General features: G+C 47.3%; 12 protein-coding genes and 3 long non-coding RNA genes across 51 annotated transcripts; 10 read left to right on the top strand and 5 right to left on the bottom strand.

Annotated features, from left to right (window-relative positions):
• The first annotated feature begins 11947 nt into the window (after positions 1-11947).
• PYGL (glycogen phosphorylase L) lies at positions 11948-75446 on the top strand. Its single transcript, XM_081019344.1, has 21 exons — positions 11948-12105; positions 15326-15570; positions 24982-25083; positions 27205-27283; positions 28651-28754; positions 33120-33251; positions 35041-35152; positions 37077-37159; positions 43058-43201; positions 45531-45623; positions 50899-51045; positions 52688-52851; positions 57067-57181; positions 58098-58199; positions 59713-59860; positions 60229-60287; positions 61450-61591; positions 64214-64421; positions 66332-66466; positions 67877-67943; positions 74055-75446. The coding sequence occupies exons 2-21, from the start codon at positions 15328-15330 to the stop codon at positions 74253-74255; spliced, it is 2580 nt and encodes an 859-aa protein (XP_080875470.1). The 5' UTR covers positions 11948-12105; positions 15326-15327; the 3' UTR covers positions 74256-75446.
• On the bottom strand, positions 75439-105701 carry ABHD12B (abhydrolase domain containing 12B). Its single transcript, XM_080991923.1, has 13 exons — positions 105533-105701; positions 98874-99007; positions 96931-97033; positions 95410-95529; positions 94859-94889; positions 94409-94454; positions 94188-94317; positions 92204-92241; positions 90234-90316; positions 86696-86778; positions 83089-83167; positions 77836-77960; positions 75439-75567 (listed from the first exon to the last, which is right to left on the bottom strand). The coding sequence occupies exons 1-13, from the start codon at positions 105643-105645 to the stop codon at positions 75543-75545; spliced, it is 1110 nt and encodes a 369-aa protein (XP_080848049.1). The 5' UTR covers positions 105646-105701; the 3' UTR covers positions 75439-75542.
• A 17244-nt stretch (positions 105702-122945) lies between these two features.
• Positions 122946-248997, top strand: NIN (ninein; the record flags this gene model as incomplete). Of its 11 annotated transcripts, none has more annotated exons than XM_081002309.1 (31): positions 122946-123059; positions 123797-123881; positions 146066-146272; positions 159756-159837; positions 175274-175443; positions 193867-193906; positions 197422-197609; positions 198233-198379; positions 198865-199032; positions 199802-199938; positions 201462-201602; positions 202287-202461; positions 206024-206134; positions 206847-206936; positions 207882-208014; positions 209709-209830; positions 210900-211423; positions 212980-214992; positions 217286-217411; positions 218303-218372; positions 219408-219611; positions 221270-221371; positions 222842-222964; positions 224606-224719; positions 225467-225607; positions 228489-228671; positions 229381-229530; positions 233906-234007; positions 239036-239230; positions 247790-247903; positions 248788-248997. In XM_081002309.1, the coding sequence occupies exons 3-31, from the start codon at positions 146087-146089 to the stop codon at positions 248995-248997; spliced, it is 6261 nt and encodes a 2086-aa protein (XP_080858435.1). In that variant the 5' UTR covers positions 122946-123059; positions 123797-123881; positions 146066-146086. The 11 variants fall into 11 exon arrangements, with proteins under 11 accessions (XP_080858435.1, XP_080858431.1, XP_080858430.1 ...); XM_081002305.1 differs by having other exon boundaries at positions 123040-123059; positions 233906-233998; positions 239039-239230; XM_081002304.1 differs by having other exon boundaries at positions 123040-123059; positions 233906-233998.
• LOC308470520 lies at positions 187366-402819 on the bottom strand. The gene is made up of 3 exons (XR_013982462.1): positions 402782-402819; positions 390524-391234; positions 187366-187947 (listed from the first exon to the last, which is right to left on the bottom strand). It is a non-coding gene; the product is annotated as an uncharacterized lncRNA (long non-coding RNA).
• On the top strand, positions 257387-270209 carry SAV1 (salvador family WW domain containing protein 1). Its single transcript, XM_080991793.1, has 5 exons — positions 257387-257553; positions 261477-261923; positions 266467-266737; positions 267693-267836; positions 269125-270209. Exons 1-5 carry the CDS (start codon positions 257460-257462, stop codon positions 269327-269329), a joined length of 1161 nt encoding a protein of 386 aa, XP_080847919.1. The 5' UTR covers positions 257387-257459; the 3' UTR covers positions 269330-270209.
• On the bottom strand, positions 272524-319662 carry ATL1 (atlastin GTPase 1). Of its 4 annotated transcripts, none has more exons than XM_080980275.1 (14): positions 312078-312282; positions 303386-303633; positions 299271-299405; positions 296660-296764; positions 295816-295866; positions 293201-293257; positions 289873-289965; positions 286769-286907; positions 284855-284982; positions 283569-283625; positions 281470-281541; positions 278774-279247; positions 275806-275820; positions 272524-273376 (listed from the first exon to the last, which is right to left on the bottom strand). In XM_080980275.1, the coding sequence occupies exons 1-14, from the start codon at positions 312109-312111 to the stop codon at positions 273263-273265; spliced, it is 1722 nt and encodes a 573-aa protein (XP_080836401.1). In that variant the 5' UTR covers positions 312112-312282; the 3' UTR covers positions 272524-273262. The 4 variants fall into 4 exon arrangements, with proteins under 4 accessions (XP_080836401.1, XP_080836402.1, XP_080836404.1 ...); XM_080980276.1 differs by having other exon boundaries at positions 278816-279247; positions 312078-312226; XM_080980278.1 differs by lacking the exons at positions 275806-275820; positions 312078-312282 and adding an exon at positions 319536-319662.
• MAP4K5 (mitogen-activated protein kinase kinase kinase kinase 5) lies at positions 323308-413836 on the top strand. 2 transcript variants are annotated; one of them, XM_081018733.1, is made up of 33 exons: positions 323308-323499; positions 331862-332157; positions 356081-356138; positions 367163-367253; positions 367988-368052; positions 368323-368378; positions 371082-371129; positions 371226-371268; positions 371720-371792; positions 374271-374402; positions 375458-375520; positions 378637-378718; positions 380509-380625; positions 381260-381338; positions 383720-383778; positions 385415-385482; positions 392792-392836; positions 394782-394824; positions 395458-395668; positions 397093-397190; positions 397629-397670; positions 399269-399353; positions 399455-399534; positions 401157-401217; positions 401531-401645; positions 403363-403421; positions 404846-404949; positions 406155-406332; positions 406610-406678; positions 407631-407723; positions 409492-409562; positions 411444-411499; positions 412142-413836. In XM_081018733.1, exons 2-33 carry the CDS (start codon positions 332050-332052, stop codon positions 412227-412229), a joined length of 2640 nt encoding a protein of 879 aa, XP_080874859.1. In that variant the 5' UTR covers positions 323308-323499; positions 331862-332049; the 3' UTR covers positions 412230-413836. The 2 variants fall into 2 exon arrangements, with proteins under 2 accessions (XP_080874859.1, XP_080874860.1); XM_081018734.1 differs by lacking the exon at positions 392792-392836.
• A 3611-nt stretch (positions 413837-417447) lies between these two features.
• Positions 417448-446683, top strand: CDKL1 (cyclin dependent kinase like 1). 4 transcript variants are annotated; one of them, XM_080992015.1, is made up of 11 exons: positions 417448-417501; positions 418301-418477; positions 420966-421220; positions 431552-431673; positions 435988-436060; positions 437001-437091; positions 437335-437535; positions 439501-439583; positions 440396-440452; positions 442535-442690; positions 444510-446683. In XM_080992015.1, the coding sequence occupies exons 3-11, from the start codon at positions 421053-421055 to the stop codon at positions 444615-444617; spliced, it is 1059 nt and encodes a 352-aa protein (XP_080848141.1). In that variant the 5' UTR covers positions 417448-417501; positions 418301-418477; positions 420966-421052; the 3' UTR covers positions 444618-446683. The 4 variants fall into 4 exon arrangements, with proteins under 4 accessions (XP_080848141.1, XP_080848144.1, XP_080848143.1 ...); XM_080992018.1 differs by having other exon boundaries at positions 417461-417501; positions 418338-418477; XM_080992017.1 differs by having other exon boundaries at positions 417481-417501; positions 418332-418477.
• Positions 446684-447333: 650 nt separating this feature from the next.
• DMAC2L (distal membrane arm assembly component 2 like) lies at positions 447334-450732 on the bottom strand. Its single transcript, XM_080993050.1, has 4 exons — positions 450619-450732; positions 449153-449361; positions 448079-448250; positions 447334-447464 (listed from the first exon to the last, which is right to left on the bottom strand). Exons 1-4 carry the CDS (start codon positions 450723-450725, stop codon positions 447350-447352), a joined length of 603 nt encoding a protein of 200 aa, XP_080849176.1. The 5' UTR covers positions 450726-450732; the 3' UTR covers positions 447334-447349.
• A 2712-nt stretch (positions 450733-453444) lies between these two features.
• L2HGDH (L-2-hydroxyglutarate dehydrogenase) lies at positions 453445-475017 on the top strand. 2 transcript variants are annotated; one of them, XM_080992136.1, is made up of 10 exons: positions 453445-453578; positions 456509-456624; positions 457231-457382; positions 458565-458696; positions 460581-460743; positions 462223-462257; positions 464046-464213; positions 465815-465972; positions 469442-469573; positions 473684-475017. In XM_080992136.1, exons 1-10 carry the CDS (start codon positions 453460-453462, stop codon positions 473877-473879), a joined length of 1371 nt encoding a protein of 456 aa, XP_080848262.1. In that variant the 5' UTR covers positions 453445-453459; the 3' UTR covers positions 473880-475017. The 2 variants fall into 2 exon arrangements, with proteins under 2 accessions (XP_080848262.1, XP_080848261.1); XM_080992135.1 differs by lacking the exons at positions 453445-453578; positions 456509-456624 and having other exon boundaries at positions 457244-457387.
• LOC308470440 lies at positions 464974-465490 on the top strand. Its single transcript, XR_013982425.1, has 2 exons — positions 464974-465081; positions 465439-465490. It is a non-coding gene; the product is annotated as an uncharacterized lncRNA (long non-coding RNA).
• A 10028-nt stretch (positions 475018-485045) lies between the features above and the next one.
• On the top strand, positions 485046-489763 carry LOC308459470 (uncharacterized protein; the record flags this gene model as incomplete). Of its 19 annotated transcripts, none has more annotated exons than XM_080974993.1 (4): positions 485046-485323; positions 486080-486151; positions 486260-486682; positions 486791-489763. In XM_080974993.1, the coding sequence occupies 4 exons, from the start codon at positions 485046-485048 to the stop codon at positions 487287-487289; spliced, it is 1272 nt and encodes a 423-aa protein (XP_080831119.1). In that variant the 3' UTR covers positions 487290-489763. The 19 variants fall into 19 exon arrangements, with proteins under 19 accessions (XP_080831119.1, XP_080831120.1, XP_080831126.1 ...); XM_080974994.1 differs by having other exon boundaries at positions 486080-486187; positions 486296-486682; XM_080975000.1 differs by lacking the exon at positions 486080-486151 and adding an exon at positions 485432-486079 and having other exon boundaries at positions 486188-486682.
• Positions 489764-497561: 7798 nt separating this feature from the next.
• On the top strand, positions 497562-538603 carry SOS2 (SOS Ras/Rho guanine nucleotide exchange factor 2). Its single transcript, XM_081008669.1, has 23 exons — positions 497562-497770; positions 503479-503604; positions 504674-504805; positions 506410-506574; positions 508513-508716; positions 509661-509804; positions 510679-510789; positions 517580-517678; positions 518881-519008; positions 519835-520490; positions 520636-520717; positions 521917-522039; positions 524043-524146; positions 525507-525723; positions 527563-527682; positions 530476-530638; positions 531152-531269; positions 532404-532576; positions 533570-533686; positions 534330-534591; positions 535332-535376; positions 535628-535737; positions 536746-538603. Exons 1-23 carry the CDS (start codon positions 497681-497683, stop codon positions 537238-537240), a joined length of 3984 nt encoding a protein of 1327 aa, XP_080864795.1. The 5' UTR covers positions 497562-497680; the 3' UTR covers positions 537241-538603.
• On the bottom strand, positions 537803-540790 carry LOC308470536. The gene is made up of 2 exons (XR_013982467.1): positions 539229-540790; positions 537803-538850 (listed from the first exon to the last, which is right to left on the bottom strand). It is a non-coding gene; the product is annotated as an uncharacterized lncRNA (long non-coding RNA).
• A 3276-nt stretch (positions 540791-544066) lies between these two features.
• Positions 544067-549932, top strand: VCPKMT (valosin containing protein lysine methyltransferase). The gene is made up of 6 exons (XM_081000697.1): positions 544067-544341; positions 546093-546203; positions 546857-546929; positions 547019-547138; positions 547860-547964; positions 549537-549932. Exons 1-6 carry the CDS (start codon positions 544082-544084, stop codon positions 549549-549551), a joined length of 684 nt encoding a protein of 227 aa, XP_080856823.1. The 5' UTR covers positions 544067-544081; the 3' UTR covers positions 549552-549932.
• The last annotated feature ends 16148 nt before the right edge of the window (positions 549933-566080 follow it).

Genomic DNA, 566080 nt, shown 5'->3' with positions numbered 1-566080 from the left:
TGCAACTTGGGACTGGGGCTGGCCGGCTTTCATCTGCCCCGAGGCATAGGGCGGCCCCGATCCTCTGGTGACTCGCCTCTCCTGGCCTGGAGGCGAGCACTCCTCCTGCGGGAACTTAGTTCCCTCTGCCTCTCTGCCCTGAGCCTCTGCAGCTCAGGAGAGGCTGGAGAGTGACCGGACCCAGAGGCAACCTCCACTTCCTCTGACGGGGCTGAGAGTGGAGCACCTGCAGGCAATGGGTCCTCCATCACCTCAGGAGCCAGAGCACCTGGTGCCTGCACCTGAGGATCCAGCACAGGTGAGGACCCTTCAGGCTCATGCCCCAGCCCCGGCTCAGCTGGTTCTGGAGGCGGGGAATCCTGTGCAGGCTGGGATCCCTCAGGTTCAGCATCCGAGTCCGAATCCCAGGCCATCACAATTAATAAATAGCAACAAGAATAATTTTTGTTGTTGCTGCAGAGTATCAGCTGATAGGCCGTCTCTCTATTGGTTTTGCAATGTGTTCTCCTGCTCTTAAATCATAACAAGGATAATAACATGGGTTACATTGGCCAGATACCATAGAGGATAAAAGCCTCTTGAACTTTTAACAGTTGTGTAGAAGAGGGAATTGTAGCACATGCACATTTCATGGCAGCTATTAAAAGCGCAGGAGGTCTGTCTGTTGCCCCCTTCTTGACATCTTGGCCTTCCACGTCTCAGACCACATCCTGATGCAATTCTAGGGCTGCCAGCTCTTTCGTTGGCCCCTGCAACTCGGCCTTTAGTAATGATGACATGTATTTCTGTGCTACAGAAACAAATCCATCAGATGAATCCAAGGCACAGCTGTTGAGGTGACCACCCTCTTCCTCAGTGCCTCTAGAAATATGGTCTTTCTGTGCAGTCTCGCAAGCCCCAAGACGGCAGCTGATCAAAATCCGGATTTTGAAATGCTGGTGCTGCTATTTTGATTTTGCAACATTCCCCCCCCCCACAGGAAAACGGACTATGGTATCATTTGTTTATTTTTAATCACCGCCTGCTTTCATTTTAAAAACTAGCCAGAGATCAGAAGAGACCATTGTCTCCCAGCAGATGGCGTCATAGTCACATTCTGTTCCCAACCTTTGCCAACCTAGTGCCATGTTCAGAGGCTTCCAGTTGTTGAAATGCTGAATAACTTTGTCTCTGTAAAAAAAAAAGCTCAGCAACTCTGCCCCCCTCAGTCAAACCCATTTTTGCAGGCAAAAATCAATCAATCAATCAATCAATCAATCAATCGTGGGGGGGGGGGGGTTGACAATAAATTTTCTGCACCGGGTACCACCTGACCTTGCTATGCCACTGGCCATGTTCCACATATTCTGTGGTATGAATGGCACCGTTTTCGCACCAAAACTTCTCCTGAATCTTCCAACAATCGGTTCATGGGATAGACAGGAGTTTTAGCATTATGACGGAGAAAAACTTCACGCCCCCCCCCTTTCTCCACATCATGTTACTCCCGCCCACCTCCTTTGCTCACTTCTTCTCTAACAGAAAAGTCCCAGATGTTGTAACCTTTCCTCTTGCTTGCATGCCCGTATCTTAAGTCTTCCTAAGAAGGAGGGAAGAATTGATGCTTTTGAATTATGGTGTTGGAGGAGACTCTTGAGATTGCCACGGACTGCACGAAGATCCAACCTCTCCATTCTGAAGGAAACCAGCCCTCAGTGCTCACTGGAAGGACAGATCGTGAAGCTGAGGCTCCAAGACTTTGGCCACCTCATGAGAAGAGAAGACTCCCTGGAAAAGACCCTGATGTTGGGAAAGATGGAGGGCACAAGGAGAAGGGGACGACAGAGGACGAGATGGTGAGACAGTGTTCTCGAAGCTACCAGCATGAGTTTGACCAAACTGTGGGAGGCAGTGGAAGACAGGAGGGCCTGGCGTGCTCTGGTCCAGGGGGTCACGAAGAGTCGGACACGACTAAACGACTAAACAACAACAACAAGGAGGGGGAACCTCCTGCCCGGAAACCAGTGTCCCCACTGTGAAAGAATGTGTGGATCCAGAATTGGCCTCCACAGTCACTTGCGGACTCATTGCTAAAACCGTGTTGATGGAAGACAATCTTACTCAGCTACGAGGGATTGTCAAAGAAGAAGACTCTCTAGCTCCACCGAGGATCGAGGCTCATCCCGGTTTGTGGACTCCAGATGTAGGAGGGTTTGGCTGAGTTGTTCAGCGGGGGCATGCCTATGGGTTGGGAAGATTGGCCCCTGCCAAGAGGGCAGGCCCAGGGGGCACAAATCTCTGTGCCTCCCCACTCTGGTTTGGAGTGGCTAGGAGCCCACCCAGCTGCCCACTCCCTGAGCTGCTCTTCCCCTGCTCTGGGTGGTTCCTCTGGGTGCCCCAGCGGAGGAATCTGCTTCCTGGCATGGGCCACAACAGCAGGGTCCCCTCCCCAGTTGCCCAGTGGTGTACTGAGAAGTGCAGCTCCCATTCAGCTCCTTGCCAAAGGGGCAATGGAGAGAGCCTAGGTACATCTCTGTTGTTGAAATACCATATATTCTCGAGTATTTGTTGTTTAGTCATTTAGCCGTGTCCGACTCTTCGTGACCCCCTGGACCAGAGCACGCCAGGCCAGTGGCGTAGCGTGGGGGGTGCAGGGGGGGCCGGCCGCACCGGGCGCAACATCCGGGGGGGCGCGCTCGCACTCGCAGCTCTCTGCCCCTACCTGGCTCACTCACTCTCTCTCACTGCAGTGCTGGCTGTGCGAATCCGATCCGAGCCGCTGGGTCGCTGCCCACTGTGGAGGGGGTGGGTGCCAGGCGTGCGGTGCGGAGAGAGAGTGAGGGACTATCTGGGGGAGGGACAGTGCAGCGGCCGCCCAGCGCAGCGCTGAGCGCGGGAGAGAACCACACCAGACCAGCCCAGGCAGCAGCAAGAAGAAGCTGGCAGCGGCGGCAGGTTAGGGGTTAGGGGGCGCAAATTACTTGCCTTGCCCCGGGTTAGGGGGCGCAAATTACTTGCCTTGCCCCGGGTGCTGACAACCCACGCTACGCCGCTGCGCCAGGCACTCCTGTCTTCCATTGCCTCCCGCAGTTGGGTCAGACTCATGTTTGTAGCTTCGAGAACACTGCCCAACCATCTCGTCCTCTGTCATCCCCTTCTCCTTGTGCCCTCCATCTTTCCCAACATCAGGGCCTTTTCCAGGGAGTCTTCTCTTCTCATGAGGTGGCCAAAGTCTTGGAGCCTCAGCTTCAGGATCTGTCCTTCCAGTGAGCACTCAGGGCTGATTTCCTTAAGAAAGGAGAGGTTTGATCTTCTTGCAGTCCATGGGGCTCTCAAGAGTCTCCTCCAACACCATAATTCAAAAGCATCAATTCTTCAGCGATCAGCCTTCTTGATGGTCCAGCTCTCACTTCCATACATCACTACTGGGAAAACCATAGCTTTTACTATATGGACCTTTGTTGGCAAGGTGATGTCTCTGCTTTTTAAGATGCTGTCTAGGTTTGTCATTGCTTTTCTCCCAAGAAGCAGGCGTCTTTTAATTCCGTGGCTCCTGTCACCATCTGCAATGATCATGGAGCCCAAGAAAGTAAAATCTCTCACTGCCTGCATTTCTTCCCCTTCTATTTGCCAGGAGCTGATGGGACCAGTGGCCATGATCTTAGTTTTTTTTTGATGTTGAGCTTCAGACCATATTTTGCGCTCTCCTCTTTCACCCTCATTAAAAGGTTCTTTAATTCCTCCTCACTTTCTTATACTTATACTTGAGTATAAGCCCACCCAAATATAAGCCAAGGCACCTAATTTTAGCACAAAAAATAGGGAAACTTATTGACTCGAGTATAAGCCGGTTCACCACACCACAAACCTGGTGGCGGCGGCAGAGGAAGAATAAGCAGCCCAAAAGGGCTGCTTTCAGGCTGCTCATTCCTCCTCCTCTGCCTCTGACAGCAGCAAAGGCAGCGGAGGAAGAAGGGGCAGCCCAAAAGGACCCTCACTCAAGTATAAGCCTAGGGGAGCTTTTTCAGCATAAAAATTGTGCTGAAAAAGTCGGCTTATACTCGAGTATATATGGTATATAAAAATAAGAAGAAGAAAAAAATTGTCCAGTAGCATCTTAAAGGTAAAGGGACCCCTGACCATTAGGTCCAGTCACGGACGACTCTGGAGTTGTGGCACTCATCTCACTTTATTGGCTGAGGGAGCCGGCGTACAGCTTCTGGGTCATGTGGCCAGCAGGACTAAGCCGCTTCTGGCGAACCAGAGCAGTGCACGGAAACGCCATTTACCTTCCCACCACAGTGGTACCTATTTATCTACTTGCACTTTGACGTGCTTTCAAACTGCTAGGTTGGCAAAAGCTGGGACCGAGCAACGGGAGCTCACCCCGTCGCGGGGATTTGAACCGACGACCTTCTGATCGGCAAGCCCTAGGCTCTGTGGTTTAGACCGCAGCGCCACCCGTGTCCCTAAGTAGACCAACTACCGTATTTTTCGCTCTATAAGACGCACCAGACCACAAGATGCACCTAGTTTTTGGAGGAGGAAAACAAGAAAAAAAATATTCTGAATCTCAGAAGCCAGAACAGCAAGAGGGATTGCTGCGCAGTGAAAGCAGCAATCCCTCTTGCTGTTCTGGCTTCTGTGCTAGCTGCGCAGCCTGCATTCACTCCATAAGACGCATACACATTTCCCCTTACTTTTTAGGAGGGAAAAAGTGAGTCTTATAGAGCAAAAAATACGGGTAAGTCTGTTCTTGGCATGACCTTTCGTGTGCTGTTGTTGAGGCTTTGCAAATTAAGCCGGTGTGGTTTGTGGCGAAGAGTGTTTGTCTAGGACCTGAGAGACCAGGGTTCAAAACCCTACTCAACCATAAAGCTCACTGGGTGACCTTGGGCCAGCTGCTCACCTCAGCCCAACCTACCTCGCAGGGTTCTTGTGAGGATAAAATGGGGAGCAGAAGAACTAAGTAGATCACTTTGAGCTCCTTGGAGGAAAGATATAATTTTGAAACAAACAACACAATGCATTCCCAGTTCAATCTCCAGGCAGGAAGGGGAATGCCTCTCTCTGTGAAATCCTGGGGAGCTGCTGCCAGTCAGTGCATGCATTATGGAACTAGAAGGACCACTGGGTCTGGCTCAGTAGAAGGCAGCATCTTGCGTTCCTCTCCGACTTCCTTCCTGCAGGAAACTCCGGCTTCAACATCCGATTTCCCCCCAGCAACCGTAATGCAGGAAGCTGCACAGAGTGATGGCTTCAGGATGGATTGATGTCAGGTCTATATTCAGTTGCAGCCGGGGGGGTGGGGTGGCCCTCCTCCTCTGAGGTGCAGCAGGCACCCCCTGCTGTGAGCAGTCCACCCCGCTCAGCATCTTTGCATCCTTCCCAGACCCAACATCAGGGAAAACTCATTTCTCCTGTCGCCTCTAATATCACGGGCCTCAGCCAACCCTCTAAAGCAGAATTATCACGGGCGCCGTCGCCAGGCAAAGGACACCCTCTCCTTGACATCTAAATTCCATTTACAAGGGCCCTCTGAGCTCCTCTTCTGTCTGGAGTTAGCATCTCCTTGATGGGCAAATGGGATCTAAGCTCCCTTTCAGACTATAATCCTATCATTGGCTCTTGGTTCAGTTGGAGAGGTTAGGGGAAGCAAGACTCCATGTGACAGATCAGGTGTGCGATGCGGACCGGTTTCCAATTTCTGCATGTCATGTATAATTCTATGAACTTATATCATATCACCTCTCACCCGCCTTTCCCCTAAACTAAACCCAGAAGCCCCAAATGCTGCAACCATTCTTCATAGGGGACTCACTCCATCCCCTTGATCATTCTGCACTTCCAGACCATCTTCAAGGGCAGCCCCATGCAGAGTGCACTGCTGTAATCTATCCCAAACGTTATTAATGCATGGGTCACTGATATAATAATAATAATAATAATAATAATTTATTATTATTTATACACCGCCCATCTGGCTGAGTTTCCCCAGCCACTCTGGGCGGCTCCCAATCAAGTGTTAAAAACAGTACAGCATTAAATAGTAAAAACTTCCCTAATTAGGGCTGCCTTCAGATGTCTTTTAAAGATAGGATAGCTGCTTATTTCCTTCACATCTGAAGGGAGGGTGTTCCACACGGTGGGCGCCACTACCGAGAAGGCCCTCTGTCTGGTTCCCTGTAACCTTACTTCTCACAGTGAGGGAACCGCCAGAAGGCCCTCAGCGCTGGATCTCAGTGTCCGGGCTGAACGATGGGGGTGGAGACACTCCTTCAGGTATACAGGACCGAGGCCGTTTAGGGCTTTAAAGGTCAGCACCAACACTTTGAATTGTGCTCAGAAAAGTACTGGGAGGCAAGGCAGATCTCTCAGGACCAGTGTTATGTGGTCTCAGCGGTCGCTCCCAGTCACCAGTCTAGCTGCCGCATTCTGGATGAGCTGTAGTTCCCGGGTCACCTTCAAAGGTAGCCACATGTAGAGCGCATTGCAGTAGTCTAAGTGGGAGATAACTAGAGCATGCACCACTCTGGCAAGACAGTCTGTGGGCAGGTAGGGTCTCAGCCTGCGTACCAGGTGGAGCTGGTAGACAGCCGCCCTGGACACAGAATTAACCTGTGCCTCCATGGGCAGCTGTGAGTCCAAAATGACTCCCAGGCTGCACACCTGGTCCTTCAGGGGCACAGTTACCCCATTCAGGACCAGGGAATCCCCCACACCCTCCCGCCCCCTGTCCCCCAAAAACAGTACTTCTGTCTTGTCAGGATTCAACCTCAATCTGTTAGCCGCCATCCATCCTCCAACCGCCTCCAGGCACTCACACAGGACCTTCACCGCCTTCACTGGTTCTGATTTAAGAGACAGGTAGAGCTGGGTGTCATCTGCATACTGGTGAACACCCAGCCCAAACCCCCTGATGATCTCTCCCAGCAGCTTCCTATACATATTAAAAAGCATGGGGGAGAGGACGGAACCCTGAGGCACCCCACAAGTGAGAGGCCAAACCCTCTCAGTCCAGGAATGTCTATAGCTGGTGAACCATCCACAGGTGGCCATAAGTGCTCCTTTGCCACTGAAGTCACCTGTGTCTCCGGACATAGCTTAGAATTGCAAAGCACTTCCAAACCACTTACCTGCTTTTTTTGGAGGGGGGAGGGCCACCTCACCTAGAATAGGCCAGACCCCGATTCCTGAACCTCAGCCCCACTGACTCATATGACCTCTGCCTTGCCAGGATTCCGGTTTGGTTTATTGGCCCCCATCCCTGCCTGCGGACACCAGTTCAGTACCTGAACTGATTCTTCCTGATTCAGATGGACTGGAGAGATAGCATAAAATGTCCCTAAAGCTATTATGCCTAGCAAGTTGGGTCTCTGTGTTTCCCGTACCTGCGAAGGCTCACGTGCTCTTAAGAATGGCAGGATCAGGCCAAAGGGGGCTCATCCAGGACAGCTTTTGTTCTCAGAGTGGCCATCCAGAGGCCTCTGGGAATCCCACAAGCAGGATCCAACCTACCTCACAGGGCTCTTGTGAGGATAAAATGGGGAGCGGAAGAACTACCATATTTTTCGCTCCATAGGGCGCACCAGACTATAGGGCGCATCTAGTTTTTAGGTGGGGAAATAAAGGGGGGGAAAATATTTCCCCCCCCCAGCCCCAAAGAGCAAAGAAGGCAAGACGGTGAGTGGGATCCATCCCGCTGGCTATCTTGGCTTCCTCTTTAGCCACGCACAACCTCTCCAGCTGGAAGAGACTGCACGCGGCTTTGTTTTTAGCTGCGGGGCTGGGGCGGGGGAAGCTCGGTCCAGGAGCAGCAGCAGGATTGCGTGCAACCTCGCCGCTGCTCCCGGAGCTTGCGGGGCTGGGGGCGGAGGAAGCCCGAGCTTCCCCCGACCCCAGCCCCCAGAACAGGCTGCTATCCGCCGGGCTCTGAAGGCTTGCGGATAGCTGCCTGAAGCCTGCATTCGCTCCATAGGACACACACACATTTCCCCTTCATTTTTGGAAGGGAAAAAGTGCATCCTATAGAGCGAAAAATACGATAAGTAGGTCGCTTTGAGCTCCTTGGAGGAAAGATATAATTTTGAAACAAACAAACCACACAATGCATTCCCAGTTCAATCTCCAGGCAGGGAGGGGAATGCCTCTCTCTGTGAAATCCTGGGGAGCTGTTGCCAGTCCGTGCAGGCATTATGGGGCTAGAAGGACCACTGGGTCCTGCTCACTAGAAGGCAGCATCTTGTCTTCCTCTCTGACTTCCTTCCTGCAGCAAACCCCGGCTTCAACATCCGATTCCCCCCCAGCAACCGTAATGCAGGAAGCTACACAGAGCGATGGCTTCAGGATGGATTGATATCAGGTCTATATTCAGTTGCAGCCAGGCGGGTGGCCCTCCTCCTGCAGCTCCTTTGCCCTCCAATGTGATGAGAGCCAATGTGGTGTAGTGGTTAAGAGCGGTGGACTCGTAATCTGGTGAACCGGGTTCGCTTCCCCGCTCCTCCACATGCAGCTGCTGGGTGACCTTGACTTCTCTGAAGTCTCTCAGCCCCACTCACCTCACAGAGTGTTTGTTGTGGGGAGGAAGGGAAAGGAGGTTGTGAGCCGCTTTGAGACTCCTTAGGGTAGTGATAAAGCGGGATATCAAATCCAAACTCCTCTTCTTCTTCTCTTCCTCTGAGGTGCAGCATCAGGGAAGCTCATTTCTCCTGTCGCCTCTAATATCACGGGCCTCATCCAACCCTCTCAAGCAGAATTAAGCAGGCCCTGACTGCAACGCCATTTGCCTCACCTGTGATTCCCAGGAACTCGGAGGCACACTGTCTCTGACAGCGAGAGAAAACGTGGTAGCCATTGATGGCCTCCCTCTTCATCAATTTGTCTAATCCTCTATGAAAGTCATCCAAATCAGTGGCCATCACTGCCTCCTGAGGGAGTCATTGTTATTATTTTATTATTTATATTATTATTATTATTATTTAAATTTTTATGCAATATTTTTTGAAAAATCACAAAATACATAAAAAGCAAGAACGAAAACAAACCAATAATTTCACCCCGCCCTTCCATAACACATTTAAAAGTGTACAGGACAGAGCTTTCCAAATTTTTCATCTTGGTGACACACTTTGTAGACATGCATCAATTCGCGACACAGTAAATCAGTTTTACTAGTTTGTGCTTAGACTAACCTTGTGAAGAATATAGAGAACATAAAGATTTGATGGATTATGAAAGAACCTAAGGAAGGGAAATGATTGAAGAACAGATGTAAAGGCAAGTAAGATAACGAAGAGTGGAATGCAGTGGAAGACTTTTATAATATTTTAAATAGGATTTATATATTGTAATGTTTGAAGCATGAATTTGGTAATATTATTGATTATGAAAAGTATTTTTTGCTTTTGTCTTTTCTCTCTATTTTTTTTTTTTTTTAGTTTGCATTTTGGAAAACATGTATATAAATGTGTTTACAGTGTTATGTATTGTTCTTTGTTTCTCTTTCTCTTTCTTTTCTTGTAAAATTCTATAAAAATTAATAATTAAAAAACACACACCCTTTCCAGCCCTGGAAGGAGCACACGGAGCGTTTGTGCGACACACCTACACACGGCAGCCGACACACGGCCAGTCTGGAGAGCTCTGGTATAGGATGTTAATCAGACCAAAGCCTGCTTTTTTCACCTGATGCCTAAGGGTATATGATAAAGACACCAGCCAAACCTCCCTGGGGAGAGCATTGCACAAACAGGGAACCACTGTTTAAAAGGCCCATTCTCAAGTTCCCATGCTCTGGAGCTTTTGTAGAGGGGAGGGTCACGCGAACTAAGGGCCTCAGAAGATGATTGCAGGGTCCAGATGAGTTCATATGGGGAGAGGTGGTGCTTGAAGTATCACAGGCTTGAGCCATTTAAGGCACTGTAAGTCAAAACCAGCACTTTGCACTGGGCCTGGAAACTAACTGGTAGCCTGTGCAGTTGGGCCAGGATAGGCGTAAGATGCTCAAACTGTCTTGCCCCAGTGAGCCACCAAATTCTGCACCAGCTGAAGTTTCCGAATCGTCTTCAGAAGCAGGCCTATGAATAATGTGTTGCAGTAATCTAACCTAGAGGTTATCAGAGCATCTGGTACACAGGCTGAGACCCTCCCTGCCCGTGGACTACAGTGGTGCCTCACAAGACGAAATTAATTCGTTCCGCGAGTTCTTTCGTCTTGCGAGTTTTTTCATCTTGCGAAGCACGGTTTCAATTTTTCCAAAAAAATCTTCAAAAACCTCAAAAAAGGCTACCACACCGCGTGCTATGAGTTGTTCCCTGAAGTCAAGTCACAACTGCACCTCTTCAAGCAATGCACCCTGTATTTCTGTAACGGATTTAAGAAAAAGGAAACAAACTTGCAAGACGTTTCCGTCTTGCGAAGCAAGCCCATAGGGAAATTCGTCTCGCGAAGCAACTCAAAAAACAAAAAACTCTTTCGTCTTGCGAGTTTTTCGTCTTGAGAGGCATTCGTCTTGCGAGGTACCACTGTACAACTAATTCAAAATGCGGCAGCTAGACTGGTGACTGGGAGCGGCCGCCGCTCTTTGTTCTCTTTGACATCTGGTGGGAGGGTGTTCCACAGGGTGGGTGCCACTACCGAGAAGGCCCTCTACCTGGTTCCCTGTAACTTGGCTTCTTGCAGTGAGGGAACTGCCAGAAGGCCCTCGGAGCTGGACCTCAAGTGTCTGGGCTGAATGATGGGGGTGGAGATGCTCCTTCAGGTATACTGAACCGAGGCGGTTTAGGGCTTTAAAGGTCAGCACCAACACTTTGAATTGTGCTCGGAAACGTACTGGGAGTCAGTGTAGTTCTTTCAAGTCCGGTGTTATACAGTCTTGGCAGCTGCTCCCAGTCACCAGTCTAGCTGCCACATTCTGGATTAGTTGTAGTTTCCGGGTCACCTTCAAAGGTAGCCCCACATAGAGCACATTGCAGTAGTCCAAGCAGGAGATAACCAGAGCATGCACCACTCAGGCGAGACAGTCTGCGGGCAGGTAGGGTCTCATCCTGTGTACCAGATGGAGCTGATAAACAGCTGCCCTGGACACAGAATTGACCTGCACCTCCATGGACAGCTGCGAGTCCAGAATGACTCCCAGGCTGCGCACCTGGTCCTTCAGGGGCACAGTTGCCCCATTCAGGACCAGAGAGTCCTCCACACAGATTGAAACAGATTAGAACTAGTTCAACTGTGAATGCCCTGACTTTGCTGGTATTCCGCTTCATAGGATGTCTGCCGGTTCTTGCATAATGAGAGAGGGAGAAAAACGTTTCTCATCCATCCAAGATGGATGGAAACTTGTCCTCTTGAATCCGAACAATTTATTGAAGGTGGCGGGTGGGAAAGGAAGAGGAACCCTTGCAACTGCCTACCGATGAGCTCTTATCCTTTTGCAAGCAGCTTCCGCCCCGCACCCTTCCTCACCGTGCAATATTTAAATGCATATTTTAACCACGGACGTTTCTCCCCCAACGCTTTCCCACGGTGCCGTGTCACTGCGTCTTTTAATCCAGACGCCCTAAACGCCATGCGTGCAAATCGCTTAGTAACCTAAATCTTGCACGGAGCTGGTTCACCAACGAACCAATAGCTTTGCCTATTCAGATGTAAGGCCCTTTGAGCTCAATGGGGCTTACTCTCGGGTAAAGAGGGGGTGAGGGCCGCCGATTTCCGCTTCACGTCCCTGCCTGCCTGCCTGCCCGCCCTGCCCTCGGGGCCTGGCAAACTCCTGGCTGCGCCTGCCATCCCTCCTGCAACCGGAGCAACGCCAAAGCGGCTGGGGAGGGAAGAAGGAGCACCGCGGGAGGGGCGGCAGCCAGTCCGGAGCCCGATCCCGCCCCGCTTCCCCATTCCAGGGCTGCGCTGCTCCGCCCGCCCCTTCGGGCAAGAAAACTTCCCTGTCCAGCGATTAGGAGGCGGGGTCCCGGGGCTAACAGGCGTCCGCCTCGGCCAATGGCAGCCTATAAAAAGAGGGGCGGGGGCGGGCCTTGGCTCTTTCCGGGAAAGATCCTCGAAGCGCCTTTGCGCAACACCGAACCCCGAAAAGAGAGGGGACACCATCCTCCGACGCCCCGGGATCCAGCGCAGGTAAATGCTTCGCGATGGGCGACACCTGTCGCTGCGCTTGTCCTGCTTGGCGTAGCTCCCTGGGGGGCAGGAAGCAAGGGAAAGTCCTACAGGACACGCCCCAGGGGAGAAAGTTTTGGGGGCATTTGGGGACGGGGAGGGTGCCCCCCCTGTCCCTCGCAAGTAAGCGCGCAAGGGGAGAAAGGGGAGCGGTCCGGGTGGGCGCTGCTGCAAACGGTGCGTAAAAGCGCACAGGGTAGAAGCGAGGTAAGCGGTTGGCTCTGAACTTTCTCGGGTGCAAGGAGGCACTTCCTTGGGGTGGAGGGGGACCCCCCCACTCATGCGCGCACCTCGAATCTTCCAGCCCCTTCTGAGGGGGGTCAACTTTCTTCAAGGATGTTTTGCCTCCCCCCCCCCACTCCCCACGGAAGAGTGGAAGGGAAGAGTGCAGGCGGTTCTGTTTAAGTGATTTTCCTTGCCTGCCAGGCAAAAAACCCACAGTTCACACGTGACTCTGAAAGAGGCGTGTTGCACTTCTGAGGTCCGCAAGAGGAGTGTGAACCCTTCCGTCGGATGCGCGTTCTCTGGGGGGAAAGAGCCCCTCATCCGTTTTAAAGGTCTCAATCTTTCCCCCATAGAGGCAGCTCAGAAGTGACGCTGCGCTTCCGTGCACGCACTGACTTGCCGGAGAGTAAGCCTCATAGAACGCAGTGGGAGTTAATTCGGAGTAAGCGTGCTTAGATTTGGGGCTACACAGTGCAATCCCATGTATGCTTACTCGCGAGCAAATGAGGTCTCCTTCTGAGTAAAAATGCCTCTGCATAGGGTGTTATTTCTGCCACCGACCCTCTCTGACCCAAGAGTGGGGCTTTTCCCAGGACCAGTTAAACTCATTGATTTTGGACCTTCTCAAACCCGAGGCCTGAATTGCTTTGGGGATCTCTACATTGGTGTCTTGTCCCACTGATCACGGTCTTTAGATTGGAAAGGGACTGAATTTGACTTTTCTGCATCAAGAGGCAGTGTGGTGTAATGGTTAGACTAGGACCTGGGAGAGACCAGGGTTCAGATCCCTACCCAGACATGAAACTCACTGGGTGACCTTGGGCCAGACCTCTCAGCCTAGCTACCCCACAGGGCTGTTGCAAGGATTAAATGAGGCTACCACCAAAGGATCTACACCAGAGAGAAGCTTTATGAATGTTTGGACTGCAAGCAATAAATAAATTTATTTATTCTCCAGTCTGATGGGAGTTGTAGTCCAAAAATCTGGTGGGCGCTAGGCTGGGGAAGGCTGGTCTGCAGTCAAGCAGGAAACCCATCTTGCTTGCATGGTGGACTTTTGATTTGAAAACTGCCCCACTGTTGCACCCGGGTCCAAAATGCTGGACTAGACGGGCCTTGGGCCTGTTCCAGTAGGCTACTTTGTTACGTTCTCATGTTTGCAAATGGTGTTGCTTGCTACCCTGGACTCCTTTGGGACGAAGGGCAAGATGTAGATTGCAATAACCAAAGCGGAAATAAAATATTCACACTGGGATAGCATGAGACTCTTCAGGGTCTCCGAGTCCCACAGTGGGCAAAAGACTCCTGCATTGCAGGGGGTTGGACTGGATGACCCTCAGGGTCCCTCCCAACTCCAGGATTCTGTGAACTGACCAAAGTCCAAAGGGGTTTGGAGAGAGACGTAGCCCATTGTGCTGCAACCAATTTATCTGGGCTTTCATGAAAGCCCAAATGGGGATCCAGGACTCGACTCGTGTGCAAAAAGGAAGGAGGAAATTGAGGTTCTTTTCTTGCTGTGTTGCTGCCTGGCAACTTCCCCTCTTTCTCAGGCAGAAAAGGTTTTCTCTGTCGTTGTGACTGGCCTGGTTAGCACTGAAGCATGTAATCTGGGTTTGGGCAGAACACTTCAGGCTGCAGTTGAGAGTTCCTATAAAATAATACTCTTCTAGACCCCCTTCTGCCTGATACGAGACTAGGGTCCTGCAGGACTTGATCTCCTTCCGCAGGGCCTGTAAGACAGAGCTATTCCGCCTGGCCTTCAATTTGAATTAGCATGATCCTCTATTCCCTTTTCCCTTTCCTCTTCTATGAAGAAACCCTTTCTGGGACCCCACATTTAAATTCTTCCCTGGTCTCCTTGCTGGCCCTGGTAGGACCAACTTGGCCAGTTAGCCCTGGTGATCACTTGATGTCTGCTGACTGGGTTCCCCTCCCCCAATGACCCCTGAGTTTTTGAATTTTATTGATATTGATGCTGCATTTTCTGTTGTGTTTTATGCTGTTGTTAAGTCGCATTTTAATCATTGTTTTATATTTGCTGTTAGCCGCCCTGAGCCCGGTTTTTAAATAATTAAAAAATAAAAAATATTTTTATTATTATATGACTTGCTAGCTGCCTAGGTACAGGGTGAATGGGTGTTTATTTGTAAGAGTATTCCATCATGTAAGCCTGCATTTGCAATCTGAGGTGGTGCACCCCAAGCTCTGATTTCCCACCTTTGCAACCCCAATATGCACCTTTGCAAACCCGGTTGCCAATGCAGTGTTTGCAATAACTGACGTCGGCTCCCTCCCCCGGTTTCCAGCCCCCCCCATCTCCTGCACCTCTCATAGAAGCGCGCCACTCAACCTGAACCCACAGGATGCCAAAAAAAAAAGTGAAACTTACGTAATTTTGTAATTTAAGTTTAGGAACTTAATTGGAGAGTTAACATCGAGATGTGGAAATATCGACGAAAGGCAGGATTGAGACTTGGACATGCTTCAAGGTTCAGACTATGGGAAGTCGTACAATTAATAATTACAATTCGGAAGATAATTTGACCTTTTTTATTTTAGTTTTGTTGGATTATGATTTGATATGTTAATTGGATGTCTTTTATTTGGAAAATTAATAAAAATGATCTAACAAAAAAAAAAAAAAGGAATTTAAACGCCAGCCCAAACCCCTAATTCCACCTGTGTCCAGGAAAGGGGCAGTCTCCCAGCTGCTTCTTTCAGAGCTGAGCTCACTTTTAAACCAAACTCCTCCTCTTCCTCCCTTGATTCAGTCGCTTCTCAGCCCCACAGAGGGAGGCAGAACAGGAGGGAGGCTGGCCTGAACAGGAAAGGGCTGTACCCGGTTGCTGGCCGGGAGCTCTAGAGTTCAGTGCCTTCCCGGCCGCTCGCTCTCTCTTGGCGGCTGGGCCGTACTGTGTGAAGGGCACCCAGCGCTGTCGCCTCCTTCCTCCGACAGCCATGTCTCGCCCTCTGACGGACCAGGAGAAGCGCAAGCAGATCAGCATCCGTGGCATCGTTGGCGTGGAGAACGTGGCGGAGCTGAAGAAAGGCTTCAACCGGCACCTCCACTTCACCCTGGTCAAAGACCGCAATGTGGCCACCCATCGCGACTACTACTTTGCCCTGGCCCACACCGTCCGCGATCACCTGGTGGGCAGGTGGATCCGCACACAGCAGTACTACTACGAGAAGGACCCCAAGGTGAGACATGCGGGGCAAGCCAGAAAGCGGCTCTTATTGCTGTTTTGACACAGTTGAGCTGTGGAACTCCTTGCCACAGTAGGCAGTGATGACCACCAACCTGAACTAACGTTGGCCTGGTGTCCAGCAGCCTCTTGCTTAGCTGGTCCATCAGGACTCAGATTTCTATTTATGATTTGGTTAAATTGTGGATCATTCCATAGTTTATATAACATGCTTTTGATTGCTAGCAGGCCTTTGTTTCTTGAACAGGTGAGATACATATTTTCAAAATAAGCAGGGGCAAAGTTCCCATGCTGAAAAATCAAGGAGTTCCAGGACCTAACTTCTTTAAATTATCGTACATGGAAATTGCCTTGGCGCGGTGATTTAGAAGGTGATTAATAAATCGGCAGTGGGTCCGTGCAGGTGTGTAAATCACCCCTTGACTGCTTCTTGAAGACTCTCACCTGGCAGTGTTAGGTGTGGTCCTTGGGAAAACAGACAGGCTTGCAGTGGTGATGGATGTGCCGTCCTTGGTTGAATTGCAAGAGCCACATGCCTTTGAATGCCGCCACTCCTCAAGGGGGAAATGCGATGTTCCCAGGTGAAACCAGCGCCATTGTTCCAGCAAGGGCGAGGTCCGAGATCAGGGTGTTCTGCTTGGCAATGTGTGTGGCAGGACAAAAAGGTGCCCTGCAAGGCTGTCCTCCTGTTGCTTTTGGGGACCTGGCTATATATGCACACATGACACAGTTGTGCAACATGTGCCTTGTGTAATGCCTCTAACACAAATAAGTGGGATGTCTTCAGCACCCTGGTCTCTCTCCCTACTCGGACACTGACAGTCTCTTAGGCAGGGAACTTGAGTTCTTGACCCAGGCCTCTTATCACTCACCTTTCAGGCTAGTTTCCACATTTTGTTGTTGTTTAGTCATTTAGTCGTGTCCGACTCTTCGTGACCCCCTGGACCAGAGCACGCCAGGCACTCCTGTCTTCCACTGCCTCCCGCACTTTGGTCAAACTCATGCTGGTAGCTTCAAGAACACTGTCCAACCATCTCGTCCTCTGTCGTCCCCTTCTCCTTGTGCCCTCCATCTTTCCCAACATCAGGGTCTTTTCCAGGGAGTCTTCTCTTCTCATGAGGTGGCCAAAGTCTTGGAGCCTCAGCTTCAGGATCTGTCCTTCCAGTGAGCACTCAGGGCTGATTTCCTTAAGAATGGATAGGTTTGATCTTCTTGCAGTCCATGGGACTCTCAAGAGTCTCCTCCAGCACCAGAATTCAAAAGCATCCATTCTTCGGCGATCAGCCTTCTTGATGGTCCAGCTCTCACTTCCATACATCACCACTGGGAAAACCATAGCTTGAACTATACGGACCTTTGTTGGCAAGGTGATGTCTCTGCTTTTTAAGAAGCTGTCTAGGTTTGCACATTTTTATGTGCACTTTTTGTGAATGCCTCCATGCTTGAGGGTGCTGGTTGGACGGCTGCCTCACAAAATGCGGGTTTTGAAGGATGGCTGGGTTTAAGTTGGAGGCTTGGAGGCAGCAGTGCTTCGGACTCTCAGTTGCTGGAAATCCCAGGAGCAGAGAACTGTTCTTATGCTTTGCTGGTTTCTGTTGGGAGACTGCCATCAGAATGGGTGGAGGGAGGCAGGGAGATACAGAGAACCTCCTCCGATTCTGAGAAGCAGCTTCTCGTCTGGCAGTAGGGAAAGCCACACCTTCAGCAGAGCAGAGGGGGAAAGAGGTAGCCGGGTGGAGGGAAGGCTCAAAGATGCTACTGAGATCCCAAGCGCCTCACCTAGCACGGCCGGCCAGGAGGCACACACCACCGTCCTGCTTGCGCAGAGGGGTGAAACAGAAGGAGGGGAGGCGGAGATTTGGGTTGTCCAAGTTCTTATGTTGGGGGGGAAGCAGGAAGGGGCCACTCCCGGAATCTGCAAGTGACTAAGACGGACATGAACTTTGTGGTCCTGCACTGTAAATAGTTTGCACAAATAAAAACCTGCGAAAGACAGGTTTGGAGCAACCACCTCACCACCTGACAGTTTCCCATGGGGGCATCTGGTTGGCAACCATCAGACTAGGATGTTGGACTAAATGGGGCACTAGAAGGGCAAATTAGTTGGTTTCTCTTTCAATTGCAAACCGAATTGCAGAAGTCTACTTTATTTATTTCTCTTTTCATTCTATTGTTATTATTATTCCTCCCTCCCTTTGCTTTTGCTTTGTTTAGTTTTGCTCTGTTTTCCTTTTCCACCTAGATAGCTCAGTTGGTTAGAGCATGGTGCTCACAATGGCAAGGTTGCAGGTTCGATCCCTGTAAGGGACAGCTGCATATTCCTGCATTGCAGGGGGTTGGACTAGATCAGGTAGATCCCTGGCTGATCTGGCAGATCGTGGGATTCTTATTGTGTACAAAAAGTTACCGGGGGGGGGGGGGAGCTAAAAAAAACCCTCTGTGCAATCTTCCCCCAAAAAACCTCAGCAACTCTGGCCAATCCACCCACCCCACGCACGCTCCTCTTTGTCGACGAAAGACAGGATTGAGACTTGGACATGCTTCAAGGTTCAGACTATGGGAAGTCGTACAATTAATAATTACAATTCGGAAGATAATTTGACATTTTTTATTTTAGTTTTGTTGGATTATGATTTGATATGTTAATTGGATGTCTTTTATTTGGAAAATTAATAAAAATGATCTAACAAAAAAAATAACGGGTAGATCACTGCCAGTTTTTTAATACCGGGAGCAGATCACAGTCTCTTGGGAGTTGAACATGCCTAGATTAGATGATCCTCAGGGTACCTTCCGAAATAAAAAAATTAAGTATATATATATATATATATATATATATATATATATATACATATACATATATATATATATACACATAAATGTACCAACCAAGCACATACATAGATATGTGGACCACATGTCTGGAGCAGCACAGGAAGACCGTCCTGAAACCAATTTGACTTATTACATTTTGACTCCCAAGCTGACCAAATGTTTTCTCTGCAAGGAGGGAGGGGGTGAGGGAACCTTCCCATTCTCTCAGGAATTGGGGAATCACCATCTCAAAGGAATGGGCAGACTACCAGGAAAGGCAATCAGATAAGGCATTCTCAGATAACCTGGCAGAGAGGAGATAAACAACGCACTCAGATTTCTGTTGTAGACCGCCTTTTCTGTGATGTAGGTATGATGTTTGTAGGGGGCGGTCTTGGGTTACACCCCTCCTGTGATGTATGTATGATGTATGGAGGGGTGGTCTTGAGCTCCAGGGCGGGGAATTTAAAATGTCTATATAAGGGCAGCCACACTTTGGTTCTGGGTCCTCCTCTGTCCTCCTGCGTGTGAGGGGAGCACCCTGTTGCAACAGATCAATAAAGATCAGGCTTACTAGCTGCTTTGCTTCTCAATATTCTCTGGTTGGCCTCTGTTATTTTCTCTGACCGATGGAGAACCTACAAAGGACTCTTTAAGGGCTCTTGTGTCCCCCATAAGGGAATAAGGGCAGATTTTGTTTACAACTCTTCCAACCCTACAATTCTCCTTGCATTTGATGCCCTCTACTCTGGGTCAATTAGGACGCAGGTGGCGCTGTGGGTTAAACCACAGAGCCTAGGACTTGCCAATCAGAAGGTCGGCGGTTCGAATCTCCCGTTGCTCGGTCCCTGCTCCTGCCAACCTAGCAGTTCAAAAGCACATCAAAGTGCAAGTAGATAAATAGGTACTGCTCTGGCAGGAAGGTAAACGGCGTTTCTGTGCGCTGCTCTGGTTCGCCAGAAGCAGCTTAGTCCTGCTGGCCACATGACCCGGAAGCTGTATGCCTGTTCCCTCGGCCAACAAAGTGAGATGGGCGCCGCAACCCCAGAGTCGGCCACGACTGGACCTAATGGTCAGGGGTCCCTTTACCTTTTACTCTGGGTCAATGAGGGTAGGCACATGAAGGTGATAGATGGTTGAAGAAAGAATGAATGAGAGACAGAAGGGAAGATCTCCCAGGGTGGGAGTCTGAGAGGAGAAAGGGAAGCTCCCAGGTGAGCTACCTTTGCGTGAGACCTTGCTTTTCTCTCTTTTTTTAAAAAAAATAATATTTATTACTTTTCCAAAAATTTAAACACTAAAAAGACAATACAATGCAATACATTAAACTAACATTACAAAACAAAAACAATAAATCAAACAATTTCATTATCCCATCTTTCATTCACTTATTTCCACGACCTCCTCACACCTCCCTTTTTGTATTCCACTTCTGTTAATTATTTCAGCAATTCCTTTCCATCTTCCTCTGTTTTCTATCCTATAATTATCTTAACTCATTCTAACCTTATTTTTCCTTTAATACTCTATTAATCCATTTATACTTAATTCCTTATAACGTTTCTACTAAAGCCATATAACTTCCTTCCTTTTCTCTTTCTGCTTCTCTTTTTGTTTAGATTACCTTGTTTTCATGGTATCTCATTATGACAAAAGCCTTAATGAAAATGCTATGCCCAAAAAAAGCACAAAAAGTGAAAACGGAATAGAATTTCTTCTCCCTCCCAACTTGTGGATTTCATGGTGGTGAGGACTGATCCTGGCTTATTAGCAGAATCCATGCCTTGCACCCAGAAGGTCTCAAATTCAATCCCTGCCTTCTCCAGCTTTGAAAGATACGCTTCTTAATAGGGCTGGAAGAGACCTTGTCACTGCCAATCCTGAAAAGCGATAGGCTGAAAAGCAGATCTAAATCCAGCGTGGAATAGCTGGTTGCCCTACTCGAATTGGATTGACTTAACCATCTCTTCAGTCAGGTTTTGGACTGTTAACGGCCTTTAATGTAGAGCTTTAGCCTGGTAGATTAAGGAGTAATCCCATTTGTGACATCAGTCGGAAGTCCTTTCTCAAGTGAGGTGGACAGGCTCTCTGCTGAGACAGCTTTGCTCCTAATCTGCCCTTTCTCCAGCTCCCATCTTTGATTCGGTGCTTCATCCTAGAGACTTTCAGAACCACCGTCCACCCTGCCTCTCATTTTAACTTTAGAAAAGTCCTGTCTTGCCTCATCGGATGGGACCCAGAGGTGACCCTTGAGCCACCATTTATAGCTCACATCAGGTGCCAGGGTGTGAAATAATAATAATAATAATAATAATAATTAATAATTTTTTATTTATACCCCGCCCTTCCCGGTTCAAAAACCGGGCTCGGGGTGGCTAGCAACAAATTTAAAACACTTAATTATAAAAGCAGCATAAAATACAATATAAAAACATGAATCACAATAAAATTCAAAAATCAATTTAGGGGAAATAAGCATTAGATAATCCCCAGGGCTAGCTGGATGAATTGGTCCTACTTGGGCCAGCGAGGGGGTCAGGGGAGAATTAGCTGTGGGGTCTCAGAGCAGGTAATCTTCATAAAAGGGGAGGGGGAGGGAAGGGAAATAAAAGATCAGGCTGAATTCAAATTAAAGTCCAGGCGGAATAGCTCTGTCTTACAGGCCCAACAGAAGGAGGTTAAATCCTGCAGGGCCCTGGTCTCATGGGACAGAGTATTGCACCAGGTCGGAGCCATCACTGAAAAGGCCCTGGCCCTGTTGGAGGATAGTCTGACTTCCTTAGGGCCCGAGACCTCTAAAGTATGGTTGTTCATGGACCTTAAGGTCCTCTGCAGGGCATACCAGGAGAGCCAGACCCATAGATATGAGGGCCCTAAGCCACAAAGGGCTTTAAGATGGAGCAAGCTTGCTTTCTGCTGCTCCAGAGGGTGGGAACCGAACCGACAGATCCAAATCGCAAGAAAGAAAATTCTGACTGAAACTTTCTGATGGCAAGAGCAATTTGCCAGTGGAACAGACTCCCTCATAAAGGGGTGGGTGCTATTTCCTTGTAGGTTTTTCAACAGAAGTTGACTTCCCATTGGCCAGGCATTCTTAGGCTGTGATTCCTGTAATTAGGGGGTTGGACTAATGACCCCTGGGTTTCCCTTTCAACTCTGTGATTCTTTCCAAAATGAGCTGTGCTTTGCAGCAAAGGGTAAAGGGAAAGGGATGCGGGTGGCGCTGTGGTCTAAACCACTGAGCCTCTTACGCTTGCCGATCAGAAGGTTGGCGGTTCGAATCCCCACAACGGGGTGAGCTCCCATTGCTCTGTCCCAGCTCCTGCCAACCTAGCAGTTTGAAAGCACACCAGTGCAAGTAGATAAATAGGTACCACTGCGGCAGGAAGGCAAATGGCTTTTCCATGCGCTCTAGTTTCTGTCACGGTGTCCCGTTGCACCAAAAGCTGTTTAGTCCTGCTGGCCACATGACCCAGAAAGCTGTCTGTGGACAAAGGCCGGCTCCCTCGGCCTGAAAGCGAGAAGAGCGCCGCAACCCCAGAGTCGCCTTTGACTGGACTTAACTGTCCAGGGGTCCTTTCCCTTCCCTTCCCTTCCCTTTACCTTTACAGCAAAGGGTTTGCTCACACTGGGAACTGGGACCAGAGCTGTCCTGATGAGCCCCAAACTCTTGCAGGAGTAGAAATCCTCTTAAAAGCTTGCACAGCTAAATTATTTGATTTTGGCCCTGCTTTCTCATGCAAATGCTCCTCACAGATGACAAAACCAATGAAATATAATAGTGGTACCTCGGGTTAAGTACTTAATTCATTCCAGAGGTCCATTCTTAACCTGAAACTGTTCTTAACCTGAAGCACCACTTTAGCTAATGGGGCCTCCTGCTGCCACCGCGCCGCCGGAGCACGATTTCTGTTCTCATCCTGAAGCAAAGTTCTTAACCTGAAGCACTATTTCTGGGTTAGCGGAGTCTGTAACCTGAAACGTATGTAACTCGAGGTACCACTGTAATGAAAATTGCCCCAAACCACCTGATAAGCGTTGGAGAAGTGACGATCAGAGGCAGGGATAAGCCTATGAATTTTAACAGGCTATATTTTAGCACTGAATGTTTCCTCCTGACTTGAATAGGGATGTGGGTGGCGCTGTGGGTTAAACCACAGAGCCTAGGACTTGCCGATCAGAAGGTCGGCGGTTCGAATCCCCATGACGGGGTGAGCTCCCGCTGCTCAGTCCCTGCTCCTGCCAACCTAGCAGTTTGAAAGCACGTAGATAAATAGGTACCGCTCAGGCGGGAAGGTCAACAGCGTTTCCATGTGCTGCTCTGGTTCACCAGAAGCGGCTTAGTCATGCTGGCCACATGACCTGGAAGTTGTACGCCGGCTCCCTCGGCCAGTAAAGCGAGATGAGCGCCGCAACCCCAGAGTCGGCCACGACTGGACCTAATGGTCAGGGGTCCCTTTACCTGTGTTTCCTCCTGACTTGAATACCAGTGATTTCTGTGGACTCTCTTTTCTGAGCAGTGGATGTTCCACAGGGTTTAGACATAGGGTGCCTTCTAAGATTTGTTCTGTTTACGACTATCCAAGCAGAGCAAATAAATCACCCCTACGGCAGGCAGAAAAACTACCTGCATCAAGGCAGGTTTATTTATGTATGCCTTTTTTTGTGGTTACTGTACACAAAGCGGGTTCATACCAGATAAAAACACAGAATTCAGGTCTCCCAGGAGACCTGCGTGTCTCAAGGCACGTCACACCTGCAACTTCCTTCCCTCCCCAAATGGCAGACCTGGCCCTGGATAGATCCCCGGCCCCTGTCTCCCAGAGCTGTCATTTTCTTTCTTTTTTCTCCCCCCCCCCCCTTTTAAAAATTATTATGTTTATTGCAAAACATACAACACAAACAGACAAAAACAATACCACAATGACAACTAAACATTAATTGACTACACTTCATTTAACATCACACATACTTTTGACTTCCAAATCACCTCGTCGTGCCTTCTAAATAATCTTAACCTGTACGCACTTCCTGTTATATCTATTACATATCAAGAAAAATTTTTACTTTTATGATTTTCTTTAATATGCAAGATTCAGTCTATACCTGTCAGGAGAATTGCATTTTCACAATATTGTTTTAAATATTATTTCAATATTGTCCATACTTTGTTCACTTTCTGATTTGAGTTTCCTCTTATTCTCCCTGTCATTTTTGCAAGTTCCAGGTATTCTATCGTCTTCACCTGTCGGTCAAGCTTTATAGGAATTAAGTCAAATTTCCAATTTTTTGCTACCAGAATTCTGGCTGCCGTGGTTGCAAACATAAAGATGGTTCTAAAGCTTTTTTGGATTTCAGTGGACATAATGCCTAACAGAAAGGCTTCTGGGGGTTTTTTTGGGAAGGAGAGCTGTCATTTTTAAGGCTTCAGTCATCTTTATTTTGTTAAAGGTGGCTGACCGTCGTTTGCACCAATCGTGCTGGGGCCAAACTCAAAACGGTGATATCCTAACCCGGCCATTTGGCTCTGGAGATGGTTGCTGCATGTTGGGCAACGAGATTGTTTGCTCACCAATGTACAAACCGTGACGGAATGGAGTAAGTTTGGTGGGGGAAATGTTCCTGGAATGCGAAGCACATGTCTGGCAGAGAATGAATTGCGTCAAATTGATCCTTGCTGGTGGCTTGTGGTTTGTCTAGGTCTGCCGGCTCTTCTCTTCTCCTTCCCTTTATAATACAGTCTCCATGGTTTGCTGAATGTAGCTTTCCCAAAGCAAAGGAAAGATTGGGCTCTGATTAATAGAATACACACGAGGCTTGACCAGCAAGACTCTGGGAGGAGTGCCAATAATAATTCCTCTCCACCCCTCGGCCCAGGTCATTTTATTCACAAAAGAACTTTTTACACAGTGTTTGTAAGAACCAATCAGATTTCCTCTGAGCATTTCAAAAACCCCACGTGGGACAAAGTCAAAAGTTAAAACTGTTGTTGTTTAGTCGTGTCCGACTCCTCATGACCCCCTGGACCAGAGCACACCAGGCACTCCTGTCTTCCACTGCCTCCCGCAGTTTAGTCAAACTCATGCTGGTAGCTTCAAGAACACTGTCCAACCATCTTGTCCTCTGTCGTCCCCTTCTCCTTGTGCCCTCCATCTTTGCCAACATCAGGGTCTTTTCCAGGGAGTCTTCTCTTCTCATGAGGTGGCTGAAGTCTTGGAGCCTCAGCTTCAGGATCTGTCCTTCCAGTGAGCACTCAGGGCTGATTTCCTTCAGAATGGATGCGTTTGATCTTCTTGCAGTCCATGGGACTCTCAAGAGTTTCCTCCAGCATCATAATTCAAAAGCATCAATTCTTTGGCGATCAGCATTCTTTGTGGTCCAGCTCTCACTTCCACGCAGTGAAAAGACCATAGCTTTAACTATACGGACCTTTGTTGGCAAGGTCCAACTACAAAGAAACAATTTCCTACTTGAGCATGCATAGTAGTCCAGAGTAAATAAAATAGGAGTAAAAGGAGGAATAAAATTGGGTTCAAACTCCAGCTTCTCCAATCCTGGCAAGTTGCAATGACCATTTCTTCTTCGTTTCCAGAGAGTTTACTACCTTTCCTTGGAGTTCTACATGGGCCGGACTCTGCAGAACACCATGATAAACCTGGGATTGCAGAACGCCTGCGATGAGGCAATTTATCAGGTAAGGGGGGGGGAGGGGGGACTACTGCAATGCGCTCTACGCGGGGCTACCTTTGAAGGTGACCCGGAAACTGCAACTACTCCAGAATGCAGCAGCCAGACTGGTGACTGGGAGCGGGCGCCGAGACCACATAACTCCAGTCTTGAAAGACCTACATTGGCTCCCAGTACATTTCCGAGCACAATTCAAAGTGTTGGTGATGACCTTCAAAGCCCTAAATGACCTCAGTCCAGTATATCTGAAGGAGAGTCTCCACCCCCATCGTTCAGCCTGGACACTGAGATCCAGCGCCGAGGGCCTTCTGGCGGTTCCCTCCCTGTGAGAAGTGAGGTTACAGGGAACCAGGCAGAGGGCCTTCTCGGTAGTGGCGCCCACCCTGTGGAACGCCCTCCCAGCAGATGTCAAGGCAATAAACAACTATTTTATTTTTAAAAGATAACTGAAGGTGGCCCTTTTTAGGGAAGTTTTTAATGTCTGATTCTGTGTTGTTTTTAATACAGTCATACCTCGGGTTAAAGTTGCTTCAGGTTGAGCGTTTTCAGGCTATGCTCCGCGGCAACCTGGAAGTAACGGAACGCGTTACTTCCGGGTTTTGCCGCATGCACAGACGCTCAAAATGATGTCATGTGCAGAAGCGGCGAATCGCGACCCGCAGACGTGGGTTGTGTTCTCTTCAGGATGTGAATGGGGATCTGGAATGGATCCCGTTTGTATCCAGAGGTACCACTGTAATAATAGGTTTGTGAGGGGGGAAAAAATTATTATTATTATTATTATTATTATTATTATTATTATTATTGGCAGCAGCAGCCGCCAATCTGACTGAGTTGTCCCAGCCACTCTGGGCAGCTTCTAACAAATTAAAACACAGTATAACGTCAGACGTTGAAAACTTCCCTATACAGAGCTGCCTTCAAATGTCTTCTAAAAGTCAGTTAGTTGTTTATTTCCTTGAGATCTGACGGGTGGGCATTCCACAGGGCGAGCGCCACTACCAAGAAGGCCCTCTGCCTGGTTCCCGGTAGCTTCACGTCTCACATTGAGGTAACTGCCAGAAGGCCCTTGGAGCTGGACCTCAGTGTCCGGACTTCATTTCTTTGGCAAATGAGCCAGTATGGGAAGCGATTCCAGAAAGCCGGTAGCTTGGACGCTCCTGCCTTGGAGCGGAAAGGGTGCCGGACTTGGGAGACCAGGGTTTGAATCCCTACACTGGCAGACGAAAGTTGCGTCTCAAATGTCAGGCCGTCTTTAACATGGGCTGGCGCAGATGTAAGCTTCTGAAGTTGGTGCTTGTTCCCAGGTCAGAATCGAGAGGAGAAAGAGTAATTTGAAACCACTGAGAAGTGAAATAAATTTATCGCCTTACGGATCTGGTCATGGGATGGAGTCGAGCAAGTCTGAGCCTCTTCCTAGAAGCTCCTGGTTTTGCAAATCCGTTGGCAAGTCGGATCTGCCCCTGAACACCCGTTCACACAATGTTTCCCCCCTTGTGTGCGCACACAGAAGTGATTCCTCCCCCCCTTTTAAAAATAAAACTAATTCTGGAAGCGACAGCCGGTAGTACAAGACTCTGAAAACTTAGAAGCGCCAGGCAGGGGAACTTGGCTGAATTTCCCAGAGGCTTGGTTGCCTCCTATTTGCCGTTAGATTTATTTCCGTTAATGGCCCACGGCTGATCTAAACGGTGCCTAAATCACTTGCACCCTCCCAGAACAAATTGTGCAGTTGTGTTGTGTAACAGGCCTCAGCCTGCCTGCTGCAAAAAACGTCTGATTTTGACAGTTGGGCCACCTTCCGTTCCCATTTTTGTAGGGGTGTGTGTTTTGTGGGGCTTCACTTATGCTTGAAACACAACTCTTTGCACAGAGGTGGTGTGGTTTAGTGGTTAGAGTTTTGGGCCAGGACCTGGGAGAACCGGGTTCAAATCCTTCACTTGGGGATGAAGCTCATTGGGTGACCTTGGGGGCAATCATCACTACCTCTCAGCCTAACCTACCTTGCAAGGTTGTTGTGGGGGTTAAATGAGATGGGGGGGGGGAACCGTGTATGCTGCCTTAAGCACCTTGGAGTAAAATGTGGGCTATAACTGAAATAAATAAATCTCTATATGTGGCTCTTTAGCTGGGGCTGGACATTGAAGAACTAGAGGAGATTGAAGAAGATGCCGGCCTGGGCAATGGAGGCCTTGGCAGACTTGCAGGTAAGTGAGGAACCATAGAAGTTGTAGAGTTGGAAGGGACCCCCAGCGGTCATCTAGTCCAACCCCTGCTATGCAGGAATGTTAGCTGAAAGAATCCCTGAGACTTTGACATCCAAGCTCCATTGAAAGCATTATGCTACCATTTTAAGCAGTCAGGACCCCTCCCCACAAGCAATTCTGGGAACTGTAGTTCATTAAGAGCGCTGAGAGGTGTTAAGAGATTCATATTCCCCTGGGAGAGCCACAATTCCCAGTGTTCCCTCTTCGGAGGGATCGATTGCTAAACCACTCTGGGAATTATAGTTCTGGGAGGGGCGTACAAGATTTCTCTCGGCAGCCTCCACAAACTACAGTTTCCAGAATTATTTGAGGGGAGCCGTGATTGTTTGAAGTGGTATCGTGGTGCTTTCAATGTGTGTTGTGAAGGTGGCCAGCCCGTAACTTCTCAAAACTCATCTCTGCTTCAGCTAGTGAGCGCCTTGAAGCCCGGGTTCAAATGAGAAAACACGGGTGTGAATCACGAGGCCATTTCCAATCGTGCATAGGAAACTAATCTGAGCAAAAATGAACCGTCTTTCTTGGTTCAGAAATACCAGATTTTCTTGGCGCCAGTTCACAAGGACTCCGTTAATTTATGAAACAATATTTATTTATTTTATATGTTTTGTAAAATTTACACACCTCTTGATTGTAGGGGGGCCTCAAAGCGGTTTCCAAAAAATATAAACCAATAAGATTATGACTTTTTGAAAAATCAAAACCATAATTTAAACCATGCAAAGAGTTAAAGCCACAAAAGACTAAAAGAAATTAAAATTCTTACAAGTTTTCTGAACATTTGAGTAAGGTAAGGTAAAGGGGCCCCTGACCATTAGGTCCAGTCGTGACTGACTCGGGTTGCGGCGCTCATCTCGCTTTATTGGCCGAGGGAACCGGCATACAGCTTCCGGGTCATTATTAAGCCGCTTCTGGTGAACCAGAGCAGCGCACAGAAACGCCGTTTACCTTCTCGCCGGAGCGGTACCTATTTATCTACTTTGCACTTGTCTCTGCTCCTGCCAACCTAGCAGTTCAAAAGCACACCAGTGCGAGTAGATAAATAGGTACCGCTCCGGCGGGAAGGTAAATGGCGTTTCTGTGCACTCTGGTTTCCGTCACGGTGTTCTGTTACGCCAGAAATGGTTTAGTCCTCCTGGCCACATAACCCGGAAAGCTGTCTGCGGACAAACGCCGGCTCCCTCGGCCTGAAAGCGAGATGAGCGCCGCAACCCCATAGTCTCCTTTGATTGGACTTAACCGTCCAGGGGTCCTTTACCTTTACCTTTTTGTGGTTGGAACTGAGCCCAGCCCTGCCTCTCCTTCCACAGCCTGCTTCCTCGATTCGATGGCCACCCTTGGGCTCGCCGCCTACGGTTATGGGATACGCTATGAGTACGGCATATTCAACCAGAAGATCAGAGACGGATGGCAGGTAACCTCGAAGCCTAAATGTGTATGATATGAAGCACGGCACAGTTTATACCACTGTGTTGTGCAAGAAAAGACAGCCTACATTGCTATTGGTGAAGGAAGTGCGCAATATATTTTATTGTGTGCACGTATCTCGGAGTTTACTCACAAGCTTCCTAGCTTGCATTGTGGCGAAATGCTTTCATGAACTTTGCGCATAAGTGGGCATAGGTGCGCATGAGCTTTCCCCAGCCTGGCGCATTCCAGAAGTTTTGGATTATGGCGCCTGTCAGTCAACTGATTGATTGATTGATTGATTGGTTGATTGGTTTTCACATATTACATTACAAAAGCCAACACCATTTCCTCCCCATCCCCCCATACATTTATATTTCCTCAATATTATTCTTTTTCTCCTTCCTCCCACTTCCCTCCGCCCCCACTCAATTTCCTCCACATTCTACAATTTACAATAATCTTTGCATTCTACAGTCTTCTCAAATCAGTCTTGTCAAATCATTCCTTACTAATTTTTCTTCCATCCAGTACTTCACATTTTAATCTAGGCATATTAGCATATCTTTTTTTGAGCAATATTTTGCCATATATTCATCAAAACATTTCCACTCCTTTTTTAATTTTTGATTTGACTGATTTCTTATTATAGCAGTTAATTTTGCCAAAATTAAATATTCATTTAGTTTACAAATCCATTCCTCCTTTGTGGGTGTAGTTTGTGACTTCCACCTAGCAGCAATCACTATTCTAGCAGCTGTACTTGCATATAGAAACCCCCCCCCCCGGGGTATCTTTTCATCTATCAATCCAAGGAGATATGTCTCTGGTTTCTTTGTTATTGATATTTTCAACATCTTCTTTAGTTCTTCATGTACTACTATCCAAAATTTCTTAATTTCCTCACACCTCCACCACATATGTATTGTTCCTATTTCTCCCCCACATCTCCAACAGAGGTTGGATTTCAATTTATATATCTTTGCCAACTTAACTGGCGTTAAGTACCACCTATAGAACATCTTTACAAAATTTTCTTTTAATTCTATACGAGGCAGTAAATCGTATTGTGGCTCCTGTCAGTCTTAGCCAACATGGCTGAGTTGTAGAATTAATCATAAGAGTTGGAAGAGACCTCGAGGGTCATCCAGTCCAACCCCCTGCAACGCAGGAATATGCAGCTGTACCTTCGGGGCATCAAACCTGCAACTTTGGCGTTATCAGTCTCTAACCAGCTGAGCTATCCAGGCTGTAGTCCAAAACAAGTGGAGGCCACCAGGTTTATTTATTTTGAAGGATGACAAAGCCTTTTGATATTTTAAGAGCGGAAGAAGAGACTGCTGGATCAGACCTGCGGCCCATCTAGTCCAGCCTCCTGTTCTCACAGTGGCCAACCAGATGCCTGTGGGAAACCTTCAAGCAGGATTCGATCACAAGAGCCCTCTCCCCTCCTGCGGTTTCCAGCAGCTGCTGTTCAGAGACATTTACTGCCTCTGACCGTGGACGCAGAGCCTAGCCATTGCGGCTAGTAGCCACCAACTGCCCTCTCCTCCTCCCTGAATTCGTCTAATCCTCTCTTAAAGCCATTCAAGTTGGTGGCCATCACTTTCTCCTGTGGCAATGAGTTCCATAGTTCAGTGATGTGCTGCATGAAGGACTTTTATCTGCCCTGAATCTTCCAATGTTCACCTGCATAGTTTCATCAGCTTCTACCGTGTCACCGTTTAATCGTCTCTTTTCTAAGATCAAAAGTCCCGAATGCTGAAACCTTTCCTCTCTCTTCCCTTGATAATTTTGGTTTCCCTTTCCTGAAAAACCTTCCCAACTCTATATCATCCTTTTTAGGCTGTGAACTCTCTCTCTCTCTCTCTCTCTCTCTCTCTCTCTCTCTCTCTCTGTGTGTGTGTGTGTGTGTCTGGTAAATAGTTGTAGGGACTCCTCCTGTTTCTTTCAAAGGCTTCCAGGGAGTAGGCTGGGACAATGATTAACAGAAAATAATCTGGCAAACTGATAACTGGAGTTCAGGGAGGAGATCACAGACTAGATGTGCATAGGCTAATTTACCTTGGATTGATAAGAGTGACTTCCCTGGGCTAGGTCTCAAAGTGGGGGCAGAGAGGGGAGAGGGGCCCATTGCATCACCTCCAAACACGCTCAAGGGAATCTTCAGTGCAAAGGGCAATTAGCTCTCATTGGGCTAGTACAGAGGAAAGAGCTCTGGGATTCTTCCTTTAGGTGTAAATTTCTGCCTTTTCATGTGCTGGGAAGTCCCAGCAAGTTCAGGGATCTGAGCCAACTTTTCTTGGCAGGATTTTGGCACACGGTTACGCCCTTCCGGGAGGCTCTGTGACGCCCTAAACAATGTGTATAACAAGGTTCAGGAAAAGCCTTAGATGACTTCAGCTCTGGCCAGCAGAAGGAGAGAGCTCCAGGTTCTTCTGTAATAATAATTATAATTATAATTATAATTATAATTATAATTATATAATTATAATTATAATTATAATTTTATTTATACCCCGCCCTTCCCGGTTTGAAAACCGGGCTCAGGGCGGCTAACAACAATTTTAAAACACTTTAAAACACTTAATTATAAAAGCAGTATAAAAACATGAATAACAATAAAAATAAAAAATCAGTTAGATAATCCCCAGGGTTAGCTGGCTGAATTGGTCCTACTTGGGCCAGCGAGGGGGTCAGGGGAGAATTAGCTGTGGGGTCTTAGAGCAGGGGATCTTCATAAAAGGGGAGAGGGAGGGAAGAGAAGGGAAGAGAAGGGAGATAAAAGATCAGGCTGAATTCAAATTAAAGTCCAGGCGGAATAGTTCTGTCTTACAGGCCCAACAGAAGGAGGTTAAATCCTGAAGGGCCCTGGTCTCATGGGACAGAGCATGCACCAGGTCGGAGCCATCCCTGAGAAGGCCCTGGCCCTGGTGGAGGATAGTCTGACTTCCTTAAGGCCCGGGACCTCTAAACTATGGTTATTCATGGACCTTAAGGTCCTCTGCGGGGCAGACCAGGAGAGGCGGTCCCGTAGATACGAGGGCCCTAAGCAAGGTTTGTTGAGGTTTTATTGCTGTGAGCCACTCTTAACTTGCACTCAAGTTGCATATGCGCATAGAATAAAACTCCCTATCCTAAAGATGCCACAGTTTCTGCTGGTCCTCATTCCAAGGAAACAAAACCTGGGGGAGCACCTGCAACCTCTTGCGTGCTTCACTTTTGCTTCCAACCCACCCCCTTTCACCCTTCGCACAGCACCCCATCCATAGCTGTCCACTTACAGATTTGAAAATAAGGGACCAGCAGCCTCGAAAATAAGGGACCAGCAGCCTCGAAAATAAGGGATTTTAGTCAACCAGCAGCCAAACGAAGCCTCAAGTGGTGGTTCCCACAGCGCAGCAACCCGGCAAAGGGGATGCAGCAAGGGAAACCACCGTCACCTCTCCACTGGGAAGCGCTGAGCAAAGGCGAGTCCCCAGCAATGCGGCCGATTTGATTGGCACAAGGCATGCAAACTCCACCCCCCCAGTCGTTCTTAGACTCCTTATTGGGTGAGCAACACAGCCAAGCAACACAGTTGGAGCCTCCCTCCTCCCTGGCCGGCAGGGAGGGAGGGAGAGGAGCTGCTTCCTTTGAAACCCGGGAAATTTAAGGGACATCATCAATAAGGGACAGCAGCGGGACACGGCACTGGGATAAGGGACTTTCCCACCAAATAAGGGACAGTTGACAGCTATGACCCCATCCCTTTGGGTCTTTTGTTCTCCTTGTCACCCTCTGCTTATGGGCAAAAGCTGCATGTATGAATGAGACCGGGTCTGAACTGTTTACCAGCATTGCCAAACATGTAGTCCTCAGTTCCTTGCCAATTCCCTCCCCAATTTTTTTTACATACTTGTTGTACAAATTGCTAGAAAACTAGAGTTTGAAGGGGGTGGTGAAGATGAACGAAGAATAGGTTGGTCTGCCTTAAAGAACTCCAAGCAAAACCAAATCGGCAGGGAACCTTTTTCTTGAAACTTGCCTTGTGATAGTTACTAACCTGCTAGTTTTAAAGGGAAGGTGGGATATATTTTGGGAGGATAAGAATGGCGGTCATGATTTCAAAAATGCTTGATTATTCACATGTTGTTATCAGTCCTCTTACTGTATAAAATGTTATGAGAACATTTCTTTAAACTCCAAGCTTAACCAAACACTGGGCGTGAATTTAGAGGTCATATAACACTAACTCTAAAGGAGTCTGTTCCATATGTGTTTTCGTGCGTAACTCTTCCTCTGTACTGTATTGTCATTTCCGTGAATGACACTGATTTTGACATGGTATTGTCTGGTTCTCATGCTCATCCTGATAGTTTTCTCTTTCTAGGTGGAGGAAGCTGATGATTGGCTAAGACACGGGAACCCCTGGGAGAAAGCCCGGCCAGAATACATGCTTCCCATTCATTTTTATGGAAGGGTGGAGCACACCCAGACCGGCGTGAGATGGATTGACACCCAGGTACTGGGAGACGGGGCACCTCCATGGTCTTGCTTGTGGGGAGGGAGGAAGTTCAACTCCCCATAGCCAAAAAGGTTACAGTGGTGCCTCGCAAGACGAAATTAATTCGTTCTGCGAGTTTTGTCGTCTTGCGAAGCACGGTGTCGGGAAAGTTTTGGAAAAGCTTCAGAAATCACCAAAGTCTTTAAAAACCTCAAAAAAGGCTACCACACTGCGTGCTATGAGTTGCTCCTCGAAGTTAAGTCGCAACTGTATTAAGAAAAAGGAAACAAACTTGCAAGACGTTTCCGTCTTGCGAAGCAAGCCCATAGGGAAAATCCTCTTGCGAAGCAGCTCAAAAAACAAAAAACCCTTTCGTCTAGCGAGTTTTTTGTCTTGCGAGGCATTCGTCTTGCGAGGTACCACTGTACTGGGTGGTCTTATTTGCCTCACCCAGTAGGGAAGGGGGATAGATTGGGTTCCATTTCTGTTTTAATGGGAAACAACCTGATTTGTACTTCTTGAACCAATACAGTGGTACCTTGATTCCCAAACGCTGAAAACCCGGAAATAAGTGTTTTGGTTTTCGAACGTTTTCAAACATCCGATGCGGCTGTTGGCTATTGTTTCCCCAATCAGAAGCTGCACCTTGCTTTTCAAACATTTCGGAAGTCAAACGGACTTCTGGAACAGATTAAGTTTGACGGTTTTGTTTTTGCTGTTTTGCGTTTTTGTTTTTGAGGCTTTTTCGGTTAATTTGTTTTTGTGACTGTGTGGAACCCAGTTCAACTACTGATTGATTGATTGATTGATTGATTGACTGACTGCAGAAATGGATAAAAACCCCTCATCCAAACAATGACCATCATCAGTACGGATAAGAAAAAATAATATCATCTACAATACCATCTTATTTATTTTATAATACAGTACATTGATTATTGCTTTCATTTTATGGATCAATGGTCTCATTAGATAGTAAAATTCAGGTTAAATTGCTGTTTTAGGGGTTGTTTTTAAAAGTCTGGAACGGATTAATCCGTTTTGCATTACTTTCTATGAGGAAAGCGTGCCTTGGTTTTGGAACGCTTTGGTTTTGGAATGGACTTCCGGAACGGATTAATTTTGAGAACCAAGGTACCACTGTAATGTGATTTTCATTCGAAATTTGCCCTGAATTTTGCAGTGCCACTGTTTAACCAAATAATGTGTGCAAGAGCTTGCATAGATCAGTGAAAGTAACACATAAACACACATTATACAGTGGTACCTCAGGTTACAGACACTTCAAGTTACAGACGCTTCAGGTTACAGACTTCGCTAACCCAGAAATAGTCCCTCGGGTTAAGAACTTTGCTTCAGGATGAGAACAGAAATCGCGCAGCAGCGGCAGCAGGAAGCCCCATTAGCTAAAGTGGTGCTTCAGGTTAAGAACAGTTTCAGGTTAAGAACAGACCTCCAGAATGAATTAAGTTCTTAACCTGAAGTACCACTTTGCAAATGTGTGTGTGTAGGGAGAAATTCATACTGAAATGGCTGATGGGTTTCCATGAGGACTTTTTTTAAAAAATTAAAACTGGAGAAATGAGAAAATGGCACATTTGATCAATGAGATGGCCTTTGTTGGGCTCACCTCCAGAATCTGGCTTGTTACGATAGAGGTGCCCTGCAAGATGTTGACCCCTCCTATGAAGGAGACCTGTGTCTGAAAGGATGGGGGCACTGGTGGTGGTGGGGTCCCTTGGCCAGCCCCTCCCTGGGAGGGCACCATGCAACAAAGCTGATGCCTCTAGGCCTTTTCTCTCCCCAGGTGGTCCTGGCTTTGCCCTACGACACCCCAATTCCTGGCTACATGAACAACACGGTCAACACCATGAGATTGTGGTCAGCTCGCGCTCCCAACGATTTCAACCTCCGCGACTGTAAGCGTTTTTGTTCTGTTTGCAAGAATATTTATATACTGCTTTTCTTAAAACCATATACAGTGGTACCTCGGGTTACATACGCTTCAGGTTACAGACTCTGCTAACCCAGAAATGGTGCTTCAGGTTAAGAACTTTGCTTCAGGATGAGAACAGAAATTGGGCTCCGGCAGCGCGGCGGCAGCAGGAGGCCCCATTAGCTAAAGTGGTGCTTCAGGTTAAGAACAGTTTCAAGTTAAGAACAGACCTCCGGAATGAATTAAGTACTTAACCCGAGGTACCACTGTACAGTCATGCCTCATGTTACATTTGCTTCATGATACGTTTTTCAGGTTGCGTCCCGCGGTGACCTGGAAGCACCAGAAAGGGTTACTTCCGGGTTTCGCTGCTCGTGCATGCGCAGAAGCGCTAAATTGCACTTTGCGCATGTGCACAAGTGCCATATCACGCTGCACACCTGCGCAGATACTGCGCTTCAGGTTGCGGGCTTTTCATGTTGCGAACGGGCCTCTGGAACGGATCCTGTTTGCAACCAGAGGTACCACTGTACAACAATTATACACAAAACCGGGCAATACACAAAGCATATACAAGAAGTTAAAATCAGAAATCAACTAGGAGCTATTCTTAATTGCCTGCGTAGGCCTGGAAAGTGTGGGAATGTTGAGAGTAGCAGGAGAGGATATATTGATTATTAATATCCTTCCTAACTTGCACCAGCATGTTTCTTTATATAGCAGAGTTACATTCCCCTTCTTATTCAGCAGAAAGCTGGTTGCAAACTCGTGTGAGCCTATTAAGACAACAAGCAATTCAATCTGGCTTGCCCAGATTGAGATATGTTCTATTGTTCCTGGTAAGTCACATTTGATACCTCCTAAAAGAATAAAGACACAACAGTCTTATTCATAAGTAACAAAAAGTAGTTTTACTCATGATCAGGCAGAGCAGTGTGTGATCCCTGAAGGCAGGCTTTAGGCTTAAAGTTACAAATATGTACAGGTTTACCCCATATGGGAGATAACCTGGGGGACTGCTGGCCACCAGAACAGTCCAGATTAATCAGGAAGTTCACGGGATGAAAAAGAAGATGAAGAGAGGGAGGTGGTTGCGTGACTTGGCCTTTTACCAGGTTTGGAAAGGTCACGCCCACCTACTAGTCACATGCAAGGAAGGATGTTCCAGCCAGATGTAGCAGGAAGTTCCACTGACTGGACCAACATTCCCTGCATGGCCACTCTAGCAAAACAAGGAATGTTGTACTTGACTGCTCCCAGTGGATTACATCCCACAGAAAGGTTCTCAGCAGGTGTTTAAAAGGTGGCCCAGAAGGCTGAAGTTCTAGTGGGAGAGAGTTCCACAGGGCTGTTGGCGCTAAAGGTTCGGTTTTCTGTTGTTGTCAAACGAGCCTCAGCAATTTGGGGAATGACCAGCCACACTGCTGCCAATCTCACTCATCGAGCTCAGATGTTTGAAATAGGGATAAATTGCCTCTTTTTTGGCTGTAGTCACAGAGTGTCTAGAAATAGCCACCTTGTTTCCTTTCCCTTTCCGCTGTCTGGCTCTGCCTAGCTGTTGTCAGATAGCTGATTGGAAAATTCTCGTTAGCCTCCTCCTTGCTCCCCGCCCCCCACCCCACCGCCGGCCACATCTCTGACCAACTGGTTCCTGGATTCACTTTTCAAAGAAGTCGGCTGTTGGGCCACAGTTAAATTTCTATGACATTTTGGCCGCCTTTCAGCCGCCTGAGGTTTTAGTCACCAAATGCTTCCAAGAAAATTGTCACCGTTACAAAGGACTAGAAACTTGAGGTGGATGGATGGGAGGGGAACAAGAAGGAAGCTGAAACTGCACGCTCCCTGCCACACACCATGGATTTCTTAAGTTGACAGCTTGTTTTTTCCTCCCCAAACCTTTTTCCTAGTCAACGTTGGCGATTACATTCAGGCTGTGCTGGACAGAAACTTGGCTGAGAACATTTCCCGCGTCCTTTACCCAAATGATAACGTAAGTCCCTGGGTGCAGAAAAGCAGCCTTCCTCTTGTAGATGTGTGAGAGGGGTTGCTTGGGAGAGAGGGATGGAGAGTGTCAGCCTTTCAGAACCAAACAAGGAAATGATTTGAGCCTTCTTGCAGGCTCATAATTCTGGATGCACGAAGTGTCCTCATAACAGATCTGGGAATGGGCTTTGTCACCGAGCTCTTGGCTGGGAGTCTGCCTCAAGCAGGCTTCAAAATATGTTCATCTGGAGTGTTCTGCAAGAGCAGCTCTCAGTGCCAGACCTTCAGCTCTCACCTCTCCCACAAAAGCGGCAATTTAATTCCCTGCGTCTTTAGCTGCAGACAGGAACAGGTCTTCACTAAAGCATCATCTGTCTCTTGTTCCCGATTGTGCTTTGGGCTTCAATTGGTCTTCTCCAACCTGGTGCTCTCCAGATGTTTTGGGACTGGTGGGCATTGTGATCTGCAACATCTGGAGGGCACTGGATTGGAGAAGGTTGCCTTACACGAATGTGCCTGGTGTTCACCCCATCTTTGCACACCCAGGTTTATTCGGTTACTTCTGCAAATATCACATAAACCACAAGTTGCTGCCGCATCAAACTGTGGTTTGTGCAATCCCACTAAACCAGGATTGCAAAGCATGTATTAGGTAAAGGTAAAGGGACCCCTGACCATTAGGTCCAGTCGTGGCCGACTCTGGGGTTGCGGCGCTCATCTCGCTTTCTTGGCCGAGGGAGCCGGCGTAAAGCTTCCGGGTCATGTGGCCAGCATGACTAAGCCGCTTCTAGCGAACCAGAGCAGCGCATGGAAACGCCATTTACCTTCCCGCCGGAAAGGTACCTATTTATCTGCTTGCAATTTGACATGCTTTCGAACTGCTAGGTTGGCAGGAGCAGGGACCGAGCAACGGGAACTCACCCCGTTGCGGGGATTCGAACTTCCGACTTTCTGATCAGCAAGCCCTAGGCTCTGTGGTTTAACCCACAGCGCCACCCGCGTCCCTAAAGCATGTTATATAATTATTTATTTATTTATTTATTTATACCCCACCCACTCTGGACAGCTTCCAACAAAATATTAAAATACAATAGTCTGTTAAACATTAAAAGCTTTTTTTTTTTTTTTAAATCATATTTATTAGAATTTCCAATAATATAGAAAAATAACAGAAAAGAAAAGATAGAATACATTTAGAGCCTTACTTTCATTATCTTCTTTCTGGGACTCCCTCCTCCCCCCCCCCCCGACTGTATTCCCCTTTCATTAATTTGGTTCCACAAGCTCTCACTCCCAGTTTAAAACTTAATATGTTTAACCCATTAACCAATTTAAATTATACAATTTTATCATCATCCCTCATCATTAACAGAAAAAGAAAAAAGATTTTTCCCCAAGATCAACCCCAATTTCCTTCCACGAATTCCCTTTTTTTTTTAAACATGCCAAATCAAAATACCATGATATACAAAAGTTATATAAAGAAATAAAAGATAAAAAGTATAAGAAGGTTCAGAAAGATGGTTACATTAGCCTTTGGATTCCAAAACTCCCCCTTCCCTTCCCCGGTTTGAATTCCACATGTCCATCAGTCTATATGTTGTCAGCCTGGAGATCTCAAGTCCATGGCCAGATTTTTCCCATTCCACCTTGCCGGTTTTCTTTTAATTTGTTTATTTTAATAATGTTTAACTTCAAAAATCCAGTCTAATAGATGCCTTTAATTTCCTTGGTCTTTGCTGCTCCTCCCATTATTCTTTCCGTGTCGTAGTTAGTCCTTTGTTCTTTTTATTCCTTACTTTCTCAGGTTTCTTGTCTTGTTCAGCTGCTAAAACTTTCTTATTCCGAAATCTGGTATCTCTACAGAGGTTTGTTGGTCAGGTGTTAAACATTAAAAGCTTCCCTAAACAGGGCTGCCTTCAGATGTCTTCTAAAAGTCTGGTAGTTGTTCTTCTCTTTGACATCTGACGGGAGGGCGTTCCACAGGGCGGGTGCCACCACCGAGAAGGCCCTCTGCCTGGGTTCCCTGTAACTTGGCTTCTCGCAGCAAGGGAACTGACAGAAGGCTCTTGGCGCTGGACCTCAGCGTCCGGGCAGAATGATGGCGGTGGAGATGCTCCTTCAGGGATACTGGGCTGAGGCCATGTTGGCAGACCATGTTGGTTTTGGAGGGACCACCTGAGCAACAGTCTCTCGGCTTAGATGTGACGGTCAACGGTGTGTGAATCGGTTACTTGCAATATTCGCAGAAACCAGGGCTCACAAGGGGTGCATCTCAAGACTCAGCTTATGTAATGGCAAACCATTGTTGGGGGTTACATGTACACCAAAGTATGTGGAACATTTAATAGGTCCCTGCAACTTTTTCATTCTTAAGGACTTAAGGACCCCCTAAACTTAAGGCATCTCACGAGATTAATAAACAAGTTGAGAGTCTTTTGCCTTCCTGACTTCTGTTCCTCTGAGACGTTACTAGTGCCGGATTTACGTATAAGCTAAACGAGCTCTAGCTTAGGGCCCCACTCTCTTGGGGGTCCCAAAAAATTTAAAGGAAAACAAACAATGAACATTTCCAAAATATAAGATAAAAAACAAATAAAATAAAACCTACATACAGTAATAGTGTTTTGTGTTGTGTAGGTTCCTGTGATGTAAGTCATGGGCCCCACCTGCTAGCCTGCTCCCTAAAATATCACTGGTTTGCTCCTTTCTATATATAGGGTGCCTACACAGAGCCTAGGACTTGCCAATCAGAAGGACGGCGGTTCGAATCCCCTCGACGGGGTGAGCTCCCGTTGTTCAGTCCCTGCTCCTGCCAACCTAGCAGTTCGAAAGCACGTCAAAGTGCAAGTAGATAAATAGGTACCACTCCGGTGGGAAGGTAAACGGCATTTCCGTGTGCTGCTCTGGTTTGCCAGAAGCGGCTTAGTCATACTGGCCACATGACCACATGAGCTGTCTGCAGACAAACGCCGGCTCCCTCGGCCTATAGAGCGAGATGAGCGCGCAACCCCAGAGTCGGTCACAACTGGACCTAATGGTCAGGGGTCCCTTTACCTTTACATTCTGCATGGACTGGTTGCATGGCAACATGGGCAAATGGTTTTAGATACCTATCAGGTCCATCAATTACGATATAACTTATATTCAACACAAAAAACAGCGACAATTTGTTGTTGCCAAAGGACAGCTGGACATATCAAGGGCCCCATTACCTTCAGTAGCTGAGGGCCTCATCAAACCTAAATCCGGCCCTGGACGTCACCATGAGGACTGGAAACAAAACACTCAAACTCTCAAGCAGCAAATAGTTATTGGGAAATACAGTAGTTACTGGCTTGCTGAAACAGGAGGGTGCTGGGTTGTTTTTCAAAGACAAAGTGGGGGGCCTTTGTGTGCGAATGTTTTCCTGTTGCTTTCTCAGCCCTTGAGCTGTTTCAGGCATTTGACATTGTCTTGTTCACCCCTCGCTGCCGCAGCCGGCACACCTGGTGAGGAGAGCTCTGTGTAGATCTGTAACTTTGGTGTGGCAGATTCGTTGGCATTGCTCCCTGACCACCTCAACCTTCGCCTGTGACGTATTTCTGTGCTTCTCCCTGCTCTTGAATTCTCACTGAGGTGGCAAACCTGTCTCCAGATTGTCCCCCTGAATGTGGAGGGAGCGTTGCGGGGAGGGATCCTCCTCCAAACCTTAAAAGTCCCTGCCTTTAGAAAGCTAGCCTCTCAAGGAAAGGGAATCTTACCCTCGCTGTTATGCTATTTGTCGACATGGAAGGTGTGTGTGTGTGTGTGTGTGTGTGTGTGTGTGTGTGTGTGTTTATATGGAGGAATATCTGAAATGTTTACTGCCTACACAAGTTTACTGCCTCTGTGAGAACGAGCCTAGAATTCCTTTTTGTGTCTTGATTTTTCACACCTGTGCCATTGCTTAGCCTAGCTTCTTTGCTGTTAATGGGGGGGGGGATCTGATGGAAATAATACTGAGTTTTTTTCTTTAGACATCCAAATGCTTTTAGGGCAGTCATGTGTGATCCCACTTAACTATACTGCTTAGGCCTGAGAATGATTTGGGACGGTCAAACTGCTTCATTTCCCATTGGTAATATCCTGTAACTCCTTGCTAAAATCCAGCAACTTTTCACGTCACGCCACAAATGTTCGGGGTGGGATTCTGCATAGTTTTGCTATAATAGCCCCCAGTGTGGTAGCATCGGGGAAGTATCACAGATTAACTAATAAAGCAGAATAAATCTGCCATTGATCCACTATTATTGTGTTAATATGACCATTGTAAAGCACTAAAGCAGGCATGTCTAACCAGTCGATCGCGATCTACTGGTTCATGGTCGATCCTTGTCGATCATGGGATCCTGGTCGATCACCAGCCAGAAAGGGGGAAAAAACAGGGAAAAAACCTCAACAACTTTGATGACACCTCCCCCCCCAAAAAACTCAACAACTCTGTGCAATCCTGGATAGATCAGTGCCAGTTTTTTCATACTGGGAGTAGGTCAGTCTCTTGGGAGTTGGACGTGCCTCTCTCTCTGTGAATTTGGAATATTCTTTTTAGGTTGGGGGGGGGGAAGGTTGAATCAGGATTTCTAGGGACTGGAAATCCAAATTTCATTTCTTTGAACAGCTTTCACCAGGAGCACACAGTTGCTTACCTTGTGGCGACAGCAATTCTTTCCTTAAAAAAGAATTTAAAAAACTCAAAAAAATCAGGCAACTAGGTTTGAAAATTGAAACCGATTCATTGGCTGTTAGATTGTGCTAGATCCCTGCAATGCCTTAACTAGTGCCAAAACACTCAAGCCTGCCTCAGTTCAACGAATCTCTCGCATTTCAAAATTGCAGTCCACACCTTGGGGGTCAGGATATGGAGTGAAGTGGCCAACTTCTCTACGCGAAACCCAAAATTTTTGCTCAGTCCCTCATTTAATTTCCCCAGAAGATTTTTAGATTTTTAAAAAAATAAAATTCTAGTCTGCTTCATACAGTTTGTGTTCATCATTTCAACAACTGTTTCAGCTCTAGTTATCCCCTTGAGGCTAAATTCTACAAGCGCCATGGCAATACAGACTTAACACTTTTGATATGCAGTTAAAGAGATGCTTGATAAGTTTAATTTGCCGCCATGTGTCGTCTGGCTGCCCTCTGATTCCAAAGACCCTTCTTTTGCTTCTCCCCACCAAACTTCTTTCGGTTATCAGCCCATCTCAAATATTATTATTATTATTTATTTCATTTCTATACTGCTTTATATTTTTAAGAAAAATCTCAAAGCGGTTTACAGCATATTAAAGCACCAATAAAACAATCCGGAATCAAACATTATTGAAGAAAGTCAAATGTGGCGTATGCAGTCAAAGCAACATAATTAACAGAAAACTAAAATATTGTCTTAAAGATTTCAGAATAAAACATTACAGAGGAGGTCAGCTGCAGAATACATATTTAACACAAACAAAGTTAACCAAAAAACCCACAAAAACATAAACGTTTCCAAAAAAAAAAAGCAAAAACCAAAACCATTGCTAAGTGAAGTCAAATATAAAATATCTCGTCCATCCCCAAAATTCCCTTTGGATTCTTCACGGAATAGTAAAGGTTAAAGTGCTTTGGGAAATGAAAGGTATATTTTTTAGCATTTCTACAGTCATTTTTGTACACAAAGTGATTTGCAGTCCTCTCCCCAAAGCCGCCCTGTGCAATGAATTCACAGTTGCTCCCAGTTTACTCCCCAGCTGTGATGGGAGTTGTAGCCCAAACATCTGAAAGGGGGTGGACCAGCTTATGGCAAAGGCTGCACTAGGACAAGCCACACTGTTCAACAGATAAGTACCTTGCCTGGTGTGTCTTATTATCAATGTTCCCAATGGGACGTTCCTCTCCATCTTTGCAGTTTTTCGAAGGAAAGGAGCTGCGCTTGAAGCAAGAATACTTTGTGGTGGCTGCAACCCTGCAGGACATCATCCGGCGGTTCAAAGCCTCCAAATTTGGGAGCACCGAAAGCGTCCGGACTGCTTTTGATTCCTTTCCAGACCAGGTAGGGTTTTTTTTTGTGTGTGTGTGTGTGTGTGTGTGTGTGTGTGTGTTGGCTTTCACACAAAAATCATCTTCTTCTTTGGCGATCCCTTGTAGCTATGTAAGATTGTCTTCCATGAACACAGTTTCAACAATGAGTCTGTAAGTGGCTGTGGAGGCCAAATCTGGATCCACACGTCCTTCCACAGTGGGGACACTGGTTCCCGGGCAGGAGTTGATCACGGTGAGGGTTTGCCAAGCGTGCCTTCCTCTTAGGACATTTCTCCCTTGCGTCCTGAGTTCGAGTGTCTTCAAAGTCCATGACACCTTTGGTAAAGGCTGCTCACCAGTTGGAGCGCTCGCAGACAAGTGTTCCAAGTTATTGGTGTTTATACAGTGAAACCTCAGGTTGCGGACAATGTCCGTGACGGAGGCACGTCCGCAACCCACAGCGTTCGTAACCTGCAGTGCTGTGTCTGCGCACGCACGTGATGTGATTTTGTGCTTCTGCGCATGCATGAAGTGCAATTTCATGCTTCTGCATGAGCAGCAAAACCCAAAAGTAACCCTTTCCAGTACTTCCGGGTTTCCCGCGGTCCGCAACCTGAAAACACGTAATCTGAAGTGTTTGTAACCCGAGGTACCACTGTACTACATTTTTTTAAAAAATTGCCTTGAGAGAGTCTTTAAGCCTCTTTTGTTGACCACCAGCATTACGCTTTCCATTTTTAAGTTTGGAATAGAGTAGTTGCTTTGGAAGACGATCATCAGGCATCTGTACAACATGACCAGTTTGCAACCGTGAGGATGTGAAATTCAATAGGACGCCTCTCCTTCATCTGGTTGTGAAATATGCACAGCCGTGGGGCCATGTCGAGCCAGGATTCTGCCCCAGAACATATCTAGCAAGGGTTTTAGCTCTGGAAGATGTAGTCATGCAGGCTGAGTACACGACATAGAATTGTAGAGCCCGAAGAGTCCAACCCCCTGCAATGCAGGAATTTAAAGCCCCTGGCTTCCCCCCAAAATCCCTGTAGTTTACCTCTCACAGAGCTACAGTTCCCAGCACCCTTAGCACACCTCAATTCCCAGGATGCATTTGGGGGAAGCCAGGTTTTTTTAAGGTGCTTTAAATTTGTGGTATGTATGCAGCCGTATTTACGTAATTCATTATATGCATCTGCCCTGAAAGTGACTCACATAAAAACCAAACGGTCTTAGTACTGTAGTACAGTCACAATACATTTAAAAGTACGATGTCACTTCATCATAACGCTAAATAAAAATCAGCAATTAACAGATCAGGTAACAATATCCAGACATTGTTGCAGCTTATGTAACAATATCACATCAGTAGCTAGGGAGAGGGAGAGAGCGAGAGCCATCTATCTCCTGATGACAAATATATGTCATTGAATTTGACTCAGTCTTGATCCAGAGTAGATTCCAGCGCAGGCATAGGCAAACTCGGCCGTCCAGATGTTTAGGGACTACAACTCCCATCATCCCTATCTAACAGGACCAGTGGTCAGGGATGATGGAAGTTGTAGTTCCAAGACATCTGGAGGGCCGAGTTTGCCTATGCCTGCTCCAACGTATAGTTAGCAGAGTAAAAACTTAAACATGTTGCAGAATTCCAAAAAAATAGATCAGAGGCAATTGTATTTCATCCGGCAGAGCTTTACTGCTACTGAAGGCAAGTGAGCATAATTAGTCACAAATCCAGTGCATTCAGGATTGGCATTTTCCATAAGAAATCTAGTTGCAGCAGATTTAACTTAAACTTACAATAACTTATAATAAGTCTCAAACCTTAACGCTATAGCATACTATGTACAGAACACCACACCAGAAGGAAGGGAGACAGAAAGAGAAAAGTGAATCCCCGGCTCCTTCTGGCCTTATTTAAAAAAATTAAAATGGACAATTTTAATTTTAAATGCTAGTTCAGGAAATATCCCAGTATGTTGAGGTAAGAGATAAGAGAACCAGTTTAAACCAGTTGTACTCCGCTTCTCTGAAGGTATAACCCAAACATCATGAACCTTCTGCTTGTTTCTTTCACGCAGAGAAGCTTCCAGAACCCTCTTGAATTTATTAGAATAGGAAAGATCTCTACCCATCAGATCAATACTTTCTGCAAACTGACAATATAGTAGTGATGATTTCCTCTGGACATGTGCACAGCAGCAAGAACCATTCTGTGTACAGCTGGGAGAAGGGGGCCGAAAAAGCCAGCAATGAGTTCTGTCTGAGGTAGACTTTAACCTCCAGCATCTCTCCTCTTAGATGCTAACCGGCCAGTTTGGGGGTCCAAATGAATTGTTCGGTTCTTCCTTCTACATTTGCAGGTTGCCATCCAGCTGAACGACACGCATCCCGCCATGGCCATCCCTGAGCTGATGAGAGTGTTTCTGGACATTGAAAGGCTACCGTGGGACAAGGTTTGGAACCGTCTTCAATGTCGCTCCTGTTCCTTTCCAGGGATCAAGGGCTGGAGCCTGGTTGCTGGATCAGGCCAATCTGGTCCAGCACCCCGTTTTAACAGTGGCCAGCCAGGTGCCTCTTGGGGAACCTCAAGAGCAGAACCTGAACTCAGCACCACCCTCCACACTTGCAAGGCCAGCTAAGTAGAACAAGGGTCTGATTGTTCTATGGCAAGCAGGGCCAAACCTGGCCCTCCAGCTGTTTTGTGACTGCAGTTCCCATCATCCCTGACCACTGGTCCTGTTAGCTAGGGATGATGGGAGTTGTAGTCCCAAAACAGCTGGAGGGCCAATTTCGGCCATGCCTCTTTTATGGTAACTTCATGTTTTCATCTGAATGATGCAACTGTACGTTTGGCACGAAATTAAAAGACGCCTGCTTCTTGGGAGAAAAGCAATGACAAACCTAGACAGCATCTTAAAAAGCAGAGACATCACCTTGCCAACAAAGGTCCGTACAGTGTTACCTCGGGTTAAGTACTTAATTTGTTCTGGAGGTCCGTTCTTAACCTGAAACTGTTCTTAACCTGAAGCACCACTTTAGCTAATGGGGCCTCCTGCTGCCGCCGCGCCGCCGAAGCACGATTTCTGTTCTCATCCTGAAGCAAAGTTCTTAACCTGAAGCACTATTTCTGGGTTAGCGGAGTCTGTAACCTGAAGCGTATGTAACCTGAAGCGTATGTAACCTGAGGTACCACTGTATAGTTCAAGCTCTGGTTTTCCCAGTAGTGATGTATGGAAGTGAGAGCTGGACCATCAAGAAGGCTGATCGCCAAAGAATGGATGCTTTTGAATTATGGTGCCGGAGGAGACTCTTGAGAGTCCCATGGACTGCAAGAAGATCAAACGTATCCATTCTGAAGGAAATCAGCCCTGAGTGCTCACTGGAAGGACAGATCCTGAAGCTGAGGCTCCAATACTTTGGCCACCTCATGAGAAGAGGAGACTCCCTGGAAAAGACCCTGATGTTGGGAAAGATGGAGGGCACAAGGAGAAGGGGACGACAGAGGACGAGATGGCGGGACAGTGTTCTCAAGGCTACCAGCCTGAGTTTGACCAAACTGCGGGAGGCAGTGGAAGACAGGAGTGCCTGGCGTGCTCTGGTCCAGGGGGTCATGAAGAGGCGGACACGACTAAACGACTAAACAACAACAAGGTTTTGCTGGTGGAATTGGCGTGGGTAGCACGTGGTAGCACCATTCAGCTGCACCCCCGTCATCAGATCTTCTCGCAAAAAAATGACTTCCCGGTTGAAGAATATGTGGCAAGGGAAGGGTGCCACCAAGTTGAGGTCTTTCACAATGGCTCCACCTGCTGGTCGCTGGTGGTAGGGAATTGTAGAATCATAGAGTTGGAAGGGACCCTAAGAGTCATCTAGTCTATCTGGTGTGGGATTTACATATAAGCTAAACGAATGCATATATATGACGATAGACCTTGTGTGCTTAACAGAGGTTTTCGGTGTCCTGTGAGCCTTACACCAAATAGAACTAAAAACGTGTCGCTTATCTCTAACTGTAAGCAAGAGTTGTTGTTTAGTCATTTAGTCGTGTCTGACTCTTCGTGACCCCCTGGACCAGAGCACGCCAGGCACTCCTGTCTTCCACTGCCTCCCGCAGTTTGGTCAAACTCATGCTGGTAGCTTCAAGAACACTGTCCAACCATCTCGTCCTCTGTCGTCCCCTTCTCCTTGTGCCCTCCATCTTTCCCAACATCAGGGTCTTTTCCAGGGAGTCTTCTCTTCTCATGAGGTGGCCAAAGTCTTGGAGCCTCGGCTTCAGGATCTGTCCTTCCAGTGAGCACTCAGGGCTGATTTCCTTCAGAATGGATCGGTTGGATCTTCTTGCAGTCCATGGGACTCTCAAGAGTCTCCTCCAGCACCAGAATTCAAAAGCATCCATTCTTTGGCGATCAGCCTTCTTGATGGTCCAGCTCTCACTTCCATACATCACTACTGGGAAAACCATAGTATGTGACTCTTAATCTCAGAGGTGTGGGTTCGAGTCCCCACATTGGGTGAAAGATTCCCGCATTGCAAGGGGTTGGGCTAGATGACCCTAATGGTCCCTTCCAACTCTTCAGTCTTTTGATTCTAAGATGGTCACATATACTGGGGAATTGATGCTGCCACCACCAGGGAATGTATCGGTTATCTGGAGAACAACAACCTGTAAGGATGGAAATATTTCTGTCTATCTCTGCCAAAGTTTGAATAGTACTTTCCTTTTTGTTTTGTTTTTTTAAAACAAGACGTGCTAGTACTCAAATATTGATAATTGCTGTGGGTTCCTGCACAGAATAGCTACCATAGGCAGCTAAAAAAAAAGAGGCATTTGTGTTACGACCAGGTTTAGAACTGGATTGAGTCTTGGTTGACCACAAACTTGACATGAGCCAACAGTGTGACGCGGCAGCTAAAAAAGCCAATGCAATTATGGGCTGCATCAATAGGAGTATAGCATCTAGATCAAGGGAAGTAATAGTGCCACTGTATTCTGCCCTGGTCAGACCTCACCTGGAGTACTGTGTCCAGTTCTGGGCACCACAGTTCAAGAAGGACACTGACAAACTGGAACGTGTCCAGAGGAGGGCAACCAAAATGGTCAAAGGCCTGGAAACGATGCCTTATGAGGAACGGCTAAGGGAGCTGGGCACGTTTAGCCTGGAGAAGAGGAGGTTAAGGGGTGATATGATAGCCATGTTCAAATATATAAAAGGATGTCACATAGAGGAGGGAGAAAGGTTGTTTTCTGCTGCTCCAGAGAAGCGGACACGGAGCAATGGATCCAAACTACAAGAAAGAAGATTCCACCTAAACATTAGGAAGAACTTCCTGACAGTAAGAGCTGTTCGACAGTGGAATTTGCTGCCAAGGAGTGTGGTGGAGTCTCCTTCTTTGGAGGTCTTTAAGCAGAGGCTTGACAACCATATGTCAGGAGTGCTCTGATGGTGTTTCCTGCTTGGCAGGGGGTTGGACTCGATGGCCCTTGTGGTCTCTTCCAACTCTATGATTCTATGATTCTATGATTCTATGATTCTATGGATTGCTAAGTTTTCAACAACAACCTCACCGTGTGTGTCAAGGGAATGTATGCAAGGATGTGAGGATAAGCAACTGTGAGCCTGGCTCAAAGTAATTTATTACTTATACCCTGCCCATCTGGCTGAGTTTCTCCAGCCACTCTGGGTGGCTCCCAATCGAGTGTTAAAAACAATACAGCAATATATGGGTCAATAACCAGACCAAGAGTAGAAGTTCAAAAGCTTTATTATTTACTGACCAAAGTTTTGCAAAACTAGGCCGTCCTCTCCCTTAACAAAGAGTTTGCCTGCAGAAAGGCAAAGGGGAATCGGACAGAAGGAGTTCTTCTGGCTAATTAGATTCACCCTAATCCACACGCAGGTGCTACAGACAGGTGTTCCCCCTGTGTCCTTCTCTGCCTGGGTGTACACACACACAGAGGTTTTTAGAGAGAGATGGGGTGCAGAATGAAGCCCTCTCCCCCAGGAACTAGAACGCCACTAGCATTATTCATTGCTGCAGATCCAGGCTGTAGGGGTCAAAGTGTCTCTCGTACAGTCCTCTTTGCGTGCATGGGGACATAGGTCCTGCAAAGTTCAGACCGCTGGCCTCGCTGCTCCACCTTCAACTCCAAACCTCCTATCTACCTGCCCCACCTGCTTCTTTGTTTGCAGCCTCTGCAAGCAAAAGCCATGCAAACATACACACAAACCCGTTGTATTCTTTCTGCTATGCGGTCCCTAAGCAGTTCCCAGGACTCCTTATCTTCAAGGTTGGAACAAACTGCTACGAGCTGCAATCGCCATCTATTATGGTAGCTTTTCAGTCTATCTGAGTTCCTTTCAAAGGAAAGGGTAGAACAGAATTAAGAGGCATAGTTTAAAAAGCATTGTATGTAGTAAAGCGGGGTATGTACCGTATTGGCCCGAATATAAGCCACACTTATTTTTTTCAAATTCCCATCTGGCACAGTTGCCCTCCAGAGAGCAGCCCGGGAGCATGGGGCAATGGTGCCCATCCCAGCTCCCAAGCCTCCCCGAAGCCACCAAATTTTAAAGGTGCTGCTTATTTGCAGGTGCGGCTTATATTCGGGCCAATAGGTATGTCATAAATGTCTCAAGCGAGCATTGGCTTACTAGGTTGCCAAATGCACAAGTTAGCCACGGTGCTTCTGCTTCATTCAAGTTGCCAACTTGCTAGAACCATGTTTAAATAATACAGGGTGCCTTTTAACCTTGACACTGGCACTCTGTTCCAGTCACATACAAAAAAAGCCCTGAGTTCAGGTTTCCCCCTTTTAATTTACCTAAAATACGTATTTTATCCCCCATCGGGGATTGAACCTATGACCTTCTCAATGCAAAGCAGATACTCTGCCACGGAGCTTGTTAACAGAGAAATCTGAGGGCTCCCTTGGACAAAAAAACAAGGACCCCAGCCAGGAATACCAGAGCAAAACAGCAGCCAGTAGGCTTGGTCTTTATTGAAGACTGTTGTGACAGGACTCCCACCTGCCACCAGGTGGAATAAGATGGAAGCCCCGAACAAAAGAGAACCCAAACTTTTATTAGCTGCTAATCCCCATGTTACACACACACCCCAAACTACATCACTAATACATCATGGTTACATCATGAAAGGGGAGGTCTGGTGGCAGTAATCTGAGCATCCTGGACCCTGCCCCATGGTTCCCCTTGCCCTCCACTAAACACCCATCAAGTGTAACAAAAAAGATATTTACATTTCCCTGTTTCCCAGCCAAGTTAACCACACCCTTTTGTCCTCATCTGGCTTTGTTATTTCTGGAATGGCTACCTGTCTGGCACTCAGGTATCAGGATGCCAGGCATTATCACTCGGGCAGAGGGGCTGCTGAGTAGCTGAGCTCACATGTCTAGATGAATTTCTGAAGTTTTCTTAGTGAGCCGGTACATAGATACTTTTATCAGTGAATTCTTACATTTGGTATCGTGCAGCAGCGGCCCTTTGAATAGATAGGAAGAAACTGTGATGAAGTGTTTTGTGGGGACAAATCACAAAAGTCACAAAAGCGATTGTGCTGGTTTTGGTAGTGGGCTGCATGTGCATGGTATCTGCTGGAGGGGCAACCCCCCCCCCAACCTATACATAAATTCCTGCAACAGCTACTTTAGCCTTCTGTTTCCTTTCCTTGCCCTGCTCACTGTCCTTCTCTCACTCTCACAAATCCTAGGCCTGGGACATCACCACGCGGACTTTTGCCTACACGAACCACACAGTTCTCCCCGAAGCCCTTGAGCGCTGGCCGGTGGAGCTGGTGGAGAAACTTCTGCCCAGACACCTGCAGATCATCTATGAAATCAACCAGAGACACCTGGACGTAAGCAGGGCTGTGTCGCCGTGGTCCCCGCTTCTGGTTTTCAAGCCCAGTGCCATGATTTGGGGGGCAGCGGAAGTGATTTCCCAGAGAGCCATTTAATGGTGCAGATGTTTTTGCCCTGCTTGCCTAGGGTGGAGCTCACACTCCCCAGTGGCTCACTGGATTCCAGGATTGGCTTTGCTCTTGCCCACAGGGTGCCAGAGAGGAGTGCAAAAAAGGCTTGCCCTCCCTCCGATTTGGCTTCAGGCATCATCAGGTGTAACCGAGGAGAACAGAAGCCAAGTCGGAGTGAGGGCCATTCTTCCTGCCCTCACTCTAATGCAGAGGTCAGCAAGGTTTACCTGCCATGGGCCCCTTAACTCCCACGGAGATTGCTCCGTGGGTCACAGCGTGAGTGCGCGTGAGCGTGTTTCCGGTGTCTGTACATGTGCAGACGCAATTTCCGGCACGGAGGAGGCATGTGCGGCTTCCCATTATTTACATATAATGGCGCTGTGGGTTAAACCACAGAGCCTAGGACTTGCCGATCAGAAGGTCCCTGCAACTGGGTGAGCTCCCGTTGCTCGGTCCCAGCTCCTGCCAACCTAGCAGTTCAAAAGCACATCAAAGTGCAAGTAGATAAATACCGCTCTGGTGGGAAGGTAAACAGCGTTTCCGTGCGCTGCTCTGGTTCGCCAGAAGCGGCTTAGTCATGCTGGCCACATGACCCGGAAGCTGTACGCCGGCTCCCTCAGCCAATAAAGCGAGAAGAGCGTCGCAACCCCAGAGTCGGTCACGACTGGACCTAATGGTCAGGGGTCCCTTTACCTTTACACTTGGAGCATTCTAACTCAGCTCCTTCCTAATCAGCATCAAACGGGGGGGAAGATCAAAGGACAAAAATCCTACAGCACGGAAACACAATACAGTGGTGCCCCGCAAGACGAATGCCTCGCAAGACGGAAAACCCGCTAGACGAAAGGGTTTTCCGTTTTGGAGGTGCTTCGCAAAACGAATTTCCTATGTGCTTGCTTCGCAAGACGAAAATGTCTTGCGAGTTCCTGCGGGGTTTGTTTCCTCCCCCCCCCTTTTTCCCAAGCCGCTAAACCGCTTATCAGCTGATCGGCTAAGCCGCTTAACAGCTGATCGCTAAGCCGCTTATCAGCTGATCGTTAAGCCGCTTATCAGCTGATCCTTAAGCCGCTTAACAGCTGATCGCTAAGCCGCTTATCAGCTGATCCGCTAAGCCCGCTAAGCCGCTAATACTGTAGCGCTAATCCGCTAAACTGCTAATGGGCTTGCTTCGCAAGGCGAAAAAACCCGCAAGACAAAGAGACTCGCGGAACGGATTCTTTTCGTCTTGCGAGGCACCACTGTAATAAAAACATCCTGCCTCCATCACTTCCCACAATGTGGAATGAAAATATACACCGTCATGTGATATAAACAATCCCATGCCTGCAACATGGGGAAAGAATCCTAACAGTCCTACCCTCTGCAATGCAGAAATACTAGTTCTGTGACACCCCCCTTTCAAGCTCAAGGTTCTGCTGTCAGGTGGAGGGCTCTCCGGGGAGCTTCGAAACTGGGTTGGGCATCTTCCGGCATCCTTTTGGAGCGATGTGAGTGCCTGAGCCGTCTTGCTCTCCTTGTCGCCGCTCAGAGAATCGCAGCCATGTTTCCAAAGGACGTTGACCGCCTCCGGCGGATGTCCTTGATCGAAGAGGAAGGCATGAAGCGCATCAACATGGCACACCTGTGCATTGTGGGCTCGCATGCCGTCAATGGAGTTGCCAAGATCCACTCGGAAATCGTCAAGTCGCAAGTGTGAGTACGGGCGGGCATTTCCGCAGGGCCCAAGTGGGTGGGCGTGGGAAAAAATCTGGAACTAGGGTTTAGATCCAAGGTGGGCTTCTGGGTTCTTTGCCACTGGGCCAGTTGGGTGGTGGTTGAAGACAGAGCTCTAGAGCTCCTGAGCATGTGCAGATTGTGGGAGCGGGCAAGAGGAAATGTCTGCAGCCATCCCCTGTGGAGAAAGGTCGGCTTCCCCCAGAACATTTCCCTCTCTCCTTCCACCTTCTCTTGGTCACTGTTTCTTTGTAGTCAGTACCTTGACAGTTGGGGTATTGTGGTTTCCTTCCCATTTTTAGTCTGGCGGTTTTTGTTTCTGTTTTGTACTTCGTAAGAACTTCTGTAATCATCTCACTTTCGTCTGGTACTCTTCCTCTGAACCAGAGCACAAGAAAACAGAAAGTAGACCCATTGTGCAATGCAAAGACCAATAAAATTGGCGATAAAAAAGTAAATCACAGTGAAAACTATCTGTGAAATCGCAGCCCCAAAATAGTGTACACACACACACACACACACACACACACACACTGTGTTTCCTATAAGATGTTGTTGTTCTTGTTTAGTCATTTAGTGGTGTCCGACTCTTCGTGACCCCCTGGACCAGAGCACGCCAGGCACTTCTGTCTTCCACTGCCTCCCGCAGTTTGGTCAGATTCATGTTTGTAGCTTCGAGAACACTGTCCAACCATCTCGTGCTCTGTCATCCCCTTCTCCTTGTGCCCTCAATCTTTCCCAACATCAGGGTCTTTTCCAGGGAGTCTTTTCTTCTCATGAGGTGGCCAAAGTCTTGGAGCCTCAGCTTCAGGATCTGTCCTTCCAGTGAGCACTCAGGGCTGATTTCCTTCAGAATGGATACGTTTGATCTTCTTGCTGTCCATGGGACTCTCAAGAGTCTCCTCCAGCACCAGCACCATAATTCAAAAAGATGTAGCAATAGTCAACTTGGACTGCTATAAGAGAAGTTTAAGCACATACACGCAGAATAAGTCTATTGTCAGGAGTGAGCCAGCAATAAATCACATGGAGCACTTTAACTCTTTATTAGAAGAAACAAGGTCTGCTCCGGAGTGCCAGGCCTAATAAGCACACTTCTCAATAGCTCTGCCCCCTATGAAGCATTTGTGGAGGCCAAGATCCTCAACTTCCCACAACTGCCAAACTCACCTCCTCTCCCAGGTCCTTCCCAAGCCATCTGAGACTATGCCAACATAACTGTCTTTGCTCCTCCTGCTTCACACCTCTCCTGGTCCTGGGAGATCAGAAGGGAGGAAAGAGTGTTGCAGCAAGAGGGGCAGACACCCTGACTTCTTCACCAGCTTGACTCCTCTCTGCCTCCCTCTCTCCTGCTTCCGCTTCTGATTCTGGACTTCTCTCTGACACAGACTCTCCCAGCTCACCAAGCCTTGTTAGCCCTTCAGCTTCCGACACCTTCTCTTCTCAGTCTTCTCCCTCTCACTACTCATCGTTGTTCTACCACCACCACCACTCCCCGGGCTCTGAGACTTCTTCCATTGGGGGTCCCCCAGCTGTACAGTAGGACAATTAAGTGAAGGGAGGTGCTGTTGCACTTACCGTATTTTTCGCTCTATAGGATGCACTGGACCATAGGAGGCGGAGAACGGGAAAAAAAATTCTCCCCCTCTCTGCTCAGCGCCGTGGCAGGAGGAACGGAGCCCCTTCCATTTCTCCTCCCGCTTCGCTGAAGGGGCGCTGCGCAGCTCTCCCTCTCTGCTGAAGCCAGGAAAGTCTTGCTCTCCCGTCTTCAGCAAAAGGAACCTGAAGCCTTTGGAGGGCAGTGCGAGTTCCCGCTGCGCTCCGAAGGCTTCAGGCAGCTATCCCTAAAGCCTGGAGAGCGAGAGGGGTCTGTGCGCACCGACCCCTCTTGCTCTCGAGGCTTCAGCGAAAGCAGCACGGAGGGAGTGCTCCCTCTGTGCTTCGGAGGCTTTGTGTTGCTATCGCTGAAGCCAAGGAGCCTGCATTCACTCCATAGGACGCACACACATTTCCCCTTAATTTTTGGAGGGGAAAAAGTGCGTCCTATAGAGCGAAAAATACGGTAAGTCCTGCTCGTGAGTTTCCCTTTGGGGCATTTGATCGGCCACTGTTCAAACAGGATGCTGGACGAGATGGTTGGCCCGATCCGGCAAAAGACTCTTCTTATGATGCATTGTTAGCCAAGAAATCTTGATGATATAACAATAAGAATTTATTATTTCTGGACTTCCGGGTTAGCGCGATCGGCTAATGGCGGATTCCCTCCGAGCTCCGGAGGGAATCGGCTTGACAGGGGCTGGGTCTTGCCGTGCCGGCGACACGGGGACCCTCAAAAACCACGGGCATAGGAGCCCGTGGACATGGTGACTCGGCGGGCATCGTTAGCGCCCTCCCGACTCGCGAAGGAGCCTTTTTAAAGGCTACGGAACGGGTGCCGGGGAGTGGCGTGGTGCTGTGAGTCTTCTGCTTCCCCTGCCGAGCGAAGCCGCATGCCATTTGTCGGAGAGCGCTGACTTCTTCCTATTAAAATTTGGACTTAAAATCAAGAACAACAACCCGTGAGTAATTGGGAAATTGGATTACAAATAATTTGATTATGAATTTGGCACGAGCGGGGGAGGTGAAAAAAAGGGAAGTCCGCCCCCCCTTATTGTAAACAGTTTGAAGCAAGGAGCTGTCAACTAAGGTTGCGTGAAGAATTGGGGTAATTCGATAAAAGATATAAATTCCACAGATTTAAAGGACTAAGCTAATGTGCCGGAGGACAAAAGTTTAATTATTTGGACTAAGTACCACCTTTCTCAAGCCCAGGAGTAACCCGTGAAAAGAGCCTGCAGAGGATTTATAGAAAACTTTTGACAGCTGTCAAATTAGCTGTCAAAGCCGGAAAAATCAAAGCTTAAATTCTAACCGGCTATACTGCTACAAAATATTGAAAGTAAAGAAAGACTGATACAAATAAACCTGACTTTTGGATCGGAAGGGAAAAGAATACTAAGTAACTAGAATCCCTCTAGAGGGGATTCTTGGATATTACAAGAATGGAACTAGGTCGGGAAATACGAGCTGACTTGCAAGAGCTTATTTTTCTCATGGGAAAGCTGCAAGAGAGGATCGAGCAAGGCCATGTTTTGTCTACAAGTCCTACGAAACCGAAGTCAACAGAAAATATACCTACTGAGTTGGAAAGGGACTTGATGCTCAAAACACAGGCAGCTGGACAAGAAAAGAAACCAAAGATTAAGACATCAGCTGAACAGGAGGAGCAGAAAGAAGGGGTGGCTGAAAAGTTACAGAAGATAAAAGAGAGCCGGAGACCTGCCAAGAAGAATTCCAATTCGACTAAGATGAAAACTGGATTATTTGGGACATATAGACTTAAGAAACAGAGTTGGAGCTCCACCTCTAAACAAGTAGGCCTTGCTGGAAGAAATATGGTTAACATGGAGAAGGTACTTCCCCGACCTGGGGTGTTCAATATGAAAGATTTTCGAAGAAGCCGGCGGAAAGGGACTGAGAGAGATTCGAGAGCCTCGGACGTAAGGTCACCAGGCTAAAAAGATGGACTAATTGGACTTTGGTTTGGGATTGAAACCGGGAAGAGAAGGGTGGGGTTTAGAAGTCCAAAGGGGGCCTGATTTTTATTTTGCAGTGTAAAACTATATGCTCTTTATTATTATAAGAATGGGGAATCTGTGGATGGGAATTAGGGACAATCTTAGGGAAGGTATTTTATTATTTGTTTTTATATCTCTTTTTTTTTTCTCTCTTTTTATGTATGATTAAGGTATATATTCTAAAAATTGCTAAATAATCCAAATTAATGGATAATAATGAATTAAGGTTTAAAATTATTATAAAGAATCATATTAATAATTTATGGTTAAGTAAATTAATAAATTATGATTAGGACATTAAGGATAAAAACTTGCTTGAATAAACAATCGGAGTTGGAATACAATAAGGGGAGGCGTGGGGAAGTCATGAAAAGAAGTTATTGAAAATGAGACTTAAAAGGTGGAATTTTTTATGTTGTGTTTTGTGTTATTTTTTTTGTGTTTTTGTTTTGTTTTTTGTAACCTTTTGAAACTTTAATAAAGATTATTTAAAAAAAAAAAAGAATTTATTATTTCTACCCCACACATCTGGCTGGGTTTCCCCAGCCACTGAACTGAGAATTTCCTTCCTGCGCAGGTTCAAGGACTTTGCAGAGGTGGAGCCAGAGAAGTTTCAGAATAAAACCAACGGCATCACCCCTCGGCGGTGGCTCCTGCTTTGCAACCCGGGACTCGCAGAGTTAATTGCAGAGGTAGGCAGCCCACCTGCAGTTGACTTTTTCTGGCAGAAATCGCACCGTTTCCATCAAGGCGGATTGTGTCCTGATGTACCTTGGACAGCAATAAGGCTGTTTCTGTGCAGCAGTTTATTCCATTTCCCTGTTAATTTCCACGTTGTATTTGAACTTTCACATGATGCAAAAGGCACTTCTATTCTGGAATATAGCATGCATTCAGAGCTCATTTCTGCGTCATTTGGTTCCAGGAAAAATTGGTCTTCAGCCCCCTTAACCCAGAAAATCACAGTAGCAAAGTGATGAAATTTGGGGCCGTATCCGAACATAACTTTGCCTACCATTTTCATGGGGAAACAGAGGCATGCGTTTTTAAAAATATTTATTTATTTATTTATGCATTTCATTCATAAAACTAATATATCATGTGATTGTGAAAAGCAACAACCGCAAAACAGTTTACAAAAGATTTACGAAAGATTATAGCTAATGCTTTGGATTAAAAACGGCTGCTTGTCCACAGTAAAATCAAGGAAAATTCACAATCCTACTTCAAAACATGCAAAAGTTAAAATGCTAAAAGAGGTCCAGACAACCTCAGATTTCTAAGCATGTGATGAGTAGGTTTGTCTAAACAGGAATGTTTTTAGCAGGCACCGAAAAGAGCACAGTGTAGGCACCTCCTTGATCTCAGTAGGCAGGGAGTTCCAAAGTTCTGCCGCACTAAACTATCAAGTTCTTACAAATGCAGAACGGGTCTTTTGCGACGCCTGTAGTGGTGCCAATCGAAGTGGTCAGGTGGGCACATGTAAGGCTGGCGTGGTAAGAGGCAGAAAAAAGTCTTTTTTGGGGAGGTGAGCAAATACCTCGGAAAGGCTGCTTGTCTTGAGGCAGGTGGTCTGGATGCCTCAAGCCCCCTGCCTCTGTTTTACAGAAAATAGGAGAGGAGTACGTCAAGGACCTCAGCCAGCTGACGAAGCTCCACCGCTATGCCAACGATGAGCTTTTCATCCGGGAAGTGTCCAAAGTCAAACAGGTAAGCGGGTAGAGGAGCGGGGTGTCTTCTTGTCGACTTTGCAGCTCGAGAGGAGGCTGGATTCTGCTCCCGAGATTCCTGGGAGACGCTGGACTTCACGTCAAGCAAACGTGGTGGCCGGGAGGGGGGGGGACGGCCACACGGCCCTCGATCCTTGCCAGCAGCATCACCATCAGTTTACTTGCGTTCCACTTTTCCACAGTAGTGCTCAAAGTTGGCTCACAAGATGCCAAACGAACACCATATTAAAAACACTTGGAAATAATCATAATGTCAGTAAATGTGGGAAAAAGTAATTGTTACATTTATCCCCCACCTTTTCCTACAAAGACCTCAAGTTTGCTCAGGATGGCAAACAGACACACAGTTTAAAACTGAAAATGATACAGTAGTACATTAGTGGTGGATTTGTACAGTGGTACCTCGGGTTAAGTACTTCATTCGTTCTGGAGGTCCGTTCTTAACCTGAAACTGTTCTTAACCTGAAGCACCACTTTAGATAATGGGGCCTCCCGCTGCCGCCGCGCCGCCGGAGCACAATTTCTGTTCTCAACCTGAAGCAAAGTTCTTAACCTGAAGCACTATTTCTGGGTTAGCGGAGTACGTAACCTGAAGCATATGTAACCTGAGGTACCACTGTACTGGATTGTTTGCACATAGGGCCAGATTTAGGTTTGATGAGGCCCTAAGCTACTGAAGGTAATGGGGCTCTTTGTATATCCAGTTGTCCTTTGTCAACAACAAATTGTCGCTGTTTTTGTGTTGAGTATGTGCTACATGGCAATTGATGGACCTAATAGGTTGCACAAGTTGCTGTGCAACCAGTCCATGCAGAATGTAGGCACCCTATATATAGAAAGGAGGAAAGCAGTGATATTTGAGGGAGCAGGCTAGCAGGCGGGGCCCATGACTTACATCATAGGAGCCTACACAACACAAAACACTGTTGCTGTATGTAGGTTTTATTTTATTTGTTTTTCATCTTATATTTTGGAAATGTACATCCAGGTATTTTTTTCCCTTTAATTTTTTTGGGAGCCCCCAAGAGAGTGGGGCCCTAAGCTAGAGCTTGTTTAGCTTATACGTAAATCCAACACTGTTCACACACAATTCCACTCTCTTCGCTCTGTGGTGCTTCCCCCAAATGTTACCTTGGGGGGGGGGGGCAGCCTTGCATTACAAGGCAGCAAAACTGGACGGAAAGCCCCAGGAAATTTCTGTGCTATGAAAAGTTGTGGGATTTCGGCAGGAGATTGAGGGACAGACCCCGGTTGGGAAAGGAAGTGTATGTTGGCTCTGAAACATTTGCAGGTGCAAACGGTGTTGAAAAGGAGGGTTGTGTTTAACCCCGCCAATATTGTCATGAACGCAGAGCATCATTAATGCGCAATAAAAAGGACGTCCCGGGAACGCATTAGGCAGGGAGCTGCTGCATCCGGTGCCCTCAGACCATGCCTTGCTGGCTATATTTGCTGCTGCTTTGAGCGATTGCACCTTCCCTCTGCCCTCTCAGGAGAACAAGGTCAAGTTTGCCCAGTATTTGGAGAAGGAATACAAGGTGAAGATCAACCCGGCTTCCATGTTTGACGTCCAGGTCAAGAGGATCCACGAATACAAGCGGCAGCTCATGAACTGCCTGCACATCATCACCATGTACAACCGTGAGTAAGGGCACGGGGGCAGCTGGGCATCCTGGGCATTCGTGGTTAGCAGGCAGTGACAGCCTCACCTTCTAGGTGTCTTGGAGGAAAAGAAGAAGAAGAGTTTGGATTTGATACCCTGCCTTTCACTCCCCTTAAGGAGTCTCAAAGCGGCTCACATTCTCCTTTCCCTTCCTCCCCCACAACAAACACTCTGTGAGGTGAGTGGAGCTGAGAGACTTCAGAGAAGTGTGACTGGCCCAAGGTCACCCAGCAGCTGCATGTGGAGGAGCGGGGAAGCGAACCCGGTTCACCAGATTACGAGTCCACCGCTCTTAACCACTACACCACACTGGCTCTCATTTTGTGTTCTCCTTTCTCTCCCACAGGCATCAAGCGAGACCCCATGAAGCTGTTTGTGCCCCGGACGGTGATCATTGGTGGCAAAGTAAGCGATGGGTTTGCGCTGCACATTTCGAGAGGGGACAGCCTAGAATCTGCTGGGGTGCCCCTTTTGGGCTGCCCTTGGAAGTGCCTACCTGCCTGCCTGCCTTCCTTGGACTTGGCAGTGGCCAACGTACCACATCTTGTGGGAGAGAGTTCCACCGATGAATAATTAAGCCCTGTGTGGAGGAATACATTTCTTCACCTCTCCTGATGCTACTACCCATCCAGAGTGCTAGTGTTACGGGAGAATGAGAAAAACACCTCCCTAAAGCATAATTTCATGTACTTCTGTCGTGACCACCCACCACCACCACAAAAGGAGAGTGTGAGGTGTTGATGGGGAATTTGTGCAGCTGAAAAGTCTGCTTAAACAAAAAAAATACATCTAGAAAGCATCTGGAGGGTCCTGGCTTCAGGGAGGCTAGGGGGAAGCACAAGGATGCCCAGCTTGAGGCATTTCCAAAATAAAGGAAGGATTGAACTTTGATTAATAAGAATACACACAGAGGCTTGAACCAGCAAGACTCTGGGAAGGGTGCGTATAATAATCTCTATGTGCCTCCACCCCTCGGCCCAGGTCGTTTTATTCACAAAAGAGCTTTTTACAGAGTGTTTGTAAGAACCAATCAGATTTCTTCTGAGCATTTCAACAAACCCCACGTGGGGACAAAGTTAAACTACAAACACTAGTTAAGCATGCATATTTTGGGGGTAAATGAATGAAAACTACAAAGGAGTGCGTTCAGCAACCCTGGAGGTCATAAACAATCAATACACATGATAAGGAGGATGGCCCGGAGGACAGCGATCATTATCACCTTTATGTGAAACCTGTTTCCTGGCCCGAAGATTAACATCCTAAGATTAAGATATCAGAAAAGCTACAGCAAAGAAACTGCCCACTGTCTTTGATGACCCAGGATGCCTGCCTCTCTAAGTGGGTACGTGACTTGTGAAGAAAGAGAAATGGAACAGGGATGCAGAGGTGTGGATTGATCAAGAATCATATCAAAATATTTGAAACCCAGTCAACGCAATGCTTTCATTGCTGACACAAATGGCTTACTCTATATTTGTTATAATTCCTCATAGCAATCCCACCTGATCACTACACCAGCTGCCACTGTTCCTTCTAAGCGCTTGCGTTTCTGTCCTCCTTGCAGGCTGCTCCTGGCTACCACATGGCCAAAATGATCATCAAGCTCATCACCTCCGTGGGCCACGTAGTCAACAACGACCCTGTGGTGGGGAACAAGCTGAAGGTCATCTTCCTGGAAAACTACAGAGTCTCCTTGGCTGAGAAAGGTAAGGCCAGCATCGTCCGTCGCTGGCAAGAGCTGGCGTCTAAAAGCCTTGCATCATTTCTCCTGGCAAATGTGCCTAAGAGTCAAAATGTGTTTCAAACCGCACTTGTGCTTCATTGGCTTTCCCTACGACGTTTTTCCTGTTCTTGGTGGGTCCCTCTTCCTTTGACTAAAATGTTGGGGGCGGGAGAACATATCTGTGGTCCTCTAGATATTGTTTAACTCCAACTGAACACCAATTGCTGGAAACTGAAGGAAGGGGGACAGCTCTGGGGCCCACTGGGTTGTATCCAACTAAGTTCTACTCAGAGAAGAACCATTTAAATTGATGACGACGAGTAACTTGGGTCCATTTCTTTTTGCGGAATCCAGTCTTCACGTGACAGAGGGCTTGCAGTAGAGCTTCATTAACAGACCTTAAACATTTAATGGAACGATGGATTGAATTTATAATCCCGCCTTGTTCTCCAAGGAGCTGAAGGTGGCATATATGGTTGTCTCCCTCCTCATTTAATATCCACAACAACCTTGTGGTGTAGGTTAGGCTAAGAGGCAACAACTGGCTCAAGGTCACCCAGTTAGCTTGATAGCTGAATGCGGATTTGAACCCTTGTCCCTCCCAGGTCCTACTCCAACACTTTCTTCTTCTTTGGCGATCACTCGTAGCCGAGTAAGATTGTCTTCCATGTTGTTGTTGTTGTTTAGTCGTTTAGTCGTGTCTGCCTCTTCATGACCCCATGGACCAGAGCACACCAGGCACTCCTGACTTCCTCTGCCTCCCGCAGTTTGGTCAAACTCATGCTGGTAGCTTCGAGAACACTGTCCCACCATCTCGTCCTCTGTCGTCCCCTTCTCCTTGTGCTCTCCATCTTTCCCAACATCAGGGTCTTTTCCAGGGAGTCTTCTCTTCTCCTGAGGTGGCCAAAGTCTTGGAGCCTCAGCTTCAGGATCTGTCCTTCCAGTGAGCACTCAGGGCTGATTTCCTTCAGAATGGATCGGTTGGATCTTCTTGCAGTCCATGGGACTCTCAAGAATCTCCTGCATCACCAGAATTCAAAAGCATCAATTCATCGGCAATCAGCCTTCTTTATGGTCCAGCTCACACGGTTTTAACAGTGAGTCCGTAAGTGACTGTGGAGGCCAATTCTGGATCCACACGTCCTTCCACAGTGGGGACATTGGTTTCCAGGTGGGAGTTGATCGCGGTGTGGAATTGCCAAGCGTGCCTTCCTCCTAGCACATTTCTCCCTTGCGTCCTGAGTTCGAGTGTCTTCAAAGCCCATGACACCTTTGGTAAAGGCTGTTCTCCAACTGGAGCGCTCGCAGGCCAGTGTTTCCCAGTTGTCAGTGTTTATACTACATTTTTTAAAGAGTTGCCTTGAGACAGTCTTTAAACCTCTTTTGTTGACCACCAGCATTACGCTTTCCATTTTTAAGTTCGGAATAGAGTAGTTGCTTTGGAAAATGATAATCATGCATCTGAAAAACATGACTTGTCCAACGAAGTTGATGTTGAAGAATCATTGCTTCAGCACTGGTGATCTTTGCTTCTTCCAGTATACTGGTATTAGTTTGCCTGTCTCCCCAAGTGTTGTGTAAAAGGAAACAGTGTTATACCAGGTCAGGCTATTGAGTTGTCTCTTGGGCAGAAAAGGTGCTTAACAGTTTCTCTCTCAGCCTTTATTATTATTATTATTATTATTATTATTTGTTTTCAATTACAATAAACCAACAATAGCCTCATTATAACAAAGCCAAATTATAATACAATTAGTAATACCAATAATTCAGATGCCAAATTATACAATTTAGGTAGCCTCCCACGTGCTAGAATTGATGCTTTACTTTATTTCTGTGTTCCAAAATCTTCTAAATTTCAATTACTCTCAAGTCAAAATAACGTTAAATCCCTTATACAGCAACTGCAATTTTAACAACTTCCATTTGTACTGACACATTGAATGATTTATAAAGCTACAGGTGAAGCATTCAAAGTATATCTTTGTTCTTCCTGTGAGTGGCAGTTATTCTGTCTGTAATGTTTCTTCCTGTCCTTGTAAAATATTACGTCTTATCTTTTCCTGGTTGTTGCTGTTCTCCATCATGCCTTGGGTGGAGCTAATATCCCATTGTTGTTTCCGAAGTTCTCCATTGCTCTGTCCCGTGGTTCATTGTTTGCAACTTTAGCAGCAGCTGCCGAAATCACACTGTCCCAATAAATATCCTGTTTTCTCCATTTTTCTCTCAGCCTGGGAAGGAGAAGAAGCTGTCGAACTTCAAATAACTCAGTACTGAACCTTATCAACTCCTTGGCAAACTCGCAGATTCCTCTCCCTCAGCCTTTAAATTGGAAAGAGACAGAATTTGAAACTGGGACATTTTTCCCCAGTTGCCCCACTGAGCTACACCCTTCCCTCTCCTCTGTGTGCAAGGCGGTTTGATATGTCCATATAACAAAGTTGCTTGTTTGATTCTGCATGTTATTTTTCCTGATTACCTGCTGCGAGCCGTCATGGTTGGCTGTGACAGAAATGTATAATAATAATAATAATAATAATAATAATAATAATAATAGTAATAATAATGGACCGCAGGAATGGCTAAAATTGCACTCTCTTGGCAGTGATCCCCGCCACAGATCTGTCGGAGCAGATTTCCACGGCAGGCACCGAAGCGTCTGGCACCGGCAACATGAAGTTCATGCTGAACGGGGCCCTGACCATTGGGACGATGGATGGCGCCAACGTTGAGATGGCAGAGGAGGCTGGAGAAGAGAATCTCTTCATCTTTGGCATGAGAGTGGAGGATGTGGCTGAGTTGGACCGGAGAGGGTGAGTATGGCAGAAGCGAAGGTCTCGCCCACGCTTTTCGCTTGACCTGTGTTTTGATTGGATTGGTCACTGATGAATCCCCCCCCCCCCGCCCCGGTTCCAAGAGCTTTTCTCATTGCTCCACGGTTGTGCCTTGCAAAAATTTGATCTTGCCCACTGAATCGGATCTTATCCGATGCACAGAAAATCCAGAGGTTTTGCTTATGGTAAGATCAGATTTTTGACCCCTTGCATATGTTAATGTGCAGATCAATAATTGCTCAATAATTTGAGTTACCCTACAGTTTGGAGGCGGCTGTTATGGCAATTCTGTTGGCAAAGTTACTTTGCCTAATACAGGTGGCGTCCGGATAGATGCGAAAACCAGACATCACTGAACAAAAACGGTATAAATTGAAGAGGAAAACTCCCTCCGAATTGCACAGCCAGTCAGAGCATGTGCTGCCTCAGTAAATGTGATTCCTCCGTGTGAAACAATACTTCCACCTATCCCCATCTTGACAAGTTGGCTTTCACGTGAACATAATTAACCCTTAAGTTACAAACCAAATGATCCCTGCTGCTAAACTTCCAACAGATTTTCCTCACCAAATCAAGGGAGTTCACATGTCTGCCCCTCCTGGTATAACAAAATGAGATAGCTGAGGATGTCTCGTGACTGCAAAGCCAGGAGCACGTAACAGACCAGGCAGAGGGCCTTCTTGGTAGTGGCGCCCACCCTGTGGAACGCCCTCCCATCAGATGTCAAAGAGAAAAACAAGTACCAGACTTTTAGAAGACATCTGAAGGCAGCCCTGTTTAGGGAAACTTTTAATGTTTAATAGACTGTTGTATTTTAATATTCTGTTGGAAGCCGCCCAGAGTGGCTGGGGAAACCCAGCCAGATGGGTGCATAGCTATCAACTTACAGATTTGAAAATAAGGGACCAACAGCCTTGAAAATAAGGGATCAGCAGCCAAAATAAGGGATTTTAGCCAGCCAGCTGAAATACGAAGTTAAAAGGGACCAGATAATTTGGGAGAGCAGCGCCGGTTTTTAGCCCTTCGTTTCCAGAGGTTGCTGCTCAAGACACCAGCTGATGAAACACTGCAATTAAATAACTACAAGCAGCAACCACTTTACCCACAAAACAAAGTCCAAGCTACGAAGATGCTGCTGCAGTTCTGTATCTTTTCTCTCGTGCTCCATCTGCAGCTCTCAGTTCCATCAGGCGGGGCGGGAAATAGCGGCCGAAGTAAACCCGCAGATCAGACCATCTATGCTAGCCTACCACTACAAATCTGTGGGAGAAGCGCTTGCGGTCCTTCCCTTGTAGCCCTTGGCATACCTGCCCACGCCTCCGCCTCCTCCTCCTCCCTCTGAACTGCTTTCTCTATGGTTGCCCTCGCTCTCCTCTCAAGGCTCCTCAGCAATTCATAAGCTGCGCCAGGCTGCCCATCTCATCTGGGTCCTTCGGTGGCGCAGCCGCAGTACAGCCTAGCGGCAGCGGCGGCAGCGGGCAGAGGGGAGGCCCCAGGCAGAGACCCTCAGTTCGGTGGCCGCGAGGAGGATGGCGGCGGAAGGGCCTGAGGCTCCCGCCAGTCCTGGCAGGGAGGTGCTCCTGGGGGCTGAGGCTGGTGAGAGGAGGCCAAGCAACACAGTTGGAGCCTCCCTCCTTCCTGGCCGGCAGGGAGGGAGGGAGAGGAGCTGCTTCCTTTGAAACCCGGGAAATTTAAGGGACATCATCAGTAAGGGACAGCAGTGGGGCACGGCGCTGGGATAAGGGAGTTTCCCGCCAAATAAGGGACGGTTGACAGCTATGGATGGGTGGGGTATAAATAATAAATTATTATTATTATTATTTTAATATACATGGCCATCGGTAATCTTCAATATGTGTGCTAAAGGTTTTCCTCTCTCTTTCCGTCAGGTACAAAGCTCAGGAATATTACGAGAGGCTTCCTGAGCTAAAGCAAGCCATGGATCAGATCAAGAGTGGATTCTTTTCACCAAAAGAGCCTGACCTTTTCAAAGATTTGGTCAACATGTTGTTCCACCATGACCGGTGAGTGGAGACCCCTTTGCAGAAACCTGTTGACAGCTTTGGCTAATGGTTGCTTGTGCCACACTCTGTAACTTGCCTGGCCTGTGTGCCTCAATCGCAGCAGGGTCTGCTTTCCCTGACCCTCCACTCTGGAAAAAGTTTAAGGAACATAGAATTGGGACCCCAAGGGTCATCTAGTCCAACCCCCTGCAATGCAGGAATCTCAGCTAAAGCATCCAACCTCTGCTTCAAAACCAAGGAAGGAAAGTCCACAACTTCCCGAGGGAGACCTTTCCACTGTTGAATAGCTCTTACTGGGGTGTAAATATGTAGAATTTTTTTTGGCAAAGGGTGTTTAAGGAGATAGCAGAAATCACGGGGTTAAAGCTGACCAAAAGTCCAGAGGTAGCACAATTTATGATGGGGTGGAAGGTTCACGGGCTAAGAAGGACTTGCTCCCAAATTTATTGATGGCTGCACGAGTTATTGCAGCTAGGAAGTGGAAGGGGCAAGCAGAAAATAAAATGGAAGAATGGTACAAATAGGTTTGGGATATAGCTATTAATGATAAATTAACATGTGCCATTAAGGTAAGATGGGGAATACGCAGGAGAAATGATTTTGAGGAGATACGGAGGGTGGTTGTAGAATTTGTACTGTTAAAATGGAAAGGGGTCAAACCATCGCAAGAGGTGTTGGAATTTTGGGAGGTTAGATAGCTATAATGGAATGGTCTCAGGGAGCACATTTTTATGATTATGTGTGATTAATTCTTAATTTAATAATAAAAAAGAGAAAGGGGGGAGTTCTTCCTGATGTCAGGGCCTATTGAGTGTCTGGAGTTCAGCCTACACTCGAGTAGGACCCTGGCAGAGACACATGCCCGACTGGCATGTTCCCTCCCTCTTGGTCGATCGTTCGGGAGCTCAAAAGCTTTCTTCTGCCTGAACATCACAGCGACCGATGCCAACAGACATCAGCACACTTAGGGATCCGTAGAGTCTGCACAGCATTGCGTAACAGACCTCAGCAACTCTGCATTTTGGCTAATCTACTTTATTTACATATCAACACACACGGAGAACTGCAACATGGCTCCCTCTCTCTCCAGCATCAGACAGCAAAGAGAAAAAGAACAAAGGACAATAGTCCCACTTCACGGAACACAGTAACACAAACATCCTGTCTCCATCACTTCCCACTCTGGGGAGTCAAAACATAAACTGTCATGTGAAAGACAATAATCCCATGACTGCAATCATGGAGCAGGAATTCTAACATTGAGGACCCTGTTTCTATTTTGACAGGACATTGGACTTTGATGCTGGCCTGAGGCCTTTCTGTAAAAAATAAATAAATGGCCCTGCATAGGGTCTTCATTGTTCAGGCACAAGCCCCTCTAACGCCCGCTCTGACTCCTTCCTCGAATAGGTTCAAAGTCTTTGCAGACTACGAAGCTTACGTCAGATGTCAAGACAACGTCAGTCAACTCTACATGGTAAGCTGGGCAGAGGGTGTCTTGCTGCTGCCAGCGGTCTCCTGAGATCACCTTACCCTGTGTCAACGCACTCGCTTCGATCGACCAAACTGGCCCCGTTCCAGGCACCGCTTAATGCCCGTTCCACATTTGTAAGAAGTGCTTTCAAGCGAGGTGCTGGGAGAGGCTGGAAGGAAGCCTAGGGGTTCCTCGTACCATTGCTAACCTTCCCAGATTCTCCAAAATGGAATGAGAGGGAAGGCGCCCCACGCCGCCGCCACCCAGTGGCATAGCGTGGAGGTGCAGGGGGGCCGCCCGCACCGGGCGCAACATCTGGGGGGGCGCGCTCGCACTCGCAGCTCTCTGCCCCTACCTGGCTCACTCACTCTCTCTCACTGCAGTGCTGGCTGTGCGAATCCGATCCGAGCCGCTGGGTCGCCGCCCACTGTGGAGGGGGTGGGTGCCAGGCGTGCGGTGCGGAGAGAGAGTGAGGGACTATTTGGGGGAGGAACAGTGCAGCGGCCGCCCAGCGCAGCGCTGAGCGCGGGAGAGAACCACCAGACCAGACCAGGCAGCAGCAAGAAGAAGCTGGCAGCGGCGGCAGGTTAGGGGGTGCAAATTACTTGCCTTGCCCCGGGTTAGGGGGCGCAAATTACTTGCCTTGCCCCGGGTGCTGACAACCCACGCTACGCCGCTGCCACCACCACGGCCCTTTTTCTGGAGTTCTCCCAATATGCATGGTCCTCCGGGACAGCAGGGAGGAGAGGAAGTTGGTCCAAAATGCAGCAGCCAGATTCCTGACTGGGCGTTCCCTTCTATAACCCCTGTTTTAAAACAGCTGTGCTGGTTTTCAATTCGAGGTGCTCACATTGTCTAAACCACTGGGTCTCTTGGGCCTGTCAATTGGAAGTTCGGCGGTTCGAATCCCCGCGACGGAGTGAGCTCCTGTTGCTCTGTCCCAGCTCCTGCCAACCTAGCAGTTCGAAAGCATGCCAGTGCAAGTAGATAAATAGGTACCACTTCGGCGGGAAGGTAAACAACGTTTACATGCACTCTGTCCCATTGCGCCAGAAGCAGTTTAGTCCTGCTTGCCACATGACCCGGAAAGCTGTCTGCGGAGAAACGCTGGCTCACTCGGCCTGAAAGTGAGATGAGTGCCACAACCCCATAGTCGCCTTTGACTGGACTTAACCATCCAGGGGTCCTTTACCTTTACATTTTACCTTTAGTGCCCTAAATGACTCAGGTCCCAAATATATAAGGACCACCTCCTTCCCTACAGACCATCTCTGGTGCTGAGTCCAGCAGAGGAGGTCCTCTTCGTAGTTCTCCTGCCCTCAGACACTATGGGGTGTCAGCCTAGGGTGAGAGGACCTTTTCTGTGGTGGCCCCTAAGATGTTGTTACGGTAAAACAATTGACTTTGAAGTCTGATTTTTAAATAGTAGACAAAATGATAAACACTGTAATCACTCAAATGCTTGATATTACCAGTTGTGCTTCAAAAACATCAAGGCTTCACCTCACACCTTTTAAAACTAAAGAGCAAAGCTAGGCTGAATTTCAACTCCATCACCACACCAGAATTTAAGAATTACCCTCCAATGCTTGCAGACACATGTCCTTCCACACGGCCACAAATTGGGAGAGTTGAAAGGGACCCTGGGGTCATCTAGTCCAACCCTCCAAAATATAGGGTTCACAGCAAGATTTCACAGCAAGATTTGTACTACCAAAGAGACATACACATTTAAGTACAGATTTACAACTGCGAAAGGAAACACCTATGCTCCTATCATGTACTAAGGAAGAGGAAAATAAAAGTACCCAACTTTACACAGAACCCTTTTAGCAGATCTTGAGATAGTTTGAGTGAGAGTTTACTTCCTTAGACTAAAGAGTGCAAGTTCCTAGAGAAATGATCTTAAAGGAAGAACAGTTTTCCTAAGATAAGATAGGAAGAGAATCTGGGAGAGAATATTCTATAAGCATAGAGTTATTTCAGTTGATATAACCACTCACAAATAATAAAAACAGTCCTGGATTTGATTTAAAAGGGATACAAAAGTTAATAATGTTTCTGAACTCGCATAGGAATAACGATACATAGGAAAGTGAGATGTCGGGTACTTTTAGCAAAGAATGTGCCCCCCCCCCCCTTGTTGAAGGAAGCTTACTTGGGAGTAAATTCACTCGGCACGGAAGTAAGAAGGGGGGGCGACCTGAAAGAGACTGAAACAAGTGGGGAAGGCATTTTCCAATAAGAAGCCAGGAAACCCTGGCTGATCTTAGAGACTGATATCAGGACTGGACTCTATAGATAGAGAATTGTTGTCTATCGAAGCTTCTACCTTTTATTAACAATTTTCTTAGAAGGAACACCTATTTTCATAGGCATGTGCTTAATGAAATACAGACACTGCATTTTAGCTTGAGAGAGCAGTTGTGCTCAACTACGCTTTTGCAGCAGAAACATTAGGTTAACTTCACATTCCAAAATAGACTGTAGACTCACAATCTCAAAGGTTGCGGCAAAGCAAGAGGTGGGGTAAACATTTGCACACTTCATTCTCATTTTTGTCTTATTTAGGATTGACAAGGTCCAGCCTGGCTTCCTTAGATTTAAAATTTTGAAGCAAGCTTGCAGTTTAAACTATGTGCACTTAAGAAAGGCAGTCTGTCAGAGACAGAAGGAACAGACAACACACATAACAGACAACATGTAAACATACATATTTCATATGTATTAACAGACAACACACATAACAGACAACATGTAAACATATATATTCTCATCCTTTAGTTGGTTATTGCAAGGAGTTGGGCCGCTACCTTTGGCTTCATTAAGTGAAATTAGTAGGAAGGTCCGACATGGTTTTATGAGCCTCCTTGCCTCTTCGAACACACCACCAGTTAATCAAACTGGCAGGGCTCACAACGCTTGGTTGACTGGGTACCCCTTTATATATGCATGCGTTGCTGTTGTTGCTTTTTGTTGTTTTTTTCTTTTTTGGGGGGGTGTCTGGGATAGAGAAGGGAGAAAGAGAGAGGTTGATTGGGATTTGGTTAACTTGTACAGGGGGCTATTTAGGGTTTTTCTATCTCTTGTTGCTTGGCAACTTCCTAGTGGTTTTAGTGAGCTCTAACTATCCGGTTTCCCTTTATTCCTTTCCTTATTTCCTATTCCAAATCTTGGGGTTCCTTTCCACTCTGCCAAATCCCGCCCAATTCCTCATGGGCTATCCCTCCTGGCAACCTCCTACCTATCGTCACAATCTCAGGAAAAGGGGCCCTACTGAACGCCCGTGCCGTGTGGTGCCAGATCGGGTGATCCCTGGATAGAGTTTCGAACCGAAAATCCCCCCTGCTTTTGGAAGCGGGCTCACGCATGATACACGTGTTACGTGGCACCGACCAGTGCGGCTGGGATTGATACAGAAAGCCAGACCACTTCCTGCCTCCTAGGAAGGACGCTCGGGAAGTTCGGAAAGAGAACTCCAACCCCTTGCTTTCAACTGGGATGCCCGTTGCGGAGGGTCGGCTATTTTTCAAGTCGGCTCTCTCCGTCTTACTTTCGGGCTCCCAATTGGTGCGGCTGACTGGAGGGTTTAGAAAAAGAGATAGAGCTCAGAACCCCCCTTTCGGGTCGAGCGGTGGTCCACGGTCTCTCTCACTAACCGGACCAAGAGAAAGGTGAGAAGGAACGATAGAGGGCAGAGAATTCAGTTGCCAGGAGACTTCCACCCCCTTCCCACCAGTGCACTGGATTTTCTTTTCCTTATACTCACGTGTCTTCTACGATGATCTCGGGATCGATGAATAAGCCGGCTGGATCCCTCTTTGCTCCCCGGCTGAACTCCTAGGGCTTTCGATTACCGCCCGGAAGATGGCCAGGGGTCCAAAAGGATCTTCCCAGGCAAAATGGCCCGGAGCCGGCTGAAGATTTCGGGGGCCCCGGTCAGCAGCTCGGGAGAACCGCAAGCCCCACGTTGGGGCGCCAACTGTTACGGTAAAATCTGGGTGCAGGGTTACTCTGCCACCCAGCTCGTCGGACTAAGTCCGCGGGTCCCTGCGGAAGAAAATGAGCTCAGCCGGAGACAGGAGCAAGTTCCAGGAGATCCGAGTTTATTGCGCAACAGGTTCAAGGCGAGATTGAACAGCGAGAAAGGGGTGACATGAATTTTTGAAACTTCCCTCCATGTCCCAGAATACAGTGCAAAATACATCCCAGTTACATCATGAATACATTACGAAGAGGTTGGGTTACACAGATTACATCACGAATACATTAGGAAGAGGTTGGGTTACACCGGATTAACATATGGAGGAGGGAGGGGGGAATATGCAGAGCTGGAGATATGCGCAAATAAGCACATCCTGAGAAGACAATGGTCCATGTATGCATAGTCTGTCACCTGGCATCGCCCGGAGGAAGGGTTTGGCAGAGCGATTTGACAGGATTAGGGTCTTGACACCTTGCTTGAGGGATTATGGAGGGCAGGGGAGGTGTCATGGAGTCCTAGAGAAATTGAGCAAATTGGCAAGTTGATTTTCTATGAATTTTATAGATTTTAGTCCCTTTTGACATTGGCAATTGGAAATAAATGGATATATTGTAGCGAAGAAGGTGAAGAAGAAGACATGCCCCCCACTTCCGTATCAATGTGAAACTCCATCCTCATAGAGGTGTGTCTAGCACCTTCATTATACAGCTTCTGGAGAATGCTGTAGATTCACCTCTTTACCTTGGCTTTGGACAACTGAGGTGTATTATTTGTGGCTGTAAGTTGTTTAAACCTGCTTTTAATACTATGTTTTAATGTTGTGACCTGCCCTGGGACCTTAAAAGAAAGAGAGGGGGGAAAACACTAGTCTAGCCATAAATACACAAGTTGTTTAGCCTGCAGACTTTATGTCTCCCATGCACACCTGTGTTTAGTAAACTGTGGCCTTTTGTAGTTTCCTGGGTGTGCTTATTAACTCCATGCTTGATCACCTGTGGTTATTTCATCAGCATCCTTGTAGCTCAGGTGTGACTCACCTGTGGCCCTCCAGGTGTTGCTGCACTAAAACTCCTTTAATTCCTGGCCATTGGCCATGTTCTCCCTCCTGCCTCCTATAGTTGAAATCCCTCCTTGTTACAATTCTGCAGGTACAGTGAAGTATTTCCTTCACTCCTATATTTTGAGATTCATCTACATGCTGCACTTCCTATGTAGTTCTCCTCTTGCTGCTTCTTGCAAGATAACCACCTAGAACAGTGGTTCCCAATTGGTGGTCTGCAAACCCCAACTGATGTCCATGGCGTATACCCATCGACTGACTGTGGGCGCCATGTGCTCGCACGGGTCACGTGACTCGCACAGGAGCGAAGCCCGGAAGACGTACGTTTGCTCTGAGACATGTTGGCACCATTCACAAAACAAGAACTACTACAGAGATATCGACATTTTCAGAAGAAGGGGGTTCATGGCTTGGCTTTTGGAAAGCAGGGGTCTACAGTTCCTAGCTAAGGCCCTCTGCCTGGTTCCCTGTAACCTCACTTGTTGCAGTGAGGGAACCACCAGAAGGCCCTTGGAGTTGGACCTCAGTGTCTGGGCTGGATGATGGGGGTGGAGACGCTCCTTCAGGTAAAACTCTGTCTGATTTCCCTACCATCAAACTTGGGGCTGGGTTAGGTTGGAACTTGAAACAAACCGTCGCTTTGGCCCGGATGGTTTTGTTGAGCAGTCAGAAAGAACTATGTGCGTGGAAATGAGAGACTTCCAGTTGGTCGCCCAGTAATGGCAGACGGGAGCGCTTTCAGCTGAAAGAGCCCCAGTGCTGTGAAACAGGAGGAGACTGCAAGAGTGTCACGGTCCCCCGGAAAAAACTCAGATCGGGCGTTCTGAGGACCTGGTGATCCGGAGGGTGTCCTTTGGTGACTCCCCGGTAACCAGGGGGATTTGAGGAAGTCACTTAACAATGTTACCAAGATTGGTTTAATTACAAATAGGATGTATGTTTGTTTGTTTGTTTGTTTGTTTTAATTTTGGGGGGAAATTAATTAAAAAATTTGAAGGGGGAAAAAGGAAATGAGACCTTTGCGATTCTCAAGTCAGCTTCTTCTTTTTGGCCTATCTCCTTTTCTCAGAACGCCAAGGAGTGGACCAAAATGGTGATCAGGAACATCGCCGCCTCCGGGAAGTTCTCCAGCGACCGGACCATTAAGGAGTATGCCCGGGACATCTGGGGGGTGGAGCCTTCTGACTTGAAGATCCCGCCCCCCAATGTGCCCCGGGACGTGGCGGACGAGATGCTGGCCAACGACACGTCCGAAAAGATGCACGTCTGAGTTTGCACGAGCCCCGGGGAGTTAGCTCTACCTGAGTAGTGAGTGTGCGGTCCTGTGTGCTTTGTGCGAGGCAGGCTCACGCTTGTTTAGTGACGCTAACAGTAGTTAAAAGTTGTGGGCTCTTTTTCTTTCTGCTTTTATTGGCGTTGAAAGGGGAATCTGACTTCTTCTGTGAATTCTGCAGAAGTGCAAAGCGAGTTGAAGGGCACTTCTGAGTGTCATGAACCCCCCCTCCCCTTCCCCTTCCCTTGGCAGCCTGGGAATTCCTAGTCCTAAGTCTCTTTTCCGAAGCTCCCAGGATGGGGCTGCTGTTGAACCTCCTGCAAAACCAGCTTCCAGGAGGGACCAATGGCAAGATCGAGTCAACGAGCTGCTCTTTTGCATCCTCATCTCTTTTTAAAAGATAAGGGATTGGTTACCCATCAGATAAACCCTTCGCAGAGGGTGTGGGACCTGTCTGGCGAGAGAGGTGTGTTGAAAATGGTGGCAGCAGAATCCCTGGGGGTCTTAATGTTGCTGTCTCAGCCATCTTGTGGCCAAGGGTCTTCCCCCCAAAAAGGGGCCCCTGCTCCAACTTGCCTAGGAGGATATTCAGACTCCATTTCTGCATTTCAAAGCTCTGTCTCTGAGCCTGTTGTTTTGGGTTGTTTGGCAAATGGCAGTCGGGTTTTCTGCGGCTTGTTATCTGCTCTGATTTGGAATTAAAATGTGGGTTTTCCCAGGAGAAGCACTGGGACGGGGAAAAACCCCACCCACTCAGATGCGGAGCTTTAAAGTACAGACCTGTGCCTGGAAAGTGGGGTGCAAAAGGACGTCTGGCTGAGCCCTATAATCTGTCCTACAGTCGCTGGACCAAAGTGCTTTTAACGGATACCCTGAGGTATTGCAGCAGGTGCTATGTGCTCAATGCCATAGGTGTGCTCAGCAAGTACATGCCGGCTGCTTACGTGCAGTGAGAAAGATGCGCTAAGAAGGGGAGAGAGAGTGTCCTGCTCAGGTAGTGCTTAAAATATCCACTTTTAGGTGCATTAATACAAAAAAGAAGCAGTGAACCCCACATCTTTGCAAGGGCTGCATGCATCAGTTTGTGTTCCTGTCTCCCCGCTTTCTTGTCTCCCGGGTCCACGCCACAAATCTTGCATTCCTGAAAATTCACCTGGTAAAATAAAAACGAAATCCACTCTTCCTGTTCATGGCTCGTTTTATTATCTGTAGCAATTTGAACTGGAGTACGGCGCAGCGTTCCTTGCGGGGGACAGCGGCTGTTCTCTTCCTGCGTTGCTGCTGTCACTTAACACTCTGGAGGAAGTTTCTGTTTGGGAACAGGAGGGAAACAAAGAGGCATGATTTATATTCCTTCCACCAGGGGCCATGCCTGGTATCTACTTAGGCAGGGCTATCTTAAGCATATGCGGCGCCGGGGTGCAAATTTGCCCCCAAACTCACGGCGCAGAAAAGCCCGCAGCAGAAGAGCCCGCCACAGCGCTTCAACCAATGGGAGGGCTCTTCCCCGGACCCAACTCTCGGGCCCCAGACTCTCAGCCTGGCACCCCTGAGAGCCCGGCACCTGGATACCCCGCACCCCTAGCACCTATGGGTAAGACGGCCCTGTACTTAGGCTGTCTTTAGGGTGGGACAGGGTTTCCCAAACTTGGGTCTCCATCTGTTTCTGGACTACAACTCCCATCATCCATGACCCACGGGCCCTGCTAGTTAGGGATGATGGGAGTTGTAGTCCCAAGTTTCGTAAACTCTGGTGCAACATTTGGGCGGAAGAGTACACTCTGTGTACGTGGGTGCACCTATATGCCATTTCAGTAAATATGGAAGGTTTGTTTGTTTTAAATTGGGGGAAGGGAACCACTTGCAGGGGACCAGCCACCTCTGAGGATGTCTCCCCATCACCTAGGTCATGGGTAGGTAAACGAAGGCCCGGGGGCTGGATCCAGTCCAATTGCCTTCTAAATCTGGCCTGCAGACAGTCTGGGAATCAGCGTGTTTTTACATGAGTAGAATGTGTCCTTTTATTTAAAATGCGTCTCTGGGTTATTTGTGGGGCCTGCCTGGTGTTTTTACATGAGCAGAATGTGTGCTTTTATTTAAAATGCATCTCTGGGTTATTTGTGGGGCATAGGAATTTGTTCATTCCCCCCCCCCAAAAAAAATATATAGTCTGGCCCCCCACATGGTTTGCTGAAAAAGTTTGCTGACCCATGACCTAGGGCAAGTGTAGCCAATGTGGTTTCTTCCGTCTTATACAACTCCAATATAACATGGAGGAAGCCACATTAGCTCTGCAACAGCTGCCCAGCCACAGAAAGCCACCACTGACTGCAGGCCCAATAATAATAATTTATTATTTATACCCCGCCCATCTGCCTGGGTTTCCCCAGCCACTCTGGGCGGCTTCCAACAAAAGATTAAAAATACATTAAAACATCAGTCATTAAAAACTTTCCTAAACAGGGCGGCCTTCAGATGTCTTCTAAACATCAGATAGTTGTTTATTTCTTTGGCATCTGAGGGGAGGGCGTTCCACAGGGAGGGCGCCACCACCGAGAAGGCCCTCTGCCTGGTTCCATGTTGAGGGAAACACCAGAAGGCCCTTGGAGCTGGACCTCAGTGTCCAGGCTGAATGATGGGGGTGGAGATGCTCCTTCAGGTATACTGAGCCAAGGCCATTTAGGGCTTTCAAGGTCAGCACAAGCACTTTGAATTGTGCTCAGAAACATACTGTGAGCCAATGTAGGTCTTTCAAGACCGGTGTTATGTCTTGACATAAGAGACCCATGTGCTGCCGTGGCATTTAAGCATGTTCTCCTTGGTCATGCAATGGAGAGACACGTTCCCTCCGCCTGCCATACTGATTTCTGCAATGATCACGGAGTTATTTTAAAAAATACTGAGGTTATACTGCTAATGGGTGCTTTTGAATTCTGGTGCTGGAGGAGACTCTTGAGAGTCCCATGGACTGCAAGAAGATCCAACCTCTCCATTCTGAAGGAAATCAGCCCTGAGTGCTCACTGGAAGGGCAGATCCTGAAGCTGAGGCTCCAATACTTTGGCCACCTCATGAGAAGAGAAGACTCCCTGGAAAAGACCCTGATGTTGGGAAAGATGGAGGGCACAAGGAGAAGGGGACGACAGAGGACGAGATGGTGGGACAGTGTTCTCGAAGCTACCAGCATGAGTTTGACCAAACTGCGGGAGGCAGTGGAAGACAGGAGGGCCTGGCGTGCTCTGGTTCAGGGGGTCACGAAGAGTCGGACACCACTAAACGACTAAACAACAACAACTGCTAATGGGCAGGGCAGGAGGGTTGGACAGTCTCTCTCTTCAAGGTGCAGGAGTGATGAAGAACAGGTCCTCCCTCCTGCAAAGAGCCAAGGCAAATAGCCTGGGCTAAAGGCTGCTTCTTGGGCTTTCAGCACAGCAAATTTGTGCATCCCCCTCTCTGCTGGAGCCGGCAGCTGCGTGAGCCCAGCTCCCTGCTGCATCCCAGCCCCCAGAGTGTCAAAGGGAAATCGGGGGTCAGGGACCCCATTCTGCAAAAGCGTTTCTCTTCTTTCCGCCCACTTACTTCAGGATGCCAGCAAGATCAGGGTGGAAGGAAATGTAGTCGTGTCCTAAGCCCATAGCAGAAGGTAAAGGAATAAACACGATGTTCTCTTTCTTCTCCGAAGCATTGTATGCAATCTCAAAGAGCTGTAAGGGAACAAATGAGGCAGGTTTCTTAGTTTCATAGAATCTTACGGGGGTCGTCTAGTCCAGGAGTCAGCAACCTAAGGCCCATGGGCCGGTAGCGGCCCACAAGGCTTGTCTCACCGGCCCATGGCGACCCCTGCCACTGCCCGCTCTTAGCGACGCGGGGACCAACTTCTGGGTTGATGGCGTCTGTGTGGATGCTCATGGTTGCTCTCCTGACCCGGATGTGTGCCGGAAATAGCATGTGCGCACGCACACAGGTGCTCCTCCGACCCAGAAGAGTGGGCATGCGCACACTCTTCGGCCCATCCTCCGACAGACGGAGCGTCGACCAGCCCATCCACGGATAAGGTAGTCGACCTTTGATCTAGGCCATACCCCTGCAATGCTGGAATCTCAGCTAAAGCATCCAGGACAGATGGCCATCTTATTGGTAAAAACTATTTGGTGTTTCTCAACTTTCTAACTAGTTGCAGGACCTTAGCCAGACCTAGCAGAGTACACGCAGAATCCACGGAAGCAAATGGCGACTTGGCTGCAGACAGGATAGACGAAGCAGGAACCAGGAACTTGTAGTTAGGTGTTTATTATATACAGTGGACTATTTACAGGGACAGAACACGGATCTTTAGCTAGCTCTCTCTGACACGACTCACAACTCCTATACTGACACACAGAACTCTGAACTCCTGAACTACCTCATTCCAGTTAGTAGGCCATTTCTTGAACTGTGGGCACCACAGTTCAAGAAGGACACTGACAAACTGGAACGTGTCCAGAGGAGGGCAACCAAAATGGTCAAAGGCCTGGAAACGATGCCTTATGAGGAACGGCTAAGGGAGCTGGGCATGTTTAGCCTGGAGAAGAGGAGGTTAAGGGGTGATATGATAGCCATGTTCAAATATATAAAAGGATGTCACATAGAGGAGGGAGAAAGGTTGTTTTCTGCTGCTCCAGAGAAGCGGACACGGAGCAATGGATCCAAACTACAAGAAAGAAGATTCCACCTAAACATTAGGAAGAACTTCCTGACAGTAAGAGCTGTTCGACAGTGGAATTTGCTGCCAAGGAGTGTGGTGGAGTCTCCTTCTTTGGAGGTCTTTAAGCAGAGGCTTGACAACCATATGTCAGGAGTGCTCTGATGGTGTTTCCTGCTTGGCAGGGGGTTGGACTCGATGGCCCTTGTGGTCTCTTCCAACTCTAGGATTCTATGATTCTATGATTCATTAATTATCACTCCCTTGAAAGAGCTTGACCAATCAGGGAGAAGTCCGCATGACTCTGTTATCACCAGGCAGACCTACTCCTTCAGATTGCCTTCTGGCTGTCTGCCAAACCTTAATTGACTCTGTGTGAGTAGCTGCACGTACACAGTTTCCCAACACATCCAACCTCTGCTTAAAAACCTCTAAAGAAGGAAAGACCACAACCTCTCGTGGGAGTCTGACAGTAAGAGCTGTTTGACAGTTGAACAAAGTTTTTCTGAATGCCTAGTCGGAATCTCCTTTCTTGCCACTTGATTCAAGCCATTGGTTCGAATCCTACCCTCCAGAGCAGATGAAAACAAGCATGTTCCCACCCTTAAGATATTTGAAGATGGCCATCATATCTCTTCTCAGTCTCCTCTTCTCCAGGCTAAACATACCCAGCAACCCTTCCTCATAAGGCTTAGTTTCCAAACCCTTGATCATCTTCCAAAATCTGGATCATCTGCACACCTTCCAGCTTGTTAACATCCTTCTTAAATTGTGGTGTCCAGAATTGGACGCAGTATTCCACATGTTGTCTAACCAAGGCAGAATAGAGTGGGACTATTACCGTATTTTTCGTCCTATAGGGCGCACCAGCCCATAGGACGCACCTCGTTTTTGGGGGGGGAATGAATAAAAAAAATTATTCCCCCCCCCAGCCGCAGCTGCAGCCCCAAGCCTTGCGCACACCTGTCCGAATCACGGGGTGCCCTCCGGAGGGCGCCCCGTGCTTTGGGCTGCAGGCTGCTGCCCCAAGCCTCGCGCGCCAGGCGGGACCTCCCGCCGGGCTTGCAAGGCTTGCGGATAGCTTCCTGAAGCCTGGAGAGCTAGAGGCATCGGTCCGCACCGACCCCCTCACTCTCCAGGCTTCAGCGAAAGCCTGCATTCACCCCATAGGACGCACACACATTTCCCCTTCAGTTTTGGAGGGGGAAAAGTGCGTCCTATGGGGCGAAAAATACGGTACTTCCCTTGATCTGGGCACTGTTGATGCAGCCTAGAATAGCATTAGCTTTGATTTTCCTGCTGCATCACACTGTTGACTCATGTTCACTAAGTCACCTAGATCCTTTCCACATGTACTGCAAGTAAGTTAGGTGTCCCCCATCCTATATTTGTGCATCTGGGCGCTGTGGGTTAAACCACAGAGCCTAGAACTTGCCGATCAGCAGGTCAGCGGTTCGAATCCCCGCGACGGGGTGAGCTCCCGTTGCTCGGTCCCTGCTCCTGCCAACCTAGCAGTTCGAAAGCACATCAAAGTGCAAGTAGATAAATACGTACCGCTCTGACGGGAAGGTAAGCGGCGTCTCCGTGCGCTGCTCTGGTTCGCCAGAAGTGGCTTAGTCATGCTGGCCGCATGACCCGGAAGTTGTACACGGCTCCCTCGGCCAATAAAGCGAGATGAGCGCCGCAACCCCAGAGTTGGCCACGACTGGACCTAATGATCAGGGGTCCCTTTACCTTTACCTCTTCCTGCCTAAGTGCAGAACCTGTTGAAACTACACTGAAAAGGATATATCAAGAACTCTGGCCAAAAGTTTCAATATAAGGAATAATTCCTACTCAAGAGTTGAAATGAAAAATGGGGCCAAAAAGGAGTATCCGGAGTGTGAATCAGATGTACGGCTCAGTGGTGGTAACCAGGACAGGGCCCTGTTTCGGAGTTTAGGAAGCACGATATATTCATTTGTTTGAAACGATGTCCCCCAAGGGCTTGAATGAACATCAAGACTACAGTTCTTTTCTCTAATAAACCACCATAGATGGCCTTGGACTTTAAATCCCTTCTCTGTTTACACCTTTAAGAAGGGAGAGCCTATCCTCCCTCTCCCACAGACACACATATAAGACAATGATTTCACTCCCTAATAGAAAATGCACAGAGAAACGCAAGAAAACTTGGATGCAATTATCTAAGGTGAGAAAACACTGAACTGATGTCCGTTTTTCACAAATAATTTGACTGGAAATAATAACTCTTGGAAATCCTTATTTCTAGACGCATGTCGAAATAGAAACATAAAAGAACTAAATGATACAGACTTCCAACAGATTTATAGTCGTCAAAAAACCGAGGTATGGAACCAAATATCATAATATGTGTTAACATACTTTAGAATGTATATAATTTATTATATTTATTATCTATGGATTGAAGCACCTTGATCTATCTTGACATATTTTTTGATATTACCAGCTGAAGAAGGCGTGTACTCCGAAACAGGGCCCTGTCCTGGTTACCACCACTGAGCCGTACATCTGATTCACACTCCGGATACTCCTTTTTGGCCCCATTTGATCCTTCATTCTTTATTCTTTATTCTAATTTTATATAATGTGGACTCTTTTTGACTGCTATTGAGACTTGTATAAAACAATTGTTGTGCACTGGTATTTCATGTACCTTTGTACTATATCATTGTATATTTGAAACGACATTATTTCTGCACTTAAACGTTGTATCCAAACTTACCATTACTTTAAAACTATCATACTTATACGTTGTGTTTAAATCTACTACTAGCTTCAAACTGTTATTCTTAGCAGAATACACACGTTTTTCATTTCAACTCTTGAGTAGGAATTATTCCTTATATTGAAACTTTTGGCCAGAGTTCTTGATATATCCTTTTAAGTGCAGAACCTGACATTTGTCCCTATTGAAATACATTTTGTTAGATTGCGCCCAGGTCTCCAATCTGTTATGGTCATTTTGAATTCTGGTTCCGTCTTCTGCAGCATTAGCTACCCTTCCTAGTTGGGTGTCATCTTCAAATTGGATGAGCATCCCCTCAATTCCTTCAAGTCATTTATAAAGTCGTTGAACAACAACAGGCCCAGGACAGAACCCTGCAACACCCCACGTGTCACTTTTTCCCAGGATGATGAGGAACCATTAACTACAATACCATGTAAAAGGATCAAATTGAGAAACAGAGACACACGACTTGGGTTTTTTTTTATTATGATTTTATCCCACAGAGTTCATGGTGGTTTCCAAAGCTTTCACCCCCTTTCCCTCATTTTATCCTCTCAACAGCCCTCTTAGGTAGGTTAGGGCTGAGAGAACTTGCAGCAGGAACACAGGATGTTTTGTGAGCTGGAATAGGAAACAGCATCCTGTTCTGACAGTCTCATCGCTATCCTTCCTGCAAAATGACACCTTGCGTTGCAAGACGAGGCATCGGCCTGTGGTTTCGTTTCCACTGTCGAAATCCCCCACCTCCAACTTGGCCCTGACTTTAAAACTTCTGATGCCACCATTCTTCAAAAGGTTCAATGCATGTTGCAGCATTTAAAAAAAAATTATATGTAGAGTGAACAACCCATTCACCACTCCCTCTCAAAATGAGCACCTTGGTCCCTCTGAAATAAATGCAGCTTGCTTTGAACGTTCAGGAAATGACTAAGCAACAAGGAATTCAAGGCAGTAATTGCAAAGGATGTTTTAAAGCAGCGCATGGGGACCAGTTGACCTATGGCTGTTGGACTGCAACTTCCGCCAGCCCCAGCCATCATAGCCCAGAGCCAGGGATGATGGGAACTGTAGTCCAGCTATCCCAAAAGGGACAAAGGTTCCCTAGCCCAGTTTGAAAGTGTAATCTATCTGACCTTGCATTTTCAGCCCTAGAATGGGAATGACGAATAGTCGCTCGCCTAGGGCGAGGAGAACTGTGTCCCCAGGTGACCAGAAAAGGAGCCCTTTGTAACTGTGAAAATAATCCATAGTTCTGCCCCCCTACCCCACCCCACTCTGCCACCATTTTACTGGTTAAGTGAGCAGATAACCATGGAGGCTTTGTTCCACGGCTGCATTGCCTTCTCACTTTTAAAAGAAACGAAGAAAGAAGATTAGAATAGTACAAAGGCTTTGTTACCTTTCTTCCCTGCTGTATTGGTATGATCGCATCATCTTCTGAATGCATGATCAGGATAGGACTGGACAACAATTGGACGCTGCAGATGGAGACAGAATGCAATGAACCAACAAGCATTTGGTTATTCTGGTTTTATCCTGCATCTTTGGCCAAACCCTGGCTCCCAAAGTGATTTGGAAAATTAGAACATGAGATGATTAGATTTATATACCACCCTTCATCCGAAAATCACAAGACGGTTTACAAAATAGGTGGAACTTTAGCCGAGAAGCTGGTTAAATCAATTAAATTTGCACGGGAGCAATTTAAAAAAATAGTTTTTAAGCAAGAGTCATACTTTAGCTTTAGATGTGATGTAGAACAATCTTAGAAGAGGCATTCTCTCTCCCTCTCTCTCTCTCTCTCTCTCTCTCTCTCTCCCCCTCCCTCCCCCCCCCTCTCTCTTTGAGTGTGAGGCCAGCTACAAAACCTTTCCTGATGGCCCACCTGGTCTCCAATATAATTTTCCAGTGGTAGCAGCCCCACCAAGCAGGGAACAGATTTAAGAGTCTAGAAGTACCACATGGTTTTTATTCTAAAGGGCAGGGCTGGGCAGGGCAGTGACCCAGTAAGCCGCAAAAATTGTTCATCATTTCTCATCAAGTTGATCATTTGGTGATGAGGCAAGAAGTCATAATCCCCATCCTCATCTGATTTTTACAGATCCCCTGAGGGGAGGGTTGTCTCTCTCTGCATACATAGAGTAAGTCTGCAAGAGTGAGGGGTAAAACCCATTTTGGTCAGGCCCTTTTGGCTGGCATGTGGACCCCAGTGGGGTGACGACCAAGGGTGAATGCAGACCCCAAAACAGTTCCCCAACCTGTGCCTTAAGGATGATGCATTCCAAATTAAATTGCAATTTTTAGTTATTTAAGAAAATTTGAATACCACTTAGTTGGAACAAAACCTCAAAATGGTTTACCAAAAATCTATTTTTTTAAAAAATATATACAGTGGTACCTCAGGTTAAGTACTTAATTTGTTCCAGAAGTCTGTTCTTAACCTGAAACTGTTCTTATCCTGAAGCACCACTAATGGAGCCTCCCGCTGCCACCGCGTGATTTCTGTTCTCATCCTGAAGCAAAGTTCTTAACCCAAAGTACTATTTCTGGGTTAGCGGAGTCTGTAACCTGAAGTGTATGTAACCTGAAGCGTATGTAACCCAAGGTACCGCTGTATCTATAAAGGACAGTTTAAAAAACATTCAAACACTAATTAAAACCAACGATAACCTAAAAAACACACATGTAACTTCCACGTGTCTGGATAGAATTGCCTAAACAAAAAGGTTTTCCGCAGGTGCTGGAAACCGTACAGCAAAGACAGCTGTCAATAAGCAGGGAGTTTCAAAGTGTAGCTGCCACCACACTAAATGTGTACAACGAGTATTGCGCTGCGCCTATAACACTGCCAGATCCGCAGATCGAAGCAGTCGAGAAGGCAACTGTGCAAGACGAAATGCCGAATTTTTTGCTCCATAAGACGCACCTAGTTTTTAGAGGGGGGAAGCCCCAATTTCGGGGGGGGGGGGGATCAGCTCACAGTTGTGCAGCTTCTTTTGCAAAGGGGAAATATCCTGTTTTTATGGGGTTCAACTCACAGTTCTGCAGCTTCTTTAGGAAAGGGAGCCATTTCTACAGTTTCCAGACAGGTAATCTAATCAGCCAGTCCCATGTCGCTGGGGAAACAAACAGCCTCCGTCTGCAGAACATTCAACAATGGAGGCCTGGGCAAGGGGCTGGAAAGGGAGCCAGCGACTGACCACACATTCGCTCCATAAGACGCACAGACATTTCCCCTTACTTTTTAGGAGGAAAAAAGTGTGTCTTATGGAGCGAAAAATACGGTACTCCATAATGTGGAATGTTGATGGATATCTTAATCTTTTTTCTATATTTATTGCCGAGTTTCTCTTTCGAATGTTTTAAAGAGTTGTTTTCACTGAACATTGTGATAGGAATTTTATGCTCTTAGATATATGGTAATGTTCATAAGTGTACCAACCAAGCACATACATAGATCAGCACAGGAAGACCAAACTGAAACCATTTTGATTCCTAAACTGACCGAACGTTTTCTCTGCAAGGTCAAAGTGGGAAACCTCCCATTGTCTCTTTCCTCACAAATCCTGTCTTAAGGGCACATTTAAGATATGAATAGGGTGTGAGCCTGTGACATGGCCCAGGAACTAAGTATTTATCATTACAAAAGACTGGCCAGGCTCCCCAGGAAATCCAATCAAGTAACCTGCCAGACAGGAGAAAAACGACGACAGGAGAAAAACAACATTCAAATTTCTGTTTTAGACCGCCTTTTTTGTGATGTACCGTATTTTTCGCCCTATAAGACGCACTTTTCCCCCTCCAAAAATGAAGGGGAAATGTGTGTGCGTCCTATGGGGCGAATGCAGGCTTTCGCTGAAGCCTGGAGAGCGAGAGGGGTCGGTGTGCACCGACCCCTCTCGCTCTCCAGGCTTCGCGGACCTCTCCGCAAGCAGCGGGAGCGCTCCCGCTGCTTGCGGAGAGGTGCCGGCATGCCGAAGCCTGCGCGCGCTGAGATCAGCGCGTCCAGGCTTCGCGGACCTCTCCGCAAGCAGCGGGAGCGCTCCCGCTGCTTGCGGAGAGGTGCAGGCATGCCGAAGCCTGCGCGCGCTGAGATCAGCGCGTCCAGGCTTCGCGGACCTCTCCGCAAGCAGCGGGAGCCAGCACTGGGCTCCCACGGCTTGCAGAGAGCTGCCTGTTTGGGGGCTGGGGTCAGGGGAAGCTCGGGCCTCCCCCGCCCCAGCCCCGCGCCTGGGGGGGGAAATAATTTTTTCCCTTTATTTCCCCCCCAAAACACTAGGTGCGCCTTATGGGACGGTGCGTCCTATAGGGCGAAAAATACGGTATGTATGATGTTTCTGGGGGTGGTCTTGAAATACAGGGTGGCAATTTCAAAAGTCTTTATAAGGCTTTGCACGCCATTTTTCTGGATTCCTCCTCTCTCCTGCGGGTGAGGGGAGCACCCTGTTGCAACAGATCAATAAAGATCAAGCTTACTAGCTGCTTTGCTTCTCAATATTCTCTGGTTGGCCTCTGTTATTTTCTCCTACCGATGGAGAACCTGTGTAAGGACTCTATATGGGCTCTTGGATACCCCAGAAGGGAAAAGGGCAATTTTTGTTACAACAACAGCCAGTGTGCGTAATGGTTAAGGGTGTTGGAGTGCGGAGTTCGAATCCCCACTCAGCCAGTAAAGCTCCCTGGGTGACCCTGGAACAGCCACCATCTCTTAGCCTAACTTGCCTCACAAGTTTGTTGGGAGGATGAAATGGGAAGCAAGAGAACCATGTGCACCGACTTGAGATCCTTGGAGGATAGAGGTGGTATAGAAATGTTAATAATGATGATAATATTCTCTTTGTAAACCGCTTTAAGGGATTTGCTTTGTTTTTACAGTTAAGCGATGCATGCCTTTTATGAAACAAAACAAAATAAGAGGACACCTGTTTTGCTCAAGTGTACACAGACTTCTACAGGTGCCCCAAACAGAACCACCTCGCTGCCACCGTGGCACCTTTTGGACTCACTTTTTGTCGTTTGGGAAGATCATATCCGCGAGAGCCATTGTGTCTAAGATCAGATAGTCAAAGCCAGGAAACTTGCGGTAGATCTGTTTCAAGAAAGGGCAGGTGACTCGTTAGAAGAGGTCGCAGCGGAACAGAGAGCCTGAAAAAAGGTGGACATTTTCCATGGATGGAAAATGCCTTTGTGAAATTGCCCCAGTAAATGTGTCAGCAAAGCAAACGTGTGCGAGGCAGGGTGGGTCTGTATTGCTGCAATATCAGTGGCAAGAGGAGTCCACGTTCCAAATATAACATACTTTCTGGCTGAGTATTTATGTCAGGGGTCAGCAAGGTTTAACTTGCCTGGGCCGGTTCACTCCAGTGGAGATCCCTCCGTGGATGGATGGTGGCTAACAGATTGAGGTTGAATCCTGACAAGACAGAAGTACTGTTTTTGGGGGACAGGAGGCGGGCAGGTGTGGAAGATTCCCTGGTCCTGAATGGGGTAACTGTGCCCCTGAAGGACCAGGTGCGCAGCCTGGGAGTCATTCTGGACTCACAGCTGTTCATGGAGGCACAGGTCCAGGGAGGCCCTGTGTCCAGGGCAGCTGTCTATCAGCTCTCTCTGGTACGCAGGCTGAGACCCTCCCTGCCCGCAGACTGTCTCGCCAGAGTGGTGCATGCTCTGGTTATCTCTCGCTTGGACTACTGCAATGCGCTCTATGTGGGGCTACCTTTGAAGGTGACCCGGAAACTACAATTAGACAGAATGTGGTGACTAGGAGCGGCCACCAAGACCATATAACACCGGTCTCGAAAGACCTACACTGGCTCCCAGTACTTTTCCGAGCACAATTCAAGGTGTTAGTGCTGACCTTTAAAGCCCTAAACGGCCTCGGTCCAGTACACCTGAAGGAGCGTCTCCACACCCATCGTTCTGCCCGGACACTGAGGTCCAGCACCGAGGGCCTTCTGGTGGTTCCCTCACTGCGAGAAGCCAAGTTACAGGGAACCAGGCAGAGGGCCTTCTCGGTAGTGGCACCCGCCCTTGGAACGCCCTCCCACCAGATGTCAATGAGAAAAATAACTACCAAACTTTTAGAAGACATCTAAAGGCAGCCCTGTTTAGGGAAGCTTTTAATATTTAATAGGTTATTGTATTTTAGTGTTTTGTTGGAAGCCGCCCAGAGTGGCTAGGGGGACCCAGCCAGATGGGCGGGGTATAAATAATAAATTATTATTATTATTATTATTATTATCCGTGGGCCGGAGCGCACATGCGCCTGCGATTTTCTGCGTCTGCACAGGCACAATTTCTGGCGTCTGTGTCTGCGCAGATGCGATTTCTGGCGCTGCAAAAGCGAGTCCCTGTGCCGCACTGTGCTGGTTTAGCACAGTGCACGGGGACTCGCAGAGAGGGTGGCTCAGTTCGGGGACAGCTCATGGGCCAGTTAAACAACCCCCGGGGGCCGCTTGTGGCCCATGGGCCTTCAGTTGCCAACCCCTGGTTTAGGTTTTCCCCAATGGTAATTACTGTATTTTTCGCTCTATAAGATGCACTTTTCCCCTCCTAAAAACTAAGGGGGAATGTGTGTGCATTTTATGAAGTGAATGCAGGATGCGCAGCTTTCGCTGAAGCCAGGAGAGAAAGAGGGATTGGCGTGCACCGATCCCTCCTGCTCTCCTGGCTTTAGGGATAGCCGCCCGAAGCCTCCTGAGCGCAGCGGGAGCGCTCCCACTGCGCTCCGGAGGCTGCGCATTGCTTTTGCTGAAGCCAGGAGAGCAAGAGGGATCGATCCCTCTTGCTCTCCTGGCTTCGCTTCGCTGAAGGGGCGCTGCACAGCTTTCCCTCTCTGTGCAGCACCCCTTCAGCGAAGCGGGAGGAGAAAGGGAGTCCCTTCCATTTCTCCTCCCGCTTTGCTGAAGAGGCGCTGAGCAGAGAGGGAGGGAACATTTTTTTTCTTGTTCTCCTCCTCTAAAACCAGGTGCGTCTTATGGTTGGGTGTGTCTTATGGCACGAAAAATACGGTACATTTGGTGGTCCAGAAAAGGCCTTTAGATCATCCTTGTTTTTAATTTACGCACACAGTTTGCAAAGCACATAAACCAATGGCACAAAGGCACAATAATTAAAACAAAACAAAACCACACAGCATAATTAAAACATGCAACAAAGCTAGCATATAAATGTCCATGATAAGACAGACTCATTAAAACAGCACAGCACGTGAAAACACGAGATGCAGATTGAGAGATCAAGGGAAGGCCGGTGTAAACAGAAGCCTCCCAAGAGGCTGGCAGGTCGCCACTTTCGAAGGGGAGTCTTGCATTTCAGGACGTTCCAGCACTATTCGGCGCAACTGGCACCTGGAGGCACACTGCCTCCAACTCAGGACAGACAAAAGAAAGCGCTCCTTCGCGCAGCACATCATTAAACTGCGGAACTCACTGCTGCAGGAGGCAGTGGGGTGTAGCGATCAGGTGGGATTGCTATGAGGAATTGTAACAAATATAGAGTAAGCCATCTGTGTCAGCAATGAAAGCATTGCGTTGACTGGGTTTAAACTATTTTGATATGATTCTTGATCAATCCACACCTCTGTATCCCTGTTCCATTTCTCTTTCCTGACAAGTCACATACGCTGACAGACAGGCAAGAGTCCTGGGTTATCTAAGACTATGGGCAGTTTCTTTGATGTAGCTTTTCTGATTGTTAATCTTAAAATGTTAATCTTGGAGCCAGGAAACAGATCTCACATGAAGGTGATAATGATCCTGTCTTTCTGGCCATCTGGCCATCCTTCTTATCATGTATATTTCTCACCTCTGGGGTTGCCAGATGCTCCCCTTTGTGGTTCTCAACTTATTTACCCCAAAATATATGCATGCTAATTAGCGTTGTAGTGTAACTTTGTTCCCACGTGGGGTTTGATGAAATGCTCAAGGGAAATATGATTGGTTCTCACGAGCACTGTGTGAAGGATTCTTTTGTTAATATAATGGCCTGGTTAGGGGTGTGGTTTACGCACTTCCTCCGAGAGCCTTGCCGGTCAAAGCCTCGTGTCTTATTTTAATCAGGGTCCAGTCCTGTCCTTTGGCCTCAGAACGCAACAGTGGTGCCGACCAACTTGGGAGGGCTTTCAAAGAGGATTGGACAAATTGATGGGGCAGAAGGCTATCAACAGCTACTAGCCACAATGGCTATCCTCTGGTCAAAGGCAGCAATGGTTCTGAATACCAGTCACTGGAACCCGCAGGATCCTTGCGCTCGGATCCTGCTTATGTGTTTCCCATTGGGGCATCTAGGTGGCCACTGTGAGAACAGGATGCTGGACCAATGGTGTGACCTAGAACGCCTCTTGTCATGTTACATTTGACTTTTGCTCAAGGTACACTGAGAGGCCATATTTGGCTATCTGGGCTGAAGTTCCCCACCCCGGCCAAAGAGAATAGAAATTAAAACCGCTTGCTGGCTGGCACACCCCCCACTGTTTACAGAGTTGCTCAGCAAGCTGTTTCAGTGGCAGCAAGAGGGCCGCGAAAGAAGAGCACTAAATCTTACTTTTGTAACGGGGATGGTAGCAGCTGCATCCCGGATGTTGGTGTAAGGAGCCTCCAGAACCAGAGCGTCGACTATGGTTCCATCTGCAGGTGGGAATTGGAAAATGAAAGTGGAAGCAAACGCAGTTCTGGGCTGCATCAACACAAGTCAAGTGTCCAGATCAAGGAAAGTCATAGTCTACTTGGGGACTTCCCTGGCTTTTTTTTTTTTTTGGCCCACGTAGGACCAGTCTGGATACTTGGCTTTGGTGAAGATTTGACGTTTTCATCCCCCCCAAAAGTTTTTGATTTGAGTTCCTACTGAAATGAGGCTGCATTTTAATCTTGTTTTTAAGTTGTATTTCAATCAATTGTTTTTATACCTGGTGTTAGCCGCCCTGAACCCAGTCTTGGCTGGGGAGGGCAGGGTATAAATAAAAATTATATATTATATTATATTATTATATTATATTATATTATATTATATTATATTATATTATATTATATTATTATCATATATCATATCATATCATATCAATTTCTTAAGAGGCACTTTTGGATGGCAAGAGCTGTCAGCAGTGGAACGGACTCCCTCAAAAGGTGATGGACTCTCCATCTTGGAGGTTTTTAAAAAGAGGCTGGATTGACATCTGTCAGTGATTCCTTAGCTGTGATTCCTGTATTAGGGAGTTAGATCCTTGGTGGTCCCTTTCAACTTTACGATTCTGCGATTTAATTCTACGAAAAGCCCTTGGAGAGACGCCAGGACAAATCCCTGGAGAAAGGCAGCTTCTCCCCACCAGAAGAACCAGGACAGCAAGCTATTCCAGTCCGACAGAGACAAAATATACAGAAATCCAGGCTGACTTGAACAGTAAACTTGCAAAATTTGAGGAGGGTGTGGAGAGGGAGTCCTGTTAGCCCTCCAGAACAACTGCAAAGCAGATTCCAACAAAATGGAGCCGTGTTCGATTGCTGCCGACACAAAATCATTGCAGGGCATTTTGAACATGCTCAGAAACACCCTTGAGGAATCCACGTCCACTGAAACGGATTTCAGGGCCAAATCTGTGGCTCATGCCCCCAATTTGCTCACCCTATGCAAAAGCCAATCTCCTCACTTCCAAGAAGAAGAAGAGGAGGAGTTTGGATTTGATATCCCGCTTTCTCACTACCCGAAGGAGTCTCAAAGCGGCTCACATTCTCCTTTCCCTTCCTGTCCCACAACAAACACTCTGTGATGTGAGTGGGGCTGAGAGACTTCAGAGAAGTGTGACTAGCCCAAGGTCACCCAGCAGCTGCATGTGGAGGAGCGGAGACGCGAACCAGGTTCACCAGATTACGAGTCCACTGCTCTTAACCACTACACCACGCTGGCTTAGTTTAAAGGTTTAATAACCCTGTAAAAGTAAAGGGACCCCTGACTATGGGGTTGTGGCGCTCATCTTGCTTTATTGGCCGAGGAAGCCGGCGTATAGCTTCCAGGTCATGTAGCCAGCAGGACTAAGCCGCTTCTGGCGAACCAGAGCAGCACATGGAAACGCCATTTACCTTCTCACCGGAGCGATATCTATTTATCTACTTGCACTTTGACGTGCTTTCGAACTGCTAGGTTGGCAGGAGCAGGGACCGAGCAACGGGAGCTCACCCCGTCACGGGGATTCGAACCGCCGACCTTCTGATCGGCAAGTCCTAGGATCTGTGGTTTAACCCACAGCGCCACCAGGCCATGTCCTTCACACAAAAGCGTGCGCAAATGCCTCTCTCTAATCTGTAGCTCAGTGGCAGAGCGTCTGCCTTGGGGGCAGAAGGTCGCAGGTTCGATCCCCGGTGCCTCCAGGTAGAATTTAGGAACAGGCTCCCTTGTCTAAAATGCTGGAGATCTGTTGTCAGTCAGTGTGGACAGCACTTTGCAGCTACCTATGTACCCACAAGCAGGCCCCCTTGGATTGTGAGGCTGTGACCCTTCCACACACAGATATTAATAATTACCTTTTTCTTTCAGCCTCCTAGCAGTGTTGGTAGCAATTCTGCAGGGAAACAGGAAAGAGGGATATTGTCACATTGCAGGCCCAGAAGATCTCTGCTGGATCAGGCCAATGACTCATTGAGTCTGACATCCTGTTCTCATGGGGACCGGCCATTATTATTATTATTATTACCCCACCCATCTGCCTGGGTTTCCCCATCCGCTCTGGGCGGCTTCCAACAAAAGATTAAAAAGACATTAAAACATCAGTCAATAAAAACTTCCCTAAACAGGGTTGCCTTCAGATGTCTTCTAAATGTCAGATAGCAGGTTATTTCTTTGAGATCTGATGGGAGGGCGTTCCACAGGATGGGGGCCACCACCAAGAAGGCCCTCTGCCTGGTTCCTGTAACCTCACATCTCGCAGGGAGGGAACCACCAGAAGGCCCTCGGAGCTGGACCTCAGTGTCCAGGGTGAACGATGGGGGTGGAGACGTTCCTTCCGGTCTACTGGGCCAAGGCCCTTTAGGGCTTTCAAGGTCAGCACCAACACTTTGAATTGTGCTCGGAAACATACTGGGAGCCAATGTAGGTCTTTCAGGACTGGTGTTATGTGGTCTCGGCGGCTGCTCCCAGTCCCCAGTCTAGCTGCCGCATTCTGGATTAGTTGTAGTTTCCGGGTCACCTTCAAAGGTAGCCCCAGATAGAGCACGTTGCAGTAGTCCAAGCGGGAGATAAAGCAGAGCATGCACCACTCTGGCGAGACAGTCTGCGGGCAGGGAGGGTCTCAGCCTGCATACCAGATGGAGCTGTTGGACAGCCACCCTGGACACAGCTGTCTGTGGGAAACCAGCAAGCAGAATTCGAACACAAGAGCCCTCTCCCCAGCTCAAACCATGTTTCAGACACTGAGGTCTTGAGTGAGGTACCAGGTTTGTCCACAGGAGAGACAAAACCACACCTGAAGGTTGCAAGGGTCAACACTGTTTCCTCAGACCAAGATAGAGCAAAAGCTCTAGTCCCATGGAAGACAGGTAACCAGAGGTTTGAACTGGTCAATCCAGTTGCAGGTAGTTCCAAAAGTGGAACTGGTACAACAGGGGTATACTATGTGTATGACAACTGTTTGTTTATGTCACTTGATTCTGCACTAGCTTACACAGAAACGGTTACCTAAAAATGGGTGAGTGATGTTAGGATTTTTATCTATCCGAGATGCTTCAGTGAGTGCTACTATTGTACTATGTTCTGTATACATCATGTGAGTGTCTGAGTGAGTGTGAGACAGCAAGTCTGAGTACTGTTGGAAGTTAGTTTCACTTCTGTATGTGATGCAGTTCTGTAAAGTAAAGGTAAAGGGACCCCTGAACATTAGGTCCAGTCGTGGCCGACTCTGGAGTTGCGGCGCTCATCTCGCTTTACTGGCCGAGGGAGCCGACGTACAGCTTCCGGGTCATGTGGCCAGCATGACTGAGCCGTTTCTGGCGAACCAGAGCAGCGCACGGAAACGCCGTTTACCTTCCTCCCAGAGTGGTACCTATTTATCTACTTGCACTTTGACGTGCTTCCGAACTGCTAGGTTGGCAGGAGCAGGGACCGAGCAACGGGAGGTCACCCCGTCGCGGGGATTTGAACTGCTGACCTTCTGGTCGTCAAGTCCTAGGCTCTGTGGTTTAACCCACAGCGCCACCTGCGTCCTGATGCAGTTCTGTACTGGTGTTCAAAGAGCACAGATGTACTGATGGAGTCTCTGTATTATAAGACAGTAAATAAAGTAGTTTAGAATTACTGATTGAGTCTCTCTTCTGCTAGGATAAGCTAGAAGACTAGTGTGCTCTTCTCAGAGGAGCGGGGTTGCTTATTACCGGTCCCTCTGGACTGAGGGAGATTTATGGCCAGAGAGATGTCCCAATGACTTGGGATGTTGGCAGCCTTCCTGGGCGTGTTTCCAACAGAATCCACAATAAAGAGGGTGTCTGGAGACAGGACTGAGAACGCAAAACCTACCCAGTGCCCATCGAGTGTCCCCAGAAGATGACTGTGCTGTTGCGACTGCGGGCTTTGACCCAGTCATAGACAAACAGGATGTCCGTGGTGAAGCCATTTTCGCTGGGGTGGCCGGTGGAGTCTGCGTAGCCTGGAGGGAGGCATCGGATGAAGGATCAGAGGGAAACACATAATCCGCGTGTCCCGCAAGAGCCCGGCATTATTTGTGCGTTGGAACTTACCTCGGTAGTCAACAGCCAGGACGTGGAAGCCGCTGTCACTCATGGCCTGTTGAACAAACGAGCCAAATCTTCAGAAACAAAAAGCTAAAAGGAAGTCCTTCTTCGCGCAGTGCAAACTATGGAACTCATTGCCACGGGAGGCAGGGGTGGCCAGCTTCGAAAGAGGATTGGACAAATTCGTGGAGGAAAAGAGGGCTGTCGTAGCTACTAGCCACGATGGATGATCTGACTCCGTAGTCAGAGGCAGCAATGGTTCTAAACACCAGTTGCTGGAAACCAGAGGAAGGGAGAGGGGGCTCGTATTCGAATCCTGATTGTCTGCTTCCCATTGGGGCTTCTGCTTGGCTGCTATGAGAACAGGAGGCGGGACTCGATGGGCCATTGGCCTGTTCCAGCAGGCTCATCTTATGTTCTTATTTTTAAAGGGGAAGAGGGAACACCACAGCTTACCTTTGCGAAACGAACTCTGTGACTTGCTGCTCTGTAAGAGAGGTCAAAGACGAGAGCCAAGTGTTTAATCATCGTCGCAGGCAATCAAAATTGCCAACTTGCTTATTTCCAGAATGACTCATAAACAGATCACAAGCCAGCCATTAAAAGACGTGGTTTAAAGCAGGGCATAGGCAAACTCCAGCCCTCCAGATGTTTGGGACTACTGTACCCATCATCCCTGACCACTGGTCCTGTTAGCTAGGGATGATGGGAATTGTAGTCCCAAACATCTGGAGGGCCAGAGTTTGCCTATGCCTGGTTTAAAGTTTTAAAGTCGTTAAATGAGCAAGACTATTCAGACTCACACCGGCCACAGGAGGGGGAATGGCGCCACCGGGATGCCCTTGGGCCTTGAACCCGGGACCATTCTGCATGCAGGGCAGGTGTCCTGCACTAAGCTACAGCCCTTCTGTCCCAACATCCAGACGACGCATGCAGGAGAAGAACAACTGAGCAGGGGAATAACGGAGCATGGACGCTGCCTTTGTTCCTTTCAGCCTCAAACTCACCTGGTCCCCCCATTGCCATGGAGATAGATTATGATGGGATTATTGTCCGCCAGGGCCTCTTCGTACCAGCTGGGGTCCTTCCCCTCAGCCTCCTCCCGCATGTTGTCAGGCAAGGAGTGCCTAAGAGGAGAAGCAAAAGGCCTATTCAACCGCAGTGGGGGCTGCCCCACTGCAGATGGAAAGGGGGAGCAGTGAGGTGAGTTGCATCTGCCCAGATCAGTGCAAAAAGCGAGCCTTGAGCGCATCAGCTAAAAATACGGATTTGCGCACAGAGAAAGCAAAAGTGAGAGCAAAGCCGATAAGCGCATGCATGGTGCTTTGCAGATACAGATCATCCTCAAGTCTTCCCTCTGTAGAAGCTCGGTCCTGGCAAAGAACTCTTAATTATTGGCTCCATCTAAACTTAAATCCACCCGGTCTACTGCCCTTACTGACACAAGACCCCCATAAAAGTGTGTGGTTTAAAATTGTGCACCAAAAACTCCTCTCCTGCGGACTCCACCCACATCAGCTTCTCATGACGGGCTTTATTAAAGCAAAAGGGCTAATTGGACAGCGTCTGAAGGACTTAGAGCAACAGAACAATCTGGCCATTATAAAGAAATTCTGTCCTTGGTATGCCTCCCCCCCCCCCTTCTCAGTTTGATTCCCTGGCACCATATTTGTACAAATTAACTATCCCAAAATACAGACATGCCTTCGCACTGGCCAGATTGGATGTGATGCCCTCTGCCATACTTCAGGGCAGGTACCAAAAGATTCCAACTGACTCTGCCCCTGTGCAATCTGGAAACAGTGGCTCATGTTCTCCTGTCCTGTCCCCTTTATAAAGATCTGAGGAATGAGATCATCACCCCACTCTTACTTACCATCCCAGGCCGCCCATCTGCGGCCACATTGCTCTTTCTGTTATCAGATCAAAATGATCAGACGATAATCTTGGCCATTTGATTGTCCTTTTTACCCATTGCTGTCTTTTTATTTGTATATATTGCTTGTTTTATGGGATATGGGTGGCGCTGTGGGTTAAACCACAGAGCCTAGGACTTGCCGATCAGAAGGTCGGTGGTTCGAATCCCCGCGACGGGGTGACCTCCCGTTGCTCGGTCCCTGCTCCTGCCAACCTAGCAATTCGAAAGCACACTAGTGCAAGTAGATAAATAGGTACCGCTCTGGCGGGAAGGTAAACAGAGTTTCCGTGCACTGCTCTGGTTTGCCAGAAGCGGCTTAGTCATGCTGGCCACATGACCCAGAAGCTGTACGCCGGCTCCCTCAGCCAATAAAGCGAGATGAGCGCCGCAACCCCAGAGTCGGCCATGACTGGACCTAACGGTCAGCGGTACCTTTACCTATTGCTTGTTTTATGTTGCCATGGCCGTTGGCTAATGCAAATAAAGTTTTATCTATCTTATCTATCTACGGATCATTCTCAGCCCCAGATCAGAATGGGAGCGAGACTCGGAGGGTGACATGCAGATCAGCACACGGCCCCTGCCAGGCCAAGGGGGGGGCCTTACTCACCAAATCCCAATAGTGATCCCCGGTTCGGAGGTGAGATAAAAGTTCCTCGTGTGATTCAGATATACTTCGGGCTTCTGGAAATCCACCCCAAAGGGAAAAACAACTGCAAAAGAAGTTCACTTTGGAAATTTGCTGCCTGGCAAAGGCCTCGCGTTCCCCATGCGCCCCCAACACTTGTCAATGCCACAATAAGCGGGCGAGGAGTGTCTCTGCTTTATGACTTCGAATGAATGGGCAGCAAAACCAAACCACGCGTGACATGGCAGAAGTGGACAAAGGAAAGTTTTATTCCCTCTCTCTGAGAACTAGGACTTGTGGACATCCAGAGGGAGATTCAGGACAGATGAGAGAAATGACCTCCTCATCCACAGGGCACGGTTACACTGTGGAACTCCCTCCCACAAGACGGCCACGAACTTGGATGGCTTTAAAAGCAGATTGGAAAAATTCATGGAGGAGAGGGCTACTAGCAGGCTCAAGAAGTATTGAAAAGTGTTAAAAATACTAAATTAACTGAGGTTCTGCCGCCCTTCCCCCGTAATGTCGTCTTGCGGGGGGGGGGGAATCTCCCAAATTTTTTTTGAATAAATGAATTTTATTAGTATTTTCCACACAACAACAACACCACAAAATATATCAAAAAATAACAATACACAACACACAAAAATCAACATTCGAAAACTAAAAAAACCAACCAAAACAAAACAAAACAAACAAACAAATCCTTATCTTACAAGTTAATATTATAAACACTAAAACAACAACAAGACATTGACTTCCACCAATCCCGCAGCACCTCCTTTATCTCTCATTGTGTCTCCCAATTTAAAAAATCCTGGCTATGCTCATGGAAGAAGCGAGAGAAGCAGCCAGATGTGGAGTCGCATCCATAGCACTCACTCAAAAATCCAGAGGTTTCCGCAAGCCCAAAAGGGACTGGCGGCCTCTGGATTAAACCATCCATTTCTCCAGCCTAGACAGAACACAGCAGCAGCATGTTTGCAAAGAGCTGCAGAATATGCGCACTGCCTGGGCGGCACTGGCTCCTGGTGGAGTACAGGGTCAGGTTTAAGGTGCTGGTTTTGACCTTTAAAGCCCTATGCGGCCTAGGACCCACATACCTACAGGACAGCCTCTCCTGGTCTGCCCCACGGAGGACCTTAAGGTCCACAAACGACAACACTTTGGAGGTCCCAAGTTGCAAGGTGGTTAGATTGGTCTCAACTAGGGCCAGGGCCTTTTCAGTACTGGCCCCGACTTGGTGGAATGCTCTCTCACAAGAGACCAGGGCCCTGCGGGACTTGACATCTTTCCGCAGGGCCTGCAAGACGGAGCTGTTCCGCCTGGCCTTTGATTTGGACTCAGTCTGACCCTTATGTTTCCCTCCCCTTACGGTTTTGATTTATGGGCTACTTTTAAAATGAGGCTGCACTTTAAATTGCATTTTAACCTGTATTTTAAATTGGTTTTTCCCCCCTATTATGTTTTTACTGTAATCTTACTGGTGTTAGCTGCCCTGAGCCCAGCTCTGGCCAGGGAGGGTGGGGTATAAATAAAAATTGATAATGATGATAATAATAATAATAATAATAATAATAATAATAATAATTAATAGATGGAGCAATGTCTTGACTCAGCTTCCTATGTTCCTTTGCTCCCAAGACAAAGCCTGTTAAGATCTTCCTCTCCTGCAGTGATGACTCGGGCCGGCAAAAACCTTCCTATTCAGACAGGCCTTTGGAAACAGACATGCAGGAGATCTTGACCCCTGGGCAGCTGTCAGGGCAAACCGGCTTGGTCTGAGATAAAGACAATGCAGTTTGATACCAGGCAAACTCTGGACCCGCAATTGATTTCCAGAAGTTCAGCCAGCCTCTGGAGAAATCTTTGCTGCGGCCCGTTTAAAGATCCCAAGGCAGGCAATAGGCAGAGAGAATACTTACGGAAATTAAGAAAGACAAACTTTTGCAGCAGCGAAGGGAACATGCGGATGATGAAGGGGATGGAGGCGTACAGAATAAATACATTCAGGATCAGCGTCTTAATTTTACTGGCTTGGAACCAGTCCAGAAGCCCCCTAAAAGATAAGGAGGTAAAGAAATAATGATATTGGAAACTGCTATATATAATTACTAAGAAATTCAGATGGAAGAGATTTGAGGAAGTCAAATAATATGTTTATGAAGATGGATTTTAATTAATTAAGTAAGTGTTAGTGTAGTGATGATTTGTTGTATTTTATGTTTTATATTCTTTTTTTCTTTTTTTCTGTTTTATTCTTTTTTCTTTATTACTGTCAACCTTTTCTTTTGTTGTATCTATGTATGGAAAATAATAAATATTATTAGGGGGGGAGATAAGGCAGTAAAAAAGACTTAAATGAGCAAAGAAAGGACAGCGATAATTATTTCCATATTATTTTTATTTATTGCATTTCTATCCCCACCCTTCCTCCAAGAAACTCCAAGCGGCCTACGTAAGTTTTCCTCCTCCTCCTCATTTAATCCCAGCAAAGGTAGGAGGTAGTTTCGAATGAAATATTGTGACTGATGAACCAAGGTCACCCACTGACCTTCATGGCAGATTGGGAGATTTGAACCCTGGTCACCAGGGAGATTTGAACCCTGGTGTGTTGGCTTTCTTATCGCTATTTTTATTTTTATTTTTTAATGATGAAAAATTAATGAAGATGTGGCCATTTGTTTAAAATTTTGTTGACTAGGCCAGGAATATTACATACACCCGAGGAGTACATATAGCTCAATGAGGATAAAATTTGGTGGAAACCATGTTTTTTAAAGAAACAGTGGCTTATGAGCAATAGTGGCTTTCTCACAAGCATACATCTTTTTTAAGAGTAGAATATGAAGATGGAGAAGTTTTAATTATAATTATAATTTAATTATAATTAATGGTCACATTTGTCTGCCCGGGCCTCTGCCTGGCTTTGCAAGGACCTGCCTAAATCTGCCCTCGAGTGCCACTCCTGCAGGAGAGCGATGACATGAGACGGGGCCTTCTCAGTTGTGGCACCTCACCTGTGGAACTCCCATCAGAGCAACATTCAGTCTGCCCTCAATGTTGAGATACTGAAGAGGAGGCCAGTGGCCGATTTATTTGGCCAGGCATACGGACCACACAACAGATGCCGAATAGATAAACAACTATAGGACTTTTAGAAGACATCCCTATACGGAAGTTTTTTACGTTTGGGGTTTTATACTGGTTTTGTTGGGAGCTGCCCAGAGGGCCTGGGACAACCCAGTCAGATGGGCAGCATATAAATTATTGTTGTTGTCTTTGTTATCGTTGTTGTTTGATTTTAAATTACCTGTGTAATTGTTTCTTTTATTTCTGCAGTTTGCTGCCTTGTGCTGTAAGCTGGACAGGCAAGATACTAAAGAGTTTTGTATAAACAAACAAACAAAATAAATTATTTAGCTGCAATTCCACTGTAGAGGGTTGGACTAGATTAGCTAACCACCTCCCTCCTCCATCTTGCTAGATTTTTACACAAGAGATATGCAGATAATGCTCTTAGCTTCTGATGCAACAGTTGGCTCAGCAAAGGTCTGGGCCCACACATAACCCAGCTGATGAGCGATTTTGCTTTGCGGGTGCTTTGGCAAGGCATCGAAACACACCCAAGAGGCAGCAACTCACCTTGCTGTGATGCAGCAACCAAATCACAACCGCAATAGTCAGCTTCCAAATAAGCAGAACTCGGTTGAGTAACACCTGAGAACAACACCCCCAGAGCTCACATTGCCCTTGCTCCCTACCCTTAGGTATTGGCGACACCACAAACTCCAAAAAGCTGTCAAAGCACTTGCACATTCCCAGCATGTTGCAACAGAGTCAGCTGCGGCAAGTGCCTATTGCCCAGTGCCAGTGTCGTTACTCGCGCACGTCTTCCTGTCTTATCCCTGGAGGCAGTTCTGCAGCTGTTCCCACCCTTTTGATTTACTGAAACAGCTACAGGCCGGCTGTCATAATAAACAGCAAGGGATTTCGCGGGATCAAACCGAGAAAATAAAACGGCAAAATGTCACGGTGAATCCCAAACATTGCTGAATTTATTTACTGTACTTAGTTACAGTGGAAAATGCTTTAGCGTGTGAATTGAGGGCCAGATCCGAGTGGCCTGAGAGTTTTATTGTTTGTTTGTTTCTTACGTTTATATCAAGGTGGTGTACGTGAATGGCCCAAGGTTGCCCAAGAGAAGGTGAATGGCCCAAGTTCATCCAATGCGCTTCATGGTTGAGGGGAGATTCGAAAGCCAGAACTTCCAGGCCCCAGTCCTGGGTTCGAATCCCCACTCAGCCATGAACCTCATGGGGTGACCTTGGGCCACCATAAGACAACACAGTTTACACAGTAAACTGATCAGGGCTGTGAGTCTTGACAGGCCCAGAAAAAAGTTGCTCATGAAGGCTCATTATTTTAATTACAGCTTATCACCTGGGCCTATCTGTAGGCAGGTATTTCAGCGTTAGAAATAGCCCTGGAGCCCAGCTCTGTGCGTTTGTAAGGAGGCAGGAAAGCTGGGAGGAGGGAGATTATTTCCCACACAGTCTGGCTGCTCTGAGGCGGAAGGAGCAACAGTGAGAGGCTCCTGTAGGAACCTCAAACTTTTGTACTGCTGGAATGAAGCTGGAATGGAGACCTGAAGGAGCATCTCCACCCCCATCATTCTGCCTGGACACTGAGGTCCAGCGCCGAGGGCCTTCTGGCGGTTCCCTCATTGCGAGAAGTGAGGTTACAGGGAACCAGGCAGAGGGCCTTCTCGGTGGTGGCGCCCGCCCTGTGGAACACCCTCCCTTCAGATGTGAAGGAAATAAGTAGCTATCCTATTTTTAAAAGACATCTGAAGGCAGCCCTGTTCAGGGAAGTTTTTAATATTTAACACTATTGTTTTTAACACTCGATTGGGAGCCGCCCAGAGTGGCTGGGGAAACTCAGCCAGATGGGCAGGGTATAAATAATAAATTATTATTATTATTAGTAGTAGTAGTAGTAGTAGTATTATATAATGAAGCTGACGGGTCAAAGTGAACAAGACTCTCTGTTGCTCGTCCCACATTTGCCTCCTTTTGTTCTCCTTCTCCTTGGCCACCATAGCAAACTCTTTGAGGGCAGGATTTTATTTTTTTACACAAATACACACACATGGAGGGGAGGGTGCCCAGAGCATGTGCAGAGTGCCCTGTCCATGCAACTGACTTGCCCCCCCCCCCACAAAAAATATCCCGATATTAACAGAAGGCCTCTATGCCAGATGGAGAAGACAGAAATGGGAGCGAGGCAGGAGGGCATGAAGAACATAAATGCACTCTGCACATTCCCAGAGGCACTCAGCTAACCTTGAAAACCAGCCCTCGGCACTATTGCCCTCAATTCCCTAGACCCAGAGTAGCAGGGGGCAAAGAGGAAGGAGGAGGGGGGAATGCAAGGTACCATTGCAGAAGCCCAAGCCACAAGTTGTTGTTGTTGTTTAGTCATTTAGTCATGTCCGCCTCTTCGTGACCCCCTGGACCAGAGCACGCCAGGCACTCCTGTCTTCCACTGCCTCCCGCACTTTGGTCAAACTCATGCTGGTAGCTTCGAGAACACTGTCCAACCATCTCGTCCTCTGTCGTCCCCTTCTCCTTGTGCCCTCCATCTTTCCCAACACCAGGGTCTTTTCCAGGGAGTCTTCTCTTCTCATGAGGTGGCCAAAGTCTTGGAGCCTCAGCTTCAGGATCTGTCCTTCCAGTGAGCACTCAGGGCTGATTTCCTTCAGAATGGAGAGGTTGGATCTTCTTGCAGTCCATGGGACTCTCAAGAGTCTCTTTCAGCACCATAATTCAAAAGCATCAATTCTTCAGCGATCAGCCTTCTTTATGGTCCAGCTCTCACTTCCATACATCACTACTGGGAAAACCATGGCTTTAACTATACGGACCTTTGTTGGCAAGGTGATGTCTCTGCTTTTTAAGATGCTGTCTAGGTTTGTCATTGCTTTTCTCCCAAGAAGTAGGCATCTTTTAATTTCGTGACTGCTGTCACCATCTGCAGTGATCATGGAGCCCAAGAAAGTAAAAATCTCCAGAGTAGCAGGGGGCAAAGAGGAAGGAGGAGCAGGCATTGCAAGGTACCATTGCTAAAACCCAGGCCACAAGTAGGCATGTGCTAATTTTAAATAGTTGTTGCTGTTAATCTATTGCATTTATATCCCACATATGCCCCCCCTCACTTAATCCCCACAACAGCCCTGTGAAGGTAAGTCAGGCAGAGAGAAGGCAGCGAATGGCCAAAGGTCACCCAGGGAGAGCTTCATGGCCGGGTGGAGATTCGAACCTGTGTCTTCTGGGACCTAGTCAGACACTCTGACCACTGCCCCACACTGGTGGAGCCAATGAAGAAGATGGGTTGCTGGGATCTTGCAAGCAATGGTCTTTTGCAAGATGTCTAGACATTTTGGAATCAAAGGGGAAAAAAGGGTTTTGATGTGTGTGTGTTTTTAAAGGGGGAAGGAGCAGAAGGTCTTATCCTGAAACAGCATTCCTTGCAGCTCTTGCAGATGGCAGACCAGAGGATTTTGGCCTCTGCCTACCTCCAGAGACCATGGCCTCAGTTAAGAGGGTCCGGGAGGGAGAGTGTGGGGCAAAGACCTCTGAACTTTTGCAAGAGCAACGGCGCTTAAGCAAGGAGCATTGCACTTCCAGGCTTGGACAGGATCTCATCAGTGGGATGGGGAGGGACAGGATGGGACCAACAACCTTCGTCCCACTCACCCATGGCTAACTGGCTGGCTCCAGAAACAGCACTGCAAATTTCCTAGTGTGCAACAATTCACACCCACTCCGCTGCCACCCTGGGGAAATGACAGCTCTGGTTAAATCCAGGGTGCAAATAAGTTCCCCAAACACCACCTTAGCATTAAATGCTTGCTGTGACAAGGATTGCAGAGGAGGAGAATGAACTGTGACAAAAGCACAGCTTTTCTCTCTCGCTTGTAATGCCAGCAACTCGTGGACATCAAACAAAACAGCGCTGGAAGATTGAGGAGAGATAACATAATGTTGTCCTTCACGCAGCACAGTTAAACTACGGAACTCGCTCGAGTCCCGCAGAAGGCAGGGATGTCTCCAAAAACAGGCCGCTCATTCAACAGGGAACGGAGGGTGGTGCAGTGGTTAGAGCGCCAGTCTAGAACCTGGGAGAGGCCAGGGTTCAAATCCCACCCCCCTCAGCCATGAAGCTCAGTGGGCTCACACTCAGTTGATCACACTCAGCCTGACCTACCTCACAGGGTTCTTGTGGGGGTTAATGAAGGAAGGGGAGAATGATGTACTCATTGGAGAAAAGGGTGGACTATAAATATTATTACTTTATTATTATTATTATTATTATTATTATGCAATAAGTAAATCATGGGACACGGGTGGCGCTGTGGGTTAAACCACAGAGCCTAGGACTTGCCGATCAGAAGGTCGGCGGTTCGAATCCCCACGATGGGGTGAGCTCCCGTTGCTCGGTCCCTGCTCCTGCCCACTTAGCAGTTCGAAAGCATGTCAAGCAAGTCAAAGTGCAAGTAGATAAATAGGTACCACTCTGACGGGAAGGTAAACGGCGTTTCCATGCGCTGCTCTGGTTCGCCAGAAGGGGCTTAGTCATGCTGGCCACATGACCCGGAAGCTGTACGCCGACTCCCTCGGCCAATGAAGCGAGATGAGCACTGCAACCCCAGAGTCATCTGCGACTGGACCTAATGGTCAGGGGTCCCTTTACCTTTACCTGAATCATAAGCAAACAAACTGGAATTTGCTCCGGGAATGTCCTGGTTTGGAAAGCTTGAATCACTGGCACCCATCCTGAAAGCCATTAAAAAACTTGATCACATGCATGCTTACTCTGATGCAATTCCCACGGCAATCAAGGCAACTTTACTCCCTAAAGCACTTTCCCCTAACCTGGCGCTTCCAAGATGTTGCTAGACAACTGCTCCCCACATCCCTGACCGGCTAGAACACTCTGCCCTGAAGCTCATTCTCAGCCTACCCGACCCTGCAGGGTTGTTCGAAAGACAAAACGGGGACTAAACGAGGAAAAGGGGGGGGGGTAGAAATGTGACAAGCAAATTCCTTTTGGCCGGTGCTGAATCCCGCCATCTTTCGTCTCTCCGGCTTGCAAGCCTTGCCAAACTCCCCGTTCCAAAACACCCCTTTTCAGGTCATCGCGCGCGCGCTCCGTTCCCAATTCCAGCCTCTCTTGAAAACAAAGGATGCTCAAAATGCATGTGACCTTATTTTTTTTTGTCTGAGCCTGAAATAAAAACAAACCCCTTCTCCTCGCCAGCGCGTGATGAAAACCGGCAGCAAGAGAGCGAGGAAGCGAGCGGATGGGATGGCGGATGGAGGCAGGGAGCGCTCAGAGCCTCGCCGGGTGGAGAGGCGCAGGTGCCCGGAGCGCGCAAAGCGGGGCGACTGAGAATCCTGGCATGGTAGCTTTGCAAGGGACCCCCAAAGGCCATCCAGCCCAACCCGCTGCAATGCAGAAATCCCAACTCTAGCAACCTCTGCTTCCCGCGATGGAGAGGCGCACCAGCTCCCTGACTTACCCGGCAGGTTGCCGGGGGGCCCTCGATGCGGACGCGGCCTGTCCCATGTTGGAAGAGGCGGCGATCCCCTTGCCCTGCGCCCCCGAAGGCGCCTCCTGGGCGCGCCGTTTCATAGCCAAGCCGAGCCGCCTGCTCCGTTTCCGAGTGCGCGGCGGCGCCCGCGGAAGCGCCTTCTCCCCGTCTCCCTTCGCAAGGGGCGAGGCGAGGGCGGAACGCGCCTCTCGCTGGGGCGGGGCTCGCCTGCCCGCCTGCCCACTCAGGACCGGGTCCGAGCTCCCACGTCGCAGCAGCCTGGTAGACTGCGCCGGTCGCTGGCGGCTCCTCTTCTGACTTTCCGCGCGGCTGCGCCCAGTGTCACTGCGCGCTGGTGGCGTGCGATTATGCATGAGCTGTTGTGCATTTGCACGCCATCATCCGACAAGGTGGTTTGGCAGGTTTTCTAAAATAATTTTTATTTTTATTTCCTCCCTCAGAATCGGTAACAAAGCAGCCACAAAACCATCCATGTCATTTCTATAAGTCATAAAACATGGCAAGACTAACAAAACGGGGGATAAATATTATTTTACAGTACATAATGACTGAAATAAATCAATTAAATAGATTCGGCAATAAATCAACTTGGGAAACATAGAATAATAGAAGTGAGCCAATGAGTCGTGCCTGCTTATGTGCTCGATTTTGCAGTATATGCTGTCGGTATTTCTCATCCATGTGTTGTTTCATATGTATCTTTAATAAAATCACACCACACACTGTAAAAATTAACTTTTTTTCTGGTCACCTCAATTTTTCCATTTTTGGCAGGTTTGCAGCTTGGCCAAAGTGGGTGAGGATAAAATCAATGGCTGATACAGGACATCGATAAAAAGGAAAAATATTTTAAACACCAGCCCAAAGCCCTGCAGCACCTGAAAGGCATGTAAGCTTCCACGAAGTCTGAACTGACTTCTGCTGCCACTGTTTGTGGGGCTGCCCTTGACAGTGCTTTTGCTGGCTTTGTCTTTATTTATTTTTTAGTTCTTGTGAAGCACCCTGGAAGTTTTTACGTGTTGGGTGGTAAATGGAAACCATTTAAAGCAGCGTTCCAGATGTTTGGGACTACAGCCCCAGCCAAAGCAATTGGAGGGCATCAAATTGGCAAAGACTGTTTTAAAAAAGATTGCATAACAGAAACCACAGAGCAAGTCTGATATAGGAATATTCCCCACCCACCTTAGGCCTGGGAGTTCTGCCCACATGTGAGGTATTGCATTTTGCCTGGGAGGAGGCCAGTCCCCAAGGCGATAAGGGTGATTTGCCTGGAGCCCTGATAGGTGGAGAATATCAAACTGTTCTGTTACATCTTCCTCGCAAGTCCTTGCAGACAGCACATGCTCTCTCTCACAGCTGTCTTGCCATTGCAGCAAGAGGTGATCTACTGCCTCTATTTTGTCAGTAACTCCTACTTACCTGATGCAACATCAGTTTGCATGGAAGGTGCACATGGAGAGCAAAATTGCCCTGTTGGGATGAGAAATGCCACGCAAACCCTCAGCGAGAGAGGAGGCGAAGACATCTTTGGCTGCCTCTAGAGACTATCATTATTTTGCAGGAGGGATTCAGCCACAGACCTGAAATTCAAGTTTGTGCAGTTGGAAGTGGATCACCACACCTTTAAACTGAGCTTGGAAAGTTCCTTTTTAAAGAGGAGCTAACTTTACCTTTAGGGACACGGGTTGGGGTTAGGTTATTATTACTGTATTATTATTATTATTATTATTATGCAATAAGTAAATCATGGGACACGGGTGGCGCTGTGGGTTAAACCACAGAGCCTAGGACTTGCCAATCAGAAGGTCGGTGGTTCGAATCCTGTGAAGGAGTGAGCTCCCGTTGCTCGATCCCTGCTCCTGCCAACCTAGCAGTTCGAAAGCACGTCAAAGTGCAAGTAGATAAATAGGTACGGACAAACGCCAGCTCCCTCAGCCTATAGAGCGAGATGAGCGCGCAACCCCAGAGTCGCTCACGACTGGACCTAATGGTCAGGGGTCCCTTTACCTTTACTAACTTTACCTTTTACCAGCTTCGTCTGGTTCAGCAACTATGGCCATTCTTGGGCAGGGATAGCCTGACCACGGAAGTCCATGCATTTGTCACCTCAAGGCTAGATTACCATAATGGCCTCTATGTGGGGCTGCCCTGTCTTGTTCGGAAGAACCAGCTGGTGCAGAATGCTGCGGCCAAATTGCTGATGGGAGCTTCTGGTCGGGAACATGTGACACCATTGTTAAAACAGCTGCACTGGCTGGCTGCCCGCCTGCTACCAAGCCAGGTTTTAGGTTATTGTATTGGTTTTACAAAGCCCTGAACAGAATATTGAAGGGATCGTTATATCCCAGTTCAATCACTGAGATAATCTGCAGGAGTGTCTTTGGTTGTTCTCCAAGTTGGTGAGGCTTGTTTGACAACATTGAGAAATTGAGCCTTTAGTGTCATCGGAACACCCTGCCACTAGAGATTCAGTGGGTGCCTTCTGTGCCAACTTTTAAACTTTTCTATTCTGCTGAGCCTATGCAAGCAATTAAGAGTACAGCCCCCCCAGAATGGTCTATCAATGTTTGTTTTTAATTTATTTCTGTTTTTAACTAGTTTTTAACTTTCTGTTATTGTATACCGCCTAGGACCCTCGTACCTACTGGACCGCCTCTCCTGGTATGTACCACGGAGGACCTTACGGTCTGCAAATAAAAACACCCTGAAGATTCCAGGCCCCAGGGAGATCAGACTGGCCTCGACGAGAGCCAGGGCCTTTTCGGCGGTGGCCCTGGCCTGGTGGAACGCTCTCTCACAAGAGACCAGGGCCCTGCGAGATTTGACATCTTTCCGCATATCAGTGGAAACAGTTGGTCTTGGCGAGTATTAAATGCTTCTAATTTTAACTTGAAGATTGCCACTTGTCCAGTTTTAGTTTTAATTTTAATTGTTTGAATTAATTGTGAGATGTATCTTAATTGATTGATCGCTTGTGTTATGCATATCGTCTTATTTATATGATGTTAGCTGCTCTGAGCCTGGCTTGGGCTGGGGAGGGTGGGATACAAATAAAATTATTATTATTATTATTATTATTATTATTATTATTATTATTTGTCTGGTTTTATGTTTTTATATTGTTGTAAGCTGCCGTGGTACTGTATATTTTTATGATAATTTGGAAAAATAATTCCAGGTTGCACCTTGCCTCTTATATAAAAACAAACTTGTTTGATTCATGCTCAGTTCACAGGTCAATTCAAGTTCCTCCAAATGATTCCCCAAGAAAAAGGGAATCAGCGTTCAGAATGTTACAAGCTGCTGTGCCGAAGTATAAAATATACTTAAGAAGAATAAGAAAACACCAAAACACTTTGCTGGGCTCTTTCCTGTTCAAGCAGAAGACAACAGCAGCAACTAGCTCCTTTGTTGGCCTCCGTCTGTCTCGAGAGTCAATGGAGTGCACCTCCAGGGGTGAGGTCAGACAGCTGCGGTAGCAGCACCAAAGTCTGGGCAGTGTGTCTGGAGGTCCTGGGCTGCCCAGATGTCAATACAGATGTTGTCAGGAGTCCAGGTTCCCAGCTTGATAACACAGTAAGCGTAGGTAATGAAAAAGGAGGATTTATTGCAAAACCAAACAGATAGCTCCGGACAGCTCTAACGCAGCCACCGGCATTATCACTCAGGATGACCCGTCTGAAGACTCCTTCCGGTGTCAATAGAAGATATTGAACTTATGGCCCTTATGTCTCTTGTTTTGTTTCCTGTCTAGCAGCCCTCCCATTGGCCGACTCCTTGGACTTAGTGGATCAGCTCCACCCTCTTCTTGTTCTGAGAGGCTGTCTCTGAGACTGTTCACACCTTTGTGTGCTTCCTGAGAGCTTTGTCTGTGTTCTAGCCTGCTCTCAGCTACAGCCTTATCATCCTGCCATTCAAGGTCAGGAGTAGGCGAAGCCTGCAGCTGTTGGCTCTGAGTGAAATCCCAGACTCTCTGTTCCTGGCTGCTTTTTGCAGCCGGCTGCAAACCTTCCCTTGGAGCTGGCTCATTCCTGACAGATGTGGTCCAAAGGAAAGCAAGCAATACATTAGGCACCAGCTTGGCTGCAGCAGTTGCTGGAAAGAGGCATACAAGATGCTGCCATCCAACCACCTTAGGGACTCTACTCCATATTTGTGTAGGGTTTCCTCTTTAGCCTTTTCTTTTCCTGCAAGGCAGTGGACGTAGAGGCAGAGTAAAAGAGGCAAAATGTTCCATCACATTTGGTCTCTGTTTGCCATGTTCTGTTTCAGAAGCTTCTCCCTGCTTCCCTGAGGCTGTGCTGCTCTGTTTGTTTTCCTCCCCGCCCCCGTGAATTTATTTAGAATTCAACAATAACAAAGGGGGAAAAACACAGTAGTTGCTATATCAATTCATAACAATTAACCTATTTTAACAATATACAAATAGTAATAGAAAATTACACAGCATCACTTTTAACTTACTGAAATTTCATATTACACTTTAATCTCTTTATCTCTTTCTTAACATATCAAAGAGAGAAAGCCTAAGAAAAGAGACACACACAAAAAGAAAAAAGAGGAAAAAGAAGGGGAAGGGGGAGTGAGGAGTGAGGAGAAGGGGGAAAAGGAAAAAGAAGACAAAACAAAACAAACACATTTGGCTTCCAATTAGACTCATTGTATTATTATTTCTCAACATCAAAAAAATGAAGATCATGGCCACTGGTCCCATCACCTCCTTGCAAATAGAAGGGGAAGAAATGGAGGCAGTGAGAGATTTTACTTTCTTGGGTTCCATGATCACTGCAGATGGTGACAGCAGCCACAAAATTAAAAGACGCCTGCTCCTTGGGAGAAAGGCGATGGCAATCCTAGACAACATCTTAAAAAGCAGAGACATCACCTTGCCAACAAAAGTCCATATAGTAAAAGCTATGGTTTTCCCAGTAGTGATGTACGGAAGTGAGAGCTGGACCATAAAGAAGGCTGATCGCAGAAGAATTGATGCTTTTGAATTATGGTGCTGGAGGAGACTCTTGAGAGTCCCATGAAATGCAAGAAGATCAAAGCTCTCCATTCTGAAGGAAATCAGCCCTGAGTGCTCACTGGAAGGACAGATCCTGAAGCTGAGGCTCCAATACTTTGGCTACCTCATGAGAAGAGAAGACTCCCTGGAAAAGACCCTGAAGTTGGGTAAGATGGAGGGTACAAGGAGAAGGGGACGACAGAGGACGAGATGGTTGGACAGTGTTCTCGAAGCTACCAGCATGAGTTTGACCAAACTGCAGGAGGCAGTGGAAGACAGAAGTGCCTGGCGTGCTCTGGTCCAGGGGGTCACGAAGAGTCGGACACGACTAAACGACTAAACAACAACAACAAATTATTATTTCTACAATTTTTTCACACACAGTTCCATGTTACTGTATTTCTTTCTTTGTTTTCATCAGATATCAAAAAACATTATATTTGTTGTTTTACAAGGATCATTCTATATCTGCCAGGAGATATTTGTTATTGTAATGCTTTTCCAAATACTCTTTAAAGATTTTCCATTCTTTCTGTCCTTTGGTGTCCTCAGTCCTCAGCTTTGGTGCTCTGTTTGTTTTCCATCGCCAAACACCTTGGTGGTCCCCAAGGGCCTCCTGACCTGTGCGTTTTCCACCCTCTCCTGCCCACTTGCAGCAGGGCTAATGAGCATCCTCTAGGGCCGAAGGATGCCAGGCACCTGCTGCCTCCTGGGGTATCGTGGTCTGTTAAGGAAAAACACACCTCTGCTGCTGATGCTGGCATTGGAAGCGCTCTCTCTTCTTTGGTGATCCCTCGTAGCCAAATAATAATAATAATAATAATAATAATAATAATAATAATAATAATAATTTATTTATACCCTGCCCTTCCCGGTTCAAAAACCAGGCTCAGGGTGACTAACAACAAATTTAAAACACTTTAAAACACTTAATTATCAAAGCAGCATAAAATACAGTATAAAAACATGAATAACAATAAAACTAAAAAATCAATTAGATAATCCCCAGGGCTAGCTGGCTGAATTGGTCCTGCTTGGGCCAGCGAGGGGGTCAGGGGAGAATTGGCTGTGGGGTCTCAGAGTGGGTGATCTTCATAAAAGGGGGTGGGGAGGGAAGAGAAGGGAAATAAAAGATAAGAGTATCTTCCATTAACACAGTTTTAACAATGAGTCCGTAGGTGACTGTGGAGGCCAATTCTGGATCCACACATCCTTCCACAGTGGGGACATAGGTTTCCGGGCAGGAGCTGATCATGGTGTGGATTTGCCAAGCGTGCCTTCCTCTTAGCATGTTTCTCCCTTTCGTCCTGAGTTTCTGCATCTTCAAAGTTCATGACACCTTTGGTCAAGGCTGTTCTCCAACTGGAGCGCTCGCAGGCCAGTGTTTCCCAGTTGTCGGTGTTTATACTACATTTTTTAAGATTTGCCTTGAGACAGTCTTTAAACCTCTTTTGTTGACCACCAGCATTACGCTTTCCATTTTTAAGTTCGGAATAGAGTAGCTGCTTTGGAAGATGATCATCAGGCATCCGCACAACATGACCAGTCCAACGAAGTTGATGTTGAAGAATCATTGCTTTGACTTAGGTGATCTTTGCTTCTTCCAGTACACTGGCACTACCGTAGTTTGCCTGTCTTCCCAAGTGATGTGTAAAATTTTTCGGAGACACTGTTGATGGAATCTTTGGAGGAGTTGGAGATGGCATTTATAAGTGGTCCATGTTTCACAAGCATACATAAAGTTGGTAGTACAATAGCTTTGTAATCAAGAATTTTGTTTTCCCTGCGCATGTCCTGGTCCTCAAACACTTTGCACTTCAATTGGGAGAAAGCTGCTCTCGCAGAGCTCAGGTGATGCTTGATTTTGGCATCAATGTTGGCCCTTGTGGAAAGATAACTGCCCAGGTAGGAGAAGTGATTGACACTTTTCAATGTTACACCATTGAGTTGGATTTGTGGCGCTGCAGAGGGGTTATTTTGTACTTGTTGGTGCAGCACTTTGGGTTTTTTGGATGTTGAGCGATAGGCCAACGGCAGTGGGTGCAATATGGTGGTTAGAGATAATTGCTGGAGATGCAAAGAGGTGGAAGGAACATTCTTTGACATGTGGTGGACTTGTAAAAGGGTAAAAGAGTATTGGGAAATAATCCATAATGAATTGAAAAAAAATGTTTAAAAGTACATTTCCCAAAAAACCCCACAGAGTTCTTTGAGTTGAGGATAATTCAGATGGAAATTCCCAGGGGTCAAAAAAGGTTATTTATGTATGCTACTACTGCGGCCCATGTTTTGTTAGCCCAAAAATGGAAAATGAGCGAGGTCCCAGCTAAAGAAGAATGGCAACTTAAACTGATGTAATATGCATAGCTTGAGGACTTAACATATATAATAAGAGAACAAGAAGAACATACGTTTAAAGAAGATTGGAAAATGTTTATTGAATATATGGGGGGAAATTGTGTACACTTGAAAACGTTGGCAGCATTAAGATAAATTCAACAGTGTGAATAAGTTTTGATGGATGTAATAATGGAATACTGAACGGTTTAGTTTATATAAAAAATGCAGGGATTTATGTTATGCAAAACGAACCACAGAAAGAGAAGAAGGGAAGTCATTGATATTTTAAGGTTGTTTGAATGAATATTCTAAAATGTAAAACAGAAAAATTAATAAAAATTAAGTGGGGGCAGGAATGGGATTCAGATCGTAAGTAAAGGACAACTCTGGCTGGAAGCAAGATGACTGGTGTAGCACAGTAGACAAGCAGGTGAGCCAGAGAACGTAAGAACATAATTGGAGCCTGCTGGATCAGGCCAAAGGGGGTCCATTTGGTCCAGCATCCTGTTCTCACAGGGGCCAACCAGAGCAACAGAGCAACCTGCAAGCAGGACCAGCATTCAGGAGCATCTCTAGCTCCAGCTGTGCAGGGAACCAGGCAGAGGGCCTTCTCGGTGGTGGCACCCGCCCTGTGGAACGCCCTCCCACCAGATGTCAAAGAGAACAACAACTACCAGACTTTTAGAAGACATCTGAAGGCAGCCCTGTTTAGGGAAGCTTTTAATGTTTAATAGACTATTGTATTTTAATATTCTGTTGGAAGCCAACCAGAGTGGCTGGGGAAACCCAGTCAGATGGGTGGGGTATAAATAATTGTTGTTGTTGTTTAGTCGTGTCCGACTCTTCATGACCCCCTGGACCAGAGCACGCCAGGCACTCCTGTCTTTCACTGCCTCCCGCAGTTTGGTCAAACTCATGCTGGTAGCTTCAAGAACACTGTCCAACCATCTCATCCTCTGTTGTCCCCTTCTCCTTGTGCCCTCCGTCTTTCCCAACATCAGGGTCTTTTCCAGGGAGTCTTCTCTTCTCATGAGGTGGCCAAAGTCTTGGAGCCTGAGCTTCACAATCTGTCCTTCCAGTGAGCACTCAGGGCTGATTTCCTTCAGAATGGAGAGGTTTGATCTTCTTGCAGTCCATGGGACTCTCCAGAGTCTCCTCCAGCACCAGAATTCAAAAGCATCAATTCTTCACTACTGGGAAAACCATAGCTTTCACTATACGGACCTTTGTCGGCAAGGTGATGTCTCTGCATTTTAAGATGCTGTCTAGGTTTGTCATTGCTTTAATAATAATAATAATAATAATAATAATAATAATAATAATAATATTATTAGGGCAGGGCAGAGCCATCCTGTATTGTACCCATCAAAAAGTCTCTCCTCCATGAAGTCACTCAGAGGACCTCCGTGTACATACCTCACATTCAAAGCACATTCAGCCACCCTCTCCCTTTTTGCAGTTTAACTTCACCCCCAGAGGCACACTCCATTGCAACAACAGCACTGAGCAGGTGAGATTCCCAGCAAGCACTTCCAATTGCCACCCACAGGGGGCGGCATTGTATAACACCCTCATCATTTATCTAACAACGGTGATTTTATTTTATGAAGCATGCCTGCAGTTGTAGTAATTTGAAGGAGGAAACAGTGTTGTTGTTGTTGTTTTTAAAGGATAAAACAGATGACAAAGCAGCACACAGAATGCAAAGCTAGACAACCGCCCAAAATATATAGCGCTCTCCGAATGCAGTTTAGGCAGCTGAAAACCCATGGCTGATTTCTCATTGATTTCAATGGTTTGGAGATGAAGATTGCAATCGATGAAGGATAGACCCCAACACTGTGTGAGCAGACCTCCACTTGTATTGGGGTAAATCCCAGGAGATACCTTGAAGGCGGGTGGAGGAAGGAGTGGCAAATGGCTTTGAACAGGGGTAGGCAACCTAAGGCCCAGGGCCCGGATCCGGCCCAATCATCTTCTCAATCCAGCCCACGGACGGTCCAGGAATCAGCATGTTTTCACATGAGTAGAATGTGTCCTTTTATTTAAAATGCATCTCTGGGTTATTTGTGGACCCTGCCTGGTGTTTTCACATGAGCAGAATGTGTGCTTTTATTTAAAACGCATCTCTGGGTTATTTGTGGGGCATAGGAATTTGTTCATTTCCCCCCCAAAAATATAGTCCGGCCCCCCACATGGTCTGATGGATGGTGGACTGGCCCACGGCTGAAAAAGGTTGCTGACCCCTGGCTTTGAACTTCCTAGCACCAGAGGTTTGGCAAACATCACCTGTTCAAGTAGGACCTGATATAGCCTAGGAAAGGTTTGGAACGGATCATTTTAAAGGGATTTTAAAATTCATTTATATCAGGTTCCCGCAACGAAGAGCCTTCCAGATGTTTTAGATTACAATTTCCAACCAGCGGCAGAAAGCCATTTTATATTACCTGTGCTGACAGCAATCTTACCCAGGAATTGCTGGTTTGAGGGAGTCTGGGGGTTAGGTTCAGTTAGCTTCAAATGTGTCATAGATATGTCTAGAAACCCCCCCCCCGGGTCATCTAGCCCGCCCGCCCCCTAAAGAATCCCTAACAAATGATCATCCAACGTCTGCTTAAAACTTACATATACATTTAAATGAATTAGGGACAGCCAAAGAATGATTGGGGGACAGTGGTATGATTTTTTCCACCTCTGTTCATAATAGAACTAATGGTCTTTCTCCTCCTTCTCATTAAATGAGGGCTTGTTTTTTTGTGGGGGGAGAGATTTAATTTATATCGATGTATTTTATTATTTGCTTGTAATTTATTATTTCTTTGCCACGCCTATCTGCTGAGGAGCAACTGGGCATTCTTATGAAACTTTGAACCCAAGGGTCTATTGGTTGGTTGGGGTGAGACAGGGTGATTTAGCTTCATTTCAATTAGTTAATTTGTTGTGGTATTTCTGTTCCTTCTTAGTAGGGCCTTCTTGGTAGTGGCACCCGCCCTGTGGAACTGTCTCCCACCAGATGTCAAAGAGAACAACAACTACCAGACTTTTAGAAGACATCTGAAGGCAGCCCTGTTTAGGGAAGCTTTTAATGTTTAATAGATTATTGTATTTTAATATTCTGTTGGAAGCTGTCCAGAGTGGCTGGGGAAACCCAGCCAGATGGGTGGGGTATAAATAATAAATCGTTGTTGTTGTTGTTGTTGTTGTTGTTGTTGTGTATGTTTGTTTGCTGAGTGAGGGAAGTGTAACAGCGTAATGCGATTGCATCAGCACACTTTATTTAACCGATAACTTCCTCTGCTTATGCACTTATTTATTCTGGAAAGCCTAATACAGTGGTCCCTCGGGTTACAGATGTTTGAGGTTACAGACGCTTCAGGTTACAGACTCTGCTAACCCAGAAATAGTACCTCGGGTTAAGAACTTTGCTTCAGGATGAGAACAGAAATCGTGCTCCGGCAGCGCGGCAGCAGCGGGAGGCCCCATTAGCTAAAGTGGTGCTTCAGGTTAAGAACAGTTTCAGGTTAGGAATGTAAGCTCTTTTTATATGCAATAATAGCAGCAAGAATATTATTGGCCCAAAAATGGAAGTAAGAAGAGTTACCGACGATTGAAGAATGGAGGATGAAGTTAATGGACTGTGCAGAACTAGATAAAGTAACAGGAAGGATTCGAAACCAGCGAGACCAGAAATTCACGGAAGACTGGAGTAAATTTACGGACTATTTGAAAAGTAATTGTGAAGAACAGACGACGTTTGTAGGGTTGCAAGAAGTTTTGTGAGGAGTATTATTAGAAGTATTGTAAAAATGGAGAAGGGGAAGGATGATTTGTTAAGAGATGTAAAGGCAATATAAAGTTAAGAAATGCATAAGAAGTGGTTAAAACGGTGGATCATCAGAGGTGCTGATGGAAGTCTAAAAAGATTGTATAAGTGATAAGTTTTGTGGTACATTTTATAATTTATATGTTAAAATTAATTAAAAATATTATATAAAAAGAACCATATATATATATATATATTACACACACACACACATATATATAATATATATATATATATATTATATATATATATATTTATAAAAAAGAACCTCCGGAAGGAATTAAGTACTTAACCCGAGGTACCACTGTAAAAGGATTTCAAAAGAGAGAGAAAGAAGAACCCTGCAATAATATAAGAAGGATACAAAATGGCTAAGTTCAGGGAACTTCTGCTGACTGGTGAAGCCTGTTGTATTTTGGCAGTCTCTGGGGGAACTGACTGCTTTCAAGGAAAGGACGTGGAAAACTGGGCTACATTGTTTGCTTTCTGTCTGCATTTTAATGGAAACATTTTACATTCTTTTAATTCCATTGATAGTTTTATTACTTTTAAACCATAGCCTTCTAGGTCTTTTGTATTTGCCCTCCATTTCACCATCTTCCTCTTCTTCGGGGGCACCCTGACAGAAGCATCACTAAGGATATGGGCAGGGCCAGATCTAGGTTTGATGTGGCCCTAAGCTACTGAAGGTAATGGGGCCCTTTATATAGCAGGCGGGGCCCATGACTTACATTAAAGGAGCCTACACAACACAAAACACTGTTGCTGCATGTAGCTTTTATTTTATTTGTTTATCTTATATTTTGGAAATGTACATCCAGTTTTTTCCTTTAATTTTTTGGGGGGCTCCCATGAGAGTGGGGCCTTAAACTATAGCTTGTTTAGCTTATATGTAAATCCGGCACTGGGTATTAAAGGATCTTAAGGTGGGAGGAATTAGAAATCTATTTATGATAGGGTTGCCATATTTCAAAAAGTGAAAATCTGGGGACACAAAAGTTGTTGAGTTTTTGGGGGGGTTTTTTTGCAATATCTCAAAGGAAATAGTAGAAGTAGCAGTTTTAGAACTACAGCGGTACCTGAGTTTAAGAAAAGTCCTGTTTGTGAACCATTCGGTTTACGAATTCTGCAAACCGGAGGTAGTGTCCTGGTTTGCAAACTTTACCTCAGTCTACAAGTGGAAACTGAACGGTGGAAGGGCACCGGCGGCAGGAGGCCTCATTAGGGAAAGCGCGCCTCAGTTTAAGAACGGTTTTGGTTTAAGAACGGACTTCCAGACGGATTAAGTTCGTAAACTGAGGTACCACTGTATTTCGAAGTAGTTTTAGAACTTGCAACATGGGTTGCCATACGTCCAGATTTCCCAGGACATTTCAATGGTAACCATAGTGTAGGGAGATGAAATGTATCAACCCCCCATATATGGTGGAACTGTTGCTTAATTAAAGAATTGTGGGAGGGAATCCAGATCTCTCTCTCTCTCTCTCTCTCTCTCTCTCTCTCTCTCTCTCTCTGTATATGTATATGCTGGTTGTCAACTACAATTGAAGGCATTAACAATGCTTCTGGGATTTGTAAAACATCAGCCACACAGTAGAATATGGATTTCGGCTATTCATATGGCGTAGCAGCTTGTATATTGATTGCAAAGACATGGAAAATGCATAAGTCACCTTCAGCCATCCAATGGAAGAGGAAAATTTGGGACTTAATGGTGCTGAACAAAGTAACATGATACAAACAATTACAGGGTGGAAGAATGAATTCAACAGAGAAATTTCAGGAAAGTGGATTTATTACCGGACTTGACATCATACAAGGGAATCAGGTTTGTTGAATATCTCTAAGTAGAGCATGAATGCATTTTGTTATAAATAGAATCCTAGTCATTCAAATAAAACAATTCTAAAAGGACTCTATGCTATTTTTGCTGCAACAGACTAATGCCCAAGCCTTCAGAGCAAGTCAGAAGTGGTGGCCAAAGTCTTGGAGCCTCAGCTTCAGGATCTGTCCTTCCAGTGAGCACTAAGGGCTGATTTCCTTCAGAACGGAGAGGTTGGATCTTCTTGCAGTCCATGGGATTCTCCAGAGTCTCCTCCAGCACCATAGTTCAAAAGCATCAATTGTTCGGTGAACAGCCTTCTTGATGGTCCAGCTCTCACTTCCATACATCACTACTGGGAAAACAATAGCTTTAACTATATGGGCCTTTGTTGGCAAAGTGTCTGTTCACAGAGTCCAACAATCCACAGGAAAGGTTGTTACAGTTCCACAGAATCCTTTCACAGAGTCTAAGACAAGGATTTCCAGAATATTAGCCTGTTACAGCTACAGCTACAACTATGCTATAAGATCCACTGTCCTGTGATATCATATATGAGTTTGAACTACCGATGAAGCCCAGGATGGCGAAACAAGGCTAATATTCCGGAAATTACTGATCCACTGGGTCTTCTGCTTTTTTTGTTGAACTTTATGAGCTACCTCTGTTGAAATCTACAATTCAATACAGTGAATAGTGTATATTGTTTTTTCAAATGTACAGCCGGTTACGTCTTGTGCGTTTATTGAATATGTTTCACGTAACCAGAGGTTTGTTGTTGTTTTGCCCTTTTCGGAAGAAGCAGCAGCAGCAGCAGCAGCAGAGCTGTCCTAAATACTCGATGATCGCAGCATGTTATAGCAGCAGATGAAACAAGCTAAGAGCCTCTAATCTTCCTTTGCACACACTCCATATTGCCGGAGTGAAATATACTCAGAGTCGAGAGTGGATTTCATGCTCTTTATTCAGCTCATAGTGGTGAGGAGGAATGAAAGTCCCCTCTGCTTTATATACATTATTTACACGTGATTGGCTGCACCTGATTGGCTAATTCCAGAATTCTCCTGTAGGCCAATCAGGTTGTGGATTCACTTCCATCTGGAGCCGGATTGGGTGGCTCCTGCAGACCAATCATACTGCTGCATTGTTCTAGGACCAATCAGACTGCTGCATTCTGGATCCTATTCGACTCAGTACATAACACGGAGTTAAGAAGCAGAGCAAAATGATGGCAAGAAGCTTCTTCCGGGGCAGCTTTGCGCAACTTCTCTGTTCCGTGTGCTCTGTGTGGTTTTCTACAACTCACTTCCTTCTGACCTCATTTTTTTAAAAACCCCACCCCAAACTGTTTGTGTGAAGGTACCTCTCCTGTTTCCCCATTTTATCCCCACAATAACCCTGTGCAGCCACATAATCCCATACATTCTATTTTTTTTCAAAAAAATGTTTTATTCATTTAATAACACAAATAAACAACACAGAAAGACAAACAATACAAACAAATTATTGTCTTATTTTTTCTAAACATTGTTAGGTGGGCTTCCCCAAGTCCTCCCTATCTGATTTTCATTGTACCTCATCTTTAGCAGTTTACATATATCATAATTTCTAACCATTTTTTTATCACGCTTACTTTTGCCATAAAAATAATCACATTTTATCACTTACAAATAATACTGTTTTAAAATACACTATCTTCTACTTCTAACCCTACAGCCTATATCCACTTTCAAAGCTATTCTAAGATTTAAATATTAAGATGCTTTTTTCAAATATTCCTTAAACTTCTTCCAGTCTTCTTCCACCGTCTCTTCTCTCTGGTCTCAGTCTCCCAGTCAGTTCAGCAAATTCCATATAGTCCATCATCTTCATCTGCCATTCTTCGATAGTTGGTAAGTCTTGTTTCTTCCAATTCTTCGCTAGTAATATTCTCACAGCTGTTGTGGCATACAGAAAAAAAGTAACATCCTTTTTGGGGATTTTACCCCATAATCCCATACATTCTAGATGATGAAACGAAGCAATGGGTACACCTGGAGAGAGACGTAATCGAAAACACCTCCACCCCAAGAAGAATGGCAAGTTAAACTTATGGAATATGCAGAAATGGCGAAACTTACGGGAAGACTCAAGAGACAAAGACAATACTAAAAAGACTGGGAATTGATCATGCTGTATTTACAGAAATATTGTAAAAAAATGGACTCACCAGCAGGGTTTGAGTAAACACAATTCAGAAAACAAGAGTAAAGGTTGAGAAATAACAATATGGAAATTAATTAAATGTAAGATGTAACTGGAAGAAAATTTGGTACAAAAATGATAAGAATCTAAGAGCATTCAGCTAGGAGATGAAAAATAAGGTAAAATTTAAGCAGAAGTAGCAAATCCTTAAAGAACCAGAAGGGGAAGTTGAGGGAAGTCATGGGTTGGGGGAAGTTCTGTTTTATTTTATTTTCTTAAATAATAATAATAATAATAATAATAATAATAATAATAATAAATTATTTATATCCCGCCCTCCCCAGCTGAAGCCGGGCTCAGAGTGGCTAACATCAAATCCGTTGAAAGTTAAATTGTAAAATTCAATAACAAATTATTACGAAAAAAAAGAGAAAATACCTCTACCACAGTAAATCCATTCCTCCAAAACAAACTAAGGAAAAGTCCCACAACACTAACAGGTTCACACACACCAAGCTCAAAGCATGGAAGGAAGAAGCAGGCAAAGTGTCCTTAACCCCTTCCCCACTAATCCCCCCTGGTTCACCACCCACTATTCCACCATGCAGCACAAAATCTCCAGATAAAAACCTGGCAAGCCAAAGGCCTACAAAAATAACAAACCCATATTGACACAAGAAATACAAAACAAACTAAAAAAAAGAGTAAAGGACCTCTGACATTTCAGTCCAGTCGCAGATGACTCTGGGGTTACGACGCTCATCTCGCTTTACTGGCCGAGGGAGCCGGCGTTTATCTACAGTTTTCCTGGTTCATGTGGCTGGCAAGACTAAGCCGCTTCTGGCGCAATGGAACACTGAAACCAGAGCAGTGCATGGAAACACCATTTACCTTCCCACCGGAGCGGAACCTATTTATCTACTTGCACTTTTTGGCATGCATTCAAAATGCAGGTGGCCCTGTGGTCTAAACCATTGAGCCTCTTGGGCTTGCCGATCAGAAGGTCGGCGGTTCGAATCCCCGCGACGGGGTGAGCTCCCATTGCTCGGTCCCTACTCCTGCCAACCTAGCAGTTTGAAAGCACGTCAAAGTGCAAGTAGATAAATAGGTACCACTCCGGCGGGAAGGTAAATGGCGTTTCTGTGCACTGCTCTGGTTTCGGTGTTCCATTGTGCCATATATATATATATACACACACACACACACACACACACACACCTCAGGTTACAGACGCTTCAGGTTACAGACGCTTCAGGTTACAGACTCCGCTAACCCAGAAATATTACCTCGGGTAAAGAACCTTGCTTCAGGATAAGAACAGAAATCGAGCTCCGGTGGCGTGGCGGCAGCGGGAGGCCCCATTAGCTAAAGTGGTGCTTCAGGTTAAGAACAGTTTCAGGTTAGGAACGGACCTCCAGAACGAATTAAGTTCTTAACCCGAGGTACCACTGTATGGGACAGTTGCATATTCCATCGTTGCCGGGGGTTGGACTAGATGATCCTTGGGGTCTCTTCCAACTCTTCAATTCTATTATTATTATTATTATTATTATTCTAAAAAAAAAGAAAGCTCCCTGTTTCAAAGCTCCTGCCTGGGTGGGCAAAAACGTGGTTACAAAGCATGGATCCACATGGATCCTCAGGATTTTTGCATTGGGCTACTCCAAACTCACTGTCAGATCACATGTCTGTGGCCACAGCATGAACCACAAAAATCATACATCCACTGTTTCGTTTAGAATATTTTTTCTTGTTTTCCTCCTCTAAAAACTACGTGCGTGCTATGGTCAGGTGCGTGTTATAGAGCGAAAAATACGGTAGTGTTGTGCTTTTTAATACGTAATCAAATTTGCATTTTTAATAACTAAATATTAATTAAATAGAAATAAATTTATTTATTTTTGATGAATTAATTAAAAATAATGTTAATTAAAAAATACTGATTCGACCAAACCTAAAACCTATTCCCCCACCCCCCACCCTAAAGATGTAGAATTAAACCGGTCCGCATTTCAAGGCGGCAGCGGAGGATGCCGGCGAGTTGCTGCTGGCCGGGACCCTCCCCGAGCGGCCGCCTGAGGCCGCTGCCTCCCTCTGCCTGCCAGCCGGGCCCGCCCGCTGCTCCGGGGTCGAGGGGAGGTCTCTGCGGGCCGGGCTCTCCTCCTCCTCCTCCTCCTTCCCGGCCTGCTTCTGGCGCTCCGCCTCCTTCTCCCTGCGCCGTTGCTCGGCTCCGGCCATGGCGGGGGAAGAGTGGCGGCGGCGGCCGGGCTAAGGGATGCTCCGTGCGCCGAGGAGCCGCCCGGGACCTTGACAGCAGGTAAGGCCGGCTCCGGAAGGCGCTGCGCTGCGCTGCCCGGCCGCTAGAGGGGGCTGGAGAGCAGGGGGGCAGAAGCGGGAGGGGGCGCAAGGGCTGGCGAGGCTCTTTTGAAGCCCCCCCCAAAGCCTGTCTTGTCTTTAAGGCAAAGTGGGGCGGGGATATTTGGAGAGGGGGGGCTCTTGCTGTCATCGTGCATGCTCCGGGGGCGCTCCGGAGGGCAGGATCTACGGGGGTGGGGAGGCTGCTTGTTTGCAGAATAGTGGGGTTCGGGGGGGGCACTGGCAAAACAGGGGTGCGTACCGGGGATGCTGAGATGCTTCGGGAGCCGGAGAGGGGAGGGGGTACAGATCAGGAGAGCGGGGGGTGTTTTCCACCCCGAGGAAGCTGTTGTGTGGGGGGTGCTGATTTGTGGGGGGGGGGTGTCTTTCCAGAGATGGGGCTAGTTCTGATGCAGTAGGGAGGGAAGGAAAGCACTCCGGGTCAGTCGCGTTCTCACGGGCGGTATACACGTTTCATAAATGTTACTGGGCATCAATGGGAGGGGGTTCCTTTGGGGGGGTGTTTGGGGAGGGGGAAGTCCTTCCGAGGGGGAGGGGCTGGAGGCGGGGCCGGGGGAGGGGGAGGGGCGGCCCCTCCGCCATGCAAACGCCGCGCGCGCTCCTCTCCCCCCCGCCGAGGACCCCCGAGCGCATCTGGGGTTGCTAACAAAAGCCGCTTTTGGGGGGCTTGGCTTGCAGGCTTGCAGAAAGCGGCGGCGGCTGGGGAAAGGAGGAGGAAGAAGAGGGTGGCGAGCCGTGCCGTGCCGTGCCATTTCCTGGGCAGGTGAGTTGCTGTCTGTCCATCTGTCTGTCTGTCTGGTGGGTGGCGTGGCTGGTCTTCCTTTGCAGCCAGGTCATTTGGGGTCACCGCTACCCCCCCCCCTTGCGGGAAACTCTGGCCGGAGGGCGCCCCCCTTTCTCCCCGGGAATGGGGGGCTCCTCCGGGACTGGGAGCCACTTTCCTTAGCGGCGGACTTTCGCTTTCTCCAGCCGGCTTTTGCATCCATCCCCCCCCCTCCCCCGCAAGGATGTCTTCTTCCCAGCACCTGCCTCCCACTTTCCCTTTCACGCGCTCCCTCTCCCCCGCCTGCCTTTCACTCGCCTTGGACAATGGAGAGAGGGAGGGAAGGGGGGGGGGGTCTCGCCGGCTTCATTGTTTCTTGGCGAGCCAAAGGCTGCTCGCCCCCCCGGCCTTGAAGGCAGAGAGAGGGAAGAGCTGAGACGGGGAAATCCGTTCCCTTGCAAAGCCTGCTTTTGTTTTGGGTCTGGTTTTTGCAGAAAAAAAGTTTCTTGGCGCCCGGCGTTGGTTTGCATGCGCGGGCTAGAGGCGGTGCAGGATTCCTGGAAACTCGCGGATCCTGTTGCTGAGGAGGGGGTTTCAGACGGGCAGGAGAATCTGGGATACTTCTCGCTTTAAGTAAGTCGGGAGGGAGCATCATCTGTTGTCTGGCAGTTCAGAAAGGGGGGGGGGGGACCTGAATTCCTCCCAGGTTTAGAAGTGGCCAGGAAGACGCTTGCTTCCAAGAGCTGAGGAGGGACTATTAAGGCTATTAAGGTTTGCAGGGACAGCAGCAAAGGTGCTGGCTATTAAGGTTTGTCTTCTTTTGCCTGGTGGTCCCCCAGAGTTTGAGCTACTGTGATTTATTTTAATTTTAACTGCCTGGAGCTGGAGTTGCTAAGAGGAGCAACTTAAAGGAGACCAGCTGCAGAAATGTGATTTGGTGTGAATTTGTTTTTCCGGTATCCCGCCTTCCTTGACAAACTAAATTTTAAAAAAAGGTTGCAACTTGAAGCAGATGTTTGCAGCTTCCTCATTCGATGGTCAATGTTTTGTCCGTCTCTTCTGTGCTGGTGGGCTGCCGAACAAAAGATTTTTCAGAAGGTACACGGTGGCAGGCTCGCCAATTACGTAATTGCTATCCCTGGACAAAAGTGGAGCTTGCAGGACAGGCAGGCTTGCTGTTTATTATGAACGCCCCCCTCCCCGGCTGCTCCCTCCCCCCCCCATCAAGCTTGACGCTCACCTTCACAATTCAGGAACAGGGAGGCTTTATGAGGCCTTCGAGCCGGCGATTCGGTGAGTTATTGCCCCACGCAACCCATTTGTAATTTCCTTTCTCTTTTTGCAAAATAAAAACCGATGGGCACATTGTCTCTCCACACCCCCCCCACCCCACTTCCTGATTAGCGGGAGGGCTTGTTGTTGAAAGACCCCTATTTCAATGCTGGAGTGCCTTAAATATTCAAGACATTCACTTGTGTTTGGAGGCTATGACCATAAATTTCTGATGCTTTCCATGCAACCTTTTCCCCCCAAATTTTTTTTATTAGTTTTCCAAATTTATAACAAACAAATAGAAAAAGAACATCAAAAACAGACAAACAAACAAACATTTATCTTGACTGTAATAATTCCACTTTTGTTAACACTGTGGCTGAGTTTCTGGCCGAGTTTCCATATAAATCATTGTAGCAGTTTTCCAAAACTATTTTCCCATAAAATTTACTTAGTCAATTAACATCTTTCTTTCTTTTTGTTTTAACTTTAAACATATTATTCTGCAACATCACATATTGAAATCCAAGGCCTATCTGATATTCGCAAGTATTTCTATTTAAATTATCTTAACATATTTAGCTAAATAGTCTTTAAATTTCTTCCATTCCTCTTGGTACTCCTCCTCCTCCTTCTGGTCCGGACTCTTCCGGTCAGGTCACCTAGCTCCCAAAAGTCCATCATCTTCATCTTCCATTCCTCCACTGTTGGTACTTCTTGTGATTTCCAATTTTTGGCCAACAAAATTCCAGCTGCAGTCGTGGCCTGCTTTCCATGCAACTTTGTCCTTGGCTAATCTTCAGAGGAGCCCAGCCTGCTTCACAAATGCCCTTTGCCAACGGGAAAGGGGTTTTTTAAGGCTGGGATCCTAAACCTCACTTTTCTGGGAGTAAGGCCCATTGAATTCAGCAGCTCTTAACTGGACACTCCCTCTTGGAACTGGGCTGGTGGAGGGGGGCAGTTGCCGGCTGCAAGACTGACTTCCTCAGTCCCCCTTGAAGAAAGAGAGGTTTGAGTGGGCTGCAGAGCAATGGGCTGTTGTCGCGGGTGCCTTTTCCTTTTGTGTCCCCGTCTCCCATCAAGGGGCCTCTTCTGCCCCTCTTGGGATGAAGCACTGTCTGCTCCTCACCGCATTTGATTTATGAGACAAGAGGCTCAGCACACGGACCATTAAATTGACACCTCCTGGAAATGGATGGGAGGCAAAGTCAAGATCGCCCCCTCTAAGTCTTTATTTGTTTAGCGACCCCAGAGCGTAATGCTTTAAACAGCCACTCGGTGCACAGAAATTTAGCCTCTGGGGCTGCCCCCTTACCATCCAAATTGGGACTCTGATGTGCAACCAAGCCAGGCACTTGCGCCCAGCCTAACCTACCTCACAAGGTCGTTGTGACGTTAAAGGGGAGGAGAGCTTACGGGTACCACTTTTGGGCTCCTTAGAGCAGGGCTTCCCAAACTTGAGTCTCCAGCTGTTTTTAGACTGCAGTTCCCATCAGAGTCCTGACCCCTGGCCCTGCTAGCTAGGGATGATGGGATTTGTAATCCAACAACAGCTGGAGGTCCACGTTTGGGCCCAAGCCATAGAGGAAAAGTGGGATGTGATTGTAAGAGGACAGATTTCTAAAAGGAACCAAGGAGCATCTTCAGTGCTGCTGTGTTCAAATCTGAGTACCAGAGGAAGGAAGTTTAAATGTGCTGCTGAAGGACAAACAAGGTCTGCTAATGATTCCTACTTCAAAATGTTGCGCTTGATTACTATTTGGGGTCTTCAAGGTCTGCCCTTATGTGGGTGGAGCTGTTGTTGTTTAGTTGTGTCCGACTCTTCATGACCCCCTGGACCAGAGCATGCCAGGCACTCCTGTCTTCCACTGCCCCCGCAGTTCGGTCAAACTCATGCTGGTAGCTTCCAGAACACTGTCCCACCATCTCGTCCTCTGTCGTCCCCTTCTCCTTGTGCCCTCTATCTTTCCCAACATCAGGGTCTTTTCCAGGGAGTCTTCTCTTCTCATGAGGTGGCTGAAGTATTGGAGCCTCAGCTTCAGGATCTGTCCTTCCGGTGAGCACTCAGGGCTGATTTCCTTAAGCATGGATAGGTTGGATCTTCTTGCAGTCCATGGGACTCTCAAGAGTCTCCTCCAGCACCAGAATTCAAAAGCATCAATTCTTCGGCGATCAGCCTTCTTTATGGTCCAGCTCTCGCTTCCATATATCACTACTGGGAAAACCATAGCTTGAACTATACGGACTTTTGTTGGGAAGGTGATGTCTCTAGGGGCATAGGAAGTCAGAGCAAGAGCCCATTTAGCTCAGTATAGCCCACCAGGCAAGTCCATCTCCCAAGAGACTGCGATCTACTCCCACTATAAAAAACCAGCAGTGATCTACCCATTTTCATTGACAAGAATTGTTGATCTTTTGGGGAAGGTGACCCAGAGTTGTTGAGCTTTTCTGGGGGGTCGATCAGGAGCACCCCAGAGATCCAGCAATCTACCTGGAACACCCCCGCAATCTACTGGTAGATCACAATCTACCTGTTGTACATGCCTACACTGACTGGCAGCAGCTGTCCAAGGTTTCAGACAGAGGATATTTCCCCTCCCCAGCCATTCTTACCTGGAGATGCTGGGAGTTTGTTCTCTCCCCCCCCCCCCGCCGTTTCCTCCCATGTGAGTAGGATGTAAGGTTATCAACTGACCGGAATAATCATAATAAAAAACCTTGGCCCAACTTGTCCCTGTGATTTTAACAGCAGCTTGATCTGTCGAGATTGACAGCTTTTCACAGCCCAGGAAAGGCAATCTAGCCGCTGCTTGTAGGACAGGTGTGGCAGTTCATAGAAGGGTGACAGCTTTTGCAAGGCAGGTGAGGAGGTGTTTGGTTTCTGAACTGAGTCCTGTGCCAAAAGAAGCGAGCGGACCTTTTCCTTATTCCAAGTAAGACCATGGCTCCATCTGGCTCAATACTGCCTACACTGGCTGGCAGAGGCTCTCCAAGGTTTCAGGCAGGGGGCCTTCCCAGCAATTCTTGGAGTTTCCAGGTAGATCTAACCACTGAGCAACGTCCTTGTAGGGCAGGCATAGGCAAACTCAGCCCTCCAGATGTTTTGGGACTACAACTCCCATCACCCCTAGCTAACAGGACCAGTGGTCAGGGATGATGGGAACTGTAGTCTCAAAAACATCTGGAGGGCCAATTTGCCTAGGCCTGTGGTAGGGCATATAAAATTTATTTATATGCCACCATGCCATAAAATATATGAGCAGTTTACAGCAGTGAAACATAAAAACCATAAAGAAATTTTTAAAATTCAATTAACAATTGTGGAAAGATTTATTCTCCCAATGGCCTGCGTAGGCCTGGTAGAATGGAAATATTTTCAGCAGAAGTTTAGACCCGCTGGCTGTCTAGTGCCAGAGTCTTATGGGTCAACACAGAGCCTATGAACCTCAAAAGCTGCCATGGGGGCTCTGATCCGCCTCCCCAGTTGAAGACAGCGATGCTTCTGAATACCAGTTGTTGGAAACCACAGGAAGGGCGTGTTGCTCTTGTGATCGGATCCTGGTTTCCTCTGCATCTAGCTGGCCAGTGTGAGAACAGTATGCTGGACTAGATGGTCACTGGCCTGATCCTGAAGGCTCTACTTAGGTTCTTATAGTCAGACCATAAGGGGGCCATATAGCTAAGTGTTACGTACCCTGATAGCTCGGCTCTGCCCTTGCGGGTCCTGGAAGGATCCTTTTAAAAAGTCCCATACGCTCAGAGACTTTGCGCCTGTTCATTGGGGGAGATAGGAAGCCCAGAGCACTTGTTCTTTAGATGTCCCTTTTATGAAGAGGCACGTAGTAAGACCATTGATCCCCTGCTGGTGAGGCTTGCTGACCTCCGGAAAAGCAAAAATTTGACCATTTCCTATTAGGCAAAGATCATAAGATGACCCGGATGGTTGCCAGATTCTGTGTACAGATCTGTAGGCGCAGACCATCCCACAAACCAAACTAGTTCGTTAAGAAAATCCCCAAACTCGTTTCCATGGGTGACTCTGGGTCATCTCTCTGTAGTTGTTGTTGTTGTTTAGTTGTGTCTGACACTTCGTGACCCCATGGACCAGAGCACGCCAGGCACTCCTGTCTTCCACTGCCTCCCGCAGTTTGGTCAGACTCATGTTTGTAGCTTTGAGAACACTGTCCCACCATCTCGTCCTCTGTCGTCCCCTTCTCCTTGTGCCCTCCATCTTTCCCAACATCAGGGTCTTTTCCAGGGAGTCTTCTCTTCTCATGAGGTGGCCAAAGTATTGGAGTCTCAGCTTCAGGATCTGTCCTTCCAGTGGGCACTCAGGGCTGATTTCCTTCAGAATGGAGAGGTTGGATCCTCTTGCAGTCCATGGGACTCTCAAGAGTCTCCTCCAGCACCAGAATTCAAAAGCATCAATTCTTCAGCAATCAGCCTTCTTTAGGGTCCAGCTCTCACTTCCATACATCACTACTGGGAAAACAAGAGCTTGAACTATACGGACCTTTGTTGGCAAGGTGATGTCTCTACTTTTAAAGATGCTGTCTAGGTTTGTCATTGCTTTTCTCCCAAGAAGCAGGCGTCTTTTGATTTCGTGGATGCTGTCACCATCTGCAGTGATCATGGAGTCCAAGAAGCTCTCTGTGGTAGCTAATCTTAAAGTTTAAGTGTCTATATGCTTATCGCATTTATAAATTTCAAATTTATTGTTGTACATTGTGTTAAATGTTTGTTTTCCTTCTGGGACTGTATCCTCAAGTGTGTTTTATAAGCTGGTCTCCGACTGTAATAAATTATCTATCTACCTACCCTGACTGGCAGCAGCTGTTCAGGGTTTCAGATGGGGACATTCCTGGCCCTGCCTGGAGAAGGCAGGATCCGAATGTGGGACTTTCTAATCGAGCTGCCACTGCTGTTAATTCTGTGTGACATTTGCATGTGTATCTTGGAAGGTTGACAGAGTCTTGTCCGAATGCATGACTTCAGAGTAGACCTATATGCAAGCCAGCCCCAGAAGTGATTTGGGGTCCTCCCCACCCCCCAGAACCCATCGGCACAAAAGGCTGCAACCTTGATACCTGCTTCCTGAGAGTTCTGCTTCCTCGCTCTGATGTGGTGACACCCGACTGCTCAATTAAGAGGTTGTTAATTGCCTGACTACTTGACGATTAATCAATCCCTAACACCTGCAGCCTGGGAAGTAATTGAGAGCGGTGGGAAATATGAGGGAGCTGTCTGCTCCTCCGTCTTCGCTCTGGGCTCCAGTTCCTTTGAAGAACTGCTCCTTTCCAGAGTCATCATTCAGTCCCAGCATGGCCTGGGCGCCCCATAGAAAGAGTCTGCATTAAATAACGTTTAAATTTGTAGTCTGGGGACGTGAGCTTTGGGAAAGCCAAGCCGCTGTGAAGTCCTGGAAGGACGAAATGGATTTATTCCAAGTTCAGCGAAGGTGCTTTGGGGTGGCTTGTGTGGAAGCATCCCTTTGTGATAATCCCCCTGCATGCGAAGAGCTAGCAAGTCAGGGAAGGACCTGATGTTTTAGCTTTCTGCATGCAGGGAGGTTCAGAAGCTGGAATGTGTGGAGAGGAGGGCAGCCAAGATGATCACAGGCAGTGTCAGATTTACGTATAAGCTAAACAAGCTATAGCTTAGGGCCCCACTCTCTTGCGGCCCCCCCAAAATATACTTCTTCTTAATTGTATTTCACTATTAATGTACATCTTCTTAATTGTATTTCAGTTCAACAATTACTTTGATAAAATACCTATTTTATGTGCAAATGGCTTTCGATACCTATCAGGTCCATAAATTACCATATAGCATATATTCAACACAAAAACCAGCGACAATTTGTTGTTGACAAAGGACAGCTGGACATAGAGAGGGCACCATTACCTGCAGGAGCTGAGGGCCTTATCAAACCTAAATCTGGCCCTGATCATGGGTCTGGAAACCAAGGAAGGGTTGAGGAAAAGAGCAGACTGAGACAGGTTGTTGTTGTTGTTTAGTCGTTTAGTCGTGTCCGACTCTTCGTGACCCCATGGACCAGAGCACGCCAAGCACTCCTGTCTTCCACTGCCTCCCGCAGTTTGGTCAAACTCATGCTGGTAGCTTCGAGAACACTGTCCCACCATCTCGCCCTCCGTCGTCCCCTTCTCCTTGTGCCCTCCATCTTTCCCAACATCAGGGTCTTTTCCAGGGAGTCTTCTCTTCTCATGAGGCGGCCAAAGTCTTGGAGCCTCAGCTTCAGGATCTGTCCTTCCAGTGAGCACTCAGGGCTGATTTCCTTCAGAATGGATACGTTCTCTCTCTCTCTCTCTCTCTCTCTCTCTCTCTCTCTCTCTCGTCTCCTCCAGCACCATAATTCAAAAGCATCCATTCTTCGACGATCAGCCTTCTTGATGGTCCAGCTCTCACTTCCATACATCACTACTGGGAAACCCATGGCTTTAACTATACGGGCCTTTGTTGGCAAGGTGATGTCTCTGCTTTTTAAGATGCTGTCTAGGTTTGTCATTGCTTTTCGCTTAGGGCCTTATCAAACCTAAATCTGGCCCTGATCATGGGTCTGGAAACCAAGGAAGGGTTGAGGAAAAGAGCAGACTGAGACAGGATAGACACCTTCAAAAAAATCTGAAGGACTACTACATGGAAGGTGGAACAAGCTTGTATTCTGCGTCTCCAGAGGGTAGGACCCGAACCGGTGGGTCCAAATGAAAAGAAAAGAAATGCTGACCAAATATTAGGATGAACTTCCTGATAGTAAGAGTTCTGTACCTGTCTTGGCTCCTGGAGATGATTTAACCCTCATTTACAGGGAGAGCCCGTCTCTTGGTCACAAGCCCTGAAATGTTCTAGATCTAGAGGATGAAAGGGGAAGAGCCGTAACTCAGTGGTCCAGCCTTTGCTAGGTATAAAGAAGGTCAGTCCAATATTGCATCTTCATATAGGGAATATCGCCTGGAGAGCTGCTGCCAGCCAGTGTTGGCCATACTGAGCTTGAGGGACCCCAGCGGTTCAGTGCTGCAAAAGGCAGCTTCCTGTGTTCCTGTAAAAGCAGCACCAGGAGCCTGGATAGCTCAGCTGATTGGAGCATGGTGCTGATTGTGCCAAGGTTATAGGTTTGATCCCTGTGTATTCCTGCATTGCACGGGGTTGGACTAGATGACCCTCGGGGTCCCTTCCAAGACTTCAGTTCTATGGTTCTGTGAACTGGGGCCTGGAAGCAAGCCAGGTGAAATTTTCCAATCTAATCTCTTAGTATACATTTCTTATTTTCCCTGTTACATTTCAAACTCATAACCAATATCTCTATTCTTTATCTACTTTGTAGCACTTCATATATTCCTCCTTACGAAACTTCTTGTAGTCCTACTAGCATAATTTGTTGATTACAGTTGCTCTTCAAATAATTCATATATGTCTTCCAATCTTCGGTAAATCTCTGGTCCCACAGGTTTCGAATCCTTCCTGTCATTTTGTCCAATTCTGCATAGTCCATTATTTTCGTCTGCCATTCTTCTTTCGTCTGAATTTCTTCTTGTTTCCATTTCTGGGCTAACAATACTCTTGCCGCAGTTGTTGCATATAAAAACAATTTAACATCTTGCCTATTAATGTCCTGACCTATAATACCAAGTAAAAATGCTTCTGGTTGGTTTTTTTTTAATGTATATATCAACATCTCTTTCATCTCATTATATATCATTTCCCAGAAGTTCTTTACTTTTTTACATTCCCATCTTCTGGGCATCTCAATCACTTATTTACGACTGAACAGACTAGAAATGCCTTCTTTGCTTTGCGTTTAACATTTTACCGCTCTTACCCCTATTACACGTGAGTTTGTATTTACGATTCTGAGCCGCCGCAAGTCGCAAAATAGCCACTTATTGATAATAGCTGCTATTGCTGGATCAAGCTCAACATCAGTGTTGTCGAATTAATTAAACTACATAGTCTCAATTGGATTTTGAATAAATGTGCAGTTAATGGTGTCTGTTTTCAATTTTGTTGTGCTATTATCTTCTGTAGTGGAGTTTGCAAACCACTATTCTGAATCATGCTTTTTATAGGGTAGACTCCCCATATCATCTAGGAAGTGGGGTGCCATTTTCCTTCTGAGTAAAACACAGGGGGTCGGGTGGCTGCCGTGTTCCAGAAGCTAGTCCTCATTAATAATAATAATGTAATAATAATTTATTACTTGTACCCTGCCCATCTGACTGGGTCTCCCCAGCCACTCTGGGTGGCTTCCAACAGGAGATTAAAAATACATTAAAACGCCAGTCATTAAAAAAACTTCCCTAAACATTAAGCTGTTTCTTCCTTGCTTCACCTGAATCTATGCCCACCCACTAACCCCTGTGCTCAGTTCCACGTATGGGATGAATTGGGCTCTTGCCCAGGAAAATGTCCAATGCTAGTGCTGTTTTGTACCCTTGAAACTCTCTGATAGTCGCTTGAACAAAAGCCGGCATGTTGGCCTGAGCTCTCTGTCCCTCTCCTCCTCCTCCTCCTCCTCCTCTTCCCACCCGCTGCGATAACCATGTTTTGTTTGCAAGCGTCCTCTCTAAAGGATTGATTTGTGATGAGCTAATGCCATTATTCTTAGGAGGCCTCATTAAGTTCACCTGTATGTGGAGCTTGAGATCTTCCCGTTTTGAGTCCGAGGCCCAAAGGTGCAAGAATCGTAGAATCATAGAATCATAGAATCATAGAGTTGGAAGAGACCACAAGGGCCATCGAGTCCAACCCCCTGCCAAGCAGGAAACACCATCAGAGCACTCCTGACATATGGTTGTCAAGCCTCTGCTTAAAGACCTCCAAAGAAGGAGACTCCACCACACTCCTTGGCAGCAAATTCCACTGTCAAACAGCTCTTACTGTCAGGAAGTTCTTCCTAATGTTTAGGTGGAATCTTCTTTCTTGTAGTTTGGATCCATTGCTCCGTGTCCGCTTCTCTGGAGCAGCAGAGAACAACCTTTCTCCCTCCTCTATGTGAAATCCTTTTATATATTTGAACATGGCTATCATATCACCCCTTAACCTCCTCTTCTCCAGGCTAAACATGCCCAAGAATTGGAAGGGACCCCGATGGTCATCCAGTCCAACCCCCTGCAATGCAGGAATCTCAACACAGGGTCCCTCGTCCAATCTGAAACCAGACCAGACCCTGCTTAGCTTTGCAAATGTGCCAGCAGTTCTATTGCTGCAAGAGGACATGTCCTTTGGAAGCTGCCTTCATCTGAGGCAGATCATTTACAATCTCAAAGCTCGAACACTGTATCATAACAGATAACATAACAGAGTGTATCATAACACTGTATCATAACAGATCGTGTAGGCCAGGGGTCAGCATACTTTTTCAGCAGGGGGCCAGTCCACTGTCCCTCAGACCTTGTGGGGGGTTGGACTTTATATATATATTTTAAATGAACAAATTCCTATGCCCCACAAATAACCCAGAGATGCTTTTTAAATAAAAGCACATACAGTGGTACCCATGGTTAAGTACTTAATTCGTTCCGGAGGTCTGTTCTTAACCTGAAACTGTTCTTAACCTGAAGCACCACTTTAGCTAATGGGGCCTCCTGCTGCTGCCACACCGCTGGAGCACAATTTCTGTTCTTATCCTGAAGCAAAGTTCTTAACCCGAGGTAATATTTCTGGGTTAGCGAAGTCTGTAACCTGAAGCGTATGTAACCCGAGGTACCACTGTATTCTACTCATGTAAAAACACCAGGCAGGCCCCACAAATAACCCAGAGATGCATTTTAAATAAAAGGACACATTCTACTCATGTAAAAACATGCTGATTCCCGGATCATCCGCGGGCTGGACTGAGAAGGCGATTGGGCCGGATCCAGCCCCCAGGCCTTAGTTTGCCTACCCATGGTGTAGGCCTTGGAATATTAATTGTCATTTCTTTTGGACTCTATAGCCTACCATGGTATCTCAACTAGCAAACCAAGCTTTGCAGCACATTGGTGGGTTTCACAACCAGAGTGTTTCATTACACATCCGACACCTGTTACGTCTTTCCCCCTCAAGTTAAGACTGGAGACAAACTTCATTCTCACCTATTAATAATAATAATAATAATTTATTATTTACACCCTACCCATCTGGCTGGGCTTCCCCAGCCACTCTGGGCGGCTTCCAACAAAGTATTAAAATATAGTAATGCATCAAACATTAAAAGCTTCCCTAAACAGGGCTGCCTTCAGATGTCTTCTAGTTGTCTGGTAGTTGTTTTTCTCTTTGACATCTGGTGGGAGGGCGTTCCACAGGGCGGGTGCCACCACCGAGAAGGCCCTCTGCCTGGTTCCCCGTACAGCTGGAGCCAGAGATGCTCCTGAATGCTGGTCCTGCTTGCAGGTTGCTCTGGTCAGTCCCTGTGAGAACAGGATGCTGGACCAGATGGACCCCCTTGGGGCGCATTGGAAGATGGCCGACAATACCATCTCTCCGTCTCACACGGGGTAATTAAGAGGCTGATATGGGAGTATGCAGCCTCCCAATAGTTACCCTAGGGAATGGGGAAACACTGCCTTGTCTGCGGTTGCCATAAATCACCCCCAAGTTCGTAAGAAGGGGGTGAAGGCGCTAGGCACACAGCCTCCGTGGGAGCCGGCTCTCCCAGACCTATTAATAATAATAATAATAATTTATTATTTAGACCCTACCCATCTGGCTGGGCTTCCCCAGCCACTCTGGGCAGCTTCCAACAAAGTATTAAAATACAGTAATGCATCAAACATTAAAAGCTTCCTTGAACAGGGCCGCCTTCAGATGTCTTCTAAAAGTCTGGTAGTTGTTCTCTTTGACATCTGGTGGGAGAGCGTTCTACAGGGCGGATGCCACCACCAAGAAGGCCCTCTGCCTGGTTCCCTGTAACTTGGCTTCTCGCAGTATCAAAACTATTTCCTCCCGTCCCCATTCAGAGTTTATAAGAGAGGGAAGGAGCTTCCTGACCTGTCTTTGGGGTGGGCGGTTGGCCTCAGGTACATTATTATTCTTATATTTATTTATATTCCACTCCCCCCCCCCCCGACAGATCAGCAAATAAGTAAATGTTGAGAGCCAAACCAGGCAGAGATCGTCCAGAAGTCCTCCAACGCTGGCTTCTGTGCCAGTTCAGGCTGGCCACTCATGCCCTATGACATGGGTGGAGAACCCTGTGCCCAGGGGCCAAATGTGCGCCTCCATGCCTCTCTTCCTGGTCCTTGAGGCCACATGTCTCACCCATCTCGCTTGTGTGGCGAGTTCCCGCCTCCCCCCAGTGGAAATAAAGACACATGATGCACTTATTAAGGTTAATGGGCTAAAAAAAGGCCACAACTTTTATTGGTTACAGGTGATGAGCGGTATTGGCTTAGGCATTGGTCCTAACCGACTATATCCGACTCCAGCTCATCTGCTGGAAGTCCGGGAAGGGTTAACCACCAGTAGGGGGAGTCCTGCTGATGCACATCAACTAGGAACTCCCCCGGGGTCACCGATAGGGGGCGGGCCTTAGGCCCTCACCTCCCTAGGCTTTGGACAGGGCCACGCCCCCCGGAATCCTTTACCGGACTACTCTTCAATATGTGGGGCAGGTGATGGCGCTTCCTCCCCTCTTCCATCTACAGAGCAATACCAATGCCCAACCACCAATACCCAGAAAGTTGTGACGATTTCCTACGAGGTAGGCGAAAACCAAGTGGCAGGTGCCAATTTGCCAAGTGGAAAAATTCCTACCAGGCCCCTCAACGGCGACCAACCGAGGTCCATGGCAAGGTCAAAGGCAAAACCTTATAGGACGGGAGGGTGGGAAAACCGGAGCAGCTGGAGGCAGCAAAAGAGGGAGATCTCCGGCCACGCCAGCGTTAAATAGGGCAGGCCACGCCCCCAGAGCCAGCCGATTGGCTGGCCAGGGGGTGACGCGGCTGGAGATTCCCTCAATCGCGTGGATGGCAACACCATCTCCTTTGCAGGGTGGAAGTGGCTTTCATGCGTTGGCTCAGGTGTGTCCTTGAACTCTGCCTCATTATAGAGTTTACAAGCTTGGTGGATCAGGGAAATGCTGTGGACCTAGTGTATCTTGATTTCAGTAGGGCTTTTGACAAAGTCGCCCTTGAAATTATTGCAAGGAAACTGGTAAAATGTGGCTTGGACGAGGTAACTGTAAGGTGGCTTTGTAGCTGGTTGACTGACTGAACCCAAAGAGTACTCATTCATGGTTCCTCATCGTCCTGGAAAAAAACAAGAAGTGGGGTGCCACAGGGTTCTGTCCTGGGCCCCTTGTTGTTCAACGTCTTTGTAAATGAAGGAATTGAGGGGATGCTCATCCAATTTGCTGATGACACCAGATTGAGAGAGGTAGCCAGTGCTGCAGAAGAGAGAATTCCAATTCAAGATGACCTTAACAGATTGGAAAACTGGTCCCTTCCAACTTTCCTGTTCTATGAATATGTTTGCTCCCTTTTCTTAATGAAGCAAAGCGCCGCATCTCGTTCTTCCGTCTCCTAGAAACCTGGTGTTTCCTTAATACCTTTCCACCAGAGCGTGGGAGTAAGAGGCAGTCTTAAAATAGCCACCGGCCTTACGGTCAAGCGAGCAGATCTTGCAAGGCTTTCCTTGCTGAGCCATCTGTTCCAACTTAAAAAAAAGAGAGAGACCAACTTGGGGAGAATTGAAGTCACGACACGGACAGCCAGGTTGTGCGTGGATGGAGGGGGAGTGGTACTGCGTTAGCGGGGTCTGGGAGGTCCGGACGAATTTCTCTCCCAGATATCCGTGACTCTCTTTTTGAAGATAAAGCAGCGCAGGCCAGCAGGAGCAAGCCTTGAAAGGGGCCGGATCTGTGCAAGAGCACCTGGTGCAGATTTGACCGGACTCGGCTGCTCCCCGCTCTGCCAGCTGTGGCCGAGGGCTGGTCATGCCTGGCCTATTATTGCATCTCTGGATGGGGAGCAATTGAGCAGACGGCAAAGCAGTCCAGGCATTCCAGCCCCGCTCTCAGCTGCCCGGCCATCTGGAGGGGAGATGAAAAGGCCCACGTCGAAACGCTGCCTTTTGTTTTGGTGATTTGGAGCCCCCTCCCTTTCCCCCGGCTCTTTGACATCTCTTCCTCAACCTCCTCCAAATCTCCCAGGTGCGTTTTTCAAAAGCTAAGTCGAAACGTGGTTTATATTATTATTGTGATTACCACTACTACCAATGCAAGTCCAGGCTGCGTCAACAGAAGTCGCGGGTCCAGCTCAAGGGAAGTAACCAAGGGAGACGGTGGACTCGCCTTCCTTGGAGGATTTTAAGATGCTTGGATGGCCATCTGGCATGGATGCTTGAGCTGAGATGCCTGCATTGCAGGGGGTTGTACTAAATGACCCTTAGGGGTCACTTCCAACTCTACAATTCTATGATTTGATAGTCCCACCTGATTCTGCCTTGGTCAGACCACACCTGGAGTCGTGTGTCCGGTTCCGGGTGCCGCAGTTTAGGAAGGATATTGACAAGTTGTAAGGTGTGCAGAGGAGGGCGACCAAGATGATCAAGGGTCTGGAAACCAAGCCTGATGTGGGAATGTTCAGGGATGCAGGAGAGGATATATTGTTTGATTATAGCCTTTCCAACTTGTGTTAACAAGTTCACAATTTTAGCAGAGTAACATTCTCACTTTTTAAACTCACAGTGGATGCGTTTGCTCAGGCTCGCTAAAGCCTCTATAATAACTGTTCTGGTATTTCCCCCTTATTCCCTCATAAAAGATAAGACATGACACAGTATTCTATAAAAGTATAAAAAAGAGTTTACTCAACTCACATTCTGTTCACAATCAGATCCCAGAAGGCAGACTTAGCTTAGAAAAGTTACATACACCTGGAAACTATCTCATAAGGAGACAGTCCCTTTGTCCTCTCTTGGCTGGAGTCCAAGAGAACATCTTTGGTTAAGCAGATGTTGCTTCTTCGACGAAAGTAGTCAGAGAGAGAGATGGCTGCCCTGCCCTGTGCTTTTCTCATTACCTGCACAGGTGAGGCCACGCCCACCTCTAGTCACATGCAGAGGAAGTCTGTCCCAGCCCAAAAGGAAACAGGAAGTTTACCTGCTGGCTGGACAAACATTCCTCCCCATGTGTAAACGTGTTCACTCTAGGAATGTTGTACTTGACTGCTCTTGTGTTTCACATCCCACACCTTATGAGGAATGGTTGAAGGAGCTGGGTATGTTTAGCCTGGGAAAGAGGAGACTGAGAGGAGATAGGATAGCCATCTTCAAATACCTCAAGGGTTGCCCCATGGAAGAGGGAGCAAGCTTGTTTTCTCCTGCTCCAGAGGTTAGGACCCAAACGAACAGATTCAAATGACAAGAAAGGAGATTCTGGCGAAACATTAGGAAGAGCTTTCTGGGACGAGGGCTGTGCAACGGTGGAACAGATTCTTTTGCAAGGTGGTGGCCTCTCCTTCACTGGAGGTTTTCGAACAAAGGTTCAATGGCCACCTGTCCGGGTTTCTTTAGCTGCGATTCCTGCATTTCAGGGGGTTGGGCTAGATGACCCTTGGGTCCCCTTCCAGCAATACCATTCTACGATTTCATTCCTGATATCGCTGCCTCTTTCCCCTCCTCCTCCAAATCATCCTTAAATACAACTAGGGATGTCTTTATCAAAACTAGCAAAGCTATATCAAACCATGGTTTAGGATTCCAGCTTGCAAATTGGTTAGGACATTATACTAAGCGTGAGTGAAGCTTCCCGATCTTGTCCGAATTCACACAGAAGGAAGTGGCTAATAAAGTGAGGAACCTGCATTTTGTCAGAGGTCTTCATACTCTGTTAAATCTAAACTGTAAGTCACCTTGGGGGGAACATTTGGGTCAGAATGGCTCATAAATAACCTTATAAAGCAAATTCACCCTTCCAGGGTTTGCTGGATGAATTGGTGGGACTTAGGACGAGACCTTAAGCTACAAAAGACCACCCTTTGTTGCTCAGGCAAAGGGGGAGGACCTGAGTCCTAGTATATATCCCATTACTTGCAATCCAGAGGCTTCCTGTTCGTGTTAATGGCCTGTATATATCATTGCATCTCCAGGAGTGGCTGAGAATGATTCGTGTCCGACTTCCTGGAGAGCCACTGCCAGTCTGTGTGAACTGAGCCTTTGGCCTGACTCTGTACAAGGCAGGTTCCTGCATCCCTAATGTGAACGATGCAAAAACCGCAAGATAGGTCCCTGCCCCAGAGGCGCTTACAGTCTGAAATTTATTGCCAGGAATGTGGCCTGGGGATTGTGCCAAAGGCTTTGTGGGAAATGGGAAGGGCTCCTTGAGGAGGGGTTTGAAAGAAAGCGGGGAGGTGGCATCACCTAGGTGTAGGGGGGGGGAATGCAGACCCCCCCACCTGCCAGCTATAGTGCTTTCTGTGGCACCTAGTTCAAAAATACAGTGGTCATTATGTTCCAGTGAAGGCTTTTCATGGCTCTAGTCCTGGTTGAGTAACATACCAGTACCAGAAAGGCAGCGGGGATCATATCGCTTTGCACTCCTGCTTTGCTTAGAAATAATTAACTTTGACAAATGCGCCTCCTTTTTCCCCTTTTCCTTTCTAAAAATGTTGATCCCGAGCAGGTTTTCCTCCCACGCTCACTCCCCGCTGGTGAAAGTCCTTCTATCTCGTTTTACCTGTTTGTGGATAACCAGAGATTATCTGGGATTTAAAAGGGATAAAGCAAAATAGCATGTTTGGAGGAAGAAGTCGGCAGCAGCAGCATGGGGCAGGAATACCTACCGTCCCCTCCCTGTGGCATCATTTGCCCATGGTGTTCTTCTGCAAAAGTATTGTGTGCCCAGTGCAAAGGAGGCCTTCCCTACCTCCCAGGGAAGGAATCAAATGTTGTGGGAATCAAATGAGGAGGGGCAATGCCATACGGGACACCCTGAGCTCTTTGGAAGAGAAGGGTGGGCTAAATTAAATGAAATTAAAAGAAAAACATTGGGGGAAATTTGCACTAAAATGTTGATAAATAGTAATAATAATAATTAATAATAATAATAATAATAATAATAATAATAATAATAATGAAGGTTTATTATTTATAGCCTGCCCATCTGGCTCGGCTTCCCCAGCCACTCTGGGTGGCTTCCAACAAAGTATTAAAATACAGTGGTCTGTTAAGCATTAAAAGCTTCCCTAAACAGGGCTGCCTTCAGATGTCTTCTAAAAGTCTGGTACTTGTTCTTCTCTTTGACATCTGATGGGAGGGCATTCCACAGGGCGGGTGCCACTACTGAGAAGGCCCTCTGCCTGGTTCCCGTAACTTGGCTTCTCGCAACGAGGGAACCGCCAGAAGGCCCTTGGCGCTGGACCTCAGCGTCTGGGCAGAACGATGGGGGTGGAGACGCTCCTTCAGGTATACTGGGCCGAGGCCGTTTAGGGCTTTCAAGGTCAGCACCAACACTTTGAATTGTGCTCAGAAACATACTGGGAGCCAATGTAGGTCTTTCAGGACCGGTGTTATGTGGTCTCAGCAGCTGCTCCCAGTCACCAGTCTAGCTGCCGCATTCTGGATTAGTTGTAGTTTCCGGGTCACCTTCAAAGGTGGCCCCGTGTAGAGCGCATTGCAGTAGTCCAAGCGGGATATAACTAGAGCATGCACCACTCTGGCGAGACAGTCCGCGGGCAGGTGGAGTCTCATCCTGCGTACCAGATGAAGCTGGTAAACAGCTGCCCTGGACACAGAATTGACCTGTGCCTCCATGGACAGCTGTGAGTCCACAATGACTCCCAGGCTGCGCACTTGGTCCTTCAGGGTCACAGTTGCCCCATTCAGGACCAGAGAGTCCTCCACACCCACCCGCCTCCTGTCCCCCCAAAACAGTACTTCTGTCTTGTCAGGATTCAGCCTTAATCTGTTCATAACGACATTACGAAAACAGCATCCTAAACAGATGCACTGAAATTATGATTTTTTTTCTCCGGGGGGGAGCAGTGGTGCCAACTTGAATAAAGTATGGGTGGCAGTAAGCCCCAGCCTGCATAATCGATTGCAAGACATGGCGTGCACAAACCATTTAAATGGCAATGCCCATCATCTTAGGGGAGGCCCCGGCCCCCTCAAATATTTTATTGGGGGGGGGGACTGAAAGGACTTCGGACCTTAAAGGTTGGCTCCTATAGTGGGGAGGAACGAGAAATGGAGAGAATCCGAAATGGACCGATGGTCCCCTCTTTACTCCAGAGGTTGCTGGAGCCATCTTCCTGGAACATTGGTCCTCCTGGCTGGGGTTGCTGGGAGCATCCTTTGGAGGACCACAGGCATCCCAAGCCTTGATGTGGTCCAGCATCTTCTTCCCATCCACGCAGATGCCCCAACGAAGCCCAGAAGCAGAACGCAAAGGTGGCCACACGGCGGGCGCCTCGTCTCTCTTTTGTCTCCTGAACCTGCTCTGCATCTGATGAGCTCAGGCTCCTCTCTCTCTCTCTCTCTCTCTCTCTCTCTCTCTCTCTCTCTTTCTCTCTCTCGCTCTGTCGTTCTCTCTCTCTGGGGTGGCGGCAGCCTGGGAGAACAAGAGTAGCAGCCAGCTTCCTGTGGGTCTGGAGAAAGCCGAGGCAGACAGGTGAGCGAGTCGGCTGCAGGGGCTGCTTCAGCTGCCGCTCTCCAAACTCCCGGGTGCTTTTCCTTGTCTTCTGAGTGGTACCTTGAAGCCCCCTCCCAGGTGAGATCAGACAGTCCCCCCCCCTGCTACTAAGAGGGCTATTCATGGCAACCAGCCAGGATGGGTAGAATCGCCCTCCGCAGTTGGAGGCAGCAATGCTTTTGAATCCCAGTTGCAGGAGGGGAGAAGGGTCTTGTGTTCGAATCCTGATTGTGGGTTTCCCATCTGGTTGGTGAATATGAGAACAGGATACTGGACTAGATAGGCTACTGGCCTGATCCGCTGAAGACCTGTTTTTAATTCTGCATGCTTTTCAAGGCTTGCCCTCTCCCCACCCCTCCATCTTATGGTAAATTTTGACCAGTTTTTCTCTTTATTGTGTCCTTTTCATCTTGTTGTGCACTGCTTAATAATAATAATATAATAATTTATTATTTATACCCCACCCATCTGGCTGAGATTCCCCAGCCACTCTGGGTGGCTTCCAACAAAATATTAAAAATAGAATGGAACATTAAAAACTTCCCTAAACAGGGCTGCCTTCAGATGTCTTTTAAAAATAAGATAGCTGTTTATTTCCTTGACATCTGATGGGAGGGTGTTCCACAGGGCGGGCGCCACCACCGAGAAGGCCCTCTGCCTGGTGCCCTGTGACCTCACTTGCTCTTGATATGTTATTAGTTTATCAGTGTCTTTCAGCTTTTGAGAAAACCTAGCTTCTGATTCAGTAAGAAGCTAGGACCCTGGTGCTGGGGGGAAAGTTACTCTCTGGTAATCCATCCTGCCACAATTTCTGCAGAACTTAAATAGCTAAAGTGGGAATAGCTAAAGTTCTGGTGCCATCGCCAGTTGTGAGGCTTGGCTTCTCTGTCTCGTCTCTTTAAAAGCGTCTTTCTAAAACTGCCCGGAGCTTGTTTGTTCCTGCAAGTCAGGTTGTTTTTCTCCTTCCTAATACCCTTTGACAAAGCATTACCTCAAGCTCCCAGGGGTTTGGTGGGGCTCTGGGGAGACTCGCACCTCGCCTGGGCCATTTGTCTGTAGTGAAACTAAGTCGAGTTGCTCCTTGATGAATGGATGCGGTGTAAGCAAAGGGACTGTTTACGTTGAGGCACAAGAGGCTGCCTTGCATCTGTTCCCCAGTGGCCCTGCGTGTGTTTGCTGAGCAAGATTACAGGAGCATGTATGCGCTGCGCTAAGAACATGCGAGGAGCTCTGCTGGATCCAACTGGGGGCTGATCCAGTCTAGCAGCCTCTTCTCTCAACCAGAAGCGAGGCCTGGGCACAAGAGCAACTTTCTCTTCAAACCGGTTTTGGATGATATATCTATATAAATCCCAGCCGCAAACTTCCTTCCAAATCTGCGTTTATATGATGCATTTGCTGTGTGTCTTGGAATCGTGAGAAGTTTACAGCAAAACAAGGTCCTTTTTTAAAATAATAATTTTTATTGGTTTTAACATATAAATTATAAAATGTACCACGAAACTTATCACTTATACATTCTTTTTTGACTTCCATCAGCACCTCTTTTATCCACCGTTTTATCCACTTCTTATACATTTCTTTATATTACCTTTAAATCTTTTAACAAATTATCCTTCCCCTTCTCTGTTTTTGCAATACTTCCAATAATACTCCTCACAGAACTTCTTGCAAACCTACAAACGTCGTCTGATCTTCACAAATACTTTTCAAATAGTCCGTAAATTTACTCCAGTCTTCCGTGAATTTCTGGTTCCGCCCGTTTCGAATTCTTCCTGTTAGTTTATCTAATTCTGCATAGTCCATTAACTTCATCCTCCATTCTTCAGTCGTCAGTAATACAGCAAAACAAGTTCCTAACTCTCATAATTGCAGACATTAAAAAAAGCATTTGGGGAGGCCAGATGCAAAGCTGTGGTGCTGATGAGGTGGAGTTTTGGTGCTCTGTAGACTGGCTTTCCTTTCTAGCCAGTTTTAACGCATCCATCAGCTCTGCATCCTTTGTTGAATATGGGGACACTGAGCCTGGGATGGAAAGCAAAACCTGGGCCTTTGAGGACCCCATCATCATAATTCCAACAGGTAGTTTAGAGAAATGCTCAAAGGAGGTGAACAGAGGAAGGGGTGGGAGCGTTCACAGAAAGAAAGCTGGAGGCGAGGGAGAGATAAGAGATGTCTTACTGGGCTGTGTGCTATCTGCTGTCCTGGAGCTTACTTTTGATCTGGAAGCTGCTGGGGGACATTATTTCTTCATGGAGACATTTCAGGTTTTGTTGTTGGCAATTAAGATTGTTTTTTTCTGGAGCCGAACTGCACAATGGAGGGATCTCTTTGCCAGAGGAGGCCAGCCTTTCTGCAATTCAGATAAGCCTGGCAATAGATGGAGGCACAGTTGGTGCCTGCTGGCTGCAAGGCAATTAAAACTGGACCTGACGTTGAGTGCGGCACTGTAGAACCCTAGAGTTGGAAGGAATAAATGTATATCTGCCAAAACTGCCTCTGGAGGCTATGAGATGGTTCAGATATAATGTGGATCTGGGGTTTGCAAGGACAGTTTCTGGGAGTGGACCGGAAACCGCAGTTTGCAAACCTGTTGTTTGGTGTCTCATCTGAACTGGCAAACTATGATCACTGTCAAGGATCTTGTTGTTTAGTCGTGTCCAATTCTTCGTGACCCCCTGGACCAGAGCACGCCAGGCACTCCTGTCTTCCACTGCCTCCCGCAGTTTGGTCAAACTCATGCTGGTAGCTTCGAGAACACTGTCCCACCATCTCGTCCTCCGTCGTCCCCTTCTCCTTGTGCCCTCCATCTTTCCCAGCATCAGGGTCTTTTCCAGGGAGTCTTCTCTTCTCCTGAGGTGGCCAAAGTCTTGGAGCCTCAGCTTCAGGATCTGTCCTTCCAGTGAGCACTCAGGGCTGATTTCCTTCAGAATGGAGAGGTTTGATCTTCTTGCAGTCAATGGGACTCTCAAGAGTCTCCTCCAGCACCAGAATTCAAAAGCATCAATTCTTCGGCGATCAGCCTTCTTTATGGTCCAGCAAGGATAGTTTGCTGGAATTCTTGGGCAAAGTGGGGAGGGGGAACCCCAGAAACTGCAGTCTGCTTCTACACCTGGAACACATGGCTGGGTGTACAAACCGCAGTTAGGGCAAACCATGGTTTGGTGTTACGTCTCCACAAAACTATGGTTGCAAGAGAGAGAAATGCATTATCTTCAACATCTCTGGAGTCCTTGCAAGAGTAACTAACTATTTGTGGTGTTCTTCTCTCTGCCTTCGACAGTTGAGCGCAGTGGGCTATGGGATGGATGAAGCTGAGCAGGACCAGTCTGAAGCCCGCCTCAAAGAGCTCTTCGACAGCTTTGACGTCACCGGCACTGGCTCCCTGGGCCACGAGGAGCTGACCGAGCTCTGCCACGTCCTGCAACTGGAAACGGTGGCCCCAGGGGCGCTGCAGCAGACACTTCTGCAGGGCGATCTCCTGAGCCGGGTAAGAGTGACAGATGCTTTAGGTGCTGAGAGAACACGCTCAGGAAAAGGGAACTGTGGGGAGATGGGAAGAAAAGGGTACAGGCGGGGTGGAAGGGTGGGAGCAGGTCAGAGAGGACCAGGGAAAGCTGAGGGAGAAGGATCCACGTGGGAGTAAAGAGAGACAGTCGGCTGAGCTATGTCTGAGGGCCCAGAGGACCAGAAAATCCTAGAATTACAGTGGTACCTCTGGTTAATAAGTTAATTCTGTTCTGGAGGTCTGTTCTTAACCTGAAACGTTTCTTAACCTGAGGTACCACTTTAGCCAATGGGGCCTCCTGCTGCCGCCGCACCGCTGGAACACGATTTCTGTTCTCATCCTGAAGCAAAGTTCTTAACCCGAGGTACTATTTCTGGGTTAGCAGAGTCTGTAACCTGAAGCATATGTAACCTGAAGCGTCTGTAACCCAAGGTACCACTATATAGAGTTAGAAGGGACCTGGGGGGGTCATCTAGCGCAGGGGTCAGCAACTTTTTAAGCAGGGGGCCGGTCCACTGTCCCTCAGACCTTGTGGAGGGCCGGACTATTAATATTTCTGGGTTAGCGGAGTCTGTAACCTGAACCGTATGTAACCTGAAGTGTATGTAACCCGAGGTAAAGGTACCCCTGCCCATACGGGCCAGTCTTGCCAGACTCTAGGGTTGTGCGCTCATCTCACTCTATAGGCCGGGAGCCAGCGCTGTCCGCAGACACTTCCGGGTCACGTGGCCAGCGTGACAAGCTGCATCTGGCGAGCCAGCGCAGCACACGGAACGCCGTTTACCTTCCCGCTAGTAAGCAGTCCCTATTTATCTACATGCACTTAGGGGTGCTTTCAAACTGCTAGGTTGGCAGGCGCTGGGACCGAACGGCGGGAGCGCACCCCGCCGCGGGGATTCGAACCGCCGACCATACGATCGGCAAGTCCTAGGCGCCGAGGTTTTACCCACAGCGCCACCCGCGTCCCTAACCTGAGGTACCACTGTAATAATAATAATAAACCGTTACACAGACGCTTCATCCGTCCTAATGATGGTCACTTTTGCTGTCATTAGAAGAAAACTATCTTAAAACCAATTCAGATCATGGCCCATGGAACTTCTATCATTATTTGTCCCTCAATATCCCGTGCAAGGTAATTTCTACCTAATACAGTGGTACCTCAGGTTAGGGTACCTCGCAAGACGAATGCCTCGCAAGACAAAAAACTCGCTAGACGAAAGGGTTTTTTGAGCTGCTTCGCAAGACGATTTTCCCTATGGGCTTGCTTCGCAAGACGGAAACGTCTTGCAAGTTTGTTTCCTTTTTCTTAACACCGTTAATACAGTTGCAACTTCGAGGAGCAACTCATAGAACGCGGTGTGGTAGCCTCTTTTGAGGTTTTTAAAGACTTTGGTGATTTTTGAAGCTTTTCCAAAACTTTCCCGACACCGTGCTTCGCAAGACGAAAAAAATCGCAAGACGACAAAACTCGCGGAAGGAATTAATTTCGTCTTGCGAGGCACCACTGTACTGGAATTGCAAAAAATGCTCGTACAATTGCAAGCCTATTATTCCCCCCTCTTGCCATGAATGCAGAAGCCCCCAACTTCCCTCAGAACCCCCTTTTCCATCTCTCCCTTTGGAATTCCTTTGAAGGTAGCCTCTGCGTCCAACGCTGTGCGAAGCTCTCCTGGAAGCAGAAATGAGCTTTATACTGCTTGAAGTGAAGAAAGCCTTCTCTCCCCCCCCAACCCAAGGACAGGGAGGGAAGTGTTAGAAGCCGGCTCTTTCTCCCAAGAGAAGAAGATTCCCACATCTTGAAGGGTGTGTGGACTTCCATTGTGCGGAGGGGGGTGGGATATGGGGGGAAACCTGGTGGGAAATAATGAGCGGCTTGAAACGGGACGCTTTATTGTGCTAATAAGAAGACTCACTCGCAGGAAACCTTCCTTCTCAAATTGGGTACCCGAGTCTTCTCTGCACAGCATCAAACAGATCCACCAACCAGAAGTTCAATTAGCCCCTGACTGCGGTGGGGGCAGAACAAGGCAAACTCGCTATGCAGAAGTTGTCCCATTCTGGCTGTGGCTCCTTTTGATTTGCATGTACGGCTGTTCTTTGACTTCTCCAATTATGCCTCTTGGGCTTGATGTTTTCCCAGAACCTCCACGTGACTGTAGCTTACCTACTCAGGTGGGGTGGAAAAGACCTCTTTTTAATAATATTTTTTATTAATTTTAACATATAAATTATAAAATGTACCACAAAACTTATCACTTATACAATCTTTTTAGACTTCCATCAGCACCTCTGATGATCCACCGTTTTAACCACTTCTTATGCATTTCTTAACTTTATATTGCCTTTACATCTCTTAACAAATCATCCTCCCCCTTGTCCATTTTCACAATACTTCCAATAATACTCCTCACAAAACTTCTTGCAACCCTACAAACGTCATCTGTTCTTCACAATTACTTTTCAAATAGTCCGTAAATTTACTCCAGTCTTCCGTGAATTTCTGGTCTCGCCGGTTTCAAATCCTTCCTGTTAGTTTATCTAGTTCTGCATAGTCCATTAACTTCACCCTCCATTCTTCAATCGTCGGTAACTCTTCTTGCTTCCATTTTTGGGCCCAAAAAAGGGGTGGAAAAGACCTTAATGTGGCTTTCCTTCCGTCTCTCTTATATGCCCCCTTGCCATGCAACTAAGGGAAGGGCCTTAGTTGGGTTGGGAGAGCAGGTGCTTTGCATGCGGAAGGCCCCTGGTTCAAATCCTGCTTCACCAAAGGCTGCTGTCAGTCAGTGCTGACGATATAATAATAATAATAATAATAATAATAATAATAATAATAATTTTTTATTTATACCCTGCCTTTCCCGGTTCAGAAAACTGGGTTCAGGGCGGCCAACAAGAAATTTAAAACACTTAATTGTAGAAGCAGCATAAAATACAGTATAAAAACATGAATAACAATAAAATTCAAAGTTCAGAAATCAATTTGGGGGAAATCCATCCAAAGCATTAGATAGTCGCCAGGGCTAGCTGGCTGAATTAGTCCCACTTGGGCCAGCGAGGAGGCCAGGGGAGAATTAGCTGTGGGGTCTCAGAGCAGGTAATCTTCATAAAAAGGGGAGAGGGAGGGAAGGGAGGGGAATAAAAAATCAGGCTAAGTTCAAATTAAAGGCCAGGCGGAATAGCTCTGTCTTACAGGCCCGACGGAAGGAGGTTAAATCCTGCAGGGTCCTGGCCTCATGGGACAGAGCATTCCACCAGGTCAGAGCCATCACTGAAAAGGCCCTGGTGGAGGATAGTCTGACTTCCTTAGGGCCCGGGACCTCTAAACTATGCTTATTCATGGACCTTAAGGTCCTCTGCAGGGCAGACCAGGAGAGGCGGTCCCGTTACTATGAGGGCCCTGAGATAATTGCTCAGCTAAACATCACAATATTGTTATATCATGATGTCTGAAATGAGGATGTAACCATGAAGAGGCAAACAGGGTAATATCCTGGCAACTGTCACTACTTAGGGGTCAAAAACTTACACATTTTACTTACCTTTAACACAGTGTTACAACTGTTATTTTATAGTACAGTGGTACCTCCGATTACGAACGGGATCCATTCCGGAGGCCCAGCCGCATCCCGAAAACTTCAAAACTGGAGACGCCCTTCTGCGCATGCGCGCAGAGCGCTTCTGCGCATGCATGTGTGGTGAAACCCAGAAGTGTACACTTTCGGGTTTGCCGCGTTCACAGCCCGAAGTTTACGTATCCAGAGAGATACGTAAGCAGAGGTATGACCGTAAAGAGCATCAGGGGCAGCAGGAATAATGAGAAATGATGACCAGCTCCACAGTTTCTCCCATATTGCATTTTTTTACATAACACACACACTTTGATTCACAATATATCGCCCTGACAAATATTATGAAACGTTATCACAGTGTGTGGACTTCAGACCGATTTTGGACTATGGATCGATACATCGCCCAGTCCTCATTATATTTACTCAGAGGTTGGTCTGCTGAATTCAGTGGGGCTTACTCCCAAGTAGGGGCTCAGCTACACTTCCGCTTATCCAGCCTCTTTCCCCAGGGCGAAACCCACTTTTTCCCCGCTGAAATGAGCAAATGTCAGTCGGGTTTTCTGCGGACTGGTGCTTGCTCCAATTCAGCAGCAAAAAACAGGTTTCCCCAAGGATAGAGTTGGGACAAACTGAAAACCTCTTGGCCCCGTGCATTCTAGGCACAGGACAGACAAGCCCTACGTGGATTTAGGATCGCAGCCTCTGTTGGGAGTAGATTGGGCACCCTTGAAAATCCTTTCTCCTGCTTTACAACCTAAACATCGCCTTCTGCGTTATCAATTTTTAAAAACCACGAGACTTGCAGAGTAGAGTTCTCTGTAGGTTCAGAAGCTGAGCGCGACATCAAAAGCACTTTGAAAAGAACATTAAAAATGTAACTTGACGAGGAGGGTTGCAGGTTTCTTCACTCTCATCTCGGTTTTCCCTACAGCACAGCACCTGAAATCCTAATCCAGCCAGTGTGGTCTGCAGTTGACCGGCCTGCCCGGCCAAATCTGGCAAGCAGATAGTTGTTTACTCACTGGACATAGCAGACTGTTGTCTGGCGAGTGTCAGCTGACCTGTGGGTCACGTGACCTCCTTTGGTTGAAGCTTAGACCACTAGAAGGTCCTCTAGTCTAGTCTAGTCCATGGGTAGGCAACCTAAGGCCCAGGGGCTGGATCCTGCCCAATTGCCTTCTAAATCTATCCCGTGGACGGTCTGGGAATCAGCGTTTTTTACATGAGTAGAATGTGTCCTTTTATTTAAAATGCATCTCTGGATTATTTGTGGGGCATAGGAATTCGTTCATTTCTCCCCAAAAAATATAGTCCAGCCCCCCACAAGGTCTGAGGGACAGTAGACCGACCCCCTGCTGAAAAAGTTTGCTGACCCCTGTCTAGTCTGTAGTCTACCATTCTCCAGTAAATCTGTTTTATAACTCTAGTTTTCTTTGCCCCAAGCTGCATAGATTTCCCCCAGATTGGTTGCTGCATATTGGAGGAACCACTGGCATTGCAAAGAAGTTTGATCCCTGCCCACTGCCAGTTTTAGAAACAGGAAGATGCATTCAAATAGGGAAGGAGCCTTAAGACCTCTTTGCAAATTACATTTCCCCCGGTGTGATTGCTATTATCAAAAGGAAAGATGTAATACCCTATGTGGAAAATGGTACAAGTTTAGGACTATTAGAAGCTGCCTTATACTAGAGTCAAACCACTAATCCTCCCAGCTCAGTATGGTCTGCACTAACTGGAAGCGATTCTCCAAGGGTTCAGGCAGAAGATATTCCCAGTCTTCTCTAGAGGCAGTTGGGGTTGACTCTGTGAACTTCTGCCTGCAAAGCAGGTGCTTTACTGTTGGACTACAGTCTTTCCCGTTTGGAAGGACTTAAGAGCAGGGGGCAGCAACCTAAGGCCCATGGGCGGTTGTTTGATCAGCCCACAAGCCACCCCCAAACCTAGATGCCCACTTGCACGCTGCGCTAAACTGGCACGGCACAGGTACTCACTTCTCCGGTGCCAGAAATTGCGTCTGCACAGACACAGACACCGAAAATCATGGGCGTGCATGCTCACGCATGCGATCCAGCCCAGGCAAGATAAACCTTTGCCAACCCCTGACTTAAGAGTTGTTGTTTAGTCGTTTAGTCGTGTCCAACTCTTCGTGACCCCCTGGACCAGAACACGCCAGGCACTCCTGTCTTCCACTGCCTCCCGCAGTTTGGTCAAACTCATGTTGGTAGCTTCGAGAACACTGTCCAACCATCTCGTCCTCTGTCGTCCCCTTCTCCTTGTGCCCTCCATCTTTCCCAACATCAGGGTCTTTTCCAGGGAGTCTTCTCTTCTCATGAGGTGGCCAAAGTCTTGGAGCCTCAGCTTCAGGATCTGTCCTTCCAGTGAGCACTCAGGGCTCCTTCAGAATGGATAGGTTGGATCTTCTTGCAGTCCATGGGACTCTCAAGAGTCTCCTCCAGCACCATAATTCAAGAGCATCAATTCTTCAGCGATCAGCCTTCTTGATGGTCCAGCTCTCACTTCCGTACATCACTACTGGGAAAACCAGATTTAAGAGTCTAGCTTTCCAAATAAACTTTTGGCGAGTCTTGCTTCAGACTGACCACAAATGAGGGCGCTTTCATGCAGTACGGCCAAGCTAGCAGGCCGATCATGTACATCCAAGTTGTGCCACTGAAGACAAACACAGAATCTTTTTGCATTTCTGAGCAGCGGATCCCAACAGCACATGTTTCCCCTGGGGAGTAGCGATGCTATTGCGCCATCGTTCACCCGACCTTGCCTTGCTGAATTGTGGCATTCATTCATTCTCTCTCTCTCTCTCTCTTTCCCTTACCGAACTTGATTTAAACTCACTGCTCCTAATCTCCCTTTTCAGCGCCGGTCACGGTAAAATTGCTTCGTGCGACGCAAACCCCGGCCATCTGTTCTGGCTGCAGCTGCTGTTCCAAGACTGTAGTTAAAACCCTAAAGCAGAAATCACCACTTTCTCCACCTCCTCCTCCTTCCCATCGCCGCCTCCAAAATGAGGAACCTTTTGCATCCTCTTTCCTTTCTCTTTGTCAACACAACTTGTACAACTTCAGTCCGGTTGCACAATCAACAGTGACTTGGCAAAAGCGGGGGCACTTATGGGGTGGGGAGGGGGGAGGAAATGAATCAACCTGCCTCCGAGGCTTCCGAGAGAAGGGTTCCTGCTGCAGGCTCCTTTGAGGACAATGGGCGTTTTGTTGAATACAAACAATATGCCCAGATCTGAGCATTTCTCATTGATTGACAGGACGTAATGCTATCAGGATCTTAAGGTTCCCCTCGATGAATACTGGGGGAGTTATATGCACGGCGCTTGTTTGCTTCCTGCCTTCGGTGGTCGATTAAATCAATCTCTTCTTGTTGATTAAAATGTTCCAGCAGATGAAAGGGGATCAGACCTCAATAGCAGAGCTCGCAATTTGCATCTAGAAGGCTCCATGGTCAATCATTGTCATCTTCAGTTTTTGTGTTTTTTTTAAAAGGGATTTTGGGGTAGTTGAGTCTGCTGCCAGTCAGAGTGGGCATTCTAGGCTTGATGGGGCAGAGGTCGGACTCTGCAACAAGACAGCTTTGTATGGCTCATATGACCCAGGGGTTCTAACATCCCAAGCCAATAGGTGATGGAAGGGCAGTCCTGACCCTGAGCTCTCTGGGTCTTGTTGAATTTCAATGGACAATGGCTAGGAATGATGGGAGTTTGTCTAGCAATGTGTTGAGGTGCTGTATTTTGATTAAAGGGGGAACTACTAGATGTTGTTGTTGTTGTTATTTAGTCGATTAGTCGTGTCCGACTCTTCGTGACCCCATGGACCAGAGCACGCCAGGCACTCCTGTCTTCCACTGCCTCCCGCAACTTGGTCAAACTCATGTTCGTAGCTTCGAGAACACTGTTCAACCATCTCATCCTCTGTCGTCCCCTTCTCCTTGTGCCCTCCATCTTTCTCAGCATCAGGGTCTTTTCCAGGCAGTCTTCTCTTCTCATGAGGTGGCCAAAGTCTTTCTTTTTTTTTTTTAAATGATTTTTATTAAAATTTCAGTGAAAGATTAAACAGAGAAACATAGAAAAAAATACACAAATACACAATACATAATAAAAAACAGAAAAACAAACAAAAAAAGAAACAGAACAATTAAAAAACAATATCACCTTTCCATTTCCGTTTTTGAATTTACTTATTTTCTGGACCTCCCCATACCTCCCTCTTTTGTATTCCAGTCCAAATTGTTTGTCCAGCAATTTCTTTTCCACTTTTTTAATCCCAATCTTTAATCTTAATATAATATATCATTAAAATTTTACCTCTTAAATACCAAATTTCCATTTCCTTCAACTTTTTTAATCCTAATCTTTAATTAGTCTATCTATAACTTTAAATCCTGTACAGCTGGAAACCACTTATTTTTAATCCAACATCACTCTAACATTCTTTAATTTTGCAGTGTTTCTGTAGATAATCTTTGAATTTCTTCCAATCTTCCTCCACCGACTCTTCTCCCTGGTCACGGATTCTGCCAGTCATTTCCGCCAATTCCATATAGTCCATCAGTTTCATCTGCCATTCCTCCAGCGTGGGAAGTTCTTGTGTCTTCCAATACTTTGCGATGAGTATTCTTGCTGCTGTTGTTGCATACATAAAGAAAGTTCTATCCTTTTTTATCACCATTTGGCCGACCATGCCCAGGAGAAAGGCCTCTGGTTTCTTGGGAAAGGTATATTTAAATACCTTTTTTAATTCATTATATATCATTTCCCAGAAGAGGTGGCCAAAGTCTTGGAGCCTCAGCTTCAGGATCTGTCCTTCCAGTGAGCACTCAGGGCTGATTTCCTTCAGAATGGAGAGGTTTGATCTTCTTGCAGTCCATGGGACTCTCAAGAGTCTCCTCCAGCACCAGAATTCGAAACATCAGTTCTTCGGCGATCAGCCTTCTTTATGGTCCAGCTCTCACTTCCATACATCACTACAGGGAAAACCAGTAGTGTTTCCTTTACCGCCAATCCATTGGCATGTTAGCTGCGATTCCTGCTTTTCAGCGGGTTGGACCAGATGACCCTCAGAGTCCCTTGCAACCATTCTATGATTCTATGATCTTCCAAGCATAAGAAGCAAGTCTGCTTATAGAGGGAGAGGGCCTCTCCCTAGTCAGCTCCTAAAACTGATCTGTGCCCCGGTGCTTATGGGCGATCAAGATAAAGCAATAGTAATAACGCTGGCCTACTTTGCAGGTTTGTTGTGTTAATAAGATAACCTGTTGAAGTTCTGTAGATCCCTGGTAGCGCTTTATGGCCGGAGTGTGCAGGCTGCATTCTTAAGTATTCGGTGTTTTATTAGCTGTGACAGTTGGTTTTATTGCTGATTGGATTTCTGAAATATGGTCGGCGCTCTGAGTGGGCCTTTTTGATTAAACGGCACGTAAATCGCAGAGCAGCTAAATCGCGGGTGTACCTGATTTCTGCCGTCAAACGTTGGCAGGTGTGCCGCCGTGATATATTTTGAAGAGCCGGTGCATTGGGGGGGGGGGGATGGATGGCCCCATGATAATTGCAATGCGCTCATATCTCTCTCTCCCTCCTCTGCCAGTCGCACTCCTTTAGCTTAAATGTCAAGGCGTTTTTTTTTAATCAGGAAAATTTTTCCTCCTCGCTGCAAACTGCCCTTTTTGTGGAGAGCGCTTTGCAATATTTGTAGGATGAATGGCAGCAATTAATGTGCAAATGAGACCCTCTGTCTAAAGTTTCCTGGCTGAGCAGGTTTTCTGAGGCTGCTTTTAATTACTCCTTGTGATAACGGGCCAGCGAGGTCTCTGTTGCTAGATGGCAACAGCCTGATACAGAAGAAGCAATGATGGGCTCTGGGGTGGGGTGGGCAGCGAGAGCGAGTGAGCAAAGAAATGCTTAAGTACTTTGGGGCTTTACCCCCCTGTGTAGGTGGGAAGACCACTAACAGAGGCGACGAGGTCACTTGTGACACCTTAAAAAAAAAATTATTACGGCATAAGAGCTTTCATAAAGTAGAACCCGCTTCCATCAGTTGAGTGCTGCTTGGGGCCCCACCTCCCTTTGAGTTAATAGACTTTTCCCAGAGAATCTCTATATTTTCTATAGTCTCTATAGTCTCTCAAACCTTTCAATTAATAACTGGCTGCCACGTACCTACAGGACCGCCTACGGGACGTACCTATGGGACCTTAAGTTCCACAAATGACAACATTTTGGAGGTCCCAAGTCACAAGGTGGTTAGATTGGTCTCAACTAGGGCCAGGGCCTTTTCAGTACTGGCCCCGACTTGGTGGAACGCTCTGTCCCAAGAGACCAGGGCCCTGCGGGACTTGACATCTTTCCACAGGGCCTGCAAGACAGAGCTGTTCCACCTGGCCTTTGGTTTAAATTGCAGTTTAACCTGTATTTTATATTAGTCCCCCCCCCCCCATTTTGTTTTTACTGTGATTTTATTGGTGTTAGCCGCCCTGAGCCCGGCTCTGGCCAGGGAGGGCGGGGTATAAATAATTTTTATTCTTATTCTTATTCTTATTCTTATTCCTGTATATAACTTTGGGTACCTCCAAATGGGCTTTGATTGTGAGGTCTGGGTTCTTCATACATATGGGCTTTTCACAGCAACCACATGACCATTGTTAGCTTCAGGATACCAGCCTGTATCATAGAATCATAGAATATTAGAGTTGGATGGGACCCCCAGTTGCATCTAGTCCACCCCCTGCAAAGCAGGAGTCTCAGCTAAAGCATCCATGACAGATGTCCATCCAACCTCTGCTTAAAAACCTCCAAGGAAGGAGAGTCCCACCCTGCCTAATTTAATCCAGATTTATTATTCCCAATGAATTTTTTCATAAGTTTTTTAAAAAACCTGTTGCCATCAACCCATTTGTCAAAATGGCCTGTTTTGCAGCATTAAGCTTTCATGTTGAAGACCTATTGTACATCTTGTTGTTGTTTTTAAATATAATATAATATAATATAATTTAACATAATTATAACAAAATACAAGCAAAATACTACAAATGCATACATACATACATATTTCAGATAAGCACACACATATAAAAAAGAACAAAAAATAAAAAAGGAAGAAGAAAAAGAAAAAATAAGAAAAAAAACTGGAAGAAGAAAGGTTGGAAGAATTTATTCCAAATTTATTCTACAAATATCTCGATAATAAAATTTCATTGACTGGCTTTCATCGCTTACACTGCACTTACTATATACATTATATATACACGGAAAAACAGATACAATTTTGCTTAAAATGTATATAGACCTATTGTACATCTTGAATGGTTTGGGGAAACACTTAGGAACTCATACGTTTAATCGGTTTGTCAGTTCACGATATCTTGTATCAGCAAGGAGATTCCTTCCTACCAGAATGAATGCAAAGACATAATAACAAATTAATAATAATAATAATAATAATAATAATAATAATAATTTATTATTTATACCCCACCCATCTGGCTGGGTTTCCCCAGCCACTCTGGGCGGCTCCCAGCAGAATATTAAAAAGACGATAAAACATCGGACATTAAAAACATCAAACATCAAACAATCCCTAAACAGGACTGCCTACATAAAACGTGTACAGCTTTCTACAGGACTCAATCACTTCCAGCAGCCAAGCTGAGCTTTCTGGATAATTCCTAATTTCTGGGCGTCTCCAAAATCTACTCTAGGGGCTAATTTAATGTGACACTATTAGCAGACCTCTCCATCTCTATGAATTTTGTTTGACGCCATGGACAGAACTCATCCCCCTCCATCCCATAAACTTGTCCAGTCCCCTTTTAAAGCTGCCCAGGACCGTGACCTCCAGTGCTGCAAATTCCATAAATTAACTCTGCATTGTGTGATTAAGGGCTCCCTTTTGTCTGCCCTGAATCTGCCGTTAATCAATTCCATTTAGCCTCTCTATCTAGTCTATGGAGCATAACAGAGCAAGTGCAGAATTCTGCTTCATTTTTAACAAGTTACAATGGAAGTGGAGCGATATCTAATTATTTCAGGAGGAAAAGGGGAAAGTATGAACGGATGATTAGTAATTTATTTCAAGTGTTTTTATTCCACCCTTTAGCCAGAAAAGGGGGGAGGCTTCCAGAAGGCATAACAGACATCAGTAATGAGACACTTGCTGCCATTGGGCGAATAATCTAAAAGACATGGCACCAAAGGAAAAGGTTTTAGGAGGGAGAAGGAAAACACAGGCACTTGCTCTTAATCTTACGACCACCAGAAGGACTGGAAACATAGTCTCTGTCACAAGAGACTAGGGCCCTGCAGGACTTGACATCTTTCCGCAGGGCCTGCAAGACAGAGCTGTTCCACCTGGCCTTTGGTTTGGACTCGGTCCTACCCTTATCCCTCCCTCCCCTTATGGTCTTGATTTATCAGCTATTTTAAAATGAGGCTGCATTTTAAATTGCATTTTAACCTGTATTTTAAATTGGTCCCCCCCCCATTATGTTTTTACTGTGATTTTACTGATGTTAGCCGCCCTGAGCCCAGTTCTGGCCAGGGAGGGCGGGGTATAAATTATTATTATTATTATTATTATTATTATTATTATTATTAATACAGTGGTATCTCGGGTTACAGACACTTCAGGTTACAGATTCCGCTAACCCAGAAATAGTGCTTCAGGTTAAGAACTTTGCTTCAGGATGAAAACAGAAATCATGCTTTGGCGGTGCGGCGGCAGCAGGAGGCCCCATTAGCTAAAGTGGTGCTTCAGGTTAAGAACAGTTTCAGGTTAAGAACGGACCTCCAGAACGAATTAAGTACTTAACCCGAGGTACCACTGTATTATTATGATTATTATGATTATGATTATTATTTGTCTTGGTGACTGTGGGGCATTGCAGATTGCTCCTGCCAGAGGAACATAAAGAGGAGTCCGCTGGATCAGGCCAGTGTCCCTTCCAGCTCTACAGTTCTATGATTTTATTACTGCAATGGTTGTTTCCCTGTTGTTCATGGAGAGATTGCTAGGGCACCAGTCTCCATAGCGCCCCGGGGCCCAACAGGGCAGCAGAGCTTTCAGCTGCCGCTATGCTAGAGCTGGCAATCTCCAGCAAGCAAAGTGATTCATTCATTCGGAATAAACTTGGAGCTTGCCTGGGCAGAGCTTTTCATAACTCTTTGAAGAAGAAGAAGAAGTGGAGCTCAGGGAGGGGTGGGGAGGAAAGTGCTTGGGGAAAAGCGCATAAAAAATGTAACCCGAGCAAGAGGATTTCAGGTTGCTTCAAACCCGTCTTGCTTTCCGCCCCTCCAGAACCTGAAATTTTAAGCTGGACAGCGTGGTTTGCAAAATAATAATAATGGTGTTAGTTAAAGCAGGGGAGGGAGAGAAGGTGAAGAAATTAGAGGCTCTGGGAACATGGGGTGCTAGAACTGTGAGAGCTAAACTACAGTGTCCCAAATTCTTTGAAGGGGGGGGAAATGTCCCTTAAAGGTTTGATGTGGAGGCAGACACACTTGTTTCAACTGCAGGAGGCTATCACAGTTGCAAATCTGGAACAGAAAAAAACCATTGTTTTAGACGACTTAGTCAGCATGCATTGTGCCGTACAGAGTACGAGAGGGCAAATGCCTGCCCCAATGAGCTTACAATTCAAAATTTGACGCAGATGAAACAGTGGAAGAAGGGGAGGGCGATGCAACCAGGGGAGCAAGGTCTAGCAGTGGTTTAGTTGCATATGTTTAGGCCCCATCTACTGGGAAAACCATAGCTTGAACTATACGGACCTTTGTTGGCAAGGTGATGTCTCTGCGTGCGTATTGCACTGCAAAGGTTTGTCCAGACTGAGTTTGCTGAAAACATTGTGTTTTTTTCTGTCCTTTTTTTTTAAAGGTCCACTTTGACCAGTTTAAAGAAGCCCTCATCCTCATCTTGTCCAGGACATTAACGAATGAAGAGTCCTTCCAAGAACCAGGTAAGCCAGGTCATGGATAGGCTTGGATTCTGGCAACAGTAAGGGAAGTGGATTGCGGGAAGCGTGACGCAGCTCAGGTCCATTTCTGAAGGCGTTCCAGAGCTTCTCGGTTTACACTGCTTTGCTCTGAATTCAGGGGCCTCGCTTTAGGCAGCTTTCCACCCCAGCGCAGCTGGGCAATGTTTAACCCTGGCCTTGACAACATGAGGAGATCCACCTTGAGCCGCAGCAAAGGTCCATCTACTCCAGCATCCCATTCTCACAGGGGCTTACCAGAAAGGGAAGCCTGCAAACAGGATCCAAACATGACAGCCTCCTCTTCACGTCTGATCCTCAGAAAACTGATATTCAGAGGCTTACCAATTCAGACTCTGGAGATAACATACCAGGAAAAGCAGTTGGTGGCCGTTGATAATCTTCCATGAATTTGTCTAACTCCCTTTAACTCCTGAAAGACCTACATTGGCTCCCAGTACATTTCCAGGCACAATTCAAAGTGTTGGTGCTGACCTTTAAAGCCCTAAACTAGGGGACAGCAACCTTTTCCAGCCATGGGCCGGTCCACTGTCCCTTAGACCATGCGGTGGGCCGGACTATATTTTGGAAGAAAAAAAGAATGATTTCCTATGCCCCACAAATAACCCAGTGATGCATTTTAAATAAAAGCAGACATTCCACTCATGTAAAAACACTCTGATTCCCAGACCACCTACAGGCCGGATTGAGAAGGAGATTGGGCCACATCCGGCCACAGGCCTTAGGTTGCCTACCCCTGCCCTAAACAGCTTCAACCCTGTATACCTGAAGGAGTATCTCCACCCCCATCGATCTGCCCGGACGCTGACGTCCAGCACCGAGGGCCTTCTGGCAGTTCCCTCATTGCGAGAAGCGAAGTTACAGGGAACCAGACAGAGGGCCTTCTCGGTAGTGGCGCCCGCCCTGTGGAACGCCCTCCCACCAGATGTCAAAGAGAAAAACAACTATCTGGCTTTTAGAAGACATCTGAAGGCAGCCCTGTTTAGGGAAGCTTTTAATGTTTGGTGAATCATTGCATTTTAATATTCTGCTGGAAGCTGCCCAGAGTGGCTGGGGAAGCCCAGCCAGATGGGTGGGGTATAAATTATCTATCTATCCATCCATCTATCTAATAGATATAAAGCATTTTTTTTAAAAACAACAACAACTTCAAAGTTGGTGACCATCACTGAAACCATTGCCCCCTTTCCAGTCAAATGATTGATCAGGTAGGGGGTGATTTGCATCCCTATTATTATTATTATTAGTATTATTAGTATTAGTATTTTGGGGAGTCCATAAAAATGTGCTTGTGAGGCTGGATCAGGCACCCAAACTGTGGGTCAGCCCCCCCTGCTTAGAACCATAATTGGAAGAGGCCTTGAAAAGGGCTGCCCAGTCTCACACCTTTCACTCCAAAATCTGCACTGCAGGGCAACTACAGCATTCCTGACAGGTAGGCCATCCAGCCACAAGCCAGATAACACCAGTGGAGAAGGGCCCACCACTACTCATGGCAGTCGGTTCCACTGTCACACAGTTCAGCTTCCTTCTGAGCAGACGTGAATGAGTTAGCACTGTGTAAAGATACAAAAAACGCTTGCCTGAACCAGATGAACCAGCCGGCTTGGCTGTTTGAGGCTCCTGAGCAGAGTTTCCTAAACTTGGATCCCCAGCTGTTGTTGGACTACAACCCCCATCATCCCTAACTGGAAGGACCTGTGGTCAGGGATGATGGGAATCGTAGTCTGAAAACAGCTGAGGTCTGAAAACAGCTGGGAAACTCTGCTCTTGAGTTATTTTTGCAGCATAACAAAGAGCACATCCTGAGCCAGGCTCTCAATCCGTCTAGTTCAGGGTTACCTAACAGATTGAGGTTGAATCCTGACAAGACAGAAGTACTGTTCTTGGGGGACAGGGGGTGGGCGGGTGTGGGGGATTCCCTGGTCCTGAATGGGGTAACTGTGCCCCTGAAGGACCAGGTGCGCAGCCTGGGAGTCATTCTGGACTCACAGCTGTCCATGGAGGCACAGGTCAATTCTGTGTCCAGGGCAGCTGTTTACCAGCTCCATCTGGTACGCAGGACGAGACCCTCCCTGCCTGCGGACTGTCTTGCCAGAGTGGTGCATGCTCTGGTTATCTCCCACTTGGACTACTGCAATGCGCTCTACGTGGGGCTACATTTGAAGGTAACCCGGAAACTGCAATTAATCCAGAATGCGGCAGCTAGACTGGTGACTTGGAGTGGCCGCCGGGACCACATAACACTGGTTCTGAGAGATCTGCACTGGCTCCCAGTACGTTTCCGAGCACAATTCAAAGTGTTGGTGCTGACCTTTAAAGCCCTAAACGGCCTTGCGGCCCAGTATACCTGAAGGAGCGTCTCCACCCCCATCATTCTGCCTGGACACTGAGGTCCAGCTCCGAGGGCCATCTGGCGGTTCCCTCACTGCGAGAAGTAAGGTTACAGGGAACCAGACACAGGGCCTTCTCGGTAGTGGCGCCCACCCTGTGAAACACCCTCCCTTCAGATGTGAAGGAAATAAGCAGCTATCTTATCTTTAAAAGACATCTGAAGGCAGCCCTGTTCAGGGAAGTTTTTAATATTTAACTCTGTATTGTTTTTAATACTTGATTGGGAGCTGCCCAGAGTGGTTGGGGAGACTCAGCCAGATGGGTGGGGTATAAATAAATTATTATTATTATTATTATTATTATTATTATTATTATTATTATATTTATTATTATTAATATACCTACACTGGCAGGCAGCAGCTCTCCAGGGTTTCTGACCAAGCCCTACCTGGACATTTTGCCAGGGATTGAATACTTCTGCATGCAAAGCAGGTGATTTCCCTATTGAGCCCTGCCCTTCCTCCAAGCAGCATACCTGGGAGAGTGATCTAAAATAGCTACCCAGGTGTACCAGCCCTGGCCACGGTTCACCATGACAGGAATGTGCACAGCTCCCAGGGCTACCAGCGCATGTCTGTGCTTGCAAAGCAAACATTTTTTAAAACCGACTTGGTTTAGTCACGCAAAACAAATACTTCACTGCAGGGTAACTAAAGGAGACATCGCCGGCGAGAGGCACTGAGGCACAAAATGCAGAGGTTCTGCAGCTTCTGTTTCTCTTCTATTTTCCATCTAACTTGCTGATGCATTTAGGAAAAATAGAGTTGGAACTTCTGCAACTTTTAGTGAAGACGTTCAGAGATGGGCAGCCTGTTTGGCAAGGCTTGGGAGGGGGCTGATACCAAACTCTTGTGGTGGGTGACTTGTCTATCCATTGAGGTTCTGGCCATCCTACCAGCTAGAGCAAAGGTCAGCAACCTTTTTCAGCAAGGGGCCGGTCCACTGTCCCTCAGACCTTGTGGGGGGCCGGACTATATTTAGGAAAAAAATAATGAACGAATTCCTATGCCCCACAAATAACCCAGAGATGCATTTGAAATAAAAGGACACATTCTACTCATGTAAAAACACCAGGCAGGCCCCACAAATAACCCAGAGATGCATTTGAAATAAAAGCACACATTCTACTCATGTAAAAACACGCTGATTCCCGGACCGTCCGTGGGCCAGATTGAGAAGGCGATTGGGCCGGATCCGGGCCCCGGGCCTTAGTTTGCCTACCCATGAGCTAGAGCAACGATAGGAAGTCTCTGGCCCACTGTCCTAATTTGCATCTCAAGGTTGTTTTCTTCAAGGTACATTCTCCTGCCCTACAGTTGATGTCCCTATAAGATGTGAGCTGTGGGGCAGGTGTGGTGGCACCTATGTAGCCCCGAGTCCTTTCCCTGAGTGGTTCGATTTCAGGGGGTGCGGTTGGCAGTTGGCCGACGTGCCTCTGGGTACCAGTATCTGGGTACGAAGAGCAGGTGAGGGCTGTCTAAGCACATCTTGGAGGCATTTGGTTGGTCACTATGGGAAATGTGTTGCCAGCCTAGAGACATGTTCCAGGCCTTTTAAACCGTGACTGTGGCAAATGATTTCCATCATCTTCCTTTGTTGTTGTTTTTTGACAATGTGGTTTTATTTAAGGATTTAAGGCTGCAGTCCTAACTCTATTTCCCCGGAGGCAAACCCCATTTAAGTCAATAGGGCTGACTCTTGAGCAGACGTGGTTAGGATTGTGCCGTAATTGTCTGTCTGTTTGTGTGCGTTTATGTGTTGCCCTGGGAGTAGCCATTGCTGTCATTTTTTGAATGAAACGATTGAAGAATAATGAAACACAAAGCCGGTCTCTGGCTTCCTGCCTTGGAACAACAACCCCAGAACTGTTTACATCTTGCTGGTGTAATTGGTTCTTAAAAGTTTGTAAACCACTTGGAAGCCTATTTGAGCATTAAATTGTGTATATTTATTTATTGCTATCATTTATTATTACGTTAATATCCCACCTCTTTTCAAAGTGAACCTTGGTCTCCTAGGTCCCAGTCCAGCACTTTAACCAATGTTGTTATTTATTGTTTAGTCGTTTAGTCGTGTCCGCCTCTTCGTGACCCCATGGACCAGAGCATGCCAGGCACTCCTGTCTTCCACTGCCTCCCGCAGTTTGGTCAAACTCATGCTTGTATCTTTGACAACACTGTCCCACCATCTCGTCCTCTGTCGTCCCCTTCTCCTTGTGCCCTCCATCTTTCCCAACATCAGGGTCTTTTCCAGGGAGTCTTCTCTTCTCATGAGGTGGCCAAAGTCTTGGAGCCTCAGCTTCAGGATCTGTCCTTCCAGTGAGCACTCAGGGCTGATTTCCTTCAGAATGGAGAGGTTGGATCTGCTTGCAGTCCATGGGACTCTCAAGAGTCTCCTCCAGCACCAGAATTCAAAAGCATCAATTCTTCAGCGATCAGCCTTCTTTATGGTCCAGCCCTCACTTCCATACATCACTACTGGGAAAACCATAGCTTTAACTATACAGACCTTTGTCGGCATACACCACACTAATATTAGTATAATAAAATAGGTAATAACCGAAGCAAAGGCTTTGGTTCAATAACCAGCCTTCAGGACCTCTGTTATTGAATTTGCCTTGCCTTTCTCTACCTAGATATCCCAGGCCCTTCTTTCTAAATACATACAGTGGTACCTTGGGTTAAGTACCTAATTCGTTCCGGAGGTCCGTTCTTAACCTGAAACTGTTCTTAACCTGAAGCACCACTTTAGCTAATGGGGCCTCCTGCTGCCGCCGTGCCACGATTTCTGTTCTCATCCTGAAGCAAAGTTCTTAACCTGAGGTACTATTTCTGGGTTAGTGGAGTCTGTAACCTGAAGCAACTGTAACCTGAAGCGTATGTAACCTGAGGTACCACTGTAGTCACATTTTTTTTGTCATGTTTTGAATGATCAGGGCTGCTCCGTCGCTTCTGTCTTGACCTGAGCTCCTAGTTTTGTTTTGTTTTTTTACCTTTGTTCCTGCCCTCCAGGAATGGGCACAGGATGCCTCAGTCCAGGTCTAGCTGCTGCCATCCCCATCAAGGAGGGAAAGTGAGCCCCTCTTTGTGTCGGGACGCCAGATGCAACCACAGACCTCATGGTCCAAAAATAACCCAGATTGATTGGGGTTATCTCTTAAAAGTGTGCATCCTGCCAAGCGATCGGTCAAATGGGATTATTTCTGGACCAAACTGAGAAGTGCTCTTCTGCTGCTAGTGTGATGTTGTGTTAATAATAATAATAATAATAATAATTTTTCATTTATACCCCGCCCATCTGGCTGAGTTTCCCCTGCCACTCTGGGTGGCTCCCAATCGAGTGTTAAAAAGAATATAGCGTTGAAAATTAAAAATTTGGCATGCAATTGTGATTCTCGGAGGAACCACGCCTAGGGTTTTTCACATTCCATGCAGAATTGAAGGCCCCTCAGTTCCAAATTCTTCAGCGCCACTTGAGAGGCTGTACTTGGCCTGGCTCTGAAGAACAAACAGGAGTTGCATGAATTCCCTTCCAGTACGTTCTGCCCCATACTAGCAGGGTGCAAGCCTTGGGTCCTCAGTGAGCGGACACTAATTCCCCTTGATGGGCCACAGAGCCCTGCCCAGGGTGGGAACCTGCTAGATTTGAGCGTTGTGCAGCAATCTTGGCAATCTGTTTATTTGTATACCTCTCGATTGTAAAAAAAACAACCCACAAAAATTCAAAGAGGAGCTGGATCTGTCCAGCGGGCAAAGCCAGTGCCGGATTTTCATATAAGCTAAACAAGCTCCAGCTTAGGGCTTCACTCTCTTGGGGCTCCCCCAAAAAAATTTAAAGGGGGGAAAAAAAACCTGGCTGTACATTTCCAAAATATAAGATAAAAAACAAATAAAATAAAATCTACAAACAGCAATAGTGTTTTGTGTTGTGTAGGCTCCTATGACGTAAGTCATGGGCCCCACCTGCTAGCTTGCTCCCTAAAATATCACTGGTTTGCTCATTTCTATCTACAGTCATACCTCATGTTACGTCCGCTTCATGTTACATTCTTTCAGGATACATCTCGCAGCGACCCGGAAGTACCGGAAAGGGTTACTTCCGGGTTTCGCCACTCGCGCATGCGCAGAGGTGCAAAATGACATCATGCGCATGCGCAGAAGCGAGGAATCGCAACATGTGCATGCGCAGACGCGCTGCTGCGGGTTGTGCTCTTTTCATGTTGCAAACAGGCCTCCGGAAGAGATCCTGTTCGCAACCAGAGGTACCACTGTATAGGGTGCCTACATTCTGCATTGACTGTGATGTGCAAATGGCTTGAGATACCTATTAGGTCCATAAATTACCATATAGCATATATTCAACACAAAAAAACAGTGACAATTTGTTGTTGACAAAGGACAGCTGGGCAGATAAAGGGCCCCATTACCTTCAGGAGCTGAGGGCCTCATCAAACCTAAATCTGGCCCTGGGCAAAGCTACCATCTCCTCCTGCCCACCTCTCAGGCTCCTGACATCACAGAGACCAAAATCGACCTCCCCTCTCTTGCCCGCAGGGGTCTCATAGAATTGCAGAGTTGGAAGGGACCCCGAGGGTCATCTAGTCCAACCCCCTGCAATGCAGGAATCTCAGCTGAAGCATCCATGACAGAGGGATGTCCAATCTCTGCTTTACAATGAAAGAGAGGCCACAACTTCCTGAGGGAAACTGTTCCACTGTTTAATAGCTTTTACTGTCAGAAAGTTTTTCCTGATATTTAGTCAGAATCCCCTTTCTTGTAACTTGAAGCCATGGGTTCGAGTCCTACCCTCCAGAGCAGGAGAAAACAAGCTTGTTCCCTCTTCCATGTGACAGCGCTTGAGATATTTGAAGATGGCTATCTTATCTCCTCTCAGTCTCCTCTTTTCCGGGCTAAACATACCCAAGCTCCTTCAACCATTCCTCACCAGGCTTGGTTTCCAGACCCTTGATCATCTTGGTCGCCCTCCTCTGCACACCTTCCAGCTTCTCAACAACCTTCTTAAACTGTGGAGACCAGAATTGGACCCAGTACTCCAGGTGTGGTCTGGCCAAGACAGAATCAAGCAGAACTATGACTTTCGTTGACACTAGACTTCTGTTGATGCAACCTAGAATGGCATTAGCTTTTTTTGCTGCAGCATCACACTCCTGGCTCATTTTAAACTTGTGGTCCACTAAGTCCACTAGATCCTTTTCACATGTACAGTGGTACTTCTGGATGCGAACGGAATCTGTTCCGGAGCCCTGTTTGCATCCTGAAGCGAACGTAAAACGTGCCTGCGTGGATCTTGTTTCGTGTTTTGCCGCTTCCACGCATGCACGTGACATCATTTTGAGCGTCTGCACGAGCGGTGAAACCCGGAAGTAACGCGCAACCTGAAAATATTTAAGCTGAAAAGTATTCATCCCGAGGTATGACTGTACTGCTAGTAAGACAGATGTCCCCTATTCGATATTTGTGCATCTCGTTCCTCCAGCCCAAGTGCAGAACCTGACATTTGTCCCTATTGAAATTCATTTTGTTAGCTTGCGCCCAGTTCTCCAAACTGTTATGGCTGTGCTTTGCAAAAGGGTCTGCAAGGTAGCACTTTGAATGGGGCTTCTCAAATCAATTGGTTTCCAGGTCTTGCAGCGCCCCTTTCAAATTGCTGTCTTGTAGATCACATTGCATAAAGATTTGCAGGTGCTGCCAATCACCTGACCAGCAGGTGCCTCCAAAAAAACATTTTGGCTGAGCCATGTCTTTACCTTTCCTGCACCAGACATCGTATCTGACATCAGGTGTCAGATAGGTCGGCATGTCTTGACCAAAATGGCCTCGTGGGCCAACTGGGGAGGCCTGCAGGTCAGAATTTCCCCATTCTGGTTTTAATAGAAGGGGAAGAAATGGAGGCAGTGAGAGATTTTACCTTCTTGGGCTCCATGATCATTGCAGATGGTGACAGCAGTCACGAAAGTAAAAGACTCCTGCTTCTTGGGAGAAAAGCAATGACAAACCTAGACAGCATCTTAAAAAGCAGAGACATCACCTTGCCAACAAAGGTCTGTATAGTAAAAGCTATGGAGGAGACTCTTGAGAGTCCCGTGGATTGCAAGAAGATCAAACCAATCCATTCTGAAGGAAATCAGCCCTAAGTGCTCACTGGAAGGACAGATCCTGAAGCTGAGGCTCCAAGACTTTGGCCACCTCATGAGAAGAGAAGACTCCCTGGAAAAGACCCTGATGTTGGGAAAGATGGAGGGCACAAGGAGAAGGGGACAACAGAGGATGAGATGGTGGGACAGTGTTCTCGAAGCTACCAGCATGAGTTTGACCAAACTGCGGGAGGCAGTGGAAGACAGGAGGGCCTGGCGTGCTCTGGTCCAGGGGGTCACGAAGAGGCAGACATGTCTAAATGACTAAACAACAACAACAACAATGAAAGGATAACATGCTATGTTAAAAAAAAGAGAATGAAACACAAACTTGCCCCTTTGTGTCTTTTGACATTACAGTCGTGCCCTTTATTTAAAAATAAAGGAAAAAACACCGTAGCACCCTAAGGTGGGTGTGTATTTCAGAAGCACACACTCGCAGCCTTCAGAAATCAAGTCACTTTCAGGTTTTATTACAACCTGCCGGTCTACAGGTTTTGTTAAATAAATAATCAGAAATCAAGAGCGTCTCTATTCCACAGACACCCATCCCCGCTCAAAGCTGAGTTGTGTGTATATGTGGAAAGAAAGTCAATATGAGGTTTCTTTTCCCTCCTTGCAGAGAAGCCTTGCATCTGATGTCGATACATAACAAAGCATAGCCCCTGGCAATGGCTGGTTGTGGGGGGGGGGGGCGAGCAGTCGGGCTGGCAAGGGGAGGGGGGCAGGTTACAGCTCTCCGCCTGCTGATTCCCTTCATTGAATGGAGTCAGCCGCAACATCTGCGGGATCCACAGCAGCCCAGGGCCTCCGATATCCAGAGCGCTCCCCCCATTTTTTAATGGCTGCAGACTTTGGCTTGAGCCATAAAAATTGATGCATAGCCAACGGCAAGGAGGTTGCCTTCAATGGACCTCTCTTCTCTTCCTTCCAGACTTGCTCAGGAGGCTGAAGAGGCAAGAGGTTTGTGTGTGTGTGTGTGTGTGTGTGTGTGTGTGTAGAAAATGATCTTATTTATTTATTTAGCTGTTCGGTTCCAATTACACATTGCTTTCCGTAAAATATCTCGAAGCGATCTTGCAGCAAAAAGCAACAGCGAGTGACATTCCGTACGTCAACAAAACCAAAACCGCAATTTTGAAATCCACCCCAGATACAGACTGGAGGAGATAGTTGTTTGTATTTATAGATATCTTCCTAAGGTTCCATGCCCGTCCTTCACCGACGGACTGCTGCAATTAAAATCAAGGAAAAGAATTCCAAACGAAAGCAGCTCAGTAGATTAAACAAAAGAGAAGAGCTGGCCCCCACAAAAACCCCTTAGTAAGGTGTGGGCATGGCTACCAGCTTCGATATTTTTTAAAAAGGGGATCAGGCAAGTTCATGAAGCCAGTGTTCATGTGAGCCAGTGTGGTGTAGTGGTTAGGAGCCCCTTCGCGTCTCCTCCCGCCAGGGCTGCCTGACGGGTGCGATCAGGGCCAGGGATGGGGCACTCCTTTCTGGCCACATCGCTGCCTGTGTGCATCCCTGTGGAGTCTGCGAGCGGAAAAGGGAAGTGCCCTGTGCGATCCCAGCACCGAGCGAGGATGGCACAGCTGGCAAGCCACCTTATCTGCTTGCTGGCGCTCCTGTGGCGCAGACTTCCCTAGACAGGGGCCGCTTAGAGCAAAGACAGGGGCGCTTAGAGCAAAGCTTCACTGGAGGCCATCTGGGCTGCGATCTGGGCGCCTCTTATGTGCAGCGCTGAGCGCGTGTCAGACCACATGATGTAAAGGAGCCAGACCAAAGTCCCCCCCCTTAAAAACTCTGGGAAATGGGGGGGGGGGCGTCAGAGAGATATTTGCACCACAGTGCCGGCTATGCTTAAGAAAGCCCTGTCTAAAGGCACAAGGAAATGCTACCAGTGCAGTATAGTGGTTAAGAGCAGTAGACTCGTAATCTGGGGAACCGGGTTCGCTTCCCCGCTCCTCCACATGCAGCTGCTGGGTGACCTTGGGCCAGTCACACTTCTCTGAAGTCTCTCAGCCCCACTCACCTCACAGAGTGTTTGTTGTGGGGGAGGAAGGGGAAGGAGATTGTGAGCTGCTTTGAGACTCCTTCGGGTAGTGATAAAGCAGGATATCAAATCCAAACTGTTCTTCTTCTAAGGATACTAGCTATAGTGGCTGTGTTAGGAAGCAAGCTGCCTCGTATTACGAGTCAGGCCATTGGGCATATCTAGCTCAGGGCTGTCTGAACTGACTGGCAGCCTCTCCCAGTGGTACCTGGAGATGTCGGGGATTGAACCTGGAAACTTTTGTATAATAATAATAATAATAATAATAATAATAATAATAATAATAAATCATCATCATCATCATAATTTATATATTTATACCAGGCTTCCTCAACCTCGGCCCTCCAGATGTTTTGAGACTACAATTCCCGTCATCCCTGACCACTGGTCCTGCTTGCTAGGGATCATGGGATTTGTAGGCCAAAAACATCTGGAGGGCTGAGGTTGAGGAAGCCTGATTTATACCCTGCCCATCTGGCTGGTTTCCCCAGCCACTCTGGGCGGCTTCCAACAAAATATTAAAAACACAATACAGCATTAAACATTAAAAACTTCCCTGAACAGGGCTGCCTTCAGATGTCTTCTAAACGTCAGATAGTTGTTTATTTCTTTGACATCTGATGGGAGGGCGTTCCACAGGGCGGGTGCCACCACCGAGAAGGCCCTCTGCCTGGTTCCCTGTAACTTGGTTTCTCGCAATGAGGGAACCGCCAGAAGGCCCTCGGCGCTGGACCTCAGTGTCTGGGCAGAACGATGGGGGTGGAGATGCTCCTTCAGGTATACAGGGCCGAGGCCGTTTAGGGCTTTAAAGGTCACCACCAACACTTTGATTTGTGCTCGGAAACGTACTATAAAATATATACGGAAATGTATAAAAGAGGGTGCTCCATCTCTGAGCCACAGCACTTCCCCTTACGGTTCTGCCTCCTCTGTCAAGTCAAATGACATCATTCTTGCACTTGGCTCCTGCTTTCGGGCTTCACAGAGGTATGTGCTTGGCCACTGGGAGAGCAGGATGCTGGACTACACGGATCATTGGTCTGATCCAGCGCAAGATTTCTCCTTTTGCAGTTGACCACTTCAAATTCTAGAGCTGGGCTTCTGTGAGTCAGTGCTCTTCTGTGGGGAACAAAAGAGGTGAGTGGAAGGAAGCCAGCGTGTCAGGGAGAATATAAGACTAGCAGGATTTTTCTCCTAGATAGATAGATAGATAGATAGAGATGCAGATGGCGCTATGGGTTAAACCACAGAGCCTAGGGCTTGCTGATCAGAAGGTTGGCAGTTCAAATCCCTCCCGTTGCTTGGTCCCTGCTCCTGCCAACCTAGCAGTGTGAAAGCACGTCAAAGTGCAAGTAGATAAATAGGTACCACTCTGGCGGGAAGGTAAATGGCGTTTCCTTGCGCTGCTCTGGTTCTCCAGAAGCGGCTTAGTCATGCTGGCCACATGACCCGGAAGCTGTACACCGGCTCCCTCGGCCAATAAAGCGAGATGAGCGCTGCAACCCCAGAGTCGGCCATGACTGGACCTAATGGTCAGGGGTCCCTTTACCTTTACTTTAGTTGGATAGATAATTTATTACAGTCGAAGACCAGCTTATAAAGCACACTTGGGGTACAATCCCAGAGGGAAAACAAACATTTAAAACAATGTACAACAATAAATTTGAAATTTATACATGCAATAAGCGTATAGACACTTAAACTTTAAGATAAACTACCGCTGAGAGATAACCCAGAGTCACCCATGGAACCGAGTTTGGGGATTTTCTTAACGAACTAGTTTGGGTCGGGGGATGGTCTGCGCCTACCGATCTGTACACAGAATCTGGCAACCATCCGGGTCATCTTATGATCTTTGCCTAACAGGAAAAGGTTGAATTTTTGCTTTTCCGGGAGGTCAGCGAGCCTCACCAGCAGGGGATCAATGGTCTCACTATGTGCCTCTTCATAAAAGGGACATCTAAAGAACAAGTGCTCTGGGCTTCCTATCTCCCCCAATGAACAGGCGTAAAGTGTCTGAGCATATGGGACTTTTTTAAAGGATCCTTCCAGGACCAGCGAGGGCAGAGCTGAGCTTCCTCCCTGTCTTCTAATAATAATAGTAATAAATTTTATTTATATCTAGCTTTATCTGAAAAGGTGCATGTATGTGTGGACTTTATGGAAGAGCATTCAGTCACCTGGCTTACTAGTCATACATGTAGCTTGCTAGCAGTACATGGGTAAAGGGATCTAGGAGTCTTAGTGGATCACAAGCTTGACATGAGTCCACAGTGTGATGCAGCAGCAAAAAAAAAGCTAATTCTCTTCTAGGCTGCATCAACAGAAGTCTAGTGTCCAGATCAAGGGAAGTAACAGTCCCACTCCCTTCTGCCTTGGTCAGACCACACCTGGAGTCCTGTATCCAGTTCTGGGCGCCACAAGCTGGAATGTGTGCAGACGAGGGCAATTAAGATGATCAAGGGTCTAGAAGCCAAGCTTCTAGTTGAAGGAGCTGGGTATGTTTAGCCTGGAAAAGAGAAGACTGAGAGGAGAGATGATAGCCATCTTCAAATACAGTGGTACCTCAGGTTACATACGCTTCAGGTTACATATGCTTCAAGTTACAGACTCCGCTAACCCAGAAATAGTGCTTCAGGTTAAGAACTTTGCTTCAGGATGAGAACAGAAATCAAGCTCCAGCGGCGCGGCGGCAGCAAGAGGCCCCATTAGCTAAAGTGGTGCTTCAGGTTAAGAACAGTTTCAGGTTAAGAACGGACCTCCGGAACGAATTAAGTACTTAACCCGAGGTACCACTGTATCTAGAGGCTGTCACACGGAAGGCTTGTTTTTTCCTTCTCTGGAGGGCAGGACTCGAACCCATGGCTTCAAATTACGAGATAGGAGATTCTGACTATGATTCTATGTGGACCCCCACTCGTAATCTGAATAGGTGCAGGCAAACTCATTCCTTCAATAGTTTGCGTTGCAGTATCTTTAAAGGGGATTCCGGCATAGCTGAGCAGGACTTCCTTTGTTGCTTTGGCTGAAGAAAACCTGGGCTAAGTCTCGCAAGGAGGTCTGTTGTCACAGTGCCCTGGCAATTCCCCCCAGATCTCTCCTGGCACAGGACACACACACACACACACACACCATGGTGGGTTAGCTTCTCTCTGCTTTGGAGAAATCCAATTGCGCTTTGCTGTAATGAAATAACCCCCCCACCCCAGTTTTTCAAGGCAAAGCAAGAAAATGAATGGGCCATAGAGAATCTACCAGAGCTAACATGGCAGAGAGATTCTGTAGGCTACCAATTGCCAGCAGCCCAGCTTTAATGGTGATGATAAGGTTTGCTTTTGTTCTTCTGGGTCTTATTTAATCAGCCTGTCTCGTTTCTGATTTTCCCTATCTGCGCACTTCATCGTATGGCTTTCATGTCCAGGCTCCAGCTGCAGGAAATCTTGTTAAAATTGCCTTGTTCAAACAGCCGCACGCCCGCCTGCGTTCCCCAGGGTTTGCAATATGCATGGATGGGGTGCAAGTCCGGGGGAGGGGGATAGAGAGAGGGATATCAAAGGGTTCCTGGTCCTGTGTATTTTATAATTCATTGCATAGCTAAGCTGGCGAATACATTTGCACTAACAAGCTCCGAGAGGGAATTTGTATAAAAGGGATCGCCACGGCGACACTGGAGCGGCTCTCAGTCTGGGCTTCCAAAGGATTTCTCGGAGTATTCTAATATGTGCCCCGTCTTTCTGTCTCCTCATCTCATGCTGCTGAATCCTTGCAATTTTACGATCGGTTTATTTTTTGCTCTTTCGAGAGGCCCCAGAATAAAACCATTCTTAAAAACATCGGATTTCAACAAAAAGCCTAGCGGGAAGAAAATCAGGTTGTAGCCACAACAGCATGAAAGGCCAATAACAAGGTCCAAGGCCTGGCTAAATAAAAACACCTCCGCCTGATGCCAAAAAGATGTTGGCTCTGGGGAGATGGTCACATTTCTCCCGCGGTTTCTTGCAAGTGAGGTCAGGCATACAATGGTGCAGAAATGTAGCTTAGTTGGTCAAAGGGCTTGTTTGGTAAACAGGGAATCCTGGGTTCGGATCCCGGTGGGGTCTGTTGGTTGGTTTGGGCTCAGCTCAGTTTGGAAGCACCTGATTTGCATTGCAGAAGTTGCTCGATTCGGTTCCTGGAGTCTTCAGGTACGACTGGGAATGTCTGCTGCCTGCAGCCCTGGAGAGCAACTGCCAGTCAGTGCCTGCAATACTGAACTAAGTGGACCCAATGGCTTGACACAGTATAGGGCAGCTTCCTCTGTTCCTAGAGGAATAAGAAAACTCTTGCATCACTCCCAGGACAGGGGCATCTCTTATCGTTTCTTTCCAAAGCACACATTACCTAACGGCCTCGGTCCAGTATATCTGAAGGAGCGTCTCCACCCCCATCGTTCAGCCCGGACACTGAGGTCCAGCTCCGAGGGCCTTCTTGCGGTTCCCTCACTGCGAGAGGCCAAGTTACAGGGAACCAGGCAGAGGGCCTTCTCGGTGGTGGCGCCTGCCCTGTGGAATGCCCTCCCATCAGATGTCAAAGAGAAAAACAACTACCAGACTATTAGAAGACATCTGAAGGCAGCCCTGTTTAGGGAAGTTTTTAATATGTGACATTTTAGTGTATTTTTCATCTTTGTTGGAAGCCGCCCAGAGTGGCTGGGGAAACCCAGTCAGATGGGCGGGGTACAAATAATAAATTATTATTATTATTATTATTATTATTATTATTATTATAACATCTTGGATTCCGTTTCTTGCTTGCAGATTCTTCCCCAGAAGCCCAGCCCAAATACATCAAAGGTGGGAAACGCTATGGGAGGCGATCTCTGCCGGAGTTTCAGAAATCCGTGGAGGACTTTGCGGAGGTGACAGTGATCGAGCCTCTGAATGAGGAAGCCCAGCCATCTTGCATCTCCAACAATGACTGCGAGGAGGTAAAGGATTTCCTTTTTTTTTTTTTTTTAATGATGTTTATTAAAATTTCACAAGAAAAAAATCACATTAATAAGAAAATTAACAATAAAAAGAAAAATACAAAATACAAAGTACAAAAAAGAAAAAGAAAAAACAGTTAAAAACAGTTCCATCTTTTCATCACTTCTTTTACGTTTACTTGTTTCCCGGACCTCCTCATACCTCCCTCTTTTGTATTCCAATTCAGTTTGTTAGTCCAGCAATTCCTTTCCCTCCTTTTTAATCCTGATCTTTAATCTTGATGTATTATAACATTAAATTTTTACCTATTAAAAACCAATTTTTCCAATTCTTTTAACCATTACTGCTAGAAACCGCTTAACTTCAATCCGTCATCATTCTAACATTCATTAATTTTACAATATTTCTGTAGATAGTCTTTGAATTTCTTCCAATCTTCTTTCACCGACTCTTCTCCCTGGTCTCGGATTCTGCCAGTCATTTCCGCCAATTCCATATAGTCCATCATTTTCATCTGCCATTTCTCCAGCGTGGGTAGATCTTGTGTCTTCCAATACTTTGCAATAAGTATTGGAAGACAGGAGGTAAAGGATTTTCATAGCAACCTTGGTGGATAAAGAGTCGAGATGGGAGCTCAGATTGAAAGAGGGAGTGTGTGTGTGTGTCCCTGTGTGCGTTTAAGATAGTTTATGGTCTCCAAATGTTGTGTCAAGTTTATCACCCTGCTGACAGAACTATATTTAAACCCCCTGGAGACCTGCCTCTTTATATGGGGGTTTGCTTGTTTCTGACATGATTGGTCTTGAACAAAAGCATATAGAAGATGCTGCCTCACTAGGGGAATCATATAATTGTAGTGTTGGAAGGGACCCTAAGGGCCATCTAGTCCAACCCCCTGTAATGCAGGGAGGACTGAGAATTACTCCTGACAAGCATGTGTGAAACTGGCTGTTTTTGTTCTTATTTATTTATTGAATTTATATACCGTCCTATACCTGGAAGTCTCAAGAAGGTTCACAAAAAAGATCACAATATATAAAATCAGAATAAAAGCACTAACCCAATAATACTCCCCCCCCCCCAAAAAGAGCCACATTTTAAAAGGGTATAGGATGTTGATCAGGTCAACCAAAGGCCTGGTTAAAAAGGAACATTTTTGCCTGACACCTAAAGCTGTATAATGAAGGCGCCAGGCGAACTTTCACAGATGGGGAGCCACTGCAGAGAAGGCCCCGTTCTCGTGTTGTCACCCTCCGGACCTCTTGAGGAGGAGGCACACAAAGGAGGGCCTCAGAAGATAATCTCAGGGTCCATGTAGGTTCATATGGAAAGAGGCGGTCCTTGAGTTCCCAAGTTCTGTTTGCCCGGCCCTCCACCGTCTATCAGCAGAAAATTTCCAGTATCCCTTTTCTGCACGCCAGATGTCTGTGTTGGAGAACTGACCTTGCAAAAGTGATGTCATACTTCAATCAATTCCTACCCCTATTTGCCCCGGTGTTGGTCCTGATGGGATAAGGCGGGCTCAGAAATTGCAGAACCATGGAGAGCTCCAACTGAGCAAGTTGCTCCAACAAAGGCCTCTGCTTGTCCCACCTCCTGTCTGTCTGCCAGGCTCCCAGGCCTCCCACCCCTGTACTTCTTACGCTGCCACACCAGTGAGATGCTGTGGGAGGCATCTGCTTCCCCAAGATCAGAGGGAGGTGCCCACGAGAGTCCTGGGTCTCCCCCTGGCAGTGTGGGAGATGGTTCTGTGGACTCCTGTCTGTCCGCTCCAGGCTCTGTGACCTCCTGATCTCCAAGAGCCTCAGCCTGATCCTCGGCCGGTGACTGCAGCCTCTGACTCTGTGTCTTGCTTGCTGCTGGACTCTGGACTCGCGACACCGTCCCATGTGCCCACTGCGCCCTCTCTTGATGAGTGACAGCCTTGGTTAGTGACTCCACAGCGGGAGGCATGTAGGACAAAGGGGGCACCTTCAGCCCTGGCATGTGAGCAGGTTGCTGCGTTCCCCAGAATTGTTACAATATCTGCTCACTGCCAGGATCTTCAAAAAGCAAACACCCTGTGCTCTCGGCTGCTGATTTTGCTTTCCACAGCACAATCCTTTCTGTGTGTGTTCCCTCTTTCATGCTGATACCTCGTCCCCTTTCCCACCGCTGTGTGGTCCCAAGTCCTTCACCTTGTTGCCATCTTCCAGTCTCCCACGACTGAAATTGTGTTGCTCAACAGTTTTGAATCTTGTATGCAGAGGTCCCTTTTTAACAAAGGGCAGAAAGGTCTGTTGTTGTTGTTTTTTGCTCAAAGAGCAAAACCCCTAACCCTAACCCCTCCCAAAAAATCTCCCCCCACTATGTGAGTAGAGTTGGCAAAAAGAGCTTTCTCTTGGCTAAAGTAGCTCATGTGTTTGTTTACTGAGATGCCAGGACAAGAAAAATGGTGCGATTGCGCCTGGGGGCTGGAGGGTGTTCCGAACAGATTGACACATTTAGACCATGTTGGCTGGGGCTGAGAGTCCCAGCTTCTGAATCAGTAAAAGCTGGTAATTGAGTTGTGGATGGGACTCGCCTTGGTGCCTGATAAGAAGGTGACGAGGAGGAGATTTCTTCCAGCTCCCTCAGGATGGCCTGATAAGCGCTGGAAATAAATGTGGTGTGAGATCACTGGCCTGGATAGCTTTGCTGGAAAGTGGGGCAGAGGACAGGTGTCCCACGAGCCATGTGCCTTGCTGCTGAACATGTGAGCGGAATCGCATTTGCGCATGCATGTAACTGCTTGATGTTGCAAGCCCCAGGGGGTTTGCTTGCAGGTGTGAGCAAGCCTTGAGGATTGCCTGACCTTGAGCTGACACCTCTTTATGACTTTCGTTTCATTGGGCTAATTTCATTGGACTGTGAATGCCTTGACACAAAGGGCGTTGAAGAAACAACGCAATCCCTTTTAAAAGAGGTGCAGCTGAAAATAAAGGGCTGTTAGCATCATTGCTGCGCCCAAGGCATTTTTCCTCTCATTTATGGACTTAAATTTCTATACCGCTTAATTACTATCACCTCTAAGTGGTGTAGTTTAGGTTTAGATGGTGACTTCTCTCCCTCTCTCTCCTATTGATCTATATCTATCTATGTATGTACAGTGGTACCTTGGGTTACATATGCTTCAGGGTACATATGCTTCAGGTTACAGACTCCGCTAACCCAGAAATATTACCTCGGGTTAAGAACTTTGCTTCAGGATGAGAACAGGAAGCATGCTCCGGTGGGGTGGAGGCAGCAGGAGGCCCCATTAGCTAAAGTGGTGCTTCAGGTTAAGAATAGTTTCAGGTTAAGTACGGACCTCCGGAACGAATTAAGTACTTAACCCGAGGTACCACTGTATGTATGTATGTATGTATGTATGTATGTATCTATCTATCTATCTATCTATCTATCTATCTATCTATCATCTCAACTCACCAAAGTCCAGTCCTGAACATGGTTGGCTAGTCTCGGCCAACCCCATATCTCGGCTAGTCTTTGGGCCTTCAGATGAGAGATGAGTTGTAGCCAAGTGGTCTTTGAGTCTTTCCAACACTGGGGGGGTATCCATCACACTCTTTCTGCTTCGATGAAGATTTGTGCTTGCCCAGTGCTAATCTCCCCCTCCTCAAATCTGATCTGGAAGTTTTGGGGAACCCACAGAACAGATTTCAGGGTCGCGTGGGGAGAGGAGAAGGGGAGAAAGTTCTACTGCGCAAGTGTGAATCCTTGCATCGATGGTGCGAGTTATTTAGCACTCCATCGGACGCAGCCCACTGACTCCCCCTCTGCACCCCTCCAGTTTGGCGTATTTCTTCCCCTCCGATGCTGATCTTGTGTAAGCGGCCTCTACCAACCAGCGGGGTCTCTGAACAAGCCCTTGTGAAACTGGGTGAACAAGCTGGTTCTTACAGCTGTGCCCTCGATAATGGATTTTCTTCCCAACATGGAGAGACTAATCCATCTCCCCGGCAGGCCCCGTGGACTGCGCTGACCTTGGAATTAATGGTGAGACGCCTCCCAGAGGGATGCTCAAACCGGGAGCCCTGCGCTCTGAATTTTATTCCTCTCTATTAGTTGTAAAAATGGATGTAAAAGGTTAGTCAATTAACAAGGCCAGTCAATTAAGGGAATTGGTTGGCGGCCACGTTCCTCCCCCAACCCCAGCAGGCTGGTGCCAAGTGATTCCCCCTTTCGCCCGGCGAGGATTTATTAAGTGCCTAATGAGATCTCATCAATACGTCGTCGAAAGGTCCCTCTGTTCCTTCCTCCCCAAATTTCATTTGGCAGTTTTTAGACAAAGCAGCTGAAAATGTGCTGATCCCCCTTCTGTGAGTGATGGAGGATTGGGAAAGATAAGCACCCTTTGGAGGAGTCTGTTGTGAGCTCTTTATTATTATTATTATTATTATTTTATTATTTTTACCCCGCCCATCTGAATAGGTTGTTCCAGCCACTCTGGGCAGCTTCCAACAAATATAAAAGCATAATAAAACACAGAACATTTAAAACTTCCTATACAGGGCTGCCTTCCGATGTCTTCTAAAAGTTGTATAGTTATTTATCTCCTTGTCATCTGATGGGAGAGCATTCCACGGGGTTCTGGTAATCAATCTATTTAGCAATATGTAGGCAGGTGCTGTCTCCAGAATTTGGGTGGGCAGGTCCTTGGGAAGAGATGTCATTGAAGGAAAGGGCCGTATCTCGGGGTTGGAACAGCTGCTCTGCTTGTAGAAGGATGTAGAGACCATCCTTAGCATCTTCAGGTAGGACAGGGAGGGATACCTGTCTGAAATCCTGGGAAACTTCTGCCAGTTGGTGTAGACAGTAGTGAGCTACATGGACCAATGATCTGACTTGGTGTGAGGCAACATTAGGGTTTCAAAAAGTGAAAATCCAGATTTTTTGCAAGATCTCCAAAAAAATTGAAGTTTTTGAGCTCTTTTTTTTTTAGGAAATTCACCCAAAAATCAACACTGGGTTGCCATATGGCTGGGTTTTCCCAAACATTTTTACCGATTTTTGAACATTCTGCCCAGACGCTATTTCCGACGGATGAATCTCAGATATGTCCGGGAAATTCTGGACTTATGGCAGCCCAAGGCAACATCCATATTAAGGGGCATTCTGGACAGGCCAATGGCCATGTGGGTATTTCCCAAACAAATGTCTCCCTTGCCCAACTGGTGTGCAGAAAGAACCACATCACCGGCCCTGCCTGTATAGATTCTTCAAACCCCTAATGCCGCGCTACCAGGGCTGGCTCAATATATTTTGCTGCCTGAGGCAGAATCAGGAATGGCAGCCCTCGTTCCTCCATCCTGGGGATTAGGATCCAAGGCTGGCCAGGTTAATTTGGCCCGTGAGGCAGGAAATCCCACAAGAACATCTCCTTGTCCCTGAAAGTAAACATGGAATTGTCTGAAACATGGAAGTGTCTGTTTGTAACACCAGAAATCTTAGTCTAATGATAGGGCCGGCTCTGCGATGAAAGCAGATCTGACTTTACTATGGGAGTTAAGGTTAACCCTAGCTGGAGTAAGTTGGCCTGGGGAGGCTGCCTGGAAAGGGTGCAAGTTGCGGAGCTCCTCTAAAGTAGGTGTGGGGGACCCTCAGACCATGGGCCAGGTATAGCCAGCAACTGAATTTCATTTGTCATTCTGGGCCCCCCCAAACACTGCAGTTGTGTGGGGAACAGCTGAGAAGAAAAAAGACCTTGGCATTGGTCAGTTGTGGGTCCTTCTTCTGCAAGAAGACCAAAGCAGAAAGGGAAGTTTCTCAGCAGAGAGGTAGAGTTGTATTCCTTGCAAATTGTATGCAGTTTTGGGGAGGCAATTAGACGTTGAAGCTTGAGGTCTAATGTTGATGTTGGCCAGTTGGCAGCTTCTGTGAATGACTCCTCGCGAGTCCTTTGCGAATGCGATGCTCTTTTGGATATCCACCAGCTGTGACAAGTGACTTCATTCACAGGCTGTTCTCAAGTAAGGTAAAGGTAAAGGGACTTCTGACCATTAGGTCCAGTTGTGACTGACTCTGGGGTTGCGGCACTCATCTCGCTTTACTGGCCGAGGGAGCTGGCGTACAGCTTCTGGGTCATGTGGCCAGCATGACTAAGCCGCTTCTGGCGAACCAGAGCAGCGCACGGAAACGCCGTTTACCTTCCCGCCAGAGTGGTACCTATTTATCCACTTGCACTTTGACGTGCTTTCGAACTGCTAGGTTGGCAGGAGCAGGGACCGAACAACGGGAGCTCACCCAGTCGTGGGGATTCGAACCGCCAACCTTCTGTTCAGCAAGTCCTAGGCTCTGTGGTTTAACCCACAGCGCCACCCGCGTCCATAGTAGTATTGTTCAATTTCTTTCTCAGCATTTTACTACAGTAGTTGGGTGCCCTAGGAACGGTTTAACCATTGGATATACTCACATTGGGAACATCCCAATATTTCCCCTGTTTTGGGGGGGTCTCCCTGCTGGGACGCGGGTGGCGCTGTGGTCTGAACCACCAAGCCTCTTGGGCTTGCCGATCAGAAGGTCGGCGGTTTGAATCCTCACAATGGGTTGAGCTCCCGTTGCTCTGTCCTAGCTGCTGCCAACCTAGCAGTTCGAAAGCACACCAGTGCAAGTAGATAAATAGGTAGCGCTCCGGCAGGAAGGTAAACGGCGTTTCCGTGTGCTGCTCTGGTTTCGCCAGAAGTGGCTTAGTCCTGCTGGCCACATGACCCGGAAAAACTGTCTGCAGACAAACATCAGCTCCCTTGGCCAGAAAAGCAAGATGAGTGCTGCAACCCCAGAGTCGTTCGCGACTGGACTTAACTGTCAGGGGTCCTTTACCTTTTTTTTAATGCTGGCTTTGACTGCAAAAACAGAGCAGACCCCTAATCCGTTCATGCCAGGGCAAAACAGAACAGCCTCCGATTTTGAAGTCCGCTCTTTTCTGTTCCCTCTTGGCATTATTAGCAGCTGTTCTGAACCGTCGCTCACTTTTTCCTTCTCCCAAAATGCAGGATTATTTTCTGGGCTCTGTGCATGCTTGGCTTAGAAAAATAAATCGAGATTCCTTGCCAAGAAAACAACATTCTGCAGTACATGGAAGCAATGCTCGTTAAGCAAATATTTGCATATGTTTGCTTATTTTGGATATTGGCTCTGGATCCATGTGCAGTGGTGCTCTAGCACAATTCCTGATCATTTCCATTCTCCTGGCATAGAGAAAGATGCTGTCTCTGAATGGGAAGGCTAGCATTGTGCCTCAAAATATCAGTTGTGAGAAGTGTGTGTTGTGTTCGAATCCTGCTTCCAGGCTTCCCACAGGCATCTGATTGGCCATTGTGAGAACGGGTTGCTGGACTAGATGGGCCAATGGCCTGACCCAGCAGCCTCTTCTTACACTGAAGGTTTTATTTGAGGGTGTTAAGTTGTCATTATGGGATGGGTGGGGCAGCCAGAGTGTGGCAACTAAGGGGTGTTCACATGTTCCGTTCGAGTGTATAATCCAAGTACACATTAGTTGAGCTGTACACGTGTACGCTTATTCACATGTAATGTTCTCTTTTCCCTATACAGTCGTACCTTGGTTTTCGAACAGCTTAGTTCTCAAACGTTTTGGCTCCCGAATGTCGCAAACCCGGAAGTGGCTGTTCTGGTTTGTGAACTATTTTTGGAAGCCAAACGTCCGACAGGGATTCCAATTGGCTGCAGGAGCTTCCTGCAGCCAATCAGAAGCCACGCTTTGGTTTCCGAACGTTTTGGAAGTCAAACAAACTTCTGGAATGGATTCCGTTCCACTTCCAAGGTACAACTGTAAATTTTTTATTGAATTTCCAAATTTTTACAAATTAAATAGTTACATTGTTTCAAGTAATGACTTCCTATCTCCACCTTCATTTAAGAACAGCTTAGATTAAGAATGATGCAAACCCAGAAGGAGGTGTTTTGGTTTGTGAACTTTGCCTTGGAAGCAGAACATGTTGAGTGTGTTCCATTTGTAAATTGAGTCCCCCCGCTGCTATGGGAAAGCACGCCTTGGTTTAAGAACGCTTTGGTTTAAGAACGGACTTCTGGGATGGATTAAGTTCGTAAACCAAGGTACCACCGTATTGTTATTATTTAATGTTAATTACTAAGTTAAATAAACTTATTCATATATTTTTTTAAAAGCTAAAGTGGTGTGCAACATAGAATATATGAAACCTAACAAAGACCATAAATCAATATAAAGCCATAAAAAACAGGATACCAAATCCCCAAAGTATGGCACTGGTTCTGTTGCAGTGAAAGAATGTTGTAAGAAATCAATATTTTAGTGTGGCAACACCCAGATTTTGGAGCTCCTTACCTACTGACATAACTATACCCTTTTTCGTGTCTGCTTGAAACTTGTTGTTATTGCAAGCCTTCCACACTTACAGAATTCTGGCATGTCTTCCACTCACTTTTGCTCACTCCTGATTTCAGCTTTTTGCAATGTTTTTACATACTTGCTTTCAGCTTTCTCTTACCAGTCATTTTAACGTCGGCGGGTTTCTTTGTAAGCCACTTAGAGGTTTTATTGCAAGCAAGCAGCATCTAAGCGCTGCCATGAAAAAAGAAACAAACCAAAGCAAATTTGCACAGTCCAACAAGAGGAACAGCCCAGCGCACGTGCCTTCAGGCCTGCCACTCGAACCCATAACCGGGCTCTTGATTTATCGCCGGGCCTCCACCCCAAAATCTTGTGTGTTTGTGCTGCAAGACAAAGCCCGTTGGGGGGAGCTCCCCAGCCCCACCCCGGCCGCTTTTAATTGACAATATATATTCCTGGAGAGAAGAAAAGGTCCGTCTTCTGGCAGCAGATGGCCGGGTGGGAGCTGGGAGGGCGAGGAGATTTCTCTGGGCAAGAATGCAGATGCTTCCACGGGTCTTGAGCCTGGTCATTGTGCAACTTGGAGGCCATCTGTTCTCCAAGGCAGCGAGGGCTGGGCTGGGCGTCTATCGGAATAATGCGCTCCTGGAATCCAGGGCGGCTGAGCTAGTAATGCGCGTGACCTTCATCCAGCTGCAGAAAAACGGCCATCTGGGCCAGGATACCTGAAGTGACAACGGAGGCCCTGGAAGCGCCTCCTTTTGTCTCCCGGCCGACGGCTTGCCTTCTGGGGCGCCATTTTGAGGGTGGCTTGACCTCTCGCCTCATTTGCCTCCTCTTCACAATGGGCTCTTGTCTTGAGCCTCGGCTATGGTAATGAGGATGTGTGTGTGTGTGTGTGTGGAGCTAAGCCAGCCGAGGAGGTTGGTGTCTGGATACAATGGGGGGCCCTTAATCTGAGCGGGCTTAGAGGGGATGCTTGCAGAAGCCACTGGATTGCCATTGGGAGAGCTTTGACGACCAGCTCTGCTCCCGACAACAATTGGCCGTCAGAATTAAACCGGAGTAAAATTACACACTTCATTTGAACAGGAAGAGGTGCTTACAGTAGTACATTAAAAGTATAGTAAGTTGCCCCTCTTGTGACTGTTGCCTAATGTGACGGTTGCATATTGTGTTCGAATTGTTCAAAGCCAAGCCTATAATAATAGATCTATGCAAATGTTGTGAATTTTAAAAATTAGAAATTTGAGGGTAGTGATTAATTTGGACGTTCCTGGAAGAAATTGAAATTAGTGCCTACGCGGCTGTATTCTGCACTTTTGACTGCAGATCAGATTGGTGAACCATTGCCTTTTACTGCTCCAGCCCAATGAGGCATTTATTTTGTAGTTCTTGCATGGGAAAAGCTTGAGAACTGGGATTTTCATTAAAACAATGTCAAACAAACAAACAAACAAACAAACAAACAAACAAATAAAAAACCGAAGTTGGCAGGTGCTCACAGAATCTTCCTGCAAGTTGGTGCGGATTTTCGGAATGTTTTTGCGGCTTTCTTTGAGAATCGCCTTTTTTGTGGTAGGGGGCGGAGAAACGTTGTGCAAAAAGGCCTCACAGATTTTTTTGTGTGTGTTTCTCCCCTGGCTTCCTCTGCCCCCCTCCAATTCTCCTTAAAACTTTTGTGGCTGTTTGTAAGGTGTATGATAATAATGATGATGATGATGATGATGATGATGATGATGATGATTTATTATTAGTCTCCACTGTGTTCCCTTTCCCTAAACCTTCAACAGTTGCATCAGAGGACAAAGAATCTGATCTGGGGAGGGAATTCTAAGAAACTGGGCTACACCCCACAGGGTTTATTTGGAAAGATACTATAGCATTTGTAATAAAAGTGAAACATATACAGTCATACCTCAGGTTAAAGTAGCTTCAGGTTGAGCGTTTTTGTGTTGGGCTCTGTGGCAACCCGGAAGTAACGGAATGCGTTACTTCTGGGTTTCGCCACTCGCGCATGCGCAGACGCTCAAAATGATGTCACACGCATGCGCAGACACGGTGAATCGCTTCAGAATGCGAACAGGGCTTCGGAACGGATCCCGTTTGCATCCTGAGGTACCACTGTATATATACACACACTGTGATCATACATTTATATGCACACTCTTTCAGAAATTGTTGCTTGTCAAACCATTTTAATTGGTTTGCTGAGAGGCAGAGCATCTATTTTCCATGCAAAACGTCCCTGCTTCAATTCCCATCATCTCCAAGAAGGACCAGGAGAGCCCTGAACTAGACGGACTCTGTGGTCGGACTCTGTGTACGGCAGCTTCCTACGTTCCTTGCTATGCATTGCTACTATTGCAAATCCATATGAACCATACACAGCCACGTATATACACATATATTTCAGAGCAGCGCCTTAGAAGCAACTGCTGTAGGAGAAAACCAGCTGAATCATCTGCTCTCTTGCCTTCTACACACCCACATATTTTTGCGCATTGTGCGCACCTGTGTGACTTCCAGCCCCTACCCTTCGACTGTTCCCATGTGGGACGGTGCGACCATTGACTGCCATCTCCCTATGCATGCAAGTTGCCATCGCAAGCAGAATTTGAAGCTGGTGTCACTGTTCAGGGGCCCAGCTGTGTAATAATAATAATAATAATAATAATAATAATAATAATAATAATTTTATTTATATCCCACCCTCCCCGGCCAGAGCCGGGCTCAGCGCGGCTAACACCAATAAAATCTCAGTAAAAGCATAATAGGGGGAAAAGAGAGGAAGGAGAAAAAAAACCAATTTAAAATACAGGTTAAAATGCAATTTAAAATGCAGCCTCATTTTAAAGTAGCCAATAAATCAAGACCATAAGGGGAGAGAAACATAAGGGTCAGACTGAGTCCAAACCAAAGGCCAGGCGGAACAGCTCTGTCTTGCAGGCCCTGCGGAAAGATGTCAAGTCCCGCAGGGCCCTGGTCTCTTGTGACAGAGCGTTCCACCAAGTCGGGGCCAGGGCTGAAAAGGCCCTGGCCCTAGTTGAGACCAATCTAACCACCTTGCGACTTGGGACCTCCAAAGTGTTGTCATTTGTGGACCTTAGGGTCCTCTGTGGGGAATACCAGGAGAGGCGGTGTTATGTACTGAGTTGAATAGGATCCAAAATACAGCAGTCTGATTGGTCCTAGAACAATAGGATTCAGAATGCAGCAGTCTGATTGGTCCCAGAACAATGCAGCAGTATGATTGGTTGGCAGGAACCACCCAATCATGCTCCAGATAGAAGTGAATCCACAACCTGATTGGCTTACAGTAGAATTCCGGAATTAGCCAATCACGTGCAGCCCATTGTGTAAATAATGTATATAAAGCAGATACTTTGAGGGGACTTTCATTCATTCCTCCTCACCACTATGAGCTGAATAAGGAGCATGAAATCACTTTGCGACTCTGAATATATTTCAGACGGTCCCGTAGGTATGGGGGTCCTAGGCCGCATAGGGCTTTAAAGGTCAAAACCAGCACCTTAAACCTGACCCTGCACTCCACCAGGAGCCAGTGCCGCCCAGGCAGTGCGCATATTCTGCAGCTCTTTGCAAACATGCTGCTGCTGTCTTCTGTCTAGGCTGGAGAAATGGATGGTTTAATCCAGAGGCCGCCAGTCCCTTTTGGGCTTATGGAAACCTCTGGATTTTTGAGTGAGTGCTATGGATGCGACTCCACATCTGGCTGCTTCTCTCGCTTCTCTGATAAGCACAGTCAGGATTTTTTAAATTGGGATATTCTCCCCCCCCCCCCCAGACGACATTACGGGGAGCAGGCTTCTGCTAGGGCGGCAGAACCTCAGTTAATTGAGTATTTTTAACATTTTTCAATACTTGAGGATTTGAGGAGCAGTTGCCCCCCTTGGCTACTCCCATGCTCCTTCCCCAGTGAATTCTCCTCCCACCAGAAAAAAGTATATACATGTAAGGTAACGGTAAAGTGTCCCCTGACCATTAGGTCCAGTCGTGGCCGACTCTGGGGTTGCGGCGCTCATCTCGCTTTACTGGCCGAGGGAGCCTGCATACAGCTTCCGGGTCATGTGGCCAGCATGACTAAGCCGCTTCTGGCGAAACCAGAGCAGCACACGGAAACGCCGTTTACCTTCCCTCTGGAGCGGTACCTATTTATCTACAGTGGTACCTCTAGATATGAACGGCATCCGTTCCGGAGCCCCGTTCGCATCTAGAAGGAAACGTAACTAGTGATGGCACGTCTGCGCACGCATACGTCGATTTTCGCCACTTCTGTGCATGCACGATGTCATTTTGAGCATCTGCGCATGTGCAAGCGGTGAAACCCGGAAGTAACGTGCTCTGTTACTTCTGGGTTGCCGTGGAGCACAACTCGAACGCGCTCAACTCGAAGCGTATTCAACCTGAGGTATGACTGTATTTGCACTTTAACGTGCTTTCGAACTGCTAGGTTGGCAGGAGCAGGGACCGAGCAATGGGAGCTCACCCCGTCGCGGGGATTCGAACCGCCGACCTTCTGATTGGCAAGCCCTAGGCTAAGTGATTTAACCCACAGTGCCACCCACGTCCCTATATACATGTCCATTCCCCTTTTTCAAGCAATCTTGTGAAAGATGGAGCCAGCAGAATTAATCCGAGCCTTTTCCAGGGAGAAAAATGTATCCATGTTCGCTCAAGGTTGTTATGGGGTACCAGATACCACGCTGGGCAGCTCCATATTAAAGGATTTGTTTGTTTAGAACCACAGTGGACAATGCCATACGCAAGCTTCTCTCTGTGTGTGATCATTTTTACTCCCAGTTTCACCTTGTTCGTGAAATGCAAAGCAAATGTCCCTCTTTCCTTTTTGTCTGGTGCCAGAAAGAGTTGCCTGCACTCCTCCTTTCTGCATTCCAGCCTTTTTTTTTTTATCATCACAGGTCATTTGAGGGAAACGAGAAACCAGTTCTCCCTAATTCCTTAATTCCGCTGCCTCTAAAGTAGAGCAGGCTGATCGACACAACGTTTAGCAAATCTTTAGGCTGCTTAAAAAAATTATTATTAGGATTCTTTGTGAACTCGGTTGGCCAAATCAGCTCCCAGTTTCTGCGCTCAAATCTGTGACCTTGGAGAGAAAGCGTTTGGCTTTTTTTGCAAAACCCTCTGTGCATTCAGTGCGTCGGGCGTCAGGCTGTCACATGTTGTGTTTACATTTTACTTCCTGGACAGATGAGGTGAGGCTGAGCTATCTCCTGGCAATACACCCCCCCCCCCCATTTGATAGCAATGGAACTTGGTAGGTTTGCTCTGTGCCAGGGAACAGGTTCCAGGCCAGGAATAAATTAATTAAAAAGTTCTGGAAGAACACGGTTAAAAAATATACTGCTTGACAATCTGTAAGCTTGGTGCATGTTTAAGCGTTTCCAAAATCAGCCCCTTGAGGCAAACCACAAAGTCACTGGGAAATCATTGTGAAAGCCTGTTCCCTGTGACCTGCCCTCTGGGATTGTCCCTGGATGAAATCAGGAGTGGACCTCAGTCATGTACACACCCTCCCTTGATGCAGGTGGGAGTTGGTGCTTGGAGAGCCAGCATTTTGGGAGGAAATTATGCCTGACGGGTTCCCATTGGGGAGTTTGTGGGCTGTGCTATAATCAGTGATGGAGTTTTGTGTGTTCCAAGCATCCCTGGTGGTTGGACTGGGAATGTGCTGTCTGAAATTCTGGAGAACTGCTGCCAATCAGCACAGACAATACTGCTCTTAGATGATGATGATGATGATGATGATGATGATGATAATAATAATAATAATAATAATAATAATAATAATAATAATATTTATACCCTGCCCATCTGGCTGGGCTTCCCCAGCCACTCTGGGCGGCTTCCAACACAATATTAAAATACAGTAATGCATCAAACATTAAAAGCTTCCCTAATAATTTTATCAAATAAAAAAATTCCTTCCAGTAGCACCTTAGAGACCAACTAAGTTTGTTACTGGTATGAGCTTTTGTGTGCATGCACACTTCTTCAGATACGAAAGCTCATACCAGTAACAAACTTAGTTGGTCTCTAAGGTGCTACTGGAAGGAATTTTTTTTATTTATTTTGACTACGGCAGACCAAAATAGCTACCTACCTGTAAATAAATTTATTATTTATACCCTGCCCATCTGGCTGGGTTTCCTCAGCCACTCTGGGCGGCTTCCAACAAAATAATAAAAACACAATACAGCATTAAACATTAAAAACTTGCTTAAACAAGGCTACCTTCAGATGTGTTTTAAAAGTCAGATAGTTGTTTATTTCCTTGACATCTGACGGGAGGACATTCCACAGGGCAGGCGCCACCACCGAGAAGGCCCTCTGCCTGGTTCCCTGTAAATTCACTTCTCGCAGGGAGGGAAGCGCCAGAAGGCCCTCGGTGCTGGACCTCCATGTCTGGGCTGAATGATGGGGGTGGATCTCAGCCCAAGACCTGTGTACTTTCCTGCTTGAGTTTGGGGTCTCCCTCACCCCCCCCCACTTCCCAGTCTTTCAGATTATAGAGCCCAAGCATGCAACAGGAGTTCTGAAAAGTAGAGAGACCTAATCCAGTTTCCATGGCTACTCCAGTAGATTAATGGCATTTTTAGCCGTAATCTGAATGAGAAGCACTATTATTTTCGTGATGCCAGAGCTTTTGCCGAGCGCTCGGTGGCTCTGCTTTCAAATGCATCAGTCACATGAATGCAATCTTTTTAAAAAATGAGCATCTTTTAAACGGCGGAACATTAACAGCCAATTCTGCCCTTTTGGAAGCTTGAGCATGGGTTTTGTGTGTGTGGTTGTTGCGGGGGTTTTTTTTGCAGCTTTGTATAAATAAGGAGTGAATTGTTCCGTGAGCGGCTGAGGGGGTGGATCTCCCAGCGGAGGAAAGGGGATGTTGTATCATTTCAAAAACGCGTATGAACTGCTTTGATGCCCGTTTTAAAAATAAACCAGCCATTATCGTTGCCTGGCGCTTGTAGAGAGGGGAGGAGCTGCCGCTGCCTGATTCCTACAGTAGCTAAAAGTGTTCTGTGTGGAAAGACAGGTGTTTAGCCGGAGGAGAGAGACGCAAGCTGGTGTGTCCTTGGAATGACACCGATTCTGGCTTCCTAGATATAATAATAATAATAATAATAATAATAATAATAATAATAATAATAATTTATATCCATCTGGCTGGGCTTCCCCAGCCACTCTGGGCGGCTTCCAAAAATATATATTTTAAAATACTGTAATACATCAGACATTAAAAGCTTCCCTAAACAGAGCTGCCTTCAGATGTCTTCTAAAAGTCTGGTAGTTGTTATTCTCTTTGACATCTGGTGGGAGAGCGTTCCACAGGGAGGGCGCCACTACCGAGAAGGCCCTCTGCCTGGTTCCCTGTAACTTGGCTTCTCGCAGGGAGGGAACCACCAGAAGGCCCTCGGCACTGGACCTCAGTGTCCGGGCAGAATGATGGAGGTGGAGACGCTCCTTCAGATATACAGTATCAAGGCCGTTTAGGGCTTTCAAGGTCAGCACCAACACTTTGAATTGTGCTCGGAAACATACTGGGAGCCAATGTTGGTCTTTCAAGACCGGTGTTATGTGGTCTCGGCGGCCGCTCCTAGTCACCAGTCTAGCTGCCGCATTCTGGATTAGTTGTAGTTTCCGGGTCACCTTCAAAGGTAGCCCCACGTAGAGCGCATTGCGTATAGGCAAGGGGTTCCTCCTCCTCCTCCCCCTGCCCTGGGTGCTGCTCATCGCTGGGTAAATCCATGCGGCTGTGCAGGGAGGTTTTGAGGCCTCTACCTCTGCCCATTTTCTAGAAGAATCATAGAGCTACAAAGGGACCCCAAGGGTCATCTAGTCCAACCCCCTGCCGTCGCAGCTAAGAAGAGGCTCCAAGTTGCTGTAAATAGTGTGTGATCGTGCAAGGAGGGAGGCATGTTTCAATCACTTGAAACTCTGTGATTTCAGTAAATTTTTCAACTCCCCCTGCAAGGTACATTTGTTCCCTTCCGTCATACGGGATGGCAGAGACGGGAAGCTGGTCATTCTGCTGCATTTGTGTAACAAGGAACTGGGGGTCCCTCGGGAACCCCTTCTTCATTGCTATAAATGGCCTCAAGAGTGGAGAGGGGCAATTGACACTGGAGAATAGGGGTTGGAAGGTGGACTTTGTTGGCCTGGTCATGTTGTGCAGATGCCTGATGATCGTCTTCCAAAGCAACTACTCTATTCTGAACTTAAAAATGGAAAGTGTAATGCTGGTGGTCAACAAAAGAGGTTTAAAGACTGTCTCAAGGCAAATCTTTAAAAAATGTGGTATAAACACCGACAACTGGGAAACACTGGCCTGCGAGCGCTCCAGTTGGAGAGCAGCCTTGACCAAAGGTGTCATGGGCTTTGAAGACACTCGAACTCAGGATGCAAGGGAGAAACGTGCTAAGAGGAAGGCACGCTTGGCAAATCCACACCGTGATCAACTCCCGCCTGGGAACCAATTTCCCCACTGTGGAAGGACATGTGGATCCAGAATTGGCCTCCACAGTCACTTACGGACTCATTGTTAAAACCGTGTTTATGGGAGACAATCTTACTCGGCTACAAGGGATCACCAAAGAAGAAGAAGGAGGAGGCATAAGCCTTCCCCTGCCAGGACCACAAAAAAGGGTAGTCACTCCCAGCATTGGGGTGGAATTTTTTTGTGGTCTGGAGCTGTCAAATACATGGAGGCAGTCACCTGAGCACATAATACCTGTCTGCAGGGCCGGATTTAGGTTTGATGCGGCCCTAAGCTACTGAAGGTAATGGGGCCCTTTCTATGTCCAGCTGTCCTTTGTCAACAACAAATTGTCACTGGTTTTTCTGTTGAATATATGCTATATGGTAATTTATTTGCATTACAGTTGGACGCTCCGGTTGCGAACGTGATCCGTGCGGGAGGCACGTTTGCAACCGGCAGCGTTCACAACCTGCAGCGCCGCATCTGCACACACGCGGGTCACAATTCGGCGCTTCTGTGCATGCGCGATTTAGCACTTCTGCGCATGCGCAAAGCACTGAAACCCGGAAGTAACCTGTTCCAGTACTTCCGGGTTCGGCACGGTGCACAACCTGAAAACACACAGCCTGAAGCTTCTGTAACCTCAGGTATGACTGTCATACCTCAGGATAAATACGCTTCAGGATAAGTATTTTCATGTTGCGCTCCGTGGTGACCCGGAAGTAGCGGAGCGCGTTACTTCCGGGTTTCGCTGCTCGCGCATGCGCAGACGGTCAAAATGACATCACGCGCATGTGCGGAAGTGGCGAAACGCAACCCACGCACGTGCAGATGCACTGTCGCGTATTACGTTCTGTTCAGGATGCGAACGGGGCTCCGGAACAGATCCCGTTTGCTTCCTGAGGTACCACTGTACTTTCTATGGGAAAGCGCACCTTGGTTTTGGAACGCTTTGGTTTTGGAACACACTTCCTGAACGGATTAATTTTGAGAACCAAGATACCACTGTAGATAGAAAGGAGCAAACCAGTGATGTTTTAGGGAGCAGGCTAGCAGGCGGGGCCCATGACTTACATCATAGGAGCCTACACAACACAAAACACTGTTGCTGTATGTAGGTTTTATTTTATTTGTTTTTTATATTTTGGAATGTGCATCCAGTTATTTTTTCCTTTTAATTTTTTGGGGACCCCCAAGAGAATGGGGCCCTAAGCTAGAGCTTGTTTAGCTTTTACGTAAATCCGGCACTGCCTGTCTGGCTTCTAAAACACCTTCTGCAATAAATCTACTAGAATCATAGAATCATAGAATCATAGAGTTGGAAGAGACCACAAGGGCCATCGAGTCCAACCCCCTGCTAAGCAGGAAACACCATCAGAGCACTCCTGAGTCCCTAAGGTGCCAAAATCAGACTCTTGATTGGTTTTGTTGTTCTGGGCTAACAATGGGGTTTCCCCATCCTTCAGTCTATCCACACCTGCATTTGAAAGAGGAAGCTGATTTCTCTCTCTCTCTCTCTCTCTCTCTCTCTCTCTCTCTCTCTCTTAGCACTGGAGATCCCAAGACAGCGAAGAGTATGAGGCAGAAGGTAAGAGAGGAAGGCAGCAGCCCCTCTGCGGATCTTTCTTAATTCATGGAGTTAGGGAGAAGGCGTTTCCCTCCTCCTAAGTTAATAAATACAAATAAATGTTTTAAGTATAATGGACTTTAGCGAGGGCAGCTATAGAGTGAGAAATGAATGCTTTTTGTGTGTGTTCTTGCGCTTTCAAATCAGAGCTGCAAAACAAGCAGCTAGCACACTCTGGCCATTTCAAAATGTGGGATTTGCGGATCAGAATGCCAACGTTTCTGCTGGGTTTGCCATTTAAATTGGGTTCCAGCATTCCCACAGGGATAGGAACCTCTCGCCAACCCAGAAGTCGCCCTGCCTTCAAATTGTATTTATTCATTCATGTGCCTTGTTTCTGCCTGCCCCTCTCTCTCTCTGTCTCTCTCTCTTTCTCTCTCTCTCTCTCTCTCACACACACACACACACACAATATCACCCCCTGCATCATGCTTTATTTCCCACCATGCTCTTGGGTTGCTTCCACATACTAACGCTTGCTATATAGATTTTTACGGAGAGGTCTGATCTGTCCCAAGACATTAGCTGCCTTGAGCGGCTTCGCCACGTGGTCTCCAGAATTTCTTTTGCAAACTCGCAAGGGATGCCGGAGTGCAAAGCTTACAATCAGGCTCCAGTGCACAGTTCAGCCCCAGGTTCCTCTCTCTGAGCAAGGGAGGGTAGAGAGAAATATATTAGAATCAATTCCGTTGTTGCTAGACAAACAGATATTTTCTTTTCTTTCATATCAAGGCAGTGATGTTAATCTCTTTGAGGAGGGGTGAAATCCACACTAGAACTACAAAACCATACAGGCTGTGAGTGAACTTTCACGTTCTCCAGAACTCTCCGAAAAGAGAGAAGGAAAATAAAGCATGTTTTTGGGAGAGGACACGACAGAGCTTCAGTCTTCACTTCATTATAGTCTCAGGGTGATGGCAGAAGTACTTAGCAAACTAATTAAATTAGTGCAAGCTTCTCCAACCTGGTCCAGATGTTTTGGACTACAAATCCCAGCTGGCTGGGGCTGATGGGATTTGTAGTCCAGAACATCTGGAGGGCACCAGATTTGCAAAACTGAGTTAGCGTAGACCTGGAGTAAATGACCTCCGTTTGCAGGGAGGCCTACTGAGGTAAAAAAGCAGCAGCCACGCTTCTGAAGATATAAAAGCCAGTCCTTACTTGGATTAGTCTCTGATGCTATTCAGAACTTGCACATCCTGTTTCTGGGATGCCCTCCCCAAAGATGTCCTATGGGCACCAACAATGCTTTCATTTAGGCTCCCGACAAAACATGCTTTTCTTCATCTGGCAACATTGATTTCAGTAGATCAAGCAGTTATAATAACAATAAATAATAATAAAATTTTATTTATATCCCGCCCTCCCCAGCCGAAGCCAGGCTCAGAGCGGCTAACAACAATAAAAGTAACACAGCATTCTAAAATAAATTCATTCTAAAATAAATTCAAAATCAAATTAATGGCAACCATTGGGCTAGAGTGCTATGACGATTACCAAAGGAGGGAGTCAGGCTGTGCCCTGGCCAAAGGCCTAGGAGAACAGCTCTGTCTTGCAGGCCCTGCGGAAAGATGTCAAGTCCCACAGGGGCCTAGACTCTTGTGACAGAGCGTTCCACCAGATCGGGGCCACAGCCGAAAAAGCCCTGGCTCTGGTTGAGGCCAGCCTAACCTCCCTGTGGCCCGGGATCTCCAAGATGTTTTTGTTTGAAGACCGTAAGGTCCTCCATGGGACATACCAGTACGTGGGTCCTAGGCCGTATAGGGATTAAAGGTAAAGGGGCCCCTGACCATTTGGTCCAGTTGTGACTGACTCTGGGGTTGCGGCGCTCATCTCGCTTTATTGGCCGAGGGAGCCAGCGTATAGCTTCTGGGTCATGTGGCCAGCATGACTAAGCCGCTTCTGGCAAACCAGAGCAGCACACGGAAACGCCGTTTACCTTCCCGCCGGAGCGGTACCTATTTATCTACTTGCACTGGTGTGCTTTCGTACTGCTAGGTTGGCAGGAGCAGGGACCGAGCAATGGGAGATCACCCCATCACGGGGATTCGAACCGTGACCTTCTGATCAGCAAGTCCTAGGCTCTGTGGTTTAACCCAGTGTTCCCCAACCTTGGGCCTCCAGCTGTTTTTGGACTACAACTCCCATCATCCCTCGCTAGCAAGACCAGTGGTCAAGGATGATGGGAATTGTAGTCCAAAAACAGCTGGAGGCCCAAGGTTGGGGAACACTGGTTTAACCCACAGCACCACCCGCGTCCCTTAAAGGTTAAAACCAGCACCTTAAACCTGATCCTATACTCCGCCGGGAGCCAGTGCACCTGGTATAGCACTGGGTGAATGTGATTCCACGGCAAGGACCCCGTAAGGAGTCTCGCTGCAGCATTCTGCACCCGCTGGAGTTTCTCGGTCAGTCTCAAGAGCAGCCCCACATAGAGCGAGTTACAATAATCCAGCGAGTTACGAATCTCCCTCGTGGATTTGCCTTCTGCTTTGACCGACTAGTGCTCTAATTTTGGTCCCTTACCTTTCCCGCCCTGAACTGGCCACAGTGATCCATGCGACGGTCACCTCCAGGCTTGACTACTGTAATTCGCTCTAAGCGGGGCTGCCCTTGAAGCTGTCCCAGAAACTCCAGCGGGTGCAGAATGCTGCAGCGAGGCTCCTCACGGGGTCTCTGCCATGGGAGCATATTCACCCAGTGCTTTTCCAGCTGCACTGGCTCCCGGTGGAGTACAGGGTCAGGTTCAAGGTGCTGGTTTTGACCTTTAAAGCCCTTCACGGCCTAGGACCCTCGTACCTGCGGGACCGCCTCTCCTGGTCTGCCCCACGGAGAGCCTCAAGGTCCATAAATAGCATAAATAGGGTGCATAAATAGCACCCTAGAGGTCCCGGGCCCTAAGGAAGTTAGATTAGCCTCAACCAGAGGCAGGGCCTTTTCAACATTGGCTCCAGCCTGGTGGAACGCTCTGTCTCACGAAACCAGGCCCCTGCGGGATCTGATTTCTTTCCGCAGGGCCTGTAAGACAGAGTTGTTCCACCTGGCCTTTGGCTTGGAATCAACTTGATCCCCTTCCCCTCTTTCCTTTTTCCTTTCCTCTTCTGTGATGGAACTCCTATTTGGGGACTTCCATGGCTTTTTTCTGGCCCACGTAGGACCAGTCTGGATAGTTGGCCTTGGTGAAGATTTGACGTTTCCATCCCCCAAAAGTTTGAGTTTCTACTGAAATGAGGCTGCATTTTAATTTTGTACTTTAATCTTGTTTTTAAGTTGCATTTTAATCAATTTTTTTTATATCAGGTGTTAGCCGCCCTGAGCCCAGTCTTGGCTGGGGAGGGTGGGGTATAAATAAAATTTATTATTATTATTATTATTATTATTATTATTATTACTATTATTATTATTATTATTATTATTTTCTTCTTAACCTTGTTTCTTTTTCAAGCCAAGCTTATTCTTCTTTCCCCCCCTTTAAGGTCAGTTGAGATTCTGGAATCCCGACGACCTGAATGCCTCTCCAAACATCTCCCCCACCCAAGACTGGATAGAGGAGAAGCTGCACGAGGTCTGCGAAAGCTTAGGCATCTGCAGAGACGGGCATCTCAGCAGAAAGAAGCTGGTCTCCATTTGCAAACAGTACGGCTTGCAGAATGTCGACATACAGGTACCCGTTCTGAGCACTTTCCCCTTCTTCTCAATTCAGGCTGGCTGCCATGGCTGCAGATATAATAATAATAATAATAATAATAATAATAATAATTTATTTATACCCCAACCTCCCTGGCCAGAGCCGGGCTCAGGACGGCTAACACCAATAAAATCACAGTAAAAACATAATAGGAAGAAAAAGAGAGGGGGGAACCAATTTAAAATGCAGCCTATTTATAAAGGTAAAGGTAAAGGGACCCCTGACCATCAGGTCCAGTCATGACCAACTCTGGGGTTGTGCCGCAACGGGACCGAGCAACGGGAGCTCACCCCGTCGCGGGGATTCGAACCGCCGACCTTCTGATCGGCAAGTCCTAGGCTCTATGCCACAGCGCCACCCGCGTCCCTGAGCATGCATATGCAGCTAAATCAAGACCATAAGGGGAGGGAAACATAAGGGTCAGACTGAGTCCAAACCAAAGGCCAGGCGGAACAGCTCTGTCTTGCAGGCCCTGCGGAAAGATGTCAAGTCCCGCAGGGCCCTAGTCTCTTGTGACAGAGCGGTCCACTAAGTCGGGGCCAGCAGTGGTTCTCCCCATTTTCCTGCTCTCTCTGAGGGTGTATTTTGATCCTTCTCAGGTGGCAGAGGACGTCTTCCGCAACCTCGAGCACGACGGCACGATGAGCATCGAAGACTTTTTCTACGGCTTCTTCAAAATCGGGAAGCCTCTCCCACCTTCGGCTTCGACCCCCTACAGGCAACTCAAGCGCCATCTCTCCATGCAGGTGAGAAAACTCAGCTGTACTCCCCCCTCCCCACCCCCATCTCAATTGTCTGAAATCAGTTGGATTTCACAAGGATAGAAGAACGAGGAAATCCCAACGAAAGAACAATGGCAAGAAAAACTGATGAGCTATGCGGAGTTGGCAAAGTTAACATATAAATTACGTGAGAAGTGTAGTGTTCCCAAAGCAAGACAGGATTTTACTCTTCAAACCCCACTGTGGTCTTTGCAGTTGGGAAATAAGTTTTTATGTAGACTAGAAAGGGCTTCGAGTCTTCTTTAAAAGATTCCAATTTTGTATCTCTTATCAGTGCCGTCAGTTTTGCCATCTCTGCTTATTCCAAGATTTTCACAGCCCAGTGCGTAAGCGACCAGAGGGGGGCTGGAATTTCAGCACAACCGATTATTGCAGGGGCTGGACTAGATAACTCTAGAGATCCCTTCCAGCTCTCCATTCCTGTGGTTCTTTGTCTCTCCCATTCTCAGTCCTTCGATGAATGTGGAAGGCGGACCACCACGCCTTCGGCTATGACAAGCACCATTGGGTTCCGCGTTTTCTCCAGCCTGGATGACGGAATGGGCTACGCGGAGGTAGAGCAGATCCTTGACGCCTGGCATGAAGAAGGAATCGAGAACAGCCATGAGATCCTGAAGGTAAGCGCTTCGACTGCCTCTCGGCCACCGCGGCACGTCCAAAACGGTGAATTCAATGTGGTGCGGCTGCCTTGGTGCTTCCGCATTTTATTTTAGATCACTATATAACACCCAAGATAACTGGGTGGAAATCTGAAAACTACCGTATTTTTCGCTGTATAAGACATATTTTCCGCCTCCTAAAAAGTAAGGGGAAATGTGTGTGCGTCTTATGGAGCAAATGCAGTGGGGAGGCAGTGCTCAGCGCTCCCTTTAAAGAGCCGTGTGGAGTGTGTGTGCTGCTCTTGGGGGCTGCCCTTCTCCCACCTCGGGGAAAAGCCCCGAAGAGCCACACACACACTCCATGCGCTCTTTAAAGGGAGCGCGGCTCTTGGGGGAGCCTTAGCCACGCGCAACCTCTCCCGGGCAGGGGATGAAGGCTCCCCTTGCCCGGGAGAGGCTGCGCGCAGCCAAGCAAGAAGCGAGGACAACCAATGGGATCGCTGCGCTGCAATCCTGCTGGCTGTCCTGGCTTCTTGTTTAGCCGCGCACAGCCTCCCCAGCCCAGGAGAGGCTGCATGCGGCTGTCCCATAAGCCAGGACAGCTAGTGGGATCGCTGCGCAGCGATCCCGCTGGCTGTCCTGGCTTATGGGATTCAGAATATTTTTTTCCTTGTTTTCCTCTTCCAAAAACTAGGTGCGTCTTATAGAGCGGAAAATACAGTAATCAGCCAAAAGAAGACGCAGCTTCTTAATTGATGGGAAATTCTTTCCTCTTGCTTTCTGGCAGGCCTTGGACTTCAACCTGGATGGAAGAATTAACCTGACGGAGTTGACTCTTGCCCTGGAAAATGAACTTCTCATAACGAAAAATGGGATATACCAAGCTGTGCTGGCCAGCTTCAAAACAGAGATCCGGCATTTAATGTAAGTTTGTAATTTTTGAAGAATGTGTCCTTTTATGTTTCTGGACCCACCCAAATTTTCAGATAGAATCATAGAATCAAAGAATTGTAGAGTTGGAAGGGACCTTCTGGTCAATGTGGGAATCTTTTTGCCCCGTGTAGGGCTCAAACCCACAACCCTGCGATTAAAAGTCTCACACTCTACCAACCAAGCTATCCAGCAAAGTTGTCCCGTTCATTCAAGGCTTTTCCCCTTGTGCAATGGAAGCTATCCTTCCTCTTCTCCTGTCTGTGTCTCCCAAATCTGTCTGGGGGTTCCCACAAGTCTCCAGAGCAGAATTGGGGTGGGGGAAAATGGGGAGAGGACAAGCAGGGGAATTTCTGCTGTGGAAGTGAGATCCCATATGCAAATAGCATGACTTTTTTAATAATAATAATAATAATAATAATAATAATTTATTCTTTTTTCCATATAGAAAGTTACATTTGTTACTCAACAACTATATTCCAGTTCAACAAAACTAATGACTTCCCACTCACCCAACGTCGAAATTTATAACTCAAAGTACATACAAATTCGGTCCCGCCTTTTCTAATTTCATCCTCTCTAACATGTTTCTTAATATATTCTGCAATTTTCTTACACTTCAAACCCCACTATGGTCTTTGCAGATGGGAAATAACTTTTTATGTAGACTAGAAAGGGCTTCCAGTCTTTTTTAAAAGATTCCAAATTTGTATCTCTTATCAGTGCCGTCAGTTTTGCCATCTCTGCTTATTCCAAGATTTTCACAGCCCAATGCGTAAGCGACCAGAGGGAGACTCTTAAAAAGCAAGTGCCTTTGCTCTAGACTGCCAGCGCTCAAAGGCAACTTAAGCAAAAGTCTTTAAAAGTTTGCAGAAGCTGCAGTTCCCAGAAGGAACAGTCCCCAGGTTCCTTTGGGGGGAAGCCAGGTGTTCTCATTGAATTGTGGCAGCGGCAACCCAGTCAGATGGGTGGGGTACAAATAATAAAATTGTTGTTGTTGTTGTTGTTGTTGTTATGCGTCTGTGACCCTTGTGAGTTTCTGAAAGAGATGAGGCTTGAACCCAGAGTTTCCTGATCCACAACTCAGTCTCTTCGCCACTTTTTCTTTGGCGATCACCCGTAGCCAAGTAAGATTGTCTTCCATAAACACGGTTTTAACAATGAGTCTGTAAGTGACTGTGGAGGCCAATTCTGGATCCACACATCCTTCCACAGTGGGGACATTGGTTTCCGGGCGGGAGTTGATCACGGTGTGGATTTGCCAAGCGTGCCTTCCTCTTAGCACGTTTCTCCCTTGCGTCCTGAGTTCGAGTGTCTTCAAAGCCCATGACACCTTTGGTCAAGGCTGTTCTCCAACTGGAGCACTCGCAGGCCAGTGTTTCCCATTTGTCGGTGGTCATACTACTTTTTTTAAGATTTGCCAGTCTTTGAACTCTTTGCCACTAACACAAGCCTGGCTCAGGTCAGGCAGGCCAGGATCCCAGTCTGATAATGCAGAACTTCTTTCCCTTTCCTAGGGAGCAAGCGGACCAAGAAGCCCGGGAGAAGGAGAAGCTCCGTTTGGACTTGGAGAAGGCGGAGAAATGGAAACTGTTCATGACCTCCGAGGTGGATGAGAGGCACTCTGCCATCGAGCGCCAAAACGAATACAACCTGAGGTAGCTTTCCCGCTTCTTGGGATTTCCCTTCTCCATTCACAGCATCTCAGTCACTTAAGGGTCCCTAAGACCTACTGGGAACATAGAAGCAGAAACTTCTATGTGTGCCAGTGTGGTGTAGTGGTTAAGAGCAGTGGACTCGTAATCTGGTGAACCGGGTTCGCTTCCCCGCTCCTCCACATGCAGCTGCTGGGTGACCTTGGGCTAGTCACACTTCTCTGAAGTCTCTCAGCCTCACTCACCTCACAGAGTGTTTGTTGTGGGGGAGGAAGGGAAAGGAGAATGTTAGCCACTTTGAGACTCTTTCGGGTAGTGATAAAGCGGGATATCAAAGCCAAACTCCTCCACTCCTCCTCCAAACTGGCCAGGCTGGGCAACTGGAGGGCCATCAATGGGCAGCTTCATTGAGCTGGTCCCGTTTCTGATCTGCTTTTTGCACATGCTCAGAATATCCATGGGAGTGGGTGGGAACTCGTTGTGTTTAGCCTGAAGAAGAGGAAACAGAGAGGTGACACGAGAGCCATCGTGTCGAATGGGAGGTGTGGAGCGAGCATGTATCCCGCTGCTCCCGAGGAGTCGAGTGACAAGAAAGGAGATTCCGACTCAACTTCAGGAACCAGGCCGCTGGTCCCTGGTGAGCCGAGGGCTTGATCCTCAGCAACCTCTCTCGATCTGTGTGTGCAGCAAGCTGGAAGAAGAGTACAAGGAGAGGGTGGCAGCGCTCAAGAGCGAGTTGCAGAGAGAGCGGGAGCAGATCCAGCAGCAGGCCAGCAAGCAGCAGGCCGCCCTGGAGGAGGAGATGGCGAAGCTGAGGACCGAGGAGAACGACTTGCGGGACTGCCTGGCTCTGACGCTGAAGGTGAGCGGGGAGGGCGTCAGAGGGGAGGCTTCGCAGGAGACACTGTGCCTGGCCAACCCGCGTTCCTCATTCTCAATAAAGTCAGTGGGTCCTGTGATCCAAGGGCTTTTTTTCAACTGGGACTCGCCAGAACTCGGCACCTCTCAGGTGGGCATCTTTGCCATTCTAAGAGAAAGAGGGAGGCATTCATGGTGAGTTCCGGCATCTCTCTCTCTTTATATAGAAAAATAGCACTATGCCACACATGCATAGGCACGCGGGTGGCGCTGTGGGTTAAACCACAGAGCCTAGGACTTGCAGATCAGAAAGTCGGCGGTTCGAATCCCCGCGACGGGGTGAGCTCCCGTTGCTCGGTCCCTGCTCCTGCCCACCTAGCAGTTCGAAAGCACATCAAAGTGCAAGTAGATAAATAGGTACCGCTCCGGCAGGAAGGTAAACGGCGTTTCCGTGCCCTGCTCTGGTTCGCCAGAAGCGGCTTAGTCATGCTGGCCACATGACCTGAAGCTGTACGCCAGCTCCCTCGGCCAATAAAGCGAGATGGGCACCGCAACCCCAGAGTCGGCCATGACTGGACCTAATGGTCAGGGGTCCCTTTACCCTTTACTTTTTATGCCACTCATGCACTTTTTTGTGTCTGCATTTATAACCAAGAAGTTGCAAACCTACTCCCAAGACGCTGGTTAAAAGTACCGTATTTTCCCCTCTATAAGATGCACCTTTTTTCTCCTAAAAAGTAAGGGGAAATGTGTGTGTGTGTTATGGATCGAATGCAGGCTGCGCAGCTATCACTGAAGCCAGCACAGCAAGAGCGAGAGCTGCGCAGCGCTTCTGGGTCACTGGCTTCCCAGCGAAGCAGGATGAGAGACAGAAAGGATCCCTTATTTTCAGGGAGGTGGGAGAAGAGACGGAGGGCAGCCCGTCAGTCCCTTCTCCCACCTCCCGGAAAAGCCAGCAAGAGCTGCTCTATCTTTAAAGAGCCGTGCCGAGCGAGCGTGTCTGCGGCTCTTGCTGGCTTTTCTTGTTTCCCTCCTCTAAAAACTAGGTGCGTCCTATGGTCGGGGGCATCTTATAGAGCGAAAGAAACGGTAGGTTACCAGAGTTAAAGGAGAGTTCAGGAGGTAGTTGGGTGGCAGAGTGTCTGCCGTTATAAGATAACAAGGGAGGCGTTCATGGTGAGTTCCGGCACCTCTTTTTCTAGAATGATAGCATTAGGTGCAGCTGGGGCTCGTCCACCTGAGAAGGGAGCCCATCTAGGAGAAGGAACACACTGATCCTCCACCTCTGCTGCCTTGTGGGACATCTTTGGGAGCTGAAAAAGTTAAGGAGTAAAGCCCACACAAATCTGGATTGGAGTCCCTAAAACGGTTGGGATGGAGCCTTGCACGTCTCCTTGTGGCAACTGCTGCAGCCAAGCTGAGCCCAAACACCTTGCTCTGCTTTCCTTTGGACCACATCACCAAGGTCAAGATGGAGGTCTTGTCATCTGGCCAGCCCAGGACCTCCAGACACACTTGCCCAGGCTTGCACCCCAGGGAGGTCACTTCAGTGCTGCTAAAACAGCGATTTAACTTCACCCCCGGAGGCACATTGTCTTGTGGGGCAGACGGATGCCAATCATATTTGTTGTATCCTGACCAGTGGCGTAGCGTGGGTTGTCAGCACCCGGGGCAAGGCAAGTAATTTGCGCCCCCTAACCCGTGGATTTTAGTAGGGGCAGAGAGCTGCGAGTGCGAGTGCGAGCGCGCGCCCCCCAGATGTTGCGCCCGGTGCGGCCGGCCCCCCCTGCACCCCCACGCTACGCCACTGGTCCTGACAAGACCGATGTACTGTTTTGGGGGGACCAGGGGTGGGAGGGCTGGTGTGGAGGACTCCCTGGTGCTGAATGGGGTAACTGTGTCCCTGAAGAACCAGGTGTGCAGCCTGGGAGTCATTCTGGACTCATGGAGGCGCAGGTCAATTCTGTGTCCAGGGCAGCTGTCTACCAGCTCCGTCTGGTACTCAGACTGAGGCCCTCCCTGCCCGCAGACTGTCTCGCCAGAGTGGTGCATGTTCTAGTTATCTCTCGCTTGGACTACTGCAATGTACTCTGTGTGGGGATACCTTTGAAGGTGATCCGGAAACTGCAGTTAATCCAGAATGCGGCAGCCAGACTGGTGACTGGGAGCGACCGCCGAGACCACATAACACTGGTCCTGAGATTTCTGCATTGGCTCCCAGTACATTTTCGAGTACAATTCAAAGTGTTGGTGTTGAGGAGATTTCACCCCTCCCATATCCAAGAATCTGCTGATGTTCTCTGCTGATTCTCCAGAGAGGAGGGGCGGTTTCTGCTCTCTACTTATTCCGCTCCAGCCTCAAATCAAAGAGTGAGAGAGAGACTGAGTGTTAGAGAGAGATCTTGTGTATAGATAAGGTTGCTGCTAAGAGCAGCTGCAGACACTCAGTGCAGTTCAGCTTCCTCATTTAGCTCTGTACATAGTTGTGTACTATAGTTGTAGATAGAATAAAAGAAGATATTCTACAGAGCTGCTCTCCGAGTCGTTTATGCTCTGCTAAACTCTGCTATACTCTGCTGTGCGACGACTGTCTTCTTGTGGGAGTGAATCCGGTGCTCACAACTCTAAGCTGTGAGTCCACAGCACTTTGACCTGTTCCTGTGCAGAAGGTGGTCTCTGGAAGAGCTACCCAGCTCGCCTAGCCCAGTCGGGGCTGAGTGGATGAGTCCAGTTGGTGGCACTGGCTCAAGGGCAATGCTGACAGGTGTTGAGCTTTAAAGCCCTAAACGGCCTCGGTCCTATATACCTGAAGGAGTATCTCCACCCCCATTGTTCAGCCCGGACACTGAGGTCCAGCTCCGAGGGCCTTCTGGCGGTTCCCTCGCTGCGAGAAGCCAAGTTACAGGGAACCAGACAGAGGGCCTTCTCGGTAGTGGCGCCCGCCCTGTGGAACGCCCTCCCTTCAGATGTGAAGGAAATAAGTAGCTATCCTATCTTTAGAAGACCTCTGAAGGCAGCCCTGTTTAGGGAAGTTTTTAATATTTAATGCTGTATTGTTTTTAACACTCGATTGGGAGCCGCCCAGAGTGGCTGGGGAAACTCAGCCAGATGGGCAGGGTATAAATAATAAATTATTATTATTATTATTATCCCACTTTTTTCTCTCCAAGGAGCTCACACGGTTCTCTCACCCTCCTCATTTTAATCCCCACAACAGCCTTGCACGGTAGGTTAGGTTGAGAGGCAGCTGCCTCCCCCCAGGCTCACCCAGTGAGCTCTCATTGATTGATTGATTGATTGATTGACTGGTAAACTGCTTACTACCAAAATAGCTTTCTAAGTAGTTTGCAGGAATAAAAACCAGTTTCACAAAAAAAAAACCCACACCTATAAATGCCGATAATTAAAACCCGCAATAAAATAATCCCATTTTAAAAGGGCGCAGTCATTGAATCAGGCGCTTCGGGTTGGTTGCCTTCATCACATATCTAGAAAACCTGCCCTGTTCTGTTTACCGTTTTGCAATACAGCTCCCGACCTCCTTATTTCCTTTGGCTTTTCCTTAGGAGAACAGCCGCTTGGAGAACGAACTCCAGGAAACCGGAGAGAAGCTACTGAAATGCGAGGGCACCATCAGCAAATTGCAGAAGAACTGGGAGAATGTCCTAGCAGAGAAGGTAGGCTGGGCCTTGCTGACCCAATAGGGCGCTGGCCCGAAAAGGTTTGAGGCCACTGTTATGGCGGAAGAGGGTGGTGACGAAGTGTTCTTTGGCTCTAGTTTTTTTTTATTTTTATTGATTTCAACATATAAATTATAAAATGTACCACAAAACTTCTCACTTATACAATCTTTTGAGACTTCCATCAGCATCTCTGATGATCCACCATTTTCACCACTTCTTATGCATTTCTTAACTTTATATTGCCTTTACATCTCTTAACAAATCATCCTTCCCCTTCTCCAATTTTGCAATACTTCCAATAATACTCCTCACAAAACTTCTTGCAAACCTACAAACGTCGTCTGATCTTCACAAATACTTTTCAAGTAGTCTGTAAATTTACTCCAGTCTTCCGTGAATTTCTGGTTCCGCCGGTTTCGAATCCTTCCTGTTAGTTTATCTAATTCTGCATAGTCCATTAACTTCATTCTCCATTCTTCAATCATCGGTAATTCTTCTTGCTTCCATTTTTGGGCCAGTAATATTCTTGCTGCTGTTATTGCATATAAAAAGAGCTTACATTCCTTTCTATTTATATCACTCCCAACAATGCCCAGTAAAAATGCTTCTGGTTTCTTTATGAATGTATTTTTCAACATTTTTTTCAACTCATCTCCCAGAAGCATTTCACCTTTTTACATTCCCACCACTTGTTCTTTGGCTCTAGTACGGGGATCTTGATCCTGGCAGCGCAGAATTCTTCCTCCAGGAGGAGCGGCTGATGCAGATGAAGAATACGTACGAACGGCAGTGCAGGGTAAGTGAAGGAGGTCTGGCCCAAGGGGGTCCACTGTCAACACGCAGAGGGCCGAGAGGCCAGCTGGCAAACCCAGCTCAGACATCTCTTTCCAGTACGTTTCCGAGCACAATTCAAAGTGTTGGTGCTGACCTTAAAAGCCCTAAACAGCCTCAGCCCAGGATACCTGAAGGAGCATCTCCACCCCCATCGTTCAGCCCGGACACTGAGGTCCAGCGCCGAGGGCCTTCTGGCGGTTCCCTCACTGGTTAGGTTACAGGGAACCAGGCAGAGGGCCTTCTCGGTAGTGGCGCCCACCCTGTGGAACACCCTCCCTTCAGATGTGAAGGAAATAAGCAGCTATCTTCTTTTTAAAAGACATCTGTTTAGGGAAATTTTTAATATTTAATTGCTGTATTGTTTTTAACACTCGATTGGGAGCCGCCCAGAGTGGCTGGGGAAACCCAGTCAGATGGGCGGGGTATAAATAATAAATTATTGTTGTTGTTGTTGTTGTTGTTGTTGTTGTTGTTATTTTATTATTATCGGCCCGTGCTCCAACATAAATCAGCAACCCAGACTTTAAAAGCCAGGACATGCAATTAGCAGAGTGTGGTTCACACACAGAAGTAGGCACGAGGCGTAAGTCATGCTACAGCTACAGATTTATTAAGCATAAATCAGAACAAAGAAACATGTCGTCTCTCTCTCATGTCGTCTCGGAGAGAACAGCGAAAGCAAACGCTATACGCAAACGGAAGTTCCCAGTATGCTGTGCTGGAATGTAAACAGACAGGTGACACACAACAGCCTCATGTCTGTTCCTTAAGGTGGAACGGAATTCTCAACATCCTTAAGTCTGGCCCAGAGGGGGTACATAAGTACTAAGAGATTGCCATTGAAGTCCTGCATTTGTGTGCCCTGAGTTTGGCTGTAGTGCCACAACATCTGTTTTGCTGTACACAGGAACTCCAAGACCAAATCGATGAGCTTCAGTCTCAGCTGGAAGAGTACCAGGGTCAAGGCAGAGTCGCCCGGACTCCTCTGAAAGCCTCTCTCTACGAGGAGCTGGACGATGGCGGGACTGAGGGCACTCAAGGTAAAATGATGATCAGCTGTGGGGAGAGGAGGAGGAGGGGTCTTGGTTTAACTGCCCTCAGGGGCCTCGGAGCCGCCATTCCATGTTCGCAGATGTTCCATAGACATTCTGAATATTGAATGGCGTGTAAATGCCAGAGATAATCGAGAGCCAGCAAAATAGAAGCCTTGCTAGGAGGGAGAGTAATAAAGGTTGGCAGGATGGATTGCCCAATCAGAAGCAAGAGAAGAGTTCTCCCATGGGAGCCACGATGTGGCGAAGGGTCGTAGATCAGTTTCAGAGCAATGGTTTTGAATGCAGGTCCAAGATTCAATTCCACGCATCTCCAGATGGGGCTGGGAATAGATTCTGCAAAAATGGAAGGCTGCTGGAAGTGAACTAGCGGCCTCACTTGTGGGGTGCCTCAGGGTTCTGTCCTCTGCCCCATGCTTTTCAACATCTACATGCAGCCGCTGGGAGAGATCATCAGGGGGTTTGGGCTGGGTGTTCATCAGTATGCGGATGATACCCAGCTCTACCTCTCTTTTAAATCAGAACCAGTGAAGGTCCTGTGTGAGTGCCTGGAGGCAGTTGGAGGTTGGATGGCGGCTAATGGAGTGAGGTTGAATCCTGACAAGACAGAAGTACTGTTTTGGGGGGACAGGGGGCAGGCAGGTGTGGAGGATTCCCTGGTCCTGAATGGGGTAACTGTGCCCCTGAAGGAACAGGTGCGCAGCCTGGGAGTCATTTTGGACTCACAGCTGTCCATTGAGGCGCAGGTCAAATCTGTGTCCAGGGCAGCTGTTTACCAGCTCCATCTGGTACGCAGGAGGAGACCCTCCCTGCCTGCAGACTGTTTCGCCAGAGTGGTGCATGCTCTGGTTATCTCCTGCTTGGACTACTGTAATGCACTCTATGTGGCCCTACCTTTGAAGGTGACCCAGAAACTACAACTAATCCAGAATGCGGGAGCTAGACTGCTGAAGGGAGCGGCCGCCGAGACCATATAACACCGGTCTTGAAAGACCTACATTGGCTCCCAGGGAAGCTTTTAATGTTTGATGTATTACAGTATTTTAATATTTTTTGGGGAAGCCCAGCCAGATGGACAGGGTATAAATAATAAATAATAAATTACTGTATTTTTCGCCCTATAGGACGCACTTTGTCCCCTCCAAAAATGAATGGGGTGAATATAGGCTTTCGCTGAAGCCTGGAGAGCTAGAGGGGTCGGTGCGCACCGACCCCTCTCGCTCTCCAGGCTTCAGGAAGCTCTGCGCAACCCTCAGGAGCCCGGCGCGAAGCCGCACCGGGCTCCCGAGGGTTGCGCGGAGCTGCCTGCGCTCCCGGGCTTCCCGCAGCTCCACGCAACCCTCCGGAAGGTTGCGCAGAGCTGCCTGCTTCCCAGAGCACGGGGCGCGCTGGAAGCAGAGCACCCGGTCCTTCGGGAAGACATCGGGCAGCCCCACAAGCTTGGGGGACAGCGGGGAGGAGGAGCGCCACCATCCCGCTGTTCCCCGACCTGGTTTTTGGGGGAAAATAAAGGGGGGGGGGAAATTCCTTTATTTCCCCCCCAAAAAACTAGGTTCATCCTATGAGCCGGTGCGTCCTATGGGACGAAAAATACGGCATTATTATTATTATTATTATTAAAGGCAAACGTTGCGTAGAAAACCAAGAAGGCCTGCATTTTTCTTGCTGATTTTGCATTTTAGCGCCCGGTTCTGAAGACTGCAACCCACTAAATATGAGCATAGAAGCCGAAATGGCTATCGAGCAACTGAAAGATCAGCACCAACAGGACCTCTGCAGCTTGCAAGAGGAGCTTCAGAACAGGGTAAGCTGACCTCTTCCCCCGCCCCCCATTTGAAGAGCAGGGTCTGCATCAAAGGCCTTCACCGTGTTTGCTCAGGACACTTCTGAGGGGTTGGTCCGGGTTCATTGTGGTGGTGGAACCCCACTCCCAGCCCCGGAGTGCTGTTTATAGCCATCCCACTTCCACTTTCATTCTGCTGCCTGTCACGATTTGTACAAAGCCTCTTTTTAATTGTCCGTTAACATGGAAACACGCCAGCCAGAACTGCAAACAGTATTCCAGACTTCCCTCCAGATGAGATCTTTGTTGAGCAGCCAACCTGATTTTCTTACCCAAAGCTGGCCTGGAAATTAGATTTATCTCCTGGTTTTATTGAGCAAATCCTTCTGATTTGCTTTCACGTTAGTTAAGCGACAGTTGAGCAGGCATGTTATGATATCCCTTTGGCTCGATTGAGCCTAGCAACTCCCCTCCCTCCCGCCTACCGGTTTACAAAATTACATTTTGCATCTTTTGCATTTCACTTCCTTTCCTATTCTTGTTACATCATAACCTAACGTATTAAATTTCTCATCCTGAATAGGTATCAATTTCATCTTACAGGTCTTCAGATCACCCTGCTAATGATGTTAATTGCTTACAGTTGTCTTTCAAATATAATATAAATTTATTCCAGTCTTTTTGGGACACTTGATCTTGCTGGTTCCAGATTATTCCTGTCAGTTTTGCCAGTTCTGCAAAGTCCATCATTTTCATCTGCCACTCTTCTTTCGTTGGTACTTCTTATTGTTTCCATTTTTGGACTAAGAAAATTCTTGCTGCAGTAGTTGCATATAATAACAATTTTTTATCTTGTCTCGGTAACTCCTTACCCACTATACCCAGTAAAAAAGCTTCTGGGTTTTTTTAATAAAAGTGTTTTTAAACATTTTCTTTAACTCATTATATATCGTTTCCCAGAAAGCTTTTACCTCTTTGCATGTCCACCACATATGGAAAAAGTACCCTCCTTTTCTTTACATTTCCAACATTCATTTTTTGATTACGCTCTTTTCTCTCTCTTCCTCCCTCTCTTTCTCCCTTCCTCCAGCTGTGCCATTACCAGAAGCAGCTGGAGGAGAGCAAGACTCGCTGCGGCCAGGAGCAAGAGATCCTCCAGCAGCATCACGCCCAGGAAAGGCAAGCCTTGCAAGAGCAGGTTGACCGGCTGCAAGCCCAGGTGTCTGAGCTCCAGGAGGAGCTGGAGAGGCTCAGGCAAGAGTGGCAGGAGGCCGACTCACAGCAGAAGGTGGAGACTGGCAGCCTGCAGGCGTCCCTGGAGGAGAAGGCCAGCCTGGTGGATCAGCTGAAATTCCAGCACCAGGAGGAGCTACAGGCCAGGCTGCAGGAGGCCCGCGAGGGTTTCGGCCGCGAGCGAGAAGAGCTGGTCCAGGCCAGGGTCCGGCTGGAAGAGAAAATGAGAGCCATGGCGCAGACCATCCAGGAAGAGAAAGCAGAGATGGAGGGCTGTTTCCACGAGCAGCTGCGGAGGCTGGAGGAGAAGCTAGTCGTGGAGAAGGAGGCGCTGCAGCAAGAGCTGGCGCGGAAGTATCGGGAGGAGCTCGAGGAGGAAAGGTGAGGGGGCTGCGTTAGGGCTCTCGTATCTATGGGACCGCCTCTCCTGGTCTGCCCCGCAGAGGACCTTAAGGTCCATGAATAACCATAGTTTAGAGGTCCCGGGCCCTAAGGAAGTCAGACTAGCCTCCACCAGGGCCTTCTTAGTGATGGCTCCGACCTGGTGGAATGCTCTGTCCCATGAGACCAGGGCCCTGCAGGATTTAACCTTCTTCCGTCGAGCCTGTAAGACAGAGCTATTCCGACTGTCCTTTAATTTGAATTCAGCCTGATCTTTTATTTCCCTTCTCTTCCATCACCCTCCCCTTTTATGAAGATCACCCGCTCTGAGACCCCACAGCTAATTCTCCCCTGGTCTCCTCGCTGGCCCAAGTAGGACCAATTCAGCCAGCTAGCCCAGGGGATTATCTAATGCTTATTACCCCTAAATTGATTTCTGAATTTTGAATTTTATTGTTATTCATGTGTTTATACTGTATTTTATGCTGCTTTTATAATTAAGTGTTTTAAATTTGTTGTTAGCCCGGTTTTTGAACCGGGAAGGGTGGGGTATAAATAAATTATTATTATTATTATTATTATTATTATTATTATTATTATTATGTGTTCTGCAGCAGCTGCCTGCCCCCCAAGGCTGGCCCAGGTGGGCAAGCTAACATAGGAACATAAGAAGATCCTTCTGGATCAGGCCAGTGCCCCATCTGGTCCAACATCCCGTGAGCAACCAGAAGCCAGCAAGCAGGACCCAAGAACAGGAACAGTCTCCCTTCCTGTGGTTTTGAGCAACTGGGATTCAGAAACATGGCAGATCATGGCCATCCTGGCTAGTAGCCATCGATAGCCCTCTCCTCCATGAATTTGTCCAGTTTTTTTCTAAAGCCATCTAGGTCCTTGGCCATCCTGTGGCCTCCTGTGGCAGTGAGTTCCATAGTTTAACTCTGCACTGTTTGAAGAACTTAAGTTGAACTATGGAACTCACGGCTGAAGGCCACCAACCATTTAGATGACTTTAGAAGAGGACTAGAGAAATTCATTGATGACAAGGCCATCAGTGGCCACCAGCCATATTGGCTCTGCTCTCTGCCTCCACAGCTGGAGCCAGCGATGCGTCTGAATTCCAGTTGTTGAGACCATAGGAGGGGAGAGTGTTCAAATGCTCCTTGTGGGTTTCCCACGAGCTTCTAGTTGGCCACTGTGAGAACAGGATGCTGGACTAGATGGGCTGCTCGCATGACCCAGCAGACTTTTCTTGCAATCTTAAGTTAAATTGCCTCCACTATATTGGACTAAGCTGTAAACAAGTCCCCATCTTGTTACGTTCTTGGTCTTCAGTTGTTGTGGGGTAGATTTAAGAGGAGGCGGGAGGAACAATATTCGAAAGGAGAGAGGATTAAAAATGAAGATCCGAGACAAATAAACTGCATTTGGACCTTCGTTGAGACTCCATCTTGGCCTGTGGTCTTCAAAAGCTGAGGCCTAGGGCAGTCAGTGTTCTGCCGCCACCTGTCCCTCACTTGGCAGAGGCTTCAGTAATGTGTTGTGTTGACCACATCCAGGGCTAAAATGGAAAATGAATTTAACGGAAGAGTTTCTCAGATGGAGGAGCAGTTTGCCGCAGACCGACAGGCGCTGGTGAGCAAGTATGGGGAGGCCCTGAAAGGCCTTGAGGAGCGCTACCAGCAGGAGTTGCGTGAGGCCTCTGAGGAGAAATCCCAGTGGGAGTTTGAGAAGGATGAAATGGCCCATGAAGATGCCAAGACCCAGGAGAGGTGGAAGGAAATGCTGGCGCAGGAGAAAGAGGCTTTGTCGGCCCTCACGGAAGAGAAGCAGCTTCTGGAGAAGCATTTTGAGGAGTGTGTGAGCTCTCTGGTCCTGGAGAAGGAGCAGTTGCAGAAGCAGCTGGAGGATGTGACGAAAAGGGAGCACGAGCTCCACCAGAGACTCCTGCGAAGGCAAGAGGTCCACCAGCAGGAGTTCCAGAAGAGAGAAGACGAAGGAGAAATGTCCAGAGTCGAGGAAGATCAGGAGTTGCTCCTCCAAAAGCTCAAGAGGCAGGAGGCTGAATTCAAGGAGGAGAAAGACAAGCTGACTTTGAGGCTCGCCACCGTGGAACGCCTGAAACAGGAGGCACTCAGCAGAGCGGCTGAAGAGAAGGAGGAGTTGAGGGCCAAAGTCTTGACTCTTGAAGGCAACATTGAAGAGCTCCAGCAGGAGCTGCAACGTCTGTCCAAACTGCAAAGAAATTTAGCTTTTTTGAACAGAGAAGCAGACACGCAGAGGGGCGATTTCCCAGCAAAGCCCCAGGAGCCAAGAGAACTGATGGACTTTCTTTCAGACCAGAGAAAGGACCAAGAACCCGCAGCAGAAGGTGGCTCAGCAACTGTCTCCTCAGAGAGGAAGCTGCTGAGAAGCCCAGCTCGCTCTCCTAGTTTTATCACACTGGTTCCAGAATCCCTGGGGGACTCACGGTTGCTGAACGTAAGGGACCAAGACGACGCTCAAGTAAAAACGGACGATGGCATCGGAGAGTCAGGCAGCCTGGCGATGGAAATTGAAGAGACGATACTGGAAGGACCCATGGAGACGACTCTTGTCTTGGAGAAGGCCTATGAGGAGATCTGGGTGGAGAACGACACCCTCAAGCGGCAGCAGCACCAGCTTCGAGAGCGAATCAGCCTCCTGGAGGCCAAATGTGACCAGGCCACTCTGGACCGGCAAGACATGGCATCCCAGGTGGAGAAGGAGCTGGAGGAGATCCTGAAGACCATCCCCCAGCCGAACGCATTGCCCTGCGGAAGCGAGGAGCGCGGGGAAGGTCTCCGCCGGGGACAAGCCAGTGTCGCAAAACTGCACCCAGATTGCATCGGAGGGAACAAGAGGCCCTTGGCTGGAGCCCCAGAGGCTGAACTCCAAGCTGTGGAGATAGCAGACCACAGAGGAGCAATTGGGACTGAGAAGGGAGAGCTGGAAAACCAGGCGCCAGAGCTTTGGGGTGCGGCCGCCGAGAGAGACGTGAGCTCCAGGACGCAGAACAAAGGTTTTCCCACGCCGGAAGAACTCGAGCTGCAGAACCAGGCCTTGAAAGCCGAGGTGGGCAAGTTGCTTGAGCAGAACGCCAGGCTGGAAGACCGCTTGCCCCAGCTGCTGCGTCTGCAGAGCAGGCTGGAGGAGAGCGACCGAGAGAGTCTCGCGCTGACGCAGGAGAAGGTGCGGCTGCAGGAGAGGGTGGTGGAGCTGGAAGAGGCCCACGGCCAGATGTCCACGGAGAACGCCGAGCTACTGAATGCCAACCTGGTCCTGCAGAGCCGGCTGGGCAAGATGGAAGCCTTTGTGGCCACCCTGAAGACCCCAAAATCAGGGCGGCGCCACGGCTGGGGCGAGAACGGAGCCCGGGACGCAGAGACGGAGGCGAAGGGGCTCCTTGAGCTGAACAGGAAGCTCAAGGAAAAGGTGGCGGCCCTGCTGAAGCAGAAGGGGAGCCACGCTCAGGAGAGGGAGGACTTGAACGCGGTGCTCTGGGGCTTGCAGAACACCTGTGGCGAGCAGCGGCAGGAGCTGGAGTTCATGAGGTAACCGGGGATCCCGGCCCCCCTCTGCTTTCTGAAACTAACCACCTCTTGCCTCCCCGATTGACCGCCTCCTTGCTGCTTCCACTGACTTCTCTGGGCTTCTTGCATTAACCAGTAGATTAACTTTGGCTTAGAAGACCTCGTGTGCCTTCTGGGATTCTAACAGAAACCAATCACTTCTAATGCGGCTTTGAAAAGTGCGTGCATGTCTGTTTCCATGCATATCTCAAGTGGTACAGCCTGGAGTGTGGTTTGCTTCTTTCCGCCCATCAAAGGCTGCTCAAATTTTCCTGATGTCGATATCTGAGTCCTACTTAGCCTGATGCTTCTGTATTGTGTCTCTCTTAACACCGTACCTCTTTCCTGTCCTCTTCTCTTGGCTCATTATCTCTTTTTAACGTGCCTTAATTGCAGTTGGTGGAAGAATGGCATTTGTTTTATTTTTATCCAACGAGAGCTCACGCCAGTTACACTTAACGGATGAGTGAATGTTTGGCTCCAAGGCTAGATCTGTGGGGTTTGTTGTTTTTTCCTCAAAAGGAAAGTCCACAATGGCATGCAGGCCTCGTTGGAAAGATGTCCTGACCACCATTGCTGATCTTCTCCTGCAATCTGCAGCCGGAGGAGCAAAGACTCTTTTTTAAAAAAATCATTTTTATTGATTTTCCAATAAAAACAGCCAATCATCATATCCGCATCGTAATCCAATCCAATTAAAAACAATAAACTAAAATTTAAAAAGCGACCAAATTGTAATCCAAATTGTAATTATTAATTTTTCCGGGCTCCCCATAGTCTGGACCTCTGAAGCATATCTCCAAATCTTCGTTCCTGCCTCTTCTCGTTGTTTTCATATTTTCCACCTTCTGATCTTCACTTTAAAGTTCTCTGTCCCTGGCTATGCGATTCTCAGTCATGTCAAAAATCATATATCCTTTCATCCATTGAATACACCTTTATTTGTAAATATATATTTTTTCAACTCTCTATTTTCCAGCGTAGCTTTTCCTGACTTCATTCCAATCTTCCAATCTGGGCTGTTGTCCAAGTTTATCCTTTGAAGTTTAGTGATGCAGCAACTCCCAAGTTGTTAAATCACTCCAATCCGGGCTGTAGGAGCAAAGACTCTTAGTCCAGATAAGACAGGGGAGACTTGTCAGTTCAAGGTCCACATGCCCTTGGGGGCAACCCTCCCAGCGGGTGGGAACAGAGGCAAAAGGGGGGGGCGCATGGCTGTGAGTCTTAGCCTTGCACCAGGGCTGCAATCCAGCCATGGAACAGTCATAGAATCGTACAATTGTAGCATTGGAAGGGAACTTGAGGAACATCTAGTCCTGTGTTTCCCAAACTTGGGTCTCCAGCATGTTTGGGACTACAATTCCCATCATCCCTGACCACTGGTCTTGCTAGCTATGGATGCTGGGAGTTGTAGTCCCAGAAAGGCTGGAGACCCAACTTTGGGGGGACCCTGATCTAGTCCAATGCCCTGCAGTGCAGGAATATGCAGCTGTCCCATACAAGGATCGAACCTGCAGCCTTGGAATTATCGGCACCACGCTCTATCCAACTGAGCTAGTCAGAGGTTTCTTCTCATTCACACACAACGCATTATCTCAGTCTGATGACACATTCCAGCCAGGCAAGAGCAGTTGAGGAGGGTACAGCCCGGGGGTGACGAGGAACACTACCTGGGGACAGTCCCTGGGGCTGGATAGGACAACAAAGAGACACTTACCGTATTTTCCGCTCTATAAGACGCACCCGACCATAAGACGCACCTAGTTTTTAGAGGGGGAGAACAAGAAAAAAAATATTCTTGCCCTCTCTGCGCAGCGCCCCTTCAGCGAAGCGGCAGGAGAAATGGAGCCCCTTCCATTTCTCCTCCCGCTTCGCTGAATGGGCACCTCGCAGAGAGGGAAAGCTGCGCAGCACCTCTCCAGCGAAGCGAAGCCAAGAGAGCAAGAGGGATCGGTGCGCACTGATCCCTCTTGCTCTCCTGGCTTCAGCAAAAGCAACGCGAAGCCATGGAGCCTGCATTCGCTCCATAAGACACACTCACATTTCCCCTTACTTTTTAGGAGGGGGAAAGTGTGTCTTATAGAGCGAAAAATGCAGTAATTTTCTGTGGAAGGTACTCAGTTTCTTGCTTAAGGCGAGGCAATCTGTCAAGAATTCCCCCAATGCAGTTAGGAAAATGCTGGGATGATGCTATAAGCAATACACACTCCAGCACACGAATCCAGGCCAGAGCAATTCACAGGAACTACAGCGCCTCTCTATTTTTGCACCCCAGGTGTGAGATGGATCGCCTCAGAGAGGAAAATGCTCTTTTGCGGAACAAAGTCGCCTTTATGAACGAGGAAGGCAGCATTTGCGACCTGCGCTTGAGGGAGCTTAACGGGTCTCGGGAAGAACTCTGGTAAGTCTCTCCAAACTGGAAGCGAGGAACCAGCAGCAAGGGAGGCCACGTGCGGCCCCCAGCTTAATTTTGCAGGGTGTGGGGGGTAAATGGGAGGTGGCAGATGGCGAGAAGAGGGGGGCGCCGCCGTTTTGACTCTGGCCCCGCCTCCCGCTTGTTCTGGCTTCGCCCACATCCATCCCCAAAGGAGGGCAGCCCTGAGGGGAGAAAAATGACCAGGAAGTGGAAGAATGGACTCTGAACCCGAACAGGTGAAGCTTGCTATTTGTCTTTGGTCTTGATTAGATGGGTTCTACATCTTGTCCAATAAATGCCAAAGTGTTGATGGCCTCAGCCAGGGGTCAGCAAACTTACCGCGCCTCGGGCTGGTGTCTCCAGTGCCGATTATGCAGGGGAGCACGTGCCCATACGCATGCTCACACGCTATTTCCGGCGCACTTGTGGGTCGGAGGAGCACCGGAAATAGCTTGTGCGCATGTGCAGGGGCCTCCTCCGACCCGGATATGCACCGGAAAGAATGCTTGCGCATGCGCAAATAACGGTTGCGCATGCTCACAAGCTATTTCCGGTGCTCCTCTGACCCGGACGTGGGCAGCTGCGCAGTGCAGCACCAGTAAGAGCGGGCGGCGGCGGCAGGCAGGGGTCACCGGGGGCCGGATAAACGAGTCCCTCAGGCCTTATCCGGCCGCGGACCTTAGTTTGGGGACCCCTGGCCTAAGCAATCAGGATTCAGTTTAGCTGCTGTGAGATGCTCCTGCTGTTTTCACTGTTATTCATGCTCCCGCCCAAGGTGCCTTTGCGCTCCTGCTCCCTTGCACACACATGCCTGCTTATTTAAGGCAAATGAAGTTGTTGCTGCATATTAAGGAGTAACATTTCTGTTCACCTCAGGCAGCAAATGGAGTCTGTGCAGAAAGAAAAAGTTGCGGTGCAAAAAATGGCCGAGAACCTTAAAAAGCAGGTAAGCCCTTAGTCTTCATTTTGTATCTTTGGGAGGAGACACTATAAATCAGTGGTGCCCAGAGAGGGTGGTTCCACCCCCCGGGGGGGGCATGCCAGACCATTGCTGGGTCAAGTTCATCAAGTTTGTTGAATCAATTAAACGCAGTACAGGCGACCCCCCACATTTATACATGTTCAATATGTGTGACTACGTCGAACCCGGAAGTGACCCAAAAGCATCACAAAAAGGAGCAGAATGAGGTGTTTGCAGGCTTTTTTCAGTGGAGTTTCAAATATACGTGATTTCACTAATAATAACAATAATTTCTTATTTATACCCCGCCCATCTGTCTGGGTTTCCCCAGCCACTCTGGGCGGCTTCCAGCAAAATATTAAAATACAGTCATACCTCGGGTTGAATGTGCTTTAGGTTGAGCGCTTTCGCGTTGTGCTCTGCGGCAACCCGGAAGTAACGGAGCACATTACTTCCGGGTTTCGCCGCTCGTGCATGCGCAGATGCTCAAAATGATGTCACACACATACACGGAAGCGACAAAACGGATCCCATTCACATCCTGAGGTACCACTGTACAGTAATTCATCAAGTATTAATAGCTTCCTTAAATACGGCTGCCTTCAGATGTCTTCTAAAAGTCAGATAGTTGTTTATTTCTTGAGGAGGGTGTTCCACAGGGTGGGTGCCACTACCGAGAAGGCCCTCTGCCTGGTTCCCTGTAACTTGGCCTCTCGCAGTGAGGGAACCACCAGAAGGCCCTCGGAGCTGGACCTCAGTGTTCAGGCAGAACTATGGAGATGGAGATGCTCCTTCAGATATCCGGGGTGCCTTGGAAGGTAACCCCCATGTAAATTGGGAGTTGCCTGTAGTTTTAATCGGATTTTGAATAAATGTGCAATTAATTCTTACTGGTTTGGATTTGATTGAGTATCTTCCTTAGTGTGTCATGCAAACAGCTGATGTGTGTAATTTTTTTTTTTAATGGAGTAGGGTTTCCTTGCCATTGATTTTTTTCCTGGGCTCTTGTTTTCTGATCAGGCCTCCGAACTGAAAGCCCGGAATCAGCAGCTGGAGTTTGAGAACGCAGAGCTTGACCGAAAAACGTCTCCCCACCAGGTGGATGTGCAAGATCTTAACCAACGGCTGCGCAAGGTCCATCAGCAGAAGGAGGTGGAGAAGGGTGTGCCAGAGAAGAGGGAAGGCTCCTGGGTCCGGGAGGAACTGGAAAACTGGAAAATCCAGGTATTTTGGTGATTTATAATGAGGTCCTGCCAGAGAACACAGCAAAGCAACCTTGTAGAGCTATTGATTGTGAAGCACTCATTTGTAAATTTTATTATTACGTTCCTTCTTGGTAATCTTGCGGGTAATTCAGCAGGGATTTGATCTTCCATATCTTTTTCTGTGTTCCCTATGGAATGTCGATTGCTGTTGATTATTTTCAAATTACCTCTTACATTTTAATACTTTCCTGTTATTACCTCTTCGTCTTTCTGTTTTGTTGATTGTAAGTGTTTAGTCAAACCCTACTAGCGAGTCCACTTCTTCACAATCAGGAATCACAAGACAGAGAAACCAATAGGAGAACATTTCAATCTCCCATAACATTCTATACAAGATCTCAAAGTAGCTGTCATATTACAAAAGAATTTCAGAAATAGACTGGAAAGAGAAGTTGCTGAATTGCAACTTATTACCAAACTTAAAACCATGGAGAGACCTAGTCTGAACAGAGACATTGGATTGTTATCTCATTATACATGATAAAGCTATTATTAGCCACCTCACCCCTTGCTTTTTCCTTTAAGACAAATTGCAGTCGCTAAAAGGTTTACTACACCTATCAGCCAGTCACCCATTCCCACCCCCCTTCTGAGTAATACCCCTCCCCACCCTCTCACTATATAGAAGGGTCTGGTGACTTCTGTTTCAGTGTATCTGAAGAAGTGTGCATGCATACGAAAGCTCATACCAATAACAAACTTTGTTGGTCTCTAAGGTGCTACTGGAAGGAATTTTTTTACAGTGGACGCTTGGGTTGCGAACGTGATCTGTGCGGGATGCACGTTTGCAACCCGCAGCGGCACGTCTGCGCACACGCAGGTTGCAATTTAGTGCTTCTGAGCATGCGTGTCCGCCAAAACCCGGAAGTAACCTGTTCCGGTACTTCCGAGTTTTGGCAGTCCATAACCCAAAAAAACACAGCCTGAAGTGTCTGTAACCCGAGGTATGACTGTATTTTGTTTTTTTACAATGTTTCTGTAAATACAACATAAATGGTTCCCAGTCTTTTTTATTTTTTTCATTTTTTATTTTTTTTCACGTTTGTAAATGATTTTTATTAAAATTTCAATGAAAGATTAAACAGAAAAACATAGAAAAAAATACACAAATACACAATACATAATAAAAAACAGAAAAAACAAAAAAAACAAAAAAGAAAGAAACAGAACAATTAAAAAACAATATCACCTTTCCATTTCCATTTTTGAATTTACTTATTTTCTGGACCTCCCCATACCTCCCTCTTTTGTATTCCAGTCCAAGTTGTTTGTCCAGCAATTTCTTTTCCACTTTTTTAATCCCAATCTTTAATCTTAATATAATATATCATTAAAAATTTTACCTCTTAAATACCAAATTTCCATTTCCTTCAACTTTTTTAATCCTAATCTTTAATTAGTCTGTCTATAACTGGTTCCCAGTCTTTTTTAAAGTCTCTATTGTCTTTATCTCTAAATTTTTCAATTAGCTCTCCCATTTCAGCATAGTCCATCAGTTTTTCTTGCCTTTCTTCTTTAGTTGAACATTTTATACGTGTGTCTTTGTGTGCAATGTATATGTAAACGAGCCATGGGCAAGGTAGGCCATCCTAACTTTTCCTGCTGCTTTGCTCCCAGTCCTCGACGCTGGAGATGGAGCTGTCTCAGCTCAGGGCTCAAGCCCTTGCTCTGGAGCAGGAGAACAACTTCCTCAAGGAGGAGCTGGAAAAGGGAAAGCAGGTAAGCCTTCTCAAGGGGGGGAGGGGCAGGGGCAATGGCAGGTGAGGGATGTCATGAGAAGCCACACAAATAGTTCGTTGTTGTTGTTGTTGTTTAGTCGTTTAGTCATGTCCGCCTCTTCGTGACCCCCTGGACCAGAGCACGCCAGGCTCCTGCAGTTTGGTCAAACTCATGTTTGTAGCTTCGAGAACACTGTCCCACCATCTCGTCCTGTGCCGTCCCCTTCTCCTTGTGCCCTCCATCTTTCCCAACATCAGGGCCTTTTCCAGGGAGTCTTCTCTTCTCATGTGGTGGCCAAAGTATTGGAGCCTCAGCTTCAGGATCTGTCCTTCCAGTGAGCACTCAGGGCTGATTTCCTTCAGAATGGATATGTTTGATCTTCTTGCAGTCCATGGGACTCTCAAGAGTCTCCTCCAGCACCATAATTCAAAAGCATCAATTCTTCGGCGATCAGCCTTCTTGATGGTCCAGCTGGACCATAAATAGTTTGTTACCCCGGTAGGAATATTGAATAAAAGTCAAGACCCAGAAATATACAGGTGAAACTCAGAAAATTAGAATATCATGGAAAAGTTCATTTATTTCAGTAATTCAACTTAAAAGGTGAAACTAATATATGAGACAGACTCGTGACATGCAAAGCGAGATATGTCAAGCCTTTATTTGTTATAATTGTGATGATTATGGCATGCAGCTGATGAAAACCCCAAATTAACAATCTCAGAAAATTAGAATATTAAATGAAATCAGCAAAACAAGGACTGCAAATAGAGCAATATATCCTAATTTTCCGAGTTTCACCTGTAAAGCAAAGTGCCCAACAGGAACCCTAGTTTGTTTTCTGCGGGACCACAGAGCAAGTCTGAGTGTACCTAATTTGCACTCGGTCCGTCTGTTTCAGAAACAGACGGACCGAAACACACCCATCTTTCAAAATTTGCACTTTTCCAAATTTTGCAGTGCTGCCGGGTAATGTGTACAAAGATGGATATTCCAGGGTGAAGTGGACATAAGATTACATATATGAGTGAACACAACATGCAAAAAATGTGTTTTATTAGGGGAAATTGCCTTGCCAAAATGCATGTATTGCTCCAGCTTGCATTGAAGAAGTATAAATTGGAAATTCACACAAAAATGATGTTGAATGTTCATGAGATTTCTTTTTAACGCAATCTGACGCTGAATTGTGGAGGACTAAATTTTAAGCTTGGAAAAATGAGAGACACCAAAACTGACATATTTGCCTGGCTCTAGGGGCAATACTATAAATCTAAGTGATGCAAATCCACCAAGGGATGCCCATGGGTGTACAAACCACCCCGTGCATTGGGAATATTTACAAGTATTTTCTAAAATGTATAGATTCCCTTGCTGACCATCCTCGTGGTCTGCCATGGCAGTGCACCCTGGGGAGGGCACAGAGAAGAACCCGGTGCCCCCAGGTTGAAACATATCTACCTTCCACAGATTACCAGGTGCCCGGACCTCTCTGACCTCCAGAATGAGATTTCCGGCGTCCTCGTGAAAAACGAGAAGCTTTTGAAAGAGAAGGAAGCCCTCAGCGAGGAGCTGAACAGATGTGCGCAGAAGGTGGGAGTTTACAGCAATGCTACATCAAGAGGCAGTGTTGCGTAGTGGTTAGAGTGCTGGGGTGGGGCCTGGGAGACCAGGGTTCAAATCCCCACAAAGCTCTGTGGGTGAGACCTCGGACCAGCTGCTCACTCTCAGCCTCACCTACCTGACAGGGTCATTGCAGCGGAAACTCTGGATAGCTGCTGCCAGTCCGTGTAGAGATGACTGGCTGGGCCAGTGGCCTGGCTCAGTGCAAGGCAGCTCTTTATGCTTCCCATGTGCTCTCTTTATATCCTCATCATCTCATCATCAAACCTTTTATTGGCATCGCTGTGGGTTAAACCACAGAGCCTAGCACTTGCCTATTGGCGGTTCGAATCCCCGCGACGGGGTGAGCTCCCGTTGCTCGGTCCCTGCTCCTGCCAACCTAGCAGTTCGAAAGCACGTCAAAGTGCAAGTAGATAAATAGGTACCGCTCTGGCGGGAAGGTAAACAGCGTTTCCGTGCGCTGCTCTGGTTCGCCAGAAGCAGCTTAGTCATGCTGGCCACATGACCCAGAAGCTGGACGCCGGCTCCCTCGGCCAATAAAGCGAGATGAGCGCCGCAACCCCAGAGTCGGCCACGACTGGACCTAATGGTCAGGGGTCCCTTTACCTTTACAAACATCCATAGGAAATCAATACAGAATTACCACCTCCCCAACGTCACAGAACATTTGTCAAATGAAAAGAGGCGAAAAAGTCTAACGTTGCATCTCTAGGTCTCCAGGGAGATCAGACGTCTGCAATGTTTTTCTGCGACTAAAAAACCAAATAAAGATATTTAGCCACTAATTTGGTGAGCTCCTGATCATTCCCCAGTAATAGAAAATGTATGACCTCCAACTCTGGTTTCCATTTGGGGATGCAGAGTTGATCTAGAAACTGCTGGCGGAGATCAAGATATAGTTTACATTTAAGGACCATATGAGTAAGAGTTTCCAGCAGGTGGTCTTCACATGAGCAAATTCTTTCTCCTTCCACCATTTCCGAGAACCTACCCCAAAGGAGGTTTGATGGGTTTGAATTACTGTATTTTTCGCCCTATAGGACGCACTTTTTCCCCTCCAAAAATGAAGGGGACATGTGTGTGGGTCCTATGGGGCGAATGCAGGCTTTCGCTGAAGCCTGGAGAGCGAGAGGGGTCGGTGCGCACGGACCCCTCTCGCTCTCCAGGCTTCAGGAAGCTATCTGCAAACCGTGGGAGAGCTGCGCGACTTCGCGCATCTCTCCCACCTCTTGCGGAGAGCTGCCTGCACCCAGAAGCCTCGCGCGGGCTTCGCGCGGCTCTCTGCAAGTCGCGCGGCTCTCCCATGGCTTGCGGATAGCAGCCTGTTCTGGGGGCTGGGGTCGGGGGAAGCTCGGGCTTCCCCTGCCCCAGCCCCACGCCTGGGGGGGAAATAATTTTTTTTTCTTTATTTCCCCCCCCAAAAAAAAAACTAGGTGCGCCCTATGGGGCGAAAAATACGGTAAACCTGGCCAGCGAAAATGCCCTTCTTTCTTGAGGGATAAGCAGAAATTCAAGATACTTGTAATTAGTTCCATGTGCCCAAGAATGTTGAAAGTAAAGAGTGGAACATGTTTTCTCTGCTGCTGTTAGTTCCTGGCATTTATATTGCAGGTAGCCAAAGTGGCCTTCCTGGAGGATCTTGTCGCTTGCCTGAAGCAGGAGAAGTCATCTCTGGAGCACCAGAATCAGATTCTGAAAACACAGAAGGCAGCGTCGCAAGACAAGGTGTGTGTTTTGTGGTGTTGCCTTCTCGCCTCTGAAGTCTCTGCACAGTGTTCCTATCAGCCTACACATCAATAAGAACAAAACCTTGAAATGGCTGAGCTGGAATTTACTGGCAGATTTGATTCTGTCCAGTTGGGACTTCACAGTTGTGGGTTTCAGGGTTCCTCCAAACCTGCCCTGCGTTTCTCCCTTGCTGGTTTGGAGATAATAATAATAATAATAATAGTAATAATAATAATTTTTATTTATATCCCGCCCTCCCCAGCCGAAGCCGGGCTCAGAGCGGCTAACATCAAATGTATAACACATTAACATAAAATCAGACAATCAATTAAAATACATCGTCAGATCAGATCAGGATCAGAATAAAATCCAATCAGATGGCAACCCGCAGATTAGGGTTGGGGACCTTGAATGCTCACCAGGCCCAACTGTTTGTGCTGAACTTATATGGGCCTGTGAGAAAAATTATGAAAGGGGAGAGGGAGTCAGACTGAGTCCAAACCAAAGGCCAGGAAGAACAGCTCCGTCTTGCAGGCCCTGCGGAAAGATGTCAAGTCCTGCAGGGCCCTAGTCTCTTGTGGCAGAGCGTTCCACCAGATTGGAGCCACAGCCGAAAAAGCCCGGGCTCTAGTTGAGGCCAGCCTAACCTCTCTGTGGCCTGGGACCTTCAGGATGTTTTTATTTGAAGTCACTATTTTATTTGATCATCACTGTGATCTTCGACTCTGGCCTTTCCCCCCCCAGATGCAGAATTTTGATGACGCTGTGCAAAATGCCCAGGTTTCCAGGCTTAAGTCTGACCTCAGGGTGTCCCAGCAGGAGAAGGAGACTCTGAGGCAGGAAGTGATGTCCTTACACAAGCAGTTGCAGACCAGCAATGATAAGGTGGGCCTTGAATCGGCCTCAGCAAACTTCCTCCTCAGATTCTTCTTTTGCTTGCTTTATTGCTAGCCTGCATTTGCAGAGTTTATTGGGTTTTCATTCTCTCTCGGTCCACATTTGATCAAGGCTTCTGAGCCCAATAAAGGTATCGATGGCCACCAAGTTGGGTGGCTTCAAAAGAGGGTTAGACAAATTAACGGAGGAGAAGGCTGCCTGGCTGTTGACTCCGGTCCTATTTATGGGATTCCCAGAAGAGGCATCTGGTTGGCCATTGTGAGAACGCACAAGCAGAATAATAATAATAATAATTTATTATTTATACCCCACCCATCTGGTTGGGTTTCCCCAGCCACTCTGGGCGGCTTCCAACCAAATATTAAAATACAGTAATACATCAAACATTAAAAGCTTCCCTGAACAGGGCTGCCTTCAGATGTCTTCTAAAAGTTTGGTAGTTGTTGTTCTCTTTGACATCTGGCGGGAGGGCGTTCCACAGGGCGGGTGCCACCACCGAGAAGGCCCTCCGCCTGGTTCCCTGTAACCTCACTTCTCGCAGGGATGGAACCGCCAGAAGGCCCTCGGCGCTGGACCTCAGTGTCCGGGATGGATGATGGGGGTGGAGATGCTCCTTCAGATATACCAGCCCGAGGCTATTTAGGGCTTTAAAGGTCAACACCAACACTTTGAATTGTGTTCGGAAGCGTACTGGGAACCAATGTAGGTCTTTCAAGACCGGTGTTATGTGGTCTCGGCGGCCGCTCCCAGTCACCAGTCTGGCTGCCGCATTCTGGATTAGTTGCAGTTTCCGAGTCACCTTCAAAGGTAGCCCCACATAGAATGTATTGCAGTAGTCCAAGTGGGAGATAACCAGAGCAGGCACCACTCTGGCGAGACAATCTGCGGGCAGGGAGGGTCTCAGCCTGTGTACCAGGTGGAGCTGGTGGACAGCCGCCCTGGACACAGAATTGACCTGCGCCTCCATGGACAGCTGTGAGTCCAAAATGACTCCCAGGCTGCGCACCTGGTCCTTCAGGGGTACAGTTACCCCATTCAGGACCAGGGAATTCCCCACACCCGCCCGCCCCCTGTCCCCCAAAAACAGTACTTCTGTCTTGTCAGGATTCAACCTCAATCTGTTAGCCGCCATCCATCCTCCAACTGCCTCCAGGCACTCACATAGGACCTTCACCACCTAGAGGATTTGCTGCCTCTAGCTGCTGAGAGAGATAATAGTCCTCATGGCTAGTAGTCATTGATATTTATTATTATTATTATTATTATTATTATTATTATTATTATTAATTGAATTTATATACCGCCCTATACCCAGGGGTCTCAGGGCGGTTCACAGATAAAACTTTGGGATTCAAACAATTGATGAAATTAATTACTGTTCTACAGTAATGCCCACTCTCAGAGAAGCATTCAAAAAACAATTTTACTGAATGTTTAGTCCTTATGTTTCAATCTTGGGTGGTGAAGGGAGGATTGTCGTTCGGTAGAAATGCAATTTGAAAGCCTCCATTCTGGGAAATTTGGTCTGGTCTAATCTAATCAGCAGCGCATTAGCAACATTCTGAATTCTATCCAAGGTTTTCTTCAGGGTCTTCAGCAATTTCTGCACTGCCTAATGAAACTATAAAATCGAGATGCCCCAGTTGAAAAAATACAAGTTTCTAATCTTGGACCACAAATGGAGGAAAAAATCATGTTGTGTTCTATAAAAGAGACTATGCCAAAGGCAGCAGCAACATGCCTTTATCTTACCCAACTGAACGTGACCTGGAACAGCAGCATAAGGGAAAAATTAAGAAGAGTAAAATTAAGAAGAGATATAGCCCTCTCCTCCATGAATTTGTCCAGTCCTCTTTTAAAGCCATCTGAGTTGGTGGCCATTGCTGCCTCCTGTGGCAGGGAGTTCCACAGTTTAACTGTGCAGTGGATGAAGAGGGCGGTGAAGGTCCTGTGTGAGTGCCTGGAGGCGGTTGGAGGATGGATGGTGGCTAATGGATTGAAGTTGAATCTTGACAAGACAGAAGTACTGTTTTGGGGGGACAGGGGGCGGGCTGGTGTGGAGGACTCCCTGGTCCTGAATGGGGTAACTGTGCCCCTGAAGGACCAAGTGCACAGCCTGGGAGTCATTTTGGACTCACAGCTGTCCATGGAGGCGCAGGTTAATTCTGTATCCAGGGCAGCTGTCTACCAGCTCCATCTGGTGCGCAGGCTGAGACCCTCCCTGCCCGCAGACTGTCTCGCCAGAGTGGTGCATGCTCTGGTTATCTCCTGCTTGGACCACTGCAATGTGCTCTATGTGGGGCTACCTTTGAAAGACCTACACTGGCTCCCAGTACATTTCCGAGCACAATTCAAAGTGTTGGTGCTGACCTTGAAAGCCCTAAACGGCCTCGGTCCAGTATCCCTGAAGGAGCGTCTCCATCCCCATCGTTCAGCCCAGATATCTGAGATCCAGCTCCGAGGGCCTTCTGGCAGTTCCCTCATTGCAAGAAGCAAAGCAGGCAGAGGACCTTCTAGGTAGTGGCACCCACCCTGTGGAACGCCCTCCCAGCAGATGTCAAAGAGATAAACAACTACCTGACATTCAGAAGACATCTGAAGGCAGCTCTGTTTAGGGAAGTTTTTAATGTGTGACATCTTAGTGTATTTTTGGTCTTTGTGGAAGCCGCCCAGAGTGGCTGGGGAAACCCAGCCAGATGGGCGGGGTACAAATATTATTATTATTATTATTATTATTATTATTATTATTATTATTATCCCTGGCTACAAGAATGAGCCAGCGCAGAACCCAGGACCTGCCAGCCCTTCTCTCCCTAGCCATGTGCCGCAGGTGCCCTGACCCTTTGCCGTGTGTGCTCTTTGCCATCAGAATCGGACCCTGGAAGCAGCCGTGCATTCGGCGGGGCTGCAGAGCCAGCAGAAGCAGCTGTGCTGGGGGGACGAAGTGGGTCTCCTGGCCAAGCAGGACCAGCAGCTCTTGAGGCAGGACAACGAGCGGCTCCAGCAAGAGCTCCAGAGCACCAGCTCAGACCTCGCTCGTTCCAGAGAGAAGGTAAATGGGGAATTCCTTCCAGGTGTGCGTGTTGTGCCCGTCCGTCCTCATATCTAGCTGGTAAATATCTTGCTCGTGGAGGAATAGAGAACCTTTCTCAGATTTTGGGGAAACTTTCTGGGGGCTGCATGTCAGAGGTGCACAGGGCCGGAGGCAGAACCTTGAGTGGAACCACATGCTGGGGAAACCCGGTGCAAAAAGAGCCTTTAAGCTCTCCTGCCTTGCTTGCATTTAACTTGTGGAATTTCAACCAGCTAACCTTCGACCTTGTACGGGTTGGAATTGTGTGTGTTAAATGTAAGATGCGATTGTTGTGGGTTGAAATTGTGTGTGCTAAATGTAAGATGCAATTGTTGTGGGTTGAAATTGTGTGTGTTAAATGTAAGATGCAGTTGTTGTGGTTGAAATTGTGGGTTGAAACTGTATGTGTTAAATGTAAGATGCGATTGCTGTGGGTTGAAATTGTGTGTGTTAAACATAAGATGCAATTGTTGTGGGTTGGAATTGTGGGTTGGAATTGTGTGTGTTAAATGTAAGATGCGATTGTGCTGTGCGTGTGGACACTCCCCATAAAGTCAGCTCATGAAAGTTGGCCATCAGACCAGCCTACGATGCTTTCCTGGTGGGTTTGTCTCCCCTCCACACACACACACACACTTCTCCCAACATCCTTATAAACAGCATGTGAATTGGCCTCTTCTCTTGCCAGATCCGTCAGCTGGAATCCACCATCCTGAGCCAGAAGCACCTAAAACACCAAAGCCATTTAGGGATCGTGAACGCCATTGAGCAGGAGAAAGCGAGCCTGAAGAGGGAATGCGAGAGGCTTCAGAAGGAGCTGGCCTCAGCCAACTGGAAGGTCAGTTCCAGGCAGTTATAATAATAATAATAATAATAATAATAATAATAATAATAATAATAATAATAATTTTATTATTTGTACCCCAGCTCCTCTGAGCAGCTTGCAGCACATACAAAAAGTTCTGGGGTGGCGAATAAACCCTTACATTGTTCCCAAGGAACACTCAATTAGTCCGGTCTTCAAATGCATTATCTTGTTCTTTTTTTCCTTCGAAATCTGTGCATGCTAAAACAAGTTTGTACTCTGCTGATTATGTTAACACAGGCCTGTGGCATTTGTGCCACCTGGATGACTTCAAAGAAAATAAGCACTCAAGCACACACCCCGTCAAAAACCTATGCATCTCTCTTCCAGTTTCCAATAGTTTTCTGGGCTGGTCACCTGGGGCTGGTCCTTGCTCGCCACAGGTAACTAGTTGCTGTTTACAGATTTGTAGGTAGATTCATCTTGGATAAGGCCATTGACTCAGGTGGTTAGGTGGCTATAATAATAATAATAATAATTTATTATTTATACCCCACCCATCTGGCTGAGTTTCCCCAGCCACTCTGGGCAGTTCCCAATCAAGTGTTAAAAACAGTACAGCATTAAATATTAAAAACTTCCCTGAACAGGGCTGCCTTCAGATGTCTTTTAAAGATAGGATAGCTGCTTATTTCCTTCACATCTGAAGGGAGGGTGTTCCACACGGTGGGCACCACTACCGAGAAGGCCCTCTCTCTGGTTCCCTGTAACCTCATTTCTCGCAGTGAGGGAACCGCCAGAAGGCCCTCGGCGCTGGATCTCAGTGTCCGGGCTGAACGATGGGGGTGGAGACACTCCTTCAGGTATCCAGGACCGAGGCCGTTTAGGGCTTTAAAGGTCAACACCAACACTTTGAATTGTGCTCGGAAACATACTGGGAGCCAACGTAGGTCTTTCAAGACAGGTGTTATGTGGTCTCGGCGGCCGCTCCCAGTCACCAGTCTAGCTGCCGCATTCTGGATTAGTTGCAGTTTCCAGGTCACCTTCAAAGGTAACTAGAGCATGCACCACTCTGGCAAGACAGTCTGCAGGCAGCCTGCATACCAGATGGAGCTGGTAAACAGCTGCCCTGGACACAGAATTAACCTGAGCCTCCATGGACAGCTGTGAGTGCAAAATGACTCCCAGGCTGTGCACCTGGTCCTTCAGGGGCACACCCCATTCAGGACCAGGAAATCCCCCGCACCCGTCCGCCCCCTGTCCCCCAAAAACAGTATTTCTGTCTTGTCAGGATTCAACCTCAATTTGTTAGCTGCCATCCATCCTCCAACCGCCTCCAGGCACTCACTGAATACCACCTGGATGTTCTCCAGGTCTTAGTAGACCAGGTATGTCCAAAGTCCGTTTCAGGGGCCTAATCCGGCCCACTGGTCAGTTGAATCCGGCCCCTGTGGCAGTCAACAACTTTGATCGGCCCTCACGCATGTTCACTTCATCAAATCTGGCCCTCTTTGAGAAAAGTTTGGGCACCCCTGTGTCGACATGCAGAGGGCCAGGAGGCCAGCTGGCTAGCCCTGGCTGGGCCGTCTCCTTCCAGCCATTCCTCTGTGAAGACCCACCGGCCTCTGCTGCAACGTAAATCAGCAACCCGGGCTTCAAAGCCAGGGCACACTATCAGCAGATCGAACTGAGCACACAGAATAGGTGTGAGGCTTGTGGAAGCATGCTACAACTACCGATTTATTAATCATAAATCAGGACAAAGAAACATGTCAACTCTCTCTCTCGTCTTCTCAGAGAGAACGGGGAAAAACAAAAGCTATACACAACGGAAGTTGCCAGCAAGCTGTGCTGGAATGTAAACAGACATGTGACACGCAAGAGTTCCACACGTCTGCTCCTTGAGGTGGAATGGAAATCTCAACACCCTGTAGTAGACCTTTCTAAATGAATGGATGGAATTTAGTGATGTTCCTTAATTTCAAGGGACCTGCTCACAAGAAGCATTTCTGAATACAGCCCTGCGTGTTCTAAGGCAGGATACCTCTGAACTTCCGTTGCTCTATAGAAGGTTGAGGGATATAGAAGTTGAGTATAGAGAAGACTCTTGTCTTGACACTCCTTGTGAACTTCCTGTTGTTGTTTAGTCGTTTAGTCGTGTCTGCCTCTTCGTGACCCCATGGACCAGAGCACGCCAGGCACTCCTGTCTTCCACTGCCTCCCCCAGTTTGGTCAAACTCATGCTGGTAGCTTCAAAAACACTGTCCAACCATCTTGTCCTCTGTCGTCCCCTTCTCCTTGTGCCCTCCATCTTTCCCAACATCAGGGTCTTTTCCAGGGAGTCTTCTCTTCTCATGAGGTGGCCAAAGTCTTGGAGCCTCAGCTTCAGGATCTGTCCTTCCAGTGAGCACTCAGGGCTGATTTCCTTCAGAATGGAGAGGTTGGATCTTCTTGCAGTCCATGGGACTCTACAGAGTCTCCTCCAGCACCATAATTCAAAAGCATCCATTCTTCGGTGATCAGCCTTCTTGATGGTCCAGCTCTCACTTCCATACCAGAGCTTTAACTATATGGACCTTTGTCGGCAAGGTGATGTCTCTGCTTTTTAAGATGCTGCCTTCCTTGCCGTGGTGAAGGGGCTTGAATAACTCAGAGAAGCTATGCCGTGCAGGGCCACCCGAGATGGACAGGTCATAGTGGAGAGTTTTGACCAAACGTGATCCACCTGGAGCAGGAACTGGCAAGCCACTCCAGTATCCCTGCTAAGAAAACTCCATGGACAAAGACAACAGGCATAGAGATCAGCAAATTAACGGGGGAGAGGGTTATCGATGGCTACTAACCATTACGACTATTCTCTGCCTCCACATTCGGAGTCAGCAGTGCTTCAGAATACCAGTTTCTGGACACTTCAGGAGGAGAGAGGTCTCTTGTGCTCAGATCCTGCTTGCTGGTTTTCCACAGGCATCTGGTCAGCCACTGTGAGACCAGGATGCTAGACTAGACGGGCCGTCTGCCTGATCCAGCAGCGAAGCTCTCTTTTTTTGCTCTTATGTTCTCGGTTCATGTCTCTGTCGCCATATTTTGGGATGGGGTGTTCTTTGGCTTCATACCTTACTTTATGTGAGCAGTACAGTCGTACCTTGGTTCTCAAATGCCTTGGTACTCAGTTTTGGCTCCTGAACGCCGCAAACCCGGAAGTGAGTGTTCTGGTTTGTGAATGTTTTTCAGAAGCCGAACGGCCGCCGCGGCTTCCAGTCGAGTGCAGGAAGCTCCTGCAGCCAATCGGAAGCTGCAAGTCTAAACTTAATTCTTAGGCAAAGATCACAAGATGACCTGGCTGGTAGCCAGATTCTGCACCCAGATTTGTAGGCACAGATCATCCTCTAGAATAAAATAGCTTACTGGGGAAATGCCCTTTCGGGTGCCTCAGGGTCAATTTTTATGGTAGCCCAAATCTCAGTTGTACGGGTGTGTGTATATATCTCAATTTTAACTTATGAGTTATTGCTGCAATCTGCTCTGATTGTATACCGTATTTTTGGCTCCATAAGACACCCTTTTTTCCTCCTAAAAAGTAAGGGGAGTGTGAGTGCGTCTTATGGAGCGAATCGCACTGCACAGAGAGAGAGAGCTGCGCAGGGCCTCTGCTGCAAAGCGGAACGGAGCCCCTTCAGTTCCTCCTCCCACTTCGCTAAAGAGGCGCTGCGCAGCTCTCCCTCAGGACAGGAACGGAGCCCTGCTTGCTGTCCTGGCCTCTGCCTTAGCCACGCGCAACCTCTTCTGGGCATGGGGAGCCTTCATCCCGCTGCCCTGAAGAGGCTTCACGCGGCTATCCCAGAAGCCAGAACAGCAAGAGGCTATCCCAGAAGCCAGATCCCTCTTGCTGTTCTGGCTTCTGGGATTCCGAATATTTTTTCTTGTTTTCCTCTTCCAAAAACAAGGTGCGCCTTATGGTCTGGTGCGTCTTATAGAGCTAAAAAATACGGTATTTTATTTTTATGAACGCTGCTTTTATTGTGTTATGCGAGCTGGTCTTTGACCGTAATAAATTATCTATCAATGGGAAGCTGCGCCTTGGTTTGCAAACGGTTCTCAGAGTCGAACGGACTCGCGGAACAGATTCCATTTGAGAACCAAGGTACGACCGTACCTCAGCCCTGCCCCCTCCATCAGATCCATGCAGAGGATCCACAGTGGAGCAACCAGTTTGCTCCAAGAACGTCTCCCCTAGAGCACATGTTGGATCTTATTGGGAGCTGTCTGGATGCAGGGAAATATCCTCCTATAGGCACTTCGCCTATTTTGACGTAGACCGGTGCTTGGCCACAGCGGAACAAGCTAACCGAACGAAATAATCCCGCTCCATCCTCATCTTTCCTAAAACGAGCCTTAAATCCCCTGACAGATCAGCCAGATGAGTTCCCTTGAGCGCAAGCTGGAAGCCGTCAATCTGGAAAACGAAGGGCTACGGAAGAAGCAAGTCAAACGGGACGAACAGGTGATGGAGGTCTGTTTCAGTAGATGGTGCGTTTCTGATGTCAAAAATGAACTGGGAATCGTTTTGCTTGAGGATTTAGGCCAGGGGTTTGTTTATTTATTTGAGCTTGCAGATCTAAGGGGACTCCAGGGCTGTATGAGATGATGGTCCTTATGAGATGGATTCTCCCACAACAGAATACATACAGCTAAAGAAGAGGCCTTTGGCTGAGTTTTCCAAAGAAGAATTAACGCACCAGCTTCACATAGACAGAATCAGGGAGGACAGATCTGTCAACAGCTACCAGTGATGATAAATATCTACATTTATTATTCTTGTAATAACCTGCAATTTTATAAGAGTATATATTTAGATGAATAAATGATCAAATTAAGTTAATTTGGATATGCAGAAGATATTCAAAAAGAATTTAAGGACCCGCAGAAAGAGGGGAAAGGAAGTAAAGTTTGGAAATGTTAAAATGGTTGTAAAATTAGTGAAATGTGTAAAAAAATTAAAAAGATAAAAGATAAATATGTACATGGGACTTCTGTGTAGAAAGGCAGTACAGTGGAACCTCGGTTTTTGAACTTAATCTTCTTGGGCATAAACACCTGGAAGAACGTTAGTGAGAGCTCTTCAACGGTGGAACAGTCTCATTCGGAAAGTGGCGAGCTTTTCTTCCTTGGAGAAGAAGAATTTTGGATTTGATATCCCGCTCTATCACTACCCGAAGGAGTCTCAAAGCAGCTAACATTCTCCTTTCCCTTCCTCCCCCACAACAAACACTCTGTGAGGTGAGTGGGGCTGAGAGACTTCAGAGAAGTGTGACTGGCCCAAGGTCACCCAGCAGCTGCATGTGGAGGAGCGGGGAAGCGAACCCGGTTCACCAGATTACGAGTCCACTGCTCTTAACCAGTACACCACACTAAGGCCAGGGCAGAACTTGAAAAGAGGAAGGAGAGTCAGAACACTTCCTGATTTATGGCACCAATGCCCAGCAAAATGAAGGGGATCTTGCTAACACTCTGGTGAGATGGGTTCTGCCAGGGCTTTACCAAGGTTTCTCTGAAGGAAAGACTTGGTTTGAGGGCTGTGAGAGCACTTTGAAGAGGCAAAAGAAACATGGATGGGTTTAAAAGAACATAGGACAAATTCAGGGAGGATAAGGCTATCAGTGGTTAATAATAATAATAATAATAATAATAATAATAATAATAATATTTTTATTATTTATATGCCGCCCATCTGACTAGGTTGTCCTAGCCGCCCCAGGTGGCTTCCAACAAAATATTAAAACACATAAAACTCCCCGTACAGGGCTGCCTTCGGGTGTCTTCTAAAAGAAGTCAGATAGATGTTTATTTCCTTGACATTGGAGGGGAGGGTGTTCCACAGGGCGGGCACCACCACCGAGAGGGCCCTGTGCCTGGTTCTCTGTGGCTTCACTTCTCAAAGTGGGGGAGCCGCCAGAAGGCCCCCAGAGCTGGATTTCCATGTCTGGGCTGGGCGATGGGGCTGGAGAAGCTCCTTCAGGTGCTAGTCTTGATGGCTACGCTCCACCCCAACGTCAAGGCAAAATGCTTCTGAATTCCAGTTCCTGGAAACGGCAGGATCCGGCTCTGATCTGCGCTCTGATTCGGCTTCCAGGGTTCCCACCGGCATCTGTTTGGCTACTGGCCAAGCAGGATGCCACCACTAGGTGGTCCACTGGCCTGATCCTGCTCTTCTTAACTTGAGCTGGTTGCCTTTATCTGGGGGGAGATGGCAGAACAAGGAAGACACTGTGAAGTTTTGAAGAAGCCGGATTCTGAGCACAGCATTGCATGTGTAGAGCACAGCCATCGGTGTTGAGATGTGGCAGGGAGACCTAACTGGTGGCTGGACTCAAGCTTCCACCGTGACCAGCTATCGACTCAAATATCCTTTATTAGGCATAGCAAACCACACATTATCAAACAGACACCGTATACAAATGGTGCAAAATACGAGCTCAACGTAACAAGCTTTGTCCCAGTCAGATCTTTAACTCCAGAGAAAATCAATTTGCATCAGTAATACAATATAAAACTACCACATCACCCATCAGTTAAGAACCACTAAATCTCTTGATAATGGCCCAGTCTTTCTACATGGACAGCACTCAAAAATTCAGCCACTATTCAAGTAATTTGATCATTCCTGTCCCAGAGCAGTTCCTGAACCGTTGGTAGTGTAGAACTGAGCCTGTTGAGTTGTAAGGCCTCTAATAATTGTTTTCTGGCATAAATGCCAAAATCACAAGAAAAGAAAATATGCTCCAAAGTATCAGGTTCCTGTTTACTACATTTGCAGAGATGCTCTTGTGACCAGCTATCATGGGCGATGGGAGTTGTAGTTTATCAGGGCTCCCCCATTCCTGACCTGTATGCTATTCTGTTGTGGGCCGTGGACCTGAAAATGATGCTCCATTTGTGTCTCTTCCCCCACCTCAGTTCTTCTGATTTCTGCGCAATATTCCTTGTCCTTTGGTTCGTCTCCCCCCCCCCCCGTGCAAATTTCTCCCTTGACTCTTTCTTACCTCGGAAGCCCCATAACCTTCTCTCTCCCCCTTGTGCTTCTCCCCACTCCTGGCTAACCTGTGCCCAGACCTGGGTGGCTGGAGCTAGCAGAGAGGAGCGCAGTGCTCTGCCTGACGTAGCCAGCGAAGGTAGAGGAAACCTTTTCCCACTGCCATAAGCCCATATGCATGGAGAAAGAGAGAGAGAGAGAGAGAGAGAGAGCGAGTGTGTGAGAGAGAAAGCTCTTCAGCACCATGCCTTTAATGCCCCTCCATCTACCGTATTTTTCGCTCCATAAGACGCACCTAGTTTTTGGAGGAGGAAAACAAGAAAAAAAATATTCTGAATCTATGAAGCCAGAACAGCAAGAGGGATCGCTGCGCAGCGAAAGCAGCGATCCCTCTTGCTGTTCTGGCTTCTGGGATAGCTGCGCAGCCTGCATTCGCTCCATAAGACGCACACACATTTCCCCTTACTTTTTAGGAGGGAAAAAGTCTTATAGAGCAAAAAATACGGTATTTCTTTAAAGAATTAATATGAAAGACGATTGGCCTGCCTCTTGTGTGAAAGAGCCGCTCTTCATTTTAATGGGCAAAAAGGGGAAATGGAAGGATATTGGCTATCAGTGTTGATTGTTGTAGGCTCAGAAAGAAAAAGGTTAAGCCTTAGCTTTAAAGTTTGATCTTACAAGGAATACTGGGTAAGCTCTCTTAAACTCGAAACCAGTTTTTTTTGGGGGGTGGGAATGAAGAGTGGCTCTGAGATCCCATTTTCTGTTCTTTCATTCTTGGAAATGCCATTTGTGACAGTCGCCGTTGGTCTCGTTCATGGTCTTGTTTTTTGCATGCCTTTCTTGGAATGAGCACGTTGACATTTGCATGTCTAGATTTTCTGAGGTCTCCAGGAAATGCAGTTCGCAGGGGTTTCTGGGCTTCCACACAGAATGTCAGTGAATGTGTGCTTTCTAACGTTGCTGCGATTGAGAAATGCTTTGTGTTTTTAAGCGCAGCGTAATTGCATCTTACCTGCAGGTTTGGTTCCAGGGGTTTTGCGCAGGCACAAAAGCCAAACCCTTACAGCCAGCCCTGTAGCTAGCAGCAGAAGGGAAAGAGAAAGAATACTCCATTTTCCCAGAGCCCACGTGCAGAGACAGCCAGCAAGATGAAATGCTTAAAAGCAGACCAGGTGCAAAAAGAGATAGGACAGAGACAGACAGACAGACACCTGGTCTGAAACCCTGCAGAGCTGATGGACTCATCCAGACTTCCTTTTTTTTCCCCAAAATTGTTTTTATCGATTTTCCATTTTTTAACAAATCAACCACAAATTGAAGCAAATTTAATTTTAAAAATCCAAAAACTGGTTTCCCGCACTCCGTTTTTGATATGTCCATATTTTCCTCTTGTTGCTGCATTATTTTCCCAGTTATTTCTAATTCACATCCCACTCCTTACAATTAGCCTTATATTGCAATAGTTTTTTTGTTTTTGTAACTTATAATCCTTAACCATCAGCTATCCACTTGCCAATTCCTGCATGATATTTTAACATTTCCAGTATGTACAAGGGAGATTACTCAACGAATTATCAATCCACAATAAATCAATAATTACGATATCTAAAGTAAATTCTCCAGGCTTCCTTTTCTAGCCACAGGCCTGCGCTTTAAAACTTTGTGTCCGAACAGTTTGTTTGTTTTGTTTTTTATCCTGGTGCTTTCTCTGCCAAAAAAACCAAAACCCGCTCTTTCCTGCTAAATCGGAGCAAACAGCCATCCATGGAATACTCAAATTGCTGTTTGTTCCGATAGCGCAGGATAGTGCGCACCCCGGAAATGATCTCTATCAGCTTCTGCCTTCTGGAAGAAGGTCCAGGGTTATATAGACTAGGACTAGCCACCTGAGAAACAGTTTCTATTCAAATGCTTTTGGCTTTAAACGCAGTTTAAGGTAGTCTCTATAGGGATGCGGGTGGCGCTGTGGGTTAAACCACAGAGCCTAGGACTTGCTGATCAGAAGGTCAGCGGTTCGAATCCCCACGACGGAGTGAGCTCCCGTTACTCAGTCCCAGCTCCTGCCCACCTAGCAGTTTGAAAGCATGTCAAAGTGCAAGTAGATAAATAGGGAAGGTAAACGGCATTTCCGTGCGCTGCTCTGGTTCTCCAGAAGCGGCTTAGTCATGCTGGCCACATGACCCAGAAGCTGTACGCCGGCTCCCTTGGCCAGTAAAGCAAGATGAGTGCTGCAACCCCAGAGTCAGCCACCACTGGACCTAACGGTCAGGGGTCCCTTCACCTTCGCTATGGGAGTATATTGTATTTAATTATGGGGTATCAGAGTTTTTAGGGGGCTAACCAGGCTGGGATAGCTGGGATAGCAGGCTTGCTGGTTTCTGAATGTCTGGTGTAGATTTTCGATTTCGTTGTTCCGTATGGGACAATGACAATAAAGATTATCGTATCGTGTCCTTGCGAGGCGTCCTTTAACCCCCTCCCTCCTGCCCCTTTCCTCTCGCGCAGCAGCTGCTACACTCAAGCTCCAGTATGATGCTTAGCCCGTCGCAGCATCCTCGCGACCTCCAGCAGCAAGGCTGCCCTGTGGTCCCCTGGGAAGACTACCAGCAGCTCCAGCGCCAGTTCCTGCAGGAGGAGAGGAGGTGCCAGCGCCTGCAGGAGGAGCTTGAAAACCGGCCCTTGGAGACGAACATGCCCCAGGTATGTCCTCCATCCACACACTCTTTCTCTTTCCCCTTCGTGGTCCTGGGGCGTAGAGAGCCTTCACCTACAGTAGGCGCCTCTCCATTTCTCCTCTTCTCATCACGGTGACCCTTTTCTCTGTTTATGCCAGTTGCAAACCCCACTCCAGTCTTCCCTAAAATGCTCCGTAGATACTATCCTTCTCTTTGTTGCACCAAAGCATGACTCCCTTGCATTACTGTGCTCAGTGTTTTGTTCGTTTGTTCATTTGCAATATCTGTAGCCGGCTCTTCATTGCCAAAAAGGCACCGCAGAGTCCCGGGATTTGTATTTCTGCAAAGTGGGGCAAAGTACTTCTTCACGCAGTGCATGGACTGTGGAACTCTCTCCCAGATGAGGCAATGGGGCCACCCACTTGGATGGCTTTAAAAGAGGCCTCCACATGTGGTGGGAATGCCCCAAAATCCGACTATTCTGGACAACAACTATATGAGAAATATGCAAAATAACTAAGCAAGTTTTAGAAGTTACCCCAGAATTGGCCCTACTAAACATCTTCCAAGACAATAATGCCCACTTACATCACAAAGAACTCATAACCCACCTACTTTCAGCAGCCAGAAACATCATAGCCAGACACTGGAGAGACCTGTGAGGAGTAAACATGGACCAATGGTATCAAATAGGGAAACAGCCTTACTAGAAAATTAACCAATAAACTGAGACTGACATGGGGACAAATAGAAGAAGACGCCTTCACCCTGTTATGGCTCCCCTTTATCACATACACAGCCCAACAATAGTTCTAGTTACAGGTAGGTAGCCATGTTAGTCTGCCGTAGTCGAAACAAAATAAAAATAGAAAAAGTATGCATGCACACGAAAGCTCATACCAATAACAAACTTAGTTGCTCTCTATGGTGCTACTGGAAGGAATTTTTTTATTTTGTTTCGACAGCCCAACAAGACGACAACAAGAATCCACCAACAGCATACAAATCAATATGGCTAACCTGATTCAAAAACACACACACACACACACCATCCACACATGAAAACAAAGTTCACCACAGCCAATCACAGATGAACAACCACACCTTCGCCAACCCCAACTTCTCTCACCACCAAAGGAACACAAGCGAATAGCAGAGAGAACCCGCACAAGCGACACTGACACAAAACCCCACACATGCATTAAGTAAAATAGAAACATTGCCCCCCCATTACACCCCCACCCACCATGGTCCCCTCCACCTCTTCCCCCCTTTTCTTCCTAATGTAACGCTCATGTCTCAACCAATGAAACTGATCTGTAGAAAATGCAACTTGGAAAAAGAGACATTGCACATACCGTATTTTTCGCTCTATAGGACGCACCTGACCACAGGACGCACCTTGTTTTAGAAGAGGAGAACAAGAAAAAAAAATTCTCCCCCTCTCTGCTCAGCGCCCCTTCAGCGAAGTAGCAGGAGAAACGGAGCCCCTTCCATTTCTCCTCCCGCTTCGCTGAAGAGGCGCTGCGCCTTAACTGAAGGGGCACCTACCCTTCAGCGAAAGGAACCTGAAGCCTCCGGAGCGCAACGGGAGCTCCTGCCGTGCTCCGGAGGCTTCAGGCGGCTATCTGGAGAGTGAGAGGGGTCGATGCACACCGACCCCTCTCGCTCTCCAGGATTCAGCGAAAGCAACGCGAAGCCTCCGGAGCGTGGCGGGAGCGCTCCCACTGCACTTTGGAGGCTTCGCGTTGCTCCATAAGACGCAGACACATTTCCCCTTAATTTTTGGAGGGGGAAATGTGCGTCTTATAGAGTGAAAAATACGGTACTTTGGTAAACCAAGAAATCTTTAATAAAAAATAGGATGGGGCATTCATAGAGGAGGAGACGCGGCCAGGAATCCCCCCCAATCGCGCGGGGCTGGTGCCGTGAAGCCCGCAACCCCACCTCCTCTGAAGTGCGGAAGTGGCTTTGCGTGGCGAGTTCCCCCAAGTGGAAATAACGACACAGGTGTCGCACTGCTTGCCCTTTCCGCACAGCTGAGACTAATCTTTAACCGAATGTTCTTTGCGATTCCCCTGCATGTTAGGCTTGCTATTCCCCGGGAGCTGGGCTTGCTGTGCTGTAAATGTTGGGCTTGCTGTCCTTTCCTCTTTATCCCCCAGCGCTCGCTGATGTGTCTGTCTTGCTGCGATGGCTTAAGCGGCGCTGTTTGTCTGCATTACTAACTGTGACGTGCTGTTTTGCAACAGGCTGTGTGTGAAGTGTGTCCTCCTTGCCTTCTCTCCCTAGGCCTTGCTTCCGGAGCAGAGATCGGTTCACACAGATACGTACAGACGGATCGGTCACCTCTGACTTCCCTTGGCTGCTAAATCCACCTCATTCCTTACTCACAAATACTGGCATAAGCGGAGAAACCCAGGGATCAAATTGCTTTTTCTTCTTTCTTTTGCTTTGTTTTTTTAAAAAAACAAGTTATTTTAATTTAAAACCTCTCCAGTATTATGTTTTCTTCTCCCTTATTTATTTTTTCCTCATAATCTATTTTTGTTTCTTTTTGTGCGTGGGGGGGAAAAAGAGAATCACGCGTTGTTGTCTATTTTTTCCCCTTAAATTTCTTATGAATCAATTTTTTTAAATTTATTTATGTTATTTAAAAATTGCTTATCCAGGGGAGTTTGGAAAGAGAAAGGTTATTTTTTTGCCCTCAAATTTTATGCTGTAACTATTTTTTGAACGAAAAGGTACAAATTTTTTATATATTGGATTTGAAGGAGAAAATTTGGGTTATTTATACAAAGTTTTGTACAAGATGTATCAATACTTTTTAAGCGGGGAAAGAGCTACACTTTTTTATTTTAATTGGACAAATAAAATACACATTTTAAATATGTGTGTGTCTTCTTCTCTTACTAAACCATGGGGGGGGGAGGTGTGGGGAACCTCCAGTCCAGGGGCTCAATCTGGCCCTCCAGCGTAGCTGTCAACTTTTCCCTTTTCTTGCGAGGAATCCTATTCGGAATAAGGGAATTTCCCTTTAAAAAAAGGGGAAAGTTGACAGCTACGCCCTCCAGGCCCTTGGAATTCTCCTCAGGCCTCCATTTCCAAAATATGATAAAAAACAAATAAAATACAACTTACATGGAGCAACAGTATTTTGTGTTGTGTAGGCTCCTGTGATGTAAATCATGGGCCCCGCCTACTAGCCTGCTCCCTAAAACATCACTGGTTTGCTCCTATCTATATACAGTGGTACCTTGGTTCTCAAACTTACTCCGTTCCGGAAGTCTCTTCCAAAACCAAAGCATTCCAAAACCAAGGTACGCTTTCGCATAGAAAGTAATGCACAACGGATTAATCCGTTACAGACTTTTAAAAGCAACCCCTAAAACAGCAATTTAACATGAATTTTACTATCTTACCGGTAATTGTATTTTTGTGCAAATGGCTTTAGATACCTGTTCGCTCCTTTGTTGGCCAACAATTACTTTGATAAAATACATATTTTGTTATGTGCAAATGGCTTTAGATACCTGTTAGGTCCTTTGCTGGCCAACAAAGGAAGAATGGCAAGCTAAGCTTATGGACTATGCGGAACTGGCTAAACTGACAGGATACATGAGAGAGACAGCACTGATTTCATAAAAGAGTGGGAACCATTTATAAACTATATAAAAAGACAGTACAGTCATACTTCGAGTTGAATGTGCTTCAGGTTGAGCGCTTTTGGGTTGTGCTCTGTGGCAACCTGGAAGTAACGGAGTGCGTTACAGATGGAGTGCGTTACTTCCAGGTTTCTCCGCTCGCGCATGCGCAGATGCTCAAAATGATGTCATGCGCAGAAGCGGCAAAACGCAACCCGCGCAGACGTGCCATCGAGTCTTACATTCCGTTCAGAATGCGAACGGGGCTCCGGAACAGATCCCGTTCGCATCCCAGGGTACCACTGTATAAAGATTTTGACTTATTGGCAGATTTTGACTAAACTTTCACAACTGTATAAGAGGCAAAATCAGCAGGGTACAGAATTTGTTTAATGAATCAATATGGAAATACGGGGGAAGCCAAAGAGGGAGGAGGGGAGAAATATGGATATATAAATTATTTAATTAAGATTTATGGAAAATTTGTTGTTATAATTTGAAAATTCAATAAAAAATTTTATAAAAATAAATATACATATATACCTATTAGGTCCATAAATGACCATATAGCATATATTCAACACAAAAAACGGGGACAATTTGTTGTTAACAAAGGACAGCTGGACATAGAAAGGGCCCCATTACCTTCAGTAGCTGAGGGCCGCATCAAATTTAAATCCGGCCCTGCTCAAATGGACAGACTAAGTTCAGATATCCGTGACTTATGAGGAAACGGATCTTGGGGTCGTGGTGGGGGATAACTCAGTGGAAACATCAGCCCCACCTGCTTCAGCTGTGAAAGGCAAATCCCTGAATGGGGTAACTGTGCCCCTGAAGGACCAGGTGCGTAGCCTGGGAGTCATTTTGGACTCACAGCTGTCCATGGAGGCCCAGGTCAATTCTGTGTCCAGGGCAGCTGTCTACCAGCTCCACCTGGTACGCAGGATGAGACCCTCCCTGCCTGCAGACTGTCTTGCCAGAGTGGTGCATGCTCTGGTTATCTCCCGCTTGGACTACTGCAATGCGCTCTATGTGGGGCTACCTTTGAAGGTGACTCGGAAACTACAACTAATCTAGAATGCGGCAGCTAGACTGGGGACTGGGAGTGGCCTCCAAGACCATATAACACCGGTCTTGAAAGACCTACATTGGCTCCCAGTACATTTCCGAGCACAATTCAAAGTGTTGGTGCTGACCTTTAAAGCCCTAAACGGCCTCGGTCCAGGATACCTGAAGGAGCGTCTCCACCCCCATCGTTCTGCCCGGACACTGAGGTCCAACGCTGTGGGCCTTCTGGCGGTTCCCTCATTGCGAGAAGCAAAGCTACAGGCAGAGGGCCTTCTCAGCAGTGGCGCCCACCCTGTGAAACGCACTCCCGCCAGGTGTCAAAGAGAAAAATAACTACCAAACTTTTAGAAGACATCTAAAGGCAGCCCTGTTTAGGGAAGCTTTTAATGTTCAATAGGTTATTGTATTTTAGTGTTTTGTTGGAAGCCGCCCAGTGTGGCTGGGAGGACCCAGCTAGATGGGCGGGGTATAAATTATTATTATTATTATTATTATCCCACACCAGGGATAGTAGAAGCATAGAATTGAGGGAACCCGTCGGTCATCTAGTCCAATGCAGGACTCTCAACCGAAGCAACTGCCTTTATTGTAGCCCCGCCTTGCTGGAAGTGCTGTGGCTCAGTGGTAAGAGCATCTGCTTTGCGTGCAGAAGGTCCCAGGATCAATCCCTGGCAGGAACTAGAAACTCCCAGTTTCTGGAACCCTGGAGAGTCGCTGCCAGTCAGTGTAGGGAGTACTGAGTTAGATGGAGCAGTGCTCTGGCTCTGTGTAAAGGCAGCTTCCTCTGTCCTTATGGTGCAACCACACCTGGAATACCGCATGCGGTTCTGATCACCTCAAAAAGGACATTATAGCTCTAGGGAATGTACAGGAGAGAGCAACTGAAATCATAGAATTGGAAGACGGACCCCCAAATGTCATCGAGTCCAACCCTCAGCAGTGCAGGAATCACAGCTAAATAATCCCTTGACAAGCGGCCATCCAACCTCTGATTAGAAGCCTCCCATGAAGGGTGATGGGACACCGACAACAGCATGATAGAGGTTAATAATAATAATAATTATTATTATTATTATTATTATTATTATTATTATTTATACCCCGCCCTCCACGGCCAGAGCCGGGCTCAGGGCTGCTAACAGCAATAAAATCACAGTAAAAACATAATAGGGGGAAAAGAGGGGAGGACAAATTTAAAATACAGGTTAAAATGCAATTTAAAATGCAGCCTTATTTTAAAAGTAGCCGATAGATCAAGACCATAAGGGGAGGGAAACATAAGGGTCAGACTGAGTCCAAACCAAAGGCCAGGCGGAACAGCTCTGTCTTGCAGGCCCTGCGGAAAGATGTCAAGTCCCGCAGGGCCCTGGTCTCTTGTGAAAGAGTGTTCCACCAAGTCGGGGCCAGTACTGAAAAGGCCCTGACCCTAGTTGAGACCAATCTAACCATCTTGTGACTTGGGACCTCCAAAATGTTGTCATTTGTGGACCATAAGGTCCTCTGTGGGGCATACCAGGAGAGGCGGTCCTGTAGGTACGTGGGTCCTAGGCCACATTGGGCTTTAAAGGTCAAAACCAGCACCTTAAACCTGACCCTGTACTCCACTGGGAGCCAGCGCAGTTGGTAAAGCACTGGATGAATGTGCTCCCATGGCAAGGACCCTGTAAGGAGCCTCACCATGGCATTCTGCACCCGCTGGAGTTTCTGGGTCAGCTTCAAGGGCAGCCCCACGTAGAGCGAATTACAATAATCAAGCCTGGAGGTGACCCTAGCATAGATCACTGTGGCCAGAATTATGCATGGTGTAGTTGTTGTTGTTTAGTCGTTTAGTCATGTCTGCCTCTTTGTGACCCCCTGGACCAGAGCACGCCAGGCACTCCTGTCTTCCACTGCCTCCCGCAGTTTGGTCAAACTCATGCTGGTAGCTTCGAGAACACTGTCCCACCATCTTGTCCTCTGTCGTCCCCTTCTCCTTGTGCCCTCCATCTTTCCCAGGATCGGGGTCTTTTCCAGGGAGTCCTCTCTTCTCGTGAGGTGGCCAAAGTCTCGGCGCCTCAGCTTCAGGATCTGTCCTTCCAGTGAGCACTCAGGGCTGATTTCCTTCAGAATGGAGAGGTTGGATCTTCTTGCAGTCCATGGGACTCTCAAGAGTCTCCTCCAGCACCAGAATTCAAAAGCATCAATTCTTCGGCGATCAGCCTTCTTTATGGTCCAGCTCTCACTTCCATACATCACTACTGGGAAAACCATAGCTTTTACTATACGGACCTTTGTTGGCAAGGTGATGTCTCTACTTTTTAAGATGCTGTCTAGGTTTGTCATTGCTTTTCTCCCAAGCATGGTGTAGAGAAAGCGGATAGAGATGTTTTTCTCTTCTCACAAGGCCAGGGATCATGCAGGAGGATTGATTAGCAGAAAGACCTTTCACGCAGAGCAGTAAGCAAGTTACGGCATTTGCTGCCACTTCCTGAGATGATGTCCGCCAGCTCAGCTGGCTTCCAAAGGGGGACTGGGCCAATCCATGGGAGAAAGCTCTTTCAGCTGCTACGAACCACCACAAGTTAAAAGGAGCTTCCACGTACAGAGTCAGCCTACCCTGAGATAACATTCTGGAGGGGTGAACGACAGGGGAGAGCTGTTTGGGTTTCCCATCATCTTTTGGCTGGTCACTGCTGCAAACGAGATGCAGGACAACACACATGAGAGGTGGGGGGGGGGACCTGTGGCTCCCTAGATGTTGTCGTACTACGACTCCCATCATCCAGCTACCAGGACCCTGCACAGGCAGGCAGCATCGGAAACACTTGCTGCCCCCAGCTGGGCGCTGGGGCAGCTCTATAAAGCCTGCCTGCCCTGGGGGAGGGGCTGCCACCAAAGGGAGTTGTCCCTCTTGGGGGTGGCACATTGGGAATGGAACGAGGGCATGGGCCAGCCCCCTTGTGCTAAAATGATGGTTTTAGTGGGAATGGGACAGGGATGTAGCCAGCGGGTGCAGGGAGGCAGCTGCCATTCAAATGAAGTAAAAGGATGAAAATACTGTACTTACTGTAACTAAATGACCAGTCGCATTGCAGAGACCCTAACCCTCCCGCTGCTGCCTGCCTGCCCCCTAAATTCTGGCTACACCCATGGAATGGGGTTTCAACTTGGGTTGTTGTTTAGTCGTTTAGTCGTGTCCGCCTCTTTGTGACCCCCTGGACCAGAGCACGCCAGGCACTCCTGTCTTCCACTGCCTCCCGCACTTTGGTCAAACTCATGCTGGTAGCTTCAAGAACACTGTCCCACCATCTCGTCCTCTGTCGTCCCCTTCTCCTTGTGCCCTCCATCTTTCCCAACATCAGGGTCTTTTCCAGGGAGTCTTCTCTTCTCATGAGGTGGACTCTCATGAAGGAGTCTCGGCTTCAGGATCTGTCCTTCCAGTGAGCACTCAGGGCTGATTTCCTTAAGGATGGATAGGTTTGATCTTCTTGCAGTCCATGGGACTCTCAAGAGTCTCCTCCAGCACCATAATTCAAATTCACCTGGAGCAGGAACCGGCAAGCCACTCCAGTATCCCTGCCAAGAAAACTCCATGGACAAAGAAAACAGGCATATGAAAATACTTACTGTAACTAAATGACCAGTCGCATTGCAAGAGCTCAGTTCTGCCCCCCCCCCACCTGTCCATGCCCTAAATTCTGGCTACACCCATGGAATGGGGTTTCAACTTGGGTGGGTGTTGTTTATTTGGGGTGTGTATTTTAAATTGTTCTTTTCCTTGTTATTTGTTTTGCAACACAAGAAAATCTTTAATAAAAACTAATTTTGAAAAATATAAGTTAATTGCCCTGCAGGACTGAGTCGTCATAAAGTGCCCTTATATTCCATTTTAGGGTGGACAAGAGCATCTGCTCCAAACCATGGAAAAGCGCATGATGGATGTTGAACAGCAGCTGAGGCTGGTGAAGAGGCTGCTCCAAGACAAAGTCAATCAGCTGAAAGAACAGGTGAGCCTTTGCCCTCGATCTGGAGCAGCTAACCTGTGGTTGCAGGATTCTAATTCCCATCATCCCTGACCACTGGTCATGCTGGCTTCTGGGGCTGATGGGAGTTGGAGTCCAGCAACAACTGGAACGCAAAAGGTTCCCGCCCCTGTTTCAGTCATCGAGCGATGGTTCCTCAACAGCTCACGGAATCACCAATATGTGGGATAAATATCAGCCGCAAATAACCAGCATGCTTAGTTCTAGTAAATGCATGAAGGGGTTAAGACCACAGAGTAAGCCATCCTCCTAGGCTTTGCTAGGTCACCCACCACCCCTCACTTTGGGAGAAAAACTGGGTGAATTGTCTGGGCTGATTGATCTAAGCCCAGACCATGTGGCTTTACCAAGTCATCTTTGTGTTTCTATACAAATAATTTAGAAACAGTTATCAATTTTGAAACTAAGTTTTGCTGCCTGTGTTATCTTGCTGCTGTATGGAAAAGCATATGAATCTGACCTTTGAAGAGTTAGTAAGTAAAGCAGCATTTTTAACTTACCAAACAGGTGGTCTCTTTCAATGCTAAGGGAAGAAAGGGGAACTTTGGAAAGAAAATTAGAAGGGGATATTGTAAAGTCTAACAAATTATATTTGCACACTTTTCTTTGCTTGTCTCTCATCAAGGGAGTACTTGTCCCAAACCTGGATCTAGAAATGTGAGGAATTTCCCTTTTCTTCTTTTAAGCCAATTACAACCAAACATTTAAAAAGCGCACAACATGAATATTTCGGGTTGAGTTGGGATGAGCTCCTGGGGTTGTGGGGTCAGGGCAGAGCGTTACAGAACACAGATCTTGTTTTTGCAACCCTGGGGAGCAAGCCCACATTTGCTGCCTGTGTTTTCCAGCTTGCCAAGAACACGAAAGCCGACGAGATGGTGAAGGACCTCTTTGTGGAGAACGCACAGCTCCTGAAGGCCCTGGAGATGACCGAGCGGAGGCAGAAGACCGTGGAGAAGAAGAACTACTTGCTGGAAGAAAAGATTGCCAACCTTGGCAGGATCGTCAAGAACCTGACCTCGCCCACCTTGGGCTCCGCGGCTCAGCTGGGGTCTTAGCAAAGCCATACCTGTCTCTGCACAGCTGGGGACGCACTTTACTCAACGCTGCCTTTTCAATGATGCCTTTTTAAGATTAGTGACAACGGCTGCCCTTTGGGCTGTTCCTTCTCTGCCCCAAAGAAACCCTGATTCTGTTCTCGGGTGCACATTATCCCCACACGCGTTGTGGCGCAATGTTGCTCTGCCAGCCCTAGAAGGTGGCCAGACCGAGGCTGATCTTCTCATCAGGGGGTTCAGGAAAAGCCAGAGCTCTTGGAGCTTCTCGTTTCCTGATCTGGCGGGGCAGCGGAGGTGAGAAAACACCTGGGACGCGGACAGAGCAGAGAGGACCAGCTGAGGACAAGTGAGATTTGAACCTCAGGCTCTTGGGGATTAAGGGGAGGTCTGGAGATGGATCTCTTCAGGGAATCTCAGGGCCAGGATCCAAACGTGGACCTCAGGGCGCCCGGTAGCCCACAAGCATCACTGCTCAAAGTTGCTCAGGAAGGTGAACCAAGCCTGGAGAACGTTCAATCAAGGGTGAGGAGCCACAGGCCCATCCTTGCACCCCATCCTTGCCTCTCTAGATGCCCCTCCGGCCACAGCCCCTCCCCAGCCCTGCCTCTCTAGATGCCCCTCCGGCCACAGCCCCTCCCCAGCCCTGCTCCACACACCAATGGTCTGATTCAGTATAAGGCTGTGAGGTGCCTGTGTGCATCTCAGAGCGAGAGAGAGAGAATATATCTGGCTTTCATGTGCCTAGAATGAACCTACAGTTGTTGTTGTTGTTGTTTAGTTGTTTAGTCGTGTCCGACTCTTTGTGACCCCCTGGACCAGACCACACCAGGCACTCCTGTCTTCCACTGCCTCCCGCAGTTTGGTCAAACTCATGCTGGTAGCTTCGAGAACACTGTCCCACCATCTCGTCCTCTGTCGTCCCCTTCTCCTTGTGCCCTCCATCTTTCCCAACATCAGAGTCTTTTCCAGGGAGTCTTCTCTTCTCAGGAGGTGGCCAAAGTCTTGGAGCCTCAGCTTCAGGATCTGTCCTTCCAGTGAGCACTCAGGGCTGATTTCCTTCAGAATGGATGCGTTTGATCTTCTTGCAGTCCATGGGACTCTCAAGAGTCTCCTCCAGCACCAGAATTCAAAAGCATCAAATCTTTGGCGATCAGCCTTCTTTATGGTCCAGCTCTCACTTCCATACATCATCACTGGGAGTACCTACTTTACATAAGTGTAATGGCTGCATCCAATGCTCCCCCCGCTTTTTTGCCTCTGAGATGCCTCACCCACTGTCCAAATCGCCCTGCAACCTTTGGGTTGAAAAAGGTTCCCCACCCTTGCCTTTTGGGATTAAGGGGAGCCTACAGGTGGATCTCTTCACCTCAGACCACCTCCCCAACCCCAAAGTCAGTGTGGCAGAAAGAGGAGAAGCACATCTTGGGGTTGTGGGGTGGTTGTGTGGGCGAGGGGAGATGGTTGCCCACCACAAACGGAAGCCAAGCAGAGGTCCTAAGGCCCTCCTTTCTGCAGGTGGCGCCCACAGAATTCTGCAAACTGTTCGGGAGGGGGGCATAATTGATTTGCAGGTCGGAAGGGGCATCACTGGGTGGTCAAAGGCACTTGGTGCATGCAGCCAGTTTCTGCCTCAACCTCAAGAATCTCAGGGAGCCATAGTCTGTATATGGCAGTATCATATCAAATGGCCACTCATGAACAGCAGTAGCTCCCCCTTCACAAATAAAGGCTTTATTGAGCCTGTCTGGTTTTTAAGACATATCTGGCCATTTTTATTCATCTGCCCCCAAGAGAATTGTGATCCATGCATTGCAGGGGACTGGACTAAATGATTCTCAAGGGTCCCTTCCAACTCTTCAATTCTGTGAATACCAAAATTCTCAATAACCTGAATTCCAGTTAATGTGGTCCGAGTGTTTTAAATGTGTGGTGCGCACCCTGGAGGGCACATTCTCAGCCTTGCTTTCAGTTCCTGCCATTCTCCATGGGTTTCTTCTGCAACATGCCATTGACGCAAAAATAGTGCATTCGTAGTGGATTAACATTGGACCACCCACCCTTCCTTCTGTGTTATTATTTTGCAGTGTTTCCCCAGTGTTTTATTGCTGTCTGGAGGGGCACTCTAAAAAGTTAGAGGACTGGAGATAAATAAGTATGCCTACCTCCAAAACTTCTGCAGGCACAAACAATATTGAAAGCGGGGTTGTGTCTAACCGCCCCACTAGGCATCATATGGGCAAATAAAAATTATGCCTGCATTCTGGGTAGTTCCTGAGAGTCACGGCTGATCATTGTAGGCCAGGCTAAACAGTCCCATGACTCCGTTGGACACCATCAGTCCTGTGGGTTTTCTGGGAAATTTTCCGTGCAAATTGGGGGTCAGTTGCATCTGAAAGTTTTCTGGTGACCTAAGTGATCTCACTCAGCCGGTTCATTTCACACATTTTATTTTACGAACGAAGCGGACAACTTTGTAAAACGCCAAGTTTGCCCGATACTTATTTGCAGCTGGCGCCTGGTCGTCATTACCGCCAAAGGTATGGCAATTTTCCGTGGGAAAACGGAGCTCTAAGAGAAGCCTTTCCACCCTCAGGTTGGCCACCCTGCCGTGGACCGCAGCTTAGAGACAATGAAACTTGAACATGCCTTAACTTGTGCATTTAGCTGTGGCCTCACCTCTGCCGTGTCAACGCCAGAGGGGAATGCTCAGGGAACAGCACATGGATCCTATAGCCATGTAGCTTTGCGTGAGTCCTTTCTTCTGACTTTACGTGAGCACCAAACCCTCTACCGAGTTGCTGCTAGGGAGACCCATCGCCAGCCAGCCAGAGCAGGGAGCCCTCTGGCCCACGTCCAAGGCTTGTTAGTCTAATACTGCACAATACTTCTGTACCCTGGAGGATGTGAGTGCTGAAACCCACCAGTTGCCTTAATACAGAGACCAGGCACCAGTTGAGATTCCTACATTGCAGAGGGTTGGACGAGCTGATTCAGTGGCGTAGCGTGGGGGGTGCCAGGGGGGCCGGCCGCACCGGGCGCAACATGGGCGGGGGGCGCGCTCGCACTAGCAGCTCTCTGCCCCTACTAAAATCCACGGGTTAGGGAGCCCGCGCTCGCTCGGCTTGGCGAGGAGGTCGCGGAAGGGGGAGAGCGAAGCCTTCTGCCGCGGGCAAAAAAAGGAGAGGAAGCCGGGTGGGCGGGCGGGCGGGCTGGCTGGCGGGGGTCTGGCTGCGCCTGCTGCTGCCGGTGCAGGGCAAGGCAAGCAGAGCGAGGAGGAGAGAGAGGGGAAGGGGGGGGAAGCAGCTAGGAAACGCTGCGGTGTGGAGGAGGAATCAATTAAGGAGAGAAAGCGAAAAGCCTTGGAGAAAGGGAAAAAAGGAAAGAAAAGAGGTAGCTCCAGGAGAGCGCGGGGGAAAGAGAAGCCTCGCTGCTGCTGCTGCTGCTTGGGAGAGTAAATTACTGTACTTGCCTTGCCCCGGGTTAGGGGGTGCAAATTATTTGCCTTGCCCCGGGTTAGGGGGCGCAAATTACTTGCCTTGCCCCGGGTGCTGATAACCCACGCTACGCCGCTGAGCTGATTCATGGGGTCCCTCCACAATTCTGTTATTCCTCTTCCTGCAATTGAGCTGGTGCATTCCCCTAATCCAGGGGTCTGCAACCTTTAAGACAAAAAGAGCCACTTGGACCCGTTTCCGAAGGAAAAAAAACTGGGAGCCACAAAACCATTGCATGTGCGCCGCTGCCCTCCGATCTGACAGCGGGCGGGAAGGTGACATCGGGACGGTGCGTGACTAACGCACGCACCGCCCCCATGTGAAGTCACAGCCAGTACAGCGCTCGCCACAGTGGGGAGTGTCGGGGTGCACAATGCGCCTCCTCCCCTCGCTAGTATCCGCCCCGGAGCTGCGGCAAAGGTGTAAAAGAGCCACATGCGGCTCCGGAGCCGCGGGTTGCCTACCCCTGCCCTAACCTGTTTAGAGGGGCAAGTCCCACACACTCCTTGGGGATGCCAGTTTTAGGGGAATCAAGCCATTCACCATCTATGGTTCTTTATTCCCATGAAGTGATTGAAACTCTAGGGGCCTGAGAAACAGCCTCGTGGTGAAAAAATGCTCCATAGAGGCTCAGCAAAGTCCTAGCCTGAGTCTCTTTTGGAAGCACTGCAAACCTAGTTTTCGTTCACATGGACTATCTTGGGTAGGGTTACCTCTGTGTGTTTGGGCTATGCTAGGTCCGCTGGGACTAATTTTAATGGTAACTCCCATGCATGTTTGTTGCCTTGTTATCCCATCCTGAGCCCTTTGGGCAGGCAATAAATATAAATCAATAAAATAAAATGAGGCAAGTGTTGTCATTTTTTGAAAGTGCAGATTCTTTCGGTTTTCAGTCACGACTGCATTTCGTTCCATAAAAGTTTGCAAAATGTGTAAAACACCTTGAGCCTTTAACAAGCGAACAAAAAAAGTTCAAAGTAACAAAAACGCAAACCATTTTGCAAAGAAGTGTTGCTGTTTGTAAAACTGCTCGTGCGAAAGGGGAAAGTGATCAAAGAAAGAGGAAGGAGGTCCCAGCCTCTGGCTCAGGGCTATTTCTCGGTCTGAGATTTCCTCTGAGCAAACTTGAAAGCCTCTTTATCACCGTCAGAGCAAGGACGGTCCATCAGTTGCCCCAGTGCTCCAGCATATGATGGTATAGCTCCTGCTCAGGGGGGCAGGGGGATGTCCCAGTTTTGCAGTCCTCCAAATCCCTTTGTTATAAGAAAAAACTGCTCCTTTTCCCTTATGGGGTGTCCCAGAGCCCGTATAGAGGCCTTAAGTAGGTTCTCTGTCAGTAGAGAAAATAACAGAGGCCAACCAGAGAATACTGAGAAGCAAAGCAGCTAGTAAGCCTGATCTTTATTAAACTGTTGCAAAAGGGTGCTCACTCAAAACACGCAAGAGGGAGGAGGAACCCAGAACAATGGTGTGCAAGCCCTTATATAGACTTTTGAAATTGCCACCCTGCAGCTCAAGACCACCCCCCAAAACATCATACATACATCACAGAAGGAGGTGGGTCTACAGCAGAAATCCTGTCTGCCAGAATACTTGATAATGGTCGCTGATTGCATTACCTGGGCAGCCCGGCCACCCTTTTGTGATGGTTAATAGTTTAGTTCCTGAATCCAGGTCACAGGCTCACCCTATTCATGCACATATACCCCCTTAAGACAGGATTTGTGAGCAAAGAGACAATGGAGACAGTGGCGGAGCTTCAAGCTCCGGTGGGGAGGAGGGGCGGAGAGCAGGTGGGGGCGTGGCTGGCGCGCATCCTGGGGGCGTGGCATGCTGCCTGCAGGGGCATGTGTGCATCTTGGGGGCATGGCACGCAGCAGGTGGCATGTGTCCTGGAGGTGTGGTGCGCCGCCTGCAGGGGTGTGGCGCCCAGTGGGGGGGCAGCCATGATGGCACCCCACCGGGATCGTGCCGCCAGGGGTGGTACGCTCCCCCCGCACCCCTGTTCCTCCGCCAGTGAATGGGGAGGCTTTTCCCATTTCCTTCCTCACTGCAGAGAATTATTTGAGGTCACTGGAGGAGTCAAAATGGCTTCAGGATTGCTCTCCTGTACTATTTCAGACATGTGGTTTACATACTGATGTATGTATTTGCCTTGTACATTTATGAACATATGATTTATATATACTGTGGTACCTCTGGTTGCGAACGGGATCCGTTCCGGAGCCCTGTTCACAACCTGAAGAGAACGCAACCCGCGTCTGCGCATGCGCGGGTCACGATTCACCGCTTCTGCGCATGATGTCATTTTGTGCGTCTGCACATGCGCGAGCGGCGAAACCCGGAAGCATAGCTGTCAACTTTTCCCTTTTCTTGCGAGGAAACCTATTCAGAATACGGGAATTTCCCTTAAAAAAAGGAAAACGTTGACAGCTATGCCCGGAAGTAACCCTTTCTGGTACTTCCGAGTCGCAGCGGGATGCAACCTGAAAAGACGTAACCTGAAGCTAACATAACAAGAGGTATGACTGTATGAGATACATATATCTCAGAGACCTTAGAATTCCTACAACACCTTCCACTACATCACTGCCAGTGCAGAGAAAAGGAATCACATTGTGCTCAGAGACATGAAAAGCCTCCAAAAGAGAGAGGCTGGGTCTTGCTTTCTTGCCCAGGCTACACTGCAGGCGCTACTCAGAGGTGCAATCCCACCACTGCTCAGCACGGGAGCTTTGGCCTGCTCTGTCTCCAGCCTGGGCCGGTTCACCCCTCCTTAGGCAACCTGGTGGCCCCTGGCTCCCCAGAGAGCCCCCATGTTGATGCTGACCTTGGCGAGGACACCTGCTCCACGTAGCCCACCGCAGCCTAGAACTCCTGGACTCAAGCAATCCTCCAGCCTCAGCCTCCCAAGCAGCTGGGATCACAGGCAGGAGCCACCATGCCCGGCTGGCGCTCAGCAGCTGAACAGCGGGATTACAAAACCCAGATTGCCCATCAGCCAGGAGATGGCAGCAGAAGAACGCAACGCTGTACTAAATGGATATTCGCATTATTTACAGTGCTAAGAAAAATAGCAACAAGGGTCTAGTTCAAGCCAGTGCACTAAGGGGAAGGAGGGTAGCTCAGAGGCAAAGCACCGGCTTTGAATGCAGAAGGTCCGGGTTCAATCCTCACCATCTCCAGGTAGCAGCTGCAGCCTTGACCTGACTTTTTCCCAGGTCCATGTGAATCTCCACCAGGGCAATTGTCTTGCTTGTGTCGTGTCCATCGTGGGAAGCGGACCCTCTGCGGCTCGTGCCTTGGGAATCGAAGGCCAGACTTCCTGGCTTCAGAGATAGCAAAGGACAGGGATCATAGCTGTCAACTTTTCCCTTTTCTTGTGAGGAAAACTATTCGGAATAAGGGAATTTCCTTTAAAAAAAGGGAAACGTTGACCGCTATGACAGGGATGGATAACGGACCTGCAATAAGGAAGAACGCAAAATGGATAGTTAGCTGCCTCTCTGGAGGTGCGTCGTCTTCTCCAAGGCAAGCTGGTGTGCATTATAACCTGTTTGTGTATTTAAAAAAACAACCTTTTGTGTTTTCTTGTAGTGTTCTAAAGAATGTTTTTCTTGATTTTTGCTGTCTTTGTTGTTTATTCATTTAGTTGTGTCCAACTCTTCGTGACCCCCTGGAGCAGAGCACGCCAGGCCCTCCTGTCTTCCACTGCCTCCCGCACTTTGGTCAAACTCATGCTGGTAGCTTCCAGAACACTGTCCCACCATCTCGTCCTCTGTCGTCCCCTTCTCCTTGTGCCCTCCATCTTTCCCAACATCAGGGTCTTTTCCAGGGAGTCCTCTCTTCTCATGAGGTGGCCAAAGTATTGGAGCCTCAGCTTCAGGATCTGTCCTTTCCAGGATCTGTCAATTCTTTGGCGATCCGCCTTCTTTATGGTCCAGCTCTCACTTCCATACATCACTACTGGGAAAACCATAGCTTTAACTACACAGACCTTTGTCAGCAAGGTGATGTCTCTGCTTTTTAAGATGCTGTCTAGGTTGGTCATTGCTTTTCTCCCAAGGAGCAGGCGTCTTTTAATTTTGTGGCTGCTGTCACCATCTGCAGTGATCATGGAGCCCAAGAAAGTAAAATCTCTCACTGCCTCCATTTCTTCCCCTTCTATTTGCCAGGAGGTGATGGGCCCAGTGGCCATGATCTTCGTTTTTTTGATGTTGAGCTTCAGACCATATTTTGCGCTCTCCTCTTTCACCCAGGTTCTTTAATTCCTCATCACTTTCTGCCATCAAGATTGTATCATCTGCATATCTGAGGTTGTTGATATTTCTTCTGGCAATCTTAATTCCGGCTTGGGATTCATCCAGCCCAGCCTTTCGCATGATGAATTCTGCATAGAAGTTAAACAAGCTGGGAGAGAATATACAGCCTTGTCGTACTCCTTATTACATTAGTATTATTAATACAATATAATTTTTATTATATTACGGTACATATAATAGTACAGTACTGTACAGTATAATCCCGCAGCAGCTGGGCGCAGAGCAGTCCTCCTCCCTGCCGCGGGGGGCGCTGTTCCTCGGAGCCCTCCGTCCTCTCTGCGCCGCCGCCGCCGCGCCCTCTCCGTCCTCCTCCTCCTCCTCCTCGGGGCCCCTTTTCGGCGCTTGCCTTCCCAGCGGCCCTCGCGCGGGCCAGCCAATCGGGCGGCGCCGGGGCGGTGGGCGTGGCCAGAAAGTTTCCTCGGCTGCCTGAGGGGCTGCGTGAGGCGCTGAGGGGAAAGCGAGGAAGGGGGCCGGGAGGGCGGCGGGGCGGCGGGGCGGGCGTGGCTGTTGGCGGCCCCTCCCCGAAAGGCCCCCACCCCGCGTCTTGACCCCCATGGCGCCCCTCCGGGAGGGGCCCGGCTCCGGGGGCGGCGCGGCGGGCTGAGGGGGGGAGGGGGAGGGGCGTCGGAGGGGGGAGGGGGAGGGGATGCTGTCCCGGAAGAAAACGCGCGCCGAGCTCTCCAAACCGGGCGAGGTGCAGGGCAAGTACGTGATCAAGGAGACCAGCCCTTTGCTCCGCAGTGAGTGCGCAAGCCCTTCCTCCCCCCGAGGCGGGTGGTTTGGGGTGGGGGTGGGGGTCAAATTAACCGGGGGGGGGCCGCAATTCAGTACCGACATCACCTGGTCTCCAGAGGGGAAGGAGCTGCCGGGGGGGGGGGAGAGGCTGGGTGCTAACTTGATTAAAATACAGCGGTACCTCCACTAACCCAGAAATATTACCTCGGGTTAAGAACTTTGCTTCAGGATGAGAACAGACATCGTGCTCCAGCGGCGCGGCAGCAGCAGGAGGCCCCATTGGCTAAAGTGGTGCTTCAGCTTAAGAACAGTTTCTTTCTTTTTTTTCTTCTTTTTTTTTAAATGATATTTATTGAGGTTTCCAATAAAAAGAACACATCAATAAAGAATTAAAAAGAAAAAGAAAAAGAACAGTTTCAGGTTAAGAACGGACCTCTGGAACGAATTAAGTACTTAACCCGAGGTACCACTGTATGACATCACCTGGCCCCACCTGGTCTCCAGAGGGGAAGGAGCTGCCTGGTGGGGGGAGAGGCTGGATTCTAACCTGATTAAAATACAGCGGTACCTCAGGTTACAGACTCCACTAACCCAGAAATAGTGCTTCAGGTTAAGAACTTTGCTTCAGGATGAGAACAGAAATTGTTCTCCGGGGGCGCAGCAGCAGCAGGAGGCCCCATTGGCTAAAGTGGTCCTTCAGGTTAAGAACAGTTTCAGGTTAAGAACGGACCTCCGGAACGAATTAAGTACTTAACCTGAGGTACCACTGTATCGACATCACCTGGCCCCACCTGGTCTCCAGAGGGGAAGGAGCTGCCTGGTGGGGGGAGAGGCTGGGTGCTAACCTGATTAAAATACAGCGGTACCTCAGGTTACAGACTCTGCTAACCCAGAAATAGTACCTCGGGTTAAGAACTTGGCTTCAGGATGAGAACAGAAATCGTGCAGCGGTGGCACAGCAGCAGCAGGAGGCCCCATTAGCTAAAGCACGCCTCTAGTTAAGAACAGTTTCAGGTTAAGAACTTGGCTTCAGGATAAGAACAGAAATTGTTCTCCAGTGGCGCAGCAGCAGGAGGAGGCCCCATTGGCTAAAGTGGTGCTTCAGGTTAAGAACAGTTTCAGGTTAAGAACGGACCTCTGGAACGAATTAAGTACTTAACCCGAGGTACCACTGTATCAACATCACCTGGCCCCACCTGGTCTCCAGAGGGGAAGGAGCTGCCTGGGGGGGGGAGAGGCTGGGTGCTAACTTGATTAAAATACAGCGGTACCTCAGGTTACAGACTCCGCTAACCCAGAAATAGTACCTCGGGTTAAGAACTTGGCTTCAGGATGAGAACAGAAATCGTGCAGCGGCGGCAGAGCAGCAGCAGGAGGCCCCATTAGCTAAAGCACGCCTCTAGTTAAGAACAGTTTCAGGTTAAGAACTTGGCCCCACCTGGTCTCCAGAGGGGAAGGAGCTGCCTGGTGGGGGGGGGAGGCTGGGTGCTAACCTGATTAAAATATTGAGGGGGGGGGGACAGGTAAGCCCCACCTACCCAGGGGCAGATGTAGGTGTGGTGAGGCCGTGGCTGGACCTAACAGTCAAGGGTCCCTTTAAGCTACTGGAGGTAATGGGGCCCTTTCTATGCCCAGCTGTCCTTTGCCAATAACAAATGGTCGCTGTTTTTTGTGTTGAATATATTATGCCATATGTCTAGTTACAGGTAGGTAGCCGTGTTGGTCTGCCATAGTCGAAACAAAATAACAATAATAAAAAAATTCCTTCCATTAGCACCTTAGAGACCAACTAAGTGTGTTATTGGTATGAGTTTTCGTGTGCATGCACACGAAAGCTCATACCAATAACATACTTAGTTGGTTTCTAAGGTGCTACTGGAAGGATATTTATTTATTTATTTATTTATTTAGTATATGCTATAGGGTAATTTATGGACCTAATAGGTATCTAAAGCCATTTGCACATAACAAGTAGGAGCCTGCACAACACAAAACACTGTTGCTGTATGTAGGCTTTATTTTTATTTTTTTTAACTTTATATTTTGGAAATGTACATCCAGTTTTTTCCCCTTTAAATTTTTTTGGGGCCCCCAAGAGAGTGGGGCCCTAAGCTAGAGCTTGTTTAGCTTATACGTAAATCCAGCACTGACCCCACTCCCACATAATCGATCTCAAAGACGCACCCCATTTAAATGGTCACGTGCTTTGGGGAGGGCTGGCCCCCCTCACATATTTTATTTGGGGGTGAAGGGACCTCGGCCCCTAGGAGCTGGCTGCTATAGCTTGGGAGTGTTCTCCCCTCTTCCCCATGAATCATTTTTATTACTGCATTTACATCCCACTTTTTCCTCGAAGGAGCTCAAGGCGGCATATACCTGGTTCTCCCCCCCCCCCATTTAATCCCCACAACCCTGCGAGGCAGGTGATGCTGCATCGTAGATGGAAAGGGGAACTTCCCCAGCAGCGGCAGCAGCACCAAGGGGCCATCTGGCCCAAAGAGCTGCCGCCGCTGCAGTACAGGGATGGGTGCAGCTGGAGCAGCCATGGCAAGTGGCCACCCAATGCCTGTGGATCATAAACCTCCAACAGAGGAGAGCCCATCCCCTTCCCATCCTAGGAAACTGTGGACACCCAAGGGCTCATTAGCCCCCTCCTCCAGTCCAAAGAAAGCATCCATAGCAGGTGACCGTCCAGCCCCTCAGCACAAAAAAAACTCCCATGAAGGGGTGTGTGCATGAATGACTTCAATCTGTGGTGGTGTGTGGGTTTATTGTTGGGGGCAGTATGGAGACCAGAGTTTGCACCGGCACTCGGAAGATTCAGGTTGCAACCGTAGCCCTGCTAAATTCAGTGGGGTTTGTTCCCAGGTTAAAGGAGGGTTCTGGTTATCTGCAGTGTTTAGCACCTGTTTTGAATGTGTTGCAACAGTTAAAAGGAGTTAGGAATTCTGAACGAGGAAGGGAGCTGAAGGTGAACACGTGTATGTGCACACACATGTAAATGGAAACACAGCCTTGTGGCACCTTAAACCCCACCACACATATTTATGGCATGAACATCTAGTGGATAGACCCTGTGCTTTGTGCCTGACGTTCAATCCTAAGTTGGCACACATGGGTGCAGGGCAGGCAGGCAGTGGGGGACAGAGAGGAGGGAAACCAGAGGGGAGCAAGGTGCAGAAGGGCAGTTTTCCCTCCCTAAAAACCAAGTAGTGAGCATGGTAACACATACATCCTGCTACTGGAAGGCAGAGCCACCTCAACTGTCACTATTTTGATTTTTTGTACTTTTCACCGTAGGTTTGTTTTGCATTTGATTTCCCTTTGTATTTTTTCCATTATTCATTTACATACATACATACAACCCCAGTGTAATTTACACCATAGGGCAGGGTTAGCCACATAATGTGGTGTCCTCCAGATGTTTCAGACAACAGTGACCATCATTCCTGGCTATTGGCCTTGCTGCCTTAGACTGATGGGAGTTGTAGTTTCCAGCATCTGGAGATCACCACATTGGCAGCTAATGGAACGGGGTGAAGGAGGTTCCAGGGGACAGGGCTGGGAGATATTTTGGGGGCCAAGGACTTGCCTTACCCTAGTGGAAAGCTATTGGGGACCACATTCTAGTTGTATCCTGAAAACTGCTTGACTACTTTTTGGATATTTGCAAGAAGAGATTTCTGCCAAGATATTTCCCCTCTGCTTTGAACCTGTTTATTTATGGAACTTACTAACCACTTCCTAGATGAAATGCCTCCCAAAGTCAGTGTACAATAAAATCCTGTGAAGAGAATTGTTACTGCCTCACCCAGTTTCAATTCTGCCTCACCCAGACACATAGTAATTTTTAAAAATTCAATGAAATAATGTGCCTACTTTGACCATGCTGAGGCTTTTCAATTTTTACTGCAATGCTCTGTTGCAGATCTGATGCCTTCATTCATCCGTCATGGTCCAACCATTCCAAGACGAACAGATCTCTGCCTTCTGGACCTGGGTTCTTCTGCCTACGCTGCGGGTGGGGATGGAGCAGTTTCCAGAAACCAGAGCTTCCTTCGGACTCCAGTGCAGAGGCCCCCTCACGAGATAGTGAGGCGGGAAAGCAACAGACTCTCTGCCCCTTCCTACCTTGCCAGGAGCCTGGCTGACGTCCCGCGGGAATATGGCGTATCTTCCCAGTCCTTTTTAACAGAGGCAAACTCTGTAACTGAAAACGGCGATGCCGGATCCCGTCACTATTATGACCACCACTTTTACAATGGTCAGAGACGGCACCAGCTGGGGGATCATGGGCAGGAGGAATACAGATACTATGAAAATAACACAGACCTTGCCCAAAGGATGTCACAGAATCAGGGAAGGCATAGTTCAGGCAAGTATCTGAGCTTATTTTCCAGAATTGGCCATTCCGAAGTACAGCTTATGTGTGTACATGTGTCATACTGGTGGCAGTAAACAAGGATCTATGTGTGCATAAATACCTTTCAGCATCTCAAGCTGCCTTGAAGAGAGTGGAACTATTGGTCCATATAGGTCATTATTGTAAGGTGTGGGGATTTTTCTTCCAATCATGTTCCAGAAGCTCCTCCTCAGAAAGAAACCAAGCTGTCTGCTGACTTCTGAGGCAAGGCCATGGGAGCATTCACAAATGCCTGGTGACCTGTGTGTGTTTCTGTGTTGTCTTCTCGAAGGGTAATTCTGTGAATGGTTTTTAAATACAGCCAGGGCAATGTTTGCAAACTTGCAATTTGCAGGAAAAGGAACGTGGGCGAGAGAGATGGAAAAACACAGACCTTTTTTATATGCAGTTGAAATGTTGAGCGTTATCTTAGTTTCCTCAGAAAACTGGTGATTTTGTTCTTGAATTGAAGAGTGAGGGGGCATTTGGCCTTTGAAGTCGAGTGAGAAGACATCAGATGTTTGCCTTGGAATGTGACTCTTCCTGGGCGTGACAGCATTCCGGATCACATTTTTCATGTGGTTTACTTGTGTTTACTGAAGGAAGCTCATCAGACAAAGTGAAATTCTTGAGTAGCGCTTGTGGAATCGCAGTACTGGGCACAGCATAAAGACTCTCAAGCTCTAAAATGTGGTATTTATGTTGTAAACATAAACAGATCAATATGTAAGCATGTCATACTTTCCCCCAGTTTCCTTGGTTATGAAACGCATTGCAGTCAAGTTGACCATCTTGCGCAGATTGCAGAGCGGGAAAATAAATCTGCAGGCAGGAATGTCAAAACTTTAGGGTTACTGACCTCAAATATGAAACTCCGCTTTTGAGAAGGAGATTCTTTTCTCTCAGAAGGCTTTTTATTATTATTAGAAGAAGAAGAGAGGCTGAGCTCCAAAGAGTTAGAGACTGGTTCTGTGCTGTGGAAAATTAAATGCCTGTGCATTTGACTGTTCTATAATGTTTAATTTTGGTTTGTTTTAGGAATGATACTTGGTGTATATAGCTTATTCAGATTAGCAGGGGGGAATGTCGAGTCTGCAAACCAAATAACCCCTATCTGTTTCCTGTGGCCTCCATTAATCTGCCACCCCACCAAACTCCTGCTGATTGGCAGGAGAGAAGTTTTTGAAGAACATGAGCTCATAGGCCTCTGCTGGTGGGAGTGGCTTGGTTGTGGAAATGGAGTTGGAAGCTGCTAGGCTGCCTGGCTGCCAGCCACCTTGGAGTGTACATGATGGCAGAGAGGGGGAAAGCCAAGCCACAGATGACGCAGCTTCTTGAAGGCCTTCACTTAAAGCAGTTTGTTGGCATGAGAGACAGTAATATGCTCTAGTGAGGTAGCAGGAGGCTGTGCTGGATGGGAGATTTGGGATGCAAGCCCCACATTTAAGGAAAGGAAATTTCCTTTTAGAGGAAGGAGTAGGTTGTTGTGTTTTAGCGTTGGCTGAAGCAATTGTGTATGAGCGGGCAACAATTTGGCTTTGACGGCAGCTGAAAAATTATAGGTCTACTCCAAAGAAACACAGAACAGGTTAGAAGTCAATGAGGAAGCAAAGGGAAAGGGCTGCAGCTGGAGCTTGCTGGAGACAGACTGGGGTGTGTGGTGATCCCATTAAAGACATTCTTGGAAAAGTGTCTTATCCGGATCCATTGCATTCGGATGCAGCACCAAAACTGACTTCTTCACGTGGTTGGTGACCTTTGTTCAGAGGGGGCAGGGAGAGTGCAGCCCTTTTGGTTCTTCTTGACCACAACTTTCAATACTGTCGACCAAGCCATGCTCCTGGAGCAGCTCCCGAGTCTGAGAACTTAGAATCATAGAATCATAGAGTTGGAAGAGACCACAAGGGCCATCGAGTCCAACCCCCTGCCAAGCAGGAAACACCATCAGAGCTCTCCTGACATATGGTTGTCACGCCTCTGCTTAAAGACCTCCAAAGAAGGAGACTCCACCACACTCCTTGGCAGCAAATTCCACTGTCGAACAGCTCTTACTGTCAGGAAGAACTTGTGGGCACTTGGTTAAAATGGTTCCATTCCGGCCTTTGAATCTGGTTTCAGATTGTAACAGTTGGGGGTCTACCGCTTGGGAGCTTGTTTTTACAGTTCCCCAAAGGTTTATCTTGCCCCTCTGCATGGAGCCACTGGGAGGCGTCATCAGAGTATTTGGAGTGACATGTCAGCTACTATACTGATGATACCCACAACTATCTCTTGGTGCATCTGAATCAGGAGAAGCAGTGGTAGTGGAGGTGGTAATGGGCTGGTTGTGGACCAATAAATTGAAGTTGAATCCAGCCAAGATTGAAGCACAGTCTCTTGCAGGTTCTTGAGCCTAGGAATTTGGGAGATGGCTAGTTCCCTTCAGGGTTGCAGTGCTCTCGGTGGAAAAGGCTATTTCAAGCTACAGTTGGTTCACCATCTCAGAAGCTGCAACTTGTGCAAGATGCAGCAACAAGGCTGCTGGCAAATGTTTCTAGCTGGGTACGTACCACACCGGTTTTGGAAGAGAAACCTTAGGAAGAACTTTCTGACAGTAAGAGCTGTTCGATAGTAGACTACCTGGGAAGGTGGTGGACTCTCCTTCCTTGGAGGTTTTTAAGCAAGAGGTCCAGGATGCTTGAGCTGTGATTCCTGCATTGCAGGGGGTTGGACCAGATGACTCTTACGGTCCCTTCCAACTCTACCGTTCTACGAATCTGTGACCTGCATTGGTTGCCAATTCACTACTGAGTCCGGTTTAAAGATGCTAACATTGAAATATGAAGCCCCAAATACAGTGGACCTTCTGGATACAAAATTAATTCGTTCTGGGGGGTCCATGCACACCCCGAAAAACCCGTATCCAGAGGCACCACTTCTGCGCACATGCGCAGTGCGATAGAGCGCTTCTGTGCATGCGCGAGTGGCAAAACCTGGAAAAATACTTCCCGGTTTACCGCTTTCGCAACCCGAAGTTTACGTTACTTGAGAATAATGTAACCCGAGGGTCTGCTGTATCTGAAAGAGTGCCTTCTCCCAAATGAATCTGTTTGCGTATTAAGGTCAGCAGGGAAAGCTCTGTTGGTAGCACTGCTACTCTCTGTCATTTGAGGGGCAGTAGCACTTGGGAGGGAATGACCTCCCCTCTTACGCCCATCACTCTATGCTTTCCAACAGTTGGTCAAGATGCACCTCTTTACCCAGGCCTCCCCCCCCCCTCCACTGCTGTGCACTGTATTCACACGAACCATTCAGGCCTCCTGCTTGTTCACATCAGGGCTGTGGAATGCCAGCTCTACAAGCCAAATAGTTTTCATCTGCTTCCCCTGGGCCCCTTTATCTTTCTCTCCTCCCCACCATTGAGGGATCATAGCTGAAAAGCACAGCACATGCTTTGCATGCCGAAAGTCACAGGTTCAGTCCCTGGCATCTCCAGCTGGAAAGACCTGGTAGGAAGTGATGTGCAAGGCATCTGCCTGCATTGAGAGCTGGAAGGTTGCTGCCTGCCAGAGTAGGTGAACCCAGTGGTCTTGATACAGATAGGTAGCCGTGTTGGTCTGCCATAGTCAAAATAAAAAAATCCTTCCAGTAGCACCTTTAAGACCAACTAAGTTAGTTCTTGGTATGAGCTTTCGTGTGCAAGCACACTTCTTCAGACCACACCAGTGGTCTTGAGTCAGTGTAAGACAGCTTGCCATGTTCCCAGGCAGCCTTGCCTCTTAAGCAGGGCTTAATTCATACCTAGAGAACGCCCTCCCACTTCCATAATCTGTCTCTTGATTTATTGGGAGGCTGGGGCTGAAAACTTGAGGCTTTCATTCCAACATTTGCTCTTGGATGTCCTGGGAAACAGATTACACAATCAAGAACCATCTTTTTTTCTGATAAGCAGCCGTGTTATGCAATAGCTATGGGTCAAGTGTCTGTGTTTTGTCAGTCTTGAAAACATGGAATACTTCCCAATTTGAACTTCTTTGAATACTGCTCTTTCAACTGCTTATCCCCTTATCTGGCTTGGCATGTCTGTTATGTTTTGGGGTATGTTTTGATAGTTGCTATCTTCACTCTGCCTTCCATGATACCGAGTCTTCCCATTTTAAAAAGTTCTCTTTGGAGAATAGCCTTCTGTTCTGGGAGGCTGGGTCTTATGTGTACAAACCTGTGCTGAAGTGAGCTGGGATTTAGTAGCCATGTGGCACGGAGGCAGCTCCCCAACTACTTCTGACTTTACTAGCTAATGAACTTCTGCAAGCAAAAGGAGTATGTTGCATAGAAAGCATCAGTGCTCTCTCAAGGCAGGAATGTTTGTGAGAGGAAACGATAAATCTAGTCACTGAGAAGGGGGTGTATTGTGGAATTGATGACAATCTTTTGCTGCTTTTCTGAGGAAAAGAAGTTGTGTAACTTTGTAAGAAACCTGTTAAATGAGTGTCTGCTTTACTGATGCTGTTGTGGGTTGTTTTTCCCCCCCCTCCAGGCATCGGGCGGGTGGCTGCTACATCGTTAGGAAACTTAACAAACCACAGTTCGGAAGATTTACCTCTCCCTCCTGGCTGGTCTGTGGACTGGACTCTTAGAGGAAGGAAATACTACATAGACCATAACACCAACACGACACACTGGAGTCACCCACTTGAGCGAGAGGGGCTGCCTCCAGGGTGGGAGCGTGTGGAATCAGCTGAGTTTGGTGTGTACTACGTCGACCACATCAATAAAAGAGCACAGTACAAACACCCCTGTGCCCCCAGGTAAGTTGTCTGTGGGCTTCCCTTGGGAGTTTCAACCAATGCCTTAGGCTGCAGTTCTGTGACCACTTACCTGGGACTTATCCCCATTGAACTCTGTCAGGCCTCTGAATAACCCTGTAAGAGAATGAACCTCAAATGCCTTACTGCTAGCACGCATGAAGGACTTTCACTGGTTTCCAGCTCCTAAGGAAGAGTGGAAAAGAACGCAACATCAGATCACCAATCGCAGAACTTTGAGCCTCCATTAGCAAAGTCTGCCAAGGGTAGATGACAGAGCACACAACACATAGGTAGTACTCAGCACTTGCTCTCTCCTTCCATGACAGGCAGCGCAGAGCCATTGTCTGCTTAAATCCTTAGTTTTTCTGGCTTCTCACCTGTTGAGACACACCCCAGAGACATGGCTAATCCCAGACTGGCAGATACAAGAATTTATACTACAAATGCATTGGTGTTCGTCTAAGTGGTGGAATTCGCAAGATTTAACACACCCACCTTTTAAACATAGATAAGCTTTGTGGCACAGATCTCTCCATCCAAATCTGATAGAATAAACTCCCAAGTATGGGTATGTGTGCTTTGAAGTTGGCTTTCAAGAGTGTCGTCAAGCTGTATTCAGTCAAATCGTTGCACCAGCACTAGCCAGCACAGGGATTCCTTTTAACGCAGTGGGACTTCCCTCCTCTCTTCCCCCCTGCACCCTTCCCAGATTAGCCCTGGAGAGTTGGGGGAACTCCAATACAACCTTTTGTATCAAAGTATGGGTTGATCCCTGGGCTGGCACTGTTGTGCCTTGCTCCCCATTTCCTAAATCAGGAACACCAAAAAAAAAACCCAAAAAACCTGCAATGGGAATTTGCTCACTCCAAGTTTCTGCACCCCAGCCTAAGAGAGCTGCTGTTACCATTTTTGGTGTTGAAGTGACTCGTTTGATCTTTGCTGTATCTCTGTGCAGCGTTCCCCGTTACGATCAACCACCTCCGATGACATATCAGCCACAGCCAGCCGAGAGGAGCCAGCCTATCCTTGTGCCTGCGAATCCATACCACACTGCGGAGATCCCAGATTGGCTGCAGGTCTATGCCAGGGCTCCTGTAAAGTGAGCATTAAGCACTTGTCTTATGAACTTCGAATTTTTATTTCTGCCCAGTGGTGGGCAATTCATTGACTATAAGCCTGTATTTTTTAAAAAATGGAGGCATATTGTTTGGGACATCTTGAATGTATCCAGAACGTTAAGCTTAAGTTTGTGTAGCATCTTAAAAATAAATGATATGCTCTTAATATAATCGGTATTGGCTGGTTATCCAAAGTAGCATAAGAACATAAGACCTCTGGATTAGACCAGAGGTTCATCTTGTCCAGAATCCTGTTCTCACAGTGGCCTGTTTTAAGGTAATGTCCAGAAAATTCCTTGTTATTGTTGTCTACTGGCCAGGAGGGCTCTGTTGTGCCTCCACCGTCAGAGACAGCAATGCTTCTTAATACCAGTTGCTGGAATCCACAGGAAGGGAGGGAGAATGTCCTTGTGCTCAGTAATAATAATAATTTATTATTTGTACCCCGCCCATGTGCCTGGGTTTCCCCAGCCACTCTGGGCGGCTTCCACAAAGACCAAAAATACACTAAGATGTCACACATTAAAAACTTCCCTGAACAGGGCTGCCTTAAGATGTCTTCTGAATGTCAGGAAGTTGTTTATCTCTTTGACATCTGATGGGAGGGCGTTCCACAGGGCGGGCGCCACCACCAAGAAGGCCCTCTGCCTGGTTCCCTGTAACTTTGCTTCTCGCAGAGAGGGAACCGCCAGAAGGCCCTCAAAGCTGGACCTCAGCGTCTGGGCAGAATGATGGGGGTGGAGACGCTCCTTCAGGTATACTGGGCCGAGGCCGTTTAGGGCTTTAAAGGTCAACACCAACACTTTGAATTGCGCTTGGAAACGTACTGGGAGCCAATGTAGGTCTTTCAAGACCGGTATTATGTGGTCTCGGCGACTGCCCCCAGTCACCAGTCTAGCTGCCGCATTCTGGATTAGTTGTAGTTTCTGGGTCACCTTCAAAGGGAGCCCCATGTAGAGCGCATTGCAGTGGTCCAAGCGGGAGATAACTAGAGCATGCACCACTCTGGCGAGACAGTCCGTGGGCAGTCCGTGTCCCAAAAACAGTACTTCTGTCTTGTCAGGATTCAACCTGCTTCCAAGTTTTTCTCATGACAGGAGGCTGGGTTAGATGGGCCAGGCTCTGATCCAACAGGCTCTTATTTATTTATTAAATTTGTGCACTGCCCTTCACCCGAACATCTCAGGGCGGTTTGCAGCATAAAGCTCTCCTTATTTTTATCCAGTGCTCGCTCAGTCGTTTACGTTGTTCTCTTGTCTCTTGCAACAGATACGACCACATCTTGAAGTGGGAGCTCTTCCAGTTGGCTGACCTGGATACATACCAGGGGATGCTGAAGCTGCTTTTCATGAAGGAACTGGAGCGGATCGTGAAGCTGTACGAAGCCTACCGCCAGGCTCTGCTCACTGAGCTGGAGAACCGCAAGCAGAGGCAGCAGTGGTATGCCCAGCAGCAGCACGGCAAGAACTTCTGAGCTCCTTCCCTTTCGCAGCGGACTCTGAGGGCTCTTGGAATCTGAGGGGACTCTTTAAAAAAAAAAGGAAAAATCGTGAACAAGTGCTTTGGTTAAAAAGGCAGCTTCTCTCTTGTTGATCTTGCACCTTTTGTAATTACCTTCTTGTGTATCATGTTTATTGAATACAAAAGATGTTTGTTATATTGTATAAAGAAAGTTAGTTTCTTATTCTGAGAGCCAGTGTGGTGGGAAAATTCAAGAAAAGCCACGTTTTATATTATTATTATTTTGTCTAGCAACGGTTTTTTCTAGCAACGGTTGTACCTTGGAGAAGAAATTTTATTTTCGAATGATGTCAGTGCGAGAAGCGCCCTGAAAGTTAGATGAAGCCTGTTTGCTGCCTTCCGGCTGCTGATCTTGCGGGCTGCCTTGCCTCCAGGGGAAAAGGAGGTTCTGCTTTTCTGCGGCAGCTCTGTGGCTGTGGACACAGCTTTAATATGCAAAAGGTCCACATGATCTTCCATTATAAAAACATTGCAAAAATACAGTTCTGTTGGACCCTAGCAATGAATAAACGACTGCCTTATTTTGACTGTTGAGCTCATCCTTCTAGTTTGCTGCAGATCCTCTCAGGAGCGTTTTGCCATATGCAGGCTGGCGCAAGTGGGCTGCGTTGAAAAGCAACTGGAGAACCGAGCCGCCTGCCTTAGCCATTTGGAGAAAGTCTCACCCTAATCAAACCAGCAAGGAACGATTTTGTGAAAACTTCCATCCAGTGGTAAAGTTGCCTTTGTATCTCATTTCACATTTTGATCTGTCATCTTGCAATGTGTATGAAAGTTCTGTAACATCTGTGTCCTGTAAATCTCAGCAATCAAATAAACTTGTTTTTGTTTAAGTGGCTGGAACAAATTTATCTCTGGTTTCCACATGACACTAAGCTGCGGTTGAACGCTGCCTAGTGGCCTAACCATGGTTTAACTTGCTGCTAACAAACCACAGGCTGAAGACATGGCTTGTTGCTGGCTTAGGGACCCTGGCTTGTTTTAAGCATGGCTTGGCATTGTGTGGAAACCCAGTAGCACCCTTACTTAACCATGGTTTGTTGTCCTTGCTCAGATTGCTTGTTGTTGTTTAGTCATTTAGTCGTGTCCGACTCTTTGTGACCCCCTGGAGCAGAGCACGCCAGGCCCTCCTGTCTTCCACTGCCTCCCGCACTTTGGTCAAACTCATGCTGGTAGCTTCCAGAACACTGTCCCACCATCTCGTCCTCTGTCGTCCCCTTCTCCTTGTGCCCTCCATCTTTCCCAACATCAGGGTCTTTTCCAGGGAGTCCTCTCTTCTCATGAGGTGGCCAAAGTATTGGAGCCTCAGCTGCAGGATCTGTCCTTCCAGTGAGCACTCAGGGCTGATTTCCTTCAGAATGGATACGTTTGATCTTCTTGCAGTCCATGGGACTCTCAAGAGTCTCCTCCAGCACCATAATTCAAAAGCATCAGTTCTTCAGCGATCAGCCTTCTTTATGGTCCAGCTTTCACTTCCATACATCACTACTGGGAAAACCATAGCTTTTACTATACGGACCTTTGTTGGCAAGGTGATGTCTCTACTTTTTAAGATGCTGTCTAGGTTTGTCATTGCTTTTCTCCCAAGAAGCAGGCGTCTTTTAATTTTGTGGCTGCTGTCACCATCTGCAGTGATCATGGAGCCCAAGAAAGTAAAATCTCTCACTGCCTCCATTTCTTCCCCTTCTATTTGCCAGGAGGTGATGGGACCAGTGGCCATGATCTTCGTTTTTTTAATGTTGAGCTTCAGACCATATTTTGCGCTCTCCTCTTTCACCCTCATTAAAAGGTTCTTTAATTCCTCCTCACTTTCTGCCATCAAGGTTGTGTCATCTGCATATCTGAGGTTGTTGATATTTCTTCCGGCAATCTTAATTCCAGCTACGGATTCATCCAGCCCATATAAGTTTGCTACTAAGGCTCAAGCCAAAAGCAGACTGAAAACAAACCATGGGTTAGCATTGGGGACAAATGAGGCCACTGTTTTGTTACCTACTAGAGTGGCTAGTGCCTGTTAAGGGCAAACAGGCAGAATCGTGGGATTGTTTGTCCAGACAAACACACATGCTGATCCCATGCTTGGGTGAAGTAATTTGCTTTCTAGCCCTTAAAGTTGGAAGGTTATAGGACAGAAACTGACCATGTTCTGGCACAATGAAGGCTATCTTACAACCTTTCCCTTGAAGGCGTACCATGTAATTCCCTGTTGAAGCTAAATGTACAGGCACTTTACTTTCCAAAAGTAATTTGAGCAGAGGCCTGCCACCTTGCAATGAGACTAATATTTGAGCTGTAGAAGGACAAGCACCTTTAATTGCAATTGGCGTTTAGCAGTGTGTGCGCTGAAGAATTGAGGACCCTGATCCAAATACAGTGGTACCTCGGGTTAAGAACTTAATTCATTCCGGAGGTCTGTTCTTAACCTGAAATACTTTAGCTAATGGGGCCTCCCGCTGCCACCACGCCACAATTTCTGTTCTCATCCTGAAGCAAAGTTCTTAACTTGAGGTACTATTTCTGGGTTAGCGGAGTCTGTAACCTGAAGCGTCTGTAACCCGAGGTACCACTGTATGTCAAGAAGAAGAAGAAGAAGAGGAGTTTGGATTTGATATCCCGCCTTTCACTCCCTTTAAGGAGTCTCAAAGCGGCTAACATTCTCCTTTCCCTTCCTCCCCCACAACAAACACTCTGTGAGGTGAGTGGGGCTGGGAGACTTCAAAGAAGTGTGACTGGCCCAAGGTCACCCAGCAGCTGCATGTGGAGGAGTGGAGACTCGAACCCGGTTCCCCAGATTACGAGACTACCGCTCTTAACCACTACACCACACTACACCACACTGTCAAGAGGATTTTAGGTTTGCATTTCTTAAACTCTGGACTCCAAAACTTCTTTTAAAAAGCAGCTTGTAATATGTAATAGCTATTCAAAGCTGGAACCTGTTTGTTTTAGTACAGGTGGTTCAAAATACTTTTTGCTCCGGCTGAAGGGTCTATTGCATATACATACAGGTGCTTTCCTCTGATGCTGAAGGAAGCTCTGAAAGATGCAAAAGGTGACAGGATCATGTCCATCCAGTGCTTAGCATGTAATGGGAAGGAGACTGGGTTCAGTTGGGAGTAGGTGATAATGAATTAGGGACAAATGAGGTAATTGTCTTAGGAACCAAACTTTTAATTGACAATTAAATAATAAAAACTTGATACACTCTTTATGCACTAAACAAAAATATATACAGTGAAACTCTCAAATACATGTACAAAAAAAAATACTTCCCATCTCTTTTAACATACCATAGCAAAAGAAATATTCTTTGTAGCTTCTGAGAAGGCAGTCTTAAAGTGAATAAATTATGATTCACAGCTGCATGAAGGGAATGGTGTTAAATAAAAACCTCTTGAGTACAAATTTAAATATGTGAATGTGACATGGTGCCTCCTGAATAAGAGCCACATTCCTTTTCAGAATACTGGCCGTTGGATTAATGGCATGGGAGCTTGGATCCAGAGGAGGCTATGAATGCGTACTCGGGGATGGCAGGAGGCCACGATTGCAAAAGGAAGGTAGCAACCACTGCCTTCTCTGGCTCCAAACCTCAGTCTTGAAAAGTCCTGGGCCAGGGCCAAGTGTTCTGGAGAACCAAACCAGTAATGTATCTGCAGCAAAATTAAGTTTTAAGGAAACGAAAGTCATGCTGACTCAGTCCCCCTTCAAGCAGGGCATTGTCCAAATTAAAGCAGCCACACTTAAGCCATTGGTACAAGTGAATGGGTTATCTGTTTTCCTCCGTCTTCGTTTCAAGGAGTGGCAGAGTCTCGTACATGGATGCAAAATGATTAACATGTTTTAACGATGTGTTTTCATGCACCTCCGTGGAAAACAGCCGGGTTTACATTGTCTTCTTTTCCGTGCCTTCGGTGGGCTCAGCCTTCTGCGCCGTGGGGAAAGCGTGGTGATACAAATGTCTGTGTGTGGCAGCCGCACTGTAAAGTTTGTACAAAGCCTGCACACAAAAGCACAGAAAGGTTAGTGGAAAGGAGGGGGGTATGTTTTAAAAGATGCATTCAAAGCTCTGGAGGTGCACCTCGATTCTGCAAAAGTGCCAAAAAGTCCTACACTCTTGGCACTGGTGGCAGAATCCAGCTCTCCTTTTTTTAAAAAAAAATACAGTTTCAAGTCTGCATATATATGCTTTAGTGTTTGTGTGTGGCCAGATAATATTGCCAATGGCCAGGGATGCCGGTTTGCTTGGTCCCTGCAACCTTGCTCTTTCTATTGCTGGCAGAAACAAAATAATTAATGCAAAACATGAAAAGGTAAAGGGACCCCTGACCATTAGGTCCAGTCGTGGCCGACCCTGGGGTTGCAGTGCTCATCTTGCTTTATTGGCCGAGGGAGCCGGCGTCCAGCTTCCGGGTCATGTGGCCAGCAGGACTAAGCCGCTTCTGGCGAACCAGAGCCACGCACGGAAACGCCATTTACCTTCCCGCCAGAGTGGTACCTATTTATCTACTTGCACTTTGATGTGCTTTCGAACTGTTAGGTTGGCAGGAGCTGGGACCGAGCAACGGGAGCTCACCCCTTCGCGGAGATTCAAACTGCCGACCTTCTGATCGGCAAGTCCTAGGCTCTGTGGTTTAACCCACAGCGCCACCCGCGTCCCTATAAAAACATGAAAAAGTGCAACATAAATAGGGCAAAGCGAGCCAATCCATTATAATCTGCGTAACTGCTAGTAGCTGCAGAATTCTGTCCTTATTTGAGTTTGGGTTATAATGCACTCAATATTTTCAGCTACGGCGTGGAACCTGTTAGTTTGGCGCTCCAGCATCCTGCTGCCTATTTGCATGAGGCAGACCATCACAGTGGGCTAGGTTTAAGCTGCTAGAGATTATTCCTGCCTCTGCATGGTCTCCCAGCTGTCACTGTAATTCTAGGTGGGCTTCCCTTCTCAACAGCTTGGGTAGAATGCGCCAAGGAAGACAGGGGTTTCCCTTCAGCTAAAGGCAGGCACAGAACATGCCAGCCTAACACCACAGGTGTGGTAGGAGGGAGAGAGAACATGCCATAGTTTAGGATCGAGGCCCAGTTTATGGATCAGACATCTCATACTCTGCGCCACAATTCTCATTTCAGTGAAAACAGAAATACGGTTTTTGCACGGCAAGCTTCCCCAGATGCACCCGGGGTTCAGTCCCGCAAAAAGCCACCATCTCACACAAAGCAGCCCACTCAGCAAGCGTGGATTTTTAGATTTCAACTCGGAGTGCAACAGCCCTGAAATCAGGCAGTGCAAACCTGGTTGTGCTCGTGGCTGAGCCTAGGCTGAGAAAGGAATGATTTCACCCTGACTGAAGCGACATGGCCTACTGCCGTCAGGGTTAGCAAACAAGCAACCTCTTAACTGTGGTGCATAAGCATCTATCAGCGAATCCCAAAGGCAGAAAAAAGAGCTCGAGTGTCCTTAATCTGAACTTTTATTCTTAAAAGTTGTTCCTTGGTCCTCCTGCAATGTCCCCGGTTGTCACATTTTTCTGGGGTTTTCTGCAACAGCGTCTAAATGATTGCTAGAAACTTGCTAACTACCAAAAGCAACTAGAGTAGCCTTCCAAACCTGGTGCCCTCCTAATAATTTAGACTACATCTCCCATCAGTCCCAGCCAGCACAGTTCCAGCTGCTACTGCCAGAAGGCACCATGCACACTTATGGTTAACATGGGAAGGGCCTGCTGGATCAAGCCAATGGCCCACCAAGTCCAGCATCTTGTACTCACAGTGGCCAATCAAAGGCCTCTTCCGGCAAGCAGTTCTCCCCTCCTGTGGCTTCCAACATTCATAAGTATCGCTGCCTCCAATACACAATTTCAGCTTGGTTTCAGCTACCACTACCTGGGAACAGCAGTTCCCATTCAACGTTGAGCCTACCAGAGAACTTGAGCCCTCCAGGATCAGGCCAGCCAGAAGCTTGTTCAATGCTGCTGAAGGATCATAGGACGCTTTCTTATCAGAGCACTGTCAAAGTGGCTCTCCAGGCTTTCAGACAGGAGACAAACCTCAGCTTTACCTGGGAACTGGGAAGCTGGGGCCTTTTGTATGCAAGCAGAGCCTCTACCACCCAGCTATGGCCCTTACCCAAGGCCTGCCTAGAATTGCAGGAAGCAAGAAGGGAGGCTGTCAAGCCCTGGACAGGTCGTAGGAGATGCACGATGGGGCTGTGCAATCAACGCCCTGGGCCAAAAATTGTGCAGGAGGCGCGTCTTGCAAGCCAGGAAGTTCCGAAGCAAAGCAAGCCTACCTGCCTCTCCTTCCCCACTTGGACAAAGGAGACAGGAAGTTGAAGCATTTAAGCACCCCAAATATAGCACAGTTTGCACACACAGACGGACACTGGCAGAAGGGCAGCTGCTGCTACATAGAGAGTAATGGGCTTACCTCATTCGTATTTCCCTGCAGGTAAGGCAGTTGAAGGGGGAAAAAACACAAGGTGAGAGAAAGAAGACATGTGCAGTCTCCTCTAGACCTCTGTCCGCTTAAGGGCACCCTGGCGGAAAATTTTGACACCCCTTCCTCCATCCCCTCCCTGCTACCTGAACCCTTGTAAAGAGTCATGCCATCAGCCCAGGTTGCACAGCCTTCAGCCAGCCCTGTGCCTTCCGGGCAGGATTCGGACTACAACTCCCATCAGTCACAGCCAGCACAGCCGTATGATGCTGTAGCTGCTGGAAGCACAGCTGTGCTGCCTGGGGATGATGGGAGCTGTAGTCCAAACCATGCAGAAGGGCACCAGGGTTGGGGAATGGCTGACTGCACTGAAAACAGGCCTCCTGGCACAAATTCTGCCACCTTTTTCAATGGAGGTTTACTTTTATTTATTCTTGTTTTGGATTTTTTTTGTGGCCGCTATAGACTGTCATGGTGATTCCACTTTCAGGCATCTGATGCTTCAACTGTCAGGAAAGTCGGGAGACAACAATTTGTCAAATATACACAGATGTTATAAATACTTCTATTAGTTCTGGGCAAAGTTTTGTTGGCATTAATTTTGCAGCAGGTGTTGGTGGGCAGGCTTCTTTTTAAAAGTTCATTTTATCTTAGGCATAAATACAATGTGGTTGAGAACTACTACTTTTTTTAATGAGGAGAGGGATAACCCTCCCACACACAATATAAATAATAACCCCGGAGATTGTGTTCTACCATTGCAAAACATTTTCTCCAGGAACACAGACAGAGTTGGTGTGGCTTTTAAAGGGGGGCAAAGAATCTCTTGGCCACCTCTGACTTACGCCTAAGATGAAAATGCTTAGAAATTTGCTCCCCACCCTCCAAAAATTCAAAATATCTCCCCACCAACTCTCATGGGAGCAGAATGGGAAGTGGTGGGGAGGCATTTATTCCAGTTCTAATTTATACCCCAGCTTTTCAGGAGTCATGACCAAAAGCACATGAGCAACTGAACCGCTCTTGGTGTCTGAACTGAAAAGCGTTTTAGAAGCCTTTAATAAACATGAGACCTTCTGCATGCAAAGGATGTGCCCCTGACCCATAGCAGCTCCAACCTTTCAGACTGGAGTTTCACCCAGTGCCCCCTGGAGATGCCAGACACTGAACCAGGGCCTTCTGCATTCAAAGCAGGTGCCCAGCGCTGAGCTATGGTCCTTCTGTTGGCGATGAGTATTGACTACCACCAGCCACTGGCAGGCAGCTCCTCCTCCATGGATTTGCCTGGTCCTTCCCATCCCAGCCTCCCATGCAGATAAACTGATTCCCCATTGTAAAAGTGCAGCCTCCTTGTGGACATCCTAGTAAATAAGGTTCACTGTCGGCCTCTGCCCTCCCCGGTCAAAGCTGAGTTTTCCCCTTGTACTTAAACCTATCTCCCTCCCTTCTTCCTCCTCCTCCTCCTCCTCCTCCTAATCCCATGGGGGGCTTCCAGATGAACCATTTATTGAGCAGGGAGATTAGACCACATTGGCTATTCAACGATCAATTATTCTGATCTGTTTGCAGGGAGGTTAGACAGCGTTTCATCACAGCAAGCATTACCCCAACGCATTCCAGAGTATTTCCCCATCACCTTCTTCCTGCAAAAAAACCCACCAATCTTTTGGGGGAAGCAGGTTTGCTATGCAAGACCCCCCAATCTACTATTTATATTATTGCCTGTCTGTCCAGCTGTCCTCTATGCATTCGCGCACCTCTTGGGACACCATTGCCCAACCTGGCATGGCAGCGCCCAAGATGGAGCAGGAGGCTTTTGTCTACGTTTGAATGCCCTTAAGATGCCATTCTGAAGGTAGATGGCGGACCAAACCTCTGAAGATACCGTCGCCCCATTTGGCAGGACAGTCGCCAAGATGAAGGAGCAGGTCTCGGCCTATATTTGGATACCGTCAGGTGCCATTTGGAATAAAGATGGTGGACAGAACCATGTAAAACTGCACTGATTTTAAAAATGCACCGACTTATTTTGGTTTCTTAGACTTCCCATGCAACGCTGGGCACTTCTCTCTAAAGGTAAAGGTACCCCTGACCATTAGGTCCAGTCGTGACCGACTCTGGGGTTGCAGCGCTCATCTCGCTTTATTGGCCGAGGGAGCCGGCGTACAGCTTCCGGGTCATGTGGCCAGCATGACTAAGCTGCTTCTGGCGAACCAGAGCAGCGCACGGAAACGCCATTTACCTTCCCGCCGGAGCGGTTCCTATTTATCTACTTGCAATTTGACTTGCTTTCAAACTGCTAGGTTGGCAGGAGCCGGGACCGAGCAACGGGAGCTCACCCCGTCGCGGGGATTCAAACCGCCGACCTTCTGATCGGCAAGTCCTAGGCTCTGTGCTTTAACCCACAGCGCCACCCGCATCCCTTACTTCTCTCTAGCCAGCTATAAATGTGGAAGCTGAATTTGTTGGTGTGTGACTGAACCCCCCCCCCCCCCCGGAAACAGAGGCAGCCTGGAAGTGCCCAAGGCTGCCAGTTGCTGGCCAGGGGCAGCCTGTTCTGCTGCCTCCCCAGCCTGAACCTTCCAGAGAAGAAGGAGACAGTTCAGAATTACAACAGGGGTTTGAGGGAGGTTACAGCTCAGAGGCAGATGAGAGGAGGAAGAACAAGAAGCACCAGGGGAGAGACAGCTGATGGACTCAGTGTCTTTAGAAAGCATTCCAAACCCCCTGCTCTCCCAGAACACGGCGTGCCTTGAAAGTAGGAGAGCAGAGGGCTCAGAGGCAAAAGGTGCTTTCCAGCACCGTAGAGATGACTCATGAGAAGTGAGAGGGACGCAGGGAGTGGGGCTACACTTGGAGCAACGCCACTGAGGCTGCATTTCTAAGCCTCTCTCTGTGACTACTGAATAAAAAGCAACTGGTAAGAACTCTCCTGTCTTGTCCACTCCTGGCAACCTACCGTGGAGGGGTTTGGATACTCTGACGCCTGACATCTGCTCACCTGGTCCCAGAGCGCTGCGGCCACTTGGTCTATGACGGCGCCCAGCTCCCTGTACTCCCCTGAGTACCTAATGTAGGCCCAGGTGCAGAGGGTGATCAGGGTCAGGCCCATGATCATATTGCACAGGCTGGCTATGATGTCCAAGCCGATGAAGCCGGTCACCCCGGCAATGACGTAGGTGATGAAGATGACCACAAAGAGCGTGGCGGGTGTGCGGGCGGCGTGGAAGATGTTCTTGCTGTCGTTGTGCTTGATGTACTGGACGTAGAGCTCGTCGATCTCGGCTTCCAGCTGCTGGAGGTAGCGGCGGCTGAACTCCTCGCCCCCCATCTTCTTCACGGACCGGAACTGCCGCACCGCCTCCTCCTTCAGCTCCAGGTGTTTGCTCTGGAGGTCGCTGGGTGCCAGGAAGGGCTTGTCGCCTCCACACACCTGCAGGTTCACGGTTTCTGCATTAATTCACAAGGCCCTGAGCTACAGAGGCCCCAAATATCTAAAGCAGCCTTTCTCAACCTGTGGGTCGCCAGATGTTGTTGAACTACAACTCCTATCACCCCTAGCTAGCAAGGCCAGAGCTCAGGGATGATGGGAGTTGTAGTCCAACAACATCTGGGGAACCACAGGTTGAGAACCGCTGATCTAAAGGATCACCCAATTCCTTACGCTGCACCTCAATAATACTAATATAACATACCCCGCCCATCTAGCTGGGTTTCCCCAGCCACTTTGGGTGGCGTCCAACAGAATATTAAAAAACACGATAAAACATCAAACGTTCAAAACATCCCTAAACAGGGCGGCCTTCAGATGTCTTCTAAAAGTCAGATAGTTGTTTATTTTCTTGACATCTGTTCCACAGGGAGGGCGCCACTACTGAGAAGGCCCTCTGCAACCTCACTTCTCGTAGAAGGCCCTTGGAGCTGGACCTCAGTTTCCAGGGTGAACAATGGGGGTGGAGACACTCCTTCAGGTATACTGGACCAAGGCCGTTTAGGGCTTTAAAGGTCAGCACCAACACTTTGAATTGTGCTCAGAAACGTACTGGGAGCCAATGTAGGTGTTATATGGTCCTGGGGGCCACTGCCAGTCATTAATCTAGCTCCCCACCTGCCTCTGAGCAGAGGCGGATTTAGGGCAGTGAGATCGGTTCTGCCGCGCTGGGCACTGAGCCTAGGGGTGCCCCAGGGCCTAGTGCAATGGTCCCCAATGAGCTATGTACTGCAGACCCCCTATTTTTGAAAAGCCAAGCCATAGACCCCCATATTTGAAAATTTTGATATGGTGACACAAACGCTTGGGACCACCAGTTAGGACCCATTGATGTAGTGAATTGAGCAGAAGAGAAGGCGAGATGCAGTGGCACACACTGAACTTTGGCCTCGCGTGGGGAGCTGCTGAAATTTGAAAGACCAAAGTCCGCCTGTGCCTTGGGGCTCAGTTGGCCTTTATCAGGGACCCAGCTTGCAGCATAGCAGCATTCTGCAGTTGTTGCAGCATCCGGGCGATGAAAAGAGGGCATCCCCACATAAGGGGCATTGCAGTAATCGAGGCTCAGGGTTACCCATGCATGGATCACTGTGGTCAGGCTGCCCCCGTCTAGAAATGGCTGCAGCACTCCTAAGAAATCTCACTTGGGTCTCTAGTGGGTCTCTGAGAATCCTCCAGAAAAATAATCTCTCAAAGGACCTGTTGATGGCATTTTACCATTGTACTGTTGAGAGTGTATTAACTTATGGTCTGTGTGTGTGGTTTGGGAGCTGCACGGTCAGGGGAAAAACAACGCTGTCCAGGGTTGTAAAGATTGCGGAGAGAATAACTGGGTGCATTCTTCCCACGTTGGATCAGATCTATGCTTCCAGGTGCCATAAGAAAGCTGCAGAGATAGTGCGAGATAGTGCGCACCCCGGAAATGATCTCTTTCAGCTTCTGCCTTCTGGAAGAAGGTACAGGGTTATAAAGACTAGGACTAGCCGCCTGAGAAACAGTTTCTATCCAAATGAGATTTTGGTTTTAAACGCAACGTAAGGTAGTCTCTGAGGGGGTATATTGTATTTACTTATGGGGTATCAGAATTTTTAGGGGGTTAACCAGGCTGGGATAGCAGCCTTGTTGGTTTTTGAAGGTCTGGTGTAGATTTTTTTCAGTTTTGTTGTTCTGTATGGGACAATGACAATAAAGATTATCGTATTGTATCGTAGCAAAAAGAAAGGAGCAAGGAGTGCTCTCAAGTTGAGGACCTTAAAAGCTGGCGTAAGAGCTGCTGGATAGTGGAACGGACTCCTTCAGAAGGTGGTGGACTCTCAATCATTGGAGGCTTTTAAGCAGAGGCTGGCTGGCCATCTGTCATGGATGCTTTAGCTGAGATTTCTGCATTGCAGGGGGCTGGACTAAATTACCCCCCGGAACCTCTTCCAGCTCTGTGATTTTGTGACTCTTATGGCCTGCTCCTTCCATGGAGTGAAACCCCACCCAGAACAGGGTTGGGCCATCCTGTTGCGCAATTTGGACTCTCTGCCTGCTTAATCTCGCCCAGTTCTGGCACAGAGAGGGCTTTCCCGCGGCCCCTTAGAAGGCACCCACTGCAGCCCAAAGGGGGCCTAGTGGAATCGTGGAGGGGCCACGCTCCTTGGTGGAGGACGCAGCATCAGGCTTACCTCTTCCATTCTTTTGTTGTAAGTGTCTTTAGCCGTGGCAACAGCTGCAAGGTTGTTTGCTTCTGCCGTGGCCTGCAAGGGATCAGGAGGAAAGGTCAGAAGAGGGAACCAGAAGAATAAGAGAAGAGTTTGGATTTGATATCCCGCTTTATCACTACCCGAAGGAGTCTCAAAGCGGCTAACATTCCCCTTTCCCTTCCTCCCCCACAACAAAGTGAGGCTGAGAGACTTCAAAGAAGTGTGACTAACCCAAGGTCACCCAGCAGCTGTATGTGGAGGAGTGGAGACGCGAACCCTGTTCACCAGATTACGAGTTCACCGCTCTTGACCACTACACCACACTGGCTCTCATGTTGTGTTCTCCTTTTCCTTCCTCCCCCACAACAAACTCTCTGTGAGGTGAGTGGGGCTGAGAGACTTCAGAGAAGTGTGTCTGGCCCAAGGTCACCCAGCAGCTGCAGGTGGAGGAGCGGGGAAGCGAACCCGGTTCCCCAGATTACGAGTCTACTGCTCTTAACCACTACACCACACTGGCACCACCAGGAGGAGGGAAAAGGGTCACTGGGCCCAAGGAAAAAAACACACCAAGGAGAGGGAGTGGGGAGGAGCATCTTTAAGGGCTCCTCCAAACACCTTTTCCATTGCGCATCCACAATCAGTTGTGCTCACGGTGGCATCAGAGCAGTTACAACACTCTGCCTGGAAGACATTACGCTATGTTTCCAATCCATTCACATTCTGTAGCTTTCTGCTGAAATCCTGTAACTTAGCATAGCTCAAATGTCCCAGTTTATTTCTTGTTCCACTTCGGTTTTGGTTTTTGGTTTTTGTTGCACTGCTGCAGCACTCTAGCACACACACACACACACCCCGGAGCAATGAAGCCCGGGGAAGCATTGCAAAACAATGAAGAAAGTGGGATTGTGGTAGTGGTCCAAAGGGCCATAATGAATGTGATAGTGTGAACCCCTATAAATCCTTGAATATGCTTCTAATAGAGAAGTTATGGTAACCTGTTGCTTTAAGAAACTGTTGATTTTGCAAGTCGCCATCCCCCCACTGGGACAGAAGGACGGTTAATACGTAAATCACGAAAATACAGTTTATAAACCTGGTGCAAATGGCTACACGTAACACGGGTTCCCAACGTGCAGACTAACACAACGTAACTGATCACAGTGAATATCAAAGCTTAGTCAGCAATGCTTATTGTGCATGTGTATTAAACAGGAAATGAGGCTGCAGTTTTGCGAAGATTCTGGGTTGCAGTTTTGCGAAAAGATTCGACTGTAACCTATTGCTTTGCAATAAACAAGAATGGACTCCTAATTCCTCTTGTCTCTGAGTTTTAGTGGCGTAAACTCAGAAGATAAGCCGTTTTTGGCTTACAACAGGATGACATGTGGACCATTTAGCACAAATGCATCTCTTTGCTGTTGTTGTTTAGTTGTTTAGTCGTGTCCGACTCTTTGTGACCCCCTGGACCAGAGCACGCCAGGCACTCCTGTCTTCCACTGCCTCCCGCAGTTTGGTCAAACTCAGGCTGGTAGCTTCAAGAACACTATCCAACCATCTTGTCCTCTGTCGTCCCCTTCTCCTTGCGCCCTCTATCTTTCCCAACATCAGAGTCTTTTCCAGGGAGTCTTCTCTTCTCATGAGGTGGCCAAAGTATTGGAGCCTCAGTTTCAGGATCTGTCCTTCCAGTGAGCACTCAGGGCTGATTTCCTTAAGAATGGATAGGTTTGATCTTCTTGCAGTCCATGGGACTCTCCAGAGTCTCCTCCAGCACCATAATTCAAAAGCATCAATTCTTCGGCGATCAGCCTTCTTTATGGTCCAGCTCTCACTTCCATACATCACTACTGGGAAAACCATGGCTTGAACTATACGGACCTTTGTTGGCAAGGAAATGCATCTCTAGTGCACAGCTATTGCATCAGTTATGTTGCAGGTGGCACCTGTAAAAAAAAACCAACAAACCCCACCAGTCGGGAGAGCCCTAACCCACTGTGCAGAGAACAATCCAACTTGTGTAACGTGAGTAAAAATAAATACACCTCAGTTTGTTTAATAACTGTAATCAGTGCCATGCGACTTACCTGCAGCATCGATTTGGGGTGAGGCAACTCCTCTCCTTGGTAGATCTTTATATAGGCCTGAGAAGAAGACAAGACAAGACAGGCTGAGTTTATGCATGCACAGAAAAGTCCACAAAGGTTCTGTAAAAACTCAGGAAAACAGGAAGCTCCAACTGGCTGACCTGCAAGGCTACCAGCTTCTGAGGACCAAGAGGCTTGCTTCTGGACTCACAGCTGTCCATGGAGGCGCAGGTCAATTCTGCGTCCAGGGCGGCTGTCTACCAGCTCCATCCTCTACGCAGGCTGAGACCCTCCCTTCCCGTGGACTGTCTTGCCAGAGTGGTGCATGCTCTAGTTATCTCCCGCTTGGACTACTGCAATGCGCTCTACGTGGGGCTACCTTTGAAGGTGACCCGGAAACTACAACTAATCCAGAATGCGGCAGCTAGACTGGAAACTGGGAGCGGCCGCAGAGACAACATAACACCGGTCTTGAAAGGGCCTACACTGGCTCCGAGTACATTTCCAAGCACAATTCAAAGTGTTGATGCTGACCTTTAAAGCCCTAAACGGCCTCGGACCAGTAGACCTGAAGGAGCGTCTCCACCCCCATCGTTCTGCCCGGACACTGAGGTCCAGCACCGAGGGCCTTCTGGCAGTTCCCTCTCTGCAAGAAGCCAAGTTACAGGGAACCAGGCAGAGGGCCTTCTCGGTGGTGGCGCCCGCCCTGTGGAACACCCTCCCAGCAGATGTCAAAGAGATAAACAACTACCAGACTTTTAGAAGACATCTGAAGGGCAGCCCTGTTTAGGGAAGCTTTTAATGTTTTATAGACTATTGTATTTTAATATTCTGTTGGAAGCCGCCCAGAGCGGCTGGGGAAACCCAGCCAGATGGGCGGGGGTATAAATAATAAATTATTATTATTATTATTATTATTATTATTATTATTATTATTATTATTATTATTCTATGTTCACCTTCAGGTGCTGGCTTTGACATTTAAGCTCTTCTAAGCCACCAAGGTCCAGGGGTGCTAGACTACAACTCCCATCATCCCTGACAACTGGCCATGCTGGCAGGGGCTGATGGGAGTTGGAGTCCAACTCCCATTGGAGGGCAGAAGGTTCCCCACCCACTGCTGTATGACCTCCCAACACAGGGGCTACGAAGAAAAAGGCCCTGCCCTCCAGCTTTTTACAAAGGACTCCCTTTTCATGAGGCCGAAGAGGAAGGAGGCATCCTGCCCAAGACGGCCCAGCAAGAATGGGGTTCCTGCGTCCTCCTCCTGACAACTTCAGGCTCACCTTGAAATATTCCACGAGGCCTCGGCAGGTGATCTGGTTGCCATTGATCTCCTTGACGTCCAGGCTCTTGGGGCTGAGCAGCCAAGGGATCAGCACCTTCAGGTTCTTGATGAAGTCCTCGTCTATTTCTGTGGGGGAAGGCGAGTCAGTGGAAAAAGCAGTCCTCGCAAGCAAGCGGATGATGTCAAACGCTTTGGAGAATGACGTCAATCCTACTGCTCATACAGAATCTAGTGCTTATGTTACTATCAGCAGGCAGGTGGCTAATAGCCTGTCCTGGAAATCATCAAAAGTTCCTATGTGGAAGACATGGTTCACTAATGTAGGAAACATTCATTTACCGTATTTTCCGCTCTATAAGACACACCAGACCATAAGACGCATCTAGTTTTTGGAGGAGGAAAACAAGAAAAAAAATATTCTGAATCTCAGAAGCCAGAACAGCAAGCGGGATCGCTGCGCAGTGAAAGCAGCAATCCCTCTTGCTGTTCTGGCTTCTGAGATAGCTGCGCAGCCTGCATTCGCTCCATAAGACACACACACATTTCCCCTTACTTTTTAGGAGGGAAAAAGTGAGTCTTATAGAGCAAAAAATACGATATTTATCAGATTGTCTAGTTAGAAGTGTAGTCTGGGGCGAAGCCAAATCAGGCGGTTTTGATGGAGACGGAGACAGACTAGTCTCCATTTTTTATTTTAACGACGACAACAACAATTTTATTTATTAGTTGCCCCAGCCACTAGGGGAGCCATGCAAGTGCTCCTCCCATTTTGTATTTTTATTCTGTGTTTTTATGTTGTGAACTGCCCTGAGATCTTCGGATGAAGGGTGGTATACAAATTTAATGACTATTTTTAATGTATAATGATGATGTACGCCTCGTTGTGGTTGTGCTATATGGACTCATCTTAATAACTTGGCTATATGTAAGTGCATCTCTGTGATTTGTTTTTTTTATACGGAATATGTGCTATTTATGGTTCTCTTATTGTTTCTAAGATTATGCATTAGTTTGTCCATCTGTTTGTGATAAATTAATAAGAAGAAAAAGAAAAAGAAGAAGAACAAGTGGCAGGCACATGTCTGGTTTTGATGCTTTTGTCATTTCAGCACAAGGCAGAGAACTACCATAGATGAGAGGTTAAAGGTAAAGGTAAAGGGACCCCTGACTGTTAAGTCCAGTCGCGGATGACTCTGGGGTTGCAGCACTCATCTCGCTCTATTGGCCGAGGGAGCCAGCGTACAGCTTCCGGGTCATGTGGCCAGCATGACTAAGCCGCTTCTGGCGAACCAGAGCAGTGCACGGAAACGCCGTTTACCTTCCTGCCGGAGTGGTACCTATTTATCTACTTGCACTTTGACGTGCTTTCAAACTGCTAGGTTGGCAGGAGCAGGGACCGAGCAACGGGAGCTCACCCCGTCACGGGGATTCGAACCGCCAACCTTCTGATCGGCAAGCTCAAGATGCTCTGTCGTTTAGACCACAGCACCACCCACGTCCCTTGCAGGTGAGAGGTTGGTTGCTGCTAAAAATTGTAGGATTGGATTTTATTATGTTTTAACTTTTCTCGTCAGTTCCGGAACTGTTGCTTCGATTGTGTTTGAGATGCAGCTTGGGATCTTACAGTGAAGGGTGGAATACAAATACATTTGAATGAAATAAATCACGGATGAGGAAATGGATCAGGCCAGCAGGTTGGAGCCACATGGCCTTGTAGTCCAAAACTGGAGGCACGGGGTTGGGAAAGGCCAGTTTAGAGCATAAGCTTGCAGGTGCCCTGACGGGAAGAGAGGAGTTTGCAAGAGCTACCGGGAGTCAAAATGCAAGGGACCCGTATCTGGGGGGGGGGGGGGTGAGAGAGACCTGGCACACAGGAGGCAATCGGAGAAATGAAACTTGCAAACGAACCCACCTTTGAGTTTCCCGTCGAAGTTTGGGTTTGTGGCCACTTTCAAGCCCGGGTGAGGTAAGAGGAAGCAGGAGATGTTGGTGAAGCAAGAATGGATGTGTTTCCGGACATTCTGCAGCTCTTCGTGCTGGTTCCCCGAGACCTGAGAGCAAGTGGGAGGGCGGATTAGCAAGGTCGCTCTTTAGAGGGGGACCAACGGCTTGGGAAGTCATAGAATTGTAGAGCTGGAAAAGGACCCCCAAGGGCCATCTGTAAGCAGGAATCACAGCTAAAGAAGTCCAGCCTCTGGGAAAAACCTCCAGAGGGAGTCCGTTCCACAGTCAACAACCTTGCTCCTTTGGAGTGAGGGAGCTCTGCCAAAACGGCCTCAGACCAGATAGAAAGGTTCCCCACCCCTGGCCTAAAGGCAGGGCCGTCTTACGCATAGACGTAAGTGGCGCGGGGCACCAGGGTGCCAGATTTTGGAGGGCACCACAGGCTGAGTGTCCGGGAAGGAGAGTCAGGGTCCGCTCCCTTCCCCGCTCTGGGGCAGCCCACTCCCCTCCTCTCAGCCACCCATCGGAGCACGCTGCGTCCGGCTCAGGGAAGCCCCTTCGCGTCTGCTCCTGCCAGGGTTGCCTGGGTGCCTGATGGGCGCGATCGGGGGCAGGGACAGGGCACCCCTCTCTGGCCACGTCGCTGCCTGCGCGCCTCCCTGCGGAGTCTGCGAGCGGAGAAGGGAAGCGCCCTGTGCGATCCCAGTGCACAGCGAGGATGGCACAGCTAATGAGGCATCTGATCTGCTTGCTGGCCCTCCTGTTGTTGCAGGAATTTATGTACAGTGGTACCCCGCAAGACGAACGCCTCGCGAGACGAAAAACTCGCAAAACGAAAGGTTTTTTCGTTTTCGAGTTGCCTCGCAAGACGAATTTCCCTATGGGCTTGCTTCGCAAAACGAAGCTTGCCCCGGGGACAGCGGGTCTTCTCTTTTGAAGCAAGGGGCGGCGGGGAGAAGCGATCTTCTCCCCGCAGCCCCAGGTCTGGGGACAGCGGGAAGCGCTTCCCGCTGCCCCCGGACCTCTTTTGAAGCAAGGGGCTGCGGGGAGATCGCTTCTCCCCACCGCCCCTTGCTTCAAAAGAGGTCCGGGGACAGCGATCTCCCCGCAGCCCCTTGCTTCAAAAGAGGTCCGGGGGCAGCGCGAAGCGCAGCGCTTCTTCCCCGCTGCCCCCGGACCTCTTTTGAAGCAAGGGGCTGCGGGGAGATCGCTTCTCCCGGTGCTCCGAAGCGGGGCGGGGGGGCGGGAACACCTGCCCCAGCCGCCCCACTTCGGAACGCTGTTCCGAAGCGGGGCGGGGGGCGGGAACACCTTCTGAAGGCGGGCGGGGGGCGAAAGTCTTTGTCCCCCCTGCCCGCCTTCCCAGGGGCTTTTAAATCGCCCCGGACAGCGGAGAAGTCCTCCGCTGTCCCGGGGCGATTTTAAAATGCCGCCCGCCAGCATTTTAAGATCGCCCGGACAGCGGAGAAGTCCTCCGCTGTCCCGGGGTTTTTTAAAATGCTGGGGGTGGGAAGAAAAGCCCTTGTCCCCCCCCCCCAGCCTTCAGAAGAGGTCCGGGGACAGACTGTCCCCGGACCTGGTCTGAAGGCGGTTTCCCTAGGAACGCATTAATTGATTTTCAATGCATTCCTATGGGAAACCGTGCATCGCAAGACGAAAAACTCGCAAGACGAAGAGACTTGCGGAACGAATTAATTTCGTCTTGCGAGGCACCACTGTATAGGTTTGGGGGGGGTTGCCCCTCCAGCAGATATCATGCACCTGCAGCCCACTACCAAAATCAGCACAATCGCTTTTGTGACTTGTTTTTTGCCCCCACAAAACACTTCATCACAGTTTCTTCCTATCTATTCAAAGGGCCTTTGCTGCACGATACCAAATGTAAGCATTCACTGATAAATGTATCTATGTACTGGCTCACTGGGAAAACTTCAGAAATTCATATAGACGTGTGAGCTCAGCTACTCAGCAGCCCCTCTGCCCGAGTGATAATGCCTGGCATCCTGATACCTGAGTGCCAGACAGGTAGCCATTCCAGAAATAACAAACCCAGACGAAGACAAAAGGATGTGATTCACTTGGCTGGGAAACAGGGAAATGTAAATATCTTTTTTGTTCCACTTGATGGGTGTTTGGTGGAGGGCAAGGGGAACCATGGGGCAGGGTCCAGGATGCTCAGATTACGGCCACCAGACCTCCCCTTTCATGATGTAACCGTGATGTATGAGTGATGTAGTTTGGGGGGTGTAACATGGGGATTAGCAGCTAATAAAAGTTTGGGGGCTCTCTTGTTTGGGGCTTCCATCTTGTTCCACCTTGTGGCAGGTGGGAGTCCTGTCACAACAGTCTTCAATAAAGACCAAGCCTACTGGCTGCTGTTTTGCTCTGGTATTCCTGGCTGGCGTCCTTGTTTTTTGTCCAAGGGAGCCCTCAGATTTCTCCGTTAACACTGTGGTGCAGACTTCCCCAGACGGGGACAGGTAAGGGGCACCGGGCTTCGTGGGAGGCCATCTGGGCTGCAATCCGGGCGCCCCTTTCTTACATGCAGCGCCGAGCGCGCATCGGACCACGCGATGTAAATGAGCCGGATCGAAGTGTCCCGTCCCCCCACTTTAAAAAGGTTGACAACTCTGGGAAATGGGGGTGGGTGGGTGGGCACCGGAGAGATATTTGCACCACGGTGCCGGTTATGCTTAAGACGGCCCTTGCCTAAAGGCACAAGGAAGTGCTACCGCCTCCTTCTCCAAACTGGCTGAGAATGCAGGTTTCAAAAGGGGGGGTCCCCTTTTTGTATCTCTTATCCAGGCCCCGCCCCACCCACATCCAAAGGCTCCCACACAAGGATGCTCCATTCATCGTCACCTGACTGCCCAACTGAGTCACATGACACACCTGCAATTGACCAGGTGCTGCCTTTTAGCAACAGTTAGTTGCAAGTGTGGTTTGTTCCACTTCCCACTTTAATTTGCTTATTATTATTATTTTACTACTTGATGGGATTTAAATTGTTGGGAGTTTTGAGCGTTTTTTTTTTAAGAGAGAGCAGGAGAAAACGAAAGCGTTAAGACCAACCTTGAGGCGCTTTTCCAAAAACCTGGCTCCACCATCTGCCCCGTAGGAAAACTCGTAAGGAAAGCTCCAGTCGCGAACAAGGAAAATGAGAGACTGCAAAAGGGACAAAGAGAATTACTTGTGTGCAAAGTGAAATAAGCTGCCCCAACTACACAGCCAAGCTCTGTCCCCAAGTGGTTAAGAGCGGTAGACTCGTAATCTGGGGAACCGGGTTCGCTTCCCCGCTCCTCCACATGCAGCTGCTGGGTGACCTTGGGCTAGTCACACTTCTCTGAAGTCTCTCAGCCCCACTGACCTCACAGAGTGTTTGTTGTGGGGGAGGAAGGGAAAGGAGAATGTGAGCCGCTTTGAGACTCCTTAAAGGGAGTGAAAGGCGGGATATCAAATCCAAACTCTTCTTCTTCTTCTTCTTCTTCTGAATACGCCACCCCAATCTCTGAACACTGAAGGACTCTGGGGGGTTCCATGTGCTTCCCCAGGTTTGGTTTCCTTGGAGTGACAGTCAGTGGAGACTGTGCTATCTTTTGGATATATGGCTTTATTTACACACATATAAAGGTAAAAGAGGGACGCGAGTGGCGCTGTGGGTTAAACCACAGAGCCTAGGACTTGCTGATCAGAAGGTTGGCAGTTCGAATCCCCGCGACAGGATGAGCTCCCGTTGCTCGGTCCCTGTTCCTGCCCACCTAGCAGTTTGAAAGCACATCAAAGTGTAAGTAGATAAATAGGTACCGCTCCAGCGGGAAGGTAAACGCCGTTTCCGTGCGCTGCTCTGGTTCGCCAGAAGCAGCTTAGTCCTGCTGGTCACATGACCCAGAAGCTGTCTGCGGACAAACGCCAGCTCCCTCGGCCAATAAAGCGAGATGAGTGCCGCAACCCCAGAGTCGTTCGTGAGTGGACCTAATGGTCAGGGGTCCCTTTACCTTTTTAAAGGTAAAGCACCCCTGGATGGTTAAGTCCAGTCAAAGGCGACTGTGGGGTTGCGGTGCTCATCTTGCTTTCAGGCTGAGGGAGCCGGCGTTTGTCCACAGACAGCTTTCCAGGTCATGTGGCTAGCAGGACTATACCGCTTTTGGCCCAATGGGAAACCAAGATGGAAACCAGAGCGCACAGAAACGCCATTTACCTTCCCACCGCAGTGGTACCTATTTATCTACTTGCACTGGTGTGCTTTCAAACTGCCAGGTTGGCAGGAGCTGGGACAGAGCAACGGGAGCTCAGCCCGTCACGGGGAATCGAGCCACCGACCTTCTGATCGGCAACCCCAAGAGGCTCAGTGGTTTAGACCACAGCGCCACCCTGAGCATAAGATGGAAGGGCTCACAGCATCAACACCCCAGCACATATTGCCTCTCTATTAGCTTTGGATCCAGCACAGAGCGAGCAGGTCTCTGTGTCTCCAGCTTCCAGCCTGTTCCAGTCAGCTCTCTCTCACACACACTCACTCTCTCTTGTTCTCCTGGCTAGGTGAAGCGGGGTGGAGGGAAGACCTACCCATTTGTTCTATGGCACACAGCAACTTATTTGGTTATGCTAATTGTGGTTGGACTGGATGACCCTCAGGGCCCCTTCCAACTTGACAATTCTATGAACTAAAGTCCTTGCCAAGACAAAGGGACAAGTTTGGAAGCTTGTTCTCATACCTTCTACCCCCACAGATACAGGATCCCAAGAGCTGGAAGGAACTCAGGGCATCATCCAGACTGACCCCCCCCCTCCAAATTTATAACAACACAAAGACGCCCCTCTCTACCCCACAGTGCAAGGGGGGTGGGTAGTCATTCTGGAGAACAGAGCTGAGAGTACACAGATACTGTGGGATGTGATACATAAGTAGCAGTCAAGTACAACATTCCTTGTTTTCCTAGAGTGGACATGCAGGGGAATGTTTGGTCCTGTCAGTCAAAAACTTGCTGTTTCCTCCTGACTGGGACATACTTCCTTTTGCATGTGACCAGAGGTGGGCATGACCTTACCTGTCCAGGTAACAAAAGGGACAAGGCATGCTGCCATCTCTCTCTCTCTTTGACTTCCTCCATCGTTGGAGCAAATTTTTAGCTAGATTTTAGCTGGGATTATTCCCATATGGGATAGATCCACATGTGTATACTATGTAACTAAGTCTGCCTTCAGGGATCCAACTGTGAACTGATGATCTGTGAGTAAACTTTCTTCTTGTTATTTATGAATAAGATTGTGGCCCCTTTAAGAGGGATAAAAGGGAACTTACCAGGAATCTAATAGTGAGAGGCTTAAACAAGCCTGCAACCAGCTATCTGCTGTGCGTTTAAAAGGGGAATGTAAACTCTGCTAAGTAAAGGAACTTGCTCCCCTTTATCACATACACAGCCCAACAAGACAATGACAAGAATCCACCAACAGCATACAAATCAATATGGCTAACCTGATCCAAAACACCCACCCACCCCACTCACACATGAAAACAAAGACCACCACAGCCAACCACAAATGAATAACCACACCCTAGGCCAACCCCAACCTCTCTCACCACCAAAGGAACACAAGTGAACAGCACAGAACCTTCACAAGCGACGCTGACACAAAACCCCACATATATTAAGTAAAACAGAAACATCGCCACCCGACCCCACCCCCACCCATCTTCCACCCCCCTTTCCCCTTTTTCTTCTTAATGTCTCAACAAATGAAACTGATCTGTAAAAAATGTTACTTGGAGAAAAAAAAGAGAGAGAGAGAGAGAGAGAGAGAGAGAGAGAGAGAGAGATTGCACATGCTGTATTTTTTGCTCTATAAGACTCACTTTTTCCCTCCTAAAAAGGGGAAATGTGTGTGCGTCTTATGGAGCGAATGCAGGCTGCGCAGCTATCCCAGAAGCCAGAACAGCAAGAGGGATTGCTGCTTTCACTGCGCAGCGATCCCTCTTGCTGTTCTGGCTTCTGAGATTCAGAATATTTTTTTTCTTGTTTTCCTCCTCCAAAAGCTAGGTGCGTCTTATGGTCTGGTGCGTCTTATAGAGCGAAAAATGCGATACTTTCGTAAACTAAGAAAATCTTTAATAAAAATACATATAATGTAAGTAAAGGAACTTGCTAGTGCAAGTTAGAAAGAATATTAATAAACAATATATCCTCTCCTGCCACCCTGAACATTCCCACTGATACTGCCCACTGTACCATCAAGGTCTCCTCCAACCTGTGGCCCTCCACAGGTTTTGGGTTACGGCTCCCATATTCCCTGGCAATTGGACACACAAACTGGGGCTGCTGGGAGCTCGAGCCTGGCTTTTAGATCATCTGCCACCTAGCAACACAGGTGGAGTGGGGTGCTCCCTGCACACGCCCCTTACCTGAAAGGGCTTCAGGAACGTCTCCTCCATGGCCAGCCTCCCATATTCTGTGAAGAGCTGAAACAAGAAGCAGACGGGGCAAAAACGATGAGCTTTTATTTTGGGAATTATAGAGACAGAACTACCTAAATTGTGTAGAAATTTATGCATGTATGCTACTACAGCAGCAAGAATGCTACCAGTAAAGAAACAGAAGTCCCAGTAAAGGAAGAATGGATACATAAACTCATGGAATATGCAGAAATGGTGACACTTACTGGAAGAATAAGAAATCAAGATAACAAGCTTTTTATGAAAGAACAGAAATGGTTTATTGAATATTTACAGATAAATTGTAAACAGATGAAAACATTAGCCGGATTATTGTAATAACCTGCAGTTTTATAAAAGTATGCATTTACAGTAGATAATTAAATGAGCAAGTAAATGAACTTGGATATGCAGAAGGTGTTAAAAGATATTTAAGGAACCACTGAAAGAGGGGGAAGGAACTCAAATTCTGAAATGTTAAATGGACTGTAAAACTAATGAAATGTATTAATTTGAAAAGTATATGTATATAAAAAAATCGAGGGAGATAAATGTGTCAGAGAAGGGGCTGTGTAGAAAGGGGGTAGAATTCAACAGAGCACAAAGCGGGGGACACGGGGAGGGATGAGGTCTGCTCAGGCCATGCGTCTTGCCCCAGAGCAGATTTAAGAGGTGTGCAGGAGGCACACAGAAGGGAAGTCCAGTTGCGCCGCCAGACCTTGTTCTACACACACACAACTTCATTTCATCCAGCCCTTTGCACTAGAACGTTTGTTTCCATGGTCGGACGGAGTCAAACATTCTTCTCAGCATTGCAAGTTCAGCAGGTGATATCCAAGTAAGTCATACTAAAGAGAAGACCCGCGGCAATCAAACGCCCATTTATTTCAGAAGGTCTATCTACTCCAAGTATGACCAACTCTGGATAACAAGCTGTGTCACTGGAAGAGAACCCACCCTCTTTTGAACTATATATTTTAGTATTTTAATCTGGGCTCCATGATCACTGCAGATGGTGACAGCATTCACGAAATTAAAAGACGCCTGCTTCTTGGGAGAAAAGCAATGACAAACCTAGACAGCATCTTAAAAAGCAGAGACATCACCTTGCCAACAAAGGTCCGTATAGTTAAAGCTATGGTTTTCCCAGTAGTGATGTATGGAAGTGAGAGCTGGACCATAAAGAAGGCTGATCGCCGAAGAATGGATGCTTTTGAATTCTGGTGCTGGAGGAGACTCTGGAGAGTCCCATGGACTGCAAGAAGATCCAACCGATCCATTCTGAAGGAAACCAGCCCTGAGTGCTCATTGGAAGGACAGATCCTGAAGCTGAGGCTCTAATACTTTGGCCACCTCATGAGAAGAGAAGACTCCCTGGAAAAGACCCTGATGTTGGGAAAGATGGAGGGCACAAGGAGAAGGGGACGACAGAGGACGAGATGGTGGGACAGTGTTCTCGATGCTACCAGCATGAGTTTGACCAAACTGCGGGAGGCAGTGGAAGACAGGAGTGCCTGGCGTGCTCTGGTCCAGGGGGTCACGAAGAGTCGGACACGACTAAACGACTAAACAACAACAACAACAACAACAATTTAAATCTGTAAAGGTAAAGGACCCCTGGACAGTCAAGTCCAGATGAAATCGACTATGGGGTGTGGAGCTCATCTCCACTTTCAGGCTGAGGGAGCTTTCCAGGTCATGTGGCCAGCAGGACTAAACCGCTTCTGCCACAATGAGACATCGTGACGGAAACCAGAGCTCACAGAACACCGTTTACTTTACCTTTACCTTTTTAATCTGTAAAAACAAGGAGTCTTGTGACATCTTATTATAGAGGTTTCTGAAATCATACATGGCATGGAGAAAGCGGGTGGAGTGAACTGCTAAAAGCAATAGAAGAAGCATATCTAAGCAATATATAAAACACATTTAAAAGAGCAGAACCAATAAAACAAAGCAGTAGCGGAATAAAACCAATTTGAGCGTTATTTTAAAGGATCCTGGAAACAAGTCAAGGACCAGAAACCTCTTTTCCTACAGACAAATAAGAGAGATTCCCAGTGAGGTTCATTCAGTGCCCATTCTGTGCTTTGTTGTTGTTGTTTAGTCGTTTAGCCGTGTCCGACTCTTCGTGACCCCATGGACCAGAGCACACCAGGCACTCCTATCTTCCACTGCCTTCCACACTTCAGTCAAACTCATGCTGGTAGCTTCGAGAACACTGTCCCACCATCTCGTCCTCTGTCGTCCCCTTCTCCTTGCGCCCTCCATCTTTACAGGCATCAGGGTCTTTTCCAGGGAGTCTTCTCTTCTCATGAGGTGGCCAAAGTCTTGGAGCCTCAGCTTCAGGATCTGTCCTTCCAGTGAGCACTCAGGGCTGATTTCCTTCAGAATGGAGAGGTTGGATCTTCTTGCAGTCCATGGGACTCTCAAGAGGCTCCTCCAGCACCACAGTTCAAAAGCATCAATTCTTCGGCGATCAGCCTACTTCTGCCCAAACCCAAACACCATAAATGGGGGAGGGGAGAGAGAGAGAGAGAGAGAGAGAGAGAGAGAGAGAGAGAGAGAGAAGAGAGTGATATTACCTGCAAGTGCTGGAGGTCGTCTTCTTGAACATTCTGGGACAAATTGTACACCTGGATGCAAAACAACCCCACAAGCATGTAAGAATGACTGAAAGCAACCCTGGCTTCTCTTTCGTTGCCAGAATTCGACCCCACTATGGCAAGTGGGTGGGTGTCTCCCCCCTGCATGTGATCTTGTGCCTATTTCCCCAAAATCAGCAATTTTCAGAAGGGGTGAGGAGAGGGCACCCCAAATCAGCTCTAACCACTGAACTACAGACCTTCCCCTAGAAATCAGTTTACTAGACAATCAAGTGCGGCATCAATTATGCTAACTAGCCAGGTCTAATGACGTTGAAGAACTCTGCTGGAAACGGGAAGAGGAGCGGAAACTGTCACAATTCACGAATTCAGCAAAGGTCAGGAAGGGAAATCACACAAGCAAATATGAGCAGTACTCGCCAGCATTGTTTAAGTCCACAAACGTTACGTAAAGAGTTACGTTATTTTCTGCATTCTTTTGGGCATGGATTCCCTTCCACTGAAATGCAATTGAGTTACCTTATGTGATTGTCTAATGAATGACGTTCATTGCAGCCACAGTCGATTGTGAGACCATACAGGCAGGTTTTAGCAGAAACCAAACTGCAGCCGAGCAGAAACAGCTCTGGTTGCAAGAAACACAGGACAGGGCAGAAATCACGACCACCTTGCGTCCCTTGCTGGGGCTTAGGGAGGCTGGCGGCTGTTTGCCTCCTGCTTACTAAGGTCAGCTGGTTGAACACAGAGCACCGCCCATCCTCTGCTCATGCCGTCTTCACACACAACTCCCCTCCCCCCCCCCCATTCCCATCATCTCAGTTACCTGGATGGAACTGATCATGGTACTAAGAGCAAAGACGGTGGCTGAATCTCGCAGGGTTGACTGGCTGTCAAAGGTCCCCTGGGTGTCCATCAGCAACACAGCCACCTGCAGGAGACGGAAAAAAGGTTTCCAAGATTGTTCTAATTATTTATTTATTTATTTATTTGTACCCCGCCCATCTGGCTGGGCTTCCCCAGCCACTCTGGGCGGCTTCCACAGAGACCAAAAATACACTAAAATGTCACACATTAAAAACTTCCCTGAACAGGGCTGCCTTCAGATGTCTTCTAAATGTCAGGTAGTTGTTGTTCTCTTTGACATCTGGTGGGAGGGCGTTCCACAGGGCGGGCGCCACTACTGAGAAGGCCCTCTGCCTGGTTCCCTGTAACTTGGCTTCTCGCAGTGAGGGAACTGCCAGAAGGCCCTCGGAGCTGGATCTCAGTGTCCAGGCAGAATGATGGGGGTGGAGACGCTCCTTCAGGTATACTGGGCCACTTTATTAGCACACTTTATTTACAGCAGCAGTTCCCAAACTTTTCCAGGCCACTGCCTCCTTGTTTCCATGATCTCATCCCCACTGCCCCCCGCCACCCTACCCTATAAAAAGCATTATACACTGCCGGCCTATTAAACCATTTTGGAATGAAACATATGAAGAAATCAAAAAGATGTTCAAAATATATTTTAGTAAAAAACCAGAGGCATTCCTTTTGGGTATAATCACAAACGATATTTCTGGCAATCAAAGGAAAGTATTCCTCTATGTGACAACAGCTGCCAGGATGCTCATTGCAAAAAATTGGAAAGGGGGGGAAACCCCATCAATAAAAGAATGGCAAATCAAATTTTGTGAATATATATATCTGGCAAGATTCACAGCATTCTTAAGGGGACAATCGGACCAGAAATTAGTAAAAGAATGGGAATGTGTTAAAGAATATATGAAAAACATTGCTCTGGAGTAAGGGTTAAAGAAATTGAAAAATGGTGCAAGAGGTATAAAAGATAGAGGTAATCTACACTAGACACAACAATATAGAAAGATTAAAAACTATGAGGTCTCAGAACAAAGGAAGGAAGTCAATATGTGTATATGTACGTAACGATTAGTATGACGATATGGTTTTCTTTGTAGGTGTGATTTTTCTTTTTGTTTTCTTTTTTGTTTTGTTTTTATATTTGTTTTGCTTTGTCTTGTTTGTTCTGCTTTGTTTTGGACTTTATGCTTGTAATCTATTTTTTAAAATAATAATAATAATAATAATAATAATAATAAAGCATTATGCAGAATATCAGCTTGCATGACTCACTAAGGAAGATAATAACACAATAAAATCCAAACCAATAACAATTAATTGCACATTTCTTCAAAATCCAAAAGTATGTGGTTTAATTGATTAAACAAAATGGATGAACTTGGTCCAGTGCTACCAGCTTTCCAAAGTCTGAGTCATTTGCATGGGAAAGTACAGTCAAACAAAGCTATGCACAACTGCTAGTTAGTGCATGAAGGGGTTAAGGACCACAGAGTTGTATTGCTAGATAGACTCAGTTAGGTCATGCCCCCTCTCCTCTGGAGAGGAAGCCAAGTTTCTTTCTACTCCCCCCCCCTCTCTGCAGCATGTAATAAAGAAGGACGTTTGTAAGCTTGCTCCCAAGCTTATAGCACATGTTTGAAACTACATTCTGTATTTTCTGCCCAAAAATACAGTTGCCTGTGCTTTCCTTGCTGCTGCAAGCAACAATGCATGACAGACCTTGAATCTGTAAGTAAAGCATTTTAAACTTACTTAACAGTGTGTACTCTGCACACTGCAAGAGGGGTAGAAAGAGTCAGCTGCTATGTTCAGCTGACAGGATAAAAAGATTTAACAGTCTATGTTCCCAATGCTATACTACTGCTTAACTTTTATTAGTTTAAGACTCTGCTATGGGGGGAATTCTGTATGCTAGCCCTGCATTTTGAATCAAGGCACCCAGTCAATTTGTTTGTTGTTCACTCACACATGTGGGTCCACAAGGATAGATATATTTTAATTCCCCCACAATTTGCAATTTTATTCCTCCACAAGAGGTGGTACCACCCACTTTAGGAACCACTGAGGTAGACCAACCGGATCAGCCGAAAGGACTGCACGGCGATAGCTGTGAGTAATAATAATAATAAATAATATTTTATTTATACCCCACCCCTCCCGGTTCAGAAAACCAGGCTCAGGGCGGCTAACAACAAATTTAAAACACTTAATTGATGCAACAATAAACAGCATAAAATACAGTATAAAATGTGAATAACAATAAATTCAGAATTCAAAAATCAATTTAGGGGGGGAATCCTTCCAATAAACATTAGATGATCACCAGGGCTAGCTGGCTAAATTAGTCCTATTTGGGCCAGCGAGGAGACCAGGGGAGAATTAGCTGTGGGATCCCAGAGCGGGTAATCTTCATAAAAAGGGGAGAGGGAGGGAAGGAAGGGGAATAAAAGATCAGGCTAAGTTCAATTTGAAAGCCGGGCGGAATAGCTCTGTCTTACAGGCCCTGCAGAAGGACGTTAAATCCTGCAGGGCCCTGGTCTCATGGGACAGAGTAGCACCAAGGAGCTGCCTACCTTGTTCCCGTCGGGCTTGTCCACGAGGAAGACTTCGCTCCAGATCTGGATGCCTGTCGTCTCCCGCTCCGAGCCGCCTCTCCAGGAAAAGCCCGTCAGAGGCTCATTGTAGTCGCCAACCCAGTCGGCCAACTCCTGCAAGGTGAAGAGATGGCAAGTGGTAGTTGATTCTGTTAGTTCCCGTAACTGGTGGGCCAAATCAGGCCGAGATTAGTATCCTAAAGGTAAAGGGACCCCTGACCATTAGGTCTAGTTGTGGCCGACTCTGGGGTTGCGGCGCTCATCTCGCTTTATTGGCCGAGGGAGCCGGCGTCCAGCTTCTGGGTCATGTGGCCAGCATGACTAAGCCGCTTCTGGCAAACCAGAGCAGCGCACGGAAACACCGTTTACCTTACCGCCGGAGCGGTACCTATTTATCTACTTGCACTTTGACATGCTTTCGAACTGCTAGGTTGGCAGGAGCAAGGACCGAGCAACGGGAGCTCACCCTGCCGCGGGGATTCGAACCGCCGACCTTCTGATCGGCAAGTCCTAGGCTCTGTGGTTTAACCCACAGAGCCACCCGCGTCCCTTATTAGTATCATACCTAGAGGCTAAACCAATCTCCCATTTTTGCTACCTGTCAAGAGCTTGGCACAGGCCACAAAGCATGGCTGGAGAGTCGCTTTGGCCCAGGGTGTGCGTGTCACTAGAGATGCAAGCCTGCATGAAGGGGTGAGGGAGAGGGACTGCAGGGTGTGTGTCATCATACGGGGCGTTATTCCATGAAATTTGCACTAGGAAAAGGATTAGTGTTAGTGCAATGGGATCTCTCCTCCCCATGAACCAAGCCCAGATCTGCTCTGGGGAGTGGAGGATCCCCCAGAACAGATTTAGAGGGAGCACTGGGGAGAATGTCCCACTGCTCAAGGAGAAATAAGAAATGCCTTCCTTAAAAGATAAAGGTAAAGGGACCCCTGACCATTAGGTCCAGTCATGGCCAACTCTGGGGTTGCAGCGCTCATCTTGCTGTATTGGCCAAGGGAGCCGGCGTATAGCTTCCAGGTCATGTGGCCAGCATGACTAAGCCGCTTCTGGCAAACCAGAGCAGCGCACGGAAACGCCATTTACCTTCCCACCGGAGTGGTACCTATTTATCTACTTGCACTTTTGACGTGCTTTCGAACTGCTAGGTTGGCAGGAGCAGGGACCAAGCAACGGGAGCTCACCCCATCATGGGGATTTGAACCGCCAACCTTCTGATCAGCAAGCCCTAGGCTCTGTGGTTTAACCCACAGCGCCACCCGGTTCCCCCCTCGTTAGTGCTGTCCCAAGTACAATCCATAGGGCTTACTTTGGAGGCTTTTTCAGTGGAAAAGTTGGGAAAAGCAGGAAGCATACCAGATCCACCATATTCTTTTAACTGGATTTAATATTGCATCTTTACAGTGCTGTAACGTGTCCTGGGACCTTACGGTGAAAAGATCCTGGTAGGCATCTCTGTTGCATTTGAATGGCTTTTAGACGTGTGTTCCTGTTCTTTTTGCTTTAAATTGTTTTTATAGATACCTATAATGGCTTAAATAGATGCAAATGTTCCAGCAGCCTCGCTTCAAGCGCACAATTGTTCTGAGCATGCTTTTATTGCACCGTAAATTGTTCCGGGATGCCATGTGGATATTGATGGGTAAAGGAAATAAATCAATGACAATGAAAACACACACTGCTATTATGGCTGGGAAGCTGGGGCTACACGCAGATCAATAGCTCTCAGGATCTTGGCAACGTGTCTGCTTAGGGTGCCAAATGTCTGGGGCGTCCCCGGAGCTGTCAGAACAGCGCGCTGTGTTGCATTCTGGACGCTGGACGGATCCCCTCAACATTAGGACTGGCCAGACATTTATGTGAGTTCTGGGACAAGGAGCTGGCCCCTAGCCCACGCCCCCTAACCCAAAGGAGAGAGTCAGGAATTGTTCCTTACAGCACCTTCCCTGCTTAACACCCAAGTGGCAAGGGCACAGTGTTAGAATTCCTGCTCCGTGATTGCAGTCATGGGATTGTTGTCTTTCACATGACGGTATATGTTTTGACTCCACAGAGTGGGAAGTGACGGAGACAGAATGTTTGTGTTACTATGTTCCGTGAAGTGGGACTATTGTCCTTTGTTCTTTTTCTCTTTGCTGTCTGATGCTAGAGAGAGAAGGAGCCATGTTGCAGTGCTCCGTGTGTGTTTATATGTAAATAAAGCAGATTAGCCAAAATGCTGAGTTGCTGAGGTCTGTTATGCAACTGCGCAAACTCTGCGGATCCCTAACATAGCTGTCAACTTTTCCCTTTTGTTGCGAGGAATCCAATTCGGAATAAGGGAATTTCCCTTTTAAAAAAGGGAAAAGTTGGCAGCTATGATCCCTAAGTGTGCCGGTCTGTTGGCATTGGTCTCTGTGATGTTCGGGCTGAAGAAAGCTTCTGAAGCTCCTGAACGGAAGACCAGGAGGGAGGGAACATACTACTCAGGCATGTGTCTCTACCAGGGTCCTACTCGAGTGTAGGCTGAACTCCTGACACACAGCTCACACTTCACCACCACCCCAGCAGGAGAAAGCCTGCGGGAACCATCAGGAGCAAGCCAGTTCACCGGCCTCCCCATCCCCACCCTCCATTGCCTGGGACCCTTAAAAGGAAGAGTTACTTATTCTTGCTCTCTCTTAAATGTTTTAATGTGGAATAGTAATCCTGCTGTCTTTTTGGCAGGAAAACAAATGCATTTTATTGCTTCTGAAATGTTCAGATTTAGCATTATTTTTTATTGTATTGTTGTTGTTATTATTATTACTTTAGACTTTATTAAATTTATATGCCACCCTTCATCCAAAGATCGTTTACAGTATAAATGGTTTACAGTATAAAAGAAATTCAAAATCCAAAGCCTAAGAAAACAAACCAACCCCCCACCAAAATATTATTACTTATTACATTTATTTCATAGCAACACAGAATTGTAGCGTTATAAGGAATCCCAAGGATCATCTAGTCTGACCTCCTGCAATGTAGGAATGTCAACTAAGGCAGCCATGGCATCCATCAAACCTTTGCATTGGTTTATTTCTATTTGCGTCTTTCATTTCATTTCATTTACTAGTCGCTCTTCCTTGCCAGCCCGACTCAGTGGCTTACACACATACACAAACACATACCACACCCTAACAAACAAAAGCCCACATACGTTCATAAATAAAATCAAGAATTCATTTTAACACATTAAAGATAAAGGCCAACGGTCTGGTGAAAGAGGAATGTTTTCGCCTGGTGCCTAAAGGTGTGTAGGGAGTGAAGGTGCCAGGCAAACCTCCCTGGGGAGAGCGTTCCCCAAGCAGGGAGCCACCACAGAAAAGGCCCTCCAAGCTGACACAAATTTGCATTTGCACTGTTTGTCAGCCGCCTTGGGGTGCTTTTTTTTTCTGCCGAAAGGAGGCGTATGAATAAATAAGAACAGAACATCTGCCCAACCTCGCCTATTGAAATTGAAATTCTTTATTGTCACTTGTACAACTTGTATACAGTGAGATTACACGAGCACCCATAGCTGTCAACCTTCCCTTTTTTTGCAGGAAATCCCCTTATTCAAGCACCGTTTCCCGCTGCTTCCCGCATTGTTAGATATCCTGTAGACTGTCCCCAGGACAGGTGAGGCTGCTGATCCCTTATTTTCAAATCTGAAAGTTGACAGCTATGCGAGCACCCCCCACTCAGCTCTCTTAGTCTTAATTCCCCTCTTTTACTGACGCACACCCACCAAACCCGAAAGCCAGTTGCCCTGTTGTTATCTTTTCATTCAGCAGCCTTACAGCCCACGATAGAAGCTGTTCTTTAACCTGTTGGTGTGACTAATCCTGCTTCTATATCTTCTGCCCAAGGGCAGGAGATCAAGAAAGTGCTGGCCAGGGTGTGAATCATTCCTGAGAATTTTCCTCACTCTCCTGAGGCAACGTTCTTCCGCTATTTCATCCAGCGGATTCATGGGACAGCCCATAATATAATATTGCGAGGGAAGTGGACAGATCCCAAAAGCTGATTTGCTCCTGCCCTTGTGGGGAGGCCCTGAAAATGCGGAACGTGACCATGTGAGGCCCACCTACCATGTTGTACATGTATCTCAACATGAAGTCCATCAGGAACGACTTGCCCTTCCGGAAAGCCCCGGCCACAGAGACGGCCACCACCTCGCGGTCTCGGACGGCTTCCGAAAGCAAGATGCGGTTGAGGGCCTCTTCGTCCAGCTCAAAGGAGTGGTCATCCTTCACGATGAGCACCTGCACCGGGCGGGCCTTCCCGTCGGACTCCTCCTCCTCCGAGCTCCACTCGTAATTCTTTTCAGAGAACCCACCTGTGTCGGAAGAGAGCAGCCCCCAGGGTCAGGTCCCAGCAGCAGAGGGTAGAGCTGAATTAGCTCCTTCAACCACCACCCTCCAGCTCCCATCAGCCCCAGCCATCATGCCCAACGGCCAGGAATCATAGAATCGTACAGTTGCGAGGAACCCTCAAGAATCATCTAGTCCAACCCTCTGCAATTGTCATACACTGGAGGATGGATGGCGGAGGATGGAGGATGGTTGAAGGATGGATGGCGGCTAACAGATTGAGGTTGAATCCTGACAAGACAGAAGTACTGTTCTTGGGGGACAGGGGGGCGGGCAGGTGAGGAGGACTCTCTGGTCCTGAATGGGGTAACTGTGCCCCTGAAGGACCAGGTGCGCAGCCTGGGAGTCATTTTGGACTCACAGCTGTCCATGGAGGCTCAGGTTAATTCTGTGTCCAGGGTGGCTGTTTACCAGCTCCATCTGGTACGCAGGCTAAGACCCTACCTGCCTGCAGACTGTCTTGCCAGAGTGGTGCATGCTCTGGTTATCTCCCGCTTGGATTATTGCAATGCGCTCTACGTGGGACTACCTTTGAAGGTGACTCGGAAACTGCAATTAATCCAGAATGCGGCAGCTAGACTGGTGACTGGGAGCGGCCGCCAATACCACATAACACCGGTCTTGAAAGACCTACAGTGGCTCCCAGTACATTTCCAAGCACAATTCAAAGTGTTGGTGCTGAACTTGAAAGCCCTAAACGGCCTGGGTCCGGTATATCTGAAGAAGCGTCTCCATCCTCATCGTTCTGCCCGGACACTGAGGTCCAGTGCCGAGGGCCTTCTGGCGGTTCCCTCCCTGTGTGAAGTAAGGTTACAGGGAACCAGGCAGAGGGCCGTCTCAGTAGTGGCACCTGCCCTATGGAACGCCCTCCCATCAGATGTCAAGGCAATAAACAACTACTTTACTTTTAAAAGACAACTGAAGGCGGCCCTGTTTAGGGAAGTTTTTAATGTCTAATGCTGTATTGTTTTTAATATGCGGTTAGAAGCCGCCCAGAAACCCAGCCAGATGGGCGGGGTATAAATTATTATTATTATTATTATTATTATTATTATTATTATTGACACAATGCAGGAATCTCAACCAGAACATCCTTGACACATGGCCATCCAGCCTCTACTTAAAAACCTGCAAGGAAAGAGCGTCCACCACCTCTCATGGGAGTCTGTTCCACTGTCTAACAACTCTTACTGTCAGAAAGTTACTCCTGATGTTTAGCTTGACTCTCCTTTGTTGGGATTTGTAGCCCAGAACACCTGGGGGAAGGTTCTAGATTCAGGTAGGTAGCTGTGTTGGTCTGACACAGTCAAAATATTTTAAAAAATTAAAAAAAAATTCCAGTAGCACCTTAGATACCAACTAAGTTTGCCTTATAGAAACCACCTAGGGACGCGGGTGATACTGTGGTCTAAACCACTGAGCCTCTTGGGCAGGCTGATCAGAAGGTCAGTGGTTCGAATCCCCATGACAGGGTGAGCTCCCATTGCTCGGTCCCTGCTCCTGCCAACCTAGCAGTTCGAAAGCACACCAGTGCGAGTAGATAAATAGGTACCACTGTGGCAGGAAGGTAAATGGCATTTCTGTGCGCTCTGGTTTCCATCACAGTGTCCCGTTACACCCGAAGCAGTTTAGTCCTGCTGGCCACATGACCCGGAAAGATGTCTGCGGACAAACACTGGCTCCCTTGGCCTGAAAGCAAGATGAGCGCCGCACCCCATAGTCGCCTTTGACTGGACTTAACCGTCCAGGAGTCCTTTACCTTTACCTTTAGAAACCACCTAGCCCAGGTAGCCTTCCTGGACCAGAAGTGGCTCTCTGGGATCTCAGACAAAGAAGGTATTTTGCACCAGCTGCTACCTGAACCTTATTTTAAGGAGAGACGAAAGACTGAGCCCTGGCTATTCTGTATGCAAAGTACATAGACACTCGTTTACTGAGCTATGGGCCCCTCCATCCTTGCCATTCAATCTGGTTGCAAACTCACTGTCAATTATCGGTGAATTTGGCAGCATTTTAAGGCTGCTTTTGCACTGCAAGAAACCAGCCCCCGTCCTAGCATGAGCCAGCACAGAAACTGACTTCCAAGAAAGCTATTTCTGGCCCCAACTGATTCTCATTTGCCTGGAAATAAAGGGACTTGGTCCATCACACAACCCAAGATGTGCTTTCAAGCCAACCTGGTCTTCCTTTGCTTTGGCAACATCTTAGGGAATGTCACCTCTGCAATTATATCGCCCATTAAGCTGTTTGGTTTAAAAAGTCATCGGGGAAGTTTTCCTTAAATAATTTAAACAACAACAACACACCAAACCTGTATTTATCACATGTGGAATTCACCACAAAGCTGAACAGAAACTTCAACCATAATAGTTGGGCATCTTTGATTTATTCCATTTATATCCCACCATTTTGTGGCACGCAAAGAATCAGAGAGTTGGAAGGGACAACAACCCTGCGAAGTAGGTTAGGCCAAGAGGCAATGGAGCTGGCAAAACATTTCCAGTTGATGCCAGCTTCCGGGCAGGAAGGAAATACTGTTTAATCTAAGCTGTCTTCCGGGAATATTGACATTCCATTTTAGTTGCAGCTGCTGCCAAAAGGAAATTAGCTTTGGTGAGATCTTAGCTAGCGTCCGTGGTCAGTGACAGTGAATTCCATCATTAAGTCATGTCATCATACAGTTGTAGAGTTGGAAGGGACATCGAGGGTTATCTAGTCCAACCCCCTTAAATGCAGGAATCACAGCTAGACAAAGTTAATGGACTATGCAGAACTGGATAAAATGAAAGGAAGGATTCAAAACCTGTGGGACCAGAGATTTACAGAAGATTGGAAGATGTATATGAACTATCTGAAGAGCAATTGTAATCAACAAATTACGCTTAGTAGGACTACAAGAAGTTTTGTAAGGAGAAATATATGAAACATTACAAAGTAGAAAAAGAATAGAGATATTAGTTATCAGATTTAAATGTAATAGGGAAAGTAATAAATGTATACTAAGAGATTAGATTGGATTTCAGATGAGATTGATGGAAGTAAAAAAAAATTGTATAAGATATAAAAGTATGTTTAATTACTGTTGAAAATGATATGTGAAAGAACTAATAAAAATTTATAAAAAAATAAAAATAAAGCGGGATATCAAATCCAAAATTCTTCTTCTCCAAGGAAGAAAAGCTCACCACTTTCCAAGTGAGACTGTTCCACTGTTGAACAGCTCTCACTGACATTCTTCCTGGTGTTTATGCCCAAGAAGAGTTTAAGAAGTGTTTGCCGGATCAGGCCAATGGCAAATCTAGTCCAGCATCCTCTTCTCACAGTGGCCAACCGGGTGCCTCTGGGAAGCAGGCAAGCAGGACTTTCCCCTCCCGTGGTTTTTGGCAACTGGTATTCAGAATCAATGCTGCCTTTAACTGTGGAGGCAGAGAACAGCTACTGGGATTAGTAGCCATGGGTAGTCTTATGCTCCACGAATCTGTCTAATCCTCTTTTAAGGCCATCCGAGCCTTACCTCTTTTTTTAATTATACATTAAGATACCTACTAATGACAAACCTAGACAGCATCTTAAAAAGTAGAGACATCACCTTGCCAACAATGGTCCGTATAGTTAAAGCTATGGTTTTCCCAGTAGTGATGTATGGAAGTGAGAGCTGGACCATAAAGAAGGCTGATCGCCCAAGAATGGATGCTTTTGAATTATGGTGCTGGAGGAGACTCTTGAGAGTCCCATGGACTGCAAGAAGATCCAACCTCTCCATTCTGAAGGAAATCAGCCCTGAGTGCTCACTGGAAGGACAGATCCTGAAGCTGAGGCTCCAAGACTTTGGCCACCTCATGAGAAGAGAAGACTCCCTGGAAAAGACCCTGATGTTGGGAAAGATGGAGGGCACAAGGAGAAGGGGGCGGCAGAGGGCGAGATGGTGGGACAGTGTTCTCAAAGCTACCAGCATGTTTGACCAAACTGCGGGAGGCAGTGGAAGACAGGAGTGCCTGGCGTGCTCTGGTCCAGGGGGTCACGAAGAGTCGGACACCACTAAACGACTAAACAACAACAACAAGATACCTACAAACCACCTTGAACTATTTTGAGTTCCAGCAGAGTTTGTTCTTCATCCCTGCAGTATTTAAAGGAAAAGCCTGCAACTCAGCCAGATCCTTCTCTCCATCGCAGCTGCGTGGCTAAGGCAGGGAGGGAGGGAGAGCAGTCTGGGAAGAGCTCTGTCACTCTTCACAGCTGCTCCGGAGGAATTAGCATCAGAGGACTTGCTGCAAAGACAAAATTTGCTACTTGGGGTTTGCAGTTGCTTGCAAAGTAGAAGAACATGAGTGAGGCAGGGCTGGGAGAATGGGCGATGGAGGAGTCACTCTAGCTAGCATAAAGGCCATTTTGTTTTTTTAGGAGGAAATCATTTTCTAACATTAAAAAAAGATGCACATGGCACTCGGCAGCCATATTAAGAAACACGGTTGGTTACAAATAAATCATAACCCCTTACACAACACATTTTTTCAGTCTTTGAAGGCACTTCACATACTTGATCTCAGCACTCTCTACAAAAACAACAGGCCGACATTACTATTTGCAGGTTGCAGATCATAGAAAATTAATAATAATAATAATAATAATAATAATAATAATAATAATTTATTTATACCCTGCCCATCTGGCTGGGTTTCCCCAGCCCCTCTGGGCGGCTTCCAACAAAGTATTAAAATACAGTGGTCTGTTAAACAGCAAAAGCTTCCCTAAACAGGGCTGCCTTCAGATGTCTTCTAAAAGTCTGGTCGTTGTTGTTCTCTTTGACATCTGGTGGGAGGGCGTTCCACAGGGAGGGCACCACCACCGAGAAGGCCCTCCGCCTGGTTCCCTGTAACTTGGCTTCTCGCAGTGAGGGAACCGCCAGAAGGGCCTCTGCGCTGGACCTCAGTGTCCGGGCTGAACAATGGGGGTGGAGATGCTCCTTCAGGTATACTGGACTGAGGCCGTTTAGGGCTTTCAAGGTCAACACCAACACTCTGAATTGTGCTGTAGAGTTGGAAGGGATCCCCAAAGGGCATCTAGTTCAACCCTCTGCAATGCTGGAATCACAGCTAAAGCATCCCTGACAAGCCAACCTCTATTGAAAAACATCCACCCACTTCCGAGGGTGTCCTTTCCACAGTTAAATAACTCTTGCTGTTAGAAAGTTCTTCTTAATGTTTAGTCGAGATCGTTCTTGTAATTTCAATCCATTGGTTGGGGTCCTACCCTCTGGAGCAGCAGAAAACAAGCTTGCTCCATCTTCTATTGTGACAGCCCTTCAGATGTTTGCAGGTGGCTATCCTGTCACCTCTCAGTCCACTCTTCTTCAGGATGAACATACCCAACTCCTTCAGCTGTTCCTCATAGTGATGAGTCGGGTCAAGAGTCTACAAACTGTGCTCCAGGACCTCTCTTGGGGGAAGGCTGATCTGTTGCCTTTGAAAGCAGCTGGGTCTCCAGCCACATGCAGCCTTTGTGGAACATACTGAGGGTGCTCCAGGGTCCATTTCCACTTTGGAGGAGGCTGGAACAGGGAAGACTAACTGATCTGGTCAGCCTTTCACATGATCCAGGCCATAAGGTCGTAGAGAGTGGTGGCTGGTGGTTGTTGGAGCTGGTGGGCAGGGAGACCCACAATAGGCAGGCAGTGACCGCCAGAACTACCCCATGAAAAGGAAGGCAGGCAAGCCAGACTGAGATTGATGGGGCAGTGCCCCATTTGACCTAACCATAGGCTGTATGTACCATTTTTTTAAAAAAAGAAAAGTTCATTTGGCTGCTTTTGACACAGTTAATGTGAACTACCCTGGTCTACGACAGCAGCTGCATTTTTAAAAATATAATACCATAGCTATTTTCCCAGTGCCTGTTCATGGAAATGTACAGAAATGAGTAATGGTTTCATATGCATTTTTTAAAATTGCAAATAGATTTTTAAAATATATATATATATATGTCTTTTTAAATTACCGTATTTTTTGCTCTATAAGACTCACTTTTTCCCTCCTAAAAAGTAAGGGGAAATGTGTGTGCGTCTTATGGAGCGAATGCAGGCTGCACAGCTATCCCAGAAGCCAGAACAGCAAGAGGGATCACTGCTTTCACTGAGCAGCAATCCCTCTTGTTGTTCTGGCTTCTGAGATTCAGAATATTTTTTTTCTTGTTTTCCTCCTCCAAAAACTAGGTGCGTCTTATGGTCTGGTGCGTCTTATAGAGCGAAAAATACGGTAATAAGAGTGTTTGCCAATTCTGGATAGAGTGAACTAGACAGATGAACCATATGCAACACTTTAGAATTTTCTTCAGCAACCCACCCCATCCCACTTGCCCTGGGGATTTGCTGTCTGATATTGTTCCCTAGCTGGTAAATCCTGGTGAGGGGCGGAAGAGAGAGAGAGAGACTGTTCCAACTGGAAAACACCACAGTGGCCTTTCCCCTTCTTCATTCTGCTTCCCCTCCTCTCACCTGGACAGCTCCTCCTCCTCCTTTGAATGCAACACTGCACAGTCACGATGAGTCGCTTAAACTCAACTCACCTTCCCCGCTTCGTACTTTGTTCTGCAAGCACAACCAGATAACATATCTGGAAAGCTATTGGGTGAAAAGGGAGGGGAATCCCCAATAAAGCGTTCCAATAACTGGGTGTGTGCCCCCCTTTTAAGGCAAACCCCCACTACACTCCCAGTTCCAAACCCACAATCCCACACACCGGATCTATTCCACGTAAAGCACCCCCTTTGTGCACAGCCCACCATCACCATTTTAATCAGGATTAATTAATGGGGCATTTACAACAAGTTCAGTGGTCACCACTATTGATATGGTTTGGAATCTTACCTACAACGGGTATGCGTCATAAGTGTGCATGGGATAAGGGTGTTGTGTTGTTGTTGTTTTAAATGACTGGGTGGCTAAGACAGGGCTAGAAGATGGCACTGAGTTCCCTAGATCAAGAAACCCCTTTTTTCCAGCTGCACTGACTACCAATTCATCCCTGGGCTCAGTTGTCTCAGTCCTGGACTTTACATTTAAAGCTCTGAATCACGGTTGGGGAAAGTGGTACCCTGTAGAAGCAGCTGGACTCCCACTTCCATCATCCCTGACCACTGGCCATGCCAGGTGGGGCTGCTGGGAGTTGGAGTCCAAGAACATCAGGTGGGCCACAGGTTCCCCACACCGATCAATATCCTCCTTACAGCACCCAGAACAGGAAACAGCACTCCAGACAAGGTCCGACTAGTGCAGAATTAAGTCAAACTCTTGTTCCTCGTGACTCAGAAACAAAGCTTCCCTTAAAGCAGAATTAAAACTGTGTTAGCTGACTCATGTTTGACTTGTGATCAAGTGCAACCTCCAATACACCCTTCACATGAATACATCAGGGATCCCTTGTCATGTTTGTTGCTTCCTCCCCAAACTTTGCATTGGTCTCTGTTGGACCTCTGTTTTCTACTCCTTTCTATCAAGGTCTGTTTTGAGCTTTATCCCAGACTCCTGTGGTGTCAGGTGCTCCTCCCAGTTCTGTGTCATCCGCTAGTTTCACAAGGATTACGCGATGCCCAGAATTTCTACACAACGCTACCTTATTCCGTTAGCTGCCTGCAGCAACTCTGGATGGGAAGGCAGCCCACAAAATGCAGTAAATATACACGTGCATTAAAATTCACCCCCTTTCCTGCTGATTCAACCTCCTAGCAAACACACTCGGCACCACACCTTTTTGGCTTCGGAGAGGTCCATCAGTTCACACATTATCACAACACGCAGACACCCTGCACAAAACTCCCAAGCCTGGGGAAGGGGGCTTAGAATCCGGTGCCTCCTTGTGCAGGAAGATCACGCCTAAAATTCATGATTTAATAAGCATCGGGATGCACCCACTCCTGCAAAAGCAACCATCACACATTATTCTAAACAGGAGGGGGGGGGAGAGAAACGCTACCTTTGGCCACCAAGGAGTGCTAACAGGCTACTAAAATGCATCTAACAGCCAGAAACCTCTTTTTTTTGCAAGGCCACCCTGTCTTGACCACCGTCTTCCAATTCAGGGTTTGTTTACTTCTGACGGGGGGGGGGGAGGAGAAACAATGGCTCCCCGCTCCCCACCCCTTGCATCTCTTTGGCCCCATTGTTCATCCTCTCCCTCTCCCCCCCCCCCCAGCCCCACAATCTGCCAGCCGGCGGGGCTGCACCCATCCATCCTCCCTGCGCCCTGCGCGATGCGCCCCCGGGGTGGAGCCACAGCCGGGGCCGCCTGGGAGCTGGGGAGCAACATTGGGGATGGGCGCAGGGACGAGCGGCTCCTCCTGGCCTTCCTACCGCGCGCCCCGCTCCGGGGAGAGCCGGGGAAGGACGCAGGAAGCGCGGCCGGGCCAGACCTACCCCAGCTGTTCCTCTCCTTGCGGTGCTTGGCCATGATCGCCGCGCCCGGTGGCGGCGGCTGCGGCTGCGGCGTCGCAGGAAGGCGGTGGGGAGCCTGGGCCGGGCCTGGGGATGCTGCGGCGGCGGCGGCGGCGGCGAGGCGAGGACGAGCGCTGCTGCCGCTGCTGCCTGGCCGAGGGAAGCGGCGCTCAGCTGCGCATCTCCGGCGGGAGGGCGCAGGGAGTGGCGGCGCAATCCGGCTGGGGCGCAACCGCGGCTGGGCGGGGACGGGGTGCCCCCTCCGCCGGCGTCAGCCTCCGCCTGCTTCGGGCGCGCGCGCGCGTCGGGGATCGCGGGGAGGCCGCAGCGCGGGAGCACCTGCAGGCGGCGGAGGCGGCCGCGGCCACGCGCGCGCGCGCGCGCGCGCAGCGGAGGCGCCGCTCCCGGCGCGCAGCCGGCACTGCAAATGCGCCCAAGCAGCAGCAGCAGCAGCATCGCAGGGCGCGCGGGACCCCCTTCCAGGGACGCCCCTTCGGGTACCACGAGAGGCACTTTGGGTTGTCCCCAGAGCCGGATGCAGCTCAGCTTGGCTTTTGGTTGGGAAAAGTCCCTGCCCCGGGCATCTTACAATCTGCGGTGCGCTGCCCTGCCGGATAGGGAGGCTGGGGTCAACAGGAAAGGACGCGCGCGCACGTGTGAACGGCACGCGCGTGTTTCTGGGAGTGGGGTCCTCTGCAACAGGCGTTGCCCGGACAACAGCCGTCTCCGCATCTCTGCAGGTGGGTTAAAGCGCAACAGGAGCTGCGGAGGATGCGGAGGCCAGTTCTGGGTACCGGAAAAGCAGAGGACGCAGCGTTTCTTAAGGACGGGAATCTCGTTAGGTGTTCCCAAACCTTCACGACCAAGGCACGCATGCATGCATTTATGTTGTATACCGCCCTTCATCCGAAGATCCAGGGCGGTTCACAACAGAAAAAAACACAAAATGAGAATACAAAATACAGTACGCAATAAAACAAAAACACAAACTGGTGAATGCCACACTTACAACCAGTTCCTTGTCTGGATGCAGTACACCTAGGCTACAGAGAAGGCAGGCAGACAAGTTTCACAGATAGCAAAACATATTTCAATTTCTGTAGTACAGTATGGATCGTATGGTCAAGGGTGCTGGACCAGGTGGGCCTTTTGGGCGTGATCCAGCAGGTTGTTCTGTCTGTCTAGTTAACTGGATAACTTTGGGCCAGTCGCTATCTCTCAGCCTAACCTACCTCACAGGGTTGTTGTGGGAAACAAATGAGGAAGGGGGTGAACCAGGCATGCCACTTTGATCTCCTTTATTTATTTATTATGAATGCAATAAATAAAGAAAATAGTTCAGTGTTGTCTACAATGCCTGGCAGTGGCTCTCCAGGGTCTCAACCTGGATTCTCACCCAATTTTACCTGGAGAGGCCAGGGATTGAACCTGGAGCTTCTGGGTGCAATTAATTGAGATATACCGTATCTTTCCGTGTATAATACGCCCCCATGAATAAGACAGCCCCTATTTTGGAGGACTAAAAATTAAGAAGGGACGCGGGTGGCACTGTGGGTTTAACCACAGAGCTTAGGACTTGCTGATCAGAAGGTCAGCGGTTCGAATCCCCGTGACAGGGTGAGCTCCCGTTGCTCGGTCCCTACCCATGCCAACCTAGCAGTTCAAAAGCACGTCAAAGTGCAAGTAGATAAATAGGTACCGCTCCGGCGGGAAGGTAAACGGCGTTTCTGTGCGCTGCTCTGGTTCGCCAGAAGCGGCTTAGCCATGCTGACCACATGACCCGGAAGCTGTACGCCGGCTCCCTCGGCCAATAAAGCGAGATGAGCTCCGCAACCCCAGAGTCGGCCACAACTGGACCTAATGGTCAGGGGTCCCTTTACCTTTAAAAATTAAGAAAATGGAGGGGATATTGCCCAGAGTTGTTGAGCTTATTTTAGGAGGGGGTTGCCGCAAATCACTCACCCGCCTGGCAGACGCTAACACTAACATGTCGCAACAGCCTCCTAATGTCTGTCTGTCTCCTCGCCGGCAGAAGCAGCCTATTGCCCGCCCAATTGCTGCAGCAACACCCAATCAACACCACCTCTTGCCGCAGACAAAACCTAGTCTTATACACGGAAAAGTACGGTATCTACCCGCCGCACTGAATTCAATAGGACTTCCAGGTAAATGTGCAGGTGATGGCAACCCTACGAACGCTTCTCTTGGAGTCAGTCCCGTTGGCTTACTTCTGAGTAGACCTGCACAGGATCACACTGTTCCCAGGCTAGCACAGTGAAGATGGCAGTGCCAGAATGGCTCTGCTCTGCTTTCACAGTTGGCGGCAGCAATGGTTCTAAATATCATCTGGGAACTGCAAGAGGGGAGAATATTATTGTTCTGTGTTCAAGGGTTTCCAACAGGCACCTGGTTGGCTGCTGTGAGAACAGGATGCTGGACACTCTTGTTATGTTCTTCATAGGCCTGGATCCGGCCTGTTGCTGCCATGATAGCAGCTCAGGATGTAGCAGAGCCAGTTCTGCCCCGAAAACGCTTCCACTGGTGAGCAGAGCTTGGTGGAAGGATAACAAACCCCTTCAACATGCCAGACAAAGAATCAGGTCTAGATTGCTCTGTTTGCTGGTCTTACTAACATAAGAAGATCTGGTCAAGGTCCTATCTAGTCCAGCATCCTGTTCTCACAGTGGCCAGCGATACGATACAATCATCTTTATTGTCATTGTCCCATAGAGAACAACGAAATCGAAAAAATCTACATCAGGCCTTCAAAAACCAGCAAGCCTGCTATCCCAGCCTGGTTAACCCCCTAAAAACTCTGATACAATATGCTAAATATATAAATTGATATGTATATAAATATATACAATATATTAAATACAATATACTCCCATAGAGATTACCTTAAAGGTAAAGGGACCCCTGACCATTAGGTCCAGTCGTGGCCGACTCTGGGGTTGAGGCGCTCATCTCGCTTTACTGGCCAAGGGAGCCGGCGTACAGCTTCCGGGTCATGTGGCCAGCATGACTAAGCTGCTTCTGGTGAACCAGAGCAGCACATGGAAACGCCATTTACCTTCTCCCCAGAGTGGTACCTATTTATCTACTTGCACTTTGATGTGCTTTCGAACTGCTAGGTTGGCAGGAGCAGGGACAGAGCAACGGGAGCTCACCCCGTCGCGGGGATTCGACCTTCCAATCAGCAAGCCCTAGGCTCTGTGGTTTAACCCAGAGCACCACCCGCGTCCCGAAGAGACTACCTTACACTGCGTTTAAAACCAAAATCGCATTTGAATAGAAGCTGTTTCTCAGGCGGCTAGTCCCAGTCTTTATAACCCTGTACCTTCTCCCAGAAGGCAGAAGCTGAAAGAGATCATTTCCGGGGCGTGCACTATCCTGCACTATCTCTGCAGCTTTCTTATGGCACCTGGAAGCGCAGATTTGATCCAAGGTGGGAAGAGTGCACCCAATTATTCTCTCTGCAGTCTTTACAACCCTGGACAGCATTGGTTTTTCCCTGACCGTGCAGCTCCCAAGCCACACACACAGACCATAAGTTAATACACTCTCAACAGTACAATGCTAAAATGCCATCAACAGGTCCTTTGAGAGATTATTTTTCCAGAGGATTCTCAACCAGATGCCTGCGGGAGGCTCACAAACGGGACCCGAGCACGAGAGCCACTCTGCTCACCTGTGGTCTCCAGCAAGTGGTATTCAGAAGCCTGATCCCATCTAAATTACTTCCCCAGCATATCTACTTAACATGGCAGAGGTAAGAGCTTGCTGGCAGGTGTTACACTGGTATAGAAGGCCAAAAAGGGGGGTTACGCCATGGGCAGGGGACCGATGTGTTGGAGGCAGGGCGAGGGGTAAACAAAGCGACTGTATTCCCAGAAGAGCCAATGAGCTGCCCTCCAGATGCTGGACTGCAGCTCCCATCTCCCCTGTCTGTTGGCTATGCTGGCTGAGGCTGATGGGAGTTGTAGTCCAACAAGATCTGCAGGACACCACATTGGTCAGCCCTGCTGTACCCTAGCTCCCTTCACTCACTGATCCTGTCCACATACCTCAGTGAAGCCTTTGCTGTCAAAAATGCAGGTGCAACTGAATTTACAGGAGTTGGGGTTCAGTCAAGTTGATGCAGGAATACAAAAGAGGGAGGTATGAGGAAGTCCAGAAAGTAAGTAAATTCAAAAACGGAAATGGAAAAGTGATATTGTTTTTAATTGTTCTGTTTTTTTGTTTTTTTTTGTATTTTGTTTTCTGTGTTTTCCTTCTCTTTTTGGATTATGTATTGTGTATTTTTGTACTTCTATTTTTATGTTTTTCTGTTTAACTTTTTATTGAAACCTTAATAAAAATCATAAAAAAAGGAAACAATCAAAGTCCGCTCACACAAAGGGGCGTTCTCTTACCCCACCCCACCCATCCTAAATCTGCTCTGGATGGGCTGGGGAAATTCCACACTGTGTGTAGTTGTGTCTATTAACTTCACTGGACCTACTCAGAGTAAGACCAGCATCGAAACAATCCAAAAAAAGCATTTTAAGATTTATGCAAAGGATTAGGGTGCGTCATTAAAATGGGTGGGATTCCCTTCCTAACCATCCCTGCTTGCTTTTGCAATAGGGCTTTCCCCCTCCCCTCCCCCCACCAGGTACCCCCAAAGTGGCTCTTGAGGGGTTGGGAGGGCATGGGGTGGGAAAGAGGGGGGGTCAATCCGCCTGGATGCTCGAAGCAGACAGAATGACTGGAAGAGTGCAATATTTAATTCCACCCTCTGTCTGCCTCATTGGCACAATCTTGCGCTTTGCTTTCTCAGAAGTAAAGGAACAGAGGCAGGGGGATCTGGCCCACTCTGGGCTTTGCATGTTAGAGATACAATGCGGCAGCGCAAGCAATATGTGTGTGATTGTGTGTGGTTTTCTGGGCAGGCTGTGGCGGAAGAAGCCTGTTTTACTGAACCCATGTGCAAGAACAGATTTTATGAGGTTCACCCCAAGAAAGTGACTTCCAAAGGCCACCTGATGGGCAGAAAGTGTTTGTGCGAATTGGCCGGTGGAATGAGGTCTCAGAGAGGAATGATTGCCCATGCCTGCTATGTAGCAATGGTTCAAAATCATTTGTACACGAGAGACTTGCAGCAGGATGGGGGAAACTTTTTTCTGCCCAGGGGCCGCATTGCTTTCTGGGCAATCTCCTTGGGGCCACATGCTGTTAGTAGGCGGGACCAAAAACGGGTGGCACAACAAATGTAAATGTTATCTTTGTACAGGAGTCTAGTTTGCATACGCATTCACCCCCGCCCCTTTGTATCCTCCTCCATCCAGGCAAGCAAAAGGCATTATCAATAATAATAATAATGATAATAATAATAATAATAATAATAAAATTTACTCATACCCTGCCCTCCCCAGCCAAGGCCGGGCTCAGGGCAGCTAACAACCAATAATAAAAATGAGTTGAATGAATACAACTTAAAAACAAGATTAAAATACAACATTAAAACATTAAAACAATTAAAATGCAGCCTAATCACAGGAGGAGAAAGGAAAAAGAAAGAGGGGGTGGGAATCAAATTGACTCCAAGCTGAAGGCGGAACAACTCTGTCTTGCAGGCCCTGCGGAAAAAAATCAGATCCCGCAGGGCCCTGGTCTCATGAGACAGAGCGTTCCACCAGGCCGGAGCCAATGTTGAAAAGGCCCTGGCTTTGGTTGAGGCTAATCTGACTTCTTTAGGGCCCAGGACCTCTAGGGTGTTGCTATTTATGGACCTTAAGGTCCTCCATTGGGAGAGGCAGTCCCGTAGGTACAAGGGTCCTAGGCCGTGAATGGCTTTAAAGGTCAAAACCAGCACCTTGAACCTGACCCTGTACTCCACCGGGAGCCAGTGCAGCTGGAAAAGCACTGGGTGAATATGCTCCCATGGCAGAGACCCCGTGAGGAGCCTCGCTGCAGCATTCTGCACCCGCTGGAGTTTCTGGGACAGCTTCAAGGGCAGCCCCGCGTAGAGCGAATTACAGTAGTCAAGCCTGGAGGTGACCGTCGCATGGATCACCATGGCCAGGGTGGGGCGGGAGTTCTAGCCAAAACTACACAGGATGAGAAGTAGGGTCAGTGATGAGTGTGGCCTGGGGAGAATTCCAAGGGCCAGTTAGAGAGGCCTGGGGGCCACATCCAGCCCCTGTGCCAGAGGCTACCAGGCCCTGGCCTAGAGTTTTAATTTTTTAAAATTATATTGCTGACACTTCTCCACTGCTGTTTTAAGGCTCATGGAGATTCATATTTATATTACATGTTTACTTATGATTCCATGACATCACGGCAGCTGAACCAGTAGCATTCCATAGTAAGCAACAGCCCTTTTGTTAGCCCATCGTGTAGGTAAGACGTGATCTAATTATCAGCTTCAGTGATAACCCACATAATTGCTTTCTGGGTGGTTGGAGTCTTACATTACATTACAGAACCACTTCCTGTATTCGGCAGGTGGGTTTTTAGTGGTTTCTGATGAGAGTACTGATTATATTTGTGGTGGGGATGTATTGCCACAGGCCCTGCAGAGAATGCCACTGCTATATCGGGGGAGCAGCTTATTCTGCTGCTCCCCCAACAGCCCCCACCCCCATTGAGTTAATGCAGGATTTTCTCGGCCACTCACAAACACTCATCACGAGACTAAAAGCACTCATTTCAGTGGTGTTTTTAAAAATATCTGATCCTGCAACAATCAATAAAAATGCTAATATTTGAGTGGTCAGTTAGTTCCAGCTCGATACAGAATCGTGCCATTATTATTATTATTATTATTATTATTATTATTATTAGCATTTCATGACCATTTAGTTTCACTGTTATAATCCCCACCCATGAATATGTCTGTCTGTTGGTATAGACTTGCATACATACAGCATATCTGAACATGACGGTAGCACTTCATTAATCTGATAAACTGGGCTCTAATCTACTTATGCCAAAATAAATCTGCTACTTTTTAAGCTTCTACAAGTCTCTTTAGAGGGGGGAGATACAGGCAGGAGCATCCGGCGTGCAGATGAGTTACACACAGAGATTAGCCATTTAACTTTATCCACATTGTAAGTGGAAAGCATAATGGACTTTCTCCTTACCCCCTACCTTGTGCAGGAAACACACTCATCTCAAGCTGGGTAGTCAATCGGGCTTCCAGTCCAAGTAAGTGTTTGTGTGAATACAGAACCAGAGGAGTGGTGTTTATACAGGGCAGAGCCACAACGTGTGTTTAAAGCAAGGCACATTTAAAGCACATTACTTCACAGTTTCGCCCCACAGAGCTACAATTCCTAGCCCTCTTAACACACTACAGTTCCCAGCGTTCTTTGGGGAAAGTAATGCATGTTAAATGTGGGCTGGATGTGCTTTAAATGCACGGTGTGGCCTTTATATTTGTGAATATAAAACCTTTTGGTGCACAGGTAGTCTTTTCATCACTCCTTCCTGCTGAAGGCCGTGGCCCAAGAAGAGTGAGGAAAATACTTGAGGTGAACCACTGGCTTTTGGCTTCTTGGATCATGGTCTCCGCTTCCTTGAGGTAGGACTTCTGGCGAGAGATGGGCTGCACCTCACAGCAGTTGGCAAGAATCTGACCAGGAGAGCTTTAAACTAGATCTTGAGACGACAAAAGAGCTCCTGGGACTGGGGGCAACAGCTTCATTGATGCACAGGAAAGTGAGGGGGTGTTCCAGAAACCCGCTAAAGGGCAAGAAACCAAGGGAAGGAACCAGCTGCAGGGAAAACCTCATGGTTTCAGTTGTCTCTGCACAAATGCACAGAGTATGGGATGAAGGAATTGAGGGGATGCTCATCAAATTTGCACATGGCAGCACCGAACTGGGAGGGGTAGCTAATGCCGCAGAAGACAGAATCAGAATTAAAAATGACCTCCACAGATTGGAGACCTGGGCACAAGCTAACAAAATGAATGTCAATAGGGACAGATGTCAGGTTCTGCCCTTAGGAAGAACCAGAAGCACAAATACAAGGCGGGGGACACCTGGCATACTAGCAGTACACGTGAAAAGGATCTAGGGGTCTTGGTGGACCCTGAACATGAGTCAATCGTGTGATGCAGCAGCAAAAAAAGCTAATGCTATTCTAGGCTGCATCAACAGAAGTCTAGTGTCCAGATAAAGGGACGTAATAGTGCCACTCTCTTCTGTCTTGGTCAGACCACACTTGGAATACTGTGTCCAGTCCTGGGTGCCACAGTTTAAGAAGGAGGTTGGCAAGGTGGAAGGTGTGCAGAGGAGGGCAACCAATATGATCAAGGGTCTGGAAACCAAGCCTTGTGAGGAAGGATTGAAGGAGCTGGGGATGCTTAGCCTGGAGAAGAGAAGACTGAGAGGAGATATGATAGCCAGCTTCAAATATCTTAAGGGCTGTCATATGGAGGAGGGAGCATGCTTGTTTTCTCCTGCTCTGGAAGGTAGGACTAGTGGCTTCAAGTTACAGGAAAGGAGATTCAGACTAAACATTCAGAAAAACTTTCTGACAGTAAGAGCTGTTTGGCAGTGCAACAGACTCCCAAGCAAGGTGGTGGACTCTCTCTTTCCTTGGAGGTTTTTAAGCAGAGGTTGGATGGCCATCTGTCATGGATGCTTTAGCTGAGATTTCTGCATTGCAGGGGGTTGGACTGGATGACCCTCGGGGTCCCTTCCAACTCTTAATATTCTATGATTCTATAAGAACATAGGAAGAGCATTGCTCCTGGATCAGGCCAACAGGTGCCCTCTCCCCATTGGTGATTCCTCCCAGTACCTGGCATTCAGGGACAAAACGCCTCTGGTTCCAGAGGCAGCATCCAGCCCTGCAGTTTGTGCCAGATTAATTATCCCAAAGAGGTGTGATCATATGCTTGTGTTTTAAAAAAAGGGAGGCAACAATTGGTATCCACACATTGAAAGCACTATCTGAAGGAGTGTCTCCACCTCCATCGTTCTGCCCGGAAACTGAGGTCCAGCTCTGAGGGCCTTCTGGCGGTTCCTTCCCTGAGAGAAGCCAAGTTATGGGGAACCAGGCAGAGGGCCTTCTCAGTGGTGGCGCCCATCCTGTGGAACACCCTCCCAGCAGATGTCAAAGAGAACAACAACTACCAGACTTTTAGGGGACATCTGAAGGCAGCCCTGTTTAGGGAAGCTTTTAATGTTTGATGCATTACTACTGTATTTTAATATTTTGTTGGAAGCCGCCCAGAGTGGCTGGGGAGGCCCAGCCAGATGGGCGGGGTATAAATAATGAATTATTATTATTATTATTATTATTATTATTATTATGAGCTTGCCCATTGGGCTCATGTGTGCATGAGAGATAAAGGTTGCCTGCTACTCCTTCTGAGTTAATCTGGAACATTACAAGAACCTGCCAATGGCCCCTCTAGCCCAGGATCCACACAAGAGCAGTTCTCTCCTGGGTGGTTCCCAGCAACTGGCCTTCCGAAAATGTTTCTGGCCGTGGAGGGAGAGCAGAGCCACTGTGGCCAGTAGTAGCCACAGGCAGCTAGCTGTCTTCTCCACAAATTTGTCTCCTCCTCTTTTGAAGCCTGTTGTCTTTATCCATGGAGTTTTCTTAGCAGGGATACTGGAGTGGCTTGCCGGTTCCTGCTCCAACTGGATCACGTTTAGTCAAAACTCTCCACTATGACCTGTCCATCTTGGGTGGCCCTGCACGGCATAGCTCATAGCTTCTCTGAGTTATTCAAGCCCCTTTGCCACGGCAAGGCAGTGATCCATGAAGGGAAACAACTGATTGATTCAAAATTGGGAAAGGAGTATGACAAGGCTCATTTAGCTTGCTTATTTAACTTATATGCAGAATTCATCATGCGAAAGGCTGGGCTGGATGAATCCCAAGCCAGAATTAAGATTGCCAGAAGAAATTAAAGAACCTTTTAATGAGGGTGTAAGAGGAGAGTGCAAAATATGGTCTGAAGCTCAACATCAAAAAAACGAAGATCATGGCCACTGGTCCCATCACCTCCTGGCAAATAGAAGGGGAAGAAATGGAGGCAGTGAGAGATTTTACTTTCTTGGGCTCCATGATCACTGCAGATGGTGACAGCAGTCACGAAATTAAAAGACGCCTGCTCCTTGGGAGAAAAGCAATGACAAACCTAGACAGCATCTTAAAAAGCAGAGACATCACCTTGCCAACAAAGGTCTGTATAGTAAAAGCCATGGTTTTCCCAGTAGTGAGGTATGGAAGTGAGAGCTGGACCATCAAGAAGGCTGATCGCCGAAGAATCGATGCTTTTTATTTATGGTGCTGGAGGAGACTGGAGAGTCCCATGGACTGCAAGAAGATCCAACCTCTCCATTTTGAAGGAAATCAGCCCTGAGTGCTCACTGGAAGGACAGATCCTGAAGCTGAGTCTCCAATACTTTGGCCACCTCATGAGAAGAGAAGACTCCCTGGAAAAGACCCTGATGTTGGGAAAGATGGAGGGCACAAGGAGAAGGAGACGACAGAGGACAAGATGGTGGGACAGTGTTCTCGAAGCTACCAACATGAGTTTGACCAAGTTGCGGGAGGCAGTGGAAGACAGGAGTGCCTGGCGTGCTCTGGTCCAGGGGGCCACGAAGAGTCGGACACGACTCAACAACAACAACTTTTGAAGCCACCCAGTTGGTGGCCACCGCTGCCTCCTCCTGTGGGTGGGAGTTCCACAGGTTAACAACGCACTGCTGCGCGGAGGGGGAAAAACAACAGCCTTCATTTCCTCTGCCTTGAATCTCCAGGGTTGTCCCCGAGGGAATGGGAGACACTTTTCCCTTTCTCCTTTCCCATAGTTTTAATCCTGTCGCCTGTCACTTTCCCCCATTAAGCAGCGGCGGCGGCGGCGGCGGCCGTGAATCCGGATCCACCTGGCGGGCGAGGGCCGGCCGCGGCTAACCCCTGAGCGGCGTTAATCCGGATTCCTTCACGCCGGATTCCTGAATTCGGAGTGGGAAGGAGGAGGAGGAGAGCGCGGGGACCATGGCTCCTCCGAGGGGCAGGCGAGCCCGAGGCCCGAGGAGGAGGCCGGCTGGGCGGCGGAAGCCCCGCTTCGGGGCGCTGTGGCTCCGCCTCAGCCGGGCGGCGGGCGAGGAGGCCGGGCCGAGGGCGGGACGGCCAGGCGAAGGCGGCACCGGCGGCGGCGGCGGCGGCTGCCTTGGTCTGGCGTGGCCCGGAGAGGGTTCGAGCGGCGGCGGTGTCGGTGTCGGGCGAGGCCGCGCGGGCTGAGGAGACCAGGCCGAGCCTGAGGAGACCAGGCCGGAGTCGCGCGGCGGAGGCGGCCCCCGCCCCAAGAGGCCGCCGACCCGCGGCGGGACAAAGAGGGGCCTCCTCCTCCTCCGCCTCCGCCTCCTCCCTCAGAGGCCGGCTGAGAGAGGTAAGGACCCGGGCCGGGCCTGCGCGGGGGCAGCCGGCCTGAGGAGAAAGGCGTGAGGGGGGAGAAATTAGCTGGGGGGCGGGAATATTGGGGGGTTCGGAGCCCCCCAACTAGAGGCCCTTCAGGCTGGGGGGTCAGGTAGACTGCGAGGCGGAGGGAGGCTCTCCTAGCAGGCTAGACGGGAGGAGGTGGGTGGGGGGAGTCCATTGCCCGCCGCTTCAGAGGTCACAGGCTGACCGGGGTGTGGGGGGTCTTTTTGTGGGGGGCAGCTGGGACACCCCCCCTCTGGCCCACTCGAGGTGGGCTGGGGAGGGAAGGGCGGGCGGATAGCGAGGCTTCTTGTGGACGCCTGTACACGTGTGTTTCCTTAACACGCACCACCAGAGAAAGGATGGTCTCCAGATAGGTGGAAAGTGGATCTGCCTCTCCTGGAGGATCTTTTCTGGGGGATCTGCAGCAGGCGCAGCTGTCTCCAAAACAGAAGGATGCTGCGACCTGGAGTGGGTTTTGGGGGGTCAGATCCGCTCACTTCTGCTGCTCAAGACAAACCCCTGGACTCTGGAAATTTAGATTATAAGTGCCTGTCTTGACCACCAGGTTCTGAGCAGGGGTTCTTTGGGGGGTGCCTAGCAAAAAAACACACAAAACCACCCCCCCCCCCAAAACAGACCCTGCAAGCCTGAAGTCTGCCAAGGTGGAAAGATGCCTCCCCAAGATGGTTTGGAGTAAGGTGGGGGAAGCCCCCAGCCCCTGCCTTTATCCCTGGAGTTAGGGATGAATGACTGTGTTTGGTGGGTTCCCACCTCCTCTTGCTTTTGAGACCCCTTGAGATCCTTTTGCTCTCTCCTCCAGTCCGTCCTGCATGTAGTCACAATCTCTGGTGGGCTGGATCCGGACATGGCCCATCTAGTCCATCATCCTGCCAACCAGATGCCTGTGGAAACCCACAAGCAGGACCTGAGAACATGAGCTCTTTCCCCTCCTGTAGTTTTTCCAGCAATCTGGTACAGTGGTACCTCGGGTTACATACGCTTCAGGTTACATGCACTTCAGGTTACAGACTCTTCTAACCCAGAAATATTATCTCGGGTTAAGAAATTTGCTTCAGGATGAGAACAGAAATCATGCTCCGGCGGTGCGGCGGCAGCAGGAGGCCCCATTGGCTAAAGTGGTGCTTCAGGTTAAGAACAGTTTCAGGTTAAGAACGGACCTCCAGAACGAATTAAGTACTTAACCTGAGGTACCACTGTATTCAGAAGCAGAACAGTGGAAGCAGACTAGTGACTAGTAAAGGGTAAAGGGACCCCTGACAATTAGGTCCAGTCATGGCCTACTCTGGGGTTGCGGTGCTCATCTCGCTTTATTGGCTGAGGGAGTCGGCGTCCAACTTCCGGGTCATGTGGCCAGCATGACTAAGCCGCTTTTGGCGAACCAGAGCAGCGCATGGAAACGCCGTTTACCTTCCCGCTGGAGTGGTACCTATTTATCTACTTGCACTTTGACGTGCTTTCAAACTGCTAGGTTGGCAGGAGAAGGGACCGAGCAACGGGAGCTCACCCTGTCGCGGGGATTCGAACCGCCGACCTTCTGATCAGCAAGTCCTAGGCTCTGTGGTTTAACCCACAGCGCCACCCGCACCCCTAGTGGCTAGTAGCCATCGACAAATAGCTTTCTCCTCCATCAATTTGTCTTATACCCTTTTAAAGCTATCTAGGTTGGTGGCCATCACTGCCTTCCCTGGGAGCAAATTTCATAGTTTAAACTGGCGCTGCGTAAATAAGTACTTTATTTTATCTGGCCTAAATCTTCCAACATTCAGCTTAATTGGATGCCTGTGAATTCTAGTACTGTGAGAGGGAAGGAAACTCTTATCTCCTTTCTCTTTGGCATGCATAATTTTCTAAACCTCCATATTGCTTCTGACTTGCCTTTTCTCTAAACTTAAATGTCCCAAATGCTGCAACTTTTCTTCGTCAGGACATCGCTCCATACCCTTAATTGTTTTGGTGGCCCTTTTCTGAAGCTCCACAATATCTTTCTTGTGATGAGGCTACCAGAATTGTAAACCGTATTCGTGGTGCAGGAACACTATAGATTTGTATAATGCCATTATGATACCAGCAGTTTAATTTTCAATTCCCTTCCTGATGATTCTTTACACGGAATTTACCTTTTTTATGGCTGCCACACATGGGGTCGACATATTCACTGAGCTTTCTGCCATGACTCCAAGGTCTTATTCCTGGTCCGTCACCTCCAGTTTAGACCCCATGAGCATAAGTGTGAAACAATTATTTTTGGCCCCTCCATGTATCTACCCCTGTTTACATTGAATTGCACTTACCATTTTACTTCCCATTCACTCAGCTTGAAGAGGTCCTTTTGGAGTTCCTTGCAATCTCATTTTAAGAAGTGACTCCTAGCTCTAGATCGTTTATGAACAAGTCAAAATGCACAGGTCCCAGTCCTGATCTCTGGGGGACTCCCACTTCCTACTTCTTTCCATTCAGAGAACTGTCCATTTATTCCTGCTGTTTGCTTCCTGCAACTTAGCCAATTCCTTATCCACAAGATGACTTCTCCTCTTATTCCTTGACTGCTAAGCTCACTCAAGAGCCTTTGGTGAGGTACTTTGCCAAAAGCTTTTTGAAAGTCCAAGTAAACAATGTAAGCCGGATCACCTCTGCTGATATGCTTGCTGACACTCTCAAATAACTAGCTTCGTGAGACAGAAGCTGTGCTGGGTTAGAAAACCCTGGTCTGTACATGTTGGAAGCGCTTAAGGAAAAGTCTACTGCCCAGATTGAAATGCCACAATTTCCAGCACAACCCCTGGTGACAATTAAGTTTGACAATTAAGTTCCTGATGTTTTGCTTTTTAATCTGCAACCCCAACTGGGCCTGTGCTCTTTTGATGCCATGTGACGTGTTTGAGGAGATCTGACTCCCTCTGATGGAATCTTCCTGGCTCAGGGTCTTCTGCTCTCAAGGGGTTTATCTTCGGCCTCCTGTTTATATGGTTTAGTAAGAGACTGTGCAGGGATTCATGTGAAAGCAATTAGCTTTGTTGCAAACCCCTTTAACAGGAGCAGAGTAAGCTCCGTGCTAAGCGAATCCAAATTCAGCATCCGTGCTGTCTGTGCCAGGCAAAGCTGGAGGCTGCAGCAGCCTCTCTTGGTCAGCCAAGCAAGCAAATGTGAGTTATGTCTGCCCCTTGTATCCAAGTCTGCTTTTGTATTGACTCATGCCTCCTGATTGCTGGAAATTCAGCTCTGGCTCTGCTCTTGCAAGTTTAATTGGTAAAATCGTCAGCTAAAGCTCTAATTGCCTCCTCAGTGGTGGAAGACCAGGAGTGAAGGGTCTGAAAGTTAAGGGCAGGCACACATTTTTGGTAGGTGGGGGTTTTTTTGGAAGCGATTGCAGTTCAATTGGATTGTGGTCTGTTTGGCTGACAGCGAATGGTTGCTTTTGTTTATTGAATTCTGATTTCTTGCATGCCCTTTTGTGTCTCAAAAAGGTGTCTGTATTGAAGTTTCTGTAATACTCAAATTTGTTTAGATAGGAAAGGCCATTAATAAACTAAAAATGTTTTTGACTTATTCAGTTCTGCTTTGTTAGATCTCACCAAACCTTGTACTGTACGTATTTTTCAAGCCCACCTTTATGGTCTTGAGGGCTACAAGCTTCATGGGTTTGTAAAAGCTGAAATTCTCAATTCTCTGCTGTGCATAAATTCAGCATTCAAGCATCCTGCCATAGCATACTTGGCACCCTGAACATAAACTGTATTTTGCCATTCTAAAAAGGGAATTTCTGGTGAATTTCTCTTTGATATTAAACATTCTGAGGGCTGAAATAGATCCTTTGTTATGTAAATAGTTTTCTTTTCTCCTTTTTGGTTACTATTTTTATGGGGAAAACACTTTTTGAACCAAAGCGCAGCAGCCAAATAGTTTCTCTTGCAAAAAAACGTTTAGCCTTGGTCACTGTGAGAGATTTTTCCACTGGCAAATGTAGGGCTTCCTCTTGCGGGAGAATCCATAGCAGTCATCATCCTTATGGGGCCTGCCAGCTTGCTCTGCCTCTCCCCTGACTGTTTTGTCTGGCATTTGGAAAAGCAGCAGCTAAAGGCTTGAAACATGGAGAGTACGGAAGGCAAACCTGTAGGAGACAGTGTGTGCAAGGGTACATACGTTGTGTTTCATTTCCCCAGTCTTCACTCGGGTGAGCAATCTGTTACTTTCATATAATATATTTATAAAATATAATTCAAAAATACCACAGATGCATCCAAACATAAAAACCTAATAATTGTAATGAAACATTATCATCCCGGGAGCTACCTACCTAATTGGCATTTGCATTTCTATTTTTTGGTAAATACGGACATGCGCAGGATAATTCATTAATTAGCTTGGCAAAGAGAGAATACCTGGACGGAATACTGTATACTTACCAATATCCCTGTTATATTGCTTCATCTAGTTAATAAGTGATACTCTTAGCTGCTCAGTATTGCTTATTTTATCTGCCTTTTATTTATATATATATATATATATATATATATATATATATATTCTGGGCCTTCAGTAATATCTGTTGCAGCTGAACATAAAAATCAGAAAATGATAAAAGCATCAGATAAACCACTATAAATATAACACATGGGTGGCTATTTAGACCCCTGTGACATGCAATATCTCCTGCCGGTAACTGACAGCTCCTGTGCCAGTTTATTTCCTGGTCGGAGGAAAGACCTATAGGCATGTCAAGGCAGGGATGCAAACATTAAAGACAAGAGCCTTCTGGTTCCTGGGAATCCAGTGATTGTGCATAGCCAATCCCATGCCACTGCCTGCAAGACCAGATCACCATCTGGGGCCGTCTCCCAGTCTTGGTATCTGTTCTCCAAAGGGAGCCTTAATGCTCTCTCTTCCCCATCTCTCCAGCTATCAAGGGTTATTAGACTTTTCTGCTGTTCAGAACCAGGCAGCTGGCACTCCCCTGTTGTGGTCATTGACTTATTTGTTTGCTTAAGGTGTTTCTGCACTCCCCCCCCCCGAGGGGTTTACAATGTAGTGCTTTTTGTGTTTCTGTCTGCGTAAGGCCCAGAGCTGGGTTCCGTCATCCGTCGTTCCATAGGCAGCTTTTAACAGCCATTGCACCATTTCCCCATTGCACATTTCCTTGGTGTGTCCAGAAGATCAAAAGATCGCTGTGGCCCAGATGCCCGAGTGGGCATGTAACCTGCCTTGGACACTGCAGTTGGGATGCTTCTGAGCTGACTGATGTTTCTGTCCCTGTGCCTTCAGGGAGGGGCTGAACACAGCCAATGAACGTGTAAACCTTTTGAAGGGACCTTGATACTGCAGCTGTTATTATTCTTTTTTTTATACATTTTTATTAATTTTTTAACATATCATTTCCAACAATCATTTAACATAACTTCTTATCTTATACAATATTTTAGACTTCCATCAACAACCTCTGAAGATTTTCCGTTCTTTATCACTTATTCTGCATTTCTTAATTTCTCTATTACTTTTAATTATCATTAACTAATAGTTCTCTTCACGGTCTTCGTTGCAATATTTCACATAATCCTCCTTACAGAACTTCTTGCAGCCCTACTAGTGTAATCTGTTTATTACAGTTGCTTTTCAAATAATTCAAATATTTACCCCAGTCTTCTAAGAATCTCTGGTCCCGCAGGTTTCGAATCTTTCCTGTTAATTTATCTAATTCTGCATAGTCCATTGCTTTCATTTGCCACTCTTCTTGCTTCCATTTTTGTGCCAGTAGTAGTCTTGCTGCCGTTATTGCATATAAAAACAATTTACAGTCCTGTTTGTTAATGTCCTCACCTACAATGCCAAGTAAAAATGCTTCTGGAAATATAAATGTATATTTCAACATCTTTTTCATCTTATTATATGTCATTTCCCAGAAGTTCCCTGCAGCTGTAATTATTCTCATCCATGTACAGTAATCTTTGGTAGGGCTGCTTTCATTCATGATTTCACAGTGTGTGGACAGAAGAAACTGATATGTAACACCTGCCAGGCTAAGAATCTTGAGTTGCATTTAAGAAGGACCCAAGTTCCTAAGAGATGTGCTTGCAGCATTTTATAACAAGATTTGCATCTGTGTAGGAAATAGATGTTATTAAGTAATGGAATATCAACTCCAGTGTGGGCCAATTGCTATTTACTCTCCCAACATTATGAGGGATGTTCACAAGTGTCTGCCTTCTCTTGCTCCAGAGGGAGCTCCTTGCAATCTGTCCCTCTGGACAATTAGTATTTTATTGGTCTCATTATGTTCCTATTTCATTTAGGCTTTGAAAGTGTTCAAGCATCAGCTGGCACACTCTTGAAGTGTAGTTGGTTTGGGGTACCACATGAGTTCTAGTCACTGGGGGCAAAGTGACCCCCCAAGACAATTTCTTCCTGGAACTAATAGAAGGATGGGTATATTCCCTTCCAGGGAGTCAGATGTATTCTGAGAGAAGAAAGATGAGCTTATAGATATGAGAAAAATAAACAGAATCAATGATGAACGCAGCAAAATTCACAGAGGGCACAGAGTTTCATTTATACAGAGACTTTGAGTTATGTGGCGCAGAGTTTTAGCTGTTCTTTAGTGCATGTCTTTTTAATTTGGACAAGCGAGATGTTGTGATGGAGCCTGGCCTGTGCTCCCAGTACCCTCATAAGGCTCTGTTATTTTGGCAGATGAGTTTGGCCTTGTTTGGGCGTGACATATGGTGTCCCATGTTGCTGGAAGTTTTAAGTCTCGCCTCAGCTGCGAAAGTGGCAAGGTTTTTTTCTCTCCACGTCAGCCCTCTCATTTGCGATATGCAGATAACGCTACTGGCATTGGGTTCTTGTAGTAAGTCACGGGTTTCCAGCCTTTTTGGCCCATGGGCACATTTGCAAACTGGAGAAACTCTGGTGGACAATACTAGATGTACATGCATCCTGTGACCAAACACACCCCACAGCTACCATAGGATGCTTCTTTCAAGCCTAATCTCTGGGGCAGGGAAGGAAGGGCACCAGGGAAGGCCTCTGTGGGGGTCAGGTTGGTAGCCCGTGTCAAGCGTTTGAAATACTATTATTTATTAATTTTATATCCCGCCCTTCCTCCCAAAGGAGCCCAAGGCGACACCATGCACAGTAGCGCTAAAACAATACAGCTAAAAATAGGAAGCTGAAAACCACTTTAAAGCCTCTAAAACATTTAAAAGCAATCACATACCCCTCACAGCTAGTAATCTCAAGGTTGCTAGGAACAGTATCTTTGCCATCAAACGCCTGGAAGACAGACGTACCTCACCAGGGTGGGCATCGCAGAAACTGCCTCCAAGAAGGCTCTGTCGCGGGTCAGTGCCAACTGGGAAGCAGCCAATGGCAGCACTGCCCTTGCCACTGACTGCCTTCGAAGACAGAACCGTGGGTTAGCTAGCCTGGGTTGGTGAGGCTGTTTTTTGTGGCCTGAGGCCAGGTGAGGGGACCCTCCTCTGCCAGTTACAGACAGCAGGGCAGCAGTTTGTCATCCGAGGCCCTTCTCTATGTCCCTTCTCCCTGAGAGGTTTGGAGGGTGGCAACAAGAGAATGGGCCTTTTTTGTGGTCACCCCCTGTCTGTGGAATACTCTCCCCAGGGAGGCTCGCCTGGCGCCATCATTACCTGTCCTTAGGCACCAGGCAAAAACATTCCTCTTTACCCAGGCCTTTAGCTGTTAAATAATATTTGCCCTGTTAAAGCTATCATTAGGATTATTTTATTGCTATGCTGTCTGTTATTATGCTTTTTACAGTCAAACCTCGGTTTTCAAACGTCTCAGCTGCCAAACACCGGAAACCCGGAAGTTAATGCTTCTGTTTTTGATCACGCCTTGGAAGTCAAATGGCTTCCAAGGCGTATTTTTCATTTTTTTCTGTTGACTTTGCAGCCAGCCCCTTGATCCTCGGTTTTCAAACGTTTCAGGAGTTGAACGGACTTCCGGAATGGATTATGTTCGAAAATCGAGGTTCCACTGTATTATGTTTTTATTATTGATGCTCTGTAAAATGTGTCCGTAATGTTGTACAGCACCCTCGGATCTTTTGATGTTATCATTGTTACTATTACTATTTATTTGATTTATAATAATTGTTGGAAAGATCCAACCCATGGGCCACAGTTTTTCAGATTTTTCTCTTGCGCAGGCCCATTGAAGTGAATGGAATCTGCACAGCAGGGTTGCCCCGTGTTAGCTAGCAGGGATTCCATTTGGATTTTCTGCCTGAACCACCGGAGTGCCTTGACTACCTTTCAACAAGCTCTCATGCATGTTCCTTTCCCCCCTAAATCTTCTAGGTCCGAAGAAGAGTGGACAGAAGCCATGCCTGCCGCCAGGGGATCACCTTGCTAGGACCTTGCTCGTGTTGCTTCCTCGGTATCGCAAAAGCCAGAAGCAGGGAAGGCAGAGGCGGCTGCACACCATTCCTGTTCCCCCTCGTGGAGGGGGGGCAGGGAGGAGGAAGTGGAGGCTGCATTAACGGACAATGGATCCTCTGGCCCGCTCGAGTGGGGATATTATGCGGCGGAATCCACAGCAAGACTACGAGCTGGTGCAGCGTGTGGGGAGCGGCACTTACGGAGATGTCTACAAGGTGAGAGTCCAAATGCCAAGGCCTTTTCTGCAGCGGTCATTTCCGTTGCAAATTGGGATTTCTATCTTCCTGCCTCATGTGGCAGCTTGGGCTCCTTTACCGTTAAGGAAGGGCAAAATCAACATACGGTCATACCTCGAGTTGAATGTGCTTCGGGTTGAGCGCATTAGAGTTGCGCTCTGCGGCAACCTGGAAGTAACGGAGCGCGTTACTTCCGGGTTTCACCGCTCGCGCGTGCACAGACACTCAAAATGACGTCATGCGCATGTGCGGAAGCGGCGAAACGCGACACGCGCGGACACGCCATCGCGTCTTGCACTCCGTTCGGGATGCGAACGGGGCTCCGGAACAGATCCCGTTAGCATCCCAAGGTACCACTGTAACTGCTTCTGTGGGGAGAGTCGTGGGCATGGTAGCTGGTCTCTTCACCCCACTTTTGCATTGGAAGTCGCATTTTCACCAGCCTACAGAATTGTTACAATATGCAGATTCAAGCAGCCTTCTTAAATTATACAAATCAACCCTTTTTGTGTGTTGGGTGGGCTTCACCTAGCGAACCCCATCAGTGGAAGCCCTGCGTGAGGATTTCTGCTTGCACAAGGGAGTTGCCCCCTCCCCTTCATCTGCCCCCTTTGCCCCCTGAAATTGGCTCAGAACCTCCAGAACAGCAGGTTCAGGGTGGGGGCTCATCGCTTCATCTGACAAGCTGATATGCCTGTGCAGACAGAACATTGGTACACAGCCCAAGGCTGAATTCCACCCGCTGCTCCCCAGGTTTTGTCACAGGATTGGTTGGCATTTCTTAATGGGGCTTTTGCTCATTGTTCTCTCCACCCCAACACTGTAAAACAGTTTGAAATGGAGGAAAGGAGAGCAACTTGGATTAAGAACTCTGCAAACCCGGAAGTAGGTGTTTTGGTTTGTGAACTTTGCCTTGGAATAAGAACATGTTTCGCTTCCTGTTGAGTGTGTTCCATTTGTAAATTGAGTCCCCCGCTGCTATGGGAAAGCATGCCTTGGTTTAAGAACGCTTTGGTTTAAGAACGGACTTCCGGAACGGATTAAGTTCATAAACCAAGGTACCTCTGTGCTTGTTCAGCATTAATTTTGAAACCCTGGCTCTGGCGCAAGTGAGGATTCTTTATTCAGTGCTGATAAATGAGGCTGCTGTTAGAAAGCTGGAATGCTTTTTTCTGACTAGCGAAGAGAGGAGAATTCCCCATAATTTTTCTTTAAAAAAAGAATGGTTTGCTGCCTGATTTAGCTCCGAGGAAAGAGGCAATTGGTCGGAGGTAGCCTGGTGGACTGGGCAGGTTGGGGGTAGGAAAAGAAGAAACTGGATCTGCAATGGGAGGGATCAGGGTTGTTGGAGGCGGAGATCATCCATGCTTGTCTAAGAAAATTGTGACATCCCTGAAATCTGCTCAATTGCCACAGGTCCCCTTCCATCACTGCAGCGCGATTGACCTCAGTTTTGTCTTCTCCTTGTGCCCTTCACTTCTTCATGAGTATACTCAGTTGGACTTTTGACTTGATTTTATATGACTAGGTATCGTCCCACATTAAATGTGATAGTCAGAGGCTGTGAGGCAAAGTGAAGTGGAGACGTTTAGATGCTTTGAAGAGCAGCGGCAGCAGGGCAGGAGACAAGCTGGATCCGTCCCATGAGTCGCAATCCCCTGGGAAGTTCTCCTGCACAAAACCCAGTGGGAAGGAGCAGACGGCTGCTCACTAGACTTGTGCAGGGGTGAATTTCCCACTGAATGAAGGAGGAGGCATGGTTGTGATTTTTCACCTCTGGCTCCAAATATCTTGGATCTGATCTGGTCCATGTTGGACTGTGGTCACAGTGACTGCTGCCCCAAAGGTTTGCTCCACAAACTTTTAATAAACTTGACCTACAAGTCAGCTAAGTGAAGTGCAGCTTTAAACGCTGATTAATTCTGCTTCTTTTATATCATGGGTAGGCAAACTAAGGCCCGGGGACCAGATCCGGCCCAATCACTTTCTAAATCCAGCCTGCGGACGGGAATCAGCGTGTTTTTACATGAGTAGAATGTGTCCTTTTATTTAAAATGCATCTCTGGGTTATTTGTGGGGCATAGGAATTCGTTCATTTTTTCCCCTTCAAAATATAGTCTCCCCCCCCCCCCAAGGTCTGAGGGACAGTGGACCGGCCCCCTGCTGAAAAAGTTTGCTGACCCCTGTTATATGCTTCAAACTGTTACGGTGTTCTGTAAACAGTCCTTTGAGCTTTGTGAATTTAATGCTTATTGCAGAATTGCAGAATCCTCAAAAATGCAGTTTTCATTAAAAAAAAATAAATAAATTACTAACTAAATTTTATAATCCGGCTTTTGGCTCAAGGAACACCAGGGTGGTGAATGAAATAAAACCACCTTTAAAATATCAAGACACTGAAGCAATGAAACACACAAATAAATTCCCATGTGTGCCAGCTGCAGAGATGGGGGAGAGCGGCTCCTGTAGCCTTAGAAGGCAACAAAACAGGCCTTAGGCCCAACTGGCAATGCTTCTATAATGGTGAGGTTGCCATTGCTATGTGGCCCCTTCCCCTGCCGTTCAGATGATGGTGATGATATTTGATATTTGTATATTGCCCATCTGACTAGGTTCCCCCAGCTGCTCTGGGTAGCTTCCAGCAAAATGTAAAAACAAATTAAAACATCAGCCATTAACAACTTCCCTAAACAGGGCTGCCTTCAGATGTCTTCTAAAAGTCAGGTACAGTGTTACCTCAGGTTAAGTACTTAATTCGTTCTGGAGGTCCGTTCTTAACCTGAAACTGTTCTTAACCTGAAGCACCACTTTAGCTAATGGGGCCTCCTGCTACTGCCGCGCCGCCGGAGCACGATTTCTGTTCTCATCCTGAAGCAAAGTTCTTAACCCGAGGTACTATTTCTGGGTCAGCGGAGTCTGTAACCTGAAGCGTATGTAATCTGAAGCGTATGTAACCCAAGGTACCACTGTAGCTGTTTATTTCCTTGATATCTGATTGGAGGGCATTCCACAGGGCGGGTGCCACCACCGAGAAGGCCCTCTGCCTGGTTCCCTGTAACCTCACATCTCACAGGGAGGGAACTGCCAGAAGGCCCTCGGAGCTGGACCTCAGTGTCTGGGATGAATGATGGGGGTAGAGATGCTCCTCCAGGTATGCTGGGCTGAGGCCATTTAAGATGAGCAGAGGAAGATAATATTGGAGACAGAGAGAGCAGGTTGGGAGGAGCCGGTGATGTGGTTGTTATTGCCCCAAAGGCAGGAGACTTTGGTGTTCGGCACAGCCCCAGAGGCCAACAGATAAGGTCAAGTTATGCAGATAAGTTATAGTTTCGCTTTGTGGGGGGGACGGGGGGGGTCCGTTTTTATGTCTTGGATGATTTTAAAGTCTTTTGGTGTTTTCCGTTGTGCTTTTTTTATTGTTATGTGAGATTCTTCTCTTAAAAAGCGGGATAAAAATTGGTTAAATAAATAATTCAGATAAAAGAAATAGGCTTTTCCTTGGCATGGAATTAGAATTTTTGTAGTAAGCACTGCTGCCCTTAATTAACTGGCTGCTTCATATGTGCTCATTTTAATAAAGGAATCCTTTTTTTTTTTTTTACTTTGTCAAAAAAGAGGCCCCTGCATCACTTTGGCCTAAGTCAACCTGAACTTGATTTGATTTTAAAGCGGTGCACTTATCATTCTATATGAAGAAACATTGTGTTTTAACACATTGGGTGAAGCATTACAAAGTATTAAAAAGCTGCAGAACTCTTGACTAAAAACTGCTGACTTCTGTATTCCTGACCCTCTCAAAGCAGGTGACTGTATATTTGTCTCTCTCTTGTGGGAATGTGGCATTTATAGGGTCAGATTAAAAGGACACAAGTTGATCCCTAGGTTAAGAATAGCTCACAGGAAGCACATTAACGTGCACAGGCAGCTTGCAGCATGACTGGAGTTCAGATACGCCCAATTCCAGGGGTGCTTGTTTTGGTTGCTCTAATTCCATTTCCATCTTTGCTCAGGATTGTTCATATGGGCTGCCCTGGTTCTGGAACTGGTACCCAGTGGGACACTTCTGTTAATGCAAAGCCTGCTTGCTGCTCCTGGCAAAAATGCACAGAGCTTTCTTACCTTGTGCTGTCCGTCGAGGCTTGCAGCACTTCTCCAAGGTCTCAGGCAGCAGAAAAATGTGATTTTCTCACAGGAAAGCAGAGCACACTAGCCAGATGACATTTCTGGTATGCATAAGTGTTGTAGGGATAGGATAGGCAGAATAAGATCCAAGAGAGGCAGTGCGATGGGTGCTTTTCATGGTATTCTTATTGATATTGTAAACGTGGTCCTCAGAAAGTTTTCAGAAGAGCAGGATGTCAGTGTCTTCATTAAAAGGTAAAGGAACCCCTGACAGTTAAGTCCAGTTGCGAATGACTCTGGGGTTGTGGCGCTCATCTCACTTTACAGGCCAAGGGAGTCGGCGTTTGTCCACAGACAGTTTTTCCGGGTCATGTGGCCAGGAGGACTAAGCCACTTCTGGCACAACAGAACACCCACACCAGAGCGCACGGAAATGCCGCTTACCTTCCCTCCAGAGCGGTACCTATTAATCCACTTGCACTGTTTGGCGTGCTTTCGAACTGCTAGGTTGGCAGGAGCAGGGACCGAGCAACGGGAGCTCACCCCATCACAGGGATTCGAACCGCCGACCTTTTGATCGGCAAGCCCAAGGCTCAGTGGTTTAGACCACAGTGCCACCCGCATCCCATGTCTTCATTAAAGCAGGCTGCAATTGATGTAACCTGGCATCATGGCTAAAAGCTGAGAAGCGTTTGGTTCATGTCACCCTGTTGGGTGTGCAGACGGCCTAGGTGGCCACAAAAGTCAACTCCTCATTCAGACCCACCATTGCTTTCCCACCATCTGCAGTATCGATATGACAGTGCCAGCGATCTGCTTTGCAGCACTGTTGTAAGGCTTTTTGGCCCTTGGGGAAGGGCTGTAGCTTAGTAGCATAGCATCTGCTTTGCATGCACGAGGTCTCAGATTCAACCCTGGTAGCATCTCCAGGTAGGGCTGGGATCAGTGTTAGAAACTGGGATAGAAAAGCAAGGAGCCAAATGGCTTTTGGGACCTGGGTTGTGGGCGCCAAAACAGAATGTCTAGTCGCCATTGGGGGTGGGGGACGGCAACACTTTTTATTTATTATTTTTATAAGCATGAACTAATATGCAATTCACGTAAGTCACAAATGCAAAGTATTTGTTAGTTCATTGTCCCTAGTCCTGTATTCAAATGTAGGCTGAGGAGGTGGTGTGGTTTATGGATGGGTTTGAGTGCCATGCCTCCTCTCCCAAAGATATGTTTCTCCATATGTTAATTCTGCCCTGTCTTTTCTGGGAATCAAATCAGGCTGAGGCATAGGAAATTACTGAGGAATGTGTTTTCAGTGCAGGTGTCTTGGTGCTGAACCTTCAAAGTGTCTCAAAGTGTGAAAGGAGCCTCTTTGTTGCAGAGAATGTGTTCTGAAAGCTTTTTTGGATTTGACTCTGCATACATTCAGTTTGCAGGGAGAGAGTCATCTTGGCTGATTCTAAAATCCTCCCTTCATCTTTTAAGCCCATAGAACCTTGATTTGGAAGGGAGCAAAGGTCTTCTGGTTTAAGCCAAGACTGGCCTTCAGAGGCTGAATTATGTTCTTGTGTCCCTGTTGCTATTCCCAGAGGAGGTGCCTGGGACAGCCCCAGTTTTATTATTTATTATATGCATTTGTTGAGTTGCACACCAAAGTGTCTCAAAGTATCTGGATTGATAAAAATAGAAATAATGAAACATAGTAACACCAAATATGAAAACAGCAGCACAAGGCTCATCTAAAAACATAAAGGGAGCTAAACTTTCCCATCTCATTTAAAAGGGCGAGCACAAATATAACTAGTTGTCCTCCCAATGAAAAACCAAAGGCCTGGGTAAGCAAAGTTGTTTTTGCCTGGCACCTAAAAACAGACAGCAGTGGCTCCAGGCATGCTTCCCTGAGGAACCTACCACGGAAAAGGCGCATTCCTGTGCCACCACCATCCACATCTCCCTCGAGGAGGGCACACAGAAAAAGGGCCTCAGTTGATGACCACAGTGCCAGGGTTCATGTGGGGAGAAGCAGTCCTTGAGATGTTGGCGGCCGTGAGTCTCCAAACTGGCACTTTGAATTGTGCCTAGAAACTAATCGGTAGCACATCCAGTTGTGCCAAGATTGGGGCTATAAGCCCAGGTCTGCTTGCCTTAGCCAGCGGTCTGGCCACTGAATTCTGCACCAGCTGCAGTTTCTGAGGAGTCTTCAAATGCAATGTAGAACCTAGAGGTGACCAGAGCATAGATAACCTACGTTAGGCTGTCCCTATCCAGCTAGGGGCATAGCTGGGCCACCAGCCGAAGCTGATGGAAAACACTCTGCCACCTGAGGCTCATGTGACAGTGATGGATCTGGGAGTAACCCCATGCTACGCACCTGCTCCTTCAGAGGGAAGGTAGTGTCACCCAGAACAGTCTGAACCCTGCCCATCCAATCTAGGGAACCACCCACTAAATGTGCCTTTTTCTTACCTGGATTAAGCTTCCATTTATTGGGTCTCATCCAGTCTTTTACCAAGACCAGCCGTTGTTCTACAGCAGGGATGTCCAACAGGTCGATCACGATCTACCAGTCGATCACGGGGTGTCTTTGGTCGATCCTGGTCGATTGCGGGACCCCGACCCCCCTCCAAAATGCTCAACAACTCTGGCCCCCTAAAAAAGCTCAGCAACAGTAAGAGCTGTTCGACAGTGGAATTTGCTGCCAAGGAGTGTGGTGGAGTCTCCTTCTTTGGAGGTCTTTAAGCAGAGGCTTGACAACCATATGTCAGGAGTGCTCTGATGGTGTTTCCTGCTTGGCAGGGGGTTGGACTCGATGGCCCTTGTGGTCTCTTCCAACTCTATGATTCTATGATTCTAACTCTGGTCAATACAATGGGTATTGTGTTTTTTTAGTGGGAGTAGATTGCAGTCTCTCGGAAGTTGGACATCCCTGTTCTACAGCATCCGCTGCCACACCTGCAGATGTAAAGGAGAAATAGGACTGCATATCATCAGCATATAGGAACACTGGAAGCTGCCTTCTACTGAGCCAGACCATTCTCCCATCTAGTCAGTGGCAGCGGTTCTCTGAGGTTTCAGACTCGGGTACATCCCCAGCCCTACACTGGGCTAGGAGCTAGAGCCTTTGCCCTGACAATGCCCGCCATTGAACAGCACGAGGGATAAGATCGAATTCTGCAGCACCCAACACGCAAGCTCAATGGTCCTGAACACCCTCCCTCCGCACTACCCTTCGGAGACAGCCATCCAAGTAGGACTGAAACCACCACAAACCAACGCTGCCACTTGGGGAGAATGCTGTGGCCGATGGTATCAAAAGCTGCAGAGAAATCAAGGAGAATTAACAGGGACACTCTCCCCCTGATTTTCTCCTGACAAAGGATATCAAGCAGGATGATTAAGTCAGCTTCCATGCCAAGACAGGACCTGAACCCTGATCGAAATAGTTATGGGAAATCAGTCGGGGAAAGAGGTAGGGCAACAGATAGCCTGTGGAGGGGGGAGGAAGAATGGGATTGGCAAGCAAAAGAAAGGGTGGGAAGCTGCGATTTATAGATCCAACTTGGTTCCTGCATAGCTTGTTTCTGGGTGCATTTTTACTACAAAAGGCAGGTGGGATTCTTACTAGGAAGAAGAAGAAGAAGAGTTTGGATTTGATATCCCGCTTTACCTAAGGAGTCTCAAAGCGGCTAACAATCTCCTTTCCCTTCCTTCCCCACAACAAACACTCTGTGAGGTGAGTGAGGCTGAGAGACTTCAGAGAAGTGTGACTGGCCCAAGGTCACCCAGCAGCTGCATGTGGAGGAGCGGGGAAGCGAACCCGGTTCACCAGATTACGAGTCCACCATTCTTAACCACTACACCACACTGGCCTGTGGGAAGCAGGGAAACAGTCCAGATTTGCTGGCCCTGAAAGTAAAACCATTCCCCCACCCCCCAAGAAGATCATAGCTGTTCAGAGAAGGGAGAAGCACTTTCCACCAAACATCTAACATGACGGGAGCTGTCTTAGCTGCTTAGTCTCCCCCCCCGGCTGCACAGGCAACCTGTCGTCTGTGATTAGAGACTTTACTCTGGAAAACCATGTCACACGCTCATCTTAATGCCTTTCTTTTATCATTGTACTACCTCTCTGTTGGGTTACTGGGTAGAGTTTAGGTAAGGGGCATCAGGCTTGAGCTTGTCCACACAACTGAGAGTCGTCGTTTGCACTCAGGAGCAAGGAAATGCATGCTTTTGGGGGCATGCCTTCTTGTCAGTCGCTTTCAGTGCTGGGCTGTGCACAGCTGAGCACGTAAGAAGAATCCTGCAGCTGTATCAGACCAGTTGGCCTTTTAGTCCAGCAACCTGTTGGCATGGTAGCCAACCAGATTCCTTGTGGGAAGAGTGCAGGCAGGACCTGAGTGCAACAGGACCCTCCCCTGTGGATTCCAGCGACGAGTATCCAGTTTGTGTTCGCTTGTGTTCCCCGGTAACTGGTATCCAGAGGCTGTGTATCATAATGGAGGTAGCCAGTGGGCTTATATAGTATCTGTTGAGTAACTCAGCATTGGGCCAAGAGGCTTCTGGTTGAGTTCTGGCTAATTTTGATGACCACTCTGAGCCCTAAATACCTGTTGCTTTTGACCAGAGAGCCGGACAAGCACCTTTTCTGGACCTAATATAACTGAACATGATGCATGGGGTGCTGCTTGCCATCACGGTCCTCTGCATCTGGTACTGAGCACAGAATTCTGCTTCCTAAGGAATTCAGTTGATGGTTTGGTGTTGGGTTGGGTTGGATTAGGATTTTAATCAGGTTTTTAGCCCTTCTAGTTGCAGAGGTAACACATGCTGTCAGTCACTGCTGGACGAGGAAATTCTTTTTTTTTTTTTAATAAATTTTTATTATTTTCCTTATACATACTTTTACAATACATTACAATAAATCACTTAAATACTTTTAGCTCTGCCGAGCTTGCGACTTCCTTCCATCTCTTCAGCGAGTATCCCTTATTTTCTTAAATGGCGTATTCTATTTTTTTTAACCCTTATATCTGTCATACATTGTAAGAGCTATTTCAGTCCTGCCAGTGTTCTTAAATTTTTACAAGTATCCTTTATATACACCATAAATTTACTCCAACTTTCTTGAAACCTCTGATCGTCCTGATCCCGAATTCTTCCCGTCAGTTTGGCTAACTCCGCGTAGCTCATCATTTTCGTCTGCCACTCCGCAATAGTAGGAATTTCTTGTAGTTTCCAATTTTGGGCAAGCATATTTCTTGCTGCTGCTGTGGCATACAAAAAAAGTATTTGGTTCACTTTCTTAATTTCCTTCCCCATCAAACCCAGCAAGAAGGCTTCTGGTTTTTTGGGAAAGGTGTATTTAAATATTTTCTTAAGTCCATTATAAATTAGTTCCCAAACGTTCTTAACTTTGTGACAAGTCCATCACATGTGATAAAAGTCACCGTCGGCCTCTTTGCATTTCCAACATTTTTTGTCCTTTAGCTGGGTGAGGAAATTCATGTCTACTGTGGAGTTCAGTCCCACACAGGCTATCTGCACAGTCTTCCCTGGAGCAAAGCCAGGGGGCTAAGAGCTTGGTGTGACTCTGGGTGGCCATCCCAGTTCAGGCAGAGGCCTCGCTAGGTGTCTGCAGACTTCTCAGTTGCTCAACTGTGTAATAATCAAATGCCGAGAGTGGGTGTGAATATGTGATGCATTGCACAACCCTTTTTGCTGGTGCATAAGTGCAGCTAAGAATAATCAGGTTGCCTCTCCCCGCCCCCCCCATCTGCCAGCATGTAGTGTTTTGTGGACTGGCAGATATTTCTGACTTAGTCTTTTGATCTCAGAACTGGCTAGCAAGCACTGTCTCTGCTATCTGCTCCAGGTGATATTCCCATGGCAGCAGGGTTGAGCAGGAGATTCGCCACCCAAGTGTGGCCAGACCGGAATGCTTTGCAGTTCAGTGGCCCCTGCCTGTACGTATCAAGCAGAGGCAGAATGAATTGTGTGCAGAAGCAGACAGAAAGCTGGTATACAGTATTGGTTGGGAGGCTGAGCTAGGAACCAAGAAGCCCATTCTTCAAACCCCCACTCTAGCAAGAACTCATGTGTCACTTTAACCAAGGTTAGGGCTAACCAGGGTAAGATGCTTGTTAACAACCCTGGTTAAGGGGGGAACCTAGTTAGCCTTATGTGCAATTAACAGTGCAATGCTCACCATGGCGAAGACCAAGGAGGTTAATTTGTGCTCCAAAGAGGAAAAGGCTGGGAGAAGAAGTGTGCTGCTTAACCATGGATTAGCAGGCGTACTAGGTGTCTGTCTTGGATGCTTTAGTTGGTATTCCTGCACTGTACAGGGTTGGACTACATGACCCTCAGGGTCCCTTCCAACTCTACAATTTTATGATTCTGTGTGTCTGCCACTCCTGAAATGTCTTAATGGCTGCTGCTCAGACAGTTCAAGAGTCAAATCCTGCTTGCTTGCTTGCTGGATCTGGAGGGCTGCTAGTTGTTAGTGTTAAATCAGAAGATACCTTCTTTTCATGTTACATTTTGGCTAAGCTGCTAGGATTTTTCAAATCATTTCTGGATGGCTAGGCCAGAGACCTAGATTTGCTTTTGTTGCCTCTGGCTGTCAGAGACAGGAGTTTGCCTGCATTTAAGATACTTAACAGAAAGGCCCGGTGGTTGTCAGGCTCAATATGGAAAAGTTAGAAGAAAGATTCCTCTCCGTTGGGCTCTTTTTTTAAAAGCTACATATGCAATTTATCTTTTGGTAACCAGGCTGTTGAGAATGGCATAGTATACAGTATTTGTATCTGTTCCACTTGTGCAGCAGAACCTATACCCCTACGCTTTGTGCACCCCCTAAAGCTGTTCTAGGGGTTCTCCTACTCTCCGGAGCAGATTGGGGGAGGGCGAGGGGGGGAGAGGGGAGAAAGTCCCCTTGCACTAGTGGTAATCCTTGCACTGACAGAACAATTTAGTAGAATACCACCCTATTATTATTATTATTATTATTATTATTATTATTACTATTATTATTATTCATTAAATTTTTATCCCACCCTTCATCCAAGGATTACAGGGCAGTTTACAGTATAAAAACATAAAAATATATAACATAGTAACAAACAAAAACAATATGCCCCCACAGTTTAAAAAGGCCATAGATTGTTTAATTAGCCAAATAAATCTTGATTCCCACCCACCCTCTTTTAGGACTCACACAATAAAATACGTGTGCAGGGCGGGCAGGGGGCAGGAAGACAGAAGCCCCCTTGTGGGCTAGTATCACTTGTAGACTTATTTGCAAGGCCAACTTGAAGATAAGTGGTTGTTGTTTTAATTCGTTTACTTAGCTAATCAAAATTGACATCTAGGTGTTTCACACTGGGTATTAGTTGCCCTGCTGTAGTGTACAACAGTGTTTGTGCAATCATATTGGTGAAAAGCTATACAAAGGAGCTACTTCTGGGTGGAGCTGAGGCAGCAGTCGGGTACAATTCTCTGGCGTTTGACTAAGCATCTGTTGCATAATGGCTTTGGGTTCGCTCCAAGCATTTCAGTGCTGTATGCACATGGCAGTGGCATGGTTTGTGCAAAGTTTGCAACTCTGCAGCTTATATGTCCTCTTGAAAGATTTTTGTGTGCCACAATGCAACTATAATCCCTCACAGGTTGGGAAGTCACCACTCCCTGCCCCACATTGGGGTCTTTCCATGACTCCAGCTCACCCCATGAAAGCAAATGTGCTCAGGAAGGAAGAGGAAAGTGAAAGGAAAAGAGCAGCCATTGGAAGATGGTAAGAATGAGAAAGATGGAAGCTTAGATGAGAGAAGTGAGCATAGGGAACATTTCTGCTTGGGAATAATCTTGCCTTTTTTATCAGATTGTAGTAGAAATTTACACTTGCCCACTTACCTTCCTGGAAAATGTGCAATCTTGCAGGTGTAAGATAACCCCACAAATAAGTTTTAGCTTACAAAAAAGGACTAAGCCACCACGTGTACCCGTGTCACTCATGTGTGTGAAGCCTTTAAAAGTTTCTTCACCATCAGAGGCAACCAGTTTATTAAAGCCCTGCAACACAGCTGCAGCCGAGGGCAGCCTTCCCCAACCAAATGCCCTCCAGTTGTTTTGGAGCACAACTCCCATCGGCCAACTCTCCTCAGCCCCGGGCTGGTGGAAGTTGCAGCCCAAGACATCTGGAAAGCTTGGCTTAGAGTGGGAGGGAGAGCTCAGTTCTGTTAATCATCTAATGCTCATTCGCCACTGGGCTTTGCTGCCAAACTTGTTCCTCTTGCACCAGCCATGCCCAGCAGGCAGTTATGTAAGGGACCTGAATTCAGATTGCTGGATTTGGGCATTGGCCCCTGCAGGTCTCAGAAAGATAAAGCCTTTCTCTACTCTGCGCAGCTCTTGACGTCAACAAACTACCTGTTGAGGCCTGCAGCTTGCTAGGTGGCAACTAGGTCAGGAGCTACCTGATTATTTTGCCGGAGGGCAAAGTAAGACTCCCGTCAAGGGCTTCTGCACAAAGACAGGCATGACTTTTGAAAAATTGCAATGCCATAAAAGAGACGGTGTGGGCTTGGATGTGGCAAAGTGGGGCCAGCGGAGGCCAAGGTGGGACCCTCTCTCACTAGGTAGCGCAGCTGCTTTGCAAATGGGTGTGGATGTCCTAGGCTTAGTTTCTAGCATCTCTGCTGGTGAGGCTGGGAAACATCTCAGCCAGATCCCTCCTAGAGCTGTTGTTGGGCAGAGTAAGTTGTGTTGAACTGTTGTTCTGATTCAGCTTCATGGGGTCAGGTCACCGACTCTCCTTGAGCTTCTCAGGGAAAAGGTTCAGCTTCAACCCATACACTTCTCAATGTGGGGCTTAAAGGCTGTTGCTTTGTCACGCTGGAAGTGTAGAATCCCTACTAATCCCACACCTGACACACTTAGGTGGTTCAGTGCCTTACATTGGCTGTCTCCATCCTTGCAACAGCCTTGCATGCTCTGTCTCCATCGCTCCTGTTCTGTAAGCAGGGAGCTGCAGGGGTTGGGGGAGAGGGAGACAGAGACTTTGCTCAAGGCTGCAGAATTAGGTCTTGCTAAAGAAAAGAGGAAATCCCAGGACCGGTCAACGCATTTTGGTGTGCTCCCCACCCCCGCCAGTTAATTTGTATGGGGTACAATTAGAGATGGAGAAGTCTGTCAGTTTCAGTTTCTCAGTTTTCTTTTCTTCGATTCAGTTCTCCACATTGCTGCATTAGTTTGCTATATTTTTAATGAGAATTTCTTAGCATTTCAGTGCACATGTCTCCTAATACACACATGTTTAGATATAGTTTTGCTTTGATATATGTAATTATGCAAGCAGTTTCTCCAGCACATTTCTGTGCGTTGTTTCCTGCAATAAATGCATTTTCTACATACTTCCTCCTAATGGACACATTTCTGTATAGGCTTTTCACTTCAAGAATGGCATCACTGAATTTGGGGAAGTGCAAATGTCAAAAGAGAGCCGCATTTCTGTTTACTTTACTGTTTTGGGAAGTGCAGATTAGATAGGCTCACGTTACACTGCAGACCAGATGGCGTTCCGCCCCTACTTTCCCTATTCCTAGGTGAGATCCCCTGGGAAGTTCCCGTCTCCTCCTTTCAACCACCTCCCATTGATTTCAGCATGAGATTCTGCCGAAGATCTGTTCTGTCCAGAAAGCCGGCCAGTAAGTATTTTTATTGGGTCCATGGCTCAGAGGAACTCAGGAAGCTGCTTTATTCTGAGTCAGACCATTTGGTCCATCTAGCTCAGTCTTGTCTGCACGGGCCGACAGCAGCTCTCCAGAGTTTCCAGATGGTGGATATTACCAGTCTCTCTGGATTGAACCCGGGACCTTCTGTATTCCAAGCGGATGTGCTACCACTGAGCTGTGACCCTTCTCCTGTGGCTCAGATCTATCTGCCCTCCACTCCAGAATTCTTAAGCAATTCTACAGGGATCAAATGGTGTGTTATTCTACCTTCCCATCCCAACAGTTTTTTCTGGGCTGGATGGGAGACGGAGGCTCTGCGGTTGGGGAAGACTGATGTGGAGGGTGAAAAATATTCCATGTGTGTCAGCCCATAGTCTTTGCTAGCTTAGCAGGCTTTGTTGTCCAGGCCTTCAATTTCGAGGTACAGTAGTACCTCGGGTTACATACGCTTCAGGTTACATACGCTTCAGGTTACAGACTCCACTAAATAGTGCTTCAGGTTAAGAACTTTGCTTCAGGATGAGAACAGAAATTGTGCTCCGGCGGCGCGGCAGCAGCAGGAGGCCCCATTAGCTAAAGTGGTGCTTCAGGTTAAGAACAGTTTCAGGTTAAGAACGGACCTCCAGAACGAATTAAGTACTTAACCCGAGGTACCACCGTACTCAGGGCTCGGTCCCGCCACTCGACCTCGACCCAAGGCAGGAGCTGGATGTCTTCCTTTTCAAACATGGCTGGTCTCTGTAAACTGAATGTCACCTGAGAAGGGTTGTGCTGCCTGGAGCCAGTTGATATTCATGCAACTTTTCTCTCTCTCTCCCACTCCTTTGATTTTCTAACCATATTCCTAGTTCAGACTAGGAGATGCTTGTGCTCTCACTCTCTCTCCCCTGCTCTGTCTTCCTCTCCTTCCTGGCCTGGTGTGTTGTGCTGTTTCCAGCTGGCCTTGCGAGTGCTGGAATTGTACGTTGGAAAAAGGCAGTCTGCAGTCTGGCGGAGCACCTCTGTGCACTGTGTTGGGTGCTTTGCATGTGGAAGGTTTGATACATGGCACCTTCCAGTTAAAAGGGCCAGGTTGTAGGTGATGAAGACCCTGGAGAGCTGCTGGCAGCCAGAAGGGGCTGTGCTGGGCTAGGGGGTTTGATGTGGTGTGAAGGCAGCTTCATATCACATAGATTGTGCTAGACTAGTGCAACAAGCGATGGGCCAGAAGACAGTGTTTGGGAAGAAATGCAGGAAATAGCACTGTGTAGGATAGGAATGGTTCGGAGGAGAAAAATCTGCCGTGTCTAGACATGCCTTGCCATCTGGCTGTATCTGCTGGAGATCTGAACTTCTGGAACTGCTAGATGAATTGTTGATGGTCCCCCAAAGCAGAGCCTGTTCTGTTCCTCACCCTCTTCCCACACGGCTGGCTTCGTTCTCCTTTGCCAAGTTGAACTAGCTGTGTTCTAGGATTTTGTACTTCCGCTTGGTATCATTTTTCATTTTTTTAAGTTTTGTCTTTTGTTACTGATTCGTATTTCATGTCATTTTAGCAGTTATTCTGAGTCACCTGGGGAGCTCCTGCTTGGGCTGAAAGGCAGGACGGAAGTGTTTCTTTCTCCTCCTCTCGTTAACCTTCAGTTGGAATTTGCACCACCCTGAAAGTCTCTTATGGTTTAGGTGGGTTTTTTTTGTTGTTTGCTGTCATTAACTCAAGAAGACAAACCTGTTTGGGTAGTGTGCAAATCTTGCAGAAGGTCAAGAATTTGGTTCCTGTTCTTCTGTGCCTTCTTAAATAAAATTCTGGACTGCAGTTCCAGAGCAGCGGTGGGGAGAAGTTGGATCTGAATCTGCTGGTAGATCTTGGGGTGGTTTGCAGTAGATCACCAATGATTTCTACACGTTTTTCATAGGTTTTCCCATGTTTCCCGTCCACACTGGTGGCGGCGCTTGCAAGAACGTTCCTGTGCTGTGTTCTCTGCTGCCTCCCTTCACTCACTGTCTTCCACTACCATATCCCATTCTGGGAATTTCTGTACCTGAGGATGTGAACATTAAAATAAATCATTATTATGATTTTTTACACCCAAAGTGCAAAAGATCAGAGGTTATCAGGCTTTATTTATCAAGCTCCCCAACATGCAGAGTAGAGACTTATCCCTTTTGGGCGGGGCTGGAGGTGGGGACAGCATGCATTTCTGTTTGGTGAGGGTTTTTGTTTTGTTTTAACGCCTGTGGATACCAGTTCCTGGGGAGCACAAATGGGGAGAGGGCTGCTATTGTGCCCTGGTCCTGCTCACGGGTTTGCCCTCTGTGGGAAACAGGTCCTGACAGGCAGGGGCGAACGAAGGCTAGCCGACACCTGGGGCGGGGCAAACCATCGGCTGCGCGCACATAGCGGTTTGCCACCAGCACCGCTCAAGCGCTGTATGGACAGTGGCAGGATCCTCTGCTCACGGCAGCAGCCACGAATGGAGGGTCCTCCACATGTGGCTGCGGTGGCACGATGGCTGCTTGCACCGCCGTGCCCGGGGGTGGTGGGGTGAGCACCCCGTGGGGTGCCTTTTTGTCACACACCCCGACATGGCACCTGGGGCGCACCGCCCCCCCCTTGTGATGCCAATGCTGACAGGATTATGCCCTTGGACTATTCCATCAGGGCTCTCCTTAAGGTCCTAATTGAATTGCATTTGCCCTTTTGTATTTGAATGACTCCTACAGATACCTTACTATATTTTTATGGCTGCTATTTTAAAATTGTTGTTACTTGCTAGATATGCTATTTTAGTTTCTTTTTAAAAAAAAGCTTTTTCGCTTCTTCTGTAAATTAATTTGGTCTGTGACAGTAAAAGCCTATATATTTCCAATAAATACATAAATAAATAGAACCTGGGACCACCTGCGTGGTCCTCCTAGGGCATTCTGCCTAGTAACCATTAGGAGCCTAATCCTCCATGAATCTGCCTAAATCCTCTTTTGAAGCCCTCCTTGCCAGAGTGAATTCCATAGCCATAGATGATGAGGATGATTTTATTATTTGAATCCCCACCCATCTGACTGGGTTGTCTCAGCCACCTGGGTACCTTCAGGTGTCTTCTAAAAGTTGCACAGTTATTTATCTCCTTGACATCTGTTGGGAAGGTGGGTGTGACTACCAAGATGGCCCTCTGCCTGGTTCCCTATAACCTCACTTCGCACAGGGGGGGAACCGCCAGAAGGCCCTTGGAGCTGGACCTCAGTGTCCGGGCAGAATGATGGGGGTGGAGATGCTCCTTCAGGGCTACTGGGCCGGTGCCATTTAAGGACTGTGCTCTGCCTTCACAGTTGAAGGCAGCAATCCTTCTGAATCCCAGTTGCCGGAGACCACAGGAGGGGAGAAAGTTCTCTTGTACTCAGATCCTGCTTGCTGGTTTCCCACTGAGGCATCTGGTCAGCCACTGTGAGAACAGGATGCTGGACTAGATGGGCCATTGGCCTGATTCAGCAGGCTTTTCTTATGTTCTTACATTTAACTATAGTCATACCTTGGGTTACAGACGCTTCGGGTTGCGCGATTTCGGGTTGCGCACTCCTCCGAACCCGTAAGTACCGGAACGGGTTACTTCCGGGTTTCGGCGCTTTGCACATGCATAGAAGCACTAAATCACACTTTGCACATGCACAGAAGTGCCGAATCGCAACCCGAGCATCTACTGTATAGTTTAACCCTGTATGAAACCCACAAGCAGGACCTGAGGGCGCATCAGTCCCCACCATAATCTTGAAATATACATTTGCGGTTTGGGGGAGGGGAAGCAAAATAATGGTCTTTCCCCCCCTGTTTGCCTGTTCCCCTCCCCTTCCCACGTGTGTGTGTGTGTTGTTGCTGTTCCTGCTGCTGTTGTTGTTTCTTTCCTTGAAAAGGAGCAGGGGTGCCAGTTCCAAGAGACAGATCCCTTTAACGGTTGCGAGTCTGTAAAGTCTCTGTTTCGGCTGTGTTTTCTGAAAAGCCCAAACGCCCTCCACGGCGATAATAATGGAGCCTGTCACGGCTCTGTCTCTCCGAGCTCCAGCTGGGGTGGTTAGGGCACAGAATCCACAATGGCCTCTGGCAGAGCTTTAAAAATGAAAAGAACTACAGCTACAAAGGCCGCCGGGGCTCCCTTTTCCCCCCTGGCAGCCGGCGCTGGCTTCATATTTGCTTAACTTGTGGGCACCAAACGCCCAGATGAGTAAGGGAATACCAGTGGGTGGTGAATGACTGCATCTTGGAAATGGTTCCAGGGGTGGCCAGCCCCAAGCTGTTTACTCTGTGCCTTCGCACTGGGCCTTTTCGCTCGGTGGCCGTGCAGGGCAGGGGAAGGGAGCGGAAGGTGCCACAGGCCAGATTTTGGCCAGGGCTGGGAGTGGGTATTAATCTGGAGGGGGGGGTGCCAGCAGTGGGGAAGCCTCCAGCCTGCCAAACTGTTCTAGGCAAACCTTGGGAGATCCTCGTTGATATGTTTCAACACAGGAGGGTCTGTGCAGAGCTAGAGACAGTGTTAGAAACTAGCTAGGCGCCAGGCATGTTTTGCAAGTTGGCACAGGTCCTGTTGTGACCACGTGGAGATCTCTGGAAGCCAGGTTGGCACCTAGGGAAAGCAAAATTTCACTTAGAGAAGGATCTGAAATATTTCCTTTGAAATATTTGTTTTATTCTGGATGTTTTATTTGTTGTTTTAATGTCTTGTAAACTGCTTTGAGATTTGCTCTTTAGAATATAAAGCATTATAGAAATGAAATGAAAAACAGCAACAACAAATCCCTAGGTTTAAGGTGCCGTTTGGCAATTAGATTGTATATTTGAGTTTCTAACACTGGTTAGAGCAGGTTTCCTTTTTAAAGCATGCATTTTATTGATTCTCAGTGTACAGGAAAGAAAAAATAAACAGTACAAAACACGGAGTGCAGATTATCTTTCACAAAATGAAGTTACAGTGCCACACAGAGTTACATCTTATCCAGGAATCAGATCTCTCCATAATGGTACATGTGTCACAGGCAGTTCAGTTAAGGTGGCAAACTTATTAACATAAGCGAGAAACATAAACCAGGTATTCTCAAACTTGCCTTCTTAACCTGACCTCTAGCCACCCTGCTATGCTGAGCTAACCTCTCCGGTAACGCCATTTCCCAGACTCTGGCGAAACGGTTTTGTGTCATAAGCCCTAATTGAGCTGCAAATTCCACCCTAGCAGCCACCAATAAAAACGTTGTCAAATCCTTAAAATAACCTCCAGATTGATTTCATTTCCTAATGCGAGGAGAGCCAGTAAGTCCCGAGTTGGTTTCTGGGGACTAAAGGAATGTAGAAAGGGGGGGTTATATTGAGTCAGGTCATGTGCTCCATCTAACTTAGTATTGCCCACACTGACTGGCAGTGGCTCTCTGGGTTTTCAGACAGGGACCTCTCCCAGCCTTACCTGCAGATGCTGGGAATGGAAGCTGGCACCTTCTGCCCACAAAAACAGGTGCTCCACCGGGGGGGGGGAGTAAATGAGGATGTAGGACAGGCACAGGGAACCTGTGGCCCTCCAGCGCCCCCTTCTCCCTTGGCTGTGTGCTGTTGACCCAAGCGCTCCTTGGTAGCTGGAGGCCACGAGGCTTCTGCTCACTGCCCAGCCGACTTGACGCTGGCTTGGAATCTGCGTTCCGAAAGCAGCCTTGCTTCTCAATCTTTAAGCGAAGGTGGTGCGAAAGAGAGGCAAGTTCGTAGCCCTCGTGGTTTTGTGAAGATGTGTGAGCTACAGAGGAGACAAGGCCATCCATAACTTTGCTTCTCCTCTAAGGAAAAAGCAAATTCTGAACACGGAATTGGTATCTACAGCCACAGCAGGCACTGTAACTGTCCAGCGGTTTGACTTCACCCCTGAAGGCACACTCTTCCATATTGTCTCCCGAGACAGACAAATGGCAACCATCAGAAAAAATGCAAACCAATTTATTATGTATTCTACCCTGAAAATAGAGGGTACAGAAACAGAAGAAGAAGAGGAGGAGTTTGGATTTGATATCCCGTTTTATCACTACCCGAAGGAGTCTCAAAGCGGCTAACAATCTCCTTTCCCTTCCTCCCCCACAACAAACACTCTGTGGGGTGAGTGGGGCTGAGAGACTTCAAAGAAGTGTGACTGGCCCAGGGTTACCCAGCAGCTGCATGTGGAGGAGCGGGGAAGCGAACCTGGTTCACCAGATTATGAGTCTACCACTCTTAACCACTACACCACACTGGGGCAGGGAGCGGCAGCAGAGGGTCTCTAGAAGCAGAGAATCATAGTCATAGGGGGCTGAAGGAAGGTGATGGGAGGAGGGGTGAAGAGGGGTGCAAGCCAGCAGAAGAATTAAGCAAAATGGGAAGCTGTGTAAATGTGCTTCATTTATTCAGGAGACTGAAGCTGGGTTTGCATCTACAGTCGTACCTTGGTTCTCAAATGCCTTGGTACTCGAACGTTTTGGCTCCCGAACGCCAAAAACCCAGAAGTGCCATATTTTTCCGTGTATAAGACGCCCCCATGTATAAGACGACCCCTATTTTTTGAGCCCCAAATTAAGAAATAAATGAAATAAAACACACATTCCGTGTATCAGACGACCCCCAATTTCAAACTTAAAAATTTGGGGGGAAATATAGTCTTATACATGGGAAAATACAGCAAGTGTTCTGGTTTTCGAATGTTCTGTGGAACCCGAACGTCCAATGCGACTTCTGTGGCTTCCGCTGCTTTCAGTTGAGTGCAGGAAGCTCCTGCAGCCAATCAGAAGCTGCGCCTTGGTTTTCGAACATTTTCGGAAGTCAAACAGACTTCCGGAATGGATTACGTTCCAGAACCAAGGTATGACTGTATATAAATTAAATCAGAAGGGAGGAAATGGAATTTAGCTGCAAGCTAAGCTGGAGATGCTTCAATGCTCCTGGGGAGGCCTGTACAACTTCTGATTGGCCAGGACCAGCGGATGTGCACTATGGTCTAGCAGGGGCTCCCCAAACTATTTGGGCTGGTGGATTCAGGTTGTATAGGCCTGGCAATGGGGTGTCTTGTGCTGATAGCCAGTGTGGTATAGTGTCAGGCTAGGACTTGGGAGACCAGGGTTCAAATCCCCACTCAACCATGAAGCTCACTGGGTGACCTTGGACCAGCCGCTGCCCCTCGGCCTAACCTCCTTCGCAGGATTGTTTGTGGGGATTAAATGAGGAGGGGGAGAACCATGTATGCCACTCCGAACGCTTGGGAGAAAAAGTAGGGATATAGATGCAAATAACAGAACTGTGGTTCTGGGCACCACAGTTCAAGAAGGACATTGACAAACTGGAACGTGTCCAGAGGAGGGCAACCAAAATGGTCAAAGGCCTGGAAACGATGCCTTATGAGGAACGGCTAAGGGAGCTGGGCATGTTTAGCCTGGAGAAGAGGAGGTTAAGGGGTGATATGATAGCCATGTTCAAATATATAAAAGGATGTCACATAGAGGAGGGAGAAAGGTTGTTTTCTGCTGCTCCAGAGAAGCGGACACGGAGCAATGGATCCAAACTACAAGAAAGAAGATTCCAGCTAAACATTAGGAAGAACTTCCTGACAGTAAGAGCTGTTCGACAGTGGAATTTGCTGCCAAGGAGTGTGGTGGAGTCTCCTTCTTTGGAGGTCTTTAAGCAGAGGCTTGACAACCATATGTCAGGAGTGCTCTGATGGTGTTTCCTGCTTGGCAGGGGGTTGGACTCGATGGCCCTTGTGGTCTCTTCCAACTCTATGATTCTATGATTCTATGAATAGTAGGAGGAGTAATAATAATAATAATAATAATAATAATAATAATAATAATAAGGCATGTGCACTGTCTTCCTAATACTTGAAAGGACCATTGCTCCATCTACCCCGGACCCACTACAGTATATCCTGCAAACAGTAATGGACACTAATGGTAGGCAAGTCAGTGGGGAAATTGAGGGAGAATGTTTTGAGTATCGGTGGTGAGCTGAGCAATCCCCAAAAGTGGCAGGTAGAGAGCTCACACCTGGAGGGCAGAATATACGGCTGGAGGGGGAGGCTGTTGATCCTCACCATCTGATTTCAGTGTCCCCCCATTGGGGGGGTGCTCTTTTTTATGGACCCTGGGATCCCAGGATTATGTCCTAAATCTGCCAGCCCAAGCTTGTAGCTTTGCTGTTATCTGTAGCTGTAGAGCAGGCTCCTTGCAATCCCTTTATTTAATTTTATTCTTCCTCCTTTTTTCGGTAATGTTTTATGTTTGTTTTTTTCACTCTTTTATCACTTGCAAAGGACTGAATGTACCCGGGTTTGGCACAGATATCATGCGCTTCCTGCAGACAAGGAAGGAAGCAGCTGTCTTCCTGGATTTAGGGTCATCCTCGTCGTCCTTTCACCCTGTTGAGCAGTCAGGGAGGCAGTGGGGGATGCAGAAGGGGTGGGTGAGGGTGTGACCCAGAAGACCAGGCTGGGATGTGGAGAGGGGCAGAAGAAGACAAGAGCAGGAAGGTGCAAGCAGCGGGGGGAGTAGGGAAATAAGACTCTTCTGCATCATTTTTCAACTGAGAGCACATTTGCAAAGCTAAGCAGAGTCCGGTGTGGTTTCAAATTGGATGGGGGACCACATGTTGAGATTCCTGCATTGCAGGGGGTAGGACTAGATGACGCTCTGGATCCCTTCCACCTCTACAATTCTGTGATTCTATGAAAATCTCAGCAAACTTATTACAAACAGAAAAAAACAGCAGCAGATTAAAAAATGCATACCAACAAGCTAATAAGCCAGCAGAGAGCTATAAAGGTAAAGGGACCCCTGACCATTACGTTAAGTAGTGACCGACTCTGGGGTTGCGGTGCTCATCTCGCTTTATTGACCGAGGGAGCCAGCGTACAGCTTCCAGGTCGTGTGGCCAGCAGGACTAAGCTGCTTCTGGCGAACCAGAGCAGCGCACGGAAACGCCGTTTACCTTCCTGCCGGAGCGGTACCTATTTATCTACTTGCACTTTGACGTGCTTTCGAACTTCTAGGTTAGCAGGAGCTGGGATAGAGCAACGGGAGCTTACCCCGTCACGGGGATTCGAACCGCCGACCTTCTGATCAGCAAGCCCTAGGCTCTATGGTTTAACCCACAGTGCCATCCACGCCCCTAGCAGAGAGCTAGATTGGCTCTAAAGACCATCCAAGATAAATGAGCAGCAGGAAGGTCAAAAGTCAGAATCTTGCTGGAAGGGAAAAGTTTTCTAAGTGATGGTGCAAGACCCATAAATAAAGAGATGTTGCGACCTCATGGGGCAGGGAGTTCCATAGGCTGGATGTCACTACGAATCACCGCTTCACTTGCCTTTTCTATAGTGGCCTTGCTGTTTATATGGGTAGCCCCATTTCTGTACAGTATGGACTCGACATCTGCCAGGGAGGTCTATAACAGTGAGAGCGTAATGTGGTTGTGCATGTGTAGCCACTGTTCTGAGTACAGTACAACCACATCTTTCGCATGGATTTGGTTCCAAAGGCTCCACACTTAAACGAAAATGCGTACTCTAACCACCTCCATGCGAGCATCCCAGGCACTGGCTCTGGAAGACTAGGGATGTTCACGCAAGATTTCACAGGAACTTGGACAGCTCCATGAGATCTCGCAAGAGCATTCCAGGACCAGTGTGCCAACAAGGCCTTGCCCCCACAAGCAAGGAGAGCATAAAGCTCTTTCTGTGCCAGGAAAACCCGGAGCAAAAAGAGCTTTTAAGCTCTCTGCCTTGCTTGCATTTAACTTGTGAAGTTTTAACCAGCCGGCCTTTAACTACATATGGTTGAAATCACACAAGTTAACTGCACCTAAGATGCACTTGTACTATAGTTGTGGCTCGATTGCCAAAGATTTAAGCGCTGAGGGGCCTGTGCGTGTCCTACAATGTTTTCCTGCTACCTGGCTGCTCTTCTCTGCCTGCTTCATCTTTCTAGGTAGCAATTTCCCCAAATGATGCACATCCTGACCCACAAGCCTCTTGGTTTAACACACTGATGTACATTCCTTTGCTTAAATCTGCTGTCATTCTGTTTTTTCCTAGGCCAGAAATGTGCACAGCGGAGAGTTGGCTGCAGTAAAAATTATCAAGTTAGAACCAGGTGAGCTCTTTCTTTCTTTTCTCTTCTTTTTAAAAAAATACTCGTTTGTGATGGATTTGTTTCCCTAACAGCCTGCCTATCACACTCTTAGTCCACAGTGCTCTGGGTAGCTTTCCCTTTAAAGGTAAAGGTAAAGGGACCCCTGACCATTAGGTCCAGTCATGGCCGACTCTGGGGTTGCGGCGCTCATCTCGCTTTATTGGCCGAGGGAGCCAGCATGACTAAGCCGCTTCTGGCGAACCAGAGCAGCACACGGAAACACCGTTTACCTTCCTGCCGGAGCGGTACCTATTTATCTACTTGTACCCCCCCCCCGTTTATCCCCACAACAGCCCTGTGAAGTAGGGTAGGGCGGCAGGGGTTTGAACCGGCTTCTCCCTCATCCATCTCCACCGTTCCGCAATAGTGTGCCACACAATGAGGCTGGTTGGACTGAGGGGTTTTGTCTTGACCAAGCCGGCTGAAGGTACTATTGGCTCAGTAGGTAGCTGAACCTAATTACATGCTCAGGTAACAACATACACCTATCAGTTTGTTTGCTCTACCATCCTGGCTCTTTGTGGCTGTCAGATTGACTGAGTCCTCTCTGCTTGCCTCTCTGTCTCTGTCGTACAGCAAGACTTTGTAGTAGCAATCCAGTCTATTCCTATGAAAAGAGGTACGAAAGATCAGGTGCTCAAAGAGGTATTTTGACTCTTAATTCACTGCACAGTCAACAACATCTGCTTGTTTGGTGTTTATTCTGTGCCAGGTAACAGTTGCAGCTTCATTTGAGCAGGGACTCTCGTTCCTGGGGTGGTTGAATCAATGGATAACAGTACTTCTGAGCATGTGCAGGGTGTATCTCCTTCCCCGTTGGGTAGCCCAAACCAGATTACATACTAGCTGTGGATTGGAGGATAAAAATCAAGCCAGGGCAGATACCATTTTGGAAGTTAAACACCGGCATCTAAATGCCTGTGTACAATGCAGAATGCAAGAGCCATTCCTTATATCTTGAGTTGCTTTGGCATGCATCGCCAGTGACTGGGTCTTGCTGTTGCAGGGAACTGTGCACTTTTCCTATTAGGTCTCCTGGGATCTTTGGTGAAATGGCTGGGAGATTCTGGTATTTTAAGATCAAAAGAAGTGCCTTAGAATAAGTTCCAGCTATTGGATGGTGAGCACCCGCCCACCTTCGGTTGCTTGTTGTCCTCCAGTATTTCCTAATCGCATAAGTGGAAGAAGCTCTGTGCGGCTCATAGCCATTGATTTTGTCTAATTGTAGTCATCTGTCCCCATCGCCATCAAATATGTCTTTATATCATTTTGTGACATAGAGGAGGCAGCTACAAACTGCAAAGAAGGACAAGCAGAACAAGAAAATGGATGAAAAATATTAATACAATGACAAAATAATTGTAATAGTTTTTTGTGATGGATAAAGATATAACGCAATAGGAAAGGTTTGAGTAAAAATACTGTGAAGGTGAAGGTGGGAAGTCGACTTATGAAACAATGTACAGTGGTACCTCGGGTTAAGTACTTAATTCGTTCCGGAGGTCCGTTCTTAACCTGAAACAGTTCTTAACCTGAAGCAGCACTTTAGCTAATGGGGCCTCCTGTTCTCATCCTGAAGCAAAGTTCTTAACCCGAGGTACTATTTCTGGGTTAGCGGAGTCTGTAACCTGAAGCGTCTGTAACCTGAAGCGTATGTAACCCGAGGTACCACTGTATTTGATTTGAAGGTTATTGTGAAAACAAAAGAACAATACAATGAAAGAGAGAAAAGTAGGCTATACAGCAAAGCATACCTTTTGGAAGAAAGCACCTCAAAGCTAAATTTGTAAAGTGTCATACAAATATTATATAAGTTATACCAAGAATCATGGGTGATCGCTGTCCTGAACTGTCTCCAAAAATTCAGCTGTGAGAGTGGAGGTTGAGTGAGCCCTTCTGACCAGGTAACAAACACCAGGAGAGACCACCAGATACCCTCAAACTTGTCAGTCTTAGGAAGACCTTTATACCAGCAGTAATCATGATTGAAAACAAAAACAAATGCAAAGCCATGCGAGCCAAAGGCCATTGGTGCATCTTGCAGAAGTGAATTCCATAAGTTAATTATTCATTGTGCAACAAGCAGTATTAAGAAATAAAAATTCCCCCATAAGACTAATCATGTCTTCAGGAAAAGTACAACGTCGAGCCTCAGAGAGTTCATGCATCCGATGAAACAAGTTCTTTCCACAATAAACAGTTTATATACTGTGGCGGGGATCTCTTTCAGCTCATGTAAACAGGGCTGTGTTAGATGCACCCTTTGTCTGCGAAGCAACTCCTTAGTTCTTTCTTTCTCATTGAAAGGATTTCCTCCTCCACCCTTTCAGCCAAAAGGGGTCTCAGAGCTACTTGTGGCCAGCAGTAGCTTCATTGATCTAGGTCGGAGGTGGACCCCCAAGAATCGCCTCCACTGCAGATCTCAGTTTGCAGGCAGGCTGGTCATGGGTGCAGGCAACCCATCCAATATCTTGTATTCCAAACTTTTTAAGGATTTGAAGCTTAAATCCAGCACTTTGAATTGGGCTCAGAGATGCGTTGGCAGCCGCTGAAGCTGGTGTAAAAGTATTGCCAAGACGGACTGCCTCGGTAGCAAATTATTATTATTATTATTATTATTATTATTATTATTATTTATTATTTGTACCCCACCCATCTGGCTGGGTTTTCCTAGCCACTCTGGGCGCCTTCCACAAAGACCAAAAATACACTAATATGTCATACATTAAAAACTTCCCTGAACAGGGCTGCCTTAAGATGTCTTCTGAATGTCAGATAGTTGTTTATCTCTTTGACATCTGGTGGGAGGGCGTTCCACAGAGCGGGCGCCACTACCGAGAAGGCCCTCTGCCTGGTTCCCTGTAGCTTTGCTTCTCGCAATGAGGGAACCGCCAGAACGCCCTCGGCGCTGGACCTCAGTGTCCGGGCAGAACGATGGGTGTGGAGACGCTCCTTCAGGTATACTGGGCCGCAAGGCCATTTAGGGCTTTAAAGGTCAGCACCAACACTTTGAATTGTGCTCGGAAACATACTGGGAGCCAATGTAGGTCTTTCAAGACCGGTGTTATGTGGTCTCGGCGGCCGCTCCCAGTCACCAATCTAGCTGCCGCATTCTGGATTAGTTGTAGTTTCTGGGTCACCTTCAAAGGTAGCCCCATGTAGAGCGCATTGCAGTAGTCCAAGCGGGAGATAACTAGAGCATGCACCACTCTGGCGAGACAGTCCGCGGGCAGGTAGGGTCTCAGGCTGCATACCAGGTGGAGTTGGTAGACAGCTGCCCTGGATACAGAATAGACCTGCACCTCCCTGGACAGCTGTGAGTCCAAAATGACTCCCAGGCTGCGCACCTGGTCCTTCAGGGGCACAGTTGCCCCATTCAGGACCAAGGAGTCCTCCACACCAGCCCGCTCCCTGTCCCCCAAATACAGTACTTCTGTCTTGTCAGGATTCAACCTCAATCCATTAGCTGCCATCCATCTTCCAACCGCCTCCAGGCACTCACACAGGACCTTCACCGCCTTCACCACCAGATGTGGGGAACTTTGGCCCTTCAGATGTTCCTGAACCACAGCTCCCATCAGCCTCAGCAATCGTGGCCAAGGAAAATAGGAAATGTAGTCTCAGACCACTGGTTGGGCCCCACGACCAGGTCACAGCCTGTTCTAAGGTGAATTGCACTAGCCAGCATGCAAAGATATGGTTAAAAAAATGAAGAAATGGGTCCCAAAATGCATGTTTGGGTTAAAGATGGGCCTGAAAAAAAATTGAAGGCCAGTGCCTTAGGCAACACCCCTGCAAGGGGAAGGTCACAAGTCTGTTTGGGCATTAAGCGTTAAGCAAATAATAATTATATGCCATAAATAGTGCTGGGCTTGTCAGTCTTCTGGGCAGCTTGCCTTCCGTTAATGGCCTTCTCCTTTTGACAAGATGCCCACAGGGTTCACCTGGACACCATTTGGGAATGTCTGCCGTCTTGTGGCTCTGCCCTCTAAGCCGTTGTGAGTGGGGCACAGTCACCAGGTGCTGGGACGGTTCCTCAGGCAACCAGCGCAAGCCAGCTGCCACACATGGGGAGGAAAGAGAGGAGCTTTTGCTCTGTTTGTGGAGCTTCAGCCGTGCCGTCCTGCTCTCGGAGCTGCGGTAGGCCGGAGAAGGATCTGCCCCACACCTGTGCAGGAGAAGGCAGGGGACCCTAAATGGCCTCGGGTCCAGTATACCTGAAGGAGCGTCTCCACCCCCATCGTTCTGCCCGGACGCTGAGGTCCAGCACCGAGGGCCTTCTGGCGGTTCCCTCACTGCGAGAAGCCAAGTTATGGGGAACCAGGCAGAGGGCCTTCTAGGTAGTGGCACCCGCCTTGTGGAATGCCCTCCCACCAGATGTCAAAGAGAAGAACAACTACCAGACTTTTAGGGGACATTTGAAGGAAGTTTTTAATGTTTAACAGACCACTGTCTTTTAATACTTTGTTGGAAGCCGCCCAGGGTGGCTGGGGAGACCCAGCCAGATGGGCGGGGTATAAATAATAAATTGTTGTTGTTGTTGTTGTTGTTGTTGTTGTTGTTGTTGTTATTCCTGCGGCTATCATTTGTTTTCACTGTTTTTAGTACTGAACTTTAAATAGTTGTATCCTGGGGCCTGCTGGTGAAGGATAGATAATAAATTTCGTCGTCATCATAATTGTCACCATCACAGTTTGTCCTGAGCCCACCAACCTTCCCTCCCCCCCCCAAATATAATGTTCAGTTGACCTCTGAGCCAGAAACATCTCCTCCACGCCACCCATTGAATTTCTTTCCCCCGTCTTAGACATTCCCAAGGTCCTCGCCAGATTCCAGGAGAATAAAACTGGTTTTACAGCTGGAATGTTTTGTGAAGTTTCCGTGATTACGGGACAAAATAAAAGCGAGGTCTGTCAGAGAGGCACGTTGTCTTGTCTGCCTCCTCGCAATCCTTCTGCCTGCTGCTGCTGCTGCTAAGCTGACTTTTCTGTCTGGTATTTGAGGTTTTGCGTTCAGCTTTTGAGCCACCGCTGCTATTTACAAGTTTCCAGGCCTGCCTTGGAGCCAGGGGTGGCTTTCTTGGTGCCGGGGCTGAGCTGAAGGGCCTGTTTCTCTGCTGCAGGGTTCAACTGTGGTGACTGTGTGAGAAAGAGAAGCCCTTGCAGCCAGACAGCCTCATTTATCTGCACAAGCCAGCAACTGCTGCTGCTTTGCTCACTCTCTTGCATGTGGGATTCAGAACTTCCGTTTTCGGGGTTTGTGGCTTCCAAGCAGACCCGAAGACCTCGTATTTAAATAAAGAAACGTGCAGCGTTTTAACTCGAGCAGAGCTGACGCGGTTGGATCCTCCTCCTGCTTATTATTTGCACAACGCCATCGATGTTCCGGTGTTCCTTGCAGAGTTTCATAGGGACATATAAATGAGTCTCTGCCCCCAAGGAGCTTGCAAGGTGAAATAGGCAATGAGAAGAAGAGGCACACTGCTCTCGAAGGAACTTTGTTCACTGTAAAATCTCCCATCGGGTGGGAAATGGAGGAAATGCTTTTGAAACCTGGAGGCATTGCAAAGCCTTACGTAGCATGCAACCGTGAGCATTTTAGGGAACGATGCCCAGGTTCGCACATTGATCCAGGTCCTCTGAAATGAACCATGTAGCATTGGGGCAGATAGACGGAGCTACGAAATGGGAAGACTCTGGTTCGAATCTTGCCTCTGCCACCAGATAATATTTGGAAAGCAAACCCCCCACCTTCAGTCCTGCACCTCCAACATAGGAATACTAATATTGTCCTTGCTTACTGGGTGGTTGCAAGTATTGTAAGCGCTGTTCTGTCTGTGGAATGCGCTGGACACTCTGGAGATCTGAAGGTTTGGAGTCAGACCACTGGGGAACCGCCGGGGTTCCTGAACTACAGCTCCCAGCAGCCATAACAGAGGGTCAAAGCTTTGCCACCCCTGCTTCAGCCCCACATTGTCTGATGGGGTTTGTAGTTCAAAGCATTTGGAGGGTGCCAGTTGGTGAAGGTGGCTCTGAAGCCTTGGGCAGAGAGAGATTTTCCGCATCGCCCTGCCTACCTGGGTGCCTACCTTAAGAGGAGGTGCTAAGGGCTGTATTTTGGAGTTTATGCCTACAAAGGAGGAGCTTTTCACTTAACGGCATCCCCTTTACTAAGAATGCAACTAACGCTTCCATTTTTACTTTGTAAGAAAGCAAATATGTCAGTTCTATAGTTCCTGTTTGGGGTATGTGGCTGACACATTTGGCAGCGCTTTGAATCCTTTTTACATGTGTCCTGAATTATCTAGGTGTTGGCTTGTGCTCAGTTAATAAAGAGTTGGGCAGAAAAGCAGCCTTCTTTCTCCTCCCCCAGTTAAGCTGTGGATGTTGAATTCGAATGTTACCAGCTGTTAACGCTGATTCTGAAATTAGACTAATGGGAATCTTTGCACTGTGCCATGTAACTGGAGCTATGTGCGTTCACTGTGCATATGCCCATCCTGTCCTGAGAATCTCTGCTTTTATTTTATTTTAATTTAAAAAAACAACAACCAGAATGAATTGTAAAAATAGGATAGCTGTGTGTCACTAGCTTTTTGGCATGAAGCTAGCCCTCAACATTTTAAAAAACACAACGCTCTCGGATTATCTGGAAGCAGAACCAAAAACACGAAGGCATGAAGCTAGCCTTCAGCCCTTCAAAAACCACGAAAGAAGAATTTGGAAACATAGAGGCAAGAAATGCGAAGCTCCAGCTCATTCCCATTTTTCAGGGTTTGGCTGAGCTTGTTGCATTTGAGGGCAAAAGGCTTTTGAATGGGGCCATTGTGCACAGGAAAGCCATTTGTGTGTGTTCTGACAGGGGCTCCTCATCTGCTTTCCTAAAAATGACGTACAGATGTTGTTTATGTTCAAAACATACAGATCAGCGGTGGCCCTCGCTGAGTCCCTCCCCTGATCAAGGACGAGGATGTCAGGAGGTCGTGATCTGCATGACTTTTGACTTGTTCGGGGCCTTTCCCCATATCTTCTCCTCATCTGCCTGGGGAGGGTGGGGGGAAGCTGAAGGCCACAGCAAGACTGCGGTCAGGACCCAGTCAGGCAAGACACTGGATGCTGTGCCCTGGCAGGGGATCAAAAGCTGTTTTCAATTTCCCCTCTCCATACTCTTGTCTTGGTCTCTTGCTTTGAACGGCGTTTATAATAGGTGAGAAGCTGGAGACCAGCTTCCTGTTGTTTGCTGGATTGGTGCTGCTGAGTAAAGCCAAGTGGGTAGAAGGGCCCAATTCTTGGGGGCGGAGGAATTGTGGGATGGGCATGAGTGAGAAGAATGCTGCTATTATTATTATTATTATTATTATTATTATTATTATTGGATGGGCATGAGTGAGAAGAATGCTGCTATTATTATTATTATTATTATTATTATTATTATTATTATTATTATCATCATTACTATTTGTATCACAACCATCTGACTGAGTTGCCCCAGCCACCCTGGGCAGCTTCCAGCAGAATATACAAAAACAAAACTTCCCTGTACAGGCCTGCTTTCAGATGGGAGGGCGTTTCATGGGGAGGGTGCCACCACCGAGAAGGCCCTCTACTTGGTTCCCTGTAACCTCACTTCTTGCAGCGAGGGAAATGTCAAAAGGCCCTCGGAGCTGGACCTCAGTGTCCAGGCCGAGCGATGGGGGTGGAGATGCTCCTTCAGGTATCCTGGGCCGAGGCTTTAAAGGTCAGCACCAGCACTTTGAATTGTGCTTGGAAACATCCAGGGAGCCAATGAAGATCCTTTAGGACTGGTGTTATATGGTTCTGGCGGCCACTCCCAGTCCAGCAGTGACATTCTGGATTAGTTGTCGTTTCCGAGTCACCTTCAAAGGTAGCGCCACATAGAGTGCATTGCAGTAGTCCAACGGGAGAAGACCGCCCTGTACCCCCCTGGCGAGACAGGGCACAGGCAGGTAGGGTCTCAGATGGAAGTGGTTATGTCGGTGTGAGAAGGCCCCTCCTCTTGGTGGGTGCCAGAGCCCTGTTGAAGGTGGAGAGCCAGAGGTCTCATGTTGTGCTGAGCTGGAGCATGGACGAAGCACATCCAACCACTTCAAGGCTTAGCACAGGCATAGGCAAACTCGGCCCTCCAGATGTTTTGGGACTACAACTCCCATCATCCCTAGCTAACAGGACCAGTGGGCAAGGATGATGGGAGTTGTAGTCCCAAAACATCAGGGGGGCCGGGTTTGCCTATGCCTGGCTTAGCAGGTTGCAAGGGACCATCTCCTGAGTTCTTCGTCTCTCCCTGAGGACGTGCATGCTTTTTCTGCCGGCCAATTTGAAGCTTGGAACGGCTCCTTGCATAACTGGGCTATTCCCTTGTAAAATAGCAGGCAGAGCTGTCGCCCTCAGGCGTCCTAAGAGGCTCCCAGCCCATCTTGCGGGGCCTGAGCACATTATTTCCAGAGTCACTGTGGCGCTTGAGCCCCCGAGGCTGCCAGCCCAGCCCTCTGAGGAGCAGTTTTGTCTTCAGCCAGAGAAAGTAATAAAACGTGGAAAACCAGTAGAGTGGAATTCGTTTAAGGGGGGAGAAGTAGCGGTGGAGGGGGAGATTTTTTTAGCATCCGTTGAGCAGTTGTAGCATTCTGCATTGTATCGTTTTGTTAATAATCACAAACATGTTCTGGGATATATTTGTCAGGCTTGAGTCTTTTGTCGCTTTGGTTGCCTGACCAGTCTGCTTTTCATCCACCTAGACTGGGGTGCCAACCCCTACCCTGCGGCCAGTTGATGAGTAGACCTTGAGCTACGATGACAAATGCTGGGTTCAAAGCGAGTGCTGTGGTTGGTGCCGCCTCTGGTCACTCCTGTGCCTCAGATAAGATTTGCAGTCTCACTGACAGAGCGAGAAAATGCACTTGCACACATTTCCCTGGGTAAAAGTCAGATCCTGGGGGAATTAATCCTTGAAAGGCATAGAGAGCTGAAAGAGGAAGTGGGAAACAGCAACTCTCTTTCAACTTCCCATGTCACGTCTGTGTACAATTCAAGGGAGAAAAAGATAACTACCCTCACCACCGCATGATGAAGAGGTCAGTGAGTAGGAAGAGAGCTCAACTCCCACCCAGCTGCTCTCCCATGATAACACAGAATCATAGAATCATGGAATTGTAGAGTTGGAAGGGACCCTAAGGGTCATCTAGTCCAACCCCCTGCAATGTAGGAATCTCAGCACATGGTCCCCCATCCTTATGGAAACCATACCAGACCCTGCTTGCTTTTGCAAATGTGCTGGCAGTTTTATTGCTGCACCACTAGGATGAACGCATTAACTGCAGGTGTAAGAGAGCTTGCACACTACCAGTGTTTTATGAACTGTGATGTTTAGGGTTATATTTTTTCTGAAGTGTTTCGTTGATTGATCAAAGCAGTCACTCAAAATTAGATTAATTGCTTGATAGCGCTGCTTGTGGAATTTGAATTGGAATCCATGGATTCTGCTGCAAATCAACCTTCTGGATCTGCACCTTTTGGGTCGCGGTGTGAATCGGAACATAATTGTGCCAGTGTGGTGTAGTGGTTAAGAGCGGTAGTCTTGTAATCTGGGGAACCGGGTTCGCGTCTCCGCTCCTCCACATGCAGCTGCTGGGTGACCTTGGGCTGGCTAGTCACACTTCTCTGAAGTCTCTCAGCCCCACTCACCTCACAGAGTGTTTGTTGTGGGGGAGGAAGGGAAAGGAGAATGTCAGCCGCTTTGAGACTCCTTTGGATAGTGATAAAGCGGGATATCAAATCCAAACTCTTCTTCTTCTTCTTCAGATTTTGCCCCTCTCCAAATTATGCAGTATAGCCCTTGGCTTTAAAAAATGCACCGAAATGCATATTATAGGATCAAAAAAAGACATATGGGTGCATTGAGGTCAGATACACAGCTAATTATGTATTTTTGACAAAATATGAATTCTCTTTTTTTTTTAAAAAAATGATATTTATTAAGGTTTCAATAGAAGATCAAACAGAAAAACATAAACAAAAAATACACAATTCAAAAATGCACAATACATAATCCAAAAAAGAAAGGGGAAAAAAAGAACAAAAAAAAAAATACAAGAAAAAGAGAACAATTAAAAACAATATCACCTTTTCATTTCCATCTTTAAATTTACTTATTTTCTGGACCTCCTCATACCTCCCTCTTTTGTATTCCAGTTCAAATTGTTTGTCCAGCAATTTCTTTCCCTCTTTTTTAATCCCAATCTTTAATCTTAATATAATATAACATTAAAATTTGCCTCTTAAAAGCCAAATTTCCATTTCCTTAAACTTCTTTAATCCTAATCCTTAATCTTAGTCTATCTATAACTTTAAATCCTGTACAGCTGGAAACCACTTATTTTCAGACAAAATATGAATTCTCATGAGGTTTTAACAAAAAAAAAGGTAGATTAATGCAGAGTGGGATTATTATTATTATTATTATTGGCATGTATTTATGAATGAATACATGCAAAACCGACACAGAGTGGAAATAGACTGATCCATCCTACCTAGAAAGATGCCTCCAGTTATTTAATCCAGTAGATTAAAAAAATTAAAAGCATTCAGTTTTTAATATAAGCTCTTATGAACCTGCAGGTGTCAAGCGCCATCATGGAAGGAGTATTCCCTCCTACCAGAGAGAGAGAGAGAGAGAGAGAGAGAGAGAGAGAGAGAAGGGGGGTTGTCTCTTCTTTGATGTTAGCTGCTCCTACACACCTTGCAGGACATCATCTAAACCAGCCCTCCCATCTATTTTGGACTGCAACTTCCACTAGCCCCAGCCAGCAAATATGCCTTTCCCACCTTTGGCGTTGTTGGGTTTATTTCCCCCTCATATGTTAATATGTGCAGATTTAATTAAGATTCATACAGTCATTCAGCCAGGCTTCCTTTAACCAGGCAACAGCCCTGGTTAAAGTGAATAACAAATCTGCTTTGCGTTTTCCCCAGGGGATGACTTTTCGTTGATACAGCAAGAGATCTACATGGTTAAGGAATGCAAGCATCCTAACATCGTAGCTTACTTTGGGAGCTATCTCAGGTAAGGCCTCCTGCATTCTGCTTTGTAGAAACGATTTGCTGTGACAACTTCCTGCAGGGACCTAAGGTTTTTCTGCACAAGCCCCAGGGAAGGTGGCGTTCCCCGCTGGTTTTTGAGCTTGCTATCTGCTGCAAGATATGGTGGTCCTACAATGTCAAAGTTGATGAAACTTTGATGCTGGGGCTACATAGAGCTGCTTTTTAAAGCTCTGGTGGGACGGAAGTGAAGTAGTTCTTCTCACCAAACCTGAAGCACCATATTTTCCAGTCTGCTGTAATTCTGCATTCTATTGGACGTGAATCTCTTGGGACATCCCTTATTCCTCAACGGATTTGATCCATTTTCCTGCGCTTGCATGTTCTGATATTCAGAAGTGTCCGTGCAGTTTGCTGCATGCCCCGCCCCCCAAGAAATCAAGGGTTGTGTTTTATGTGATACTTAAAAATCTGCAAAGGGGTCGGGACTTGACGTTGCTGTGGGTCTTGAACCTTTGATGGCTAACTCTGTAAAAAATGGACCTCCGACCTCAGTTCCTGTCTGTGTAATGGGAATAATGGTGACAAGGTGGCACCTAATCACTACAAAGCGCCTGTCTGAGATGGGTAAGAATTATTAACTACCCTGAGCCTCAGGAAGAGGATGGGCTATGAATAGCAATGCAATACAAATAAATGTTTTCTGATTCGTTATCAGCATCAGGCATTATTTCTGATAATTTCTTCTTAATTTCATAGCCGTGAGAAGCTGTGGATTTGTATGGAGTACTGCGGAGGAGGATCCCTTCAAGATATTTATCATGGTAATTGACAACCTTATTATTTTATACCATGCCCTTCCTTCAAGGTGTTGGGGTGGGATGCACAACTCTTTTCTTCTCTGTAATTTGGGGCACAAATTACTGTAAAGCGCTGCAGTCCAAAACCTGCTGCAACAGATGAGAAAGCCCTGCTGACTTCCATACTTTAGCCACGCACCACATGACGAAGGACATCCTTTTATCAGCCTCACACGGGTCAAGAGCATGCCACCGCATCATGCTTCATCATTTTATGTTTGATTTTCCTTTCAGTGACGGGGCCACTGTCGGAGTTTCAGATTGCGTTTGTTTGCAGAGAGACGTTGAAGGTAAGGCACTGCTGGGCAGGTCTTGGGGGACTTTTGGCGTAAGAAGAACAAAGCTGTTTCAGTAGAACTGCGGTTCAAAGTACATGCAGGGGAGCGGGAGAAGATCGCCAATAATAATCTTAGCTAATAAACTGCTCAGTTGTTGTTTTTTAGTCGTTTAGTCGTGTCTGACTCTTCGTGACCCCATGGAGCAGAGCACGCCAGGCACTCCTGTCTTCCACTGCCTCCCGCAGTTTGGTCAGACTCATGCTGGTAGCTTCGAGAACACTGTCGAACCATCTCGTCCTCTGTCATCCCCTTCTCCTTGTGCCCTCCATCTTTCCCCACATCAGGGTCTTCTCCAGGGAGTCTTCTCTTCTCATGAGGTGGCCAAAGTCTTGGAGCCTCAGCTTCAGGATCTGTCCTTCCAGTGAGCACTCAGGGCTGATTTCCTTCCGAATGGATAGGTTTGATCTTCTTGCAGTCCATGGGACTCTCCAGAGTCTCCTCCAGCACCATCATTCAAAAGCATCAATTCTTTGGCAATCAGCCTTCTTGATGGTCCAGCTCTCACTTCCATACAGCACTACGGGGAAAACCATAGCTTTAACTATACGGACCTTTGTTGGCAAGGTGATGTCTCTGCTTTTTAAGAAGTAGTCTAGGTTTATCATCGCTTTTCTCCCAAGAAGCAGGCGTCTTTTAATTTTGTGGCTGCTGTCACCATCTGCAGTGATCATGGAGCCCAAGAAAGTAAAATCTCTAACCGCCTCCATTTCTTCCCCTTCTGTTTGCCAGGAGATGATGGAACCAGTGGCCATGATCTTAGTTTTTTTGATGTTGAGCTTCAGACCATATTTTGCTCTTTCCTCTTTCACCCTCCTTAAGAGGTTATTTAATTCCTCCTCACTGCTCAGGACAAATTGTTAAACACCGTAGTCTGGCTTTGGGATTTTTAGTTCACTGCTTCATATTTCAGCTGGCACTGTGGTCTAAACCACTGAGTCTCTTGGGGTCTCTTGGGCCGCGACAGGGTGAGCTCCTGTTGCTCTGTCCCAGCTCCTGCCAACCTAGCAGTTCAAAAGCACACCAGTGCAAGTAGATAAATAGGTACCGCTGCGGCAGGAAGATAAACAGCATTTCCGTCCGCTCTGGTTTCTGTCATGGTGTTCCGTTGCACCAGAAGTGGTTTAGTCCTACTGGCCACATGACCCGGAAAGCTGTCTGTGGACAAACGCCGGCTCCCTCGGCCTGAAATCGAGATGAGCGCCACAACCCCATAGTCGCCTTTGACTGGACTTAACCGTCCAAGGGTCCTTTACCTTTACATTTTTACCTATATAGTGGAGGTGGTTGCATATACATAGAATTAATAGAGGTTTCCTGTGTTCAAAGCACTTCAGGTGCTTTCTCTCAGGAATCTGCACAGCTATCTAATAAGGTAGGTGATCATTTCTTATTCCCACCTTGCAAGTGGAAGAGGATACCCAAAGGCAGCTCAAACATGGGGCTCCAGCTCCAACTTCCATCATCCCTAGCTAGCAGGGAAACAGCTGGGGACCCAAGTTTGAGAAATGCCCTAAGGTCACCAAGGAAGTGGCCCATCTGCAATTTGAAGTGGAGACTTGGCAGGTCACCTGCTTTGCCACAATGCAGCCCCATCTGTCCACAGGAAGGGCTGCCCATTCTCTCTGTTAGCCATGTTATGGGGATGGTCTTTTATCCCACCCAAGCTGACATTCTGTGGGTGTAAAAGGTTGATCTTTGAATATGCACTCAATTAGAGTCTTAATTCAGCACTAAAAGAAGCCCTTCTAAGATGCCGTTTAAGGCTCTGTTCAGAACAGTTTCTAAAGAGAGCGTGATAGCTCAGTACTGAGACACCTGTACTAAAAATACCTTCACCCAGAAGCAAACGTTTTTGATATCACACTCCTGGACCTCCTCTTCACAGCTCTGTTTTATTCTCTGTGGATGAGGCAGAGGACCAGCACATGAGAGCTGCTTTGCTGAACCACATTGGGGAACAGGGGAACAGGGACCCCCCCAAATCATGAATCGCAATGTCTCCTCCAGCTCTAGTGATTTAGAGGAGCAAGTTCATGGTCTGTAGAGTTGGAAGGGACCCTGAGGTTCATCTTATCCAGGGTTGTCCAACCAGTAGATCACCTGGGTGATCGTGGTCGTTATGGTGCAAACAAAATCCCTGTATCCCGTCTCCAGCGCTGTCTCCCTCCCTCTTGCCAACCCCTCCAAAAGCTCAACAACTGTGGCCAACCCCCCTGAAAACGCACACCCCTCCCTCCCTCCAATGACGGTGGGTAGATCACTGACAGTTATTTTATACTTGGAGTAGATCACAGTCTCTTGGGAGTTGGAAGTGCCTGATCTAATCTAACCCCTTGCAGTGCAGCAATCTTTCACGGAACGTGGGACTCGAACGCACAACCCTGAGATTAAAGAGTCTCGTCCTCTACCAACTGAGCTATCCTTCAGACAATAATGACACAAATAAAGCATAGTAATGTGTTTGCATAAGGATTCATTTAAAAACATTTTGCATGCATTATCTCAGCAGTTCTTTTAAAGTTAGTGGGGCAGGTGAGTGGGGCTCAGGCAGCAGCCCGTCGTCTCGTGGGGGAATTGGTCCTGGTCACTCTGGCCTTTGATTTCTTAGGCCATCTTGGAGTTCCATCCTCATCTTTGCCGCTGCTTTCTTTTTAGGGGCTCGATTATTTGCACAAGAAAGGAAAAATGCATCGGGATATTAAGGTAGGTGATTCCTGAATGGAGCTCTTTCTCCGTTAAAGAAGGGGGGGGGGTGTTGGTGAGTGACCGTAAACTCAAGGTTTTATTTTTATTTTTCAGGGTGCAAATATTCTGCTGACAGACCATGGGGACATCAAGCTGGGTAAGTTTGCTTGCTCTCCTTGACTTCCGAGAGAGAGTAAAGACATGTATAACATTTGCAGAGCAGCGGAGACCGTCTCGGGGGCATCTTTGCTTCAGGCAGTGCAAATGTACCTTCTCTTCTTGAGGTCATGCTCTGCATGTCACAGAAGCCAGATGTGGGTGGAACTAATTGGCTAGCTCCTGTGCCATCTCCAACCCCTAAAGCAATTGTGCAGTTTTTTTAAATTCCCTTTTAATTCAACCTCCAGTTTCACCCACTCATCTGCCCCTTCCAGTTTGGGTGGGAGCTTGGGAGGCCCCTGTGGCTGGCACTAATGCAAATTTGGCACACATGCCTCTCTTCACCCTCCCCAACCCCTCCCAAGAGGGCCTACTTAGAGCCTTTTCCTTGGCCTGCGTGAAATGGAAAGCCAGCTTCTAGAAAACATCTTCCACTCTTTCTCCCGCAGCTGACTTTGGCGTCGCGGCGAAAATAACGGCCACCATCGCAAAGAGGAAGTCGTTTATCGGCACTCCTTACTGGTAATAAATTCCTTGGGATTATTCAAACAAGGGCCTGGGATGCTGAGCCAGGGTTTCTGGACTGCGCTAAGAGGAGTTGAGGATGCAGTGAGTTGGCAGAAACAGACTCAAAGCTATTGAGCTCTTTTCTGACTTCGTTGGCTGGGCATCCCTCTGAGAATCACCTCTTCCGCTGCTGCTGAATACCTTCTGCTGATTCACTTTAAGGCAGACGGGGGGACCAAATGCAGCCCTCTAGTCCTCTGTTAAGCCCTTGAGACCCTTCCTAGTGCCTTTGCCAAGCTGGAATCAGTCTTTGAACTATGGGAATGATGCTTGCTTGACAGGATGGAGGTGTGTGTGCTTGTGTTTGTGTAGCATGGTTGGAGTGTGACCTTAACAGTTGCAACCGTTGCTCTGTCTACTCTTGCATCTGGCCCCATTCACAACAGGCATGTGACACCCCCCCCCCAAAAAAAGTTGTACATGAGGGAATGTGACCCTGAAAAAGGTGTCCCACCTCTGCTTTAACAGCCCATACAAGGTGTCTACACAGGTGAGACAGAAGCACACATATCTCAGCTGCAACAACTTTTAGAAACTGGAAGGTGAATATATATACACACCTTGGGTTCCTGATTTACATCCTACACTGTTCACTGGAATAGGCAGCTTTTGTCAGCCAAGGAAGCAACCTTCGGATGAACATGGAAGTAGCACAGATGAGCAACTTGTGAAATGCAGGTTGTTATGTTCAGCTCACTCTTTTTTTAAAAAAAGAATTATAAATATCCTGCCTTTACTTTGTTCGTTCTGCAAAAGTCCTTATGGTGGCAGAAGCAAGGCTGAATTTGCAAGTGCGCCCTCAATAAAATAAAAAACAATCTGATCTTGCAGTCGGTTGTGCACAAATTGAGGATGGGTGCACCAGGTTTTTCAGCTGGGCTAATTAATGGTCAAGTCTTCCTTGAAGGAATTGTTCCGAGAAGTGGCTCAGCATTCTCAGAACTGCAGTCCCCAAAATTCCTTAAGGGAGGCACCAACAGCTCAATCAGTATAGCTTAATGCTGCTGGCTTACCAAAAGCTCCACAAACCCGGTGGGGTATGTGGGATCCCCTTCCTGCTCCACCCTAGGACTCCTTGAGGTCCACCAGCTGGAGTCAAGCGCAAAGGAGTGACTTACAAAGAAGGTCAGACATACACTGAGAATTAAGGAAGGGGTGGGAGTTGCTTATTATTATCATTGTCATTATTTTATTTTATTTATACTCTGCCTATCTGGCTGGGTTGCCCCAGCCACTTTGAGCCGCTGTTGTTAAACAATTCGGAGACAAAAAACGCCGGGTGATTTATTGCAAAAGAGATCCACAAAGCACTGCCTGTCTGCCTTCTGCCCGCACCGCAGTCAGCCTCCTCCTTTTGCTGTCTCTCCAAAGTCTGCAGGACCAGGCGGCATGTCTGGCACCTGGTAGACAGCAGCATGTTTCTGTCAGGCTCCAATTCTCCAGTCTTCTTTGTCTAGCCCTTAGGACTCTCCCCAGGCCTTTCTCCTCAGGCTACCCTACTCTTTCCAGGGTATGTGTCCTCATTGCTTCTCCTTAAAAAGGTAAAGGGACCCCTGACCATTAGGTCCAGTCGTGACCGACTCTGGGGTTGCAGCGCTCATCTCACTTTATTGGCCAAGGGAGCCGGTGTCCAGCTTCCGGGTCATGTGGCCAGCATGACTAAGTTGCTTCTGGCGAACCAGAGCAGCTCACGGAAACATTGTTTACCTTCCTGCCAGAGCAGTACCTATTTATCTACTTGCACTGGCGTGCTTTCGAACTGCTAGGTTGGCAGGAGCTGGGACTGAGCAACGGGAGCTCACCCCGTTGCAGGGATTTGAACCGCCAACCTTCTGATCAGCAAGTCCTAGGCTCTGTGGTTTAACCCACAGCGCCACTCGTGTCCCTTGCTTCCCCTTAAGGGACTGCAATAATACCTCTTGCTTGCTTGGGGGGGGGGAGGATGTGTGTGAGAGTATGTGTTTCTGTAGAAACCTCTGACTTCTGCATAACTGGGAATGCCACCTTCTGTGCAAACGAAAGGGCTGCATCCTGCGGCCCACGTGCTTTACAAACACAAATACCTTTATTGGCATTATGAGTTAAAACATTTCAAAACACTAGGATAAATTTAAAAGGGACAGGGGTGAGGCTGTTGAGGATCACAATGCACTCGATTGCTCTGCTTCACCCTGTCTATGCCCTAGAGAGGGATGATTAATTAAGAACCCTTTCGGGTAAGATGCTTTATGCTTCTGGATCTGCCTACCCCTGGCATGCAGCCTCCGGAAGGTTGCCCACGAGAAGATGTGGCCCTGGGGCTGCGAAAGGTTCCCCATGCCAGGGCTGCAAGCACAGGAGGGGCATTTGGGTTCATTCAAAAGCACCAAGGGGAGGTGGGGTAGGTCTTGGCTCTTCCTGCCGCCTGACAGCGTTTTTGTTCCCCCCACGAAGGATGGCTCCGGAAGTTGCAGCTGTAGAAAAGAACGGCGGCTACAACCAGCTGTGCGACATCTGGGCGGTGGGCATCACGGCCATCGAGCTTGGAGAGCTGCAGCCGCCCATGTTTGATCTTCATCCAATGAGGTCTGTGGACCGGAAGGGCTCCTCTCCTCGCACTCTCTCTCGCCCTGAAGTAGAAGAGTGTTAAAAAGAACTCAAGTATCTGAGAGCTGGAAGGGACCGTAAAGGTCGTTTGTTCCAACCCCCTTGCCAAGGCAGGGAACTCAACACTCCAGCATCCTTGGGGTGTGGTCCTCCCTCCTGCCCCTGCTACAGAACCTTTGGCTGGAGAAAGAGGAGAACCTTCCCCCTAGAATAAAATTAGCTCTCTGTAATTTGCTTTTACTGACCTGTGGTCCTCCCCCACCCAAAAAAACCCCTATTTCTTTAATTGACAGTTAACACAGTTGGTGTTATTTTTAGATTTTCTATGTTGGTATTTTTTAATTGGTATGGAAATGTGCAAGCATCATCAAAAGAGGAAACAGATTCATAGCACTTCAGTCTTTTGCAAATGCAACATTTATAATATCGACATTTTTAGATGGTTGCTGATACCGTGTTTGCGCGATACTGTGAGCTTCCTTGAGTGGACTGTGCCCCGAAAGGCAGCTCACAAATAAATGAATAAAGCCTGACCTGCCTGCCTGTTCCACCATCAATTCAGTGTGTGCAATCAGGAAGTTCTTCCTAATCTTTAGGGGTGTTGTGGACTGCAAATCCCATCATCCCCAGCCAGCAGAGCCAATGGTCAGGAAAGATGGGAATTGTAGTACAAACCATCTGGCAGGCGCCACTTGGTCTACTCTGGTCAAAAACCCCTTTCTTCCCTTACAAATCCTTTCCTTCAGGTAGGTAGCCGTGTTGGTCTGACACAGTCTAGATAGATAGATAGATAGATAGATAGATAGATAGATAGTCCAGTTGCACCTTAGAGACCAACTAAGTTTGTTCTGGGTATAAGCTTTTGTGTGCATGCATGGTATCTGAAGAAGTGTGCATGCACACGAAAGCTTATACCCAAAACAAACTTAGTTGCTCTCTAAGGTGCTACTGGACAATTTTTTAATTTATTTCGAATCTTTTCCTTGTACAGCTATGTTCTGCACTTCTGACGGGATGGTTTCCTTGTATTTCAGGGCCTTGTTCCTAATGTCCAAAAGCAACTTTCAGCCTCCAAAGCTAAAGGAAAAAACAAAATGGTAAGTCTGGGAGTGCCTTTTTCATTTATTTTTTCCCCAGTGGTCTTGCCCTTGATGGTTTGTGTCTTGTTCCTTTCCATACCAATAGGGATGCCCTTTGGCTGGTGATGGTGACCCCTGAAGGTGGCTAAAAGAGATGCTTAGAATATTCCATCGCATAACCCCCCCCCAAAAAAAATGTGGGCTTAAGGGATGGGTGTGGGGAGCAGAAAGAGTTTGACCTGCTGATATTGACTGGCAACCCCTCAAATTGCCCCTCCCTCCACTCTAGTCATGGGGCAGTACAATCCTTTGATGGTTGCCTTTCTTTTTAACTGGGACATGGGTGGCGCTGTGGGTTAAACCGCAGAGCCTAGGACTTGCCGATCAGAAGGTCGGCGGTTCAAATCCCCGCGACGGGGTGAGCTCCCATTGCTCGGTCCCTGCTCCTGCCAACCTAGCAGTTCGAAAGCACGTCAAAGTGCAAGTAGATAAATAGATACCACTCCGGCGGGAAGGTAAATGGCATTTCCGTGCACTGCTGTGGTTCGCCAGAAGCGGCTTAGTCATGCTGGCCACATGACCCGGAAGCTGTACGCCGGCTCCCTCGGCCAGTAAAGCGAGATGAGCGCCACAACCCCAGAGTCGGCCACGACTGGACCTAATGGTCAGGGGTCCCTTTACCTTTACCTTTACCTTTACTTTCTTTTTAACCAAAAGGCTCCTCACTGGATCATTTTGGACACCCCCCTGCTGCAATTCTTTTAGGGTACATGCAAAAGTCCCTGGGCACACCCACCTTTGCTTTGTGCCTGACCAGGCAGAGGGATAGGCAAGAGTGGAAGTATTCTCAGTTGACCGTGCCCCGTCCTCCAGCGTACGGCTGGAGGTGCGATTAAGGGGTGAGGGAAAGGATTTTAGGCCACAAGTTTCTGCTTTCTTGCAGGCCTGCCTCTGCTCAGTCTCCGTTTTTAAGAAGTGGTATTTCTCTAGAATAAGGACAAAAGCAATTTCTGAAGTTAGGTTACCTTTTGCTCTGGGAGGTTGGTCCGCCCGACATGTCATTTGCCTCCCCCTTATGTCAGTTGCGGTATCGTCATACTGTGTTGCCTGCGTGTCTTTTTCTAATAGGCTGCAGTTCAGTTGTGATCTCCATGTTAGCCATATTTTCCAGCACCCAGACAGTCAAACCACATTCTTTTGCTACAGATGTTTTTGCCGTTTGCACAAGAGTTGCACTGGCCTTCTGTTCTTCCCTTCCCCTTTTTGGCAAAAAAATGTAGTTAAAAAAAACACCCCAGGCAGTTGTGGGGTGGGGGGAACGAACTTGAACTTTTTTCTTAATTCTGCAGCACTACAGGGGCCAATACAGCTGGAAGGGGAATGCGTAAGACTTAAGAAGAGCTCTGAGGTTGGGTCCGACCAAAGGCCCATGCAGTCATAGAATCATCTAGTCCAACACCATTCAATCCAGAAATCACAGCTCAAGAATCCCTGCATCTAGTCTCTGCTTTAAAAACCTCCAAGGAAGGAGAGTCCCCCCCCCCACTCCCAAAGGAGTCCATTCCACTATCAAACAGCTCTTGCCGTCAGAAAGTTCTTCCTAATGTTTAGTTGGAATCTCTTTTCTTGTAATTTGAATCCATTGGTTCGTGTCTTGCCCTCTGGAGCAGGAGAAAACAAGCATGCTCCATCTTCCCTTTGACAGCAGTTTGGATAGCTCAACATCTGCAATGTTGAATTCCGTCCTCTATTTCAGATAGAGATGATATACCATATTTTTCGCTCTATAGGACGCACTTTTCCCCCTCCAAAAATGAAGGGGAAATGTGTGTGCGTCCTATGGAGCGAATGCAGGCTTTCGCTGAAACCTGGAGAGCGAAAGGGGTCAGTGCGCACCGACCCCTCTTGCTCTCCAGGCTTCAGGCAGCTATCCGCAAGCCTTCGGAGTGCGGTGGGAATTCCCACCGGGCTCCGAAGGCTTGCGGATAGCAGCCTGAAGCCTGAAGCCCAGAGAGCGCAGCGCTGCGCTCCCCGGGCTTCAGCCAGCTACCCGCAAGCCTTCTGAGCGCGGCAGGAACTCCCGCCGGGCTCCGAAGGCTTGCGGATAGCAGCCTGTTCTGGGGGCTGGGGTCGGGGGAAGCTCATGCTTCCCCCGTCCCCAGCCCTGCAAGCTCTGGGAGTGGCGGAGAGGTTGTGCGCAATCTTGCCACCGCTCCTGGACCTGTTCTGGGGGCTGGGGTTGGGGGAAGCTTGGGCTTCCCCCACCCCAGCCCTGCGGCTGGGAGGGGAAATAAAAAAAAAATTCTTCATTTTCCCCCTAAAACCTAGGCGCGCCCTATGGTCCGGTGCGCCCTATGGAGTGAAAAATACGGTAATTCCTATCTTTTGCACTTGCCCCCAAATGATCAGTCAACCTCTAATAACTGGAATTAAAAAGAGTACAGCTATGAGTTATCCATGGACCTTTTCCCGATTCCTCTTAAGCTACGTAAAGGAGATAATACTTCCAGATAATGGTTGAAACAGTACCTTCAAAGGCAGCCCCACGTAGAGCGCACCACTCTGGCGAGACAGTCCACAGGCAGGGAGGGTCTCATCCTGCGTACCAGATGGAGCAATGCAGGAATGGTCTGTGGATGAAGGGCAGCATACAAATTCAATAAATAATAATAATAATTCAGAAATTGGGATTCTTCATACATTATACCGGCCTTTCTGAACCTGATGCCTTCCAGATGTTCTGAACTACAAGCCCCAGCTAGCATTGCCAGTTTGTCAAGGATGATGGGGGTTGTAGTCTAGAGCATCTGGAAGACGCCAGGTTCGGGAAGGCTGCATTTATAGGAATGGTGAGGTACTAGATGCAGTGCAGCCACTGCTGCTATTTACGTTGAACTTTGCCTAAGAAGGCTTAGTTTATTTTATTGTTGACTTTCCTTTGCATATATGTTTATTTGTGTCATTTATATTTTGTACTTTTAATTATATTCATTTTCTTATTGTGCAATGGTTGCCCATTATATAAAAAAACTTTGATAATACAGAATCTGAACGTCTTTTAATCGCCATGCAGACCCATCACATATGATAAAAGCTGCGTTTTCTCTCTCTCTCTCTCTCTCTTTCTCTTTTAGGTCACCAACATTTCACAGTTTTGTGAAAGTAGCACTTACAAAAAACCCAAAGAAGAGGCCCGCGGCAGATAAACTTCTTACTGTAAGCCTGTTTTCTTTCTTTTTTGAAAGATGAGAGTAAAATCTCACCCCCACTAGTGGAGTAAATGTTCTGGCTTTCAGGGTACACTCCAAAGGCCTTGCATACTTCTTTTTTAAATGCTGTAATGCGTGATGAATATCGGAAAATTTCCAGGCATGTAAAAAGCCTCTTGTTTTTACAAAAAAAACAAACCTCTGTGTTAAGATTGTGCTGAGATAATTCCCTCCGCTACTAGATGAATCACGTTTTTTAAGTGTCTTAAAGACTTTAAGCAAACAGACAGACAGACACTAAAAATCCCCAAATTGACCCCTAGTGCAGAGGCTGTCAGAAAAGTGAAGAATTGGGAGATTTTGCCTTGTTTGGATGGAAGGCTAAACCATGTTGCATGTCCTGGACCAGCACTTCTTAAACTTCTGTTGCGCTGCAGGCTGCTGTTCCGGTTGGCATGTGTTTTGGGGACATTTTCTTGCCTTACAATTGCCGCACGGAGACAGTGCTTGAGAGCCTTTTGATATAAAGCTCAGCCTCCTGTGCTTGGTCTGTGCTGTGCTCACAATCCATGCAGGGGAGAAGCTGCAGAGGCAACCTCAGATTTCCATGCACATGAAAAGAGAAACCTTTCTTTGGGGCCTGACTCTGCGGCAAGTCTTGCAGTGCTGAAGAAGCCAGCTGCCTTTTCATTTAAGTTGTAATATGCAAACTTCAGCTTGCCTTAGAAATCTTGAAGAAGCCACATGTGATTGCTCCATTTATTTAGTCATTTATTTATTTTTAATTAAATTAGTTGCTTTCTCTTGGTCAAGGCAACTCCGAGCAACTTACAAACAAACAAAAAGCCCAAATAGAAACATTAAAACAAAGGTGTAAAATACACTAAAAACATAATAATTTTATTATTAAAACTAAAGAGGAGCCACTTCATTGATAATAATAGTAATAGTAATAGTAATAGTAATAGTAATAATAATAATAATAATAATAATAATAATAATAATAATAATATTTTATTTGTATTCCGCCCTCCCCAGCCAAAGCCGGGCTCAGAGCAACTGACAAGTAAAAATAGCACAGTGTACATAAAATCACACAGTCAATTAATTAAAATACATTCTAAAATCTTTCTAAGAAAGGGCAGCCAGGGATGTCTATAAAACATAGTAAAAAGCTTAACCACAGTCATGAAATCAGCATGTACCACACACTTCTGGGATATTCTCTCAAAGAATAACTAGGCATAATGTTTATTATTATTATTATACATTTATATACTGCCTTTTCTTCTAAGGAGCTCAAGGTGGTGTGTGTGGTTCTCTTCCTCCCCATTTCATCCTCACAACCCTGTGAGGCAGGTTAGGCTGAGAGATGGCAACTGGCTCAAGGTCACCCAGTGAGCTGAGTGGCGAGATTCGAACCCTGGTCTCCCAGATCAGAGCCCATCACTCTAACCCCTACACCCCACTGGCTCTCCTAAACACCCGAGGCGCAGCCTGGGGAAAGTTCCTGTTCGCATGGGCAGCTAGCAGACGAAGGATGATAGCTTTGTGGTAGGGCTTTGGTTTCTGCGCAGAAAGTCCCTGGTTCTCCTCCCCAGCTTCTCCAGGGAGCTGAAGAGCCTCTGCTAGCCGGTGCAGACCAACGCTTGCCAAACTGGTGCCCACCGCAGCTGTGCTGGTGGGTCTTGATGGGAGCCATGGTCTATCTGGAGGGCACCTGGTTAGCAAAGGCTGGCATGGACAAGCAAGTCCTGAACTTGCCCTCTCATTCTTTCCATGTATGTATATTTTTAGCATACCTTCGTTGGGCAGCCTGGTCTCTCTCGGTCGCTGGCCGTCGAACTGTTGGACAAAGTGAACAATCCCGACAACCCCCCTCATTACGCCGAGGCAGATGATGACGATTTTGAGGTGAGCGAGTCCCTCCTCTGGGCAGTTCCCTCGCCTTTAGGCTTCGTTCTCCCTTGGAACTGGTCAGCCTGGGAGTCATGTGTAGGTCTTCATTGTGGGGAGGTTACACGAGCGAATGCTCCCTCCATGGGGAAAAAACCATAGAATAGAATCATAGAATCCTAGAGTTGGAAGAGACCACAAGGGCCATCGAGTCCAACCCCCTGCCAAGCAGGAAACACCATCAGAGCACTCCTGACATATGGTTGTCAAGCCTCTGCTTAAAGACCTCCAAAGAAGGAGACTCCACCACACTCCTTGGCAGCAAATTCCACTGTTGAACAGCTCTTACTGTCAGGAAGTTCTTCCTAATGTTTAGGTGGAATTTTCTTTCTTGTAGTTTGGATCCATTGCTCCGTGTCCGCTTCTCTGGAGCAGCAGAAAACAACCTTTCTCCCTCCTCTAAGGATGTCACATAGAGGAGGGAGAAAGGTTGTTTTCTGCTGCTCCAGAGAAGCGGACACGGAGCAAAAACCCTTTTGCAACTATGAACATGCAGCCATACGGTTATGTGGGGCACCCCATTTCCCTTCGGTGGGCAATGAAGATTTGCATGTGTCACAACCACTGATGTCTCCCTTTCTGACTCCTGCAGCCACACCCGGTTATTCGCCACACCATTCGCTCTACGAACCGGAACGTCAGAGCAGAGAGGACGGCATCTGAAATCAATTGTGAGCTTCTCTATTTTATTTTATTATTTTATTTTATTTTATTTTATTTTATTTTATTTATTTTATTATTTTATTTTATTTTATTTTATTTTATTTTATTTTATTTTATTTTATTTTATTTTATTTTATTTTATTTTATTTATTTATTAGCAAAAGCATACATCTATACATACACTGAATAAGACATAACGGGGCGGGGGGGGGGAGGAACACACACAAAAGCAAAGGACAAAACAAAAAACATTCCTTAAAAATCAATAGAAACTAACCTTGCAGTATTTGTTCTTAGACTGATTTTGGTCTTTACTTATGAATTCTAATATTTGAAAATCTAAGATTTATTTACTAATATATTTATATCATGCGAAAACAAAAATTAAGAAAAAAGAAAGAAAGAAAGAACAACTAAATCGGCGTAACAGCTTTAACAATAAAAATACCTATGTATTGATAAGTATTACCTTTTCATTTTGTTATATTATTGACTTCCTTCTACCTCGTTACGGTTTCTGTTTGACCATTCCTGTTTTTACCCTGTATTTAATTGTTTCATCTTCATTTTGGAGTGAAGAGAAAATATTTTACTTCACTTCTCCTCTATTTTAAAGCAAAACGCTTGCCCCCTAATTTAGCACCAGCCTAAGTGTTCATTATTACTCCGGGGGGGGGTGTGATGATGATGATAAGGACGATTTACTAGTCTCAATAATCCATCTGTTGCCAAAAAGGTCTCCTATCACCTTCTATGCAAATAGTAGTCTGGGATAAGAAATTGCATCTTTCGGTTATATTGCCTGAACACCGGCTGCAAGGTTTGAGTGGGATAGTTGATTCTTTATCTGTATGAAATAATTTGTAAGTGTGTGTGTGTGTGTGTGTGTGTAGCTATAGACATAGATTCATTCATATGTTTTTAAAATTGTATTTTAATCAACTTGTTTTTCTTATTGGTTGTTAGCTGCCCTGAGCCCGGTCTTGGCTGGGGAGGGCAGGGTATAAATAAAATTTATTATTATTATATAAAATTTAACCAACACCTACAATTCTTTCATACAGTGGACGCTTGGGTTGCAAACGTGATCCGTGCGGGATGCACATTTGCAACCCTCGTCTGCAGACACGCGGGTTGCGATTCGGCGCTTCTGTGCATGTGCGACCGCCGAAACCCGGAAGTAACCCATTCCGGTACTTCCAGGTTTTGGGGGTCCGCAACCCGAAAAAACGCAACCTGAAGCAGCTGTAACCCGAGGTATGACTGTATATGAATGCACACACAAGCGCACAGCCTTAGGAAGCTTTGGCAGCACAGTAATAGCAGAACAGTACCAGCTGTGTCCATCAAAGGCCTGGCAGGAAAGGTAAATCTTCCCCTGGTGCGAAAAGGATGCCAGCGAAGCCACCAGGTGGTCCTCACTGGAGGAGAGCATTCCACAGACGGGGATCCAGAAATGGAAAGGATGGAGCAAAGTTCTCTGAACTTCTTCATTGGCCCAAGAGAACCTTCTAGGCAGGCTGCTCCGAGTTGCTCATGAAGTAGTAGCTGTGTGCAAAAAAATGCCAGCTCTGCCTCCTGAACTGTGTGCTGCTCTCCTCAAAATCCCTAGACAACGTGTGGTTGATCCGTATTATCGCCTCACCTTAAAATGGATTGATAGGTTGATTAAAAAATAAATTTATATGCTGCTAAATCATAAAAATATATCAAAGGGCATTACAACATTAAAAAGATAAAAACCATTAAAAAGTGTAAAAAAACAAACCCAAATCAATGCAAAAACAATTTAATAGCAAAAAAAGAAAAGAAAAAACTTTCAGGCGGCAGGAGATTCCTTCCCCTCTGCTTTTGGGCCAGGTGCCCACAATCTCAATTGTTTTATTTTAGTCTCCAAAAGAAATTGGTCGAGGATCCTACCATGGTTAAAATCCTCTTTATGTTCCTTCTTCGCCTTCTTGCCTAACTTCTCTTAAAAGCATGCCGTTCCAGAGGAAAGAGTTGGTAGTTGATATTCCTTCAAGCAGACACACTCCTTGCTAGTTTCATTTTTGCAGGGGGGTAGTTCTTGGAATCGCAGCCCCTCATAAAGGGTGGCGTTTCAGAAGAGAGTGTTTCAAACCGAAAACAAACCCCTCTACCTTTTCAGGCATGTTAAGAGGAAGTACTGTTTAATTGTCCGATAAGAAAACTTTTTAATAGGCTCTTCTAAGCCACTTTGAGTCCCTGTCAGGGAAGAAGGTGGGGTATAATTAAATATATCATCACCATCTAAGTGGCTTATATTAATAACTTTGAACATTTTTGCTATGCCATGGGACATTGCAGTTGGAAAAAAAGCCTTGTAAAAGTTTTGTTTATAAAGTTGTAAATGCCTCATGTCTTTCAGTTGACAAGCTGCAGTTTGAACCGCCTCTCCGGAAAGAAACAGAAGCGCGAGATGAAGTGGTACGGATTTGTTTTATTTTTATTTTTTATTTAGTATTTATATATACCACTTCATATCTCTATAGAAATCTCTAGATGAATTCACCACATGCTACATGCACACACACGTCCCCCAGGGGTTTGCAGAACGCAGATTGGGATCTACTGGTAGATCCCTGGGTGATCTGCAGTAGATTGGCAAAGGGTTTCTGGCTCCCAGTTTTAAGAAGAGCAAGAGCGAAGGAGCTTTTCCCACCTGTGCTAAGCTGATGAAATGAAAAAGTTGACCAGGAAGAACTGGGAGCTCACTTCAGTTTCGGTACTGCTCAGAATGAACTCAGAGGCACACTTGTTCTTTAATTCTAGTTGTATGTCGTTTGTACTTGGCTCTGATTGGCAGATTTTGGGATTCTAGTTAAAAAACAACAACAAATGTAGATCCAGGCAGTCTGAAGTCTGCCCACCCCAATGTATCGTGTTGAATAGTCTTGGCAGATGTCAGAATAAATTAATGCCGGTTTGCCCAAAGTGCCATGTGAAGTGGAGGGTCTTGCTTACCTCCCATGGTTGTGTCTGCACTCCAGTTGAAGCAGGTGGGCGTCCTGCACTTCAAAAGGTTGATAACACCCTCCATTTCCATCACTACCCCTACCACCTACCAGAAGCATCCAGTCTTCTCCCTCCACATTGGGCTGGACACCCGCACAGGTCTTCTTTTTCACCTCCTGCGCTGGAGCTCATTTGTTGTTGTTTAGTCATTTAGTCGTGTCCGACTCTTTGTGACCCCCTGGACCAGAGCACGCCAGGCACTCTTGTCTTCCACTGCCTCCCGCAGTTTGGTCAAACTCAGGCTGGTAGCTTCGAGAACACTGTCCAACCATCTTGTCCTCTGTCGTCCCCTTCTCCTTGTGCCCTCCATCTTTCCCAACACCAGGGTCTTTTCCAGGGAGTCTCCTCTTCTCATGAGGTGGCCAAAGTATTGGAGCCTCAGCTTCACGATCTGTCCTTCCAGTGAGCACTCAGGGCTGATTTCCTGAAGAATGGAGAGGTTGGATCTTCTTGCAGTCCATGGGACTCTCAAGAGTCTCCTCCAGCACCAGAATTCAAAAGCATCAATTCTTTGGCGATCAGCCTTCTTTAGGGTCCAGCTCTCACTTCCATACATCACTCCTGGGAAAACCATAGCTTTAACTATACAGCAAAGTGATGTCTCTACTTTTTAAGATGCTGTCTAGGTTTGTCATTATTTTTCTCCCAAGAAGCAGGCGTCTTTTAATTTTGTGACTGCTGTCACCATCTGCAGTGATCTGATACTGGCTTTCAAAGGCCACATGCATATTTCAGTGTAAATAAGTATAAAAATAATGAAGACTTTAGGGCTCCTAGTTCAAGGTGATGCCAATGATAGCCTCAAGCCCACCTGTGGCCTTTGGCTATGCGGCGGTTGATGCCTGGCGTTGGGCTGGTCCCCAGTCTGTGCCACGCCTTTCCTCGCGTACATTTCCCAGACCAGAAGCAGAACGGAGCAGATCCAGAAAACGCTACCCCTGAAGCAGAGCCAGGGAATAGGGCCTGAATGTGGATTGTATTATAGTGGGGTGCCCTCATTAGATGTTAGCTGGAGACATTGCTCAACTGAACGTTTTCCCCTCTGCAGGTGGTGGCATCTGGCGCACACTTCGCTTCGCACTGGAATCCTTTTGTTGATGGCGGAAGCTGCGCCAAGTAAGTATGCCTGGCTTCATTGTGAATAAATGATCAACACTCTGCATTTCAAGGTTACCACCCACTTGGGAGGAAAAAGGGGGGCGGGGGCTGGATGAACTGGGCATGTCAGGCTTTTGAGTGAGTTCTGCAGGACAGACAGGGCCTTTTAAAAAATAAAAAATTAAAAATATGTTTTTACTGAGGGATTTTCCTTAAGTAACAAAAGTACCTTTCGTATCTCTGTTTTTAAACCGTAGAATCCTTCATACAAATCCATTGCAGTCAGTTTGAGACATTTTTGTTGCAGGTAATGTGGGGGTGAGGGGGAAAGAGAGGAGAGAGAATAAAGAGTGTATGGATGGACTTTGTCAGCATCACGTGGATAGGTGTCCTATTTTTGCTGGTGGAGCAAGAGGTCAGCGGGACCCCGCTGTGGTTGGTTGCAGTTGATTGATTGCAGTGTGTTGTGTGTTTTTTGTGGGGGGGGGGATTGCTGGAATAGGTTAGCCATATTGATCTGTATGTTGTTGGGGGGATCAGTCATTGTCTTGTTGGGCTGTGTATGTGATAAAGGGGAGCCACACGGGGGTGAAGGCATCCTCCTTTGTCCCTGTGACAGTTTCACTCAATCAGTTAGTTAGTGAGTCAGGGCAGTTTCCTGTAGAGTTTGGTACCAGTGGTCCATATCTGGTTATGATGCTCCTAGCTGCTCAGAGTAAGTGACATTCTTTGTCAGATAGAAACTTTATTCGCGTTAGCCAATGGCCATAGCAACAATAAAACATTACAATATACACAGAAGAAAGGAAATTTAGTATAAAAGCACAGTTTAGGGTCCTGAATCAGCAGTCAGATTGTGGCCCTTATTCTGATTGCCCCTGCTAAGAACCTAGCAACCTTTGCTGTTATCTGCTCTGTTTGGTCTGACAGGAGAAAGGACACTGTGGCAGTGGTTGTGTGTCCTGGGATGGGGTGAGGATCTCGTTCCTCAGGTCTTTGTAGAGAGTGCAAGACAGGAGGACGCGAGCCACTGTTTCGGTGCACCCGTCTCCACAGGGGCAAAGGCGTTTCTCATGCGGGATCTTTTGGAATTGGCCCTCAAGTACCGCAGATGGCAAAACGTTCAGTCTTGCGAGTGTGAAAGCACGTCTGTATTTTGGGATAGCTAATTTGTGCAGGTATGGAGCCAGAGAATCAAAATGGGAAGACTGAAATTGATCATACCGTGGGCAGAATTTCCTTATAGCGGCCAGGTTGTTCTGATGCTCGATACCTTTTAGACATTGACAAATTAGACTGTTTGCTTTGGTTAGGCCCATAGTTAGGCCCTTTGTCAAGTGAGTGTGCATTCTTGGGCAGATGTGGCCCTTGTGGGCCTGCCGAGATGCAGGTGGAGGGCTTTGCTCTCGCTGGACTCGGTTGGCAGCATGACATGGCGACCCTCTGCCATTTTCTTGCCTCTCCTGTCACACTTAGGATGTGAGTGTGAACGCACATGAGTCTCACTGCACTCTGACCATCATGCTGCTCCAGACCAGCTTTGTGGTGTGGTCAGCTTTCTGAGAGCTTCACTCAAGCCGTATCTTGGTGTGTGGAGAAGGGGTAGGGGAATCGCCCATGCTGCAGCTTAGATGTGGCTGCACCCCACAAATGACCTAATCTGGGGTCTGTGTGATTTCTGATGGGTGGGACAACAGGGGGAAGGAACGTTTGAAATAAGTAACTCCCATTGCCTCAGGGTCATGAGCTGGTAGTCTTTGGGCGCTGTTAAGTGTGGCTGCAGAATGAGTAGACTGGATCACTGGGCAGAATGTGGCCGGGGAGGTTCTGAGGCACAAGGCCTGTTTGACAGCGGGTGGGGCCCCTCCGTTCATCGTGTCTGTTTGTGCGGAGGAGTGCCGTTTGCATTTACTGCCTCAGGCCATGCTTCGTGCAGCTGCTCCAGAGTTTATTGAAGCAACAGCTGCCCATCTCAGCTTTCTCCCAACCTGGTATCCTCCAGATGTTTTGGCCTTCGATTCCCGCTCGGCCCAGCCAGCACAGCTGATGGGAGATATTGTCTGGAACATCTGTAGGGCACTGGGTTGGGGAAGGCCAGGGCATCCCTTTACTGCCTCTGTGATTTTAAATCCCTTAGAGCAGTCTGGCGCTAAAAAAACCCCCTGACATAAGCAACTTCGTGGTATTGCATTCCTGTGTCTCTCTGCAGCCACAAAGGCCAGCAAGTGTCTTTTGCAAGCCAGGATTCCCCCAGGTTACCATAAGGAAACCTCGAGCGCCGCAAGTTGCTTGTGCTGGAATGTGAAGGAGCCCATGGAAGCGAAATACCTTTGCCTTAAAAGGCCTTCTCTGCTCTGGCTCCCTTGGCCGTACAGCACAACTTGTGTTGCTTTTGGGGGAGCTGTTCCCTGAATGCCTTCCTCTTCCTTCTCCTGGTAAAGGCCTGCTCTCCTTTGGCCAGCCGGCTGTACAGCTGTTTCCACAATCACTCACTAAGCACCATTAATGTACATGACACTTCTTGCGTAGCAACCCCCCCCCCCCGAAGAAGCCAGGCTCCCCACCATAAGCGGCTTCAAATTTAATTTTTTACCATGGGGGGAGCACAACTGTGCTGGGGGGAGAGAAAGGACAAATGTGAACAAATGCATTCCTATGTACTTGGGATTCTTTTCATTTGAAGGTCTTTGTGGGTACCCACTTGGCAGATTTCAATTCTGTCTCCCGGTCTTCTCTGGCATGTGTCCAAACAGGATGCTGGAGTAAGTGGGTCCTCTTTGGCCTGATCCTGAAGCCAGGCTCGCCTTATGCTCTCAAGTTCTTATCTTCTCTGGTTGTAAATATCCACAGTGGTTTTGTAGGTCCTGCCTTCTGTTGAACGAAGAGGTTTTGCCTTTCCTTTCCCCTCCTCTCTCCCCACTTTTCTTTTCTTTCCTCTTCCCCACCTCCTTTCCTTTTCTACCGTGCTTTTCTCTATGGCCAAAGCTGTTAAATCCTTGCGTGTACAACCAGGCTGGCGTTTTCTGCGCTGGCTTGTAGGACCAGGCAACTGATAAGGAGAGGAGCATGCAGGAAATGCGGGGCTTCTGGCGTCGCGTCTGGCATTTGCTGCGGCTTTGGGCATGATCGGAGCTGGCTCGGACACAGCTGCATTCCAGGCAGCTGCAGAGGAGCCCAGATCACCACATCACAGTCACCTGGGCAGACGAAGCCAGGTTGCTCATGGTCCCAAACCCCCAAAGAGAGGGAGCGTATCTGCCCCTCCAGCAGAGGGTCACGTTCTGCTCAGCGCCGTAAACAGGAAATGCTTGGGGTTTTTGGAGGCTTGGAAGGCTGGATAATGTCACTGCCGCGCAGAAAGAAAAAGGAGCTGTGGCTTTTGGGCCGCTTTCCGTCCTCTTGGGCTCGTCCAGAAAAAACACAGCGCTGATTTATGGCCTCCGTCAAGGGGTCAGCTCTGTGTGAAAGGTCCGTCGTGGCCTGCCAGCCTTCTGCTGGAGGGATATTTGCTTTAAAGCTGCATAAACATAAAGTTGTATGCGGATGATCGTATTGCTTGATTGCTTTCCCCCTGTCTCTCCCCACACTCCCCCAAAATAATTACAGAGGGAGAGAGCTCTCCAGATCTTTTTCCAGTGTTGCACATATGAATTTTCCCTGTCATGGGTCTGGCTCTTGATCTGTTTAGCCCAGGGCTGAAGCATCCAAGGTTTTCTGGAGAGCTTTTATTCTCCAGCCTGGATATTTTTTTTACTGGGGAGATCAGGGATTGAACCTGAGGCTGTGTGTGCAAAACATGTTCTCTGCCACTGAGCGATGGGCCCGATCCTTTTTTTGGAGGGGAGGAGAGGAATGCCTGTTTCCCCTGTCCCTTCAGGAACATTTTTTTAAAGCCATTCCTAAACCCTCTTTATTGTTCCTCCATCACCATGACTCTGCCCAGTCCCATTCATTGTGGGCCCCAGACCTGGGCCGGTCGCCAGAAATAATGTGGTCGTGGGAGGGCCTAAGAGAACATTGGGAGCATTGTAAGTCAGCAAGAGACAGCCTTGACCTGAAGGCAAGAACTTAGAAGACGTTTCATTCGAAGTTACCGGATTTTGCGTTTCAGAGCACTAGTAACCCGGGAGGGTGAGGGAGAGCGCCTGCTCATCCCATTGCTTATTTGTTTAAAACTCTGTGGGTTTTTTATTTAAAAATAAATAAATTCCGAGACTTTATTGTGACGTTAAAGTAGAAAACATGTAATAAAACAGAGAAGGGTGCATAAAGGAGTACCAAGAAATGAAACCAAAGCAAACCAGGGTTCACAGCCATTAGCTCATAAAATTAAGTACATTCTCGAGAGAGACTACACCGTTGAGTTAGACGTCGCAACCCAAAATGGCCTGATACAGAAACGGTACAAAACAAACATTTTGAATACCAAATAAAGCCGTATGTTATCCGTGGATGGAGGGAGCGAGAGAGAGAATCCTTGTGATTCATTTCTGTAATGCTACTGAGCGCAGAAAGTGCTTTGCACTTGAGAAGTTTGGGACCGGCCCTTCCTTGGTGTTCTCTTCCCATCTCTGGAGCCCTGGGAAAGCCATTGGGTGAGGGGCGTCCTCAACTTCCGCTTGGGAGGCCAATGGGCAGGCTTGCTTCCGGAGGAGGCGATGTCAGCCCTTCCCTCTGTAGCTCAGTGGCAGAGCATTGGATCTGCTTGCAGGAAGCCCCGGGTTCAGCCCACGGCAGCATCTCCAGGCAGGCCTGGGATTATCCACTGCCTGAAGCCTTGGAGAGGCGCTGCCAGCCAGTGTAGACCGTGCTGGGGTAGGCGGACCAAAGGTCTGACTCAGGGTAAGGCAGCTTCCAGTGTTTCTCTCCTCCCTGCAGTGGGGGCCTAGTAAGGTAAAGGGACCCCTGACCATTAGGTCCAGTCGTGGCCGACTCTGGGGTTGCGGTGCTCATCTCGCTTTATTGGCCGAGGGAGCCGGCGTACAGCTTCCGGGTCATGTGGCCAGCATGACTAACCTGCTTCTGGCGAACCAGAGCAGCGCACGGAAATGCCGTTTACCTTCCCGCCGGAGCAGTACCTATTTATCTACTTGCACTGGTGTGCTTTCAAATTGCTAGGTTGGCAGGAGCAGGGACTGAGCAACGGGAGCTCACCCTGTCACGGGGATTCGAACCGCCGACCTTCTGATCGGCAAGTCCTAGGCTTTGTGGTTTGACCCACCCGCGTCCCAGTGGGGGCCTAGTACCATGTAATAACAACAACAACAACAACAATAATAATAATAATATTTTTTTTTTCCCCCGCCCTCCCCGGCCAAAGCCAGGCTCAGGGCGGCTAACACCAGTAAAATTACAATAAAAACATAATAGGGGAAAGAAGAAGAAAAAACCATTTAAAATACAGGTTAAAATGCAATTTAAAATGCAGCCTCGTTTTAAAAGTAGCCTATGGATCAAAACCGTAAGGGGAGGGAAAACATAAGGGTCAGATTACCTGTTGCATTATTGCTGTTCTTTGTAGAGTTGGAAGGGATCCGGAGGATCATCTAGTCCAACCATCTGCAATGCAAGAATATGCAGCTGTCCCATACGGGGATCGAACCTGCAACCTTGGCGTTATCAGCACCATGCTCTAGCCAGCTGAGCTATCCAGACTGCCTCTGTTGCTATTATTAAATGTATAGCTCACCTTTCCTCCAAGGGAGCTTAAGATGACAAACATGGTTCTCTAGCTCCCCCTGTTATTTATTTATTTTACGGTCCAGTATATCTGAAGGATATACTGGAGGGACACGAGTGGCGCTGTGGGTTAAACCACAGAGTCTAGGACTTGCCGATCAGAAGGTCGGCGGTTTGAATCCCTGTGACGGGGTGAGCTCCTGTTGCTCGGTCCCTGCTCATGCCAACCTAGCAGTTCGAAAGCACATCAAAGTGCAAGTAGATAAATAGGTACTGCTCTGGCGGGAAGGTAAACGGCGTTTCCGTGCACCTCTCTGGTTCGCCAGAAGCAGCTTGGTCATGCTGGCCACATGACCCGGAAACTGTCTGCAGACAAACGCCGGCTCCCTCGGCCAATAAAGCAAGATGAGCGCCGCAACCCCAGAGTCGGTCACAACTGGACCTAATGGTCAGGGGTACCTTTACCTTTACCTATATCTGAAGGAGCGTCTCCATCCCCATCGTTCTACCCGGACACTGAGGTCCAGCAGCGAGGGCCTTCTGGTGGTTCCCTCCCTGCAAGAAGTGAGGTTACAGGGAACCAGGCAGAGGGCCTTCTCGGTGGTGGCACCCGCCCTGTGGAACGCCCTCCCACCAGATGTCAAAGAGAACAACGACTACCAGACATCTGAAGGCAGCCCTGTTTAGGGAAGCTTTTAATGTTTGATGTATTACAGTATTTTAATATTTTTTTGGAAGCAACCCAGAGTGGCTGGGGAAACCCAACCAGATGGGTGGGGTATAAATAATAAATTATTATTATTATTATTATTATTATTATTATTATTATTACCCTCACAACCGCCCCATGAGGTAGGCTCAGCTGAGAGACAGCAACTGGGCCAAGCTCACACCCAGTGATCTTCTTTGCTGAGCGGAGATTCGAACCCTGGACTCTCTGCTCCCAGCCTGGCACTCTAATTTTCCTAGTGGCAGTTGCATAGAGTGCTACACGCCAGGTCACATACTTATCTATGTCTACGAGGAGAAATAAAATTATGTCAGAGAGGTTCTGGCTAGGGGACCTTGTCATTATAGGTGCTAAAAATCGTTCTCTTGCTTCATTATATAAGGGGCAGCGCAGGATATAATGCATAAGGTCCTCTACCTCAGGACATCCAGCCTTGACAGATGCAGCTATGGATTACAGTAGCATTTTCATTCTTTAAATCCGTGTTTCTCAAACCTGGGTTCCCGGCTGCTGCTGGACTACAACTCCCATCATCCCTAGCTAGCAGGGCCCAGCGGTCAGGGATGATGGGAGTTGTAGTCCAACAACAGCCAGGGACCCAAGTTTGAGAAAGAACGGCTCAGTCAGGCTAAAGAAAATCAGGCGGGATTAGAGAGCGGTTGTCACACGGTCTTAAGCCAGCAAAGTGCCACCCAGGACTTCAGGTATGTGAAGAATCCCTTTGTCATCAGTGCTGATGGTTTCGTACAGAATTTCAGAAGCTTCTGGGGTCTCCTCCTGAGATTGATTTTCCCCACATAGCTGCTCTACAGATCACAATCCTGGAGTCTAAGCCGCAGGTGCTCTTCAGCCCTACTACCCCAGGCTAAATTTTATTTTTTTAAAAAAATAAAATAATTTTATCAACGTTTTACCTAGGGGGCTTCTTACCAAATTTGGCGACGGCCACGAAGATGCTGAGGAGTGAGTGATTTCTTTCTTGACGTTTGACTTTCCTCTCTCTCTCTCTCTCTCTCTCTCTCTCTCTCTCTCTCCTTTGCTACCTAACAGAGTTGGCTTTCTTTAACAATGTCTCAGTCACCCTTGGAGACCCTAAAGGGGCTGGTGCTTCTCCTGAGTGGGCTGGGAAATCCTGTCTTCCGTTTCAGCCCAGCCTTTCTAAATTGTTCTTCATTCAGAGAGTACCTGAGATGTTTAAAGCAGTTAGAATCATCGAATTGTAGAGTTGGGAGGGACCCCAAGAGCAATTAAACACAGTGTAGAGCAATAAAACACAATGCAGATCATAAAACAACATAAAAACCAAACACCATTTTTAAAAAATCCATAGAAGTAAAATGTACTGATTTGGGAAGGCCTAGGGAGAAAAGGACGCGGGTGGCGCTGTGGGTAAAACCTCAGCGCCTAGGACTTGCAGATCGCATGGTCGGCGGTTCGAATCCTCACGGCGGGATGCGCTCCCGTCGTTCGGTCCCAGCGCCTGCCAACCTAGCAGTTTGAAAGCACCCCGGGTGCAAGTAGATAAATAGGGACCGCTTACCAGCGGGAAGGTAAACGGCGTTCTGTGTGCTGCGCTGGCTCGCCAGATGCAGCTTGTCACGCTGGCCACGTGACCCGGAAGTGTCTGCGGACAGCGCTGGCTCCCGGCCTATAGAGTGAGATGAGCGCACAACCCTAGAGTCTGTCAAGACTGGCCCAAACGGGCAGGGTTACCTTTACCTTTACCTTAGGGAGAAAAGGAGAGCTTTAAGTAAACATTGAAAATATATAACAATGTTTGGACTTCCTTCACTTCTGAGGGAAGAGGGTTCCGGAGAACGTGATGCCTTTTCTGCCTCCACGCACAGAAGGGAGCATTTTGGCTCTGGGCAGGAAGCTTCTCAGGGTTCTCTCGCTTCCCACCTGCAATGCGATGCAGGTGCCGTGTTCATTCGGTTTCCGTGTGCAATCCTTTCAAAAAGTGTAGCTCGCTTTGCAAAATTCCATGACGCCATCTGCAGAGCTATTAACACATTGTCCCACCAAAAATATGTTCTCCTTCCGATGGCTTTTCTTTTTAATTGCCATCTGGCAGAATAATTCTGAAAAATCGAAGAATGGCAAGGCTGGAGTAATTAGAGTAATTCTCTGTGCTTAAAAAACAACAACACCCCGAAACTTTGCATTATGCTAACTGCAGTTCTGTCCTGTGCAGAGTTTTCAAACCACATGTAGTGAAGAGATCAGAATTGTGCGAGTTTACAGATCGCAGGATTTGTGGGGGTGGCCATATTCAGATTTGGCAGGGGGAGAGGGAAGAGGGGTGGGACAGACAGTCACAGTCCTGATCTCGTCACCGTACCTTAGTCCCAGGTGTCTGTAGGGCTTCCTGTGCCAAAGAAAAACTAAGATCATGCAACCTGTATAAGTCAAGCACATCTTCCCCATTGAAGCTGGATTTTGGAAGTTTCAGGGCAGACAAAAACAGAAAAATCCTTCACTCTGCACATAGTTAAACTCTGCAGTTCGCTCCCAGAAAATGTAGGGATAGCTACCAACTCACAGAGAGAGCCTTGTTGGGTGTGCATTTGAGAAACCCCAGAGGGATTTGAGAGGCTGCTCGCATTTTCAGGGCCTTGCAGAAGTGAAACATTTTCTGGTGTGTGACAGATACTGACAGGAGGAGAGGGAAAACCCCACCAAGAAGGGTTGTCTTCCACCATGTGTTTTATTCTGCTGGTTTTCCGCTGTCTTCACTAACACCCCTCCTTTCAAAAGTGACTTTCTGCAACCAGAGGCTTTGGTTTTGGAAAAATGAAACGATAGCCTTGTCAGCCAGCTAACCTTCCTTTTGAAAACCTGCGTGCACATCAAAGCCGGGTGGGAAGGAATATCATTTTCATTGGCTTTTCTTCTCGTTTCTTTTTAGATCAACGCTGAAAAGGGGAGGACCCCCTCCGCTACCTCCAAAGGTGAGCGAACGCCGCAGCCACATGAAGTGTTCCTCCGGGCTGGAATGCCGAAAGTGTGTGCGTGGAGTGTACTGAACCGGTTAGCAAAGAGAGGGGGCAGACCAGTGGGGTAGAACATGGGGCAAAAGAGGGCAGGGGGCAGGAGGAGAAGCCGAGCTTTGCTGCATGCAGCATTTCCTCCAGGCCAGCTATTGAGGAAGGGGAGCGCTAGTACATCAGATTGCAAAGCAGCTGCCATCTGCAGACTCCATTGGCAGAACCGGTGCTCTTAACGTAACACACATTCTGCATTTCTAAGAACTCGATCTTTTCGTGTGGCGGCACCTGCACTGCGGAACTCCCTGCCTCTTGATACTGTACCCTGTTCAACACCTGCTGAAAACATTCATGTGTAGAGAAGCCTATCCTGGTGTTTAGAAAGCTGGTGGCAAGCTTAAATCTGTTTTTGGTCTATTGTCATTTTAAAAGTATTCCTTTGGTGCACATTTTTATTCATAATTTAAAATGTAAATCAAGGTTTAAAATATAAATGAAAGAATGAAAGAAAAAGAAAAAAATATATACTACTTTTAATTTCAATGTTCTGAAATCAATCAATCAATCTGTTTCGCTCTCTGTGTCTTCTCGCTCCAGCCCAGGCTCAGTATCTACCAAGAGGAAGGCCTCGTCGATGATGAGAAGTCCCAGACGATCAAGTATTGCCCCGACTCTCACGGCCAAGCGCCACCGTCTCACCGGAGACAGAGCATCCCGGTGTGCGGGCCTCAGACAGAACCCTCCCCAATTGGGATGACCAGCAGTGTCAGCAGTCCTGGTTTGCTCACCACCCGGTACAGCGACTTGGGTGAGTATCCTCATCCTGGGAGGGCCACCTGCCCAGCCGCTTTGGGCTGTGTGCTCACCCGGTCATCGCAGCCGCCCCACGAGATATCTGGGACTACGGGGGGAAATGTTAGAGGCAACCTCCACTGGCAGTTTCCGAAGGTGATGGTGCCAAATTAAGACTTGGCTCCTTGGTGCTCCCATGCAGCTGTACTGAGAACAGTCTGGGGGAGATGAAGTCCCCCCCCCCCGTGGGGGGACCAATGCTTGGTGCTCCATGCCACTGACCTGCAAAAGTCCCATTTCCCTTCAGTCGACCGTGGTTCATTCTTTTGGTTGGGGATGCACAGTACAGCTGCACCAGAGTGTAGAAGGAGCTGGCGTTTTCGTTTCTGCTTTTAAAGCAGAAGTTTTCTAATCAGGCTTCTTAAATCATCTGAATCATCTGAAGGGTGCCAACTTGGTGAAGTGTGCTGTAATTTAAAAAATATGGTCTGCAGTCAAAACAGACCGGGAAGCATAGCTTGACATCTTGAGGCCCTGGCCAATAGCAAGGTGCCCCAGGCCAGAAGCTGGATTTTGCACCTTTGCCTCCCCAATCTACATTCTACACTTTCCCCACCATTCCATCCTGTCCCAGTATTTTAAAAGCCCACGGACTGACCTTTAAAGCCCTAAACGGCCTCGGCCCAGTATACCTGAAGGAGCATCTCCACCCTCATCCTTCAGCCCGGACACTGAGGTCCAGCACCAAGGGCCTTCTGGCGGTTCCCTCATTGCGAGAAGTGAGGTTACAGGGAACCAGGCAGAGGGCCTTCTCAGTAGTGGCGCCCACCCTGTGGAACGCCCTCCCTTCAGATGTGAAGGAAATAAGCAGCTATCCTATCTTTAAAAGACATCTGAAGGCAGCCCTGTTTGGGGAAGTTTTTAATGTTTGATGTTGTCTTGTCTTTTTGATACTCGGTTGAAGGTATGTATACCCTGCCTATCTGGCTGAGTTTCCCCATCCACTCTGGGTGGCTCCCAATCGAGTGTTAAAAACAATACAGCATTAAATATTAAAACCTTCCCTAAACAAGGCTGCTTTCAGATGTCTTTTGAAGATAAGATAGCTGCTTATTTCCTTGACATCTGAAGGGCCACTTCCACAGGCCACTACCGACAAGGCCCTCTGCCTGGTTCCCTGTAACCTCACTTTTCACAGGGAGGGAACCGCCAGAAGGCCCTCAGCGCTGGATCTCAGTGTCCGGGCTGAACAATGGGGGTGGAGACGCTCCTTCAGGTATACTGAACCGAGGCTGTTTAGGGCTTTAAAGCAGCTAACAAGCCAGCAAATAAAAAATAGACTAAGCGTCACCAGTATATCATGTCATATTATATCATTAGCAAGTATATAAAGGCATCTGTATTCTAAAAACAATATGACTTAAATTTTTGCTTCTTTAGGCAACGGGGACACTGTGCCAAAGCCCGCGGAGGAGAACGCTGACGGCTTGGGCTACGTGCCACAGCTGCCACGGAAAAAGGACAAGCGGGAATATCTGGTGGGTGGTTTTGCACTTGGCTCCCTTGCGTGGCCTCCTTGTGGCTGCTCGTTATTGCCTGGCTCCATCAATCTGTACCCAAGAACTGCTCTTATTCAGGGCTTTGGGAATTTAATTAATAGTAGTAATGTTGATGATGTTCCTCTACCAGGAGGGGTCATGTGTACCAGAATGTATTATTCTTATTCTTATTATTTAAAATTGTATACTGCCCTGTACCCGCAGGTCTCAGGGCGGTTAATGTACAGGTAACAAGGACAAGGTAGCCTGATCCAGGCTTGACAATAGAAAGTTGCACACCGCTTTTGCGAAGCAACTGCGTAATATGTCAGCTTGGATTTGAATTTCAACCCACTCCTTTTAAGGTGTTGCTCCCAAGGAGCAATGTTTGCCTTCCAAAGGTGGTTTGTGATACTCTTTTTTTCCCCCTATCCACAGAAGCCAGCAATCAATGGCCTCCCACCGACTCCTAAGGTGCTGGTAAGAAACCTTTTTGATCGTGTACGAGGAGCTGGAACGGCACGTCTTGAAACTGCTGTGCGTGTTGCGCCGTTTCTAGCTTTGCTTAGCCCTGAGAGGAAGGGCCCGGACAGAGACGAATTCTCACTCTGCATCTCCTTAACGTTAGCCCCCTGCCTTTGAGCCAGGCTCCCATCTCTGTTTCTTCTAACGGAGATCAGGGTTTGCAAAAGCATCTGTGCCCAGGGTCATCATCAGCGCCTGGCATACTGGGGCATATACTGGGGTCTCCGTAGCACTGCAGGGGCCGCCCACTTGCCTGCGCCCTCCTCTGTTTCAGCCCTCTGGGACTTCCTTGCTTCCTGATCCTGGCTTTCCAGAGGTGGGGTGTGCATGCTGTCACGGGCCAAGAGCTATCATGTTACAGTGGTGTTGATGTAGGGCAGCCCCGTTTCCCCCATCTTGAACAGGAGAGGGGTGCTCAGTGGGCTCCCCAGGGTTTTACGGTGTCGCTGCCTCCACTTCATAATCCAATTTGCAGGAGGAAAAAATCAGAAGCGAAGATCCTTGTGGGAACCTGGCTCAAAGGCAGGGGCTAACAGATTGAGGTTAAATCCTGACAAGACAGAAGTACTGTTTTGGGGGGACAGGGGGCGGGTGTGTAGGACTCCCTGGTCCTGAATGGGGTCACTGTGCCCCTGAAGGACCAGGTGCGCAGCCTGGGAGTTATTTTGGACTCACAGCTGTCCATGGAGGCGCAGGTCAAATCTGTGTCCAGGGCAGCTGTCTACCAGCTCCATCTGGTACGCAGGCTGAGACCCTCCCTGCCTGCAGACTGTCTTGCCAGAGTGGTGCATGCTCTGGTTATCTCTCGCTTGGACTACTGCAATGCGCTCTATGTGGGACTACCTTTGAAGGTGACCCGGGAACTACAGCTAATCCAGAATGTGGCAGCTAGACTGGTGACTGGGGGCGGCCGCCGAGACCACATAACACCGGTCTTGAAAGACCTACATTGGCTCCCAGTATGTTTCCGAGCACAATTCAAAGCTCTGCTGCTGACCTTTAAAGCCGTAAATGACTTCGGTCCAGTATATCTGAAGGAGCATCTCCACCCCCATCGTTCAGCCGAGATGCTGAGGTCCAGCACCGAGGGCCTTCTGGCGGTTCCCTCGCTGCGAGAAGCCAAGTTACAGGGAATCAGGCAGAGGGCCTTCTTGGTAGTGGCACCCGCCCTGTGGAACTCCCTCCCACCAGATACAACTACCAGACTTTTAGAAGACATCTGAAGGCAGCCCTGTTTAGGGAAGCTTTTAATGTTTAATAGATAGTTGTATTTTAATATTCTGTTGGAAGCCGCCCAGAGTGGCTGGGGAAACCCAGCCAGATTGGCGGGGTATAAATAATAAATTATTATTATTATTATTATTATTATTATTATTATTCCCATCCCGGCACAACTGGTCATTTCTCTGGTCTCTGAGACATCCATTGGCCATTGCCCCCTCATCTGCTTTGTTCCTTTGTGTTTTCTAATGGTCAGAGGAACTAGAAACTTGTGTGTTGCATTTACGCCAATGAAGACACCCCATGGGTTTTTTTCCTTTTTGCTGTTCCAGATGGGAGCCTGCTTCTCCAAAGTGTTTGACGGCTGCCCTTTGAAGATCAACTGCGCCACATCCTGGATACACCCGGACACGAAAGGTGAGGGTGACTTTCCGTTTTTGAGCCGGGGAGGAATTCACACCCCACCCCAGTTGCGTTTCCGAAGAGGCTAAGCCAGTTTCTCCTCTGCCATGTTCTAGATCAGTATATCATCTTTGGCACGGAAGAAGGCATCTACACTCTCAACCTCAACGAGCTCCACGAAGCCACCATGGAACAGGTAGGGGAGAGCTGCTCAGGGCCAGCAGGATCCTTCTGGGAGGCCGAGGCCAGGGAGATGGGCAAAGCCCCCTTTCAGGATGGGGGACTAGGTGCGCCTCCTCCAGGGCAGGAGGGCTGGATGGCCACTGTGGGTGGAGCAAAGGGCTCTCTAATCTTCCCTACTCTTAAGTTCCATCATCTTAAGACAGCAGTGGAAAACCTGTGGCCTCCAGGTGCTGCTGGATTCCAGCTCCCATCATCCCTGGGTCTTGGCCACACTGCTTGGGGCAGATGGGAGTTGGAGTCCAGCAATACCTGGAGGGACACAGGCTCCTCACCCTGAGAAAAATGTGGAACCAGCCATCGGAGCTTCTCAGGTTCCCCAATTTCTCTAGCTAGTATCTGCAGCCATATGACTTAAGATCAGCCTTCCCCCAGCCTGTTGCCCTTCAGATGAACCACAGCTGCAGCCATCACCATGCCATGCTGATGGGAGCTGTAGTCTCTAAAACACGAGTTCCGCTTTTGTTTTACAGGTGAAACTCGAAAAATTAGAATATCGTGGAAAAGTTCATTTATTTCAGTAATTCAACTTAAAAGGTGAATCTAGTATATGAGATAGACTCATGACATGCAAAGTGAGATATGTCAAGCCTTGATTTGTTATAATTGTGATGATCATGGCATACAGCTGATGAAAACCCCAAATTAACAGTCTCAGAAAATTAGAATATTAAATGAAATCAGCAAAACAAGGATTGCAAATAGAGCAATATTGGACCTCCGAGAAGTAGAAGCATGCATATGTATTCAGTACTTGGTTTGGGCCCCTTTTGCATCAATTACTGCTGATAGCATCCATGCCACGCCGCATTGAGGCAGTAATAAAGGCTTGACATATCTCGCTTTGCATGTCATGAGTCTATTTCATATATTAGTTTCACCTTTTAAGTTGAATTACTGAAATAAATGAACTTTTCATTGATATTCTAATTTTTTGAGTTTCACCTGTACTCATTTAATTTCCCCAGGCCATCCTTTTAAGATACTGTCTGAAAGAGTTTTTATTCTGTTCTGCTGCCCTGCTTTTATTGTTTCTGCTGTTTTTCAATATATTTGGTTCCGATGTGTTGGTTCTCATTGTTTTTAGTTATTCAATATCATCTCGGGAGGTGACGAGGTCCCCCTATACTAGAGGCATTTAAAGAGAGGTCAGGCAGCCCTCCATAAGGGAGGCTGAGGTTGCATCCTGCATTAGGGAGCCTCCTCTGAGGTGGACTCTGTGGCCTCCAAGTGTCTCCTTCCGACTGTAAATTTCTGTGGTCTGTGAGTCAGCCTGGAAGTGTGAGGGATAGAGAGAGGTTATATAAGCTATGTATATATGAAAATAAAACAGATTAAAACTGAGTGTAACTCTCGAAAGCTTAATAGTAACCTCATGACCCAATGCATACTTATCTGGGTATACACCCCATTCATCACAGCAGGACCTAACTTCTGAGTTAACACAGAATCATAGAGTTGGAAAGGACCAGAAAAATTTAACCTGGGAACCTGAGTTACCAGAAACTGCCTTCCATGCTTCCTTTAACGCTTCCCCAGTTTTTCACCCATGGGAATCTCTTCTGCTCCTTTTTCTAGCTGTTTCCGCGGAGATGCACCTGGCTCTACGTGATCAACAATACCTTAATGTCGCTCTCAGGTATGTCAGTTGCTAAAGAAATGCACCGCAAAGCTTAAATGGGGGGTTGCAGGGGAACAGGATATTCTCTTAGGAAATCTTCCCTTTGGTGTGCTGAATTTAGCTTGGCTTACGGTAATGCCACGGAAGTCATTTTTAATTTGTTTCTTTCTCTTTTGCTCTCTGCAATTTGCTTGGACCTTTCTGGATGTTTTGGGGCTGTACTTTTTAGAAGGTAACCTTTTCCCACTCTGTATTCTTTGTTTTTATTCGGTATTTGCATTTATTGTTATAATATGCCAGAGTTTTGAGACAGGCCGTGTTTCTGTTGCAGGGAGAACATTCCAGCTCTACTCTCATAACCTAATAGCTTTGTTTGAACAAGCCAAAAAAACAGGCCTTGCTGCTCATATTCAGACCCATCGGTTCCCTGACAGAATATTGCCCAGGTAAGCTAGCACTCTCTTACCTCTTGAACCCAGTCTCAGGGCTAGCCGACATAATGCCTTCTAGAAGCTGCAGGGACTACAACTCCCATCAGTCCCAGCCAGTCAAGGATGATGGGAGCTGTAGTGCATCAGTGTCTGGAGAGCCCCACGTTCACTGCCCTGGCATTAAGTGCGCCTTCCCTTGTTTTTTATTTTATTTAGATAACACAGATTGTAAGCTCTTGGAATGGTTAGGTGTGTGCGTGTTTTTCACTATGAAGTAAATCATTTTTAAAAGTCAAGTAAAACTGCAGTTTCAAGAAACAGGAAAACATGGGGCAGAATTCAGTATTGCACTCTAAGAGTTGTTCCATCAGCACAAGGGTTTTGGCTTCCCTGATGGAGTGGTCACCCCTTTCCTTCCCATCTGTGCTGTCCTGGGCATTTTCCAGAAAGCCACACGCACCCCAGGCAATTTGCAGCGATGTGGGTAAGCCCTGCTACACTAGCACGAGTTGTTGCACTGGCCCCCACTAGCGCAAGTATTCAGTTGAATCCGTCCCCAAATGCCCAACATTGCGGTTTGGGCCTCTTCTTACCCCATGAGCCTGCCTGGACATGAAAAAATCTTCTTCCAACAACCTTCACTTACCTTCAGAGGTAAGTGGCAGCTTATCCAAAGAAACCTCATTTCTTGGAGGTTTTTAAGCAGAGGTTCGATGGCCACCAACTTTCAGGGATGCTCTGATACAAAATGCAAAATGCCCTGATAAAGAACAGGATATGAAATCTTGCATGAGGTGGAGAACGTGAGAAGGGGATTAGACAGTAATGAGGGCTATCAAGGATCGCTTCCCATGAGAACTGTATTCTGCCTCCACTGTCAAGAGGCAAGTGTATTGCTAGACACCAGGTGCTGGGGAAGAACAGAGGAAGAATGCCATTGCGCTCATCTCCAGAGGCATCTGGTTGGCCACTCTGGTAGCAGGAGACTGGACTCAATAGGCCTAAGGCCTGATCCTCGTAGATAAGAAGTCAGATAAAACATGGAGGTCTGATTTGTAGGCGAAGGGGGGTTACACCAGGAGAGCCCTGCTGGCTCAGGGTCCATGCTTTTGGTGGGTCCTTCAAGGGAACACAAATACTACCCAGTATACCTGAAGGAGCGTCTCCACCCCCATCGTTCTGCCCGGACGCTGAGGTCCAGCGCCGAGGGCCTTCTGGCAGTTCCCTCACTGCACGAAGCCAAGTTACCAGGCAGAGGGCCTTCTCGGTGGTGGCGCCTGCCCTGGGGAACGCCCTCCCATCAGATGTCAAAGAGATAAACAATTACCTGACATTCAGAAGACATCTTAAGCCAGCCCTGTTCAGGGAAGTTTTTAATGTATGATATATTAGTGTATTTTTGGTCTTTGTGGAAGCCGCCCAGAGTGGCTGGGGAAACCCAGCCAGATGGGCGGGGTACAAATAATAAATTATTATTATTATTATTATTATTATTATTATTATTATTATTACCCACTTCCCTCTCGTATGCTCCCCCGGCTGCTAGGCAGAGGTAGACTGCCTCTATCCACGGAGGGTCTATTTGGGGCCCATTTTGCAAGCTTGGGCAACAGTCGCATTGGTTTCGCTCCATCTACGTTCCCGTTTATATTCAGCGGGCTGAATGCAAAAGTGACATAAGAGACAGTCCTAGTTAAACCGACAAACCATTCACACTTAACTCTCATTTCAGGAAATTTGCCTTAACGACAAAGATCCCGGATACAAAAGGGTGCCATAAATGCTGTATAGGTAAGTCTTCCGCTTGAGCTTCTGGAGACAATCTTCTCCCAGCTTTGTGGACCTGCTTGGACCTTCTCGGCCGGGGCGTCTGCTGCTCCCTCCCTCCAAAGTTTGCTTATATCCCACCTTCCTTCCATCCCGGAACCCAAAGCAACATATATGCGTTTTGATATGTGTTCAGACCCCTGGGCTCTCACTTGTGGGGTGCCTGAGGGTTCTGTCCTCTCCCCCATGCTTTTCAACATCTACATGCAGCCACTGGGAGAGATCATCAGGGGGTTTGGGCTGGGTGTTCATCAGTATGCGGATGATACCCAGCTCTACCTCTCTTTCAACTCAGAACCAGTGAAGGCGGTGAAGGTTCCTGTGTGAGTGTCAGGAGCAGGTTGGAGGATGGATGGCGGCTAACAGATTGAGGTTGAATCCTGACAAGACAGAAGTACTGTTTTTTGGGGACAGGAGGCAGGCAGGTGTGGAGGATTCCCTGGTCCTGAACAGGGTAACTGTGTCCCGAAGGACCAGGTGTGCAACCTGGGAGTCATTTTGGACTCACAGCTGTCCATGGAAGTGCAGGTCAATTCTGTGTCCAGGGCAGCTGTTTACCAGCTCCATCTGGTACGCAGGCTGAGACCCTCCCTGCCTGCAGACTGTCTTGCCAGAGTAGTGCATGCTCTAGTTATCTCCTGCTTGGACTACTGCAATGCGCTCCACGTGGGACTACCTTTGAAGGTGACCCGGAAACTGCAATTAATCTAGAATGTAGCAGCTAGACTGGTGACTGGGAGCAGCCACCGAGACCACATAACATCGGTCCTGAAAGATCTTCATTGGCTCCCAATGGCTACGTTTCTGAGCACAATTCAAAGTGTTGCTGCTGACCTTTAAAGCCCTAAACGGCCTCAGCCCAGTATACCTGAAGGAGCGTCTCCAGCCCAGACACTGAGGTCCAGTGCCGAGGGCCTTCTGGCGGTTCCCTCACTGCGAGAAGCCAAGTTACAGGGAACCAGGCAGAAGGCCTTCTCGGTAGTGGCGCCCATCCTGTGGAACACCCTCCCATCAGATGTCAAGGCAATAAACAACTGTTTTACTTTTAAAAGACAACTGAAGGCGGTCCTGTTTAGGGAAGTTTTTAATGTCTGATGCTGTATTGTTTTTAATATTCGGTTGGGAACCGCCCAGAGTGGCTGGGGGAACCCTGCCAGATGGGCGGGGTATAAATAATAAATAATAATTTATTATTATTATTATTATTATTATTATTATTGATACCAAGTAGTATGCAGAAGATTGGGGTGGGGGGTCAGTGCGATTGAGCTGGCCTGTCAAAGCAGAGCCGGCCAAGTGAGTTCTGCTCCCAGCTCTCCCACTGCTGGAACTGACTCAGTCCTAACCCTTCGGGGTGGTTCCTCTGCTTTTGTTTTCTTCCTCTGCAGTGAGAAATCCCTACACAGGCCACAAATACCTCTGTGGAGCGTTGCAGCTGGGGATCGTTTTGCTTCAGTGGTATGAACCGATGCAGAAGTTCATGTTAATAAAGGTGCGTGAGGCTGTTTTTTGCGCGACTTCGTGGTGGTGTTTCATGGGAATGCGTCCGCTGAGGGTGGAACTTAAAGGCTTTCGTGCAAGACGTTAAGCCGTTTCAGATCTGGAGTGGGAGTCGCATCTGCCGTCAGTTAACTTCTGTGCTTGGTTCAGGGTGTTGATCAGAGCCCTAATAGACCGCTTTGAAGGGGCAGCCAAGACTTGGGGGGCAGGGAGGACCCCTTCACCATTGACCCCTGTCCTGGGGGATACCAAGGCCCTCCCTGCAGCTCATCAACACACTGTCTCCAACTCCAGCATTTAGAGTAGCAGATGAAGGGCTCCTTTTCAGGAGAACCTTTTGAAAGTGATCCTGAGTCTTCTATACCTGTATATTTTTATTTTGATGTTGCTTTTGTTCATTTGCATTGCAAGGGGGGTTGGACTAGATCAGGGTTTCCCAAACTTAGGTCACCAGCAGTTTTGAGACTACAACTCCCATCATCCCTAGCTAGCAGGACCACTGGTCAGTGATGATGTGAACTGTAGTCTGGAGACCCAAGTTTGGGAAACTCTGGACCCTTTGGCTTCCTCCCATCTCTGCAATTCTGATTCTATAGTGATTTTAATTTACCGTATTTATCTGTGTATAAGATGCCCCCAATGTATAAGATGACCCCTATTTTTTTTAACCCAAAATTAAGAAATTAGGTTGTTTAGCTTTTGGGGGGGAGGTCACTTTTGCCAATTGTTCACACGCCTGCCCGCCACTGCCAGTCGCTTGCCACAGCCACTGCCGATCACACACCTTGCTGCAGCTGCCAATTGTCTGCCTAATTGCCACAACCACAGCCAATCACCAGCAGGCCTTGCCACACCCACCAATCACCCTCCCAATCGCTGCTGCCAATCTCCTGTTTGCTGCTGCCATTAATCACACGTCCCCCCTCTGCATTCACTATCCATGTATAAGACGACACCCAATTTTTGCCTAATTTTTTTTTTAGCAAAAAGCATCGTCTTATACACAGAAAAATACGGTACTTAAACAAAATGCTGTTGAGGCTGGTCATTGTTTACAGGGTGAGATCTAAATGTTAAAAATAATTTAGATGTCCACTCCGTAAGAAGCCAAATCTCAGAACAGGCTGGTTGCTGTTCAGTCTCTTCTTTACTTTCATTTTGGTGGCCTTGTTGTTTCTTTCCCCCTGCCCCTTCCAGCACTTTGATTTCCCGCTGCCGACCCCCCTGAACGTCTTCGAAATGCTGGTGATCCCAGAGCAGGAGTACCCCATGGTGTGTGTGGCGATAAGCAAGGGAGTCGAACCAAACCAGGTCGTCCAGTTTGAGACAATTAACCTGAACTCTGCTTCTTCGTGGTTTACAGAAACTGGTGCAGGTGAGGCTCCGGCAGACCTGAGTTCAGTTTACTGTAAGAGACGATATGAGTTACTCACAGCAAAAGTGGGGAAGTGCCAGAGGTTGGAGGGGCCAAGTTCTTCTCAGAGGAGGGTTCTGTCACTTGGCAGGCTCTTTTGTGGCGAAGGGCAGCAGAAGAGGTGGCCTTATAGTGTGGATGGCGAGAGCGGAGAGAGAAGATTCATGGGTTTGAGGAAGAGTTGCATCAGTGGCCTGGATGCAAATGGTTGCTCTCTCTTCTTCTCCCCTCCATCAAGGTTGCCAACAGCTCGATGCCATCCACGTCACCCAGCTGGAGAGGGACACAGTTCTTGTCTGCTTGGACAGTAAGTAGCAGGAGTTAGAGTTTGCTTGCTTTTTTCCCCCTTTTCTTTTTTGAGCTCCGAGGCAGAAAGCAATAGAAAAAGAGGAGGGGACAAAAACAGAATAAACACAGTAAAACATAACAATAAGCTAGCTAGGGGTGATGGGAGTTGTAGTTCAACAACATCTGGGGACTCACAGGTTGAGAAAGGCTGTTTTATGGCAGATAAAGATTATGGATTTTTCGGAGCTGGCCGACCTGACTGGAAGAGTCTGCGACCAGAAGGAGTAGGAGTACCAGGAAGAATGGATGGAATTTAAAGACTATTTAGCTAAATATGTTAAGATAACTTAATCGGAAAAGCTTGCAAGTATTAGATAGGCTTAGGATTTAAATATGTACGGATAGGATTTAAGATGTTTAAAGCTAACTGAGAAAGAATGAAAGATGTTAAGTGATCAAGTTAATTTTTTGAGAAATTCGATTTCGGCATACTGTTAAAATGATATATAATGAAATTCAACCAAGGGGATTTGAGGAAGTCACTTAATAATGTTACAAAGATTGGTTTAATTACAAATAGGATATATGTGTGTTTGTTTGTTTGTTTTAAATTTTTGGAAAATCAATAAAAATTTTGGGATGGAAAAGAGAGAAAGGCTGTTTTAGAACAAGGCAGCCTGAAAGCAGCATTTAAGCTAAAAATCAGTTTAAAGCGGCAGTAGAATTACACATTAAAACCCTATAAAGATCAGTTCCTCAAAACACAGTTTATTAACATTCCTGTGTTATTATGATGGTGGGGGTGATTTTGCATTCTGTCGCTGTGGTTCTCCAGCAGCAGCCGTTGCATGTCTTGTGGGCTGAGTGGCTGCTGCCGTGGGCCCTGGCTCTTCCTGCTTCCATGTATTTGTTGGGGCAGCCTCTGAGCTGACCCAGCAATCCCGATTTGGCTCTCGTTTCTCCCTTTTAAGGATTTGTGAAAATTGTGAATCTGCATGGGAAACTGAAGTCGAGCAAGAAGCTGGCCTCCGAACTAAGCTTTGATTTCTGCATTGAATCTGTAGGTGAGCAGAGACCGTCTTCACCATCGTTTATTGTCTCCAAAGTGCATGCTGTATGTTAACTCGGAGGTGGGGGTCCCTTTTCAACCCGAGGGCCATATTCCCTTCTGGGCAACCTTCCAGGAGCCAAATGCCAGCAGTGGGTGGGGCCAGATACAAAAGCAGGCGGGGAAACACCTGTGAATTCCCTCTTTGTCCTCCACCAGAAGCTTTGTCAGAGTCCAAGGATGCATTCTAGCCAGGCAAAAATCCTCAAGGAGGGGGCCAAGCTGTGGCCGGTGAGAATGTCTGGCCTGGAGAGAGTCTTGGGGGCCAGGTAAAGAAGCCCGGAGGTCCCAAATTCCTGCGGTAGATTGCATGCAACCCCACAGGCTCAGAGTCTCCAAGACACAAGACAGGAAGATGTTGGAAGGAAAGCCCGTAATGACATTCCTCAAATGCCTGGGAGGCTTTCCTTGCTGAGAACCAGCCATTGTTATGGCGGGAGTGTTCCTCTTGACGGCATGTTTGGGCCTTCTGTGCGGCTCCTGAAAGCTCAGAGTGTGTGATCAGTGTCCCTCATTGGCTGGAGGCTGGTGGGAGTTGAGGGGGGCAGCCCATCTGCTGCCATGACCCACTGACCTTGGAGGCTTGCGGTGGAGGCTGCAGACAGAGTTCTCTAGCCAGGGTTACAGCAGCAACCCAGAAGCCAGGGCTCTGTGCTGGCGTTGAAAAACCAAGAGGCAACCATTGGGCAATGCCTTGGCAGACACTTCCTGTTGGTCCTGCCAAAGACCAGCTGTCTCCAAGACATGTCTTTGGACTCCTTCCCACCATTTAATGGACCTCTCACTCGGCATGTGGGGAGAGCAAGTAGGTCTCCCCTGGAATCCCCCCCCCCCCGTGCTCTCTAAGACCACCCCATAAAACAGCCCTGATTGGCCTTGCCTTGTGTCTTGAGGCAGTGGTGGCCACCAGCCTGGATGGCTTTCAGAGGATTGGACACATTCAGGTTGGAGAAAACCGTCCATGGCTTTTAGCCCCGATGGCTGTGCTCTGCCTGCAGACTTGGAGCCAGCAATGCTTGTGAATACCAGTTGCAGGAGGTATTCAGGACAGGAGGACAGGACAGTGTTGCTTTTTGTGCTCAGGTCCTGCTTGCCGGTTTCCCATTGAGACATCTGGCCACCTACTCTGAGAACAGGATGCTGGACTAGATGGGCCCAGGGGCCTGATCCAGGAGGGCTCTTCTTCTTCTTCTTCTTCTTCTTCTTCTTCTTGTCGTATAGTCGTGTCCGACTCTTTGTGACCCCCTGGACCAGAGCACGCCAGGCACTCCTGTCTTCCACTGCCTCCCGCAGTTTGGTCAAACTCATGCTGGTAGCTTCGAGAACACTGTCCCACCATCTCGTCCTCTGTCGTCCCCTTCTCCTTGTGCCCTCCATCTTTCCCAACATCAGGGTCTTTTCCAGGGAGTCTTCTCTTCTCATGAGGGGGCCAAAGTATTGGAGCCTCAGCTTCAGGATCTGTCCTTCCAGTGAGCACTCAGGGCTGATTTCCTTCAGAATGGAGAGGTTTGATCTTCTTGCAGGTGTCTCCTCCAGCACCATAATTCAAAAGCATCAATTCTTTGGCGATCAGCCTTCTTTATGGTCCAGCTCTCACTTCCATACCGCACTACTGGGAAAACCACAGCTTTAACTATACGGGCCTTTGTTGGCAAGGTGATGTCTCTGCTTTTTAAGATGCTGTCTAGTTTTCTCATTCTTACCTTATTGCATCTCTCCCGCAGTGTGCCTTCAAGACAGTGTTCTGGCCTTCTGGAAGCACGGGATGCAAGGGAAAAGCTTTAAGTCTGACGAAGTAAGTCTTGGGCTTGGGGGGCCCCTTGTTTTCCCAGCCTTGCTGCCCTCCGTGGAAGGAACTTGGTTGTTCTGCTGAGAGAGGAACGCCCCTTCTCAGGGAAAGCCAGAGAGGGGAGGGGAGCCCTTGCTGCTCTGGCCTAGTGAAGGATCATAGTTGGCCCACGTTCGGTTAGAAGAATATTGGGTGCCAGGTGAGGGGAAAGAGCCTTCTCTGGCCAAGATCCTGCAGAGCAACAGACAGTCAGAGTAGAAGGGCAATTGGCCTGACCTGGTGTGAGATGGCTTCTTTTGCGGATGCCTGATTATCGTCTTCCAGAGCAACTACTCTATTCCGAACTTAAAAATGGAAAGCGTCATGCTGGTGGTCAACAAAAGGTTTATAGACTGACTCAAGGCAAATCTAAAAAATGTAGCATAAACACTAACAGTTGGGAAACACTGGCCTGTGAGCGCTCCAGTTGGAGAACAGCCTTGACCAAAGGTGTCATGGGCTTTCAAGACGCTCGGACTCAGGACACAAGGGAGAAACGTGCTAAGAGGAAGGCATGCTTGGCAAACCCCCACCGTGATCAACTCCTGCCCGGAAACCAATGTCCCCACTGTGGAAGGATGTGGGGATCCAGAATTGGCCTCCACAGTCACTTACAGACTCACTGTTAAGACCATGTTTATGGAAAACAATCTTACTTGGCTATGAGGGATCGCCAAAGAAGAAGACATTCTCAAGTATAGCGACTTAAGGGTGGAGGGGCATCGGCAGTCAGGTTTGTAGCCCCCAGATCACATCACAGCTATGAAGTCACTAACAAGCCTTGGTCATTCCCACCACCATGGAGATAATAACAGAATCAGGGAATTGTAGAGTTGCAAGGGATTCCCAAGGGTCATCTAGTTGAACCCCAAATAAAAGCGTTCGAAGTTGCACAAACACACTATACAAAGTTGTTGTGAAGTTTATCACGATGATGTAAAGTGCTATTTATTATTATTATTACTCACAGTTGGTTTATATTGTTTTACCAGTACCACTGCCCGCTAACTCTCGTGTAAGGCTTGCCATAACGGCGCAAACAACGTGCTCATGGTTCTCACTTCATTATGGGAGGTACCATTGCCCAGTGGCATAACACCTTCCTAGGGGCATTGTTTGCTGTCTTTGTGTTGAGTCAGGCCATTGGTCCGTCTAGTTCAATATTGTCGACACTGGCTGGCAATGGTCTTCCTGGCTTTTAGGCAGGGGTGATCCCCAGCCTCCCCCCAGGATAGCAGCACATAAGCATTCCTATCTAGCCCATTTGGAGAGTGGGAAGCATGATATGCACACATTAACTCAGTGATAAACCTAACAATAACTCTGTAAGGCAGGCCAGGATAATAACAGCTTGCCTAAGGCCACAATGAGTCTGGTTGAAGTGAGATTTGAATTTGGGCTTCCCAGCTCCACGAGAATCCTGCCCTTGGGCCACTGCACTGTCGTACAAATTAAATGTAAGATACAACAAATAGCAATGCAACAATAATGTATATGGATAGATTTCTGTTTGGGCCTTTAGCACTGAGTGCTTTTGCACTCTGTTCCAGCGCAGAGGCAAGGAAAGAGTGCCTGGGCTTGACACCCATTCCCAGGTGGCTTAAACCAGGGGTTCAGATCCTGGATGGTGTCAGACTCCAGCTCCCTTGACCTAACCCAGCATGGCCCAGAAGTCAGGAATGGTGGGAGCTCGAGCCCAGCAGCATTGAACCATGGTTCAGTAAGCTGCGAAGGTTGCTTCTGAACTAACTTGCTGTGCATTTTGTCAGCAGCGACCGGACTATTTGACTCAACCCTCCTCCGCAGTCTTAGCTGGTTCAAGTGTCCCTTTCTCTGCCCCTTTTGCAGGTAACCCAGGAGATCTCAGACGAAACTCGGGTGTTCCGCTTGTTGGGCTCCGACAGGTGAGCTGAGAAGATTTTGACACACTGCACAGTACAAATCTTATATTTAGATTTCCAGTCTTCCTGCATTAGAAAACTTCACGGCCACGTTCTTAAAAGAGATGCCTTTTCCCATGTCATGGGATGCATCCAGCAATACGCCCCCTTGTAGCATGTATAATAATAATAATAATAATAATAATAATAATAATAATAATTACAATGGTACCTCCAGTTGCGAACAGCATCCGTTCTGGAGGTCTGGCTGCATCCCAAGGTATTTGCAACCAGTGGATGGCTTTTACGCATGCGCATGGCGCGGTTTAGCGCTTCTGCTCATGCGCATGGTGCATAGAGCGCTTCTGCGCGTGTGCGTGCAGCAAAACCCGGAAAAATACTTCCAGGTTGGCCGCGTTCGCATCCCGAAGTTTACGTAACAGAGGGATACGTAAGCGGAGGTACGACTGTATTATTATTATTATTATTATTTATTATTAAGTCCGATGTTAACGCCCACGGTGGCGCCCACGGTGGCTGGTGGCAGTGGGAGTTGTCGCCCCAACATCTGCAGGGTACCAGGCTGGGGGAGGCTGTGGTGAACACGGCCCCAGGGTGCCCACTTGCAGTGAGGGCTAACTTGCTCGTTCCTCCTTCCCCTCACAGGGTGGTGGTGCTGGAGAGCAGGCCGACCGACAACCCAACGGCCCACAGCAATCTCTACATTTTGGCCGGCCACGAAAACAGTTACTAGGCAACCGAAACCCGACTCGGAACCGCCAGCCAAGGAATACGTCACATAAGGAAGCAGCCCTCAAGGAAATGCTATCCAAGCCGGACTCTCCCTCTCGCTCTCGCTCTCTCTGTTTTCTCCCTCCCTCTCCCTTTGCTCTACTGTGTCAATATCCAAACGGACCCATTTTTTTAGGAACGAGAGCCAAACGTCGTCTGGGCGTCTTGCAGCTGGGAAGCAGCTGATCTGTCACTTGCCACTGTGTGGTTGGTTATGTTGAGTTTGCTTAATAAAAGCTACGAGGTTAATAAGCCGCTCTGGTTCGTTAGGCCCAGGCGGGGGGGAGATCCCAAATGCGTTCACGGTGCCATGCGGTTCTCGACGCAGACTTCTTTTGTCTTCTGGTTAAAATACCAAGGCTGCCGCTGCCTTCCTATCTTGTGGCAATGCCACCTGTTGAACGCTGGTGGCCGAGATCTTGTCCAAATGATCCACTTTCAAGAGGTCATCGGCATTCCTGAGATATCGTGGGTTTTCTGTTTTTTAACGCAACTGTTCTCTGTGGGTTTGTAAAATAGACTATTTAATCCTTATTTATTAATCTGCTGCTAGGGTCGTGTGATGTATCCTAACTTCTAGCACATGAAGGTTGCAGCGCAGCTTTTGGGGGGGTTGAGGGAGGTGGGCTCCTTCCCCCCTTCTTTATACAATTGTACAAAGAACCTGGTATTCATTTCACCCTTTTTGCCTCTTAGATGAAGCCCGTCGTCTGAGGGAGGTGTTTATATATAGATAAATATATATATAGGGGGACGTAGGGTGGGAGGAAAGAGCTTTTGGCTATTCTTGCAGAAATGCTGTTTTGTACAAGAGTCTTTTGTAGGGGTTTTTGCTCGTGGGATTTGTCGCCAGAGGGAGCGTGTGGCAGAAATGCAAAGCCGTATCTCCGTGAGGAATCAAGGATCCCTAGATTGGCCAGAAAGATATATTGTGTGTAAGAGAGAGTGTGTGTGAGGGGAGCGCACAGGTGTGCCATCGTCAGGAGCTCCTGAGAATGTACGGAGAAAAAGAGATGAAAGGAAAGCTCATCCAGGTCTTGTGGATCCCTGGATCCCCACCCAGTGCAGTCCAGGCAAGGTGGAGGTCTTGGTTCAGGCCGGGTGAGACAGAGGTGGTAAGGCCGATTCCAGAGGCTCCCTGGTCCTTGCAGCTGGGTCCCTGGTGCGAATCATCCCTTTCCCTGGAAACATCCCCCTTTCTGTCACGACAGATGCCAAACTGGGAGCGCAGGAAGCCACCGACTGGATGAGCCTTTCTAAAACTGCTTTCAGGGGAGAGCTTTTTTTAATGCTTCAACGGACACGTATTTTATTTATACTGTGCCAGAGGAGAAAATGCCATGCCTGGAAGAAAGGAACTAGATTTCCCCCGAACTGGGCGAGTTTCAAAAGGGTCTGTTTTTTAAAAAATTTCCCGGTGGTATAGTATAAATATATATATAAGACGCAGTATTGTCTAATAAATCTTGGGGAATATCCTTTGTTCCATTATCCCTTTCTCGAGGCTCTCATCCATGTTTCTCCTCCCCACCCCCCTTTCATCCATTAAAGTATCCCTTTTGCTCCTGATTTTTGTCTGCCTTCATTCATTACGTTTTAGTGGTTCTGCAGAGGAACACTGTGAGTGGGGGGGGGGGGGCCTGGCTCTCTCAGCAGAGCAACTGCCTTGCATGCAGGAGGGCCCAGGTGGGGGTCTCTGGCGTCTCCAGGTGGGGCTGGGGGTGTCGTCTGAAATTCTGGAGATCCACTGCCAGTCTGTGTAGGTAATATTGAGTTAGGCGGCCGGGTGGTTTGGCTTGGTACAAGGCAGCTATGTTTACAAGGTAACCATTCTGCACTTCCTGCTAATTTGGTAACGATTTGGATTAACCCCCCCCCCCAATAAGGAAAAGCTACCACTTCAGGGATATTGCATCATTCCAGGTCTTCGTAGAACTGTAGATTTGGAAAGGGACCCCGAGGGGCATCTAGTCCAACCCTCCCAAAGTGCAGGAATATGCAGCTGTCCCATACGGGGATCGAACCTGCAGCCTTGACATTGTCAGCTCCACACTCTAGCCAGCTGAGCTATCCAGGCTATCCATTCCATTCCCCAGCTAGCAGGACCACTGGGATGTCAGAGCACTGCTCTCCAGATGTTTCAGACTAGTAATAGTAATTTATTATTTGTACTCCGCCCATCTGGCCAGGTTTCTCCAGCCACTCTGGGCGGCTTCCAACAAAGATTAAAAATACATTAAAATGTCACACATTAAAAACTTCCCTGAACAGGGCCGCCTTCAGATGTCTTCTAAATGTCAGGTAGTTGTTTATCTCTTTGACATCTGATGGGAGGGCATTCCACAGGGCGGGCGCCACCACCGAGAAGGCCCTGGTTCCCTGTAACCTTTTTTGCAGGGAGGGAACCACCAGAAGGCCCTCGGCGCTGGACTACAAATCCCATAGCCAGTGGGAGTTTTAGTCCAGCACATCCCGAGGCACCAGGTACCTGGCAAAGGCCGGTGTGGAGTTGGTTACATAAGCGTCCCTGGATACTGGCCGTGCCATCCCTGACATCAAGCATGAAGACACTCCCCACGCCCGTGTCAAAACTGGAGCATTGCCTGTAAAGATTAAAAGCTATAGTGGGAGCCAACAGAAAGCCCCTGCTCACGCTGGCTCCCCTTTTTTCAAGACCCAAAGGGCTTCTTGGGCACACTGACCCCTCTCTGCCTGACCTGTGGGACTTTTGTCTTTGGGGACACTCATCACTGGCTCTGCTCCACACCTCCTTCAGTGATTTTCATCCAACTAGATGGTAAGGATGCCTCTTGCCCGGACACGTGTGTGTGTGCAGAAACTTGCTGAGTTTTCCCTGGCAGGAATGCAGCCGTGTACAAAGTTCAGAATCCTACCTGTTGCTCCGCCCACTTCTTGCCTCTGGCCCCGCCCTCACATGTATGGTTCCTTCAGGGGGTGGGGGGTGGCCTTTGGCCTGAAAAATGTTCCCTATCTAGGGATAGGATTTTGTGCAACAGAAAGGGCTTCGCCTGGTACCTGAAGACTGGCAAAGGTGGTACCAGGTGCATCTCCCTAACAGCAGCATTCTGTAAAAGGACACCATCCCCAGTTGGAGCACGGGCTTTTGAAGGGCTTTTGCTGAAGACCGCAGGGTCCGGGCCGGTTCACTTATTAATCTAATAAAGGGGGAGGGCCAGTTTCTAGCTGATGGGAGTTGTAGTCTGAAAACCTCTGGAAGGAAAAGCTTGACAAAGGCTGCCCTACAGGGAAGGTAGAACCTATTCACTGTGGCCATTGGCGTCCTTCCCCTTGCAGAAGACAGAATCGGGATTCAAGAGGACCTTAACGGAGTGGAGACCCGGGCACAAGCTAACAAAATGAATGTCAACAGGGACAAATGTCAGGTTCTGCCCTTAGGAAGAACCAGAAGCACAAATACAAGGCGGGTGACACCTGGCATACTAGCAGTACACGTGAAAAGGATCTAGGGGTCTTGGTGGACTATAAGCTGAACGTGAGTCAATCGTGTGATGCAGCAGCAAAAAAAGCCAATGCTATTCTAGGCTGCATCAACAGATGTAAAGTGGTTCCTCAGGTTACAGACGCTTCAGGTTACAGACTCTGCTAACCCAGAAATAGTATCTTGGGTTAAGAACTTTGCTTCAGGATGAGAACAGAAATCGTGCTCCGGTGGCGCGGCAGCAGCAGGAGGCCCCATTAGCTAAAGTGGTGCTTCAGGTTAAGAACAGTTTCAGGTTAAGAATGGACCTCCGGAACGAATTAAGTACTTAACCCGAGGTACCACTGTATAGTGTTCAGTTCAAGGGAAGTAATAGTCCCACTCTCTTCTGCCTTGGTCAGACCACACTTGGAATACTGCGTCCAGTTCTGGGCACCACAATTTGAGCAGGACATTGACAAGCTGGAAGGTGGGCAGAGGAGGGCGACCAAGATGATCAAGGGTCTGGAAACCAAACCTGATGAGGAACGGTTGAAGGAGCTGGGTATGTTTAGCCTGGAGAAGAGAAGACTGAAAGGGGATATGAGAGCCATCTTCAGATATCTCAAGGGTTGCCCCATGGAAGAGGGAGCAAGCTTGTTTTCTCCTGCTCCAGATGGGTGGGGTATAAATAATAAATTATTATTATTATTATGATCCAAACCAACAGAACCAGATGCACAAGTATAGGATGGGGGACACCTGGCTTACTAGCAGTACAAGTGAAAAGGATCTAGGGGACTTAGTGGAACACAAGCTTAACATGAGCCAAGAGTGTGATGCTGCAGCAAAAAAAGCTAACGCTATTCTAGGCTGCATCAACAGAAGTCTAGTGTCAAGGAAAGTCATAGTTCTGCTTGATTCTGTCTTGGTCAGACCACACCTGGAGTACTGGGTCTAATTCTGGTCTCCACAGTTTAAGAAGGATGTTGAGAAGCTGGAAGGTGGGCAGAGGAGGGCGACCAAGATGATCAAGGGTCTGGAAACCAAGCCTGGTGAGGAATGGTTGAAGGAGCTGGGTATGTTTAGCCTGGAGAAGAGAAGACTGAGAGGAGATAAGATAGCCACCTTCAAATATCTTAAGGGCTGTCACACGAAGGAGGGAGCATACTTGTTTTCTACTCCTCTGGAGGGTAGGACTCGAACCCATGGCTTCAAGTTACAGGAAAGGAGATTCGGACTAAACATTCAGAGAAAACTTTCTGACAGTAAGAGCTGTTTGGCAGTGCAAGAGACTCCCACAGGACGGGGTGGACTCTGCCTCCTTGGAGGTTTTGAAGCAGAGGTTGGATGTCCATCTGTGCTGGATGCTTTAGCTGAGATTCCTGCATGGCAGGGGGTTGGACTAGATGAAATTGGGGGTCCCTTCCAACCCTACAGGTCCAGTCCAAGTGGGTGCCCTTCGCCACCTCCCCCGTCTCAGCTGCGCGCTGCGCGAGGAAGGACGTCGAGGATTCCTTGCTCTGCCCCGAGGAGCCTCCTGCTTCGGCCCAGCGCTTGGAGGGCAGCGACGGCGCCGCCTGCCAGTCTGTGCCAAGGCAGGGAGACGCCTGCTCAGCCTCGCTCCTCCCGGGGGCGGGCATCGCCCCCTCCGCCCAGGCTCCGCCGCCCGCCCTGATTGGCTGCTGCGCGCCTTTAGCGGCTCCGCGCAGAGCTGCGCCCGGACAGAGCGAGAGGCGGCGGCGGCGGCGGCGAGAGGAGGAGCGCGCGGGGCTGGCGGCGGAGGCAGCTGCAGGCAAGAGAGTCGGGAGGGAGCCGGGGGGGGGGAGAAAGAGCAAGGGGTCCTCTGAGCGCGTGCAGAGTGCCCAGCACCGGAGGGTTGCGCCAGCCCCAGGCGGCATGCCGCTCTCCTCCCAAACTGCGCTCAGATGGTCATCTGCGCTCTTCCAGGGCGGCTGGCTGCATCGGAGCCGACTTCTAGGGACCAAGGTCCCTTTGCCACCCCCCAAATAAAATATTTGAAAGTGGTGCCCCCCTAAGTTGATAGGCACCTTTCAGATGATGTGCGTGTACTGCATCTTGTGATTATGTGGGACGGAGCTTACCTGCCCCTACCTAATATATTACTCAGGTTGGCACCGCTAGCTGCCCGGAGGGGAGAGTGCCCCTGGGCATGTGCAGAGGGCCCTTTAGCGTGGGGACACTTTTCCTGCTCCAGGAGGAACTACCAGGCTGCTTCGGAGGGGAGGAGGGTGTGCCAGGAGAGTCTCTGCCCGCCTCTTGGCTGGCCACAAGGGAGGTGGTCCCAGCAGAAGGGGGCTGGGGGGCTGCCCTTCCTCCCTGCTGCCCTTTTGCCCCTTCCCGGTGGCGGCGCAGGGTTCCTGCTGCGGGCGATGCCCTTCTCACCTCCTGTGCTCCCAAGGAGGCTCCTTCCTTCTGCAGACGAGGAAAGTGATCCACGAAACAGGATCCTGCCCGCCTCCTTTCTAAGAAGAGGCCCTTGGGGGTTTGCTGCTGATCTTGAAGCTGCCCGCAGAGCCTGCCTTGGCAACCTGCCTTCCCCCAAAGGGCCTGAATTAAATTTTAATTTCCAGACGGGCCTTCCTTCCGCAGGAGGAGGAGGAGGAGGAGGAGGAGGAGGAAGCTGGCCTGAAGATGCAGAGGCTGCTGGAGCCGCCCCAGAGATCGGCTTTCACGGCTGAAGCCACCAGCTCCTTGGCCTTGCGCTGACAACATCCGCGCCACCTTCGCCACAGGGTGCTTTCTCCCAAGTAAGTCCATCTGTGCCCAGTGGCACTTATGCCAGAGCAAATGTGCGGGCCGTTGCTGGCTTAGAGGCACGACTGGCTTCTCGTGGTGCTGGGAAACCTGCTGGGAAACAGCCTACAGTGCTAGATGCTCGGGTGCGCTATATTAATTAATGTTGGCAACAGGGCCAGAATTAGGTTCAATGCGGCCCTCAGCTCCTGAAGGTAATGGGGCCCTTTATATGTCCAGCTGTCCTTTGCCAATAACAAATTGTCGCTGTTTTTGTGTGTTGAATATATGCTATATGGTCATTTATGGACCTGATAGGTATCTCAAGCCATGCAACCAGTCCATGCAGAATGTAGGCACCCTATATATAGAAAGGAGCAAACCAGTGATATTTTAGGGAGCAGGCTAGCAGGCGGGGCCCATGACTTGCATCCTAGGAGCCTACACAACACAAAACACTGTTGCTGTACGTAGGTTTTATTTTATTTGTTTTTTATCTTGTATTTTGGAAATGTACATCCAGGGGTGTTTTTTTTCCATTGAATTTTTTTTGTGGGCCCCCAAGAGAGTAGGGCCCTAAGCTAGAGCTTGTCTAGCTTATACAGTGGTACCTCGGGTTACAGATGCTTCAGGTTACAAACTCCGCTAACCCAGAAATAGTACCTCGGGTTAAGAACTTTGCTTCAGGATGAGAACAGAAATCACGCAGCAGCAGTGGGAGGCCCCATTAGCTAAAGTGGTGCTTCAGGTTAAGAACAGTTTCAGGTTAAGAACGGACCTCCAGAACGAATTAAGTTCTTAAACGAGTATGTAAATCCGGCACTGGTCGGCAATGAGATCTCCTTGATAACTAAACAAACGATTACTCCGTCTTTCCACCTGGCGCTTTTGCAAACAGAACAGGATTCGGAAAGCAAATAACCTTCTTCTCATCTCTTAACAGCAGCCTGGGGCTGCATTGCCAAATCCTGGAAGTCTTAATAATTTGGACTGTTTGGCAAATCACCCTCCGGGAAGTGATGTATCACAAACTAAGAGCTTAAATGGCTGTTTTTTAAATGCATGGCATGATTTTATTTCTTACTCAAATATTGAGGCACCTGGTCATTCGGTGCCATCAGTACATGCAAATGTCTGGCTCATTTAAGACTATAGAGAAACTTTATTCTCAGTAATGATGGCATTCACAGGTGGAGATAACTTATTTATATTTATTATTTGTAAGGGGAATCTTTGTGTAAGTTAATACTTTATTATTCCATTAGAGCTGTGCTGTGTCTTTGAACTTTTGTCCTTCCAGGCTGTGACACTTTATGGTTTAAATTTTCAATTATTTGTGTTATGTTTGCACCTTTTTTTGTTAACAAATCAATAATATATCTATATATTTAAAATGAATGGCCTTTGGCAATCTTAACCTCACTTAAAACAATTTGAAAATGTAGAACAACACTATGATGCCATTACTGTGGAGACTTTATTTTTCAGTTTTTCAAATTAACAATAATCATCATCAAATACCATTGCATACATAGTTGTTTAGACTTCCCTCCTCCCCTTACTTGGTTCCCTATACAAACATTTAAAAAACTGCATCTCCTCCTTAACTCCTTTTACTTATCACTCTCTATATTTCTTCCAAAATCACCTTTTAACTGCTAGATTTTAAATTAATCCTGCTAAGGTACTTAATTGTTTACAGTTTTAGATAGTCCAAATATCTCCCCCATTCTTTGTTTAAAAACTCTTTCTTCTTGATTTCTGAATCTTCCCGTAAGTTTTGACATTTCTGCGGAGTCCATTAACTTCGCCATTCTTCCTTTGGAAGACTTCATGGGTAACACAAATGACTAGGTACTCCTTGCTCCAGGGAGCGCACAGAGTGTAAATTTTGTCAGAGGAGTGAGATTTGAAGAGGAGGGTTTAACCAGCTGTGTATTAAACTGAGTTTCTGTAGCTCAGCTTACCCCAGACTGGATCTCCCCAGATGTTTTGATCTACATCTCCCATCAGGTTCAGGGTTGGCGAGAGTTGTACTGTACTCCAGAACATAAATAATAATAATAATAATAATAATAATAATAATAATTTATTATACCCTGCCCATCTGGCTGGGTTTCCCCAGCCACTCTGGGCGGCTTCCAACAGAATATTAAAATACAATAATCTATTAAACATTAAAAGCTTCCCTAAACAGGGCTGCCTTCAGAAATCTCCTAAAAGTCTGGCAGGTTTGTAAACACTGTTGTATATATAATGAGTCCAGTTAAAAAGAAAGGCGTTGTTAAAAGAATTCCCTACTCCTGCTAATTTGTATCGCACCTCCAGGACCCCGTCCACTTACAAAAAAGAAAAAGGCACCAAAATGGATTTTGCATGATCACAGAATGATGGAAAGGGTCTGCTATAATCTGTGTTCAACTCCTGTTTTCCTATGAACTCTAAAGTTTCTGCAGCTTCTCACAGAGTGTTTTCTGTTGTGGTTTGCTCTCGTTTTTACAGGTTGAAGACGTCTCTGGTCGTCTGAAGGATTCAGATACCCAAAAGGATAAATTAATTGCTGGAGGGTATTTCCGTTTCATATTTGCAATGGAGAAATACGAAAAAATCAGCAAGATTGGTGAAGGCTCCTACGGGGTGGTGTTCAAGTGCCGGAACAGGGACACGGGTCAGATTGTGGCCATCAAGAAGTTTCTGGAATCGGAAGACGATCCCGTTATCAAAAAAATTGCCCTTCGGGAGATCCGCATGTTAAAGGTAACTTTGTCAGAATCCCGTTGTGGGGAATCCAGTTAAACGAGGGGCTGCCTACAGATTCATTTTCCCACAAATTAAATAATGTTCTTCTTTATAACCAATTTTATTGACCGAATGATTTTAAGATTAAAAAGGAAGAAGAAATCATCAGCACATCACAGCACAGGTATATTCCCTAATACGCCAACTTTTGTGAAGCTTTGTTTGATTAGAGATCTGCCCTGGGAAATTTGGGCCGGTGCGAAATTTAAAGCATGCCTGTGCTTTGGTTCTGGTAATCTTTTGGAACCTGCAAAAATCTGATAGATTGGGCTACTGCAATGCGCTCTACGTGGGGCTACCTTTGAAGGTGACCCGGAAACTACAACTAATCCAGAATGCGGCAGCTAGACTGGTGACTGGGGGCGGCCGCCGAGACCACATAACACCGGTCTTGAAAGATCTACATTGGCTCCCAGTATGTTTCCGAGCACAATTCAAAGTGTTGGTGTTGACCTTTAAAGCCCTAAAGGGCCTCGGTCCGATATATCTGAAGGAGCGTCTCCACCCCCATCGTTCTGCCCAGAAACTGAGGTCCAGCGCCAAGGACCTTCTGGGGGTTCCCTCCCTGCGAGAAGCCAAGTTACAGGGAACCAGGCAGAGGGCCTTCTCAGTAGTGGCACCCGCCCTGTGGAATGCCCTCCCACCAGATGTCAAAGAGATAAACAACTACCTGACATTTAGAAGACATCTGAAGGCAGCCCTGTTCAGGGAAGTTTTTAATGTGTGACATTTTAGTGTATTTTTCGTCTTTGTTGGAAGCCGCCCAGAGTGGCTGGAAAAACCCAGCCAGATGGGCAGGGTACAAATAATAAATTATTATTATTATTATTATTATTATTATTATTATTATTATTACTTGAATGCAAACCGTATCAAATCACTCCCCCATCCCTAATCACGGCATCCCTGCCTGCCATCCTTCCTTTTTGGCAAACTAGGAGAAGCTTGCTAGTTTGAGAGTTGGCGTCAGAAGCTGCCACCGGCCAAACATTGGGTCTGGCAAATGGCAACTGGTGTGGCCACCCCATTCTGCCCACCTAGCTTTTGCGCAGTTTCTGCTGTGCAGGAGAACTTCCCTGGGGGTGTTCACCTTGGAGATCAGATCTCCCTCTAGCCCAGCCTTTGCCAACCCGGCGCCCTCCGCACTACAACCTCCATCATCAGCCCCTGACAGCATCTTTCTTTTTTTGTTTGCATTTTATTTATTTATTAACATTCTTATATCACAACGGTAAACATTGTCATATTACATTACAGGGCTTACTATAATATGATTTCCAACATGTATACAAAAATTATATACACATTTTATATACCTAGAAAGAAAAGGAAAACAAAAGGAAAGAACAAAGGGGGGAAAAAAAACAATTTTTCCAAAAATCATATGCATACCAACACACTAGACTTCCTGTCTTTCCCGTTATATTGTCCTTTTTTACAAATGAATGTACTCTTATTGTTGTACATTTCTTTACATATTATCTAATACATTCCTATATCCATATGTGCTCTTAGTCTTATTTCTCAACTCAGCCTCACTCCCATGTCAATCAAATGCTAGCATAGATAGCAAACCTTTGCTGTATTTTTGAACGTGTGTTTTATATCTATCCCACTTTTCCATAAATTTTTGTTTTGAATTGCCTCTCAGGGTATTGGTTAACTGTGCCATTTCAGCAAATTCTTGGAGCTTTGTAATGCCAGTCCGTTATTGTCGGGCTTTTCGTTCCTTCCACCCCTTTGCCACCAAAGTCCGAGCTGCGCCCGTTGCACATAAGAGCCCCTGACAGCATCACTGCTGGCTGCTTTGGCCTTTAAGGACATATCCCACATCTCGGCTTTGTCTCAGGGTAGTGTTCTGAGCTTAAGGGACGTGAGAGCTCAACGCAGCCGTTGCTGTTTCCCCCCTTGCTAGGGATATATTTCCCGTCTCCCCTCTTTGTTCTGAACGGTTTTAAAGTCCAGCTTCGTGTCCCAGGGTGCAAGAATGTGTCACCTAGGAAACATCAGGGGGGTGCCTGGGTGCGGCTTTTCCTGGGAGACGCTGGCCGAGCGCGCTAACTAAGCCATCTTACTCTGTGGCTCCTAATCTCTGGTTTCATTTTGGCGCATCTCCCAGAGCCCTTGGCATTCTCGCCGGCATTGTTGTAGGAACACAAGGAGCAGGCGGTGTGGTCTCCTTGGGCTGAATGGTCTGTGCTTTGCTCCCAGCAGGGAAGGATAAAATTGTAGAGTTGGAAAAGGGGCTCCAAGAGGTATCTAGTCCAACCCCCCTTTAATGCAGGAATAGGCAGCTGTCCCTTACGGGGATCGAACCTGCAACCTTGGCGTTATCACAACTGAGCTATCCCGGCCCAAGTATCACCTCTGGCGGAGATTTCCCTGAACCGCAGTTTAACGTCCGATAGAGGAACTGTCTAGCTAGAAGAGCTTTGTTTGCTCATTAATATTGTGAAATAATAATAATAATAATAGGGACGTGGGTGGCGCTGTGGGTTAAACCACAGAGCCTAGGACTTGCCAATCAGAAGGTCGGCAGTTCGAATCTGCACGATGGGGTGAGCTCCCGTTGCTCGGTCCCTGCTCCTGCCAACCTAGCAGTTTGAAAGCACGTCAAAGTGCAAGTAGATAAATAGGTACCGCTCTGGTGGGAAGGTAAACGGTGTTTCTGTGCACTGCTCTGGTTCCCCAGAAGCGGCTTAGTCATGCTGGCCACATGACCTGGAAGGTGTACGTCGGCTCCCTTGGCCAATAAAGCGAGATGAGCTCTGCAACCCCAGAGTCAGGGGTCCCTTTAAATAATAATAATAATAATAATAATAATAATAATAATAATAATTTATTTATACCGATAAGAACAGAACACCAGCCCATGCGATAAGAACAGAACACCAGCCCATCAGGCCCCTCTAAGTGAAGCATCCTGTTCTCACAGGGGCCACCCACAAGCAGGAGTCGAACACAAGAGCAACTCTCCCCCCCCCCACCCCCGGGGTTTCCAGCAGCTAGTGTAGCCTTATTGGAGTTCACCGATTGGGTCTGCGTTGCTCCCAGACAGGAGGAAGGAAGCCAAATGACACCGAGGTTTGGTTCAGAGAATGGGTTCTTTATTTTTGCTCTCCGGAACAGCAGAAAGGCACTTGCATGGTCAGTCCACAGCAAGTCCAAAGAAATGAGGAATTTCATGCAGTATATATATCCTCCAGGCACCCTCTCCCCCCTTCCCCAGGAATCCAACCACGTCAGCCTATACACGCAGGTTGACATCACATATGTTCCTGCTCCGGTACTCTTAACCATAAAAGGGTATTCCTTCCTGTACTTCTGACCATAAAAGGGTATTCCTGTTCCTATACTCTTATCTTGGAGCAAGAGGTCACCATCTCCAAGAACACACTCTGGCACTGTTCCCGGACTAGGTCTGTGCGTCAGAGTGTGGTAAGATAAGACCCAGACATGTCATCCCTACTCCGCTGGAACAGCCAAGGTCATCCTTGCCGTCACAAACTGATAAAGGAGAGGGCTCTGAGCACTTGTCTATACAGCCGGGTTTTTGTTTATACATTGACTCAGAGCTCGTTAATGGATTTTAGCTAAGGAAAAATAGGATTTTGGTTTCAAACTGCCTGCACAGTCAGTTTTTGGGTTTGGGAAACCCATTCCTTCACTAGTATTCAGAACTCCCTCCTGTGGCAGAGAGTCCCACAGTTTAACTACGTTCTGCATGAAGAATGGGCTAGCTACCACCCTCTCCCTTTGTGCACTGTGTCACAGGCGCAAGGCTAGTCAATGACCCAGACTATGCAAATGGTAGCCTGCAAATTAAAACACATTCTGCATATTATTATTATTATTATTATTATTATTATTATTGGTGTTTGTTTATGCCACGTAACTTTGCCATAATGGTGTAAACACATTGATTTCCGCCAATCCTTGGACAAATTCGTAGATCGTTCCTGGGGAGTCACAGTGCTGTCTTGTTTCTGGGGCTTCCTATCAATGGTTCCCCCCACCTAAGTTTTTTGTTGTTCTTATGTTATTGTATTTTAATGCTTTGCTGGAAGCCACCTAGAGTGGTTGGGGAAACCCAGCCAGATTGGTGGGGTATAAATTATTATTATTATTATTATTATTATTATTATTATTATTATTATTATTATCTGTAAGCTGCCTTGGGTCCCTGTCATGGAAAAAGTAGGGTATAAATAAATATTTCATCATTTTAACAATAATTTCAAGCAAGAAGCTTTGCAATCAGAGCCTGTTGCTTTTTCACCAGCCTTGCACTCTTAAAAAAAAGGACCGTTCCTGACACGCTCTTCTGGCCTGCAGATGTCTGCATAACCTTTATCTGCCGCATCAGAGTCGCCGTTTCCTTGGTGCGAGATTTGCCACGGGTGACGGCCGTTACCCACCGTGGGCTGTGCCTGCCATAAGTCTTCCGTATACAATACCCTGGCACAGAACTTGAGTCGCTGCCCATCAGCTAAGAGCTGGAGATTAGGCCGTTCGCAGGAATTTGCTTATCATCGAAGCACGGAATTGTACAGCAGGAAGGGACCCCGAGGGTCATCCATCCCAACCCCCTGAAATGCATGTCATACACATGACAGGTGCCCATCCAACCTCTTGCTTGATTGCATCAAAGTTCAATCCATTCCAGAGACACCTGAAGCCTGACAGAGCCTGGCAGAATGGAAATATTTTCTGGAGGCATTTAAATGTTGGCACAGAAGGGGCTCGCTCAGTCTCCAGTGGCAGCGGGTTCTGCAGGACTGGGACAATAACCCTAAGGACTCTGTTTCTTGTTATTGTCAAATGAGCCTCATCAGCTTGGGAAGTAAGCAAAGGTGCTCCTGCAGATGATCTCAAGGATCAAGCTGGGATAGAAGGGTTCAGGGGGCGTCCCTGAGACACCCCGGTCCTAAGCTGTTCAGGGCTTTGTAAATTATGGTAATACAAAAACCTTGAACCCGGTTTGGTAGTTAAGTGCCTCAGCTAAGCCTGCCTTCCCCCAAACTGGGGTCAATATCAGATGTTGCTCCTAATAATAATAATAATAATAATAATAATAATAATATCTTTATTGTCATTGCCCCCTTCGGGGACAACGAAATTACTTGACTGCTCCATAAAAACACTAATTAATCAATACAGTATAATACAGCAAGGGAGATTAGATGACTTTCAAAGTCCGGGCTTCCCATTCAGGGCCGAGATCGCTCTGGAGAAGAAGCTGTTCTTAAGACGGCTCGTTCTTGTCTTCATCGTCCTGTATCTCCGTCCCGACGGCAAGAGCTTGAAGAGACAGTGACCAGGATGCGATGGATCTTTTACTATGTCCAGTGCCTTCCTATGGCACCTTGTGGCATAAATCTGCTCTAAGGTGGAGAGCGGGCAGCCAACAATGCTCTCTGCTGCCTTAACAACCCTGCACAACCTCATCCTGTCCTGGGTAGTACAGCTTCCGTACCACACACATAAGCCATAAGTGAGCACGCTCTCAATGGCACAGTGATAGAAGGCAAGCAGCAGTTTCTGCGGAAGATGGTTTTTCCTTAGTATTCTCAAAAAGTACAATAATTAAATCAATAATTAAATCAATAATTTAATTAATTACTATTCATATAAATAAATAAATAAATAAATTATTAATTTAGTTATTAATCTAATTAATTAATAAGTTACTTATTAATCAAACTAACAGTTTAATTAATTATTAATTTAATTAATTTGTTTATATGTGCAAACAAAAGTAAAACAAGCACAGTATTTATGTAATTTTAGAGCAAATTATTTGCTCTCTGGAACTCACTCCCACTGGAGGCAGTGATGATCACCAACCTGGGTGGCTTTAAAAGAGGACGAGACAAATTCAGGGAGGAGAGGACTATTAATGGCTATGCTCTGCGTCCAGAGTCAGATGCCGTGATGCCTCTGAATCCCGGTTGCAGGAAACCCCAGGAGGGGAGATGTTGTTGGACTACAACTCCCATCACCCCTAGCTAGCAAGGCCAGAGCTCAGGGATGATGGGAGTTGTAGTCCAACAACATCTGGGGAACCACAGGTTGAGAATCACTGCACTAGGGCATCTGGTTGGCCACTGTGAGAACAGGATGCTGGACTTGATGGGTCATTGGCCCTGATCCAGCAGGTTCTCCTATGTTCTTAAGTTCAGCAGTAAGCTCTGGAACATGCACTGACTGTATGAATCAGTGTGCCCACCCGAAAGCCTTTGCAGATGCAAATAATAATAATAATAATAATAATAATAATAATAATAATAATATATTATTTATACCCCGCCCATCTGGCTGGGCTTCCCCAGCCACTCTGGGCAGCTTCCAACAAAATATTAACATACAATAGTCCTTCAGATATTAAAAGCTTCCCTAAACAGGGCTGCCTTCAGATGTCTTCTAAAAGTCTGGTAGTTGTTCTTCTCTTTGACATCTGGTGGGAGGGAGTTCCACAGGGCGGGTGCCACTACCGAGAAGGCCCTCTGCCTGGTTCCCTGAACTTGGCTTCTCGCAGTGAGGGAACCGCCAGAAGGCCCTCGGCACTGGACCTCAGCATCCAGGCCGAATGATGGGGCTGGAGATGCTCCTTCAGGTATCCTGGGCCGAGGCTGTTTAGGGCTTTCAAGGTCAGCACCAACACTTTGAATTGTGCTCAGAAACGTACTGGGAGCCAATGCAGATCTTTCAAGCTGGCTGTGGGTCTCTACAGCCTGCAGAGAAACCCAGCAGCTCAGGCCAGGCTCCCGGATGACAAATGCGCCTTCTGGCCACACACCCGTCGGTCAACAAAACGAGAAAGGCGATGGGGCTGAGAGGGAACGTTTGCCAGCCTCCGCTCTGGGTTGGTTCCGGCAAGCGTGGGCTTGCTGCTCCGCCATCGCTCAGAAAACACCTTCTCAGTCAATAGTAACAGATTGTTTGTTTGAGAAGCGGAGAAGGGCCGAGCAACGGAAGGGCTTGTCCGACATCTCAGGCGGCTGCACGTTCCGCAGGGGGAAATGGGATTCCTGATCAGTCATTTTTCAGCCGTGTAAACACTTGCAGGACAAAGGCCCCAGTGGCACACAGAAGCCCGGATCAGGGAGATTAAAGAGGCCCCGCTGTTTATCTTCCTTTTTTCTCCCTCTCTCTCTCTTTCTCTGTTTGAGATGCAAATGATGGGTTTTGAAATATATGGGAGGCAGGAGCGCCAGAGCCTTTCTCCTCCTCCTCGCTGTGATGTTGTTAGCAGCTCTGTGTTGAGCTGGGCATTCAAAGGGACTTTAAAGACTAAGATAATCAAAGGTGGGTTTCTGCAGCTGACCAAGGGAAAAGGCGTGTTTATTGGAGAATGGAGTTTGCAGGTGTGGAAGGAAAAACTGATACATGAGAGAGGCCAGCATAACAGGAATTCATGCCCACGTTTAGAATGGAAAGATTTCGCTTATTCATTTCGTTTATTCAATTCATCCCATTTGTTGTTGTTTAGTCATTTAGTCGTGTCCGACTCTTCGTGACCCCCTGGACCAGAGCACGTCAGGCCCTCCTGTCTTCCACTGCCTCCTGCAGCTTGGTCAGACTCATGTTTGTGGCTTCGAGAACACTGTCCCACCATCTCGTCCTCTGTCATCCCCTTCTCCTTGCGCCCTCCATCTTTCCCAACATCAGGGTCTTTTCCAGGGAGTCTTCTCTTCTCATGAGGTGGCCAAAGTATTGGAGCCTCAGCTTCAGGATCTGTCCTTCCAGTGAGCACTCAGGGCTGATTTCCTTCAGAATGGATGCATTTGATCTTCTTGCAGTCCATGGGCCTCTCCAGAGTCTCCTCCAGCACCAGAATTCAAAAGCATCCATTCTTCGGCGATCAGCCTTCTTTATGGTCCAGCTCTCACTTCCATACATCACTACTGGGAAAACCATGGCCTTTACCATACGGACCTTTGTTGGCAAGGTGATGTCTCTGCTTTTTAAGATGCTGTCTAGGTTTGCCATCACGTTTCTCCCAAGGAGCAGGCGTCTTTTAATTTCGTGGCTGCTGTCACCATCTGCAGTGATCATGGAGCCCAAGAAAGTAAAATCTCTCACTGCCTCCATTTCTTCTCCTTCTATTTGCCAGGAGGTGATGGGCCCAGTGGCCATGATCTTCGTTTTTTTAATGTTGAGCTTCAGACCATATTTTGTGCTCTCCTCTTTCACCCTCATTAAAAGGTTCTTTAATTCCTCCTCACTTTCTGCCATCAAGGTTCCTTTTTCTCCAAAGAGCTCAAGGGGGCCTGCATATTTCTCTTCCTCCTCAATTAATTCCCGCAACAACCCTGTGAGCCAGTGACTGGCCTAAGGTTCATGGCCAAGTGGGGAGTTTCATAATTTTATTGTTGTTTGTTTGTTATTAAGTAGGACGTCCTTATTTTCATCATAGAGATATTGGAGGGCATGTGGTTTTAACTGATTTTTATTGTCTTTAGTTACTCATATATTGCTAAGATATTGTTGTAATTACGGTAAGTGGTATGCAAATTGTTGAAATATATATATATATATATATATATAAATAATAAATATTTTCCATGGAAATGGAAGCATTTACTTAATTCTTAGTGAGGCCTCTCAACTTCCCTATTCCTTTTTCTTCATACACTTTAAAAAATTATTCTTACACAACTCAAAGATAAGGAAAGGGAAGGGAAGGAAAGCCCTCCAGCATTTTTCTCCATCTATTTCTATGCAAAACAGCAAAACGAACTTGCTAACCCCAGCAGAAGAATGCAAATAAAGTCAATGCACAACTGACCTGCAGACTAAACCTTGCAGCTGTTTAAAGGATGGAATTAAGAAATGCAGGGTTTTGGTTTGGGGTTTTTGTATGTGTATATTTGCAAGGAACGCAAGTCTGCTGAGAGAACGTCCCCTCTGATCTTTTGTGGGGAAAGAGCTGTGGTTTGCACACTTTGCACATGCTCAGAACTCTTTTCCCTCTCTGGGTTCTTGCTTTGACCAGGGAGCTCTGAGTTCAAGTCTCCATCTGACCACAAAGCTGACTGGGTGACCTGAGCTTGCTTGCTCTCTCTCTCTGTCAACTCCTTCACATGGCGGTTGTTAGAATAAAAAAAGGGGGGACATGTATTATTTACATTTTATTTTATTAGATTTACTTTAGTTTTCCAGCCTGCTTTTCAGGGTCTCGGCCCTCACGAAGTAGAGTGCAACGTACTTTTAAAAAAGAAAGAATTTCAAGCCATAGAGAGAGGAATACCCAGCTAATCATTATAACAACAAATAGCCGCCTATTTATTCCAGCGTGCATTTGGCTAATTTTAGTGTACTGCGCTTGTAACTGAGGTTATTATCTGTGGCTGTTATCTCATTTATTGTCTTAAGAGTGCAGCAGGAGATAGTTCCTTGGTTACGGGTTCAATCCACAGTCCTCTTAGAATAAGGTTACCAGATTTTTTTCAATGAATCCGGGGACACGTTAAATAAATAAATACATAAATACTACACGTTCGGGACGTTGATGCTGCAGCGATGGCGGTGGCAGAGGGGCTGCCGCTGCCTTGACCTCAACTGCCACGTTTCCCCTTCCTCCAAGGCTTCTATCTCCTTTCTCCATGAGCCTGGGCAGCCCCTGAGTTGTTGGTTCTTCGGTGGTGGGGGGTGGGAGGCGTTGTGCAGTGGTTTAGGCATGGAAGGCGGAGAAGGAGGGCCGAGAGCGGTGGTGGCGGCGAGGCTCGGGCAGCGCAATGCCTACCTTCCCATCGGAGCAGCCCCAATCCCATTCCTACTTGTGTGCAAGCAGGAGGGGGCGGGGATCCCTCAGCTGGGAAGGGAGGCTTCCCATTGCCTAACTGAGAGATCCCTGCCCCCTCCTGCTTGCACACAAGCTCTGATAGGCAGCGTGAAGCCTCCCTTCACAGCTGAGAGATCCCTGCCATGCTCTTGTTTGCACGCAAGTAGGAGTTGTGAGGCTGCTCCAATAGGCAGCATGAAGCCTCCCTTCACAGCTTAGTTGCTGGGGTCAGGGAAGGTGGAGGCAGCCCAGAAGCTGCATCTTGGAGCCCCTGCACCACCATCAGATGGGGACTTCCCAGCAGCTCCTGAAGCCAGCCAGAGCCAACTGCTCTGGGCTGCTAAGACTGCCGCTGCTGCGTTTCCCGGGGACATTAGATGAAATCCGGGGACATTCCGGGGATGGAATTTGTCCGGGGACTTATTCACAAATCCGGGGACTGTTCCCGGGAAACGGGGACGTCTGGTAACCCTATCTTAGAATGCCCTCCTGTCCTTTCCAGCAACTGAAACACCCCAACTTGGTCAACCTCTTGGAGGTTTTTCGAAGGAAGAGGAAGCTCCACCTGGTCTTTGAATACTGCGACCACACAGTCCTCCATGAGCTGGACAAGAACCCACGGGGGTAAGTAGCTAGTCCCTGGTGTGACTCCCCTGTAACCCCTCTGTCAACAAACCAGCATAAAACAAGAGTACACCATTTGGGCACCAGTTTAGAGCCAATTGGACCAGGCTGGGTTTGGGGCCCTTTACTCGTGACCCCGGTTTGAGTGGCAATCGCTCAGTTTTTTGGGGGGGCAGCGTCACAAAAAGTTGGGTTTGTGGCACAAAACCAGCACAAAACTTTGGCACCTGTTTGGAGTCAACCAGACAAGATTGGATTTTGGGGCATTAACTTGCGACCCTGTTTTTGCTTCGTCAGTTATACGGTTGGAGGGGCAGCACGGAATGTGGAGTTCGCAGCCCAAAATGGCACAAAACTATAGCACAAAACTTTGACATCAGTTTGAGGGGGGGGTGCAGAACTTCGGGGTCACGCATTAATTAAGCTTCAGTGAATGCTGGGGAGAGACGATTTTGACTTACTGTTGCTGCGGTTTGGTTGTTTTAAGATAGAGTTAGGGTTAGCAGACGTCCCCGGCTCCCGGGGACAGTCCCCAGATTTGCAAATCTGTCCCTGGACAAATTCTGTCCCCGGAATGTCCCCAGATTTGCAAATCTGTCCCCGGGAAACATGGCAGCGGCAGCCTCAGCAGCCCAGAGCCAGCCTGGTAGTGCAGTTGGCTCCGGCTGGCTTCAGGAGCTGCTTGCTGCCATGGCGCCCACCAATTTTGCTCGCCGGAAGTCCCCATATGATGTGTCTTGTGCACATAGGATGTGACTTGTGTGATCTCCTTCCCCCTTCCCCCTTTGTTTTGACTGATCGGGGGAGGCTTGGGAGTTGCTGACGTGCAGTCGTTGCCCGGTTTTTTAAAAAAACTCTGTGCATTTATGTTTCACAGGGTGCGAAAGAAGGGCTTTGCACATTTATACAATATGCATGTGTGCTTGGGCCCAGGGTCTTTTGCCTCACCATCCCCACTACTGACTCCCTGTTGCTACTCAGCTTCAAAAAAAAAAAAAAAAAAAAAGGGTCCCCGGATCAATTGAAAAAAATCTCGTAACCATATTTTAAGAATGTAAGAAGAGGCCTGTTGTCTTTGTCCATGGAGTTTTCTTGGCAGGGATACTGGAGTGGCTTGCCGGTTCCTCCTCCAGGTGGATCACGTTTGGTCTAAACTCTCCACTATGACCTGTCCATCTTGGGTGGCCCTGCACGGCATAGTTCATAGCTTCTCTGAGTTATTCAAGCCCCTTCGCCACGGCAAGGCAGTGATCCATGAAGGGTGCTGGAGGAGACTCTTGAGAATCCCATGGACTGCAAGAAGATCAAACCTCTCCATTCTGAAGGAAATCAGCCCTGAGTGCTCACTGGAAGGACAGATCCTGAAGCTGAGGCTCCAAGACGTTGGCCACCTCATGAGAAGAGAAGACTCCCTGGAAAAGACCCTGATGTTGGGAAAGATGGAGGGCCCAAGGAGAAGGGGACGACAGAGGACGAGATGGTGGGACAGTGTTCTTGAAGCTACCAGCATGAGTTTGACCAAACTGCGGGAGGCAGTGGAAGACAGGAGTGCCTGGCGTGCTCTGGTCCAGGGGGTCACGAAGAGTCGGACATGACTAAACAAGAAGAAGAAGAAGAAGAAAAGGCTGCTGGATCAGTCCAGTGGCATAAGATGGAGATGCTCACTGCATTAGCATTCCTATTGAAGATCTTGCTCGCCCATTAGGTGTCATGGGGGGGGGGGTCATAGCTTGGGACACAGCGCAGAGAATGAGTCAGGCCTCTTCTCAGCTTCAGACAAGGATGGTCCCCCGGCAGATTCCCTTACACCCAGGAAGACATTGTCTGCAGCCTGCCTAATATCAAGTGGCAGGAAGTTCCAAAGTGGATCATTGGCAGCCTTGTAAATGAGCAATGTTACCATTTGGAGGTGAATTGACACCTTTAGGCAGACAAAATGGAATTGCCCAGAGCTTTCATTATCATGCCTCCTTCTCTCTCTCTCTCTCTCTTTTTTAAGTATATCTGTATTGACTTAAAATAAATACATTTATGGGAAGACGGACAAACGAACAAATAAACAAACATACAATCAAACAAACACATAATGAAGAAGTCAAACAAACAACCACAATATAAGAAACAACAAAATTAGTATAACTAGCATCATTTATACTCCCGATACTGAAATCAATTTTAAAACTTATAAAGAAAGAAATTAAAAATGACTTCCAATTAATCTCACTGTACTTTATCTATCAATTACCTTATACCGCACAGTTGCATATTTCTTATCTAGTCTCTTTTTATATCATGCCTCCTTCTCAACAGCGTTTTTGCTCCGAGAATCAAGCAAACCACAGACTCCAGCCAAACCACAACCATGTTTCAGGGAGTGTGGGGTTGAGAACTGGGCCTGCCGTCTGGGGTTCTGCCATTGTGAAAAGAACTGCATTTAAATGATTTTCATTTTAAATCTTCAGGGGAGGGCAGAATAAAAAGTCCCATACATGTTGCAAATTCCTGAGATGTTGGACTGGACAAGTACAACATTTTACAAAACAACCACCATCCTGTGGGACACATGGTTTTTGGATTCCCCACGGATGAGACCCCATCTCTGGGGGAACGGGGCCAAGGGTGGTCCTGTGCAAGCGGTTGCCAGGGGGTCTCCTTCACTACCTGCAGTATGTAGCAATAAACCGTCTCCTAAAAGTCACACAGGGGCAGCTGCTGTGACTTTCACTGGTTCCGGCGCCTGCGAGAACCCTTTCCCCTTTCATTTGTCATTTTTATCACCCAGTTTTTCTCTGCACGATGGTTTCAGACTTGCTGATTCTGTTCACATGAAAAGTTTTTTAAGTTGTGTCAGCTTCTTCTCTGAGCTTCCTTATGCTGGGACCTTCTGCATTCAAAGCAAGTTTTCTGACACTAAATTACGGCCAATCTCTGTGTGTGAACAGAGTTATACAAAGCCAGACTGTTTGTCCGCCTAGCTCAATGTTGTTGACTCTGACTCGCCAAACCCACCTAGAGAGATACCAGGGGGTTTGGTGCATAGTTAAACTATGGAACTCACTGCCACAGGAGTCAGTCCTGGCCACTAACCTAGAAGGCTTTAAAAAAGAGGATTAGGCAAATTCATGGAGCAGAAAAAGGCTATTGATAGCTATTAGCTATGATGGCTCGGCTCAGGCGCCATACTTGGGGCAGCAATGCATTTGAATACCAGTTTCTGGAAACCGCAGGTCCTGCAGCAGGGAGTTCCAAAGGTTCATTGCACATTGCGCAGCTCTGTTTATTTCCAACACACATGAGCACATGTTCAGTGAGTGGCTACTAGCCACAATGGCTAGGCTCTCCCTCCACAGTCAAAGGCAGCAATGGTTCTGAATACCAGATGCCGGGAACCCAGGAAGGGGAAGATGGCTCTTGCGCTTGAATCCTGCTTCTGTGTTTCCCATAATAGACATCTGGTTGGCCAGTAGGAGAACAGGATGCTGGACTTGATGGGCCTGGGGCCTGATCCAGCACGGCTCATCGCAGGTATTGCAGTTTCCTTGTTGTTTTGTTGTTGTTGTTGAGTGGGTCTGTGAATTATGTTAAGTAACATAAAATACTCCTTCATGGATCACTGCCTTGTTGTGGCAAAGGGGCTTGAATAACTCAGAGAAGCTATGAGCTATGTCGTGCAGGGCCACCCAAGATGGACAGGTCACAGTGGAGAGTTTTGACGAAAAAGCAGAGACATCACCTTGCCAACAAAGGTCCGTATAGTTCAAGCTATGGTTTTCCCAGTAGTGATGTATGGAAGTGAGAGCTGGACCATAAAGAAGGCTGATCGCCGGAGAATGGATGCTTTTGAATTCTGGTGCTGGAGGAGACTCTTGAGAGTCCCATGGACTGCAAGAAGATCAGACCTCTCCATTCTGAAGGAAATCAGCCCTGAGTGCTCACTGGAAGGACAGATCCTGAAGCTGAGGCTCCAGTACTTTGGCCACCTCATGAGAAGAGAAGACTCCCTGGAAAAGACCCTGATGCTGGGAAAGATGGAGGGCATAAGGCGAAGGGGACGACAGAGGACGAGATGGTTGGACAGTGTTCTTGAAGCTACAAACATGAGCCTGACCAAACTGCGGGAGGCAGTGGAAGACAGGAGTGCCTGGCGTGCTCTGGTCCAGGGGGTCACGAAGAGTCGGACATAACTAAACAACAAAACCCCAGTGCAGGAATACAACCTGTCACCATCCCTTCCCTTTGCTGATGGACTTGTGTCAAGCGGTTGTGGAATTTCAAGCTCTCTCCTCCTTCTCTTCTTTTTAATTCTCTTTGCAGAGTCCCGGAGCACCTCGTGAAAAGCATCACTTGGCAGACCCTCCAGGCAGTCAACTTTTGCCACAAGCACAACGTAAGTCTTGCTGTCAGCACAACCGACCTGCAATTCCATTTCCCCTACCATCTGTCCTCCCTAACCCTATTTCCTTTGGCTGCCAGTGCTGGCGTCACTCTGCAAGCGATCAGATCAGACCTCTGGCAAGAGCAGCCTGCCCACCCGCTTGCAGCCCCCTGGGGTGCGAAGGAAGGGAGAAGAAAGGGGTGGAGCCTGCTAGGGATAGGGGGAGAAAGTTGGCGCTTTGCATTTAAAGGGGGGGGGTTACCTAAGTCACACATTCCAAAACAATTCGCAGACGGAAGCAGATGCCCTTTGAACTTTTCACTTCTCTGAAACCTTGCAGTGTAGCCAAGTATTTTGTGCGAAATGCAGATACTAGGATAAAGCCTTCATAAAAATGCGCACATTATTTTAAAAAGTATGCAAAAGTGCATTGTTTTAGGGGGAATTGCTTTGCAAAACTTAGCGTGTTGGGCAGAATTGCTTACAAACTTGTGTATATTAGAAACCCACACTAGAACGCTGATGAATTCTCATGAGGATGGTGTTGTTGTTGTTTAAAAACAACAACAACCACAAACTTTTCTGGGAATGTGGAGAACAAAATTTAAGATTCTTTGAATATTCTACACCACCTTGATATTTTATGATATGGCAGTACAGACTGCCTCTACAAATAAATACTTTTCTCAAATGTTAGGTACAGGGGGGAAAACCATTACAGTGTGGAATGTTTCTGTTTATTACCATTTTTCATCCTTTCCCCAACAGACAAAAGTGGGCTTTTCAACATGCTAATAATAATAATAATAATAATAATAATAGGCAGGCCCAGATTGTATCAAGGGCCATAGCCTAACTGGGGCTCCCCATTTGCCACCCCCAATTTTAAATAAGGTGAAGCCTCTAGCTTTCTACTTGATTGTCACATTGACGGTTCTTCCTTTGCTTCCAGTGCATCCACCGAGACGTGAAACCAGAGAACATCCTCATAACCAAGCATTTTGTCATCAAACTCTGTGACTTTGGCTTTGCTCGCATCCTCAGTAAGTGCCTTCATTTATCGCTACAATTTCTGTCTCTCTATCTGCCAAGCGACTGGGCATGGCTCTCCCTGCATCTACTTTTCCTATATAATCCTTGGAATGTATTAATAAAATTCAGCAATGGAGGAATATATGGGGAAAGGGAGGAGCTCCTCTGGCGACCTTGACCCTTCGGGGCGATTGTTGGATAGATCACCTTTTGTGTGTGATTCTCACCTCCTGCTCCCACCCTCCCTTATCCAGCTGGGCCCAGCGATTACTACACAGACTACGTGGCCACTCGGTGGTACCGGTCTCCCGAGTTGCTCGTGGGGGACACCCAGTATGGACCCCCCGTGGACGTCTGGGCCATCGGCTGCGTCTTTGCAGAGCTGCTGTCTGGGATCCCTCTGTGGCCGGGGAAATCGGATGTGGACCAGCTTTACCTGATCAGAAGGACGTTGGGTAAGTCCTTGAGAGGTGCCAAGGAAACAGAGAGGCGTTTTTCTTGACTGCAGCTGGCTACAATCTGTCTCACTCTCCTCGCCATGGTAATTGCTGTGGAAGGTAGTGGAACTATAGTGGAATAAAATGCAATTATGGCCTTTGTTTCCATATTACTTGCAAATGGATTTTCGCCGGAAGCAAATAACCCAGAAATGAGAACCAAACCTGCATTATATTCCACTATGGCTCCAAAAGAGGGTTTTATGGCGTGCAAAAGCTCACGCGTCATGCGAAACGTAACACGGAGGGGATGGTCGTGAGTGTCAGTTTGCATTTCTTAGTGCAGAAAGTATTGATCTGATGTGTAGAGATCTTTCCTATTCTACTTAATTCAAGAGGGTTCTGGAAGCTTCTCTGTGTGAGAGAAGCAGGCAGAAAGTTCATGATTGTTTGGGTTATATACCTTCAGAGAAACTGAGTACAGCTGGTTAAAACTGGTTCTCTTATCTCTTTATAAAAGTAAGGCCAGAAGGAGCCCGAGTTTCACTTTCTCTTTATGTCTCTCTTTTCTGGCAGTATGCTGAGTGTTAAGGTTTAGACTTATCATAAGTTAAGTAATTGTAAGTTTGTTAAGTCTGCTGCAACTGGATTTCTTAGGGACAGTGCCAGTCCTGAATGTATTGGATTTGTGACCATTATGCTCATTTGCCTTCAGTAGCAGTAAACGCTCTACTGGATGAAATTGTCTCTGGTCTATTTTGGGGGAATCCTGCAATGTGTTCAAGTTTTCACTCTGCTAACTATACAGTGAAATCTACTCTGGATCACTATTGAGTAGACTTCCATTGACGGTGGGCCCGAAATACACTGCCATGGGAATGCAGCCTGAGGTGTCCCCCACGTGGCCCATTTGGAATATCTCCTGCACAACCCCCACTATAAGGCACAGGACTTGCACGCTGTTTTGAGAGAGACAGGTTGGCCAGGGAGAAGACTGTTGGAAAGGGTGCATGGAAGTGTAAGACAACCATGGAAGATGGAGAACCCAGCCTCCTTCCCTCTTCAGCAGGCTGCCAAGGCCTTCTTTGCGATCACTGCCTTAGCATTTGGGTTTTCACAGTGCAGGCTAATGTGGGAATTGAGTTGAGGATCAGAGGAGGCTTCTTCCATCCAAGGACATCAGTTGTGGTGGACCGTGTGGCCACCCACTCTCCTCCGGGGGTGGGGGACGTAGTCCCGTGTTGCCCGGGGGATCTTGGCCGCGTCTGCGACCGGCCAGCCAATCAGCTGGCCAGGGGGCGTGGCCAGGGCCATTTAATCAGAGGCGTGAGCTGGAGGGCTTCTTCTTTGGCTCGCTTCCTCAATCGCCCACCCTCCTTCCCTATTTTGCAGGTTTTAGTCATTGGCCTTGCTATGGACCTTGGTTGGTCGCCATTGAGGGGCCTGGTACGAATTTTTCCAGTTGGCAAATTGGCACAGTCCATTTGGATTTCGCCTACCTCGTAGCAATGGTCACAACTTTGTTAGGGTTGCGGTTAGGCATTGTTTGACCTTGTGATGGGGGAGGGGAGGTGTGGCCATCACCTGCCCCTCCAAGCTTAAGGGTATTCCATTAAAGGAATCCGGGGGTGTGGATCTTGTCCAAAGCCCGGGGTGGGGCTAGGGCCTTGACACGACCCCGACGGGAACATCAGGGGGAGCTCGAGTTGGTCTGCATCGACGGGGCTCCCCCTTCCGGTGGTTTACCCTTACCGGACTCCCTGCGCATCGGGCAGGAGTCAGATATAGTCGGGTCCATTCAATGCCTAAGCCAATGCCGCTCACATTCTGTAATCAATAAAGCTGTGGCCAAAATTTGCCCAATAATATTAATTCAATATTTGTGTCCTTGTGTGTGTTAGTGCCACACTAAAAGACTGAGATATTACAAATGCAGAACAAATGCGGATTTAAGTGTGCTTCTCCTTTCCTTCTTCTCCAAAGGGGACCTCATTCCCAGGCACCAGCAAGTCTTCAGCACAAACCAGTTCTTCAGCGGGGTGAGAGTTCCAGACCCAGAAAGCATGGTGAGAAAGCCCCCCCCCCGCCTTGCACAAGTCCTGTTGCAAACGAGACACAGGAGGCTCCTCCGCTTCCTAGGTTTTTAAGGCCTTTTTGGGTCTCCAGGCAAAGGATTGCTTTTTTGTTTTCGGCTGCTTGGAGATGAGGCCCATTGTCTGGGAACTAGCGACCAGCTCAATGGAATGGCTGGCTCCTGGATGTGGTTTCGGAGACACGTAGACGCTGGCAATTGGGACGTCTGCGCCCGCATTTCAGTGGTTGGGAGGCAAGGAACACTCTTGGAAACGGAGAAGAAAATTGAAGGTCTCCAGGTCCAAAGGGGCAAGATTGGCGCGTCTGCTTTCTGACCTGTCCAGGGAGCGAGTTCTTCTTCAAATATAGAACTATAGCCGCTCTGAGCCCGGCTTTGGCTGGGGAGGGCGGGATATAAATAAAGTTATTATTACCATATTTTTCGCTCTATAAGACGCACCAGTCCACAAGATGCACCTAGTTTTTGGAGGAGGAAAATAAGAAAAAAAAATATTCTGAATCTCAGAAGCCAGAACAGCAAGAGGGATCGCTGCGCAGTGAAAGCAGCGATCCCTCTTGCTGTTCTGGCTTCTGGGATAGCTGCGCAGCCTGCATTCGCTCCACAAGACGCACACACATTTCCCCTTACTTTTTAGGAGGGAAAAAGTGAGTCTTATAGAGCAAAAAATATGGTATTATTATTATTATTATTCAGGTTTTTTGAAGTGGGAAAAAAAAAACATGAAAGGGGGGAGGGAACGTCTAAGCCAATGATGCTCATTATTTTGTCCTCCTTTCCCCCCAGGAGCCTCTAGAAATGAAATTTCCAGGCATTTCCTACTCGGCTCTCGGACTCATGAAGGTGAGCACATACCGTGGTTTTCTGAGGTTGGGCCAGGCTTCTACAGGCTGCTTTGCATACAGAAAGTCCCAGATTCAGTCCCCAACAGCAGGACGAGATTTCAGGCTTACCATCCACATTAAAATGCACTGGCATTTTGAGTTGGCTCTTTTGCCTTCATACCTGCTTAACCTTCTTTACCGAAACCCAGTTTAGCAAGTTTAACCATCCATTTCCATTTCATTTGCCTAACGCTCATTTGAGAGGGCCATTTGGAACTCGCTGCTTGGCACGCCAGTTCCACTGCCAGCTTGCAATTAAGTGGATGATTGACCAAGCCCTCGGCAGTCTTTTTCCCATTTCTTTTTTATATAAGCAAACCAGGAAAGGGGAGTAAACAAGTGGAACTTGCAACGAAGCATTCGCAGAGCGGAGTGTTTCTGCTCAGCCGCTCCATTTCAATCGTCTCCCAATTTCCCTCTCCCTTCTCCCCCAAAGTCAGCTCACATTCTATGCCCACTAAGTACTGCTGGGTTCGAGGTTTTTTTTTGTGAACCCATGGGCTGTTTCCCTCCCCTTTTTTTGTCAGCTCTGCAAACCTCCGCAAGCCTTCCGAATAAAAAAAAGTAAGGTCATATATATATATATATATATATATATATATATATATATATATATAATGTTCATAACTGCATATCTAAACCACATGTCTGAAACCCCACAGAAAAAGTCCTGAAACCATTTTGTCCCTCCCAAATTGACCTCATATATTTCTCTGCAAGGTCGAAGGAAAATGGAAAAGGCTCCCCATTGTCTTTTCGTTCACAAATCCTGTCTCATGGGTATGTCTGTGTATGAATAGGGTGAGCCTGTGACCTGGCTCAGGAACTAAGTATTTGTCATTACAAAAGACTGGCCAGGCTCCCCAGGGTATCCAGTCAAGTAACCATTAACAGGTAAAATGCCAGAAAGGAGATAAACAATGCACTCAGATTTCTGCTGTAGACCGCCTTTTCTGTGATGTAGGTATGATGTATCTGGGGGGTGGTCTTGGGCTACACCCCTTCTGTGATGTATGTATGATGTTTCTGGGGGTGGTCTTGGACTCCAGGGCGGGCAATTTAAAATATCTATATAAGGGCAGACACACCTGGGTTCTGGGTCCTCTTCCTTCTCCTGCTTCTGAAGGGGGCACGCTGTTGCAACAGTTCAATAAAGATCAAGCTCACGAGCTGCTTTGCTTCTCAATATTCTCTGGTTGGCCTCTGTTATTTTCTCTGACCGATGGAGAACCTACAAAGGACTCTATAAGGGCTCTTGTGTCCCCCATAAGGGAATAAGGGCAGATTTTTGTTTATTACATCATTGTGGCATCTGGTTGGCCAAGGTGAGATCAGGATTTAGGACAAGGTGGTGGGCCACTGGTCTGACCCTGCAGGGCTGTTCTTACATTCTTAACATAGGAAGCTGCCTTATATTATCAAGGTCCATAAATAGCAACACCCTAGTGGTCCCGGGCCCTAAGGAAGTCAGATTAGCCTCAACCAGAGCCAGGGCCTTTTCGGTACTGGCCCCAGCCTGGTGGAACGCTCTGTCCCATGAGACCAGGGCCCTGCAGGATCTGATTTCTTTCTGCAGGGCCTGTAAGACAGAGTTGTTCCACCTGACCTGTGGCTTGGAGCCACTTTGATTCCCTCCCCCTCTTTCTTTTTTCTTTTCCTTTCTCCTCCTGCGATGAGGCTGCATTTTAATATTTTAATATTTTAATGTTCTATTTTAATCTTGTTTTTAAGTTGTATTCATTCAACTTGTTTTTATTCTTGCTTGTAAGCCGCCCTGAGCCCGGCCTTGGCTGGGGAGGGCAGGGTATAAATAAAAATTATTATTATTATTATTATTATTATTATTATTATTATTATTATTATATTGGGAGATGTGATCAGTCCATCTGCCTCAGCAATGCCTGGGAATTCAGGTAGCCAACATTCCCAGGTGGGAATTGAACCCAGAACCTTCTGTGTGGGGAACAGGCATTGTTGCCACTGAGCCACAGTTGGTTTGTGTCTGCATCCTCCAGACTCTTTGCTTTTTTCCTTATCGCAGGGCTGCCTCCATATGGACCCTGCAGAGAGGCTGACCTGTGAGCAGCTCCTGCAGCACCCCTACTTCGACAGCGTCCGAGAGGTTGAGCTGGGGAGGGAGCGAGAGAGATCCCTCACGCGGAAGCCAAACCGGCCCACGCGGAAGCACATCCCCGGGGTAAGAGGCTGCTCAGATATTTCAGGGGTCTCAGGGATCAAATTGCATGGCAGCCAGGAACACCCTCCTGCTGCTGACAGGCCACCCAGTCCCTGCTGAGCCCTGCACATAATCCCCACGTCTTGACCCTCAGCTCCATCTGGTATGCAGGCTGAGCCCCTCCCTGCCCGCAGACTGTCTGGCCAGAGTGGTGCATGCTCTGGTTATCTCCCACTTGGACTACTGCAATGCGCTCTACGTGGGGCTACCTTTGAAGGTGACCCGGAAACTACAACTAATCCAGAATGCGGCAGCTAGACTAGGGACTGGGAGCGACCGCTGAGACCATATAACACCGGTCTTGAAAGACCTCCATTGGCTCCCAGTATGTTTCCAAGCACAATTCAAAGTGTTGGTGCTGACCTTTAAAACTCTAAATGGCCTCGGCCCAGTATACCTGAAGGAGCGTCTCCACCCCCATCGTTCTGCCTGGACACTGAGGTCCAGCGCCAAGGGTCTTCTGGCGGTTCGCTTACTGCAAGATGTGAGGTTATAGGGAACCCGGCAGAGGGCCTTCTCGGTGGTGGCACCCGCCCTGTGGAATGCCCTCCTACCAGATGTCAAAGAGAAAAACAATTACCAGATTTTTAGAAGCCATCTGAAGCCATCCCTGTTTAGGGAAGTTTTTAATGACTGATGTTTTAATGTATTTTTAATCTTTTGTTGGAAGCCGCCCAGAGTGGCTGGGGAAACCCAGCCAGATGGGCAGGGTATAAATAAATAATAATAGTAATTATTATTATTATTATTATTATTATTATTATTATTATTAGGGCCTGTGCTCCTTTGGAGAATTGAAGACATGGCGGTTTCTTAATGGCCCTAGCTTGGCCAGGTCCTTTTGCACACGTTAACCCAGGAATTCCTCTGCAGCTGGCATTTCTTCCTTCATATCCCAAATAATCTGCAATTTATTAATTTCCTAGGGTTTGGGGGGGGGTGTCCCAGCCTCAAAACTATAGTGATACTTTTACCGGCATGGGTGGTGCCAGAGGTCAGCAGGACTGGGTCTAGACTAGATGACCCTTGTGGTACGTCCCAATTCTTTGATTCTAATTTACAAACTTGGGGCCAGGATACTGCAGGGATTGCCTGAACCCTTCTATCCCAGCTTGATCCATGAGATCTTCTACAGGAGCTCCTTTGGTCATTCCCCACGTTGGTGAGGCTCATTTCACAACAACAATAAACGGAGCCTTTAGTTATTGGCCCAGTCCTGTGGAACTCCCTCGCCCTGTCCTCAGGCGAGGACAATTCAGGGGCCAGGAGAAAGCAATCTTCAAACAAGCCTTTGGCTGATTAAACAACGTATGGCCTTTTAAATGTGTCTTGGAAGCTATCGCTTCCTTGATATTATGCTATGTATCTTGTGCTTTTAAGTTGTAAGCTAGCCTGTGATCTTCAAACGAACATACATTTTTATTATTAAGCAGGTGTCTTCTGTGCCAAACGTTGAACACCTACTGGAAATTTTTCTATTTTGCCAGGCCTGTGTTTAATAATGCATCTTTCTACAATAATGCATCTTGCCACCTTTTTAGTTATATGGTTTTATTGAATGGTTCTATTGTCGTAAACCACTTTGATTTTTTTATGTATAGTGGTATACAGATATTTTTCTTTAAAAAATAAATAAATTCAAAACCAGCACCACCAAAAAAGGGTGGATCCAGCCCCCAGCTGCCTGTTCACCTTTGTGTCATTTTCAGAACAGTTTGCATTGCTGTCCATTGCTAAACTGAAAACTGCCTGCAAGTTACTCTTTATTCTCTCTTCTTAGTTACAGTACCTGCCCCAGTTAACCAGCAGCAACATTCTACCTGCTTTGGATAACAAGAAGTACTATTGCAGCACAAGGAAACTGAACTACCGTTTCCCAAACATCTAAAAAAAAAAATTAAGTGTGGGTGTCATGGCTAAGCCGGATTTACTGTGGACAGCCTCAGCACATCCCCAGCCTTGAAGTGAGCTTGAACGGAGAAAGGAGATATTATTCTGTTGGTGCACAATGGAGCGAGCCGTGAAATTACCATGTTAAGAATGGCAAAGCTTTAGAAAGAAAATCTCTGCTCCGAGAGACAAGAGAGTCGGCTGAAGGTCTGGAACTTCTTGTGACTCGGCAGAAAGTGCATCTATTTAGGACTTTCGGGGGTGGGTTGGGGGCAGGATAATTGTGACTGCATCCGTTTGCGGTTCTCAAGAGCTCATCATGTGTACTGTGTGGGGGGCGGAAAACTCTGCTGCCTGTTTGGGAGCAGATGGGAGTGGAAGCGGGGGGTAGGGGGTGGGATCCAGCTATGCCAAATACATTTAATTCACAAAATCCCATGGTGTCAAAGGAGGGAGAACTTCCGTTCTCATGTGTATTTGTAGTTAATAGCACAGGCTGGTTGATCCTGCAAGACGCAGTCAAAGATGCAAAGAGCTCCGATTCTGTGAAATCTTGCATCAAACACACATCTCCCAGCAGGGTGGTTAGAAATCAACGTCTTTCCTCTGCTTTTAAACATGTAAATTTCTGTTTGTCTCTTTGAATGATACTTCCTAAAAATAATAATAACCTGGGTTTAAGTGAAACCTCCATGGAATAAGCAAGCATGTTTGCCGAAATATAGGATTTGGTTGCAAGAGATGGAGACACGTTATCGCACATTAATAGGACCATGGGGTGGGAATCCTGACTTTTGAATTCTATAGTTAGAAATTATACAATTAGTCATGCTTGTATTTATTATTGTGAGTTTCCTGCTGGACCCTAGAGATGCTCTGTTGCCCACATGGTGATCCGACACTCCCAATGTTATGCCCTTCAACTAACTTTGCCCTGCAAATCCTTCAGTTCTTGGAGTGTCTGGTACTCTGTAAACCCAAGCAGGATGCGGCCCTTCTATTTTCCACCTCCTGGAGAAACACTGCTTTGCCCAGTCCTTGCTGCAGAAACTCTGATGGATACACAGTGGTCCTCTGGATGTTCAGAAACTCCCATCAGCTCTACGCAGAATGGCCAATGGCCGGGGGTCTTGGCAGTTGTGGCCCCAACATCTGGCGACCCACAGATTTTACCATCCCAGCTGCATGCTTACTTGGAAAGCCCTACTTTGTTATTTCTTTAGTATCCTTGAATAGAGAAGAAGCAACAACAAAAAAGAAATCTGACTGTGAATAGACACAATTCTGGGCTGTATGGCCAAAGGTTTTTGGATTACGCTCCTGGGTTTCACGAAGGTTCTCTGTGCGGTTGCGTTATAATTGTTATAGCAACCAGGTATCACGCAGGCTGGTTCAGGGAACAAATGCAAAATTCTCTTTTCCTGGTGACCTAGATCAAGGGTCAGCGAACTTTTTCAGCAGGGGGCCGGTCCACTGTCCCTCAGACCTTGTGGGGGGCCAGACTATTTTGAAAAAAATAATAATGAACGGATTCCTATGCCCCACAAATAACCCAGAGATCCATTTTAAATAAAAGCACACATTCTACTCATGTAAAAACACACTGATTCCCAGACCGTCCGTGGGCCGGATTGAGAAGGCGATTGGGCTGCATCCGGCCCCCGGGCCTTAGGTTGCCTACCCATGATCTAGATTCATTTGAATGGATGGGTGGAATTCACCTTTTCCTTCAGGCTTCGCTCCTGCCTCATCTACAAAAGGCAGACTGTGATTAGGGGGTTTCTTCTTCCAGGGCTGCGGTCGTACGTAAGGAGAGTGTCATGGCTGCCTTGGCAACGACACCCTCTCCAACAGACAGGTCCAGCTGGAAGAAATGTGTACCTATGTGTTGTGCTTGCAAGATCAGCCCTCTGCAAAATCCGCTGGTTATCGGAGCTGCTCCATAGAAGCTGTAGCCAAGTTTTGCTATGCCATGTTTCTGGCAAACGACTACCAGATTTTGCCTGGTATAAACCAATGTCTGTAACGCTTGCGTAGGAAACAGTAAACTGCATATTACTCTGAGCTGTTTCTAGTTCATTTCCACCCTGCTTACATTACTCTGTAAATTGCCATAACCGCCATAATCTCCTTGATGTGAGAGCATCAAAGCAAATATTTTTGGTTTGTCTAAGCCAGGCATAGCCAAACTTGGCCCTCCATATGTTTTTGGGACTACAATTCCCATCATCCCTGACCACAGGTCCTGTTAGCTGGGGATGATGGGAGTTGTGGTCCCAAAACATTTGGAGTGCCAAGTTTGGCCATGCCTGGAAGCAGAAGGGGACAGGGGGTTAAGATGACTTTGTACTTTAAAAAATCTCTGGAAGAAGTAGAGAGTTCTCTGCAGGAATCTAATTGACCTTAGATTGCCCAAACCTCCAGGATTTAGCACCCAAAGTTAACATATTCAACAACAAAAGAGCTCTTCAGAAAGTGGCCCAGGGGTGTTGTAGTCTTGCTTTATGGAAGTGGGGGGGGGGGGGGAGCAGTAGCTTAAGGACAGATCACACGCCTAGCATTGACCAAGCTGTAGCATCACCTGTTAAGGAATTCCCAAAAGCAGAGGCCTCCCTTGAGAGGCTGGAGAGCGGAGACTCTGCAGAGACAGCAGTGGGTTGAGCAATTCTCCACCTCCACAACTTTCACAGGTTTAAAAAGACTATGAGGCCCAATGAGGTGGCAATGCCTTTAATCCAGGTCCAGTTCTAGCTGCAAGCCTGGCATTGATTGCCTGAGGGTCTGAGCAGTGGCTTCCTTCTCTTTTATCCCAGGTAGGTCGCTCAAAAACAAATATTCCAGATTACTGTAAAGAAGAAGAAGAAGAAATATTTAATTTAGCAAAAGCTGCTGACTACACTGGAAGACAGGCACACATTAAGCCCGCTGTTCACAGATGCCCTTTATTTTCATCCAACCAAATTTATATACTGCTTGATTGTAACATAACCTCCAAGTCAGTGGTTCTCAAAGGGTGCGGCAGGAGAGGGTGGCAAGTGTGGTGGGAAAGTTCAAGGACAATCAAAGAAGCATTTTAACATTTTAGTGTAGCGCAGGACCAAAATGTTTTTTTTTATTTGCAGAATATTGATAGACATCTTTTCAAAACGTGAGCAAGAGCATCACGTGGCCCTGATGAAAATCCTAGTTGCGTTTTCCAACACCAATTTAAAAAACTGATGCAGCAGGAGCAAATTTTTACTCTGCAAGTGTGTCTCCCTTGTCCCCTCCAACAATTTGGCTTGGGGAAAAACGCCTTTCATGGTAGCCAAAGGAAGGAATCTTTGGAGCCTAACTGCAGCAGAGCTCCTGTAAGTCACCCATATTTTCCATTGGTGGTTGTGAGAACAACAGGGTTCATGATGCAGCAAACACGCTTGCAGTGTGAAATGCAGGGCTGCCCTTGGCGGCTTTGCATACCTGAGCTTATGCAGTGCAATGATGCCTTTGTCCGTGATGTTCCCGCAGGAAATGATCCACAGGCGCAGGAGGCTTCTCTGCAGGTTGGGCGTCTGGCTCAGCCGCTGCAAGCACTCATCGTAGATGTACATGCACTTGCAAAGCCGGATTTCCTCCACGTGCTCCAGGCCGTCTGAAACAGGCAGAACGTCAAGGAGGGGACTTGCAACACACAACCGGCCTGAAGATCTACAGTTTTTGCCCATGCAAGTGATAAAATCTCCTTGTGCAGACTTCACCACCTGAGAAAGGGTCTATGTTCCTCAGTGCGACCGGTATAAGCAGGCAATGATCTAAACCAGATTTCAACAACCTTTTTGGACCAGTTGTGTACATTTCAAATTTTTGTGAGTGCTGGTGGACAGGGGTGTGTGGCATATTGGGAATATTGACGGACCAAGCTGGTTAGAGCCAGTGTGATGTAGTGGTTAAGAGCGGCAGTCTCGTAATCTGGGGAACCGGGTTCACGTCTCCGCTCCTCCACATGCAGCTGCTGGGTGACCTTGGGCTAGTCACACTTCTCTGAAGTCTCTTAGCCCCACTCACCTCACAGAGTGTTTGTTGTGGGGGAGGAAGGGAAAGGAGATTGTTAGCCGCTTTGAGACTCCTGAAGGGGAGTGAAAGGCGGGATATCAAATCCAAACTCTTAGTGTTTCAGCTAAAAGGTAAAGGTAAAGGGACCCCTGACCATTAGGTCCAGTCGTGGTCGACTGGGGTTGCGGGGCTCATCTCGCTTTATTGGCTGAGGGAGTCGGGGTACAGCTTCCGGGTCATGTGGCCAGCATGACTAAGCCGCTTCTGGCGAACCAAAGCAGTGCACGGAAACGCTGTTTACCTTCCCACCGGAGCGGTACCTATTTATCTACTTGCACTTTGACATGCTTTTGAACTGCTAGGTTGGCAGGAGCAGGGACCGAGCAACGGGAGCTCACCCCTTCACGGGGATTTGAACCGCCAACCTTCTGATCGGCAAGTCCTAGGCTCTGTGGTTTAACCCACAGCGCCACCCGCGTCCCTAGTGTTTCAGCTACTTACCCAAATAATCGAATCCCTTGGCCATGATGCAAGATTCTGTGGCATTAATTGACTGTATCTTATATTTCCCTAATGGTCCCGAAGGGAGTGCGTTGTAATCTTGCTGCCATTTGTCCAAGCCTTGGTAACGCACGAGTGCCCCACATCGAAGGAGCCATTCCGAAGCAGCTCTGTCTGGGCCCACGGCCTGGATCCGCTCATAGTCCACCCTGTAAACAAGGAGGAACAGCTAGTTTTAAGGAGAGTTTTGTTTTTATTTTGCAATCCTCTTTTAAAGGCATTCAGGTTGGGTGGCCATTAGCACCTCTTGTGGAAGTGAGTGCCACAGGTTAACGGTGCGCTGGGTGACCCCTTACTTGCTCTGCCTTCTGTTACTGGGCCCTGCTAGGCCTATGTAATGTAAACAAGTGTAAAGTGATTCAAGTCAGGGCAAGCAATAATTTCACATATATGCTTTTGGGGTCTGAACTGGCAAGTGACCTGGGGTTTGTAGTAGACAGCTCAATGAATATGTCAACTCAGTGTGTGGCAGCCGTAAAAAAAGACCATTCCATGCCTAGTGATCATTAAAGGTAAAGGAACCCTGGATGTTTAAGTCCAGTCAAAGGCAACTATGGGGTTGCGATGCTCATCTTGCTTTCAGGCCAAGGGAGCCAGTGTTTGTCCGCAGACAGCTTTCCGGGTCATGTGGCCAGCAGGACTAAACCGCTACTGGCGCAACAGGACACTGTGAAAGAAACCAGAGTGCACAGAAATGCCGTTTACCTTCCCGCCACAGTGGTACCTATTTATCTACTCGCGCTGGTGTGCTTTTGAACTGCTAGGTTGGCAGGAGCTGGGACAGAGCAACGGGAGCTCACCACCATCACGTGGATTTGAACCGCCGACCTTCTGATTGGCAAGCCCAAGAGGCTCAGTGGTTTAGACCACAGCACCACCCGCATCCCTATCTAGGGATCATTAAGCAAGGAATTGAAAATAAAACTGCTGGCATCTTAATGTTTGGAATACTGTGCAAAGTTCCGATTGCCTCACCTCAAAAAGGATATTGTAGAGTTAGAAACATTTCAGGAAAGGGTGAGCAAAATGATTAAGGGGGTGGAGGGACTCCCCTATGGAAAGGCTGCAGCGTTTGGGGCTTTTCAGTTAAGAGAAAATGCAAGAAAGGAGTCACACGATGGAAGTTTACAAAATTATGCGTGGCACGGGGAAAGCAGATAGAGAAAAGTTTTTCGCCTTCTCCCTCAGTGCTAGAACTCGGGGGCATTCAATGAAGCTAAATGCTGGAAGACCCAGGACAGGCAGAAGAAAGGGCTTCTTCACACGGCACGTGGTTAATCTTTGGAACTCCCTGCCACAGTAGGCAGCGACGGCCACCAACCTAGAGGGCTTTAAAAGATAAATGGGTTTCAATTCGCAGTGTCCTTTGTGGGAGCTGATTTAGTTGTTTTGGCCAGAACACTTACTTGTTGAAAACAGCATTAAGCCATCCCCAAAAACTCCTGCCTGTATCCCAGGAGGGCTGCCTCTTTAATAAGCCCGTCCGACATGTCAAAGCTCCAATCAGCATCATTCAGCTTCTGAAAAAGACACAGCAGCGGTTAAGCGGATTCCCGCACAAAGAACACACAACATTTGTCGGCAGGTATAAGAGTTACAAATAAAGACGATCTATTAAGGGATATAAAACGCTAATAATAATGTTCCTCAGCATTTGTATAACTCGTTTCAAGGATTCAAAAAATTCATAGGTTGTCTCGCTAAATGCTTATAACAGGTTTGTGCGACAATATAACAACTGGTAGTCTTTAATATAATAATAATAATAATAATAATAATAATTTATTATTTATACCCCGCCCATCTGGCTGGGTTTCCCCAGCCACTCTGGGCGGCTTCCAAAATAATATTAAAATACAATGATACATCAAACATTAAAAGCTTCCCTAAACAGGGGCTGCCTTCAGATGTCTTCTAAAAGTCTGGTAGTTGTTGTTCTCTTTGACATCTGGTGGGAGGGCGTTCCACAGGGTGGGTGCCACTACCGAGAAGGCCCTCTGCCTGGTTCCCTGTAACTTGGCTTCTCGTAGTGAGGGAACCGCCAGAAGGCCCTCGGTGCTGGACCTCAGTGTCCGGGTGCCACAAAACAGTACTTTTTGCAGCTGAACTGAGGTTTCCTACGTTGACTAGATCCAGATTAAAATTTAGGCCCAACGACATCAGTGGCGCCATGGGCATAGCCAGGATTTTTGTTGGGGGGGGGGCAGAACCACAGTTTTCTATGTATTTTTATTGATTTTGTTTATGGGGGAACAGCTGCCTTTCCCTGCCCCCTCCCCTTGGCCCATGTGTGGGGGACGCTTGCAATGACTTAATCTCACCGGTCTCAAAGGGAACTAGTTGCAATTTGCTAGGTATGGATTTACCCTTTGGGTCCCTTCCAATTCTACCATCCTATATGACTCCAGGCAAAGGATCCCTGCTGCCCTGAAAGGGGCTGGACTAGACTGACTCTCGTGGTCCCTCCCAGCGCTACCATGCCATGCAGACCAGGGCCGGATTTAGGTTTGATGCGGCCCTAAGCTACTGAAGGTAACAGGACCCTTTATATATCCAGCTGTCCTTTGCCAACAACAAATTGCAGCTGTTTTTTTTGTGTTGAATATATGCTATATGGTAATTTATGGACCTAATAGGTATCTAAAGCCATTTGCTACAGCTTGTTTTATAGCTTATACGTAAACCCGGCACTGAAATGCAGACAGACTGGTAAGAGCAAACGACGACGTTTCTGAATGCATGTCGCTTTGCAAGATGCAAGTCGCTTTGGGCTGCCTTGGGCAAGACAAAATAGCAATAGCAATAATAATATGATGGTGGTGGTGGACATGTCCTGGGAAAAGAGGACACATAGCAGCAGCAACAGCAGCAACTTGCATAAACAACAACAACAATTTGCATAAACGACGTTTCTGAACCCAGGTCACTTTGCAAGATGCAAGTCGCTTTGGGCTGCCTTGGGCAAGACAAAATAGCAAGAAGAAGAAGAAGAAGAAGAAGAAGAAGAAGAAGAAGAAGAAGGTGGTGGTGCACATGTCCTGGAAAAATAGGACTTACAGCAGTAGCAGCAGGAACAACAACAACAAGTTGCATAAACAACAACAACAATTTGCATAAACAATGTTTCTGAACGCAGGTCGCTTTGCAAGATGCAAGTCGCTTTGGGCTGCCTTGGGCAAGACAAAATAGCTATAGCAATAATCATAATAACGGTGGTGGACGTGTCCTGGGAAAAGAGGACATATAGCAGCAGCAACAGCAGAAACAACAACAACTTGCATAAACAACAACAACAATTTGCATAAAAGACGTTTCTGAACACAGGTCGCTTTGCAAGATGCAAGTTACTTTGGGCTGCCTTGGGCAAGACAAAATAGCAATAGCAATAATAATATGATGGTGGTGGGCGTGTCCTGGGAAAAGAGGGCATAGGGCAGCAGCAGCAACATCAACAACTTGCATAAACAAAAACAACCACAGTTTTCTATGTATTTTTATTGCAAGATGCAAGTTGCTTTGGGCTGCCTTGGGCAAGACAAAATAGCAATAGCAATAATAATAACAAAATAGCAATAGCAATAATAATAATAATAATAATATGATGGTGGTGGACGTGTCCTGGAAAAAGAGGTCATACAGAAACAGCAGCAACAGAAACAACAACTTGCATAAACAATAACAACAATTTGCATAAACGACGTTTCTGAACCCAGGTCGCTTTGCAAGATGCAAGTCGCTTTGGGCTGCCTTGGGCAAGACGAAATAGCAATAGCAATAATAATAATAATAATAATATGATGGTGGTGGGCGTGTCCTGGGAAAAGAGGACATATAGCAGCAGCAACAGCAGAAACAACAACAACTTGCATAAACAACAACAATTTGCATAAAAGACGTTTCTGAACGCAGGTCGCTTTGCAAGATGCAAGTTTCTTTGGGCTGCCTTGAGCAAGACAAAATAGCAATAGCAATAATAATAATAATAATAATAATAATAATAATAAGATGGTGGTGGGCGTGTCCTGGGAAAAGAGGACCCAGGGCAGCAGCAGCAGCAGCAGCAACAATTTGCATCCAGAGCAGCCCCCACTTGCCTGCTCGCCTCCCCCCGGAGCCCCCGGGCGCCGCCGCCTTCCTCTTCCTTCCCGGCGCTGCAGGCCTCGGCGGCGGGGCGTGGGGCCGGGCCGGGCTGGCTCCTCCTCGGGGCGGCGCCTGGCCGGGAGGGAGGCGGCTGGTTAGGGAGCGCCATGGCCCCGGTGTGCGGCCGGGCCTGTGTGTGGCGGGGCGGGCGGGCGCGCTGGCTGCGGCTCCCCCCGGCGCCGGCCCGCCTTCTCCCCGCCCGGCACCTCGGAGGGACCCCCGGGAGGTGAGCGGGGCGGGAGGCCGGGAGGGCAGGGGAACCGGCGCGGCTTCGGGGGAACTGAGGGGGGAGTGAAGCAGGCCTAGGCCCGCCAGGGGTTCGGGGACTACAATTCCCAGCATCCCGCGCGCCGGTCCTGGTAGCGAGGGATCATGGGAGTTGTAGTCCCGAAACGTCTGGAGCCTGGCTTAAGGCCGCACTCTCTTGCCCCCTCCCCAAATTAAAGGAAACAAAAAACTGGATGTCCATTTCCACAGTATAAGATAAAAAGCAAATAAAACCTACATTGTCAATATTTGAAGCGGGCTTGACTGGGAGGGCATAAGGACCAGTGCCGGATTTACATATAAGCGAAACAAGCTCTAGCTTAGAAAATTGAAGGGGGAAAAACCTGGCTGTGCATTTCCAAAATATAAGATAAAAAACATATAAAATAAAACTTACATCCAGCAACATTGTTTTGTGTTGTGTAGGCTCCTATGATGTAAGTCATGGGCCTCACCTGCTAGCCTGCTCCCTAAAACATCACTGGTTTGCTCATTTCTATATCAATGACAGTGGTACCTCGGGATGCGAACGGGATCTGTTCCTGAGCCCCGTTCGCATCCTGAAGCGAACGCAACCCGTGTCTGCGCATGTGCAGGTCGCATGCGTGCACGGCGAAACCCGGAAGTAATGCACTCCGTTACTTCCGGGGCACCATGGAGCGCAACCTGAAAATACTTAACTTGAAGCACATTTATCCCGAGGTATGACTACTTGGATAAAATAATAAAATAATTTAAAAATTGTCCAGTAGCACCTTAAAGACCAGCCCATCTAGCTGGGTTTCCCCAGCCACTCTGGATGGCTCCCAGCAGAATATTAAAACACAATAAAACATCAAACATTAAAAGCTTCCCTGAACAGGGCTGCCTTCAGATGTCTTGTAAAAGTCAGATAGTTGTTTCTTTCCTTGACATCTGATGGGAGGGGGTTCCACAGGGTGGGTGCCACCACCGAGAAGGCCCTCTGCCTGTGGGTTTGGGGTTTTTAGCACCATTTTGGAACAGGAAGATGCGTAGTAATGAAACTGTTGCTAGAATGGACCACTTCAGACTACAGTGGTATATCGGTCTACAAACTTAATTAGTTCCGGAAGTCCGTTCTTAACTCAAAGTGTTCTTAAACCGAGGCACGCTTTCCCCAATGAGGCCTCCCGCCGCCGGTGCCCTTCCAGTGGTCTACTTCTATTCATCTTCCGGGGCAAAATTCACTAGCCAGAACACCTACTTCTGGTTTTGCGGAGTGCGTTGCCCGAATCGTTTGTTAACAGTACTGTTCTTAGACCAAGGTACCACTGTACTGTAGTCACTACAGGGAGGGAATTAGATTGTTAGGTTCCCTCCATTAAAACCTGGAGACACAGCTTAGTGGTAGAGCACTTGTTTCAAATGAGAACACAAGAAGTGCCTTTTTTAAATAGAAAGCATAATTTTAAATCCCAGAACATTGTCCTGCCCAGTTTGTTCACCTAACAACTTGCCGGGTACATATTGCTGCTCATTCACATAAACTAAAATGCCCTCTGTGCACCAGATAAGCTCAATATAAACTTAATATAGGATTGCGATGTAAGCTGACAACCCTTTCATGAATCTGTATCTGTTAAATATTGTTAAACACTTGGGTATTACTATGACAAATATGAACTGTACATTGTTTCAAAATATTTACGTCAAAACGTGGGATAAAGTTCAAAGTTTAAAAAGATATGTCAGGATGGGGAAAGTTAAAATTGTCATTGCTGGGCAAAATTTCAGTAATAAAAATGAATGTTTTGCCTAGAAAAAAAGAAGAAGTGCCTGCTGGATCTAACCCAGCCTCCTGCTCTTAAGGTGGCCAACCAGATGCTTCTGGGAAGCCCAAAAGTGAGACCCCAGGGCAACAGTGTGCTCCTCACCTGGTTGTGGAGATAGACCATAGCCATCGTAGAGAAGGCCGTGATGATAAAATGAGACACAGGATGTACATATAACTGATAAATGAAATATCTAGTTTAAAGAGTCGGGACAGGACAGCAGGTGATGTGAAAGACAAGCTGGAGAGCAGCTGCAAGTAAGAGGAGACCACAGGAACTTCCACACTTGTGTTTTGTGTGGAATTGCAATTCTTGGTTCCTTCATTTGTTCTGGGGCATCCACACGATGCTGTCCAGTCATCGCCATTCTGCCTTTTCCCTGCTGCTCTTCTGTCTTCTCAGCCCGAAGACAGTCAATGACTTTTTAGGGGAACAGAAGAGTAGTACAATCTTTAATGGTGTAAATGCGTATAATGTCACTCTCCCATCTTTTTTTAAAGGGCGGGGATTTTGGCACGGGCTGTGACGTAATGGGACAGTGAACAGCTCAGCCCACATTTGTTATAACTTTCATTTTTTTACTTAAAAAATCTTTTAAAGGTAAAGGGACCCCTGACCATTAGGTCCAGTCGTGGCCGACTCTGGGGTTGCAGTGCTCATCTCGCTTTATTGGCCGAGGGAGCCGGCGTACAGCTTCCAGGTCATGTGGCCAGCATGACTAAGCCACTTCTGGCGAACCAGAGCAGCGCACGGAAATGCCGTTTCCCTTTCCGCCAGAGTGGTACCTACTTATCTACTTGCACTTTGACGTGCTTTCGAACTGCTAGGTGGGCAGGAGCAGGGACTGAGCAATGGGAGCTCACCCCGTTGCGGGGATTCGAACCGCCGACCTTCTGATCGGCAAGTCCTAGGCTCTGGGGTTTAACCCACAGCGCCACCCGCATCCCTTACGTAAAAAAAATCTTTTACGTAAATGCAAAAAAGCAAAAACAAAACAGACCCCTCTTGGAAATTGTCTGATAGCTTTTGACCAAAATAAGTTCTTTGCCAGTGTGGAGTGTGTGATTTTCATTCTTCTCAAACCCGTTTTTAATAGCACTTTTGATGTGGCTGTTGTCGGCGCTGGGATTGTGGGGCTGGCATCGGCCAGGGAGCTCAGCCTGCGACATCCATCCCTCACTTTTGGAGTGCTGGAAAAGGAGAAGGAGTTGGGTATGATATCTGAATCTGATAAAAGAGCTCATCACCTTCTGTATTAGTTTCCCTCATGCATTTTTAACTTTTGCCTGCCCCATCTTCCAGATTTGGTGGTGGTTGTTTAAATGGCTTACTAAAAGGCATCGTTCAGTTAGGTGCAATCCAGTGGGAACTTTTCTTGTAAGGGGCCAATTTTGTACAACTTCCCATTTATCTTAAAAGGCCTACTGCACGGCTTCCCAGTGCAGTGCCCACGGCTGGACATGCACCTGCAAAGGGGTGCTCTCTGCCCTGCCCCTTCTTCCACCAAAATAAGGCCTGGAAGAAGACTTTATTGTCACCAGTAAGAGCTTTTTTCCAAGCCTAATTGCAAAGGGGGGGAGGGCAATTTGGAGGGGCGGTGGCAGTGGGTGGGGGACGAGCTAATCCATCATTGCAAACTTTTCCTTATACATTTCTGGTCAGTTTACACCGCATTTATAGTTACTTCTCATGGCTTGAAGTCTGAAGAATCACCTGGCGGTTTAAATATGTATTTCACCTGACAGTTAAAAAGAATAATGGTCCATGCAGCATGTATTTCAATATTTCTCCTTATTTGTAACACATTTCTCTGACTAGCCTTCCACCAGAGTGGACACAACAGCGGTGTTATTCACAGTGGGATCTACTACAAACCGGGATCTCTAAAAGCGAAGCTGTGTGTGGAAGGGGCTGCCCTCTGCTATGAGTACTGTGACCAAAAGGGAATCCCGTATAAACAATGCGGCAAGGTATGGTAGGTGCAGCACTTTTTGCTTTTCCGTTCCAGCAACTCTTAATATCCTTGTAGAGCACTGTACATCAAAAGAGTCCTTACAGCTTTGCTTTATACATTTGAATTTTCTGACTGCCATAAGAACAGTCTCCTAAGGCCATGCAGACAGAGCTGTTCCACCTGGCCTTTGGTTTGGACTCAGTCTGACCCTTATGTTTCCCTCCCCTTGTGGTCTTGATTTATGGGCTACTTTTAAAATGAGGCTGCATTTTAAATTGTATTTTAACCTGTATTTTAAATTGGTTTTTTTCTTTCTTTCCTCCCCTATTATGTTTTTCTTGTAATTTTACTGGTGTTAGCCGCCCTGAGCCCGGCTCTGACGGGGGAGGAAGGATTTAAATAAATTATTATTATTATTATTATTATTAGTGGTACATCGGCAATGAATTAACTGAGTTTCCTGGTCTTAATTAGGGGTCTTGCTCAGTGAAGCCCTAATCACGAACTGGACCCAGGATGAGATAGAGCTATAAAAAAAAATCCACTCTGAAAATGCTCTGAAAAAACCGTTGTAATGCTCACAATGGAAAATTTCATAGAGTTCCAATTTTGGCTCTACAGCGCCATCTGGTGTCACAGTGTTATAATGCATTTATAATGTTTTATTTTTACTAATGTAGCTAAAATAAAAAAAATTCTTCCAGTAGCACCTTTAAGACCAACTAAGTTAGTTCTTGGTATGAGCTTTCGTGTGCAAGCACACTTCTTCAGATACACAGAATGTAGCTAATGTAGCTAAGTCCTTGATCTTTTGGATATATCGGGAAAAACACACCAACTGGTAGACTGGTAGATCACGGGATACCTGTGGTAGATCGTGGGACCTCTCGCACCCCCCCCCCCAAAGCATAACAACTTTGACTATTTAAAAAAAGCTCGATTTCCAAAAAAAAACTTTTTTTATAGTGGGAGTAGATTGCAGTCTCTTGGAAGTTGGACAAGCCTGACCTATGCCAAGTTTTTGAAAAGAGGATTAATTTCCATTCCATTAAACTTGTAATTAATTACTATGACAACATGACGTTCCTCCTGCTCCATCCCACACAGCACGGTTGTCGTTACCTTTGCTCTGTCGTTGCATTTTTACTCTGTGGCTGGCCCACGTTCCGCATTGTAACTTCCTTTATTTCTTCTGCAGCTGATCGTTGCAGCTGAACAGGAAGAAGTTCCGAGACTCAAGGCGCTGTATGAGAGGGGCTTGCAGAACGAGGTCCGCGGACTGAAACTCATCTCTTCCAAAGAAATACAAGCAAAGGAGCCCTACTGCCGGGTACACGACCTCCTTCGATGTGACGCATCTTTTTCATTCTGGGAACCTTTTGGAGGGGGTTGGGATCTAGGGAAGCCCAGTGAAGCTGTTCACCTCCCCATCTGAATTGCAGTGGTACCTCGGGTTACAAGCGCTTTGGTTTACAAACTCCGCTAACCGGAAGTAGTACCTCGGGTTGCGAACTTTGCCCCAGGATGGGAACGGAAATTGTGTGCCGGCAGCGCAGCGTCAGCAGGAGACCCTATTAGCGAAAGCGCATCTCAGGTTAAGAACGGTTTTGGGTTAAGAACGGACCTCCGGAAGGTAACCCTCCATTAAAGGATCATAAGAACCTGTCTTCTGACAAGTCCCATCATTGATCCATCTAGATAAGAGGTGGAAGCCTCTGGCCAGCAGACCATTAATAGCCTATCAGGCTATTATCCCCCAAGCTTCACCCATGGTAGTGACCTCAGCTGATGGGCGTGAGGACAGGATTTAATTCTGCATTGGTTGCATGATTCTGTTCCCAGGCAGCAGGATTTAATCTCTGCTCATTCATTTAGTGAGGGTTAAAACGCTATGCAAAAGTGCCCTGTGAAACAGCTTTCAGGAGCGAGCTACTTCAAAGAGGCTCCTTCACCTCTGTGGTTTGAAGGAGAAGCACGGAAAGCTCTTGGTAACATCCTCCCGTGAGGAGGTTTACAAATGTACAGAGGGCTCTTTGAAAGCCCTGTAGTTTGCTTTGAGGTCCCGACAATCAGGTTCTTCAAAGTCAAGTGGGTGATGTCACTGCGACACCAGAGGATTGGCAGATGGGCGGCCCCACACACCTGCCAACTTTCGCCTGCCGCGGGTGCAGGAGATAAAGATCAGGCCCTTCAGCCAGAAAAGGATGCCCACCTGCTGTTTAGATCAGCTCTGTCTGCACTGGCAGCAGTCCTCTAGCCTTTTGCTTTCGCTGAAGGCTGGAGAGCAAGAGGGGTCGGTGCGCACAGACCCCTCTTGCTCTCCAGGCTTCAGGGATAGCCGCCTGAAGCCTTTGGAGCGCAGCGGGACCTCACGCTGCGCTCCAAAGGCTTTGGGTTCCTTTTGCTGAAAGCCGGGAGAGCTGTTCTAGCTTGGGGATGGCTGCGCATAGCCTCCGCAGGGCTTCACAGGCTGTCCCAGAAGCCAGAACAGCGAGACGGAGCGAACAGCGAGACGGACCACTGCGCAGCGCTTCGTCTCGCTATTCTAGCTTTGGGGTTAGCTGCGCAAAGCCTCCCCAGGGCAGCGGGGTGCCTTCATCCCACTGCCCTCCGGAGGCTTCGCAGGCTGTCCCAGAAGCCTCCGCAGGGCACGGGGATGAAGGCTCCCCGTGCCCTGCAGAGGCTTCACATGAAGCTAGAACAGCTTGAGGGAGCACTGCTTTTGGATGGCCCCGCGAAGCCTCTGCAGAAGCTCCCCGTGCCCTGCGGAGGCTTTGCGCAAAGCTATCCCAGCTATCCCAGTGGCTATCCCAGAAGCCAGAACAGCAAGAGGCTATCCCAGAAGCCAGATCCCTCTTGCTGTTCTGGCTTCTGGGATTCAGATTTTTTTTTCTTGTTTCCTCCCCCCCCCCAAACTAGGTGCGTCATATCATCTGGTGTGTCCTATAGAGTGAAAAATACAGTATATAAGCCCTACTGGACCAAGCCAAAGGGGGCCTCCCGCAGCGGCCAAGCAGATGTCTGTGGGGAGCCCACAAGCTCTCTCCTGCTTGCAACCCCCAGCAACTGACTGGGAATTGGAGGTCCTTTGTGTTTACTGCTCAAGAGTGCTGCTTTAGGAGCCTTTCTGGAGCAGGCCTGAAACGGGGCCTTTCTGTCTTCCTCCTTCTTGAAAACTCTCTGTGGCCCTAAATCCCTTTGAATGCCTTTTCAGGGTGTGATGGCCCTGGACTCGCCGTACACAGGCATTGTGAACTACAGGCAGGTGGCCTTTGCCTACGCTGAGGATTTCCAGGCAGCCGGAGGGACTGTTTTGACGGACTTTGAGGTCAAGGACATGGCGGTGGCCAAAGAAAGTCCTGCTGGAAGTGAAGATGGTAAGAAGCTTTCCTTCCGACTTCTTTGTCCTTCCTTCCCACTTTGGCAGTCCTCCTCCGTGAGGTTCTGTGCTGATATGCAGTCCTGGAGCTCACAGCCTCCCAGGTGCTTCTGGAGATATTGCAGTTCATGGGATGATCTAGGGGAGTGACGTGGAATGTTTTCAGGTGGACGCAGGAATTGCTTTAGAGACCATCCTGGGAGATGCAAAATTCCAGAACTAGCCCATAGCCTAAATTCAAAGAAGCCATAGCTGAGAGAGAGAGAGCTGTGGCAATTCAGTAAACTTTTCTTCCTTGCAATTAAATAGGGAATCGTTAGTTTATAGTAGGCATTCTGAAATTATTTTAAAACACAACTGGCGCCATGGAACTGAAGCCGTACTCTGAAACTTTCCGCTAAAATGGGATGATGGCACATTCTCCTTTTTGGCCCGTTCAGAATCCGGTGCGAGATGTGGTCTGACTATTATGTATTGTGGGTGCATAGAAAACGTGCCTGTTTGTCACCATCTGAGTCTGAAGAGCAGTGGAGGCTGTGCGGAGGCAGGGAGAGGGTGAAAGAGGCGAGCTAAATACCTCTTGCTTATGGGTCACTTCTGAAAGAGCAGCTTGTCTCTCTTTAAGGGTAGAAACTCTAGCTCAGTAGCAGAGATTCTCCCTTGTATTCAGAAGGTTTCAGGTTCAATCCCCAGTCTCTCTTGCCCCACTCCTCTCTGCCTGAGATGCTGGAGATCTATTGCCCATCACAGCAGATAATACTGGGCTAGAGGGACAAATGTCCTGACCCTGGAATTAGAAGGCTGGTGAAAACTCCTGTTCCAATCTGCTGGGTACAGCTTTGTTTTTACCCTGGGCTGCGGCAGCTAGACTGGTGACTGGGAGTGGCCGCCGGGACCACATAACACTGGTCTTGAAAGACCTACATTGGCTCTCAGTACATTTCCAAGCACAATTCAAAGTGTTGGTGCTGATCTTGAAAGCCCTAAACGGCCTCGGTCCAGTATACCGGAAGGAGCGTCTCCACCTCCATCATTCAGCCCAGACACTGAGGTCCAGCGCCGAGGGCCTTCTGGCGGTTCCCTCATTGCGAGAAGTAAGGTTACAGGGAACCAGACAGAGGGCCTTCTCGGTAGTGGCGCCCATCCTGTGGAACACCCTCCCTTCAGATGTGAAGGAAATAAGTAACTATCCTATTTTTAAAAGACATCTGGAAGGCAGCCCTGTTCAGGGAAGTTTTTAATATTTAACACTGTATTGTTTTTAATACTTGATTGGGAGCCGCCCAGAGTGGCTGGGGAAACTCAGCCAGATGGGCGGGGTATAAATAATAAATTATTATTATTATATTATTATAAGTATTTAGGGCCTTGAATCTGCCTGACAAGTTCTTCTGTTTTGTCCTTGTGGTTCAGAGGTTCTGTTTATATGTAGTTGTTTTATGTGTGCCATTTATAGTTTTCATCTTATTATTTACAGGGATGAAATATCCAATTGTTGTTAGAAACTCAAAGGTAAGTCCAAGCTTTCAGATTACATTTTACTTTTCAAGTGCAGAATATTTTCTTTCGTGTTTTGGCATTTGTCGCATGTCAGGCGTACAAAAACTTTAACCACGATGGCTGTCGTCACCACAAAAACAGTTTGAGATGGATATTAATGTGAGTCAAGTGGCTCTTGCCTCGAGGGCTTCATAGTCCTTTCCCTGCTCAAGGTCTAGTCTTAAGAGAGGATGGTGCCTGACTCGCTTGGAAGGTAGAATCATAGAATCATAGAGTTGGAAGAGACCACAAGGGCCATCGAGTCCAACCCTCTGCCAAGCAGGAAACACCATCAGAGCACTCCTGACATATGGTTGTCAAGCCTCTGCTTAAAGACCTCCAAAGAAGGAGACTCCACCACACTCCTTGGCAGCAAATTCCACTGTCGAACAGCTCTCACTGTCAGGAAGTTCTTCCTAATGTTTAGGTGGAATCTTCTTTCTTGTAGTTTGGATCCATTGCTCCGTGTCCGCTTCTCTGGACCAGCAGAAAACAACCTTTCTCCCTCCTCTATGTGACATCCTTTTATATATTTGAACATGGCTATCATATCCCCCCTTAAGCTCCTCTTCTCCAGGCTAAACATGCCGAGCTCCCTTAGCCGTTCCTCATAAGGCATCGTTTCCAGGCCTTTGACCATTTTGGTTGCCCTCCTCTGGACACGTTCCAGTTTGTCAGTGTCGTCCTTGAACTGTGGTGCCCAGAACTGGACACAGTACTCCAGGTGGTGGACTCTCCTTCATTGGAGGGCTTTAAGCGGAGGTTGGATGGTCATCGGTCATGAAATTGAGATCCCTGCATAGCAGAGGCAAGACTGAATGACCCTTGGTGTCCCTTCCAACTCTACAATTCTGTGATTCTATGACTCTGCCCTTGAAGGACCTCAAGCGCCTCTCATGTGGAACCTGAATCTGCAGTTCTGCCTGCACAGCAGCTGCCTCAGGCCCCTTGCTCCCCTGCGAAGAAACAGAAAAGACACTGGCAGGTCACCCAGTGAGGACCAACTGTGGGGTTCCAGGCTGGGATTCTGCACCTTTACTTCCTGCTGGCTTAGCTATCAGCAAGCCACACCAGCCTCCTCCGGGAGCTCTCCGTGGTCCTGAAGAGCCTGCCAGGTGCTCTTTGGCCTGTCAGACCACTCCTGGTCAAGATCAGGCCTCTTCACCTCCACCTGTCACACTAGAACAGGTACCTTCAAGCATGGTGAAGTGAAGGACATGAGGCAGGAGTTGAGCTGCGCACAGGTGAGCTGCAAGCAAGCTGCCGGCCAGCTCTGTGGAGCCTCCTTTTATTGACACAATATGCAAATCCAGGCAGATACATTTTGGGCTGTGGCCTTTACACATCTTCCAGTCCCGAGATCATGGGGTGGTACAAAGTTATTTTGGCACCTGTTTCCACCGCATCATTTTCCCTTTGCACAGTGTATGACGAAGGAGACAAAGGTCTCAGAGACAAAGGTCACAGACAGGACACGGCAGACTACTGAGACCGCAAAAGGTTCGACAGAGGGCATGATGTTCAGACAGCTGTGGCTTTGTCTGTGAGGGGGAGTGTGCTCCGCACCCCAAGGTCATGCGTGCAGGCAGGCTGCGGGTGGGGAGTGTGCTCCGGACCCAGCGATCATCCCTACGCATGGGGTGCAGCAGGCTAGGTGTGGAAATGGAAGGATAAACAGACAGTCTAGCGGGTTAGCTGGTTTTCTGATGATGTTAGATGGAGCTATAGTTTTGCTGAGCCTCAACATCTTCTTTTGCGCAGGGGGAGGAAATCCATTGTCGGCATCTTGTGTCCTGTGCAGGGCTTTATTCGGACCGCATCTCTCAGATCAGTGGCTGCAGCCCGGAGCCTCGCATTGTTCCATTCCGGGGAGATTACTTGGTGTTGAAGCCAGAGAAATGCTATTTGGTAAAAGGAAATATTTATCCGGTACGTCAACTTACGGAGAGCTTGAGAAAGCCCTTGGTGCTTTGGGATGCTTTGAGTACTGGTGTTATTTATTTAATACAATATTTAATATTTACTAAGCTGTACACATGGTGTGAGAGTCCTTATAGTTTCAGGGCAGATCCACTGCATACTTCAGCCTATTTGAACTATTTTGGCTTTCCTCTAATGAACCTTGGGATTGTCCTCTTCTGAGAATCCTCCTCAACCTGTGGAATGCCCTCCCTTCAGATGTTAATAATAATAATAATAAATTTTATTTATATCCCGCCCTCCCCAGCCGAAGCCGGGCTCAGGGCGGCTAACAACAATAAAACAGTACAAAAGTACAGCACAAACAACACTCTAAAATCATTCATTATAAAATTAATTGTGAAGGAAATAAGCAGCTGTCTTATCTTTAAAAGACACCTGAAGGCAGCCCTGTTTAGGGAAGTTTTTAATGTTTAATGCTGTATTGTTTTTAACACTCGATTGGGAACCACCCAGAGTGGCTGGGCAAACTCAGCCAGATGGGCGGGGTATAAATAATAAATTATTATTATTATTATTATTATTATTATTATTATTATTATTATTTACCACCCGGAAAATGAGTCCTATGGCTTTGATGGTCAAAGACACATACAATGCCGGTGGGAAAGTTATATAGATATTGAAATGACCTAATCTGAACCAGTCTGCTTTAGAGAGGGTATATTTGGGAAATGTCGGCTGCTCCAAGCAATTTCCCAGAATATTTCAAGTTACTGCTGCCAATTTCCCTTTCCTCCATTCTGACTTAAAAGCATCTCTCTCCACACTCCCCCGGATGCTGATTTTTATATATCCATACATTTAGCTAAGTACAGTGGTACCTCGCAAGACGAATGCCTCGCAAGACAAAAAACTCGCTAGACGAAAGGGTTTTTTGTTTTCTGAGCTGCTTCGCAAGAAGATTTTCCCTAAGGGCTTGCTTCGCAAGACGGAAACGTCTTGCAAGTTTGTTTCCTTTTTCTTAACACCGTTAATACAGTTGCGACTTGACTTCGAGGAGCAACTCATAGAACGCGGTGTGGTAGCCTTTTTTGAGGTTTTTAAAGACTTTGGTGATTTTTGAAGCTTTTCCAAAACTTTCCCGACACCGTGCTTCGCAAGACGAAAAAAATCGCAAGACGACAAAACTCGCGGAACGAATTAATTTCGTCTTGCGAGGCACCACTGTAAGAGATTGTATCTTGATAGACAGAACTCTCGGAGATGTATTTAGGTCCACACATGCACTAATCTTTCTCAGGAGGACAGAACAGAAGAAGAGTGTGACTACACATGTTGTTGCTCATATTTATCATGTGATGTGCCTAGCCAAAATTTGGCACTGAGACACATGGGGGGGGGGCGCTCCACCTGATGAACTATAATTGCCAGATCCCCAGCTTTCATTTAAAAAGAGGGTATGAGAGAGACAAGCCTGCTCCCTTCTTTTCAATGTTTTCTTTGGTTTGCGCCATTCAGAGAGATGCTTCTTGGGCCATTCTTGTGTGATGCGTGGTGTGGTTCTTTCAAATTCATTTTGACTCCCAAGTGTGTTTCCCGTGCTTTAGGTGCCTGATCCCCGTTTCCCCTTCCTGGGTATCCATTTCACCCCGAGGATGGATGGCAGTGTTTGGCTCGGGCCTAACGCCGTGCTTGCCTTCAAACGAGAGGGCTACAGATTTTATGACTTCAGTTTCCAAGACTTTGTAGACGCGGCGGCTTACAGGTAGTGTCCTCTTTCCATTCATCTGCAGGTGAAGAACAAGAATCTCATTACCTCTGCCCTGCCCCACTTTTCTGCAGTCTGTAGTATGAACTATAGTAATCCCAGGAAGCATCGCGCTGCTTACTATGGGCGATGGACACCTGCTTCTTGCATAGGTTGTTCTCCAGGGTGTTATGGGTTGAGCGGATGCATTTCTGGTGCTACAAGGAACACCAGGGGGTGGGTACGGTTTCTGTAATACATATTTTCCCCCTGTATTGTTTCTCTTTCCTCTTAAGTCAGCCAGCTTCATGCTCTGCACCAGCTCCTTTGTTGTTGTTTAGTCGTTTAGTCATGTCTGACTCTTCGTGGCCCCCTGGACCAGAGCACGCCAGGCACTCCTGTCTTCCACTGCCTCCCGCAGTTTGGTCAGACTCATGTTTGTGGCTTCGAGAACACTGTCCCACCATCTCATCCTCTGTCGTCCCCTTCTCCTTGTGCCCTCCATCTTTCCCAACATCAGGGTCTTTTCCAGGGAGTCTTCTCTTCTCATGAGGTGGCCAAAGTCTTGGAGCCTCAGCTTCACAACCTGTCCTTCCAGTGAGCACTCAGGGCTGATTTCCTTCAGAATGGAGAGGTTGGATCTTCTTGCAGTCCATGGGACTCTCAAGAGTCTCCTCCAGCACCATAATTCAAAAGCATCCATTCTTCAGCGATCAGCCTTCTTGATGGTCCAGCTCTCACTTCCATACATCACTACTGGGAAAACCAGAGCTTGAACTATACAGACCTTATTTGGCAAGGTGATGTCTCTGCTTTTTAAGATGCTGTCCAGGTTTTCATTGCTTTTCTCCCAAGGATCAGGCGTCTTTTAATTTCGTGACTGCTGTCACCATCTGCAGTGATCATGGAGCCTAAGAAAGTAAAATCTCTCACTGCCTCCATTTCTTCCCCTTCTATTTGCCAGGAGGTGATGGGACCAGTGGCCATGATCTTCGTTTTTTTGATGTTGAGCTTCAGACCATATTTTGCGCTCTCCTCTTTCACCCTTAATTCCTCCTCACCTTCTGCCATCAAGGTTGTGTCATCTGCATATCTGAGGTTGTTGATATTTCTTCCGGCAATCTTAATTCCGGCTTGGGATTCATCCAGCCCAGCCTTTCGCATGATGAATTCTGCATATAAGTTAAATAAGCAGGGAGACAATATACAGCCTTGTCGTATTCCTTTCCCAATTTTGAACCAGTCAGTTGTTCCATATCCAGTTCTAACTGTAGCTTCTTGTCCCACATAGAGATTTCTCAGGAGACAGATGAGGTGATCAGGCACTCCCATTTCTGCACCAGCTCCTAGTCCTCACATATAAAGTCCTCCACTCTGGCTAATTTTCCTCCTCTCCCCTCTGCCCCCATTCAACACAACACAAATATTTCCCTTGTCTGTGCTCTCCTCTCATTTAAGGCTTCTCCAAACGCTGCCTCATTTAACGAGGTCCACTTCGTAACGCTTTTTCTCAACCTTTTTTTTGCTGGCTCCTCTTCCACCGAACATCCTCCTGGCCCAGCCCCAGAGCCCTTGACTTTTGCTGCATCTCGGAGCTAAGGAGCAAAAGGACTATTTAATCTCGTCACTTCTTTAAAAAGTATTAATCACACCTGTAACATGCAATGTTAGTGAGGGACTACCATTGCTGTTATAAAAATGAGAGTTTGGTAGCGCCTTCAAAGTTGAACAGGTTTTTTAATGGCAGAAGTTTCTACAGAACAGAGTCCAGCTCATAAGATGCATGATGTGCAGTCCTCAGTTGCCAAATATATATTATACACGTGGGGTGTCAAGAAAAGTGGGTATGTAGAGAGATCAGAGGTAAATGAAACACACAGACACTGTTGACACGAGCCAACAGTGTGACGCGGCAGCTAAAAAAGCCAATGCAATTCTGGGCTGCATCAACAGGAGTATAGCATCTAGATCAAGGGAAGTAATAGTGCCACTGTATTCTGCTCTGGTCAGACCTCACCTGGAGTACTGTGTCCAGTTCTGGGCACCACAGTTCAAGAAGGACACTGACAAACTGGAACGTGTCCAGAGGAGGGCAACCAAAATGGTCAAAGGCCTGGAAACGATGCCTTATGAGGAACGGCTAAGGGAGCTGGGCATGTTTAGGCTGGAGAAGAGGAGGTTAAGGGGTGATATGATAGCCATGTTCAAATATATAAAAGGATGTCACATAGAGGAGGGAGAAAGGTTGTTTTCTGCTGCTCCAGAGAAGCGGACACGGAGCAATGGATCCAAACTACAAGAAAGAAGATTCCACCTAAACATTAGGAAGAACTTCCTGACAGTAAGAGCTGTTCGACAGTGGAATTTGCTGCCAAGGAGTGTGGTGGAGTCTCCTTCTTTGGAGGTCTTTAAGCAGAGGCTTGACAACCATATGTCAGGAGTGCTCTGATGGTGTTTCCTGCTTGGCAGGGGGTTGGACTCGATGGCCCTTGTGGTCTCTTCCAACTCTATGGTTCTATGATTCTATGAAATGGCCTGAATCAGGGTGATTAGTTTCCTACCACTACAGGAGTTAGTTAGCTTACCAGTGTCAGGATTATTGTCATCAACAAGGCTTTGTGACAGGGTGGGTTTTATTTAAATCAAATCAATTTAAATCACTAGTCAGGAAGACTTGATTTAAATCATTTTTTTACAGAAAGACTCATTCTTGCTAGTATAATCTTAATATTTACAACCAGATGAAGGTTTCATTTTTGGAATAATGAATTTTCAGAGTAGTTTTTACAGTTATATAAAAAATTACTGATTTGGCTATACTATTAGAAATACATAGACAGATAATTATGAAATTATTGCTTATATTTGGACAACTTTTCTGCTGTACTTTATTGGAAGGAGAAGAATAATCATTTCCTTAATAACAACTTAAACAATTTATTTATCTAAAACAATAACATTATAGCATATGTATCCGTGTTTGTTAACTGATGTGGTTAAACTATTTTTTTTATTTTAAAAAAACCTTAGACTGAGTTTTAGCACACATGAAAAACTTAAAACAAATCCTTATTTCCTGATGAATAGCCTTTGGACCATAACGTAACTTAAATAGAAAATTTAAAAATCTTTAGAAAGATTTTTCCTCCAAAAGCATTTTATTTTAAAAATCTGATTTAAATCAAAAAAATCTGATTTGAATTTTTAAAAATCTGATTTAAAAAAATAATAATCATGGATTTTTATCCACCCTGCTTTGTGAATGGTAACTGCAAATAGTTTACATATGATTACGTTTACACTTCATCATGAGGGACCTTTTTTGCATTTCTGTCATTTTTGACTGCTCTGCTTACATTTTTCCTTTACGTGTGTGTGTGTGTGTGTGTGTGTGTGTGTGTGTGTGTGTTTGCATGCATGTGTATGTACATATCTATCTATCTATGAATGGAAGCTACTTGCAATAAATGTTGCTTTCCCTCTCCAGTGGCCTATGGAAGCTGGTGTTGAGGAACTTCTCTTATGGAATGGGAGAAATGTACAGAGCGTGTTTCCTTAGTGCTCAGGTGAAGCAGCTGCAGAAATTTATACCAGAAGTTACCATCAACGATATACTCAGGTATTCCTTTTGGGGATTTAGACATCACGGAAGATGAGAAGAGCCCGGCTGCAAGTCCTGCACCTGGTTCTCACAGTGGCCAAACAGATCCCACTTCTGGGAAGCCTGAAAGCAACGGCAGGGCTCTCCTGATCTGTGATTCCCAGCAGAATCTGTTAGTATCTTCAGCTCACAGGCAGAGGTACCTGGCCTCCCCCGAGGCAATTGAGCGAGATACTGTGTTTACCGTCCGTCTGCGACCCCGGCAGGCTAGGTAAACAAACCCGGCGATTCTTCTCATTAGTCGTGAGAAGAACACACCCTCTGCTTCTCTGCTTCTCTCTCCCTCCCTGCATTCTCCCAGGGAGGGGAAATGAGACAGACAGGAGTCCTTTCTACATGTTTTATTCCTGTCACTCAACAGTACATAGAAATGTGACTGTACCCTTCAGTCTCCATTAGAAGAGTCACAACTCCTCCCCTGTACTTCCAGTACAGGTCATATGACACACTGAGCTAACATCCGGTGCTCAGTACAGAGAATAGGCTCCACCTTTTCTCCAACAGTACATCTGCAAACCTGTTTTGCATTCCAGCCATCTGGAGCTGGCTTTTGCCTTGGTGCTTTTTCCCAACATCCTCCCCCAAAAGCATCAATTGGCAAAACATGATCCAGAGAAGAGAACAAACAGTTGTTATACATATAACAGTCCCCTGTTGTTTCAGTTCCACCCTTGGAACTCCCCACCACTGGTTTCACCAGTGTACCTCTCTGGTTATCTGGCTTCCAAGGAATGAGTGCTTCCGCATTACCTTGGCTAGCTACCCTCTGTTGTGTCTTTGTCTCTGACTTAGACACTGCTTCAACCTGCTTTGAGTTGTTAACAATAGCAACACATGCAACAGCTAAGTTAGCAAACTCTTTTGAGTACCTCTTTGGTGGTACACCCTTTGTAACTCTCTCAGACCTGCGTATGAGGTTCTGATCCTCTGTGCTCACTGGTTCAACCTTTGGACTCTGTTGAGAACCAGTAGCAATCAGTGGTTCTTCCTTCACCTGTGAAGGTCTATCCATTGTGTGAGATTTCCTCTCAATGACTGTTACAACTGAACTCTCTGAGCTATCACTGTCATCATCATCAGTACCACTGTAATCTGTGACATCAGAAAAATCATCATCATCATCTGAACCGTTTCCTGTGGGAAATGTGTGTTCTACAACCCGCTCTTGCTCTGGAGCACTCTCTAGGAACTTTGTGAGAATCACCTGACCAGATTCAGACAAAATTACTCTGTAGAGACCATTTTCATAACCCACAAAAATGCCTCTGGCATTCTTTACTCCACCTGGAGCTTCTGTTCTCACATGAGACCCGAAAACCTTAAAATAGGCAACAGAAGGTTTTCTATTGAACAGCTTCTCAAAAGGAGAACATCCCAACTCTGTTGAGACTTTTCTCAACCACACATGAAGATAGGACGCTAGCGATTCGGCCCAATATTCATGTGGCAAATGTGAACTCAGCAATTGCGCATTCATCCCCTTTTGCAATTCTTTGTTCACTCTAACACAGACCCCCCTGTTCCACGCTTCTTGCGAAACTGCAATTTTGTGGTCTATCCCTTTTCCATCCAGGAACTTCTGAAACTTCTGTAACAGAAAAATTTGCTTCTCATCTGTGAAAAGACAATCAATGTTAGCATCATGCATACTTTTAACCTTGTCACAAAACTCCTGAAACTTTTCTAAAGTTTCTTGCGGTTTCTCCATCATATAAACCCAAGAATAATTAGTGAAACAATCCACACACGAAAGGTAATACTTTGCACTGCCTCTAGATGGTTCTAGAGGACCAATCACATCAGCATACACCCGCTGAAATGCTCTGTCGACCTTCTTGGTCAGCTTCCTGGTGCTCACACTGGTCACACCTGCAAGAGAGATTTCGTTAGAATCAGAAGAATTACATTTCATGTAATCACTTTGATCAAAAGTCAACAAATACAGTCCATCTTTCTCTTTGGCAGTAAGAAACAGTTCTCCATCTTTGTAGATCTTGCAGCTTTTAGCATCATAGGACAGTTTCAGTCCTTTCTTTGCAATCTGCGACACGCTCAGCAGATTAAATCTCAGTTCTGGAACCAGGTAAACATCACTTATAGTCAAGTTCAGACTCTCAAGATACACAGTCCCAATTCCAGTCGCTTCCAACTCTTGACCGTTGGCCTGTTTCACAGCGAAGCTTTGCTTCTTCAACATCGTAAACAGTTGTCTGTGTGGGCACATATGAACCGTTGCGCCCGTGTCAAATATGAACGAGTTCCCAACATCTGGCGTGGTTCCTTTCGCCATCATAGCCTTTGCAGGTTTCACCTGGCACTTGGAACGGCTTTTGCCTGATGCCTCAGGCTTCGTAGAGCTACTCTTTGCTCCTCTTGACTGGCGCGGCTTCTTACAGTTTCGCTGTAGATGCCCAGTCTGTCCACAATTGTAGCATCGGACAGCATTCAATGCTACTCCATGCTCTCCAGTAGCATCATCAGTGGGGAGATTTGAACTCTGTTCTTCCCTCCCCCTGTCAGCAACACCCATTGCACCTTGTTCAGGAACACCAACAGTTCCAACAGCCACTGTTCCTGCACTCTCCCCTCTGGGGTCAAAGCTCTCCACAGCTTTCGTTGAGCTCTTAGGAACTTGGCCAGCATCATCTTGGCTCACCCCTTCTGGGGTAGTTATCCATCCAGACCATGATGAATAACTGTCTCTGGTTAAGGGAGATGGGTAAGGCAAATCTCCCCCTTTCTTGGCATCCATCTTGAAGCCAAGCCTCCAGCTTTCAAACAAGCTGTAAAATCCAACAGTTGTTTTTTTCTTTCTCACGCAGGCAAACTGCAAGTTGTTTACGCTCTTTTGCACCTGGCAGCTAAACTCTGGCTGTTATGGAAAGTCCCTTCCAAGGGCACTTAAACTTGTAGCCAAAACACTCTCTGGTTTTGTTTCGCTTTCCCAGGCTCACACTCACAGTCCAGCCCCTTTGCCAGTAACTTTCCAACTTTCCGTTACTTAGCAACAATGCATTTCAATAGGACAGTTTATCAACCACAAGAATTTGTGGAATGCAGGCTTCAGCCTTCAAGCTGCAGGCCTCTTCCTCCCGGAGCTTTTGTTTTTCCAAAACGCAGCTCCGTGAACCAGTGAATTAATCCAACTGCGTTCACACTTTTAGCCCGAAATGCAGCATACCTTGAACTTTGTTGCTCTGGAAAACACCTCTTCTTTCCACCAGCTGTCTGTTGAGCCTCTGGCTTCTTTCAGACGCTTCTCTTCCTCCTTGGAGCAGAGGAGGACAATCCACCAGCCTCTCATGCAGATGTCCGATGAATCAAAACCATCCTAAGGCTGCCATATGTTAGTATCTTCAGCTCACAGGCAGAGGTACCTGGCCTCCCCCGAGGCAATTGAGCGAGATACTGTGTTTACCGTCCGTCTGCGACCCCGGCAGGCTAGGTAAACAAACCCGGCGATTCTTCTCATTAGTCGTGAGAAGAACACACCCTCTGCTTCTCTGCTTCTCTCTCCCTCCCTGCATTCTCCCAGGGAGGGGAAATGAGACAGACAGGAGTCCTTTCTACATGTTTTATTCCTGTCACTCAACAGTACATAGAAATGTGACTGCACCCTTCAGTCTCCATTAGAAGAGTCACAACTCCTCCCCTGCACTTCCAGTACAGGTCATATGACACACTGAGCTAACATCCGGTGCTCAGTACAGAGAATAGGCTCCACCTTTTCTCCAACAGTACATCTGCAAACCTGTTTTGCATTCTAGCCATCTGGAGCTGGCTTTTGCCTTGGTGCTTTTTCCCAACAGGCATACCACCTCCGACAGTGATGTTGGATAAAGGATGGTATATAAATCTAATAAATTAAAGGAAGCACCCGAGATACGTAGTTTCCACTTGAAACAGCATATGGGCATCTGTAGGGTCTAATAGCAATTTAAGCATTTTGTTCCTAGACAAGCAAGCTGGGACCCAAGTCTCCTGTTGCATTAGCTGTGATAGTCAGAGATACAATTCAAGGTCCACTCTGCCCTGTTTGAATGCCCAGTTTCTCTTTTCTTTTTGCAGAGGTCCAGCTGGTGTCAGAGCTCAAGCCTTGGACAACGACGGAAACTTGATCGACGACTTTGTGTTTGACGGAGGCACTGGAGACATTGGCAGCCGAATCCTCCATGTCAGAAATGCCCCTTCACCCGCTGCTACCTCCTCCCTTGCCATTGCGAAAATGATCGCTAACGAGGTGGAGCGGAGATTTGAGCTCTGATGGAATCCTGGAGGCCTGTTGGACCTCTTTGTGTTCAGACACTGTGCTTGGAAGGGTGGCAGTCAAGGAAATGACAGGGAGGTGGCCTTTTGGGGAGAAGCAATCAGAAATAGAGGCTGCCAAGTGGATTGCCTTGCAGAAGCCTCGAGCTTTGCAATGTTCTGATGAGCCTTCAGAAGTCATGCCACGTAAGGTCAAACACAGTGAACACCAGTCAGGTCCATTAGATGCCGTATTAATTTGGCAGGGGAAATTGGCCCTGTGGTGTACTCAGGAATGCAGTTAGAGCAGCAGACATCACCACTCTTTCTCCTTATAATTTCGCTTTTGAACTAACTGGGTATGCAGGCGCTGTGGCTGTTTTAATTTCCCTCCGTCCCAAAATCACCTGAAAAAGGCACAGAAGGAACACAGTCTGCTCTCCACAAAAAGGGAATTGTCTGCCCAAAACACGGTAAACCCACAATTCGGTCTTTCTCCCTGCCCATGCCAGGCCACACTGTGGGTTGTGGCAATTGCAATAACAGGCGGGTGGTAGCATTGCCAATGTGCCCTGAGCCCCAGGGAAGGATACCTGTTTATCAGAGTACTGAATGTGATTCCCACCTTCCAACTTGCAGAACATAGGAAGTACACCGCCGGCACGATCCAGAGGGAAGTGCTCGTGGGGGGTTGGACTAGATGCCCCTCAGGATCCCTTCCAACCTTACAATTCTACCATTCTAAGCCCCACTGAGTAGCTGAGAAGTGTGCGGGAGGACAGTAATAGATAGTCCTCTAAATATTGGATGCACGGAGTGGTTTGGTCACAGCAAGTGGTGCTTTTTCTTTGGAGGGTTTTTCTGGTTCAGTCTTCATTGAAAATGGGCAAACAAATCGGTGTGTCATTTTCTGATTAGATCTACATATGCACACAATCTTCATTTACTGAATAGTCCAGATATGCAAAGATCAGGAAAAATAAGTTTTATCTAATTAAATGCAAGCTATTTTTATAAAACAAGAGATAATGGGGGTATATGATTAGAAGCAAAAACAGTCATGATCTGGATCTACATTTTTAGAATGTGAATTCATGCAAAACTTGTGCATTTCAATGATCAATAAACTTACATGAAAACTCTTGCGTAAAGGCAAATGTGTTGTCTTCATTGAGTTATGGTGTACATTACATTTTGTTTCTATTCCAAATGGACTGTGAATCACTGCAGTTCTAGGTATTACAGTCGTCTGCATCCCAATATTTTTTGGACCTAGCCATCCGCTTAGGTGAGGAACATGAAAGCCTGACTTCTTGGCACCCCTTTTCTTTCTGCAGAACCCCTTCCAACCTTGCTATTGAACCTCTGCTTTGTGAAGCAGGAAAACTTGTTTGTTGCACTTAAACCACATTTAGACACCAGTGAAAGCTGAAAGGGAGAGAAGCAAACCTGTTATACCCTGGATGGGGAAAGAGGCTGGAAATAAATTTCCCCATAAATGTTTGTTGCCACCACCTTTCAAGGGAGCAGAGGCAGGAGTTACGTGTTACCAGTGCTTAATACCACTAGGAGAACCTAGTATTCTGGATCTGTTATTGTAAGGCTATATATAACACCAAATCAGTCTGAAAATCAGTGTACTGTATATATTGTATATTGTTAAAACAGAATTATATGAAAATGATGTACCGATGGTCTTCTTCTTCTTCTTCTTTGACGATCACTCGTAGCTGAGTAAGATTGTCTTCCATAAACACGATTTTAACAATGAGTCCGTGACTGTGGAGGCCAATTCTGGATCCACACATCCTTCCACAGTGGGGACATTGGTTTCCGGGCAGGAGTTGATCACGGTGAGGGTTTGCTAAGCGTGCCTTCCTTTTAGCACATTTCTCCCTTGTGTCCTGAGTTTGAGTGTCTTCAAAGCCCATGACACCTTTGGTAAAGGCTGTTCTCCAACTGGAGCACTCACAGGCCAGTGTTTTCCAGTTGTCAGTGTTTATACTACATTTTTTTAGATTTGCCTTTTTTGGATGTTGAGTGATAGGCCAGGCTTTTCGTAAGCTTCTGCAAAGTTATTTAGGTTTGAAGGTCATCCTCTGAGTGTGCGCACACTACGTTGTCATCAGCATACTGAAGCTCTATGACAGAAGTTAAGGTAACCTTATTCTTTGCTTTCAGCCTGCTCAGATTGAGAGCTTTCCATCTGTTCAATATATGATTTCTATTCCGGTGGGGAGTTTCCCTTCAACAAAGTATAGGATCATGGCTATGAGTGTATTACACCTGCAAAAATGGCCAAAATGTATAGAACAAGCTCCAATAAATGTTGGAAATGTAAAGAAAAGGAAGGAATGTTCTATCACATGTGGTGGAATTGTAAAATAATTAAAAACTTTTGGGATATGATTTATAATGAAATGAAAAGAATGTTTAAGATAACCTTTGTTGAAAGACCAGAAGCTTTCTTATTAGGCATTTTAGGTCAAGATTTGCCAAAAGACAAGAAGAAAGTATTTATGTATGCTACAACAGCAGCTAGAATTTTACTAGCTCAAAGGTGGAAAAGCAATGAAATGCCAACGAAAGAACAATGGCAAGAAAAATTGATGGAATATGCTGAAATGGCGAAGTTGACTGAAAGACTTAAAGATAAGGACAATAGAGACTTTTAAAAAGACTGGGAACCTTTCATGATGTACCTACAGAAGCAATGTAAGGAAATGGACTCACTTGCGGGTTTGATTAAACACAATCAACAAAAGAACATAATAATGATGTATAACTTTAACTTTACTATATTAGGGAATAAGACGATAAACAGGAGAAGTGAATTCATTATAAACCAGAAAGGGTAGTTGGAGGAAGTCGTGGGGTGGGGGTGTAATTGGGAATTTATTTTGTGACTATCTCACCAGCAGTGATTATGTTAAAATCTGTTGTAAAACCTAATAATTTTTTTAAAAAAATTAAAATCAACATACTGTAGTGTTGGAAGGTAACCTGAAGGTCATTTTAGTCCAACCCCTTGCAATGCAGGAATCTCAACTAAAGCATCCATGAGAGGAGATATGATATCCATCTTGGGATATCTTAAGGGCTGTCACATGGAAGAGGGAGCAAACTTGTTTTCTCCTGCTCTAGAGGGTAGGACTTGAGCTGATTACTTCAAGTTACAAGAAAGGAGATTCCAACTAAACAAAAAACTTTCTGACAGTAAGTGCTGTTCGGACAGTGGAACAGTCTCCCTTGGGAGGTTGTGGACACTCCTTCCTAGGAGGTATTTAAGTAGAGGTTGGATGGCTATCTGTCCCTCTGCTTAAAAGCCTCCAAGGAAGGAGAGTCCACCACCACCTGAGGGACAACGTTCCACTGTCAAACAGATCTTGCCGTCAGAAATTTCTTCCTGATTAGTGGGAATCCTCTTTCATGTAACTTGAAGCTACTGGTTCAGGTCCTACTCTCTGGAGCAAGAGAAAACAGACTTGCTCCGTCTTCCATGACAGCCATTCAGATATCTGAACATAGCTGTCTTATCTCCTCTCAGTCTTCTCCAGGCTCAACATCTTCAACTCCTTCAACCATTCCTCATAAGGCTTGGCTTTCAGACCCCTGGTCATTTTGATCGCCCTCCTATGCCCACGTTTCAGCTTGTCAATATCATCCTTAAATTGTGGTACTCAGAAGTGGACTGCAGGCGTGGTCTGGCCAAGGAAGAATAGAGTGGTACTCTTCATTCCCTATATTTCTATATTTCTGTTGGTGCAGCCTAGACTAGCATCAGCTTTTATTTTGCAGCTGCATCACAGTTTTTGGGTTGTTGCTTTTTCATTAAATATTTTATTGGGATGCTTAAGCAACACTTTTTCCTGACCCCATCTTCAGGTGGGACTGGGAATGAGTCTCTAGGCCCATGCTGCACTTTTTTCTTCCACTCCCCACAGACACAAATGGAAACACGCGCAAGCAGGAAATCCCACCTGTATTTTGGAACGTGGGATATCCTCTATGAATATTGAAACTGAAAAGCTGCCCGCTTACTTGGGAGTAAGATCCACTGACTCTAGTGGAACTAACAGCACAATCCTAACCATATATATTTGGAAGGAAGGCTATAATGAATTCATCAGGACTTAGGAGCTAGGAATGCTGCCTTCATTCCTAGGGGCATACTCCATGTGCTCTATGTATGAGAAAGAGATGTACCAAATGGTCAGGTCAGCTCTACACATATTTATTTGGAATTGGAACCTATAAAAATATTTGCTACACATCATAAAATAAATTAGGCTTATCTAGAAATTGATACAATCATTTTTGCATATGTGCCAATTTCTCATCCATGGTGTTTGCTTTAATGCCAGGGCAAAGAATGTTTTAGGAACCAAACTGTAGTTAACGGTGGAAGTGGGAGAGGATCCTACAATTTTTTAGCCAGCAGAGTTTATGGGGAATAAACGAGGGGCCATAGCACTTCTCACAGGCATGGGGGGGACCCCTAAAAGGGTTTAAGAGCCTGGGGGGCTGCTGCCAGTTACAGTCCTGGGCTAACAGACCAAGGGGCTGACTCAGTATAAGAGAGTTTCATATAAAGATATGCAGATTACACCCAACCTCCCATATCAGTTTTTAGGTTCAGGATAACCTACTTTAAGACAAGGATCCTGACACCTCTGCACTTATGCAATGGATTTTTTTTGCTTCACATGGAACAATAGTTGGATGAGGCCACTGGGGTGCAGTGGTTGGAGTGGGGGGTGGATAGCGACCTCCAAGTGGAACTTACTTCTGAATAGACACATATAAAATCGCACTATTAATAACCCAGGAAGGTCACAGTGAGGCAGTCTATGTGCTACACTTGATGACTCCCAGCTGAATGTGGGGAAAGCCTCCAGTGGATTATGCACAGGACTGCATGCTTCAGGACCTTTCGTTCAGCTCTCCAAAATCTGGTGTCATCCAGATGTTTTGGAATGCAACTGGCTGGGGTGTGGGAGCCAGGAAGTCATGAAAAAGGCTTGTAGCGCCACCTGGTGCCTCGCTGACCTCAGTGACCTGCATGTCCGTGCCTTGCAGTGTATTAAGTGCATAGCCTTATATGGAGTTATGTTCCCCCTCTGGGCAGTAATTACCCTATATGGCGATGGGTGGGTTTAAGCCATGACCGGATGTAGGTAATGTGAGATACACAATCCTGCCACAGACACAGCAGCCATGCTTCGCATTTGTCGGTCTGTAGGTACAGCCACCCACAAGGCTCATCTGCTGGCAGCAGCACTAAATGAAAACCAGCCTGTAGCCACCGATACAACTTGTTTCCAGTGTGGCAAACCAGGATCACCGATACCCCAGTTTGGGTAGAACAGTGGCCTCTACCAAAAGCAAAATCCGTAGCAGCGGCACTGGCTTGGTTCTGAACAGCTTATTTCTGAACAATTGACTTTCGGCCACATTGAACCATCTTCATCCCACTGGCTCCAGCAGACAGGGAACGGTTTGCTTTTACATTGCCAGTATATAACAATTCGCAGCCCACCCAGCGATATCAGTGGGTTGTCCTGCCTCAAGGCATGCGGAACTCCCCTACACTTTGTCAACATTTTGTGGGTGAAGCATTGAAACCTTTCCGCATGCGCCACCTAGAGGTGCTGCACACAAGCTGCATCTGGCAGTGTTTGCCTCCCTAACCATTTGCCTTGCCATCCTTTGCTGCACCGTTATACAAGGAAGAGAAGCAGACGACCCAGTCCAGTTGAAACCACCATATTTCACCTCATCGGCTGGCAAGCAGCTGTTGTCAGCTTCCTACTCTGGCTGGCAGTATCCACAGCTCAGCCACTTTCGAACTAGAAGAACAGCGTTGTTGAATAAGACTTTTAGGGGAGAAAATTATCATAAGATATGGAGGGATAATATTTTTGTACAAGATATGATTATGTTTACCAGTTTATTGCATGCTTCTAAATGTTGGCTGTGTATGCACATGGTGCCTTTTGCCAGTCATTCCGGCATAATGCTTCATGGTGTGCCTGTCAATGGATCTTTTCAATTTACTAATATTATATCCCCTAAGCAAACTTTTTGGCCTCCAGTACAATTGACCCTCCATTAGCCTGCCCCCATTTATTTTCAAATTAAAGAGGGGAAAGAATCATGGGGCATATATCCAAACTGTCAATATACATTGAATTTCACTTTTAATAGCTCTTGTTCTCTTACAGGAACATACAGTGACTAATCTCAGTGCTATAGGAGTGACACCAGTGCATGGCTAATAAACTAGAAAGGAAGCCTACCATGCAACTTGGAATCAGAATTGTTATATTCTTGGCTTCCGGATGGAAGTTGGCTTCGACATTTATTGATTTTAGTGATCATTATAGTAGTTATTTGCATTGTTTTGTGTTGCTGTATCCAATGTATTCCTTCCTTAATTTCTATATGTACTGCATGGTTCTCACAAGAGTCGCCTATCGCGCTCGATATAACCGTATTGGTACTGATATATATGACTCTGATATAAAATAAAGAAAGAGGGCATGTGGGAGCCAGGAAGTCATGAAAAAGGCTTGTAGCGCCACCTGGTGCCTCGCTGACCTCAGTGACCTGCATGTCCGTGCCTTGCAGTGTATTAAGTGCATAGCCTTATATGGAGTTATGTTCCCCCTCTGGGCAGTAATTACCCTATATGGCGATGGGTGGGTTTAAGCCATGACCGGATGTAGGTAATGTGAGACATTGGCAAACGGCCATGCGAGAGGAGAGAACAAAGGATAATAAAAGTTACGGGAGAGGAGAGAAGTTCGAAAGGAGCTGCTCATACCATCCTGAAAATATTGCTGGCTCTCTGTGTCTTTATTTTATGCTAAACTGCGCCATTTGTGATGGCTGGCTCCGACACTGGGGCTGATAGGAGTTGCAGTCCAAAACATCTGGAGGGCACTAGGTTGCAGAAGGGTGCTTTAGCTGATTAAGCAACGAGACCCAGATTTAATCAAGGGGGGGAATTAATTGGTAGATCTTAGAATTAAGAGCATACTTGTTAACAACACACATACCTCCAGGCTCCTTCATGCTGGGGTGTCACAATAACTGGGAATTGGGGCGGGACGATTACAGATGACCTTCCTTATAACAACGATATCTTTCATTTGCCAAACTCTCAGGTATCTCACACTTCCTTCAATATCTCAAAAAGTCACCTATATTGACCTTTTGTAACAGGCAAATTTATTTACATTTAATTCATTCATGAATGCATTAATTTGCTTAAAGGCGGATCGGTCAAAATACTTTAGTCAGCCGGTAGCTCTGATTGTGTTGGAGGTGATGTGAGATAGTAGAATCATTCTGTTGGCGGGGTTTGATCACCTGAAGCCACAGCTACCAAGTGATGAATCTATTATCTTTAAACAAGAGTGGAGTCTCGGCCTTATCTTTATGTCATAGAGGCAAGCAAATGAGGAACTGATATATCACTATTCGGTGGTGGCTGGTGCCCACTGGCATTGGTGGGGCAGAAGGCAGGGAGACCAACAGCAGGTGCAGCCAGAGCCAACTAATTCTAGTTTTGTCCCCATCCTCTTCCCTGCCGAGTTCTGTAAGGGCAACACTGAGTCGGAGGAGGAGGAGGAAGCTGACAGCCAGGGCCACCCCCTGCACTGGATAAATAGGTGGTGGTTGGATCAGCCCCACAGGTGCTATTAAATCATTAAATATCATTCAAGCAGATGAAGCACAAAATAAACAGGTTTCCCCATTTTTATTCTGCCATCTGTTTTCCTGGGAGCTTTACTTTTGGTCTTGTAGCCATAGCTCTCCAAAATGCCATAGTCCTCTCCCACAGCAGGGTCAACTAACTCTCAGACGTCTCCAATCTCTTAAGGCCCTCCTCCTATCCACCAGGCATTGCAGGTTCCTCATATGGTTCATCACTGAGGTAGGTTGGCTGTGAACCTTCACTGATCTGCCTATCACTCAGGTCATATTGGCTCAGCTCAGGTGAATAGCTATCTCGCCTCTGGGCTGCTTGACTATCTGTTCCAGGCTTCTGAAAGGAAGACTCGTCTGTCTGCTGAGTATGAGATACCACCAGCCTGCCAGTTCTAATATTGATCCAGCTTCCTTCTGGCACAGAAACAACACTGTAAGTCACCTTTGATTCATGCTCCAGATCAACATATGTATCTACGCTCAGCAGCGTAGTTGCGCTCTGGTGGTTGCTTATCACTTTCTCATAAGGATCCTGCAGTTCTTCCCAAGGTTGTACAATGCTGATGCTTGATGAACAACTTTCAGATTGTACACTGCTACAGCAGGAGTTTTCGCCAGATTTTCCTACAGATTGCATTACATCAGATTTCATTGGTTTTGTACTTCCAACTGTATCGCTGCCATCTTCCACAGCTCCTCCATTAACACCACGAAGTGAACTTTTGTTTGTCTGCTGACCATGACTGAACAGGAACTTACCAGTTTTTCTGTTCAGCCAGATTCCATCTTCTAGAGAAATTATGCTATATGTCTGCTGAGCTGCATCTTCACCTTCTGTGTATGACGATAAGCTCCCAAGTGTTCCTTTGCTTGCAGACTCATCAGGCTGCTGGGTTGGATTTCCTAACGTATTCCATATGGTGTTACTAAAATGAAATTCATCACCCAAAACCTGCTGGGTTTTGTATTCCTGCTCCATTTTCAGCTCTTTGCCCTGCAGGCTTCCCTGTCTAGACTGTGGCACCCCTGCCAGCTGGCTGCCACGTCGGGAACCTTGCACCTCCATTTGCTGGCTGCCCCGTCGGGACTCCTGAACCACTGCCTGCTGGCTGCCCCGCCGGGATTCCTGAACCACCGCCTGCTGGCTGCCCCGTCGGGACTCCTGAACCGCTGCCTGCTGGCTTCCCCGCCGGGACTCTTGCACCACTGCCTGCTGGCTGCCCCGCCGGGACTCCTGCACCTCCGTCTGCACCTCTGCCTGCTGGCTGCCCCGTCTGGATTCTTGCACCGCTGGCTGCTGGCTGCCCCGTCTGGATTCTTGCACTGCTGGCTGCTGGCTGCCCCGCCGGGACTCTTGCACCACTGCCTGCTGGCTGCCCCGCCGGGACTCCTGCACCTCCGTCTGCACTTCTGCCTGCTGGCTGCCCCGCCGGGACTCCTGCACCTCCGTCTGCACCTCTGCCTGCTGGCTGCCCCGTCTGGATTCCTGCACCGCCGCCTGCTGGCTGCCCCGCCAGGACTCTTGCGCCATCACCTGCTGGCTGCCCCGCCGGGACTCTTGCACCACTGCCTGCTGGCTGCCCCACCAGGACTCCTGCTTCTCCGTCTGCACCTCCGCCTTCTGGCTGCCCCGTCGGGACTCTTGCATCTCTGCCTGCTGGCTGCCCCGTCGGGACTCCTGCACAACCTCCTGCTGGCTGCCCCGTCGGGATTCTTTCACCTCCACCTGCTGGCTGCCCCATCGGGATTCTTTCACCTCCGTCTGCACCTCTGCCTGCTGGCTGCCCCGCCGGGGGTCCTGCACCACTGGTTGCTGGCTGCCCCGCCGGGACTCCTGCATCTCCGCCTGCTGGCTGCCCTGCCGGGACTCCTGCATCTCCGCCTGCTGGCTGCTCTGCCGGGACTCTTGCACCACTGGCTGCTGGCTGCCCCGCCGGGACTCCTGCATCTCCGCCTGCTGGCTGCCCCGCCGGGATTCCTGCACCACTGGCTGCTGGCTGCCCCGCCGGGACTCCTGCATCTCCGCCTGCTGGCTGCCCTGCCGGGACTCTTGCACCACTGGCTGCTGGCTGCCCCGCCGGGATTCTTGCACCTCCGTCTGCACCACTGGCTGCTGGCTGCCCCGTCTGGATTCTTGCACCGCTGCCTGCTGGCTGCCCCACCGGGATTCTTGCACCTCCGTCTGCACCACTGGCTGCTGGCTGCCCCGTCTGGATTCTTGCACCACTGCCTGCTGGCTGCCCCACCGGGATTCTTGCACCTCCGTCTGCACCTCTGCCTGCTGGCTGCCCCGTCTGGATTCTTGCACCGCTGGCTGCTGGCTACCCCGCCGGGATTCCTGCACCACTGGTTGCTGGCTGCCCCGCCGGGACTCCTGCATCTCCGCCTGCTGGCTGCCCTGCCGGGACTCTTGCACCACTGGCTGCTGGCTGCCCCGCCGGGATTCTTGCACCTCCGTCTGCACCACTGGCTGCTGGCTGCCCCGTCTGGATTCTTGCACCGCTGCCTGCTGGCTGCCCCGCCGGGATTCCTGCACCACCGCCTGCTGGCTGCCCCGCTGGGACTCCTGCACCTCCACCTGCTGGCTGCCCTTCCTGGATTCCTGCACCACTGCCTGCTGGCTGCCCCGCCGGGATTCTTGCACCACCGCCTGCTGGCTGCCCCGCCGGGACTCTACCATATCTGGCTCTGGAACCCCCCTCTTTTGGCTGTCCCATTGGAACTGTGGCATATCCTCCTGTATGCACTCTCCCTGGGATGGTGGCATCTCATTCTGTTGGCTCCTCACTGCAAGTTTGTTTTCAAGCTGCAACAGTTCTCCTTCTGCTTCTTCAGGAGACATTAGGGTTTGGGCTGCAATTAGCTCTGCTGTTGCCCCCTTATTCTCAGTTGGAAATTCTTTCTTACAGGTGAGCTCCTGCTCTACTTCATCTTTTACATCACTCTCAGATCCAGGCTTACTTGGTTCAGGTGCAGCACTCCTATCCATACTTCCTTTAGATGCACGCCTTAGTTTTTTTGCTATATAATCCTGAAGCCAGCTTCCCTCAGTTTGTTGACTGCTACAAGACATTAATGTGCCAGTTTTTCTGTTAATCCAAGTATTTATCTCAAGGGAAATAATACTATATGTTTGTTGAGCCTTTGCAGAAAAAGATGTTTTCCATTTTGTTTGACTTGTCTCACTTGCAGCAGCACTTGGCACTTCAGACTCTTTTTCAGCACCCAACTTGGCTCTGGTCCCAAGTGATTTATCACTTTGGGATTCTGGCACAAAGGGCTGCTCACTTTCCCTCCGGGACACTGCTGCAGTAGGTGGTTGGCTGTCTTTCTGGGGCTCAGGCAAGGTCCGGAGTTCACTGGGTTTCCGGGATTCAGGAACAACGGGCTGCTCACTTCCTCTCCGGGACACTGCTGCAGTAGGTGGTTGGCTGTCTTTCTGAGATTCTGGCAGGGTGCGGAGATCACTATGCTTCCGGGATTCAGGCACAAAGGGCTGCTCACTTCCCCTCCGGGACACTGCTGCAGTAGGTGGTTGGCTGTCTTTCTGAGATTCAGGCAGGGTGCGGAGTTCACTGGGTTTCCGGGACTCAGGCACACCAGGCTGCTCACTTTCCCTCCGGGACACTGCTGCAGTAGGTGGTTGGCTGTCTTTCTGGGGCTCAGGCAAGGTCCGGAGTTCACTGGGTTTCCGGGATTCAGGAACAACGGGCTGCTCACTTCCTCTCCGGGACACTGCTGCAGTAGGTGGTTGGCTGTCTTTCTGAGATTCTGGCAGGGTGCGGAGATCACTATGCTTCCGGGATTCAGGCACAAAGGGCTGCTCACTTCCCCTCCGGGACACTGCTGCAGTAGGTGGTTGGCTGTCTTTCTGAGATTCAGGCAGGGTGCGGAGTTCACTGGGTTTCCGGGACTCAGGCACACCAGGCTGCTCACTTTCCCTCCGGGACACTGCTGCAGTAGGTGGTTGGCTGTCTTTCTGGGGCTCAGGCAGGGTCCGGAGTTCACTTTGCTTCCGGGATTCAGGCACAACGGACTGCTCCGTTCCCCTCCGGGACACTGGTGCAGTAGGTGGCTGGCTGTCTTTCTGAGACTCAGGCAGGGTGCGGAGTTCACTTTGCTTCCGGGACTCAGCCACAACAGGCTGCTCACTTTCCCTCCGGGACACTGCTGCAGTAGGTGGTTGGCTGTCTTTCTGAGACTCAGGCAGGGTGCGGAGTTCACTTTGCTTCCGGGACTCAGGCACAAAGGGCTGCTCACTTCCCCTCCGGGACACTGCTGCAGTAGGTGGTTGGCTGTCTTTCTGAGATTCAGGCAGGGTGTGGAGTTCACTGGGTTTCCGGGACTCAGGCACACCAGGCTGATCACTTCCCCTCCGGGACACTGCTGCAGTAGGTGGTTGGCTGTCTTTCTGAGATTCTGGCAGGGTGCGGAGTTCACTTTGCTTCCGGGACTCAGGCACAGCAGGCTGCTCACTTCCCCTCCGGGATACTGCTGCAGTAGGTGGTTGGCTGTCTTTCTGGGGCTCAGGCAGGGTCCAGAGTTCACTGGGTTTCCGGGATTCAGGCACACCAGGCTGATCACTTCCCCTCCTGGAGACTGCTGCAGTAGGTGGTTGGCTGTCTTTCTGGGGCTCAGGCAGAATGCGGAGTTCACTTTGCTTCCGGGACTCAGGCACACCAGGCTGCTCACTTCCCCTCCGGGACACTGCTGCAGTAGGTGGTTGGCTGTCTTTCTGGGGCTCAGGCAGGGTCCGGAGTTCACTGGGTTTCCGGGACTCAGGAACACCAGGCTGCTCACTTCCCCTCCGGGATACTGCTGCAGTAGGTGGTTGGCTGTCTTTCTGGGGCTCAGGCAGGGTCCGGAGTTCACTGGGTTTCCGGGATTCAGGCACACCAGGCTGATCACTTCCCCTCCGGGACACTGCTGCAGTAGGTGGTTGGCTGTCTTTCTGGGGCTCAGGCAGGGTGCGGAGTTCACTTTGCTTCCGGGACTCAGGCACACCAGGCTGCTCACTTCCCCTCCGGGATACTGCTGCAGTAGGTGGTTGGCTGTCTTTCTGGGGCTCAGGCAGGGTCCGGAGTTCACTGGGTTTCCGGGATTCAGGCACACCAAGCTGATCACTTCCCCTCCTGGAGACTGCTGCAGTAGGTGGTTGGCTGTCTTTCTGGGGCTCAGGCAGAATGCAGAGTTCACTTTGCTTCCGGGACTCAGGCACACCAGGCTGCTCACTTCCCCTCCGGGACACTGCTGCAGTAGGTGGTTGGCTGTCTTTCTGAGATTCTGGCAGGGTGCGGAGTTCACTTTGCTTCCGGGACTCAGGCACACCAGGCTGCTCACTTCCCCTCCGGGACACTGCTGCAGTAGGTGGTTGGCTGTCTTTCTGAGACTCAGGCAGGGTGCGGAGTTCACTTTGCTTCCGGGACTCAGGCACAAAGGGCTGCTCACTTCCCCTCCAGGACACTGCTGCAGTAGGTGGTTGGCTGTCTTTCTGGGGCTCAGGCAGGGTACGGAGTTCACTGGGTTTCCGGGACTCAGGCTCACCAGGCTTCTCACTTCCTCTCCGGGACACTGGTGCAGTAGGTGGTTGGCTGTGTTTCTCAGGCTCAGGCATAACAGGCTCTTCACTGCCCATCCAGGACTCGGGCACAGCAGGCTGGTCACTATCCAGCTTGGATTCCAGCACAAGGGACTGTTGGCTACCCCTCTGTGAGTCAAGCATGAAGAGCTGTTTACTGCTCTGCAGCAACTCAGGCACAGCGGACAGATCACCTGTCTTCTCAGGTCCAGTGAACTTGGGCTGTTCACTGTCCTTTGGGATTTCTAGAGCAGCAGCGTCCCTCCAATTCTCAGGCAAGCTGGGCTGTCCAGTGCTCCTCAAGTACTCTGGCATTTCACTGCCTCTTCGAGATTTGAGTCCCATTAACACTTCACTGTCTTTCTGAGGCACAGCAGACTTTTTTCTGACCAGCCAGGGGTCATCCTCCATAGGCTTCTCAATATCCTTCCAGGCAGGTGCTTGTACTTCTTTTTCAGACTTGGGGCAGGTTGATTTTTGAACCCCCGTTTCACAACTTGTCATCATTTCTTGATCACCAAGCTTCTTTTCTTTCTCTCTATTAGCCTGGAGCCAACTGCAATCAGTCTGCTGACTGAGGTTTCTTATTAATTTGCCAGATCTTCTGTTTAGCCAGGTAGATTCCTCAATTGAAATGATACTATATGTTTGCTGAGCAAATGAGGCCTTTTGCTTCAGTGGTGCTGTCTTACTATTCAAATAAATGGGCCCCTCGGTCTCAGTTTCACGATCCACCTTGCATTCTGTCTCTTGGGGCTTTTGGTTGTCATGCTGGGAGTCCTGCTCAATATCCTGTTGATTAGGTTGGGGGCATACTTCCAGTTCAAGTGGGGGACTGCTCTGAAAATTCTCTTCCTCAGCCTCCAGAGGAGCTTCCCCAAGATCTTCCACTGCAGCGAGGATATTGCTATAACGGAACTCTTGAATTTCAGCCTGCTTGCTATTGCGGAGGGAATCTTGCAATTCCAGAGGGAGGCTACACCGGCGGAATTCTTGTACCTCATGTTGTAAATGAGCTGGAAGACTGCCACGGTGGAGGTCTTGAACATCAAATTGCTTGGTGCCATTGGAGGAAAGTTCATGTGGGAGGCTGCCATGGTAAATCCCAGGTGCTTCAGAGGGCTGGTTGCCCAAAGAGGGATCTTGTAACTGAACTGGAAAACTCTCCTGATCAATTTTTTGCAAGTTAGACTGGCGGCTGCCATGGCGGGAACCTTGCAATTCAATTGTTGCACTAATTGCTGAACTGCCATGGCTATCTGTCTGTAGACTCTTTTCAAACAGTTCTCTTTTCAGAGATTCTGCACTATCTGTCTGCTGTGCCTGGTCAGTTATATTTCTGTGCATTTTTTTCAGTCTCTTTATTCTTTTATCTTCTGGCATTTGGTAGGACCCCTGTCTTTTTGGCAGCTGGTTGCCAGTCTTGGACTCCTGCTCTTTTGGCTGTTGAGTAATGTAATAAGATTCTTCTGCTAAAGCCTGTTGACTAGTTTGCCTTGATTCCTTTCCCTCTGGCTGCTGAATGCTGCAGCGAGATTCGTGTACTGCATTCTGTTGCCTACCTTTTATTGATTCCTTTCTCTCTGCCACTTGTGGAATACTGCGGCGAGACTCGTTTGCTATAGGTAGTTGACTAGCCCGCCTTGATTCTTGCCCCTCTGGTTGTTGAATACTGTGGTGAGAATCTTGCGCTATCAGCTGTTGACTAGCTCGCCTTGATTCTTGCCCCTCTGGTTGTTGAATACTGTGGTGAGAGTCTTGAGCTACAGGTGGTTCTACTTTTGTATTTGCGTAAGCAGCCCTGCTTATTGCAGCCTCATGAAAAGGACGCAGAATTTCTTCAAGTGTTTCTGGGCCCCAAACAAAACTAGTTTGCTGACTGCCAGATATCATTTTTATGCCTGTTTTTTCGCTGATCCAACACCGTTCATCCATTAATTCAGTTTTGTCTAAGGCCTTACCTTGTGATGATTTTCTGCTCTGCGGATTCTGGCCATGAACGGACTGCTGACTGCTACGGCGAGATTCCAGTTTCTCATATCTGGAGTCTTGCACAACAGGTTGCTCTGTCTCTTCAAGTAAACTAATAGCCTGTTCCTGGCCTAGGATGTGAGGGCTGCTGCTGCGGGATTGTTTCCTAAAAGATGTTTCACTCTCTGGTTGGCACATCTCATTGCAATTCTGTTCCTCAGCACCTAGCATTTCTTCATTTCCAGGGATTACTTGGTCAAATGCAGATTCAGAGTCATCCATTCTTCCTTTCACTTACAAACTGCTAGAGTAGACACTTGAGGTCCACAGGTGCAGATTTGGCAAGCCAAGTATCTACCTCTTGCCAATCTCCACCTTTAGTTTAAAAAGCTATAAAGGAAACATGAGAGCTACCTTGTCTGATCCCACTTCACGGGGGTTGTTTTATTCTTTTCATCAGGGCTGCGACTTGTATGTAGATGGCGTCATTGTCTGGATGGGTGGCAGACTTTTTTTTGTTTCTTGTTTTCTATTTACAGCCGGCTGGAATCATGGCCCTTATGACAAAACAACAGCCCTGGATTAGGTGGTCACCAACTCTCCCCCTGTAGTGGTCTTCATGTTCTCACTCCAACTGCCTTTGTTCTAGAAGCTTCAGTAGCAGGTCTATGACATCATTGCCTTTTCTGCTCCAGCCATTCATACGATAAGAAGGCATTAGTCCAGGGCTCTAGAACTGGGCACAGACTTCTTTGTGGTTGCCATTCAGGCACAGAAACTAAGCCTTTGGCTGTTCTAATAGGCTGGACTACAATTTGCTTTCTGTGGAAACTAACTTTAGGAGGAGGTAACTAATAACTATTTCCATTTATGGAACTCTTAAAGTGTGGTGTTAAGGTTGCTCAGCTGGTTTAGGGATTGGAGGGTTGGTCACCCTGTTGATGGACCACGTTGCTGAATAGTGGTCAGTCAAAGAAAAGCTGGTGTTTTTGTTCCTAGGCCACAGCATGACTGATATGAGGCTTGAAGGTCAGATGGTTTCAAGCAGGGCTTGCCTGGAATCAGCATTCAATACACAGTACTGTACACATATAACAACAACAGTGGTCTCTCTTTTCCATGTGTATGTGTTTCAATTTCAAGGTCAGAAAGTTTGTTGCTTAATACTATACCTAAAGAAGTAGGCATAGTATTAAGCAATAAATGACCGTGTATTTTATAAGGACACCCAAACAAGCAACAACAAAAAGACATTGCCCCAAATGAACTGAAGAGATGAGAAGCACCAGAGAAAATTACCAATGCAACTAACCGTTTTGCAGGGACCCAAAATGGGAACTATCACAATTTATAACATACAAGGACCTGATGCACAGGGTTATTTTGTTTTAAAAAAAGAAAACACTGTGGTAAGAAGTCACATAACAATACCTGGTTAATCTGATTCGCTGCCAAATAACAAATATTTCATGTGTTTTTGTTTTATTTATTAAATTTGCATACCACCCTTCATCCATAGATCTGAAACTCCACAAAATTAAGTTCTGGAATCATAGCTCTCTGGACTTTTTTTTTAATAAGTTGCTATGGAGCATGTACCAGGACCTCATGGCACACCTCACTGACAGGGATGTACCTTGGTGTAGGACTGTAGGTGGCCTGCAAGGCTTTGTTGGAAGCTTAAGCTTTGGGAGTCCTACACTGCAAAGGCTGTGTTGACATTTCCTCATGCCAGAGAATTCTGTTAGATGTGTTAGCATACCTGCATTGTAATTTATTCATCTATCTATATGCATGGGAAAGTTATTCCTCATTTTTTAATCAGTCATGACAAAGCTTTTCCTGCAGCTAATCCCCACACAATTTGATATTAACTTTTGGGAATTAATCATCACATTAAGCAGTACGTGCAACAGTATATTAAAAAATAAAAGCAATACATTCAGTAATACTGTACTTTTTAGAACTGATAATTTTCCTATCCAGGAAATCTTCAAAAATACCAATCATGTACATTTACCTCATGTACTCGTTTGTCACAGTTGAATACAGTTACGTTAAAAGCCTGGGTAAATAAATATGTTTTAAACAGCTGGTGAAAGCTCACCACATTAGGTGCCTGCTATACCTTGTTGGGGAGCTCATTCAACATATGGGGGCCCACTGCAGAGAAGGCCCTTCTCCAAATTGCTGAGAAGTAAACCTCGGTAGGCTTTGCCAGACCTCTGTAGGCTGAGGGCAACCTCCAAAGATTTTAGTGAACAGGCAGGTCTATATGGAATAAGTCATTATTTTAACATTATTTTAAATAAGCTAGCCCTAAATTGTTTAGGCTTTTCCAAATTAATAACAACATCTGAAACTTGGCTCAGTAGCACAGTTAACTTGTGAGGGAGGCAGGTTGCAGGGCAAAATACATTCCATCATCTTCAGACCATATTGGCTCTGAGAAAAATGAAACAATTAATCCTGATATAAGAAATGAAATAACATTACAAACTAAACCTCAATAGGAGAAGCCCCAGATGTAAACTCTAAATTCCACTTCACCAGTTATAAATCCTATAACGGTAAGAGCTAGTGAATACTAACACCAGGAAACTCCAGGTTACATCCCTGCTTTGCCATAAATCTCATTTAACTAACTAACCTGATCTCGTTTTTTGTCAGAATTACAAGCCTGGTAGATGAAGGGAACGCAGTGGATGTAGCCTACCTTGATTTCAGCAAGGCATCTGACAAGGTGCCCCATGATATTCTTGTAAAGAAGCTGGTAAAATGCGGTCTTGACTATGCTACCACTCAGTGGATTTGTAACTGGCTGACTGACCGAACCCAAAGGGTGCTCATCAATGGTTCCTCTTCATCGTGGAGAAGAGTGACTAGTGGGGTGCCACAGGGTTCTGTCTTGGGCCCGGTCTTATTCAACATCTTTATCAACGACTTGGATGATGGACTCAAGGGCATCCTGATCAAATTTGCAGGTGACACCAAACTGGGAGGGGTGGCTAACACCCCAGAGGACAGGATCACACTTTAAAATGACCTTGACAGATTAGAGAACTGGGCCAAACCAAACAAGATGAATTTTAACAGGGAGCAATGTAAAGTATTGCACTTGGGCAAAAAAAATGAGAGGCACAAATACAAGATGGGTGACACCTGGCTTGAAAGCAGTATATGTGAAAAGGATCTAGGAGTCTTGGTTGACCACAAACTTGACATGAGCCAACAGTGTGACGCGGCAGCTAAAAAAGCCAATGCAATTCTGGGTTGCATCAATAGGAGTATAGCATCTAGATCAAGGGTAGTAATAGTGCCACTGTATTCTGCTCTGGTCAGACCTCACCTGGAGTACTGTGTCCAGTTCTGGGCACCACAGTTCAAGAAGGACACTGACAAACTGGAACGTGTCCAGTGGAGGGCAACCAAAATGGTCAAAGGCCTGGAAACGATGCCTTATGAGGAACAGCTAAGGGAGCTGGGCATGTTTAGCCTGGAGAAGAGGAGGTTAAGGGGTGATATGATAGCCATGTTCAAATATATAAAAGGATGTCACATAGAGGAGGGAGAAAGGTTGTTTTCTGCTGCTCCAGAGAAGTGGACACGGAGCAATGGATCCAAACTACAAGAAAGAAGATTCCACCTAAACATTAGGAAGAACTTCCTGACAGTGAGAGCTGTTCGACAGTGGAATTTGCTGCCAAGGAGTGTGGTGGAGTCTCCTTCTTTGGAGGTCTTTAAGCAGAGGCTTGACAACCATATGTCAGGAGTGCTCTGATGGTGTTTCCTGCTTGGCAAGGGGTTGGACTCGATGGCCCTTGTGGTCTCTTCCAACTCTATGATTCTATGATTCATTGGGTGAGTTTTGAGCCAAACCGTGTCCAACTTTATCCCCAGCTACCTCATTGGTTCATTGTGTGGCTAAATTAGGAAAGCCATGTACACTGTCTTGAGAGAGCTTGGAGAGAAGAAAGCACCTTCTTGCAGGCACCTGTGTCTTTGCCCTGTGTGTAGATCGATGTTCACATGCAACAGTAATTGCACACATCTGTACAGTGGTGCCCCGCAAGACGAATGCCTCGCAAGACGAAAAACTCGCTAGACGAAAGGGTTTTGCGTTTTTTGAGTCGTTCCGCAAGACGAATTTCCCTATGGGCTTGCTTCGCAAGACGAAACGTCTTGCGAGTTCTTGCGAGTTTGTTTCCTTTTTCTTAAAGCCGCTAAGCCGTTAATAGCCGCTAAGCCGTTAATAGCCGTGCTTCGCAAGATGAAAAAACCGCAAGATGAAGAGACTCGCGGAACGGATTAATTTCGTCTTGCGAGGCACCACTGTATTTAGTGTCTATTCCCTGCATCATCAGCATTCTTCGTATATGTCCCTTTAAAAACTGGAACCAAGCACAGGACTAAGGAGTCCAAGACTCCCATACAAGACTCTCATCCCCTGAGTGATTTGATGACGTCTTTATATTAATATGGGAGGAAACTAGGGTGTTAGACCCTTTTAACATGTTTAGTCCACTTGCAAACTGCGTGCCTCGCTTTCTACCCCTCTTGCAATGAACAGATCACACAGTAAGCATAAAATGCTTTAACTACAAAATGTTCCAAAGGTCAGATTGATGCATTTAATGTAGCAGCACCAAGGAGAACACAGGTAGAAAAAACAGAAAGATAACTTCAAACCCATGCTCGAAGTTGGGATCAAAGCTAAGACACATCCTTCCTCATAGGTTATATGGCAAGAAGAGAGAGGACAGGAAGAGAAGGCTTCACTTCCCCTTTATCAGCGGAGGAGTGACCCAGCTGAGTCTACAAATCTAACTCTGTAGTCTTAACCCCTTCATGCACTAACTAGCACTCATACATAGTTATGTTTGACTGCAATTTCCTAAAAATATTTATTAGATTCCTTACCTGCACTTCACCATTAGTTCCCTGCACGGGTTACAACAGTTAAAAATACATTATAAAAAAGCTAAAACACATTACAATAAATAGACTAGGGTGGTTTTTAAAATATATATTTCATGTGTCAAAGATGTGCATCTTCAACATCCCATAAAAACTACATGAAAGGGCTGGACACACCTATGGAGAGGGAATTCCACCACTGGGGAAACCCAGCCAGAGGGGCAGGTTATAAATAAATAAATTATTATTATTATTATTATTATTATTATTATTATTATTATCCATCACAGAGAACATGCTCCCAGGCAGCTGTCCCACCCAAACTACCAAGCGGACCCCTTCTGCCAATCTTAACACCTGAGAGGGTCTGTAAGGAAGGAGGCTGTCTTCTCAGATATTTGCATCCTAAGTCACTTGTGGCTTTAAACATTGTGAGCACTGTGAATTGGGCCAAGAAACAAACTGGCAACCAACCCAGCTGTTTATACTATGAATACTGCTCATTCCATACCCCTACTTGTCCCTGTGTTGGCAACTGCAGGATCCACAGGGCCTGTGCCTGGATTTAACCCTGGGATCGTCAACTGCTAACCTCCGGTACACACTTTTATCCAAATGTTAACAAAATACAATGCCACATTTGCATTCACCTCATGATAATTTCTACTACAGCTAGCACGGGGGACCTGTAGCACTGCAAATGTTATTGGGTAACTTCCAGACAACCTGTTTATTGAATATTCATCCTAATTTGTTTCCAAAAAGTTTACGGGGAGGTTAGATGATGACAGCAAGTACAATGTGCAGTAGCTGTGAAAAAGGTAAATGCCATGCTATGGATCATTAGGAAAGGAACCAAAGATAAAACGGTCGATATAATGTCATTATACAAATCTTACGGTGTGGCCACATTTGGAATACTGTGCACAGTTCTCATTTAAAAATGACACTGTAGAGTTTGAAAAGGTTCAGAAAAGGGCAAGCAAAATGATCAAGAGAATGGAGGGACTCCCCTGTGAAGAAAGGTTGCAGTGTTTGGGACTTCTTAGCTTAGAGAAAAGGCAAGAGGTGATATGATGGAGGTGTATAAAATTATGCAAGGCTTGGAGAAAGTGGAGTGAGAAGATTTTCTCCCTCTCTCAGAACTCATGGATATTCAATGAAGCTCAATATTGGAAGATTCACATTACATAAAGGACTTATTCGCACAGCATAGTTGAACTATGGAACTCCAGTGATGGCCATTAACTTGGATGGCTTTAAAACAGGATTAGACACATTCATGGAAGACAAGGCTATCCAAAGCTACTAGCCATGATGTTCATGTCCTGCCTCCACTGTCAGAGGCAGTACACCACTTAATACCAATTGCTGGGAATCACAGGTGGGCAGAGCTGCTGCACTCATGTCCTCCTGCTTGAAGGTTTCCCACTGAGGCATTGGGTTGGCCACTGCGAGAACAGGATGCTGGACTAGATCAATCATTGGCCTGATTCAGAAGACTCTTCTTATGTTAACAGTTTACTGAGCATTCATTCTGATTTTTTTGCAGAAACGTTAGATGGCATTGTGTCAAGCAAGTGCCATTCCACACTTTCCAGTGCACTTTGACCTCTGCTTCCTCACTGCAAAAAGTCCTGTGGAGAACTCCCAATCAACTTTTAAGAGCGCAACCTGAACCTGCAGGTACACGACTGGCTCTCACCCCAAAATAGTTACAGTATGGAAGTGTCCTTCGAATATAAGGCCTGTTAACACTATTGGCCATGCCGGCTGTCTGCTGCAAGGTGCCCCTAAAGAGCCCGATCAATATTCCATCTGCACTGGAATTTTGGAACAGCCGAAGCTGCCCCCTCCCAGGGTTGCCACCTTGTCCCATATGTCCATGTAAAATGCTACATTCCGTATTGATAGTTTTGTCCTGAACTTCAGGTCTTCTCTCTCTCTCTCTCTCTGCCAAGTTAGGGATCGTCTCCAAACGCATGAGCTTGAAGGAGTGTGTGAAAGGTCATGCATTTAAGCTCTGGGTAGCCAAGAACAGCTTTACAAATTCATGTATGTCTGTGTGCGCGTGCATGTGTGACAAATTCCAGAGGGGTCATTGTGTTAGGCTGCAATAGATTGTAATGGATTACTTTGAAGTCACTTCAGCACCAGATAGAGGGGAAATCCCCCCCACCCCACCCTGTATTTTGCCAGAACAAAGGTGGCAACACTAGGTAAAGGGACCCCTGACCATTAAGTCCAGTCGTGGCTGACTCTGGGGTTGTGGCGCTCATCTCGCTTTATTGGCCGAGGGAGCCGGGGTACAGCTTCCGGGTCATGTGGCCAGCATGAGTAAGCCGCTTCTGGTGAGCCAGAGCAGCGCATGGAAATGCCATTTACCTTCCCGCCGGAGTGGCACTTATTTATCTACTTGCACTTTGACGTGCTTTCGAACTGCTAGGTTGGCAGGAGCAGGGACTGAGCAACGGGAGCTTACCTCGTCACGAGGATTGGAACCGCTGACCTTCTGATCGGCAAGTCCTAGGCTCAGTGGTTTAACCCACAGCGCCACCCGCGTCCCTGTGGCAACACTAAAAGGTAAAGGGACCCCTGACCATTAGGTCCAGTTGTGGCTGACTCTGGGGTTGCGGCGCTCATCTCGCTTTATTGGCTGAGGGAGCCGGTGTACAGCTTCTGGGTCATGTGGCAGCATGACTAAGCCGCTTCTGGCGAACCAGAACAGCGCACGGAAATGCCGTTTACCTTCCCGCAGGAGCGGTACCTATTTATCTACTTGCACTTTGACATGTTTTCAAACTGCTAGGTTGGCAGGAGTGTAACACTACTCCGTCCCTAAATACAGTGGTACCTCAGGTTAAGTACTTAATTCGTTCCGGAGGTCTGTTCTTAACCTGAAACTGTTCTTAACCTGAAGCACTACTTTAGCCAATGGGGCCTCCTGCCGCCGCCACGCCGCTGGAGCACGATTTTTGTTCTCATCCTGAAGCAAAGTTCTTAACCCGAGGTACTATTTCTGGGTTAGCGGAGTCTGTAACCTGAAGCGTATGTAACCCGAGGTACCCCTTTATAGTCCTAGGCCAGGATAGCTCCCCAACGCTTGCAGAGCAAGACTGACAAGCCTGCGGTACGACGTCACCGCTTTCACTTTCTGCAAAACGATTGACACTCCTTTCCCCGCCCCTTTTTCCCAACGCCCAGGAGGAAGAGGCGATCCTGCGGCCCCGCCCCTCTTCAGACCCCGCCCCCTTTTGATTGGCACCCGCCTCTAGGTTTCCTCCCCTGCCTTTCCCGCTTGGGCCGCTAGAGGGCGAGGCGAGGCCTAGCTTGAGAGGGAGGGGGGAAAAGAGGGAGAGTGAGGAGGAGAGGGAAAAAAATAAAATACCAGAGGCCGGCCGCTGCGCCTGCGCAGTGTGTCCGGGACGGAGGCGGCCGCGGCCCAGGCTTGGGAAAGCGGAGCGGCGGCGGCGGCGGCGCCTGCTGCGGCTTGCGGCGGGGCCGGCGGCCTGGGGGAGACGCGGATGCGCCCGCGGCTGGCTGGGCTGGGCCTCGCCGGCGGGTAGCCAGGGCCGGGGAGGGGGCGAGCGCCCCTCCCCCCTCTCCTCACGAGGGGGCGGGAAGGCGGGGAGGGGGCTATGCAGCCGCCTCAGCCGCCCCCCTACGAGTTCCTCAGCGAGGAGAACGGGCAGAAATGGCGGGGGCTCCTCGTGCCGGCCCTGCGCAAGGTCAGTCGCTCGCTCCGAGCCTCCCTTTTCTCCGCCGGCGGGCGCCCCGTCATGCGCGCGCACCCCTCTCTTTCTCCCTCCGTCTGCCTTGTCGGTCTCTCTTGCGCGCGCACCTGGGCGGCGGGGGGTGGGGGGCGGCGGCGGCGGGAGCCCTCTGTTACCCCGGCGACAACGTCGTCTCCTAGGCAACGGGACCCCACCGCCCAATCCGCCCAGCGCTCCCCCTCCCCCTCCCTGGCGCTCGCCCGCCTCCCAAGTTTACCTCACGGAAAGGTTCGGGGGGGGGGGCGCGCCAGCCACCGGTCCTGTCCCTCCAGGGAACGCCCCTTTCGCCCTCTTCCTCCAATCAGGAGGCCCCTCTGCCCTCTCCTCAGGCAGCATCCCCTTCGTTTACCTCAGAGGCGCCTCGCTGCGCACCTGCGAACACACCCGCCGAGACCCCACGCCCACCCCATAATAAGCCGCTTTCCCAGCCCCTCGCTGTCTCCACAACTAGTTTTTGCTGTGTTTATGAAAGTATACTAATGTGTCCAAAAACTATCAGGCGGGTGGCAGAACTAGAAAACAGAATACAGTGGTACCTCAGGTTACAGACGCTTCAGGTTACAGACTCCGCTAACCCAGAAATAGTGCTTCAGGTTAAGAACTTTGCTTCAGGATGAGAACAGAAATCGCGTGGCGGCGGCGGGAGGCCCCATTAGCTAAAGTGGTGCTTCAGGTTAAGAACAGTTTCAGGTTAAGAACGGGCCTCCAGAACGAATTAAGTACTTAACCCGAGGTACCACTGTAGCTTTGAGAACAATTCGATATATATCTATATATCTCTTCAGTGTTTTTTTAACCTGGGGGTCCTCAAAGGTACTGGCACCTTCTCCCCCCACCCCACAGAACAGTGATGGCCAAACTTGGCCCTCCAGCAGTTTTGGGACTACAATTCCCATCATACTTGCCCACTGGTCGTGTTAGCTAGGGATGATGGGAGTTGTAGTCCCAGAACAGCTGGAGGGCCGAGTTTGGCCATCACTGCCCTAGAAGAAAAGCATCTGTACCTGTTATCTGCCACAAACAGCACGCTAGCCTCGTGTCATGGTAAAAAGGTAAAGGGACCCTTGACCATTAGGTCCAGTCACGGACGACTCTGGGGTTGCGGCGCTCATCTCGCTTTACTGGCCGAGGGAGCCGGCGTACAGCTTCCGGATCATGTGGCCAGCATGACTAAGCCGCTTCTGGCGAACCAGAGCAGCGCACAGAAACGCCGTTTACCTTCCCGCCGGAAAGGTACCTATTTATCTACTTGCACTTCGAACTGCTAGGTTGGCAGGAGCAGGGACCGAGCAATGGGAGCTCACCCCTTCGCGGGGATTCGAACCGCCGACCTTCTCATCAGCAAGCCCAAGAGGCTCTGTGGTTTAACCCACAGCGCCACCCGCGTCCCCGTGTCAGGGCACCATTGGCTAATTTCGCCTCTCCTTCGGAAGGGTAGAATAGATGTTGAAATAAAATACAGCGGTCGCTCGGGTTGTGAACGTGATCCATGCGGGAAGCATGTTCACAACCCGCAGCGCCGCATCTGCACATGCGCAGTTCGGCGCTTCTGTGCATGTGAAAAGCGCGATTTAGCACTTCTGAGCAAGCGCCAAAACCTAGAAGTAACCCATTCTGGTACTTCTGGGTTCAGCGCGGTGTGCAACCCGAAATCACACAACCCAAAGCTTCTGTAACCCGAGTTATGACTGTAGATAAATCTTCGGTTGCCCCAGAAACCCTCCCTAAACATGAGCATTTCCCTCAGCTCCACATAAAAACAGCTGGCACCTGCCTGGCGTTCTGAACTACAACTCCCATCAGCCCCAGCCAGTCCAGCTGTCTTGGGCTCTGATGGGGGTCTCCAGATGTTTAGGCCAAGGCAGGTGCATCCTGCTTCTCCTTCAAGCTGAGCCCATCTGGGTGCTCCTTCCCCCTGTCCACAGCCATGTTTTGCTCCTTAGGATCTCTCTTCACACACCTGCCACCCCGATCCCAACACAGCAATCTCCTTGCACTCTCTGTCACCCTGCACTTTTCTTCCCAAGGCGCACAATTTTGTCCAGGCTTTAGTGGGTGAGGAGAAGAATTGAGCACGTTTCTGTTTATGCCTTCTTCTCTCTTTGCTTCCCTTGCAACGGGATATTTGTAACTGAAGTTGTTTGCTTTGATGCCATTGTTTCAGATCGTGTATATATTCCTACTCTGGGACATTTGGGTGAAGGGTGGGTTGTGAACAGCTTCTAATATATAAGATTTCTAAGGTTATGCCATAGGTAAGGCCGAAGCTTTTTTAAAAAAATAAAAGGATCAGATTGTGGGGTTTCTCAAAGACGAGGTGTTGGCTCCCATCTTGGAAATGTGATGGTCCTTTACTGTCACACTCCTCTGCAGAAACAGTCGTGTCAGAGACCTGTTGCAAATACTCTCCACTCCTGCCTTTGTTCCTAAATATTCAAGTTTGCTTATTGCAAGCACTGTGCACATATTCTTCAATCAAAATACTCCATTCTTTGTAGAGCATCCACCCATAGGTTACAGCCCCCGTTTTTATATTTACACAGTATCTTCCATGCCCATTATGTCCCACGCACACAGGAAAAATGCACAATTGTCATTGTGTACGCACACATGCACACACAGATGATCGCATCTGCACCATTTCCATCACGGCACAGATGTCTGTTCCCCCTTTTCATATATGTACAGGATTCATGTTGCATAGTATTAGCCCAGCACCAGGCAGACTCCAGGCACAGGAGACTGGCAAATGGCTCAGAATTATTTTGTCTGCTTGAGGCAAAAGCTGTTGCATGGTTACAATTTTGTAACAGTGGCATCCCTTCTCGGGCGCTCCCCACCCACCTCTGGCAAAACTCTAGACTGAATTTGAACAAAAGACTTCTGGATAAATTTGTATCAAAACACTTTCCCAAAAGAGACTGCTGTGTAATTCTGGGTGCTTTTTATATCCCCCCCCCTTTCTGAAAAAGCGGGGAGAGGAACAGGGGAACCTCGAAAGCACTTTCCACTGGTTAAAGAGCAACTGCTGAGTGTCAGATTGGAAGGGAAATACTGAGTGCTAGGAACTCCACCAAATGTTCAGAAAGAACCTTGCATCTTTGTTTCTTTTGCAAAAGTATACTAACAGATGATTGAGCACTGTTATTTCTTGTTGAAGTACAGTGGTACCTCGGGTTACATACGCTTCAGGTTACATACGCTTCAGGTTACAGACTCCGCTAACCCAGAAATAGTGCTTCAGGTTAAGAACTTTGCTTCAGGATGAGAACAGAAATTGTGCTCCGGCGGCGCAGCAGCAGCGGGAGGCCCCATTAGCTAAAGTGGTGCTTCAGGTTAAGAACAGTTTCAGGTTAAGAACGGACCTCCAGAACGAATTAAGTACTTAACCCAAGGTACCACTGTACAGGAGATTGTCATATGCAACTGTGTTTATTGTAAACTGATTTGTACCTCTAGCAGCCATATACTGTATGTTTTCCCCCTTTCCATTCTGAGGGTGAGCTGCCCAGGCAGGTGTTCTTATAGCAGCTCCAGACATTAGTATTGCTGTAAATAACTGTGTATCTGAGAAACAGAGTAGGAGGAATGAGAAGACTACTAATACATCTTTCAGTGATGCCTTGAACATAAATCAGCAGGTGTATCAAGACTATTATTTTAAAACAAATCTATGAAAGTAAGATGCCACCTTTGTTGTTCTGTTGCATAATTACTTAGAAATAAGTCCCACTGGGTTCAGGACTGAAATGTGTTGGAATTCTAATTTACCCTTGTAGATTCATTCTTACTGCATTTCCATTCCAATTTTCTTTTGAGTAAAGAGCAACTAAATCAAGGCTCCCTGGGAATCTCATGCAGGAATTCACTAGGCTGTGATCTGATTTACCTTTAACAAGGCGGCAGCAGCGGCAGCAGCAGCAAACATCATAGGTCCTCAGCCCATTTTTTGGGCCCAGAAAGGGATTCAGTGGTGGCAGTTTAGCGTGAGCCAGCTGATGGAATGTCTTCTCAATCAATAAATAGAAAGCAATAGTTCCTTTTCCCACACAAGTAGCTGTAGTTTATCTAAACAAATAACCTTTGATTTTACACATGGAAAACTGTTTTTAAGGCATTTTTAAATGACATCTTTTTGGGGGGAAAGTCTGATAGTAGATATTTCAGATCCATTCGAAAGTATGGGCTGACTGAGTACATACAGCATTGGTTGCGATTGTGTACAGATTTATTTCTGCTTAGAACTCATTGACCTCTATGAGATCCATACACTTGGGAATTCACGATTCTTTCCAAGTTAAAGTTACTTTTAAATGTAGCTTTACCAATTTTTATGATTGAATTGGGCTTTCACAAGCATGGAGCATCAGGTATTTCAAAGCAAAGTTTCAGTCCTATGCCTTTTTGCCTGGGAGTAAGCCACACTGAACTTTTACTTCTGGGTAAACATGTATAGGGTCACCCTGCAAAAGAACATAAGAACAAGAGACAGCTTGGCTGACACTGGAGTTCTGGAGATGACTCCATTGCATAATATGCTTTATATGTCTGCAGGTTTTGGTTTTATATATTGTTGTATACCTCCCCGTGATCACTGGATGGCGGGCAGTCTAGAAGCAAAATTATAGTAGCTAAAAATGAACACTGAAGTGTTTTGAGTGGGTATCCTCTTCCTCAGCCAATACCAGAGCAGGTTTTCAATTCAGTTCCTCATCTTTGCTTCCTCTAAGCCTATACTAACTTTGTGTTTATATGCTTTAAACTTTTCAAACATTGCATTCTGTTCACACCCAACAGAACCTTTCATCTGCCCTGAGACCTAAAATCTAATGGCAGTCCAAGCTTGATAGAAGACACATGTCAAGGATGCAGATGGGTGGAGACGTTCATTGGGGAAAGCTACATGCAAATAAGGGAGCATGGGAGAAGGACAATATATTTTTCCCAGCACAAAGTACACATCAGCAGAAAACCCAGGGGGGAAGGAAGAAGTTAACAACTTAAGGAACAAGTTGCTGTAACACTGCTAAATGTTTATGTCAGGGAAGTAGCTGGAGTGGCAGTTAACTACACCATAATTCCAAGGCTTAATTTCTTACGTTCATCTGCACAGTTCTCCTCCTTGATAGTGTGTCTGATGGACAGAACAGGGCTGGCTGCTTTAAGAGTTTCTGAGCCTGTCAGCAATTTTATAAATAGTTATAAGTAACCATTAACTTCATTCTCATGGAAGAGATTTCAAAATAAACAGTCTGTACTTCAGCAATTATGTTTAACTTCTTCTATTTTAATTGGACACTTTGATCCCTTTTGCCTCCTCGTAGTCTCAGCAGAACCACTGAGTTAGTTTCTGTTTCCTAGATTAGAATAAGGGACATAATTGGAAGGTTCTCTGTTAAAGAACTTGCTGAATGACTGGCAATTCTTTAGCAGCACAGCATTGTCATTTTCGCAGACCAAGGCTATGGGCAGTTAGGGAGAGACTTTTAGTTAATGAAGTAAAATTTAACTTTTATCACTGCATAGGAATTCATTTTCTCACATTTTGTTTTGGGATATGCTGGAGAAACTGGGGCTTTGAAATGATGAGCAGGGCCTTGTTGTCAGTATCTCTGTCGCTCTGTTTTCTGGTTGAATTAAAATAAAATAAAATCTTTGTGCAGGTACAGCAGCAAGTCCACCCCAACCTTTCAGCCAAGGAAGATTCCCTCTACTACATCGAGGAGTTAATCCTTCAGTTGCTAAACAAGCTATGCATTGCACAGCCACGGACTTTTCAAGATGTAGAGGTACGAATGCGAGGGAAAAGGCCCAGGTGTTTCCTTACCAAACAATGTTGGTAGGAGAAAGAGGAACTGAAAAGCCTTTACTGCAATCCAAACTGAATCATGATGGGAGCAAGGCTGCTGGAGAGAATGTGGTCTGCTTCCCTGAACTAAGAAAATAGACACTGAAAATTATGCTTGCATTGTGCAGGTGCAGATCTGTGGAACAGGCAAAGCCCTGGTTTAAGGAACTGGGCAGCATGTGCATTTGTCTTCTGTGGCAGTAATGTATTAATCAGCCGTGTCTTCTGAGCACAAAGCAGTGCAAGGGTTGGAGAGTTGCTTTGCTCTGACGGCAAGCCCTTGTGTTCAGTGAGCTGCATTTGGCAAAATGTATACATGAGAAACTGCTTTTCTGTTGTCATATGAGGAGTGCTTGAAGGAGCTAGGTATGTTTTGCCTGGAAAAGAGGAAACTGAGAGGAGATATGATAGCTATCTTCAAATATCTTAAGGACTGTCAGATGGAGGAGGGAGAATTCTTGTTTTCTCCTGCTCTGGGGGGTAGGACTCGAACCAATGGCTTCAAGTTACCTTCTGACCGTAAGAGCTGTTCAGCAGTGGGACAGACTCCCACGAGAGGTAGTGGACTCTCCTTCCTTGGAGGTTTTTAAGCAGAGGTTGGATGGCCATCTGTCATGGATGCTTTAGCTGAGATTCCTGCATTGCGGGGGGTTGGACTAGATGATCCTTGGGGTCTCTTCGAACTCTTAAGAGTCTATGATTCTGTGAACAAACCTGTGGAAGAACTGTGATAGAACACACATTTTCTTGTCTTCTCATATTGTACTTGGTTTACTCCACTGTGGTTTGTCTTCATGCAGGAAAAACTCAATAATAGGTTTTTGAGAAGCAATTTGAAAGAAAGGTTTGGGTGCAAAACGTTGTGGGGAGGAGAGGGATACGGCCTCAAAGAAATAATTCCCATGCTATTGTGGCTGCTGAAAGAAACTGTGGGAGGGGGTGTGTGCACCAGCTTTTCCTTTTAGAATCCAGCAGCTATTTTAAAACCCTTTTTTTTTACATTTGTGCAGGAGCGAGTTCAAAAGACGTTTCCTCACCCCATTGATAAGTGGGCGATTGCAGACGCACAGTCCGCTATTGAGAAGCGGAAACGAAGAAGCCCCCTCTTGCTGCCTGTGGACAAAATACATCCTTTATTAAAGGTATGTTGTACTGAGAGCTACCAGATGGTTTAAAATGCCATTTTCAATCTCTTATTAAATTTCAGAAACATTTTAAAGCAAGTAATGCCCCCAATTTATATTTTTAAAAAAACCCAACAGCAATAAGAATCCAGCCATCATTGGAAGTGCTGGTTATGACCTATAAAGCCCTAAACGGCTTAGTTCCAAGCTATCTGAAAGACTGTACTCCATCATACAAACCTACCTGGGTTTTCCACGCTTCTGGGGACGTCCTTCACTCAGCCCTGCCACTCTACAGGACCACTTGGTGGGGATAATAATAATAATAATAATAATAATAATAATAATTTATTATTTATACCCCACCCATCTGGCTGGGCCTTCCCAGCCACTCTGGGAGGCTTCCAAAAAAAATATTAAAATACTGTAATACATCAAACATTAAAAGCTTCCCTAAACAGGGCTGCCTTCAGATGTCTTCTAAAATGTGGGAGACGGCCTTGTCGGTGGCTGCTCCCGGACTTTGGAACTCCCACTGTAAAGAATCTAGACTGTCTCTCACCTTGTTGCCTTTCTGCCAGCAGGTGAAGACTTTCTTGTTCCAACAGGCTTTTGAGAACTGGCTGCTTTTAATTAAAGGGCAGGTGTCATGCTGTTTTTATTGTAATTATTTGTATGGTTTTAATATATTTTATATATGTATATAGTTTTTAAACATATATGCGGGGTTATCATTTTTGTTCGTTATTATGGTATGCATTTTTGTGTTTATGTATTGTAAACCTGCCCTGTGATCTTCGGATGAAAGGCAGTATAGAAATTTAATAAATAATTATAATAATTATATCAGTGTTTAATTTTTTTTAATTATTGTTTTCTTTATGTTTTTAGCAGTTCTTTTTTTATTTGCAAGTTGCCTTGAGTAATTATTTATAAATAAATTAATAACAACAATAACAATAATGAGCTGGGGTGTTTGCCGGGGGTTGGGGGATTTTTTTACTGTTGTGGTTGCTGTTGGTTTTCTGTATCTTTATTTTGCATCTTTTGATTTATGTGGAAATTGTTCCGTTTGGTTGTGTATTTTTAATGCTGCATTTATTGTTTATGACTACTTTTGTTGTGTCGCATTTATATATTTATTTCATGTTGTAATCAGCCTTGAGCATGGTTGGAACTGTGGAAAGGCGGCGTACAAATAAAAGAATGTATGTTTGTAATAATAACAGCAACAACAGCAACCAGTCAGTTAAATAAAAGGCAGTGAGGCAGTTTTTTAAAATTCACAAGCTTTGTAGTGTATATTGTTGTGACTCAGCATGCAATGAAGCAAGTAAGTGAGCAGAAACAGGGGGGATGATTCTGAAGAATCCCTTGCCAAGAGGGAGGAGGAGGCAGCAGAGGTTGGGGCTGCAGCTTCCTCTTCCTGTGCAAGCAGGAAGGTGGTTCTGTGGCAGCAGTGCTGCTGTATGGCATGATTCATAATGGTTGCTGCTACCTTCAAATGCATTCTTGGAATCCACGTCACTGTCATCTCCCTTTCTGGTTTCTGACTTCGTTTAAATCAGAGGAAAAATCAATGTGATTTTTTTAACACTTCCCCTTTTTGTGTTGAATTTCAGGAGGTGCTTGGCTATAAAATAGATTATCATGTGTCCCTTTATATCGTGGCTGTCCTGGAGTATATTTCGGCGGACATCTTAAAACTCGCTGGCAATTATGTTTTCAACATACGACATTTTGAGATCTCGCAGCAGGACATTAAAGTATCGATGTGCGCTGATAAGGTGAGGTGCCGTGGAAATCCTGGGCTTAGATGGCAAGTGCTTCATACACATCCACATTCATTATAGGGCTGTGATTTTTGTTTTTTGTTACTGCTTAAGAACTAATCCACCTTGACATGATTAAAAAATAACGACAACCTCATTGTTTCTGTATAAGCAACAAACTTTACAGGACACATTTCTTCATTACCAGACTCTACCCAGAGATTGCCAGAACAGCAAGACGGATTGCTGCGCAGTGAAAGCAGCAATCCCTATTGCTCAAATCAAATTTTATTAAACGGTCACAGACCAGATTAACTCGTACAGCTAGTCAGCGAAGCATAACACCAGAAAAAACAAAGGACAATTTCGATACATAACTGCAATTTAAAATTAGACAGCATAAATAAAATTAAGTATTTGCCTTCGCCTGCATATTGACATTGGAAAGCTCTTGTTTCCTGCGCCTAATAGCGGCTACACAAAATTTGGCCACATTGATCGTAATTTCAGGAACCTTATCTTCTACCAAGGCTCTCATACGTTGGAGTTCTGGTTCATTTTTAAGCTTTTGTAGAACTGGGGCAATAAAGGTCAAACGTAGATCCTCGTAGTAACTACAGTGCAGCAATACATGCAGACTTGTTTCCACTTCCGATGAGCCACACGGGCAAACACATGACTCATATGGTTTGCCCTCATATCTGACTAGCAGCAGGGCAGAGGGCAGAACGTTAAATCTGGCCAGGGTAAAGGAGTGTCTGTACTTAGGTATTTGTAAATCAGCCAAATAATTTGCGGGTGAGAACCCTCTCCCAAAGTCTCTAATTATGGCATGTTTATCCATTTTGCCCATATGACATTGCAGCTCTATGTCCCTAATGCGTTGGAGCACTTGACTTCTGGCTCTCTCATATCCTGCCGCTATCAAGATCTGCGGGGAGAATCCCAGGCTTCTTATCTTTTCAAACAGGGAAGCTTTCCAGGTGGAATGAAAGGTGTCTAAGAGTGTTAAAGGAGCCAAACCGGCCGGGGAAAAAATAAGTTTTAACCAGTAGTGTATCTTTAGAATCCACAGCCGCGCATTAACGGGTGGTTGTCCAACTTCTAAGCGGACAGCTATATTAGATACACAGGGGGGGATCCCCAATAAACACCGATAGAATTTTGTTTGAAATGCCTCCATAGGCGCAAAATTTTTAAAACTGCAAACCTGGGATCCATAAGTGAGTTGTGGGAGTATTTTTGCAGCAAAAACCTGGGAGGCCGCCGGAACGTATTTACCCCCTTTCCCGTGAAAAAATCTTGTAAGGGCTTTATTAGCCCTTCCTGCGTTGGCAATGGCGTTTTTCATCTGTTGGTGCCACGAGACCCTTTCCTGAAAAGTTATTCCCAGGTATTTGAAAGTTGCTACCTGGTCAATAGGTTGACCATTAATTCTCCATTTGTGTTTCCTTCTTTTTTTTGAAAACACCATAATTTTAGATTTGCTGTAATTTATTGATAGTTGTTCCGCTTGACAATAGTCAGCAAGTGATCTCAAAAGCTTCCTCAGGCCAACGCAGGAAAAGGAGAGTAGGACTGCGTCGTCCGCATACAGAAGCACCGGGATGGGAATACCTGCCAGTTTGGGAGGGTGGGCATTTTCTTTCGCCATATTTACTGCTAGAGAGTTGATATAGAAATTAAATAGCGTTGGCGCGAGGACACATCCTTGTTTAACCCCATAGTGCGTTTGAATTTCTTTAGTTAGATGGCCTGACCGATCGCATCTTACCCTCACCCTGGTGTTTTCGTATAGACCACGGATACCCAGAGATTGTGAACCCTTATGCCATAAAATAGTAACATTACCCTGTAAGACTGGCTTGGATTCAGTCGTTTGCAATCAGACATTAAGTTCATATTTGATTATAGAAAAGTCGAGCATGAATGAAATGTGTGTTTTCTTCTTAGGTGTTAATGGATATGTTTGATCAGGATGACATTGGCTTGGTTTCTCTCTGTGAAGAAGAGCCCTCTTCCTCAGGTGTACTCAATTACTATGACCTGGTCAGGACTGAAATTGCAGACGAAAGACAGTATCTCCGGGAGCTGAATCTAATAATAAAAGTGTTTAGAGAAGCCTTCCTGTCTAACAGAAAGCTGTTCACACCTAATGTAAGTCAAGCCTTTTACTGTGCCAACCCTTCTGTGTTTTAAACAATTGTGTGCTTTGAGACACAAACAAGGTGGAAGTGGAAAGAGGCAGAGACCAGGTTGGCTATCACAAGGAACACCTGACTTGGAAACTTTTTAGGGGTCTGGATTGTTGGCTGTGGACTGTTACTGTTGAGAAGTTTCTTGGTTGGTGTGGTTTCCTTTGGCCATAACTTGATGATGGCCTAAAGCGCAAATCCCCATATGATAGTCCTTAATTCTGAAAGGAAGTTATGAAGATAGGTTGCAGCAGCATTTTAAGAGTGCATTCCTCCCTTTATCACAGATTTATTGTGGGAATTTCAGTATGAAAGTCCCAGAGAATTGCTTCTCTGGCCCAAACAGAGAGGGCAAAGACAGAGGCAGCCCTGTGACTGCTGGTTTTTTAAAGGAATTGCTTCTTTCTCCAGGGAACCAAGGCAGTTCACATCATTCAGATACAACAATGAAAACTAGTGATGAAAAATTAATGCTTGGAAACCACAATTGAAACCTAGCCTTGTATAGCGTAACAGCTGCAGTAATGATAAAACCCCAAATGCCTTTCTGAAAAGAGAGGTTGCATATTGTCTTGTGAATATGCTTATTCTGGTGGCACAGCACATGAAGAATCTTCATGCAGGCCTTATTAATATGAATGCAATCTGTGCAAGGGGACAGTAGTTCTCTACAACTCGGCAGGTACATGAAGGAGCGGCCAAATCTGCTATAGTAAGAATATTTTCTGGGATAGGCAGGGAGCAGACTGTTAAAATGCTGTTAGTCTTGAACTCCAAAATGACCTGCAGCGTTTTCTTCCGATCCTTCATCTCGATTTAATTGAGATCCTGGCATATATTTTCAGTGCGTTTAAATAAGGATGGAGAAAGATGCGTGCATATTCAGGGAGATTTTCTTTCCCTTAGGATATTGATATGATATTTAGCAACATCACAGATATCCATGAACTGACAGTGAAGCTCCTGGGGTTAATTGAGGACACTGTGGAAATGACTGATGAGAGCAGTCCTCACCCCCTGGCTGGAAGTTGTTTTGAGGACCTTGCAGAGGTGAGTTGGCCAAGCCATTCAGTTTGTTGCGTTGCTGAGCATGAGTGTCGTAGCTCAAATTCCTTCCTGGATTAGAATGTGTTTTTCTTGCAGTGGAGAGTCCCCCTGCCCCAACACCACCCTCCAACTCCTGGAGAGCAAAATGAGAATGGAACTTAGCACCCTCATCCCCGCTTACAAGTGGCTTTTACTCACAAGTAACATGTCTGAGTATGGCTACTATATTTCAAAAGGAAGCCTCTGTGGTGGCCTTAGGCTGCATTAGCCTCTTTTTGCTGTCAGATCTATCTGTAAAAATATGCCTGTACAAAACAGACTGATTAGATGCTTTACCCTGCTGAAGGGGGCTAATGTGCTGTCTTCCAGATGTTTTTGTCTACAGCACCCATCATTCCTGATAGTTGGCCAGGTATATTAGAGTACATGTCCAGTATCAGAAGGAGCAGCAATGCTTTGAAGTTACTTATGCCTTAATGTCCTGAAGTTCTTTGTTTCTTTTGCATGTAGTGGCCAAAATCTTATATTATCCAGATGTGTTTTCCAAATATCCCTACTAGTTAAATAAAGTTGTCCACTCTATTAATGTATTCCAGTTATTTATTCATTACTTTTCAGAGCCCAATCCTCACAAAGTACCTACTGGGATGCAGTTTAAGAGATTTTCACATCTTTCTTCAGTAGATTTGAAATATCCAACTCCAGTCAGTCTTCAAGAGACACTGTTCAGATGAGGTGGTTGGGCTTCCATTACCCACATAACGGCAGAATCAATATAACCATCACCATCCATGTATAATTCTCAGTCCATCCAGCCCCATAATGTGCTTTTCCCTCTGTCCATAATGTACTTGGAATGCTTACTCTCTTTTCCTAGGAACAAGCCTTTGACCCGTATGAGACCTTGTCCCAGGACATCCTTTCACCGCAATATCATGAACATTTTAATCACTTGATGGCTAAACCTGCTGTGGCTCTTCACTTCCAGGTAGGAATGGACTTACGTAGCTCTTTTGTACCCCACCTTTCAATCAAATGGTTCTCAAGATACAACAGATAGTAATAATAATAAACTCACATACGCAAAATACAGCAACCTTTAGGTCTTTGTTTGATGAATGGTGGGGTTGCCATACATCCAGAATTTCCCGGACATACCTAGAATACTTTAGTGGGAAGCCTTGTCCGGGCAGAAATCTGCAAAAATGTCCAGGAAAATCCGGACGTACGTCAAGCTATGTCAGCAATGCCATTTTTGCTGATTTTCCTTTAAAAAAAGCTCAAAATAGCTTAACAACTTTGGCTCAACAACTTTTGTGTCTGGGTGTTCACTTTTTGAAATATGGCAATTCAATGAATGTGGTCAGAGCATCTTCCCCTCTTATTGTGCTTTTTAAAGCAATTGACAGGTGGAAAGAAGTATTCTTTTGGGAGGGAGTAAATAACTAAACTCTTTGCGGCTGCTCCTTCTTGGACTTGTGGAAGGGGCCAGGCTGTTTCCCCCCTTGTCTGGGAGGCAAAGGGTGCAGTCTCTCACTGGATGGTGGCAAAGGTCAGAGTGTGCTTCCTTCAGCTCTGCTGTCCCAGAGAATTTATGTGCATTTTGCATTGCATGTTGATGTTTACAACATACAGGGGTAGCCAACATGGTACTCTCCAGATATTGTGAACTACAACTCCCATCATTGCTTCCATTAGCCATGGTGACTTGAGCTGATGGGAGTTGTAGTTCAGAACATCTTTGACTACCCCAAGCTAAGTATTGATAAAAGTGTTGAAGAGTATAGGCCCAGATGGAGCCCTGTGACAGCTCACAAAAATACTCTTCAGTTTGATGAGAAGCTATTGGATGTGCACTCCTTGAGGATGGTTTCTGATCTAGCTGTGAATCCTCCTGATAGTGGATCTTCTAGCTCCCATTTTCTATGACATGTTTTTATTTAAGTATTGTGATGAGAATGAATAAAGAAAACAGAACAAAATACAATATAGAGCAGTCATACAAGTGCATGACAAGATTAATACACATTTCATTGGTCTAATTATATCACGATCTATATCATAAAATAAATTTAAAAAGAGACTTGCAGTGGGTGGGATTCCACTAATGAGGCCTGTGAGCAGAAGCACTGCACAGGGACTTCCTTCCCACCCGCATTAGCTCTGAACGGATCAGGTGAACCCCTGGAACATTGTGCAGGGGGAAGAGGCAGAAGGATTGTTTCATCTGACAAGCTGAAGTGCTTGCCCTGACAGAATGAGCGCATTAGTGTGACGTTGAATTCCTCCCAAAATATATAGGAATGTATAAAATAGTTTATTGGGACGCGGGTGGCACCGTGGGTTAAACCATGGAGCCTAGGACTTGCCGATCAGAAGGTTGGCGGTTCGAATCCCTGCGACGGGGTGAACTCCCGCTGCTCAGTCCCAGCTCCTGCCAACTTAGCAGTTGGAAAGCACGTCAAAGTGCAAGTAGATAAATAGGTACCGCTCCGGCGGGAAGGTAAACGGCGTTTCCGTGCACTGCTCTGGTTCGCCAGAAGCGGCTTAGTCCTGCTGGCCACATGACCCGGAAGCTGTACGCTGGCTCCCTCGGCCAGTAAAGCGAGATGAGCGCCGCAACCCCAGAGTCGGTCACGACTGGACCTAATGGTCAGGGGTCTCTTTACCTTTACCTATAAAATAGTTTACCCCAGGGTTCCATGTGTTGTGCTGTAGGCTCCATTAAGCAAGCAACCTGACCAAAAAGAGATAGGATTAACCTGGTAGGATTTATTATTGACAAATTCATGCTTGCTCCTATTGATCACTGCATTGCTATCAAAATGCTTACAAATCGACTCGTTTATAATCTGTTCTCGTATCTTCCCTTGTAATGAAACCAGGCTGACAAGTCTGACGTTTTCCTGGTTCTTCCTTCCCCTTTTTGAATATTGGGACAACGTTTGCCTGTCTCTAGTCCACTCCTCACCCTTTCTCAAAGTTGATAGAAGTTCATCTGGCCCCAAAGGCTTGATTGCACAGTTCTTATCAGTCTTGAGCAGGGATCCTGATACCTCACCAGTCACACTACATGGGCAAGGTTGAACCCTGTTCCTCTTTTGGAAGACGGTGGAAGCCAAATAAGAGCTGAGCAGTTCTGCTTTCTCTTTGCCACCTGTTAATATTCTACCATCCTTACTGAGCAGCAGGCCTTCCTTATTCCTTCTTGTTTCGAATACAGTATAGCTGGAAAGTCCCTTTGTTGCTTTTGGCACCCATTACCAGCCTCAGTGCATTCTGAGCTCAAGCTTTCCTGACAGTCTCCTTGCAGGCTTTGGTCATTTGTCTCTATTCTTCCTTGGGGATCTGCTCTTCCTTCCATTTCTTAGAAGTGCCCTATTGTTTGTATTTTCAGCTCCTCTCTCATTTTTTAGAAAATGTGCCCCGTTTCTCTCATTTAAATTGCTTTCCACTTAGGGCTCCTTAGCAGATCTAGCCATGGAGTCCTTAGGATATCCCTGAGCTTATTCAAATCGGCTTTTCTAAAATCCAAGGTACACATTTGACTACGTTCACACTGATTCTACGTAAGATCAGGCATTCCAGCATTGCGTGGTCACATCCCTACTACTTTAATGTCATTGGCCAACTCTTTGCCGCTATTGGTTAAGAGCGAGTCAAGGACAGCCAATTCCTTCATTCCTTCCTCTGCCTTTTGAAAGAGGATGCCTGGAATTTGTTCGGAGATTCCATGCTTGATGGAGTTTGTCTCCCAGCATATATCAGGGTACTTGAAGGCCACATGAATACTAATTCTTGCTTCTCTGAAACATCTGTCATTTCTAAAAGGAAGCCACAGCTTCCCCTTGTTTCGGTGCTTTGTAGACGTCTCCAATCACAATATGTTTTTTTCTTGGTTAATTTTTACCCAGGTGCCTTCCATGGGACTACCTTGTTCGCTCTCTAGAATTTCTGTGTAGATGTACATATTTTTGACATATAGCACTAGTCCCCCTCCCTTCCTGTTGCATCCATTATTTTTGAACAATTTGTCCTTCCACTGCTACATTCCAATCATAAGAGTCATTCCTCCAAGTCTTAGATATACCTATCCTGTTATATTTACCTTCCTGTCCTGGGAGTTCAAGCTCGTCTTGTTTATTTTTCCATTCTTTGTGCCTTCGTGTAGAGTCAGTAGAAGTCTTGGATAGTCCAAGGAGCGATGCTTCATTGTCTCCCCTGTTATTTATAGTGTGGGGTTTGCTAGGCACTCCACCCCAAATCTCCCCCAGCTTCTCCTGTAGTACCCAGATCCCTGTGTTAAGTGCTTCCCTTTTGTACTCACCTGCAAGCTATTATTTCCACTTTCCACAAAATTTAGTTAAAAACCCTCTTGATCAAGTTCCCCATGCTTCTTCCAGGCACATTTCCCCCAGGTCTTGTGTAGTGAAGCCCATCTCTCTCCAGTAAGTCGTTCATTAAGAAAGTTTTAACTGTTGTCCCACAAACCAGACTTTTCTATAGCCCATTCTCTCTCTGTAGCTGGTCACTCTCCTGAAGCATTCTTCTCTCTGTTTGTGGTCCTCTACCTTTTGCAGATAGAATTGACAAGAAAACCACCTGAGCCCCAAGATCCAGAACTTTGTAGTCATATGTGATGTGTTCATAGCTATGCCTGGCATTGTCATTCATTCCCATGTGGATGAGGAAGAAGGGATAATGACCGGTGAGCTTGATAAGTCTTGGCAAACTTGCCCATCACATCCTGGATCCGGGGAGACGGCCTTCTTCACACCTGGACAGGTTCGGTTGGCACAGTGCCACCTCTGTACCTCTCAGTCCATGGCCATCACCACCCTTCTCTTTCTGCATGTGTTGGTGGAGTCTTATATGTCTTTGAAGGGTTAAGAGCAGGGGTCAGCAAACTCTTTCAGCAGGGGGCCGGTCCACTGTCCCTCAGACCTTGTGGGGGGCCAGACTATATTTCGGGGGGGAGAGAATGAATTCCTGTGCCCCACAAACAACCCAGAGATGCATTTTAAATAAAAGGACACATTCTACTCATTTAAAAACACGCTGATTCCTGGACCGTCCGCGGGTCAGATTTAGAGGGCGATTGGGCCGGATCCAGCCCCCAGGCCTTAGTTTGCTTACCCATGCTTAAGAGTCTTCCATCCCACCTGTTGCAGCTGTCCTCTGTTTAGATAGTCAGAACCACTCTCGTCTGAAAGGTGCTGAAAATGATGCATTAATTTCAGTGGTTCAGAATGCTTTCTGATAGACCACTATGAGAACAGAGTCCTGGGCTGGATGGGCCTTTTGCCTGATCCTGCCAGCTCCTCTTGTGTTCTCCCATGCAGTGCCCCCCCCCCGCGCCCCCGCTCTCGTCTTCTTTCCTCTGACCTTCCTGCTTCAGTCCTTGGGCTTCTTCGTTTTTACCTTCTGTTCTTCAGAGAAATAAACTTCAATTTGCTGCAGGTGTAGTCCATGTTACTTTCAGGCAAGGAAGAGGATTATTTATTGACTGATTACATTTATATATCACCTTTCTGTCCAAGAAGCTCAAAGGTGGTATACATGATTCCTCTCCTCCCCATTTATATTTCCTGTGAGGTAGGTCAGGCTGAGAGCTGGTGACTGGCCCAAGATCACCCAGTGAGCTTCATGGCTGAGTGAGGAATTTGAACCCTGCTCTCCCAGGTCAGAGTCCAACACTCTAGCCATTACACTGCACATGTTACAAGTCGTTACTGCTGTCCATCTCCTTAGCTCTTGTTGAAGTCCTAAACTCTGCCTCTGACAAGGAAGTAGCTCCTTGCTTATTCCTTCCTTCATTTATTGCCTATAGGTTGCCTGTGTGTATTGCTCCCAAACTTTCCCCCTCATGGATCACTTGAAAACTGCTGAGCAGACCACTTAATATTCACCATTCCCTGCCTGTTGTAGCAATTTCAATGTGCTGTCCTAGATGCTGTGTGATTTTTAAAATTGTATTTTTGTTGCTTCTTTTGTTTCTTACATTTTATCGTATTGTATTACAATTTAAATCCCATAGAATTCTTCACAGGCATGCCTCAGACCACCTGAATGATGTTTTTGGATCGCTGGTGGTCTGCAGACCACAGTTTGGGAACTCCTGGTTTAGACGATGAATTTGCCTGCTTCATAGAGATTGCGGGCCAAGCCCCATTAAGCTAACAGCAATCCCAGACAGAATCATCATCATCATCATCATTCATTCATTCATTCCCCAGCCACTCTTCAGCAGAGGCTGCTGGGTGGATTTGCAGAGGAGCTGCTACCTCAACCATTTTCATACTACTATGAATCTTCATTTAAAATCTATTTCGTAACATCGCTTTTAAAAACAGTAAAAGCAGAGGAGCATAGGAAGCTGGCCTTATGCTGAGTCAGACTCTTGATCCGTTTAGCTCAGTATCATCCACAATGACAGGCAGTTGCTGCCCAGGATTTCAGGCAGGAGTCTTTTAAAGCCCCACATGGAGATGCTGGGAGTTGTAACTGGGACCCTCTGCATGCAATGAAGGTTCCCTGCCTCTTGAGTTACAGCCCTTCCCCAAGGGTCTCTAAAAGTGCAGTTGGGAATGAGCATTTTCAGCTAATTTATAAAAATGGGAGTGTGGAAGAGAGAAGAGTACAGGAAGCTGCCAGAATCGTAGTCTGAACTAACCCTGTTCTACAATCTAACTGTCTGCTCTGACTATTGAAAGTTGTTGAGGGTCAAAATGATTGCATCAGTCAGGGGCTGCGCCAATCAAAAATTCTATACAGAATGGGAATGCATAGGGGAAATACATGGAGAAATATGGTGTTAAAGCAGAACTCTTAATAGGCAATTGTTAAGCATGTAAGGACAAAAGAAGTAATTACAGTTTATCAGTTTTCATGTTATTCTGTTAAAGCAACTAGAAAAAAATCTTATGTTGGGAAGATCTCACACAGGTGAAGGGAAGCAGTGGGGAGGAGGGGAGGGTTAGGTTGAATTTGGGAAATAAAATAATATATGGGACAGCAAAGGATATAATAGATTCTTATAGAATAGTAATATATTGTAACCAGGATAGAAGTTCAAAAGGGGAAGGAAATGTACTATTAGTATTTTCATTATTGCAGTAGTTATTATTATTATCGGTAGAAGGCAATGTTAACAGACTTCTTCGTTTTGCTGTCTGTATAATTTTCTTAAGTCAATTTTTTAAAAAAGTTGTTGAGGGTCTTGGATGGAGAGCTTACCTCTCACCTGCTACTTGATGCTGGAATTTGAGCCTGGGAGCTTCTGCGTGCAAATCATATGCTCTGTCCCTGAGCTGTGGTCTTTCCCCTTCTGACTGGGATTGCTCAGTCAGTAGAGCATGGAGCTCTTATTCTCAGGGCGGTGGGTTTGAGCCCCACAATGGGCAAAATATTCCTGCATTGCAGGGGGCTGGGCTAGATGACCCTCAGGGTCCCTTCCAACTCCACGATTCTAGGATTCCCTTAAAGAAGATGAGAGGTACATTGTGTTCTGGTCTTTCAAAAACCCTGCTGGATTGCTGTGCCCCACCATACCAAATCCATCAAGGCTTTTAGGTTAGAATCATAGAATTATAGAGTTGGAAGACACCTGGGGGTCATCTAGTCCAACCCCCTGCAATGCCGGAATCTCAGCTAAAGCATCAGTTTAAAAACCTCCAAGGAAGGAGAGTTCAAAACCTCCCAAGGGAGTCTGTTAAACTGTTTCCTCGTGTCTTTCGCATGACAAACCACTTAAATCTGGCTTCCTTTTTATTCTTCAGTCAATCGCTGATGGCTTTAAAGAAGCAGTACAGTATGTCCTCCCTCGGCTCATGTTGGTTCCTGTTTATCACTGTTTGCACTACTTTGAACTGTTACAGGTAAGCACATGCTCTTAGAAGGAAAGCAGAAGTTGGGACTTATTTATGTTTATCAAGGCCAGATCTGTTGGTGAAGTATAGAGCGTTCTTGGCACTGCTTCTGTTCTTATGCAAAGAATGCTGGACTAGGAGGACCTCGATCTGATCCAGCAACAAACTTCCAGTGTTAGGCAAGAGTACATGTTCAAGGGTAAACTTAAAGTAGGTTAGTTATGCCGGCTGCTCAGAAATCTTTATCATATATAAGAAGCGCCTGCTGGATCAGGCAAAAGGTCCACATAGTCCAGCATTCTTTTCTCGCTGTAACTGACCAAACGCCCCAAAACAAGGACTCAAGTGCAACAGCACTATCCCGACTTGTGATTCCCAGCACCTCCTGGCCTGTGTTTCATTTTAAAACACATTGGTGGGCCCCAATGTTTTAGCTAAATGCATTTTGGAAGACCAGTTGCCGTTCCAGTCATCCCAACCCTGGACTAGACTGTTGTGTACTTCACAATAGCTGGGATAGTTCATCTGGTAGAGCCTGAGGCTCTTAATCTTAGGGTCATGGATTCAAGTCAGATGTTGGGCAAAAGATTCCTGCATTGCAGAGGGTTGGACTAGATGATTCTCATGATCCCTTCCAACTCTACAATTCTGTGGTTATGTTGGCTTCTGATTTTGAAGAAAGTAGGGCCAGAGGCAGAAGAAAGTCCCTTTCAAAGCCAAAATGTCAGTGTTATGCCCTACAGGAGTATAAAGTAAGGATTGCCGCCAGTCAGGTATCAAAGAATGTATAGCTCCTAGGCACCGTCTTTGTAATTAAAGTCCTGAGCCCACAGTTCCTCAGAAGCTTTCATTTTCACCGGTGAGGCAAGCTTTCAAAAGCTTCCCAGAGATAGTTTCAATGAATAGTTTTGCAGTGTCTGCAGGAGGAAGTGAATAATTGAAAGGAATGCTCCCCTTTCGGTGACTTGACTTCAAGGAATGTTCTGTATCATGACTGCTTGGAATTTTGTCATAGAATTTGGAGCAGCCCACTGCATCCTGCCAGAAAACGTACCTGTATGACAGCCACACAGATGTTTTAGACATGCTGCTTGATCCTATTAGCCCTGAGGAAGCTAATGGAATCTACTTCCCTGCGTGCTACACAAATCCTTTTTTCCTGCCGTCAGCAATTGCTCAGGTCTGATGGAAATAAACGTCTTTCTTTTCAGCAATTGCAATACTGTAGTAAAGATGTAGAAGACTGCGAATGCTTGAAACAAGCCATCACAGCTCTCCTTAATCTCCAATGTAGCATGGAACGCATCTATAACAAGCACTCACCTAGACGCCGGCCTGGGTAAGGAAGTAGCCTAACGGTGGACTTGGCCATAGCCTGAGACCTTTGGGAACAGCAATTCATAGGTTGAAGTTTGGAGGGGGGTCGCACTGCAGGAGTTTGGGCTGTGGGTGACGCATCCTAATAGTTTCTCTTCTTTTAGGACCTGTTCACAAGATGGGAGCCATCCACCTGCCCAGGTTCACAGTGGGTTTCAACTTGCATGGCAGGTCTTCCCTTTTCTCTCCTCTCTTCAAAATGGGGGGGGGGGCATGTACAGGAGAGGAAGGTGAAGCCCCCCTGTGCAAGCAGAAATCTGTTTGGCAGTAGATGTTACCTTTGTGCTTAAAAAGCAAGCATGTTTTCTAAACACCTACATTCATCGTGCATACACAAATTGCAACCTGGGCTGTCTGTGGTTCCCATTCAAGCATGAATTCAGTGGCAGGCAAGGATATACAGCTAATGTGTGTGATCCCCATGCTAGTTTGGGGTGTGTGTGGTGCTTTGGCCTGACTTTCATGTGTTTTTAAAGCTCATTTTTGTGGTGGTGAATGTGGCCAGAGGAGTATTTAAATGAAATCAAGCAGCTTAGCCTGATCCTTGATAATGTTTTTCCTCCTAGCTAACAACTGTCGATATTGGGGGAAACTCTTAAACTCATATATTGTGTTGAAATAACAAAAAAAATTAAAAATTGTCCAGTAGCACCTTAGAAAGTTTATACCCAGAACAAACTTAGTTGGTCTCTAAGGTGCTACTGGACAATTTTTTAATTTTATTTATTTATTTCGACTGCATCAGACCAACACGGCTGCCTACCTGAATCATATATTGTGTGTTTTAGGGAGCCAGTGTTTTGGTTCTATAATCGCCAAGTAAGAAGCAAGCACCTTGCCATTAAAAAAATGAATGAGATCCAGAAGAACATCGATGGCTGGGAAGGCAAAGATATCGGCCAGTGCTGTAATGAATTCATAATGGAAGGGACGTTGGCACGAGTTGGAGCCAAACACGAGCGACACGTCTTTCTTTTCGATGGCTTAATGATCAGCTGCAAAGCCAATCACGGTCAGTCGCGGCTCCCGGGCTACAGCAACGCAGAGTACCGACTGAAGGAAAAAATTGTCATGAGGAAAGTCCACATAGTTGATAAGGATGACACATGTGAATACAAGAACGCCTTTGAACTGGTCCCTAAAGATGAGAACAGCTTCATGTTTGCGGCCAAGTCTAGCGAGGAGAAGAACAATTGGATGGCGGCTCTGATCTCCCTGCAGTACCGCAGCACCCTCGACCGAATGTTGGATGCAGTGCTGTTGAAAGAGGAGAATGAGCAGCCCCTGCGGCTCCCCAGTCCGAGTGTCTACCGCTTTGCAGTGGAGGACTCCGAGGAGAATATCGTTTTTGAAGACAACCTTCAGAGCCGGAACGGAATTCCCATTATCAAAGGTGGAACCGTAGTGAAGCTCATTGAACGACTGACCTATCACATGTATGCAGGTATCTGGCTTTCTTACCTGGAGGGTTGATATCTCTCTTCATTGCATTATTGGCATGGGGGAAAGGACCAGTTGTTAACTAAAACCAGGTCAGAGATCTTTCATGTGATAATTGTATTTAAACTTATTCCTGTTTGCTTTTCTAGATCCTAATTTTGTGCGTACTTTTCTTACCACGTACCGCTCATTTTGTAAGCCCCAGGAACTCCTAGCTTTGTTGACAGAACGGTAAGTTAAAAAAACCTCAGTTACTTGGCAATTGATTTAGCTGTTACATTTGCAATAAGAAGTTAAGCAGATTTCTTGTGTTGGCACAATCATCTTGGAGCTGTCTATTCTAAGGGCTTTTCCTAACTCTCTTCTGTTCTCCAGAGTCCATTAAGTGTTTAATTAAATAACGCTTTTAGGCTCGTGTGGTCTCTGGCAATCTGAAGCTAAAACAGTCTGGCCTAAACCGAAAGCAGAATGTGTACTGAAAAAATTATGTTGCTTAAGGTTGATTTTCTGTGCAAAATATATCCCTAATAAATCTAAAATGAAGAGAGCCAAAGAAGGGTGGCGTCAAATTTGGCCTATTGACAACACGACTCTGGATCTTAGCTTCTCAGTTGGCTTTATAAACCTTCCAGCTGGGAAGAAAGGCTTGAAAACAAAAGAGAGAGATTGCAGGAAACTGATCAAGTCATTTTTAAAATGTTTTATGAATGTATGATTTTGTGAGAGGCCTGTTAAGAAGCATTGGATTGGCAGCACTAAGGCTCGTCCCAACTGTCCAGAGAATGTGAGGTCAGATAGCAGTCTGAGCAGAAAACGCAGTAGGACTTGAGGAGAGAGACTCCCTTTCTACAGTGGATCAGCGATTTTAGTTTTTAGTTACTGTAGAAATTATCCCTGAAAGTACAGTATTGTGTCCTAGTTTTTAAGAAATTATTTCTTGGTCATTCTGGTCATTCTGCGAATTTTCTATAACATTGGAAACTGCACTTCATTTGTGCAACTTCCATGGGTATGTTAAGACATGATAATCATGTCCAGAATGACTCTGGGAGATAAATAATATTCCCATTACTGGAATTTAAAGTAGAAGCCAGGAAAGGTAATTGTTGAGATATCGAGGGAGCAGAACTTCATTTTGCAAAAGCATCGAAAGATATAGAAACATTCTTGACCTTTTGCTATTAAAAAAAAAGTCTTGGGGGGATGCAAAAATTAGAATATCAGAATTAAGATAGATATAATAAATAACAGGCTATTTGCAGGTTAGGGAATTCAGTGCCCTAAAATCAACAGCCTTAATATGTCTCAATGTTAGCACTTTATCCCCCACCCCCACCCAGTTATGGATCAGAATGTATTCTAAGATAGTTCTCCTTTCTTTGTATTCTGGATGTCATGTAATTCACCTTTCAACTCCTGTTTATTACTAGATTTGAAATCCCAGAGCCTGAGCCAACAGAAGCCGATAGGCTGGCAATAGAGAAAGGAGAACAGCCAATCAGTGCAGACCTTAAAAGATTTCGCAAAGAATATGTCCAGCCAGTGCAACTCAGGTTTGAGCTTTCATCTCTTTCTTAGAATCTGACTTAAACCATCAGGGGGGAGAATGTGTGGGTTACCTCATTTCATGTGAGAGTGCACAATGCTCATATTGCTTGGGAATGGACCTGGTTTATGTGGGGAGGCCAGACAGTGCAATACTATACAACCCCTTGAGTTCAGTGGGACTTCCTCTTGCGTAAGGATGTGGTAGGACTGCAGCCTGGGAGTTTACCCTGGAAATCAGTGGACATGGTACCAAGAGAGGGTGCAGCATAGCAGCTAAAAATGTGATCTGGGAAATTCAGACCTCTCACTGGGTGTTCTTAGGGGGGGAAAAACCTTTTCTCGCAGGATGCACCGTCTGCAAAATGGGGGTAATAAATTGGCTCACCTTACAAATTATATTGTAAGAATTACAGTGATTAAATGTGTAAAGCACTTAAACAGCTAGGAATGATTACAGGGTTCCCCACGCAAAGCAATATAAATTACATTACCAGGCTTGTAGTAAAAATTATTATTATTAATTTGATTTCTTACCTGCTCTTCACTATAAGGTCCCAGGGTGGGTTACAGCAATTTAGCAATACAAGCTTAATGCAAACAGTGTAAAGGTCTGTGTTAATGTTAAGTAGTACAGTGGTACCTCAGGTTACATACGCTTCAGGTTACAGACTCCACTAACCCAGAAATAGTACCTCGGGTTAAGAACTTTGTTTCAGGATGAGAACAGAAATTGCACGGTGGCGGCACGGCGGCAGCGGGAGGCCCCATTAGCTAAAGTGGTGCTTCAGGTTAAGAACAGTTTCAGGTTAAGAACGGACCTCCGGAACGAATTAAGTACTTAACCCGAGGTACCACTGTAGTGAGAAAGATAATAGTGAAAGTATCTAATTCATAAGTCACAGATAGGTCAGGGCAAATGGTGGACTCTCTATTGTTGTTTGACCAGATGCCCACGTAATATTGGAGGTGTTACTGTGGCACTACAAGGGAGAAGGGTGAATTTTCACTAATATTGTTGGAAGATGTTTCTGCTTCCCTTATGAAAAACATGAGCATGATCTTGGGAATTAACCTGTGCCTAAATGTGTCTGAAATAATACATGTACTGGGGAGAGTCCAAATTGCATACCTCTAAGGCAGATTATGGGTTGTAGCCAGCTAAGTTTTACCCATTGAAATGGATGAACCTAATTTAGCAATAGGGACGCGGGTGGCGCTGTGGGTTAAACCACAGAGCCTAGGACTTGCCGATCAGAAGGTCGGTTGTTCGATTCCCCGCAACGGGGTGAGCTCCCGTTGCTCGGTCCCTGCTTCTGTCAACCTAGCAGTTTGAAAGCACGTCAAAGTGCAAGTAGATAAATAGGTACCTCTCTGGCAGGAAGCTAAACGGCGTTTCCATGCGCTGCTCTGGTTCGCCAGAAGTGGCTTAGTCATGCTGGCCACGTGACCCACATGACCCTCGGCCAATAAAGCGAGATGAGCCAGCCCCAGAGTCGGTCACGACTGGACCTAATGGTCAGGGGTCCCTTTACCTTTAATTTAGCAATGTCCATTAATTTCAGTGGTTCTACTCTTGAGTTTGTGTAGCATTGATGCAACTCAATGTTTTGGATTAACTATTAGGAAGTTGTTTTGTGGGTCTTCATATGTGTGTCTGATATCTAGGCCTGTACTTACAACTTTCCACTTGAAGCCTTGCCTTCAGATTTCCTACAACAATGAGAGTTACGCGGTTCAAGCTATTTTGGGAGAAGATGTGTGCTCCTAGTCCCTATGTCTGTGTAGAGAGATTTGCAGTTTGTTAGACACAGGGGATTTTAATCCTCTAATCAGAAATTAACTTGGTGGCTCACAAAATAATCCACATTTTTAAAAAAAAATATCAGAAAATGCCATCCATCTCTAGGCTTGATTTCTCCTTGGTTGAACGTGTCTGCCTCAGTCTGGGTTTATGAAAACTAAACTGGTGGCATTTTTTTCTTCACCTTCCACTTCTTTTCACCCCCAGGATATTAAATGTGTTTCGGCACTGGGTGGAACACCATTATTATGATTTTGAGAGAGATCAGGAGCTACTTGATAAATTGGAAACATTTATTTCCACTGTAAGAGGTACGTGTCTTGAGTTGACTTTTGTTTAAATTGCTCTGTCTCATCTGCTATGTGGATTTAGCATCTTAAGAAATTCTGAAAATTTTGCTTGGCTGTGCTTACTCAGAAGACAATGGTATTTACAAGCACTACAAGCCGACGACATTCTGTCAGTTTCCTTTCCATTTAACTTTGTTTTGCAACAGGAAAAGCATCTCAGTTTCATAACTTCAATCAGAAGCTCTTTGAATCTGTGTCTTGCTTCTTCCAGGAAAAGTTCACATATAAAGTAGTGCTGTAAATGATTTAAGAGCAACTTCACACATGGTTTTTGTCAAAAACTATGTGTGCAAGGTGGCTTCAGTCAGCTCTCCGGGAGCCTGCATGTTTGCTCGTTCAAGCTAAGCCATAGTTTGTCTTAGCATTATGTGCAAACTGGGACACTGTGTACATAAAGGTGTAGCCCTTTGGAAGAGCTTGACTTGCACTGATATATTTAAACTGCTTTCCCCAGCCTATTCTATAACTCATCCAATGAAGCTGGTAGTTGGCAGATTCAGAGCAGACAAAAATAAGTACCACATTTTTCCGTGCATAAGATGCCCCCATGTATAAGACGATCCCTATTTTTTTAACCCAAAATTAAGAATATGCACTATCCGTGTATAGGACAACCCCTTACTTTAAACTTCAAAAATTTAAGGAAAAATACAGTCTTATACACGGAAAAATACGGTACTTCTTCACATTGCACACAATCAGACTATGGCATTCACTCCCACAAGATGCAGCAATGGCCAGCCAACTTGTATAGCTTTGAAAGAAGATCAGAGGAAATCATGGAGATTATGATTGTCAGTTGCTATTATCCATGAAGGCCATGTTCTGACTCCACTGTCAAAGGCAGTATGCATTTGAATACCAGCTGATGGGACTCACAGGTGGAGAGTGCGCTCTTGTGCTCAGGTTCTGCTTCTGAGTTTCCCATGGGCATCTAGTTAGCCGCTGTGAAGTCAGGATGCTGGTTTAAACAAGCCTTTAGCCAGTTCCAACAGGGCTCTTTTTATGTTCTTACATGGCATACAGAGCTTGAAAAAAGGCAGGGCTGATGAAGAATACTAGATGTGTACATAAGGTGTTAGAGGGGATTGTTGAACAAGATTTCCAGAGATGGGGGGCAGTGGATTCATTGCTCTGTGCAGTGGTACAGCGCACGCTTCTGCATACAGAAGGTGGCCATTTCATTTCCTGCAGAATTGGCCATAAATTCAGCCACCGTAAAATCCCAAACCAGTGAATATGGAACTGAGCAACCCTGCCACAAAATAATTAAAGCATCTGTATGATCTTCCCTTCCCACCGTATCCAATATGTCTTCCAGGCAAATCCATGAAGAAGTGGGTGGAATCCATTGTCAAGATCATCAGGAGGAAGAAGCAAGCTCATGCAAACGGCATTAGCCACAACATAACTTTTGAGAGCCCTCCACCCCCAATTGAGTGGCACATCAGCCGCCAGTTTGAGACGTTTGACCTCATGACGCTGCACCCCATAGAGATTGCTCGGCAGCTGACTCTCCTGGAATCTGATCTCTACAGGTAGAGTGTGTTCTGTTGGACCTCCATCACCTGACGAACCACAGAGTGCTCCTCTCCTATCAGGTTCATTGGTGCAGATTCAGTCTGAATGGTATAGGTAGCAGTATGAGGACTCCCATACCAGTATATTCCAAGTGCTCACCGTCGGTCTGTGGTATTTATGTCATGCACCAATCAGGTGCAACATATCAAAGTAGCTGAGCAGTCAAGGGAAGAGCCATGGTGATGCACATTGTCCCAAGGTTAGTCCCTGATGTTGTTGTTTAGTCGTTTAGTCTTGTCCGACTCTTCATGACCCCCTGGACCAGAGCACGCCAGGCCCTCCTGTCTTCCACTGCCTCCTGCAGTTTGGTCAAACTCATGCTGGTAGCTTCAAGAACATTGTCCAACCACTTCATCCTCTGTCGTCCCCTTCTCCTTGTGCCCTCCATCTTTCCCAACATCAGGGTCTTTTCCAGGGAGTCTTCTCTTCTCATGAGCTGGCCAAAGTCTTGGAGCCTCAGCTTCAGGATCTGTCCTTCCAGTGAGCACTCAGGATTGATTTCCTTCAGAATGGATAGGTTTGATCTTCTTGCAGTTCATGGGACTCTCAAGAGTCTCCTCCAGCACCAGAATTCAAAAGCATCAGTCCTTGATAGCTCCAATTAAAAGGTAGGAAGATGGGGGAAAGACTTGAAGGGACAGTCCAGGACTAAATGGACCAATAGTCCGTTTCAAGGTAGCTTCATGCACACAGATGAACCAGGGAGTCTCTGATTAAAATCTCTCTTACCTTTAAAGAGTGCTTGGATAATAAATGTAAAGTGGTTTGTTTATTCTCCATTAGGTATTTGGGAGGCATCCAACCTCATCCAGTTACCCAAAAAAAGGGAGGGTGCTTGGATCATTCTAAAGTGGGTGCTCTGATCTTTCTGAAGTACAGTATAAATCATAAAGATTTATACAGCAAAGCCATAACTGGGGGTTTCTGAAAGGAGAGGATTAGTAGAAATATGTTGTTTTTTTAATCTAGCACTTCTTTAGTTAGTGCATCTAATACTTAGTTTCTTGTACAAGTGATCTGATACTTAATAGGGAGGGTGAATTATAGAAACATAGAAACTTAGTATTGGAAGGGGTCCTAAGGGTCATCTAGTCCAACCTACTGCAATGGTAAAGGTAAAGGACCCCTGGACGGTTAAGTCAAAGGTGACTGTGGGGTTGTGGCGCTCATCTCGCTTTCAGGCCAAGGGAGCCAGCGTTTCTCCACATACCAGCATGACTAAACCGCTTCTGGCACAACGGAACACCATGACGGAAACCAGAGCGCACGGAAACACTGTTTATCTTCCTGCCGCAGTGGTACCTATTTTTCTCCTTGCACTGGTGTGCTTTCGAACTGCTAGATTGGCAGGAGCTGGGACAGAGCAACGGGAGCTTACCCCGTCGTGGGGATTCAAACCGCCAACCTTCCCATCAGCCAGCCCAAGAGGCTCAGTGGTTTAGACCACAGCGCCACCCGCATCCCCCACTGCAGTGAAGGAATCTCAGCTAAAGCATGCATGAAAAGATGACTGTGTCATTTGAAAAACGAAACAAGCCTAGAATGATGGAATCGGCAGACCTCAGATTTAGAAGAATTGGGCCACTGATTAATTAGCTGAAATTGATGTCCTCATGTAAGCTCTGATTCCCCTTTCTGGAAAATTGCTGAGCAATTGCTGAGCAGCAGCCCACAGTAGCAGACATGTGACCACCATATCGCATCTCTTGATATCTGGTATCATCCCTTCAGTAGCATTAATGTCTTCCTCAACTTTCCATATCTCATATTCGTGGGCTTGTCTGTTTCTGTTTCAGGGCTGTCCAGCCATCTGAACTTGTTGGGAGTGTGTGGACAAAAGAAGATAAAGAAATTAATTCTCCAAATCTGCTGAAAATGATTAGGCATACCACAAACCTTACGCTTTGGTTTGAAAAGTAAGTGGTGAATCAAGTAGAGGCATCACTTTGGTCACTGCCCTGGGAGGCTCTTGTCAAAGAAGGCTATGAGAACACACATTTTTCGTCAGGGAGCCGGACAATAACTTTCACTGTGCCATTGAGAGCGTGCTCACTTATGGCTTATGTGTGTGGTACGGAAGCTGTACTACCCAGGACAGGATGAGGTTGTGCAGGGTTGTTAAGGCAGCAGAGAGCATTGTTGGCTGCCCACTCTCCACCTTAGAGCAGATTTATGCCACAAGGTGCCATAGGAAGGCACTGGACATAGTAAAAGATCCATCGCATCCTGGTCACTGTCTCTTCGAGCTCTTGCCGTCGGGACGGAGATACAGGACGATGAAGACAAAAACGAGCCGTCTTAAGAACAGCTTCTTCTCCAGAGCGATCTCGGCCCTGAATGGGAAGCCCGGACTTTGAAAGTCATCTAATCTCCCTTGCTGTATTATACTGTATTGATTAATTAGAGTTTTTATGGAGCAGTCAAGTAATTTCGTTGTCCCCGAAGGGGGCAATGACAATAAAGATATTATTCTATTCTATTTATCTTTCAGACCAAAGCAGAATAGGAGCAGGAAACTCCATATACAGCCAAGTCCAGTACCACCTAGTGACTAAACTGTATAATAACACCATTCACACAACTCCTAACCTTTGCATTATAAAATGTTTACTGAACATTTACAGTTTCCATTACAGTCGTACCTTGGAAGTCAAACAGCTTGGTTCCCGAACGACTTGGCTCCCCAACGTCCCAAACACGGAAGTGACTGTTCCGGTTTGCGAACTTTTTTTGGAAGCCGAAGGGCTGACAGGACTTCCACAGCTTCTCATTGGCTGCAGGAGCTTCCTGCAGCCAATCAGAAGCTACGCTTTGGTTTTCGAACATTTTGGAAGTCGAACAGATTTCCGGAACTGATTCTGTTCGACTTCCAAGGTACGACTATTTGTTATGTTCTGTTAGTAAGGCTTGGGCCCCTTAAAAAAAAGCATTGCAGGTAACTTGCCTTTTTCAGATTAATCTGATTATAGTCATTCCATACCTTTCTTCTTGTTGCTTATCACCTGAAATATTTTTTTAAAACTATTTGAAAGTAGAAGGATACCTGATGAAATGAACTAGAATAATAAGCCATGATCAACAGGGCCATTCACTCGTGTTGTACCTGATTTTTTGGTGACATTTGCCTTTATAGTATATCAGTTTGAAAAATGCTTAATTTGAAAAGCTGTAGTCAGCTGAGCATGTCCCTTCCTCCCGTCTTCCCGTTACCCCTTAAACCTCTGTGATTGATGGTTGATGGTATGTGATTGCAGTGGCCAGGAAAATGGAATGTTAGGAAGAGGGAAGCAGCATTGGAACAGGTGTTTCGCAATGGTTATTAGGAAGAAGAAGGCAGCAAGGAAGAGGATAGATGGTTGGTAGAAGAGAAGGAAATGAGGGAAGAACTGGGTAAATAAAAACGGGTTTTCTCTGTCTCTCTCTGTCTCTCTGAAGCAGGCATCAAACCAGCTTCATGGTTGATAGAGTGGTTTCAAATCCCGCCTGATCATCATAGATAGATAGATAGATAGATAGATAGATAGATAGCTTTATTGTCATTGTCCCATACAGAACAATGAAATTGAAAAACTACATAAAACATTTAAAAACCCCTAAAAACTCTGAAACCCCATTTTAAAATACACTATAATATACTATACTATAAAACCCCCTAAAAACTCTGAAACCCCATTTTAAAATACACTATACTATAAAATACACTATACTATAGAGACCCCGTATGCTGTGTTTAGAACCAGAATTGCATTTGCATAGAAACTGTTTCTCAGGCGGCTAGTCCTGGCCTTTATAACCCTATACCTTCTTCCAGAAGGCAGAAGCTGAAAGAGATCATTTCCGGAGTGCGTACTTTCCTGCGCTATCTCTGCCGCATTCTTATGGCACCTGGCAGCATAGATTTGATCCAAGGTGGGAAGAGTGCACCCAATAATTCTCTCCACAGTCTTTACAACCCTGGACAGCATTGTTTTTTCCCTGACCGTGCAGCTCCCAAACCACACACACAGACCATAAGTTAATACGCTCTCCACAGTGCAATGGTAAAATGCCATCAACAGGTCCTTTGAGAGATTGTTTTTCCAGAGGATTCTGTACCATCATGGTACAGAATGGCTTTGAGGGGCAGGTGGGAGCCACCTGCAAAGTCCCCAGTGCAGCCGACAGTCACAGTGTATTGCCCTCTTCCACTTCCTGAGATAGCATGTGTACACATATTTCCAAATTAGATTTTAAACTTTGAGGAACTGAAGAGATAATTTTGTGGGAACAGCTAATGATAAAAAGGAGGAAGCACTTTTTATTTAATTTTAATGTATGAAACTGGCAGGTGCATCCTTCTGGAAAACAGACATGGTCTTCATCACGTTCTAGTTTCTTTTATGCAAGGATATTTGTGTGGTATAATAAACAGAACATTTGGGTAGGATCAGAGACGCGTGGGTTTGAAGCGCTGCCCAGCCATGAAGGTTACTGAGTGGCCTTAGGCAAGTCATTCCCTCAATGGACCTCAGCAGAATGAGCCTCCTGAACAGATGGCGTCTACGGGAGGCTCTCAGTTGCAGAGTGCAGCCATTGATTTGGTACATAAGGGGTGAGATTATTTTTTTAGATATCCTGATTCTTGGCTTTATACACCAAAACCAGCAACTTGAACTTAGCATGGTAGCTAAAAATGTATGGAATTTATCTCCCTCTTTCTCAAAAATTAGGTGCATTGTGGAAACAGAGAACTTTGAAGAGCGAGTAGCCATCTTAGGCAGGATTATAGAAATCTTGCAGGTTTTCCAAGACTTGAATAATTTTAATGGTGTCCTGGAGATTGTAAGTGCAATGAATTCTGTCTCCGTGTACAGATTGGATCACACATTTGAGGTAAGCTTTGGTGTCTGGACCAGTGTTGGAAGTGTAGCCAGCTTTTTAAAAACTAAAATTATCCACATTTAAAGGCTAATGAAGCTCTGGGAAAATATATGTGGTTGGGATGGAAGGGTAGAGTTGCTTTTCCAGAATCAAGCCTGTGTATCTCAGAGCTCGCAGAGATCCTATCTTCCCATTTTGCTTTGTGCTCTGCCAAACTTCAACCTGGTGGATAGTACCGGTAATGTTTTTTGGCAGTTTCTGTATTATGAACATTTTTATTGTTTTTTATTTGCAATACATTTTGCAATTTGCTGAGTATTCCTAGTGTCTGTCTTCATATACTGGGTAAAATAGCTTTGGCAGACCCTAAAGCTGACTTTGTAACTTGATTGGCTGAATAATTAAAAAATGAAGATATTAAATGAAATAATGTATAGCACGATCACAGATTTCTGGCTAGTGTTAAATATACTGTAGTATTAAATACAGCAATGTGTGGTTCTCTTTCTCTCCTTGTTAAATTAGGCACTGCAGGAGAGAAAAAAGAAAATTTTGGATGAAGCAGTAGAATTAAGTCAAGATCACTTTAAAAAATACCTTGCTAAACTCAAGTCAATCAACCCACCCTGTGTGCCTTTCTTTGGTAAGTTACAGCACAGAAGCAGAATTAAGGGGCAGTTTGCCATGACACTGTTTTTTGTTTTTTAAAGAAGCTTTCTACATTATTAAACAAGCAAACGTTTTTATGTTACATACTTCTTCTTTCATTCTGTCTCTGTGTACATTTTAAGAGAAAAGTAATGAGTAGCTGCAGTAACTACTCTCAGACTACATATGTGCCCAGTCAGGATAAAGGGGTAAAATTTCTAGATACCCTAAATGATTCTGCCCTAGAACGGTATGTATATTATTTATATTTATATGCCACCCATCTGACTGGGTTGCCACAGACACTCTTGGCGGTTCCCAACAAAATATTAAAAACACAATACAACAAAAGACCTAGTGCAAGATGTAAGTGTTGCCAAGCCATTTGGCAACAGTGACTACAGTGTAGTGCTGGCAAATTACAACGAACCTGTCCAATTCCCAAGAAAATCCAGCATGGTCACAATAGACTTCAAGGGAGGAAATGTTCCCAAAAGGCAGAGATTTGTACAAAGGAAGTTGAAATGCAAGGTCAAGAGGGTCAAATCAGTCCAAAATGCTTGAGAGTTGTTTAAAAACAATATCAGAAATTCAGCTGGCATGTATACTACAGATAGGCACCACCAAGGCCAAAAGGCATAGATAACGAGAAGAGCCAGGGAAGCTGTTAGAATGAGCTTCCCTTCCTTTACTTGCAGTCTTAGGTAAAGGGACCCCTGACCATTAGGTCCAGTCGTGACCGACTCTGGGGTTGCAGCGCTCATCTCACTTAACTGGCCGAGGGAGCCGGCGTACAGCTTCCGGGTCATGTGGCCAGCAGGACTAAGCTGCTTCTGGCAAACCAGAGCAGCACACGGAAACGCCATTTACCTTCCCGCCGGAGCGGTACCTATTGATCTACTTGCACTTTGACGTGCTTTCGAACTGCTAGGTTGGCAGGAGCAGGGACCGAGCAACGGGAGCTCACCCCCTCGCGGGGATTTGAACCGCCGAACTTCTGATCGGCAAGTCCTAGGCTCTGTGGTTTAACCCACAGGGCCACCCGCGTCCCTACTTACAGTCTTGGTCATGAGCAAAAAAGATGGCATGAATGTGGAAAACTTAAAATCTTTTCCTGTTCCCCAATTAGGAATATACTTAACAAATATTCTGAAGACTGAGGAAGGGAATCCCGACTTCCTTAAAAGACAAGGGAAAGGATTAATCAACTTCAGCAAGAGGAGGAAAGTGGCTGAAATCACAGGAGAAATCCAGCAGTATCAAAACCAGCCATATTGCTTACGGGTCGAACCAGACATACGGGTAATGGGAGAGCATGGGTGGTCTTGGCTGTGTGCATGTGAAGGTGACAGAAAACTCTTTGGTGTTCTGCCGAGGCTATGACAGCAGCTGCAAATGTGAAGTTGAGGCTCACATTTAGCTGTGCATATCTCAGAGCATTTTTAAAAAGCAGAGACATCACCTTGGCAACAAAGGTCTGTATAGTTAAAGCTATGGTTTTCCCAGTAGTGATCTATGGAAGTGAGAGCTGGACCATAAAGAAGGCTGATCGCCGAAGAATGGATGCTTTGAATTATGGTGCTGGAGGAGACTCTTGAGAGTCCCATGGACTGCAAGAAGATCAAACATCTCCATTCTGAAGGAAATCAGCCCTGAGTGCTCACTGGAAGGACAGATCCTGAAGCTGAGACTCCAAGACTTTGGCCACCTCATGAGAAGAGAAGACTCCCTGGAAAAGACCCTGATGTTGGGAAAGATGGAGGGCCCAAGGAGAAGGGGACGACAGAGGACGAGATGGTGGGACAGTGTTCTTGAAGCTACCAGCATGAGTTTGACCAAACTGCGGGAGGCAGTGGAAGACAGGAGTGCCTGGCGTGCTCTGGTCCAGGGGGCCACGAAGAGTCAGACACGACTAAACAACTAAACAACAACAACAACAGCAGTCTCAGAGCATCCATTTTCCAAGCTGTATTTGCTAAATGTGTCAGTTAAACGAGCCTAGTTCAGAACTGGGCACTGCTCCACTCTGGGCACCCTTTGCTAATCTGAAGTGAGCATCATGTTCTGAAAATGATGTATGTTGCTCAAGACGGGGAAACAGCTAGGCTAGGTGTTCGCCAACTTCCTTCTCATGGCATTCTGTGAATTCAGTGCAGGGCATAAGGATGGGTTGGCCTGTCGAACTGCTGCCTCAAACACAGCACCTTTTCCCTCAAAGACGGGTCTGGGCGCATCCAAGTTTGTAAATGGGAATTTTTATTCAGTTTGGTTGAAAACGTATTTTTGTCTTTCCAGAGGTTCTTTGAAAATCTGAACCCCATGGGAAGCTCCCCAGAGAAAGAATTTACAGACTACTTGTTCAACAAATCGCTGGAGATTGAGCCTCGAAACTGCAAGCAGCCCCCTAGATATGTAAGTCCCTTGGGGTGTCTTCGATTCTGTTTAAAAGTGTGTACATATGATTTGCACTTTTTTAAAAAATGGGTGGAGCAGGAGCTTCTTTGTACGTAAAGATGCAGGTGGTTGCTTGTCTGAAGGGAGGGGTGGCTGGACCTCAGTCCTATAAGGCAGGTGAGAGCAACCAGTCTACATTCTGGGGGGCTGCATGTGGTACCCCAATGCCTTCAGAAACTGTGTCTTTTTTCCTTCCCATCAAAATCCCTTCCTTCCAGTTTGTTTACTCTGTTTCTTGACTTTTAAAAGTGTTCCCCCCTCTTTCTATGTAGTTTCAGAACAACTGGGCGGTATTTTATTTGTTAAATATTAATTGATGGGATCCCCCTCCCCGACATTTTGGCTTGGAGAAAATGCGTTTGGTTTTCGTATCACACTAACGTTGGAAGGAAATTATTTTTACTTGCTTTGCAGAACAGAATTGGCCTATAGTTCGGCTAAAAAGAAAAACCTTGTGTAGACTTACTTCAGAGTAACCCCGTAAAACCCAGTTCTTTCAGATAGCTGTTTCTTCGTCGTTAAACGTTTCCTGCACTGTTTTGTTTCCTTGCAAGGCATATGTGGGAGGGAGATCTCTGAAATGGCTTATTTCTCACTCTAGCCCAGGAAAACAAACTACTCTCTGAAATCTCCTGGAATAAGGCCCAATGCCGGCAGGCACAGCTCCACGTCGGGCACATTGAGGGGCCACCCAACGCCTCTTGAAAAGGAGCCCTACAAGATCAGTTTCAGTAGAATTACAGAAGCCGAACACGAGTCTGCAGCGTCAGCACCAACCTCGCCAGTCATACCATCCACTCCGCCGGTGTCTGCATCTTCAGACCTCAGCGTGTTCCTAGACATGGATCTCAACAGCTCTTATGGTCTGTGTTCTAAGTAGCCTCCAGTGAATTAGTTACACTGATAAAATGGAGCCAAGTGAATTCTTTGTACCTCTTGGCTTGAAGACAGGCACGGGGGATGGAAATTGCTCTCCTCCTGTGAAATCTGATGGGTGACTTGGTCCATATTTTGAGCCTCTCCTTTCTTCCGCTATTCTTCTAAACCGTTGCAGCCTGTTTTAAAATTAGTAGCCCTGATTGTTTTTAATGTTGGTTTTATTGAGCTGAAATGGAGGAGGGGCAACAAGCAGGCTGACTGTGGTTTGGTGGGGTGGGGGTTCAACCAAACACCTGGCATCATCTGATTCATTAAAAATGTGTTGCTCTTAGGACTTCCCTCATCCTTTTTTGAACTTTGAAATTAGGGTAGGAGGTGACTTCCTGCAGTTTCTATAATGCTGATTGGAAACTTCAGACAATTTTGGGCCCAGAATATTCAAAGTCCTGTTCATAAATTAAGAAACAAATGGGTTTATCAAGCACTGGATGCATGTTCATCCTGCAAGAAATGAACCTGAAAGTTCTTTTTAGGTAGGTGTATGCTGGAGTAAATGGTCCAAAGAACCCATGGTGTCCTTTAAGCAAAGTTTTGGTAGCAGAAAATTATGTCCTTATTTGGCAGGCATTGTATGAGCAACCAGTACTCGGCCTTTCTCTTATTTTCTTAGCCGACTTGGGCAACGGGACATGCAAATGATCTCCTTTCCACCTTATCTTTACAGGTAGCAACAACAGCATATTTGCGCCTGTCTTTTTGCCGCAATCAAGTGAGTACTTCAGGATTCCCTTAAACAAATTTGTTAATTTCTATGGACTTTGACTGCCGGCAATAGAGAATATTTCTATGCTAGTCTCTTGTTTAAAAAACCAGCCAATTTCACAAATTTGCTGTACTTCTCTGTTAGAAATGTTGAAGTCATAGAGATTGGCTTCTGAATTCCTTGAAGGCCTTGATGGTAAAGAGCAGCAAAAGTTAGACGTGACACGCTCTCTTACTTCTCTCTCCTCCCTCATTCAGAGTCGTTCTTCAGCTCATGTGGGAGTTTGCATAAATTAAGTGAAGAGGCTCTGGTTCCTCCTCCTCTGCCTCCTCGCAAGAAGTTTGATCATGATTCTTTGAACTCCAAGGTATGTATGTAGCCAGACACACAAACTCAAAATGCAGTGTGCCAGCCGCTTCCATGCTGCAGCTGCGGGAATGTTCAGGGTGGCAATATTAATATTGTTTATTAATATCCTTCCTAACTTGCATTAGCAAGTTCCTTTACTTAGCAGAGTGCATTCCCCTTTACACAGCAGAAAACTAGTTGCAAAGTCGTGTGAGTTTCTTAAGACAATACGTAGTTCCAGCTGGCTTGTCCAGATTGAAATGTGTTCTAATATTTTCCTGGTAAGACCCCTTGAATCCCTCCTAAAAGAATAAAGATACTACAGTCTTGTTCATAAGCAATAAAAAGAAAGTTTACTCACGATCAGGCAGAGCAGAGAGTGATCCCTGAAGGCAGGCTTAAGGCTTAAAGTTACAAGTGTATAAAAACAGGTTTACCCCATATGTGGGTTGACCTAATGACTGCAGTTAGCAGTCTGGGAAGTTCACAGGACGAAAGGAACATGGAAAAGAGGGAGGGTGGCAGCAGGCCTTGGCCTTTTACCAGGTCTGGAAAGATCACGTCCACCCACTAGTCACATGCAAGGAAGGATGCTCCAGGCCAGGAGGAACAAGAAGTTTCAACCGGCTGGACCAAACATCCCCTGCATGTCCACTCTAGCAAAACAAGGAATGTTGTACTTGACTGCTCCCAGTGGATTACATCCCACAGCAGCAGCCTTCTCAAAAGTAGCTGGACCTATTTGTGCTACTGGAGATTTTGAGATGTCCTTCTCCAGGGGAAGAGCTCCTTTCATTTTGCACAATCAGGTTCGGTTAGGTGGTGTGTGCTTGCATGCCCGAGGGGCTGCTGTTCAGATTGGGGTGTGAGAATACAAAATTTGATTTTAAAAAGCAGATTTGTGGAGAAGATAGAGAGGTATGGAAAAAAACTAGTGCAAGATCCCTGTTCTAAATATCCTTCTGCTTTCATGCTACTCTGGGAGCCTTGCTGCATTCTGGGTAACTTCTCTTCTCTCGTGTTCCAGGGCGGTTCCAGATCCGATGATGATCCTCCCGCTATCCCCCCCAGGCACCCACCTCCTCCAAAGATACAGCCCCGAGTCCCAGCTTACACTGGTCTGCTGCTAAGCCCTCCGCCGCCGCCTCCCAGAGACCCGCCTCCTCTTCCTGACACCCCTCCTCCAGTGCCCCTTCGCCCTCCAGAGCACTTTGTGAACTGTTCCTTCAATCTCCAGCCGCCCCCCGTGGGACGCTTTCACAGGGACCCCGACCGGCTGCGGGAAGCCAGCACGTGCCCGAACTCGCCCAACACTCCTCCGAGCACCCCGTCGCCTCGCGTGCTGCGGCGTTGCTGTGCGCTCAGCCCAAATCCCAACAGCCTCGCGGCCCCCCCCGTCCCGCCGCGCCACAACTCCAGCCCTCTGCTGCCCAAACTGCCACCAAAGACTTACAAGAGGGAGCTGTCCCACCCTCCTTTGCACAGACACTCTTTGCTCGAGAACGCGGAAACTCCTCAATGACCTTCACAGCAGTAGTCATGGACACTGGAATCGTAGCTGTAAAGTACCCGTTTTCTTTTAATTTATTCCAGCGAGGCAGTGGATTTGGAAAGTTAACGCTTGTACCCAGAGTGCTGCTGGTCGTTCTCAAGCATTGGAGCAGCAAGAACAACCTCCTGCCGCCCTCAGCCTTCATACCCACTTGCAACAGCGTTCTCCTCAGGGGATCAGTAGCACTGCCTTCTCCTCCTCCTCCTCCTCAGTGCCGACCGTTTTGCCAGTACAAAGAATATAGATTTTTGCACTGTAAATGACACACTACACTACTTCTAAACTGACATCAGTTCATTGCACTGAGCCAAATTGCTAGTGGGATATTTTATTTCCAAACTGGAGCACGTGCAGCCTTTTCTACATATGTATTTTTTAAAAAGACCTAGGTTCTCCCGAGCAAGGCTCACTGGGTTGCATTGAATTCTTTTCAGCGGGTCTTGCTTGGGAGACTGCCTAGTGGGTTGTACCTCCAAATGGTAGAATCCCCACCAAAGCATGAAGATGTATATCATGTTTCTGATATTTCTTTAAAAAACAACAGCTCTTCAGCTACCTGCCTTTCAGAAAATATCTATAAATATAAATTCTAAGAGGTTTGTGAATGACCATTACTACTGTTCTCAAGCATTAGTGGATAACATGTCTTATTTTCCATGGATTTTGCTGCTGAAGACTTAGAAGGGATAGGCAACTGAAGAAGAGTAGAGCATGCACTACAAATGTTCTGCACAACATGAGCAGAGCAGGGCGGCCTCATCCAGTTTAGCAGATAGTATTTAGCATGTGTCAGGTCGTGCCTTTATTTGTTCAGGCAAGTGGAGATGTCTTAAGCTAAAAAAGTTGCCTGCTGTTTCAGCGAACAAAGCTATTACGCCATATTATGTACAGTTGTTTATAGTGTATATTTACAGATTGATAACCTGTATACATTTCTGTGATCTGAGGCCTATTCTGCAGTCTGTTACTCCAGTACACTGTCGTAAGCATTTTCCTGCATACCAGGGAAAAAGTTTTTGCCTTCCAGACTCAAAGCAACTTCAGTTAGGTTTTCGCTTTCGTTTCATTATGAGGTCCCCCTTGGGAAATGTGGTGTTTAAACCAGCAAATACCGAATTTCTTTATCTGGACCTTTTTTGAAACTTAAAAAAACAAGGGAGACCTTCATTTGCCCAGCAGAGTTCTGCGTTCTTGAGCTGCAGCTGGCAACCTGAGTCTGGTCCAAGTACTGTAGAAACCAGAAGCCTTTTCTTGACTGGTCTGTGGCCTTTTACTGTGCTTTGTATCAGAGTTCTTAACCAGATTAATAAATCAATTTGGTCTTAATTTTTAAGAGAGTCTGAGCAAGTTACGTTTTCTTTGCAAAGATTGTCAGGCAGGTTACGGATGACAAACAGAACCTTTCTTGCTTATTTGGACCAGAGATGGCTCAGTATGTTTTAGTGTTGGAAGCCTGAAATCTACATGGGTGCCCATTTGGAGGTAAAAATTATTAACCAGTTGCTGCCCAGTAAAATTGTTCTGTATCTCCTGCTTGAGGTGGAATCCCTGACCTGGACTTCTTGGGCTGGTACAGAAACCTAAAAGAAGGAAAAAAGAGAAACATTATCAATTTTGGGGAAATAGTTCTGAACAAGGAGATGGAAGAGTGCCTTGTTCCTAATTAGACCAGCCAAAGAGACAAAATCTTAAGTATATAAATTATTATGGGAACACTTGGGAAGCAAATACACTTGGGAAATCTTGCCTTTTGTATAATTTCTCGGTATGTAATTGTTTAGCACTCTGGGCCTTATGAAAAAGCTCCAAGGTGCTTCTTCTGACAAATCATTGTTATACTGTCTCACTGGTATACATGGGTACTAAAAGAGTTATTCAGTCCGCACAGATAGGAGCTTGCAGTTTAAAATTGGCCATAGGGCAAAACAGCGGGAGAGAAAGCACAAGGAAGTACCTACTTTTTGTGCCGTTGGAAGATCTTGGGTTCAGTAGCTTGGCATCTTGTATCAGGTGGAAAGGTTTCTACCCACACCCTGCAAAAGCTAGGCAAATAGCTTGACCTGGTTTGAGGCAGATTCCTCTGTCCAAGAATGCGGTCAGCTGCATTGTGCATAGTTTAAGCTTTGTTAGAAGGGTTAACAGCCCCTCTGCAGTGCCACAAATCCAACTCAATGGTGTAATGTTGGAAAGTGTCAATCACTTCTCCTACCTGGGCAGTTATCTTTCCACGAGGGCCGACATTGATGCCGAAATCCAGCATCGCCCGAGCTCTGCGAGTGCGGCTTTTTCCCAATTGAAGTACAGAGTGTTTGAGGACCGCGACATGCGCAGGGAAACCAAAATGCTTGTTTACAAAGCTATTGTACTGCCAACCTTACTGTATGCTTGTGAAATATGGACCACTTATAAACGCCATCTCCAGTTCTTCGAAAGATTCCATCAATGGTGTCTCCAAAAAAATTTACACATCACTTGGGAAGACAGGTGAATTAATGCCAGTATACTGGAAGAAGCAAAGATCACCCGTGTTGAAGCAATGGTTCTTCAACATCAACTTCGTTGGACTGGTCATATTGTGCGGATACCTGATTATCGTTTTCCAAAGCAATTACTCTATTCCAAACTTAAAAATGGAAAACGTAATGCTGGTGGTCAACAAAAGAGTTTTAAAGACTCTAGGCAAATCTAAAAAAATGTACAGTGGTACCTCTAGATGCGAACTGGATCCGTCCCGTGCGGGTCACGTTTCGGCGCTTCTGCGCATGCGCATGACATCATTTTGAGCGTCTGTGCGTGCGCAAGTGGCGAAACCCGTTACTTCTGGGTTGCTGCGGAGCGCAACTCAAACGCACTCATCCCGAAGCACATTCAACCCGAGGTACAACTGTAGTATAAACACTGACAACTGGGAAACACTGGCCTGCGAGCGCTCTAGTTGGAGAACAGCCTTTACCAAAGGTGTCATGGGCTTTGAAGACACTTGAACTCAGGACGCAAGGGAGAAACGTGTGAAGAGGAAGGCATGCTTGGCAAATCTACACCGTGATCAACTCCCGCCCAGAAACCAATGTCCCCACTGTGGAAGGATGTGTGGATCCAGATTTGGCCTCCATAGTCATTTATGGACCGACGGTTAAGACCATGTTCATGGAAGATCATCCTACTTGGCTGCAAGTGATCGCCAAAGAAGAAGAAATTATAAGAATTTCATTATCTATTATTTATACCCTGCCCATCTGGCTGGGCTTCCCCAGCCACTCTGGTGCTAATGTGGGAAAACTGGCTCTCAAAGAGTGGCTGGGAGGAAGGGAGAGCGAGTTAGCATCATGTTCTGCCTTCAGGGATGCAGCTCTGCATGTAGCTTGAATTCCACACAGCAAATACTTTGTGGAATAGGCCTCTCTAAAAATCTGGGCAATATGCACAACAGTTTGAAATCGTCAACCACCACCAATCTGTGAAGAGGGCATCTCATGATTCCTGGTGAGACGGCCATGCCATCGTGTTTTTTATGAACGACCCTGAGATCTTGTGACGAAGGGCGGTAGATAATAATAATAATAATAATAATAATAATAATAATAATAATGCTGCCAGATGTCAATGGGCTTGGTGGTCCACAGGCTCACTTTCCTGATGTCCATTGCCTGTTCCCTCTCTTCCTACTTTGCTGGCTGGTGTCAAACTGCAGTACTGAGAAGGAGGAATGGCCAAGGGAGCTTGCTTGATTTTCAGGTTGCTGATTCGAAAGGTTGCATTTCAGGGCCTTTGTTTTCCAGTGGGGTTGGTGCTCCTCCTGCATGCAGGTTTTTCACAGATTCCACAACATGGTTGGCATCAAACTGCCACATACCCCACCTGTCAGGGAACTGACATCGGAGCTAGAGGCGGAGGGAAGGCTCTCAAATGATGCTGGAGAAGGGCCCAGCAGGGAGAGAGGCAGCTCAGCAGATGGGGAAGCAAATCAGCGCAACACCAGGGATAAAGGGGGGCAGATGGGGGAATCTGCGAGAGGGCTCCAGGTCTCTTCACCGGACACCAGCGGGGAGAGCACGGGTCCTCTGCTACCCACGCCCTCCCTGCGCAGAAGGCTTCCGCGCAGTGAGAGGAGGAGGAGACTGGGTGTCAAACAACTTTTATGTTGGAAAAGGTTTAAGAAACGCCCACTGACGGATTCTGCTAGCGACTGAGGCAGCCACGAAGTGAAGGGCTGTCCAAACAGAAAGGTTTAACAAGGCAACATAGCCAGGAGAGGCGGCAACTTACGCACGAGCAACCCATACTCATTACACCACTCAAGCAGGATTTACTCTTCCCAAGAAAAATGCAGTGAATTATTTGTAAAGCCTGCTGCCAGTTACCAGTCTGCCATTTCTCAATAAGCTTTGCTATTAATCTGCCTCCTGGCCGGAGGGCTATAAGTCACTGTAAGGAAGCAAAAAAGTGGGAAGGAGAAAATCTTGGAGGATGGACAGAGGAGTGAGCTACGAGTCCCAACTGAGGCTTCTGCTGGTGTCTTTCTAATATTATCATTAATATTTATTACATTTCTATCCTGCCCTTCTTCCCCAAACAGCAAATCACCAATAACAACAAAAATAATAATGACATTGGTTGTTAATGAGTTGCGTTGATTTATGTTTTATCACTGAGACTGCTGGTAGCTTTTTGGGCCCAGAAGTGGTGGCATGGTTATTTATTTAATAAGGTGAATGAAAAACCTCTGTGCGATTTACAAAATTTTTGTAACAAAATTACCGGTCAAAGCAATAGTTTAGTTTCCCAACTTTTTTTTTTTTACTACAACTCCCATCATCCCTCACTAGCAGGACTGGTAATCAGGGATGATGGGAATTGTAGTCCAAAAACAGGAGATCCCCAGTTTGGGAAACCCTGGCAAGCCTTTTGAAAGGTGGTTAAAATAGGGATGGGCTAAAAACAGATTAAGGGACGCAGGTGGCGCTGTGGGTTAAACCACAGAGCCTAGGACTTGCTGATCAGAAGGTCGGCGGTTCGAATCCCCGCGACAGGGTGAGCTCCCGTTGTTCGGTCCCTGCTCCTGCCAACCTAGCAGTTTGAAAGCACGTCAAAGTGCAAGTAGATAAATAGGTACCGCTCCGGCGGGAAGGTAAACGGCGTTTCCGTGTGCTGCTCTGGTTTGCCAGAAGCAGCTTAGTCATGCTGGCCACATGACCTGGAAGCTGTACGCCAGCTCCCTCGGCCAGTAAAGTGAGATGAGTGCCTCAACTCCAGAGTCGGCCACGACTGGACCTAATGGTCAGGGGTCCCTTTACCTTTCAAAACAGATTAAGAGCCGCCCCAGCTTCCTTACCAAAAGTGCTCTTAGCGGGCGCCGAAAGGAGCACAGCAAAGGGACCTCCCCAAGGCCGGATTTAGGTTTGCTGAGGCCCTCAGCTACTGTAGGTAATGCGTCCCTTTATATATCCAGCTGTCCTTTGTCAACAACAAATGGTTGCTGTTTTTTCTGTTGAATATATGCTATATGGTAATTTATGGACCTGATAGGTATCTCAAACCATTTGCACATGTTGCCTTGCAACCAGTCCATGCAGAATGTAGGCACCCTATATATAGAAAGCAGCAAACCAGCGATATTTGAGGGAGCAGGCTAGCAGGCAGGGCCCATGACTTACATCATGGGAGCCTACACAACACAAAACACTGTTGCTGGATGTACATTTTATTTGTTTTTATCTTATATTTTGGAAATGTACATCCAGTCCCTCCCCCTTTAAATTGTTTTGGGGGCCCCAAGAAAGTGGGGCCCTAAGCTATAGGTTGTTTAGCTTATGCGTTAATCCGGCACTGCCTCCCTGAGATCAAGAGGCAGGAAGTTCCAAAGTGTACTGATGTTGTTGTTTAGTCGTTTAGTCGTGTCCGACTCTTCGTGACCCCCTGGACCAGAGCGCGCCAGGCCCTCCTGTCTTCCACTGCCTCCCGCAGTTTGGTCAAACTCATGCTGGTAGCTTCGAGAACACTGTCCCGCCATCTTGTCCTCTGTCGTCCCCTTCTCCTTGGGCCCTCCATCTTTCCCAACGTCAGGGTCTTTTCCAGGGAGTCTTCTCTTCTCATGAGGTGGCCAAAGTCTTGGAGCCTCAGCTTCAGAATCCGTCCTTCCAGTGAGCACTCAGGGCTGATTTCCTTCAGAATGGAGAGGTTTGATCTTCTTGCAGTCCATGGGACTCTCAAGAGTCTCCTCCAGCACCAGAATTCAAAAGCATCCATTCTTCAGCGATCAGCCTTCTTGATGGTCCAGCTCTCACTTCCATACATCACTACTGGGAAAACCATGGCTTTAACTATACTGACCTTTGTTGGCAAGGTGATGTCTCTGCTTTTTATATATGAGACCTTAGAATTCCTATAACTATTATTATTATTATTATTATTATTATTATTATTATTATTTTATTCATACCAATACAATAACCTATTAAACATTAAAAGCTTCCCTAAACAGGGCTGGCGAAACATGCCGAAAGGAGCATGGCAAAGGCGCCTCCCTGAGATCATGAGGCAGGGAGTTCCAAAGTGTACTGTTACATAACGTGAATAATAGCAGCAGTGGCTCTGCTTTTGAGGCGGCTTTCCCGTGCGTGTCTGTGACCATGAGGCAGGGAGTTCCAAAGTGTGCTGTTAGGTTTGCCTGCCGATATAATGTGAAGAATAATAATAATTCAGTAGTGGCTCCGCTTCCCTTGGAGGCGGCTTTGTGTCTGTGAGGGGAGAGCGGCCTCCTCCTCCCTCCTCCGCCGCCGCCGCGCCTCCCCCCTCTCCCGCGGCCTCGGCCATGGCGTCGCCGGCCTGCCCTTCTCCGGGCTTCGAGCGCGCCCTGGCCCGGCGGGACGGCTCGGCGGGGCTCCGGCTGGGGCAGCGCTCGGCGGGCGGCACGGGCTGCGTGGTGTGGGACGCGGCGCTGGTGCTGGCGCGCTTCCTCGAGAAGGCGGCCGAGGAGGAGGCGGGCCCGGCCGGGCTCCCTCTCCGCCGCAAGGCCGCGCTCGAGCTGGGCGCCGGCACCGGCCTCGTGGGCCTCATGGCCGCCAGCCTCGGGTACGTCGTCGCCGCCGCGGCTGGGCGGGCGGGAAGGCAAGGAGAGCGGCCGGGCCGGGCCGGGCCAGGCCTCGCCTCAGCGGCGCCTCAGCGGCGCCCGTCTCGCTCAGTGTGGCCGACACGGACTGGCAGCAGCGGCAGCCTCCAGCCTTTAATGAGAACAACCCCAGCGCTACCTGGAGGCGCTGGTGCCTTCTTGGGATTGAGCATGGGACCTTAATAATAATAATAATAATAATAATAATAATAATATAGGTGCCCTTCCCACCAAGCTATAGCTCTTCCCTTAAAATTAACAGTAAGATTCCAGTCCTCAGGCCCATCTAATTGGTCCAGTATTGCCCACACTGACTGGCAGCAGCGGCAGCCTTTAATAATAACAATAATAACCCCAGCGCTACCTGGAAACGTTGATGCTTTCTTGGGATTGAGCATGAGACCGGAATAATAATAATAATAATAATAATAATACAGGTGCCCTTCCCACCGAGCTATAACTAGAGCTCTTCCCTTAAATCCCCTTAACAGCAAGATTCCAGTCCTCAGGCCCATCTAGTTGGTCCATTTAGTTCAGTATTGCCCACACTGACGGGTAGCAGCGGCACCCTGGAGCCTTCAATAATAACAGTAATAAGCCCAGCGCTACCTGGGTTTAACCCTGCACTGTGGGTTAAACCACAGAGCCTAGGACTTGCCGATCAGAAGGTCGGCGGTTCGAATCCCCGCGATGGGGTGAGCTCCCGTTGCTCAGTCCCAGCTCCTGCCAACCTAGCAGTTCGAAAGCACCTCAAAGTGCAACTAGATAAATAGGTACTGCTCTGGCGGGAAGGTAAATGGTGTTTCTGTGCGCTGCTCTGGTTCCCCAGAAGCGGCTTAGTCCTGCTGGCCACATGACCCGGAAGCTGTACGCCGGCTCCCTCGGCCAATAAAGCGATATGAGCGCCACGACCCCAGAGTCGGCCACGACTGGACCTAATGGTCAGGGGTCCCTTTACCTTTATATAAAGGTAATATATAAAGGTCTCTTCTACAGAGACAGGATACTCCATCTGTCGGGGATTCTTTAGCTGAGATCCCTGCATGGCAGGGGGTTGGGTTGCATGACCCAAGAGGTTCCTTCCAACTCTACAATTCTATGATTCTGTATACCACCCTTTGTCAACAGGCCACAGGGAAGTTTACAACATCATAAACTACTAGAATATTATAAGACGGCCTTATCCTCCATGAATTTGTCCAAAGTCTTTTTAAGGCCATTTCACTAGTAGCTAGCACTCCCATCTTGTGGTCCTGCACCTAGAGCTAAAGGGATTGAGTCCAGGCTCCCCCCCCCCCCAAAAAAAAACACCCCCACAATTGCACTGCTAATCGCACAGATTTAATGTTTATTACTAGAGATTGAAATAGTGTTCCAACATGCCGAAGGGTTTTGCAGCATTGTATTAATCATTGCCACTTTTTATTTTCATTTATATCCCCTTTTTATGCAGGATTTATTTAACCAGGTTATTTTGGCGTGTGCCCTAATTGTTCATGCCTGATTCATTCCCACCAGAACTGAATCTGTGTTGGCTCATGTACGGAGTTTTAAGCATAGTCACTTTGGCAAGAACTTAGTTGCAAACAGGACTTTTTCGAAGCTGAATGAGGGATGCTTAAAAACCTGTGCATTGTGTGGTTTCTTGCATATTGTGTGTGTGAGAGAGAGAGAATGAGACGGGCAACTAATATAGCCCCCCCCTCTTTTGTAGTGCAAACGTTACAGTTACTGATCTCGATGAAGTTCAGGATTTGCTGAAAATGAACATTGAGAATAATCGGCATCTTATCACAGGTTCCATTCAAGCCAAGGTACTGAAATGGTTCGTATGAACTTCTTGTTCTGTAATTTACAATTTCCTCAAGAAACTGCAAACCAATTTTAGGGAGTGGAAGTCAACTTTAACCAGAGACTGACTCTTAGGTCGGGCCGTGATCTGTAGCGTGAAGTCACAGATAGTCATATGAACACGAGCTTGCTTCCAACTTCCTCCAGCCGTTCCATACTTTGCTTTGAACTGACTTAGCATTTTATGTATATTTGAAGCTTAGAAGGTTTTGCATGGGGGTGGCTAAGCGTTGAACTAAATTGGTAGGTCAGCAGAGGTAGAACTGCCAGGCCCTGCATCATTCTGCCCCCTGCTGCCCTCCTTATACCTTGGACTACATCTCCCATCAGCCCCAGCCAGCACGTGGTCCAAAGTTTTAGTCTTAGTTAACAGAATTGTAGAAGGGACTGCGAAGGTCATCTGGTCCAACCCCTCCTCAGTGTCACCAGGTTGGTGAAGATTGGCCTGGCTTGTGCTCTTGGGGTTGCCCAGAAGACTCTGCCACGCACACCTGCATAACTTGTAGATAGACTTGTACTTTTTTATGCATTTAATCATAAAGCTGCTTTGGGAGCCGCTGTCGACTGAACAACAGGGCACAAATAAAACCAAATGTTCTTTTCTGTATTGCATCCACCTCTGCTTAGGGGTGAAGAAGTATCAGACTTCCTTCCGGCACCTGATTACATCCTGATGGCAGACTGCATCTACTACGAAGAGGTAAATCACATTTTTTTCTTGTAGATTAGCCTTTTAGCTGCAAGTGTGGAATGAAGTTAAGTGGCAAGTGCTTTCTGCTTTACGGACAGTCACTGGAGCCGTTGCTCAAGACTCTGAAGGACCTGGCTGGCCCTGAGACGACCATCCTTTGCTGCTATGAAGAAAGGACTATGGGGAAGAACCCAGAAGTGGAGAGAAAATACTTTGAGGTGAGTCGTCTGCCAGTGCAGAATGTCTTGGAGGAGCCCTTGTTCCTGTGGAGAAAAGCCTGGAAGTATCCCAAGGCGCTTTCTAGAGCGGGATATAAAAATCAAACAGAAACCTGCCAGTGTCATAGAATCATAGAATTATAAAGTTGGAAGGGACCCCAAGGGTCTTCTAGACTAACCCCAAGTCTTACTGCTTTTTAAAAAAACAAAAATATGTGCTGTGACACACATTGAATGCTTTCTGGCCACCTCGCCTCCAAAAGGATATTGTAGATCTGGAGAAGTTCAGGAAAGGGCAACAGCACATAGTTAAACTACAAAATGACTGCAGGATATTGTGATGGCACCGAATTAGATTGCTTTAGAAGGGGATCAGGCATGGAGAAGAAAGCTAGCAATGGCTGAAAACGTCCTCCAGAATCAGAGGCAGCGTGCTGGGGAACAGCTGTGGCCGAGGGCTGTGGCGCTCATACCCTGGTTGTGGGCTTCCCATAGCCATCTGATTTGCCCCTTTGAGAAGCAGGATGTGGGGCCAGGTGTGCCATCGATACAGCAGCTGGGCTCTCCTTCGGTTCCCAGGAGTCTGCGTGGAAGATTTCTGTGCTGTGCTTCTGAGGTTATGGTTACATAAGTGGTGCAATTTCTCTGGGAGGCTCAGATCTGAATGAGGCCAAGGACACGTAGCTGCACTCTTTTATTCTTGCGCAATTTTAAATTGCAGCTTCTTCAGAGGGACTTTGATCTGGAGAAGGTTCCCTTGGAGAAGCACGACGAGGAGTATCGGAGCGAGGACATTCATATCTTCATCATCAGAAAGAAGAAAGCGGTAGGTGGTCGCTGGAAAGGCACCAGAGATGGACCAGCTTATGCTCCAGAAAACCTTCCATTTTTTGGACCCATAACAATATAAGGTTGCTGTACTTGTGGTTGAATGATCCAATCCTGCCTAGATGATGGTTTTGAGTGGAAGCCCACCCAAATCTCATTTCTGTGTTTCCTCCCTCCTCCACCTCCCTGCAGCCCTGTAAAGGATAATCATTGGCTCAGCACGGGTGTCATTCTGTCTTCCTCCAAATCAGAGGTTCCTAAACTTATTTGGCCTACTGCCCCCTTTTCAGAAAAAAAAATACTCGGTGCCCCCCTGCCATTGGCCAAATAGGCAGGTAAGCTGTGATCCACTTCCCAGGCCTGGTTGAAGCCGAAAAGGGTTCCCCCAGGCTTGGGAAAACCCCTCGGCTCCAGCAGGGCCACCACATCCGGGGGGGCATTGTTGCTGTCCCACAACGGTGCACGACGTGTCAGTAAGCCTCATTACACAACAGATGAAACATGCACTAATGGTTTTTCAAAATTATCTTCTTTATGCTTCCACCACCCTCTTATTTTTATTCAACGCCCCCCAATTGCACACAAAGCTACTCCCGCCCTCCTGGATCGTTCCTGCGCCCCCCGGGGGGGGCATTATCACCCACTTTGACAAAACACTGCTCCAAATCATAGCATGCAAGATGGGAATCAGGCTTAGGACTGCAAACACCCTTCCTCGCCTCCCTCCCTACTCAGATGCAAACCCCCTTTCCCATATGTGCCCTTATCATAACCATGGTTTTACTAACCAAATTATTTTATAACTGTTTTATTAACTCACTTCAAACCATGGTTTCAGGCTACGGTTTCTGAGGGAGCCCTGGTTAGCGCTGGTGCGGATTTAGTGTTACAAACTGAGATATGAAAGCCAGGAGCTAAATGCCACCTTGAACCTAGGTTATGGGCACCACAGCGGAATGTCTAGGTGCGCTTTTTTTTTAATAACAAGAATACAAAGCTGAAAATGAATGAGCTGCAGCTAAAATCTTACGTTCCTTTTTCACATTGTCTAGTCCTTCCCGTGCCCACCCCCCTAATATTCTTATGAGGGTCCCTTCAGAGAGCAGCTGGAAGTGGGGAGGCAGAAAAAGGTCCTCCTTTTCTTCCAGCAGTGGCAGTTTTAATCTGAAATCTTAGGCTCAGTACTGCGCCCAGAGCTCAGAAACTGCTCGCATTAATGAAATCCCCTGTCACAAAATGTGTCTAGAACAATGGGAGTTTTGAACACTGTGTGGATGTAACAAAGGTAGCTTAGGCCCAGGAGAGCCAGTGTGGTGCTTCTAGGTGTCGTTAAATCATGGCTCCTCTCAGCCTCCACAAGTATCTTCTTGGATGATGAGACTTTCCTAGGCCAACAGCAACTGGAAGATGCCACATGAGCTACCCCTGGCTTATGCTGACAAGCAGGGATTTGTGTTAGAGAGAGAGGCTGGCACCCTCTTTATAAACCAGAGTTTGTAGGGAGCCGATGAGAAGAAACTAGCAAAATAGTTTCCGCCAAGGTAGTTAGTGGTTTCTTGATGTTTTTCAGATTTTTCCATCATGATGGCTTCTTTAATGACGCTTTGGGAACTGGGAAGGATAGAGCCAAGAGCTCTTCACAGACTTTGCAGAGCATCTCTTTGGCAAAAGTGGATCATCGAGCCGTCTCCTACTAAGATGAGACACGCAGTCTGTTTTCTTGAAAGAGCTGCAGACTCAAGGCTCCGGCTTACCTTTCGGCAAGGGCGCTGGCTGCAGAAGAAGAAAAAAGAAGGCTTGTGACGCCAGTGAACAGAAATGGGTAACTCTGAGTCACATGGGTGGCTGAGTGTTTTGTACACATTTTCCAGCTACTTCTGAGTAACAATCTGCCTTGCTAGTTACAGTTTCCGAGAAATTTTGTTATGTAAGTAGGGTGATTTATTAAACTCTTCTTCCTAATGCATTCTCGAAAAGGCATGTCTCCCCGACCACACCTTGTCTGAGTTCCTTGAGCCCACAATACAATTTGGGATGTTCCTGGTGACACAGATTGTAAAACATATTGGAGGGGAATAGACACACAGACCCCACACCTGCATGAAGCTTTCAGAACAAGGAAAGAAAAAGGAGAACACAGGGGATGAGGAACTTGTGGTCTCACAGACGCTGAGCGACTCCGTCTCCCATTCTCCCCAGCCAACCTGGCCAGTGGTCAGAGGCGATGGGAAATGAAGTCTTTTGAGTGGCCGCAGGGGCCCTGAGATAATCTGTTGAGTTCCCAGCAAGGGTGTGGTCTGAGTTGGAGACCTCGCGAGCTGCTGCCTTCTCCCTCCGCAGCTCTGTTGCCCCACTATGCAGCCCTTCGCAGGAGAACTCCTAAGCTCAGTCAGGCTCAAAGACTGCCTTGAGAGCCTCTGCAGTTTCCTCCCGACCCATTTCTGCCAAGGAGCCGCCTGTCCTGCGTGGAGCTGCAGCAAGCAGAGCTGTGCGCCAGCAAGGAAGGGCTGTGGCTGTACGACATGTACCGGGTGGTGCACAGCCAGCTCCTCATTCATCTCTGGATTGCCACAGGGTGGGAAATCATTCCTGTAGCCGCAGAGGGAGGGGCTGCCAGCACAGGCCCTACGTGTGGGACAGCCTCAGCTTAGGTCCCTCCAGAAGTTTTGGACCACAAACGCTCTGGCTGGGGCTAATGGGAACTGCGGTCCAGAGCACCAGGAGGGCACCAGGTTGGGGAAGGCTGGCGGGGCTCCAAGTCATTGGTGTCCAGTTCTGGGCACCACAGTTCAAGAAGGACACTGACAAACTGGAACGTGTCCAGAGGAGGGCAACCAAAATGGTCCAAGGCCTGGAAACGATGCCTTATGAGGAACGGCTAAGGGAGCTGGGCATGTTTAGCCTGGAGAAGAGGAGGTTAAGGGGTGATATGATAGCCATGTTCAAATATATAAAAGGATGTCACATAGAGGAGGGAGAAAGGTTGTTTTCTGCTGCTCCAGAGAAGCGGACACGGAGCAATGGATCCAAACTACAAGAAAGAAGATTCCACCTAAACATTAGGAAGAACTTCCTGACAGTAAGAGCTGTTCGGCAGTGGAATTTGCTGCCAAGGAGTGTGGTGGAGTCTCCTTCTTTGGAGGTCTTTAAGCAGAGGCTTGACAACCATATGTCAGGAGTGCTCTGATGGTGTTTCCTGCTTGGCAGGGGGTTGGACTCGATGGCCCTTGTGGTCTCTTCCAACTCTAGGATTCTATGATTCTATTCTATGATTCATGCATTGCTGCCGAAAGAATCATAACCAGCAGGGCAGAGGTAGTCAATGTGCCCTGACCAACTTTCATCATCCCTGAGCATCCCAGAGCAGGGTTAGAGAAGACCCTCCCCAACTTGAGACCGGGGAGAGTCACTGGCAGCAGTGGGCAGGTCCAATGGGCCTCTTCGCCTGGCTTCAGGGCAGTTTTAGGTGCCCCTGTGAGGTCACCATAGGCGCCCGTTGGCTTTGGATGAAAAGGGAGGAATCCAGCAGGCCTGTGGGGAAAAGGGTGGAACCGATACTGGAAATGTTTGATTCACGCACTGACTTCGTTTGATTTTACTGCCCCCGCATTTGAGGATGTTTGCAGTGGTCATTCAAAAAGGGCTTATCTGGTGAAAAAGTCAGATGATCCAATTGCCACAAACAAAGCAATTGTATACACAAGATGGCTTTGTGATCTGCTTTGCGGAGCACGCTCCCATGTTTGAAGGGCTGCCTAGTCAAAGTCCAGTTTAAAGATGAAGAACTCTGAAGGGGGACCTGCAAGGACCTTGAATTCAGGGCACAGCTGTAGCGTGCAGCACCCAGGCAGCCGAAATGCAGGTCCCGTTGTCGCAGCCTCCCCCACGAGGGAGGGGTGCATTGCAGTTGTATTTACATTGCACTAAATTAGTTTGCACCTGTGTATATAGGTTAGCAAATGCACATCTTTTGCAAAACCATGCTTTGTCCCTTTTGGGGTGCAGGGAGGAGATGCGTTTCGTTCCTTTTAAAATGCATTAATGGCCCCCCTAAGCATCTCCATCTTGCCAGGATTCAGATTTAAACTGACTTGATATTTCTTACCTCCGGTTCCAAATTCAAGTTGAACTCAGAAAAGCAGATTTCAAGCAAGGTCTGTATAGTTAAAGCTATGGTTTTCCCAGTAGTGATGTATGGAAGTGAGAGCTGGAGCATAAAGAAGGCTGATCACCGGAGAATTGATGCTTTTGAATTATGGTGCTGGAGGAGACTCTTGAGAATCCCATGGACTGCAAGAAGATCCAGCCTATCCATTCTGAAGGAAATCAGCCCTGAGTGCTCACTGGAAGGACAGATCCTGAAGCTGAGGCTCCAAGACTTTGGCCACCTCATGAGAAGAGAAGACTCCCTGGAAAAGACCCTGAAGTTGGGAAAGATGGAGGGCACAAGGAGAAGGGGATGACAGAGGACGAGATGGTTGGACAGTGTTCTCGAAGCTACCAGAATGAGTTTGACCAAACTGTAGGAGGCAGTGGAAGATAGGAGTGCCTGGCGTGCTCTGGTCCAGGGGGTCACGAAGAGTCGGACACGACTAAACGACTAAACAACAACAAGTTTGGCAGCCACACTGGTTTGGTAGCCAATTTTTCCCAGCCAGAACTAGAGAAGGCCAAATCTCTCAGCTTTGGATTCTTTCAGTCTGTCTTTTCATTTGTTAAGCTGGGTCCACCCCATTTCCACATATATTTGCAAACTTTTTGTTTTAAAAAATGCATATGAGAATTACTACACACTTTTGCGCACATGGTTTCTTAATATACAAAAATGCTTGGTAAGCAATATACTCTGTTTTGTGTGCATTTTTCACTATTATATTTTTGTGTGTGCGCCTGCTTTTGGTTAGGGAAGTGGATTGCATTGCAAAATTCAGAGAAGTGTGGATTTCAAAGAGCTGTGCTTTGATTCATGTGTTGGTATGGGAAACTAAATTTGTGAAAGGATTTCTCTCCCACCCCTACCCAGAAGGGGGCAGCATAAGATAACAGTGCTATCCTAGTCTGCCCCAGTCTTCTTTCTAGAGAGGCGGAATGTACCTTCATACCACTAGACGTGTTTGTTTTATGGTGGCTTCTTCCACAGCAAGTGTTCTAGCAGTTGGGCATTGCTGCAAATTTTCTGCCTGAGACCCCCAAACACACCTTGCAGACCTGGGCATCCCTGGGGGTGCGAAAATGACCACTGAACCAGTTGAAAGTTGTGATGCAGACATCTCTCACCCCTCTGCCCCAGGTGTATCGTAAAACTGCGCATATCACCAGTTACCAAACTCTCCCAATGCTGGAGCTTGAATCATGGTAGCATTAAGGCAGATGTTCTCCCCACCCCATTCCCATAACTGCAGGAATGATTTGTGCCCAGTCCAAAACTGGGGGACCGAGACATCTTCAAATATGGCAGCTTTTCATCTGGGGGGGGGGGGGTGTATTATGCAGCACTAAAACAGAAGTAAAGAAAAAGAGCTGTATTGCAAGAGGGGTGGGAAACATACACAAACACACATTGAGTGAGAGTCCTAATAGCACAGGGATGGAAGAATGAGGAAATCCCGACCAAAGAACTGTGGCAAGAGAAACTGATGGATTATGGAGAATTGGCGAAAGTGACACACAAACTACGTGATAAGGACAACTGTGGCTTTAAAGAAGAATGGGAACCTTTTACAAAGTACTTAAAGGAACAACAAAATGAACTGGACACCTTGGCAGGTTTTGAATAAACATACACAATTTTTTTTTATTGGTAACATATTGATAGATTAATTAAGGATCTTTACAGTTTATAATATGCAGAGAATAACATGTGCTGAGAAACCAGAGAGAGCTGAAGGAAGTCTGTGAGGGTGGTTTTTCTTTTTAGGGGAGGGGGAAATGGGGGGGGAATGAGGATGATGTATTTTTGATAAATTGTTATGTTGAAATTCCTAATTAAATAAACTAAAACACACACACAAACACACACACACACACACACATTGGGTGGCTGGGATTCGCACTCGGGTCCTGCATCTGGTTGGCCACTATGAGAACCAAGATGCTGGGAAAGCAGAACGGGCTCTCTTGGAAAGTAGGGGAGTTGCCTTCCTTGGAGATTTTAAGCAGAGGATGGAAGGCCATCAGTCAAGGACTCTTCAGCTGTGATTTCTGCATTGCAGGGGGTTGGACTAGATGACCCTTGGGGTTCCCTCCCAACTCTACTGTTCTGTTATTGTAGGTGGGCCCCTTTTGGTCTGGTCCTGCAGGGCTGCTCCTATGATGGGTCATCTCTCCATGATTAAATGCATATGTTCTGCTTACAGAAACTGCCAGGTTTAATTCTCTGTAGCATCTCCAGGGTAGGACTTTGAAGAACTCCTGTCTGAAACCCCAGAAAGCTGTTGCCAATCAGTGCAGACAATATTGAGCTGGGTAGTCTAATGGTCTTGACCCAGCAGAAAGCCATGTCCTATGTTCAAAGACACCTGAATCCCACTTAACCTAGACAGCATCTTAAAAAGCAGAGACATCACTTTGCCAACAAAGGCCCATATAGTTAAAGCCATGGTTTTCCCAGTAGTGATGCATGGAAGTGAGAGCTGGACCATAAAGAAGGCTGATCGCCGAAGAATGGATGCTTTTGAATTCTGGTGCTGGAGGAGACTCTTGAGAGTCCCATGGACTGCAAGAAGATCAAACCTCTCCATTCTTCTGGAAATCAGCCCTGAGTGCTCACTGGAAGGACAGATCCTGAAGCTGAGGCTCCAAGACTTTGGCCACCTCATGAGAAGAGAAGACTCCCTGGAAAAGACCCTGATATTGGGAAAGATGGAGGGCACAAGGAGAAGGGGACGACAGAGGACGAGATGGTGGGACAGTGTTCTCGAAGCTACCAGCATGAGTTTGACCAAACTGCGGGAGGCAGTGGAAGACAGGAGTGCCTGGCGTGCTCTGGTCCAGGGGGTCACGAAGAGTCGGACACAACTAAACAACTAAACAACAACAACCACTATAAATTCTAACCAGTGTCTAATAAACCATAGAATTAAAATAATGTCAACAACCTAAAACTAGAAAAACAGCAATATAAAAATGCATGAATAGCTACAGAAGTGAATGAAATTCAAACATGTAAAACAGGATCCAGCCTTCCACTGACCTGAAAGATAGATGGCCCTTCCTTGGTTTGGTCCCTGTCTGGTCTGCCTGTCAGAGCTCCTTTCCTCTCTCTCCCCTGTTCAGGGTCCTTAGAGGTCACCCAAGGGCGATCTCGTGAGCTTTGCCCTTGCAACATGGGTCCCAAGAATTCAGGGCAGACACCAAGCGGACAAGGGAGCCTTTGTCTGCTAGATTCCTCCCTCCAGTCCCCAAGGGATTTGAACCACTTTGACTATCAAGTGTGTTCCTTGCAGATTTGGTTCCTGCAGAGACTGGAAGATCAAAGGATGTTCATGACTTGCTGCCAGCATTGTTTGCAGACCTGTGAGGGGGCTTCGAGAAATCTCCTGTTTTGCTTCCTTTTCTCCGCCTGCTCTCGTCATCCTGCTGCCGATCACTAAGACCAAATGTGCAAGACAGCTGGGGCAGCAAGAACTTGCATTTTTTAAAATTGCACCAGTAAAAAGGACTTTCATGTACAGGGTGCTATGGAAAAATAAAATTTGTCTTTGTGATAGGAATTTTGAGGTCTTAGATAAATGTTAAATGTTCATAAGTGTACCGACCAAGCACATACATAGATCAGCACAGGAAGACCGACCTGGAACCATTTTGATTCCCAAACTGTCCCAAACTGAGCAAATGTTTTCTGTGCAAGGTCAAAGGAAAATGGAAAAGCCTCCCCATTGTCTTTTCCTTCACAAAACCCTGTGTTTGAATAGGGTGTGAGCCTGTGACCTGACCCAGGAACTAAGTATTTATCACTACAAAAGAATGGCCAGGCTACCCAGGAAATCCAATCAAGTAACCTGCCAGACAGGAGATAAACAGCGACAGGAGAAAAACAACATGCAAATGTTCTGTTTTAGACAGGGTTTTTTTGTGAAGGTGTGATGTATCTGAGGGGTGGTCTTAGGTTACACCCCTTCTGTGATGTATGTATGATGTTTCTGGGGGTGGTCTTGATCTACAGGGTGGCAATTTCAAAAGTCTTTATAAGGCCTTGCATGCCATTTTTCTGGGTTCCTCCTCTCTCCTGCATGTGAGGGGAGTACCCTGTTGCAACAGATCAATAAAGATCAGGCTTACTAGCTGCTTTGCTTCTCAATATTCTCTGGTTGGCCTCTGTTATCCTCTCCTACCAATAGGGAACCTATGTAAGGACTCTATATGGGCTCTTGGATACCCCATAAGGGAAAAGGGCAATTTTTGTTTACATCTTCATGGCACAGAAAATTCTGGCAAGAAAAAGGACCTAGGATGAGGACCAGTGATGCCCTGTTGCACTGGAAGCAGGCAGGGCCGGCCCTACCATTAGAGTGAGGCTGGTGGCCATTTGCCCCAGAAGTGTGCAGGGTCATATTTTTTTCCTACCTGGAGCCCACTCACAGGGAACATATACATGGCCTTCATCTTTTGTCTCCCTTCCTGAGACTCTGGCAGATGTGAATTCCCTCTGCCATTTGCACTCTTAATTTCTTCAGTTTTGGAGATCCTCAAAAGCATTTTGTTTTTTGTTTATTTTTTAGAAGGAAAATGGTTTGTTTGTACTGTATTTTTATTTCCAGGGAGAAAGAGAGATGCTTGTGTGATTTTCTGTCTCGGATGCCAAAATACATTGACAATGCCTCTCTGGTGCCACTATTTATTATTTCAGGCATATAACTAGGCACCTTGACTTCGGCGTATTGGGAGGCTGGGGGGGTTTGCCATTTACTTCTTTGCCTCAGGCAGCCAAATGTCTTGGGTCAGGCCTGGAGCTATGCGTGAGTGCGCATGCCCAGTTTTAAGTGTGCGGCCTGCGCAGGATCTCTCCTCCATGAGGCACTGCAGAACCAAACGGAAGAGAGCTTCTGCAGTGACTTTTAAAAGCTGTGTTGGGGAGAACCGTGAGGTTGCGCAGAAGTTTACTGAGGATCCGTAAGGGAAAGATCAGGAGGTAGGAGACAGCCCCCCTTGCACCACCCCTGAGCTTCTTGTAGAGCATGTGGCTCAGAGGGATGGGCAGTGAGCACACCCTCTGTTTCCAAGCGCCGGTCATATCCCTTTTGTTTGGGGACTAACAGGTGAACAGCAAAGGTGGGTCCTGAGAGCCTTATAGCTGCTAAAGACATACACTGCATGACTAGAAGAGGAAACACCCGCAATCTCCTCAGGAGGGAAGATCCGTGGCTCAGCTGTAGAGTGACCACTTTGTGTGCAGGATCAATGCTCAGGAATTCATCAACGGTGTCTCTGAAAAATTTTACACATCACTTGGGAAGACAGGCGAACTAATACAGTGGTACCTCGCAAGACGAATGCCTCGCAAGACAAAAAACTCGCTAGACGAAAGGGTTTTTTGAGCTGCTTCGCAAGACGATTTTCCCTGTGGGCTTGCTTCGCAAGACGGAAACGTCTTGCTAGTTTGTTTCCTTTTTCTTAACACCGTTAATACAGTTGCGACTTGACTTCGAGGAGCAACTCATAGCACGCGGTGTGGTAGCCTTTTTTGAGGTTTTTAAAGACTCTGGTATTTTTGAAGCTTTTCCAAAACTTTCCCGACACCGTGCTTCGCAAGACGAAAAAAATCGCAAGACGACAAAACTCGCGGAACGAATTAATTTCGTCTTGCGAGGCACCACTGTACCAGAATACTGGAAGAAGCAAAGATCACCAGTGTTGAAGCAATGATTCTTCAACACCAACTTCGTTGGACTGGTCATGTTGTGCGGATGCCTGATGATCGTCTTCCAGAGCAACTACTCTATTCCAAACTTAAAAATGGAAAGCGTCATGCTGGTGGTCAACAAAAGAGGTCTAAAGACTGTCTCAAGGCAAATCTAAAAAAATGTAGTATCAACACCAACAACTGGGAAACACTGGCCTGTGAGCGCTCCAGTTGGAGAACAGCCTTTACCAAAGGTGTCATGGGCTTTGAAGACACTCGAACTCAGGACGCAAGGGAGAAGCGTGCTAAGAGGAAGGCACACTTGGCAAATCCTCACTGGGGTCCACTCCTGCTCGGAAACCAATGTCCCCACTGTGGAAGGGCGTGTGGGTCCAGAATTGGCCTCCATAGTCACTTACGGACTCATTGTTAAAACCATGTTTATGGAAGACAATCTAACTTGGCTTTTGAGTGATCGCCAAAGAAGAAGAGGAGGAGAAGAATAGGGGGAGAGAATAAAAATTGCCAACTGACATTGAGAACCAGTGTGGTATAGTGTTTAGAGTGTCATCCTAGCACCTGGGAGAGACCAGGGCTTGAATCCCCACTCAGCCACGAAGCTCGCTGGGGGTGGCCTTGGGCCTGTCACTGCCTCTCAGCCTAACCTACCTCACAATGTTGTTGTGGGGAATAAAATAAGGAGGGAGAGGACCATATGCACCATTGAAGGAATAGGTGGCATATTAATGTGGTAAATAAATAACAATATCCCAGTGATCCTGACTTAACTGCATGCATTTCTAGTTTATTTTTAAAAAATGATGCATGAGAAAAAGAAGAGCCATGCAACCCAGTGGCAGCAAAAAAAAGGTAAATGGACCCCTGGAGGGTTAAGTCCAGTCAAATGTGACTACGGGGTTGCGGTGCTCATCTCACTTTCAGGCCAAGGGAGCCAATGTTTGTCCACAGACAGCTTTCCGGGTCATGTGGCCAGCAGAACTAAACCACATCTGGTGCAATGAAACACCGTGACGAAAACCAGAGTGCACGGAAACACTGTTTACCTTCCCGCCGGAGCGCTACCTATTTATCTACTTGCACTGGTGTGCTTTCAAACTGCTAGGTTGGCAGGAGCTGGGACAGAGCAATGGGAGCTCACCCCATCGTGGGGATTTGAACTGCTGACCTTCTGATCAGCAAGCCCAAGAGGCTCAGTGGTTTAGATCACAGCACCACCCACATCACCCAAGCCTTGGATCATGCCCTGGAGCCTTCTGCAGTGCTCCGTCCAGAGGAGCAGGGTTGTGTCCTCTGCAGGCGGGTTAATGCGCAGAGCTGTCTCCAGACGGCATAGAGTTTGCAACTTCCTGCTCTCAAAGAAAAACAGGAGGCATTCATCTGCCATCTTGGCAGCCGGCGTAGAAAACACCAAAGTGAATGGAAATGTCAAGAGATCTTTGAGCACAGAGGCCCATCACTCTTTCCATGCCCCCTCCCCTTGTTACCATAAAGCACCAATGCTGCAGCAAGCAAAGGCTCTAGCAGCTCAGCCAGCTGCTTGTGGCTGGAAAGCCAGACAGGATGTTTGTGACAGTTGCCATGGGAACAAAGGGGCAGTCCATTCTGTACTGAGCACCGGATGTTAGCTCAGTGTGTGTGTGTGTCATATGACCCGTACTGGATGTACTTGGGAGGAGTTTCTTCTTGCTGTTGTTGAGTGCAGACATGTTTCTCTGTACTGATGTAAGAGGCAGAAATAAATGATGTAAATAGTTTTCTGTCTGCTTCTTTCCCCTCCCTGGGGACACCAAAGGGGAGAGGAAGAGCGGTGTGTTCCTCTCATACATCTGAGAAGAATCGCCGGACCTCGCCTGCTTATCAGCAGAGGTTGGGAGACGCAGGGAGGTCGACAGGAATATCTGCCGGTGCCTACGCTTGTGGCACATTCCTCTGACCCAGGCAGAATTCCAACAGTGGTAGCAGAGGATGGTTTCGATTCATCGGACATCTGCATGAGAGGCTGGTGGATTGTCCTCCTCTGCTCCAAGGAGGAGGAAAAGCGTCTGAAAGAAGCCAGAGGCTCCACAGACAGCTGGTGGAAAGAAGAGGTGTTTTCCAGAGCAACAAAGTTCAAGGTATGCTGCATTTCGGGCTAAAAGTGTGAACACAGGAAGATTAATTCCCTGGTTCACGGAGCTGCGTTTCAAAGAAAACAAAAGCTCCGGAGGAAGAGGCCTGCAGCTTGAAGGCTGAAGCCTGCATTCCACAAATTTTTGTGGTAGATAAGATGTCCTATTGAAATGCATTGTTGCTAGGTAACGGTCCTGGAAAGTTACTGGCAAAGGGGCTGGACTCTGAGTGTGAGCCTGGGAAAGCGAAACAAAATCAGAGAATGTTTTGGCTACAAGGTTTACGAGCTCTTGGAAGGGACTTTTCAATAGCAGCCTGAGTTTAGCTGCCAGGTGCAAAAAGCACAAACAACTTGCAGTTTGCCTGCGTGAGAAAGAAAAAAACAGCTGTTGGATTTTGCAGCTTGTTTGGAGGTGAGAGAGGCTTGGCTTCAAGATGGATGCCAAGAAAGGGGGAGGTTTGCCTTGCCCACCTCCCTTAACCGATGACAATTATTCATCTTGGTCTGTAAAGATGAAGGCCCTGCTGCAGAGTCAGAGGCTTTTTGATGTAATTGAAAACCCCATCCCTGCAGCACCAACCAGAGGTTGGGAGTCACAGAATGTAAGGGCCAGGACTGCTATAATTCTGTGTGTCTCAGATGATCAGTTGGTGCATGTTCAGCATTTAGAAAATGCGAAAGAGGTATGGGACACGCTGCGTACAACGCATCAGAGAGATGCTGGTTCTTCAGCGTTGCTGTATTTTGAGAAATTGACCAATCTGAGACTTGCGCCTGATGGAGATGTTCAAGCGCACCTGACAGAAATGAAGTTTCTGCGTCAACAGATGGTGGAACGCAATTTCCGTCTTCAGGAGGAAGTCTTTTGCTTCATGATGATAAACAGCCTTAGCCGCACCTACAAGGTTGTTGCCAGTCAGCTTGGTTCCCTACCGGCCGCGCAGCTGACCGCGGAGAGAGTTTGTGCTGTGGTCCTGAATGAACACGACAGAATTGCTGCACTGGAAGAAAAAGACAGGGGGAGGGAAGAACAGAGTTCTAATTCCCCCACTGCTGATGCTACTGGGGAGCATGGTGTAGCATTGAGTGCTGTCCGATGCTACAATTGTGGACAGACTGGGCATCTACAGCGAAACTGTAAGAAGCCGCGCCAGTCAAGAGGAGCAAAGAGCAGCTCTACGAAGCCTCAGGCGTCAGGCAAAAGCCGTACCAAGTGCCAGGTGAAACCTGCAAAGGCTATGATGGCGAAAGGAACCACGCCAGATGTTGGGAACTCGTTCATAATTGACACGGGCGCCACGGTTCATATGTGCCCGCACAGAGGACTGTTTTCGACGTTGAAGAAGCAAAGCTTCACTGTGAAACAGGCCAACGGTCAGGAGTTGGAAGCGACTGGAATTGGGACTGTGTATCTTGAGAGTCTGAACTTGACTATAAATGATGTTTACCTGGTTCCAGAACTGAGATTTAATCTGCTGAGCGTGTCGCAGATTGCAAAGAAAGGACTGAAACTGTCCTATGATGCTAAAAGCTGCAAGATCTACAAAGATGGAGAACTGTTTCTTACTGCCAAAGAGAAAGATGGACTGTATTTGTTGACTTTTGATCAAAGTGATTACATGAAATGTAATTCTTCTGATTCTAACGAAATCTCTCTTGCAGGTGTGACCAGTGTGAGCACCAAGACCAAGAAGGTCGACAGAGCATTTCAGCGGGTGTATGCTGATGTGATTGGTCCTCTAGAACCATCTAGAGGCGGTGCACGATTTTACCTTGTGTGTGTGGATTGTTTCACTAATTATTCTTGGGTTTATATGATGGAGAAACCGCAAGAAACTTTAGAAAAGTTTCAGGAGTTTTGTGACAAGGTTAAAAATATGCATGATGCTAACATTGATTGTCTTTTCACAGATGAGAAGCAAATTTTTCTGTTACAGAAGTTTCAGAAGTTCCTGGATGGAAAAGGGATAGACCACAAAGTGGCAGTTTCGCAAAAAGCGTGGAACAGGGGGGTCTGTGTAAAAGTGAACAAAGAATTGCAAAAGGGAATGAATGCGCAATTGCTGAGTTCACATTTGTCACATGAATATTGGGCCGAATCGCTAGCGTCCTATCTTCATGTGTGGTTGAGAAAGGTCTCAACAGAGTTGGGATGTTCTCCTTTTGAGAAGCTGTTCAATAGAAAACCTTCTGTTGCCTATTTTAAGGTTTTCGGGTCTCATGTGAGAACAGAAGCTCCAGGTGGTGTAAAGAATGCCAGAGGCATTTTTGTGGGTTATGAAAAGGGTCTCTACAGAGTAATTTTGTCTGAATCTGGTCAGGTGATTCTCACAAAGTTCCTAGAGAGTGCTCCAAAGCAAGAGCGGATAGTACAGACATTTCCCACAGGAAACGATTCTGATGATGATGATGATGATGAGTTTGATCTTATTGAGTTCAGTAGTACTGATGATGACAGCGATAGCTCAGACAGCTCAGTTGTCACAGTCATTGAGAGGAAATCTCACATAATGACTAGACCCTCAGAAGAGGAGGATGAACCATTGATTAAGCTTAGTACTGGTTCTCCAGAGAGTTCAGAGGCTGAACCAGAAAGCAGAGAAGAGCAGCAACTTTTACGCAGGTCTGAGAGAGCAACGAAGGGTGTACCACCCAAGAGGTATTCAAAGGAGTTTGCTAACCTTGCATATGTTGCTATTGTAAACGACCAAGGACAGATTGAAGCTGTGTCTGAGTCAGAGACAAAGGCACAACAGAGAGTTGTTAACCAAGGTAATGCGAAGTCACACAACCAGAGAGGTACATTGGTTAAACCAGTGGCGGGTAGTTCCAAGGGTGGAACTGAAACAACAGGGGAATGTTATAAATATAACAACTGTTTGTTTTCTTCTCTGGATGACGCTTTGCTCGCGGCACACATTGATACTTTAGGGGGAGTATGTTACCATAAAGCACCAATGCTGCAGCAAGCAAAGGCTCTAGCAGCTCAGCCAGCTGCTTGTGGCTGGAAAGCCAGACAGGATGTTTGTGACAGTTGCCATGGGAACAAAGGGGCAGTCCATTCTGTACTGAGCACCGGATGTTAGCTCAGTGTGTGTGTGTGTCATATGACCCGTACTGGATGTACTTGGGAGGAGTTTCTTCTTGCTGTTGTTGAGTGCAGACATGTTTCTCTGTACTGATGTAAGAGGCAGAAATAAATGATGTAAATAGTTTTCTGTCTGCTTCTTTCCCCTCCCTGGGGACACCAAAGGGGAGAGGAAGAGCGGTGTGTTCCTCTCATACATCTGAGAAGAATCGCCGGACCTCGCCTGCTTATCAGCAGAGGTTGGGAGACGCAGGGAGGTCGACAGGAATATCTGCCGGTGCCTACGCTTGTGGCACATTCCTCTGACCCAGGCAGAATTCCAACACCCCTCTGCCACCCCCAATTGTCACGCTTTACTCAACAGTGGAGATGAGAAGGGGAGCACTGGCTGCTTCCAGGGCTGACCCAAGACAGGAGACTCCAATGCGCTCCCCTTCCTTGCTCACGAATGAGCAGAGGCCACCATCCGGGCTTGTGCTTCCTTGCCAGGAGGGGGAGCACTGATAGGCCCCCTGTTCGAATTGTGGATGGTAAGGGTATCCTCTGGGGCACTGTGCCCCATGCCCATTCGCACACTTTGCAGCGGCCCTTGGTTGCCCTCAAAACCTGAAATATACTCGGAGTTGAGTGTGGATTTCATGCTCATTATTCAGCTCATAGTGGTAATAAAATTAATTGGCTACCGAAAAGACAAATTTCCTCTCCGCTAAAGGAAGAAGAAGTTAAAAAACGTAGTAAAAGAATTATTACACCCCTCGAAGAATTAGTGAAAGGCTATAGGACAGACAGGGCCAAAATAGTTTCAAAATTGTATAAGGTGTTATTAAACAAAGGGAAATCACCAAAGGAAACTCTGAAAGAATATTGGAGGTTAGATACTCAGGAACGGATTTTAGATGAAGATTGGGAAAGAATATTTCGACAACCACCCTTTATTGCGACCTCTAGGAGAAAGAAAGAAAGAAAGAAAGAAAGAAAGAAAGAAAGAAAGAAAGAAAGAAAGAAAGAAAGAAAGAAAGAAAGAAAGAAAGAAAGAAGATGGGCCCCTGGCCTGATCCAGCAGCCTCTTGTATTCATACGTTGCTGTTGATCTGCCTTTCATCTAAAAAAACACAAAGGTGGTTTTCTAAGACAATCCTTTCTTGAAAGTAGATTTACACACACACACACACACACACACACACACACACACACCTCTCCTTTTCTTCCTCCCCGCTGATCCCCTGGAATAACCCTGTCTCCCTCCTCTGCCTGCCTTGTTTGCTGACTGAATTGCAAGGTTGCCTCTCCTCTTCCCTGCTGTTATGTCATCCAAGAGGGAGTAACCGAGCCAAGACCAACTGCCGTGTCTTGGTTATATTGGCATTAAGAAGAGAGAGAAACAGGTTGTTGTTGTGAGTTGCAAGAAGAGCTGGGGTTGTGTGCAATGAGACGAGGATACAGGGAGCCTCTGAAGGGTCACAGGCATTACGGAAACCTGGTGGGATGAGACTCATGGCTGGGATGCAGGAATGGGGGGGGGGATGAGCTGCTCAAAATAAATAGATCAAACAGGAAGGGACGAGTAGGAGCATTATATGTAAAGGATGTGTACACTTGTGAAGAGATCCATGACTTGGAGCATGGAAGGCAGATTGAGAGCATATGGGTAAACACCGGAGGAGAGCGAAACCACAGTGACCTTACTATGGGGGTCTCCGGTAGACCTCCAGACAGGCTGAAGACCTGCATGGTGCCTTCCTAGAACAGACTGCCAAACATTCAAAAAGGAGAGATGTAGCAGTCATGTGGTGAGAGCCAGTGTGGTGTAGTGGTTAAGAGCGGTAGACTCGTAATCTGGTGAACGGGGTTCGCTTCCCCGCGCCTCCACATGCAGCTGCTGGGCAGGGGCTTGCAGAGCCAGGTAGAGGCCCGGGCCAGGTAGATAACGTAAAGGTAAAGGGACCCCTGACCATTAGGTCCAGTTGTGGCCGACTCTGGGGTTGCGGCGCTCATCTCGCTTTATTGGCCGAGGGAGCCGGAGTACAGCTTCCGGGTCATGTGGCCAGCAGGACTAAGCCGCTTCTGGCAAATCAGAGCAGCACCTGGAAATGCCGTTGTAGATAATGTGCCCCCCCTTTTTTTACCCTGGAAATAACTGAAGTCTTACAAATAAGACTTGCGCTGCCAGCCATGGCCCCAGGGATTCCGTCGCCAATGCCTTTGCGCCTCCGCATTCGCCCCAGTGCATCCCCAGTGATTGTGAATCGGAGGTCTGGGCCAAGTGGCCCATATGCCCCCCCCCTCTATCTGGGCCTGCTACTGGGTGACCTTGGGCTAGTCACACTTCTCTGAAGTCTCTCAGCCCCGCTCACCTCACAGAGTATTTGTTGTGTGGGAGGAAGGGAAAGGAGAATGTTAGCCGCTTTGGGACTCCTTCGGGTAGTGATAAAGCGGGATATCAAATTCAAACCCTTCTTCTTCTTCTTGGGAGACTTCAACTTCCCTGATATCAGTTGGGACTCAAACTCTGCCAACAATGTAAGGTCCGACAAATTCATTCATTGCCTCGCTGACCATTTCATTTCCCAGAAGGAGGAAGAAGCAACACGGGGATCATCTATCCTGGACCTGGTCCTCACCAATAGGGAGGAACTGATCGACAAAGTGGAAGTGCTTGGAAGTTGGAGAGGAAGCGATCATGTCCAGCGGCATAGCTAGCCGCTTGGGTGCCTGGTGCGGCGCATGCATCCTGCAGCCGAGGGCGGGGCGAGCCGCCCATGGGGGCAGGACGCGCTGCATGGAGCCTTTCCGCTGCCTCCCCCTCAGCTATAGGGCAGCTGAGGGAGAGGCAGTGGGCAGACGCAAGCCCCATGCTGCCATTTCAGACACCATGTCACTCCCAGGAGAGACGCATGGCTCTGGCATGCTGCAGGCCCCGTGGTAAGTGCCAGCCCTTGCGGTGTGGCACCCAGTGCCAGCCGCATTTCGTTACATTTGTTGACTGAACTAAAAAGTTCCATGAGCCCATTTTTGTCATTTTGTCACACACACACCCCAGTGATGACACCTTGG

This window comes from Podarcis pityusensis (assembly GCF_964106645.2).
Source record: "Podarcis pityusensis genome assembly, chromosome: 1".
NCBI lineage: Eukaryota > Metazoa > Chordata > Lepidosauria > Squamata > Lacertidae > Podarcis > Podarcis pityusensis.
This window is presented reverse-complemented; position numbering and strand designations above follow the sequence as displayed.

Coding starts and splice junctions, on each gene's coding strand:
- PYGL (XM_081019344.1), top strand. CDS start 15,328: ATGTCTCGCCCTCTGACGGACCAGGAGAAGCGCAAGCAGATCAGCATC. Junction 37,160..43,057: donor TCCTTTACCCAAATGATAAC/GTAAGTCCCTGG, acceptor CCATCTTTGCAG/TTTTTCGAAGGAAAGGAGCT. Junction 67,944..74,054: donor ACGTCAGTCAACTCTACATG/GTAAGCTGGGCA, acceptor TCCTTTTCTCAG/AACGCCAAGGAGTGGACCAA.
- ABHD12B (XM_080991923.1), bottom strand. CDS start 105,645: ATGAAACGGCGCGCCCAGGAGGCGCCTTCGGGGGCGCAGGGCAAGGGG. Junction 94,318..94,408: donor CCTGGCTGTTGACTACCGAG/GTAAGTTCCAAC, acceptor GCCTCCCTCCAG/GCTACGCAGACTCCACCGGC. Junction 90,317..92,203: donor TAGGAGGCTGAAAGAAAAAG/GTAATTATTAAT, acceptor TCCCACCTGCAG/ATGGAACCATAGTCGACGCT.
- SAV1 (XM_080991793.1), top strand. CDS start 257,460: ATGCTGTCCCGGAAGAAAACGCGCGCCGAGCTCTCCAAACCGGGCGAG. Junction 266,738..267,692: donor AAACACCCCTGTGCCCCCAG/GTAAGTTGTCTG, acceptor ATCTCTGTGCAG/CGTTCCCCGTTACGATCAAC. Junction 267,837..269,124: donor TATGCCAGGGCTCCTGTAAA/GTGAGCATTAAG, acceptor CTCTTGCAACAG/ATACGACCACATCTTGAAGT.
- ATL1 (XM_080980278.1), bottom strand. CDS start 319,647: ATGATCCAAGAAGCCAAAAGCCAGTGGTTCACCTCAAGTATTTTCCTC. Junction 293,258..295,815: donor ACGACCTCCAGCACTTGCAG/GTAATATCACTC, acceptor TTCTTGTTTCAG/CTCTTCACAGAATATGGGAG. Junction 289,966..293,200: donor CGTTCCTGAAGCCCTTTCAG/GTAAGGGGCGTG, acceptor TCCCTTTTGCAG/TCTCTCATTTTCCTTGTTCG.
- MAP4K5 (XM_081018733.1), top strand. CDS start 332,050: ATGGATCCTCTGGCCCGCTCGAGTGGGGATATTATGCGGCGGAATCCA. Junction 380,626..381,259: donor CAGATGATGACGATTTTGAG/GTGAGCGAGTCC, acceptor TGACTCCTGCAG/CCACACCCGGTTATTCGCCA. Junction 397,671..399,268: donor CACCGACTCCTAAGGTGCTG/GTAAGAAACCTT, acceptor TTGCTGTTCCAG/ATGGGAGCCTGCTTCTCCAA.
- CDKL1 (XM_080992015.1), top strand. CDS start 421,053: ATGGAGAAATACGAAAAAATCAGCAAGATTGGTGAAGGCTCCTACGGG. Junction 437,536..439,500: donor CCTGATCAGAAGGACGTTGG/GTAAGTCCTTGA, acceptor TCTTCTCCAAAG/GGGACCTCATTCCCAGGCAC. Junction 439,584..440,395: donor TTCCAGACCCAGAAAGCATG/GTGAGAAAGCCC, acceptor CTTTCCCCCCAG/GAGCCTCTAGAAATGAAATT.
- DMAC2L (XM_080993050.1), bottom strand. CDS start 450,725: ATGATGCTGATTGGAGCTTTGACATGTCGGACGGGCTTATTAAAGAGG. Junction 449,362..450,618: donor CTTAATGCTGTTTTCAACAA/GTAAGTGTTCTG, acceptor CCTTGTTTACAG/GGTGGACTATGAGCGGATCC. Junction 447,465..448,078: donor ATTGCACTGCATAAGCTCAG/GTATGCAAAGCC, acceptor TCTTCTTTACAG/TAATCTGGAATATTTGTTTT.
- L2HGDH (XM_080992136.1), top strand. CDS start 453,460: ATGGCCCCGGTGTGCGGCCGGGCCTGTGTGTGGCGGGGCGGGCGGGCG. Junction 453,579..456,508: donor CTCGGAGGGACCCCCGGGAG/GTGAGCGGGGCG, acceptor CGTTTTTAATAG/CACTTTTGATGTGGCTGTTG. Junction 462,258..464,045: donor TTGTTGTTAGAAACTCAAAG/GTAAGTCCAAGC, acceptor TCTTTTGCGCAG/GGGGAGGAAATCCATTGTCG.
- SOS2 (XM_081008669.1), top strand. CDS start 497,681: ATGCAGCCGCCTCAGCCGCCCCCCTACGAGTTCCTCAGCGAGGAGAAC. Junction 517,679..518,880: donor ACTACTTTGAACTGTTACAG/GTAAGCACATGC, acceptor CTTTCTTTTCAG/CAATTGCAATACTGTAGTAA. Junction 522,040..524,042: donor GTCCAGCCAGTGCAACTCAG/GTTTGAGCTTTC, acceptor TTTCACCCCCAG/GATATTAAATGTGTTTCGGC.
- VCPKMT (XM_081000697.1), top strand. CDS start 544,082: ATGGCGTCGCCGGCCTGCCCTTCTCCGGGCTTCGAGCGCGCCCTGGCC. Junction 544,342..546,092: donor CTCATGGCCGCCAGCCTCGG/GTACGTCGTCGC, acceptor CCTCTTTTGTAG/TGCAAACGTTACAGTTACTG. Junction 546,204..546,856: donor CAAGCCAAGGTACTGAAATG/GTTCGTATGAAC, acceptor ACCTCTGCTTAG/GGGTGAAGAAGTATCAGACT.